General features: G+C 39.7%; 3 protein-coding genes across 34 annotated transcripts; 2 read left to right on the top strand and 1 right to left on the bottom strand.

Moving 5' to 3' along the window:
• Positions 1-149,382: 149,382 nt before the first annotated feature.
• On the top strand, positions 149,383-407,409 carry LOC113034636 (neurexin-1a). 30 transcript variants are annotated; one of them, XM_026189380.1, is made up of 24 exons: positions 149,383-149,581; positions 151,168-152,527; positions 169,933-169,950; positions 171,254-171,283; positions 172,005-172,016; positions 172,470-172,517; positions 237,639-237,940; positions 241,148-241,171; positions 242,300-242,461; positions 246,221-246,662; positions 254,809-255,192; positions 262,433-262,636; positions 265,033-265,059; positions 271,873-271,995; positions 272,519-272,900; positions 273,887-274,077; positions 275,370-275,543; positions 286,093-286,212; positions 321,745-321,926; positions 364,364-364,535; positions 370,284-370,373; positions 371,790-372,109; positions 393,433-393,520; positions 406,991-407,409. In XM_026189380.1, the coding sequence occupies exons 2-24, from the start codon at positions 151,816-151,818 to the stop codon at positions 407,293-407,295; spliced, it is 4,512 nt and encodes a 1,503-aa protein (XP_026045165.1). In that variant the 5' UTR covers positions 149,383-149,581; positions 151,168-151,815; the 3' UTR covers positions 407,296-407,409. The 30 variants fall into 30 exon arrangements, with proteins under 30 accessions (XP_026045165.1, XP_026045194.1, XP_026045166.1 ...); XM_026189381.1 differs by lacking the exon at positions 149,383-149,581 and adding an exon at positions 149,718-149,923 and having other exon boundaries at positions 169,936-169,950; XM_026189382.1 differs by lacking the exon at positions 149,383-149,581 and adding an exon at positions 149,718-149,923 and having other exon boundaries at positions 393,433-393,511.
• Positions 407,410-556,002: 148,593 nt separating this feature from the next.
• Positions 556,003-569,675, top strand: LOC113035075 (lutropin-choriogonadotropic hormone receptor). Its single transcript, XM_026190347.1, has 11 exons — positions 556,003-556,398; positions 556,729-556,800; positions 559,721-559,795; positions 560,046-560,120; positions 563,226-563,300; positions 563,585-563,662; positions 563,850-563,918; positions 564,254-564,328; positions 566,005-566,193; positions 566,358-566,411; positions 567,957-569,675. Exons 1-11 carry the CDS (start codon positions 556,229-556,231, stop codon positions 569,104-569,106), a joined length of 2,082 nt encoding a protein of 693 aa, XP_026046132.1. The 5' UTR covers positions 556,003-556,228; the 3' UTR covers positions 569,107-569,675.
• A 911-nt stretch (positions 569,676-570,586) lies between these two features.
• gtf2a1l (general transcription factor IIA, 1-like) lies at positions 570,587-575,363 on the bottom strand. Of its 3 annotated transcripts, XM_026189618.1 has the most exons (9): positions 575,207-575,363; positions 574,681-574,782; positions 574,400-574,520; positions 574,151-574,200; positions 573,031-573,124; positions 572,442-572,935; positions 571,465-571,698; positions 571,163-571,252; positions 570,587-571,062 (listed from the first exon to the last, which is right to left on the bottom strand). In XM_026189618.1, the coding sequence occupies exons 1-9, from the start codon at positions 575,228-575,230 to the stop codon at positions 570,955-570,957; spliced, it is 1,317 nt and encodes a 438-aa protein (XP_026045403.1). In that variant the 5' UTR covers positions 575,231-575,363; the 3' UTR covers positions 570,587-570,954. The 3 variants fall into 3 exon arrangements, with proteins under 3 accessions (XP_026045403.1, XP_026045404.1, XP_026045405.1); XM_026189619.1 differs by lacking the exon at positions 575,207-575,363 and having other exon boundaries at positions 574,400-574,575; positions 574,681-574,745; XM_026189620.1 differs by lacking the exon at positions 570,587-571,062 and having other exon boundaries at positions 571,185-571,252; positions 571,457-571,698.
• Positions 575,364-576,716: the final 1,353 nt, after the last annotated feature.

Genomic DNA, 576,716 nt, shown 5'->3' with positions numbered 1-576,716 from the left:
TTTTTACCTTAATGGAACTGAATACACTGCTCAGAACAAAAACTGTATTTTAAATAGGAAAAAACCCGAACTCATGTTCCCTGCCTATAAGGCTGAAAAGAAAAGCCCCACACAAACAAGAAAAACTAGCGTCAGCCATTTCCTTAAAATGACGAGGCACAATAGCAGCCACTTTTGAGAAATTAGTCTGGGATCATGCAGGCTGTCAGCAAAGCAGCAAGGTCTTTGGGCCAATGGTCCATGAGCCGTTTAATGAGGACTAGGGGATTCTTCCTCCATAGCTCAAAGGGCCATATGGCTTACAGCAGCTGCTTGCTATGACTGCTGATCACATGTGGTGCTCACATCTCAGGGCGATCGTAACTATAGCACCACTTTATAGATGTGTTGTTATAAGGTTAAGGGTTTAGAAAATATGCAAAACACTCACTTTCAGAAGTCTGTATCATCAAACCTCCCCCCTCCCCGCCCTTCAGTGTACTTACTGTATGTAATTGCACGCTTGACTTCAATGAATAATTGAATCAAGTCCTTATTTATGTCATGAACACTGGAAACTGAGAGTCACCGTGACAATACCTTAACTGTGCGCCTGTATGTAAATTAAAGCTTAGGCAAAAGGTGTGAAAAAAGAATTTAGAAAAGGTGCTTTGAAGAGAGAAACAATTTATTTGAAATATATTTTAAAAACACACTCTACAGCGTTTAAATTATGCTCTCTGCAATTAGACATTGTTCATCATTTCACATTTACGAGGTATAAATAACTGATGAAACACGCAATGTTTGAGTTTTATTATGCAGTTGTGGGATTTCCACGGCGTCTTTCACCCTCTGTTTTTGCACACAGAACTGTTTACAGTGCCTGGCATTCTTACAAATTTTTATTTGATCTTCCTTTTTGCGACAGGGGAGCCAATGTTAACAGCTGCATCTCTACTATACTGTAAAGACTTGCTACTTTTTTTCTTTTTCTGACAATGCCTTTCTAAGACCTCACTTTCCACCAGTGCAGGAAACAAAATGGCATGCGCGGTACCTAATCAAGAATGCTATCATGCATCTTCACTACACAATACTAAATTCAGCCTCTGCCACACATACACAAAGCAGGGCAGGCTGTTCTACAGAATGAGAATGTCATGGCTCACAAAGAGCAGAGTGGCCCATTTTCATCAGCCAACTGTGGAATTGTAAGATATGAAATGAAAACCCCCCTCTCTTGCATCAATATGGTGCAATTATGAGCTACAGAGAAATTGCTCCTGCAACCAGGCAATCCATACTTCTGTCACTTGCCACATCTCAAATGCAATCAGACACACAATAGGCAGAGCTAGATTCTGGCTGATCCAATACTATTTTGTTGAAGCTAACATTTGCACATTTTTTTTTTTTGGTAAATTACTAGGATGGACCTGGTGGCTAAAAGAAAGCCTTGATATCCATAGCTAATAGCAGAGGGGAAAAAAAGGGGGGGAAAAAAAAAAGAGGATAAAGTGAAATTGACAGAGTGCATGAACAGAGTGCTGCCAGCTTCACTTCTCATGGTTCCTCAAAAATCACACACCAGAGTGTAATGAAGTCAAGGCTTGATCAAAAACTTGGAGTGCGGTGAAATGGAGCAGAACTAAGCATCTGGAAACAGCAAAAAATAGTTCCCCGAAGGTTCTCGGAATAACCACTGGAGAGCAGGGCCAGCTTGCACCGTCTCTCCCTGGGAAAGTAACTGTGATTAATGTCTGCTATTTAAGCTCCGGTTTGTTTTGTCAAGAGGACAACAGTGTGACTATGCAAGGATTTAACACAACCTACTATTTTTGTTTGTCTGTTTTTCCTATATTTGGTGACTTCATGCACACTATAATATCTGGAACATTTCTGCAGGTGAACTACTTCAAAACAGTCTGGGTAGCTTTTTTTCCCACCCATCTATTTGAAACCTTCAGATCCAGACTGATGTATAATTCATCTCCTTTAATTCTCTGGGGGTATTCATTCAAAAAGGTTCATTAAGTAATTTAATTGAAAGAATTAGCTCTGACATGTGACCTGTTGTCTTCAGCATGAACATTGGGGCAGCTAGTTGAAAGTTATGGACAACTTTGATTTCTCGTGACCTGGACATGAGCTCACTCATTAAGACAATCTTCTCTTCTAAACTCTGCCAAATACAGCAAATCCATTTTATTCACAGGGTGTGACATTTTTATTCTCTAACTTTTGTCTTATTTGTCTGGGCTCTCAATAAAAAAAATTCTCTCTTTTTTCCTTTTTGCTTAAAACATCAGTGAGATGTTTTTTTTAAGTTTTTTTTTTATATCAAATGTCTCACATTTATTAAAATGTTGAAGCAAATATTTGTGCAATATGAGAACTCTTTGCTCCAGTTTCACCTGCTACAGCACATGACTCATCTCAGTGTTGTTTATTGTACTCTCCTGTATTCCTTTGAACAATTTTATGAATATTTGTTGTTTTTTGTGCTAGCAAACACAACATATGTTCATAACATATTATGCACAGTGGAAATGAGTTACCGTGGTTATATGAAAGATAGAAATACCTTATTGATCCCAGTGCATCTAATCCCTACACTAACATTAACACTTGAAATGAGAATTGAATGTGAACACATGGATTACTTGTGAATTTGTCTAAAGATCTAAGAAAATCTGCAATACAATCATGTAGAGAGCCCATGAAGTGCTTTAAATGTAATGAATAAAAATCCAAAAGTCTACTCTGCATACGATCAAAAATGATACAATCTTGTCTCTTGGAGTTAATTTTTAAATTCATTCGCCAGACTATCAGTTGTTTTTAAAAAGCTCCATTGTAAATGATGTCATATCATTTTTATATGGTGTCATTCCTCAGTGTTGTTACTATTGATGACCCCTTTTCTTTGGCGCTATCATCACAGCAAGAATAAGCTCTTTGCAGGTTTATGGTAAAGGGTGATAAAGGAAACAGGTCACCAGAAACACTTCATCCTCAAATTACAATGATGTTTGTCTCTGTATGACTTTAGACTCGTTGGCAGGGTTATTAAGGCCAAACAAAGGGGCAACAAGACTAGCAAAAGTTTGAAGAACATCCACATACAGCATTATTTGCACTGCATCAGTGGATGTAAGGCAACACATCTCTCTTGCAAAGTCTTTAATATTTACAGAGCTCTGGTACTTTTGGGGGAAAAGATAATAAAGTGAGCTGGAAGAAAGAAAAAAAATAACTATAAGAGGCATAAGGAATGTCATTTCCTATCAGCCAGTAATCTTTCTCTATAGATTTATGTGAAAGCAGTTTGGCTGCACTGTCAGCCAAGGACTGCATGCCTGACCTGCAGTATCCTCTCTATAGAAATCCACTCAAGTTATGTCCACATGCAGTAGCAGAAGAAAACAAGCAAAGCAGTGTGTTTAACCAACACATTGGACTTTTGTGAAATAATCTTTAAAATGTTAAAATATGGCAAGTTAACATCAACTTATTAAATATTCTTGTCATGTATCAAAGGACTTAAAACTAACAAAAAAGGATGAAGAAAAAAGGGAAGAGCTACTCTCTTAAAAATTAAACATTGAAAACAGTGTTGTGGATGTGGTAGCACGCCTTGTCTTCTCGGCTAAAGTCTCAAACAATGAATGAATGAGTGAAAACCTCATTGTTTCTAATAAACTGGGAGATGTGCAGTTCAGCTTTTCTGTGCTGGTAAAGGCAAATATTGGCAGCAGTATTTTGACGGTAATGGTGAATAACTGTTAATGATGAAACCATTTTTTGGCTGTAATAAAATCTGATATGGATAGGCTAATTTTATTACGAAAAAGTACAGGAGCACGGACTCACAAATAGAGGGCTTTCTACTCCCTCGGGATCTCGAGATGAGTTGAGAGGAGTTTTCAATTCTAAAATTAACTTTGAAGTCAACATCAGAAATACCATCAAGTCTGCCTTTATAATTTAAGGAATATTGCCAGAGTGCAGATATTGCTCTCACAAGAAGATAATGAAACACTAATGTGTGCTTTTAACCATAGCCGTTTTGATTAAAGGCAATGTCCTATGCTCAAGTGTTATTCCAGGAAAACCTTAAACTAGCAGCAGAACTGTAAAGACATGCAGAAAGGCTCCGTTAAACCTTTTTTTTAATGTATTAGATGATAAGATTGTTTTTTAGATGGTGTTCATGATCCTCATCCACGGTGGGTAAAGGAGAAAGAAAAGCTGTTGGATCAATGTAAAATACATTTGTGGCTTAATACACCTACTGGTGTTTTGACGCAAATAGTAGAGAATGATTTCGATTATTTAGGGTAATTTTATTACTACTACAGCTGCTACTGTTGATGTTTTCATTGCTTTAGATAAGATTCCCATTTTTATTACCACTGCCAGTCTCCTTACATTTCTCTTTAAAGCATTTTCAATGCAAAAAAAAAAAAACCGCAAAAAGAAAAGAAAAGAAAGAAGTGGCTGTCTCTCCTTTAAGCTGTGACCACAGCACTTTGTGTGTTAAAGCAATAGAGAGACTTATAGCCGGAGGGGGGGGGGTGAAGGTGATGGATGCTACTCTCAAATGTATTATCTTGCAAAGTTTTAGGCTGCTGCGGCATTTTCCACATGGTAATTTTCCTCTCTGTAAGGGTGCAGCAGTAGGAAAGTGGCTTTTGCTACTCAGAGCCGATTTGTCTGCAGAGTCAGATTTAGCTTTTAAGCAACTCAAAGTATAAGGCTTTGACAGAATCTTGATGTAATGAAAATTTTGCTGATACAGGAGAAAGGGCTTTGTAAACTAGATTGTGTTGACCACTCGACTGTGACCGGTTCAAAACTTCTAAAATATTTGCTTTTACTTAGATATGGCAGCAGTGAATAAAACCCTGCAGATTTTTTTCCCCAATGAAGTTAGAACATGGCAAGATTTTGTCCTTGTTTGTCGTCGTATTAACATCCATTTAACAAATCAGTGTAGCATGCAAATCAACATCGTCAAGGCTACTTGCTTTCAATATTGATTTATAGACTGGATTTTATGTTTTTGTGCTGTTATTTAATATTATAAGGCTGATTTAGCAGGAAGTGTAAGGATTAGGCACATGTCACTCATTGGCTGGTCTCTGAATCATTTGTACAGCACACCTCCTGAAGTTCCTTTGATCTTTGGTCCTTTTAATATTATGTTCCTCTACCAGTGGTGTCCTGAGCCAACCCTAAAAGAAAACCCCAAAAACCTTGCTCTTCATGCACCGTGCAGTTATTCAATTAAAATTCATTTATGCTTGTGGCATGTAGAAAAATTCTAAGCAGATCCGGTTAATTCAGATTTTGTCTCAAGATGACAAGACAGAAAAACATAAATGACTTTGATTGCGGGTTCTGTCACAGTTGCGGTAGCGAAACAAAGCAGAGACAAAGAAACGGGTTAAAGCATTTCAAAAGTGGCAATAGAAACACTGAAGTTACTTATTGGCTTGTAAGGACCTGGGGGTTAGGGCGGTAGTTGAGAATCAGAAGCTGACATAGGACTGAGCAGTACAGGGGGTAATGCAGAGGGGAGCCAAAGGGGACAGGCAAGACAGGAGGTCTGGAGACAAGGGCTGGGTCAACTAAGGGGAACTGCAGGCATAGAAAAAGAGGAATTATACACAGCAGAATACTCACAGAGCAGTAAAGTTAACCATAAATGACTACTTGAGGAGAGGCTATATTCTGGCAATGAGGAGGTGGCAGAGCAGAGCATGTGAAGGAGACTTGATTGTTGAAGTGGCTGCAGCTGGTTGGGCTCTGTTCAGGCTCCAGGGCACCTGTCTCCAATTCTGAAATCAAGCCCACAGTAACATAGAAGGGAAAGGGAGACGGATTTCAGATAAAGCACGAGAGGAAACAGAAACAGAGGCTATGACCAAAGAACTGTCAAGGCTGAATCCTAATAGCCACACTAAGGCCTAAGTATCGCAGCCTCAAATACTTAAAAGTGTGGGCAGCACTAAAACTAGTGATGCACGAATCGTTCAGTACTCGAGAATCACTTTACTGACTCAAGAATCATGATTCACAAGCCCAACTGACTCATCCCTGTTGCTGTTAGCAAAATAATTTCATTAGTAGAAATATATCTAGCTTATAATTAAAATTGTGGAGAAAAGCACAACATCCAGTACCTTAACAAAAACATTTCTGCTCTGAACTGGAACAAAAAAACCTGAGTAGAAGCTCACATCAAGACACTAGCTCCTCGGTTCACAGTAGCATCGCTCTGCTAACATGCTAACAGCACATTTGAGCTACTCACCCCCTCCCTCCTGTGCTGAATCATAGCGTAAGCGAATCACTCAGGACTCACTCACCCCCTCCCTCCTGTGCTGAATCATAGCGTAAGCGAATCACTCAGGACTCACTCACCCCCTCCCTCCTGTGCTGAATCATAGCGTAAGCGAATCACTCAGGACTCACTCACCCCCTCCCTCCTGTGCTGAATCGTAAGCGCAAGCGAATCACTCAGGACTCGCTCACCCCCTCCCTCCTGGCGCACAGCTTCTTCTTCTTCTTGGTTGGCAACCAATGTTAAGGCGCATTACCGCCCCCTGGCTCACAGCTCAGTGGACATTTAGATGAGAAAATATATATTTGACAAATTTAAGGAAAATACTGATAAAATAAAAATAAAATAAATGTTCCCTTTAGAAATTTTTTTGCTCTTTTTTGCTCTATAAAATAGTTGTTTTCTTTTACAATCACTCATCTTAGCAGTAGGATATACATAAAAAGAGAAACAAATTAAGTTTGAGTGAAAATGTACATTTTTTGCACTCTCTGGTCTACTGACTCAGTGACTCAAATAACTCAAAAAATCCGATTCACTTTGGTGAGTGACTCCTTAAAACTCGATTCAGTAAAAAGAATCAAATTTACCATCACTAGCACTAAAGTGTGTGTAACCGGTGTGATTCTGCGTTGTGTCTGATAAAAAAGGTAAAAGAAAGAAAGACCTCCAAGTAAATAATTTGCCCACTCCAGCTCCTCTCCCACAGGGGAATTGTAGAAAAAGGGCTGGCATTTATTTTTACATTAAACATAAAATATGCATTTACACATAACATATTTGACATAAGATAAAACAAAAACAACAACATGAAATCCGACATACCTGATAAAAAAAGGTAAAAGAAAGAAAGACCTCCAAGTAAATAATTTGCCCACTCCAGCTCCTAGACCAAATACAAACAGTGGGGAAGAGGGTTAGCTCAACCCACCACAGCTCCCAAGCTAGCAAGGAGTATATATTCATGCTAGCATTTATGGCACCTAAAACACATTTATGATACACACATACTACACACTTATCACATCTTACAAAAACAGGCTTAATAATGACAATAACTGAACTAACATCGCAATCATAAACATTAGGGTGGCTAAATATGAATTATGTGTGTTTTTAAGGTGTTGGAAAGAAATGACACCCACCTCTCCCACAGGGGAATTGTAGAAAAAGGGGAGAGGCAAAAGGGGTACGCTGTATTTATAGTATTGCACCAAAGAAGAAGAAGAAAAGAATGAGGAGGGGCTCTAACTGATAATGAACACAACTACAGGCTTGGAGGTCCTAAAAGTCAGGTATAAAAGGAGCAGTTTGGGGGTTTAGAACACATTTTGTGTAATTATAACAATGTGATTTATGACTCTGTTACATGTGCACGGTCATAAAAAAGTCAAAATTGTATGAACAGGATGAAATATCTCTTTGTGAAAGACGGAAAACACGATTGTGGTAAAAGAGTCCAAAAATCATCTCCCACCTCCTGCCTCGACCTTGTGGCATTTTCCACAGTGGTGTAGGTGAATTTACGAGGGTTTAAGAAAAGAGAACAATATGACAGCTGATTCCTATTTCAAAACCTCACGTCACTCAAGGTGTTCTTGCTGTGTTGTTTCCACCAGCTAAAAAAATATGATAAACATACACTGAACAAAAATATAAACGCAACACTATTGTTTTTGCTCCCATTCTCCATGGGATGGATGTAGAGACCTAAAATTCATTCCAGATACACAATATAACCATCCCTCCCAAACAGTGGTCACAAATCAGTCCAAATGTGTGGTAGTGGGCACATCTGCTATATTGAGATAATCCATCCCACCTCACAGGTGTGCCACATCAGGATGCTGATCTGACATCATGAGTAGTGCACAGGTGTACCTCAGACTGCCCACAACAAAAGGCCACCCTGGAATGTGCAGTTTTTTGCGCTATTGGGGGTCTGGGGACCCAGAACCGGTCAGTATCTGGTGTGACCACCATTTGCCTCATGCAGTGCAACACATCGTCGCATGGAGTCTATCAGATTGTCAATTGTGGCCTGTGGAATGTTGGTCCACTCCACTTCAATGGCTGTGCGAGGTTGTTGGATATTCGTGGGAACTGGTACACGCTGTCGTATACGCCGGTCAAGCACATCCCGAACATGCTCAATGGGTGACATGTCCGGTGAGTATGCTGGCCATGCAAGAACTGGGACATTCTCAGCTGCCATCTGCCCTGAACAATGTGAACCATGATTCATCCGTGAAGCGCACACCTCTCCAACATGCCAGACGCCATCGAATGTGAGCATTTGCCCACACAAGTCTGTTACGGCGACGAGCTGGAGTCAGGTCAAGACCCCGATGAGGACGACGGGCATGCAGTTGAGCGTCCCTGAGACGGTTTCTGACAGTTTGTGCAGAAATTGTTTGGTTGTGCAAACCAATTGTTCCAGCAGCTGTCTGGGTGGCTGGTCTCAGACGATCTTGGAGGTGAACCTGCTGGATGTGGAGGTCCTGGGCTGGTGTGGTTACACGAGGTCTGCGGTTGTGAGGCCGGTTGGATGTGCTGCCATATTCTCTGAAACGCCTGTGGAGACGGCTCATGGTTGAGAAATGAACATTCAATGCACGGGCGACAGATCTGGTTGACATTCCTGCTGTCAGCATGCCAATTGCACGCTCCCTCATTGCTTGTGGCATCTGTGGCATTTTGCTGTGAGACAAAACTGCACATTCCAGGGTGGCCTTTTGTTGTGGGCAGTCTGAGGTACACCTGTGCACTACTCATGATGTCAGATCAGCATCCTGATGTGGCACACCTGTGAGGTGGGATGGATTATCTCAATATAGCAGATGTGCCCACTACCACACATTTGGACTGATTTGTGACCACTGTTTGGGAGGGATGGTTATATTGTGTATCTGGAATGAATTCTAGGTCTCTACGTCCATCCCATGGGGAATGGGAGCAAAAACAAAAGTGTTGCGTTTATATTTTTGTTCAGTGTATTTTATTACCAATGTTGGAATTTTAAAGAAAATGGAATATGTAGCCAATAAAATAGATTTTTGTTTTGGTTATTTTCTTACTTTTTTCCTGCTGTAGAGTAATGCAGCATGACTCTTCAGCTTCTTGTTTTCCAGAAATGGAAAACACACATTAATAACATTTATATGGCCTGCACCTATTGGTCAAATTTTTTGGTTATTTTCATGAATTGCCTGATGGTGGGAATTATTGGATAGGGTGGTCTAAGGAAGCATTTGCTTAGTATTTAGAAGATCCGACTAGTTCTTCTTATGGCTGCCATGCAGATACTTCCACTTCAAAACCTACTCAGAAAGCAACAAATACTTTTAATATATAAAAAGAAACATTAATTCATTCAATGCAAACCTGTTGGGCAGGTTGCTCCTCCTATGCTTGTTTTTAACTCTCTTGCCTCCACATATTTCTACAGTAAATTCAGCAGCCGGGCTTGCTACCAGTTTAGCAGATGAACAGATATCTTTTACAGCACATCTGTGTCTCTCCCCAAGCTTCATAGCAGAAATGTTGACCCCATCTGATCCAGGTCACAGCCTTAGATGCTCAGGTGGGGTTCTTGGCTGTTCCAGAGTCAAGGCTTAAATCTACAGGTGATGGTGTCTGAGGAGATAAGGCTCCCAGACTTCCTTCAAATCATTTGTGAAAACACCTTTTTATAAACGTGTGTCTATGTAATGTCTATGTGTGACTGTTTATCAGTTTTATTCAGCAACTTTGAATCAGTAACTTCTTGTGTCATTCCTGGGTCACTGCCCGAAGGGTGGGAGTGGTGAATGCCACTTAAATACATTAATTAGAAAGTCTGACCTAATTTGTAGAAAGGTTAGCATTGGAGAAACTGCTTCATTAGCAGATGCACACAACCAGTCTGGTCCCTTTCTACCTCCTCTGTCTGTCTTCTGTTTCTTAATTACGATCCTGATGAACATTGGGGAATATTAGTCATGGTTCCTGTGAAGCACACTGTTTTTCTATTGCAACCCGTGAATTGACTTGTTTTGAAATGCAGATCTGAAGATAGCTGAAGTGTCACATCAACAACATTCAACAGAACACTGATCTCATCTCTGATCATCATTGAGCAGGTTTAATGCTGTCCCTCCTGGCAAGCGAGCAATTATTTCATGGGTGTAGCAAAGTGTTTACACAAAGTGTGATTGGCAAGCTCAACAAAGTTGAGGATGGTATTTGTGTCTCTGTATGTGCTGCCTGCTCCATTGGATGAGTGTGTGACAGACAGGACCTGGAAATGCGATCGATTGCATGCTCACTGTCTTGGCTAAGAAACTAGGTGTTCAATTTCTCTTGCACATCTGGAATCTTGCTCATCAATCAACCAACTGTACCAGGTGTGCTGACAGGGTGTGCTGGCCATTGGATTGATGGTTGACTTCACTTTTGTCCCATTGATTTTGAAATGTTTGAGTGCTTTTCTTTTTTCAAGAAAGAAATGCTGATGTGTCTTCATAAATGGATATACTAATTTGTTTTCTTGTCCAGAGCTACAACAAATTACAGAATATCCATGCATTTATTCAAACGTTTTTGCTTTCAGTAGCTGAAGCAATTATTTTGACTTAGCATAGCTTCCCAATGCTTGGCAAACAGATAAGATATTTGTTTTTCCCCTTTTCAACAAATGGAGTGTAAAACAAACAAAATCTAAAGTTTTACATTTTTATTTGTTTACAGGTAAAAGAAATGAGGTACGATGTGCTCACTAATGAGCTTGAGATGTGCTAGTAGGCAGGAAGTTTGGACATGCTAGCTGTCTCCATTAACTTCCTATTTTTTGCTAGACCAAAATAATTGCCTTCTGGCTCTGTCAACATCCTTCAAGAAGTAGTTCAGTGTTTTGAGAGGAATTAAATCTCTGTATTGAATGTGAGGCTAGAAAATTAAAAACAAAAGGCAACATGCTAAAACAATTAATAAACTTTACAAGTGCTGATATCAAAAGCCTCAATCAGAAACTGAATTGGAATTGTGTGTGTGTGTGTGTGTGTGTGTGTGTGTGTGTGTGTGTGTGTGTGTGTGTGTGGTCACTGATGATATTAAAGCCATGCATAAAGTGCATGCTCCTGTTGCTCTATTAAAATACACTGGAAAGAAAGTATCATACTATTGCTTGCATTACCTAGAAATGTTATAACTTTAAGTAGCTTTAACCCTTTGTAGCAGGGGTGGGCAACTCCAGGCCTCGATTGCCAGTGTCCTGCAGGTTTTAGATATCACCCTGGGTCAACACACCTGAATCACATGATTAGTTCATTACCAGTCCTCTGGAGAACTTCAGGACATGTTGAGGAGGTCTTTTAGCTATTTGAATCAGCTGTGTTGGATCAAGGACACATCTAAAACCTACAGGACACTGGCCGTTGAGGCCTGGAGTTGCCCACCCCTGCTTTATAGGGAACACAGTGAAATACATAGAAATTCAAAAATTTCAAACCTGTGGTCTTATTGAAGTACATTACAGGACTTTTTAACTTGTGTGAATTTTTTCCAAAAAATGTCTGTATATTTAAAAAAAAAAAATAAAAAAAAAAAATAAAATATATATATATATATATAAGAAGAACCATATAAACTTATTTTTTAAAGATTTTTCTTGACTAACACTAACACTTTTCACAAATATGATACATATCCAGCCACAGGCACCTGATTCATGGGAATAATTTCCTTTAAGGTGATCAGGCTAGACTTTTCTTCAAAGAATGAATTTCAGTAATGCAAAAAGACCTGGATGTCCATGGAAAACAGCAGTGTTGGATGATCACAGGAGGTAGGGTTATCGACATCCAAGTCTACCATAAAGAGAAGGCTACATGAAAGTAAATACAGAGGGTTCAGTGCAAGGTGCAAGTCACTCATAAGCCTCAAGAATAGAGAGGCTAGATCTGACTTGGATTGTTATTTTATTTTATTTTTTTTAAATGTTTTTAGCACAGTTTGGGAAAAACATTCATTGGACATATGACACCAAGATCAATCTCTACCAGAAAGGTGGCAAGAAAAAAGTATGGCGAAGGCGTGGAACAGCTCATGATCCAAAGCATACCAAATCATCTGTAAAATAACTGAAAGCTGCTGCAGTAAAGGCCTGGTAGAGCATTAAAAAGGAGGAAACCCAGCAGCTGGTGATGTCCATGAGTAAAAGACTTCAGGCTGTTATTGCCAGCAAAGGGGTTTCAACCAAATATTAGAAATGAACATTTTATTTTCAGTTATTTAATTTGTCCAATTACTTTTGAGGCCCTGAAATAAAGGCATTGCTTCAGTTTCTCACATTTTTATATAATCTTTTTGCTCAGCCCACTAAATTCAAGCCGAAAGTCTGCACTTCAAATGAATCTGTGTGGTTTTATTTAAAATTCATTGTGGTAATGTACAAACCAAAATTAGACAAAAGTTGTCTCTGTCCAAATATTTATGGACTTAACTGTATATAATGCATGGGTTTCATCAACTTTCCACTGTTGGTTTTGATGTTATTACCACAGGTGTGAGAGTAGGTAGGGGTGAATAACCCAATTTTCTGAATTCCAGAAGAACACTAGTTCAAAATGCCCCAGGCCACTGATGATTGATCAGTGTAATAATGTCACTGCCTGTCACGTAACCTGATCTTTGTTGATTAGCTGGGAGAAATCCATGTGTTTCTACAACCTCACGGTGAGTCATGGAGAGGCCAAGTTTGATGTTCTTCTACAGTGGCTTGCAAAAGTATTTGGCCCCCTTGAACTTTCCCACATTTTGTCACATTACAGCCACAAACATGAATCAATTTGATTGGAACTCCACGTGAAAGACCAATACAAAGTGGTGTACATGTGAGAAGTGGAACGAAAATCATACATGATTCCAAACAATTTTTACAAATAAATAACTGCAAAGTGGGGTGTGCACGGTTCCAAACACGGTTCCTCACTCCCCCATAGGATGCTGAAATCTACCCTAGCTACACTATGTAAGCAACTTAACTGGAGGTACAGCATGCCAGGTTGCTTAATGTAAAAACTTATCTTAAGGCGGTCTAGTTCTTGTTTGAGAGATTTAGAAAAAAGAACAAATATGCTGTTGAGATTAAATATCAGACAAATTTACATTAAAGAATGAAGCACAATGAGAACTGACTTATTTAGTTCTCTACTGTGCAGTCGGTGTTGGGTGTAACATGCCACTGTAATCACATTACATTTTTCAGTAATGACACAATGTAACAAGTTATTATATTAAAATTTGTAATTACACTTCAGTCACACTTATGTCTTAACTGAAGAATCTTTGTAATGCAAGTTGCGCAGCTGTTTTAGTTTGTGGGGAGGGGAGTGGTCTTCAGCTAAAATAAGGACATTGCACAAAAGGACAAGAGCACGATGGTAAAGCTCAAATTTAGTCCAGGACAGAAGCAACTGCATTATCCTGCTAACACAACTTTTGCAAACATCTGCACCGACAGCATGCTGACACAAACCTAGCCAAGAACTCAGATGTTAAAGCTGAGTGTATGCTGACCCCAGCCCAGCAGTCAGACTATGAACTTTAACAGGTAACAAAAGCAGAGATGAGCAGTTTTACTTTTCCTGTTTCTAAAGAAGAATCACCGCAGTGATCGCTTTGAAGTCTCTTTTGGGCTAGTTTTCAGCACTGCGTTGACACTACAGACACTAAAAGAAAAATTCTGGTGTGTCATTATAACTGTGCTGTGAAGCTATTGCCTACAATTTATTTTTTATTATTGTTAACTGTTCATTATGAGACAGTGTGTTTCAGGCCATTTTGCTGAATGATGAGAAAGTAATGAAATGAGTAGTTTAACAAATTACTTTCTCAGGTGAATAATTAAATAGGGAACTTCATTACTTCTAAGTAAGGAGTAATACATTACTCAAAGTAATGACCCCAACACTTTATGCCATTCACCTTTCACACACGTCATCTGATAGCATCGTGACATTCCTGTAAGTGGTGATCATGGTGCACTTGTCCCCGATACCAGTGTTGTAGTTTGCACAAGTATGCTTGGCATCTGAGTGATGTAAATTTTGTAATCAGAGAGTGAAAGCAGCCTCTGGGGGGATGTCCACGTCCTTCCAATTTGTACTGTCTGGCCTGCATAGAAAGTGCACCAATTATGCATGTCCTCCAAGTGCACTCCAAGTGGACTTGGAAAAAAGTATAATAAGAATAACCACTCATCTGTGGTGTCTGCAGCTGTCCGTGTGTGCGCGAGTATAAAGCTATTCAGTTATTGGCTTTGTCAAATCAGCATTTACTGACATCCTGGTAAAAAGGATGGGCTGTCTTCTCAATGGGATGAGGTGACAGAGAGTCAGTGAATGAGTGGGTAAAAGAGAAACTTGAGCCACTTGATTGTGACAAAATAAGAAAGCCCTACCTCTGTTGCATGACTCATTGGGCAACGGCGTTTATGTTCAAGGGAAGTCATCAAGTCAGTTTTCTCATATCTGACAAAAAAAGAGGGTGTCACAAGATGGCTTTGAAAAATATATTCAGAAGTGTTAAGGGAAATCCTGTAAAAAGTCATGATTTCAAGAATCTTTTATTTTTTATTCTACAGCTGGAATTATGTATCCTTTAGACCTAATGGCCCAAATGAAACCCCACATACTATTACCTTCAGAAATAGCTATGCTGGCTGCTTTGTCACTCCCTCCACTCCTTTTGCTAATCTAAGACAATTGCCAAGTGGCTGTGATCTTTAGCACGCAGACATGAGAGCGATATCAATCTTCTCATCTAACTCTCATCATCTCTTTGCCCCAAAATATCACACAATTTCTTTAAACTGAGTAGAAAAATGTTCTTGTTCTTAATGTTCTTCATCCCCACAGTTTAAATAAAAGCAGGCAGAGCAGAATAGTTTGACTCAAACTAGGTCTGCTTTGACATCAGTGTCTGGCAGCAGCAAAGAACAGAAATGCCTTCATAAATCTGTTGAAATGCCAGGAGAAGAGCAGAATATGAGGCCATAACACGAGCCCGTCAGTGCATTTAAGTGTTAATTATTCATTTTTCTTCCCTCATAAATTTTAACGGGAAGCTTTTGTGATTAAAACAAAATATCCATGAGAATATCCTTTGGGAAGTGGCATTCTTTAAGCCCTTTAAAGAATTGTGAATAATGATGGCGCTCTCATAAAAATGATCCCCAGAGGATCCTGCTTGTTTCTTACTCTTTGCTACCTATTTGAGAGGACCCGTTGTTTTTAAAGCCAAATGTATTTTGTGACCAGAAAAAGAGGTGAACAAACAATCACAGGACACCAAAGTACACAGCTGGAATGGCATGCGGTCGTAAAATACGCTATAGCCTTTGGGAGCACTAATTGCCTAATGATGAAGTTAGTGTACATTATATGGGCTCTATTAGGTGGAGCTGTATGGACACCAATTTTCTCTTAATATGTTTAGAGGACGGATAATTTGATGGCCATTCAAAGATATAATAATCCACTTATCTTTCACACAGCTAATCTACATTAAATACCCTTCCACCCTACCGCCTGCCCCACCCCCACCACTATCACACGTCTGTGGGTGTAGAAATACACATGCGCATATAGAATATAAATATTACCAATTAATTAGTGTCCTGAAATTTTTGTCCTGATATAATTTCAGATAAGCTGTGTTAGACATGCAAACAGTGGTAAATCAGAAATATCCCATGGTCTCTTTTTTTCTGTCCGTCAGCAGCTGCCACTAGATGTCACAATATTAACACCAGGCAATACTAGCTCAGTCAGCACCCAAACACCCATTCCTGAATCATCACTATTGTTATGTAAATGCCGCTTAAGGTGAAACCTTTTGGATATTTCCTAAAGGCAAACCTCCTACCTTTTACCCCATCTCTCTTTTCCTCTTGATCCAGAAAATTTCTACTTTAAATGCTACACAAGCTGTGACAAAAGTAATAGGAGTGGCATTGTGGGGGTTTCCTCGAGATATTGTTAAATGTAATGATAGCTTTGACACAGGAATTGTGTCTGGAGAAAACTATTGAATCATGCCCCTGCTTTATTTGCAGCCTTAAGATTTAATGTCTGTCCCCTCAATGTGGCTTTGATAAATGACCCTGGCAGCCAAAGCATCTTGCAGCTGTTCTGATACACACAAGAAGATGTTGAGTCTCCACTGAGGCAGACCACTGCTAATTAAAACCAAGCTATGGAAGGAGCATTTGTGGATTAAGCGTGCATCTGATAAGAGATATTCCTTTTTGAACACATGCGTAAAGCCAGAGAGATTCCTTTTAGTCCACATGGATTGTAGTCGAATCTGCCCTGTGCTGAATTCCATGTGGACATTATGGCTGTTGCTCAGAAGTTTGCCACATTTCCATAACTTTTATTTTCTGCACTTGTGCCTGCGTTTGTTCTGACCCCATGTGTCCTTTGGGATCTTTGATTATTCGTACACTGAGACCTGAATGCAAAAACAGCTTCTTTTGATTGAGAGGCTGCATGGATATGGGAGGTAACATGGGCAGTTTCAAGGTCCTTTTTGCAGGAAGATGTTGATATAACCTCCCATTTTCAGGACATAAAACCAAAGGTGACAGCTTTGAAGACAGGATTATTGCTTGACAGAAATCTGAAATATTTTCAAGCATACCGACTGAGCAGTAACGTCTGAATGTTTGAGGGTTTTGTGGTAAATTGACTAGTTAAAATAGAGAACATGTGCTGCATGTGTCCTAGTTTGAAGGTTTGGCAGACTAAATGATGTGGGTTTTTTTGTGTTCAGTCAATAGCAGCCAAATGCCTGTAACCTAATTTCACATTTTTGATTTTCACAGTTGATGTGTTGGTCAGGAAATAGCTACCATACTGTTGCCGTGAGCAGTGTTGGTCAAGTTACTTGAAAAAAGTAATCAGTTTAACATTTAAACCTATTTTCTGCACATTCCAGCACATAAAATAAAATATTTTTTGTGTTTACACTCAGTCTTTCAAATAGATGCAAGTAAAACACAGCAGAAAATAAATAAAGTCAAAGACTAGCGATCCTGTTGTTCTATTTTCACCTGTAAAGCAGGAGTGGCGTAGGCGTAGGCTTACACTGGTGCAGGTGTGCCGCAGCGGTCAGTTGAAGAATCCGTGAGTGTCTCTGTGAGTTTCCCATTACGTCGTAGCGCACTCGGTGCTTGCTCGGAAGTTTAGGGGTTTTTCGCTGTAAAAAGAAGTTTTCTTCCCACACACAACGGACGCTAATGTTTTTGTCACTTTTTATGGAATCAAACTCAAAGTAAGGTCAGTACTTCCACACTTTAAACGCTGCACGCTCATACTCTCTCCCGCACTCGATATATTATCCATTGTTGATCTGCACACAGCTGTTGTCACAAACGTCGCAGTTGCTTGCGTCACTGTCATGAGACATTCTTGCAACAAAATCACGGTTTTAGTAAGGCAGTAATGCAGCGTTCCTACAGGAAAGGAACGGTAATCTAATTACCGTTTTTGCAATAGCAATCCCTTACTTTACTCGTTACTTGAAAAAGTAATCAGATTACAGTAACGCGTTACTGCCCATCTCTGGCCATGAGGAACAGGATTTACGTTTGTCAACACATCATAATGTTAAACAAATGTCATTTTGCTAAATGTTCACTTTGACTTTGTTGAGTCACTGTCTATAGAAGCTGTGGTTGAAGATGCATTCTGATGCTTTAAACACATTGCATTCAAATTCTTTCATTTCTGTGTAAGTAACTGTATATTTCTTTGCATTTTACAGGTTTCAAAGTTTTGTGTTTTTAGTTAAAATGATATCATTGGAAACAGCTAACTTTGTATACGCAGTACATAATTCTCAAAATATACAGTCCAAAACCTGTGAGCCTCCTCTCGTTTCTTTATATTTTGCTTCCAGCCTTTCTTGTAATTTTAAAGGGGTCTGGAGCAGTTTTTTTTTTATCACTCATTTTCATTTTAGTCCTTGCACCTGATCATTTCCAGACGAATGGTGTATTTTGTTAAGACACTTACTGCTGAACTATGAATAATTCAAGTATTAAAAAAACAAAGTAAAAACAAACAAAAAGAAGACACCTAACTCAAGGGATGAAAAAGTGTTTTGTCTACAGATAACAGAGAACTTAGCAAAAAAACAATTTTAAATTGTGTCTTTAGGCACTTTATTATTAGAAGCCTGTTCCAAAAACACATCATTTCTTCCTATTTCTTTTGTTGAATCTATAAAAATGCCAAAGACAACACAGTTTGACAGGCATAATATAATATTTTTCCACCAACAAGGTGATTTTCAAAGAGCTAAAAAGAATGCCGTGTGGTTGCATGTTTTACAATATTATTATTATTATCATTATATTTGCCACTTTTCCACTTTCCTCAAATGGAAAAAAAAGATCAAAATCAACAATTGGAGGACAAATGAAGAAATAGAAGGCCAGAAAATTATGTAAAGCAGATAAACAGTATCTGAGTCTTCCTTAAGAAATAGGACAACATCCAGCACACACCTGACACAGGACTTGAGAGATCCTTCACTAGATCCATCTACAATTAGCCAATCTCAGTGGAAAGATGGCTGACAAGGAGACATTTTTAAGGAAGTGAAACAGGGAGACAATGCACGGGTGTGCCAACTCTTTAAAAATCTGGACTGAAAATCGGTGGCAACAGATCTAATGAACTGATAAATCAATAGTTGAATTGTTTGAAGAGTAGGGTTAGGAGAGGGGTACAGCAGTGAGTGTCTGCAGGTATTTGTAAAACATGGCGGAGGATGTGTCATGGTTTGGAGTTGCATTTCAGGCAGTGGTTTTGGAGATGTTGTCAAAATTGATGGAATTATGAAGACAAAAACGTACCATCAGATTCTGACCTACCATGCAGAGCCATCAGGAAAAGGATCTGATTGGCAACGACTTAATTTATCAGAATGACAATGATCCCAAACACACTGCCTATGCAGTAAAAGCATACCTGAATAGAAAAATACAGTTTTTCGTCATGGATTGGCCTCCCCAGAGCCCGAAATTCAATGTTAGTGCAGCAGTTTGGAATCATCTTGACAGAAAACACTTTGAATGTCCTTAAAAAAAGCTTGGAGAACTATTCCTGATTTCCTGACGACTTCCTTAAAGAAATTATATGAAATTATTCCTAAAAGAGTTCAGGCTGTGTTGAAGAATAAAGACTGTCATACCAAATATTGACTTGTTGCTTTTGTTGTTGTTGCAATATATATTGAAATTCCATGTGTTTCAGGAAATTGCTGTACCTACAATTCTCACTTTCCTATCAAAATATAAAGAAAAACAAAACATCTCTTCATTTGTGAGATATATATATATATATTATTTAATTTATTTTTAGTAAAATAGAAACTTACTAAAGGTCAATAATTTGTTTCATTTAAAGCAAATGTCATGCTTATTATTTAGAGACTGCATATTTACTATTAAGATATACAAAAGTGTTACTAAGTTCACGTTTACCATTTTGTCACAGAAATACAAAAATTAAAATTATATGATATTATACTCTCATATAATTAACTATCAAACACAGCTAATGAAAATCACTTTACTTTACAGTTCACCTATAAGTACAGGTCACTTGAGCTCACTTTAATTTTAATGTCTGTATTACTAATGGAAAAGTATTCTCCATGATATAGCATTCTAAATGGACCTGACCGAATAGTAAATGAACCACATCCATCTTGGTGACACTGCGTTGCAGGGTACTTTCCTCCAGAATCATCTCTAGATGACCTTGCTATTTAAAGTTTTTTGTTGATGTGCTGTCTTGCACAAGGAGGAAGGTTTGTTTTATCACCACTTATTCTGTAACCCTTATTCTGCATAAAAATGGCTCATGTTGCAGCTGTATGATGTTCATACGACAAGAAACGGACTGAAAGCATTAAAAAACATTTACAAAGAAGCTTTTCCTCCTGCTTAACAGCTGCATCTTTCTTGATATTTCACCGCAAAGCTGTTTTTTATTCACACCCCATATAATAAAGACTTGGTACATGAAAACTTAACAATTAAATTAAATCATTTGTAATCCTGTGGGACCTACTTGACACATTCTGTTCTTTGTTATTTACTCTTTTGCATTTATCCTCTGTGTGTCTGTTTAACGTTTAACGTTTCCTTTTCATTTTTCCTAAGTGCAACACCTAACTATAGCTCAGATTATTTTTGTCATCTGACCATACCTCAGGTGTAAGGAATGACAGCACATTTACTAAATCAGATTCTGGTTGAGGTCATGTATCCAAGGTAATTTTTTTTCTTTTGGCATTACTAAAAATGCTCATGTGTCAGTACATGAAAGAAAAATAGGACATATTTAGTTAAGTCATAAAATATATATAATGACCTTGGTAGAAGGGGATTATTATAAAAAATATTTTCTATGTTCCTGTAGCTGCTTTTTTAATCAAAATTAGATTTTAATGCAATAATAATAATTGTTGTTATCCATGAATTTTTAAAAATGTACTATTTTACAAAGAAGAAAAAAATTTGTGAAGGACATTATTTTATTTATTTTTGATGCCAAATTGCAGTTATTTACTCGCATTCTTAAACAAACAAACTACAGAAGTAACACCTTTGGACCTATTAATACGTCTCCCTCTCTCTCTCTTCTTCTCTTTCCTTTGATAATCTTTAGCCATTCTATCAGCCACTGCTATCTTAAAAGGGCACACATTACATGTATGCCAAGAACAGAGGGAGTTGCGGAGGTTCATTAGTGAATCCAATTATTTTTCAGAAACCCCAAACAACCTGAATGTTGTTGATAGATACATACATCCATATACACCACATAAATATTCATGCTGTTAATAAGAAAACTCCCCCTTGAGCAACTAACAAATTATGAGATATCCAGTCACATTCTAAAAGGGCCTCAAAATGTTTTTCTATCACTTACCCACAAAGTAGCAGGTTTTCACAAGAGACATTTGTCCTGGAGGTACAAAACTATGATATAATTTATTTCCAAGCCACTATACTTTTGAAAGACCTTGTTTTGGTTAATTTGGTATCAAATCCAAAGAAGCCTCAAAAAAGCTTTAAATAGAAGACAGTGACTTTATATATAAAATATCATTACAGGTGCAGATTTGCAAGTTTGACAGTGTTTTAGTAGGTAAAGGTGAATGCTTGGACATGAATTGAGCTGCAGTTTGGGGAAGGCTTCGAAGGGGACTGGCGACGGCTCCCTGGCTTCGCAGATCACCATGTACTATATAGAAGTGAAGAACTTGAAGAATTGAAAAGGGGAAGGAGGGTGTGGCACGTAAATGAGAATGACAGCTTACAGAACTGGGAGAACCTATATAGATGAGAACCGGAAGGAGCGTGTTAGGTGTGGTCCCGCTCCTGAAATTCTGATACTTAATCTCCAATTATATTTTGCTTTAAAGAGCTGCACTTTCTTATAGACTTTCTGAAGGTGTTCTGAATTTGTTCTTTTGGCTTCTTTTTCACTCATTTACTGTCCACATGACACTGACTGAGAATTATCCAATCTTTAAAAAGGAAATAATTTAAGCAGTGAGTATGCAAAAAATATCTGACAACTTTTGTTGAATCTTTTAAAAAATGCTAAAGATAATGTAGTTTCACAATTCATATAAGAGTATTTTTGCATTACCACACATGCACAAGTGCATTGTGCATGCTTTGTTCTCCACAGCTTTTGGAGAACAAAAGAAGTGGCGGGATTAAAAATGTATTTATAGCAGATGAACAATATCTGAAAGTCATGTGCTTAAGAAATAGGAATAGATGTATCTTTCAGTTAATCTAGCTATTATTCTCCAAACCCTCATTAGAAATTTTGTAATTTTAGGGAAGAATGGCGAAAAAGCTGAAGTATCCTACATTACATAAGACCTGAAATCAGTGGCAAAAGGTTTTATGGAGTGATGAGAAGTATGACAGTGTATCTATCGCTATGTCTGCATAACAAAACGTGGCTTTACAGGAGAAGCCGGGAGAGCTATTCCTGAAGACTACTTAAAGAAATTACAAGAAAGCTTGCGTAAGAGAGTTCAGGCTGTGTTGAAGAATAAAGGTGGTCACACCAAATATTGAATTTCCAGCTCATTTGAACTGTAGAGACTCTTTTTTTCACAGTATATACTGCATTTCCATGTATGTTTGCACATGTTTTAATAAATCACAATATTTAGCTCCAATTTTCCTAACAAAGTTTAAAGAAATGAAGAGTGGCTAAAGACTTTAGTTACTATACATAGATCATTTAATTTGTCTTTCACAACATTTTGCAAAATGAACACCAGAATTAAGAAATAAATAATATTATGGATTGTGTACGTTCTTTATGACCCCATTTTTAGTTATTTTATTTTCCTTCCTTCCAATTATCTTGGAATTGCACACAACAGGAATGAATTACTTGCACTCATCATCCCAGAAATCTTCTATTACAATTTTACATTCTGTTCTGGCTCAGTGGATCACAGGTAATGTCAACAAAACCCTTAATTACCAGTTAATGATGCGATCAGACGATAATATAAAGAGAAGAAGCGTAACCGGTTTTCCACAGATCAGGTCATGGTGATGAGTCAAAAGGATTTCAGCAGAACAAATATCTCTATAAACCTCATTTAAAATATTGATATTTAAAGTCACGTGCAGGGAATTGAACATGAAAAATGTTCCTCAATTTAAAGAAAATGAAGTGAAATAGTGTGAATTTAACATTTTTCCTTAAAAGTTGATGGTGGACACTTCATTTTCACTGAATGATAAGACTACTGCATAGCATTACTGACTGTATACTCTATAGACTAAATTATATACAAAACGTCCACAGGTCATACAAGCACATCAAACAGATTGAATCCTCCCATTCAGTCTCTATACATTTTCGCTTTGCCCTTCTGCAGTGATGAAACGCTGAGGGTAAACAGATTAATTTTGCTATACACACTAATCTAAAAGATCCTTGCATGCAAGCACTGCTTCAAAGCTGGATCCTATTAGGCTCATTGCCAATCAATCAAACATTTGTCAACTATAAACAAGGTGTGACAATTAGCGCTTTGATGCGAGTTACAGCAACATGAGAACACCAACAGCCCGATGATGGCAAATCCTTTGAGTGGGAAATTGCAGGTGTCAAAAACTGGCAAATGATTTAATATGTCAAGGGGAACAGTCACATAATCACAGATTGAATAAACTAAATAAACAAAGGTTATTACATACTCTATACAGCATAGGTTTGTCATCTTCAAATAGGCTTTTTTTTTTTTACCCTGAATATTCTGTTTCCTTTCCCTCCATATTCTCCATATTCACAAGAGATCAGTCCACGGTTCACACAGACCTATCAGAGTGACCCTGCCTTGAACTCATAACGAAGCATATGGTCCAACTCTCAATTATGCATGGATAAATCTTCCTTCTTTTAGAGGAAATGAGCACAGAGTGTTATTTTAGTATAAGGTGACCTCTTTCGCAGTGATAACATCAGGGGGACGTTGTCCATTAAATGTGAGAACCCCTAATTCAATGCCCCTAACGCTGATGTTTAATTTTGACAGGTTTCAGAGCTTAGTAGTCACGTAGAAGAGCAAAGTGCCTCTGGTATTTTGTGATACCTACAGTGTGAGAGGCTGGCTTAAAGATGTCCTTCACAGATTTCCAGATTAAGTGCATGCTGGTGTCCTTTGAAATTGTGCTCTAATGTCAAGGGAATGTGTAACAGACTCATCCAATTCATGATTTGAATAGAACGCGCTGGGCAAAAGCTTAAAGACACTCCAGAGTGCTGAAGGATGGTGCAGCAGAAGTGCTATAATTATTGCACTGAGTAGCTCTTAACTGGATGCAGAGGCCACATAAACACATAGAGGTAGTGAACAAATCAAGATCCTGGTCTGTTGCGTTTGTAGAGACTAATATCAAAGACTGCATCATATCACAGCATGCTTTTCTGGGCAGTATTGGGAATGATTTCCATTCTAGTCAAAGATGGGAAGGAAAAATTGCCAAAAATGTAATTACACAAGAAAATGTGAGACATTGTCAGATAGATAGATAGATAGATAGATAGATAGATAGATAGATAGATAGATAGATAGATAGATAGATAGATGGGCCCCTTTAGTGGACAGCTGGTGCGCTGAAAGAATAATTGGATAAATGGCTGTCACTAAAGATAAAAAGAAACAAAATACCAAGACGTGTGCAACAACAGGATTGTAATAATGTCTTTGTATATTTTTCATCATTAACAAGGCATAAAGTTGGAAAAATAATCCATAATACTGAAGCGTTGATGTTACACGGAATGAAATATTCAAATTCAAAGACTCGTTTTCATGGCTGCTCTGTTCCATCAAACAGAAATACCACAAACACTTTTCCATTTAATCTTTCAAAAAACTGTCACGTGGGATTAAATAATGTTTAGCAGCACATTATTTTGATGTTTAATTATGATTTGAACTAGCATTACAAGCATACAATTTAGCTTTGTCCTTAACTCCAAGTATGTTAAATATGAAGGTTTTTTAGCATTTTTAGAGACCATAATATCTAACATTTGATACATTCAGCACAACAATTAATTTATTGTTTATTTTGTAGTCTAGCTGGCCTTCCATTGAATTCCCAGCACATATGAACTTATCTGGTTGCCAGCTGTTTACATATTCAACAATGCACAATAATTTATACTCAGCCAGTCTTTGCAGAACATCAGCCGGCCATGAATTAATTAAGGCTTTCTGCTCTGATAAGTACCAGTCAGGAAGAGAGGGTGTTGTGTTGAATCTTACAAGAGCGTCTAATCGTTAACTTTGTGCTAAAGGGAATTTCACTCTCAAGAACGCCTCAGCTACTGGCAAAATATATATCCATGTCACGTCTGATCAGAAAACATCATTTGTTATTTTCAACTGAATGGCGTTTGATTGCAAATGCAAAGAATAAAAAAGTGGTTTTGAAGCATCGTTCAGATTCACAAGTACAAAATCTAATTTTTTTTAAACAAAATCTAGAATTGTATTTGATGACAACTATATAGAAAAATAGCATGAATGTCAAAATTAATTTTATTGCTTGGTTTACCAATAATCAGATTGAAATTTCCAGGAAAGCTGCACTCTGTGAGCTTATTTGGCCACACATTAGCTGAAATGTGTTCTACAACGACAAATCTATGTTGCATAATGGCACCAATAAACCTGTAAGCCACCTTAAAGCTTATTTTAGGACAGCTCATCATTCCTGTCACTTATTGCAATTTGTTTAGCTAATGGTAGCGAGAAATCTCTGATGATGAGGCTTCATAAAACAGTAGATGGATCAACTGCAGGGCCACATCCATCTATCAAGACCTGTGTCAGGTCTTTATTGGATTTTATTTACTATTTATTTAAGGACATGACTTTTAGATACTGTTCATTTTCTGTAGATAGTTTTGTAGGGCTGCCAATTCTTCTTTTGTCCTCCACTAGTCCAGTTTCCTCAGTTGTCTTTAAGGATACACTGCACACCATGCAGGGATTTGCCAAGTTTATGGCTGGTAGAATTCTGACTTTAATCTCAGAACTCAGATTTAAGTCAGAATTGTGACTATAATCTAAGAATTCTTAGAAAACACTTTGGACTTTCTTTATTCTCAGAATTCTGAGAAAAAAAGTCAGAATTCTAAGAAAACTTTTGACTCTTTGACTTTTTTCTCAGAATATTAAGATTAAAGTCAGAATTCTGAAAAAAAAAAAAGTCAGAAATCTGAGATTAAAGTCAGAATTTAATGACTTTTTTTTTCAGAATTCTAACGTTTTCTCAGAATTCTGACTGACTTTTGCCCCCTCAGAATTCTAGGAAAAGAAAGAAAAATGTGCCCACTTTTTTTTTTCCAGTGGCCCTAATCCTCTTCCTTAATAAACCATATACTTTGGTCTGCTTTTTTTTCATGTGGACAAATGATGTATTTTTGTGACAGGTTGCTACTAACAAAGTGCCTAAATATAACATTTAACAAATAAAACTCATTATCCCCTGAGTTGGTAAGTTTTAAGCTTGAATGATTCATGGGTCAGTGTTAAGTGGTTTAACAAAAACAAAACAAACAAACAAAAAAAGGTTCCTGTGAAGATGGTTAGATACAAGGACTGAAACTGAAAATCTGTGGGAAAAGCAGCCAACGGCTTCAGAAAGCCTGGACCCATTAAAAAAAAAAAGAAGACAAGACTGGCTCCTTGGAAACAAAATACAAAGAAATGAGTGGTTTCTCAAGACTTTTGTACAACGATGTAAGTTGTTTTTTAACATTATAATGATGTGATCATGGTACAAAATAACAGATTCAGAGTATCAGTTTCAATGCAAGCACCTGTTCTTTTCTCTCTACCTCTGCTTAATACACATTTGCGTGCATGTGTATATGTGTGTTGGAGGGGGTTACAACTCAAACACAAGCCACTTTAATCTCTGTCCTTGAGAGTAATCTTGCCCGTGTGCAAAATGGCTCACTTTATCAATTTGGCGGCAGCCTGCCCTGCTTGGAGTCTGGAGGCAGCAGAAGCAGCAGCAGTGATGCTTTTCTCATGACAGCTCAGAAAGAGCAAGCAAACGATCACCTTCTCCAGAGGCTCAATGTGACGAAGGACAAACAAAAGACTATTTACATTTCTCTATTGCTGATATAACTTGCATTTGTCATATGCATAACCTCTTTTAATTAGTTTTACTTATGTTTTTAAAGAGTGAAGAGGATCAAGAGATATGAGAACTAGAATCTCTGTAGCTTTCTCTTGTTCTGTTCTCCATATTCACTACAGAACAGCAACACTAAAACTTGTGATGGGTTTGCTAAGATTTAATTTCTTATAATACAATATAGACCACTTAATATATTTGTCACTGTCACCGAGTCAGTTGTTTTTCATGCCTATAGTGTTTCAGTGAGAGATACTGTACAGTGTTCTAATGTCATTAACTTTGTTTTTCAATCATTTTTTGTGCAAAAGGGAACAAAATATATTTTAGGAAGGTTTTTCTTCATATTGACATGATAGCATCACACAGTTACTGTGGATTTGTCGGTTGCACATCGAAGACGTGGACCTCTCATTCCACTACATTACAAAGTTAAATGGTAAATAGTGATTTTTGACTCTACTTGAGCCTTCAAAGGTCTTTATACGATATGCTTTGAGTACAATGAACTCATTGTCTTGTTCAGGAAACCAGTTTAATATGACCTTGTGACATCGTGTCACAAAATCTGAGATTTTGGCAACAATTCCAGGCAAGTAAATAGCTTGTGCAGTATTACATCATCATCATCATCAGCTTGAACCATTAATATAGGGAAAGGAGGGAACCATTCTTTCATGTTGTTTACAACAAATTCTGTTGAAACTTGGCAGCCAACCTTGTAGATTCAGAGATACTCTTCTGCATACCATGGTTGTAATGAATAATTGTTGAAGTTACTGTTACTGTTACTGACCTCTGCCATCAACAAGGCACTTTCTCTCACAGAACTGCCACTTACTGGACATTTTCCCTGTAAACCCTACAGATGGTCATGTGGGAAAAACCAAGCGATCGGCAGTTACTGAAAAACTCTGAGCAGCCCGTCTGGCATCAAAAACCATGCCAAGTTCAGAATCAATTAAGTCACCTTTCTGCCCGTTCTGATGCTAAGTTTGAACTTCAGCAGGTTGTCTTGACGATGGCTACATGGCTAAAGGCACCACATTGCTGCCATGTGATAAACAGATTAGATATTAGTCTTAGCATAGACAGGTTTACCTAATAAAGTGGTTAATGAGTGTTTATAATATAAACATGAGGTCATAAATGTAACCACTGTATTACTTGAACATGCCGTTTAAGACAACAGTGTAACAAAACAGTTGTGCTTTGCCAATACTGTTACTTACTGTTTCCTTGCTGTGGCTTATGCAGACACATGTAAGCATTGTATCAGTTTTCTCATTTAACTGTCAGCACAAACGTGACCAGTTAGCCTAAATCACAAGCTTTTGCTTATATGAAATTCCTACATAAAGATGTTGTTCTCACCTTGCTCTTTAGATCTAGATTCGCTGAATCTTTTATGTATTCCCAATCTTCTTATGCAGTTAACGTAGTAAGAGATTACTTACATGTTTCTGGCCTTCCATCATCTAATGTGTCCCAGTAAACACAACCCAGTAATGTTCTCTTCGCTTTTACCCAGTTATAGAAAATATCTGTGCAGATTGCAAATCCTGAGAACCTGCCTGAGGACAAGCATTTTCTTAATGTTGCTCACCTTCAGCACCAGTCCTCAGCATGTACCTAGAACGCTGCCTCGAACGCTTCTGTGAAAGCTTAGTCTTTATTAGTGTTTACATTGTCTTTGCACAATAATCCTAATGTAAATCTTTCAATTTCCTTCTGTATATTTTCAGCAGTAGGAGATAAATGATTTCAGTTTATGGTATTTTAAAGTGTCCAAAGTCTTACAGTGTTTTTTTTTTTTTTTTTACATTTTTATTTAGTTTGCCCTTTGAAATCCAAATAAAGGGAAGTTTGCACCCATAAAAGCAAAGACTGCATCAATATGGTCCATTTGCCTGCAGCTTAGGCTAGTCATTAGCCTCTCTGTGTCTTACACTGAAAGACTAAATTGGGTTAAGGAAAATACACACACAACCAGGTTGAAAAACAGTGGAGGGCAGCCTTTAAATCAGGTCATCATCGAGGCAGAGTATGTGTGAGATGTGCCTTTGGAGCAGATTGCACTGGGTTGGCCTGTATCCCATAACAACCACCTTCCAAAGGCAGCGGTCAAGAGCTCAGAATGGACACCCCTGTGGTCACCCTTCATCACCCCTTTTTGAGGTTAAAAGAGGGTTTGATCAAGGGATCTGCCCCCCCCCCCCCCCCCCCCCCCCCCCCAACCCCAGTCAAACGCAAACTGAGTGCTTCTTCTCGTTTGGATCTCCCAGTGGGTCCTTTTTGAAGGCTGATTCCAATTACACAGCACTGAAGCTGTAAAGATGTTATGTTGCTCCACATAGGATCCAGTGAGCTTTTTCATGCTCTGGACCATGCTAGGATTACATAATTATTTAAACGAAAGGCGGCATTTAAATGTGCTACTACATTATACCCTTAAACTTACAATTTATCCATAAAGATATCTAAGTGCTCCTCAGCACAGAGCGAAGATGAATCATATAGAAAATTGCTGACGGCAAGCTATAGACCTAATCTGAATTTCCAAAGTTATTGGTGTAATATTGAGAGAGCATTAATAACTTGCTACAATAAGTAAATGCCACAGTGAATCCCAAATCCATTTAAAGAACAAACAGGTTTCAGAGACAATCAGGTTGACATTCAGCTGATGTTTATTTAGCTGGAGCTATTTGTGGGTTTCCAGCCTGTGTATCGTAGCCTCTGGGAAATGGTGGAGGAACAATCAAGGGATCGTTTGAGGCTTGAACATCTGTTGCGAACAAATCAGTCACCACCGCTGCTGCACACGATTTACAATAGCTTTGCTCCTTCTGCAGTGCACAATGGGTGGGTTAAGACTCATCAAATAGTTCACACTTTGATCCACATGTGACAGGTAGGTTGTCTTTTGAGCTTTTATTTATATTATGTTGTTTGAAGATTTCTGTATTTAATGCTACTACACTGATGATGTGATGTTTATTTCTCTGACATGCCATAAAGGAAGAATTGCTGTCACAAAACAGCTAATCGAGAAAAAAAACAAAGTAAATAGGAAAGAAGAAAGCTGGATTCTTGATGTAACTTTCTGGGCATATTGAGTTTAAGCTCAGTTTAACGTCTGAAAAGCATTACTAGCTTAATGACTGACTCACATCCAACTTTTCAGCAAACCAGACAGCAGAAAGAGGGGGAAAAAAAGAAAAGCTTCTACAACCTTCCCACTCCACTTTATGATGCAAATGAATACTGCTGTATCTTTACGCTGATTGTCCCATTCTGCTACAAAAAATAAAATCAGATTGCAGCATGTTATCCCTTTTCCACCACAGAGACTGTGGTGGATAATACTAGACTTCTTGCTTGCTCAGCCTTCTTTCACTATACAAGTCACTGAACCAACAATGTAAGCCACATTCAACCTGAATCCTAAGAGAAGAAAACAAATTAAACCCAGATTTGATTAGCGCAAGAAAAAAAGGCATGCGCACTTTGCACACACATGACACTAGCAGGTGTAATTGGAATACACAGTTAACTGTGATTAAAGTTAAGTCCTACCTATCTGAGAAAATGCTGGCATAGCAACAGTGGTATATACTCAAATTATTTTTTTTCCTTTAAGATATAAATGGTCTTCTCTGCAACTTAGCATGTAGCGGTCATTCAATTGATTTGAGCCAAATTTGCTGGCACTTTGAGTTTATAGCCACAACCTCTCGCTTTAATGCAGATACAGGGATAAAGCTAAACCAACTTAGACAACCAGCGCCGCTGCCAGTTCCGAGCTTTGCCTCTCACCTCAGCACAGGAACAGGAACCACACCTGTCACGTCGAATTACCAGCAAGGAGAGGATTCACAAAGGAAGAGGAAAAGGAGAGAGTCATTAAATGAGAATGAGAGACGCACAAATCAATTCCGTGACAAAGGATTTCAACAACGTCTGCGCAGTTGTGCAGCAGAGCATGGAGACACTCAGTGTAAGCTATAAAAAGGACAACACCCCAAGCCTGTTTGAACAGCCCATTCTGTGTTTATCATACCTCTTAAGGTCACGGTTTCACCTTTTTTATCGATGTACTTAAGGTGAGAACCAGGAATTTTGAACATTGTGTGAATGCATTTGTACTTAGCACATTGTATAAATATAGACATATAAAGAGAAGGCGAAAATTGTAATTCAGGCAGTGAGAAAAAAAAAATCACATTTCCACCTCCTTCCATGGTGAGTTAGTGCTTGAGGGGAGGTGATCATTAGGAAAACAGGAGAGTGGGTGCAGGATGCTGGCTGAGAGATGGATAACTCTGTTAGGCACGGCAGACAGAGCTGCAGTGAAGGTAGTAAACAGGTCAGACCCTTATGGGCATCTCAAACAGAGAGAGCTGCAGTTACTGGTCCACTCCCCCCACTAATCATGATTAATGGAAAGCTTGATAGAAAAAAAAAAAAAACACTGTTAAACTGTCAGGGCTGATGTCAAGATTTCATGTCACATCATTTGTGTTTTATTTTATTTTGTTTGCATGGAGGTTTTTGGGGCTTTTATTGGACTGTAGCTAGACACTGCATTGTTAACAAGCATTTCTACTTCACACAAAATCTGAACAAAAAGTACAAATAATGATGAAAAAGAAGGGCCAGGAAATATATGCATTCAGGTGGTGTTAAAAGTACTCCAGTGAAAGTTGGAATACTAGTTCAACTTCTTTACTCAAGTAAAGGTAAAAAAGTACAGGCTCTGAAATGTACTCATCATAAAAAAGTAAGTCTTTGGAGGACATCTACCAGCTATTTTTATGAAAAGCTAACTGAACCTTGTAACCTTAAAATATTATTATCAGATGTAAATACAAACTTTAGTATTACATTTTAAGTGTAATAAATAGTCTCAGCTTGAATCAGATAAGCAGAACATGAGCAGAGAAAAGGGGAAATTGAAAAAAATAACTGTTTTCTGTTGCCTACATTGTAGAGGGTGACTTTGCCTCTAAAAAGAAAATGAGCAGGGAAGAGGTTAAAGTGGGATTCAGCAGGTGGTAGATGCCTAAAATTGGTTGAAATGGCTCAGCGCGGGGAAAAGAATCATAATGCACAATAATGTACAGGCTCTGATCAGCTGATCTAAACCCATCACGGTACAGCAATCTAACCTGTTTATCCTGCTCTAACCTGCAGAGTATTTTCATGCAACCTTTAGATGACACAGTTACTCTACCTCAGTTTGTTTTGCAGCACACTTCACAACATGAATAATGTTACATGTGCAGACCCAATATGTGATTTAAAAAATAAGATGTAAGTTTTTAATTTATGGTTCCACTGAGCAGTCTTCACCTTTAAATCTAACCCCTTCTTCCTATCCTGCCTTTCTTATCTTTCTCCATCTCTGAGTGTCGTTAGCTTACTTTCTTTTCTTTCCATGTGAAATACAGCAGCCTTTAGCTAGCAACACACTGTGCGACAAACTGCACATAAATAGTTTGTGTGTTTGCTGAGCTGATAGAAATGCTTCAAGTTGCTCACTTTATGTTCGCTCGTCTTAACTAGCTAGATGCTAAAGTACCGCAAGCGCAGCTTATGGACACCTGCAGTCTTTCAGGTGTTGTGCCAAAAAAAAAAAACAAACCAAAACGCCGCCTGACTGTAAACCCAGACTATGACACAGTTTTGAATCTTTCATCTCTTTTTATGCAATATCCTCTGGTGATTACTACACAAACGGCATTGCCTTTCATGTGTTACTGTTCAGGCTCACAGTGGTGAGAAATAATAATTCCCCTCAAATGTGTTAAGCCAAAAGTAACGAACCTGTTTTGAAAATGTAAGAAGTAGAAAGTATAGATATTTATTTAAAAATGTAGGGAGTAAAAGTAAAAAGTTGTCAGAATAAGAACTACTAAAATAAAGTACAGATACCTGATAACTAAAGTACTATTTAAGTTCTACTTAAGTACAGTAATAAAGTATTTGTACTTCATTACTCCCTAACTCTGGGGAAAACTATTAGCCTTTATTAAGGCTTCCTATAAATGGAAGGACAGAGTAAGGGAAGGGAGCAAGGAAGATGGAGACAAGGGTAAGGAGAAAGGGCAGAATGAGACACTCAAGTCAGCTGCATCATGAGTGTAAGTACACAGGAGAATCACTCCACAAACTTTATGTCGTTGGAGGCCAGACCCTGGGAAAGTATCCATGTTTTACAAAGGTGTGAAGAGTGAGTCACTTCTTCACAGTTTGCACTTGTCCTTTAATGGTGGTAACAGCACCATCCCCAATTCTGTGACCTCAACTTGCATGAAGCACAAAGCAGAGTTTAAGTCTTGCTGCATTCATCACCCTATTTGACCCATCATGACACATCTGGACGACAGGCACCTCAGTTAGAATGAAAGTTCCTCTCCTGGTGTTAATTACACAGTTTAGTGCCACAAGAACATCCATCTTTAGGGACAGTCCTCTGGGTTCATGCACGGTGCCCGATGTGAGCCACCTTTAAAACAATCACTACTGCAGTCCCAGGGGTCTGTATTCTGATTATGTGTTGTTTTCTTAATACACAAAGACACAAGGTCAGTGATGGAACTGGTGGGAGGCTCTTATGGTAAGTAACTCCAGAGATTTAGGGTAAAACTTCTGGTAAGCCACAGTGTCTGGATAGACAGACTTGCTAACAACAGGGCCTGGAGGAAATGTCCAACTAGAGGGCATTTTTATGTATTCAAGTAAGTGCAGTGAACAGGCCCTCAATGTCAATGGGATGAACCCTCAGCAGGTCTCAGCTGCATATTTAAGGGCAAAGCAAACTGTAAACTAAGCATGTTTAAAGCCCAACTATGGGCACCCATATAATCGAAGCCTAGTAGTAACAGCCCTGAGAATCATTACAAGTAAGGCATATTGCTGGAGGTGAGGGGAGGTGAGGACTTTCTCCTCTGTGGGCCACTCAGCCTGCTAGTAGGCTAGTAGTTTGACATGTGCCCGTTAACCTTTATAAAATGTGTAGGAGGACTGCATGACAGCTAGTGTTTGGAAACGATGCACACCTGAAACACTTTCTGGATATGAGTTTGCTGTGTAAAAATAATATTACTTCTGTGTATTTTTAGTGTTGACTTTTGAAATGGCAACTATAAATTGAATGTGCAGTAAAACACAGAACACACAAAGACGGCACAGGACGACAAGGACCACGTGCCACAGACAATATCCTCTCGGTAAGAATTGGCAAAGGGACACAGTTTACTGACAGTGGATGTCAGCCGCAGAGGTATTCATAACATAGCTGATCTGATCTAAACTCAGATCACCCTCCAGCCTGCTATGGTGATAAACACCCTGCCACTGTGTGTTACCTGTTTGTTTGACCAGAGAAGAAGGAGAGGTTCGGTGATCATCTAATGTGTTCTCCAGTTAGTTTAACACTACGGGCACTAGAAATCATTCATTCAATTGCTTTGCCTCTTTTTTTACATAGCGCCAAATCACAACACCAGTTGCCTCAAGGTGCTTAAGAGGCTAGTTATTACAAATACTGTGGAAATAGTGTGGCTTGAACTGAAATTAAACACTAAAACAATGGGCACTATCCAACAAAGCACTTGGCTTATGTCAAAAACAGAGTTCATCACCTTTTGTAAATGGTTCCATAATAGGTATCATTGTCATGCAGCTTATATTACTAATTTTGAATTAATCCAAATTCAGTCGTGTTTTTAGCTGTTATTTTTTGGCATGTTCAGTTTGGTTTTACTATTAGGAATTTTTCTCCAGAGAAATTTCATAAACATCCAAATTCCACCTTCTGGCATAGAAGCACACATTTCTGGTCACAGTGAGTATTGCTTTTCTACTTGCCCAGCAGCCAACTTCACAGTCTTTGAGGGCATGCCAAATTTTATTTCGAGCCGAGTACAGATGAGTCTAAGGGTCCTTTAGAAAACTGTGCCCTCTCACTCCAGAGAAAGAGAAAGATAAGAGGTAATCAGCTCCTCCCACTGTATTCAATCTCTCACCATCTTTGCTCCTTGATACACTTTATTGTTTACCAAGAGGAGTGATCCATCAAAAACCCAGGGAAGATGACACATAGGAGAAAACAATGCCAATCCACTAAGTCTAGGGGAAAGACTCCAGCCTAGAGTGAAAGTATAATAAATAGAAAATGCTTTTGTTTTATTGAATTCAGAAAAGAATGATGGAATCTAGCAGGGATGTGTCCCGCTATCCATTATAATTGTAGATTAATCTGAAATGTGCCACATTGACACAGAGACCCTAACTCTAAACTTTGAAGTTTATTACACCCATAGGTAAGTAGTAGTGACAGCATTATAGGATATAAGTAGCCAGTCACTATAGCTATAACATAGTATATTTTTTCAACTGCAGTACAAACAGAAACACCAGGAGAAGTCCTGCACAATCATGGAGTGAGCATGAAAACAGCACAGAGAAGGGTTTCCCTGAGTTCTGTCATGCTCCCAGGTTTGGAGTTTTTGGGATGTTTAGGGTTTTTATTGTTTTGATTAACTTTGTATAAGTTCTGCGCTCCTGTTCTGCAGGTCTTTAGGTTCAGTCTTATGATGAGATTTGTGTTTGAGCTCCACAGCCTTATGGTTTCTTGCTTGATTATCTAGTTCCCTTTTGTGTCCTAGTCTTGTCCCAAGTATCTTTTCCTCAGTGTCTCCTGTGGAAGTCAGTCTTATTTCCATGTTTGTTTACCTCTTTTTACCATCTCCCCAGCTGTGCCAAGTCCATATGTCTTAGTGTGGTTTTAGAATTTGTTACATCCTGTTTTATTTTAATAGTCCCTCATCTCTTGTGCATTGTGTATAGTTTTGCTTCCCCTTATCTCATTAATTAGATTTTTTTCACCTGTGTCTTGCTTACCCCAGCTGTTTCCGTTCTCCATAATTACTTTGTGTGTACTTAGGTCCTCGTTTTTTCCTTTAAGTTCTCGGTTTCTGTTCCTGGCTTCTGTCTTGTTTATTTATTAAGTTTTTCAGTAATAAAGCGATTTTTGACTTTTATATTCCATTTTTAACCTAAAGTTTTCTACATTGATTTTTAAAAATTTATTTTATTTTATTGATGCAAAAAGTCTTTTAGGAATTTTTTTTTAGCGATATTTAACTACTTTCACAATTCTAAGACCAGATCTTGCTATCAATGTTTCATAATATCACCAGAAAAGTCATTTCATGAGCATCCCCCTGCATGATTTTGCACTGAACAATTTATTTTCAAAATAAATGTCAAAGAAGTACATTCATTTAATAATATGTTTTAATCCATTTTACTGCTTTGCAAACATTCACACACTTCTTTTTCCACTTAACTCTGTAGTCTATCAAAACACTTTTATTCGAGTCTGAGGTCAGTTGTTAACGATCCGGTGAAATTTATAGATTTCTAAATTGAACTGATGTTGTTATGACAGCTGCATCAATTTGGAAAATGTGTGGGAAATACAGGTTCACTGAAAGGCTAGCAATCCAATCATGTTCTCATTAAATTTTAGCCAACTAAGTTTTTATTTACTGGGTGAATAAACTGAATAAAATGTGGTTTCTGCATCAATAACAGATGTAAAGGCAATGTTGTATAACTCCTTTCATCAGGACAAGTCGGTTTCCTTTCTTATTTTAAATCGTTTTTGGCTGCCTTTTGAAAATATTTCAATGTTGCTTTGAGTGCAGTTTAGCTGAAGCATTTAGCGAACACCTCCTGGACATTATTCACCTTAAACCTGCAAAAGGGGATGTTATTTTTTTTGTTAAATAAGAAAAACCTTTCCATTGTAACCAAAGTGAGTTTCTACCTTTGTCCTCTGCTCAGAGTAAGAACTACTGGACACACTGTATTCCTTTATAGCCTTTATAATGAAATCTTCTCTTAGTTAAATATAAGGAGTGCAAACTTACTTGTTGATTCGGGTGTATTAGTGTGGCTATATTAAACGATGAAATCAGAATCAGAATCAGAATCAGAATACTTTATTGATCCCTGGGGGAAATTACTTTTTGTTACAGTGCTCCATTTTAAACCAACATTAAGACAAGACAGACAATACACTAACTAAGAATAGTACAATATATACATATATATACATACATACATACATACATAAGTCACTCATAAATAAATAGTTGGAAAAGAAACATGTGTAGTTGTAGCAGCAAACAGTGTGTTAAGTGGATGCGTTGTACAGGGAGATGGCCACAGGCAGGAATGATTTCCTGTGTCGTTCAGTGGTGCTTTTCGGTAATCTCAGTCTCTCACTGAACGTGCTCCTGTGACTGACCAGCATGTCATGGAGTGGGTGGGAGGTGTTATCCAACATTGTCTTTATCTTGGACAGCATCCGCCTCTCCGACACCACCTTGAGGGAGTCCAGCTCCATCCCCACAACATTGCTGGCCTTACGGATTAGTTTATTAAGTCTGTTGGCATCTGCGACCCTCAGCCTGCTCCCCCAGCATGCAACAGCATAGAGGATCGCACTGGCCACAACAGACTCATAGAAAATCCTCAGCATTTTCTGGCAGATGTTGAAGGACCTCAGTCGCCTCAAAAAATAGAGACGACTCTGGCCCTTCCTGTAAAGTGCTGTGGTGTTTTTAGCCCAGTCCAGTTTATTGTCAATGTGTACTCCAAGGTATTTATAGTCCTCCACAATGTCAACACTGACCCCCTGAATTGAAACAGGGGTCAAGTGTTTCCTGGTCTTCCTGAAGTCCACGATCAGTTCCTTGGTCTTTGCCACGTTGAGCTGCAGATGATTCTGCTCACACCACGTGACAAAGGAGTCGACCACAGCCCGGTACTCTGTCTCATCATCCCTGCTGATGCATCCAACCACCGCAGAGTCATCAGAAAACTTCTGAAGATGGCAGGTCTCTGTGCAGTGGCTGAAGTCTGTGGTGTAGAGGGTGAAGAGGAAGGGGGAGAGGACAGTCCCCTGTGGTGCCCCTGTGTTGCTGATCACCTTGTCAGACACACACTGTGGGAGACGTACATATTGTGGTCTTCCTGTCAGGTAATCAACAATCCAGGACACCAGAGAAGCATCCACCTGCATCGCTGCTAACTTATCACCCAGGAGGGTCGGCCTGATGGTGTTGAAAGCACTGGAAAAGTCAAAAAACATGACCCTCACAGTGCTCGCCGGCTGGTCCAGGATGAGCCTTTCCAGGGTCTTCATGATGTGGGAGGTCAATGCCACGGGCCTGTAATCCTGGGGGCCACTGGGACGAGGCGTCTTTGGTACAGGGACGAGGCATGATGTCTTCCACATCACCGGGACCCTCTGCAGACTCAGACTCAGCATAAACAGTTTATGAAAGACTCCACACAGCTGGGGGGCACAGGTCTTGAGGACAAGGGGACTCACTCCGTCTGGTCCAGCAGACTTGCCTGAGTGAAGTCTCCTCATTTGCATCTCAACCTGGTATTGAGTGAAGGTGATGGGTGGGGGAGGGGTGTCAGGAATCTCACAGGAGGCAACATGTGAAGAGAGAGGCTGGCACAGTGGTGTGGCTCTGGATTCCAGGCTGACTACAGGTGAGGTTGTGGGGGTGGGAGCAGACACTGTGGTGTCGAATCTATTGAAAAACAGATTCAACTCATTGGCTCTATTCTCACCTCCCTCAGTTCCCCTGCTGTTGGTTGGCCTGAAACAATCCTGTTTAGGCTTTTTTGTAAGGGGCTTTACTCCAAGGGCCCCTTTTTGTACTACACCAGAGCCTTAGAGTCTTAAATTGCATGCAGGAAAAAAAAAAACACTCACACAGAGTTAAGCTTATTTGTCAGGTAAAATAAACCGATATCCAAGTTCAATTACACAATCAGCTTCTTGTGCTGCTTGATGTTCTTTTCAGCACACCTTACACATTGCACTCTCGCAGCAGAAGGAAACTGAAGCTCATTAGCACAGATGATCTGTAATTGATGTCTGGAACGATACCAAAACATTAGTTAATATTCCAAATCTGGCGCTCTGTAGCAGAAGCAACAGACGCAAGAGCACAAACAAATATGTCTCTTCTGATGTTTTGGAAGTCTGGGGAGTACAGTTCATAAAAAGCTGATATGAGACTGACAGTAAGTCTAAGGAAGGTGTTGTTTACAGCTGCAGAGAAAATCTGATAATCAAACTTCGAGTTTTATGTTACTTGTTAGTAGTAGATCGTTCCCTTTGAATGTGGGTGCAATTTGAAGACATGTCATCCACAATATTATATAAAATATCTGTCTTAATCAACTCTATCACAAAACCATTGAAAGCTTACCCCCCTCAAAGGGCGCCACAGAGGGGATCTATCACTCAGCAATTCTATTTGAATATACGTCACAAACATTCACGCTTGTAACGCGCTAGTCTGTCCAATCGCATTTACATGTATCTGAGGTCGGTCATTAACGATCCGGTGAAATTTTTAGAGAGCTAAAACGAACTGATGCTGTTATGACAGCTGCATCAATTTGGAAATGTGTGGGAAATACAGGTTCATTGAAAGATTAGCAATCCAATCATGTTCTCATTAAATTTTAGTAAACTGAGTTTTCATTTATCAGGCGAATAAACTGGAGGGCTTTTACAGGTGTATAAAAAGCTTAAACCATTTGAAGGTGTGGGTAATAAGTAAAAGTAAAGATGACCAAAAAGAAAAAAAAAAACAGACTAAACTTCATGGTATTAATAGACCAAAGTACTGGGTAGTGTAAAATACTGGATAAAAACTATATAAAACTATAATTGAGCAGTTTCTGTAATGTCCTCCACAAATTAAATATCATATGAATTTTCAACTGAATCACAACTCATGGGTTAAGCCAGAAGTTTGCTTAATGAGGAACGCAAGAAAAGATATCAGTAGTTATTAGAAATTTGTGTGATATAGTTGCAGGAGTCTGACAGTGTAGGAGGCCATCAGAACAGAGCTGAGGGCATAGCCTGGGGCTGATTGGAGGTATCTCTGACCAACTCCTCTGCCTTCTTTCATCTCCTTCCCTCCTCAGCATTGCCTGTGCTACAGACACCAGCATCCCTGTCCTCCCTGTGCCAGCTGGGTAAGGCTCTGATAAGACCATCGCTGCAGCTAGGTGCCCATGGAAATTCGTGTAATAGCTTTATTAGTGCCCTGAAAGGATCCCACTCCCTTGTAATGAAGCAATTCAACATTTTAATATTTTATATTTTAGGCTAGTGCTAAAACGCAGATTCATTACAGTAATTAATGTTTTAATGAACGCACCACACTCAGAGATAATGTGCTTTATAATTATAAACGGCTAATCTTACATTTATTTTTTCCAAATAAGTAAAATGCAGAGCCTTTGCACAATACTCTTTTTAAAGTGGGATTGTGCAGCTGCAATTCTGTAAATGAGAACAAAGATCACCTCTAGAAAGTCTGTGTAAAGAACTTGGTTTTACCTCGGCTATCACTACATCTTCACACATCTCTTTTATCAAGTTACTGCTTATAAAGTACATTGTTTTGCCCGATACTTGTTGAGAAAATGACTTGTCTGAGAGAGAAATCAGCAACCATGCAACAGTTGTACAGTCACAACCAGAGACTCTTCATCTGACTGACATTTCAACTTGGTTGTGTCAAGTTTTCCTCTGATTGCTCTTGTTGATGCTCCAGTATTGCCTAATTGCCTTATGCAGGGAGAATTATTTCTCTGAGCTGATGTGCTTTTCTTATAACCCATCTCAGTGGTTTTTGTGTGTGGACCATGAACAAGCAGCTTTGGCTTAAGATGCCTTGTGATATTCATGATTCAAGAAATGTAATATGATACAAGCACCTTCATAATCAGTTTTAATGTGCTATCATTTGGATCTTTCATATCAAGACTTACTTGGTGAATGTCCGACTTGCCAATTTGAAATATTCAGTCTAATGTACAGAAGTGTGTTACTCATCAAGCCTTGTGAATCGTGAGCATCAACGAAGCAGTGAAGTTGTTTTTATTCAGCAGTTGAAAGGAATAATCCATGAGACTCTGAGGTTAAAATCTCCATGATTTTTCCGGGTGGTTAAATGAATGCTGTGCTAATGATGTAGGAACTGCTGCCCTTTCTGGCATCATTGTCTAGTGTTCACACAATGCAGCATTTTTAGGACAGTGATCCAACTCGTACAAGCAGGGCCAATAAAGACACAGAGGATTAGGATTGAAAATGGTGAAATCTTTGTGTGTAGGAGAGCAAACGTTTCACTCGAAGACTGCACTAAAGAGAAAATCCAATAAGTAAAAGTAAAGGTGGCTGTTTGTGTGACCCAGAAGAGCAATAACACATAAGAGACAGACACCCACCACATTAGTCTTGGGAGGATATAGACTTCAGTCATTTGCTGGACTTGTGAGAGGAAATATTTACATATGACAACTTTATTTCTTAAACGACTTTCTCACCATTTAAACTGGTAGGGTTATAAAAGGTTCTTAAATTGCCCTCATATCTATTTTATTTCTAATCTAATATGCTGAAACCCTAAGTCAAAACTAAAATAAAGAAAAAGTGTTTTATATCTTCTCACAGTACTGTATATTGATCTGAATGGATGTAACTGAGCTTGTATTACTTGACTTCAAGTCACAGCTTGTACCAGAGCAGACTTATCTGTATGTGTGTGTGTGTATAAGTTGCTACACATATATAAAAAAAAAAATTCCCCACTCGCCCCTGTGGGCGGTCAATCCTTCAAGCTCGGGTCCTCTACCAGAGGCCTGGGAGCTCGAGGGTCCTGCGCAGTATCTTAGCTGTTCCCAGGACTGCGCTCTTCTGGACAGAGATCTCCGCTGTTGTTCCCGGGATCTGCTGGAGCCACTCGCCTAGCTTCAGAGTCACTGCACCTAGTGCTCCGATTACCACTGGGACCACCGTCACCTTCACCCTCCACATCTTCTCGAGCTCTTCTCTGAGCCCTTGGTATTTCTCGGGCTTCTCATGTTCCTTCTTCCTGATGTTGCTGTCATTCGGAACCGCTACATCGATCACTACGGCCGTCTTCTCATGTTTGTCTACCACCACTATGTCTGGTTGGTTAGCCACCATCATTTTGTCCGTCTGTATCTGGAAGTCCCACAGGATCATAGCTCAGTCATTCTCCACTACCATTGGGGGACGTCTCCCATTTTGACCTCGGCACTTCCAGGCCATACTCGGCACAGATGTTTCTGATGGGCCAGGGTGGGCCATTTATATGGATATGTTACCGGCACCAGACCTAGGGGAATCTGGACCGGCAGCAAGCGGCACACAGGCTAGAGAGCACTGCGTAGCCAAATATGAGCAAACTGTGGATTAATAGAGAGGACACCGAAGTTAGCGTCTTGCTCAGGCCGGAGCTCATTTATTTCTCTACATATACACAATACAAATCACACTAGACCATGCATTCTTCCCATAAAATAACAGAGTTCATAAACAAAAATGAAGTTACAAAAAGCATTCTCTCAAAAGCAAAATAAATACAAACTAATTCAAAATGACTTTACATACAACTTAAACAAAACACTCATGGTTAAAGCATAACAACATACCACATTCACACAACCTTTCCCCACATTCGCGCCATATACGCTATTACTTTTGAACATGGCGTCCCTTGAACGCAACATAACATGGCGGCAGACGACTGCAACGTTGTTTCACCAACAAAAAGCTTTCCTCTTAATACATGTACTCAGTACTGCTTGGCTAACACTAAAACAAACACTACAACACATTTTCGGAAGTCGCAGGTTGCCACTGTCATAGCATATACTTATAGTGCTACGTAGCATTATAGCATTATGCCGATGGTACACTAATACTCATTACAACAAAATACCACAAAACAACATCATCACTCTCATCTCAAAATATAGCCGAACAGTTGTTACTCAACTTACATGACATTTAGAACCAGTTCGGTAACATAAAAGTTTGTTTGTCAGTACCTGTGGATTAATAGAGAGGACACCGAAGTTAGCGTCTTGCTCAGGCCGGAGCTCATTTATTTCTGAGCTGCGCATGCGCAGAGCCTATAGCTAGAGTCTCTCTGGTAGTTCCACAGCAGTGCAAGAGCACCATCTACTGGCATAATGAAATATAACCAATATAACAAAACATAACAATGTCAAAATAAGTCACAATAATAAACAAAAAATAAGGGGGTAATTGGTTTTCTTACAAAAATAAACATGTAGCTTTTTTCAACCTGCTACAGATACACCGTAATAAAATGGGAATGGTTGGTGATATTAAAGTCCTGTTTGTGACACATTAGTATATGTGAGGGGGCAAACTCCTCGAGATGGGTGGTGACCATGGTGGCCAATTAGAAGTCGGCCATCTTGGACACAACTTTTGTTTTTTCAATAGGAAGAGGGCCATGTGACACATCAAACTTATTGGTAATGTCACAAGAAAAACAATGGTGTGCTTGGTTTCAACGTAACTTTATTCTTTCATGAGTTATTTACAAGTTTCTCTTTGTTCACAGCCACTGACATGTTGAAAAGGTTAACACGTGAGGAGTGGATCAAAATTGTGTTGATATCTGGTGAAAGCAGTAACCGGGTCATTGCAGCAGATTTCAATGCAGGTCACCCTACGAGACCACCCATCTCCCATGCTACAGTTAGCAAACTGCTTGCTAAGTTTCGTGAAACTGGTTCAGTGTTGGATTTGCCAAAATGTGGACGCAAGAAAACTGTCACTAACGAAGAAACATCAGTGACTGTCCTAGCTTCATTCAGCAAGAGCCCACAGCGTAGCACTCGCCGCATGTCACTGGAGAGTGGCATCAGTCGAACATCCCTTCGGTCCCTTAGCTACTTACAAATGGCACCCTTACAAACTCCAGCTACTGCAGCATCTCAACGAGGATGACCCAGATCAGCACACAGAATTTGCAGAATGGGCAAAACAAACATTGGAACAGGACCCTCAGTTCACGCAGAAGATTTTGTTCAGTGATGAGGCAACCTTTTATGTGAATGGTGAAGTTAACAAACAAAACCACCGCTATTGGTCTGACACGAACCCACATTGGATGGATCCCTCCAAGACTGTTGGAACAACAAAAGTGATGGTTTGGTGTGGTATATGGGGTACAATGATAGTGGGTCCATTCTTCATCAATGGAAACCTCAAGGCCACTGGATATTTGAAATTGCTACATGATGATGTGTTTCCCTCTTTATGCACTGAAGCTGGACCGTTCCCTGGGTTTTTCCAGCAAGATGGTGCACCACCACATTATGGGTGCCAGGTCCGAGCATTCCTAGATACTGGATGCCTGTGCTGGCATTTCTCCTGCGGTGTTGCTATCAGTGTGTGAAGAGTGGGAGAAGAGGGTTGCATTGACAATCCAACACAATGGGCAGCACATGCAACACATTTTATAAGTGGTCAGAAACTTGTAAATAACTCATGAAAGAATAAAGTTACGTTGAAACCAAGCACACCATTGTTTTTCTTGTGACATTACCAATAAGTTTGATGTGTCACATGGCCCTCTTCCTATTGAAAAAACAAAAGTTGTGTCCAAGATGGCCGACTTCTAAATGGCCATGTTGAGAAATCAGTTTTACCCCGGTTCTTTTTATTCCTCGAGCATCCAGAGATGGCACTGGACTGAGTTGTCATTTCACAAAACCTTTATTCATCTTTACTCATCTTCATTTAAGCATGCATCTTCTAGAAGGGAAGACGAGGCCGGTGTGTCCCTCTCCAAATCTTCACTCCTTTGTCTGTGAAACACAGTTTTGTAGGGGCGACCCTACCATAAAACCCCCACGGTGTGCTGCAAACTCTGTGTCTGTGTCTATGTGCACGAGCACATGAATGCCTATGTGAGCGCGTTCCCACGTGTCTATGTGAGTGCTCGTGTGTGACTGTGTACGCATACCTGTGTGTATGTGTGAGTGCACATGAGTGAGTGTGCGTGTGGATGTGTGTGCGTGACAGTTAAAACACTGTGGGTGTAGGTGACTCCCTAGGTCATAAAACCCATCTCCCTTCCAGACCACAGTTATCCAGTTACAAATGTTGAGACCCCCACCCAAACATCCTCTGGGGAATTTCCACTCAGCATTAACTCCTCTCTGTTTTACTTTCACAGTTCAAGTGGGGGAGGGGTCTCCTACAATCTACTCCTAAGTTCACAACACAATGAGGCCTTTATTATATTAAGGGCAGTGTCAATGTCTCTACAATAGTTCTACATTCTATGTTAACACATTTCTAAACTCTAAAATAAGCTAAACACTCCTACAGTCACCATGGCCACCACCCATCTTCAGGAGTTTGCCCCCTCACATATACTAATGTGCCACAAACAGGACTTTAATATCACCAACCATTCCCATTTTATTACGGTGTATCCATATAAACGGCCCACCGTGTGTGTGTGTGTGTGTGTGTGTGTGTGTGTGTGTGTGTGTATATATATATATATATATATATATATATATATATATATATATATATATATATATATTTATTCCAAGTGTAGCAAACAGAAATCATTCAGTGAGCATCTTTGTCAGTGGCATGACTAGTTTTATGTGTGAAAGGTTACATGTTGACAGGTTAATAGAAATGCATTTGTGAAGCAAGCAACTCTGCATTCCTTAATACCATACCGCTTTTAGCTGTCAGTGAAAATAAAGATACCACACACTCCTTATCAACTCAAAAAAATCAATCAGTCTTTGCTTCTATAAAAGTCACACAAGCTAATGGAATATTCTCTGATTTTATCCTTTTTACATGGATGGCTTTATGCTAGTGGAGCTGCCCAGATAGTGTACACTACCATTTAGGACCCTTTAGACTTTCCTATTCATGCTCTGATTAATGATAAGCCCTTCCCCATTCTGTTGTATGTGTGTGCAGCTTGTTCACGTGATATCACCTTGCTGTTTTTTCATGCTGTGAGATGAACAGACAGGCTGACCTTTCAGTCACTCTGCTGTTGGATGCCAACAGAGCTCTGTCAGGGTGCGTGGCAAACCTTTTGTGTCGAAGACAGGCAAATAATAATGCAATGGCACTATTTTGCTCGGCCCCTTCAATCAGAATAACATACACTGAAGGTTTTTATATGATTAAAATCAAAAATCAAATCCAAGTCATATACAGATATCAACTCCTGCCATTTTCATTATTTTAAGCACAGTTAAATACGCTTTAGTTTCAAATATATATTAATAGATATGAGTTCATTTGAATTCAAATTGGTGTGATAATGCTAGCAGTGTTGTACCTCCCACTGAGGCAGGTCATCTCAGTTACATTAAAACACATTCTGTCAGTTCTTATTTGTCTTTGTTAACTATATGAACACTTAAAAACAAGTTAGAATAAACTGTTTGAGCTGATATGTTATTTTCAGGTACAGCTAGATTGCGATACACTGCAAAATGCTTTTGTGGTGAAACATGTGTATTCCAAAATGTGAACACACACACACACACACACACACACACACACACACACACACACACACACACACACACACACACACACACACACATATATATGGGCGACAAGGGGCAGTACCCTCCATGGAGAAGGAGGCTAGAGGGCAAGATCAAAGTAGCACGGAGGGAGGTTAGCCAACTAACAGAGTTGCAGCAAGGTGCGACAAATAAGGTGCCTAAGAAATACAGCAAGCTGTCCATACCTGAGGCCTTGGAAACTGCCAAGCAAAGACTCACAGCCTTGGCCAGCCGCTTGAGGAGGTACACCAGAGAGATAGAAGGCAGGAGAATAAACCAGCTGTTCTCCACAGAACCAGCAAAGGTGTACTCTCAGTGGCAAGGGAACAATAAGAGAACAGCACCACCAAGGCTGGAGACGGAGCAATACTGGAAGAGCATATGGGAGAAGGATGCAACCCATAACGGCAATGCTCAGTGGCTAGAGGATCTGAGGGCAGACCACAGCGACCTCCCTGAACAGGGTCCAGTAACCATCACAGTGGCAGATATCCAAGAAAGGGTCTCCAGTATGAAGAGTTGGACAGCACCAGGGCCCGACATGGTTCACGCCTACTGGCTGAAGAAGCTGACTGCACTCCACGAGCGTCTGGCAGCACAAATGAACCAGCTGCTAGTTAACGAGAGACACCCGGAATGGCTAACTGAAGGCCGGACGGTCCTGATCCCCAAGGACCCCAAGAAGGGACCGGTCCCCTCCAACTACCGACCAATAACCTGCCTCAGTACTACATGGAAGCTCCTGTCAGGCATCATATCGGCTAAGATGAACAGGCACATGGGTCAATACATGAGCGGGACACAGAAAGGAATTGGCAAGAATACCAGAGGCGCAAAACACCAGCTACTGGTAGACAGAACAATCAGCCGAGACTGCAAGACCAGACTGACCAACCTGTGCACTGCCTGGATTGATTACAAGAAGGCCTATGACTCAATGCCCCACAGCTGGATACTGGAATGCCTAGAATTGTACAGGATCAATGGGACCCTAAGAGCCTTCATCAGGAACTCAATGGGGATGTGGCGTACAACACTAGAGGCCAACTCCAAGCCCATAGCACAAGTCACCATCAAGTGCGGGATCTACCAAGGAGATGCTCTGTCCCCACTGCTGTTCTGCATAGGCCTGAACCCCCTCAGTGAGATCATTAACAAGACTGGCTACGGATACCGACTACGGAACGGAGCAGTTGTCAGCCACCTCCTGTACATGGATGACATCAAGCTGTGTGCCAAGAGTGAACGAGACATCGATTCACTGATCCACACTACCAGGCTATACAGCAATGACATTGGAATGTCGTTCGGACTGGAGAAGTGTAGTCGGATGGTAACAAAGAGAGGGAAGGTAGTCAGAACTGAGGGGATTGAACTACCAGAAGGCAACATTGCAGACATAGAGGACAGTTACAAGTACCTGGGGATCCCGCAGGCAAATGGGAACCATGAAGAGGCCGCTAGAAAGGCTGCAACCACCAAGTACCTGCAGAGGGTCAGGCAAGTCCTGAGGAGTCAGCTGAATGGTAAGAACAAGATCCGGGCCATCAACATATGTATATGTATATGTGTATATATATATATATATATGTGTATATATATATATATATATGTATATGTATGCATGCTCTTGGGGAAAGTAATGTGAATTTTACCAGACAGCAGTTCTGACACTGGAGCTGAGCCAAATGAGATAGGTCTGAACTAATAGCAGCTCAAAGTCTATTTCCATGTACAGTGCCCTCCCAAGGTCATGTGGAAAGGCTTTATAGCAGCGATAGGCTGCTTATCTCCTCCTCGGGCAAGACTGGGTACCTCCATTAATCAACCAGTGTTAGTTACTGAGGCAAAGCTCCAAGTGAATGGGCAAGTCAAGGTTTGTTTTTGCATGTAAACATATGCACATACATTTTAGCTGTCCTACAATTTCAAGGTCTGGATGTGGCGTCTGGTGGTTCTCAAAAACATTTAGTGTAAAGATACCAGCAAGAGCCTTTCGCTATGACATGGCTCCATATGCTTCGTGACATGACCTCGATAGCATGCCCAGTAAATGTAAATATGGTCCACCACTGAGCAAGCAAGGAATGGAAGCCAAAAACATTTCTGCTCGGGATAATAGCACAAATACACTCATAAGAGTAGACTGCTGCTTTTTTTAAATTGTTGCTTCTTTTCAGAAGGGGAAGAAAGGCGTATACGCATCTTCAGTTGCTGTTGCAGACTGCAAGAGCACAGACTGTGTACACCATTTTTAACAAGATAAATGATGAAGTGAAGAAGCTGGGTACATTCATCGACAACACAATTGCCTAACTCAACCCTATCTCGCCTGCACTCTCTGTCACTGTCTCAAGGTGTAATGTACTGTAAAATGGAGCTTGCTTCACTAAGCCCCCTTTATTAGTTTTTCCTTTTATAGGGTGTGATTTGCACAAATTATTTCCTGGTCTCCATATGTTGGGCCAGCAAGCGGGTTTTTCCCGCTCAAATTAGCACCCATACATCAGGGCAGAGCTTTGATACTGTGCGTGACACCTTTTGTGTAGATGCACCTGAAGAGTTCTTTTGAAAACTACACAATCCATTTTTAACAAATTACAGTGACAAGAAGAGGGTATGTGAGCAAAGCCTTTGGGATTTGCTAGTTTCCTGAATTAATTTATCATAAAATAGCGATCTGATTTTCATGTATTATACGAGACAAATGGAACATGCATCAGGTAATAGAACTATTACATGCAGGGTTTTATTCAGCGCGGCCTGTACACAGTCAGTGTTTGTCTACGTGTGTCATCGTAGTAAAATCAAGATACTGTTAAAAGGACACTTCTGAGTACTTTGCCAGGTGTTCATAACTGTGAGATCTGGCTGTTAAGTACATAGTACTCATTGAGTAGTTATAGAAACGAGTGAATAGATTAAATATGAATTAGAATAATGGAATAAATTGTGTTTTATTAGCAAACTACTTTGTGACTTTACATTTGAAGATGGTTAATGATTGTTTTAAAGCCACTTTTATAAATCCAGGTCCTTCCAAAGGGTTCACTTACTTTTTCTTGCACGTGTAATTGATCATAGTTACTACATATGCCTGTCATAGATGATCAGCAGCCTGCTGGTGACTGTCGAGAGGCCATCTACAGTATATGGAATGATTAGGATTAGGCATTCCCCTGCTGCTCTGCGGTCCCTAACTGTAAAGTCTCAATGAACGTATGCATTTGGCATGGTGCATCTGGGCCTGTTGCGAACCACTTTGATCACATTTACACAATGACAGTCTTGCGTGATCCTACTTTAAGCTGACAGTGCAGAGCCAGGCTCGCGTGTAGCTACAGGGAAAAGGCCAGAGAAGAGATGTGGTTTGAATGAGGGCGGATTAGTGCAATGGGTAGTGCGCAGTTCAAATGGATAGCAGTTGTGATCTTGAATTATGTATGTAAGTTGCTTGCATGCACCACAACTGCTGCAGCTCCCCTACACTGATAGTGATGAAATGCAAAGTGACATCGACACAGGGACCGTGCGTGTTACTTAATTGTTTGGGTTTTTAGAAAAGGTAAACACCTGTGACTCTTACAGATGTAAAGATCATTTGGCACAAATGAGAATATGGATTTATTTATTTTATTTTTTTTGACACGTGATAAAAAATGGGGTCGTTCAGAAAGGCAAGAGAGGGAAGAGTACAGAAGTAGAAGCAACTTGAATGTCCTCGGACGTCCTTCAGGGATGTCATGGTCATGCCTTAATGGAATGGATATGTCCCTGTAAAAGCTTTCCCTCCACAGGGGCAGAGTAGGCCTCATAAACAGCTCAAGCAGCACTGACAGTGCTTCTGAAGAAAATGCTCACTTTCACTTTAGGGGGAAAGTTTTTATAGGAAGCATCACAAATTCTGAAGATTTATTAGCTTAGAGCTCGTCCTCTCAGATACTCCATGTGTCAAAAACAGCACTGAGGGATTGATCCTCCTTTTGCTGGAATATCAGTGAAAGGAACTTTGTTTCAGAGGTCTGCCTGGATATTTTCCACTTTGCATGTTTCTAGAATAACGGCCTGCTTCGCCTTGATTTGAAATGACCTTGTTCTCTTTAAAACATTCTGTCTTTGTCAAATGATGTGTTGCCCCCAAGCTCACTCTATAAGAATGGGAGGCTCTCTGCATCTGGGCCCATCTCCTGCATCCAGGCACGGACTGTCTAATCTGGTCCAGCAGACACACGAACAAAATTAGCTTAATGTCCTTTTGTTTGGTGAACTCATCTACCAGCAAATGAAAGAGGGTATGTAAAGTGGCTTTAAACCCTTTCATTTTAAACAAGACACAACAGTCAGGATTACTCACAGTGCTGAGTAAAACTCATCTGCAATTAATGCTCGTAGTCACGATGCTCTTAACAAAATCAAGATTTACATCCATCCACATAAAGCATCCACCACAATGAAGCCAAGAAAATAGTAGAACAGTGAATTGTTTTCATCACTTGCTAACAGCAACAAAGCAGTTGGCGGTACTGGACGGGGAGCCTGTTGTCATGAGAACACACAGTGTAGGGTGGTGAGGAAATGAGGGAGCTCCATGGCTTCATTAGATGAAATAGCAGCAGGGTTTTATGTGGATATAACCATGATTAATTGGATTCTAGTGATCTGCTCAAAATGTGACAGTGTCATGCAGAGTTACGAGCCCGGCTCTGTTTTAAAGCAAACATCCCACCCTCTTGACCCTCTTACATGACTGACAGGTATGTACTGAAGCAACAGCACAGTCCAAGTATTACAGATATTTATTTTACTTCTTTATTTAAAAAAACTGTTAGAGCATAAAAGAGAGACAATGCTTACAAGTACAGATTTATTTTTGAAGCACACACAGTAAAAATATATTCTGTGAGCTCAAATGTTGCACAAATAGTGCCTTAAAACAGAGGTGTCCAACATAAGGTACTGGGGCCAAAGGCTCCAAACTGGCCCAGTGGACAGCTTTAGAAATATTTTGAACTTTTAACTGTTTTCACAAGTTTTATAGCTTTTCCTAGTGAGCCATCCATACTGCACCAAATTACAAGGGCATTTTCTGTGATTTAATAAAAATGTTACACTGTAAATTTATAATTACATGATAGTTTGAGCAATGATCTACCAGAACCTGTTCTGTAACTTTTTATCATTTAGTTTCACTGGTCTGACCCTCTTCACATCAAAGTGGGCTGTATGCAGCCTATGATGTAACATGAGTTTGACATCCACGCCTTAAAACTTCCAGTTGGGGGCAATCTTTGGGAGCCACTTCCTATTAATCCCATTGCACAGACATTAGCTGTAATTCTGCTGCAGGTACATCCAGAGATGCAGCAAAAGGTCCTTAATGATAGGAGTAAATCACACCAAAGGGCTATTACTTACACCAGTCTCTAAACAAAACAAAAAAAACACGATTTATTTACATTTTTGCACATAAACTATCAATAATATATCAAAATTGAAAGAAAACAATACTAAAAATTCTTCATGGTATCTTACTGGCACGCTGTTTTGCCCAGAAAAGATGGCACCTTTTCACAAATGCTAACAAAACATCAGGAGTGTTCCTGGAGAGCAACATCCAGGAACCACTGCCAACTAGTTGGGGAATACAAGTTTCCCTAGCAACCGGGGGTTGTATCACGTCCAATATGGTGGACAATTCTCAAGGACATTTGCACGATGTGTCATGTGAGAAATGCTCACAGAAAAAATATTTTACTACAATTGAAATCTTCTTTTTCTTTCAGCTGCTCCTGAGGGACCTCCACAGTGGAACAGCTGCCTCCATCTCACTCTATCCTCAGCATCCTCTTCTGTCACACCAACCCTCTGCATGTCCTTCTTCACTAAATCCAAGAATCTACTGTGGTCTTCATCTTTATCCCCTGTCTAACAGCTCTATATTCAACAATCTTTGCCCAATATAGGCACTATCTCTCCTCTGCACATGTCCAAAACATCTTAATCTTGTCTTTCTAACTATGTCTCCAAAATGACCTCAGCTATCCCTCTCAAACTGAAATAAAACCAGTACAAAGAGAGATTTAATTATGTCTGTTTTCCAAACATCTTTTATCAACACATGGTGAAAATTTACTGAAAAAAAGTATACTCCAGAAAATGTAATTTAAAAAAAAACCTTGAACTCCATAAATGGTAAATGGCTTATATTGATATAGCGCTTTACTAGTCCCTAAAGACCCCAAAGCGCTTTACATATCCAGTCATCCACCCATTCACACACACATTCACACACTGGTGATGGCAAGCTACATTGTAGCCACAGCCACCCTGGGGCGCACTGACAGAGGTGAGGCTGCCAGACACTGGCGCCACCGGGCCCTCTGACCACCACCAGGTGAAGTGTCTCGCCCAAGGACACAATGACCGAGACTGTCCAAGCTGGTTCTGGTTTATCACACGAGTGACACCTGAAGTCCAGAGAGCGGGAGTTCTAACATTAATTTGTTAAATGAAATACATTTTCTGGCCCAACTTCTATGTACATGGACTGATTTAGGTGCACCTAACAGACACCTATTTATGTCTGAAAGCTTTTCCAGTATGTTAAAGATCATCTACTGTCATCTATCATGTTATACACTTTACTGGGTGCAACTCATCACATCATTACTCTGAGCCTAAAATATGCAGCAAGCAGTGTCTGCTAAAAGTAAAAATAATAATAATCACAAAAAAATCCCCCTCTTTGCACGTCACATTCGCTAAAACCTCCAGTGTTTCAAAAATATCAGTGAGGCTCTAATAGTGTCTATCCCTTTATATTTGGAGATATTGCTATATGCTCATCATGCACATAGCAGGGGTCTTAAAGGACTTGGCTGGAAAATCTTCAGTCCCCCCTGATAACAATAATCTGAACAGACTACAGCTACTGGAGCAAATAAACAATTAACCTCAACAGTCAAGCACAAGACCATGCAGTCCCATCTGTTCTCAAAGTATCATCATCTTCTCTCACTTCTCTGCTTTTCCTTTTGTTTTTTGTTCTGCCCAGTAAAATGAACAAGTTCCAGCTTTTGAAATTAATTTTCTGAGTGAATAAATTTAATTTCTTCACCCAATTATAAAGAACAGTGCTCATGTATCCACACAGGCTTTGACATGAGTGATGTTAATACTAGATGAAGGTCCTCTTCGTGTCTTTACTACATTTTTTTTGAAGTGCACCAACTTTGTTATAGTTGTCCATAAACTTGCATTGATTAGGATTTATTAATATTTCCAGTTATTATTGTTTATAGCAACAAGCATCTCAGCTGAGTCAGAATCTGGCCAGGTTAGAGGGGAAGAATAGAGGCGACTTTACCCAGGTTTGACTAAAAATGGAAAGAACTGCTGTGGTAGCTCGACTTTTTATTAAGTGGCATCACAGGCTCACAGGTTGCCAGGTTAATAATTTCCATTTTAGACCTCTTGTTTAGTAATATTTGGCAAGCAAAAATGCATCAACATAATGAGCTAAGATGAATATTAAACATTTTTATTGACATTATTTTAGCATGCCAACATTAGCTAAACGTTCTACTGTACTATATATATAGCCTCACAGAGCTGCTAGCGTGGTTGTAAACTCTTAAAGATTTTTTTTTTGACCAACAAGACAAAGTTTTATTCACTTCAGCCAACCCACAGAGCTCAACAGTGCTGTCATATAGTTAGAAAACTAATTTTGAGTGAAGTGTGATTAATATTTTGATGTGATTTTGCAGCTGTTAAACAGAAAAGTGTAGTTAGTGTAGTTTTTATTGCTACTTGAGAAATTTAACATGTCCTATATAAGTATACTGGAAATGCTGTCAGAATCTCAATTAAATATTTAATGAATCAATGATTAGCATACCTAATTAATTGTGATTTTCTTTTCCACACATAAATTAATAAATAAATGTTTTGACAGTTTTGTTTGTGTCTACCTAATCTGAATGTTAAAACAAAAATGATGCATTTTTACAGAGGAAGAGAAGTGTTTCTAAACAGCTGCCTGGAGCATGACTGATGCATATCCAAATGAGCTGCCTGATTATGAAGACCGTGATCCTTGTAGTTATAACTGTAGTGGCATTAGCTTGAGGGTCTTTTGCAGAGTGGATGTGTTGCAGCTTAGAGGAAATACACAACATTAAAAACAATGGCCCATATTCTGTCCTCAAAAGAAATATTAACGCAAGTCTTTATATAAACTCACCAGCCATTTCATTAGGTACACCTTGCAAGTTGGACCTCCTTTTGAGGTGAGAACTGGCTTAATTCTTGGTGGCACAGATTCAACAAGATGGTGGAAACGGTGCATACTGACGTGACAGTACCACACAGTTGTTGCACATTCATGATGTGAGCTCCACCGCATCCAAAAGGAACAATACTGAGTTAGAAACCAGTTTGACACAATTTGAGCTTCGTGATAGCAGATTATCCTGCTGAAAGCAGCCATCCGAATATGGGTCCACGATATTAAGAGGTTAAAAATGGACCAACAAAATAGCCCCCACACTAGTCCATCACAACAACCAGCCTGAGCCACTGATACAAGACAGGATGGATCCTTGTTGTTTACACCAAATCATGACCCTGCCATTCAAATGTCAGCAACAACTGAGACTCACCAGACCAGACCAGACAATGTTTTTCACAATCTTCAGTTATCCCGTTTTGGTAAGCTCATGCCAATTTTAGCCTCAGTTATGCAGTCTTACCTGCCAGGAGTTGCACCTGATGCGGCTATCTGCTCCTGCAGGCCACCTGCTCAAGAACCGGTGCTCCCTGGATATTTACCTTTTTTTTTTTTTTTTTACTATTCTTTGTAAACCAGACTAATCCCAGTCAATCGGCATTTCTAAGATAGCCAGACCAAGCAGTCTAACACAAACAGCCATACTACATCTAAAATCACTTAAATAACCTTCATTCCCCATTCTGTTGTTCAGTTTGAACACTTGAACATCAGGTTGTCTCGACCATGTCTACATTTGCGTTAATGAGCGGTTGCACAGATGTACCTAAGGAACTGGCTGTGAGTCTAGAATGTGAATAATTTTAATAAGAGCAAAGAGTTTTTGAAAGAAAATACCAGTGAAGGAACTGTTTCACTTTCAGCTTGGTTGAAAAAGTTTGCTAGTCGCTCAAGAAAAAAAAAAAAAAAAGCTGTAATCTCTATATTGTTTCCAAGTGATCGCCATCATGGTGAATTTCTTCACTGATGGGGCCTTCGGTATGCTCGTCAAGTGGCACCACAGCTGTTTGATCTACACAGCGAGATAAAACAGATGCAGTTCCAATTATGCTTTTATGGAATTTCCAAAACGGCACTCAAAAGACATTTCAGTCTTTCATCCTCAACAGGTAAATTCAGACATTCTCCGCGTTTTAGTATGATTTGCAATTCATGTCGTCCTCTACAAGTAAGGCACAATCAGGCAAGAATAACCCAGCACTGATACGAAGCAACCACAGCAGTCTTACCATTTATTTCAATCATACTTTGTAGGTGGAGAAAGCCATGCATTTTTTATTCACCTCACATGTTTAGCTTGTCACAGTGTTCAACCAAATAATACTGGGAGCGTCAAAGTTCATTTAACATTGATTCAAAGAGTGGATAGTTAAAAGTGATGTGGTTTACACTGTGTGGTACTGGGGCACGGCAGCAGGAAATTCTGTGTTGACAAAGTGTGAGGAACTGCTGCAACAGTAGGGCAGGCAGGAAATTTCTTTGTGCCAGCTGCTAGGGTAATTAGTTCCTCGCTGAATTATGCATCAACAGAAGTGTCAAGCAGTGTTAGAATCAGGCAGGTACAGAAAGAGTGGATAGAGAAGAGGTGTCACAAAAACCTCATGAAACCTTGCATACCAGCAACCAATCATGTCAGACTGGACGGCCTGGAAAAGGAGTAACAGAGCAATAGTAGCACCCATGTGAAGATTTAGTGAAATGCATTTTCTCTCAGTCTGAGCAATAAAAATCATTAAACTTCAACTGGAAATGAAATTCATTTTTCATCATTCAGTTGGGACAGTTGAAGCTGTTGAAGGAAATCTACATAGTTTTCTTCAAACAGCTCACCAAGTGAAACTTATCTAGTCACGATGAAAGGAGAAGTGGTCTTTGGAAAATGATCAGAAATACTTCACAAACCATCGGAGGATATTATGGTAGCTATATCCATCTTTTATAGTGTGTGTTAGCCACACTAGGGGAACTAGACTAAATTTATTGCAACTGTGTGCACTGAAGTCTTGTTGTCTTTTAATGGTTACTTCAAAGATAGGGACCAGGGTTCTGACAGCTCGTGGTTAGTTGCCATCTAAAATGGCAATAAAACTGCAATAAGACCAAGTCAGTCTGCTATCACTCTGCAATCGAAAGAAGTCAAGTTTGAAATTATACACAGTCAGTTTGTGATATTACAGCAATGAACAAAAAGTCAAAAGTTCCTCCACAAATAGCGATGGATTTGTTGCAGGACAGCAATTTGACTGAAAAAGTTACATAGGTGCTTTTATTTAGGAACATAACCAGAATTCAACGAGATGAATCACAGATGAGATTCATTGCAACATGGTAGCAATCTGCTAATGTTCATCAGTTACGTGGCACTTATTTGCAAACCTGTGGCAGTCTGTCTGAGAGTGGTTGCAGTCAGTCTGAGATGGACCACAGCTGTTTATAGACCAGTCGCTTTGCGTGTGGCAACCTTTTTAAATTATCTCGTAATTAAAAAGTTTGAAGATTTTTTGACACTCAAACTCTGGACGACTAGTTGGTCACTGCAATTTCTTCTATGTATTGTACACTACTCTTTACTATTCTTAAGAGTAATGCAGCACTCTAGATTACTTCATTACTCTCTGGAGACAGTTTTTTTTTACACTTCTTGTTACAGTACTTCAGTGTTTCTCCCTAACATGACCTCACAAAGTTTCCAGTTAACAATACAACATTTAGGTTACAGAGCCACGTGCCAATACAAATCCCGATCCTAATGAGGACATCTGCAAGTGATTCTTTTAGTGTTGAAGTAAAGCAAAGCTGACAACATAACGAAAAGTGTAACACCAGCCCAAAGACACTTGACAGTGATGGTATCGGAGAAACATGTGCAGGGCCGCAATGCTACATGTCTGACTGCTCATCACTGCCTTTTTTTTTCTGTAGAAGATCAGGTTCTAACTGATGGGCTCAGCTTGGCATAAAATCACCTTCATCATCACTCCAGGTTTCTTGCAAGCGTTGTGTTAGCATGCTCCCTGTGCAGATGCTTACAAAGAGCCGATGTTGTGCTTAGCAGTATAATGCAGTTGTTTCTGTCGTAGAAGCAGCTTGCACATTACTTTTCAAAAGTCGTAGATCCCGCCACCGCTGTCAGCTGATCGGAGCGCAAGTGCGCTATCTTTGTCTTTGTTTTCATTATATCCACCCTGCATGCAGCTAACTGAACTTTCATCATGCAAGAAACTTCTTAAATGAAGAAACATTACTAAGAAATGTAATGTTGTTACAGTAACACATTACACATATTGTGCATGTTACACTCAACATTGGTCACGAAACGTGAAAAATTCAATGCAATCACAACGAGGTAGCCAGTCTACTTTTAATCAATGGTGACTGAGTAATTAATATACCAAATGACATTTGCACATGCTGCTGCTATTTAGTTATTTAGCTAGTCAATGATATTAGCAATGCATTTTTTTTCCTGTTGTGAATATTTGTTTGGTTTCTTGTTCAAAAAGCCCACATGTGTGTTAGGACATATTTACATCTGGACTTCCTTTCCTGAAACTAAACAATATAACAGGGTATTATAGGACAAAAGATCCACAGATCAGATTGGCAGCTATCACTAATTTCAAGTGGATTTTTCCAGTGAACATTTTCAATTATCTTCAGCCTCTTCTCTCTCTGGGTTACATTTTGGCTTCACAATGAGTTGTTATTCAAATCCAGAAGTAATGTGCAAAAATATGTGCAGTTTTACCTTTTTGTATGAGAAATGGAGGCATGTACAAATAACTGCAGAATCATTTCAGTTACCACAGAATTCTAGGTGCATACAAATTGATGAAAATGAATATTTACTTAATGTATTTATTTAATTTGGTTTCTTTGAAGGCAAAACTCTGGCACAAAAAAACTAATAGATGAATAAAACTCTGAACATGGAGTTATATTCTCAGTGGGGTCATGTCCTGTCAAAACCTCTGTGCCTTCTGTCAGAAACTAAGCTATGGCTCTCTGAACAAGCTGCACTGCAACTGTGTAAGTGTCAGTCACCTTGGGCTGGGATGCATTGGAAATCACAGAAGTGTGAATAGGAGGAGTCTCCCTTTGGCACAGAACACAGATGGCACAACATTAGAGCGCGCTTTGTGCATAGCCTTCTTATTCATTTTCCTTTTTTCCTTTTTTTTCTCCCCGTGAACATCTGATGTTAACATTTAAAGCCTTAAAACACATCAAATCAAATTAATAATCCCACTCAACAGGATTATGTCTTAAGGTTTTATCACAAACAGCAGGAACAAATTGCTCAGTGCAACATCCATTCTGTGCTATCACATCCTATTGCTTGCTATACCATAGTACCAGGGTCTCTTTGCAGCCTAGTAATGTGTCTGCTGAAGTGGAGAGGAGTGATTGAATGGGATAACCTCAAAACTCAAGGACTGGGACTGCTATTAGCTGCTATACTCTCAGAGGAGAGGCATTTCAGTCACTGTCTGCTGAGTTTTTTCCTCAGAGCCAATACACAGACACTGACATGTGAATAGAAAGCACAGGCCCAGACACAATCAACATCGAACAAGCAATAGACAACAAATACTGAATAGATATCAGCACAAAAAGAAATGTCTAACAAACACTGAATAAGCATGAGCAGCCCCCCTCTCTGTTTGCTCCCAGTGGGTCATGCTTGTTGATCTAAAGCTAACCAGATCTGAGTTTAGGATAAATATATTCATGATTTCATTTCCATGCATGCTTCCAATTTAAACGCATTAAATATTTAAAGTATCCATGCAGTATCTGGATATGTGACGTGTCAGTAATATTGAACTCTAACCTGGACTTTCTCGATATGAAATACTGAGACACGGTTACTCGTTCACAGCGCAGGATCTGAAATAACACACAGTACAGTATTGGCTTGGGACTGAACCAGACATCCATCACTTATTCAGCTGGTGACCTTTTTTTTTCAGCTACTTGGCCACGATCAGCGACCGGCTGATTGAATTAGCCTTCTGTAAAACATAAACTATACAGAATGTGGATTATGAAACAAAATATAATATTTTATAGGATCTTAATATATCTGGACTTCTTGTATCACTAAAAGTAGATAGTAATCTGCCATTTCTCTGCCAATCAGTGTAGAAACTCTATTACAGCATCTTCTATTTTCCCTGTAGAAATTTCAGTAAATATAACTGTTGTGAAAGATTAATTACCTCCAACTCCAGCAAGATCAGCACTGATTTATTTGCCACCTTTTGACATGCATATTGTAATGTAACTTAGTGTGGCACAGTGGTGTGAAAATCCCCACTGTCACCTTGAATTTAGAGATACAGTAAGAGACACAGATCTTAAAATGCTAAGTGTTACAGTGAGTATACTCAAATCTATTTATTGTAAAATTTGCTTGAGCAACAGAAGCTCCTTTAACCTGATGAGGAAAATATAAAAATGTGAAAAAAGAGTTACACATTACAGTTTGTAAAATTTGAATGGCAGGTCGGACTTTTAATTAACAGTAAGCCAGAACTGGACAAGGAAATTATTGCAATCATTGCATGTCTAGATTGCACAGGGCCCAAGCCCCTGGTTTGTGAGGAGTGAGGAATCTGCGAAACTTCATCACCGGCTCAAGTGATCATCTCTCAAAAAAGATTATCTACCATATTTGAATGATTTGTCTTTTCAGTTGTGAGTGATGTTTGATTGTTTCTGTCATTGATTTTGAAACCAAACTCTATCTTAACTTGCAGAAGGTGTTTTAGTAGCTTGCACTTCACAGCACAAGCTCCAGTCTCCGGTGTGTTTATTATGCCTCACCATTCATCTTTATCACGTCTGTAATTTTCGGATGTCATACTTTTCCACTGAATAATTGTTGCCAGTAAAGTATTCCAAGCAGCAATTTTATTTCAATTTGGCAAACCGCATTGTTAATGTACTATTTAACTTAGTTTGAATGTTGACGTTAGTCCTGCAAATGGAGTGTGTTTGTAAGTAGAAATGGATTGGTAGGCAAAGTAAAGAGTTTCTGTGTGTGTAATATTTACAGCAGGAATAAGGTATAAATTCCAGCTAAACATAAACACTATCACTTGGTCACTTGAACTGGGTCTTGTTTGTGTCATGAACCATGTAAGACAGTGCATACTCATACTTAACTTTAATCGTTACACCGGGTCCTGAGGAGTGCAGATTTTGCATAACGTGGATTTCGTGCCATCAACCACTGCCATTAGTTTCGGCTGTACCTTGGTAATGTGTCTGAGGGCAGCTTTTGAGCTGAGGCTGCTCTGCTGTGCGTGGTAAGTTCAAAGAGGTGAGTGCAATGTAATTGATGCCACTACAGTTTGGCGGTAAAAACTCACTCGAGATTGAGATTTCCTGACATCTGAAATGGATCATTTTCATGAGGAAGCTCCAACACATACAACATAATGTGCACTATTTTTTCAGACCTAAAATAGAAAATGCAATAATGCATTTAATGTAATGTAAGTGCTCTTCTGTTTTATCTCTCTGTTACTATTCAGTATGTTCTTTGTCAGTGATGGTGAATTTAACATGTGATTTTTTTTATGTAGTTTCTGCCTCTTACCATAGCTTCCCTTATTTTATAGCTTCTATAAAGTAGCTAGAATTTAAGATAAAACTGCATTTAGTTTGTGTGTGTTAAATTTTGATTAATAATATTAATATTTTTCAAAAGCAATGAAAAAAGATATATACAGTACTGTACAGAGGTCTGGAACCACCCCTCAATTACTTATTTTTTTATTTCCAAGGAGCTAAACTGTCTTGTAATTTTTTAATATAGTCTTGAGCCAGAGTTGTCCAGGCTTTCTGAAGGTTTTTCAAAGGTTTCTGGGTACTGGCTGCTTTTTCACTCTGTCAGATACAGGTCCAGTCTGTAACAATGTACCAATTTTAAATTGCACCTTCAGGAACTTTGTCATTAGCAGCCTGTTTTAAAACACAAAATCTGAACTCAATTCTTCAGCGGAATCTTTGAAAAATACCAAAGACACAAGTCTGGAAGGAATAAAATAGTATTTTTGTACAAACAAGGTGACTCCAAAAGAGCTATTAGCCAAAAAGTGGCCAGCCTAGAAAACTCCAGAGCAGATAAACAGTATCTGAAAGTCAAGTCCTTAAGTAATAGGAAAAAAAATCAAGTCAACCTGTCACAGGACCTGAGAGATGTACTTTACCCTTCAGTGGATTCATCTGCTGTTCCCCAAAACCTCATCACAAATGGTCTCATTGGAGGGGTAGCTGTTAAGAAGATGAAGCTATTCTTAAGGAAGGGGAAAAGGGGGAAAAGGCTGAGATATGTCAAGAAGTGGACAGAAAATCAGTGGCAACAAGTCTTATGCAGTGATGAATCCAAATTAGATCAGAGAGTGTCTTCAAGGATCTGTGAAACACACTGGTCACGGTTGGTGCTGCATTTCAGCCAGTGGTGTAAGGGTCAAAAACTGACTGAATTATTAATGCAGAAAAATAACATCAGATTTTGATCGACCATGTAACACCATCTGGAAAGCGCATTATTGAAGCAGTGTGGGATCACCGTGACAGAACAGAATAAAAGGCAGCCAACATCCAAAGAAGAGCTTTGAATGTCCTTCAGGAAGCACAGCGAACTATTCCTGAAGACTACTTAAAGAAGTTACAAGAAAACTTGTCTGAGAGAGTTCATGCCGTGTTTAAGAACGTTGACTTTCAAGTTAATCAGAATTGTACTAACTCTGCCTTATACACTGCATATCCATTTATCTTTGCACGTTTTTCAATAAGTCATTGAACCTATTTCCTGTTTTTCTAGCAAAATATAAAGCAGCAGTGGGTCAGGACTTTTGTATAGTACTGCATATTTAACCAACAGATGTAATTGTGTCACCCAAACTATGTTATTATATTTGTATTCTGCCCTGTGCAAAACTGATTCTTTTTTATCTCCACAGTTCCATATTATAACAGGACACAGTAGGGGTAACCTTTGGCAGCTATCAGCCACAATAGAGCTCTTTGCCATTTAACAGACGTGTAAACCAGATTACCTGATCATTTAGTCTTCATTGGACAGCCAGTCTGGCTTCTACTGTGTGCTCCTGTAGAGATCTCATTCTGTAAGTGTTAGCGCTGGGACAAAGTCCCAGAAAGACCTGAACGCCAGTGTTAATCTCTGCCTGGGCCCACAGCCCATCACTGGGGCCTGTAATCTAGCTGCGGTGATGTTGTTATCTTTACTGGAGAGTACTCAGCTGCGGCTATTGGCTTGTGTGTGCCGAGCCACTACAGGCTCCTTTTGCAGCTTTCTCCTCTGTTTGCTCTTTGCGAGTCCTTTGCACTTTATTTTAGTTCTATCATTTCCACCTTCATTTTCCAGTCAACATTTCCTGTATATATGTTTAAGTAAGACAAAACAGCTTAGCCAGAGTGATTGGGGGGGAGGGGGGTAGCTGAAATGAAGAACAACTTTTACAACAAGTTTTGGTATAAAAATGTAGTTTTGTTCTCTACTGTCTAGTAATGATTAACAGTTCTATTTAAAACCAAACCCAAACATTCTGATAGGTTTTCAAACTTCAGTCAGGTAATCTCTGACACTTCAGGGATTTGGGAGAGTGATGATGCCAATCCAGCTCATCCAGACATCTCTGTGACTGAATATAGACCCAAAGGTCAAAGGGATGTTGCTTTTTTGTTTTGTTTTTAGTCTTTTTCACCTTTCTCATCAGACAAGGGATTCTCCATCATCAGCAGAGAGCCATTAAGGTGTCTCTTGCTTAATGGACTTGTCGGGAATCCATAGACAGGCTGAAGATAAATGGTAAATACTAAAAATGAAGATGGTTAGGTGTTGGAAGATGGCGCAGGAGGGTAGGGGGTTGTCCTGAGTCCACATTGATTCGCTTGTCAAATAGTGGAGTCTAATCTCCTCTCCAACAACAAATTACTTCCACATCATCACTTCCATCAAAGCAATACTGAGCACATAAAAGAATGTCATATGCTGCATACTTGTTACTATGTACTTTAAAATATATAATACCTGAACGACATGTAGTAAAAGGCTAAGATTCAAGGCCATTAAACCAATGCCTGCACAGGTTTATGAATGAATGAGAAAGCAGAATAATAGCAGCAATACCAGCTGCCCAACACGGGCTGTTTCTCTTCTCTATTACATTTGAATAGATAAACCACTTCTCAGAAGATGTGGGAATCTCTTTTTGCTCCATGTAAAATGAATTAATGATTTGTTTGGAGTCTATACTGTGCTGCTGTGAAAAATCTTTAAAGCATGCTTATTTTATTTAAAAACAACTCCAAGGATGTATGTGAGAAGATAAGGGAGTACGGCTTGGCAATGGCTTTTTATGACACTTACGGTCATCTGTGTAGTCGGTTAAGGCACAGAAATCAATATAGCATGCATGAAATGACATTATTGCACTGAAATTTTGGATTTGCCTAGTCTATTACCTACAACTCCTATTTGAGGAACTCAGTGGCATTAGTATACACAGCTGCAAACTCTCTCCTCTATTCTGCTCTGTCTGCACACAGCATACTAGTGTGCATTTCAACAGGCTTTGCAATCTCATCTCCATTCATCTCTAACTCATCTCTGTTGAGACATGGTCAGTCTGTAATCTCATTTGATCATCTACAAATTCATTACACCCCCTTGCATTGGATCAAATATAGTGGATATAAGAGTACAAGATACAAGCGTATACTGTCAGACAACTAGCTACTGTCCAAAAGCAAGGTGTCAAACCCGCTTTGCTGCCACACTTCACAACAACTATCAAACATATGTTAATTAACAGAATTGGACGGTACAAAAGAGCACGCGCTGCTGTCTCACTTGGCAACGTTACAAAACATTTCTAGCATTTGCTTATGCGGTGTGACACATTTCTCTAAAGCAAGGTTAGGTTGCCGTACATGTTGTTTTATGTCAGCTGCCAAATATAAGAAGTTAACAGCTTTTTAGTATCATCTGAATAACCTGGCTTCTCGCTCTCTCTCGTCTTTTTTGTTGTTGTCTGTTTGTTTAAAAGCTAAGCCTCACAGTAAGTGTCATTTTATTTTCTTCATTTGCAACATAATTTGGATGTTTACCACTTTAACAGCCTGGTGAATTAATAATGGTTTGGTATTCCTTTCCCCCCCCTATTTCATCTCATTTTTAGTTAACAGCTTTTTTTCTGTATTTGAGCCTGTGTCACAGGCTTATAGTTCAAGCATAAATGGACCCAGCAGAGGCATAAAACTCAGAGTACTGTTCAGGTGGAAGACAGATATTAGCAAACAGAGAAGATAATGGCTGAACTTACCACCACGGTTCAGCAGCTTCTTGCCACCCATCACATACCCAGAACAGTAGATTGTCATTCTTTCTTTCTGTGTCTCACAGTTTCATGTCAGAGGTCAAAGTCTAGTCACCACATCTCCATCACATGTGGCTGCAAATGTGCTATTCAAGTCTGTATAAAGCAGTACTATATGCATTCTGAGTTTGTCATATCAGCTCATACTGACTGCATTGAGTAGGGAAATGGATGAGAAATAGTCCTAAGCAAACAGTAGACAAGGGAGACATCACAACATACACTGGATAAGTCAATTTTGTCGTTGTTTTTCTGCTTCTCTGGTGCAGTAAGTGTGGAACACTTCTCAGAAACTTGCCCACAACACGAGTGGATGGGTTTTGGTTATTTAACAGGTCTGTGAGTGAAGCTAAATATTACCTTTAACAATTAGGACTGCCTATTTTTCCACTCTTTTATATGCCCTCTGCGTGGATAGCTGATTCTTTCTGTACTCCTTCCTTGCTGAAGAAGTGTAAGTTATTATTACTTCTTTAGTTATGTTTACCATTAGCTGACAAAGATGAGGAATTTTTTAGAGCCTTTCATTGAGTAAAAGCAGTAAAACACAGCAGTAAAATTAAACTACCTCACTACACATCAACTGTATCTGTTTTTCAAATTGTACATAGTCCATCAGTATGATATGGATTCATATTACTGCTGCAGACATTACAAGGTTGTACTTTATATTCTGTTTAATGCCCAGCATCACATTCTCTGAAGTCATATGTTTGTAGTGGCAATCTCGTGACAGCTGCGTATCTCAGAATAAACAGCTGTTAATGAGTTTAGGAAAAAGGGTCTACACTTTGATTTAAAAAATAGAAATTACAAAGAATTTTTCAAATACATTAAAAACAAAAAAATCAAAGTTGAATTAAAATACTGGAGCACTGTGTGCCATGGTTAATATGGTTAGTATCTACTGGGGATTAAAATATTGATAAAAAAAAAAAGGTGAAATGTTTGTGAAATTGCTTCCTGAACTTGGTACAGTCATTCATTCAAGTGGTTTTTCATACATGCTAATCTGAAACTACTGGCTGATTTAACATCCCCTCTTCATCATCAAGGCTTTCCGTGCTAACTTGTCGAAGGAGTTATTAAAAGTGCTGCAGAAGCTCGTTACTAAAAAAAATCTGTTAAGAACATGAATGACAAAGAGCTTGTTTAATTGCTAATACTAGGTCAGTTAATACTGCGCCACAAATGTGCAGATGGTAACTGATCTCAGAGTAGCAAAAGCAGACCCAGTTGCAGATTGTCAAGCATGCTATTCTCCCATTAATCTCCCATCAAAAACCAGAGAATTATCTACAATGCACATGTGCAAACAACCAGAAAAGTTGTTGGCCTCTCAGCACATGACCAATGGAACTGACCTACAAGACCTACAATCCTACAACCTACACAAGTAACTTATTGGACTGTTTAAGATGGATGAGATAGGTCACTTTGGCTTAAATAGTCTATTTTTAGATTTTACTGGACAAGCAGTGCTTTCCTTGCTTGCACTAATGGAATGCTGCTACAATCTGCATATGTTAACTCCTCATCATAAATTTATTGATGCATGTCAGACACAGCTCCTGTGGACTAAGTTGTCAACTACGCTTATTAATGGTTATACTGTCAGTGTGGGTATAACATGCTCTTGGTGTCAGTGGGACAGAGATAGTCAGTTCAGCTCCTATTCAGATTTCTTTTAGAGGCAGTCTTTTCCAAATCCTCTATTTGTGAGCCTTGATTTGAGCCTAAGTCATATGGGAATGTCATGCCCCACTTTGACTAATTTTTCATTGTAATTTTAAGTTTTTAATAATATGAGATGTTGACATATCGTTTCATGTTTACGAAAAACAAGGGCACTGTAGCACTACACACTCGTTCAAATCTATACACTCACGGCAAGCTATAATTTAAAATCCTTCATGGAGGATTGTGCATGGGTAAAGTTAGAAAGAAACCTCACAGGGGTCACTAAGTCATTCAGGGTGAGAACTGGCTCTAGGGTTAAGTCACACTGGGTCAGAGATACTATACTAAAAGTCTCTGCAAAACAGAGATCATTAGTTAATTTCCAGCTTCATATGTAGACATCTTCAGCCAGCAACTCCAGCTTGCACACTGGGAAAATGCAAATGTGTGCCTCTTAGCTTGTAAGGGCACTTGGAAGAAATATGAGATGGTCTGTTTGTGCTGTAGGTACATTTTAGCTGACGGGCCCAAATGGGCAAAAGCCAAAACCAATCAATAAATGTTCTTTTTCAGATTTCCTACAGTTTCCCTTATGAAAAACTTCACAGACTGGATTCATTTGCAGAGTACCACAAAGTTGAATGTGTGTGCCAGGATGGCTATCATAAATTTTAATTGCTATTGCTGCCAACTTTTAAGGGCCTGAAAGCACAACATCTACAGTAGATGATTATTGTGTAGGATAACAATGTTCCCACTAACTACCAATTCTAACCACATTGTCTCAAGCTGACAGGACAATACTTTGACCTCAAAAGCTTTGTCGGCAAGTTTTCACCCTGTTGGAATCTGATAAGGTACATTGGTTGGAATTTCAAGGAGTCTAATCTGTGTCTTTAAGAAATGACCATATTTTTGACTTTGTATTAGAAATATAGCTTCAGTTCTTCTTTTTTCAGCTTCCCTGTTTCCTTTAATACTTGTGCATTACTCATTGCAATACTCACTGTTGGCAGAGATGTCTATCATGATTGCATTGTTATAAATTTGCCTATATGTAAATTTAAATTGGAGAGGGTATGTGAAAATTGTCCTTTTTTCTAAAAGAGAAGAAAACTTTTATTAGTCAGAGACTTGATGTCTAAAATAAACCTAAAATGGGGTCAAAGCAAGTCCAAGTTTCCCTGTAGATCTGTTCCTCTTTGTGACAAATAAAACTAGAGGATGTTCACGCAAATTGTACAGATGGATGCAGCAATGTGCAACTTCTGAAATGGAATATCCTTGTAATTGAAAACATAAGTTATAGCCTTTTTTGCCTTTTCTGAAGCCCGAGAAGCCGTTTCATGGGAGGAATCACACTGGCAAAGATGGGGACATGGCTTTCGAATGTTCTGACTGTTCCAATCTAACAGATTAATGAGTCACACAGACCTATGCCAACTCTGCCCCAAGGAAAGGAGGACACATGATGCTCTATATCAATAAAAAGGACCTTTTTCCCTCATTCCACAGATGAAGCGAGATGGCCTGTGAATGGCTGTTTGCAAAAGGGCAAATTTATATTGAAGGTTAGCTCGGAATCTTTAAGTAAAGCTTGTAGTGGTTTTCCATATGTCACTGACTCATTCACGATTTCCATTTGAGCAAGCAATTTAATGTGTAACGCAATAAATCTTTGCCAAAGCTCTTGAGACATTATTGAATTGGGGAAAAATGCAGCAACAACTAAATGTAATCAAACTAAAGAACCAAACATTATCTAGTTATACTGCTACTGTCAAATCTCATGATAACAGTAATAAGTAATTATGTTTCCAATTTTACCATTAATTAGTAATAGCAATGTTTCACTTACATTTCCACAGGCAAATACTGCAGGCCACAGTATCAACTTATTATATTCTTTATAACATAATTAGAATGATTTCAGATAACGCTCAACAGTAATGTTAGTTGGCATATAAAAATGAACTGTAAGTGTACAAGTGCAAGAAGTAATGAGGTAATGTGGAATCGACATTTTCAAAGATGTGCAATTAATGCAACACAATGGATATAAATAATGGTTACATACATAATCCCTATTTAAAGGTTGTTATATATTTCTAAATATATTATTCACCCAGTGGTGCTACTCTGTACACTCTGATTTAAAACATCTGGTATATCTAGTGGAATTTTGGATGAAATTAAATGGAGCCAAACTTACATGTAAAATTCAAAATAGTTAAAAAAACACCAACCTGTTTTGCCCCTACAGTTATGCTTTCAACATGAAGCTGAATCTTTTGCCTCTAAGCTTAAAGGCTGCACATTTTAATGACCTGAGTTTGAGTTGGGAGTTTGAAAGCTTCTTGTTAACTGTCACAGGCAGACATGTAGGGCATAAAAACATGAATATTTATATATATTGTATGACAACCATGTTTATGTCACTATTTCAAGCTCTCAAATCTCATATACTCTAAATGCCCAAATAACGCCCAAAACATCCAAACAAAGTGGGACGTTCATCCTGCAAACCTCCCATCTATGGCTCTTTAAGTCTAATAGATTAACTATTAACTCCCAGAAGACATAAATGAAACACGTTGCTAACTCATGGCTGAGTATTTTTGCTTTGAAACTTCAGTGTACCAATAAATACATGTCTAGACATTCCATGGGAAACTATTGTTGTGGGCAGGGGCTAACTTGTGGAAGCTGGCTATAGGTAAAAGTGTTCATTTGTATTAACACCACATTTTAAACATATTTTGTTTATGTGCAGTATTTTCATTTAATTGAGAGAGTCTCTACTGCTACCCTGAGCCAGCCATATATTTATAGTATCAATTAGGCCAGTAACCACAAGCTAGCGAGACCATATAGCAGCAAAAATCAGCTGAAGATTCACAGACAGTAACCCATGTGTTTATTCTGTGTCTCTATTTTACCAGGGATATACAAAGGATTCATCCATTTTTTCAGTTCTAATAGAATACCAACACATTTGCATTGGTTACCTGTGGGTAGGTTACTGATCTGATACAGGTGTTAAATTAATAACCTGAACTCCACACTCAGAAGAAGAAACTGGGCATTTCTTTTACTTGTAAAGCAATATCAGGCTTGACTTAAACATTGCCTTTTGAACTCTGTAAAATATAACAAATGCAAGCAATAGCATCAGTTTACTGATTCTGTAAAATAATAAGAAATCTAATGGAACCAAAATAAAAAAAAGTCAAAACACGTGTTGCGGCCCTAGCAGGGCCTCCTCCTGAAGGTGCCTGTGTGGGCGTGTCCCACCACCTGTTCTGCCTGAGGTGCCACCTTTCCCTGTTACACAGCTGACTCACATCAGTAATGAAAAGTATTTAAGCCCAGGGTAAGGTGAGCTCTGGGCCAGAGTGCCATTAGTGTGGTTACAGCTAGTGAGCTGTGTTTTTGGTGGTTTTCAGCTAGTGAGCTGCATGTCCGTGTTTGCAGCTAGTGAGCTGCTCTCTTTTTGACTTTTGTACTTTATTGACCAACGCCTGAGTTTTGTTTGTTTTCTTAAATGGTGATAGCGGCTTGTCTGTCTCTTTTAGTTGAGCTACTTTAATAAAACTATTTAATTTAACCCTTTTGCCTCCTTGACTCCTTTTTCTGACCCGGACACTTTTTTTTACTTCCCCCTCACCGCCTAGACCCCTCAGGGGAACGTAACACACGTACAACCCCAAATCCAAAAAAGTTGGGACTCTATATAAAATTCCAGTAAAAACAGATGGAAAATTGATATGTTTTCTTTGTCTAAACTGAAAAAAATGTGCCATTAAAGTAAAAAAATAAGATCATTTTGAATTTGATGGTAGTCTAAAAAACTGGAACAGGGCTGCTTTGCTTTTGTTTTGTTTTTTTGTGTAGCATCTCTTCTTTTAAGAACAGTCGTTATATTCTGGGAACTGAGGAGACTAGCTGCTGGACTTTTGGGAGAGAAATGTCCTGATCTTGTTTGATATAGGATTCCAGCTGCTCATCAGTCTTGGATATATGTTTTCATATTTTTCTTTTCAAGACACACCAAAAGTTTTCAGTTCAGTACTCCTCTACTGCAAAGCCATGCTGCTGTAATAGATGTGATATGCTTAGCATTAGTAGGCTTAGCATTGCATTGCTGAAATATGAACAGTTTTCCCTGAAAAGGACATCATCTGAATGGGAGCATATGTTACTTTAAAACCTGTATTTACCTTTTAGCACAGATAGTGTCTTTGCAGATTTTAACACCAGAGGTACTAAAGCATCCCCATACCACCAGAGATGCAGGATTTCAAACTGAGTATTGATAAGAAGTCAGATTGTCCCTCTCCTCTGTTTTTTGTTTTTAAATGTCCTTGTTTATCCAGGTAAAAATCTCACTGAGATTAAAAATCTCATTTCCAACAGAGACCTGGCAAGACAAATTTTGGCATGTCCCTGAGCACATGCAGTGATTTCCATGACAGGGATCATGCCTGTTTTTAATGAAGTCCAACCCAAGAATTCTATTTCTTTTGATCTCATTACGCACAATTTGTGGGCACAGTGTTTGTTGTTGTGTTTTTTGCACTGATGACCCTCTTCCAATCTTTACTTCTCTGTTTGTCTATAGGTCCTCTGTAGGGCCCCAAACATGTTAAACCACAACTCCGTTCATTAGTAAACTCTTTTATATTATTTTACATGAACCATTGTTATAGCTTGAGACATTCAATGTGTATACTGGCAACTTCTAGCTCAAATAACTGTTTTCGAGCAGGATTTAAAAAAAAAAAAAAAAATCTTCAGGGACACCATTATACCTTAATCCAAATGTGCGGTAGGATTTCTCATGTGGCACTAAAAGTTGTCTCATTCTGTACCTCTTTGGAAAGCACTTTCGATAGAAACATCCTGATTGCTCTATTCAGCTGGTGGCAATTTTGCATCTCCTACTGAGAAAAGAGTTCAAACTCTGGTAACACTGAGCCATCAGTTTTTAATAATATTATGAGGCATTCTTTAAGGACTGGAAACCACTCTTGATTCTGCAGGATCTGCCTACTATACAAGTGCTGGCTGGGATTTTATCAGTTTTTTTTTTTTTTCATCTTAGAGAAAGAAAGGGAGAGAGAAATTTGCATGAGCAGAAATATTAAATACTTAAAAATCAAGAAATCATGGAGGAAAATAGACACATCTTTGCTCTCTCGTTGCCTCAAAACCTGGATCGAGCGAGCCTTGAGAAAATCATCATTTATTGATGTCTGCTCTGCAAATATATATAAGTCCAGCAAAGATTTGCGTAATGCAAGCATTAAGAATGGGCTATGCCACCACATTAGCCTTACAACGTAAACACAATTCTTCACAGAAATTGTGGGACAAAATAGTTTGGTCTGTTTGGTTGTTTATTACAAGAATAATGAAATTCCATGGATGTCACATGACTGGATGTAATTTTTATGATTTTATCCTGACTTGAAAACAATAAATGGGCTCTGGAGTGCATTAATAGAAACTCTGAAACAACTGTCAGTGTCATCTTTTATCAACATGAACGGACTCATTTTGCCATGCGGGGAGAAAAGTAATTATGACTCTTAATTGAAACTGGCAGTGAATTATAGTGAGGGGAGGGGGTTGAAATGGTTTCCTATGCATGAAGTGGAGAAAATAACTGACTGTGTTATCAGACTTAAATCAGAGCTCCAACAAACCTATATTGAAGACACAGTGTGCATGCTGGCATTCCCACTGGAAAGCATTAAATCAAAGAGAAGGCTTTGGTGATGTGAACTCTCTTAATCTGTGCATTTACATCCCAATTTGAGCAGTAAGTTTTCAGGTAATGCAGGATCAAGATAAGATTTCAAAATCCAGTTGAAAGTGACAAATTTATCAAAATTACTGCATAAGAGTCAAATGAATAACAAACTTTTACAAACAACAAAATGGGGGGGGGGTTGTTTGTTTTTTTTATTAGTAATATTAACATACAAACAAAATACACCATATATTATGGCGATCGTAGCTCAAGAGTTGGGAGTTCGCCTTGTAATCGGAAGGTTGGCGGTTCGAGCCCCGGCTCAGACAGTCTCTGTCGTTGTGTCCTTGGGCAAGACACTTCACCTACCGCCTACTGGTGTTGGCCAGAAGGGCCGATGGCGCGATATGGCAGCCTCGCTTCTGTCAGTCTGCCCCAGGGCAGCTGTGGCTACAACTGTAGCTTGCCTCCACCAGTGTGTGAATGTGAGGGCGAATGGGTGGATTACTGGGTGTGTAAAGCACTTTGGGGGGACTAGTAAAAAGCGCTATACAAATACAGGCCATTTACCATTAAACATTCCTTACATATTAGCAACTTTCATACATAGGAAAAAGAAAATATAAAGATGGGGTCACATAATTTAACAGATTATTAACTCACTAAATCAAAATCTTCCTCAAAGGAAACAAAAAAAACAGCCTTTTTCTTTTTAACCAACAGGTTTAAATCGTTTTTTCCAGTAAGCTAGTGTTGGTTTGGTCATAAAAAAAACGACATTTATGTATAAATTGCTTGCACAAGATTAATAACACATTAACACCATAATATGCTTTCTTTTCTTTCATACAAAATGAGTAAAATATCTAAATATCTGTTCGTGTGTGTGATTTACCCTGAGATCCCAGTAAGTAATAACAGAATTAATGGGCAAGATATTGAGAAGGTACCTCTTTGAAATCAAGCTTAGCTAGGAAGGGGAAAAAAATCACCACATTTTAACACAACAAAACAAAAATATAAGATGAATGAAATAGAAGAAATTTAAATTAACCCTCTCAAGGCAGGCGTTGCAGATTTGCAACAAGTAAAAGCTAACAACCTGATTACCCCACATACATATTTTATGAGGGTTTTTTTTACTCAGAAGTACCACTTCAGGTGTTCTTTTGTGCATTAGCAACAAAAACTTAATTTGAGCCTGAGAGGGTTAAAAAGAAAACAAAGATGAATATTATGAGCTTAAATGGTATATACAGGTAGTTTTAGAAGGAGCATCGTCTCTCTGGTTATCAGTTAGGACATGACATGACATCTGTGATTGACAGCTCTGATGTGTCCGCTGACAGACAACACAGCTTGAGGGTATGAAATAAAAGGAGTCTGCCTCTGTAAAAATTGCTGAAGATCACGCGATTCCACCGGGGACTAATCAGACTGAAAAGTCAACAAAAATGGCAGTCATAGTTAATAAGCAGAAAATCAAAGTTTTCAAAATGTCATGAACTTCGGACAAATCTGTAAAACTAGTTTTAGGGAAGTTATTTTCCACCATTTATTTAGGATGAATATGAAAGGCCTCCTTTTAGCAAATAATAGTGGTATTCCTCTAAAAAAAACTGAACCTAACTAATGTATGTCTATGAATCTATGACACAAATTATCTGTGACTGGTATTCAGGGTTTTTGTGGTATCAATTCTTTTTTTCATGGTTTTAGTGAGATATGTGGTGCAAATGGCCACTGCTTTGGTGTTTTGTGCAGCAGTTTGCATCAATCACTCTATATTAGTGCTGTCATCCCATTTCATGTGACCAGACTGATAGCAGCTTGCACCAAAACAAACAAGCATAGGCTCTCATAGTGAAGCAGTTTAAGGAACTTCAGATAGTCTGACTTCAACAAGCTAGATATTTTTTTCAGGAAGTTATTGCAAACCCCACCCAAAATTAGAAGACTTAACATTTGTCACTATTTTAAGTCATATTATGTCATGACAATATTATGTATTTAAATGCTAAACATGATATAAAATAATTATTTTTTCAGTTATTTTGTCTGGACTGACTAACCCAGTGACAACTCACATGAGGTGACTTTAGCAGAATTAAATGAGATGAAAAAGTATTACCGTTATCTTCTGACTGACCTTACAAACGATTTGTTGTGTCAGTGAATTCTAAATCTGTTTTGAAGGTAATTCCACAGCTGCTCAGGAAAATACTTGTTTGGGAGGGGAGGAATTTTAGTAATCTTTTATAAAGCCTCATGAATCTATCGGGGGAAAAAAGTTCATTTTAAAACATTTTATCATTGAGATGAAAAAGGTCAGGGCTGTTGGCAGGATCGTATTACTCTGGAAATACGTGCTGCTGTGCTGAATCTGAAACTTGCATTAGTTTGCATGTCTGCATTAAGAATCTGGAGAAAGGTCTGAGCTACAGGATGAGAATCCTAACGAGAGCTGTCTAGCAATGTAAAATAAATACCTGTTACTGATTTCATATGGAAGATTTTCCTCAAGAGGAATATGCATGCTTCTTTAAAAAAACATAATAAACAAGGGCAGAAGTACACCACCAGCAAAATGTTGACAAAAAAACTAGAAGTTATGTAGCTGTCATGGCATCTTTTTGAAAAAGTAGTTGTGTCTTTGGCTCCGACCTTTATAGCTGTAATATTTATACTATCCTAAGTATGCTTTACCATAAATATATGCTTTAAAGTAGTAGCAATGTATTCACAAATATATGATATGTTTGGCTGATGTATTTCTGAATACATAGAGTACTTAAAAAGTATCTGCTCATATCAGCCTTACTGTCACGGTTCTGGGTCATTTTGACCCAACATTTTGAGTTTCTTATGTTTTGATTTATTTTTGAATGATGGATCGTTTTTTGTTTCTCTGGTGCTTTGTTGATTATTACGATTAATCTATGTTTCAGTTATTCTGGTATATTTCTGTATTATGATTAATGTTCTGGTTGTATTTTGTCATTATTGCAGGTTTAGTTCAGAGTCTAGTCTGTCTCACTCTGTCTAGTCCGTGTCTTAGTTAAGTATGTCTTGTTTCCTGTTTTACTTTGAAGGTTCATGTTCATGTCTGATGTCAGTGATTCTAGCTTTGCTTCCCCTGTTTTGTTAGGTCTCATTCCTCCCAGCTGTTTTCCCCTTCTGTCTCTAATTCCTTGATGACTTCCTCAGTGTATTTAAGCCCAGTGTTTCTTTGTGTCAGTGTCGTGTCGTACCCTCAGGTCCTGCCTGTGCGTTTCTGGTTTCAGCGGTCATTGTTCTGTTTATGTTTTGTTTCTTACCAGCAATAAAGCTGAGGTTTTTTGAGTTGAAATCCTGTCTCCATGAGTCCTGAATTTGGATCCTCACCTCCGCCTGCCCACACACAGAGCTCTGACACTGAGAGACATTCAATTGAATTCAATTTTATTTATACAGCAGCAAATCACAACAACAGTTGCCTCAAGGCAGTTTATATTGTAAGGTAGACCCTATGATATCATATCTGATACACATATATATATATATATATATATATATATATATATATATATATATATATATATATATATATATACACACGTGTATAAAACATTTAGCCAGTAATACAACTTTAGACAACTTAACCATTTAGATTTGCTTGAATTAATTTCTGTATTCTAGACATTGATTGATTGATCCACAGTGATGTAGGAGAATGCTCTGTTTTACTGATGTTGGACCTGGCCTCTGCCTTTTTTTTTTTTTTTTTTTTTTTTTTACATTAAACTCAATAGGCTGAAAAACATTACATAAGAGTTCTAAATGTATTCACATCCCATTGACTGATGATTTATTTACCCATTTTTATATAGTGTATCTTTTCTGGATATTTTGTTAATATTATGTCTCCCTCAATTAAAATGACTTTTCAGCTATTTTCTTCACCTTTCTGTGTCTGCTTTTAAATACAGTTCCTCTTCTCATGCCTACAAAGTGCCCCAAGGTTCTGTTTTGGGGCTCATATTGTTTCTTTAAAATCTGGTCTTTACCTCTTCAGATTATTTTGAACACTTTTAAGGACATTTCACTGCATGTCTTTTTTTCTCCCCATTAAATTCAGGTTCTGCTTTTGACTTACAGAGCAATTCATGGACATACACACAGATCAGTGAAGTTTCACATCTTTACATCTCCAGCAGGGCCCTGAGGTTATGTGATCAGGGCTTGCTGGCTGTGAACCAAAGGAGACAGAGCTTTTGTAACAGTGGCCCCCAGACTCAGAAACACTCACCCACTGAACCTTAGAACTGTGGACTTGGTGGTCTCTTTTAAAAAGCAGATAAAAACTCATCTTTTTTACCTTGTTCCGATTACCTTTTTAAAAAATGTTTTTTGCTTTTTGGTTGTGAAGCACAAGTGTGTTATATAAATAACATTTTACTTAGTTACTTTAGATTGATTTGCTGAAGGGACACAAGTGCTTAAACACAAGTCTACTTTGAGTTGCCCAAAAAGTAGCTATAAACTGATAATAATAATAATAATAATAATAATACTGATGAAAAAATAAGGACCCACACAACATGAGATGAAAGCCAAAGCACATGTTTGTATTGGAGTGTGCTTGCGTGTAAGTGGATATGAGAGAACCGGACACCATCAAGCAGTCAGTAGAAACAGTAAGTGACTGCAGGAAAGTGTATAAAGAGAGAAAGAGGATGTGTGGTGAGTGTTAAAGGTGTTACATACAACATTCAGAAGCCTTGAATGTCACAGTGGATCACCTGCATGTCAAAGCATGACAAAACACCTTGCCTTTGTGTTTCATTTACAAGGTGAAAACAAGAAAAGGAAAAAAAGTCTAGTCATAACCATTAGCCTGATCCTACTATGTAAAATGCATTAAATGGCCAGGAGAAGCTAGAGTAAGATGACACATCTTTGTCTTGACAGTATTTGCTATTGTTTTGATACTCTCCTCTGTTGTGTTTCACCATTATGTGTGGTCTGCTTGTATGTGTCTGCTTCACGAAGCAGAGGAAATGTACACAGTGAAACTGAGCAAAGAGCAAACCAGCAGTTGACATGCTCAAACTAAATGAAACAAGTGCATATACCAGATTTCTTGAACAACATAAGCACTGACTGTGATACTCTGCTAATGCAACATTATTCCATTACAGTTAGGTGACAAAGAAAATGCACCTGTAACCAGTGTTGGTCAAGTTACTTGAAAAAAGTAATCAGTAACTAATTACTGATTACTCCCCCCAAAAAGTAATCCCGTTACTTTACTGATTACTTATTTTCAAAAGTAATTAATTACTTAGTTACTTAGTTACTTTTTAAAAACACGATTTACAACCTGAAGAGGTGATAAAGCGATAGATCTTTCAGCCCAATTCTACTTTTTCTACATAATCCATCATACAAAATGTAATCAAATGGAAAAGTCTCTTTTTAAAACTTGTTTTATTAGTTTTAATCTTTTAACTTTATGCATCAAGCAAAACATTTAATTATATGCAACATTCTCTGAGTTGAATAAATTAGTTTAACATTTAAACCTATTTTCTACACATTCCAGCACATAAAATAAAATATTTTTTGTGTTTTCACTCACTCTTTCAAACAGATGCAAGTAAAACACAGCAGAAAATAAATAAAGTCAAAGACTCAGCGGTCCTTTTGCTCTATTTTCACCTGTAAAGCAGGAGCAGGGTAGGCGGAGGGTTACCCTGGTGTAGGTGTGCTGCGGTCAGTTGAAGAATCCGCGCGAGTGTCTCTGCGAGTTTCCCATCACGTCGTAGCTACTCGGTGCTTGCTCGGAAGTTTAGGGGTTTTTTTCGCTGTAAAAAGAAGTTTTCTTCCCACGCACGATGGACGCTAATGTTTTTGTCACTTTTTATGGAATCAAACTCAAAGTAAGGTCAGTACTTCCACACTTTAAACGCTGCACGCTCATACTCTCTCCCGCACTCGATATATTATCCATTGTTGATCTGCACACAGCTGCTGTCACCAACGTCGCACTCGCTTACGTCACTGTCATGAGACATTCTCGCAAAAAAAATCACGGTTTTAGTAACGCAGTAACGCAGCGTTCCTACGGGAAAGTAACGGTAATCTAATTACCGATTTTGCAATAGTAATCCCTTACTTTACTTGTTACTTGAAAAAAGTAATCAGATTACAGTAACGCGTTACAAGTAACGCGTTACTGCCCATCTCTGCCTGTAACATAGGTTGTATGTTACAGGTGGGGAGCCATCTAGCCTACTCTACTCCCCCCAAGACCAGCCAACCTGTGGACCACGTTGAAGCACCGGGTGAATCAGGCGTTGGTATCTTTCATGTGGTGGAGTCACTGCACTGGGGCATGATCTGAACAATGGGTGAATGGGCGTCCCAGGAGATAATTATGAAGAAAGTCAACTTCCCACTGGATTGCCAGGCACTCTTTTTTTTTTACAGTGCTGTACCTGGTTTAATGCTCCAACAGTTTCTTGATGATATACACCAGTTAAGGGGATTGACCCCCCCTTTACCGCTGAGACAAAACAGCCCCCTGCACCTCTGCTTGAAGCATCAGCCTGCACGATAAAAGTGAGTGAAAAGTCATGAGTGTGGAGCTACACAAAACTATAGGGCTACACAAAGCGTTGTGTGACTTTTCTATTGCATAGAAAGGCATAGCACCCAATTCCATCAGCCAGGGATGAGTCTCAAAATGCTGCTCTATGACTTGGGCAGGGGCAAGAATATATCTGCAAAACACTGTTGCACTGCACCAACATCTGCTCTCTGGGCTGGAGTGAGGTAGCCATCACAGTGGCGTGAGGATGAAATGGGTGAATGGGCACGTCAGGCCGTAACCCATCTCAATCCTTAACCAGGCTGACCAGAGAAGCAGATTCAGCCTCCCTCTAGGCTTTTAAGAAGATGAGGTGATATCTTTGTTGCTCCAACTCTGTCCCACTGCACCATTTCATAGTCAACACTTGCTGTGTGACCACCAGAGATGGGCAGTAACGCGTTACTTGTAACGCGTTACTGTAATCTGATTACTTTTTTCAAGTAACGAGTAAAGTAAGGGATTACTATTGCAAAAACGGTAATTAGATTACCGTTACTTTCCCGTAGGAACGCTGCGTTACTGCGTTACTAAAACCGTGATTTTTTTGCGAGAATGTCTCACGACAGTGACGTAAGCGAGTGCGCCGTTAGTGACAACAGCTGTGTGCAGATCAACAATGGATCACATATCGATTGTGGGAGAGAGTATGAGCGTGCAGCGTGGAAGTACTGACCTTACTTTGAGTTTGATTCCATAAAAAGTGACAAAAACATTAGCGTCCATCGTGCGTGGGAAGAAAACTTATTTTTACAGCGAAAAAAACCCCTAAACTTCCAAGCAAAACACCGAGTGCGCAACGACGTAATGGGAAACTCACACAGACACTGCCGTATCCTTCCACTGACCGCTGCACACCTGCACCAGGGTAAACCTCCGCCTACCCCAGTCCTGCTTTACAGGTGAAAATAGAGCAACAGGACCGCTGAGTCTTTGACTTTCTTCATGTTCTGCTGTGTTTTACTTGCATCTATTTGAAAGAGTGAGTGTAAACACAAAAAATATTTTATTTTATGTGCTGGAATGTGCAGAAAATAGGTTTAAATGTTAAACTCATTTATTCAACTCAGAGAATGTTGCATATAATTCAATTTTTGCTTGATGCATAAAGTTAAAAGATTAAAACTAATAAAACAAGTTAAAAAAAAGAGACTTTTCCATTTGATTACATTTTGTATGATGGATTATGTAGAAAAAGTAGAATTGGACTGAAAGATATCGCTTTATCACCTGTTCAGGTTGTAAATCGTGTTTTTAAAAAGTAACTAAGTAATTAATTACTTTTGAAAATAAGTAATCAGTAAAGTAACGGGATTACTTTTTGGGGAAGTAATCAGTAATTAGTTACTGATTACTTTTTTCAAGTAACTTGACCAACACTGGTGACCACCAAGGGTCTTTGCCACTTGGCGAGTAATTGAGCTGGATGAAAGGAGCGGTGAAATTTGCTTGAGTGTAGCCCCTACAGGTCCTGCTAACATTCCTGGGCCTGTAGCAAATTCTGGACCAGCTTTGTTCTCAGGTCCAGAATGCACTGGATTTTATTCTTACCTGGGCTTGGACCTTCCTGCCAATTGTCTTTCATTAGTTCCAACAGCCCCCCTACAGCTTTCTGCTGAACCGCAACTCAGAGAGTGAAACTCCTGTTGAAGTCTAGGGCACCTCTTGCACTGCAAACATAGAGGGTCCAGCCAGCAATCCCAAATGCTTCATCCTCATGAACCATGGACTTTCAAGTCTTCAGCTCAGCAGCTCCACCCACCTATCAGTCTAGACGGTGGTTCAAACAGATTTAATGCCCAGCAATTCATACGATTCTTTTAGTGTGCAAAATATGGATGAGGTTCCCTGGTCATACAGTATCTCTTTTGGAATGCCGACTCAGGAGATGACCTAAAACGGCACTTGCGCAGTACTTGTTGCACAGCGCCATTGCCTCGAGATATCAAGTTGCATAGATCATCAGAAGTAATACAAAGCAATATCCCCATGAACTCTGGTTAAATGGCCCAATGAAGTCCATGTCAATGTGTTGAAATGGGACCACCATCAGTGGTAACACAACAGTGCTCTTGGAATGGCTGGCTGCTCACCAGCTGACATTCTGGGCAGGATATGCACAACTGGCACACATCCTACTAGATGCACTGCATCACCACTCTCCTACAACTGAAACAGACCACACTCTGTCACAACATGCTTTTTCAAGTCTAGGGCTTCATGCCCTTATTAGGTCATAAATACAACCTTATAAATACTACAAGTAACACATGACATATTACACTGTCATTATTTGGTTAGGGATTAACACCCTCTCCAAACAAACTGTATGAGTATGAAAAATTAAATGCACCGCTAATGCTTGAATAGGAATTAAGATTGTAAATAATGTTAAAGTTAATGACAGTACAGTTAGAAAAAAAAAACTAAACAAGAATATCTTGTTTGGAAGGAAAAAAGGGAAAAGCCTATTATCTCTGAAAAGCACTTAGGTTTGGTAAGTTTATTCTGAACAAACCACAACACTTCTTGAACACTGTCCCTGGACAGATAAGAGAAAAATTGAGATATTGGGGCATAATACACAGGAACTTTGTTTGGTGGAAAGCAAACACAGCATGTCCGCATAAACACCTCATACCAACTGTCAAACATAGTGGCGGGAGGGTGAAAACAAAACCAGGAGACTGATTCTTCAGAAAGGAAAGAACTGTTACAGATAAGACGATGGAGAAGAAGAATTGTTTAAACTAGAGGACCTTGAGTCTGCTGACAAAAACTGAACAACTATTGTTTTGCTGCACTAGTCTCAACTGGATTTCTTTTCACCATTACATTCCTGACAAGATGCACTTGAAGATTTCACAAACATTTTTACTTATATTTGAGAAAAAAAAGGAATATCTAACTTCAAACTAATCCCACGAATTTCCTATCAAGCAAATTGCATGCAATAAATAATCGAAAACCTACGTTATATAACCCAATATCATGGTGGTGAAGGCCATAATGCGATTCACATGATTTCTTTGACTCCTTTGCTTTTTTCTCCTAGGCTTAACTTGCCGTGCATTCCCAGAGCTTCCATATACAACCAAATCATCCATACACGGCCCACTCCTTTCCTGAACTTACAAAAAACACATTGTACCTCCATATATTGTGAAATTGATCAAATTCAGTGATTATCACCTGTAGAGGATTAAAGATCCTTCAATGTTCGGATTCCTAAAAGAGTTAAGTAACAAGATGTGTAAAAATGACCTTCAAGACTTTATGAATGAAACTGCTGTCAAGAAAGAGCGATTTGTACCGCATCATAGCAAAGACACATACTTTTTTTTTTTACTCTTTTGGGTTAAGGGTTTATGCTGGAAGATTTGTAAGAACTGATGTGTGACATGGCTTTTAATAGATTTAGCTCCACATAATTCAGCAAAGCTGTGCAAAGACACCATTTCTTTTTTGAGAACTTGAATGGTGCCAAGTTTGACTTCTTTCCCATTTTACTTCACAGCTGGTACAACAGAGAATGCTTATTTTTCTCAGTGGAATGTAGTTGACTCATGTAATGCACAAAGATGCCATCAAAGCCTGTTTGGTTGGGATTCAAAGGGATAGACAGACCCCCCATGGGAAGCGAAGTCATATGGGAGAAAAGTTAGGCAGCGCCTTTGAAGCCTGAGTAAATGAGGCGCTTTTGCTCATCTGGGGAGTGGAAGAGGGAATCGGCAAGAGGATGCCTGTGATGCAGACAGACATACCTGAAGATGGATCATTTTATAGCAAGGACAAGTGCCATGTCACTTTAACAGCTTCTAGATCCAACAACTCCTGTAGACTCTGAGGTGCAGAGGTGAAGTGAATTGTGCAGCCGCAGTAGTTTGAGTGAATAGTTTCATGTTCTTTCAAGCAACATTAAATCAAGAACAAGCGAAACAGAAAGCAAAACGGTGCAAGCGGTGAAATATATCTATATTGCTGTACAGATTTTCTGATTTGACAATCTCTAACATTTCTTTTTAAAATCCCCATTCCAATGTAAAACTGGAAATGTTACCCATTGGTTGTAATGTATTACTATGGCATTCCACATACAATATTTTTCTTTGGGGCTGTCTAGGGCTGTGGTGTAAATTGGCACTTTGAACACCAGGGTGCATGGTAGAAAGCTGCATCTTCACAATAAAAATATGCTGGCCAGACAGCAAGCAGCTTTAGTGTTAATATAATGCCGCCGTGTGGGGATTTATCACCCTAATTAACTAATTTAATTCTTATCCCTACTTTTATTTTTTCATGTCTATTTAAGTGCTATTTATGACACTATGTTTGCACTGAAGCACCGCAGCAATTTCCTAATGTTGTAAACCTACTCAACATTTGGCAATAAAACCCTTTCTGATTCTGATTCTGATTCTGATTCTAATTGACTGACATTTAGACTTTTTTGTCACTGTTGAATTAAACCGCCTCTCTTCGTCATCTCATTACATTTTCACACAGACTGACATTTGTTTGACACCTTGTACATTTTGCACTTGGCAACTCTACTGTGATGTCAGTATGAAGAGTTCACACAGGTACTAAATTACTTACAGTTTTATAAAAGAAGCTGTGTTAGAGCTGCACATGACCTTTTAATATTCGGTTCTAACATAAAAGCTCATTTTGTGGCAGGAAGTCAAAACTTACACAAAGAAAGGTTCACTCTGATTAGGACTGTGAAATATTCAGACATACACAAAAAATGACACATTTCTGAAGCTGGTGAAAACAGATGTGGAACACAGCTCACCTGTTAATTAATCCGAGGCATATTGAAGCCTGGCTTTTCTAGAAAGTCTTTTGATCTGAGTTTGATTCATAATGAGACCGCTAATCTCGGGTTGCAAAGAATCGTAATATAGAATAATTAGTGACTTCAACAGAAAACATCACTTTACAAATTTACAAAACCATTTCAAATTCATAACAATATTTAGGCTTATGTCAACTAAATATTCAATTTACAGCAAAAACACTTTGTGTTCCCCACTCTTATTTTCGTGGATCTTTTCCAGTGGGACAAATTATCACTTCTTTTTTGTTGAGGGTATAAACTGCGAGATTTATAAGAACTGTTCAGCTCTATTCTATTTATACAGAGCTAAATCACAACAACAGTCGCTTCAAAGCACTTTTGTGTCTTGCATGGGTTTTACCACATTTACCTGCATACATTTCAGCAAAACTGTACCAAGATATGGATCTTCTCTAATGGGGTAAATTAGGACTTTCTCATATTACTCTGCTCGATGAGTTGTCTCTTTCCTTACACCAAATGTCACACGGCTGACATTTGGTGTAATTAATTCCAGTTGAGTTTTCTATTTCTGACCAAGCTGTGTCGAACGAAAGCAGGATGGTGCCATTTTATCACCTCTCACTAGCACCTCCTGTTTGAAAGGCAGAGCAGTAGGTTGGCAAACAACACTAAACTCTTTATGAGGGGCAATCTACAAAACTCAACCAAGGCTATGTTTGCATCTAGAAATGAGCTTTCATTTGAGACAATAAAGCCATTATAAAGATTATTTTCATTGGTGCTCATCGGAGGTAGACACTGCTGGGGCTATAAACCCAGTGTATGCCATAACCAATCCTTTAAGCCAGCGGTCCCCAACCTTTTTTGCGCCACGGACCAGTTTATGCCCGACAATATTTTCACGGACCGGCCTTTAAGGTGTCGCGGATAAATACAACAAAATAAAACTAGTACCAGTACCAAAAAAAAAAAGAAGATTTATTCATAACACACATGAAAAGACCCAGGAAAACCGAGTTAACGATAAAAACGATAACTAAATAACGCTGAAAACCGATAAAAACCCTGAAAACCATACATTTCACACCTGAGCCTCAACTCTCGCGGCCCGGTACCAAACGACTCAGGGACCGGTACCGGTCCGAGGCCCGGGGGTTGGGAACCGCTGCTTTAAGTCGTCACTGGCTAAAATAGCAGTTCGCAAATTCATCACGTAAACACTGGTTTTTAACACAAAGAGACAAGGAATACCCCCCAAAAGATTTATGGATATATAACCACAGGTGTTGGCAGTTAAGCTGCACCTGAAATAACTTGACTGAAACAAAAGGCTCAAATAATCAGATTACTAGTTAACAATTGAATGACAATGCCCGAGTTTCATGAAGCAAACCTATTGCTTAAATGAGCTTAAACCATGTTGTGATTACCCCAAATAAGCAAATAAATTAATAATAAATAAAGCAAAGGCAGAAATAAAGGACACAGGAGAAAGAGAGATGGAGGGCACCGGAAGAACATCAAGCTATCTAGAGTGGCTGAGCTGTAATTTACTTGAGAGACGACAAGCAGAAGTCCCAGACTGATAGCTTCTGGTTATGAGGGGGGTGGAACATCAGTTATCTGGTGGCTAAGTGACAGAGCGTGTTGATTGTACACAACACAGCCACAACTCTTCAAAGAGGAACGCCAGGTCTTAAATCAAAGAAAATCCCTGTCATTTTTCTTTTGCCCTCCTTGGCAATCTATTTCTCTTTAATATTTCTTCACACACATACACTCCACCCCTGTATGTTGGCTTGTTTCACACTTTACAAATGATGAGACAAGAACTTTGGCCAGCTTTACTGCACGATGCATTTTTAAACTCCACATGAAATATGTACGATAAGACTGTCTACAACTCACGCCAGACTCAAGCTGCAGAATAATGACAGCGTTGTAAGCCGCATGAGCAAATAGGTAATGTGCACTTATTACAATTTAGTGTACGCTTTTTTCACATGACTACATTAACTTTCAGTCCTCCAGAAACGAGACTTTGAAAGACTTTTTTTGAATAAGCACTCACGAGTAAGCCACGATATCAAACAAAAGCCAGTGTTAACCCAACAGCTACATAGCAGCAGGCAGCAGCTCCCACAGCTGAAGGCTTGAATTGGGTTGTCAGTACAGACTTGAAGGAGCAGCAGAGGGCCTCAAGCAGCAATTATCAGACTGGCAGCTGCTGATAACTGCCACCAAACAAAACAGGACCGTGAAATATTACCCCTCTACCGTCAGCCCCCCCACACCATTTTCACATCGTCCAGTGCACAAAACCTTTGCTTCCACTCCTGGAGCAGACCGAGTAAATGTGCTCTCCCAGGCTTCCCTTTGATGTGACATCAACCTGCTTAAGCTCTGTCTTAATCCAAAATGTTGACAACAAAGTCCAGACATGTGAAGAACAAACGCTACCTTTTACAGTTGGTTTTAAAACCACGTCCAGCAAAGATTTAGACAGCTTTATGTAATTTAAAATGCCACAACAGTAGCAAAAAGGTGAGCTGTTCCAATACCATGCAGTGACACTTAATCATAAGCTCAATCATGAAAAAAACTTTTTTTAATTAAAAAAAATTATAAGCAATAACAAAGATCTAGAGACAGAAAGTCAGCATTTTGTTTTTGAGCGATCAAAACTAATACAGTCCTCATATTTTATGAAAGCAAAATAATGTGGATGGCACTGTGAATACTTAGGTGCTTTAGTTTAGAGATGAGATTATTATATACAAGTAAGTTAGATTTTAACGGTCTGTTGCTCATGGTGCTTGCACAATACTGCATGGGTACAGCTGAAACACACATCCACAATGCTGTAAAGCTGCCTAACCAATTCATTGCAAAATGCTAATACCTATAAAGATTAGTCATTTTTTAAATCAATATGAGTCAATTTTGAAAAATGAACTTTGCCAATATCTTCAAATCAGAAATGTTCACCTACTTCAAATTGCCCAATGTTCAGAACAAAAAAAAGAGAGCATCATGCAGTAGAGCTGGCCAAAGTTTTTGTCTCATCATTTGTAAAGTGTGAAACAAGCCAACATACAGGGGTGGAGTGTATGCGTGTGAAGAAATATTAAGGAGAAATAGATTGCCAAGGAGGGCAAAAGAAAAACGACAGGGATTTTCTTTGATTTAAGACCTGGCGTTCCAAAGTGTTAGGCTAGTGTTAATTCCAGTGACGGGAACTCTTAATGCTTCAGCATACCAAGACTTTTCATGCTCCCAACTTTGTTCGACCAGTTTGGGGATGGTCCCTTCCCATTCCAACCTGACTGCACATCAGTGCACAAAGCAAGGTCCATAAAGACAACGGTGAGCGAGTTTGGTCGCCTGCACAGACTCCTGACCTCAACCCAGAAGAATACCTTTGGGATTAAAATTAGAGTGGAGACTGCAAGTGAGGTCTTCTTGTTCAGCATCGGTGTCTGACCTCACAATTGCACTTCTGGAAAAATGGTAAACAAACATAAACACACTCCTAAACCTTGTGCACAGCCTTTCCAGAATAGTCGAAGCTGTTGTAGCTGCAAAAGATGGGCTGTGTCACAAGTTCGAAAATGTTGAGCAATGAAACAAACCAACAGAGGCCCAGGAGAGTGCAATCAAACAATGAGTTTATTAAAACACACGCAGGAGAAGAAGTATGCCACATCACGTCAGCACACGTCTCCTGCTAAGAATACACTTGAAAATGATTTTATAACATCAGGGTTAACGCCCCTTCTTGCGTCGATTACAGATCAAATACATCGATTACAGTAAAAGGTACAAAAACAGACACAGAAGTTCCTCTTTCTATAACACCTTCCATACATGGCAATAAATTTCAAGCCTAGATGGTCTCTAAGGGCTGGTCCTTTTCTTAACTGGTCTTCTGTCATCTGTTACTAAGTAAACTGAAATGCAGTTAGAATTTCGGGCCTTTGGCCTGGCAGGCTTCTGGATTATATGTGTGTTGTAAGCGTGTATGCTGTCTATCCTTCTCTGCTCCAAGTCACCTACACAATAGATTGAGAAGACATAGCGCTTCACAAAGCTTAAAACCTTCTTTAATAGACTGAGCATCAACACTGAATGAGCACAAACATGCAATGTGTATAAAATAATCATAGCTGCACCTGTAATAAAAAGGTTAACATGGTGGCAATAGCTTTAATAAACATCTTTAATGCAATATCAAGGCTGTAGGATATATTATTAATGCAATGTTAATAATGCAGGTTATATTCTAGCAGTAAAATAATTTCTGTATCTCCACAGCTGACATTATATTAAACCCTGTGGATTAAGAATGAGATGTCAGTCAAGTGAAGGCAGACGAGCAAACAGATTCAGCTTTTTTTTCCCTATTCAAACTAATATTTCTGTTGCTACTGTTGCACCCAAAACGTCTTCCTATTTTGTACTCTTTAATCCAGCGGTCCCCAACCCCCGGGCCTCGGACCGGTACTGGTCTGTGAGTCGTTTGGTACCGGGCCGCGAGAGTTGAGGCTCAGGTGTGAAATGTATGGTTTTCAGGGTTTTTATCGGTTTTCAGCGTTATTTTGTTATCATTTTGATCGTTAACTCGGTTTTCCTGGGTCTTTTCACGTGTGTTATGAATAAATCTTTTTTTTTTTTCGGTACCGGTACTAGTTTTATTTTGTTGTATTTATCCGCGACACATTAAAGGCCGGTCCGTGAAAGTATTGTCGGGCATAAACCGGTCCGTGGCGCAAAAAAAGGTTGGGGAACGCTGCTTTAATCCATTAATTCTAATAATTTAAAGTAAGACTTTAAATTAACTAACTAGCTATTCTAGTCAGCATATAATGTGTCTTCACTGAACTTTGACTCTCACTGCATTAAAGGGGCTCCTTGAGAGTGCAGCTTGTTGGCGCCAGAACAAAGGATATCTTTGCTGTCCATAAGTGTGAGGTGCATTCATACTAAGTCTATGTTAGCGATGGTGCTGACAAAGGAATGCAGCTTTGACAGATAAAAGATAAGGAAACAAAAAACTTGAAAGGTATTCAAGTTAAAGGACCATATCAGCTGTTGATAGGCATGCCTTGCATATATACTGTATACCTAATTAGTAGTCAAAGTCACTATCAGAGAAAAAGAGCAGATCTTCCATCCAAACCAAATTCAGGAGAGTTGCTCTGACTCCAACAGTCATTATCCCTGGATTTGAAGTTAATTGAACAAAACTTTCCCTTATCTTTAATTTAAAATGAATTGGGTTAGAAGAACTAAAGGCACTGATAAGCTCTGAAGGTGACCTTTCCTTGTCCCATCACCAAAACCATCCTTTCTTTCTTTCTGCCCACTGTATGACTTTGGAACAGTGATAGGAACAAATATTCTGAGCAACAAGCTGTTCTCCAGTAGATATTCAAGACATCATCTACGCAGTCACATTCCTGGACTTGATGAGAGAGGCGCTGCTTCTGGTGCATGTAAATATAAATAATAATACAAAAACTCTGCACATGTAAATTTTGGTATTTTGTTTTTAAAAAACCTCCTGAAGCTGCAGTTGGTTTCTAGATGACAGAATTACCCAGAATGCACTCAGCAGACCTAGAATTTCAGACCTGGAGATATGGCAAGCCACACTCACGATTTCTGCTGATGTTGCTACTTTTAATCACATTTCCACATCTCCTGGCCTCTGCATCTACATGAGACACTGTAATCACTTTCCTCTTTGGTTTACAAAATGACCTATGACATTCCCAGAGATCTCACACCCTCATCTACCTTTAATCACCTGGATTTTCCAACTACTTTCTTCTCTGGTTCCAGTTTTTCTAATAACTCAATTAATATATTTCTGAGTATATGACTCTGCATTCCAGACACTATTTGTATCCACTTCTGTCTGAAAGCTTGTAGCTTCCTGCTTCCTATGAGCCTTGAATATATACATTTATGTATGTAAATAGTGTGTGCATTTATTTTATCTTCATCCCTGGAGTCCTTATTTTCCTATTTATATGATCTATAAGATTTTGATTTGCTATATATCTATATCTGCTATATCTATGGGTTTATATTGTGTGTGATTCTTTCAGCTAAAGTCACTCCCCTTTTTCTTTCTGTTTTTTTAAGAGAAAACAAATACTGCAAATATAGTTCAAACAAACTGGAATACCTGGAATGTGTGTCTGTCTGAGGGGGGGCACGAGAACTCAATTTTGAAATGTTACTGCCACTCAGAGAAACAGAGTTGCACATGTAGCCTAAATACCTTTGGTCTAACAGACCTTGATATAGTTCAAATAACTTTGAGTGTGAGAGCAATAAAAATAATCACAAAGGGCCATGGCTGTTTTGAAAAAATAATTTAAGATGGAATTATTAAAATTGTATCCAGGGAACAACATCAGATCATCAGCTTGGACAGGCACAGAGTACATGGAGGCACTTAAATAGTCATTACTGTCAGCAGTACTCCTCTGGTGATGCTGTTGAAGATTTGTAAGGCCTTTTCTGATGAGGTCAGGTCCTTATTATAATTGGTTGTTTCGCTTAAGTATACACAGCCGCAGTGCAACAACAGGAATAATAATTAATATACTAAAGATTATTAAGGGTGCACTTCAAAATCAGCAGGACCAAAGTCCTTGAATAAATCAGACAAATAGTCAGCATACAATTAAAGTGTTTTTGTCTCATTAAAGAATCAAAACGGCTCTATTATCTAAGTTTACTGACATCTTAAACATGAGAAATGGCAACCATTCAGAGTAGCTGTGTTGCAACTTATTTAAAAGTATTTAGGTCCAGGCTGTGTTGTAAATTGCGATTCCAGTCATCCAAACTATAATTTGCAGGAAACTAATTTCCAATCATGGATCCCAAATCATTTACTTTAAACGGTCCATAAATGCCTCTTCACATCTTACACTCGATTATTTGTTTAGTCAAAAAACAAACAAACAAACAAAAAAAGTGTGACCATCAAGCACCTCTGATGGTTGATGATATAGAGAAAGACGTTTTTCTTTTAAAATTTTCACATTTTTCAAGTCAAGGGTAGATGCCATTTTGATTAACATAGCGGTTAATTGTGGTGTCTTATGTTATAATTCTTTATAATGTTATTTCGTGGCGAAACAAACCTGGCTATAGTAATTTAATGTTGGTTCATGTCGCACAGTTATGTTTGTGTTTTAGGCAACATTAAGTTGAAGCTCTCTTCATTACACAAGGCTAAAACATTGTAACAACTTAAAGGCTTTAACACAGTGGTTCCCAAACTTTTTTTGCTAGGCCCCCTTTGTTTTACAAGAAAAATGTTCGCGCGCACGCACGCACACATCCTCCAACCACACACACCCATATTTTGCTCCATTGCGGTTTATTTCACACGTCAAACATTTAGTAAACAATTAAGCAAATACAAGTAATCTGCAATAAATGACAGGTAGTAAGGAAATAAACTACTAACTCTTTCATGCTAGGTCCGCACCTACACGTAAACTTCGAATCACCGAAAACAGAGATTTTTTTAAAACTGCTTTTTTTTGCGTTTTTGTGTGGACGAGGAATGCAGAGTTCCTCACGCAACGTCAAAGGTATGTGCCCTTTTTCACGTCACGCTGTGCGCCACGTTATTGTTTACATGAGATGAATTACAGAATGGCAGATAGAGACAAAATACCGTTTCTGTTAGTCTGACTATCTGCAGGTTTTACAGCTTACATATATACATGCAGTTACTGTCCCTCCATTTAGAAAGGCAGAGGCGTCACGGTGTGATTATTTTACGTGTAGTTGTTTTTTTTCCCTGTGTAATAATATTCAACATTGCAATCAAAAAAAAAAAAAAAAATGCCTCTCTGTGCAAAATGGGTTTAAAACATAAACAGCTGTGGGATACTGTTTGTCCGGGATTTGAACCGAGGGAACAAATCGTGGCAGGATCAGCCTGATGTTATTTGTATCCCGCTGTAACTTTACTGTATAAAGAGCTAACATCTCCAAAATGTCAGGAGTAGTTAGTCATTACAACAAGTGTTTGTGAACTAAAAATCAAGAATGTGGGATACTGTTTGTCCATGATTTGAACAGCCCAGCTGCTCCCAACAAAGGGAAAACCTGCAGGGGAGACCTACCTTGGCACTTGTGCAGGTCAGGGTTTTAATAGTTTTGCAATTTTTATTTAGTTTTGACTTCAGATTTTCAATTTTATATCAGTTTTAATTAGTTTTTACCAATTGTTTGCTAGTTTAGTTTAGTTTTTATTTTTTTTTTGAAAATCCTTAGTTTCAGTTTAGTTTTGATTAGTTTCAGTTATAGTTTTAGTTGTGTTTGCAATAATTAAGTGTAAAAAAATCCCAGTTTCATCATATCAGTCATGCTTATCCTTGGGTATGTTGCTATTCCAGCTACCATACCCTGCACCCTGCACAGGTCGCCTGTCTGTCGCAGGGCTAACACGCAGAGACAGATACCAGGCAACTATAAAATGTATATCTTGGCCCCAATGAGACTATTAACTCTTGCAGCACTGGGTGTTCGTAATTTTGGTTCAAGTGAATTGATAAACTTTTTGAAGGCAATTGACTCACACAGTTATGTAGATATCCCCGTCCAGTTGTCTCGGGATGCATCACGTTGCCTTGCCTGGGGTTAGTTTCTGTTTTCTGGGGATGAGGGTTGAGTGTGCTCCCTTCTCAAGTTAAGCTAGGTTAGCCTTCTTGTGTGAGCTTTTCAAGTGCACTTTAAGGTTTGTGGGATTTTTTCCCTTTAGAAATGTCCCTCATAATTTGTCTCTTTCCACTACAAGACACTTGCTTTATCCAAAACACAGTCATATTCAAAGTAATCCCAAATTGGACTCTGGTGCTTTCTCCCGACTTTTCCTGACATGATTCTGCGCGTGGACGGAGCAGCAACACAGACGACTCGACTAACGTACTGCCACCTGCTGGGATAATGAGACACAGCAAGAAATAAATCTGGAAACTAAACTTCATTTTCACCCTTGACTATTGTATGACACGCACACATCAATGAAAACTAAACACATTTTTGCTATAAATTCAGTTAATTTTAGTTAGTTTTGTGAACACTCATTACTGTTTTAGTTAGTTTTCCTTTTTTTGTTTTTATTTTTATTTCCGTTAACGAAAATGTTTTTTCACTTCTAGTTCTCGTTATTTCGTTAGTTTTCGTTAACGATAATAACCTTGGTGCAGGTGACACCAAAGGGAAGATATGGTTCATCATATTTTCTAGTCTTTGGCTTAGAATGAAGTTGGTTTGGAAACATATTCAGCGATGCTTCATCTCCTGTTTTGAGTTTCTATAGGTGCCCCATGCTAGCAGTGTCCAAGCGTTTTGGTTTCCCCCCCCCCTTTCATACTACGCCCCCCCCCCCCCCCCCCCGCCGCCATGGCTCTGCGCCCCCCCTAGGGGGCGGGCCCCACACTTTGGGAAGGTTCTTCTTTAACATAACCTGACATAATCAGATCTGATTTATAATGTCGACATTTACACATTACCCTCACGTACAACAATGAATGGACTCCTGGTGTTTGGAGCAGAGCATGCAAATATGTTATATTTATGCACTGCGTCATGCCCTGTGGCTTGTGAACTGGTTGCTAATGTATTCTCCATAAAACTCCTGTAAGTGTCAAATGAAGTTTACTGTGATTTGACTTTTTTTGAGAAAACACTTCCCTTACAACAATGCCTTGGTTCCCTGTGTTGCAAACGGTTATACGATATTATAAACTTTCAAAAATTATAAACCAATTAAGTCTGAAAATGTTTACAGAGTTCCAGTTTATTCACATACAACAAATTAACATGTTTCCAAAATCAGTGCTAAGAAGAGTTTTAAATAGCAAGGGAATAAAGTAAACATAACAGCAGAACTGGAAAAATGGAAGTCATTAATGTGTAATTGTGTATTATATACATGTAAATGCCTAAAATGTAGCCAAATAGGAGCTGACCATTGTCTGATTGTGGCTAGGAAAAATAAGTGAAAAAGTAAAACTATTAAAACCCAGTGCGATGGCTGCAGTTACAGCCACACAGTGGTAACATCTACCAAACATCAGTGTTACAATAGAGGCATACACATAACACTAGACTTACATTTTTCTTTCTTTAAATATAGGGTTTAATTTACAGGGTTATAAAATCACATAATACTGTATTCTTAAACAAGTGTGCACATTTTAGTTGGCTGATCAGCCACTTTCCTTTCCATTTAACTTTCCTCTTTGTGAGTTTAGGTAGGTCAGTTTATCTGAGTTAGTAGTAGTGTTTGTTGTCAGCTTTTAAGTACAGTTACTATTACTTTGATCTCTTCTCTTTTATGGCCCCAAGATTGAGGTTTTTCCTGTATAATTTAACCAAGTTTGTTTTTTGGGTTAAATAAAACCCCTATTTTTGGGCTTTAACCTGTGCCCGACTTTCATTCACCGCTGGGTCCATCACACCCAGTGAATCAAGTTTAAGAAAGATGCACTGATTTGCAAAACACCTCTATAAAAGCTGATGTTTTGGCAGTTTGCTGATCTGGAGCATTCAGGTATGTGTTAACACAATGCTGCAATCTTCACAGGAGTGGATGCCCCAACAAATTCACCATAATGTTAGATTGCAATGGACAAAGAAACTATGAAAAACCTAAGGACTATACCTCCAACTCTACAAACTAAAGTTACAGTGCTGTATCTTAAAGTTTGTGATAATACAATTAGAAAAAGACAGATCAAGTATGGCTCGTTTGGAGGGGTTGCAGGAACAAACCATCTTCTCTTTAAAAAGAACACAGCATATCACCACGAACACTGTCAGGCACAATGGCGGAGGTACCTTGTAGCCATCGATTAGACCAAGTAAAGTATCCTAGAGTCAAATAAGCCACCACCTCTGTTCAATGTTGGTAATTCATAGCCGACATAGATGTCCTCCTTTAATCCTCTTTCAAACCACCTGTCATCTCAGTCAGGAATGTGAATATTGGCATCTTTTGTCCTTCAGATGCAGGTGTACAGCTGAGTCTTGCCCTCTTGAGGTGGCTCTTCTGTGTGTTTGTGGAGTTGCTGTTTAGTTTTCTCCTTGGGATCAACCAGTTTTCAACCAGGGTGTTAATGGGTCTGAAGTGTGACTCTTGGAGAAAATCCAAGAGTTTCTCTGACAAACCTGCTACAAAAGAGATGATCGTGTTATTCTGCCTATCATTTTGTTCACCAGGGACTCACTATCATTTGATTTTTAGGACAGAAAAACCTCTGCAAATGTAAAACAAGTCAAGCTGCCTCCTTTTTTCCATGTTATTAAGAATAATATTAAGAAGAAAGATAATTCCTTTGGTAAAGGAGAAGCAGATTAAATATTACAGGACTGGTTTCTTTTCTAAAAATGTCCATAATATTTTTGCTCTGGATGATAAATTATTTTCATTATTAGATGAGTGAACAAACACCACTTAAGTATTATCTAAATATCAGGGAATTAATCAATGACTTGATTTTATTTCCAGTGCTCATCAGTCGTTGATTTGTGTTTCAATGAGCATCAAGCCAGGTGAAATCAATTTATGAATGTCATAATGATTGGTAATACCACTGAGGCATGATGACTCATGAGTGAAAGGCAGCTAATCCTCATTTTCTTTTGCTGGAAGCTTAATGGCGCTCTTCTCTAATTCTATTTTTATTATGACTGGCTCATTTTTCCACATGTCTCATTCTCTAAATTTTATTTGGTTTTCCTACACATTGACTTTCATTTTTCCTCTTCACCTTGATTCTGAGTCAAGTCATCCAGTGGAGGATTAGATTATAGATTAGATTATATTGTATCAGCACTATGTATTAACGCTTTTTGATGCCAACATTTTTAAATTTCTGCAATCTGTTCTAATTTCTCTACAGGCTTCAAAGAACTAAGCATTTAAAATATCTATTATTTGCAAAAGCAGAGTTTTCACATTTCTGAACCTATAGAAAAACTCCATGAAGTTAACTGATGACATAAACCACCATAAAAATCAATAACTGTCTCCATGTTATAATCAACAAGAAGGAAAATGCCTCCAAAAGTCACTCATGTTTATGAGTTAGTTTTGAGAGCCCCTGATCGTGTTTTAGTGTAGTTATTCTCTTGTTTATGGAGAAGTTTTCCTCGGGCACTTTGCTTTCATTCTCATGTGGCATCATTAGCTGAGTAGATATCCCTTGTGTAAACCAGAGAGTGGAAGACTGAATTTAAGTGAGAAAGAGAGACCTTACTGTCACTGTCCCATAGCTGCTTATGAGAGAGTGGGGGCAGGGAAAAAAAAATCTTTACGGCTGAGGACTGTACAGTAAAGTCTTCATTGATATCTGTTACACTCTGAGAAAAGGCTAAGAAATGATGAGAGTAACAGCATAATTTCAAGGTAACAAAAATGAGTCAAGCAAGGTACACTATGAAACAAAACAAGGTTTTATTAAAAACTTTAACATCGATAGGTCACTATGCATAAATGTCAGAAAGCATTCAACTCATTGAAAAGGAAATATTTAAAAATGGTCCAAAGAAAAAAAGATGCTCCTCTGCCAGAAGGAAATGACAGCTACTCACTAATAGTGCAACACACCACTGAAGCTGGAACACTAGCACACACTTCACAATGAGGAGACATTTTTGACACAGCCAGAGCAGGCCCACTGGGAGACTTGGCGGCTCTTCTCCCCAGCTTTTATACTGCAGTGTTGATTGCTGAGTGGAGCCAGCTGTGCACAGGAGAAAGGGGCTGCACCTGAGTCAGTGAGGGAGGACGACCCACCCACAGAAAACACAATAGGCCTACTAGGCTGGTGACATTATTGGATGAATTATAGTCAGCGAGACTAATCCAGGGGGAGCATGGTGGTGTGGTGGTTCTTGCTGTGAGGTGATGGTGAGAAGTTCATGTGTTTGAATCCACTGGGTTGTTGGAACCGCTCTGTTGGGAGTCTGCATACTCTCCCGGTCTCTGCATGGGTACTCCAGCTTCCTCCCATGGTCCAAAGACATGCATACTAGGCTAAAGTTAGGCTCCAGCCCAGCCACCTTAAACTGGTTTAGCAGAAAAAAAATGGCTGGAGACCAATGCAGTTCTTAGGAAATTAAAATTGTTGTGACATTTTAAGATGGCTGTGCAGTGGAAGTGAAAGGAGGAGGCAAAGAGCCCAGCTGTGAGCAGCATTTCCTTTCGGTTTTCAGATGAGTCCACATTTACAAAATAAAATTTGTCACCTTTTATTGTTATTTGGTCCTCCCTGCTTTAGTCTAAGTAGTGAGCTTAATGAATGCAACCTTAAGCACATATATATCTACAGTGATGTTCAAATGTGTGAGAGCACGTGAGAATATGTCCATCTAGCAACTAAAGCTGTTTTTTTAAATTTTCTAATACTTTACACATTTTTACATCACCTTTTTACACGATCTGCCTGAAATGCTGCATTTGCTACATTTAGATCTGAACTAACTCATTATTCAGCTGAAGATGAGCAACACAGGAAGCAGTGGGTAAATTTGGGTAGCTCATTTTGGGCCATTAGCTACTGGATCCAAGCACATATCACAACTGGAAATATCCCCTCCATAGCAAATATTTTGACCAGTGTATATGAAACCTTTTTGCTTTCATCGTGCGTTTTTCCCCTCTTCTTATGAGGCCAGCTGCCCAGTGGAATTAGAACCAATGCAAACCAAACATGGCCTTCGTTCAGTTACCTGCTCTGCTTACTGTCTAGTCACAGATGACGTTGAAGTATGTTGGTCAGAATAATAATACGTTTAAACTCCTGTGGTTGTTTAAAATGCGTAAATAAAAGAAAAGACATGCTGCTGTGTCACAATTGATCTAATTTCCATTGCTCTTTAAACAGCAGGACTCAGTTTGATCTATTTATTGCTGTTTTCAACATTTAGCTTCTCCGCAGAACAAATAAATGCATTTCAAAAAATATGTTCTTTTCAAACCATGTTAAAATCTGACATCTGTTTAGCTTTAGCTATGTCTGCTGTAGCATCTTTCCAAGTGGAAGTGCTTTTTGGGACTCTCATTTGGAACTTCTTTTTTTTTTCTTTTTTAAATGTATACACAAGAGTATGGTTTGTTTCTGCTATGACAGTTACATTTAGGCAGATAGAAGATAACAGTTTCAGCACAACACTAAAAAAAGCAACATCCAGGTAACTAGGGATGGGTATTGATAAGATTTTCACGATTACGATTCCATTTTCGATTCTGTTTAACGATTCGATTCTTTGTCAAAGGAGCTTGCAAAGAAAAGCGTCTGGACTTCTTTAAGTTACTTGAAGACGTTTCACCTCTCATCCGAGAAGCTTCTTCAGTTCTAAGGTCAAATGGTGGAGAGTCCCAGATATAACCTAGTGGGAGTAACCCCCCACAGAGGGACAAAAGGACCCCCTGATGATCCTCTAATCGCCTGAGCCAAGGTGTGAAACTGGGTGTGGGTCCCAATCAGCCAGAGTTTCGGGTGAGTTCATTGTGAAACCTGGCCCCACCTAATCATGCGAATTCCTGAGATCAGATGGCCCAGGATGTGAGTGGGCGTTAAGGCGTCTGGGAAGGGATCTCAAAACTGGATTATAGATGGCAGAGAGTTGGTGTCGTAAACCACCGCCTCTGTTCAAAGATGGTCGCGTGCATACCGGGCTTTTGCCCGGTGGGCCGCTGGCGATTTTTTGTTTTTATGGGCCGATGGATTTTTTTTTTTTTTTTTAGGAAGGGTATATATAATGAAAGGTGTTGGATTGGCCAATTGGTCATGATCGACTCTGGGCTGGACCAATTACAGCCGAGGAGGCCAGATGCCCCCCCCCCCTTGTTTAGCAATCACGTGATTTTCGCGCATTGCATCCGGGAGCTCGTGGCAAAACAATCCAAGTACCGCATCAAATGCAAGCATTTGCAGCACCGCAAAACGTTCATTCTCCGGTTCCAATACCTTCTTGTTTTTTCTTTGCCGCACAAAAAAGGAATGTACAAAACAAAAGGAGAACAATGCCGGTCCGTACAAAGACAGACTCGACGAAAAGACAAAGAAAAGATACGAGGAAAAAAAAAATCAAAGGAGTGAAAGGGTCAGACCCTTACGAGCACACAGAGTGGACAAAAGACGTCAGCGTGCTGCCCAACTTTCACCACGCTCAGATTTATAATTATACGGTTCTTGGAGTGAGTGCATACACTCATGAAGTTTAGTAACTTCAGGTCACTGCAACAAGCCCAGGTACAGTTTACTGACGGATGGGTACAGGACCTTGAAATGCACCGTGTAGAACGAAAGACCATCGTACAAACAAAGGTAAGTTTACCAGTCTCACAAATCGTCGTCATAAATACACATTCGTTAACCGTTTATTAATATAACCTTTGAGCTCAACGGTAATTAATTAGTGGTGGAAATAATTTCTGGTAGCATTACAGAAATGTAGCAGTGACAATAATATTGTATGTTGTAATCGCACTGGACAATTAGTGATACAAAACAACTGTTTTATCCTGTGAATAAAAGTATATGTTTTTGTCAATGTACCATGGTAATAACAGAAGCGAAACGCAATATTGTGTCAGGACAATTCACTATTTATGCACAATAAACAAAGGAGCATAGCGCCACAATTTCTGTTCAGCGCCAGACTTGCTTGTAACCTATATCACCAGTTATGTTAAGAAAAATGACGTATTAACTACTACAAAACTCTGACCTTTGTGGGAATGCTTGGAGCAGACTAACCTGTGAGCTGGAGTGTTCTGAGACGTTATATTTGGTATATCCAGACCATCCGTCGGCTCTTACTTCGGAAACATGGCTTAAAAGATTTCTCTTCAACGACGTAATCCGATAAAAAAAAAAAAAGATCTCTTTACCCATCGGCTTCCCGTGGCTGTCATGCGACAGGCTATTGCAGTTAATAATACAACAGCTTCTTGCCATTTTTTGGGTTTCTTTTTATCGCTGTGTAACTGAGTTCAATTGAACGCCTGTGTGCGCTAGTACCTCTTGCCACAAGTTCCCAGAATCCTTTGCGGTTTTACCCCTGAATGACGTCACATTTTCAATCTTTATCCTGGTGGGCCGGTCTCTAGTCAAAATGCCCGGGCCGATTTTTTTGTCCCAGTCCAGCCCTGGTCGCTCACAGTGGACATAGATGGCTTCTTTCAAAGGTGGGGCCAGGTTTCACAATGAACTCACCCGAAACTCTGGCTGATTGGGACCCACACCCAGTTTCACACCTTGGCTCAGGCGATTAGAGGATCATCAGGGGGTCCTTTTGTCCCTCTGTGGGGGGTCACTCCCACTAGGTTATATCTGGGACTCTCCACCATTTGACCTTAGAACTGAAGAAGCTTCTCGGATGAGAGGTGAAACGTCTTCAAGTAACTTAACCCTCCTGCCATCCTTTAAAAAACTCACACCCATCACCCTAGGGACCATTCTCAGCCACGCCATAAAAAGACCATATATCCATATTTTATTCCACTTTAAATTAGCCAACCTTGTAAAACTACTTCTCCCTGAAATATTCATGTAAAGTTTTAATTATATTTTCGTTGTTTTAACCCTTCAAATCCCAGTGTTATTACATGAGCGCCCTGTGTTATAAGCCCCAAAAACCAAAAAACGAAACTAAATATTTCCACAAAAAACCAGTTGAAGTAATATGTGATTGTCATTATAAGTAGGCCTTTAGATGGACCAAAGATTGGCACCAACATACATTTTGACCTGCCATTATTTTTTTTGCATTTTTTTTGCAATTTAAAAATTAAAACTTCAAGGCCCTGAGTCTTCATTGACATCCAAGAAAAGAAGAAAAAATAAAATCATATGATGATAATTTGGGGTTGAAAAATAGCGTTTATAATGGAAGTCAATGGGCAGAAAATGGTCCCCAGGGTGATGGGTGTGGGGATTTCTGCTGCTCAGCCATTTTAGGCTGATTTAAGGAATTCACACTGGAATATTAACATTGACAGGTAAAAACTATCCTGTGGCAAGTTTGGTTATATTCCACTGAACACAGTGGAAATGGCAGCCATTTAACACATAGCAGTGGCACAAAAAGGTCCCAAGAAGGCAGGAAGGTTAAAGAAGTCCAGACGCTTTTCTTTGCAAGCTCCTTTGACTACGATGACCTGGATGACTGAGAACCTTCACAGACAGATTCGATTCTTTATCGATTCTCTTATCGAGTCTTTTTAAAAAAGGAGAACCCTAAGGTCAATTAGCTTAGAACTTTGTTTTATATCTTCTCTTTGAACAAGATAGAAATTTAGGAGTAACATGGCCTTACAAACCCAACAGTGAGATCTTAAGAGATCCAGCCTACGGCTCTTCAATGGGGTGTCACAGGGTCCCCAGGAAAAAAATTGTAAATGTAAAATAATAAAATAAATATTCTTCTGTAGCAATAACAAAGTTTAACATAAATTATTCTGTAGCAATTACACAAGAATATCCAGTAATGTCCCTGCCTACAATTAAACACATTCACTTACCTAAAATTGGGGGCATCTGCTGTGGCAAATGGGTGCAAGCCTTTGACCACAAACTTTGTCACTGCTCGGTGACATTCGTCTATCCTGGCCTGAAAGGAGACTGCCAGCATCTGAGCCAGCCAGACTCTGTCTGTCTCTCTCATCATGGTCACCTAAATGCACAGTAATGGCAGGTTTTGTAATAAGGCAGATCGCGCTAACATAATATGCACTGTTAGTTGATTATTTACCTGCCGCATTAACGGGAGAGGACGTGCAAACGTTATCGCTGCTGCTGGGTTGAGATTCACGAGTCCGGAGCGGAATTAAAAACACGACATTCATTTAAGGTCATCGCGTGTTTTGTGAGCAAATGCTTTTGCATATTTGTAGTGTTTCCTCCCTGAAATGAAATATCTACTTTGCAAGTATTGCAAGTTGCCCTGTTGTCATCCGTTCTCGTAAAGTATAACCAAACTTTTGAGCGTTTGAGCTGCTTAGGCGCCGTGTTTCCTGCCAGGTAAATGACGCTCCACAACGTGGTGACGTCATTCGGGGCGACTGGAATCGATAACGGAATCATTTGCAAAAATGGCAAACAATTCCAAGGAATTGAAACAGTGGGAACTGGTTCTCAACAAGAACCGGTTTTCGATACCCATGCCTACAGGCAACACTGCGGTGGCTTTCAAAAAAGTTTCTGTCCAGCAAAAGCTCAAAGACATCCGTGGCAAGACCTGAACGTGTCATTTCACAGATGCTTCCTATCCAATTGCAAACTGACATATTTCAAATATAAGGAGTGCTTCTAATACTTGGATGGAAATCCTTTCTGGTCAATCACCATGTTAACTCTAGAAAACTCAAGGCAGTTTCGACATTATCTGCTAGGCCTTTCCTGCAGCTTATTTGTGTCTTTCTGGATTCAGTTTTGTATTTAATAACTGAAACTGTGCTCTGTTCATTCGAGATCAGGTGGAAAAAAAATTTCAGAAAGCTTTGGGTCACTATTTATTTGCAATATGAAGTGCTGTCCAACCACTTTTGGCTGAATCTGAGCAGAGTACAGCCCATTTCACAGTTCATCCTGCAGCTTCGAACAGTAGCCATATCATCAATAAACACTAGCAGCCAGTCTCTGCTTTGGATCCTAAACTGCATCTCTCTTTCTCCATACTTTTTATTTCCAGATTATTTGCTTTTCTCTAGCGGTAGCTCGCCTCTCCAAATGTTATTTCTTGGGTTTTTCGGCTCATGGTTAACGTTGTTTTCTCCTTGGTTCCAGTCGGTCTCAGGTCTCGCTAAGTATCCATCACCTGTGTGTCTGACTCAGCTAGTTGCTCGTCCATTTTGCTTTTCACCCAGCCATTCATGTCTGGACTTGGCCTCTTTCTCTCCACCCACCTGCTTGCTCTCCTAGACTGCATCCCTCTCTGGACTTAAAGGCAACCTCTGGATTCACTCTGCTCCAACAACTTTTATTCCTGGAAATCTCACCTGGCTACCCCTCCCTGGGAATCCCTTGTCTCCGTGCACAAGTGTCTCAACTCATTCCTTCCGTCTTCAAACAGTATAATCATAACTGCCTCCTCTGGACCTGTGATGATGATAATACTACTTTTCACTTTCCTAGTGATGGCCCTCTTTGAGACTTCAGTCTTCCCCTTGTTTACTAGTTGCTCCATGATCCCCTGTTTCGATTACGTTTTTGTGTTTAAGCTGTTTTGAGTCTGCATTTGGTCCAAGGTTGTATTTGTATTAGATAATTTTTTTTTTGGTCTCCCTCCCAAACATCAAACATCTGCTGTCCAGGCAAAAAATATTTGAGGTGTCAGAGGGCAAACATTCTCATTTTAAATTCAGGACCAAAATAGGTTTATGGATTATAGTCTTTTAATCTACCTCCAGCTTTACCACTTCTTATCTCAAGCAAGAGGATATTTGGAGCAAAAAATTGCATAGAAAACAATATATACACATACAAAACTTGTATTTGGTATATGACAGGTTTCGAATGTGTTTGTTTGTGTGTGTTTAAATGTGTATGATGGTATTTAGAATACAGTTACTTTGTTGAAATAAATGGATTACACGGCGGTACTTTCCTGTTTTATATTGTGGCGGGTCAGGACTGTTTCGGTTTTGTTTGACAGCTACCTGTTGTTCCAGGCGGCAGCGTTACGGTTGCCATGGTTGCAGGGTGACGATCTCGCTCTGCGTGTTTCCTGGGTGAGAGAGCGCCTTTTTGTTGTTGTTGTGCTAAGCTAATAGACAGAATGCAGAATGTAGCTTCAAGAGCAGTGTAGTCCGTGCTGCAGGGAGATTGGACTGCCATGCTCGTTATGTGTCTGTGAACGAGGGAGGGAGAAAAAGGAAAAGTACGAGTTGTCATCGAGCAAAAACGGGAGCTGGAAGCATGTAAATATAATAATAACCACTGCAGCCAAGAAGAGCGCCTGACGAGCCCAGTTGTAAGTAAGCTATTAAAACTCGACTGTACGCTTCGTTCGTGTTTTCCTCTGTTAGGTTTTGTATTGTTGATTGTCATTTATGCTTAGAAATATCTACTTATATATGCTTAGAGTTTTATAATTAGTTGTAGATTGGTAGAGGTTTGATCCTTGATAGTCTGCACACTTTGCGTGCATTAGCGAGCACTCTGGGAGCATGGGAGAGGTCGTACCTTGTCTTATTGTTTTATGGTAGGATAAACGTATCTATATCTGTTTTAGTCTAAGTGCCTTTTGTTTAGATGAACTGTTGGACTTCCAGACCAGCAGGTTTAGGGAAGTCATTTCTGGGGTCACACTCTGATCCCCCCCACACACATACACACAAAGGCAAAGTACTCTTTGTGTGTATGTACACGTCGTATGTTAATGAACCTATGCATATTCATGTAACCTCAATAAAAGAGCAGTGTTACGGGGGAGCGGACGAGAGTAGCTGGGGTCAAGCGAAGGAACGGCGTTTGTCCGGTTCTTTCCCGTGGACGAGAAACATGAAGAACTTTGCCTACTCGTGTATTGCTTTGCTGTGTAATTATATTGTCTTCAACGTTCCAGCGAATAGGTTCAAGCTGCAAACCTATCATCCTCCGAAACAATAAGTTCTGTTGGAGCAGCCTTTCAACGCCTCTCTCTGTCTCTCGCAAGCAGAGTTGACCCACACAACAAAGTAAAGCTATTTTTCGGCTAAGAGCCCGACACGAACCCGTATTAGTCAGAGGTCCCTTTACTACGGTTCGGAGCCGTGGACCTTCAGTAATAGTAATAAATCACACAGCAATAGTACATTCACGTAGTTGTAAAAAGCATGATAATATATTAAGTAATCCAAAGTATTCATAATACGTTACACTCATTGAGTAACGTAACGGAATATGTTACAGAATACATTTTGGGGCATGTATTCTGTAATCTGTAATGGAATACATTTTAAAAGTAACCTTCCCAACACTGATGATTGTACAGCACTATACTGAATGATGCAGTTTCACAGTATAACAGCAAATTCTCTAAGCTGTGGACTGTCCCATAAGACTGTCGAAGTGAAATAACAAGTAAAACGCGCACATACAAGTCCCTGCTGCTTGTGAAAAATCACAGTCGATGAGTCAACATTGTTTCCGGTATTTTTATTCTCAGTCAGAATTCAGCTTACCTGCTGTAGCTGGTTTTATGCTGGTAAGACGTGCTGTGGTCCTCTTTCTCTCTCATGTTTAATGTAACAATAGAACATTAATGATGTATTGTGGCTGCTATTTCTTTTTTTTAAACTATTATTAAAACCTGAGTTTTTACCTCAATTGTGGTGGGTTTTTTTGTTTGTTTGTTTGTTTTTGTTTTTTTTGTTAAACCAGCTCCAGATAATGAGTGTATTAACTTTTCCCTTAGATGTGCATTATGTGTTAAATTGTTATTTATAATATTCCTGTGTGCTTTTATGGGAGAGCTGCATTGAAGGAAGAGTCAAAAAACAGAGAAATGAGCTCTATATCTAATCAGAGGAGTATAGCATAGCATAGCATCTTTATTTATAACGCACTTTACATCCAACAATGTTGACCAAAGTGCTACAAATATAAAACAGAGAGGAAACCGTTTAAATTACATATAAAATATCTTAAAGTTAAAAATAATATAATAAAAGAAAATATATTAAGAGACATCAACAAGTCCTGCTGTGCTAAAAGCCAAGGTAAATAAATATGTTTTAAGACGTGATTTAAAAACAGATAAGGAAGGTGCCTGTCTAACAAGTAAAGGCAACTCATTCCACAATTTTGGTGCTGCCACAGCAAACGCCCGATCCCCTCTGAGCTTACAATTAGTCCTGGGCACACTCAGGAGGAGCTGGTCTGCCGACCTGAGGGACCGGAAAGGAGTATACTATGAAGGGAGTTCAACAAAGGCAGGCTTGTGTTAGCTGGCTCAGGTTTTCCTGAGCCAGCTAACACAAAGATAACGGGTACCATAACAATGGTTATATCAACTTTTTCTGCAAAGCCGGGCTTTCTGCTTTATGCTCTGCATGCTCACATAAAAAAAGGGCATTTCATGCATTTTGACCTTTTTTTGTACAAAATGCCTACTCCAATCAGATATGATCAAATGATGATCATCAAATTGTGATAAGAACATAAAAACACAAAAGTAAAACACTGTTCCAAATAGGAAAAGAGACTATTGCTGCAGAACATCGCCAATCTTGGGCTTTATTTCACCTATGAATAAATGTTTATTTAAAGTAGAAGGTGAAACATTTAAAGAAGATTATTAAGTGAGGGCACAGGTGCTGTAACCGAAGTTCTTGCCCTCAAATTAGCTGCTAGTATACAACATTGTTTTTTTTTTTGTTTGTTTGTTTTCTTTTGTTACAACCAAATATATACTTTAACACTCAGGAATGATAAGTTCAGCCCTAATTAATTATTTTGATCACTTTTCATCATTTATGACTATATGGATTTTAAAAAAATTCATTTATTGATTTTTACATATGCGAGTGATTAGTTTGATTAAGACAGAACATTTAAAGATGCTCATGTTAATGTAATTTATACATGACATTAAAGTCTGTTAACTTATGGAAGGTGTTTATTAAAGTATATGATAAAACTCAAAACATGCACAGCTACAGCAGGTGTATATTTTGTATATTTAATTGAAGGATGTTGTACCTTTATTTAGACTTAGAATAAAAAAGACATTGATATAATAACTGGTATTTATAATACAAACATTTCAAGCAAAAATTAAAGGAGAGGTCAAACAGCTATTCAGCTAGTTAAAAATGGAATAATATGTCATCTTCCTGTATCGATTTTACATCAATATATCAATCAATGGCAGTGCTATTAAAACATGTGTAACTAATCTTTGTTAGCTGACATTTCTTGCCAGAGATATGGTTACTGGTATTGATCTTTATAATCTTCTGTAAGTGAAGCAACATCTAAAAGACCTTCTAAGGTCAGCATGAACAGTGTGTTTGATGATTCACGTCTACAAAATTGGATTTATAAAGGAATAATTTCTTCATAAGACAAAGGTCTTAGCTAAGGCCACTGTCTTAATACAGAGATGTGGGATTCTCATACAAATGTGCAATTTATGGACCTCAGCAATATTACTGTGCAAGACTCATAATTGTAGAAGTGCTGTGATATTTTTCTTTTTTTCTTTTTTTTTTAAGAAAACAAATTGCATTTACCTGCATTTAAGACAAACATCAAATGTAAAACTCCTGAAATCCCATCTGTAATAATGACATTTAGTTTGAGCTTTGCCAGTTTCACAAAAGATAAATGTTCTCTTGATATTGCTTGATATAGTAATTTGGCTGTTCAAATATTTGGGACTTCTTTCTCATATATTTTCAATTCATAATTAATAATGTTTCAAAGGGGACAAAAGGCCAGCACAAAGACTTTCTTGCTATAGAGCTATGCTCCTCTTGTTGCTTGGTCTTTTTCAGTTTTGTTTACTTCTTCAGTCCATCTTAAATAAGCTCGAGTCTTGTGATGACAGCCACGTTTCTGTTTCTTATTAATTATACTAGTATATTTGTGTTTGCATGATGTAGATTTGCATTTGTGAATGCAGTGATGAATTATGTTCGCTGACAATGGCCTGTTGAAGTACTCCTGGGCCTATGCAGTGAATCACGTCTGTTTTTAATGCAGTTCTTCTTCATGGGGGCCTGAAGATCGTAGCCATTCAGTACTGTTTGGATCCTATAAGAACATTTTTCCAGATTCATTGAATCTTTCAATATAATTACATATCTTTTGCTTTTGTTACCTATTTTATTCAAATATGTTGCTGCATTTTGTCATTATATTTCTGTCTTTCAAATAAAATGTAGATTTAATGAATTGTAAAATTTAAAATTTTGTCTTTATATTTTGCAGTGCCCATTTTGGTAAATACAGTTATATAACTATAACTCACATTATATAGTTTCCCTGCCAGAGTATTGTTCTGAACTTACCAGTGATTCATGAAAACTTCTCAGTCTGAAGCAGATTGGCAACAGGAGGTGAAGACCACACCGGTCGCCTTTCCTACCAAACAAGACCAGGAAACTGAGGCTTTGGGTTTCACAAGTTCACCAAAACTGGACAAAAGAAAACAACTTGAGTCTTGATTTGTGACATTCAGCTGCGAGGGTCAAAATTTGGTATAAAGACCATGAAACCATGAATCCAACCCTTCTATCAACAGTGGTGATGTAATTGTGTGAGGGATACTATCACGTCAGTATTGCCCAAAATCTCTGAACGTACCTTGTTGAGTTGATGTGAAGGTAAAAGAGGCCAAACCCAATACTAACAAGCTGTGCCTAATGAAGTGGCCAGTGATAATATATACTGTATATTATTGCTTTTGCTCTCCTATTTTGATGTAAATGCTTTTCAAATAAAAAGAACTGTAGACAGTTACATGTGCATTTTTTACTTGCATATGGAGCAGTTAGCGCTCTTATCTACCACTTTTTTTTTTTAGAGGAGAAACGTCTTGTATTTGCTCGACATCCTGTAATCCTGATTTCAGTGTTTAGGCCAAAATATGAATAAAACCTGAGAAGTGAAATAGAGCTGCCATTTATGAGTGTCCTTCAGAAGCTGTCTCTCCACACAGCTCGGAAAGCCCCAATGCCTACAAACATAGCCAACACATAAATCATGTTTCTGATGCATTAACTGTCAGTCACTGAACAAACTCTTTGGTGCTTATTGTCAAAAAAGGCTTTGCCTACATGGACTGTCTTAACACATTTCATGGTTCAGATATGAATAATAATTGCTGTGGCCAGATCAGCACTCCTGAACAAATGAAGAATGAATGAATGAAGCAGCTCTATTATTAAAGGGCTGTTAAATTTAAATCATTGAATCCGAAACCACCACTAATACTGGACTACACCTTAGTGTCTGTTATGTAAATTGCCACTTTTTTCATGTTTAATCTGTTGATGATCAGCTGCCACTGTAATATTATTCTGTGTTAATTAGTTAATTCTCTGAAGGTTTAAATGTGCAATGTCCTTGAATGTGTTTTGTGTGCCTTTTGTCAGTGGCCAGCCGAGTGGCCCAAGAAGAAGCTTCTCTGGCACTAAAATAGAAAAAGAGGAATACAGCAAACAACAACCAAACAAAAAAGTGTTGGCTTTTCTTTTTCCCTGTCTTTTTTCTTAAAATTATAAAAACACACAGCCAAACATTTTTTTTTCTTTTGTTAGTGGTCCTAATCCTTGTGATGATACGATAGTCATTATGAGACTCGGCTAAACTCAGAAGCATCGTTCATATGACTGGAAAGAGCAGAGAACATAATAAACATTTTTGCTTATAAAAATGCTTAAATATCATTTAATCGTTTATTTGATCAGCTTGCAATACTAACAAAGCGCATGCAGTCTAACTTTTACTCCAATAATACCAATAATCCAGTCATCTCTTGGCCTTTACTAAACCATTGCAACTGTGTAAGAAAACCTGTCTACTAACCTCAAGGAATTCACTAAGTGGTATCTGCACTGGAGGGATGTATTAGCAGCATTTTCATGTAGTGGACTGTGTCAGGGGAAACGGCAAAGCTTTTTGCACATAAAATGCACTGCTCCACAGGGAACGAAGGAAAAAAGACAAAACAAAACAGAGAAACAAGCAGCCATGAGCAGGGCGGAGTCCCTTGAATTAAAATGAAGTCAGTCTACTTAAAAGACAACAGACCAGAAAAAGAAATGGAAAACTGATATTTATGTTGGCTATCAGTTAACAAGAAAAACCATCATTTGTAGGGTAGGCGTTGTACTAAAGGCCGCTTTTACAGATATTTGCAATAGGTTTAAGATTTATAACATCAATAGAGAGGCAAATTAAGCCAATGCGTTAGAGTACATACACTGTATTTATTTTATAAAATTTAAGCTAAAAAAAACCTCAGTTATGGAGGAATATAATTGATATATTTATTTAAACAACAAAAAAGACAGATATCAGTCTTTGTAAACGGCAGCCGTGCTTTTATGTTAGAATTCAATGGTGATGCTTATTAAAAGGCCAATTAGAATAATAATGAAAATGGCGAGCACTGATTGCATTATTACAGTACATTTTAGTCATTCCATGCACCCATGTCCATCTGCTCATCTCCATGTTCGGGGGTAAATATGGAGATGAACAGATGGATGTGGACACATGGGAGTTTATCAATAGTTCTCACTTAGACCTTCACCCCAGCCACCTTTTACACTCTGGCAACAATAGGCCAAAGATGACTAAATAGACTAATCAATCAACAGCTCAAAGTGACATTTTGCCTTTTCTGTACCCTCGCCGCCATAATTCATCTATTCGTACTTCTGTCGCTCTCACCACACAAGGCTGCAGACAGCCAAGAAGCTGAGGATATTGAGGTTTTAGGACAGGTCTGCCAGTATCTCATCTACCCTTGTTTTCCTTTCTTCCTTTATTGACACAACATACAAAAATGCCCTTTCTCTGCCAGACTCCCCCCTCCTCTTTTCTATTTCTCCCCCACTTGCTTTCACTGAGGCCTAATTACATGGTGGACAGAGTAATCGATACAGGAGAGACTGAAAGTCCCCAGCAGGCAGCGTGAGGACCCTCTTAACTCCCTTCAGTCGACCTATACTTACACTTGTACACTAGCAAGTCATCTTGACTTTTTGCAGACATTAGACCCAGCCTTGCCTATTCCCATAGTGCACTACATGACGCTTAAACAGAGGAAGTGCATTACACTTTACCCCCGGGCACAGAAAATACACATCTAATGGGGAAAAAATTGTGTTGGGGCGGGGGCTGTTTACGTCATGTTCTTAATTTGTTGTTGCAATTTGCTGAACCCAGAACTTGTGATGAGCCACATTTATTTGTCATGTTATATTCTATAAATGCAAGTTCACAAAATAGTAATCAAACGAACTTCACTGTGTAAAACTTGGTGAAATGAGTCTGTGTTTAGAATAGATGTGCATGAGTGACAAGGCCAGAAGCTTAAGTAACTAAATTAACCAGTCCTTTTCTTTATAGCCAAACTCCCCAAACTGATTGCTTCTATTGACAATGGATCATTAAATGAGAAAACTTTGTCTAATGGCATTTATTTTTTATTTTTCCTTTATAAAATACATATTAAAAGGAGAATTTCATTAACATGAAGACATGTTTTACATTTTCAAGTCCAGTCTGAAAATATATATAAAAAAAGAAATGTATGCGAAGGACAGTGTTAATTGAAATTGTAATATTTTTCAGCATTATAACACATAATAGAAATGCCATTAATTAGCCGTCTTTGTAAAATACTTTTTGCTTCCATGGCAAAGCAACTCGGCCTTGTTTTTACAAGCGCACCTCTAATTAACTCAGGATGACCTTTAATGTAGGCAGAATTTCAATAACAGTCATTTCAAACAAGAAGCTTTACAAAGTGAAGCGTGATCTGCTAAATTTTGGGTAGCAAGGACAGAGAAGAGTACTGTTTTACAGGGCAGGGAAACCTGGTAGCTTCAAATAAATTCACTTGGATACGATCACAAATGTTGTTTCAAGTCTATATGAATCTAACTGTGATGATGTGTGCAACAGCTCATGGTAGGATTTCGTCAGATTATTTGTTATAATGCCCTCTCTATAATATTTCACTTTTATGGCTGTAGTGTGACACAGATGTGTGGCATTACGCAGCCGTTATCTCATGAAATTAATGCTTCAAGATACTCAGATACATACGATTATGTGTCTAATTGATTTAGAGCAGGATATATAATACTGTCTCACTGATGTATCGCAGATTACATAATGCGGGATCAGTAATTAATTTTACTGCTGCAGGTTTTAGCCCATGTTGCCATAGAAACTTCAGGCACACCGATTTGCTTTTTTTCTTTTGACTTTTTGTGGTTCCTGTGGTCTATAAAAGTGTTGCCAAGCTAATATTTTGTACCCATATCTCAAAAGACTGTACAAATGAGGCTGGTGGGGATATCAATAGTTTCCAGTGATTTGGTAACAATCAAAAGCAATGTTTGTACCAAGTTTATGACAAAATTCATCCAGTAAAAAGGACATCCACAATATTGAAAGAAAAAAAACATGCTGTCATACTATTGCTGAAAAAAACACAACAAAACAGGGAGCTGAGACAAAAGAGAAGGCGAAATGCTGGACATGGAGGCTGACAGAAACTGGATCATCCTGAAAGACTTTTTTTCCCCTCTGGTGTCTAAAACTGCTTTTTGAAAGGAGTAGGATAGTTTTTACTGCAATGAGTGGGGTGTGAAGTAGACACAATGGAGCATAATGATTAGTGATTAGGTTAGCTGGGAAGTTGGCTTGGATACTGATCCCTAATAGAGCTAACACAAAATTTTCTATAATCCTTAAATGTAATTATCCTTAAAAGCAAAAGTACGGGGTCAGATTCAGCTTACCAGACCAAACTCAACACTGTGGAAGCACATGCCACTAAAAAACAAATATGTGACCTTTTCATGTCCATGTTGATCGCAACAGCGTTAGGAAGAATAATGACTAGCCAACAAGGCCTTCTCACTGGGGGATCCTCAGGATATGGAGGTTTTTTGAACTTTAAAATTCTTTATGACACCCCAAACCTGTAATTCATAAAACAGAGAAGGCGCACCCCAAAGCAGGCACACTCTCCGCTTTGTGTTCAAATGCTAATTGTTTGTGAAACAGCCAATCACTAGCTATGATATGATGAGAAATAATCCAGTTTTAACCGGTTTCTTCTGCGATAATATCGGCCCAATTCATCAATGTCTCTTTGTCTATTTTTGGCTCGAGCGATTCCAGTTTTTCATCTCAGTAAATCATTGATAGTAAACCCCTTCCTTCTCATTTGGCTCTCTCCCAGCCCTGGCTTTGTTGTGGGCACATCTTGAAGGCTTAACGTGGGTGTTCTGACACTACAGGATGAGAAGAGAGCACAAAGCCAGAGCTAATTAAAGTAGGCAAACTTCTGCAGCCTTGTCTCACTCTCATTGACCTTTATCAAAACACTGGCATTCATGTCGGGCAAATGCTGGCACATTCCAGCGAATGCAGTGCAGGGGAAGGGGTAAACAAACACAGGCTCATTAGATTGCAACAGAGACCATCCTATCACCCTGGCAATCTTGTGATACTTAACACACATGCAAACACACTCACCCACTAGGAATTTTAGGATGTAGATGGGTTAAAGGAATCACCACTGAAGCCCGTAAATTAGAAGTCACATTTCATGTCGCCTGATACAAACAACAAAAAGTAATCAAATAGCTTGAAGTGCTTAATCATATATCATTCATGGCTGAAAAGCTTGTTACTACAAATAATTATTTTTTGCTTCAATTGTTACAAAGACGATCACTGATTTGACACAATCACTGCGTTGCAGACCATTCACGTCCTGCCTTAGTTATCGGACAGAATGTAACCCCCTACTTTTTAAAGAGATGCTTTCAAGTTGGACTGGTTTGATAGGCACTTCTTAATTACCATACAGTCAAAGTGTTCCCACAAAATCTCAATAGGACTGAGCTGGGCACTCCATTATAGATAGAAAACCAGCTGACAATTTCTATCCAAGTAGCTCTTGCATAGTTTGGAGCTGTGCTTTGGGTCATTGTCTTGTTGTAAGAGGAAATTGGCTCCAATTAAGCGCCCTCCACAGGGTATGGCATGGCTTTGCGAAACGGAGTGATAGTCTCATTCGTTGTAACTGTGCCTAGAATGTAAGAATCCTAGAGTCGCCTCTTTGCTGACATTGATACTTCTTTTTCCTGGCAGCATTTAATCAGGCTGCCAGTTTAGCGCTTGAGAGGCATACGTTTCTCAAAGTAGAGATTGATGTTCTCTTGCACATCTTTGCTTTTTGTTCTGGTTGGAGCCATTTGGTGATGTTCAGTGTTGTATTCAGAGATGGGCAGTAACACGTTACTGTAATCTGATTATTTTTCTCAAGTAAAGAGTAAAGTAAGGGACTACTATTGCAAATAGGTAATTAGATTACTGTTACTTTCCCGTAAGCACACTGCGTTACTGCGCTACTAAACTAATTACCATGAGTGTCTCATGACAATGACGTAACCACCATCACAATAAACTAGCTAACAGTAGATACTTTTTTAATTTCACCTGTTGAGAATGAAAAAAGAAAACAAGCAGAAGAAAACAAGAGTAATAGAATAAACAACATCACGATGATATATGGGAATATAACTGTAAATACTAAATATTAAACATTATTGTGCAGCATGTAAGATGTCCCAGGCTCCAGGCCCCGATAAGCAGCCACCAAGGAGTGAGTCGATGTGTATCTGGACGCCCATCCCCAGACACAAAGAACCACCAACGCACCGATGTCTGAGGGCGTCTGCCACTGGTAGGGGAAGCGGTGGGGGAGATAGGCCTCCATACCTTGGAGGACCTGGGATGTCCCCAGAGAGGTGGCGTCTGATACCCGACCTGACATATGGACACAGACAAACAGGCACACACAGATACAAACATCCATTCCCACCCTCATGCTCTCATATGCAATTACTCAACACTCACCTAACGTGGAGACAGACATAGAGAGACGCTGTACACACAATCACACTCCCCAAGCGTACTCTAAGCCCCGGGTCTAGGTACGCTTGCCCCTGGAGGAGCGTAACCGAGTGCGACGTTCGTGGCAACAGCTGTGTGCAGATCAACAATGGATAGTATAACGAGTGCGGGGGAAGGTACGACCGTGCGTTTAAAGCGTGGAAGTACTGACCTTACTTTGAGTTTGATTCTGTAAAAAGTGCCAAAAACATTAGCGTCTGTTGTTCACTGTGTGGGAAGAAAACTTCTTTTTACAGCAACCCCCCCCAAACTTCCGAGCAAGCACAGAGTACACTGCCACAGGAATGTGAAAGTCACAGAGAAACTGCGGGATCCTTCCACCGATATGACGGCTGCGACACACCTGCGCCAGGGCAAACCTCCGCCTGCCCCACTCCTGCTATACAGGTGAAAATAGAGCAACAGAACCGCTGAGTCTTTGATTTTATTTATTTTCTGCTGTGTTTTACGTGCATCTATTTGAAAGAGTGAGTGTAAACACAAAAAACTATTTTATTTTATGTGCTGGAATGTGCAGAAAATAGGTTTAAATGTTAAACAAATTTCTTCCAGTCAGAGAATGTTGCATATAATTTAATGTTTGCATTTAAAAAAATGAAAACTAATAAAACAAGTTTTAAAAAGAGACTTTTTCATTTGATTACATTTTATATGATGGATTATGTCATGGACCCGGCTCTGGAGGACTCGGGGGTCCGTGAGCAGTGGGGACTGTTGTTGTTGTTGTTGTGATTGTTATTATTATTATTTGGGGTCTGTGTCATCTACTGTTCTCTGTCCACATTGGTATCTAGGGTGTGTGTGTGTTTGCTTCTCCCTCTCTCTCCCCGGTCCTCGGGGATGTTTTACGGAAGTGTGCGCCGTGGGAAAGGCGTTACCTGGCAACTGTCGTCATCGGAAGTCCCTCCTCACTGTTGCCGGCCCACCTGCAGCTGATTACGTGCTCAGATGTTGGTAATCATCCCCCCCTGGCTAGACAGAGGTATTTAACCTGGGCTCACGGCGACAGTCGACGTGGGATTATTACTCCTAACTGGTATAGTCTGTGCTAGACGTGCGTTCTTGGTATTCGGCTAGCTTGTGGCTAATTGTGGATTTTCCTTCTTCCTCCAGGAGAGTCGAGCGAAGAAGCGAGTTGGGGAGCACACACACTAACGGAGCTACAGCACGGGATGCACTGGGAGCAAGGGACGAGCACTATTGGCAAATTGCACTTTTGAGTGAATTGTTGGACTTCCCTGTCGGTTTCACTGGAAATAAAGTGCACTGTGGCATCGCAGAGTCCTGCGTTTTGGGTCCTATTTTCCTCATCCCATGACAGATTGTGCAGAAAAAGTAGACTTGGGCTGAAAAATCTATCGCTTTATTACCTATTCAGGGTGTAAATCCTGTTTTAAAAAGTAACTAATTACTTTTGAAAATAATTAATCAGTAAAGTAATGGGATTACTTTTTAAAGTAATCAGTAACTAATTACTGATTACTTTTTTCAGTAACTTGCCCAACACTAGTTGTATGAAATGTAAGTTTTTCAAAACTAAATGATTACAAAAAATGTTTAAAATGTGTCACAACTTAGGAGCAAATTACTTTTTTTTTCTTTCACAAGGGTTTTAAGAACAGTAAGTATGTTTTATTAATTGGCCAAAGAATTCAAGTCAGTGAGCAACCATGCACAAAAGCACGGCCCTGGAAGTGACTCAAGTGGAAGAAAAATAATCAGTGTTATTTATTTCTAATGGTGTTCCTGTTGAAAAATATTGACTGGGGAGTTTGGAAGGACAAGGAAAAATGAAAATAAAATCAATAATGGAGCTAGGAGAGGGTTCAAACACCAAGCTACCACCAGCAACTTAAACAAATATATGAATAATGTAATGACATTACCTGTAACATTAACATCATAACCACAAACTCCTCTGTACCCTACGGCCTATCTTGATGCGTACCTCCCTGAAATATAACTACACATCAGGTCGACGCCACCCACGACTATTGTGATCGGCCTTTTCAGCATGACAGATTCTTCTGGTGCTTTTTGGCTACTTTTACACTGAAACAATCATTAAATTCATCAGTGAGAGAATAACAATGATTGTTTCAGTGGCCCTGAAAAAAACTGACAACTGAAAGTGGAGACTCGGGAGTGAAAAAAGTCTCAGCATTTTCTCGTCTCCGGCTGGCTCTGGATGTGAATTAATTAAATAACCACACGCAAGCATAAATTCCGGCAATGATGTTGGCTACTTACGTAGGTTACATCTTAGGCTCTGCAAAGATCACCTGCAGAAGCTTGAATGTGGCCTAACAGCATATTGATAATGTATATTTTTTCTGTGATATCTGATGCTGAGACTGGACTACATTATGTTCTTCACCACAGATTAAAAAATGTTGCATGTGTTCAACAATAATAGTTCTTTACCTAAACATTTTAAAAATATATATTTGCACTTAACTCATTCGTGAGAATCCCTTTCATTTCACAGTTAAGACCTGGATGGCAACATATGTATTCATAACTTCGCTGTTAGCTAGGTTTCAGTAACATTCTTATCACTGCTTAGACAACAAATAAGACAAATAGCAACAAGCACATGAATCATTATATGAAGGGGAAAAAAATCGATTCCTTTGGCTTGAAAAAAATTAAATGTTTGCAATGCCAAGCTATGATGTAGTATTGCACCATATTGCATTGAAAACAGTTGGACCCCAGACTGAGCATACAGCAAAACAAGTACACACAGAATTTTTGGCCTACTGGCATGCCAGTCCAAAGAAATAGAGATAAACACACATAAGTCTCTATGACAGTGCTTTGTTTTATTGAACAGTGGGTAATCCATGAGGACAGATAAATGTACCTGCAGCAACAAGAATCTATGCAAATTAGAATACTACATCCCATATTTATGTTTAGAAATTAAACTCAGTGCAACAAGTTAAATATTGCATGACCGTGTTGTACTAATGCAATTATCCATCCATTTTCCACATTCTAACCCCTCTGTGGGATCATGGGGTGCTGGAGCATCCTGCAGAGTTAAACATAAATAAACATAGTCCTGTGAGCAATTTAGAATCTCAGATTCACCTGACCTGCATGATTGAACAGCTGGAGAATATGGGAACACCCAGAGGAAATGCACGTAAATACCAGGGACATGTAAAGTCCACCCTGAATAATCCCAGTCAAACCTGATTGTTTTTAAACCATGGGGCATTCTTGCTGTGAGGCTAACCACAGAGAAGCATGTCGTGTAGATATGATTAATGCTGTCGAAACATAATTTATGCTGAATTGCCCACACTGAATATCAAAATAATAAAGGAGGCAGCTCAGAAGGATATATTAGACCTATTTATTTTGCTAGTGTTTTTTGTTTTGGTAATGTCATTAGTTAATCCAAATAACTGGAGATATTAGCATGGCCAAAATATAACAGAGCTGTTTAAAGAAATGGGGAAAAAATAAATATATATGCAGTAGGTGCAGTGTTGGGAAGGTTACTTTTAAAATGTATTCCACTACAGATTACAGAATACATGCCCCATAATGTATTTTTTAACATATTCCGTTACGTTACTCAACGACAGTAACATATTCTGAATACTTTGGATTACTTAATATATTATCATGCTTTTTACAACTACATGCATGTATTATTGCTGTGTGATTTATTACTATTACTGAAGACTACTCACCTAGATTTCTTAATATAAATGAGTAACAGTAGGGTGGACATTAGGTAAGGCTGCACTTTTTGCAGCGATCTCGTATAGAAACTATTCCGCGCGTATATAAAACAGATCCACGGCGCCGAACCTTAGTGAAGGGACCTCTGGCTATAAACGGTAAATGTAACGGAATACAGTTATAGTTTGTATTTTAAATACGTAAAGCCGGTACGTGTATTCCACTACTCCCCAACACTGAGTAGGTGGAGATATTTGGTTATTTTATGGTAAGACAAACAACTCTTGTTAATGAAATGAGTCACTCATGGGTGTATTTTTTAATTTACTTGAGGAAAAAGTCCCAGGAGTGCAGAGTCTGACAGAAGGAAACGGTGTGTGCATGTTCCTTCTCATTGAGTTCAGGCAGCTGAGGGAATGAGTTACAGCACAGCCTTTCACCTGCATTGTTCCCTCCGCACCTTCGCCTAGACGTCACTCTGACCTCAGCCAGCAATAACTGAAGAGATAACTCACTCAAAACTTTGTGTCACTGAGTTTGAGTCATTCTTTTCAAGCTCCGGAGGTGGCATTTCCAATAATATGTGAGCATTTCAGGAATGGTTATTTTCTGCCTCCTGGTTGCTGTGCATTCGCTCATTTACCAATGTTCTTGGTTAAACTCTGTCAGCTCACATCTTTGGATGAGCTAAACTTTGTTTAAAAAATGGTAACATGTTGATAACGTTCCTCTCATGGGTTATAATTATGGACAACTCTTGTCTTGTCAACATCTTTGCAGGCCTGTATAGTAATATTTTGTGTTCTTTAATGTAAAACATTGATCATTTTAAGATTTACCACTTACTTATTTGTAAGATCACCCTTTAAAATGTTATAAACAAACTAAACGGCACTCACCCACAAAGTGACAGCAGAAGAAATAGAAAAACAGAAAGAGGAAATTAAACAAAAGCCAGATGGAGACACAGCATTACAAGTACTTACCAGCCACTTTGTTCAACTGCATGCTAACACAAATATCAGTATAAAATATTAATATAGCAGCAATTGAACACGTTTAGACATGTAGACATGGTCAAGATGATCCGCTGAAGTTCAAAACGAACATCAGAATGGGGAAGAAAGGTGATTTAAGCAACTCTGAATTTTGGGATAGCCTTTAGTGTCAGGCAGGCTGGAGTATTTCTGAAATCACTGAAGGTGCTTTATATTGTACAGAAAAGACCCTAATACAGAGATAACCTCAACAATCAGACAACCTCCAATGAGCAAGCACTTGGTGACAGTGAGAAGGAAAAACTCCCTTTAACAGGAAGAAACCTTTGGCAGAACCGAGGTCAGGGAGGGGCAGACATCTGCCATGAGCAGTTGGGGGTAAGGGAAACAGGACAAAATACGATTAAGCATTTTTTAAAATGAAGACCTGTAGCGATCGACTCTGGAGACAGTTACTAATTCTGCTTCTGCCTCAGCATCTGCTGAACCCGCGCTGTGATTTTTACATGCCCTACTGCGCAAGTTAATGTCATTCCCCATCAATTCCACTTTCTTATAACATCAGTACTGTGGAATATTTGGTAGTGAGGAAATTTCTGGACTTGATACACAGGAGGCATCATGTAATTCACTGAGCTCCTGAGAGCAACCCATTCATTCATAAATGTTTGTAGAAGCAACCTGCATGCTTAGAAACTCATTGGAAGACCTAAGTTCAATGATTTGGATGGGTGTGTGTGTGTGTGTGTGTGTGTGTGTGTGTGTGTGTGTGTGTGTGTGTGTGTGTGTGTGTGTGTGTGTGTGTGTGTGTGTGTGTGTGGTGGTGTTCTTTTGGCTCCTCTGCTGTTATTATGTTGCTGCTATACTGCTACCTATCTCGGCAACAAGATCCATAGCCTGAACATCCATCCATGACAGGCTTATGTCAAACCTATAAATTATTCCTTTCAGATTTGTTTCTATACTGCTGGATTTGATTGATTTAAAGTGTTTTGCTAGCGCGAGAACCAGACAAATCTGAAAGCTCATGTTTCATTTGTTCTGGCACAATGCGTTTGGCTCATCTCCTGTTCAAACAGATTTCCACATGCCACTTTTTCCATACCAATTTGATCACAACAGCTTATCTATGGGAAACGTTAATATCAATCAGTATATTTGCATATGTTTTTCTGTCAGAACTACTTCACATGTTTTGGTAGTCCTGTTAGTATAAAGTTGTATGGGGAAGCACTGTATTATGAACATGCTGAATATTTAAACTGAGAGGTTTCAGACTACTTTGTGTTTGGGCATATGCTGACTAGTATTAAACTTCTTTAAACGTAGTCCTGACAGTGCTGTAATGTAAGTGGGAGCTATTCAGTGTTGCTTTTTATTTAAATAGGAAACCTTTTGTAGCTCGAAATTATAGTGAGCAAATCATTGATATTTTCTTCTTGAGAGCAAATGTTCACATTACATCCATACAGGAAGGTTTTGAACCGAGGAAGCTTTTAAGCAAGCTTTTAGACAGAGCCAGCATGTCTCTTTGTGTTCCCCATCAAGCTGACAGGAATTCAATAATTCCAGGGTCTCATTAAGTATCGGCAATTTACCGGGTGTAACATGTCTGACGCACATCTGCAGTGAGAACCCCCTTGCACACCAAGTCTGGAGTGCAGCACAATCTGCAGCAGTACCAGCAGTTATTGTTCATGCAGCACCTCACTCTGGTGCCCAGTGCTTCACAATTCTTATTCAGAGAGAGACCTTCTCACAGCTACTGCGCCTGCAATCCCTTTACTTTGCCACTGACAAAAAAAGAGAGAGGAAATCAATGAAACCAAGGATCAATAAGACTCTTCCACAACCAAGGCTATCTTCTTCTTTTTTAAATAATTATGTAAAGTTCAATAGTGAACATAGCTGCAGTCTGACATTAATTCTCCCCATTGTCATCTGGAAGGGTACAAACCAAAGCATATACTAAATACCTGATGGTGTGTTTTGCAGGTATTTTTCTTGATACATCACCTGTATAACAGTAACAGATTTATGCACTTTTTAAGTAATTTGACGTTCAGTGAAACAGCCGTTTGAGCCCCTGATATTCAGACCAGGCATCTTCAAAGTCTGTGATAAGAGAACAAACTGCAGGAAAAAAATTAGATAAGTTAGTTTTATTTTATTTTAGAATTATCATGTTACCAATATATTACACTACATTATTTTAAGACACACACACACACACACACACAGTATCTGTCTGCTGTGAGTCAACCTTCACAGGTCAAAATTCCTACTTCTTCACTAACATTATCTTGCACTCCTTTTTATCTCCATTGTAGCCCGGCATAGCATTCGTAACTGTTATCTCAGTTATGCAGTGAAAGACGATGTTGTGTCAAAGCTGACTTTATTCGGCTGAAAAAGAAGAAAGGGGAAGATTGAACTGATACTGTTAAAAAATAAATCACATCGTTGCGAGAATAAACCAGAAGCAATACACAAGTCATATAACCCCACATAATGACGCACACAATGATGTAAATTAAGAAGCAAGAACTCGAGTCCGTGCTTCCATCAGTACGTACGGCTTCTGGCTGCAGTTTTGGGATCCCTTTGTGATCTCACAGAAATAACTTTTTATAGTTATCAAAGGACAACATTTTTAGCTTCACCTGATTCACCTAATTAAAGACCTAATCTGTCACACTTTGACAGCATATTCACATTTGTAAGCAAAGAGTTTGTTGTATGTATAAAATCTAAACTAAAATCATGTACTCATTCACTTTAACTGAATTTGCACTACAGTAGCTTTTGAACCGTATGCTGAGATATCTGTGCACTTTGATCACATTTTTAACATTTCAGCAATGGCTCAAGGAGTCATCAACTGCTAAGATTTACCTCAAAATCCTTATGCTGCAAGGTTTTGAACATTATTCCAGTTATGTTGTTTTCATATTTTAATTATTTTGGATGTGTCATATGGTTTCCAGTGTTTGTATGGCAAAGAGTGTGAAGCTTTAGCTGGAAACACTCCACAGTCAGGATTGCTGTTTGTTTAGGACTGTTGTGCAGTGTACAGGGCATTTGAATGCATCAAAAATGAGGTTGTTTTCTTTTAAACTGTAATGTTAATATTCTTTCTTTAACTTTCTGAAAAAAATAACTAGGCCATTTAGAATTTGATTTTTTTTTTTTACATTGGTATATTGTTCTGCTACCACACACACACACACACCATTAGTATAAATGACCCCACTTAAATTGAGGTTAATTGTTAGTTTGCATATTTGATTAGTAAAGCCATCTAATCATTTTACAGTGTAGGGTAGGTTGTACAAAAATAATCTTGAAAATTAGCCATTAATAATTTAGATAGTTCAGCATTTTGGGATTCACTGAAAAGTTAGAAAGACTGAAGCTTCTGCGTCAGCCAGCTTAGCCGAGCACACAGACTAGAAACAACCTATCAAATCTTAAAATGCTCATTGAGCCAAGACTGTCTCTGGCAGAGGTTTTTGTTCAGATGTGAGAATGAAATCAGGAAATCGTAAAAGAATAGGCTGTAGCATGTTAAACCGATACCCCTGAAACCACAATTTGTGTCCACGCTTGAAGTCTGTATGTGCATTTAGAGCAGCGGTCTCCAACCTTTTTTGCGCCACGGACCGGTTTATGCCCGACAATATTTTCACGGACCGGCCTTTAAGGTGTCGCGGATAAATACAACAAAATAAAACTAGTACCAGTACCGAAAAAAAGAAAATTTATTCATAACACACGTGAAAAGACCCAGGAAAAAAAGTTAACGATAAAAACGATAACTAAATAACGTTAAAAACCGATAAAAACCCTGAAAACCATACATTTCACACCTGAGCCTCAACTCTCGCGGCCCGGTACTGAACGACTCACGGACCGGTACCGGTCCGAGGCCCGGGGGTTGGGGACCGCTGATTTAGAGGCTTTTTTGAAAGTGATCACGAATTTACCATTTTTAAATGGGAGTAGTCATTTTAAGTGTATGGCTTCCCACCTCTTTTCCCTAATGTCCTCTTAGTATGAGTTTGGGGGTGTCCAAATTCATGGGCTGCATCCTCCTGAGGCCGCATTTGTAGGCCGATTACGTCATAGCGACGCGACGAAGGCTGTCCAAATTTATAGACTCCTCCGAATGCAGCCGACAAACGCGTCCTCCTTTTCCCCGAATTTGAAGGATGGGTCGGGTGTGTCCTTCGTGGTCCAGCCAATTCCAGTTTTCAACAATGGCGGTTTTTAATTTGAAGTTTTTAATATTACTCTTATTAATCTTTCTGGGTCACAAAATAAACTTTTAATATATTTTCAGGCGAGAATGTAGCTGTATAAACTTAAACCTAAAAATGTTGTTGTTTGGCTTTTTTCAGTATTTTATTTGTTCGTGAGTGAATCGGTTTGGCTGAGATTAAAGTTATTAGATTAGATTAGATAAAATAAAACTTTTTTAATCCCCCTGGGTGGTTTTCATACAGCTGAATAAACGTCAAACAGAAAAATGATTAAACAGAATTATGAGATTGTCGAGAATTGACACCAGTGTCCTGTTATATTTTAGATAGCAAGGAGCAGACGGCTGAGTTTATTAAAACTCCACCGAGACAGTGGTGACGCTAATCTGAAGGCTAGACCGTCCAATTTCACAGCTTTTTACTTCCGGCCTACCCGACCTTCTGAGGACCCGGCCCACGTAGACCGCGAAGGCCGGGTCCTCAGGAGGATTCAGCCCATGAATTTGGACACGACTTTTGTCAGCCTTGTGTGATGCATTAAGTTGAGGGTTTTTTTTCATAGGCCTTGAATTAAGTAGATCTGGTGTGTATAATTACAGTTTAATTTGGAAGTATGTTACTCTTTATTACTTCAAAGTTAGAATAAGATTTTATACCAAACTAACAGTTATCAAAAGTGCCCTATAACACTCTCCCATAATTATATTTTCTAGCACAATGCTTAAAGTCCAGCCATTGTGAACTGAAAAGACACTGTGTAATTTTTTCAGCTTTTATCCCTCAGGGTACTGACTACTTCCTGTGTCTCCTCAGAAAAGCTGTAAAAAGACATGGCAAGAGGTGATTGATTGAATAATCCGTTGCGCCTCTTATCTGAGCTTACTTCATCACTCCATCCAGCCTCCGAAGATAAATCTTCATATCTCCTCACACTAAAAGATGGGTTACAGGTGAAAACAGGACTTCTGATTCTATCTTCAAACCTCTCTCTGTTTCTTTTTAACTTGTCACCCTGATTTGATTTTCCAGCTGTTAGCCCTTTTTTCCTACATTAAATGGCCTCGTGCAGAGGTTGATTTTTTTTCTCATTATGGACATCGAGGGCAGACCATACAAATCAATGTTTGACTCCTCACTTTAACCTTGGGATGTCATTAGTGTCTGCACATAAAAGCTAAGCTTGACTTGAGCTAATTTAGCTAAATGAGGATATGTCCCAGCAGAGATAAAAAGATGAAGGGGAGCCTTAGCAGCATGACATTTCTACCTTCATGAATGACTATAGACTCATTCTAAAACACTTGAGGCTAAGGGGCAGATGTGACATTCATGATTTGTAACCTTTTTATGCCTTAGTGCTGTATTATGTAAAAATATATAATATAATATATATGTATTGATATGAATGTCACTAAAAAATTATTTTCATAAATTCAAATTCAAATTTTATTTGTCACACACACACAACCATACACAGATTTACACAGTAAATGTAAAAATAGATGCATATGATTTATCAACAGTAATGGATAAACAAAACAGATTTTATGGTAAATAATCTATTTTAATAACATTTATGTTAAGTTAGCATTAGCACCATAAAGTGACAAATGAACTGTTTGGTTGGGCACTTTAAAAAATTAAACATTTAATTTCATTTTTTTTAATGCTATCAAGTCACATACATCTGCTCAGTAAGTCCTCTAACACTATCATATATCAAAAAATCAAAATTTCCTACCTCAGTTCAATCAATGACGCTTAAAATATGTTGGATGGGTTTTTGGTTTTTGACTTCCTGGTTGGGATAAGAAAAACCAACCATTTACATTCATAGTGACATCTGGTGGATTTCTTTCAGCATTGCATACCTTAACCAAGTGCAGAGACAGCTCACTTAGGTGTAGTGAAGTTAGGCACTCTTCTTATTGAAATATAGTGACTCAAACTATGCTCGACCATTTGGTTGAGCAGGTTGTTAAAAGCTTAAACACCTTAGGGATTAATTGAGAAGTCAGTGGTGACAATCTCACCCTTGGGGACCAATTTAAAGTGCACAAGCTGATGAATGTTGAAAATTAAAACAAGCATTCTTCCAGACTTGCTTTTCTTTGTGTTATTTTTTCAATTGTTCACTTTAAGGGTCACCACAGTAGATCAGCTGCCTCCATCTCACTGTATCCCAAGTGTCCTTTTCTAGCATGATAATCCTCTGCAGTATTTGTATAGTGAAATCTAAATGGAGAAATCAGCTAAAAGTTAGCATTAACTAGTAAGAAAGCTTCTTGCATGCCTGTTTGTATCCATTCTTTAAATAGTTTTTTGGCTTTGGCAGTTGTCTCTGGAAGCAGGTTAAACGCTGCTTGTCTACAGGCCACTGGAATCTGTATGGGGGCCAGTGTTATGATGGAAGTGCTTGTGTCACAATAACAGTGGAGTTTGTCATGCTGAAAGGGCAGCAGGGCTTTCGCTGGCCTCAGATCAGTTATATCTGTGTATTGTATAGAAACAGAGCTATTATTAATTGCCAAAAGAGCCCTTTTTACCATGTTAACATTTGAGTTTTCTCTTACTAGCTTCTTTTGCCAACATGTGTGAGATATAGAGGAGTTATAGGAATTATAAATACTAAGCTTTCAGAATAGTATTTATTAGACATCACTTGGTTGAATGAAGTTACAAAGTTAATACACCACGTTTTATTTTATTTTTTTATACCACTAGATACTGATGTTTAGCAATGTCCCAAAGTGCGTAAATTCAATTGATTCCACTGTGATGTTTTTATCTTAGAAATATGTTTAGTATACTTGAAATCAATGTGTAGGCCTGTTTTCTGGGATCATTAAAGCTGTTTATTCAGAGATATCTCATCAAAGTACAGCCACAACAAACATTAGATTTTATAGAATATGATGCATTACTGTAGATTAAACAGAATACTAAATATTGAAAATGAACCTGAAATATCAGCAGCATGAAGATTGATCCTTATAACACTAATGGGGAAAACCTTTCTCCAGATAAGTACTTTTACTTGGCCGATAATGCAGTTTTATGTATATTAAGGTGTTTTCATAATGTTTTATTGGTAGTTTGGCTAAAGGAGTGGTTCTGAACAAGTCATCCAACACTTGTCATTGCAGCTAATAGGAAATGTTTAGTTGATAAACATAGAAGTAACTGTAATTTACAAATTTTCTACCAGGAAGGAGTGAAGAAAGGTGAAGAGTCCAGCATAAAACATTACGAATATTTGGTAGGGGTGAATGGATGTCATCTAGTTGCCTTTGTGTAAAGTCACCGCATGCCACTGATGTACAATATATGCGCCTTTGTATACAACGTGCATGTATGTGTCATTTTTATGCTATATGTTTTGGTGTATACTTATTTAAATGTGTGAATGTTGTATTTTAAATAAAAGTGCTGTAATTGTGCTAAAAAGGTGTGATTTTAATCAGTACTTTACACAAAATAGCTTTGGCTTATTGTGAATTCTGTATGTCTGTATTGTGTATTTATCCACGGAGCTCCTGTTTTTTTTCTGCTTAGTAACACTGTGGTAGTTAAAAGTGAAATTCCTAATTTCGGATAAATAACACAATAAATCAATATATTAAATAGCAGAATATATTCGTTTCCCCACATTACAAATAGAAAACAGAATAAATGTAACTAAATCTTTGTTTTGTTTTATGGGTTTACCTAATAAGATGGCTCAGATTATATAAATCCATTTAAAGGAAAAAACATATCAATGTCACAGTGCGTTTTGATTAAAAACAAATTAATCTAAAACTGATTCTGAGTTCATTTAAATATCGCAGATGTTATTTGACTGCATTTATTTGCAGTGTAACCATATGCTTGGAAAGTATAAATCAACATCTAAAAATCTGTAAATCACATTTGCATCATGGGTGTTTGTTTCGATTTGATTCATGCAAACTGTGTCAAACACATCTTATTAGTTTTAAAATAGTGTTCCTACCTAAATGTGTAGATAGTTCTGCAAGAATTTTACCAACATTTTCAAAGGTGCTGCAGTGAAGGAAACCTCTATTATAACAGATGAGCCATTTTAAGGTAAAGCAACCAGTAGTAACTAGTAGCCACAGCGTCAGTTTCCTACACATGTAAAATATACTCACCACACAATCACTGTAGCTAAAATGATAATATAAAATTAGATTTGTGTATGTAAAAAAAGGATGCTCTGATTAGCATTGAAGTGATTTGGGAAAAGAGATATTCAGGCAAATGTGTATTACACAGAAAAAACTAAAAAACTTTCAACAGTTGTATCCATTGTATCAATTCAGGAATGTCCACTTCCCTAAATTTATGTTTTAATCTGCTGATTAAAAACACAAAATGTACCCAATATAAGCAGCCTGACCAGAAGACATTCACACTCCCACACATGCTCACTCACAGATATTATCACCCCACATAATGAGATGCCTTTCTTCATTTAAATGGTTTGAATGTTTACTTGTAGAGGGTTTTTTGTCACCCATATCCATCACTGATCCATCTCTATTTGATATGTGCATCTGGGTAATCTTGAATCCAGCTGGGGTGCCAATTGTTCTTATTATTATTCTGTGTAGAGATATTCTTTATGCCACCGCCAGATCTGTTCATCACATGGGTGAGCTCCTCCAGCCTGCTTCTTGGCAGAGACTATAATTACAGCCAGAGCAAGTCTTGATCAGAATAATGGGAAATTAAATATTTTAAGAGGAAGGATACCCGCTCTTTAAAGTCTTAATCAATTTTATAGATATTGTCAGGGAATTAAATGAGAGAGATAAAATTAGCATTTTCCAACTCTATCACAGAAAGCCCTCCTTCTCTACAGCCATACTCTAAATACGGAATCACAAATTTAGAAATGATTTCCGATGTAAATGTCTCCATTAAATTAATAGATTTTGCTCTGAAGCAGAAGGTTGCTGCAGGTTTCAAAATCTGTGCATTCATTTTATAAGAAAGGAAAAGCAGAGTATAACCTTCTCAGCTCCCGTGCAAATTCTGAAAACATGCAACTGGGGCCCGAAGGCATATCATGTATGCCCCAAAAAGCGATTTATGCCATAGAGGATTGTCACTAGCTCAGCTGGTTTCTTTTCTTTTCATGTATCATTGTCAACAACAGCATTAAGAGCGCCTATGTTTTCATATTCTTGAGAATGGCTTGTCAGGAAAATGCCAATGAAAATGTGCAGAGAAGTAATCTTCTGAGAGAAGGAAATATAAATAAAGGAACAAACAGTGGACTTTATGAGACTCTGAAAGGAACTGGTGAAGTGTGATGTCAAAACAAAAGAGAATAATTGTGTGTACTTGGCATGAATAGAATTTAGCAATGGTATGTGTATTGTGATTGACTTAAATGCTTACTGGTGGTATGGATGTGACTTTAGAGTGTTTATGAGAGCATAACTCATGGCTGTGCTTTTATTGTACTCATTCCTGACTAAAATTACCTGCATTGCGTGCATTTCAAAGACTTTTGTGTCACAAAGCTCACACTAAGAGAAGAATTGGAGAAATGAGGGTTTTATTGCATTTACAGGTATAATCAGATATGTTTTCAAAGACTCACATGTGAGTATTTTGAGCTTTTGTCTAGATAGGACAGCAATGATGAAAAGTTAACAAAGAAAGTGCAGTGAATTACTGAAAATAGCTAAACAAATAGTTGTCTAATCAAAGGTGTTTTAGTGGTTTATTTAATTGCTATGAATAATGTCAAAGCAAATGAGGCAGTGGAGTCAACTGGTGTACATGATGATCTATACCAGGGGTAGGCAACCTTTCTGATGACGAGTGCCGTCTAAAATTTCCTCAGAAGTCAATGTGCCATATGATTGCATTAGCAAAAAATTTAATAATGCTCTATGTTAACAGTTACACACTATATAGAACCACTTTATAGAATTATATTTGTTCGCAGATGTTGGCAGCTATCAGCGAATAGTTATCAGCTATTTTGAAACAAAAAGACACATTTTATCCATAACAAGAACTCCATGACAGCAAATGAACTGTACAACAGAAAATACAAATGCTATTTGTGGTCTCCTCACAACAATGATAAGAAAAATAAACTGGGCCAATATGGCATGTTTTTTAATACACATGTTAATGTGATCTCTGGTCTCCTACTCAGAGACACAGGTCTCTGAGTGTCCAGCATTCAGACGGCTGACACTCTTCGTGTGAGAGAAAACCTGCTCACACAGATATGTAGAGCAAAATACTGTCAAAAAGGCCTCTGGAATGTTCTGAAGACAGTTAAACTTGTCAGGTAGTGATGTCCAGCAGGTGAAAATGCACAGCTGTGGATTCCAGCTGCTTCGGTGTTGCATTAACTGGCATTAACTCAGCCAGTTAATGCAAGACAAATCTAGCTGCTCATTAAAGATTTCTGGTTTGATCAGAAAATAAAACATTGGTTCATACACCTGAAAGTCCCAAAAACGTATTGTGAATTCTGTCTCAAGTCTACGGATGTATCCATGTATTTCCGTGGTGCTGATGCTGTGCCGAGCGGACAGCTCCTAAAGCATTTGAAGTGTCGGAATATGGAACGCTAACAACGTCCCTCTGACCAGTAGGCTAAGTTATTTTTAGCCAATTACAAGTTGAATCTGGTAGTTGGGGTTGTTAGCTAAAATACCGTCATTAAGAAGAGGCACAACTAATGTGTCTATGCGAGCTAATTTGCGATGTGCACTGCTGGCACAGCCATTTATTTTTTAATGCACCTTCTCAGATTAATTCACTGCGTGTCGTGCCCAGGGCTGGACTGGGACAAAATATTGGCCCGGGCATTTAGACTAGAGACCGGCCCACCAGGTATTACAGGAAAAGCCATAAAGCCTTTGAAGGAAAACAAATGCTGCTGTTCGGCCCACTGAGCAAATGCCCGGTATGCCCAATGGCCAGTCCAGCTATGGTTGTGTCACCAGTTAACCCTTCGCGTGCCAGCTGTGGCACGCGTGCCTAGGGTTGCTGACCCCTGATCTATACACACATACACATTACACATTACATTACATTACATACAGTGCTTAGCTCCAAAAAGGAGGGATCATTTAACAGGTAAGAACTATCGCAATGAGCCTTTTTAAATGTATTCTTATCCTAAATATATCTTATTTTTTTCTATTGGTTGGTTTTGGCCAACTTGTTGTAGCCAGAGCTAGAATGTTAGATTTTTACAAGCTGTAAAAAAGAAAAATTGTATCCACTTATCCAAGTTGTTGCTAATACATTTCATGTCTATGCCAGCGTCATAATATCCTGTTAAGACAGAGAATCTGTCACGAGATGCAGGAGGGACTCAGGCGCAGACTGAAATCACAGAGATACGTTTGTTTATTTAACACTCCTCATGCACAGTTTACAGGTGAGGGAAAAGGGGTCCAGGGTCACCAGAGTTCACGAACGGATCAGGAAAGTGAAAAGATTTCTCCATGCAGTTAGCTTTCTCCACAAGGAATCATCTCCCTCGTTCTCGCCATACAAAGTCAACATACTCAGATCTTCAGCCTGGCCACGCAGAATCTATGCAGAAGAACAGGAGAATCAACATTCGAAAATACTCGAGGGAAACTCGAAAATGTTGCTGAACTGGAGTTACACTGACTGGGTTATACAATAATCCAGTGAATGAGGTACTCCCAGCTGCTGCCTTAAGTAGTGAGCTTGAGTGAACGAAGAATCTGAGCTGATCACTTGCAGGTGCGAGGGCCAGAGGCGGGAGGCCGCAATGAACTCTGCCCAGGCAGTGCGTGGTACATGAGAGAGGAAAAATAAACAAAACATATGTAGCCACACTGGACCAGTGACTCCTTGAGTGATCATGATTCAATAAAAAGGGCATGTGACACCTTAATGGAAACATTTTAAAATAATAATAAATATAGAATAGGTAGGAAGTTAAAACCCCAAGTTAGTATCATCATGTGGTCCTAAATTTATACACCACTATATAGCAGTTTAAAGAATATACTGTCTTTAATGCTGTTTAAGCTACATTATTTACATAGGTTTTGTGGAGATGCAGCAAAAAGTTTCAGTTGTGATCGGACAAAAAAACAACTTTTCTACATCAGTCAGTTTTGTAATTTGTTTATATAGATTGTATTTGATTCGAGAGGATCCATCTTTCCATCATTAAGGCTCACTGGGACATGTGGTAGAGTAGCTGATATAGGGTAGTGTTTACCCCTTAATTTTAAAGCCCTTGATTTGATTATTAACATAATCAATGCCCCCAAATTGCTCTGTAAGGCAGTGTTCAAATAGGCTTTATTCTTTCCAAAACTGCATCCCTCTGATCGTTTGTAGTAGCACAGCACTTTCCATAACACATTTAAGTTCTATATTTAGCTTAAAATAAATTTCACCATTTGAAAAAAGCAGACTATCTCTGTTTGATTTATGCCACAGGCCTGTCTGAATATGAGAAAATTGGACAATTTAACAAATCTCTAAAACACATGCCTTCCTCTTAGGAATGATTGTGTTCATACTATTGATTCTTGCATAGGGCTCAATGAACCTAAATGGATAACATTTTTTACCCTCAACTGCTACCTGCCTATTTAATATGTGTGCAAATGTGGTTCCACGACTAAATTCATTTTCTTACTGATCTACCTTTCCCATAGCGCGTGACATGCAGAGGGGAGGTGATGAAACGACCTCACTGGATAAACTGATAAATAATAGCCATGGTTTCTCAGCTCATTTCCTTTGATTGACTCAAGCTCACACTTAAAAGGAAATGAACCTGGGCAGGAGTGACAAGCCTATTCAGCATAATGCATTGTGGTCTTCCTAAGACTTCAAATTTGTGCTTGCTGTCTGGAAAAACCACCATCCTCTGCCATAGGAGTGGTTAATGAAGTGTGTTCCTGGGCCCTGGTTGGCAGTTTGACGAAACCGCAGAATGGGGCAATCCTCTTCTCTTCCCTAAAGAAAGGACACGGGAGTAAGATGGCTGTGAATTGCCAGATTTTTCTTCCTGTCAGGAATAGATACGTGGAGGCAACCAACCTTAACCCTGCAGCTGTTTAATTGTCACTCCTTCCTATGCTTGGAAAACAAGAACTCTCTGATGTATGAAACTGTTTAACGTGATCCTAAAAATCTGCTTCTTAAACAAGATGAAGGAGAATTCTGTGTTAGAATTCATTAACCGGCTTTAGTTGAATCCTCTTTTTGGATTGGCAAAATAATTTCAATCATGTTTAGAGTATTTCTAAATGATTGCCCTTTCAATGTCTGCTCTCCTGAGGTTTACTTAGGGGGGTATAAATACTCAGAGAAGAGCTGTGCTTTCTACATACTTCATCATTAGTTGCTGTTTTATTGGTGTATCTTCAACAGAATAGAAAGTTAAGTCTTTGTTTTAATGCACTGGCTTACTGAGGCATGTAAAAGTAATTTCTACATTAATCCAGGAGAGAAGAGAATTTAGGCTGATAAGAAGCAATCCTACTGGCCCACAGGGTAACAAAGTCTTTTTTTTTTCTCTAAGAAATGCTGCGACAAGACAACTCAGTTGACCTTGTGTTAGCAATATTGGAAGATTTATACGTACTATTAATGCTACTTGCACTAGAAAAGGCATTTAGAATGCTACTTGCAATTAAAGGAATCTGCGTATGCCCATATCAGCATACCAATAACATGTGTTATCATTTATAGGACACAATTGAGCAATGCATAGGTGACTACAGATATCAAACTTCTGCTTTTAGGGAATACACAGACCAGCACAATGTGAATTCCCCGACCAGTTGGCAAGTGATTGGTGGAACTTTCTGGGTGTTGTCAAGTGAAATTGGCCACAAAGAGGGCACCAAAAACCTCCTTGTTATTGTTTCTAAGCCTCTGTGACAAAGTACACATACTTCATTACTGTATTACAGCCTCGCCTCTGTCAGTGCGCCCCAGGGTGGCTGTGGCTACATTGTAGCTTGCCATCACCAGTGTGTGAATGTGTGTGTGAATGGGTGGATGACAGGTTGTGTAAAGCGCTTTGGGGTCCTTAGGGACTAGAAAAAGCGCTATACAAATACAGGCCATTTACCATTTACCATTTATTTAAGAAGAATTTTCAAGTATCTGTATTTGAGTATTTATTTTTCTGACAACTTTTTACTTTTACTCCCAACATTTTAACACAAAAATCAGTATTTCCACTCATTCTACAGGGTGGGCCATTTATATGGATACACTGTAATAAAATGGGAATGGTTGGTGATATTAAAGTCCTGTTTGTGGCACATTAGTACATGTGAGGGGGCATCTCCTCAAGATGGGTGGTGACCATGGTGGCCATTTAGAAGTCAGCCATCTTGGATACAACTTTTGTTTTTTCAATAGGAAGAGGGCCATGTGACACATCAAACTTATTGGTAATGTCACAAGAAAAACAATGGTGTGCTTGGTTTCAACGTAACGTTATTCTTTCATGAGTTATTTACAAGTTTCTCTTTGTTCACAGCCATTGACATGTCGAAGAGGTTAACACGTGAGGAGTGGATAGAAATTGTGTTGATATCTGGTGAACGTAGTAACCGGGCCATTGCAGCAGATTTCAATGCAGGTCACCCTACGAGACCACCCATCTCCCATGCTACAGTTAGCAAACTGCTTGCTAAGTTTCATGAAACTGGTTCAGTGTTGGATTTGCCAAAATGTGGACGCAAGAAAACTGTCACTAATGAAGAAACATCAGTGGCTGTCCTAGCTTCATTCAGCAAGAGCCCACAGTGTAGCACTCGCCGCATGTCACTGGAGAGTGACATCAGTCGAACATCCCTTCGGCGGATATTAGCTACTCACAAATGGCACCCTTACAAACTCCAGCTACTGCAGCATCTCAACGAGGATGACCCAGATCGGCACACAGAATTTGCAGAATGGGCAAAACAAAAACTGTGACAGGACCCTGTGGTAGGGCGTGGTCTGCGGTGCTGTGCGGACGCACCTGCACCGCAGACCACGCCCCACCACAGACCCTCAGTTCACGCAGAAGATTTTGTTCAGTGATGAGGCAACCTTTTATGTGAATGGTGAAGTTAACAAACAAAACCACCGCTATTGGTCTGACACTAACCCACATTGGATGGATCCCTCCAAGACTGTTGGAACAACAAAAGTGATGGTTTGGTGTGGTATATGGGGTACAACGATAGTGGGTCCATTCTTCATCAATGGAAACCTCAAGGCCACTGGATATTTGAAATTGCTACATGATGATGTGTTTCCCTCTTTATGCACTGAAGCTGGCACGTTCCCTGAGTTTTTCCAGCAAGATGGTGCACCACCACATTATGGGTGCCAGGTCCGAGCATTCCTAGATGAACAGTTTCCTGGAAAGTGGATTGGTCGTCGTGGGCCTGTTGAATGGCCCCCAAGGTCTCCCGATCTGACCCCCTTAGACTTTTATCTTTGGGGTTATCTGGAGGCAATTGTCTATGGTGTGAAGATACGAGATGTGCAGCACCTGAAACTACGGATACTGGATGCCTGTGCTGGCATTTCTCCTGCGGTGTTGCTATCAGTGTGTGAAGAGTGGGAGAAGAGGGTTGCATTGACAATCCAACACAATGGGCAGCACATGCAACACATTTTATAAGTGGTCAGAAACTTGTAAATAACTCATGAAAGAATAAAGTTACGTTGAAACCAAGCACACCATTGTTTTTCTTGTGACATTGCCAATAAGTTTGATGTGTCACATGGCCCTCTTCCTATTGAAAAAACAAAAGTAGTATCCAAGATGGCTGACTTCTAAATGGCCACCATGGTCACCACCCATCTTGAGGAGTTTGCCCCCTCACATATACTAATGTGCCACAAACAGGACTTTAATATCACCAACCATTCCCATTTTATTACAGTGTATCCATATAAATGGCCCACCCTGTATTTTCAAAACAGGCTCATTAATTTAGGTTTAAGACATTTGAGGGACATTTTTATTTCACATTATAGTGTGCATTAAAACATCAAAACAGTTAGGGCCTTAATAAAGGTAACTATAACACGTAAAAGACAATCTTATTGGTGTATCAATCACCCAGGCTTATCAGATACAAAAACATGTAAAAGTCAACAGCACATTTGTAGTGCTATACCCAGGCGTTAATGTGGAGCAGAATAATCCTGAATGATCCGGAAGAGCGTTTTTTGGGGCCAGATGTCCTTAAGTTGTGGTTGCGACACTTCCCCATCTAGCTAGTGCTACAGAAAAGGAGCCAGGATAAAAGGAGGAGCATTTTAAGTGGCAGGTAATTTCAAAGGCAACCTTTCTAACAGCTCAACGAACCTCAGCAAGCACACAAACTGTCCCTGTGCAGCTTGTCACACAGTGTGTTGCTAGCTAAAGGTACAGCTGTTGTATTTCCCAGGGAGAGAAAAGAGTGTTGGATAACTTCACTCAGAGATGGAGAAAGAGGAAATGAAGAAGCGAGGTTAAATTTAAAGGTAAAGACTGCTCAGTGACATTTGTTAAACAGGAAAATTACATGTAATGTCCTCATTTTTAACTCGGGTATTGGATCTGTATATGAAGTGAAGTAATGTTTTTTGATATTGTGAAACATCCTGCAAAACAAACTGAGATATAACAATTCTGTGTTATTCAAAAGGTTGAAAATACTCAGCCGTTTAGTGTAGGATAAACATGTTAGCTTGCTATACTGTGCTAATTTCACAGTAAAGCTCTGCGATGGACTGGTGCACAGTGGCTTTGAAATAAATATCAGTTTGAGATGATGATGCTTAGATTCATTTACTGATTTCAGCCTTTATAGTAGCTGTATACTGTCTAGTATAAAGACAGTACACTGTCAGTCTAGGGAATGGAAATCATTTTTAACACAACAAGTATCTGTACTTCTACTTAATTAAAAAATGTCTGTATTTTTGCCACCTCTAGACTGGGGCCTTCAACACCAATTTCAATAACTATAGCTGAACTATGCAAACTGTCATCCAGTAGACCCAATGTCCTATTTTTTGCCTTTAGCTGAACATAATCCCAACTCATTTTGCACCTCTAGTCCTAAATGTCGCTACATTCCTTTTTCCTAAATAATCTTGAGCTCACAAAACAGGCCCTCAGCAACCATCAGACAACTCAAGATTAAGAGTTAGAGAGACTGTCCATGATATTAATACGCTTAATCATATATTTTGATGTGTGAGCAGTGCAAACGTTGAGTGACAGAGAATTAAAATGCAACTGTTGCAATAAATACAAACTACTGTAGAGTAAATGAACCACCGATTTTATTCCTGGAAGTTTATCTTTGTCCTGCCTCTTCACTTTTACATTATCCTGAGTTAATAAAAACACTCTGCTATTCTATAGCGTCGGCCGTTATCATATACACCCTTACTTAGTACCTTCAGTCATTAGTGCTTTAACCTCTTGGTGAGAAGAAAGTACAGTGAACTGCTCTTCTGGTAAAGCTAGTGACACCAAAATGACATAGTGTGTTTTGCCTGTTTTACAAATAAGCATAAAAAAATACTATTTGGAAGTTAGTTGAACAACATTAAACCAGCATGAAGTAGTAGTTGCCTGATGTTAGTCTTGACAGTAACATGCTGTTTGATGTACAAAGAGTTGAACTGCTCTAATGGTAATGCTGTGGTTCCATTGAATGGCTGTCATTGTCCTCATGGTCACGGTCTTGCTTGTGCTTCACAACAGCAACCACCAGATGAATGCTATTTCAGCTATGCTGGCTGTAGTGGCCCTGAAAGGATCCAGGATCAACTAATGTCTGATTTTACTGAATCCTACTCTAAAGCTTATATGGGAAAACAATCAAACAAACAACAAAGCAAACCAAAAGAAAATCAGCGTTCACTCAATTAACTCATAAAATTACTAACAAGTAACAACATAGAATAAACAACAAGTTAATTTGTGTTCCCTTAGATTCTATCACAGTGTGATATTAACTTCCAATGGTTTTAAAGAAACACTGGGTCACCAACATTTATTTATTTAAAATTGTGTAACAAATCTGTTTTTACTAAACAGATAAAAAGAATAAAGACTAAGTTTAGAGAACTATGGCCAGTATGTAGAGAAAAATATCTGATTGTATTGCCTTTTATACATCCATGAAATCTTTGTGTTTATACTCCCTTGTACTCAATGAGAATTTCTCCAGCAAGGTGCATTCGGCAATTCTGTTGAAAAACTACTTCATCTAACTGTTTAATGAAGTGAATGACAAGAAATCTTTAAGCACAAGAACAACAGAGTTCAGTGCCCATTAATCACTGATTCTGTGTGAGTGTGTGTGCCTGGCTGGCCCCTTATGACTACACTCCAGTTACACTGCTGCCATGGGGATGTATTCGAATCGTAACCATAGCACACTACTTTAAACATCTTCAAATACTGTTATAAGAGTTTTGCTGTTTTTTTTAAAAGAAAATCGAAATCCCCGTGTTTGCAGGGTAACAGAAATGAGTTTATCTTGTTATAATCTACCCTGAAACACAATATATAACATATGTGCGCAATTTTTAAAAACCATATTATTGCCTATATTTTTATCAGCACGGCCACTGTTGGTGTGACAACTACTATCTTGAATCCAGTGCATATACACTTGACAATGCTAATGCATCGACTGACAGTGGTAATATCTTACAGATTACTGTCATTTATAACTAGTTAAAAAACAATTTTTTTTGCCACCCATATAGTAGGTATACTACACGTACAATAAACTTAAGTGGTATAAATAAATGTCACTAAAAAATCAAATTGGAAGTTACATTTTAACTCAAATGCAATTCATGTTTTCAAGGCGATTTTTCTACTTTAGGAGAGTTTGGCCTGTATTCAGTAAGAAGTCTGTTTATGTCAATAGCAGCGACAATCCCTAATGATAAGGCCAAGAAACTGCCATAAAATGCCGGGATTACTATTTGTGATCAGCAGGTGTGTCAACATTCTCATCTTATCAGGCCATTTCACACCAGCTTGCACTCCAATGAATATTATTCCACATTATCATATGCTTTACAGATATTGGCCAGTGATATAGATGCTCCTTTGTAATTCCCTTTCCAGCACATACAGATCTCATGAACCAAGATTAGCTGTCTTAAAATTCACTGTTCAGTAAAGTCTGGAATAAATTTGGACTGAATCGCGTTCAGTTTTGATTAAACCTTGTAAAGGTCCAAGAAACACAGACTGGCACAAAGTGAATTTTTTTTTTTTAAAGGCAGTAATGATGCACTTTGGTACAAAAATAAGCCTGTTCAGTTTTATAATGTCAAAAGCATTAGTTGTGTGATTTTTAAAGCTGAAAAATATGGAACTATATGGCATTCTCCACAGATGATTGATACCTATTTGCTGATATGACCAGGGCAAAGGTTTAATGCCTGTGAGGACTCTTTTATCAGGATCCATTATTTAACAGAAATATGAACAAATTAGATAAAAACACACTCTTATGCACACATGATTGCAAATTAATGCTGAAAGTAAACAACTGCTTGAGTTTTTGCTTATGCATATGGCATGGTAATCATGAAGGATTCAGATAACAGCGGCTGAAGACTCGGAAGAGGAAAGTCAATCTTTCATCGTTCGTAAGAGAAGGAGTCTTGGACTGCTCCAGAGGATCTTTTGTGATCTACTGACCCAACCTTTCAGGAGAGATTGCACAAATTGTTGGGAGATGCTGGACTAGCATCGTGAGATCAGGAAAACAGCTCATATTGGATTCAGTGTGAAACAAGATACTCTAAAAATATGTAAAAGCTGTTTTTTTACATATACATTTAAACTAGAGTCATAAAGGAGCTAGTTGACACCAGTGCACATGGTTAGTATTCTTTGAAGCTGTGTGTTTTATTCATAATAAATGACATGGATAATGAGACTAAATCTTTTAGATTTGATAGCTGAAAAAAGTGTTGAAGCCACGTAATTTTTCTGCACATGATTTAATCCATGTGTGTGTTTCTTGGGAAATTTAACATTCTCGGAAACCGATTTTCCATCCTTTTAGTCCCAGGACTTTTTAATTTCCACTGCAGTAGAAACACCTGCAAAGATTCAGCAAATTAGTCCAATGAAGCATGAAGAAGCAACAGCTGTTTCTCCACATAATATTTGGTGAGAATTTCAGCACTTTTAGAAAAAGAAAAAAACTCATCCCCTGAACAGGAAGGTTTATTTTTGCTGTGTGATGTATAATATTTATTTGAACATAAGTTAGACCTTGGTGCCTGTGGTGAAAATGTGGCTTTAATGACTCATGTTTAGACACCAGCATTTGGAATGCAGACATTTCAAAGTATTGGAAATCTATTACACACTTTTTGCTTTTCCAAGGTTTGAAATACTAAAGAATACTGTTGCACTAGTACTGATGTCTTGGTGCAATATTAAGACCATAAGTGACTCTTGACTGGTGATGGGGTTCACACAGGTAAAAGTGGTGTCGTTTTAACAACCACATAATCCAGGTATTAGAGATACATTTTCAATAGAAGGACATTACAAAGTTCCCTTTCTACCCTGTTGCACAGGAACCAAGAAATCTTCACACAGAATCAGAAAGTTGGATTAATAAAACACATGTTTGTTAATCTAATTTCACACTTTGGAACGCTTGTCAACTGTGGAAAAGAAATAAGTATTTTTTTAAATACAGAAAATGCAAAAAGAATAGCAAGAATCAGAAATCCATTGATTCAGTAATCCCCGGATCTTATGTCAATAAGGAGAGAGGCAATTTGTTCCAGGCTGTTGGGCCAGGCTTTAAAATCTCGCTTTTAATCAGATTTTTGGCATGTTAATGCATTTCTCATGCATCTTCAGTAGGGTCATTATGTAAGAGTCAATACAATCAGTAATCTCATCCAAGCTGTACATGTGACCAGCTCTTTGTGGTCCACACTCCTACGTTTCATTAATTCCTCTGAAATGAAATTCAGAGTTGCAGTGTCCTTTTCCCTCTCTCCTAATCTAATAACTGTAATGATACAGATTTCTAAATTCAATCAGCTTTAATCTCGGGGATACAGATGCTCTCAATAGGGAGAGAAAAATGGTCCCAGCTGGTGAGTGGTGAAAACCTTATGAAAAAAAAGTAGCTACTTTAGAGAGATGAGGACTTCTGTGTGTTGGATACATTTACTAAAAAGACAAGTTGCGACTTTTTTATTTATTTTTTTAACAATTTCTTTTTTCTGCCCACTGTGCCTGATTCCAGCTGCTTCACTGTTTATTAGTAAAGTTAAAAGATTGTTTTAAAAGACAAAAGGTGAATTGTTGATGTCAAACTGGTCATCCAAAACCACACACTTGTTGCTTTACTCTCATAATCAGCTTAACTGAACGCAAGCTATTGCAGCATAAGAAAACGTGATCAACAAAGGATCCAAACCAGATTCAGACTCCAAACAAGTCAGTGTTTTCTGTGAAATGGAATTGCAGAATTTCACAATGTTTTGAGGCATAATTGGTAATACTTTCATCTAATTTAAAACCTAATATTGCTTCTGTCCTCCACGTGTTTCTTTTTAATGATGGCTGAACAGGCCAGAGATTTTGGGCATCTAGGAGACCAGAAGAGTCACATGGATCAAAATAAAGAATTCTGAATTGTGCAATAAAATATGCATTTGTAAATCCATTTACAAATAATTTTTATTGTATATATTTACAGATTATTATTTAATGATTCAGTTTAAAAAACACTAGTTATTAATACATTCTTCAAAACGAATTATTAATCCATTAAAAAATACTTCACAAAGTTCACAAAAAAGAATTAAACTCAATAAAAACAGTTTTGTAGGGTTCTGTGAAAATCACACAAGCATCTGACCACATCTGGCATATATGGTTCTATTTTATACAGTACACTGTTGAAATTATAAACTATATATTCCAGCTATTCACTGATCAGCAACTTTTAAGTAAATGGATGTCAATCAGTGATGTAATTCACCTGCAAGTGTTTTTAACACACTGTTCCAGCATCTGTGGAGAGATGTATTTGAATATCTTCTGTTCCACTTTTCCCAACCTGGAAGCTGAGGATGTTTTAATCCTGACAAGGACACAAACCTTACCACTTATCATAAACATTATTACATCCTCCATGCAGCAGTTCCAAAGCAAGAGCAATGACCACTGATTAAGGTCAGCCAGAAATCTGCCCTTTTCTACAGCTGTAGCAACTTATAATAAAAAAGTTTAGAGTCTTTGAAAAAATGGTAAATGGCCTGTATTTGTATAGCGCTTTACTAGTCCCTAAGGACCCCAAAGCACTTCACACATCCAGTCATCCACCCATTCACACACACATTCATACACTGGTGATGGCAAGCTACAAAAAGGTGGGTCCTGTATGATTTGTCTGAGACCATGTGTCATATGCAGAAATTACACTTTGGTGCTTTTCTGCACCTTCATTCTGCTCAGTTAGGCGCTTTAAAATTTGATAAAATATGGCAAGTTTGTGTTGTGCTGCAAGATAAACCCATTCTGTTCAAAGGTAATCCTTAGTTTTTATACATACAAGGCCCAACTAAAAGTAGAAATTAAAAAAGAAAACAACAAACGAGTTTGGGAGTTAGGAGGACGATTTGTAATCGGTTATAGAACTAACACTCGTGAAAGGGGTCGGTTTCATTTATATTGCAAGAACCTTTGTTTTCTCGCAGCTTCAGTGAGCATTTCAGATTCTAACACTGATTCAATCAACAGAAAAGTCGATTGAATTCAACTGTACACAATGGTTTTCAGTGGAAAAACATTTTATCATTCATCTGTGAGACTGAAGAAGTTACTTGGATGAGTGATAAAACAATTTTCCACGGAAAAAAAAGGCGAGAGGAACTAAACTTTTGGGCATATCCTTGCTTGTAATTCATCCATCAAGAGGTTTTTTAATATATATACTTTTTTCAGTTGGCGTTTCTCTTATTTTCAGCCTTAGCAGCAGTTCTCAGAAGAAAACCAGTGTAAACTTTCTGTCAATCAACAGAAAAAAAGATGATTGAGCCAGCTGCTATTCTTGGGAGTTGAAGACTAAAACTGAACTCATACAGTGAACTCATGTTAGAGTGGACATCATAAGATGATAAGATGATGATATGATATGTGTATAAAAAAGAAAAACACTTTTCATATAAATAACACAAACTATTTATATGAATAATTTACTCTTCTTAAATATAACTCATAAAACAAGTAAAATCACAAATGTGTACAAGTTACAGACCTCCTTCTTAGTAAATGTACACAACTCCTTCTGAGTGATTTTGTGTTTTAAAGGAGAAAGAGATTAGGAGGTAAAGTCGATGACACAGAGTCAGTCATCGCTGAGGCAATCTCTCCTGCGTAAGTCCAGGCGCTGATTTTCCTGTGTGGGTGTCTGATGCCACAAAGCTGACTCAGAGCCGTAACATCCTCCATGACTATGGTATGGAACAGATGTGGGTGTGTCCTCATCTCCCAGAGGAGTCCCAAGATGTTGTCAACACACAAAAATCATTTGAAAATGTAAACATCAACCAAAACATCAGCAGTGATTTAATAACTTTATCACCTCTGTCAAAATGATTTTCATTTACTGTATATATCACAGCATTTAGGGCGTTTATAAGCAGGGCATACAGAGAAAAGTACCAAACTGGATAAATGCTTTCATTTCATTATCTGTATCTTTACCAGACATTTGACTGGGTGTAGGTACTGTAGGTGCAGTGAATGCTTAAATTATACTCATTGGAATATACTGGAAAGTCAATGCTTAGATTTAGCATACTGTGTTAAGAGGCTGGGATTTGATGAATTCATAAAACATCCAAGTTTTGTGTATTAATTTTCAAATTGCATTAATAAACACAGCAAGCATATAAAAATAAAAGTGCACGTGGACCTTGATCATCATCTATGTCCAGTCAAGAATGAATGTGTGCACGCTCATATTTAACCAAATGAAGTTAAATCAATAGTGTCATCTCCAGGTTCTGCAGAGGGCAGTAATATAAGGAATGAAAGAACTGACAGCTATTATTTTAATCACCTTGTCCCAATTCTTTTAACACTAACTAACAGAAAGTAATGTGGTAACATCTGGACTGATGTGTTTACAGACATCATTTTAATCATGTTTAAAGGCTGTAGGTTGCAGCCACTGGTCTAACACTGTGTATGAATGTAACAGGGCTCAGTGCTGCTTCTAATAGTCTGAGCTGCTTCAAGCTTTATTTGTGAATACTTTAGCTTACTAAAAGGGTAGCTAGCTTGTACTGCTGCAATGTAATATTTTCAAAAGTAACATGATCTTAAAAGAGCAGGGCTATATGCAGTGATGCTAGCGTTAGCCATGTTAGCATGTTACCTTCAACAAGTGGCCAGTCCAGGTCCACAGACGTATACTTGGAGGTTTAGCTCTCCATTTCACTGAGACCCTTCATACTGCATATATCCATGTTTGACAGAGTGTAAATACTGAAGCTGTACAAACCCACACACTTCTTAGCGGTGCAAAGCTATCGGCACAAACCTCAGTGTAGAAAAATCCAGGCATGCAGCCTGTGCCTGTCTAACCAATCAGGGAGCTCCTTACATTGCACTGGATGGCCAATTTGCATGGCTAATTTGCATTGCTTCACGATTTCGGAATATGACAGCTAATCCCAAAGCTAATTCATTTGCTAATATATTAGCTAATCTGCGAGCTAACAGGAAAGAATAGAATAGAATAGAATAGAATAGAATAGAATAGAATTCAACTTTATTGAAAGGTTAATGGAGTGAGGAAATATGGATTTTCAAGGAGTTAAATGGTCATTTTAAATGTCAGAAATATTTTTTGAAATTAGGTTCTTTTTATCCAATAGTATCTCATTCTTTTTTTATGATTTGAAGTATTGATTAATGGTTATTAACCCAATTTATAATACTGATTCATAAAAAGTTTTTTTTATTATTAAATTATTACATAATAAATTCCTTTAGTAATTTTTAAATAAATAAAATATATTTTTTAATTATTAAATGAATTCACAAATGCATATTTTGTTGTACAATTACTATATATAAATATATAAATTGCACAGATTTCTTTATTTCGATGTCTCTTCTGGTTCCTTATATCTACATACCGGCTCAGTAGTTTTGCTCCACATGTGAGGAGACTTCCTTATTCATAAGTCACTCTGATGAAGTGTCAAAAAGAGGTCACTCAGTGGGGGTGTCTTGCAGGATATAATGACTCAGCATCTATGTGACAAACCAATGACCTGCAAAGATCTCCTTTGCACAATTAGACACTGCACAGTTAGAGTGGTTCTACTTACATCCTTTACACAAATAAAGTGTCCCATAAAGACATGATTGTAACAGTGACTGTTACAGCCAGCATCAATGATGCCAGAAATCTGAGACTGAAGAAGCTAAATTAAATTGCATCATCCCTAATTTCATCATATATCTTTATCTATCATACTTACCCCCCAACATCCTCTTACAGACGAGGTTTTACCATCCAGACGAGGTTTTACCATCCAAGGGGGAAAAAAAACCCACCTGTGTGCATGTGCAGGACCTGATAGTGAATTATCTACCTTGCATGGTATTCCATATGGTAAAAACAGGAGTTTTTAATGATAAAGAGAATTAAAAGTCTAACAAGACTAGCACAAGCAAGAAGCAACAATCTTCGTCTTACAAGATTATAGTCACCTAAAAAGATGCACCTGTTTGCTTTTCACAGATAATCTGTTTTACTCTTTTTCTATATGTGAAAGAGCAAGCATGTGGTTTCTGGCCTATGGGATAGCTAATCAGTCTGATTATATGATGACGGAGGTAATGCCAACCAAGTATCCAGTCTAAGAAATAATACCGTGATATAAAGGTGTTATTACACTACATGCATGGAAAGGTCTGTGTTGATCTTTACTGGCAGATAAACAGCACTCCTCAGATCTTTGAGGACAGTAATGTGCATGTTTACAAGAACACAACTGTTAACTGATGAGTCGAGATTACTATTAATAAAAAATGTCAAAAGGTCAGGTGGTCAAGTTTATTTAAAATTTATTTAAGATTTTCTACTCAATATTAAAACAATTGTTAGCAACAAACCACAAATTTTTTTCCACAATATTTTAGAGATGTTGTTAAACGTTCCTCTAGCAACCTTTCATTTGATGTACAGCTCACAAAGGTTGTTGACTGGTTTTCTTGTTTCTTGCCTCTTTCTTGAAAATGCCTTATACTCAAATAGCACTTTTATTTCCTCTTTGCATTTTTGTTCTTTTTTTCCATCTTAATCTTTTCCCTTTACTGTACTGTTCTCAGATATGCGTTTCTCTTTCCACAGTTGTCTGAGACCTCATCATTATGGGATCACTGTTGCTGCTGCTGTTTTGGAAAAACTGTTTTACTTGCCTCTAACTTCCAGTTACTGGTTTGTTCTGTGAAAAGAGGGCTGCACACAGTTGTATCAAATCCTCAAAGGCTGAGGCTGCAGACACTGTTAACTAGTTTGGATTAGAGGTGTTCCATCTCTTTGAACAGATATCTGCATATTAATGTGTTTTTGGCATTTGTTAACATGACAGCACATTAGCTCAGTGGTTAACTTTCAAACCTCACATGCCCCATCTGTGTTTGAATCCAGGGCTTTCTGTGGAGTTTGACGTTTTACCTGTACTTGTGCAGCTCTAGTTTTCAAAACAATGCCCATGTAAGCGCACGCCATAGACTGTATATAAAAGATTACCACCGCAACATCTTCCATTGGTTCGTGAACTTTACATTTTAAACCTTTGATTTTTGCTTTTCTGTCTGCACGTCTGTATCTTTAAACCTCGACAAGCCCGTGGATAGAAAAGAGGATGCAGTGATAAGTTCACAGTTTCCTATAGTGCTTAAACTGCTCTAACAAATCTCACATTCAGAGATGTTTGGTTCAGAGTATACATTTCAGTTGCTAAGTGATTTTGTGCCAAGAGAATTTAAGAAATATGAACAGGTGGATTAGCGTATTCGGTAAAATGGAAAGTGTTTTTTTTTTTCATATCAACACCATCTGTCCCACTGGTTACATTTTTCATGTCTGAGAAGTATGTGACATTTCAAAACCTTAATCTTAAAAGTCTGGATGCTGTGAGTCATGGTTCCTGAGATCCAGTTACATTAAAAAAAGAGATGCAGCAGTGGGGAAAGAAGAATGGATACAGAAACAAATAAAAAAAAAGGAAAACTGAGAGTAAAGCTTAACAAAACTAATAGGTTACTGAATTTTTTCTAAGAAATAACTTTTTTTTAGTGTTCAGTTTGTTTTTGAACTTTGCAGTTGGATTACTTTCAGAAAGTGAGCTATTATTATTAATGAAACCAAAAGCTTTCTTATCTTATTGGTGCATGGCCCAGAAAGCTTAAACCTCTATTAATCTTGAATGCACTATCTCCTTTTTCTCCTTCGTCTGTCATCACAGTACCCGCACGATGCTGTAACCTCAACAGTTTTTGGTAAACCTTGAATCCTGCTGTGACATAGTCCATTCTCCGTGACACTTTTTTTGCTCTTGTAAAATTGAGGATGAGTTCCAGCGACCAGGTTTGGGTTCAAATAACATTCTTTAGACCAGTGCAACTTTAAATGTACTTTTTCAAATTATGTTGTTAATGTGGTAAGTCATGTGTCATAATTTAATAACAATCTAGTTCCAAAATGTTTACTGGGATGTATGTAGTGGTAGCTTTATTGTAACGTATTTAAGACAGCTATAACTTTGAAAATGAATAGTAGTGTGCATATAAATAAAGACAATAATTTTTAAAAAAAAATAGCAATATATGACCAAAATGCTAAAAGCCATTGAAGTGGCTTTACCCACCAGTTATCTGCACCCCATCACCAGTCAGGCCCACTCGTATCCTTATACAACCTTAAACTTTTCAGTGTCTCAGATACACGTAAATGCTTTTGGGATTTTGGGGAAACAGTGCAAAAAAAAAAGTTTGATGCTTTCAAAGGAAGGTGGAAGGATAACAATGCAATTTCACACCTTTATTGCTTTTCACTTTGCTTTTGTGTGAGATTACCGGTCACATGAAACACCCAAGAAATGAATTAAAAGACTGATTGCACGAGAATTGCACCAGACACGAGGCTTGAAATTCTTGTGCGTGGCTTGCCTTGTGTCGAAAAAAAAAGAACATGCATCAGGCATGCTTGGTGCAGAATGCATTAGCAATGTCTACTCTTTAGGGTCACAAGGGCTATAGATTTAGCGGGCCGCCACCACAATCAGGAGTGCACATCTGCGCTGAGCTCTTTGTATTTTCATACACGTCAACTCCTATGAAAAGGAGAGAAAAATACCCTCCAGTTAGGTGTAAATATATTACAACAACTCCTGCTGAGACAAGCATCAACAGAAAAATGTTATCATGTTTGTTCATCACATTCATAAGATGTAATTCTAAGCTATGCCTGACCTTTTCTTTACTGTTTTCTGCTACTGAGCAGGGGGTTTTTTTGTGGTTATTTTTTCATTTTTCAACTTTTATGTGCCTCACTGAGAACAACCTGTAGTGCTAGCATGCCTGTAATTTACACACCAGCAATTACACTCTGCTCTGTTGCCAGTGTCCAGCAGTATAGTGTTTTCAGTAGTTATTGTCAGGGAGGACATTCATCGTTAGAATTTTTGGTTTATTATATCAGCTTAACTGTCAAAACAGATATTTAGCTTTCACTCAGAGAACTCAAAAATAGTATGAAATGCTATTTCCATTACAATATAAAATACAGTAGACGACGTCACGTACAGTGGACTTTTAATATGTGGATTTTCTTCTTCCTGCTCCTTTTCACACATGGTTGTAGTGCTTTATTGATAGAAAGTGTGGTTGGTTTGTTTGATCTGTTGTACCAAGTGTGAAATAAATAAATAAATAAATAAATAAATGAAATGAAATATACAGGCATAAAAAAGTGAATGTGAGCTACTTGATGAAATAGTTTGATAGGGTACATTGAATTGCTGCGTGATAAATGAGCATTAAACACCCCTGGATCCGGATTCAGTTTGATCTACTAATAACAACTAAAGTGACAGCCCCTGATTAGCCGTATTCACGATCTTTACGCTTGATCCGCAGCAATAATTCAATAAAAAAAAATCGATTTTAAGATCAGCCTGTAAGCTACACACTCATATACACACGGTTAGTTTGTTTTAAAGACATCACTTCGTGTGTCTAAACCATCCTTGACCGCTTCTGCGCGTCGATTAATCAAGCGCATCTGTTTCACGAGGTTTAGCTCCAAAGTTGCGTGTGCCATAAATGTCCGTGGATGGATGCTTGTGTAGGCAGAGGCGCTGTCCACGGTACTGCATTCAGCCCCTCCCCGGTAGACATCACGAAGAGACACGTGATACTCTCTGTCTGTGGCTCCTGACAGTCGCTGGATAAGCTCAACAGGGAAACCAGATTGCACCTTCTCTTCCACAAAGATAACTGGATTTTCGCCCCGCGCTTCTTCCCACTAACCACATCGTGGGTTAGATTTTTTTTTTTCTTTGTAGTTCTGTTGTGTTTTTATTAGCAGAAAATACATTTGGAGGACTGAATATTTAAGGTAATTTTTAAACCTGTGAGATTTTTTTTAGGAGTTAGAGTGAAAGTGGACCCGTCTTTCTCGCTCTCTCTCCTAACCCCCCCCCCCCCCCCCCCCCCCTCTCTCCCTCTCCGCTCTCTCTCTCTCTCTCTGTCTCTCTGGCTGATGCTGCGATTCACTTGAAAGCAGATCTTGATGTGGAGGTTTCGCTAAAGAGGATTTGGAGCATTGGATTTCAAAGAGACAAAATATGGACAGTGCTGGTTTAAAGGAGCTCAGTCCGCGGCGCCTTGCATGAAATCGCGTTTCTTCTCTTGTGACAACTATTAAGGGTCCCGTAGAAGTAAAGGTGCACGCGCAAAGGTAATAATGGCGCCTCATATTGTTTACCGAAGAATTGTTGTAGTTGTGAGCGACTCGATAAAAATGCCGCATGGACATAAAATAACACACTTATTATAGTGAGCCCGTTGCAGCTGCCGTGCATGGCAAATGTCAGGATATGGGGCATGTTATTGATGAGATGATGACGGCGAAAAGGCAAAATATATCAGTTCAGACGAGGATTATGCTATCTAATAGTTTAAGCATGATCATTAACACGCCGTACTGATCTTCATCACAGTTTCAGTCTATTGATAAGATGCTCCAGTCTGTGGAAAGTGCAGGCAAGTAAATCAGATCTACAGCGGTGCAGCGGTTAGAGTGCAGTGGTTAGAGTGTCTTTCCCCCCCTTCATCTTCTTTACTTGAAATGCAAACTAATTGCGGACCTTTAGAATCGACTAACTATTTTTGTTTTCGTTTTATTGCATTATTCTGCTCCTTTTGGTATTTGAAGGAAAAGCGGGATCTGGCTCAAACTCCGTGTGAAAAATAGGGACAAAGCACATAGTATGAAGAGCATTTTCTGGGTTCTGACTGAGACCCAGTGGAAGCCCGGCTGGTATGACTTACACAGACCGACCATTGTGCATCAAATGACGCACTTTTTCCTCTTGTTAGGGCTTCAAATTAGAACTGGACAGGGGAGCCTATATCGGAATGCTGCTGATAAAACGATTGCAGAAGTTTTAACGCTTACAAGCAAAAGTAATTCTCTCATTAAGAGAAAGAAAAAACGACGTAAGGCAGCTATTTTCTTATTTGCGTGACCGAGATTTTCTTTATAATTTGTTTTATTAATGCCGACCGCTGGGCGTGATTTCTTTCTATCTTTTTTTCTTTAGATCACAAATTATAATTTACTCGTATTTCTTTTTCTCTTTAGATTGCGTGACTATTTCATTATGAAAGGACTGCATTTTAACGAGAATATTACAGATATTGTTTTCCTACTTGGTCATTAAGATCAAATAATGTGTCTATTCTCTGATATTGTCAAGAGCTGCCGTTTGCTTCCTGGAAAGCCCTAGTGATCTTAATCTAATGACATAGCTTGTGTTTGTTGTAACAAAGGCCTCACTGGATATAAGTCCCTGACTAGCTGTGCTTTTTGCCTTATCACAGCATTAATACTGGTTTTTGATTAAGGCTTTGACCAAAGTGGATTTGGACATGGATACGGTGAAATACTGATGCTACATTAAATTTGCTTTTCTTTTGCAGAGAGCTTTGAGTCTGGGGACTGCCTTGACAGACAGACTGCTTCTTTTGCTGAGCTTATCAGCCAACGTGGCTCCATATGGCATTTTTTCTCTTTGCTACAGAGAATGCAGGGTGAAAAGCCCTGAGCAAGGCTTCCAGTTACCCGCCAAAGAATGTTGGCATGAACATGAAGATTAAAGCTGCCATTTCAACTCAAGTGAAACCGTGCACACACTAACTGGCACCAGAAGGGACTGTTCCGTAATTACATAAATCAGACCGAGTGTGCCCAGTGGATATTTGAATCTCTGTCCCTTTGCTCTAAATAACCATGGCAGAGAGGACCTTTAAACAGTTCAAACTATTTTGGCGACAACAGTGAGAGGTTTGGCCAGTGGCCTGGACTGTATGAGGTAATGGTGTTTGCTCCAGGATACAAGTGTTGGCCAAGCCTGTTGATATGCAAACATATTAGAGTTGTAGCATTTAATCTTTTGTCTTACAATGCATCAGTTTACACTTGTATGTCCATGTAGACAGTCAGTTACATGCCAGTCTACTATCTCACAGTCAACCCAGCTTATTTTTTTTCCCCTTAAGCTAAAGTCCTTATAAGTACATTGAATTCTGTAAGTCCTAACTTCAGCCCACATAATTTGAAATCAAACAATGATTTCACCAAAGCCACATGTTGCCCATATTATATGGGTTGGGCTGCTCATTTGTTGCTTTGTAGAAATAGGCACTTGTCTAGAATTTACAGGTGCTGAGGGTCAGTGGGCTAGATTTCCAGTGTGGAATGCATGTTGCGAAAGTGAAATGAGCTTCAACATGAAAACAAGGAGTTCCCATGGGCTGCTAGTTTACTTTGATGATGAGGGATTTTGTGACTTTCTAGAGCTCCTCATACTGAATGGTAAACTCAGCCTTCGATTCTCCATCTTCTGTGCGGAGCCTGCGACTGTTATATCTGACACAGCGGTCAATGACAGCCAATGGCACACAGTCACTATAAGGAGAAACTTTAAGAACACTACCCTAATGGTGGACAATGAGATAAAGTGGGTGGAGGTGAAGTCTAAAAGACGGGATATGACTGTTTTCAGCCATTTGTTTGTTGGTGGAATACCACCGGAATTACGATCTGTTGCACTACGTCTGACATCGGCTGCGGTCAAGGATCAGCTGCCTTTTACTGGATGGATAACAGACATAAAGGTCAACAACACGGAGTCTGTAATGATTAACAGTGAGGGTGTCTTAAATGACCTCTGTGGTACAGCCAACATGTGTCTAAATGGAGGAGTCTGCAGTTTAATTAACAACGAGCCAACGTGCGACTGTTCTCGGACAGGCTTCCAAGGAAAGGACTGCAGTGAAGGTAAGGCTTTGATTTAATCTGAATCATACATTCAGTACAAAGTGTCCAGTGTAGCCTTTAGAGTCAACAGGAAGTTATTCATAATTTGGCTGTTTCAATTACTATCCTCCATAAAATTACGCATTCCCTTCCTCTATTTGGCTAAAGCCATATGTTTTCCTTAGTCGTATGATGTGTGCCATTGATCTGCAATACAGCTGTTTGGAAAGACTGAATCTCCTGCTAGGCCTCATTAGCAAAACATTCTGGTGTTCTTCATCCCCAAAGGTGTCTGCCATTCTTATCAAATAGATCTTTAGGGATTGGTTGACCTATGAAAGATCTCCAATGACATACTTTTCAAATGGAAGAGCAGGGGTAATCATCTATGTGCCTGACTGAGTAAACAGGAATGACATCATTGAATGCATACAGTATAAATCTTTCCAGTGATGAGAGTATATTCGATCTAGTATCTAATCATTGTATCCATATGATTTTTTTGAGAAAACACAAAATAAAATTGCAAATGTAAAATAACTGAATTATGACCTTTAGCAGAACCATGTGCAAAATGTATTTATTAATACTAACTGCTAAAAAGTCAGCAGGATAATGAAGGTGAATAAAAAGGTTTTGAGAACGTGCAAACTGATAGACAAAGAGAACACAGGGTTCTTTGAGGTAGCGAGAATACTATCACTCTGTCTAGTCTGTAAGGAAAACGTATGAGTGTTCAGAGTATTTAGTGCAATGCTACCCTCAGGTTGGCAGCTTATTGTGATGCTGAGGGGGAGGATGCTTGCTGGTCAGTCAATGGGGGAGGGATTTTAACTGTTTTTAATGTTATTCGTCATGCTCAGTTAAATACAGATGAATCTGAACCTATTTTAACCTATTTTAAATACGGTAATGACACTCACGTCTAATTTACAGTAGATTTCATGAGATCATGTATCTTTATTCAGGCACATAAATCTTTTATTAACAATGAGCTTATTAAGGCACTACTGGAAAACTTACTACTGCCACATAAGATATTCTCATCAAATTGCAAACATAACATCTTCATATAGCACCATGCTTTGTGAACAATGTTTTATTTTTCCCTTTAATCGGGTCTTGTAGATGTTGTAGATGGTGTTAATTAAACAAGAAGTAGTATAGCCTTTCACTAACCACATGCACCGACACATTGAATAATTGCTGTAGTTCACTAACAGGCATTTAAGTGTAAATGTTATTTAGTCTACTTTAAATCCATGACAAGTAGTGTTGGCTGTGTTGCTGTGCTGCAGAAAGAAAATACAAATAGATCCACAATTAGAATGCGACAGTGAATATCTTGAAATATGTCATTATTGTTCCATTTTCTGCTTCTTTCAGAGCAGACTACAGTCTATAATCAAAATTCTTTGATTGTAACAGTGTCATTATGTATTGCTGTAATTTTAATTAATTAATTTTTTTTTTTTTTTGCAGTATTGTAAATTACATTTCAGTACATAGATAGATAGATTTTTTTTTTTTTTATTTAAAAATGAATCCAAAAGAAGTTTCTATTCAGGGAATCTCTCATTTGGGTTTATTAATGTGTCTTTGACCATTTTTCTTACTACTGCGCCAAAAAGAGCTGTGAATTCAAAATAGCTTTATTATTTCAGTTTCCCTAAGCTGACGAAAAGCTAGCGATTGTGTGCAGCCATATTTTTTTCTCATTTCATGCTGGATGCAGCCTGACAAAAGGCCCGTCTTGGGGAAAGCTGGGATTCTTTTATACAAAATGCATGGGCACTGATTAAATCTTAAAGTTATTATCTTATCACAGGATACAACTCTTTAACAAAAAAAGTAATACATTAGCAAATTAGAAATTACGTTCATAAATTTAGTTTAGCCTTGATACTATCTCTGAAGTTCAAATTTATTGGTATTTATTGGAAGAGTTGATTTATAAAACTCCCAACACACAACATTTGTAAGGCTAATGTATAATTTGCCAGATTTTTGGAATTTTGGGACTTGGAAGTTCTATACATGGAGACTTCAAATGCAGTATTTTAGAATCCCTGCAAAACAAATCATTAAATATCTTTAAAAACAAAAACAATGGTTTATATAAATTAAAAATGATGATGAACCCACTTCATTCTACCTTAAGGATTCATTTGTAATCTAACATTCCTTGATCTATGTGGTTAATTTACAGATTCATATTCCAGTGTTTAGGGATTAAATAATTACTTTAAAACTGTGTTTGATAATTTTATACAATACATCTATATTTTCTTTGTGTGTGTGTGTGTGTGTGTGTGTGTGTGTGTGTGTGTGTGTGTGTGTGTGTGTGTGTGTGTGTGTGTGTGTGTGTGTGTGTGAGTGAGTGAGTGTGTGTGTGTGTAAGTGTCTCATTAGTCGAGAATTCGGGGGAAGAGATTTTAATATGCACAGCAGGGTGGCTACTGGTGTTAATAGTTTTATACACATACAATAGCTACTTGTTTGTGTTGTTTATTTTTATATGAGCTGCATGAGCGATGAGCAGCCATTATCGAAAGATGTTTGTGTATTAAGTATATCGCAGCAGTAGCAATCAGAGTGATTATAGTGACAAGTTGAAAGCTTCCTAATAATGAAAAATCCTTTAAAAATATGTTGTACATACAGCCATACAGGGGCTTTGATGGGGTGAACATAGTCTAGTAAGTGTGTCTGTATCTTAGGGGGAAAATATCTAAAGGAAAAATAAAAGCTGAAAGCAAAAACTCTTTGATTTGATAGATGGCTACTAATTTTCTAATTTTAATTGCAGAGCAGGGATAATAACAAATAACTTATTAAATTCACGAGTTGTCCTGAATGGAGAATTTGCTATTCCCTTCAATGTAATCCCTTTGAGCAGCTAATTCTGACCACTTGCTTGTACATCTCCGAGTCATGCTTGACCTCGCTCACTGTGTCAAAGTTGCAACACTGAAAAGTACATTTAATTTTAGGGAGAAAGAAGCAGATGTTTGAGCCAAAAGTTCTCCCTGAGATGTGTCAGCGTGCTGCAGCATAATCTAGGCAGTTATAGGCAGTCCTACCTTGGGTAGCAAATTTACAGCAAACAAAGAAACTGACAATTGTTTTTCAGTGGTCCTGACTTGATTCTCCTTTTGAGGACTTGGTGACTGAAGTCTTTTCCTTTGAAGACTGTCTTTATTTTATTCTGGACAATAACTTGTCAGCAGTGATGTTGGATACTGTTTGTTTGATATTTGCTCTCATTCATAGTTTGAGGTTCATGGTGAAATTGCAAATATACACTAACAAGCCCTTCCAGCAAGTGCTCTAAGCCAGAGCACTGGAAGCAGTGCATCATTGCACAAGGAGACAACCTTGAAGGGGATGGCAGAATATCACATTTGCTTTTTATAGGCAATGTCTCAAAACTTTATAACCCACAGTGTATATTCGTGCTGCAAGTTACTGAACTGAAGCCCTGAAGCTACAAGCACACACCGTTTATTACAAAGTATAGTTTATAATTTTATGATTATAACAATGACTTTAAAAGGGTTTTTTCAAGAGCAGATGCACAACATCATCAGGTAAATATATTGTCTATAGTGAATCCACTGATCTGGTACTATATAGTGGTGGCAACATCGAGGGTTACATGGAAGCCAGATACCAAGCCAGCCAGCCCATGGTTACTCCACCAATCTTACCTTAATGACACGATTAGATCTCAGTCACACAGGGCTTGAGAGCAGTTGATGTGAGTTAATAAGTGGTTTTTGGAGGTTGCTAGCTGTTTCTGGATGAAATTGGTTGCAAAGAGAGTGCTACACCAAAAACCTCCTTGCGGTTGCTGTGATCACCCATTATTTGGATGTAAGATGCCGACTTATCTGCAAATACTCTGCATTTACTCCTTGAACAGTAGTAAAACTTGAGACAGTGTGAGGCAAACGAATCCATTGTCCTCTGTGCAAGCTGCTAGTGACTATAGAAGCCTGCTACTAGCCAAAGCAGTCACAGGGAGGTTTTTGTCGAGGCAGTTAATGCTCGTGACTATCAACAGCCTTCAGTGAACACTTGCCAAAAGTCAGTGGAATACACATTTTCCCTAGCAACAGGTGGTTACCATGTGGTCTAGTTCTGCATAAATATGGTTTTAACAATCATTTCTTAGTGATTGTCAGTAACCACCTGCATCCAGTCAGGGAATACACATTTTTGCCTTGTGACCAGTGGTTGCCAGATGGTCGCCAATTGGTTTTTAAGTCTCTGTGAATGGGGTTTTGCATAAATATATATAGAATGCTTTAATATACCTACTCATAAGCATTTAATGATTTTAATTAGTGCTAGATTTATTAAATCTGTGAAATTTGAAGGACTCTGGGGTTTTGCAGGTCTATAAACAACAAATAATTTCATAAAACAAACAATACTTATTTGGACTTCTTACAAAGCACATTTAAGCAATAAATATTTAAATAGTGAAAACACATCATTATAATAATAATTTAGGTAGTATTGATGGAAATAGATGCAAGGTCCACATTTTATCTAACGCCGCCTTGTCCCTATGCAGACTTTGTCACAGGTACATCCTTTCATAGAGAAAACCTCTGAAAACCCTCAAGGCAAACCTCTACCATCACCATGACCGGCTGTCAAGCACTCCAGAATGGGATTGGAACACCTGGATTTCTCCTGATGCCTTTAATGGCTAATCTGCATTTAACTAACACAATTTCTAGTTATGCTGGCAAAAATTTACCACACACTTTATAATGACTCATTCTGCAGATCTAGCCTCGGTATTCATTTAGAGTTATGTTTCTGGCTAACCATCAAATAGAAGAAATTGTTCTGTTTTATGTTCACTGGTTACTTTGTTTTCTGTTTGCTGCTGAGCAAGTACTGGGTTCAGCATAGCTTTTATACCAGTTCCCTGCAGCTGTTGAGAGCCAAAGTGAGTAAAACTGACTTAAAACATTCAAGTTGTGGTCTGCGGACCTTATGGGCTTAGCTAGTAACTATATGTGAGGTCATCATTTTAAATTATTTTTTTTAATTTATGCATTATTGTTTCATTTTAAATATCAAAATTTGATTAGGCCAGCTATAATACTATATAAATAATGACAGATTATTCAGTCTCAAGAAGCTCCAAAGTAAAATAACTGACTTCTACATTTCCCTCACATATGAGTTCAAGAGCTAAAAATGTTAGCTTTTGATGTATCACATCAAGAGGAAAAAACTCAACAAAATCCCACAAAACAAGCAAACAAACAAAATCTCCCTTTACCTTAAAGTCTAAATATCAGGTTTGCCTGAAAAAAAGGATTATTTGACATTTACTATCTGATAGCTAAACTACTGTTGGTCCATGCTGACCTCATTTTATATTAACTGTAAGCACACTTACATATAACACTTGATAATGCTAACTGCAGTGAAAAATGACTGTAGTGCTTCAGGTTTAACTCCTACTATCAACTGCGCTGAAACTCTATGAACTTGTGTTACTTAAGTCCCTCTGAAATAAAGAATGCTGCACTGTACCTTTGCAGGATAGTATGTTTTGTGGCAAGTACAGAGAATGTTTCCCAGCCATATTAAACACACATGCTTTCTTTCTTGCTTCCTCACCATTCTGAGTTTTAGTGAGGAGGTAAGTCAAAACCACAGCAGAAAATGTATGCAAGATTTTTATTTATTTATTTATTTAGTTTTTAAATCACACCAGAGATTTAAAATATTTTTTGAAGCTAGTGTTCTACTGTACCAAAAACACTTCTGGGAAAAAAAATTCACACACACAGAAATAAAAGTGCATATACTAACATATCGAAATTCGTTCTTAAAGCTTCTGCAAATTTACCTATTGTGCATACATGGATTTAACTATAAAGTACATTGAAGTTTAAAATTTACCCTTCCATTAAATAATCTAAAAGCTGTTGTATTACTTTGATCAGATGAAAGGATTATAGGATTTGCCACCGGACCTGTCAACTCTCCTCTGTCCAACCACAAGTGTGCACATAACTCTCTCTCTCCTGCTCTCTTTCTCCTCGGTCTCTCTCTCTCCAATTCACACACTTACAAATGCACACACGCACACAAACACAAATCCCTTTGATCGGTTGAAACAATTATTTAAATGCACTTTTCGATGGTCAGTATGCCCTTTTTGTTTCTCATTAAAGAAATAACATAGATGCATTGCATAGCTCCATATTTTATCCTGATAAAATGGAATCATGTTGTTTATCTCATCGTACATTAACCAACCATAAATCTCCCCTGGTACAAAAAAAAAAGAAAGAAAAAAAGTAGGGCAGACCCCAAGTAAGACTGCACAGCATTTTGTTTGTCACTTTGTGTATTATGTAATTTAAAAGATAAGTCACATTATCCGGGTACAGTGAGTAACTGTGATTGCCTTGCACTATCATATTGTGATTTTAGCTGATAGCATTGCTTCTAGGCTTCTAGGTGAAAATATAGTTAGACATCCTTGAAACTAATGTCACTTAAAGGACAAACAGTCACAAAACATAAGCGCATTTATTAAGCTTCTATTACAGGATGGCGCAGTACCAAAAATGACTGTAGCCTACAGTAACTGAAATAATGTCAAACCTGTTTTGACTTTTGAACAATCATCAACTGTGACGGTTTTAATTCACCAAAACAAGAGTGTCAAAACAGATTTGTGCATTACTGATTCATTACAGAAGGAAAGTACTGCAACTCAACACACGCAGGAGATACACTATTCACATGCTCATTTAGGTAGATGCACAATATGTTTTGCTTGCTTGTTTTTTTTTTATCCATGTCACACTCTTTGTAGCTCTTTTTTTACCTTAAAATTGAATCCTGGTTATTAGTATTTCAGTTTCCAGGTTCATCCCCAAGATATAACTTGGATAGACATGGCAGTGGCAGTGAAACCTTTCCTGGCAATCTTCCCACAGGTAATAGTGTGATCCCAGTCTGTCTGCAGCCACTGAAAATAGCTCAACGTTACTTGTGTTTATAATACTGTACCACCTCTAATGAACTGTCTGTGCTGATCTGGAAAGTTTAATTATCAACATAATGTCTAATTAAAATTAGTTTCCTTCAGTCGATTGAATCACAGGTTAATTTATATGAAATGCATATTTGTGCATTATTTGAACCTTTTTTTAATAAAAAAAAAATGACACTGGTTCTGGGACTAGATCTGTCTTATGCTCGTTTATGCCATATTATTGTCTACTAAAATATCCAAGAAAGATTTCAGATGTGTGGCTCTATCCCGTGGTTACACCAGAGGTTGTGTTTTGCATAACATATGACAGTTGTGACTATCACCTGCTGTAACGTCACTGGGAATAAGCTCTTGTGGTGCATGTGAATGTCTACAGTCGAGATTCTTGCCCGAGACTTTAGAACAGTTTGTGTTTGTTATTGCAGTCCTAATGTAATTACAGTGTTTGCTTTGGTTGATTGCACTGGTGAATAATGCATCGATATGGCACAGCCATTTGCAGAGGGTTGACCCATTCAGCAGAGAAGAAGCAGCAGCAGTTGTGTCTTTGGCAAAGAGACAAAGACAATGAGTTTTATCAACAACTTTTTACCCTTTAATTAGGTTTGGATGTATAGGCACCTTGGATTGGTGATAAACACAATGTAAGCTACTAAAGAGTTGGTCTGGTCTGTCATTGAGTCTATACTACTTGAAGACGGATAGGCTTCTGTGTTTTGGTGCTGAGCAATATTTTAGTGCAAAATCTGGCTGCCCTCTATGCCAGGGCCACTGTGGCAGCAGGTAGGGCAGCTTTTTAACACTATCTATTTGCTTCTGGATGAGGAACTCAATAAATTCACAGTGAAGTTTCTGTTTGTTTTACGCTTTGACTTTTCGCCTAAAGCCCGTACTGCATACTTTGAGCCAAGTTGTATCCTCTTGAAAAAAATTAACATTTTGAAAGCAACAGTGGAGTGGAGAAGTCCACATGGCAATAATGGGTAACTTGATTGAAAACTAGCATGTTATTGAGTATTTAACAATAATGCAAAGGTACACTGCAAAATAAATCAATGAGACCAGAAGATTGTAGTGGTAGAAAATGCAAATGTGCAAATTATGATTAAAGACTTGGTGATACCTTCATTGTTTTTGGGCATGTCCAGACAGAGTTCAGTTCAATATACTTGTTTACACAGTACTGGCTTAATATGGCAAATATCTTCATTTGACATCAGTTTTGATCAGCTTTAAACAACAACAGCGATTCATTCACATCTATGCGCAGATAGGTGCGTATGAGAATTTATGACGAGCCATATAAAAATACTTTTAAATGCAAATGGAAAAATATAAGTAAGCAAATATAATGTATTCAAAAAGAAGCTTGCGTTTGAGACTAGAAAAGCAGCACTATCATTTGATCAGTTGATTTATATTAATGGCCCCAATGTGAAAATGCGGTTTAAGAATTCAGCAGCTTTTCTCATGTTCACATTTAATATAGATTTCATAGGAAGATGAATTTGTAATTTGAGTGATCACTCCCTTTCGGGCATGTCTGTCATTGCTTAAAAAAACAACAACAACAAAAAAACCCAACATGTGACTGTACTGTATCTCTGAAAGTGTCATTTTGTCTAGAGGCCTCCTGCAGCTTCACTCAGACAAAAGCAGATTAATAGTATACTGCTGTCTCTGACTCCAAAGACAGATATCGGGATCAAAAGATTAGAGGGATTTTCCCGTAGGATTTTTGCCTTGTTTAAATACATTTGCTCCTGACTGTCAAAGGGTGTTTGTGAAATTCGTTGACACCAAACTCCTCCTTTAACGGGATTCATCCTACAGCACAAATAAACACATTCAAATTTCCATGTCACACACACAGACACCCACACATGCAAACTTGTGTTTAACTGAGCTACACCACATGTTTCTTACAGGAGCATATTAAGCTGGCATATGGAAGTTACAGTATATAAAATGCATAACATATTGCTGTTCTGTTGACATGCAATCACTACCCTGATTATGCAATATTATCTCATATGTGTATGAGATCTTGCAGATATGAGGTGTTCCACACATATATTTTTTTCCTTATTTTCACCACTGGAGACCTTTTAATACCTTGGTGTAAAAATATATTTCAGTTTCCATAATACAATTCATAGCATTTTCTATATAGTCTGGATGACTTGAGCACCCTCAAACAGATATAGAACCAAAAGGGTACTTCTGCCTCTCCCGAGGCCATATACCCTGTCCCACGGTTTTAAAATAAGTGAGCTGAGACAGACAGACCGAGAGAGAGAGGCAAAACTGATCACATATCTCTGCCTTGGTTCTCACCTTCATGCAGGAATAAAACTGCTTAGAAGCAAAACTCTTTAGATTCCAGACTGTAGATGATATTTTCACTTTGAACATAATTTACCTTTGATGCTGCTGGTTGGGTGTCGTCAGTCACGAGCGGCGGCTGAAATGCTAAAAACAAGGCAAAAGTGCTGCGCCGTAATTTGAAATCCATTACTCCGGCGATAGAGGGAAGACAAATCAGTTTTCAGGGAGAGTTTTCATCACTTCCCAAAAGAGAGTAAAGGTTGCACAAATGAACCCATCTTTATGGTAATCCAGTCTACATCATGTGTAGAAGTTCAAGAGGCAGTCTGCATAATGTTTAAAACGTCTTCTTGAGTCCAAAAAACAAACAAACAAAATGTAATATGAACTACAAATTAAATAAAAATGGGATTCAAATGGTAACTCAGTCAGAACAGATCACTGGTTTACACTTTTGCTTCGTGACATTTTTGTATAGTTTTGTCTTTTTTTGCCACTTATAATGGAAAAGGATGTAGCTTAATGTTAACAGTACTAAGAGCTTAGCTGTGGTTAATGCTCAGTGCACTTTATTAATGTTTTTTTTTCTAACTTTAGCTTAAGAGCCACTCTTCAGATAGGGATTTGCCACACGTCAACAGTGGCAGCTGCGGCAACTAGTTTCTTTAAGCAACTGCTGTGCACATTTTCTTAGAACAGATGCGTAGTGAGCGTTGGCATATCTCGCTTCAGCATGAAGCTATGAGCCCTGTCGCAATAAGTTACAAATATGCTGAGCCTATATATATATATATACACAAACTTGAAGTTTACATTAATTTCTTAATTCCTCTGCTTGGACTAATACTCCTGCATCAAAAAAAAAAAAAGATTGACTCTACATCTGTAATACTATCCTAGATATCTTCTACCCTGGGATTAAGGTTATTAGAATTCTGTATAAGCTTTTCTGATTATCCTCTTGGATCATTCCAGTCCACAAGATGTAAAAGAATTGAGAGACCCCTGAGCACATCTGCTCGCACAATCCTCTCTTTTCATCTATCTCTTTGGAAATATCTGAGTTGGACTATATTATCCACCTGCCATCTGCCTGAAGTAAATATGCAGCTAGGCACAATACATCACAATTTGATTGATTAGGTTCTTTTCAAAATGTTACCATTTCAGAAAATTTTCCTCCTCACTGTCTTACAAAGGGTTTGATAACAACACCATCACCCCTCTTGTATCAGCCCAGTAAAGAATATGGTACATCCAGCAGCTACTTAGATTATAGGTCAAACACTGGAATTAGGTTAGCCTGGCTGTATCCAGTGGCACCAAAATCTGTCTGCTTTTATATTTTAAGCTCCTAAAGTTTGTCCGATGTATTTGTGCTCTCTTGTGCCTCCTTCAAGTGCCGTGTACGTTCCCTGACTGTAAGAAGGTGTTATATGACATATTGCAGAGAAGGCATGTCTTAAATGGTACCAAACACTGACAACAAAGTGTAAAATAAAGTGTAAATATAATATGTCTTAAAAGTGTGAAAATATAAGTCCAATGTGGGAATCAAAATCTAACCTCTTAGGCAAAGGTTAATGTCACTCCTGCCAACTTTTGCCTTCAAAGATATCAGTGAATTAACAGATTATATTTTTTGGCTATTTTGAGTTAAAGGGTTAAATTTAACCTATTCTGGTCTCTGCCTGTGTTGAGGTGCCCAGTGTCAGCGGGGCGATACAATAAAAAGGTAATATGAACAGATCCTTGCCTGGAAAGCATGCATGTGTCTTGTGAGCATCTGAGATAGTGAAGATATGAATTAGCAACAGCAGAAATATCCACAGCTGTGGGCGCTATCAATTTCCATCAGAGTAGCTGGTCACTCTGCCCGTTTCCTCTCTCTCCACACTTACTGTTGCTTGAGAAGGATAATGGGGTAGAGGGTAAGCCGTGTAATGCCACTAACACTCCTCTGGTAGAAAGATGCATTAGGCTTGGCTATGCTACTAAGAGATGAGCCTTCACTTGCATTCATTATTCTTGATTTGGTCTAAATTGTAATTTAACAACAAATTGATCCTGTGGTAGTGCTGACCTTTGCTGCAAGGCTTTTACATTTTCCCTTAAAATGCCTGCGTGACGAGGGATTTTAGAACAGCCTTCCTGCTACTATTTTTCAAATTGACAACTGCGCATGGGGCCGGGAATGGATTTGGTGTGTTTTGTTCTCTGTTATTGGATGTGTAGTGATGACATTTAGAGACGAATTTAGGGAGATTTCATAGTTTTTCGTGTTATGTATTGAATGCATCGAAGCATTTGAGCAATTTTACACATTCACTTTACTAGTCAAGAGAAGTATTAGTCAACTAAAACAGTTGTATAATATGTTCTGAGGCTCTGGAAGGAGATCTGAAAAGAAAAATAAATAAATAAAACTCCCTATTCTACTCTTAAATATTTATCATACACTTGTTTTGGATATGGAAAATGTGAAAGAAGTAGAGTTGTCACAGTACTAGAATTTTAAACTCGATATTGATACCCAAGAAAAATACTCAATAATCATTTTCAATATTATGTGGGGAAAAACAATATTTACGTTATCTAAGCTAGTGCTGTGCCTCTAGGGCATAGGTATCAAACTCTGGCCCGCGGGCCAAATTTGGCCCGCAGCCTAATTACATTTCGCCCGCGAAGCCATACCAAATTACTATTAGAGCTGGCCTACTGGTATTATACAGCTAATATATATATTGTTTAGTATTAAGCTTTGCTTGTTCCATATTCAGTTTTTCACCAAAACGTGTTTGAGTCCATAAGAAAAGATTCATTTTTATATCTGGAGGAAGATTTTTTTTTCAATAAATATTAATGTTAGCCCACGACTTTGTTCCAGTTTTAAAATTTGGCCCACTGTGTATTTGAGTTTGACACCCCTGCTCTAGGGGGACTTGGCACCATGTTTTTAACTAGAGTAGGTAAGCTAGGCTGTCACTGTTTCTGTCTAGTTGCTGGTACACATTTCTCTGCTTCTTGTCTGGGACTTTAAAAGAAATGTAACACTTTTTAGACACAAATAACTGTGTTATCCTGTTAAATTAATGTTGGGCATTATTAAGATGGGCAGGACTCACTTGCTGCCTGACATTTGGTGCCTAGCTCCCATTTTAGCGTTTTAGTCATAGCTGCTAGCAGCTTCCTTAATAATAACAGATGGCGCTATAGGAAAACCTTTAAAAGTTAAACAGCTACTGTTAAAGTTTGGGCAGGTCAGGTTAACATTTGTGATAACTGTTTAATACTAATTAATTTCTTAACTATTAATTAATTATTCCTTATAAACTCTTGTTTAACGCTAACTAGTGAGGGCGAGGCTGTGTGTGTGTGTGTGTGTGTGTGTGTGTGTGTCTGCCTGTCTGCAGAGTTGTGGGAATTTTTGTGTCAACAGGAGGAGGCAAAGATGGCCCTGTTGGTATCAATACTATTGCAAATGAGAATAATACTACAGTAATTTTTTAATATCGATGGGTATCTCTGTATAGATTTTGACAACCCTAGAGAGAAAAGGCTGTTTATGTAGCACTACAATAAATGGGAACTGTGGGAGCTCAGACTCAAAGGTCTGTGAACTACCTGAAGAGGTACTCAGGAAAATCCTATTCAGTCCAAATGGCATCTCTCAAGAATAGTAGATAGTGAATAGAAACCTGTCTTTATTTGTGGTCATGCCCCATCGTAACTTCCAATGTTGGCAGTCAGTGAGTGAGCTCTGGGATTGAAACTTTTCACTCTTCTTGTACTGAGTAGCCAACATGCTGAACTTTAGACTGTTGCAGTTTACTGGCATGACAGTTGATAGTTCATAATTTTTATATATAATATTTTTGAGCAGTTGTTTAAAAAAAAAAAAAGCAAACATTTGACAGTTAAAGTTCTCTGTGTCTTTGTTAAATGATGTACAAATACCCACAGAATTTCCAGCTATGAGACTTTTTCAGTTTCAGGTTTTCCACAGTGAATATTTGCTGCTGACCTACTTTTTCAAAGCAAAACTGGCACGATAAACTACTTCTTTTTGTAGATATGTAAAATGGAACTGAACGGCTTCATTATGAAATCTTGCGTTCTTAATAATTCATCTTACTGAACTTTATTTAACAAATTACTTTATTTAATCACGCTGATGGTATACTTTAGATATTTTACATAATGCTCTTATTTTAGTGACTCTGTCACATCATAACTGACCGCTCTACCCAGTACGCCCAATATTGCGAGACAGAACTATGTTACATAAATAATGACTGCATGAAATATAAATGCAGAGCACTGTGGTGTCATAAAGCAACAGTATTCTGACTTTCACATTTTATTTAGCTGTGATTTCGCATAGTCTTTAAGACAATTTAGGGCAAATAATATTATTTATTTTCCTGCTGTGGATCATGGTAACAGCAGACTAAATACAGACAAGGAGGTATGTGGGGGTTGTCAGCATAAGAGCGAGGGCATGCAGTTGAACCTTTACTCAGCCTTCACAGTTATGTCTTAATAAGCAGGATCTAGCACTACGATAATGGTTGTTGATTATTATGTCTTTGCAAAGCAGAGGAAAGACACAAAACACAAGTATTTGACCAATATCCTGAATGCCTTTGTAAATTTCTGTGTATTTTGCTTAGTAAGCCAAAGGGATTCCTTAATCATCCTTAACGAGTCCTTAATCACACGTGCAATCTAAAAAACTCAAAGACAGAAAACATTAAAATGCTGTTTTTCAAAAATATAGTATCCATTTAACAGGTGCACTTCATACAAAGCTAAAACACTGCAATGCTGATGACTGTAAGCACAGATGACAAAAAGCTGATTCAGGCAGACATGATCTTATAAAATTGTCAAATGGCAGAGAAAATGAATTATATCTATTGCTGGATGCTGGGTCTAGTGAATGTGACACATGGTCCTTTATGTGAAGTGCATTGTCACTGAGATCCTGCCAAGACTACTCAGCCAACTGCATCCAGACACACTGTAGAGACACGAGTGCCTTAATGACATTTTGTACAGCTAGATGACGGCACCTTGTGTGTTGAAACAGTGGACAGAGCATTGTTCGTTTTCCTTTCTATATGTCTCACTTTATATTTAATCAGCTGTCACAGTTTTGAGTTCACAGTCAGGAGGCTAAGGATTCTGTAAAGGGTCAGAATAATGTCTGCAGGTGGCAACGAGAAGAAGAAAATCAATTTATAGATTTATGTCCAATCCTTGTTGCTGTTATCCTCCAGATGTTTTATTCAGTGAGGCATTAACTTGAATAGTAATGTAATTATTTTCCATGAGCCATACACCATGTGCATGATCAACAGCGTAAGACCATCAGCGATGGAGATCGTATGATAGACAGTTGAGTGCATTTTGGTGTAGTGTTACCAGCACAATAGCACTGGGATCACTTTGTCAAGGGGATTAAATGGATTTACGTCTCTGGATTAGAATGTAACCAGCTGGGTACATTTGTGAAAGAAAGTTTGCGTGTGTGTGTCAGAGAGAGGCAAAACATGGCATGTTTTAATGGTTTCTGTCAGCTAATACTGAAGTTAAAGGAAAACTTCTTTTCTACTAAGCACCTTAAGAAACACTGGACCCCCCTTCATGCTTACTAAAGGTTTGATTCATTAACTTTGCTCAAACCTTTGGACCAAATTTGCTATGAATAGCTGTTAGACTTGCTCCCAGTATTCAAATCCAGATTTGGTTTAGAATTACATGAGGATAACGTGCTCACATCAGATTTAATATAAGAATATGAAATGCATGTCTCTCAAGCTTTACTTGTGCAATAGCTATTAATAATTATTTCTCGAAATCATTTCTTAATTTGATTGTGAACATCATCATTAGAGGAAGGGAATCACTATAATAGTGTTAATTGTGCAGTAACCCCACAGGCTGCACAATCTTTCACAAGCTATCAAATAAGCAGTCCTCCTGCATAGATCACTCACCGAATTTAAATGTAATACAACAAAGACTGCTATCACTGTATTGCACACCGCAGTGAGTCAATTATTAGTTACCTGTTAGTTATTGTGGCAAAATGTTTCAGTCAATGTTGGTCTTTGGGGTCTTGACATCAGCCAGTGTTCTTGTTTCTTTCACTTTTCTCATGCAGCTTCATGCTTGCCTTGTCAGAATGCTTTTTTTCAGCAGCCTGCTTCTCATTTTCAAGCAACGTTTCTTGTCAACATACTGCATGCGTGTATATTTTTTAAAGATCGGCTCTTTTCACAGAGGCCACTGTGACATGTCAGCGGAGTAAACACAGATGTAATTGATAAAACGATGGCCCCATTTAGTGCGCCTCAGCCATTTGTTTGAGCTCTGGCCCATCTGGTTGGAACCGGTCCATAATTAATTTGATTAATTACACCTGTGTTTAGCCTGCGACGGTCCGATCAAAAAGGCCCCTCTGAAAATGGCCTATAGAATCTCATTTATCTAAATGTCCTGTATTTTCTTAAATTTGGAAAGTTTTATCCACATCTGGCTATATTTTAAACAAAATTAAACCATTGTAAGGCAAATGCACAGTTCAGTACTGAAGGACAAGGATAAATGAGGCTCTAGTATGAGTTATACATATTATCAAAAATATTTCAAATTCCATCAAATGAAATCAATCTAAATTTTTACCAAAACTGATGTGGTCGTATTATACAACGAGTGAAGTCTTTAATTGTGATAATTTGGATTGATTTTGTGTGCATGGTGTCTGATTTGGAATGGGAACCAGTGGTGATGGTAAGTTTCGGTCAAAATAAATCTGGGCAAGAAACCATATTAAAGAGGTAGGAGTTTATTTAGCAGCGGTCCCTATTTGGTCGCATGGTTATTGTAACTGGATTGATCACACAACCATGTTTCTTTGTCTTCTATATATATATATACATTGCATGTTGGTGTTTTTATGATTTTTGGTTAATTTTTTTAATCCAAAGTTAAAAGTCTAATAACTGTGTTCTCATCACATTTATTTATTTTCTATATTTATTTATTAGATCCTTTTGTATCTGTCTGGTGTTACATTTTAATGATCAAATATTAAATACTATTGCTATGTATCAGTGATGAATAGTACTGCTGACTGATTATATATTATTATTCTTTTCATAGGAAATGTGTGGGTCCTTACGCATCCTTACGTGATTATTTTTGCATGTTTCCAGTCAAATCATTTTGTTAAACTCATTTATTTCCTTGCTGTTAGCATGTTTTCTGCACTTGTTTGCTATTAGTTTGCTAGCATATACTTCTTCACCTATATCTTTCATTTGAGACCAATTTCACATGTCAGTTTTGGGGTTTTTTGTTTTGTTTTTTTCACTTCCACAAAACTCACATTGTTTGCCAAAAATTAGTGTTAGGAGAATTTCATCCGGGAGGCAATCTCCTTTTGTATTGCCCGTATGTGGTCACTGGTCATTGCCTTCACTACTGTGACCAATTCACCTGAATAAGTGACACGAGACTCCACTGCCGGTTCGGAAACCTCAGAGGCATTGCTTTACCGCAGCCGGCTCAATTTATTTAGGTTATTTTCTGTTGCAGCGTATTTCATCACATGCACCGGCTTTTCAGTCAAGAAAAACAAACTAGATTTCACTGAGCTGCTGGAGTAAATAGTTGTTGATACAAAAAGTTGCAGTTCATTATTTTAAAAAAACGTCAAATAAAAAAAGTAAAGATTTAACAAGCTTAACAGAACACTATGAAACCGCCTCAAGTTTCAATATAATGGACTTGCTTGATAGAATTAAATTCTTTGAAGTCGTTTCAAATGTTCAAAAGTTCACTCAGAGCTCTGTCCTGTATTCCAGGTCAATGCACGGACAAAAACACGTGTACGTGCTTTAGCGTTTCCTCTGCAGGGGTTACAATAGGTCACTTGCATGTGATGTTTAATGCCTTGCATGGTGATGACATGCAATGGCCAGTACTAGTCTGCATGCTGCTTAATGAATATCTTACTCTTTTTCTCTTTGCCTGTCTGTGCTTCCAGAAGACAACTATAATGAAGGTGGGTATTGTAATTGAAACTGGTTCTATTTTTTTCTAACACATTGTTATGGCTAAGGCTTCTCAGTGTTTTATAAGGGTAACAGTATCGCTGTTACTGGAGTGGTAAGTCTGATTAATTAAATTTTCTCTGTTATTTCTGGGTATTTAAACAATACTCGAACATCACCATAGCCTTCACAGCCAAGACATTTAAAAATGTATATTAAACGGATCTAAGGGCGTTAAAGGGTCAGTAAAATATCTTATTTAAATGGGTACAAGCACTGATATTAGCATGTCCATTTATTACTCATATCACAGTGATTCTTTTTGCATGAGATTGCAAAGATTAGATTTTTTTATATGTAGTTTTGGAGAATGGAATTGGATATCCTTTTTAGTTGAAGACCTACCCAGAGGGTTAACTGTGAATACTTGTACAGCAATTCTGTGCCTGCTTTGATTGCCTCATTTAATCAATAGTCTACTTTAGGACCATGTGAACCAGATCTGATACTAGTACGGGCTAGTAGCACCAAATTATTACTCTAAGAAACACTGACAAAAGAAAGATTGAAGCAATTATTGAGCGCAATATTGGCTAAAAAAATGTTTTTTAATAAATTCATTAAAGATGCACATTTAATAAAGTAAATGCAGATTTTTGTTGACTGAAATCTTTGTTCGTGGTTATCAAAACTCAAAATTTATTTGGTTGAATCTTGTTGGTAAGTATATTGTAATAAAAAGGAAAAGGGCATCTTAATTTATTCCATGCAGACTTTTAACACAATGACAGCTTCCTTATTATTAAGCAAGGCTGGTCATGTTGTTTGTATTGAGATTAATTTTAAAATGAGTATTTGAGATGTGAAGCTGAAAGGCTAAGCAGAACACACGATTTATAACAGAAAACTGTGTCAGAAGACATCTTCATCTTTTTTACCCGTATGATTTTGTTTGAATATGAATCAAATATTAGCTGAACGCAGGTCTATATTTGAATAGCGAGCGATTGCTCTTTAAGGGTGGTAGGCGGAATGATGATCTTAGAGCACAAAGATCAGCCTGAATTTAAATTTCTGAATTATATCTAGTAAGTGGATGATGATGATGCATTGCAACCTGCTTCGGTTGACCAAATGCTCATCTTGCTGACCCTGTCTATGCATCCTCCTATTTCTCTCCTTCCCACTTTTTCCCTATCCACACTCCTCAAGAAACACAGACATCTGCTCTGAAAGAGATGCCTGCGTGTCAGTGTCACACAGCTTCCCATTATCCCTTGTTCTCTGCTGACTGTGCTCTTGTTTTCCTTTAAGGTCTGGCACACCTGATGATGGGCGACCAAGGTATGAGCTCTGTTCCTTTTTCCAGCGATTCCCCCATTTGTCCCTCTTGCTCCCATTGTGCTCAGAAGTGTGTGTGCGTGCCTATAACTCTTATTTAACATCCAGGCTTGAAGCTTCAGATATGGGCTGTCAATTCACTTATACTGACTGACCTGGCTAATTTTCACTCTCTCAGTGACTTTTTTTTCCCTCCCCATCTTTTCAAGCTCATTTAGCTTTCTATTCACGACTCTGCTGTGTCGCCATTTGTTTCCATCTTTCTTTCGTTTTAATTATTCTAATTTACTTCATGTTCTTTTGTTTACTGGGAATGTGGTTAGAGTAACGAGACACTTCCATCAGCATCATTTGAATGTAATGCATGGTGGTGGTAAATGGCTTACTGAAATTTTAAGCTAATCTTCATCTGTCCTCGCTCCTGTAATGCATGTAGCGATTGTCTGCACAGAGTCTGTCCATTCTGTTTTTGTGATCCTGCACATCTTTATTATGTAGCACAGATAGAATGAGAAGTTTTGGTTTTATTTTTCATCATTATTCCCATTACAGTTACACATTTCCTCTCTTCTGATTGCACATATTTGTAGTCATCAAGCCTCTTGCTCCTGTCCTCTGTCCTTTTCCGACGTGACCATGACACTTATTCGTGTCTCCTCTCCTTTTGTTCTCCCTTTTTGTCTGGAATATGCTTTCTTCATGGACATTTCATCAAATTTCATAGGTAAAAGTAAAGGTACTACCCTTTTAATTCTGAGTTTTCATTGAACTAAGCTAGCCATGTTTGTGACATTATATACTCATGCTGAATGAAGTATATAAAGTCATTGGCATTTTTGAAACTTGCTTTTTCAACCATTAATGAAAGCTTTTCAAGGTAGGTGCCACTTTCGCTTCGTGTTCACACTTTTAAGCTGCGCCATTTGTTCCTTTCTGCTTGTGCATGGGGATCATAAACAAGTCTCACATGGGCATATGAACACACTAGTTTCTGTCGTAGTTCCAGTACACCACCACCACCACCACCACTGGGGTAACTACAAGCTTTCTGTTCAAATCATGATTTTTGGGGTTGTGGGTGAGGCTTGATCATAGTGTTGTGGGCCTCCCATCCTGGCTGTGATCCTCACCTCTTCTCCCTGTGGGGTAAGTGGACTTCTGATCTTTCCCATTTGACTCTCCTCCTCAGGGCAGAGAGGGGAAGCTTGGGTTCTAAGGTCCCTACTGAGCATTCAAGGTAAAACTTTGATTCTTTCAAGTTGAAGTAAAGCTGGAAGCTATATAAGTCCTCTTCAGCTTACATCAGTGTAATGCAGTTTAATGTTTGCTAATTAGAAAATAATGTTTAATAATACTTTATAACTCAATTGAAACATAATAAAGACTGATTTTGACAATCAGTCTTTCCTTTTGCATTCTGAAAATACATTTTTTCTTGCTTTTGCTTGACCTTTGTCTTAAAATTGACTGTGTCATTCGTTCTGATTGTAGAAATTCCTTGCAAATTAGTTTGTAACATTTTTGTTTCTTAAGACCAAATAGAAAAATATCATGATAATGCTGTCTCTTATCATGTACTTGTGAAGCATCATCTAAACAGGTAAGTCTTCCAAGTGACCTTTAGACGCACAGTGTGAGGAATTATGTTGTTGGATTTTGTGCCATCAAATGCCATGCTACTAAAGCTGCAGTGCTATTTGTGACCAAACACACATACACACACAAACACACCATGTTCTTATTACAAGGAAAGATATTGCATTGGCTTAAATTAAATTTGTGGACAATTACCTTAAGCCAAACCACAATCCCCACTTGCCTTAACTTAACCTTCAACTAAGTCGTCATAATAAAATGTATAGATTATGTTATGGAGACTAGACGCACATACCCACACAAATAAAACCCACTGTCCATTCTAAATACAGACATTGATTTTTCCATCCGCTAAGGTAAGTCTTTGTGTTTTATTTTCGGTTTTGAAGATGGATGCATACAAATTTGACATACATGCAACATATATTCACTACATTTTTTGTTAATAATAAATCTAGCTCTGTAGGTGACTTCAAAACATTTTTCTAAAATTATGCAAAAGAAAATTGCATCATGTGCATGTACATATAAGGAATTGCGTATGTAGAAGGTTAGTCGATTGCACAAAAATAAAACCCTTTGAATTGTGTATAGTGTACAGTATGAGGCTTCTGATGCTTTGGTTTTATTACACTGTACCACACGCTCAGCTTGGACGTGGCAGAAGGAAAGCCACGGGGAGAGGTTGAGATAATGCTGATGAGGCACAAATCTGCCATACGTGGAACACTGCTTCTAATTTGGGCCATGGTTAGCTGTCCCCCGTGTTGTACAGTGTGAAACATAGTCAATCCTTTTACATGCTGTGTGGTAAATCTAAGAACGAGCACAGAGCGACAGTGCATTCACTGTCTGCCATAAGCTTGTGAGAATATTGTGCATTATGTTGTCCCTCCCACCCCTTCCTCCCAAGGTGCTGCTGTGTCATGTTAACTGCTTTATACCCTGTTTCATGGGTAGCCTTTTGAGAATGGGCTTGTGAATGTGCACTGCTTTCAGCTGGTACACTGCCACCGGATTCCTGAAACCTTGTTTCCATCTAGCTCTAGCGAGCGGGGCATGCCGTAGGATAAGTCATAATACCACTGACCTACAAATCACCAGGGTATTTAATTGCACTCATCACAATAAACTGCCATGTGCAGCTTAAGAGAAACTGCAGGCTGTGCAGACAGGCTTACAGGTACAACTGTGCTATTTCTAAATTAGTATACTTCTAATGTAATTGCTTTCAGTTTCTGAACATGGAAATGTCTCTTCTCATTGTAGTGTTCACACGCCACAGGTTTTCTGTAAAGTGAGAAAGCGAATCCCTCTGGTAGCTGCCTTGTACATATTGTGCTACATTTTAAATGTCAAATTAAATGGATATTTAAAATACTCTACTATATTACAGAAGCCTGACTCACCCAGACTTTTAACTGAGTGTCATAGACGTGTAAAGATGACACATTTCTTCAAATAGTAACTTTTGGAGTCACCTCATAGTGTTTTGTTTGATACATGTGAGGTGACTTATAAGATGAATATCAAATTATCAAAAGTGATAATTTCACAGCAATTACAGGAGTTAAGAGTGTAGATATGATTCATGTCCTCACCCAGTGAAGTTGGCCATTGCTTGGTGGTATTAATAGCAACGACTTTAGAGTTGAACAAAGATTTGCAAGTGTTTTGGATAAATGCTGTGAATCATAAATGGAACAAAGCCACACGAGGCAGAAAAAACTCAAGACAGAGATTTCGCATGTCAAAACCAACATCATAAACGCTAGAGAGGTGCATTAGCTAAATTCAATTCTAGTATCCCATCTAATCTCGCAATCTAGGAACATTTGATAAAAGAATATCTGTATTATTATCAGTATTTTCCAGTAATAGATATAGCTTAAAAGTAGCATATAGTGCTATAAGAGTGTGTTCAGGTCAATAAAAACGGTGCCTCAATTTTTCTGTTTAATTTAACCATCCATTTATTTTAACGCAAGTGCTTATTTAGAGTTATTATTGAGAGTTTGACAGTTTCTATAGCTGCAAATGCTGTAAGAGCCTATCAAATATGAAGAGGTCAAAGCTTGCATTCGTATGAGGGTATCCATGCTGTGTTTGTGTAAATGCAGAGTGCACAAGAAAACTCTGTTTAAGGTGGACTTGGGAATGGCGTGCATGTAATTTACAGACCCCAGCATCGCTATGCTCCCTCAATGACAGCTGTGTTTGGGAATTATTTAATTACCAAATGCATAAAATCCTAAAACGAACGTTTTGAGTGTAGGAGCGCATTTCAAAAGCACGTGTGTATGAACGAGAGACATCAGTACTGAAAAGAGAAGTTGGGACTCTGAGACAAACTGATGTGTACTTGGGTGTGGATCGTTGAGGACACCGCGAGCGCAGGCCAGTGAAAAGTCGGAAACATGATACAAATTACAGCTAGTATATGCAAAATTATTATTTAATTATTTTTTTTATTGTGAAATTTGTCAGAAGCTTCAATAAACCCTCCAGTTTAAAGAAGTTGAATCTTCTAGGAATTAATTCATTATTTAGGCTTTACAGGGTTAAGAAATTCGTTTGTAGCATCAATCTCACATCTCAAACTCAACTCATTTTTTAATAATCTTTAGCCATCATAATAAAATGTTTTGTAATGGATTTTGAAATCCTTCGTTGCCTTACCATGGCTGTCATTTTTACTTCTGGCATCACAATGGCCAGTGTAGCAGCATGTGAAAACAAGGCGGACGAGTGGAATATGTTTGTTGTTGTTTTTTGATCAGGGCCTGCTTAGAGGTTGGGATGGTTATATCTTCCACATTTCTTCTGTCCTTACAGGAAAGTTGTCAATTTTGTGAGATGACAGGCAAAATGTGCCCATTGTCAACATATTTGTACAGCACACATATAAATGAACAGGTATAGATCAGTTAGATATAGCTGCAATTATATTATTCCAGTGATGCCTGAAATGTGTCCTGGGGACCCTGGTGGGTCATCGAGGTACTGCAGGTAAGCAGCAGTAATCACAGAAATTCAGTTTGAAATTACCCAAAGTCTGTACAGTTATATTATTATTTTATTAATATAAAAAGTGATTTATTAGTTTTTGTATTGAAGTTTGTAGTGGCAGGTGGGTCACATATTGACTTTAACACTTTAACTGCCTATGACTCGGTAGCATTAGCAATTTATACAAAACAGTCTATGTTGTTTATGTTGTTTTTAACACAGTTTTAAGGAACTACATAACGTACTCTTGTAGTTTAACTAGAATGAAGATTTAAGATTGCATGCGTCGCACTTAATTTGTGTTAGCACTAACGGGATAGCTTGTCTACCAGGTTATGTTAATGGTGACATGAATCCAGCTCCCATCCACACAAACATATATGCTTGTTCAGGATACCTAGTCATCGCATTTAAACATACTGAATACCTCAAGCATCATTTACAATGTACAGGCTTAATCTTAAAAATGGGCATATTTTAGCCCTCACCCATGATCTGTTTCTAAACCTAATCAGGTCGATTTGCTGCGCAACCATAACCATTAGTTTTTGGTGCATACTCCAATTAGTCACTAAAAGCAAGCAAAAATAAATGATTATTGAATGAAATCACATATCTATGTTTTACTGAAACTAAAACGCAGATAACAAAATAAACCAAAATGCTAAATACAAATCTCAGAAAATCTCCTTGGAACCCTACCAGCATCTTAAGCCACTGCTACCCCTAGCTGTCATCATGTCAGATGCCAGCAGCTTTGACAAGCAGCTTTGGCAGTATGACATGATATTTTGGGATGAGAACACAAATATTCATAATCATGCATCAAACTATAAAGTAAGCATTTGTTCTTGAGTTTGTATTTGTTATAATGTATGATAGTGTTGACGGAATCATAAGAAAGGCAGGCATGATGAAAAACAATAATATTCAGCGTTATGAACCAAAGGCAATTTAATGCACTATATACTTTCTTATCGTGGCTACAATCAGAATCCATGTGTGTGACAGTGTTGCAATAGAAAGTAAGAAATACTTTTTAGATAACATGGAGCAGCATGTCAGAGTGCAGAAACTGTCAAGACTTTTGTGCCTTCTTTATCTGACAGGTTACACAATATCATGCGGTGTGTGTTGAATCAACAACAGATGTTGCCTTTGTAAGTTCACATAAAACCTGGAAGAGTGTCTGTGAAATTCCTTTAGCTCTACTGACAGGATTAGTTTCTTAGACATTAGGTATACAGTATCTGTGGCAGTTTTTCTTTTCTTGGTGAATAGACACTAACTTCAAAAATAAGAAAAGCAGGTATACTTTAGTAAAGGTGGCCCTGAGTGTTAATTTCTGAAGGTCTTGATTCATACTTCTCCTGGAGGCCACACTTAAAGTTAATAACACTTTACAGTAAGTGGTCATCGTAATTTCTCATCATGTGAAATGTCAGTGGAAGTGTTATTTGGGATGCTGACTCAGAATTTTCAACTATGTTTGTCTGTAGGTCTTGGCATTTATATATAACATCACCATCTGGTCTGAAAACCCCAGTCAGAGCCTGACTGAAGCTTATGCTGCATACAAATCACTAGCTCTTTCTTCCAGGCAATGTAAAGTATGCACATTTGAAATTAATTAACTGAATATCTGTATTACACTGTACTCATTTAAAAAAAAATATACAGCTTCTGCAACATTGTTCATGTATTTTCTTAAGTGTTTTAGCATTAACTTTTTAAGCTCAAGCAAATATCCCTGCTGACTAACCCAGATTCCAAAGCTTATCCACTAGCACAGTAAATAAACTATAAGAGGAAGCACACTTGGTTGAGGGTTCTAGTAGCTGCAGGCAAAAGAGCCCTGGGGGCTGACGACCCACGTGCGCAACTGTTCTGTGGAAAAAGAAGTGAGTGACCACTGCAGAGACAGCATAAAGTGGCAGCATGTACTGTATATGCACTGAGTCAAGAGGATGTAACTGGAATTCTGTCAAAACTATTTTCACACATACAGTGTCATCACTCAAGTTTCCTCATAACAACAGTGTGAAAACATGATTAATGCTAGCGCGAGGGTGAGCTAAATGAGTTAAGTGTCATCATAATAATTCATTAGTAAGCTATGACAGTATACCTATGTGTGTTTTTTTTCTTTTTTTTTTTGCACAAGCAGGTGATGTTCCTGGATTAGAGATTCACAGAACAAATACTGTGCTGTATGTAAATGACCGGGTCATCTTAGAAATAATTAGGTAAAATCCTCCAATAAACAATGGGGAAAAGTTTACAGTGCTAATTGTTAGCACTGATGCCTCACAGCAAAAAGATCCTGGGTTCAAAACCACCATCTGGATGAGGCCTTAGTGTGTGGACTTTGCATGTTTTCCCTGTGTTTTCGTTGGGTCTCTCCGTCTACTCCCGCTTCCTCCCACGATTCCAACACATGCAGTTAGTGGAAAGCACTTTGAATCACCTTGTTGTTGAATTGTGCTATACACATAAACTTGCCTTGCCTTGCCTAGTGCGGTTAGGTTAGCCGGTGATTACAATTGCCTATAGGTTTGAATTTAAAGGAGAATGGTTGTCTGTCTCTCCGTGCTAGCCCTGTCACAGACTGACTACCTGTCCGGAGTGTACCCTGCCTCTTGCCCTGTGGCAGCTGGGACAGAGAAGGGAATGGACGGTCGGATGGACAGTCAGTTAAGAAAACAATAACTACTACATTGCATACATTTTAAAATTAGAGGTAATGGGCAGTAGACAAAAAACATAATAATAATAATAATAATAATAATAATAATAATAATTTAATAAATACATTCTTGTAAAAGTAAAACCATCCACATCTGCCTGCTATATCTGCAGTCTCTCTCACTTACAGTGGGGCAAAAAAGTATTTAGTCAGCCACCGATTGTGCAAGTTCCCCCACCTAAAATGATGACAGAGGTCAGTAATTTGCACCAGAGGTACACTTCAACTGTGAGAGACAGAATGTGAAAAAAAATCCATGAATCCACATGGTAGGATTTGTAAAGAATTTATTCGTAAATCAGGGTGGAAAATAAGTATTTGGTCAATAACAAAAATACAACTCAATACTTTGTAACATAACCTTTGTTGGCAATAACAGAGGTCAAACGTTTACTATAGGTCTTTACCAGGTTTGCACACACAGTAGCTGGTATTTTGGCCCATTCCTCCATGCAGATCTTCTCGAGAGCAGTGATGTTTTGGGGCTGTCGCCGAGCAACACGGACTTTCAACTCCCGCCACAGATTTTCTATGGGGTTGAGGTCTGGAGACTGGCTAGGCCACTCCAGGACTTTCAAATGCTTCTTACGGAGCCACTCCTTTGTTGCCCGGGCGGTGTGTTTTGGATCATTGTCATGTTGGAAGACCCAGCCTCGTTTCATCTTCAAAGTTCTCACTGATGGAAGGAGGTTTTGGCTCAAAATCTCACGATACATGGCCCCATTCATTCTGTCCTTAACACGGATCAGTCGTCCTGTCCCCTTGGCAGAAAAACAGCCCCATAGCATGATGTTTCCATCCCCATGCTTCACAGTAGGTATGGTGTTCTTGGGATGCAACTCAGTATTCTTCTTCCTCCAAACACGACGAGTTGAGTTTATACCAAAAAGTTCTACTTTGGTTTCATCTGACCACATGACATTCTCCCAATCCTCTGCTGTATCATCCATGTGCTCTCTGGCAAACTTCAGACGGGCCTGGACATGCACTGGCTTCAGCAGCGGAACACGTCTGGCACTGCGGGATTTGATTCCCTGCCGTTGTAGTGTGTTACTGATGGTGACCTTTGTTACTTTGGTCCCAGCTCTCTGCAGGTCATTCACCAGGTCCCCCCGTGTGGTTCTGGGATCTTTGCTCACCGTTCTCATGATCATTTTGACCCCACGGGATGAGATCTTGCGTGGAGCCCCAGATCGAGGGAGATTATCAGTGGTCTTGTATGTCTTCCATTTTCTGATGATTGCTCCCACAGTTGATTTTTTCACACCAAGCTGCTTGCCTATTGTAGATTCACTCTTCCCAGTCTGGTGCAGGTCTACAATACTTTTCCTGGTGTCCTTCGAAAGCTCTTTGGTCTTGGCCATGGCGGAGTTTGGAGTCTGACTGTTTGAGGCTGTGGACAGGTGTCTTTTATACAGATGATGAGTTCAAACAGGTGCCATTCATACAGGTAACGAGTGGGGGACAGAAAAGCTTCTTACAGAAGACGTTACAGGTCTGTGAGAGCCAGAGATTTTCCTTGTTTGAGGTGACCAAATACTTATTTTCCACCCTAATTTACGAATAAATTCTTTACAAATCCTACCATGTGAATTCATGGATTTTTTTTTTTTTCACATTCTGTCTCTCACAGTTGAAGTGTACCTCTGGTGCAAATTACTGACCTCTGTCATCATTTTAAGTGGGGGAACTTGCACAATCGGTGGCTGACTAAATACTTTTTTGCCCCACTGTAACTGTAATTAAGTTTAAAGCCACACTTTGTTAGTAAGGTGCATCTATTATTGACTGTGATGTTAATTAATGCGGATGCTAGGTATAGCTGTTAGTAAACGCGTGTGAACTAAAATGTAACGATGTAAACAATTTTCTTTCATTTTCTTCATGAATTTAAAGGGACTAGTTACGTTGTCACACTTAGATTTTGTATATACTGTGTTCTCTACACTTAGAGCTTATTTTTGCATTCAAATTTAACTGTCTAGACTGTCTGGACTGTCTAGTTTACCTATTATATACACCAACGGTCATCTGTGTTTGTTAAAACCAAGATAATTGCACTTGATGCGTCACAGAAATGGTTTTCACAGTAACCAAGTTGGGGAAACTGACTTTGCACTACAGAGAAAAAGGCCTATAATTGCCTCAAGTGAGATTTGTGTATCTTGACATGGCAGATTGGCAACAGTGCACTAAAGCTCCACAGATTAGTACATTACCACAGATTCTCTTCCTGGAGGGAAGGTTGGAAGAGGAAGAGTAAAGGACCTAAAGCAGGCATAGAGAATGAGCACAAGAAAATGGGCAATGCGAGAGGGCTACTATATGAAAAGAAGAAGTGTGACAAAGTGAGATTGGAAAATAGAGACATGAGACTTTCATAGCATTTGAAAAATATAATGATCAAGGAAAGAAATTGAAGAAGGATGTCTTCCTTTTAAAGAAAATTCCATTTTATTATTTTGAGGATATATAATACTTCCATACATCAGACCTGCTTACCTGATTTGCTGACAGACAAGCAGTAGCTTGTCTTCAAGTCACGGAATTGGAACGTCGGAGCATTTTCTCACGGCTCATGCTGATCGTGAATCATAACAAAATCCCAAAGTAGACTTTGAAATAATAGTTATCAGTACGTTTCCCAACAAATATTTACTATAAAAAATGACAAGCATAAATTTCCCTGACCTAAAGAAAGGGTGACATAGAATGTAAAATAAAAAGGTTGGATCAATATGGACAAGGCTCATCTGGCTCCCCAGGTAGAGTGGAAGGAGATCTGCTCCCGATCAATAACGCTGGTCGATGCCGGTGAGAGACTGTAGTGATGAAAAACTCTATTTCTTGGCCCCCAGAAGGAAGTGGATGAATCGTAGCAGAAAATAGATTAAAGGTAGATACCTATACTTCAGCTGTAGACTTTGAAATGCATCCTTTGCATGGTGGCTTGTTTAGTTGTATTTTAGCCTTTAGATCTTGGATGATGGGCTTATTACTGGCCTTCACTGATGGAACGTTGCCAAGTGTTGTTAGAATGTACTGTAAATGGTTTAAAATTACATTTATCCTTGCAGTAGGTACTGTGAAATGAGACCTGCTAAAGTTCTACAAGTTTATAGAGTAATGTGTTGTACTGTGGTGCTGCTTTGTGTAGGTGATTTATGATAGCATAAACCATTGGTTTAGCCACCTTCAAAGAGATTGCTACCCCACCCCCAACACTTCATTCATCTTCTCCTTTTTACACTTTAAACCCTGAATGTTTCCTTCCAGATGTGTTAGAGACAAAGGATGACTCACTTATATAGAATCACTCTTACAGAATGACATATTCGTGTGTTTTTCTAAGATAAATGTACATGTATTCTCTTTCCATTGGCATTATAGTCATTTAAAGTATGATATCTATGGAAATAAACACAGATGTGATGGCCAATCCCTGATAATGAGAGTTTTGTGTCAAGATCTGATCATTGACATACATTTAACCAACACCACATCTGGTAGTTGGTTTATATGAATGATTATTACATTTAAATAAAAAAAGAACCCCCCACACGCATGAAAGTGATGGCCTTATCACTAAAATAATCTTTCATTTAAGTAAACTTTTTATGTGGACTCCCTCCTTTTCACCTACTGTGAGCAAGTTTGTGACATCATAAATACAACTAGCTTGAAACCAAGAAAACTAGTTTGAACTCTTTTTAGGTTGAGTAATGATCACATAAACATAACTCTTATAGGCTTAAGAATTGCTTGTTGTAATGCTGTCACCCAGAGTACAGGAGTCTTCTCTCTGCCGTCATGGCACTGTTATCTTATAGATGATCCCACCCCCGTCACTAGTTTCAATAACTATATTGTACACTAGGACATCCATTGACTGTGACGTTTGCCTTTGCTGATGCTGCTGTGTACTAGTTTGTATAATTGCTAATAATGCGTTACAAGTTACTATTGCAAAAAAGCTCATTAGATTACTGTTACTTTCCCGTAAGCACGCTGCGTTACTGCGTTACTGTGTTACTAAAGCCGTGATTTTTTTGCGAGAGTGTCTCATGACAATGACGTGAGTGCGACGTTCGTGGCAACAGCTGTGTGCAGATCAACAATGGATAATATATAGAGTGCGGGAGAGTATGACCGTGCAGCGTTTAACGCGTGGAAGTACTGACCTTATTTTGAGTTTGATTCCGTAAAAAGTGACAAAAACATTAGCATCCTCTGCTCACTGCGTGGGAAGAAAACTTATTTTTACAGCGAAAAAACCCCCTAAACCTCCGAGCAAGCACCGAGTGCGCTGCCACAGAATCTTCCACTGACCGCACCAGCGCAAACATCCGCCTGGCCCACTCCTGCTAAACAGGTGAAAATAGAGCAACAGGACCACTGAGTCTTTGATTTTATTTATTTTCTGCTGTGTTTCACTTGCATTTATTTGAAAGACTGAGTGTAAACACAAAAACCTATTTAATTTTATGTGCTAGAATGTGCAGAAAATAGGTTTAAATGTTAAACAAATTTCTTCCAGTCAGAGAATGTTGCATATAATTTAATTTTTGCTTGATGCATAAAGTTAAAAGATTAAAACTAATAAAACAAGTTTTAAAAAGAGACTTTTCCATTTGATTACATTTTGTATGATGGATTATGCAGAAAAAGTAGAATTGGGCTGAAAGATCTATCGCTTTATCACCTATAAAGCAATAGCAATAGGGGATAAATCATGTTTTAAAAAGTAACTAAGTAACTAATTACTTTTGGAAATAAGTAATCAGTAAAGTAATGTGATTACTTTTTGGGGGGGAGTAATCCGTAATTAGTTACTGATTACTTTTTTCAAGTAACTTGACCAACACTGGCCATCATTACATTATATACATTTTCCTGAGGAGGCTCTTTAAAGGTCTCTTTAAAGCTAAACAGATCTGCCTTCTTTCAATTATTTATTCGTTTAATTAATGAATAAAATGTAAACTTTAATTAGGACTCGAGAGATTTCGCGTGATTGTTACAACATTGGCTGAATATTTTTGTCTAGCTGACCAAACCGAAAGTAGATGCCTTTTCAGTGATGCATTGCAAGGAAATGGCAAGGCTCCCTGTGGGAAATTGAATAGTCCATTTCCAATTGAGTGTGCCCTGGAAAATCCATGGGGGTCAGTGGCAATTTGTCTCAGAAGGTCTACACTGAGAGTCATTATGCTCAAGACCAACATGTCCCGAGGGACAAAACCATTCTTTAGAGGGAGAATTGTATTCCCTTTTGATAAATATAAAATATTTCCTTTCTCTTTTTGTGCTTTGTCTTCAAAATCTGTAAGATTTTCTCCCCATTCAAAAAAGAAACGTGCATGGCAGTGTAATGAGCACAATGGAACACTTTTTACCATCATAGTGAAGCAGTTTCTCATTAACCTCCGTTTCTGAGTACCCCATCTTTGTTGAACAAGTTGCTCATGTCCCTTGTATAATTATAAACAAAGTCCTATATCTATGCCACTCCAGTGAAGCTCAGATTACAAGTGTCATGAATTTTAATGGACACAATGTGCTGCGATCAATCATTATAGTTTGCTTATGCTTTCAGCTGGAGGAGAGTGACTTTTAGACAAATGTTTCCTGTTAGGCAAACCTCTGATTTCTTTTTTCTTTGTTGCTGCCATGCAACCTAATTTCCATTCATACCTGATAGTTAGCCACTTGTGGTTTTGTGATGGAGGATCAGAATAATGACTTCCGTTGAGAATGCCGTTAAAGACTGCACATGCATATATGATGATCAGTGCTAATTGACTGCTAAAAGGTAAGCTAGAACGGGGTTACTTTTGGTCATATTAACAAAGCAACTCTTCATTAATGAGAGAGTGCTGGGGTTTTTCATTCCAATTAATTTTGTTATCGTAAATTCAATTTAAAGCAATATTATTGGTCATTAATTATATTGAAACATTTATGGATGAGATAAAATTAATGAACTACCTCAGAAAATATTCCGCAACCTTTCTCTGTTACACTGCATTTCCAAGTAAAACACTAGAATGAACTGTAAATATACGATTTAATATTTATTCATAGTGTTCAGGAAATGAGCAACTTATACAAAATATCTATCTTTTACTTTGGCATTTATGTCATAAAGCCAAAAAAATAATCACAATAATCTTACTTCTTAATGGCATGTAATGAAGACATGTTGTTTAAAACATGTTTACACTTTTTTTTATTCCTATTTAGACATTTCAGACCATTTAAGTAATTATTCAGTTCTGTAATGTCTTTAAATACTCTCTCAGAGCTTTGTAACAAAGTAGCGTTGAATGATTACTATGTTCAGAAATATCTTTTTTTGCTTTTACTGCTGATGCTTGTCTAAGTAATGCTTTTCACTTGGGGGAAAGTACATGCATTTGCTTCTGTGCTATTCATTTGCCCTTCTCTTTCATTTCCTGCTATGCCTTTTTTCCCCTGTGTGGTTCTTGGATTCAAATCACCTGTGCTTTGCCCACATGTCCTCAGAGAGACAAAGAGAGAGAGAGAGTTTACACGGCTGCACTTGATCCAGCTCTATCAATGAGAGTCTAGTTATCAGTGCATTTTTATTTGGTTTGTGGATGAGAGCCATCTCAGAGAAACATCAAAATGGCATCACTACTCCTGTTTTTCATTTCATTTTTGTTTTAGAAAGTTAAGAGGAGCATGATGATACTCAGCAATGAATGTAGCTCATAAAATTGGGCCTTAAAGGAACAGAAAAATACATTTTATATCAGCTGACTTGTTTTTATTTTATTTTTTTAATTTATTGTTTTCCCTGTAATTAGATCTGTCCTCTTTTCCTGAAACCTCACAGTGAAAGTGATTGTAAATATACATTTGCATGCTTGAAAAATAGAATGATCACTTCGTTTTAAAAAAAAATCACATGGCTTTAGCATTAGCATTTCGAGCATTATACAGATTAGTACATGTCCATGGTACAATATTGTTTGACCTTTTTGTGCTGTTGGCAAACATATGTAAACTGAATATAGTAAAAAAAAAATGGAAGTGGTAAAAGTTGTTTATATGCTAAAAATAAGTCATTTAACCATTGCTAGGTGGTTTCTAGGCATGTCTTGGCACCATAATATATCATGCCCAGTTTTCTGTATATATTAACTAGAAGTTATTGTTGTGAAATTGAAAAATTAGATACTTTGAGAAGGTGTTATAGGTGCGTAAATTTCAAAAACTGGCGTTATTTGCACGTATATGGATCCTGCATCTCTTAACTCATTCACTGCCATTGACGTCTATAGACGTCAATTACGTTTTTCAATGGGAGGGGCCAGAATACAACCTCGGGCAGCTTGTCAGTGAATTTTATTTTTTCATATATTTGTAAATAAATTGTTTTGATAAAACATAACCTTTCTCAGTGTTATTTCTGTTTTATAGAAGTGAAAAACTATTTTATATGTTAGAGGTGTCACAAAGCAAGAAATATTAGTGTCAAAGGCACTTTTCTGCTTGAAATGTATTTTTCACAAAAAGCTAGTTTTCTCCCTTTTTTTGGTCAAAACAGGCATTTTTGGTGGAACCCACCTCTCTTCTACAGCTGATTACTAGAGAATGGAAAATGGTAGAAACAAGCTTTTTTTTTTGGATGAAAGAAGAGAGTCTGTTCTTCATTTTGGTAGGTTCAGCGTTTATATGATCATAACACACAGTTTTCTGTGGCTCTTCAAAAATGAGTAAAAATGCTCAAAAACCCTGGCAGTGGGGAGTTACCTGATTTGAAAATGGCTGGCAGTGAATGAGTTAATAGTTTAAGAGAAAAAAACGTACAGACAAAGCTTCTTCTTCTTCTTCTTATCATCATCATCATCATCATCATCATCATCATCATTATTATTATTATTATTATTATTATTATTATTATTATTCTACAGTCAGAAGTAAGCATGGATCGTACTTGTATGTACACAAAAATAAAAAACACTTCTGACTTTTAAGGATGACTGGACCCAAGACTGTTGAACTCAGATTATATTAATGCATGACCTCCTTGCTACAAACTAAAGGTTCAATCCTATATATTTATTTTATTATTTTGTATATTATAGTATACTTTATTATATTGTTTTTGAAGTGTTAGGGTGAAAATCTAAAAGTATTTGCCTTCTCTTTTATTAAACGAATGGAGAGCAACAAGTGTATCACATTATAGAAGCTGTGTCTTTATGAGTTAAAACTGTTGGTTTCCCTCTAGTGGCATTCACACCTCTCATAAATTATAGAATAAACTCGTGGTTTCATTTGGAGTTATTCCCTTTAGTGCACTAATAACCTATCACGTTTCTTTGTGATCTCAGTTTTAGTGATAAGTGCGTTTGTACAGGCTGAAATTTCCCACAACAATTAAGCTATGAAAGGAAGGATTATATTACACAATCTCAGTTGTATGTCTGTACATTGCAACAAAAGACTAGAAAAATAAGAGCTTAAATCAAGTTTTTTTTTTAATAGTTTTAAATAGAACTGACCAATTTTACCTTTTATTAATGCTTAATATTGCTCATGTTTCTTGATACGCTGTGCTGTTGTAGTAGGATTGCTTTAGATGGCCTTGCTGTAGTAATTCACTCCCTGTGAAGGTCACAGGGGAGCTGCCAAAATGTCCATGTTCTCATGAACGTGCTAAAGCTCCCAAAGATTAAAGTGGTTGTCTGAATAAACCCATGCTACACCATTACTTTTCAGTTTTGTTCACAGTCAGTTGTTATTTATCCTTGGACTTTATCATTTTGAGTTTATGGGACTAGATTTTCACATTACTGGGACTCAAAGTAGCAACACAGCAAGTCTTTAAATTTACCCTGAAAAGTAAAATAGCATTTGTGGATGGCATCAACTTTGAGATTATCCAGAAACAAGCAAGGCTAATCATTGAAAATCCATTATTTCAGGTAGCACTTTAATCTCTCATAGACCGACTTTTGTGTGACAAACACTTACTTTGCTCTGAGTGCAGCAGATTGTACACTGATGTTTATCATATTTCTTCTATTATGTGGGAAATCATTATCCCTGAGCTCTGCTAAAAAATTTTTTTTTCGGCATTGTTCTGAAGTGTAGAGTGCTCGACAAGCGCTGCAGTTAGTGCCTGTTAGTTTCACTGCGGTTTTGTAATCACAGGCAAGATTTCACGTAAAAATACTATGACATAGTGAGGGTGTGTCACAGGGCCATCCTAGCCTAGCATAATTGAGATCACACACATTTTTCCTGCGTGCTAAATTAATATCTGGCTTTCAGGATGTTCACTTCACCCACAGGAAATTAAAAAGCAAAGTTTAATACAAGTTGTCTGCAAAACCACAGAAAGCCAGGGTAATGTTAAAAAAAAATCTCCCTTTCACATTCTCTGTCAGTCTTCTCCCCATGTTAAGTATAAACAGACAATAATTTATTCCTGCATAAATCAAGTTTTTAGTTAGCAAGTTAATGTAGATCTTGCATATCTGATTAAACTAATGCCCTACTGAACAATGATCAATGCAGTTTGTGCAAATGCTAGTATAGCTCTATATACATTTGAAATACTGTAGCTACACTGTTTTGTTTTCAATTGTTAAATTATAAATGATGATGCTACACCAAGTCAGAATATGTCTTTAGTTTTACATGTTTTCTGTCTTTGAAATAGAAGTAATAAAAGTATGACCATATTTGAAGATCACTTGGCCTGATTGGTAATAAATATATATAATAAACCAATGACTAAATAAATAAGAGGCCGGTCATGTCATGTATTAAACATTCTTGCATGTACATCCAAGAAAAAGTGAAAGTAATTTATGCACAATAGCACAAATGGTTTGATAATTACGGTATATGTTAGGAACCCCAAGCAATGTGTGAAAATATATTTTCATATAGTGTAATACACTGTGCTAGAACACAAAAAGAAACATAACTTTAAAATAAATTTAGTAATATTGTTGCTATTCTGCGTGGAGTTCAAGGGGCTAAACCTATAATGTGCAGATATATGCACATGATGTAAAAACATCCTGGAAAATTGTAAATATTTAAACATTATAAACAACATAATAAGTAGAAAGTTTAAAAAATGAAAGTTGGTGTCAAAACATTCATCACATATTTGTGTAGGTATTGACTGAATGTCTTAAATTGGTTGAGTTATATTTGCATCATTATCTGTGATTGTCATTGTCATGTTTCTAAGAGAATAATGCATGTAGCATTTAACAGAGTAAGAGCTGCATTTGCTGTTAAGGTGTAATTCAGAGGCTATGTCAGTGACTAAAATAGGCTTGCAGATAAGAGCTAAGGATGCCTTGCACATCATTAAGTGTGAAATATAACAACACGCCCCTGAGCTGCCTACTGTTCCCCTAGAGAGACGACAGCTAGATAGGGCTCCACACAATAATGGCTTAGAGAGCCACAGACCTACCTTGCTCACATTGCTGCATCTTAAAGCTGCTTTGATGGAAAGTTTTGCAGCACAACACTACATGAAGCTTCTTGTAACAAAAGTAGAGAATCCTCAAATGCTGTTTCACCTCGGGTCCAGTAAAGCTGCGATAAACCTGACGGAGTCCTGATTGGCTTCCTGTTCCACCTGATGGTATGTCTACAGAGAAAATCTTTTAGTCAACTATCTGAGGGAACAGAAATACTTCTCTTTTAATCAAGTTGGCCCTATACACATTCAGCATTTCACTCCCACTCTGTGCCTCTAAGCGTGACCCAAAGTGTATTTTTACACTCCAAGTCTATTTTCCTGCATTTTACGTGTGTAACTACAGTGAATGTGTATTGGGCTCTGAGTGCTTTTAAAACATGGGTGACCTACAATTCAGTACTGCGTCTGAAAGCATCCTGTGTAAACGCAGACAGAGCACCGAAGCAGCTGCTGCTGCTCTGATAACATGCTGCTCGCATTACGCCTCCAGTATAGACACGGTGTAAATATCTTCTTATACAGGTACAGCAATGCATGAGCCTTGAGCCTACCTTGAGGCAGATTATCAGCGAAATTATTTCCAAGTACTCCTTGAAAAAAGAGAAAAGAAACATTGCATTGGCTAGAAAATTGACATTTATCCTCTAAAAGGCAGGATTTCATGCATCTGTGCTCCATCTTTCCTTTTCACTCTTATTTGTGTGAAAGGCCTGAGTACTTTGTTGTGAAATGGCATGCTTATTTCAGAGGTACGGTGCGTTTGGCTTTAAATGTTGGCAAGGGGGCATCATTGTCATTTTGTCAGCTTTTAAATATAATCAAATTCTACCTCAGTGAGTCATTTCATTACACACTTGGAACAGTGAAGTAATTAGCTGCAATATAACACATTATCAACAGCAAACAGCCCAAAGACTTTAATTTACTATATACGTGCAGCATCTGTGTTCTCTGTCATGATACACGTAACCCATCTGCACAATTTTACACAAAGACTCATTCATGTCATAGGACCCCTCATAGTCATGCATTACAAAACAAATCAAGAACATACAACAACAGACCAAACAAGATAAGCAAGAAACTAAATGCTATTTATGTTGACATCACTGTTTTCCAATCTTTCCAGTATCCCTCCCACTGCAGCACCCTAGGGATCTTCAGATGGGTAAAAACAAGTCTCCTAACATTGTGGTTTTTCAGACTGCTGACAAGCTGTTCTCTGGCTATTAAATCCATTTCTCATTGTCAGTGGAGCTGGAGTAGCTTAGATTTAAATGACAAGATGCTGGTGCTCCTACTGCTCTGGGACCAGTATATACGCCGAGGGCCTCAGAGTCCGCACTGTTCATTGTCTCAGGACTGATGCACTGTGGGATTATTGGGAACTAAAGTTCTTGAGGATTTTTTTTTTTTTAAAGTGACGTTAGGGTTTATAAATTATTTGCCACAAGTAATTCTCCACTGGTGACACAAAAATGTCAAAATGTTTGGATTATGATTTCCTTGCAGTGACAATATTGTCGTTAATTAGCTGATGATAAGCATCATTTTCAATTACAGAGTTCCCATAATAGGGTGCCATGCTAGTGGCTACTCTACAGGGGAGTGTTAGACAATTAAATTTAATGCAAGCTGCATCAGAGAGCCATTGGACTGTAATGAAAGTGGACTGACACCAGTGTGTTTGGCTGTTTGATAAAGAACACACAACCAAATTGTGGATCATTTTGAGGTTTTACTGTGAAGTAGATCGCTGACGGATTCAGCAACTGACCAAAAGTTATTTGGCCCAGATTTCTTGTAAAACTCTGATAAAGATGACTCAATAAGATTGTAGGTTTTTGACAGTGTCGGTGCACAATGAATAGCACAAAGACATCCAACAAAATAACAAAGAAAGAAATTTGTTAAGGGTTTCCATATTAAACAACCATTTATTGTATGTTTATACAGTCAATGAATATGTTTAAGAACAATTTCAAATTAAGATCCAATCTCAAGGTTTTTTTTTTAGCATGAACCCAAGTGTTTGCCTTGCATTGTACCCAAGCATAATTTTCACCTTCCCCACTCCCCTTCGAGTCTTCACTTAGTTTATGATCATTGCATTTCTTGTTATGTAGCCAATGTGACGTAACCAAAGCCCTGCAGCCTTTTAAAATGATGCTTCAGGTTCCCCGGTGGCCGCTGTAGTTAAACATGATAGGTGTCGCCGCAAAGAAATAAAAGCTCTGCGACAATGCTGGTATAGGAATAGAAAAAGTTGAAAAAGGAAACAAAGCTATTGATTAGTTTTTTTTTAAGTCTTCTCCAGGAAATGTCATCTTTTACACTGGCTGCCTGTCCGTCAGAGGATAAACTTTAAAGTTCTGATGCTGGTCTATAAAGCCCTGAATGGTTTAGGACACAGGTGTCGAACTTCAGGCCTCGAGGGCCGGTGTCCTGCAGGTTTTAGATGTGTCCTTGATCCAAGACAGCTGATTTAAATGGCTAAAATACCTCCTCAACATGTCTTGAAGTTCTCCAGAAGCCTGGAATGAACTAATCATTTGATTCAGGTGTGTTGACCCTGGGTGAGATCTAAAACCTGCAGGACACTGGCCCCCGAGGCCTGGAGTTTGACACCCCTGGTTTAGGACCAAAATACATCAGTGACCTCCTGACCCAGTATGAACCTTCCAGATCCCTCAGGTCATCTGGATCCGGTCTTTTATCAGTTCCCAGAGTCAGAACCAGACACGGAGAAGCTGCATTCAGCTTTTATGCTCCTTATATCTGGAACAAACTCCCAGAAAGCCTCAGATCAGCTGAAACACTCAGTTTATTTAAATCCAGGTTGAAGACTCACCTATTCTCAGCTGCATTTGAATAAAGCACCAAATCCACATTTTTAGCTTAAATTTCAAAACTTACATTTAACTACTGATTTTATCTACTGTTCTGATTTTATCTGTTTTGATTTTATATACTGTTTTGTTTGTTTGCTTGTTTTAATCAATTTTAAATCATGCTTTTTATTTGTTTTTGTTTCTAATGTCTCTGTAAAGCACTTTGAATCACCTTGTTGTTGAATTGTGCTATACAAATAAACTTGCCTTGCCTTGCCTTTTCAAACTGCAGCATCTCCGTCTGTATAATGTGAGAATCTCTGGGCTCCTGTGCTGATCTATCATTGAAATGATGGTAAAAGATAGGTCACTTATGTCTTCAACCCCGGCATACCGTATGTGCCAGGTTAAAAAAAAATGGAGATGTGCCCAGCCAGTCAAAAGGACGTTCAAATGAGTACTTAACAAAGCTATTTGCAGGATGCCTGTGTTTTGCAGAAATATTAGGTCCTGTGCTTGGCCATGAGCCACCTCTTCAAGCAGGCCAGGCCACAGTACTCAGTGATCACACTAGTCAAACAAACTGGACTTTTGGGGTCAAATGTGCTCTGACATGATATGCATTGCATTGTGTGATTACACTTTTAGAGTGGATCAGTTGATGGACTGTTCTCATTATCAACCTATTTTTATGCCCGTCCATTTTTCTGCAGTGTTTTTAGTAGCCCTTGCATTTTTGGCTCAAATACAAAGCAGAAGCTCTCATTTAAATTAGCAAAAGCAGTTTTCTCATCTGTAAAAATGTAAACGTTTTAAAAATGTTTTTGTCAAGGACAGCATCGGTCCACGTGATTTAATTGTACCTAAATGAAAAATAACAACACTGAAACCACCGCAAACAATAAAACCATTTCACGTTTACTTTCTAGCATGCAAACATAATTAGAGTAACACACACACATATTCACACACACACTAACCCCGCAGTCAGAGATTGATAAGAGGAGAAGTAAGCTGACAAAGGATTTCTAGTATCAGAATGATTGTTATGAACTTTATCTTGAGTCTTATTTGAGAAACAAATGGCCCTGTCATCAAGAACACACCATCTATAATTCTTTGTCCTTTTTATCCATAAACAGTTATTCTGCCTATGCCGGCCTTGGTGCCAGAAGATAAATAAGGGGAATTAATTTATGTCAGGATGACAGGAAAGCACTGCTCTGTTTGGCAGGAAAAACAGAGCAGAGAGTGTTATTAATGACTCGATGTGTGGACTGCAAGGACCACAGTCGCTCAAAAGGAGGTCAGAAGAGAGGGAGGCGAGCCGGGGGGACAGGGAGGATGGAAACAGGGTGCTAACGCAAGAATAAAGGGAATATTCAGTAAAGTGGCAGATGAAGTGAGGAAACCAATCTTTGGGATGTTAGAACACCCACCACCACTCGGTATTCTTGCTTGTCCTAGTTTTTAATGTCACCAGCCTTGCACCAATCCTCACCATGCAGTGGTGCAATGTAAATAATGGGCTTTATAGTGCTGACTGGGGAGGCATTGTGTCGAGGCAGCAGTCAGGTCTGTGGAGCCGTGATCTGACCACTTAAATGCAAAACTGTTACTTTTGTGGCCTCGTACAGAACATAATTCATAACTTTCTGAGTGTGGAAATTGCCTGTGAAAATTATTCCTCATTAGAGTTCGTTATCAGCCAACAATTGTCATGTCGTTTGCGATATTAATTGGCAATTAGATTCCGTCACAGTTCTGTGTATTCCATCAGTGATCATTTGACGGAGAAATTCACGACTGCGCCTTCTCCTCTTTTAAAACTAATTACAATACTCTGAATTCTGGGATTTTACAGTAATGCATTCTTTTCTGTGGCAACGTTAAAATGGTTTTGGTTATTTCATATTTAGAATTCCTGTTTTTGATTGTTTCCGGGTTTTTTGTGTCTTTCTCTTGCTGGTTTTAAGTTGGTGGAGCTTAACGAGAAAAACAGGTATTTCTGTGAAGTTGATCTTTAGGAATCTCAAAACAAACTCAGATTTAAAAATATATATATATTTTTTGATTTTCTGTCATTATCACATGACTCAATGTCCCAACCACAGCATTAAAATCCTGATTTGTAATATCCATACCTAGACTGAAATTTAAAATACAGCTTAAAATAAACAGTTTAGAAGCTGGTGTAATGAAAGCCATTCATTATTGATTTTTAAAACTTACTAGGAGTCACACGGTCACTGAGGATGCTAGGAATCCAGTTTTCTAGGCATTAATATATAAAATAAAATTGAATATTGAAAATATAATGTGTTTATACACCTCTTTGCATTCAGTTATTAGTTATTATTAACTTCTGGCTCTCTTCTACAGCATGTCTTTGTCCTGTCTTCCTCCCCTCACCCCAACCGGTCGTGGCATATGGCCGACCCTCCCTAAGCCTGGTTCTGCTGTAGGTTGCTTCCTGTTAAAAGGGAGTTTTTCCTTCCGTCTGTCACCAAAATTCTTGCTCATAAGGGGCAGTGTTGGGAAGGTTTCATTTAAAATGTATTCCACTACAGATTACAGAATACATGCCCCAAAATGTATTTTGTAATGTATTCGGTTACGTTACTCAATGAGAGTAACGTATTCTGAATACTTTGGATTACTTAATATATTATCATGCTTTTTACAACTACATGAATGTACTATTGCTGTGTGATTTATTACTATTACTGGAGGTAAAGGGACCTCTGGCTAATACGTTGGGTTCCGTGTTGGGAATTAACATTTAGGATTATCATTAGATGTCAGTCAAGTTTTGAATTGGTATTTGTTTTTTGTTTTTTTATATATATCATCCCTTTTCATTTTCATCTGTTTTAATAACAGGGATCTAGAAGTGAGTCGCAGTGGTCAAAAAGCAGGTAAAATACAGTTCTGCATTTGTTATAAAGAACGATAAAAGTGAAGTAACCAGAATAGTATTATTCCCTTTAATATTAAACAGGATAGAGCAGGGAATAATGCAATGTAAGACCATGTGTTAATTACCAGAAAGTAATTGTCATTTCTATGCAATGGAAAAGACTAATCCAGTCAAATTTCTTTTCCTCAAAGCAATAATGTTTTCACTAATGATGTCCATTTGCACCGCTGCTAAAGTAAGAGGTTGGATTCCATTAGTGATACAAAGTATCACTAAGTTCACAGGTAGTCTACAAATTGCAGCTTGTGTGTGTATTTAGCTACACTAAATGTTGAAAATGGGATATTCACATTTGTTTTTGTTTATTTTTTTTCATGTAGTATATTTCTAATATCAAAGTGCTTGCTGCAATAGTGTTGCAATCAACTGTAAACGGAGGCTTTTACTGTGTCCCTGTTACTATGGTTACCCACATTAGCTACAAGCTGAAAAAGCATTAATTAGGCAGGTGAACACAGTTTCACTTACGTGTAGTTGTTGTTCATGCCACGCTTTTTAGTTAGTGCATGTTCTTAACATGTGCCTCATGAGTAAACCACGTCTTTATGACTCACGTGTGGAGCAGTTTCAAAATGATCACCTAGTGCACAGAAATTAACAGCGGTGGTAGTTTTTTAAATTGTTTTTAAAAATGAAATATGTTATATTTTCTTCCTAACAACACTGTTTAGCTACAGAACAGAAACTACCATCTTATGGTCCAGTAGTCTAAAATTGTAAACGCATGAGCCTGCGCTCTGCTAATCCTTGTTAGCTTTCAACAGCATCAGTATACCATAGTTACATGTTTGTCTGGCTGAAAAGGTACACACAAGTTTGCAAGAATCCCTTCCAAAAGTTACATTTCCTGTGAAAAACAACAAACGCTGCACCTTATTCAAAACATAGATACTGTGGGTATTAATAATAGATGTTTTGCGAACAAAAAAAGGGTCATCTGTACATGTATCTTTACATTTTGCATTTTTAAACACCACCCAGTGTCTCTTCAGGGGCAACTGATGTAAGCAAGCATGAATCACTGCTGGTATAAGAAACGCTGAGACACTGAAGCCTCACTGCTGTAAAATTAGTGTTTTGTTTCACTAAAAAACAAAGCACATGTAAGAAAATAAAATGTTTTTGCAAAAACAATATATACCCTAAGGCCCCCAAGATGTCAACACTGAATAAGACCATGGAGTGAAGATGAGTTTAAATCAGGAACATTTGGGAAAAAGAGATGATGCAAATATTTATTTTTTCCACATGGTTCTTTAACAAGGAGGTAAACAATCAACAAGACATTCACTGATTCCGTGTCAAATACACAAAAGGGATTTGGTAAATAGAGGTTTTTAAAGGATTTTATTTGTCCTGGAACTGCGGCACAAAGTTAGCTGTGGTATACACACACACACAATCTCTTTTATCGATGCTAACAGCAGACTCGTCTTATCTTGCTGTGGCAATTTAACTGTCTTTGTATCTTTTGAAATCAGATTGTGGTTGCCTGTAATTTTATTTTGCAGTGTCTCTCTTTACCATGCAATAACAACTATTTATTTTGGTTTTGCCAGCAATTGAATTTACTCTGGCTTTCTTTTGGAAGGGGTTTATCAGTAGCTTTCATTCTGAGTACAGTGCAGAAATGTAAACAGACCTTTAGCTAATATAGGAAAAACCTAAAGCAGCTGGTCAAACAAACTTGTAATTCTAAATCTGTGTGCGAGTTGTTGTTAAGTATTTGATGTTTTGGGGTTGTTTTTTTTTGTATTTTCTACCCGAGAGACATTTAAATAACTCTCTTTTGAGTCTTTTATGCATAAACTGCACAATGAGGGGTGTCTAAACAATTACAGGAAAGATAAGCTTTTAGAGTCTGTCACTGAAATTAATTCTGCTACACTCGTATTAAGTGCTATAAGTGTGGAAACCACTTTGCTAATTGTGCATGGCAGTGTGTGATATGCTTTTTACAATATAAAGGTCAAGCACGCACTTCACATTTGTCGCTGTGCGTGGGTGCGTGCTTGAGGATACCATCTCCGTAGCCTCTTCAGCCATGGAGAATAGCCACACGGAGAATACAAAGTGGCTTACAAAAGCTTGGCTGACCTCACACACATCTGGCAAACATGCATATGATAGAGGCTTTTTGTGCCTTTGTTCCAAAGTATAAAAGATTGTTTGCGAACACAAACGTGTGACTGACTTACACAAATACGGAACAAATTTATTAAAGTTAACAAGACTGAACAGTTATTTGCAGACATGACCGCATTTGTTTCCGAACAGAAGAATCTGTATAGTAAAAGTGCAGCCGAGACAGGCTGTGCATGTTTGTGTGTTCACAATGATCTGACAACAGGCACACAGTTTACATACCCGAGATTGCAGGGGTCTTGACAAACATGCGATTACTCCTCAGTAATTAGCTTGTTGGCATCCCTGTGGTTAAAAACAAGGGTGGTAATTATGATGAGGAGGTCTTGGGACTGCTGTCTGCTTCTCTTCCAAAGACACAACTCACCGGGGGATAAGACAATGAGACAGGAACAGGAGGGCATAGAGAAAGAAGGAGGGTGGCATGTGTTGACTGTGTCCATGCTTTCACAGAAGACAAAACAACTTTGTAATTGCCATGCAAGAAGACTAGACATAGGACACAGATGCAGGAATTATGCGACTGAAAGTATAAAAAAAGAAAGTAACCTTTTCAAAGCTGTTTAGTATTTAGTTAGGATGCTGAAAATAATAATAATTTAAACTAAATGTGGATTCCAGAATAGACCCAAAATTACAGAAATTCAGTGCAGTCGGAATACTTTTGTTTGTATATTACCCTTTGAATACACTTTTTTTGTTGTGTATGTCAGTTGGATTAATGGCTCACAGTGTCCAGCAGGCTGTGTGGAGCATAGATGTTCTGTCAAAGTCAGAGGGCCAGAGGTTCACTGGGGGCAGATGAAGATCCATCACAGGCTTGACTATTGCTGGTTGGACCACTAGGCCACCCCTGAACCCAGAAGGCCCTATTTGGTGCAGTTGCTTGGCAACCCTTGCTGTAATTAGTCCTGAGATGTAGCGCCTCAAGTCAGATACCCAGTCTTCACTGCTAGGTCAGACTGCAGTAGGAGCAGAGCCACACCTACACAGGCTCCAGCAACTGAAGTGAATTTATATTTGAGCACTAGGGATATTGTCAACATATGAGCACATGAATCAAGTTCCCTAAATGGCTGTAAAAACAATTTCCTTTTATTAACTTATAAAAAATGTCATTATAAGATTTATATGTGGATAATATACAATAATACACTACATTGCCACAGTTGTGACATGTGACAGAAATGTATGAAAGAAGCTAGAGGCCATGATGTCCAGACTGGAATTAACTCATGATTGGAAGGGCAAATGAGAAATTAGCTTAAAATAAATTACTATTTCGAGGTTGCTGTGATTTGCATTTCCTAATTGAGGGAAACAGTAACATATATTCTTCAAAGAGTATAAATACATCTTTCTGCATGCACATGGAACTGATATTAATCCTTTTGTGTGAGATAGGGACTGCAGAGAGGAAGCAAGAGAGGAGAAAAAAACACACATTAGCCGAGTGAAATGCTAAACATCACTCAACGACTGCCATGTAAAAGTGCAGCGTAAGGACTGCAGCACTCATGCTACATTGCATTTTGTCTTTTTTTTTGTTTGAGATGTTGGTGACAGTGTCTGGCACTAATTGATATTTCACACAGGAAGCAATGATAGATATGTAGGTAGTCTTGCCAACAGTAATACCAAGTGTTATTAGAAATTAATTTAAAAGCTCAAAGTATCATTACAATCAAATGTATAATGATTACAATCATTATACATCAAAATGTATAGTGATGCCTAACACTGCAGATTTCTACAGTAGTGGCTTTGTTATTGACATTGACTTGTTGGCTTCAGTAAGATGGTATTTAATGCAATTTATAATAGCAACAACTTTGCATTTGTATGGCCAAAGTTACAGTGGCTATATAAATGGTTATTAGACTATTAAAGCAGCTGCTTTGACTGGTAGAGAGAGAGAGAGGTCAGAGAGTCATTGAGAAGCACTTCACCCTGTTCTGCCAGCTTATTTTCCATTAGTTTCTATTTTTGAATTGAGAGATTTTTAATTCCACTTTTTTTTAATACAGGAAGCTTTTGTTTATTAGTCTAAATGTGCATCTGATGAAAAGTATAATCCTAGATTTTGTGTAATTCAGCAAAAATATACCAACTATGATATGGCTATCATAGTTGACTATCAAACTAACACCCATCCATCCATTCAGCCAATCATAGTGGTGCACCCTGGACAAGGCTAACACAAAGAGACCTAAATAAAGGAGAAAGACGTATCTTAGCACTATGGAAGAAAGCTGTACCCAGAAAAAATCCTCGCAAGCAGAAGGAGGATGACAGCTTACATACCTGTGGTGGTATTGGGAGAGAGAGCAGTGGATTTTTTGATCAGCTTGTTTAGCACAATCTTGGAAAGTGAGATGATGCCTGAAGAGTGAAGAAAAAGTGTACTGGTACCAGTTTTCAAGAAGGCGGGTGATGTAGTAAGTATAGAGGGATAAAACTGAGCAGCAGTATGACGTTATGCTGAGAAATAGTACTAGAGATGTGACATTTGCTTTGAGAGTGATGATAGAGAAGTATAGCGAAAGAATGTCCTTATGCATGCTCAATCCTTCAGGTAAGGAAATCGCAGAAAGTTGATGCTGTTCATTCAGAAGACTGAAGAAGTCACTTGGATGAAAGGTTTCTGCCAATGAAAACGTTATATCCGGATTAACAGAATCAACTTTACAGAGAAAGGAGTTGCACTGTGACTTTGTGGATCTAAAGGAAGCATAAGATAGGGTGTCAAGAAGTGTGGTACTGCTTGAGGAAGTACGTGAGGCTAGCGCAGGACATGTATGAAAACAGGGAGTCAGTGCTGGGGTGAACAATAGGAGTGACAGATGGGTTCAAGGTGGGGGTAGCATTGCAACTGGAATCAGCTTGTTTGCAGTGATGGTGGCCAGGTTAACAGTTGAGGTTATGCAGGAGTCTCTGTGAACTATGATGTTTGCAGATGACATTGTGGTCTATAGTGAGAGTAGGGAGCAGGTGCATACCTCTTTTCTTCAGAGGTATGCACTGAAGAAAGACGAATCAAAGTCAGTAGAAGCAAGGCAGAATACATGTGTGTGAATGACAGGAAGACAGGTTTAGCAGTGAAGCTAGAAGAAGTAGATGCAATGAAGGTAGATGAGTTTGGGATATTTGGGATAAACCATTCAAAATGTCAGAGGTGATTTATGACAGAAGAACAGCAGCAAGTGTAACAAAGAAGGTTTACAAGTAAGACTGGTCATGATATGTGGTTTGGAGAAGGTCTCACTAACAAAATGCCAGGAGGCAGAGCTGTTAGAGGGGAAGTTGCTCAGATTTTCACTAAGAGTGACCAGGAAGGGATTAGAAATTGTTACATCAGAGGGTTTGTAGACAAAGTTGGAGAGGCGAGGCTGAGATGGTTTGGACATGTGCAGAGGAGGGATAGTGAAGGTTGAAGATGGAATTGCTAGGCAAAGAGGAGGTTTAAGGATAAAGGGGCACATGCAACGGATTGGTGTGACAGGAAATGCTAGGGATAGGCTAAGATGGAAGTAGATGATTTACTGTGGTAAGGCCTAAAGGGAGCAATCAGCTAGTGAGGGAGCTAGACATAATATACCTGTTATACCATAAAAATAGGTGCTCTATGAAAATGGGAAAAATTCTGTATAAAGCTGAAGGTAAATGATGATTTGGACCCCTTGCACATTATACAAAGTGATTTGATCCACTTACTGTAAAATAAAAAAATAATGATTGAAGCACCTTTAATGTACCACATAGCCAAACTAATGTACCCGTGCACTGCAAGCTTAATTTTGAAAGGTCGTTAAACACTGAAAGGCATTGATGTGTCTTTTTTTCCAGTTCATAGATGGATAACAAGTCATTGACATGGGTTTGTTTGGTAGTAATTCATGACCTGTGACCCATACTGGTGGCCCATAAAAGCTTAGCAAAGTATCGGGAGGTCAGCCCTGGCTCCATAAATTCTAAGACCAACCATCAGCATTCTCACATAGAGCCGCAATAAAGAAGACACAGCTCATAAAACAGGCCCAGTGGGATAAAAATATTCTTCCCCCATTGATGTTTAAACTATCAATTTTAGATATGACTCTTGTTGTCCTGTGGCATTGAAATATTCAGTTAGCGTCAGCTTTATTTTTCTCTGCAGAGAGACGCTTGCAGTTTTTTCTGCACCAGCTTTTTGAAAATCATTGTCAGTATACTCGCATAATGTTAACAATACATCTTTTATCTTGTTTTTTTTTTTTTAAGTGTGACCTTCACTAAGAATTCCATTAGCAATAGATTAGATAAAGAAGTCAGGTCCCCTGACTTGACTGCTGCGTACTGTTGTTTTTACAGTACATTACTTTCTTGTGGCCTTGTGGCTTTTCAATGTGGTATTGATATCACAAGATGCTTTCTATTTTTAACTCCTTAAAGAGACATTAAACAGATTTCCCACAATGTCCATGAGTACAGGGCTCTGTGTGACATGAACACTGTGACCCATATCTCTTCGGAAGTGTTACTGTATCACATGGGGAGTTTTGACATTTCCCCATGTCTTCTATTTACTTCATTTTCTCTGTAAGGCGCGCTCTTGACAGTTCTGCCTTCTTGTTATTTCAGAGCTTTGCGGGATTCTGCTTGAGTCACTTTTTTCCCTTTTCTTTTCTTTTTAAAAGCCCACTTTCTGACAGCCCACATCCTCAAATGTCCTTATGAATTGCTCGTCCACTGGCGAACAGTGACAATGAAAACTCCATACGGAATAGATTTATGAGGGCCAAACCTTAATAAAGGGTGACCCTGAAAACCACATCTGCTATTAAGCTCCATGTCTCCATAATTTACAGCTTGGACTATGTGGGCATGCTCTCAATACTCTTCACTTCAGCGCTTTACATTTTCATTTATATACAGTGTCTGTTTGGTTTGATTGATTGCCCATTAAAAATGTAAGGGTCAAAAGTAGACTTGCGGGTTGGATTGTTGATTTATTGCCACGTTGAATTAGGATGTACATTTTAAATCACTGATACCAATGAAAGCTCACTAATTTAAAAAAATCCTAATGGTTCTATTTTACCAAAATATAGAAGATCTGCATTGTTAGGGGTTTATCTTATCTTGTTGTTTGCCTTCTATATTCATTGAGCCCCTTCATATTCCCCTTTGATTTTCCCCCTAATGACATACATTAAGAAAAAACAATGTTTCAGCCATGTCAGTTAAATAGGGGAGAATGTTCTGTAATTCAGAGAGTGTGTTTGTTTCCTGCGGTCCCTGTGGTCTACACCTCCCTGGTGGCTTGCCTGCGGTAACAAAGGCACCAGTGTGGCTCCTATTCCATGTTAGTCCCCTGAGGAGCTTCTTCTAATGAGCTACATACAGTATCCACAGGGAAGTTGGTGCTTTTACCTTGATTTGGGATTTGTCCTCTCTGCATCTACAGCAAAGTCCTGAGGGTTGCACTGACTATAGAAATTGCCATTAGTGCATACATAATGTCATAAATAAAACTTTAGTTTAACATCAGGAAGCATCTTCCTGGAGGTATGCATATGGACTGAAATTAATTGTGTGTTTGCTTGATTTAAGCATTTTTTATTGCACAGTTATGTGGGGGTGGCTCAGTGAAGTGGAAAGGATCTGCAGATATGTTTTGAAGGTGCAGACAACAGCCTTGATACACTGTACTGTAAATCAGTGAAGCATCTGGCTTTCTATAGTAGATCGTTGGTGATAACCTGGTGCAGTTATGCTGCACGCTGGGTATTTAAAGCATTTTCTTGAGATTAGGAAAATATATTGATAATGATATAATAAAATTTGATAATAGATAAAGAAAATACCAACAAGGCCAAATTGCAGGTCAATGACAAAACAAAAAGTGGTTATGAATGCATACATATACATATATATCGTTCTAAGCATGAGAAATTGTAAATAAATAAATGATATTAATAACATTGCATCCTGTAAAGGTTCGTGAATACTGTTCTTTTGTAATACCCATATCGCTGAGTGCTCTTTTGATTTTTTTCCTCTATGCTGTGGTGAGAAGCTCTTATCTCCACTGCACCATAACCTTCCCCAGAGTGGTCACCAACTAATATACTCACTTGGGTTTAGTCCAGGATAAAGACCTCTGCTCTCCAACTCTCTTGGTGACCACAGGTACACAAAAACAGAGCACTATCGCTCTGCCAGCTCAGCCAGTAAATGGGGAAGACCATTGTAGTGAAGCTTTTAGCCGGCTTCCTGGGGAGTCCTGTCGCCAATGACATTTCTAAATGGACAAACAGAGCAGTCAGGGAGACAGGGGCACTTACACTTCAATTCCTTTTTGTTACCTTTGGGTTCGTTTGTTAAATGCTTCTTTCTACACGGGGAAAAAAATATGTATTGTTTTTTTATTTTTCTCTCAAGTTACCGCTTTTTCTAATACAGATCGCTAAAGGTTTATTTTCCTACGTTTATTTTCTCAAATAGGGAAACGACTAAATAATACTCACTTCATTCAGTTACAGTTGTTATTATTTTTTAGACCTACTTATTCAAACTTGAATAAACGTACAATGAGGATACAGATAAAATAAGAATTTATGCAGCTGTGCAATAAAGAATAATTTATTGCACAGCTGCATCTTAATTTGTGCAAATAGTCTCTATTTCACCAAATCTCATAATGAAACATCCATCCATCCATCCATCCATCTTCATCCGCTTTATCCGGAGCCGGGTCGCGGGGGCAGCAGCCTAAGCAAAGAGGCCCAGACCTCCCTCTCCCCAGCCACCTCCTCCAGCTTATCCGGGGGAATACCAAGGCGTTCCCAGGCCAGCCGAGAGATATAATCTCTCCAGCGTGTCCTGGGTCTGCCCCGGGGCCTCCTCCCGGTGGGACATGCCTGGAACACCTCACCCAGGAGGCGCCCAGGGGGCATCCTTGTCAGATGCCCGAACCACCTCAGCTGGCTCCTTTCGATGTGGAGCAGCAGCTGCTCTACTCTGAGCCCCTCCCGGATGGCCGAACTTCTCACCCTATCTCTAAGGGAGAGGCCAGCCACCCTTCGGAGGAAGCTCATTTCTGCCGCTCGTATCCGCGATCTCGTTCTTTCGGTCACTACCCACAGCTCGTGAGGGTAGGGACGTAGATCGACCGGTAAATTGAGAGCTTCGCTTTTACACTCAGCTCCCTCTTCACCACGACGGACCGGTGCAGCGTCCGCATTACTGCAGCTGCAGCCCCAATCCGTCTGTCGATCTCCGGCTCCCTTCTCCCATCACTCGCGAACAAGACCCCGAGATACTTGAACTCCTCCACTTGGGGCAGGAACTCATCCCCCGACCCGGAGTGGGCACTCCACCCTTTTAATGAAAAAACAATTTTTTTAAATTAATTTGAGCAGTAGAAAAAAACGTTACTGTGGAGCTGCACCACCGAAAGGCTTTGATATGTGAATAAGTAACAGGTGCATGATGAGCCGACAGAATCTGCATTCAGGTCAGCTGTCTATCCATCCATCACAGGGGCAAGACACAGGCTATAGCCTGGACAGCTCACCACTGCTTAGGGCTAGTCAGAGATCCATTAATTACTATTTTTAATCTCCTAATATAAAATAGCCACATGCAAACTTGCCACAGCAAATAAATACATAAATAAAAATCATTGTAATCTGTTAATAAATCATCAATTGGCAAATCCTGTGCCGGTCCAAGATTCAGTCACACATTCTAGTAACTACTTCTGAGTCTTTAGAGTCTGCTATACTGAAGCAGAAGTGACAAGCAGGCTACATTGGTCTAGTGAGATCATGTCTTTGAAATGTATAGTCAGTGAAGATCGAGCTGTCAATCATCTGTCATACAGTCTACTTGATAACTTTGTATAAATATTAATTCATGGGTTTGCCTTACCAAAGCTAATGGAGAGTAATTGCTAAGTCTCTTCTTCCAAGCTGCAACCACATGCATAGTTCATTCATAGTAAATCAAATATTATACTACATCTATATATATCATATATCTGCATCTACAGTGAAGAAAAAGCATGAAGGACTATGATTCAATCATTAACTGCATTATCTGTGACTGACTGATATTAGTCCCTATTCTCTTTCATATATACCACTAAGAAACGTAGCTGATATATGTATGCACATATTTGTGTGCATATGTCTGCAGTTTACCATCTATCTTTTAATGTGTGACTAGCGCCTTTGGTCTGCCACGGGGTGTCTTCGCGTTGATGGCATCCTTTTGATTTTGGTGTTTATGATGTTTATCCTCTTTCATATCCACTTCCTGTGCCGATGGATAACAGGGAAAAATATCGGGACGATTATGGGAAGTGAACCAGCAAAGTAATAATCTCCTTATGAATAATAAATTTACCTAATGGTCTGTAGTATCACTGCATATATACACTGGATGACTGGAAACGTAGTGATGGAAAAAGACAAAATGGGATTTACCTGAAACCTTTCCCATGTACACCCTGAAGTGTTGAAAACAGGAAGTGCACGACTTTTATGTGTGTTATATGCATTTATTTCTGAAGTGCACCTGATGCTATAATGATGTCTCTAACTAAAAAATCTCTCGAATATGTCTACATCTTAGTGCTATGCCCTTTCCAGCTGATTGTGACTTTTTTTTAATGGTGTGATCATTACCTACTAATAGCTAGAGCTCATGTTGTTTAATTATCATCTAACCGCATTGCTACTTCAGATATTAAAACAGGGAATTGATGGCAAAGAAGAAGGTGAACCTGACATGTCAAACTGTCTGGCGGCCTGCCATGTTGATTGCTGAATAATGCACAGCCAAACCCTGGCTGTGTGCTAGAGAAGCACCAGACAGTAGCTCCACTAGCATGCGCTGCTCTGAATAAAATATAGCTGCTCTCCTCTGCTCCGAGTGTGAGTGGATTTTCAAAAGAAGGACATTCACTGAAATCACTTTTGGGACATTGTTTATGTTTGTGACCAGCAGGAGACAGCACTTTTTTTGCATGGCTGAACTCCCATACATTGCAGCATTGGAATCAAATGGCACAGATTGAAATGATGGTGATTGGCCTGAGTAGCCTTCCATGCATGACCGCCCCACAGACTTTTAGTTGCTGATTAATCTGACGTGTTGAAAGACAGTGGTGTCAATGTTTGATTCTACTCGTGTTATCTGTAATGTAGCTAAAGCTCTCAATGGGCTGACAAGATTAGAATGCATTACTGTCAGAAAGCAGGGTGCCCTGGGGCTGCACCGAGCTCGTGGAGTGTTAATGACTCAGACTATGCCTCACTAGTGCAGGGCATGTGCTGACAATCCAACTAGCCACTTGCATCCCAATCAGTTTGGTCTGTTGCAAGAAACACAAAGAATGACAGCTTATTAAACCTGATTGATGGAATGCCATATGTGAAACATTGTTACTATGGGCCATATAAGATTTACAGTCACTTATGGCCCTATTGATTGACCACTGGTGATTTGAGATCTAAGATAGATATCATGAGAAAGGTCCGTAGTATGAGTGCTGAAGTGCAGCCTAATATGTATGTGTGTTTGAGGCTATTGGGACCTTTTCTGATGCCATTCAGGTACAGGTGCATGACAGCTATTTGTTATAATGAACAAAAAAAGAAATTGTTAACTTTTTGTTATTTGTTTATCTGGTTTTCTTTTAAATGACATCTGAGCGTGTTTTTTTTTCAACTCCAGCCAGACATAATGATGGATGAAGGAAGAATATTGAGCATGTGCAAATGAGGAAAAATTGTTTATGTTGAATAGTTAAGCAAGCATGTTTTCAGTATTTGCATAAGCATTAGTGAATATGTGCTTATTTTTTCTATTTTGTTTTGGTAGATCCTGTTGACTTTGATGGAATAATTGAAAGGGTCACTCTCTCAGAATTTATTTTTCTGAAAATGATGTCTCATTTCTGCCTTTTATCCTGTCAGTTGTTCCAATACGAGCTGCTTAAATTGCTACATGTTATATTTTTACATTATTTGTAATGTTATAGACAAGTCTTTGTAGAATCACATAACAAGATGTCATTTTCCTTGTTTCTATTTACTTCAATTACCATTTTCTATGTATCTACCTCATATGTCTATGCTTATATTCAATCTCTACATGCATCTGTTTTGGGCAGGGAAATATCCTGTTTTTTTATCAAGTCGAGAACGAAGTGTGAATCCTTGAGGATCAGGAGATGGGGAATTAGATCATTAATGCTCAGGTCTCTAATAAGCGCCCTAGGGTAAATTAATTTCCAATTAATAGGGACTGCTCTTTTAATAAGGTGAGCAAGAAATGCTGCAAGAGGTAAAATCCTGAAATCCCACATAATGTATATCTTTTCAAAAATGTCAGCCCTCTGACTTCAGTGCTTGATGGTTTGATTTTCGCTTTTCTCCACTGGCTTGCGTAGACATGAGGCACTGGATTTTAAAAGGTCCCTACTGCACCCTCCTGTGTATGAGAAATCCAATACTGTAGACTTTATTTAGTGTTTTTTATTGACCTGCACCTTACACATGAAGCTGCCTTTTTTCTTTTTCTTTTTTTTGCTACAGCATCAATAAGTCATCTGCATGTCTCCATTGGACTTGATGATTTAAATGGTTTTGATATATTTGCAACTCTGAGATTTTTTTAGAGTGTATGGTGGTGACACAGATGTTGTTTAGTTCACTAGTATAGTCTCTGAAAATGGCAACCTCAATAAGCTATTTGCAGATTTTACACTCAGAATAAAAGATACTGTTGCCAGAGAGATAACGCTTCTGTGGGTGACCCACATTAGACTGCCAGTTATGGTGTGTGGGACAGATCACCGCAAGTCCATAGCCAGTATTGGGAAAAAAACTAGAGTCTTTTTGACTATGACTATGAACTGAATCTTTCATTTAAACACCCACGCACAAATTCTATAGGGATCCAACTGTGGCAGAAGATATTTTATTGTTATACTGTTAAAAACAATCCTGAGGAAATGTGTTCATGCTGTAATTATGCTAAGGTAAATGTTTGGTCATGCTGAGAGACAAACACAATTTCTTTAGGTTTAAACTACAGTCATTGTCATTATTATCCAGACAGTGTCATTCAAAAATAAAATATTTTAGGTGATATTTTAATATCTGTTGAACATTTACCAGAAAAAAAAGTTGCTTTAACGGTTTCATTTCTGTACACATCACATGATTTGTCCCTGCATAATCTGCTGTAACAAAATTAATAACCTTCTCATACATGATTCTCATGTTAAAATACATGATCACAAGAGTCATAACATTATTATTTTTTTACAGCCATTTTTTATTTTCTTCTTCTTTTCTTCTTTCTTTCTGTCTCTCTGTTCTCTCTCTTTCCCTTCTTTAGCTCCTCTTGCCAGCGCCACACACTTGTTTTCAGATGAGTGTTGAAACAGTAATGAAGAACAGCTAAGAGATTTTTGCGATGTAGAAAGAGAATAAACTTGTTTTCCCCTTTGTCAAACAAATAAACAAATTAATAATAATAATTCAGGTGAAACTGAAATATTCCCTGAATACTCTTTTCTTTGTTTGTGAGTTGCAGCAGGCCCTCCAGTAGTGATGGGAGCCTGGCTCCTTTATTTAGACCAAGCCAACGTTTCAGGTCATAAATGCACTGTGATGGTGTGCTGCTATAGCTTATTAGCTTACTGTATGTGGTATCTCACTAAAGTTCTCAACAGCTTTTTGATAATTCTACAGTTTTAATAAACTTTCTTTCCGTCTTGAATGAGACCATCAACTGTACATAGACTGCTGGGCATACACCCAGAATTTCCATTGGGTAACCCAGCCCATATTATAAATACATGACGGTCACATTATGCACAGTATTAGTGCAATACGTTGATCTTTTGCTTCTACATTTTTTATTGCTTTTTAAATGACATTTCCAGTATGTCTTTCTTTATTTTAACATACTTATCAGTGATATTTACACCAACTTCACACATGTGATTTTAAATGTCTAGTGTTCTTCACCAGCCTTTTCTTCAGTTTGATGTAGCTATAAATAATGATGTGTTTTCTATTGTTAGTCTACAAATCACAGATAGATAAAATTATTATTCTGCATACATTTGACACCTGTTTCCACTTGTACACTCTTAAAGGTTTATGCAAAAAAAATTCTTGACACACACTGTGTAATGTTCAGCATTAAACTGGCATAGCCTCAATGTGCAATATTTCATGGCCTCCCACTACATATGCTTCCACTGTCAGAATCATCCTAAAAATGCAGTCAGCCCGAGGAAGTGGTAGATAATATTAAATACTGCAAGGAACCAGGAAAACCCCTGTTGATTTTTATGGCCTGCAAACTCACCTTGAAGCAGGAGGAAATGTACTCGTTGCTGAACTCTGGCAGAGAGCAGAGCAGTGGGGCTATAGGTGATGTGACGCTGTGGGAAAAACACAGAAATGACTGTGGAGTGGCAGAAAGAAGGGGAAAAACAAGGTATTTGAGGTATTCAACAGAATGTTAAAATACCTCATTAGAAAATAAACATTACATGTAGGATCTGATTTATATGGACTAAATCATGCAGAAAAAAATGGAGGCAAGGTTGTTTGTAGTTGCTAATGTAACCAGGGCTAGTTTTTACATGCAGTGCAGTATGTGACAAAATGTAATAGGTTGTGTGTATGATGTGATGTTTAACAGCTGAACCTATCTGTTAGGTCACATGGGACAACTGCTTCACTCTAATATACTGAATACAGTGAAGTGCCAGCTTTTGTACATTTGTTAACAAGTTCAGGGTTAATTAAATTAGCGATGAATGCCTTTTATCTGATACTACTAGCAACAAAAGAAAAGGCCAGTTGTATGTCATATAGGCAGGTCTCATTGCTGTATTCTGAAATATGCATTAAGATTTCAGTTTGCATTTACCTTGAGCATGCACATTAGTTTTGAGGAGCTCTGACTATAAATGAATGGTTCTCTATGAAGGTTTGAATCTTTAGCTTTATTATAAACCTGGTTTTCTTTATCTTGTGCAGTTTGTTAATATACCACTTGCATTACTGCATCATGTGATACATAGTCCACTGTTGTTGCACTATTCCCCTGATCTACAGGTGGTGATATTGTGCAACATATGCAACAATATGTCAACAACGACAAGGTAGAAGACAGCGCAAGCCATGATATCTGTTGTGGAAGTTAAATTGCTTTTTTTTTTTTAGGTATAACTTATGTTGGAAGTTGGAAAATATGATAAACTTGCCCTAGTATCACTCATATATTTCCTTTCTATAAATTGTAAAGGCTGGGTTTTCTGTTGACTGTGATCCTAAGCCTAATGCTTTTATAAATGTAACCATATTTAGCATTACTCAAACATGCTTGCAACTTTTTTCTGTTATTAGACTCAGCAGGGATTTCCCGGTCCATCACAACTGTTCTCTTTGACTCCTTGTCAACCACCACAGTGTCTGGTTGGTTAGCCAGCAGATGCTTGTCTGCTTGAAGTCCCTGCTGTGTCCCAATTTGGGAGTTCTCATACATACTCAGTATATGTTTCTGCATACTGTACTGCGCAAACCACTTGGTTATGCATCTCAGGAGTATCTTTGCAAAGCTTGCATCTTGGATCCTATCTGCTGCGGTTAACACTTACCTACAGTTGTTTTTCAGGACAGTTCACAGAGGGAATTGTTTCCATTAATAAAAAATCATCTGAACTTTCTGGATTAATTCATAAAAAAGTAGCCTGGTTACTTATCTGAAAAATCTTACTAGGCTTAAACCAGTAAGACTTACATATTACTTTAAACAAAGAGTCTAAACTGGTGAGTGAGATCATGTCTCCTTCACTTCTGGGATAAAGCTCGATGTCTTCTGTGAGTAGGAGGTCACTCACTTGTTGGCTTTTATCTAAACCCATTGTTTGCAATAAGGCGCCATAGGTTTATGCAGAACAGGGCATCATGGTGGTATATGTAGCACTTACTGGGTGCGGTTTTGCTTTTTAATAGCAACGAGGTCTTGTTAAATCCTGTGGTAAATCCTCCATGGATCTCTTAACTATAGTAGATATTCAGCGTTGACGTTGCATTGAAGGTAAAAATTCTGAGAGGAAGAAATCTCGATTAAAAAAAAAGGTACAAGGAGATTTTATTTTATTTTATTATATAATGCAACGTGTGACAACTGTGCGTGGTTCTTATAAAACTTCTTTTTAAAATTTTTTTAATAAAGAAATGTTTGCCACCTCCAAAAAATGTTGATTTTCTTTTTTGTATAGCAAAATGCTGCATGTGCAGTCCACTGATGAGAGCAGGATGGGACAGAGCCTGGGGGGATAGATTAATGAGAACAGAAAAGGGACAAAGAGAGAATATGCATGGGTGCATTTGCTTGTGTGACAGAAGATGGTTGTCAGTGTGAGAAGACAGCTGCTAATGCACACACAGTTGTGTACCAGATGAAGGTGACATTCGCCCTGCAGGGCATCAACAGGTGTTTATGGAACAGATATGAGAGTATTTCTTAATCCTCTCGAGAGACAGATGAGGTAAAACAGGTAAACTGTGTTTCTTCCATGTAAATAGAAAATAGAAAAACATTGAGAGTGCTTGTAAAAGCAAAATTTGAACATGAACTTCATAATTGCTGTTTGATCTAGGCGGACGTTCATTCGTTCATTTACGACAGCAGAGTTTTTTGGCGCATTCGAATTGGCACTCTGTCGTCTTGATAGACAGCAGCAGCATCTGATGTGCTCATGAACTGTTCTCTTCAGACTCTGTTTGCTTCTCTCTGAAAACAGAGTGGAGCGTCACACTGAGCAAACAGCAGCGGCAGCTTCTTTAGACACTGCAGTCTGCAGGTGAGACAGCAGAGGCCAAACAGTTTGACGAAGCCATTTGACAGCGTAAGACTTTTTAAAATGATAATTAGTGATATACACTTAGAGGAGTTACAGGAAAAAAGACTTCTGGTGATGTTTATTCAGCAAAACATTTCAAACAATGACTAGAAATTGTATTAATCATTCTTTAGACTTTTGCTCGTAGTAAGTCTTCAGACTATAGCACTGGAAACACTATAAAGAGGCCCCTAATTAAATGTATAAATATATGTATGCATTTTGACTAGTCAAATGAGGGCCCAAGCAAGTTACTTATTCACAACCCTAAGCTTATCAACATTAATTCTTGAAATACTGCACTAACTGGCCAACCATTACACAAACACCACACCACAGAATTATGCTGGAAGGCCAGATGGGCAATCCTTACACAGTCTGACAGTAAGCTCGCCATGGCACACACGATGAGACGGGAATATCATTTACATGCAGATCCAATGCCCTAGTCCCGCCTATGACTGCATGCGATGTGATGGATAAGGCATTTAAAGCTGAATGCGTCAAGTCAGTGCCCAGGATTATTGTATAAGATCCTTTTGCAGCAGCAAAGTGTTGAATCTGGCAACAGTGTTGAGAGAATCACAGTTAACCATGTGCTTCTCAATAACAGAGGATTAATATGACACGCATACAGTAATGCTTTTGTGTTCTGGAGAAGTTTCAGTTTTATTTATTCAGAAACTTCCGTCAGATAGCGACGAAAGCTTATTTGAAGTAAACTGTAACAAATTGCTTGGCATTATATTGTTGTGTATTGCACTGAGACAGGGCTGAATTGAATCATATCAAACTAGCTGCCTCGAATATATGAGGTGCTCTGTATTATGGAGTGTGCATTAGGGTGCATATTGAATCTGTCACAGAAGGAGATGTGCGGAGCGCCAGGAGGGAATTAGCCTGTTGTCCAAAATCTTATCCTGACATCTGAATGCTGCTGATGAAGATGAAAACGTTTCCAGTAGCTCTCTTCCTGCAGAATAGCTCACAGATTAGCTTCTTCAGCAACAGAAAAGAGTCACACTCAAACTATAAATGGGTCCATTTATCCAGCGCTTCACTTACCTTGAACATTATTATCAAAATCACAATAAATTACTATAATTTTCTTTTACACTATGACTTGTAGATGAGCTACAAAGTGAGGGGATTTCCTTTTGATGTCTGGTCCAACTCTAGCTGTCTCATACAGTGAGTTTGTACAACACCCAAATGTTATATTATCTTGTTTTAACATGTTTGTAGGCTGTACTGAATCCAGGTTTCAATGGATTACACTTTCAGAGAAGTGACTCATGTACAGTATGTCAGATATAACACCGCATTGCATATAAACCATCAAAGGATGTGCATTGTGTTAGGGAAATTGAGCTAATAGAAAAGGTTAATGTCAAAAACAGCACAATAAGTCAGGCATAGACTGCATTCATCGGTTTCATTTCTTAGACTAATCTCTCCCAAGCTGCCTTGTTTTGGCTTATAGCATTGTTTGCTGCTATTACAGCAACACCATGGCAACATACCACAGGAGGGCAAAACTGCCCTTAACATATCGTCCGTTGAAGGATAGTCATAGCATTGATCTTTTAGTTATAGGGACCACCACAGAGAAATATCTGCAAGACTCTTCTAGTTTCAGGTACTTCCCTTACCTTTTATTATTTTCCCATCCTCCATGCCTGCCTCCTCTTTTTACCTCTTCAGGTGTCAGCATTACCGTGTAGTGAGATTCTTTCTTTTGCCCACTGGCATAATGAATCACATGGCATGGCGCTAGTTGGTGGGGTCTTGTCTCCTCTCAGCTGCCTGAGGAGCCATGTCAGATTGATGTACTAGTCACCTAGAGACTCCCTCGCATTGTGATTAGAGCAGCCAACCGTCCACCTCGACTATGGAGGGGCTCACCACAGGATGGTTATGCATTCCTTCTCTCTCTCTCACACACACACACAAGTGGGCGCAGACTTAAATAGCAAAGGTGATGCAGAAGTCACACGAGCTTTGTCACAGGGCTTCAGTATGTTTGTGCCCCCAGCTATGTTTCCTGATGTTAAGCCACTCATTAAGCTCAAACCCATTCCCCTTGAACACAGCATGCTCCCAGCCATATTTTTTAATTAGTTTATTTAGCCTTCCTTGTGACTCAAGGATGAGACTGGCCTCCTCTAGCACTTGGCTATTCTTTTCCTTAACTCTACAGGGGATGGTGGTCTGGCAGGATTTCAAATGACAAGCGTACTAAAGACAAAGGTGACTCAGCGATTCATACATACAGTAGTGTTGGTGGTAAGGCTGAAATGATCCGGTTGCTGGGTAGCTGGACTGAAACCAAAGCAGATTTGAAGACATAGACAAAGGGCAAACTAATTACACATTTGATCATTTTCTTGTATTTACAAAAGACACAAGTGCTCAGTATCTCTGCCAATCCTTATCTTAATCCTGTGTATGCATTATTTCCTCCTGACATTTTACACTTTTGTGCATGATTCCTCGTGACCTTCCTACTTTCAGTGTAATGTTGCAGTTCTTTATAAGCTTTGTCTGTTTTTCAGTGGGTTCAAGTTTGTCATCTGTTAAGGTCACGTTTGCATTTAAAAGGCATAACACAGTAAAGATACTCAATACTGAAGGTAGCTCGCAGCTTAGAGATCATCGCTGTGGCACATTATATATCAGGTGCTGTCAGACAATAGCCAGATGTTCTCTGCTGTAGCTGTTGTTCAACATCATAAGCAGAGATGGGCAGTAACGCTACAAGTAACGCGTTACTGTAATCCGATTACTTTTTACATGTAAAGGGATTACTATTGCAAAAAAGGTAATTCGATTACTGTTACTTTCCCGTGAGCACGCTGCGTTACTAAAACCGTGATTTTTTTGCGAGAGTGTTTCTGTAAGCGAGTGTGACGTTCTTTGCAACAGCTGTGTGCAGATCAACAATGAATAGTATAACGAGTGCGGGAGAGAGTATGCGCGTGCAGCGTTTAAAGCGTGGAAGTACTGACCTTACTTTGAGTTTGATTCCGTAAAAAGTGACAAAAACATTAGCGCCCTCTGTTCGAAGAAAACATATTTTTACAGCGAAAAAACCCCCTAAACTTCTGCACAAGCACCGAGTGCGCTGCCACAGGAATGTGAAATTCACAGAGAAACTCCCAGATTCTTCCACTGACATGACGGCTGCGACACACCTGCAAACCTCCGCCTCCTGCTAAACAGGTGAAAATAGAGCAACAGGGCTGCTGATTCTTTGATTTTATTTATTTTCTGCTGTGTTTTACTCATTGTTGTGAGTGTAAACACAAAAAACTATTTTATTTTATATGCTGGAGTTGTGCAGAAAATTTCTTCCAGTCGGAGAATGTTGTATATAACTTAATTTTTGCTTGATGCATAAAGTTAAAAGATTTAAACTAACAAAGTAAGTTTTAAAAAGAGACTTTTCCATGTATGATGGATAATGCAGAAAAAAGTAGAATTGAGATTGAAGCAATTGAAGATTTATCGCTTCATTACCTATTCAGGGTGTAAATCATGTTTTTAAAAAATAACTAAGTAACTAATTACTTTCAAAAATAAGTAATCAGTAAAGTAACTGGATTACTTTTGGGGGGAAGTAATCAGTAATTAGTTACTGATTACTTTTTTCAAGTAACTTGACCAACACTGATCATAAGTCAAGAAAAGGTTTTCAGGGAGAACTTTGCAATTAATATTATCAAGGCAGGTAATTTAACCAAAGCAGCAGCTGCAATCAAAATAAATAAATACAAATGAAGTAAAAAGCATAAAAGTTGTTCACAAATTCAGATGGTCTGCCAAAAACCCTATTGTGTTACCTTGCTGTCTGATGACTGTATGAATGTTGTTTTCATTCCCATGCAACATTTCCACAACAGAGTTTAATGTCTTTTGAAAAGTGAAGTTGTTTACATGTTACCTTGCAGTCATATTCATCGTTTTGTTGCTGGCTTGTCTTTCTTCTGTTCTTGACTGACAGCACAAAAATGCACAATATTTCCAGCATTATCATTCATGCCCTTGTGTCTGCAGGGGTGATTAAAAAAAAAAGAATATAGCAGTACTAGGTGGTCACAAACTCCAGTGTTCTTTTAATAAGAAATTGTGATGGGTTCATTTTGTGTTTCCGTGGCCATTTCCATCAAAGGCTTTCTACGGGAAACCAAGGGCTTCCATTACAAGTGACCAGTCACAACCTGTACAGTGCAAAATGTACACTCTGTAAGCGAAACAGCTGATGGATTTGGAAAAGCGACAAAAAAGAAAGAAACAAATCTCATACACCATCACGAGAAGGTATAACAATGGGAAATGTATAAACATGGTGTGAAGTAATAGCTATACGTGCTGTAAAACTGACTATTTTCACACACACAAGCTGTATATTTCTGTCACGGACTGCGATGGCAGACCGTGGAGTTGTAGTGAGAAGCAGACCCAAGCGCAGGACTCTGATAGTGAAGATCAGTGAAGTTTATTTTACAGTATATGGAAAAACACAACTACGTACAAAGTTTCAGCACTCCCGTGGCGATTCCTCCGTGCATCCCCACACAGTGCAAATGTCCATGAAAGTGAATAACAACAACTCCCAAACCCCAGTTCCAAACCGTGACTTCCCTCCGTAAAAATAAACGCACTCCCCTCGTGACTCCTGGTGGCACACAGACAACACAGCTCAGCAGGATACTCACTATACCAAGGTCTTTCACACACATTCAGTCGACAGCTGTCCTTAACAGGTTTGATGCTGGAGCTTAGCCACACTCTTAAATAGGCCGCTCCTAACGAGAATAATCCACTACAGCTGGATGCAGGTGATGAGCGACAGGTGTGGCTGCCTCCAGAAACACTTCCGGGGTCGCGATCCCTCTGGCGTCCAAAACATTTGGAAGTGCGAACATACATAACACACACACAGGGAGACAGAGAAACAGGAGAGAGGCAACAACCAAAACACTACACACGGAAAAATAAACAGCCCTAGGTCCCTAGTTCCAGGCCATGACGATTACTTTATACCCACAAGGCAATTATAATTTAGAAAAACTAAATTTATAATTTAGAAATTTTAAGTTATATCAAATTTCTTTATAACAATGTAGAAATAATAGTATTAGCAGTAGTATTTCTTTTGCTTGTAGATGCAACAAATTATGACAATGTTAGGCATACGTACAAGATGTTTTGCATAGCTGCTGGTTGTTGTAGTCCTTTATTTGGTTTTGATAGACATTAAGGCACAGGCCAGCCAAGAGGCTGCTCTGGGTGAGTAGGTGTGTATAGTCCCCCTCCTTTCTCCTCCTGTCAGCAACACGCTGAGATGGCACTTTCCCTGCAGACAGAGGGATTGAAGGGATACAAAGTGCAAATCAGCTCCCTATCTCAGCTGGCAAGGGTTCATCTATCTGTCCATCACTCTAGTCTACAAGCGATCTGCCTCTATTTATTCATAAATCCCTTTCACTCTTTATTCATTGCAGCCATTTTGTTTCACAAGGTCTTTGCTGAGGCTTAGACGTGCCGGCACACAGACACACACACACGCACGCATGCATGCACCTTTTAAGCGTCAGTATAGGATTGCATCTCAGCCGTGGCATTTGCTGAAATTACTCACTGTGCTAAGTAAAGGATGTGATGCAGACTGATGATATGAGAGGAAATAGGGAAATAAATACCAAAAAGGAATCTCCCCGAGTCTTACCGGTGTTAAAGTGCTCCATATCATTATTCAGCAGAGAGGAAAAACAGCATGCCAATTTAAAAGCCCTGTTTATGGACTTCCATCAATTTTATGGCTTCATTTACTATCTGCAATTGAGGTCTGTGACAAGCTGTAAGGGAGCATGACCAGACATAGGACTATGGGGAGCTGTCCTCTTTCTGAATCAAAATAGAGACTGTAAAAACTAACAGACTGTACACAACTATACAAGAAAGTAAATTAGATTTTTTGCAGAGGTATATTCTTATCCTTTGGTGTCTTTTTTTTAACTCTCTTTTTAACTCGTAAAGTATTTTTACAGTTTACAGGTGATTTTCTTTATTGTGAAATACAGCAGCGGTATTTCACTCGGATGAGATGTTACATTGTATGATGTATAAGTATTAGATAGGGACTTGTTGCAAGGCGCGCCACGTTGTTTTACAGTTCAGTTTTACCCTGTCAGCAACCTTTTGATATCACAGCTGTTTGTTTTAGCTACGAGAAGGATCTTTGGCCTTGTATGACACGAGAGAATATTTTCTCAGCCATCACTGGCCTGGGCTGGTCATGTCAGCTCAATATTTGGTTTGGAATACTCTCTGAACTATAACACTCAACCAGTTGAATGGCTGCCTTTTTGTCTCTTTGCAGTTTGCTTTTTTCCTCGTGCGCATTCTCTTTGCCTCTGTCTGCCTTCATTTATTCTGTTTTTATAGCTGCCAGGCTGCCCTCTTCTCTTTAAGCCCTATTCACTGCACTGACAGTAAGCTGTAGTTTGCTAGGCTGCTGGGATGGCCTGCATGCTAAGCTAGGAGGGAATGGTGAGAGCTGAGGCCAAGGCTAACTCGGATGACCTTGCGACTGGAGGCGCAGACAGCTTTCACATAGCCGGAGAGAGACCGGAAGGACAGACGCATTCATCACATTTTCATAAGCCTCTGAGAGCATTGCCATTTAAATCATACTGACCAATAAGCAATGACTTTTAAAGACTTTTGTCATGAGAGACAGCTGGACCTCATTTGCAGTATTTTGCATTATTCTGCGCTGATTTTTCCTCCGCTCTCCTTGATCTCTTATTCTTCACACTAGCGGCTGAGCCTCTGCTGCGAGTAATGACGTTCCTCCCCCTGGCACAACATCACAGAGTTGATCTCTTTTGGAGGATCTGGGGAAAAGCTTGTGCACCCACTACCTTGTATGAAAAAATTCTCTCTGAAAAACATGAATCTGATCTGTAATTGGCCACCACCGCCACAGCAGCCCTGTTTTATGAGCGGGCGTATGATGGAAAGATTGACTTGCTAAACTCACGTCGCATGATCTAATCACATGGTTGTGTAAATAAGCACGGGGCAGGCACACAGCAAGGACCACCTTGCTCTCAGCAGGGCAAGATTGATCATCTTTTGTTAAATTTTGTAAGGTATTATAATCTTATGTAATGACAGTCTTAGAGAGTGCTTATTTTCTTAACGGGAGTCTGCCCCAAAATTGTATTAATTCTGCTGCATATAATTTATACACAGTGCAGGGTTTAATGCTTAAAGCATGGACTTGTATGTGAATCTGACTTAACCAACAGCTGCTGATATTTTCAGGCTAAATTGCTCAGCTTGTTTGCTGAAAAGTTGGGGAAAAATGCACATAGAAATCCTTCAGAGCTCTTCATTTCTGCTTTTGATAGCTGCTGAAAATGACTCTACTTTGTTGGGACCAACTAATGCGCTGTTTGAACTTTCAGTTTTGTATTCCCGTCATCGATGTGTAAGACAAAGCAAACAGGTTGCCTTTGCAGTTGCTTGTATAGAGCTTTGATCTTCCTTCATGTAATAAACTAGAAGTAATGTGCACATCATCACAGCTTAAAAACTGTAGAATGCTGTGCAACTTATATTTTTTACCTTATGTGAACTGCAATGGTATAACTGCAGGTGTTAAGCAAGTATGCATAAAACAGCATTTTTTTCCATGTCCATTTCAAATGCTTCAGTACTTTAGTCCAGTAATAATTGTATTACAGCGTTATAAACAAATGTCAGTGAAGTGTAACACACTCCAAAGTAACACATTACACCTAGCAGTGGAGGTAGAAGAGAAAGTTTGAAAGACAGAGAGACACTTTACAGTATATTTAAATAATAGAGAATTCAATCACTGGACACTATTTTTTATATGAGCAAGAAGAGCGTAAATTACTGAGAACAATGGAGGGATTTTCTTTATCCACAGCTGTAAGCACAAACAGATGTAAGCTATTGTGAAAGAGTAGGTTTGTAATGGCAAAGATAAGTAAGATAAGCATCTGGGGGAGAAACTGTAAAATATTTATCAGCCTAGTTTTTAACTTTGCATGTTTGATGCTGCTGAAAGGCATTAGCATCCTTCCGGCAGACCGGCAGCTGAACTGACCGAGTCTTGCCCCATATTTCAATTATTGTCCTCCAGATATATTTGTCCATGAGGCCAGCTGAAAGGAAGCAGGACAATTAAATTTACAGTAAGGAACACACTATAAATCTTTCATAAGTGCTGAAATGCACTTTAAATTATCTGGGTCTCTTATAAAAGCCTTTTTTTGATTCAATATCCATCACAAAGCCTCTCCTGGCACTCTATCATAACAGATTGTTCAAGCAGGCCTGTAAATGCTAATTTGCGGAGGGGGCGGGGGTTGAGCGTGTGCTTGGACCCCACTAAAATCTGCTCTTAAGTCACCAAACTAAATCACGGTTACTACTTTTGTGGTGGAATGAATCAAGATAATGGGAAACACAGATCCAGGCTGTCAACTCCGGGGCCATTTTTATGGCTTAAGAACTATTTGACATTGGTTTGGTGTCACTCCTGCTTGACAGACTGCCACCCTGAGGTCACAGGAGAAGGACAATCTTAGCTTCCAAAAAAAGGAGCCGCAGACAGCAACGGGTGCAGAATTTCCACAAATGACTTATTGCCTCTAGCTTTGTATCCCTCGGCTCTCTAAATTTGTTGAAACTGCTTGGCTATTTTAATCTCTGTAAGCATTGTAGTAAATGAGGGCAGACGTCAGTGTGGATTGCCTCCGTAACAGTGCAGAGCTGATAGCTGCTGGTGTTGGTCATTTGGATGTGAAGTCATGCCCTTCATCATGCCTGAGTGCCAACCCATCATGCCCTCTGTGATTATTGCTTCTGCACTTTGCCTGAGGTTCCCGAGCAGAGACAGTTGTCAACAATGTTTGTCATTGTCTGTAAAACACTGCATCTCAGTTCTGTGTGCGTTCATCCAAATTATTTGTTTGGCTCAGGCTCAATTCCAGTGCTGAAAGTTTCTTTTCATTTTGAAAAGGTGCTATTATAAGGTCTCAACCTTCATTGAAGATGGAACAGGCAGTTTTCTGTTTGAAAATGTAAAATGGTATTTAAGCCTTTGTAGACTTTGACATGTGCTTCGTTTCAACTTTATAGTAAAATGACAGTGACTATTTTGATGATTATAGAAACTAATATGTGAAACTCAGGAACACAGATTTGCTTTAGTTTTGGTATAGTTTTACATCCATTTATCCGTTTTTTTAAATCCAAGTCAGGGTCCCAGCGGGGGCTAGAGCCTACCCCGTGTGTCACAGGGTGAGAGGCGGATACACCCTGAACAGGCCACCATTTCTGTCGCAGAGCTAACACATAATAATAATGGATTGCATTTATATAGCGCTTTTCGGGGCCCTCAAAGCACTTTACAATTCCACTATTCATTCACTCTCACATTCACACACTGGTGGAGGCAGCTACAGTTGTAGCCACAGTTGCCCTGGGGCAGACTGACAGAAGCGAGGCTGCCATATCGCACCATCGGCCCCTCTGGACATTACCAGTAGACGGCAGGTGAAGTGTCTTGCCCAAGGACACAACGACTGAGACTGTCCAAGCCGGGGCTCGAACCGGCAACCTTCCGGTTACAAGACAAACTATAGAGAAAGGCAACCATTCACACCTACAGCTAACTTAAAATCACCAATGAACCTAATCTCACATGTCTTTGGACCGTGAGAGGAAGCCAGCATACCCGGTGAGAACCCACACGGACATGGGGAAAACAAACTACCCAGTACCAAAGCAAAGACACACAAAATTAGCAACAGCCCGTTTGACATGGTCCACTTTTAAACTATTGAGCTTATATTCATCAGGTGGAGACAACTCCAAATGATTTCTAATGTTGCTTCTTGCTTGTGCTTCTGATCTTGTAGATGTGTAAACAAGTAATGATGCATTAACAGTGTTGCCATCTCAACTCAAAAGGTATTGTGTGCAGCGCTTGTTTTCACTGGCTTTCAATTTCAGCCATCCTATTGCATAATTATTTTCCTGTATAGTTTTCTTTCACTGTTCTCTGATTAAGGGCCAAAGTAAAAGCATGCATTTAAACCTGCACAGATTTTAATGGCCCGGGCCGTGTCACATCCAAGCACCTTCTAATCCATCAGCAGCCTTGGCAAAACGCAGGCCCTGAAACTGCCAAACTCTTTTCCGATGACTGAGATGTTAACTATAAAAATTTGCAACCACAAATCAGACGTGAAGTTTGAACTTTGTCCTTTAAACTTTCTGGGCTTTTCCCCCCCTTTTTCAATACTGTGGTGTGAATGCACTTCGGCCACTGCACAGGCTCATTGACAGCTAAAGCCAGTAAATAACTACCTACATGGATTGATTACCATTGTATCCCATCCATCTCTGCCAAGGCCCCATTAAGAAGAAATCAATACAGTATTCAACATGCATCACTCATATACTATAACTATCAACTAATTGAGTTAGAGGGGACAAAAACAACACATCTATCACCAAGGAAGTCGAGTTCCCTTTGGTTCTTTTTGCGCCTGTACTTAGGTGTTTGATTTTTTTTCTCCCCTCTCCTCTTTGGAGTATTACTTCACCCTTGGTTCCTTTCCGCATTTGAGGTTTCTGAACTAGAAGCAGTTTAGATTTGCAGTCCAGTGAGATAGTGCCAGGCAGCTTCCAGAGGTTAATGCGGTGTCCTGGCTGTGGGTGCATGGCATCGGTATGGCTGAGTGAACATCACGTTAAAGCACAGCGATGCTAAACTCTGCCTCTCCAACGCACAGCACAGACCACAAATTGGCCTTCTCGCATGAGAACACAAAGGGGGATACAATTGTAAGTAAACAATGCAAAAGACAGATGAGGAGATAAGCTATTATTGTTGTTGTGTTCAGTATCACCTCCAAGCCCTGCGCCTGTAATACCTGAGCAAAGTGAACTCATTTCTTCTTCAAGGGTAGTAAAGAGATAGAGAGTAGCTGGGCGGTTAGACGTCAGAGGGTCGTGGGTGTTAGCTGGCAGAAAATGCAAGCCTCCGTTTGATCCCTGTGGCTCAGCTCCATCTGGCTATGTGCTGACCATGTTAGTGGACAACTGCCACCGCCTCATGGCAACGCAACACTGGCTCATGTATTATAGAAAATAACGTCTTATCTTTTAGTGAATCGGCTCTGTCTTATTAGACACATTGTGTGCTAGCATAGCCAGAATAGCCTGCCAGCAGGGTATTAGCTGTTTAGCTCTACACACTCTTCAGCAGATTATGATTATTTAAAAGCCAGAACACCATGTAGCCGAGCCACTGTGTTATACATATAATCGTTCCACTATGTGCAGATCGTAATAGTAAACTTTTCCATGCTGTTTCAATGCGACTTATTAGATATTAAGCATCAGGGTGTCAAAGAGTAATATTTTTATTGCTGTTACTGGTCGAAAGTGGACAATAACATGATAGTAACGCTGTATAGCAGTATCAGTCTTACTAGGTAATTGCAGAGAAATTATAAGTGAAGGACTTCAGAAGTCAAGAAAGTCTATTGAAGTGTTCTGTGACAGTTAATATAGTGGTTGTCCTTCCCAAGTCCCAAATGAATCAGTGAGATGGGAAACATATCAGCCAATCATGTTTTTACATTGAGACATGCACACAGTAGACTAGCGTGGTGGCCAGAATCTCTTGTTATTGTGTTGAATATATGGATAAGTATGGTTGCTTCTGGTGTTGTGTCCCATATCAATACAGCTAGTTGGAATTAAACCTAACTTTGGGGCAAAGCTACCAAGTATTTTGGTTGTTGTTGTCTTTAATTAGTTTGACCTTATTAAGTTATGGTTCTTTTCTCATTCATTTAGTTAGGGGTTTTGCTCTTATTAACGCAAAGTAACCGTGGCTCAAGGCGATTGTGGCTCAAGGCGATTGTGGCTCAAGAGTTGGGAGTTCGCCTTGTAATCGGAAGGTTGCCAGTTCGAACCCCGGCTCGGACAGTCTCGGTCATTGTGTCCTTGGGCAAGACACTTCACCCGTTGCCTACTGGTGGTGGTCAGAGGGCCCGGTGGTGCCAGTGTCCGGCAGCCTCGCCTCTGTCAGTGCGCCCCAGGGTGGCTGTGGCTACAATGTAGCTTGCCATCACCAGTGTGTGAATGTGTGTGTGAATGGGTGAATGACTGGATGTGTAAAGCGCTTTGGGGTCCTTAGGGACTAGCGCTATATAAATACAGACCATTTACCATGATGCGCGTGCCAAGTATCAAGGCTTCTAGGAGAACCTCCGTGAGCAAGCAGCCACTCCAGACAGGGTAAGGTTATAAAGCTGTGTGCTGAAATGAGCAAAGGTACTTTTTTCATTACATATCAATTTTCATTTGCAAGAAGAGAAATACGTCAAATCTTCTTGCAAAATCCACATAGTGCCACTTTACTATTTTTTGTGCAGTGATTTTGAACGGTGAAACTTTTAAAGTTTTCCTTCGTTCTGGTTCCAATGGACAACTTCCAGCCATTTTCTGTGCCCATGGCAGACTGTTAATGTAGTTATTTTCCACTGTAATCCTATTCTTATCTCACTCACAGCTTCTTTATTATATTATCTGAATTCAGCTAAGTTCTCACCTGATTTTCGTGTGTATTTGGAGAAGACCATATGGTATCTTACCCTCATTCCTGAACAAAACATCCACAGTTGCGAAAGATGTTAAGTGATCTTCTGTGCTAGGGGTAAGCAACCTCCTGCATCCATCCTGTTACAAACGGTGACGTGCCACGCTGATAGCCTTAATGAGCAGTGCCGTGTGCTCCCAGCCATCCCATAATGAAATTTGCTCAAGGCGGAACAGACCGGAGAGGCTTGGCAGAACATTGGGGCATATGGCGGAAACAGCCGTGATTTCCATGGCAGGTGGCTGGATACTGCAGATAGGTAAAAGGCTCAGTCACCCAGAGCTATGGCCCTGATGAAGATTGCTTGAGAAAGAATCTCCAGAAAGTAACACATGAACATGATCTTTTCACCGATGTTTCTGACAGAAAGCCAGCTTTCATTAGTGAGTAAGTATATAGTAGCGGCATTATTATACAGCAGGAACGGTTGGACTATATCTATTTATTGTCTTTATCATTTGCAAGGAAAATGGAAGACATTTACGGAGCTTTGTACTTGCAATGAAACACTGGGCCAGAGTGAGCGAGTTTTACGAGGAGCGGAGGAACAACATGGTTTAAAGAGGGGAACTAAAATGATTAAGAGTCTACACTGTCCCCTGTTTCTCTTTGTCTCATACGTATTTCTTGAAGAAGCATAAAGAAGCACATGCAAGCTGGGGACCTTGTTAGGGGTGTTTCACCACCCTCTAGAGCACACTTCAGAGGAAGACAAAAAGCAACCATGTTCTTGTAATTAATTTGTACATTTCCAGGCTTTTATTGTGCAGTGCTGTAGAGATGGAGTCTTTCCCTCTTGAGAAGCATCAGTAGAAACATAGGATCACAAGCACAAATGTGCACATTTTTTTTGTTCTTTTGTAGAATGTGCATTTTGCATACTGTATCTATGTCAGCCTTTGTATATTTATTTGTTACAGCAGAAGGAATAAAATGGAATTAGGCTATGTATGTTGAGAATTATTCCTTTGTTTTTAAACTGCTGAAACAAGGAAATCCCATTAAGTCCCAAGTCTATTCCAGGATAGCACTGTATTAGTTCAGAGCAGACGAGTAAACAGAAACTACACGTGCACAGACTGGAGACAGAGTATTTCTGTAACTTACAGCAAATAATAGCTTTTGTCTTGGCTCAACGAAAGGTTTGTGAAGCTCCCCAAACATCCTCTCATCTTTCCACAATGAAGGACAAATTATTTTTTATAAGTTCAAATGAACTACAATGTAAAGAAAACAACATAAATATTAATGGACTGTCCTAATCCTGCTTACACCTTTTCAGAATAACACCTACAATTAACTTGCAAAAAGTTTTTGGAGAGTAAAAATCTAAAAAGCTTTTTAGTTGAATTGATTGAAGACGAGCATTAGTACTTGCTGAAGTTCTTATATTTACTTTACACTACAACAAACCAAGGAATCTCACAGAGCCTCTTTTATCTCTTTATTTGATTAATTAGATAAATTACTTTGAAATCAGTGTTTGTACTAACAAGCAAATTACAACGTGTTAGTCTAAACTGTTGCATGTTCAAGTCTCAATCAGATGTATTGAGCTGGATCTGGAAACAAGCACTGACAGTTCACTTTAGCCTTGGATTGAGTTCAGGGACAGACACAGCCAACAAAAGAAGAATTCAGGAATGGTACAAGTATAGATAAAGATGTTAAAAGTGGAGGAACAAAAGAAGACACACTTGAAATAGGAAACAAACCGATAAAAGTACAAACTCCAATCTACTTCAGCCCAGGGGATAGGATAAATTGGACTCTGAAACATCATATCGCTGTTGGATGAGTCACTCTGATGGATGTGAACCCCCCACTGATCAATTCATAGGACTGACAGGATTGACAGTGACCAGAGAAAAGAGCTGTAACACAGTCAATACTTCCCACGGTATTGCTGCATTGTGATGACTGCTCTCACCTATCACATGCATTTATCCCCATGGTGTAGCTGTTGCTGTTTCCGACAGAATGCAAAACAGAACGTCTGTGCAGACGCTACGGAGCAGATCTATTTGTCACTGCTTTGAAGGCTTAGGGGGGCAAAATGCAGGATCATCTTTTTTTCTATCCTTCTTTGGTGTTTTCACTCCTGATAGAGGCTGATCTTTATCACGCTGCCGTAGCCTTGACTTGTGTCACCGTAACTGGTTACATTCTCCCTCATCACTCAGGCCTGTTGACACCAGAGTGGCAGCTCCACTACCCATTATGAAATGACCTTGGTCTAGTGTCAGTAGGGCCATAGCGCTGCTGAAACAGTAACACCCCAAAGTGAGTAATTTTCTCTCCATAGGTCAGCAACTTTGCCGGCGGACAATCTCCCCCTGTAGATAAAGGCGGTGAGGGGGTCCTGCCGCTAGCAATTGTTAAGGTGATGGAAAGGGGGAGGAGGGTCGGCCATATAGGACAACGCTCTGTGAGCAAACCTTACTGAGGACAGCGCCGTCAATGTAATTAGAGCAATGGACTGATCTGATTAAGCAGACTCCAAAACCAGGGAATAGATTAACCATAGTGCAACTGCATTTTGCAATGTGATCCCTTACAGGGCTGTTTAATTAGTCTATACATTTATTTATCCTCTTACCAGAGTGGATTTCATTAAAGCCCCTGGAGGGCTATTTGATTTGATGCTGAGCAGTAAAGAGGGACCATGATTCCCCATCACCTGCTAAGTGAAGAAATTATGCTTCAGCCTTTGTTTGTAGTGCAGCTTTATTGGGGTGTATTAGCCTTAGAAAAGATGCAGTGACAGTATGAATACTTCTCTGACACCCTTCTTTTACCTGTGTTTCATCTGCACTGTTATGGAGTGCTTGGCTCTGGTTCGCCACTGCTAAGGATACCTAAGTGTGATCTTACTCATTGCTTGGAGGCTCTGTGTGGGACACAAAGAAGAATGTATTGTCTTTGCTTGCACAAATAGCCCTCAATACAGTGCTGGCTCTACAACAGGCAACTTGTGAGAGGATGTCTGTGAAATGCATAGAGCATGTCCTGAGGAAAATCTGTCTGTGAATGTCTCACTGCGGCGTCACACAGAAGAAACCAAAGCCTATGAAGTATCTAAAGGATACATTTGGGAAAGTTGATGCCCAGTGTAGTGACAAAGCAAATGTTTGGGAAGCCACTACTTTATCTTTGTGTGACAACACTGGAAATCAAAAACAAGCAAAACTGGAAAAGCTCTAAATATAGTAGTGGAAGTTGAAAATTGCCATTCTTTGGCCAACAAGAACAACCAGAACGCCGGTGCTGCTGGTGACCTTGCCCAGCAGCTTGATGAGGTGATGCTGTGATCCTGTCAAGCTTCACTGACCTGCAGCGATTTGTTCACTGGAGCACATTTTTAAACGGGCTACGACGCTGCTCAATGTGCTATGATATGTTGTTTCACCACGGGGAAGCTCGTGCACATAGTCTATTGGGAAACCTCTGTTGTCTGAACATTAAAACTCAGATCACAAAGCACAATTAAGAAAAAAAAAAAGAACAAAAGAAAAGCTTCCCATGAAACCCAACTGCAGGGCACTCTGTTCCCGTTTTCTTGTCTGAGTAATAAAGAGTGGAGGTGATGTGCTGAGAAGATTTGGTTTAGGTTCAGGATACATTTATCTCAAGTGCCCCTCACTGCACCTGAAAAACTGGTCGTGACAGACAGGCCACTTCGCCAGTGTCAGACTATTGAAAGGCATGAATGAACAATCTGATTTCATTGTGCTGACTTTGGAACTGAAAGAACAAAAAAGTATACTGGGTGCTGCTGTAAGACACGATGCTGCTACCACAGAGACATGTAGTTTCTTTAGACAGGGTCTTTACAAAAGAATATAAAACCTTTACACTCATACATGATTTGGTAAAACATGGCTTGGTGGAAATATTTTATTTGGTTCCTCCTGAAAGGCTAATGTTACATATTACGTTGAAACATGTGGGATAGCTGGTGTTGTATTTGGATCTCATAGTCATAGTCAAGCTCTTGTTTTTGGCAGCTCATGAAATACAAAACTGTTTCCGCCAAGACTGATTAAGTACTTTTACTTTTGTTGGATGTCTAAGTGTACTTCACATACAGTAGGGAAACATATAGAGCAATACACATATGTAGTACATATCTAGAGCTAGATTTTTTTTTTTGCACTACTCATAATAAAGTTTTTACCAAAAACGATTAGAATATCCAAATGGCAGATAACAACAGTGTAATTCCTTCTTTGTGTGATAAATATTCCATCCAAGGACATACTTAAGCTTTGTGTCTTAATACTGAAGTTGATGTGTGTATTGTCTGGGAAATGAGGGATGAGCAGCGAGGATAAGGATAAGAAAGTGTCTTTCCTGATGTGTCTGGGTGTCTGCTCACTATCAAGGATTCATGGAGTGTGTGACAGAGAGTGGATCTCAGTGGTGAGAGCTGGGAAGACAAGAGCCGCTCTGTACAGAAATCATCCTGAGACACACTGGCAATGTAATTAGCACATGAATTATTTCTGTACAATGACATGCTTCAGCGCCTCTTGACTTTGCTCTTGTCTGAGGAATGCCTCCATGTATATGGCCCAAATTAGACATCTGCCAAATGCCGGTCCTTTACAGTCAGACGCTTCTTTTCTTGCTCCAGTAATCAAAAGTGGACAGTAACCTCTGCAGCTCTCTCACAGCATGCACTTTGGGTCTGTGCTGGCAACCTTGACAAGGTTACATCCAAACTGAGCAGCTTGTTAAAGCGCGCACGGCGAAGATTTATAGCTGCTAGCACATTTCAAATATTGCCCATTCAGACAGAAATCTGCTATCAAATGTTACTACACACCTGTCTGCAGCTCATTGGTTCTCTAGTAAACATTCAGATATTATCATCAGGTATGATAAATTATTGCAGATGGGCTCATTACATTTTTTTAAAGGGGGGAAAATGTTTGTGCTCTTCTGGCCTATAACTAAATATATGTATAGTTAAATGAAGTGCTAACTATACATTAATATCCAAATGCTTCTCTTTTAATGAGGATATTGATCCCCCATCTCTCCAAGGCTTACATTATTATCCTCTGGATTTACACTGTAGGAATGGATTGGCCTTTGTAGATTAGTATTCAGCACGTTGCGCTCCTCCTTCACTGTAATGCTGTTGTGATTCTGTAATAGGCCGAAAGCAAATGAGAGCCTTGGAGCTAAAGTGTGCTGTTCTGTACGTGTGCTCATACAGTGTTTGTTTGACTGAGCGCACGGATATTCATTTTGCATTTGCCTGTCTCTGAGTCTTTTATTTTATTCTTTTTTTCCCCCTCGTTTTTTAAAGTCCTGTTAGATTCTGTTGCCTCATGATGCCTCTTGCCATTTTGAAACCTTAAGAACTAAGCAGCCTTCAACACTTTTAGCCGTCCGTTGCTCTGTGCATTGGATAAAAACAGAGTTCGGTACCATCAAGAGATTTTCTACCTTGTCTCTCACCAGCGCCATTAAGTCTTCAAGATGGAGCTTTTTCAGGGGGTGAGATATCTCTTAAGCTCACTCCACATAAATGTTCTTGTTGAGGGAATGCGCCAAAACATCTAATGTAATGCTTCACTTCCCGACTGTAACTTCCCCCCTTTTTTTCTTCTTAGCCTCAGACATATGAGGATCTATTTTGTCATGACTTTCCTTGAAAAAAGATACAAAATGTGATAAATATCACATTTATCCTATTTTTTTCTTCAAAAATCAATGACATCATGATTCATGGGGACACAGCTTGTTCTGCATAATTGTTTTTTGTTGTTGTTGTTGTTGCTCTTTTTTGGTTTTCCCAGTGGAATATCTTAAAGGCATCATAAGAGAGGAAATGAGATCTTATTGTGGTCAGTTTTAAATAAGAAGAAATATTTTCTCAGACTTTCTCTGTCTGACTTTCTGCTGAGAGGAAATTGCAGTTTGTGATGTGGGAGTTGCAGGAGTCAGTGTTGTTATTAGAATTTAATCCAGTTTATGTGTCAAAGGTATTGAGAAAAACAGATTCTTTAGTGTTGTCTTTCTGAGGTGTGCGTCCGCCTGTATCATTTCCATTAGCTGGTGGATGTCTGTTTTCATGCCTTGCAGGAATGTGTGCACAGGTGTGTGCATCATCAAAGGTGCGATGCCAGTTGTGGATGAGGCAGCTTTGTGTCCTCATGGGACCAGATACCAGAGGAGGGCAGCGCGTGCACCTGACTGACACGCTGCCAATTAGAGTGAACAGACATTGACTCTGTGTGTGATTTGGCTGACAGACTGTGAAATGGTTGCTTGACTCTCTGCTATTGGGAAAAAATGTAAAAGATTTCCCCGACTACTTTCTAGCACTCTGAAAACACGCACATACTATACAACAGCATGAAGTCATATTCCCTTTTCATCTGCATCACATTTCATGCTTTATTAGAGGGCTGAGAAAAATAGCTGTAAAAAAACAAAAACAGGATGAAGTTTTGACCTTCATTTCAGCTTCATGCCAGCAGCTGCAGTGAACACAAATCTGCAAAGAGCATTCTTGTAAGCTAATAGCTTTTGCTTTGAGCTCACCTCCTTGTATCACTCATCCATTAATCACAATGTACAATTTACTTGTACTTAAGATAGATTCAGGGTGAGGTGAGGCCTTTATAATTGTATTATGCTTGAAGTTTATTGTTTGCAATGGTATATGTTTTATAAATGCCACCCAGTATGTTTACCACTAGAATAACTCAGTCCCTGCTTTTCACCACACTTGTACAAAAAGAGGAAGAAATCTTGCATGACTCTTTGCTTGCAGAAAATGAGCTACATGTTATATAATAAGTGCCTAATTGACACCTGATTCTGTCCTTAATGACACGAGCGGCAAAGCCAATTATAAGTAAATTTACTATGGGCAAAGTGTTTCTGCGGACTCATGCTAGGGAAGGGGACTCTCTCTAAGCCCAGCACGACATCCATCATACTGTGAATCTAAATGACACTATATGTTAAGCTCACACAGTATGGTGTCTGAGGGAACTTAGTGTGTGGATGTGTAAGCTCACACAGATTTGCACATGCTGGCTTTGTCAGTTAAATGTCTGATAATATTTAACACAGCTAATTGAGGCTTTTCTCTCTCTTTGATGGCACTCAAAACGATCACCAAGTGAAAAAAATACCTTGTAGAAATTGTATTTACATTGCTGACTTAAAATTGAAAATAACACAAGTCAAAAAATATCCTCAAAGAACTCCTATGGGTTATTTGAGTGATGTCTACCTTGGGAGTGGCGAGCAGTTACATTTTTTTACTTCAGTCTTTTGAACTGTGTGATAATCATGTAATAAAATATATTCTCAAAGAATGTAGCACTTCAGAAACTCTTATATCTGTCATGCGGTAAGAGGCTTAAGCCAGCTTGATGACACTAACTTCCTAACATTTTAATAGGATGCCAGACACTAACTTCTGTATCATTTTAATAGGCTGCCAATCAAGCAAGGAAACAGCAAGCGAATGAAAACAGAGTCAAATCCAGTGTCAGTCACCGAGCTTTGCCACAGACAATTAAACTACTTTGGTCTCCACACTGCATGGCTTTGGTATCCTTTTTTGATGGCGCAGCTAGACCCTAAAATTCCACAGGTGCTTCTTTGGAAGTGCATCTTTTCTGAACTCGCTCTGAACCTGAAAATACTGAGCATTACACACCGAGCTCGTTTTACTTCAGCTTGTTACCGAGAGCTGAAAACGAGTATTTATAGTGGTGTGAGGAAGGTGGGTGAAATCTCTGACAGGGAAACAGTGGTGTCGAGTTTCATGCTATAGTCACAGTTAATGCTGAGGGCTGTCATGAAGAAGATGACACAATTGGAGTTGGGCAACCGTAATTGCTGTGTCTGTTTGAGCAATTCGAAACCTTCTCTACAGGCCCATAAAATTAGTATGAGTCTTGCTTGCTATGTGTCATCTTTCATTTAGTCTCTTTTGACTCTGGGGGACACTCATTATTTGTCATTAATAATGATATCGGCTGTATCGTTTAAAAGCCGTTTGAGTAAAATGTGTTTTCTACTCCCACGTTTCAACTTTTCTGCCATACTTTCACCTTTACTTTTGACAAATTTATTTTGTACACAATCGGGTCAAAAGTGTCAGCGACTAGATTAATTTGCACTTAAAATCAAAGCTTTGCCTATCGTTCATTTCATGGGTAATTTTTCTCATATGCTGCCAAGCCTGTTTCAGACTGTTGTGTCATGATTTGATGTTGACAGGGAATGTGCTCCCCTGGGTGCGAGCTAATTTAAAAAGCAGCCATAGAGTAGCAGTAGCCAGATTATGTGTCAGAGCAAAGTGACTGATGAGGAGCCTCCTGGTCGCTCGGTCACATGCTGGCAATGTTGTACATATGACGTGCTCCAGCTTGTAAGCCCCTTGGTGCTTCATAATAAATGAGTGATTTGGTTCTACATAGTCAACTTCAATTAGGATTGAATGATACTTTAGAGGCAGTTACGCGGCCTTTACTGTTTTTCGCAGTGAAGCATACCTTGATTTTTGTGGTCGTGCCATGCAGCGCCAACTCTGCTCACACCTTTTGTAATTTAATTTGAGTGACGGACACTTGCATTGCTTCCATCAATATGAGTAGTTAGTTCTGCACCATATATGCACAAATGTGATGTGACCATAGAGAACGAGATGCCTGAATGACTGTTAGTTAGCTGCTGTTGATTAACAGTTGTTTTTTTTGCATGGACGAGGACAGTTGTACGTTTGAAAGAGATCACAGGATTATGAGAGTGCTGAAGCACAATTATTTTTGTCACAGGTCTTAGATCTCTGACGGATCTAAGAAAAGAAAGCAAAACACGACGTTTAAAATATCCTGCTAATGGAGGTTTTTGCAGTTTCTAAATGTAGTGTAAAATGGGTTTTGGTGAAGGCACCAATATGATGTTGTCTTTAAAAAAAGTGGGATGAATGATGCAGAAAAACACACTGTGACAAGTTTTTACCTTTGTGTCTATTTATGGCCTTTCCCTAGGAGCTTTCTGTTCACTCTTTTCATGTCTTTTTCTGTCCTCTGTTTTCTGAAAAACACTAAAGAAGCTGGCTCTAATTCTTGTTCTCATTCAGTGTTATGACTCAAGGGCATTGATGTGCCAGCAGCTAGCTGTAGTTTGATTGACCGTAGTTTGTAGGTCTGCCCAGAGAGACAAATGGGCTATGCCCAAATACCCAGGAGAAGCAGCAACAAAATAGCACCTTTCTTCATTATTATTGGGGACACTCTTTGCATAAAACAGTCTAATACCGTGACCTATGTCGTAAGTCAACAGCGTTGGGGTTTCTAATAGAAAAATCAAAGTAATAAATGTGACTCCATTTTTTTATGTGTTATGTTATTCATCTGTTGTAATTTTTTTTTACATTATATTACTCCACAACATGGCTTGAGATGCATTACCACATAATAACTAGTAAACAATGAAAATCTTAGGCTACATGCCCACACACTGGCACAAATCTTTATCCAAATGAAGGGCGCGCGCGCACACGCACACACACAAACAAATCTTTTTATTGTATTTTTAGTATAACCACAAAGCTGAAAGCAGTGTTGGTAAAAACCAACCCAAAGAGCATTTCACATAAAAATGCTGTGTGTTAGTAGCAGTGGATCATTGTTTCTGGCCTGGACAAAGTTTGCACTTTACTGTCACAACCTTGTCCTGTCACACAGTAAAAACTTATGTAATGCTCATATCTTCACTCTTCAAAAGTTTTATATTTAGCTGCTGTTTTTTTCCCTCCGTCCTAACTAACTAAACTTAGCCCAAAGTCGTGCAAGTGCAGGATAAAGTTCTTCTATCTGCCCATGGATGAAAGAGCTTATGTAACCCCAATGACATAACTGTGATTAGTAACTTTAGCATTTTCCAGGTTACCTGAAAGATCTTTAAACACTGCAGCTTTCACTAGCCCAGCAAGGTATTAATCACCACAGTGCCACAAAGCTAATTAGCATATCATTACAGACATACTATGTTGAAGCTTTCCCAGTCAGTATTCCTCAGTGCTTTTTACAGCAAAATAAGATACCTTTAACAAAACTATATTTGACCACAAAGCTTGGTTTACCTATAAATCAGCTGGAAATGGGAAAATGAAATCTTGACTCAAGTGTGTGGATGTTTCTGTCTAGGCTTTTCACATAAATATTGGATATTGCAATATATCATAAAGATATAGCAGCATCAATTATCAGACATGTAAGCTAGCCCAAAAACATACATATGTTTACATCTGAGTAACCCAGTTTGAATGTAAACACCACAGAAGTTGCACATCCCCTGGCCCTGAAGCTCCCTCTGGGCCCGGCCCCCAAACGTTGTAAATTCTAAGCAATGCCTCTGCTATACACACACAATTCATTCTCCATTGGTTAGGGGAATTAACTCTGACTTGAAGGCATGGGGATGTGTGGAGAGAGAAATGAGAATGACCCTAAACTATTGGCTCTATTTGTTATGTGGTCACTGAGCTTGTGAAGCAGGGATGGGTGGATTTAGTGAAGAGGGTAGAGTTCTCTCATTTTCACTGATAGGGAGCGCAGACATAGAGGGAATGACCAAAGAGTGGTGAGATCCAGTCAGCTTCAATTATGGCCCCTTGTAGTTTTCCCAGAGGTGCACTATAGCACGTTTAAGGGGAAATCAATGAGGTGACAAATTGTTGTGGACAGCAACCCTTTTCATTTCTTACATTGTTGCATCCATGACTGGTTGGTATACAAAGCATATGTGTGTGTGTTAATTTGTGTGTCTGTGTTTGTTTGGCAAGCATATATAAATGTGCAGCCCCATTTATGATAATTGAATGCTTTGCTCCATTTGTTTTTTGGTGCTTTATTTTCTGCTAGTAGCTTTAATGGCTTGTTATCTGTCTAAACCTTTTTTAAATGCTTTCTAATAGGTTTTCACATGCATCACCCACTGATGTCCAATGTCACTTTGTTTTCTTTTTGTCTCAGAATGTTAAGGTTTTTCTCAAGGATGTTTTTGCTATGCCAAATCATATAATAAAATATTATAGAAATCAGTCACTTTGCTGATAGCCCGACGGCCGAGGAGTGCTCTTTTGCTCTTAACACATCTAGAGCTCTTGGTCATTTGTAAATTTTGATATAAATTTTCATATTAATACCGTACCAATGTGTCATTCTTTAACTGCAGTGAGTAATCTCTATTATTTAGAAGATTTAATAATTTTTATTGCTGGCACTCTTTGGTCATATTGTTGCTCTTCGATTTTGAATTCCATTAGTCTTTGTCAGTAATTGCTCTAACTGTGCAATTGTCTTCCTATCTAAGGTGTGTGAGCAGGTTTTAATAGCTGATGACCAATGTTGGGGTTGTTACCGAGAAAAAGTACTGCATTATTTGTTACATAATACAGTAGATTAAAACATTTATTACATAACTCATTAGCTTACTATTGTGTCAGATAATTACCAGTTGACAATATAAACCATTGGCTATAGTTCCACAACAGAAAACCCTATTGTATGAGAACATACATACAAAACTTATTTTAGTGTTTGAACACAAAGTTGTATATGCAAAGTAAAGTTGGAAACTAGGCAAAGAGACTTCAGAGCGCTCACTACTGTAACACATACACGTGTACAGTAGCTACAATGTTATAAATCTGACTGCTCATCACTGACCCCGTTACTGATTGAAGATCAGGCTCTGGCTGCTTGGTTATGGTTGGAAGACAAGTTTTACTTCACTCTGGGTTTTTTGGTAACTTTTTGTTTGTGCATGCTAACTGTGCTGATGCTTGGATCTTATGATAGCAGCTAAATTCAGTTGCTGCTGTTTCAGATACAATTTGCACTTAATTGCCCATAATTGTGCTCTTGTCCTTTCATTCAATAAAAAAAGTAACCAGTGCACAGTAAAAAAAAAGGCATGTTTGATATTTTCTTACCTATCTTCTTATCATTTTCTTACTACAGTATAATGATCGTAGATTATGTATGGATACATGTCTGCCTTTACGCTATCTCCTCCTTTTAATGGGTGGGCCAGTCTGAAGAAAACTTTGCACGATCACATGTGCAAGGATTAATAACATATATATGTTTGTAAGAGAAATTTATCATAAATCACAATTCTTTGAGTTTTTTATATCACATTTAGTTCATCATCCCTCTGGAAATGCAATCTTACATTCTCAGTTAGCATATATTTTATGTGTCATCTTCAAGTGGTCGTGCTACAGAGTTTTTAGCAAGAATTGGCAAAAACCACTTTTTTGTAGTGCAGATAATTGAAGAATCTTATAATTAACAAAATGTAATTACCAAGCACACTGCTGTAGCACTACTGATGACAACAAAGCATTTTACAGATTTAATTTACATTTTCAGACATTGGTTATTTTTTCTTTTTTTTAGTATAGTAGTAATGTTCTAGGATGTTTTCATGCCTTATTGTGACATACATGAGTGCCTACATGTAGGCGCTACATGAAAAAAAAGTGGACAAACATCTTGAGAAAGTTGAGGGTAAACAGGAACGTTTCCTCTGGATGAGTCCGACTCTACCAGAGGAAAAGGGGAAAGATGCAGAGAAGACAGCGCGAATGGTGCGAGAGCCAGCAGAGCAGCCGGGGAGCTGTTTAAAGGAAATAAGTGCCTGGGATTATCTCCCTGCATTCCTTTGGCTATGGTGGATTATGGTTGGTCATTGGAATGTTAAATAAATATGTCTCTTTTTATACCTTCATTTACAATCTAATTTCAGTGTATTTATTATCAATTCAACATTTTGAGGCTTTTATTCGCATATTTTTTCACACCTTTCCAACAGGCACCCAAGAGGGCATTATATTAATGAAACACATTTCTCTTTCCCTTGTCTCTGCAGGAAAAGAAGAGTTTGTCGCAACCTTCAAAGGATCTGAGTTCTTCTGCTACGACTTGTCCTTGAACCCGATTCAAAGCAGCAGTGATGAAATCACATTGTCATTCAAAACCCTACAGAGGAATGGACTGATGCTGCACACGGGAAAATCAGCTGATTACGTCAACCTGGCTCTGAAAAATGGGGCGGTCTCACTCGTCATTAATTTGGGGTCTGGAGCCTTTGAAGCTCTTGTGGAGCCAGTCAATGGGAAATTTAATGACAATGATTGGCATGATGTCAAAGTAACAAGGAATCTACGTCAGGTAACAGTACATAGGGTGATATGGAGACTCAGTAAATAAATTAAAACAAATGCACTTAAATCATTACCATCATACAATACATTATTTTTCCCAGACATTGTAATTAAATTGCTAAATTTAATCATGATGGTTTCTGGTGGAGAGTGAAACAAAACCACGAGGGAGCAGGGACATCTCGATATGAATCAGGGCCTGTGTAAAGTTACAGTTTAAATCAACCCTAACTTTTAAAAAGAAAGGTTATAATGACATTTTACCTTTGTTGTAGCTATGCAAAGTTTCTAGAGTCATTTACATATCAACATGTGCAAAGTAAGACACAATACTGTTTTTTATGTCAAGGGAAAACAAATTTAACTGAACTCAAATTTCAGGGTAGTACGTACAGTATAGTCTGTATTAACAAAAATTACAATATTGGAAAAAAAGGGGAGAAAAGGTACAAAAACATTTGAGTGCTTATGTTAGTACAGTTGTGATATTGGTCATTATGAATCTGTTGTATTTAAGCATTCAAACGAACTTGCTAGCACACTGTACTTTTTACTAATATAAAAGAAAACCTTTATGTAGAGCATAGGTAAACCTAGAGTTAGACTTTAAAGCACCAAAGTCAAATTTCCAGCACAGGCAAATCCCTCTTACAAGATTTATAGACTTTAATGGGCTTTGCTTTATGGTCTTGATTCACCTCCTTATACTCCTAAGAAACAGGGGAGTGACTTTACATGAGTTTTAGGAATTTGATTTCTTATAAAAATCTTGTTTGGCCTCTTAACACCAAAGGGTGGTACAACTCCTGCAGTGTTGCAGGATATCAGCAGAACAAATTCTAGCCTGGTTATGAGATGAGGATATTAATAAGCATAGCGTTTTTGCTTAACAAATATGTAAATAATCCACCTGGCAAGTGCAGATCATGCTGGCCGGAGTAAATCAGCAGAGGTCTGTTAGTGTTTGTTGTGCTGATTCACAGCAGGCCAGCATACAGTAAATTGGGTCAGGATGTAGCTCTCTGCAAGAGGCTGTTCATCCTTGAGGATGATTGGAGGGCCCATCAGTTGGACCCATGACCAACCTGAAGAGGCAGAAGAGTTGTTGAGGCACAACACTGGCATGCTGTCGGTGGCTTTCACCAGTAACTGAATGCTCAGTTTCAGCTGATGTAAGGGTCACCTGTTGGTTGAAATTTCGCTTTCCTTGAGACCAAAGGTTACTAAAGCATGGGTTTCAACAATCTACCCTCTGGGTTTATTACAATAGCACGTGTAATTTCCTCCAGTTCTCTAGGGCCTGACTAGTTGTAGGTGGCTGAATCAGCAGCATGGCATTTGGGATAGAACCCCAGGTGAAAGACCTTTGCTACAGGTGTGCAAAGAAGTACCCACATACCAACTAGGCAGAAGACCTATAGCCCTATAGATCATAATTAATCATTTCCAGAGTAAGTGGATTCAGCTTCTGGGTGCATCTCGACTTGTAGGTACAACAGCTGCTGTGACAAGACAGCTGGAACTTTGCTTCCAGTTCATTGGATATTGTTTCGTAAATACACACAGGCTCTGCTAGATGATTTGGAAACATTAATCACTCTCACTGGGCCCTAACCCCAACATTATCTAGGTTTAGGAAAGCAGAAAGCTAATAATACCACACTGCGGCATTTGTCTCTGCAAAGGAAACATGGGAATGTGAAATTATTGTACAGGTCTTTCAAGCTGAATACCGTAAACCCCTCACCTAATTAATCAAGCTAATTTGCGCTGTCGAATTCAAGAAGAGTCCCATAACCCTGGATACATTGCAAACGTTTCAAAACTACTTGTTTCGTTTGCATGAGGTTGCAGGCTTTCGGACCAATGCTTGCCTCAGGGTGATGTACGTTAAGTGTAACCCATGTGCCTGTAGTTGACACGTAGAGACAGTCCTGCACTATATTGATAACTACCCAAAAACGTGGTTGGTTTTGTGGAGCAACAGTAGCAGACTTAAGTGTTAAAAGTGTTAATGCCAACGTACAGATCCTAGCACTACAGGACGTTACAGTGGAGTAAGGTTGTGAGCTGGAAGGACTCGTTGAACTGAATGTGTGATGAGAAAATATGTAGATAAATATAAAGATACTTTACTGATTGTACTAGAACATAAAATCATTTTTAGATGAAACAGGTTATTTAGAATACAATCTTTAAAATAAAAAAGCAGTTGTGCATTCATTTTTGTATAATTCAGTCAGGTTAAGGATTATTTTTGTTATGTACTGATATGTAAAACCTTAGAATTATAAGAGGGAGTACTTTTTCACATGACTGCAGTTTACACCCAAAAATCTCTAGATTTGTTCCTGCTCATTTCGTGGGAAATGTTTATCTTCACCTCAGTACCACAGCTTCTTTTTGCATAATCAGCCAATTGATTATTGACAAACCTAAAGATCTGGCCAGCTTGAACATTCACTGCATTCAAACTGTAAAGAAAACAAAGCATATTGAGTGCATGCTCTGCGGGGGAATCAAAATTGCCATCCTCCATATTCTGTGTCAGGGTCTCCTTTGCTTTGTCTCATTGCAGTAAAGTGATCCTAAAGTTCATCAATAAGACCAAACGGAGGTAAAGTATTGTATGAGCGGTGGGAAGTCTGATACACTGGATTGGTCTGAAGCCTAAAACCAAGTACAAAAGAAGACGAATCCTAATATCAATAGCAGCAATAATGATAATAATAATAAAGTTTTAGAAATGGCCTTGGGAATTTTCTTAAGAGGGTCAACTGATGTGCTTTAGGCATTCTTTCGTATGAGCCATGTCTGTCAATCATAACCTTTTGTCGGGACTTGGGTAAGGACGTTTTTTTTTCTGCTACTCAGTCTAGTCACATACAGAAAATGGTGCAAAAAAAAAAAAAAAACACCATGAAGGAAATCAGGGAGTTACTGGTTGAGCACTTGCACCTCTTGTGCATTCTTGTTATTTCCTTGGTCTGCTTTTTTCTTGTTAAACTTATTTTGCCCTTTTTTCTCTATGTTACTAACATGCTTTGGAAACAAACTAACATCATTCATGGAATGTTTCATTCCACTACTAACCAGTATGGTTTTTTGCCGTTTGACAATGTACTAACAGTATTGACCATCATATATTATTTGAGTAACAATCGTTATTCTGTTCACAGTTTTTAATTTCCTTTCTCCCCCCTTTTCCACAAAGCACTCAGGCATTGGACACGCTATGGTAAACAAACTACATTGTTCGGTAGATATCATTCTAATTGTTTCTTAGTTTGGGTTTGCCGTGTGTTTTTTTCCTTTCCTTTTTTTTTTTTTTTTTTTTTTTTTACTGTAGACGTCATTTACAAAAAAAAAGGAAATTGCGGTTGGTACTCTTCTGCTTACTTTTCGAAACCTTTTTCTTGGTTCATTCATTGGTTTCTCCTCTTTATTTCACTTGTTTCCTGTCCAATTCTGTTTGATCCACCTTTTTAGGAGCATCATTTCGAGCCTTTTGCATCAAGCTGTGGTTAATAATGAGGACCCTCTCCTGTCTGGCTGGCCTGATGCTCTTTGGCTCAGCCAGTTGTATCCCCCATTCACTTTGCATGGCATGCACTTTTGACTACCTGTTGCATATGCCACATTTGTCGACGTGAAAGTGATGGTTGAGCTGTGTTTGTCATTTTGTCTTGGGTGTTTTTCTGACTTCTCTTTGTGGTTTTTACAGTGTCCATTGGCTTGTGCATGCATCTGACACTGTGGCAAGTGTCAAAATACTGGTTCTGTATCCCAATCAGGAAAATTGGGAGATTTTTCTTTTTGTGTGCGTGAGAACAAAAAGAAAAGACAAATGCATGCATGTCTTCTTTTGTCTCTTACCCTCAGTCATTGTCCTTTAATAAAAGGTATCTGTGCTTTTCATAGCATGTGCTCCCTTTCTAACCTAGTGGCACGTTCTGGTTTCTTTTGTAGAAACGTCTGCTGGACATACTAATATGGAATAATAATAAATAATAACTAACCTAGATAACATTTTACTAACACCATTTTTGTGTCTGCTAAAATACTTTTATGTTGCAGTAGCAGCAATACTAACACTGTAGTATGGGCAGTTGACTAACTCTCTAACTAGAATAGTGTTCCTTTTAAGTCTTGCAGTCGTCCTAACTAATCAAACTGGACAAAATAATAATCAACAAAAACAAGAAAAAAGACAAGCAAACAAACAAACAAACAGACATGAAAATGGGTTTCAGAAAAAAAAAGAAACATGTAGGGAACTCTGACCTAGATTACGAGAAAAAAGGCTATAACATTATAGTAGGCTGTCTGAGTATAGCGTGTCCTTTCCCTCTGCTTTGTTGTTCAGGTAACAATATCCGTCGACGGGATTCTGACCACCACAGGATATACGCAAGAAGACTACACCATGCTAGGCTCTGATGACTTTTTCTATGTCGGAGGGAGCCCTAGCACAGCCGACCTGCCTGGATCTCCAGTTAGCAACAACTTCATGGGCTGCCTCAGGGAGGTAAACACCACTTCTGTGTGAACTCTGAGGCTGGTGGGTGTGCAGGATATGACTGGCTTCACCTTAGGACTCCAAAACAGACCCTCCCACCCACAAGCTGGCCCTATTTCATCCTTAACACCCTGAGTTTGTTTGTCCTCTTTTCCTCACTCACACTGACACAAACTTTCTCTGACTCAAAATTTTTTCCCTCTTCTGCCCCCTCAGTGCACATACGACGCTCTACACACATGCACACACAACTATGCTGGGCGCACCACACACCCACACGTATAGAGGTCTGTCTTGGAGTGGAATTTACCTCGGGCTTCACGTGGCTATGTCAGCTGCACTTCAAAGCAGAGCGGTGATCCTGAGATCAGGGAGTGGAATTTTTATGAGGAGCATCTGACACGCTTAACACCTCACTATTGTTGGGGAGTGTGCTCTATCAGATTTTATCTTAGCCCAATTGTTTAAAGAATAACATTTTTTCTTTATGCTCGGTATCTGTGGAGGGCTTTCCTAAATGTAACTTAATAGAGCTTGAAAAGCAGGAGCGAAACAAGAAAAATAGAGAAATGTACATTAGTTATATGCTCTGGGATGCATTGAATTCAGCACATCCCTGGCCTCCACAGTGCAATGGGCCATTTGAGTACTTAAAGGCAGACTGCTGTCCTCAGTATCATCTAGGATAGGTCTGAAGCATCTCTCTTTAATGAGTACACACGGAGTGGAGCAGGGAATGTTCACAAGCTTATTAAAAGTGTGTTTTTAAGGCAACTTTTTTAGTTAAATACATGTCTTGCAGGTGCTGCAGATGCTACAACAACAGGGGTGGAATTGGTTCACCCCATTTGTGGTCATCCACCCCACTGAATTACTCTCTGTCCTCTTGCCAAGCCTGCCCTCACTGTCCTGAGATCCATGTATTGAACTGTTCAAAAACTTTTAAATATGCTGCAGAGCTGCGATAACGCCTACAAGAAGAGAGACTGAGGGGATTTTCAGTATTTTATTTGCTCATGGGATCTTTTAATATTCCTTATTTAGTTTTACCAGACAAATGCAAATGTCAATATCAAATAAAAAGAGATTAAGCCTGCATGATCTAAAATCCATAGTTAGTTCCATCTACTTGACTTTGATTTTTTTGTCTGACATTTTTAGTACGTTGACAAGCTCTTTGCATCCTCTCATCCAGGCTGTTGAATTAAACAAAAAGGCCCATCTCAGGTCAGCTTCAGAGTGTGTTGTGATAGAATATGTGTGGTGGTTTAACAGCATACGCTGTGGGACCTGATTGATAACATGTCTCCAAGTGGCATGTTGCAGCATTTGTGTGCAGATTCCAGTCTGAGTCGCCACGCCTGCCTGTTAGTTCTGATGGCAAAACAAACTGTGGTGCAGTAATAGCTCAGTTGTCACAGCCCTAGTTTGATGACAAATTAGTGCAGCACTACGAGTGCAGCACCAGTTGTAGCTCAGACCAAAGCTCCTTCGATGCTGAAAGGTGCCCTTTGTCTTGACTATAAAAAATTGATTTGGGTTTATTGGCTGTATCTGTTGCACCTTTGTCTGCATGAGTCAAGTTCAACGGGCAGAGAGGCTGTAATTTATTCCTTTACTTTTTTTCCATTTCTTTTTCTATAATCCCTAAAACACTACATTTTGGTTTAGTGTCACATTGGGATCACCTGGCCTTCATCTTAGGATGAAGATCCACGGCAGTGTGACTTTCGAGTGCAAGAATGTGGCCACTGTAGACCTGACAGGCCTGAGTGAATATACACGTATAGTCTCTCTCTCTCTCTCTCTCTTTCTTACCGTATATATTTAAATATACTTTATATATAATATACTTTAAAAATATATACTTTATATATATATGTGTGTGTGTGTGTGTGTGTGTGTGTGTGTGTGTGTGTGTGTGTGTGTGTGTGTGTGTGTGAAGAAAATATAGTTTCCTGGTTTGATTTCCTCACAGTTAAGTGCATAATAAACTAAGCCTTGGCTTATCTAACTCTGAAGCACCGCTATGAGCTCCATCCACCTGAACAGTTAGACACAGTAGATCTGACTTGGTGATAAACATAATGCTCCATGCAAATACAATCCCATCGGACATGTTCCCATTTTCAGGTGAACGCTTAGCATGACAGCAAATAAAAAACATGGCTAGTGTTTTCCACAGCTGTAACTCATTTGATTTGACCCACTGGAAGCAACAGACATATACAATTACAACTCTTTTGTTATATAAATGTGCGTGCTATTGCAGTAAAAGAGCTATCTATTACTTTCTAACATTATCCTCCAATTAGCAGTATTAGAGCAGCGTGAAAGAGATCATCAGCTGTGCGCTTGACATCTGGAGGTGGCTGTTAAATAGTAGTTCCCCTTTTATCTCTCTTCCTGATGAACTTTAACATCTTTATGTTTAAAGCCTTTGTCGTCCTCTAAATCTTAGCTTTTGTATGAGTATGTCAAGTGTGTCTGGTGAAAAATATAACGGCTCCATTGATGTTTTGATGCAAAATGTTGACATTCACGGAAATGTTAATTAGTTGGAAATTGGATGAAACTAGACATAGGGATCCTAGCTGCTGCTTACATCTGCTTAGTAGATACTCTTTCATTGTGGGGATTGGATAATGACGGGGTTAGAGCTGTCTTCATTTTTTTTTGGACTGTCGCTAATTACAGTGGAACCCACACAGACATATTCTACACAAACTGTAGACCTTAATCAATATGAGTATTCATGAGAAACTTGCTTAAGTGAATTTAATACGCCTCTTCTTGCATTTTAGTGAATGAGAATAAATCAGGCGATTAAGATGAGCTTCATACACAAATGGAGTTTACTAGTTAGACAAACAACAGTAAATAAAAATGAGCAAATTAGAAAATGTACTGTTGCTGTATCATGTATGATAATGAAGCTCATCCATCAGTAAATTTGGTATTTTAATGACATTTAATGGGCTGCTACTCTTTCACTTCTGTACCTTAGCTCTATATCATCTCAAAGGTCACAGAACTAATACATTTGATTTATTTAAGCCTCCTGTTTTATAGTGTCTGAGAACAGTAGCTAAAATTGACATAAATGTTTGGGGGGTTTTTTGATTTAGAAATTTCCAACAGTATGTACGGGATAACGGATGCTGGAGCTTGCATGAGAAAACACTGCACTAATTTCTTCTTTAGAAAGGCATATCCATCATCTGACCACTCTTATTCTAATCAAATACTCCAACAGGGACTTTAAATCAGCATTTTGCACCACACTTGCAATCAAGTCACTAGTTTAGATTTATCACTCTTCATCTCACATGTCACACCGACTCCCGAGAGATAATGCTGGATAAAATCATTTTCTCCAAACCATTGTCACAGTTGTTTGTCATGTTCAGGTCGTCTCTTGACGGTAGAGCTGAAAGCCAAAATGCATCTCCCACCTATTTACACTTCACCCACTATTCACTTGTTGTGAAGGCTTCAAATGGGTGCAGAGAAAGCGGGAAGATGTCTGTGACATTTGGTACCCTGTGGACACAGCTCGTCACGTATAGGTGCAGTGTGACAAAGATTACCAATAGCTGAGGCATGCGATCCTTGCTTATGACACCGTGTTGTGGGATGAAATATCACATGGACATCATGGTGTTTAATTATGCATATTTACATTCCCCATTATATTTATATTCTGCAAACCGATCTTTGATTTGCAGAATATGACTAAAACCTTTTTTTTATTGTGTTCCATTTCAGGTTGTATACAAAAACAATGACGTGAGACTTGAGTTGTCCAGGCTGGCCAAGCAGGGTGATCCCAAGATGAAGATCCACGGCACTGTGGCCTTCAAGTGTGAGAACGTGGCCACTCTAGATCCCATCACTTTTGAGACGCCTGAGTCTTACATCATCCTCAACAAGTGGAATGCTAAAAAGACAGGCTCCATCTCCTTTGACTTCCGCACCACTGAGCCCAACGGCCTTCTCCTTTTCAGCCATGGCAAGCTCAAGCAGCAGCCAAAGGATTCAAAGAGTCCTCAAACTCTTAAAGTGGACTTCTTTGCTATCGAGATGCTGGATGGCCATCTGTACTTGCTGCTGGACATGGGCTCGGGAACCACAAAGACCAGGGCAGTCAACAAGAAGGTCAATGACGGCGAGTGGTACCATGTTGACTTCCAGCGAGATGGAAGATCAGGTAACTTTTTAAAAAATCGTTAGCAACATACAATATTTAGACGAATAGCATGCAAGAAACAATAATAAACAATAAAAGGCACCTGTTGCTGCATCTGTCGCTACTATGAGAGTGCAATACATTTAAATGTAAAAAAAAAAATGCAACATGGCAAAAAATGACCACTTAAACTGAACTGATGTACTTTATATCAACAAAATACATTAGGTTGCGTGACTACTACTTGACTTCCTATCATGTAGGTGAAAAGGGTCTGTGGGCTTAACAATAGTGTTTTCACAGCAGTAGTTTACACCTTCCACATGTCCTGACTTGAAGTACTGTAGCAGTGACGCATTTCTCAGCAGTTTATTTCCTTCGTAGCGCAGACAGTGACCATCTCCGATCAAGATTTCTTAAATAATAGTGCCATAAAAACAAAATGCAGTACTTCAGAAGGCTTGAAATTATACAGAGACATGCCACCACACTCCTTTGTGTTTTCATACACATACAAACAAACACCCACATTGCATGCAGTTCAGTAGCCCAGCAATCAAACACAGTTTTAATTTTGTGTGTCATTGTCCTCCTGGCACCAGAAATGTGCAAAAAGTATGGTGATGAAGTAATCCTCAATATGACTGACTAGTTTAGCCTTCAACATATAAAGTGCGATCAAGAAGCACTGGCCCATAAAAATCAAAAATACATACTACCTAGCTTAAATTTTCTTCTTCACTTTGTAGAAGTCCCATTACAACCATGAACTGTGGCATCGTGTCACTGTGTGCCGGCATACTGACATCACAGGAAGATTTCGGTATCATCAGCGCAACCTTTGTTAGCTACCTATTTACTTACTGCGTTCGGTTCTTTCCACTTTCTGAGTTGGAAGTTGAGGGATCACTGTTTCAACACACTGGTGCAGATATAACGTGCATCAAAGAGTTTCAGGTACAACAGGACAGAATGAGACTCCTGCAGAGCGATCTAAAAATAGCAGCAATGCTCAAAATACTTTGGTGGTGAATAAGAAAACTGCCTTGAAGGGGAGATCAGATTTTTATGGGCCCTTTGATCACACTGTGTACGGTACAACGCAGAATTCAGAAGAAACTTAAACAAGGAGCTCTTTAAACAATTTTACTGAAATAAAATTATTTTCATGGGGTCATGGACTTGTTTTCTGAAAAACTGAATTATTCATTATTGTACCAGAGTTGGTTCACCACTGAAACTTGAATATTTCTCCACACACTGCCTGCCCTTCCACTTGTTATAATTATTTTTACATATTTATTATAAAATCCAATTGAATAGTGATAACCCAACTCCAGATAGTGGCTACGTGTCACGATTCCAGACACATATTTGCAACAAAATAACTTTGTCCCCTCTCACAATGTGTCCTCTACGCCCCGGGTCGCCCTGCACTGGTCCCTGTTGATTTGCTTATCTAAGCAGCAATTTGTTAGTGTGAGCTTAGAGCCAAGCCCTTGCAATGTCATGCTGCAAATTAGATATACCCCTTGACCATGTTTTCCACTCCATCTCAAGAGGTGGAAATTAGATTAACTGTTTCATTACCCCCCTAAGCAAGTCTGGGTTGTAGTTCCAAATTGAGCTAGATACAATGTTAAAATAGTGACAGCTTTCACACATTCAGCTCCATTAGTCAATGAAAGTGTTTGTAAAATTAGCTCCAATACTCTGTTTGAGGTGACACAATACAGGCCTACGCTGAAATAAACATTACTGAGTGGCTTCTATTGAATTCGCTGGGAGAAGAAAGCTGTGGGTACCTTCTCAGATGACATAAATCCAAAACATTTAGTTGCGGTGCGCCGCACTATAAACAACATTGTCTTGCTAAATTAAATTTTTTTTCATTATGTGTGTAGTAACCTCTGATCACCCTCCCCCATGCAGTGCACACATGTACACACGAACACGGGCACACAGAACCCCGAACTCTCTCATCGAGCTCTCCACTCACTGTTCTCTCTGTCTACCCTGCCTAAGTTTCCATGGAAACAGGAGGGGGTCTCTCCCAGGACTGAGACAGTTACTGCACAGTGCTGTGCTGAGCTGTGCACTAATGACATTTCAGAATAACTTTTCCTTCTTTTCTCAAGTCCTGCGGATCAACACTTACGTACTGGCCTGTAGAGAGGATGTACAAAGGTCTCGCCAATATGACGACTTCCCTTGTGATACGAGTAACAACATGGCGAGGATGCTTTAGATACGTGCACACAGTGGCTTCAAATTGTGAAGCTTTTTTCCAATTTATTTATTTATTTCTTACATCCAGGTTTCTATGATCTGTACAAAGCACTGCTGCTTATGGTGTGTAATGGTGTGGATACCACTCCTGAAATGTATATATTATAATCTCTATATATGTATTAACAATTGTGAATCTCAATTAAAGCTATAATCAAATAAAACAATCATCGTCCTGAACTACAACAGAAAGCCTGCAAGAATAAGTAGGTAGGTAGAGAGGTTGTTCCATAGATCAGGAGCTGCCACCTAAAAAGCTCTGTCACCTCTATTTTTGAGCGAGTGACATCCAAGAGCGGTGAGTTTGTAGACCTCAGTGCTCTGGTAGGAGTGTAGGCCCGTAAAAGTTCCGTTAGGCATGGTGGCGCCAAACCTTTGAGCCTCTTAAAAGAAAGTAATAACATTTTAAACTGGATCCTGAAATGGACTGGAAGCCAGTGTAGGCAGGCCACTACAGGTGTGATGTGATCACACTGCTTCTTTTTACTGGCATTTAGCCACGAGGTTGCGTATTTCAGAACAACTCTCTTGGTTACTGCTCTCTTCAGAGCACTCTGGGCTACTATAGAAACAGAGCAGCGCTACATGTTGGGCTCCATGGATGACACTCTCTCTTTGTAATGGGCTCATTCTGAGCCCAGAGTTGTCAGACGATTGCTCGCATAAAATGTTGCAGCATAATCTGTCACTGAGGCTGCTAGTGGTGGCCCGTGGTATTATTTTATGCAGCTCATGAGAGCACAGAGGATTCTGTACATTTCATTCATCCACAGTTCATGCCATACTGTGATATAGCAGTATGGTTCCAGCCATTATACCAGACTGAACATTTCTAACTGTGACAAATAACTGTTGTCAGCTGGTAACAACACAAAGCACAGAACATAACTGAATGACACAAAATTAACAAATGAGTGAAAATGCCATAATAAAGCCCAGTTCTGTGAGCAGACACATTGCAAACACTAACTAGGTGTCTGATGTTTTCAGTGTACCATCAAACATATGCTTGCTCCCTAAATTAGAGTGAGGTATCAAAACCACATGAACCTATGTCCTATGTCACTGGCTGCTCTCTGCCCAGCCTGGAGGTCACTGCAAACTCTCGGTACCTCAGCAGAGCTGGCAATATCATCAAGGACCACTCTCACCCCAGCAACCAACTGTTTGAACTATTACCGTCAGGCCGACGGTACAGGTCACATAAAACCAGGACAAACAGATTCAGGGATAGCTTCTTTCCCAGAGCTATCACCGTAGTAAATAAGCACAAAAACAATTGAACCTATTCCATACCGTCACTGTCATTATATTATGCTGCTATTCATACTGTCATTATATTAATGCTGCTATCCTGTATATATTGTACATACTATTGTTTGAGTACTTACGATTGTTTTTTTTGTACTTTTTATATTTTACATTTATATTTATTATTGAAACTTGCACCAAGGGAGTGGCACTCCAATTTCGTTGTACTCTGTACAATGACAATAAAGGCTATTCTATTCTATTCTATTCTATTCTAACTGAACTGAACCACAGTTTATTGTCAGAGCTAATTTAACACTGATGAAAATGATTATTAATCCTACAATCTAGTTCTCTTAATTGAACCCTTTAAATCGTACACACGAGTCCTTCAAGGTAATTTTCAAAAACAACATAGAAGAATTCACCAGTCCCCCGAGAGCGTGACTCATCAAACATATGGTATTCTTGGCTTTTCATCTGTGTGTCAGATGTTTTATTAATACACACCACCAAGCACATCACTCATAACAAAAGTGCAACACAACAGCCAGACATAATTATCCGCAGCCCAGTCCTCCGTGTGCAACGCTTCCTGCAGCTGTAACAATGGTGGATAATGATCCCTGCCCTATTTAGTTTAGGCAGCTCTTTCTACAGGAAGCAAGCCTGCAAATGGACTCTGGCTCTCAGACAGCATCTTCTAACCCTCAATGCATTAGAGACGCTAAGAGACACTCTGCTTTTAAGTGAGGGCTTCTGGGCCGCAAGTGCTGTGGGTCACTCATCAGAGACATTACACGGACATTGCTGTGTTGTAGCCACACTTCCTGCTAGGGCACACGCGGCGCTACTTCACACACAAACATGCACACGTACACCAAACAAACAGAAGCAGGCATGCACACTCTTATAGATAACATATTCCCTATCCTCACAACCCACTCACGAGCTTCTTTTTCTACAGAGAATCCAATCACAGGGAGAGATTTGGCCGTATCGCCCTAACTGGATTGTAGTAATCCCCTGTCTGACATGTTTTGGGGATGTGTGAGTGGGGTTAGGGGACATCATGCCAAGTTGAGCCTGGCTGCTGATGCAAAAAGTGTGAGAGAGATCTGAGCTGTCATTTGGACCCCTGCCTTCAGGTTTGATGATGGAGTACCACTTACAGGTCAGCCCACAGAGAGGGATAGAGAGAGTAATGTGGTCAGCGCTTTTAAGTTGGCTAGACTGCTGATTTTTGTCATCATCATTCAGTCACATTTTAGCCCTCTGTATCAGTTTGATCATCTCGTTTGTAATTTCTGTACTCATTTTTCAGGACACTGTTTACCGCTGTGTTCCCACTGCTTTCTTATCTGTCATCATATACACCCCCCATCCTCTTTCCAGGCTTCTTTATCTCCATGTTCTCATCTTGTTCTGTATCTCCTCCTCTTTAATGTTAGCATTCACAAGACACACCCCCTGATATCAAAATAATAGTGTTCAAAACATAAGTAGTCCTGCAGTGTGTATATGCCCTGCTGTTAGGGTAGTCGTCCAACATTACACAGATCCACTCTGCTTTCACATATTCTTTACAGGAGATTGAGAAGTAAATACATCACTGTCACATGATGCCCAGGAGATGTAGATATCTTTCTTCTTCTTCTGCATCAATTTAGACAGATATTCTTTCTTCGTTCTTTATGACTGTAATAAGACTTAAGTGTAGATATCATGAGGTTTAAAGCATCCAATAACTCGATGATGACTTTAACAGTATCACTTTATATTTTACTTTCAATGAGCAAGGCTTTCTTGTAATTTTTAAAAATGGTCAGACTTTTTGAAACTCTTTCCAAATTTTTCATTGGACATTACCTGCTTTTTCACTCATTCTCAGTCCAGTTCAAGTACCAGCCTCTTTTCAGTGGAATTTCTATTTGTTACGCCACTTTTACACTGACCTATGATCTTATTAAAGCATAAACAAAGACACCAAACTCAAAGGATGGACCGGTGTTGTGTGTGCCAAATTTTAAATTGTATCTTTAGGCATTTTGTTACTGGCAGCGTCTTACAAAAATGTATCATTTGTTCCTATTTCTTTAGTGAATTTGTAGTTGAAAAATGCCAAAGATAACACAGTGTGACAGGTATAAAATAGTATTTTGGCACCAACACCAAAAAGCTATTTGCCAAAAACCTGGCATATTTTGGCATGTGCAGGGTGTCCTTAAAAAAGTTGAGGAAATTGAACAAGTGGAGAACAAAAGAGGAAAGCTTACAAAAAACACTATCTACAGCAGATAAATATTTATCTGAAAGCAATGTGAAACCATAAGAAATAGGAACAATACAGATCTGACATAGAACCTGAGAAATGCACATGGACCATCATTTGATTCATCTACTGTTCACTGGAAAAATGAGAAAAGGGTGGCTCTCAAGAAGGGAAGAGAAACAGGAAGAAAAGGCTGCCAAATTACACAAGAATTGAACTGAAAATCAGCGGGCAACAGGTTTACACCAAAGTTGATGTCAGTACATATGAGATCAGAAGAGATGCCCAACAGTGAGTGTCTGCACCCATCTGTAAAAGACGGTGGAGGCTCTGTCATGGTTTGGAGCTTTTCAGTCAGTGGTGTTGGGGATCAAAATTGATTAAATGAGGAAGATAGAAAAGTACCATCAGACTTTAATCCACCGCACAGTATCTGATTGGCAACAACATCATTTTCAACATGATCAACGATCTTAAACACATTGCCAAAGCAGTAAAAGCATACCTGGATAGAAAAGCAAAGAATGGAACATAATGAGTCATGGATTTACCTCAAAGAAGAGCTTTGTATGTCCTTTAGGAAACATGGAGATGGCAAAATATAAAGGAATGAAGGGTGGCTCAAGAATTTTGCACACTACTGCACTCAGTTCCTTCAAATGCCTGTCACAGTGTGGGATCTGACAAAAAAAAAAAAGTGTTTGCGTGTGTGGATACTTCTCTCGCCATTCACGCTGACCACACTGATGTTCATTCTTCAGCCGGGCACCTGCTCTACTCAGAGAAAAGTTTCCTCGCTAATGAGTTTGATGTAGTGAGCTCGTTAGCTATAACCTGAAGGGAGCTGTTCTGGCTGCATGACGGGTGGCCTATGCCAAGTGTGCAAAGCTTGGAAGTCTCAACAGCTGTGGCTGGAGAGAGCAGGGGCAGTGGGTGGCGGCAGGAAAGTGCAGGAACAGATGCCTGGGGCCAAGACCCTGAGAAAAGAGCTGGAACATGTTAGTGGGACCCGGTTAATCATTGTGCACTAGGTCCTTAGCTGTCTCTCTCAAACAATTTTGCAAAAGGGCTGGCTCACCTTGGCTATGAAGATCATACATGAACAAGTGTGTTATTAGCATAGGGGGTGATTTTTAACATTTTTTTGTTATGTGAAAAGATGCTTCTGAGAAAAAAGGCTTTGATAGAAAAAATAGAAATGCAGATATTTATTATATGTATAATTAATTGTGATATGTACATTCATGCATGCTAATGGTAGCTGTAATGAAATGTGAAATGCCCCATTTAATATCTAATGTGTCTCTAAAAAGTGCCAGGCAGCCCTGCTGAAATTCAAGTATGGCTTAGGGCTTGTTTCCCCAACATAAACACTTTGACTAGAAAAGTAACTTAAAAGCTACACTTCTCTCCCACATACAGTACAAGCATTACAGCTTTGCCATTTAGCCCATGGCAATCAACTATTAGTTCCTTCATATCTGCCATGGCATGCATCTGCCACTCAAAATTCAAATTTTGACTCTATGGCAATTTTATTTTTAAGCATCCATCCAGGCAGTGGCCTGTGTGGATCCTCAGTGCCACGGTATATAGATTACTGGACGAGGATGCGGGCAGTGGAGGCAGCCACCATTAATTAAAGTCCACAATGGTTCCTGCACTGAGAGTAACAGATCCATATACAAATTAATCACCCGGTCTGAGTCCCACAGTAAGGCCTTCCTTTTCCACAGCTTTACAGTCCAGTCATGTCCGCTGTTGTTTACCGTGCTCCAGATCGAGAATTAAACCTGAATGAGAGTGATAAATCATGTTGGGAAACACACATGCTCTCATTGCAGGTTTATGTGTTTGAGAGGCAAACAGAAGGAGAGACAGGGTGGCGGGGGGGTCGGAGCCTCCAGTCCGTTAATCAAGATCAAAAAGATGGTTACGATGTTTTTTTGGGAAGGGTGGCTAAAATGATAGAGGGGGCAACTATTTTTCTTTTCCTCGCTAGTTTCTTTATGACCACTGCTTTATAGATAAAGGAGATTTATTATGGCAAACCCAAGGAAAATGGAGAGGATACTCTTAGGAATCCCAGATTAAACTACTAATAGACTAGCTGCCCTGTGATTAATGCATCTTATCATCTCTCATCAGTCATTCTAAATGAAGAAAATCCTGACCCTGTCCAGATGGATAACACTAATTAGGTTAATTTCTTCATCAAAACATTTTCAAATGGGTCTTCTTTGCATCTTTGTGGTCCTGTAGGACACACAGTGCCTTTTGGAGGCTAATTGTTTACTTACCTCAAAGTAGCTGTAGCAAAACAATAACTTATTCTTCCTGTATCTTCATTTTTAGGTACCATCTCCATCAACACCCTCCGCACTGCCTACACAGCCCCTGGAGAAAGTGAGATCCTGGACTTGGATGACAACCTGTACCTCGGGGGTTTACCGGAGAATAGAAGGGGGTTGGTGTTCCCCACCGAGGTGTGGACTGCACTGCTCAACTATGGCTACGTAGGCTGCATTCGAGATTTATTTATTGACGGACAGAGTAAAGATGTCAGACGGCTGGCTGAGATCCAGAAAGCTGCCGGGGTCAAGCCCTCCTGCTCTAAAGAGCCTCCCAAGCAGTGCTTGAGCAACCCCTGCCAAAACAATGGGATCTGTAGAGAAGGCTGGAATCGCTACGTGTGTGACTGTTCTGGGACTGGATACCTGGGTCGCTCCTGCGAAAGAGGTAAAACTTTGTCTCATTTTTTCTACCCAGCTGTTAGACTGCTTATAATTTCTTTCTCTTAGGCGTAATCTTTGCCAGTGTAAAATGTTGATGATGCTGCACAGCGACCTCACCATGCATTATCTTCTGATGTAGGGATGGGATCATAAAAGTGTGAATATAATTTACATCAAAGAAAAGGAAAAGATTGGTTTAATTATATCTGCCATGGATGTAGTATTCTTTGTCTTTCAAGTTCACGTTGAACAGTGTCAACACACAAAAGCCTGCAGGTGGTCTTTTTGTTATCCAGGCTTATGGTTGAACATCGCCAGCTCTCTAACAGCAGGTTGGTGGTAATTTAAGGCAGGAGAGAAATTGCGGGAGGAGACCGACAGCAACAGAGAAGCAGGCAAAATGAGTCAGGATACGGAGGGTTGATGTTCGAGTATGTTGAGTGGCAGGTGACTGATGCACCACCGAGACACTGCTGGTCACGTCCACCATGCACACTTGCCTGTAAATTGGCTGTCTTCTGCAAACCATTTGCCTCATCAAACCACTCGCTCATGACCAGACCTGGTGCAGAATACTTATCCTTCTGTCCTCCAGAGAAGAGAAATAGGAGAAGTGAGTGTCACACCATGAAACTTTAGGCCTCTATGTCTGACTTACCCCTGATTCTGCAGGAATTTGTCTTTTTTTTATTTATAGCTGATCACTGAGAAATTAAAAGAACACTTTTTGTTCTGAACTTTCTGACTAGTGTTTAAAGTTGATAGGGTCGCAAATTATACTAAAAAAATGAATAGTCACATATTTGTCTGATAAAAAGCTATAATTGCTTGAACTTAGCCCTGAGAAAATCTTCCAGAACTGCCCTTAGTACTCTAAAGCAGATTCTTTTCTTCCTGTTTTAGTATTTTGCTGTATTTCTGCAGCTAGCTGAAAGCAACGGAGTACAAGAATTTTTTCTGTGCTATAAAATGTATGAAAAGAATTTCAGGTGTATCTTTAAGGAATTGTGAGATTAAACATTTCTGCATGATCAGCTTTAATTTGCTGATCTTTTTGATCAATGTACTTTCCTTTTATCCACACAGTGAGACTAAGCAAATACATTTTTCCAATTTATAGTTCTTTTATTAAGGAGAACTGCAATATTAAGAAATCATAGGATATTTCCATATTGGTTGAATGAATTCATAGCTATATACATATAATCATCACAGATTCTAACCTGAAGCAGTAGACTATATATTGGCGTGTTAAGGGATTTATATTGCAGCAGCATGCATAGTCATGAAATCTCAATGGTGCAATAGTAGCAAATGCATGAAAGCATTTAACATATGCATAATCAAGGCAAATGTCAAAAAAGTGCCCAAGCATGTGACACTGTTATCACAGCGTGATGCATCTTCGCCGAAACAGGAACAGGTTCTCTCATCTGAAAAAAAAGAAAAAAAATCCGCTGCGGTTGGAACACACCACGTCCCACACAGTTACATGTGTCAGCTCCACACGTGCTTTTGCTATTCCTCTGTGCTGAAGTCACTTGCTTCATGAAACAGTATTACCAAAAGTAAAGGGATGTTGTATAGTTGGAACTCTGTTTAGTGTGTGTTTTAAACAGATCTATTGTGAAATGTAAAGTTATCTGAAGAGTCACAGCTTGTCTTTTTTAACCATAACTTGTATGTGGACAGTGCTTATCTGTTGTTTTCTCTCTAACCTCTACTTGTTAGTCTTCTTAGGGCAGATGCACCAAATGTTACGGTGATGCAACGCTTCTAGAACCAGTATAAACGTTTCTATGGTATTTTAAGAAGTGCAGCATCGATAGAAATGACACAAAGTGTGCCAGTTTTTGTAAAAAATAAAAAGTATCAGGAGCAACATGTTTCATCCAAGCCCCACCATTCAAAGGCTACATGGCAAAGGTTCCTGACCTGGTTCCTGTAGTTTTCTTGCTTTGGCTTTGTGATAAATGCTTCCAGTCCATAACGACTTAATTATGAACACTGTTTACACATTAAAACTGACTGGGAAATGAATAAGGCATCAGAAATTAGTCAAGTAGTCATAAGAAAATTTGGAGTAGTCATTTAAAAACCTTAATTTTGAAAGAAAAGGCAACTATATGTGTTTCTTTTAGTTTTTGTTTTTTATTCTTTTAATATTGACCCAGTCTTCTAGCAATCGTCTGACTCGGGAAGGCAATTTCTGGTGTGAGTCTTGCCACTGGAGTGGGGAGGGAGTAAGTTATTATGTCCACAAACCAACCACCCCCCACCCCCTGCCTTACCACCTACATATACACACACACACACACACACACACACACACACACACACACACACACACACACACACACACACACACACACACACACAAAACCTTGAGTATAAATGGATGACGCTGATTTATAACTCCAACTGCACTTTAGAGATGCTAATGATACTGATGGAAATCTGGCAAATGGCACAAAAACAAAATGATACAAAAGCACATGACACTGTTGTGAAATGAGGCTTGTTTAGTCACGAACGTCTTGAAGGTATGTGGCACGTGTTGCGAATGCAGTGTTTTAGTTAGTTCTGAGGCAGGAAATTAATATTTGATTTAAAAAAGGGAGCAAAAAAAGCAGAAATAAAATTTAGTGTAAAAGAAAATAATTCGATTTCCATATCTGATGAACGTGTCAGTGAGGCTTGTCTCCGCGCTACTTTGATTTTCCACATGTGCACGTCGGTTTTAGCTAATGAGTTGACAGGAATTAGGACACAGTACATGAGGGAGGTGGAGTGGGCAAGGGATACAGATCGTTTCTCTTCAGGAAGATAATTACTTATTCAGAGAGCGTTCTTGGGTCCAAAGATATAATCTAGCCTGACTTTGCTCTGAAAACAAAAACAAAAAGCTGAAACAGTTCCACATTAAGAGACTGCGTGTTGCAAAGATTTCCTCCACCGTGACCTTCTGTACTCTCTTTGAACACCAGAGCCGTGTTCTGGCGTCTCGGCTTCTCCGTCCAACTCTCATTTTCTGGCTGTCTCTGCACTTGTGTATGAGACAGGCATTAGCGAGAGTGTGAGTGGGAGCAGTGGTACAGAGGATGGGCTCTGGCGTGCTGCCAGCTGTTTTGAATGCTCCAGATTGCCTCTGCACTGGTAGGATGAAGCAGGCACCAGCAGGCCGAGGAGCTGTCAAAAGAATTACCCCAGCTCTCACTTATCCATGCATGGTGTACCACCCGGTGGCAAAATACAGCTACTGCATATGGCAGAGGAGGAGGAGGACGACAAGTAAAAGGAGCAGGAGGTGGATCTTCGGAACACAGCCACGGAGCTATTCGCCCTATTTTGAGACATTTTAATTAAGCAGACAAAGCAATTTTCCCCCCTTGCATCCCAAATGTCTTCCCCTTCATTGTTCCTCCAGTTGCTAATTAGCCCAAATATTAGTCTTGCAGTGTGAGGCTAAAACAGCCTCCCAGATGGTGTGGTAGGTGTGTTGTAGTACATGCACATATTCCCTAATGAGATTTGACATGCTGGATTCCAGCACTGACAGCACCTGCATCATTTCACAGTGGCTGCAGCTGAACGTGTGCTTCAACATACCCGCAATGGATAAGCTCGGTGCTGAAGATCAGTGTACAGATCGATACATGAGTCTGCTCATTGTACACCAGACATACCTAACAACTTGCTGATTTGCAGTGTAGAGGCTTTGCACTGTGCTTTTACCAATAGTGATGCTATTAGTTCAAAATATATATTTAAAAAAAACTGTATAAAATATAGCAGCCTTACAGCTTCAGGGTACTCTTAAGGGATATATCATTAAGTAGAGCCTTGAGTCTACTGCAGTATATTATTGCCAGCATGTACTAAAGGTGTCTAATACCTTGCTCCAGAGCATAGTGCACAACAATACAATGCATTAACTACTTATGTAAATTAGTGTAAATAAAGAAAAACTCTGTTCTTTGAGAACATTTATTGCTTTTCAGAGCATAAAGCCATTTGCCATCGGTCCAAAGCAAAAGCCAAGAGGTGCAGAATGCTATTGCATAATTGAGAAAAGCCCTTAAAGGAGAATATGGCTGAGCGTTAGCATTAAAGCATGTTTTAGCCGTGCCCTTTGACAGCACACTGTGTTAGTCACCATTCAGCACACTTGAATCTAGTCATAATTAGAGAGAACCGGTTGTCCCGCGCCCTTAAGCGATGGACATACATGTGTAGAAAAGTGAAAAACATGGAAGACGCGTGACTGTACGAGCGCTGGGGGTCCATTTTTTCGAGGAAAATGTTGAGGAATAGCTCTGGCTGAAAGATTTTGATAGCGCAGGATAGACCTTGAGAGATGAGCTAATTGTCCTAACATTCTCGACCGGCTGAAAGATTTTGATAGCGATTGAATGCAAAGCTGTACTACTTGTAGCTTCCATTTCATAATGCAAGAGCTGAAGTTGCATATTATCCCAATCTCAGCTGATCTATTTTCCATCTTTGCTCTCATTTCATAGCTCAGATAATGTTGCCGTATGGTCACAGGGCAGCAGATGTGAAGCTGGCCCATGATGCTGCTTCCTCTCTGTGCATACACAGAACATTGTTTCCCTGTCTGAAGAAATCCACTCAGCTTGTAACTTGTTTCCACACTTTTAATAGCCAGTGTGTCTCTTTCGTGGATTGTCTATACTTGGGTTCAAAGACGGCTGCGGTGAAGAAGACATGAGCTGCCTTGAATTATTTATCATATCTCTGAGCCATTTCCTCCTGTTTATTATGGATGTTGAACACAAATTTTCCAAAAGCCTTTTGGCAGTTGTTTTCTGGCAATTTTTGAATTGGGTTGAGTCTGGTGCCCCGATACTGTGGGACATCACAATCCTGTGGCATGCAGCTGACAGCTCAGCCTTCCTGCAGAGTCTGCTCTCCTCGGGGGGAGAAAGCAGGAAGAACTGTGTGCCTGTCTGCCATTACCCCACCCCTTGTTAGTAGTACAGGCTTGTTTGTTACTTCTCTGAAAGTGCCCCAACGCCCCCTCAAATCGCTACTTGTTTTCTTGTGAAAATCAGAAAAGAATGTTGCATTGAGCTTTACAAGACAGAAAATGAATGCTTGGTTTAGTTTGGTATGCTCCATCTCCCCTCTGACAGCCTCCTGTTGGGTTGGCACAGACAGAAGCTCCGGCTTCAGTCCTCTCAATTTATTTTGATATTAAACATGGGAGTGCCATTAAAAATGACTCGGCTTGCAGGATTGGATTTTTGACAGGTCCTCACTTTGCATTAGGTAATGATTCCCTCACATGTCATCCTCCATTTTTTCCATATCTGTATTCTGGAGCTTTCTTATTTATGACATTTTAGATAGTCCCTTATATGAATTTCAGCAAAGGTGACATCTTGGATGAAATGCAATATTTACTCCAGCTGTGATTAATTTTATCCTCCTATCCAGTGTGGGGAAAAAAGCTGAAGATTATGCAGATGAGGGAAATGTGAAATGTCTTTCCTTTATAAGGGAGCTTGCATAGATTACATTTAGCAAATGATTCATTTTTCTTCACCCTTAATGAGACACAATGCTTTACAATTTAAAGGAATATATTAACAAGTTCTCAGCATCATCGCTGCATGTGTTTATTCTTTAATGTGTTGTTTCGTGCAAGAATAATGGATCTTGTTTCAGAGCGAGGTGCTAATTCTTTAGTAAGAATTCTATACAGGTCAGCACTCTGAGCTGCCACTCATTGTGCAGCAGTAATACATTTTTGCCATGAACCTAAACAACAGACAGTTGCTGTTAATGGACACTACAAAGCATAATTAAACACTGAGGGGGACTTTTTTTTTTAAAGTTCAGATACTTTTCCTGCAAGTATCGGGACCAGGTGCAAGGTGGTATAACAGAGACACATTTTTCAAGTATTCGAGAAGCTTGAACAGTTGCTCCGCTTTTTCCCTGGCATTGGCTAACAGTTTCCAAATGTAGCTCTTTGCTTTAGCTGCCTGGCAGGGAGCAGACAGTTTAGCAGTGGGAGCTCGTTTGTCACACGCCCCTGTCATCTGCATCATACCCCAGGAGGGCGTGGAGAAATTGGATTTGGGTGAGGAATGTGACGGAGTTATCCCAGGGGATGGATGTGACATTGGCTCTGTGTGACGAGGAAGTGGTGATGAGGTGGTTTGTGTATACTGGTACCCTATCACCCGCAACAGTCTCCATCTCCCGTCCCTCAGTCTCACCTTATATCTGTCTGGCTCAACTCTGCAGCTGCAGTAATGGCTTTGTTATTGGGTTATGGTTTAGTTACACTACCGGAAATGTTGTTACAACCTCCTGCCAGCGTTAAACAATCTCCCCAGCATTTCTCCAGACGGCCCGCTTAATGCTTTGAGTAAATGCAGTCACCCTGAGCAGAAGCTCGATATTCAAGGTCCATATACTATTACAATTCTGTCATCGTTAGTGTTTTTTCCCCTCGGTCAATACCAATTTCTCCTTTCATGGTTTGCCACTATTACATTGCAAATACAAAATACTTGTGGATGCCACTTGTTATGTAGGAGAACTTGGACTTTGAGTTTCTTTTATTTGTTTGTCACGAAGGCTTCATTTCACCTTGGACCGTGTTTTTTAAGCTTAATTATTATCCAAACATGTACTTGCCACTGACTCCGTGATCGAGTCCACCAGCTGAATTGGCACGGGGAAGACAGGAGTCAGTCTTTTGGAGAGAGTTTGGCTTGCTGTCAGCTGTAGTACACAGCAAAATGCGACGCCAGACTTTGACAAGTCTTTACACACTGCTTTTGGGTGACATATCTGGGCACATGCCATTTAACAGTCACTTACTCAGCAAGTTTTTATATTGTATTTATATTTCTAAGAGACTAATTCTAGGATTCATCAGCAGTCAAAATGACTCAGTGTTTCTGCTGTCTGTGAGGCAAGGTAGCTCTAAAAAACCAAAAAAGCTCCCGTCTAAGAAATAGACCCAGACACGCTGACCGTACTTGTCTCTGTTCTGTTGAGTTATATGCTGTATTCATTCCTCTTTTACATGACTGGATATTATTACATTTAATGCACTTGTTTCATCAAAACTGAAAGTCGCGACATTAAATAATATCCGCAATAAGGGCATCATTTTAAGCTGAGCTGACAGGCCCGGTCATTGCATTACCATAAAACTGTTACGGTCTATTTTACCAATCACATATCTTTTTTTCTCTCTGCAGAAGCGACCATCCTCAGCTACGATGGCAGCAAGTTTATGAAGGTCCAGCTACCGGTGGTGATGCACACGGAAGCTGAGGACGTGTCTTTGCGGTTCCGCTCCCAGCGAGCCTATGGCATCCTAATAGCCACCACATCTCGGGACTCTGCTGACGCTCTGCGAATTGAGTTGGAGAGCGGCCGCGTCCGGCTGACTGTCAACTTAGGTAATGCCTTGGATACACACGCTGCGGCAGATAAGTCAAATTAAGCTAGAACATAGCCATATACATACTCCTGCTCTCCCACACACACTCGGAGCAATTGGTCTTCTTTTTATATATATATTGAATAGAAAGAGATGGTGTAAAGACTTTCAATGGCAAGACTCTGCGGCTCTTTGCTCACTGCCAGTCGAGCACACGGCCAGCAATGCCCAGCAGGGAATGCTCACTGCGTGTACCGTCAACACACTCAGATCATCTTAAAATGTGCAGCTTACAGTGCAGACACTGCTGTATTCTGTATTTCCAGTTATAATTCATACCAGGAAGCTAATAATTCTTCTGAGGATGGGGGCATTTATAATATTTAGTCATTGCCTAATGTGAAGCAGTCCTTATTTGGGGCCAATAAATACCCTGCACACTTGTTCTTTAATCACTTTATTTAGAAACACTTTTATCATTGTGGGAGGAATGCATGGTCGTGCATGAATATGCGGCTGTCTTAAATGAGTACAAAGAAAGACACCCTCCACCCTCCACCCCTTCCTCTCGCGTGCCTACAGCAAAAACGGAAAATTGAGGACAAATGAAAGAAACACATTTCGTTTTTTTGTGCGCGCGAGTGTGTGCACATGTGCTTATTTGCTCAGAATAGAATCCAATGATGCCTGTGAAAAGTTTGATATCTCTCAAACAGAGCCTCGGCGCACAAATGATAGCCATCTATTTCTCCTTTCCACTGGCTAAACAGAAATGGGCTCCCTAAGCGGAGCCGTTTAGCGGTGCATGCAAAGTAGACAGCCTGTGTCTGCTGTCAACCACAAGGAAGCATGTGTCCCACCATGGAAGACAACAGCGCCACACACTGACAGCGCTGACAAGTCATATTACTGCGACTACAAAAAGATGCCCTCTGATGAAAACAACAGGCTACGGAGTTTTGTTTTCTTTTGGATTATCTTTGACACATTTCAGGGTTTTTTTTTTTAGTTTGTCTGTCAGGTTCAGTCCTCTATGCCTGCCTTCCTTGTCCCTCCTTCAAAAAGCAGAGCATTCCCTGTAAGGGTAGGCTCGTGTTGGTCTCTGGCTGTTTGCGACCACTTTTCTGCTGCGGTTGACAACACATGACAAGCAGGGCCAAATGGGAAGCAGGGGAGGGAGTTCGATCTGGGTCACCTTTCTTAGAGCTCGACACAAACTTAGCCTTAAGAAAGAAAAGAGGCGAAGCAGAATTCAGGAACAGTAGTGGGAGTAGAGTAAGATTAGCTGGGTATTTAGTACAGGAACGCCAAGTTAAGTTGTCACAGTAGAATCAAGATAATTATTTCTTGTTACCGTCAAAGAAAACAGCTGTGTAGTGTAGACTAAAGAAGAGCATTTAGATATTTTACTTAATAAAAATGATCCACATCCCAATTTAAAATACTAAAATCAATACGGTGAAGAAGACTTCATTTAATATCCGCATCGAAAAATGCACTTATGCAGAATGGATGTTTTAAGTATGCTACCACATGAAATATGAATGTATGAATCGCATATACAACACTAGAATAGAGTAATAGGGTAGAAATGAATCTGCTTTATATGATACAAGGAGGTTTTATATAACCTGACTAGATTTTTATTATCACTAAAATGTGCATGAAATAAAAAAAAAACATGTTAAATGGCTCTTAGTGGAATAGATGTTATTTTATTGTGTTATTATCATTAGTGCAACATCATTCAGCATCATAATATTGGCTAAGGTGGAGCTAATTTTACTTGCTTACTAAAAAGTGGAATATTTTGAAGTAGGGAAACGGGATACAAAAGTAAAGTATCTCAAACTGAGCTTAGGAAGCACTCGAGTACATATAATTAATGACTGTTTTTTCCCTGCTGTTGGAAAAATAAGAATACCATTTAATTTTGAATTTTAGCTTATTGATATTAGTTAACGATGTAACATTGATAAGTCATGTAACAAAGTAGCAAAAAGGGACAGTGCTTTAAAGTTGTCTTGCACGGGAGACACATGGGGAGAGAGTTGGTATACCTTCCAATTGGCCCTGCATGACCCTGACCAAAATCTGAGGCTCTCATAAGAAAATAATATTAAAAAAGAGAAAGAATTTATCTTGGTGTATGTAAAACATATTTCATAGATAAACATAGCACTGCCATGTAATTAAACATCAATTCTAATGGTTAGGTGAAAAATGTGTTCCTCTGAGAGGCCACACTGCAGCACTTTCACAAGTTTGCTGCGCATTAGATCACGTTTGAGAGCATCAGATGAAGGACAGTGTCCGTGTGTGTGTCCCCAGAGGGGTGGACTGTATGCTTTAATGATGTCTGCAGCTGTAACGTTGAAAGATGAATTTATCTCTCATCTATTCTTCCCCATCTAGATTGTATCAGGATTAACTGTACCTCCAGTAAGTTACTGTTCACCTTTTCTCTTCTTCTTCTCTTAACTCTTAACTGTCCTTTCAGTCCCTAGAAGTGTTGTTTATAAACATGCTTGCTTTATATTTTGCAACTGTTAAAAAAAAAATGTAGCTATGATGTTAAAAAACATACTGAAATCTGACTCGCCCCTTGCATTGACATTGTGTGTCATCATACCAAATTCCAGCTGTTGGAAAATAAGAAATTCCTGGAGAGATGGAGGGAGGCTTGAATTAATTACAAACCCAAATATAATAGTCAGCTGTGATTCTACACACTGGGTTGTTTCTAATTAATGAACCTTTTCACTCACTGACATAAAACACGAGGCAGGTATTTTGCACGATTTCTCAGTCTTCTTCTTGCTTTCCTTTTTTTCTTTCTTCTTCTGCGTTTCACGGCGGTTGCAAATTGATGAGGCCATTCAAAGCACAGAGGAAATACAGAGTGTGATTTTATTATTCTCATTAACCTGCCTCACAGAGCAGAAAGAAGGGGATGGAGAGGGAGGGAGAGAGAGCAGATCTTGTTTGTGGGATTCGCTTTGGATGTGTGTGTGTGTTTGTGTGCGCTTGAACAAAGAGGTTACATTGCAATATTTTGGGAGGTAAATATCCTTGACATTTATTATTCAGGAACAGTGATGAATTAATAATTACTTCTCTGGATCGTAATACACCTTTTTTTCCCTGTTTAATGATTCTGAAGTGGCAGACGCTCTTGGTATCGGCACATAACAACAGAAATACCCAAGTTTAAGCTCCATAACAGTGGGCTGGAGACTGCCACATACTGTATAGAAGGACAAACTGTTCTCTGAAACCAAGAGTGTTAGGTCTCTTTGTGTGTGTTTGTGTTTGTGTGTGTGTGCGTGTGTGTTACAGTAGCTGAAGGTCATTGACTGATGAAGAAGTGGAGACTTACACAACAAAACGCCTCTGCACAGAATCACATGATGTGACCTCTAGACATGTTTCTGTGAGCCAGCCCTTCTTAACACCTTTCTAAATGCTAAATAGCATTGTTTGTGCTTCTTCAATGCATCCCTTGTTTGTGTATGCAAATAAATAGCTCTAAGCTCTAATTCCCCCAATCCACTGCTTTAAAAGGTCATTCTTGGTTTAGTGCGAAGACATAATCATCAGCTGTTATGCTAATATTTGCGTTTTTGATTTATTTCTCTTTTTCCTCTCAGTCTGAAATATTCTTAACACTTTATTAATATTTATCAGTGTATTTATTTTAACATTGTAAATGCACAAATCTTTTGAGATCTATCCATCATGTAAAATTGAGCAGGGAAGGATAATCCTTTAAACTGTGGAACTGCTTAGTGCTAGAAAGTAAAGAGCCATATGGCAGGTAAAATGGTTAATGTAGTTGTTAGCTAAATAAATAATGTAAACTAAAGCATGTACAATGTTAATCTGAATTCATTTGGGTTTTTTTTATGTTCCCTATTCTTTTTAAAATAATAGTGCCATATGTGCAGATTAAAGCAATGCTTATATTGGCATATAAGCTGTAAATGTGCTTAAGCTTAGAAGAAAAGTAGTTTGATTTTGTTAATGTAACGTTATGCTAAAGGCAAAATGTTTGAGTAAAAGAAAAAGAACAAGACGGGGGACAGCAAGCCTTCCTTTAATAGAGCCAGACCTGATTGTGTCACAGGAAAATGTTTAATTGAAGTTCTTGGAAAGAACTTTGCTAAGCCAGTGCGTTTCCACTTATGAAGAGTTAGCATTTAATTCAAATTTTTTTTTTCGCTTGTTATTTTTGTCCCCTTTTTTTCTATGTTAATTAATGTGTCTTGTCAGGCGCTGCGGCTCCGGTCAGCTTAGTGGATGAAGAATTTCAACACCGACTCAAAGAACACATCACTGTCAATTAGGGACCTAGGCTCCCTGGGGCTGCCCAGAGCTGTCTGAAGAAAACACTGCCACTTCGACTTAAACAGTATTAACAGGCACTGAGTGACAACAAGCTGAAAATATGAACTAGAAATATCTTGTGACAGATTGGCTTTTTTGGTGTGTGAGTCCGCTCTTCTATTATTTATTAGCTTGGACTGCAGAAAAGTCACAGTTTAGACCAGGATATGGTGATGAGGGCACCTTAGCGTAATGTGATCATTCACTTCTGATCTTCTTTAGCAGCATTGCAAGGTACTTTTTCCTCTTGTTAGTCACAACGTTAGTCTTTGTTGTGGCTAATTTAATTTAAATGAGGAGATTGTTAAACACAGATGCGACACCTGTTTTCTTGTTAGAAATCATCATATGTTGGAGAGTGATGTAAGGGGAGCATGCATGCATGCATCCTGCATTCTCAGCCAAATGACTCGCACCAATTTCTGGCATCTACATTCAGAAAAGTAATCAAACTACTTCATTATAGCTCAGCTCTCATCTTACCATAAAGAATAGGAATTTCAACTAGAGTTTAATGATATTCACTTATATTTTATGCTCAGAAAGGTAAAAGGAGGGTATAAATCTGGCAACAAGTAAAGGCAGAGCTGTTCAGGAGGACTTTGGGAACAATAATAGTGTAAATGAATTAATCTGAAAATAAAAAGAGGGCTATATAAAATTACTGGAGTGCGTAGTGTAGTGTTTTCTAAGAAAAGCAACAAGCTTCACATTCTTATTAATTTATTCGTTGCAATATTCTTTAAATTAAGGAGCTAATTTTAATAAAGTTCTTGCAGGATTCTATAGCTTCTTAAATTAAGGGAAATAACTAACATCCTTTGAAATTAACAGTGTAATAGGGACTTTTCTGTCATGGGAGGAAGTACTTAATATGACATGATTAACCATGTCATTTATTGCTAAACAGTGCTAGTCTCAGTAACGTCGTGGCAATTTGAGCCTTTCAGTATTTAGCAGTTTAACATGAATTCAAAAACAAATCATTTATCATTTTAATAATGTTTTACCTCTGCTTTTACAAAAGCATTTTCACTGTAGCATTGTTGTTAATGCAGCAAAGTGGTTAGATAGCAGGTTCTGTAGCGAGGTATCCTGCTAAAGCTTTCCCTGTCGTGTTGATCTGGTTTTGATATCTCTGTTGATGGTAATCCGGTGTAGTGGCCTGCTGCTTGGTCAGTGACTTCCTCTTTCCCCCACCTATGTGAGTCACAGTGTCGGGGCATGCAGCACCAGTGTCCGAGCTGTCATCCAGCCTGCCAGAGCTGACTGACTGGATAATCACATCTTCTCATGCTGCCCTGTGCCACACTTCTTCACTGTTCCCTTGGGTCTAAAGTCAGTGAGGCAAGGAGAGATCACTGTAGATCCATCACTTTAGATAGATCACCGCCTGTGAGGGCACTAGAGAGCGCTGACTGGACTAAAAGCCCCTTAATGTCTGGCCAGCAGCTGTTGGTTTGGACCACAGATTGTACTAAAGGCAGAAAACAAAACAGGTCCAGCAGTAGTAAATGCTATGTAGGATTGTGCTTTTTGATATGACTGACCTCTTTTCCTCTTGCCTTTCTTTTCTTCTTGGAGAGCAGCAAGAACAGAATGATAGAAGGCAAAGATCAAGCACGCTTTCAAGTCCAACTCCATCCCATTATTTCATATCTCTCCTTCTTAATCCCTCGCCGGTCGTCTGGTCTCAAGCCTGCCCCGGTGTTTGGTGCTTACAGAGCAGAACTGTGTCTCAGATTGAGTGTGTCCCAGTACTTTGGAACCCTCAGATTTGCATACACATTGCAATGGAGCTTTGAAGATTGCAGAAAAGCAGGAAATAAATAGCCATAAATGGTTCAGGCGAATGAACCTGGAACCCATCTGAAATGCACCGAGCAGTATAGGCAAGCTGTCCAGAGCCTAGGGGTTTTAATACCGTCACTGTGGCACAACCTCATTGGGCTATTTTTTTGGTTATGTGTGCCTGGCAGGGGAACATCAGAGCTGTATAGCAATTCAAGATGATCTAAGAAAGGCTGTATGAAAAAATAATATGCTGCCCTAGTTGGACCAATGTTGGAATTTCCTAATGGAGAAATGTATCCTGGAGAGACTTATTATTCTTCTGATAAGATCACAGAGATTTGGTGCAGTTTCTCTGATTTTAGCTCTCATTCTTAATCTCCCCTTGAGTTTCTGGCACAGGGGTTCTCTACAAACCCATTAATGACTGCAAGCAATAACACATATGACATGCTATCATATAATATGCTGATTTCAGGACTGGATGACAAAATAATCAGAATATTTAAAATGTTTAAGTGATATTATTAGTAAGCAACGTGTTTCTAAAGACAGGAAGATGTGTAAAATATACATTTTAAACAGAATTTCATGCACATGATGTTTCTAATAGATGGAAAGTCTGGATGTTGCATTCATAAATGTGTATTTTACCCCTGTATCATTTGCTTGCATCATCACCCTCTGTTAATAAGCTGGGTGGCTCTTCTCAGAAGTCAGCAGATGTGGCATTTCTGATTTTCAAAAATAATTTTGGAAAATATTGGACTCATCACACAGCTTCACCTCACTCCACCATAAATGAGCTTTGGCTGATTGAAGGTGTCGTGTGTCCATATTTGCATTAGTTGTTATAGAAATAACCTTTTTAGGTGTAGTTTGTGCCTGCTCCAGTATTTCTAAAATGTGATGCTAGCATCAAACACTTTAAAATTATATACAGCTTTGTGCTAAAATCTTTAGTCGCCCCTCATTTCTTTATATTTTTTTTGAAGTGAACGACCACTTTGAAACATGAGCAAACATACATAGAAATATAATTTGGAGTTTGTACAATTCTATCAAGCTTGAAAGTCAGTATTTGCTATGATCACCTTTATTTTTCAACGCAGCCTGAACTCTCTTAGGCAAGCTTTCTCGTAATTTCTTTGAGTAGACTTCAAGACATGTTCTCCAGGCTTCTTGAAGGACATTCAAAGCTCTTCTTTGGATGTTAGCTGCGTTTTTGTTCTGTTCTGTGATTCAATGTTGAATCCGGGCTCTGGGGACGCCAATCCATTACTGATAGTGTTCCACTGTGTGTTTTCCTATCCAGATATGCTCTACTGCATTGGCAGTGTATTTAAGATTATTGTCATGCTGAAAGGTCATTGCCAATTAGGTTCTTTTCAAGATGGTTTTGCATAGTGGATCAAAATGTACTTATTTAAACACCACTGGCTAAAATGCAGCCATGACCAAGCCTCCACCGTGTTTTACAAATGACTGTGTTGTAGACACATAAAGATATTGATTTGAACCAAAAGTGTCAAATGTTGGTTCATCACTCCATAAGACATTTTCATTAGTAATTTGGCACACCTCAGCCTTCTCTCCCTGTTTCCCTTCCTTAAGACTGGCTTCTTGACAGCCACCCTTCCACTGAGTGCATTTCGAACCTTTGGCAAACAGTAGATCCATCTGTTGAAGGGCCAGACGCATCTCTCTGATCCTGTGTCAGGTCTTTGCTGGATTTTTTTTCTTAAGGACATTCTTTTCAGATCTGCTATAGATAATATTTCAGGTCTGACACTTTTCCTTTTATCCCTTACTTGTCCAGTGTTCTCAAGATGAACTGTGCACCATGCTGAGAGTTATCAGCAAAAAGCTTTTCAAGAATCACCTTGTTGTTGCAAAAATGTTTTATTTGTGACATTTTTGGTAAATTCAGTTAAACGAATGGGAACATATTTTGTGTTTTTGAAACATGTTTGTTTTTTTGTTGTTTAGGGGTGGGGGGGGGGGGGGCTGGTTCTGGAGAACCATTGCTCAAGACTGCATTAAACAATTACAGGAAAGTCTGGCTCCTTGGAAGCAAAATATATTAACATGATGGGTGGCTCAAAACTTTTTCACAGTCCTGTGTATTTAAGGACGAATGTGATACAATTTCTCAGTTTCAAAATTCAGTTAAATACAAGTTTTGAATGTGTAAATCCTTGCAAGGCAGATTTGCAGCACTATAGGAAACAGCATTTATTGATTTAATAAAGTGGATTCATTAGCTTTTTTTAAATGGCATCTGTGCAGTTTCAGTAACCTTCTCCATTTTCCAGAGCATCAATTATTTCAAAGGGTGCTGATAAAAAGCACATTCTGTATTTCCTGTTTTTGTACGATTAGCACGAGGGCTAAAATGGTCTGTTCTGTTGTTTTGTTTTTTATTTGTTCCTTTTTTTCTCTGCTCACCGCCAACCACAATGCTTCCATTATGCAGGTGTTTCTTTTTGCATCACTATTTCATTTTATGTGGTGGACATGAGGGAAATCAAATATTGGCCTGCACTCTTGTAGGTAAACAAGATGGAGAGTGATACTGGGTTGTTAAGTGCCTGTCCAGTCATAGCCTTTTGGTAGTTATTTGCTGCCACCAAGTGGCATGATAGGAATTTAAGAAAATCTCAAAAGAAAGAAGACATCAGTCGTATAGCAAGCTTATATTTGTGTCTCCATTTAACTCAAAGCTCACACATTATGCATTCACAGAAAACACTTGTTTGAATATATTACAGCATCTGATTATGGCCTCCCTCCTATTGGTTCAAAGAAAATAGTGTTCAGGGAGAATTCAGAATTTTGATGCTTTATCTAATGGTGCGATCAGTGCTGCAAATGCAAGTCAAAATGTGTTTTTATGGACCATTAACTATGTTTACCTTAATGTTTTCTTCCTCTGTCCAACTACTTCATCCATTCACATTTTCTTCCTTTTGATCTCCCTCTTTCTTATTCTACTTTTATCAACCTCTCTGTTATGGATGTGTGTATGTGTGTCTGTATTAAGTGTGTGTGTTAACCGCTGTTTGGACTGTCCTGCAGGCAAAGGTCCAGAGACAATTTTTGCGGGTCAGAATCTGAACGATAATGAGTGGCACACAGTACGTGTGTTCAGGAGGGGCAAGAATTTGAAACTGACCGTAGATGATCTTCCACCTGTGGAAGGTACCTCTCATCCTCTTTTTATTTGATGTAATGTAGTAGTTTTTTGAATATGTAAACTTAAATAATCCATAACATGCTTTGCTGATCAGGAAAAAGGGTTTGATCATTTTTCTATATAGAATAAAACCTTTAAAAAAAAAAAAAAAAAAAATTTAAGATAAAATGTTGCTGTTTGAAAAGGAAAATAAAATTGTCTCTATTTCTCTTTTTTTCACCTTGTTGTTCTTTGGTGCTGCATAAATGAAATAAGATTGAATTGAAACAAATGATTTACGCACCACCTAACAAGTGAAAGATCCCTGGTTCGGTCCCAGGAGAAGACTCTAATCTCCTGGGGGTTGCATGAAAAGGGCATCTGGTGGAAGTTTTTTTTTCCCTTAAAGACAATAATTGTGAAGCCATTCTTTAATTTCTTTTCAGAGAGGATTTAAAGTGGATCCTTTAATTGCAAAGCAGCGCCCATTTAACTGTCAGATATCCCCAATAACACCCTCTCTCCCCTTCCCACTTCTGCCGATCAAAGGTCAAATGGCAGGTGACCACACCCAGCTGGAGTTCCATAACATTGAGACGGGCATTGTGACAGAGAAGCGCTTCATGTCCATGGTGCCCTCCAACTTCATTGGCCACCTCCAGAGCCTCTCCTTCAATGGCATGGCCTACATAGACCTCTGTAAAAATGGTGACATTGATTACTGTGAGCTCAATGCAATGATTGGCTTCAAGAACATCATTGCTGACCCTGTCACCTTCAAGTCACGCTCCAGCTATGTGACTCTCACTACTCTGCAGGCCTACTACTCCATGCACCTTTTTTTTCAGTTCAAAACCACCTCCTCGGACGGCCTCATCCTGTATAACAGTGGCGATGGAAATGACTTCATTGTGGTGGAGCTGGTTAAAGGGTAAGTGGAGACTTTGCAGCATTCATTCTGTCAAAGAAAAGTGCTTTGCCTGTAATATATCTTGTTTTGTACCCAGTAGACTTGACTGTTTGATGTCACTGGTGTTTTTTTGTGACGGTTTACACCAAACCTTCACTCAGACACATTAAAAAAATATGCCTGACATTTTTGCTTTGCTGTTGTTGCTGTCAGTGCAACAGTTGTTATAAAAGTCTCCTTTTTACACATACGGCAGACCTACCTGCCAACAGGTGCAAAGTCCAGCAAATACTGACAGCAAAAACCATTAAACTGTGCCTATCCAGTTTTATACCAGTGTAGGTGATGTTTATTTAGGCAGTAATCTCCATAAAAATGGATTATGATTTTAATAATGCACCCCTTCCTACACAGGACAGTTTCCAAACAGAAAAGAATTCTTGACAGCTTTTTTTTTTTATGCCTTTACTTCAAATTCTTCTCTTATCACCTCTACGCCAGAATATTTACTGAAAGAGCTGTCGGCTATTGCTGTTCTTTTTAATCTTCATGAAGGCAGAGCAAATACCCAACATAAAAGAGAATCGACTACACACTTATTGCAGCTATAGAATAACCTTCTTTTAAGTAATGCCGCAAGTTAGGCTTTCCCGCGTGCTAAACATTGACGCCATATTTTTTAATTAAAAACGAGCGTGCGAATCTCAAATTGACTGTAAAGCAAATAATTTAAGGATGATTTGTTCAGCGCTGTTCATTGCCCTTTGTTGTTTATTCTACCTGCCAATTATTAACTTCCACTTTTTCAAACTCTTGTATATTTATGTTTTCAAACGCACAGCCACCAACAGCGACATTTCAGTATAAAATATATTTATATACATGAGCATAATTATTTGTATCAATGTTGTTATTGTTACAGTCTACTCTGATAAACAGTCTATGTAAAGCACAAGATGACAAAGAACACATCTGATATTAGCTGATAGTTAAATATCTTCCTCCAGTTACCTACACTATGTGTCTGACCTGGGGAATGGAGCCCACCTGATCAAAGGCAACTCTAACAAACCCCTGAACGACAACCACTGGCACAATGTTATAATCTCCAGGGACACCAACAACCTCCACACTGTCAAGATTGACACCAAGATTACCACGCAGACAACAACAGGAGCCAAAAACCTGGACCTGAAGGGTATGCACACATACACTCTCTGCAACAGGGCTAGAACGAAATACATTCCTATCCCTGCAGGTACAGTCCATGAATTCCACCTCTAAAGCTAATTATTGGACCTTAGGGTAACTGTGTGCCTTTTGAGAGCCAAAAAGGTATATATATGAAAAAGGGTAATATTTGCAATGTAATATCAGGTCAAATGCAATGGGGAAATGGGCAAAAATGTAATGTTTTAATATTTTATTCTTCATTTTAATAACATGATAAGTTTTATTCAAAATATATTAGTCCAAAGGACAGCAGTGTCATCTCTCAGCTACAATTTTCTATTTTTGCGAGGATGGTTCTGAGCTGGTTTCTGTTGGATGCAGGTGCAGATATGAAATAGATGAAGCACTGAATAACCTCTGTGACTAGAAATGTACTATGCAAATGGTATTCCATTCCCAAATTTATAATTAAATAATAATTAAGTCATTAACCTTAGTTAACTTCTTTTTTATGTCTGTTATTGGCTCTTTTCCTCCTTATACTAAGGTAGAAAATGAGACAATATAAGGGATGCCTTTCAAGGGTACACCAACAGCACCTTAGAGCATCCCTTTTCTGGTGTGAACCTGTTGTACACCTAATAGGATAAGGGTATCTTATTTCCTGAGAGTGCACTACAGTGTATTTCTTACATTAAATTGAGGCAGCAGTGACCTGGGTTTGTGAATGAAGGTTTGCACCAGCAGGGTGGACCCAGCAGGGGTGTGTAGGAACAATGCTTGGCCCTTACTCATTAGCACCACTTAGGTACCCTTGAGCAAGAATTCCACATTAATCTGTTCTACAGCTGCCATTAACAATGTGCATATGTTCATAAAAACAAGGCCATTTGTGCTCAGCAGACCAACCTTGAATTAAAGTTATTTTAAAGAATTATCATTTAATAACATAAAACAGCTTGTAAGGACATTGGGGTAATTGGTGTACTACCTTGAAGAGTGTTGTAATTTTCCTTATCTGAAATTGTTAATGAAACAGCACAAACATGAAAGATGACAAATGTCTGGCTTGGACATGACCACAAAAAAAAGCCACCCACAAAAAAACATTTAAATCAAGACAATTAGAAAAGGTTTCCAAAGCTAGACATAATTAACCTCATGTACTTTTTCACTTGAATAAAATAATTCACGCAACTGTTACTAATGCCTGGCATGTTCACTTTAAACGCAGTTTTAAAAGCCATCCAAAATATTTGATAATGTTTTTTATGTCCACTAGGGGTCAGTATTGTCATATTTCTCATGTCCTTACAGGTAACCTGTATATTGGAGGGGTGGCTAAGGAGATGTACAAGGAGCTGCCCAAACTGGTGCATGCCAAGGAGGGTTTTCAAGGTTGTCTGGCATCAATGGATCTGAACGGGCGGCTCCCAGACTTGATGTCAGATGCCCTGGACTGTGTGGGACAAATAGAGAGAGGATGTGAAGGTCAGTAGTCTGTCAACCCAATAAGTGAACGCAGTGGGTCGATGATGATAAATCACTGTCAAGCTCAGTCAGTCCAAGCTCAGGTATAAATTCAGTTGTTTTTCCCTCTTTATTCAATCTTTTCCCCCTTATTTTCACAAAACCATCTTAAGGGGTCATTGCAGCGCCACGCAAAGCTGCTCAGTATTCCCATTCTCCTACTTGTCCAAGACGAAGACACACTCGTTGAGAAGCACACCCACCGAGGCACCCACACTGGCAACCTGTGGCACATAATTTAACATCCATTAAATGTGTTAGTATTCTGTTAGTATGCATCAAACTCTGACGCTCCTCCACGGGCAATCATTTCTGTTTCACTTGGCCATAATCTGCTTATTCTCTCTGCCATTTTTGTACTGCGAGTGTTATTTCCTATTTTACCCCCATTCTGTTTTGCTCTATGTATGCTTGCTGGATCTGAGAGTTTGCCAGAAGCAATCCTTTTGAATTATGTATGAATCCTTTGTTGCATGCATAAATATCATTTGCCCAGTCTAATATGTGCACCATATCCAGAGACAATATTAGATTTATTTTCCAGCGTCAGTCACTTAGTTTAATTTCACAATTCATCCACTCTTTTTCTATCGAGTGTGCGGCTTCTGATCTTTTTGTGTTTTGACATTACAAATGTAATCAAATTCATCTCCCCGTGCAGGTCTGTCAAACTTGTTGTTTTCTTTTTTTTCCTCCTACACAGAGTCAATTGAGACTCCCAATGGAAATGTTAACACATTTATTAGATTGTGATGGTGGAGTCGCCGTATAACATATAGCTACTTATATTAAAAGTCAGTAATGAATAATGAAACATTCTGGGTGTTTGGGTTTTTTTGTTTGTTTTTTAACAAGTTATCTAAATTTTCCTGAAAAAGAACGCCCGCTTCCTTTAATAGCAGCAATTTCTTGGTATTACTTTATGCTGCTGAAGCCATTTTTGGTTGGTTGCTTTAACAGTTTAGCTTAACCTAGCCTTCATTATACAGTATAATTTTTCCACCTCTGGCTCCTTCTGAAGACAAAGATCCTTCCCTTTGTCTCTCCTTCTTCAGCACTCTGTGTTTTGCTACTCCATCTCTGACATCTTGCTGCTTTTACTAACAGCTGGTATACTTTGCCTTTTCCTTTCCTATTATTTTGCTGACAAAAGTTGCATTGATGAAAGCTGACTTGCAAGGTAGATAGCTTTGTCTGTCTGATAAAGAGTCTGATGTCTCTCCCCGTGTGCATCTACAACATATCTACCCTCTAACTATCACTACCTCCACATGTCTCAATACAAGATAACTGCCTAGTGTTGCCATTCAACCACCAACTATGTGGAATGGCCTTAAGTCCCATAGGAATACAAGTCTCATTATAATCTTGTATCAGAGTCTATGGGGCTTATGTGTGGATTTGCACTCACATATTGGATGTTGTTTATTGGAACTTTTATTTCCACTGTGGGGTTTTTGATGTTCCCTGATATACATATAAGGGAATTTCTGAGCATGCCTTTTAATGGTTTGAAGAACAAAAATGTATCCTGCATGGATTTCCTCTTAAAATATTCAGCTTTTGATCTTAAAGTTGGTCATTGTAATGTCTTACCTATTATTAATCTTATTAAGCCCAGTGTTTCCTATTGTTGTATTCTCACTGTCTCTGGCACTCTATTTCTATTTTGTAAGTAGGAGGTGTTCCAAGCAACAGGACTGACTCTTTCAAGATTTAACACTTACATAAACAGTGAAATATGGCATGAAACAAACAGAACCACTGGCCAGTAACTAAAGTCAAATACACTCTGAAGTATATGAAGCGCTATTAATATTATCTGAAACTGTTTTAGGGTTTTGGGGACACAATTTGGGCATTGTTATGGGAATAAAGTAGGTTTTTACTACTCCAGGGAACACCTTTCAAGAGAAGCACCGAACTGTGCAAAATTCTTCTGCCATCCCTCATTCCTTTATTTTTTTCTTCCATGGAGACAGTATTTCTTATAACTTTTTCAGTGATCTGAAGCAATACTTCTCTCAGCTTTCTGAATGTCTTCCAACATTTTTCTTTAGATATTGGCTGCCCATTTTTAGGACAATGTGTTTGTTTAATAAGCAACTTTGCACTGACATATGAATCATTCAAGCATGATACAGTTGTGTAGTTTGGTCTACACGTAACTGACTACCAGTGTTGGGGAGTAATGGAATACATGTACCGCCGTTACGTATTTAAAATACAAAATATGAGTAACTGTATTCCGTTACCGTTACCGTTTAAAAAGGTGGTATTTAGAATACAGTTACTTTGTTGAAATAAATGGATTACACGGGGGTACTTTCCTGTTTCATAATTTCATATTGTCGCAGGTCAGGACTGTTTCGGTTTTGTTTGACAGCTATGTTCTGTAGTTCCAGGCGGCAGCGTTGCGGCTGCCATGGTTACAGGGGGACGCTCTCGCTCTGCGTGTTTCCTGGGTGAGAGAGCGCCTTTTTGTTGTTGTGCTAAGCTAATAGGCAGAATGCTACAGGCATAGCCCTAAAGAATGTAGCCTCATGGGCAGTGTAGTCCGTGCTGCAGGGAGAATGGACTTTCCATTTGACATAGCTAAGAAACTCTAGCAAAGATGTGAAAGATCTTAAGGTTATGTATATAACCCCGGTTCTCTGAGTAGCATGAGTGAGTGTCTCACTATGGGAACGCCTCCTGCGTGACCTCATCAGAAGCTCAAATACCATTACGCCAGCCCTTACAGGCTGGCTAGGTGACGCCCATGTCAGGAGGGGCCAGTGCCTCCCTATATAATAGGCTGACATAGCGTCAGATGTCATTCAAAACAAGCCCACCTCTTCCTCGCTTCCATAGCAAGGAGGGCGGTCTGGTGAGACACTCACTCATGCTACTCAGAGAACCGGGGTTATATACATAACCTTAAGTTCTCTTTCATAGCATTCGTTTCGTGTCTCACTATGGGAGAAATACTGACTCCCGGATTGCCAGACATGCCTGTTAAGAAGACAACTGTCCCCAACAGCACTTCACAGGGGAGAGGCCCCCACCCGGGAAGAACCTGCACTGAGGACTGAATGTGCTAGGTTAGGTGCTGTCACATCTAACCTGTAAAACCTAGCAAATGTATGAGGTGAGGTCCAGCATTCCGCTGCACACACCTCCTGAATAGAAGCTTCCCTAAAGAGAGCCCATGAGGTTGCCAGACCTCTAGTGGAATGCGCACGTAAGCCAGCAGGGGGCTGAAGGCCCCTGCTAGTATAGGCCAGGGCAATTGCTCCTACTATCCAATGGGAGAGGCGCTGTTTAGACACAGGCTTTCCCATATGTGGTTTAGCCCAGGACACGAACAGCTGGTCACTTTGTCTGACACTCTGGGTTCGGTCCATGTAAATGCGCAGAGCACGGACTGGACACAAGGTATGCTGTTGCTCCTCTGAGGAGAAAGGCGGTGGGCAAAAGGCCGGCAGTTCTATAGGGGAACATGTGCCGACAACCTTCGGGACAAAGGCAGGGTTGAGCCGCATACTGACCCTCGTATTATCCGAGGAGAACTGAATGCATGACTGATGCACTGAGAGAGCGTGGATCTCTCCCACACATTTAGCAGAAGCTAAAGCAATTAAAAGAGCTGTCTTCAAGGACAGAAATTTTAACTCAACCTGTTCCAGGGGTTCAAATGGGCAACAGGAGAGCGCAGCCAATACTGTGGGAAGGTCCCACGATGGAGCCAACGGCCTAGACGTAGGCAATTTACGCCATGCACCCTTCATGAAAAGGCATATTAAGGGATGCTGGCCAACAGTCTTTCCCTCAAAACCAATATGGCAGGCCGAAATTGCTGCCAAATACACCTTGATGGTGGAGAAGGCTTTACCCTTATCAATCAGGGCCTGAAGAAATGACAGAATCACAGCCACAGAGCACTGAAAAGGGATGGCCTGTGATTCTAAGCACCAGCTTTCAAACACACGCCACTTGTGCTCATATAGCGTCCGAGTAGACGATGCTCTAGAACACTGAATAGTGTCGATAACACTATGAGGGAGCCCCACCGTGTTCAGGTTAAACCACTCACGGGCCAAGCCCATAGAGCTAGCCTCTCTGGGTGGGGGTGGAATATTTCCCCCTGTGCCTGAGACAGGAGGTCTCTGCGTAGTGGTAACGGCCAAGGTGGGCCGCACAGCTGCTGAAAAATCTCCACCAGCCAGTGTTTCCCTGGCCAGTGCGGGGCTATCAGGATCATATAGTGACTTCTCTCCCTCACTCTGGCCAGAGTTGGAGAAATGAGGGCCACTGGGGGAAAAGCATAGAGGAGGGTTCTCGGCCACTCGTGAGCTAGAGCATCCACCCCGAGTGGAGCTCTCTGATGGTGCAGCGAGTAAAACAGGGGACACTGAGCATTCTCCCTGGATGCATAAACGTCTACGGTCGCCTGACCGAATCGCAGCTAGATCTGCTTCACCACCTCCGGGTGAAGCTTCCAGTCCCCATACAGCAGGTTGCCCCTGGAGAGAAGATCTGCTCCAAAGTTCAAGATCCCCGGCACGTGAGTTGCTCTCAGTGACAGCAGGTGGACACTGCTCCAGACTATCAGTCTGTGTGCCAGTGTGTGTAACTTGGACCCCAGACCCCCCTGTCTGTTGATGTAGGCCACAACGGTGGAATTGTCCGACCTCACTAAAACATGATGACCTCTCAGCCAAGGGAGAAAGTGTTTTAGCGACAGGTGAACCGCCAGCGGTTCCAGACAGTTTATGTGGGTGGAGCGCATGTGAGGGCCCCATTCCCCATTCACTGTTTCCTCATGGGTGGTGCCCCAGCCCGAAAGAGAGGCATCTGTGGAAATCACCTTCCTGGCTGAAACTGCCCCCATGGCAACGCCCTGAGACAAGAAACCTGGCCTCTTCCACTCGTGGAGAGCGAGTGAACAGTCTGCAGAGACTCTCACGCGACGGTGGCCGTCTCAGTGAGGGTCCAGTCCCCGCAAGCCCACCCAGCGCTGAAAGCCTCTCATGTGCAGGCGTCCCAGTGTTATCGCCACTAGAGAAGAAGCCATCAGACCGAGCAGCCTCTGGCACTGTTTGAGGGTCACTGTGTTGCCTCTGCAAAACAGTGCAAGGGATGACTGTATGGCCGCTGTTCTCTCCGGGGACAGAAAAGCCCTCACCCGAAGGGAGTCTAGGCTGAGCCCTATGAATGTAATGCATTGAGTTGGCATCAATGTGCTCTTTTCCACGTTTATCTGGAAACCCAAACTCTCCAGATGGTGTATGAGAGCATTTGTGTGACAAGTCGCTCCCTGGCGGGTTGGGGCTGCCACGAGCCAATCGTCGATGTATGTGGCCACCCGAATGCCCTTTTTCCTGAGCGGGACCACTGCTGCCTCGGTGCACGTCACAAACACCCTTGGGCTCAGTGAGAGACCAAAAGGCAGGACTACAAACTCGTATGCCATCCCCTGGAAACCAAATCTCAGATACTTTCGGTGTGGGGGATATATGGGGATGTGGAAATAAGCATCCCTCAGGTCGATTGATGTGAACCAGTCGCCCGCTCGTACAAACCGTAGCAGCGAGGCGTGCGTCAACATCCTGAACTTGTATGTCCTCAAATGCCGGTTCAGGGCACGGAGATCCAGAATGGCTCTCATCCTCCTCCCCCCTTTCTTTGGCACAAGGAAATACCTTGAATAAAATCCGCTGTGCATTTCCTCGGGAGGGACAACTCTTATAGCTCCTTTGTCTCTCAAGGTGGAAATTTCCTCCAGGAGAAACCTGGCAGACTCGCCCAGAGCACGAGAGTAAACGATTTCTTTGAAATGTGGTGGAGCGACACTGAATTGCAGCCTGTAGCCCTTTTTCAATGTCCTCAGCACCCATGCTGACTGAGTGCAGGTGGCCCAGCTCTTCATGTGGCAAGACAGAGCGCTCACTGGCCAATCCACTGAATATGGCGTTTTGGCGCCCCCTTGTTGTCGCAGCGCGAAACATGCGCCATTTCGGTGTCCCGTCACCTCTGTCACAGGCGAGCGAGGTGACGGGCTCATCTGGATCATCACAGCCGTGGAAACGCGAGTCTCCACGGGCTGCGTTATGGCAGACGGTGCTCTGTTTTTCAGCATGTTTGATTTTTTCATGTGTTTTGCAACACTCGACAGCGCCCTCGGCAAACTGCCTGGATGCGCGTGTCGGGGCTTTTTTAATACAGAATGCATGAGAGAAGTGCTTGTGAAACAACACTGCGAACTGTGGCTCTCTTTCCCTCTGATGGGTCCGGTGACAGGAACGCCGGCCCGAGTTAAGCACTCTGTGTGGGACATGTCCCGTTGAACTTGCTCTGGAACGGAGCTGGGAGGCGGCAGGGTGGCCCATAAAGGGGGGAAACTGGGTTCGTGAGACCGTGAGGGACGACAGGGGTGTCGAGGAGTTCTTCTTTTTCCTTAGTCGTCAGGTTGGTGAGCCCGAGCCAGCGTGCTCGCTCCTGAAGAACCATGAGGCCCATGGCTCTCCCAGTAGCCTGTATGGCTAACTTGTGGAGGCGGAGGACGTGGTCAGTAATAACGCAGATTTCTTCCCACACTGTGGTATCTGGGTTAGCTGTCATGTCCTCTTCTAGCTCAGCTTGGTAAGCCATTAGCATAGAAGAGGCGTTGTGGGCTCTTACTGACAGAGCTGCTGCCTTGTAGCACTTATCCGTAGGGCTAGACTGGAAGCGGTCTGTTTTGGAGGGGAGAGATGGAGCCGATGAGGACAGAGACATCTTCGGGTGAAGATGGCTCGCCACCAACGGCTCCACTTGTGGCATCTGGCGGAGGCCGATAGACTCCATCCCCTCACAATCCAGCAGGGAGCTCCCCACGATGGGGTGTTTCTCGCTGTAAGGTTTTGCTTTCCACGTCACCGCTATCTCATCGAGTAGCTCAGGGAAAACAGGCAACACATGCTTCCCCGTCTTTTTCGCCTTTGGCAATTTCTTACCGTCAAAACGAGACTTTACAACCTCTGTTTGTATGGCGGGCCACGGGATGTTGAGCCTAGCGGCTGCGCGCTTGCACATGTCCTGCATGTCAAGATCCAGGGGAGACGGCGGTGTCGGTTTTTCAACCTCGCCGGTAGCCAAGGGCTTTGCAGCCCAGCTGATGCTAGCCAAGGAGGTGGAATCTTCCTCCTCGCCGTCGTCAGACAGCAGGAACTCCTAGTCAGCCGACTCATCTCCGTCCTCGTTAGCATCTCCTCCCTTGGTGACTCCAGCATCGCGGAAAAACACACGATCTCCGTGTGCCTCCAGCGACGGGAAAGCGGTCGCGATGGGCTGAGGGTCTGCCTCTGCCCAGCTCGGCCCTGCCGTTGCGGCCAAATCATCGGGCATCTCAGTTTCTCCTTGCGCTGCAGCAGCCTCACACAGCAAAGGGTCGCCACCCGACAGGTTAGCCTGGCGAGCTAGCCTGCGGCGGAGTAGTTTGCGTGGGAAAGCCGCGCAGTGGATACAGTCTTGTGCGGGTGTCAAGGCAGCCTGAGCGTGAGATAAACCCAGGCATGCCACACACACGGGGTGTGTATCCCAGGCAGAAATCTTCTTGCTGCAAGGACAAAGTTTTGCAACTTCGTTGAAAGTATTGCTACTTGGCACCCGCACTAGCCACAGAACAGTATTGCTACTGCTTGTATGCTAGTGGACAACTGAAAAGCTGGGAACAAAGCGCCCGGCGACCGAGTTGTTTAGCTTTAGCACCCAATAGCACAGTTGTCTACAGGCTTCTGTGAGAAGCGAGGAGAGGTTTTTGAATGACATCTGACGCTATGTCAGCCTATTATATAGGGAGGCACTGGCCCCTCCTGACATGGGCGTCACCTAGCCAGCCTGTAAGGGCTGGCGTAATGGTATTTGAGCTTCTGATGAGGTCACGCAGGAGGCGTTCCCATAGTGAGACACGAAACGAATGCTATGAAAGAGAACCATCTGATCCATCTACTGTTCACTGAAGACTGATCAGAAATGGTTTCAGTGGAGTAGTACCTGTCAAGAAGTCATCTTAAGGAAGGGAAACAGGGAGAACAGGTGTGCCGAATTACACACAGAAAGGACTGAGAATCAGTTGCAATGGGTCTGATAAATCCAAATTTGACATTTTTGGTTCAAGTCATCATCATTGGAGGATGGAGGAGTTTAGAAGAGAGATACAACAGTGAGTGTCTGCAACAATCTTTAAAACATGGTGGAGGTTTTGCCATATTCTGACGCTACATTTCAGCCAGTGGTGTTTGCGATCTAGTCAAAACTAATGAAATTCTAATGAAACTCAGAAAAGTGCCATGAGATTTTGAACCACCGTTCAATGCCATTTGGAAAGTGCCTGACTGGCAACATTTTCATTTTTTGGCACGACAATGATCCCAAACACACTGACAGTGAATTACTGAAGCAGTGTGGGATCATCTCGACAGAGAACAAAATAAAAGGCAGCCAGCATCTAAAGAAGAGCTTTCAATTTCTTTCAAGAATCCTGGAGAACTATTCATGAAGACTGCTTAAAGAAATAAAATGAAAGCTCGCCAAAAGAGTTTAGGCTTTGCTGAAGAATAAAGGTGGTCGTACCAAATATCGACTTTAAAGTTTGTTAGAATGGTGCAACTTGTGTTTTTGCCTTATATGCTTTATTTCCAGGTATGTTTGCATATGTTTCAATAAATCACTTTTTCCCAGCAAAATCTAGAAATGAAAAGTGGCTTGAGACTCTTGTTCAATTCTGTGAATGTAGTGTAGTAGAAATTCTAGATAAATGCACCATTATGTGTATAAAATGAGGGAACGGTGCAAAGTTCTGCACTCCCAAATTTAGAAGCCAGGTTGTCTGTTGAGGGCCTCCAAAGAGGCAAACTCACAAAGACAAATCATTGGACTCCAAACACGATCAGACCTTCCCAAAAGGTCAAGCTCACTAAATCTGCTCCATCTACCATAAAAAGGTCCCTCACAAATATTTCATCAGATTTTATTTTTAAAACATGTTAATACATATTCATTTATTAGTGTTAGAAATGAGCGTCACCGTTTTCTCAGCTGGGATTCATGCTCTGCTACATCAGCAGAAGTCAGATGAATTGGAACTCTTAAGATGAATAACTCTGTATGTTAATTGTTTGAAATTATTCTAAGTATGCCATAACACATCTGTTTACTTCAATCATAAGTGAGTCAGAAATGAGGATGAATTGCAGATGTGATTTATTAGGGATGTTATAAAAGATTTAATAGGCACTATAATATATTATGTAGAATGTAGCGAGAGGAACTTTTTTGCATTCAGAGAAATATTTGACAAAAGCAATCAGGAATTCATTTCTTTTTTCATGTTGCTGAATGCCCTCTGCTTCCCCCCTGCATTATTCAGCCTTGAGCAGGGTACAGCAAATGCTGAAACTATTAACCAGTTACCATAGCTACTCTTGAATCGGAAAAGGAGCTACTGTGGCTCCAATACATTAAAAAAATGTGTAAGAATGCGATTGCCATTCTGCAATTTTCCTGTTTTTTCAATCTCTCATGAGTAAATAAATAAAAAACAGCAACAAAAAATAGCCCTCCTCAGTGCATTGATTATAACTAAACTATTAAAAAGTGCTCATTTTGTTCCGATTGTATGTCATGAATCATAAGTATAGATCCTGACATTGATAATACTGTTAATGTGTAAACTTGCTAGACTAACGTAGTCTAAATACAGATTGTTAGAAATTACTATGTCTCATAAAATACAACATTTACACATTAACACTTGGCTTCACACTCACATTTTAACATGAATTGTACTAACACAAACATAATAGCCTCGCAATGGACCTTTTTTTCCATAGCTGGTAAACACAGGTGCTGCTGATGTCATGGAGAACGGTTCTGTTGTTTTTAGGTAATTATTGCTTAATTAATGTGATTACCAACACCTGTGCTTGCCTACTCTTTCATGTCAAAGTGGCTGCTGTGAAAAAAGTGTCTGTAGAGGCCACACAGCTGTATGCTTCTGGAGGATGAATACACTGGTGGTAAAATGGAAATAATCCACAAGCATGAAGATTAAACACTTTCACAGGAAGCACCAATACAGTGCAGTTTAAAAGTACACGGACCTCTGCACCTTAAGAAATGAGCATCCTTGCCCGGTTAGGTATAGCACACTGAGCTCATTGACAGGTGATGATTCGGAGAAAAAATGGAATTGAGTGGATTAAATTGCTGTTATGCATTAAATGTGACTATATGGAAGAAAATAATTAAATTACTAATGGAAGTCTAACTCAAGCGTTAAAATTATTTACATTTTTATCATTTTTGGTTGTGTGTGTTTGCTGAATACAGTTGAGTTCGCTGCCTTTTATCGCAGGGTTTGTACACAGCTAGTATTCTATGTTTTTTTGTGTGTGCTTTAATATTTAATTTCACTCTAGAGTCCATAGGTATTTATTAGTATTAAAAAAATTGTCCTCACCAGATATCTGTTTGTCTCCATATTCAGGTCCCAGCACTACCTGCCAGGAGGACTCATGTGCCAACCAAGGTGTGTGTCTTCAGCAGTGGGAGGGCTTCAGTTGTGACTGCAGCATGACGACATTTGGAGGACCGCTGTGTAATGACGGTAGGATTCCACCTTTACTTGTTCTCAAAGCTTAAAATCCCTCTAGTTCTTATTTGAAAGTCAGAAAAGAACAAAGCCATCATTACTTGTTGGCATGCTTTTTTTTAAGCCCCCCAATACTATGATGATGTTTTATTTTTCACCATTTCATTTCCTTGTGTGAGTCACACAAAAATAAAAAAGCCCTGTACACATTTCACAGTATTAGACAGATAATTCATTCCATCTGTTAACCTATTTGAACGCGGCCAAGAAAATCTTGGTATTAGACATTTAAAGGTGGGTGTTATCATTAACAGGAGCGCCATTTTTATCCCTTGCTTTCACACAGCGTTCAGACTCAGGCTCATTATTGTTTCCTGTTTCTGTTCTATATTTGTGTCCTCACGAAGCACGTCGTTTGCCAGAAACTTGGTGTACTTGTTTTGTAAACTCTCCGGGTTTGTAAACCGTGCTGGGTACTGTAACTAGTGACTGATATGTCAAAACGCGGTTAGAATGAATCTCAGTATTTCCGTAGCTCGGCTTTGAATAGGTTGTCTTTCACTGAGGGCGGCGGCAGCTGTTGCAGCTTTGCAGGGCAGAAACTTTGACACATAGCGTCTGACAGTTCGGTGAAAGCTCATTAAAATTTGAGATTTGTACCGCTAGAGGGAGCAACGCACATTGTGTTCTGATAAATAAAACATCAACAACAAGCTAAAGACGTAAACAAATACATCATGAGCTGAAAACAAATAACAGCGCTTGTTATTTATTGCAATTGTACTGGAACGCATTCATACATCAACATTACCCCAAATAAGGCATTTGCAACCCATAAATGCTCGTATGCCCACCCATTAAAACTTTATCGGAGCCCCATGATGTGATTTAAAGTTCCGTGTTATTAATCTCTCTTAAAGATGCTTAAATGGACTTTTGGTTTTGTGCTCATTAATGTTAAGGTTTCGAGCGAACAAGGGTAATGTCTCCTCCACCTTTTGAAAATTGGGCTACTTCCTTATGCAAAACATGCATAAGGGATTTTTGTTTGGTCATTATTTTCTTCTGCAGCAGTTCACACAGCAAGAGGTGAATGAGCAAAGTGCCGAAGTGCATTAAGGAGAGAGGAACAGAGTGGGCACTCTAGAGATGACACAAAAGCAGAGGAGAGAGCACCATAAATGTTAATGCATTCTGTTTCACTTCTAGCTGCTTGATAAGACCCCTGTCTTTTGTTATCAACTGAAAGTGTTAATAGATTCTCATGCAGCCCTATACCTCCAACATATCTGCAGCCAGAGATAAGACTAAAAGGATTCTTCTGTCCATGATATGTTTGAGTATAAGTTTGCTGTGAACCTGCGCCTCCTTTGCTTGTTCTGTTCTACCTTCCATTCTTCGGGCCGTGTTTGGATCAACAGAGGAAATAGGGCTGTGCTGGGGGCATATTTCTGCCGGTGAACTCCGTGTGAACCTAACTTGTGCGTTAAAAGGAAAAGAAATCCAGCTTGGAACGTTATTTTTTCTCCTTTTCTTCTGTCATACATATTCATCCTGTTCTGACCCACAGAGCTCATTGACAACATTGGGAGCAGGAAGACTCATGGGGCATGTTTGCATATATTATATCGGAGCGGAACTGCTCTACCTAAGTCTAGTTACTGTAGCTAGTCTCATTATTCCTACTGACCTGACAAAGCAATGGGATGGATGAATGTGTACACCCGAGGGATTTAATATGTAACCACAAAAACATACTTTCCAAGAAATTTCTTTCACTACAGATGAACTGAGCTAGTTCTCAGAATAGCGACTCAAGAGAGCCCGGGTCTGCTGAAGGAAATATCTGTGAGTGAGAAAAATGAAGCTTGAGATGGTCGGGTTTTATCTCTGTTGATGGATTGTCATGGGGATATATAGAAGGGGGGAGGGGGGCGCAAAAAGAAGGATAGCAGCATTTCTGAAGAACACATCACTTTTTTTTACCTGATATATTTGCATAAGCTGAAATGCAGGCAATTTACAACAAAGCACTGGGCCTCTGTGTAAGCCACTTACTTGGGGAGCTATGTGCATTTCTAGATATTTCTCCAATCTTGCCTTATCGCAAGGAAGGGAAAAATCACCTAACAGCTCCTGGCCCCATAATATTCAGCCAGGGTGAATTGTACATGTGTGACAGCATAATACCACAATTTAGTTTCTAAATATTTAGCTTACAAGCTGAAAATAAGCATCATTTTGATCCCAATACTTTGTGCTTTTGTTGTTAATTAACTTTTTCATTACTCATTGTAATCATTTTTAAGAATACACTTTTATTTATTTATTCTGAAGTTTTTCAGTTATTAAATGCAAAAAAAGGTTTTTTTCATTGTAAAAACTGAAAGATAATCCAGGCTATTAAACAGTGGTTTTATACAATTTAATTAAAGTTACAATGCATCTCTTGGGCTTGTCCATAAAAAATTTTACTTTTTGACTTAGACATGCTGCTTTACAGCAGACTGATTTGTTGTACTGTAACTGGTACAATTGTATCTATCCTACGAAAACGTCCATCCCTCTGAAGCTGCACATAGAAGTGGAAATATCAGTCACTTGGCATCATTTTTAAGCAAATGAAAGACATCAGTAGTGGCAACACTGATGTCTTAGTTGGCAATCTTACATTTTTATATTTGAAGGGTGTTTTAGTCCCATTTAGGATGGCATTGTGTATCAAATTGATTCAAATTGGTTCTTAAGATTTGAATCACTAAGATGTCTGAAAGCTTTGCTAACACTGAATATGTGGCTTGTATTGACATCATACACGCAGCACTTTTTCTTTTTTTCAGAGTATAGCATCATTTCTTGGCTGTGCTTTCAGTGTTTTATGATAAAAGTATTTCAGCTTCATAACAGCTCTGTACCTTTCGCTTCTGAATGATGGGAAAGATGATGAAAACTCTCTTCAGATCTTCTCTTTATCGTCTCCCAAACACTGATGTGCCAGTATTTTCTTTTTTCCCTTCCTTTTCTTTTCTTTTTTTTTGAATGAACTATGGACATAATAACTTAGAATTGTATTTATAGAACAAATTATCACGACTGGATACCTACAGTCGGTGTAAAAAAAAAAAAAAAAAATAAAAATAATCAAAGCGATGCTTTCGAAGATGAATCAGATTCCTCTCAGAAAGTCATCCATGCAAAATGAGTTATGATGGCTGTGAATGGTGTTAAGCATGCATTTGGTCTTATTACTACAAACTGTTTTGGTTGCCAGCAGGAATGAAATGGCATTTGGAACATATTTTCTTAAGTGACCCTGACAGAAGAGCCAGACTGCATGTATCTGTGTGTGGTGAAGTCATCAGGGGCGTTCTGCACGTTCAAACAGATGCAGATAAGCAGCCAAAGAAAAAGATTGTAAGCACTTTTTTTAAAGGCTTGAGCGTGAGTCTTCTTTTTGGGATAATGCTCTCGTTTCAGTTCAGAAGCCGGTTTAGTGTGTGTATGCGTGTGTGGGTGGGACTTAAAACTTTAGTCTGGAACTCCTGAGGGAGTGTGCCTGTAGTGGTCAAGCATCTGAGGGTAATGTACAGAGACAAATAGATTGGTGCTTGTTGTTTAGCTAAAGTGTGTTGTGGAGAGGATACAGCAAGGGGTATGCCTGGCCTTCACGCGATTTCCATCTTGCCTGGTTGCTCTTCTACTCTGTCCCGTAGCCAGAGCTATTAGTGCCATGTCAATATTGTATCAACAATGGAGACTGTATGTGGGTCTAGTCTCCATTGTCTCTGCCCAAGGGGCAAAGAGAACCCCCCACCCTCCTCATTTGAGCTGTAATGTCTAAGTCAGTGCTCGTTCTTGTGCCTTTGTAGCTAGAGAATAGTCTGTCTGGGCCCCAAGCGTGCCACCGGATTGGTCGGATTTTATTTTGAGCACATGCAAAAGTAAAAGTATCCTGTTTTTGTTACACGCTCCTCCTTCATATTGTCTAAAGGCAGCTTCTTTGCAGCACGCACAAACTCACACACTGGCTCTGAGGTGTTGCATCACTCTACAGTACAAAAGCAAGAATTCAAATAAATATTTCAAACAGTCTTTCAAGGTTACAATGAAAGAAATGTAAGAAAAATCATAAAATGAAAGAAACTAGCCTGTAAGTTTTGTTGGGATTCTCTAGTGTTGCACATTTCATAGTTATATTAGTCAGCCGCAGCACGAGGGATTTACATGAACAGTCTCTTCTAAATCTTCAAGAAAATTCCTGAAATTGTTTTGTTCTTTAAACAGCGCTCTTTCGGAGCAGTTGTGTTTGTTTTTAAGATTTGTCATGCAGATAAACACACATAGTCAGGAAGCACCACAGACAGTTTGCCCTGTTCCTTTGTGCTGGCATGCAGGAATTATACCACTTAGTTTTATTCCAATCGATACAAGGGGACACCCAGTCCAGCAGTGGGGCCAGGGGGATATGAGGTACTGGAGTTAACAGCCTGCTGTCACATGGAAGTAATTTTATCTTTGCCCTGGATGTGTCTTTTAATGCAACTCAGAGAAACAAATCTATGGGTCTGAAAATATTTGGGCTTCATCTGTATTGAACGCTTGGCCTAGCTTTGAACAGCCATTGTGCCCCGAGATATAATAGAGGCAGTCTTAAGTGCCTCTGTGTATTCACTTGGGTAGCCATCCACTCAAATGTGCATGCATGCTTGCAGGAAGTATAGCACATACAATTGATCGGTTGTAAGGCAGCAGGAGGCTTTTCAAAAGTTAGAATAATAAAAGACAAATCTGAGTTTTTAATGGGGAACAAATCTTTATACATAAGAAATAAAAGGATACATGCTTATATTTACAAATATTACTGGAATTGATCCATTTTTAGCAGTTTTAGCATTTTATGAGCTGCGCCTTATTTTGTGCTGCTGTAACAGGTGAGTTTCTTCCAGTGTGGCATTAATAAAGTCTATATTAATATTTACGGATCAACAAAGTTTAATTATGATGTATATATCTTTACATTACCAATGGTTTATAACAGCAATTTATTAGAGGAATTGTGGGTGTACTCACCTGCTCAACCTATCTTTCCCTAATGAATAAATCTTCTTGTATTTTATTTTTCTGTCATGAAATCCAACAATGAACAATGATCCTACTTTATAAGTGGTCTCTGCATTAGCACTCCCAGAACTACTGGCTCCGTTCTTGTATAAAATACCTATTAAAACACATCACTGAGCCTGTTTTACTGGGGAATGTCTTTTCTTTACTCAGACACTTTAGTGTTACTGTAGTTTATCGCTGTATTCAATCATAGACGCCCAGTGCCCACTAGAACAGTAAATATGCATTAATCCAAAACTGAAAATGTGTTATTTACGATCTTTTTCCATCTGCAGTATTTACAGGTGTGACCTGCTGATAATAAATCAGCTTGGCTGAGTGCCTGAGGTAGAATCTGGAACATGTAAATATATAGAGGCAAACATGTTTTATGGGGCTGTTAAGCTATTGAGTGGAGCAGCCCAGTAGTTTAGTATTATGAAGCGAGTACCTAATTCAAATGATGTGAAATGATGTTTTGTCTAGATGGACCCATTACATTGTAAACTGTACAAGAGGATGGCGATCTTCATCTACACACATCCCATACCTGCTGTTCCCAGATGGACACTAAGACGGTGTGCTGCTACAGATTTCTATCACATCCTATCAGTCTCAAAGAGGCTCTGCTGTTTTGTCCTATTTTTGTGTTCTTTTTTTAATTTTCAATTATTCGTCCTCCACCTCCAATTCAGTTCGAGTGGTCACTATCTGGCCTGATTATTTTCAGTAATTTTCTATGGTGATTGAGTATCTGCATTTAAATGGGTTTCTGTGCCAGGAAGCAGTTGCCATATGTGGGTAAAGGCTGTTGGCATGGAAACTAGGTCTCCTTTCCTCCCACCCTGGATGCTGTAACTTGTCTGTAACTTTGCCCAAGCAATGAGATCTCTGCAGGAAGTGGTGTAGAATAACTAACATCTTTTAGCTAGCTTGCGAGAATTTTGAAGGCTTAAATATCTGTTTTAAATTCATATACATGACTTAATACTTCACTTGATTTATGGATAAACAAAGGATACAGCTGTGAGGCTGCATGTTACTAACTTAGTATGTGATGCAGACGCATGCTGGCACAGTGACATTAAAATGTAGGAGCAGCAGTGCTAGACATATGTCAGATTGCTTCATAAACCCATCCTGCTGTTCATATGTTGTAATAAAGTTGTGGTGTGTCCCTCCACCACATAGACCTCTGTATGCTGAACAGTTTTTTTTGTGTGTGTCAGTGAACAGTATGTGGTGCGACCAAAGCGGAGCACAAGCAGTCCACACATTTAGTTGTCTTTCAACGTAATCTATGTTCTAATCACAACCTCATCTAGAACTCATTGCAGTGCAGTGGTGAGAACCTAATCTTTGAGGTGGTTTTTATTAATCGCTAGCCCACAGGGGCATGTTGACAGGAAATAAGGAGTTGTTCTTTCTCCACAACACAATACTAATTAAAGCGTTGATACAGAGTATCAGCTAAACTATCCTGCTGGGTGATACACTGACACTGTGAATATTCCCTTCTCTCATAAACACAGGCTATTGAACATGACACCCAGGGGGACTGTGGCAAAACGTGAAGACATCCCTGGGACAAAAAAAAAGTTTGCTTACTTGTTCTATTTAAAAAACTTTTGATGGCTTCTATAACCATTCTTTAAAGGATTTCACAGTCAGAAGTCATTTAATTGAAGAAGAAAAAAAATATACTTTAACTCTGTAAATTGCTCTTTGAGACACTGATGGATGTTGTATTTAAATTCACATTAAGAAAAAAGTCATTGGAGCAATTGGCTATAGTTATATATACATATATATATACACACACACACACACACACACACACACACACACACACACACACACACACACTAACATAGGTACACAAGCAGACACATATATATATATATATATATTTTTTTTTTTTAATTTTAGGCAGTTTTGGAAACTTTGCCTTTGGGAATTGTATACATACTACCTTTAGTTTTAGATGAGCCAAAATGTTGGAGGGGTTGTCCACATTTCTCAATGCTACATCAATAAAAAAAAATTTAATTCTAAAAAAACCCAACAAAAAATCAAAACCGTGGAGAAAGTGTTGACTGTGTTTAGAGTTAGTTTAACAGGGACGTTGGTGTGTTTTTCCATAGGAAAAAAGACAAATTAAAAACAAAAATAAAATCTCCCGGTTACACTCCTTCACTTACATTTGGGCTTCACTTTTCCTCACTTCTAATTTGAAGTAATCCAGTCACTGAGATGACACGAGGAAAAAAAAGGTGTGCATAAAGTACGGCATCTCTTCCTCAGAGCTTCTCATTTAAAAAAAAAAAAATTATAACTATTTTTTTTCCTATTTTGCAAGAATATTCTATTTTGTTCTTATCACTGTTGCATTGTCGGGGCGACCTACTGAAATTTATATTGAGCATCATAATGGTGAAGAAAGGTTACTTATGTGACTTTGAAGGTGGGATGGTTGTTGGTGTCAGACAGCTGCTCTGAGTATTTCAGAAACTGCTGATATCTCAAGAGATTTCAGTTAAAGATTCAAAAACAGAGAAAATATCCCACAAGCAGCAGTTCTCTGGGCTTTGAGCCGATAGGAAGACAACAGTAATGCATTTCTTAATAATAATAATAATCCATTCCTTTATGACCAAAGCATCATGTTACAAATCTCAGATCTTCCCAAACTGTTTTTTTTACTGTGACTATGAGTTCACTGTACTGAAATGGACTTTGCATTCAGAAAATCTTAATTTCAATCACTAGAGCACCTCTGTGGTGTGGTGGAGCGAGAGATTCACATAATGGATTTGCAAGAGTAAATCTATGTGATGCTGTCTCATCAATATGGACTCAATCTGTGAAGAATGTTTCCAGCACCTTGTTGTGTCTATGCCAAAAGAATTAAGGCAGTTCTGAAGGCAAACAGGGGTGACTTGGTAATGGCAAGGTGTAACTAATAAAATGTCCATTGAGTCCACTTCATAGTATCATAGTATAGTGTATCGGCTTTTGGTAACCTTTCACAGTGGCTTTACGGCCTTTTTATGTCATTTACTTCATGTACCCAGCAGCAACACATTGAAATTTCCCATTGTTTTACATTTTGTTTAAATAAACATTTTTTTTACTTATTTTTTTTAACATAAAAGAAATGTTGATTTCATACATTACAGGTCGTGTACTATTCCTGCAGTATAGCCACAAGAGCATCTAGAGCTTGTAAAATGCTGTCACAAAGCAAATGAATAACCTTGTCTCAAGAGGTAGTTTGCCAGCCATCTCCATAGCAAACAAACAACTGTTTAGTATGTCTGAGCATTGCTGTGCTTTCCAAGTAATAACAATATGCACAAAGGTCTAAGACAATGCAGGTGCTCCTCTCTCTAGGGGAACGTAAATAGAACTTCAGTTTGAATTGTCCTTGAACTAAGCTAACTTCCAAAAGGTTTAACACACAAAGGACAGATTTTATGTGTGGCACTAATCAAATCCTGTCTTATCTGTAGACAGCAAGGGTGGAAAGCACACACAGATCAGTCACTGCCTTAGCCAAAGTGAGAACCAGCGATAGAGCTGTCCTGTGTGAATGGTTTAGAGAGGAAACCTGGTTAATGGGCTTGAAATATATTTTAGACCGGCCGTTTGGTGTAAGAGGCTGCCACCTCACTGTATAAAAGAAACAGTAGTAAAGGCTAGTCGGAAATGGACTTTGCTTGTTATAGAATTTCTGCAATCCATATAAAATCCAAATAAAAGCGTTCTACTATACTGAAGCATTTGAAATGAACAGGATGTTTACTAAAAATGTAGAGAAGGCACGAGGCCAATTCTAAATCTCCATTTATTGTAGGCACACAAAATAAATTCAGAGATGCCTGCAGTGTCTCTCTGTGCAGACAGTTGAAGCCACAGCCTCTCATTTCTGTATGTGACATGCTTTTTATGAGTATACATTACATTTTCTGCTTCAGGCCATTGGCTATTGATACACTTGGACATGAATGGCTTTCTATATGCTGGAAGGGACAGTGCTGGTTTTGCTTCCCACTGAATTTGTTCCCTGCATGTACTGTTATCACAGCAGAAAATGCAAGCATGTCTTGTCATTACAGGTTTTCTTCACTCAAGTTGTTAAATAACTTTGGTCTTACTGTCAAGGCTGGCTGTGTAGCAGGCAGAATTTGGACCAAAACGCAGGACTCAGAACCTAAATTTAAACCTAAAGACTTTAATACAGAACTTAAACAAAGTGCAATGCAAATTTTCAAAAATAAATAAATAAATAATAATAAAGGCCCACCAAGTGCAAGCAAAAACACAACCATAAGTGAGAACCCAACAAAGACGAGATGCAAATTAAATGGAGGGTCTAAATACACATGAGGAGATTAGGGCAGGGTGGAGACACCTGGGAACACAGCTGAACAGAATCAAACTAGTGAGACAGGGGAAGTAAAACTGAACACAACATGCACAAGACAAGCGAATATCAGAATAAACAACACTGAGCTTAGGACCAAGACATGTGAACTTCACACGGGGACAGGAGATAAACAAACATCGGAGACATGACTGACTTCGAAGATAAAAAGTAATCAATTAAAACCATAACTAAATATTAAACAACCTAATGAGGAACACAGAGTGGAAGCAAAGGGATACTAAGAAGCGCCTGAAAACAATATAATACTGAGAGGACTAGATAAAGAGCTATATGAGCAAATCATGAGCTCAAACAAAACTGAAAACATCGCAAAACTCAAAACCTTGAGTCAGTGACCCATGGACCATAACACTTATTGTGCACTTTGACTTACAGGGAGCACTTAATTGCATTTTAAAATACACTAGTGTTTATTTTGTGTTTATTTTGATAGCATTTTGATGTTGGTATCGAAATCTATCATTCTCTGTGCAATGGATTTAATTTGGCCAATTACTTTGGTTGATACCACCATCAAAAGTTCACTTTTTTACCAAATAGACTGAGCTGGGAACCTTCTGGGGACTAATGTGACACTAAGCAACTGTTGCAAAGTAAAGGCACTGAGTCTCTAATGTAATATTTCATAAAAATTGTGCATTTTCTTGCTATTTTTCAACACTTGATAGCCAGTAAGAACAGCCCAGTACATTCTGCACACTGTGCCATGAACAGAAAAAGCTTTAAGTATGAAATTTCTTTCTGGAGTGAAGTACAGTCTTTGAATTGTGTGCCATAAGGTGAGAGTCCCATGAGACAGGACAAACCCCTCATTTACCAGCTTATTGTACTATTCTTAGTTAGTGTATTGTCTGTCTTGTCTTAATGTTGGTTTAAAATGGAGCACTGTAACAAAAAATAATTTCCCCCAGGGATCAATAAAGTATTCTGATTCTGATTCTGATTATTCACTTGTTGTTGAATGATTTCATGTTATTTGAAAGACTTCAAATGCTGAAAGAATGGAAGAACATGGTAATAGATACTCAAACTGTACGACCTTACATGTCAAGTCGTTGAAGATGAATAGGTTTTCAAGTGCCTTTGAAAAAATAGAATACTGAAAAAACATGTAGTAATATTTATCATTGATTAAACTTTGTGTATGGAGGAAATGCTTTCATCATACAACTGTATCTAGATGAATTCTCGTTTGACCATTGGCAGTGGCTGCAGACTGCCTTGGTATTTTTGATAATACTGTAAAAAACAGAATGAAATGAATGGTAGTTCACCTGTAAAACAGGGGCAGATTGTTTCCTTTATTTGTAGTTTTACTCTAAAAGGAAGGAGTTTCATTCAAAGGCAGGCAAGTAGCTTTTGAGAAAAATGAAAAACTGTGTAAAATCTAAAAAAAAACCCCCAAAATTAAAGGCAGTAATTTGCAAATCTCATAAATCCGTATTTTATCCACAATAGAACATAGAAATCATAGAAAATGTTTAAAATTAATAATTTTAAAGAAATATATTAAACATTTGATGGCAGCAAAAAAAGTTGGAACTGGGCCATGTTTCCTGCTGTGTCACATCTTATTGTAATAACAGTCTGCAAACCACTGGGAACTGAGGAGACCAGCAACTGGAGTTCTGGAATAGCAGTGTTGTCCCATTCACTTCTCTTATAGGATTCTAGCTACTCAACAGTCCCTGGTCTTTTTTGTCTTATTGTTCATTTCATGATACTCCAAATGTTTTAGTTGGTGAAAGGTCAGGATCAGGACTATTCTATTACAAAGCCATGCTGCTCTAATGGATGCAGTTTAATATTATCTTGCTGAAATGCGAAAGATCTTCCCAGAAAACCATCTTATCTGGATAAGAGCATAATATTGCTCTAAAATCTGTATAAACCTTTCAGCACTGATGATGTCTTTTGGATGTGCAAGGTGCCAATTCCGCAGGTACTAATAATGCATCACCATAGACCGTAGAAATACAGACTTTTGAATTGAGCAGTGATAAGAAGCAAGATGCCCCCTCTCCTCTTTAGTTTAGATGATGCGGGGTTCATTTTGATTTTTCTGACCACAGCTTTCTGCTTTGCCCCAGTCCGTTTAAAATGATCTTGTGCTCTAAGAAGATGATGTCTGAGCAGCATGTTCACATGTGGCTTCTTCTTCGCATGACTGAACTTTAACCTGCGTTTGTGAAGGGAAGATGAACTGTGTTCACTAATGATGACTTCTGGAAGCATTCCATAGCCCATTTAGTGTCTTCACAATTTTTGCATTGAGATTGTTTTATAAGATTAGCACTACATCACTACATACTGTTTTTATTTACATTTTACACAGTACCCAACATTTTCAGAATTAGATTTCTATTTATAAATACTTTCATATTCAGGAAAAGCCTTTTTTTTAAAGTGTGATCATTATTCCTTTGTTGCCCCAGTTAGTTTCAGCTTAGCGCAAATGTTCATTAACAAAGTAGCTATGGACTTCTGAAAGGAGGCGCTGCCTGTCCTTGACCTGCACGACGAAGCACTCTGAGAAGGGAACTGATCTACTTCTGATGAATTTAAGGAGAGACAGACAGACAGGGCACCTTCAGTGGCCCCACTGTATCTTGGGAGCTGTCAGAGGAGATAGAGAAAACGCGTCCAGAAAAGCTGTCGACCTGTGACCCCTTTCTCTCTTACTGACAGTTAGAATTTGGTTTTTGCATTCTCAGACGCATCATCATCCCACATGCAGACACACTCACTGAAACAGACATAAATGTGTACGTACATACCCACACACAGCCTCTATTTATACTTACGCACAAGGAATTCTGAATGTTATTTCCTGCATGCTTGATCTTAATGTGTATTTAAATGGTTTTATGGAAATGAATAACAGTGTTGTGCCAGCGTTTATGCATTAGGAGGGCTGTGTGTGTGTTGGTGGTAGTGTGTGTGTGTGTCTGAGGGGGGGTTACCATTTGGTCACATCAGGCAGAATCCAGTGAGTAAAAGGAGCAAAAGCACACTATTGGCTATACAAACAAGTCGGTGTGCGATGAAAAACAAAATTCAGTCTGTTGTCTGTGTAGTTTGGGGTGCTCTAGTCTTGGTAATGGGATGTGCATTAACGTGCACACGTTTGAATCTGTTCAGTATTTGTAGGGGCGCATTCTTACCGCGAAAGGAATAAACAGTAGCATTATTTGACTGTAATTGCCACGGCGCATTAATGGTGACAAAGTGTGGTGCAGAGCAATTTCTGCATAATGTTGAAGATTTTACAGCTAGATATTTCCTTATTCAACTCAATATAGTGCCACTTCTTACACACACCACCAAACACTGTAAAAAAAACAAGGTGCAGTATTTAAAAATGAAGCCAAAAGCTGTCAGTGTCAACGCTATCCCTCCAAAAAAGCTTTTAAACTTTTTTTTTAACTTCATTTAGCAGCTCCGTTAAATTAATTATTATGTTTAAGTGAATTGAAAGAAAATTAGCGTGAGGAGGAATGAGAATTAATGTGGAGTTTGGTTTCTTTGTTTTTGCTCTAAGTGAGAATGAAGCCGTTCCATTACACCACCATGCAGTGCCATTTGCAGATTTGATTTTGCGACACTAAATGTGCATTATTTCCTATTAGCGGGCTGTTTTATCAGCTTGAGTGCTGTTATTTATGTTGCCTTCACAGCTTGCATAATGAACAGCGTGTGCAGCACAAATCTCTCGTGTGGTTGGTGATGTTTGCTGCATTTTACATAAACAGTTGCATTTACAGATTTTTTTTTCCCTAGGCTTACATGCATAGGTATGCTGTTCATACCATATCACGACCACTTTTGTGTTAGCCAATGAGAAATACTGTCTATCCTCAATAAAAGAGGACTTTTGGGATTGATTTAGATGTAATTCTATAGGGCTTTCCAGCACCAGCATCTGAGAGAGATGCTAAGAAGCAAATGAATGGGAAATGACCAGTTAATGCTTGTATGATGTGTTAGGGTCTGAGTTTACACTCCTCACTCTGTTATATACAGTTGAGCGATCTGATAGACAGGAACAGTGTAACATATTCCACTAACGTATTGGCACCCCGGCTGTGTCGAGATACTGTACAGCTCGTATGTTTGTATTGAGTGTTGACTCCCTGTGTCTGTCTGCTCTTATCATGTCACATCTCGTGATGACTAAGACTAAGACGCCGTGTTTCTATTTCTGTACACTTGCACGCATTAGCATCAGAGCATTGTCTGCTCCTCTGTCTCTCTCTCTCTCTGTGGTGTTCGGATGAGTAATGACACGTTTGATATTCGCGGAAAACTCTCAGTTGTAAAGAGTTCAGGTTTCATTTTGCATGTCAGCGTTTGAAGAGACTATTAGCATTGTATACCTTTGTGTTGGTGACAAAACTAAGGGTGTTACTTTTTTGCTACAGTAATTGTTCTCTTTTTGCGGATCGCTCTAGAAATTTGAGTTGCGGCTGCTCGCAGGCGGTTGCTCTCATGGTCACCGTTGCTTTACATCCTGGTGGGAGGATCAGTTTTGTACAATTAGCATTTCTCACTTGTCATTCTTTTAATACACGGTGCACTGTAATCTCCTCACCAGTGCACCTGGTATACCCTGGAGAAATGGGTCTCCAAACACTCTCATTTGTTGGGACACATATGTTGCTGAGCCTGACACAGATGTGTCACTCCAGCACACAACAGGTATACCTGCTTCATGCATGACTTGGCCTGCATGCTCAATCAAGCAGTGTGTGCCTAGAAAACAATGTGCAAGGTGTTGGGATGTTGCACCTTTGGGAATTCGATGAATGTGCTGATTAAAATAATACACCGTTAGATTTTTATTCCCCTTCCCCTCTAATAGCAACAGTAAACATAATTGTAGCACTTGAGAACGAGAAACATTGTTGTCAAAGTGGCTGTAAGTGTCTGACCCTCTCTCTAAAGGGTCTCTCCGTGTGTGATAAAGTGTTGCCTGATGGCTCTTTAACTGATTTAGAGGCCCTGCTCCAGTCGGGTCAGGTACTCTTAGACCACCCATCTGCTGCTGTCCCTGCGGTTTTCCTCCAGTCCTCCAAAAAGTCATCTCATCAGCTCAGTCCACACTGGTTGCAGCCGTAAGTGAGTAACATGGGCTATTCTGTGCTCTGTGCTTGTTCTCTTCTAGCGTTTTACTCTCCGAGGGATTATTACACCCAAGCCAAATTTCTCCTCCTGTCACTGAAAAATCAGCCCCAATCTTTCACATGATTTCTCCTTTATTTCCCGTCTTTTTTTCTTCCAAAATAATTTTCTGTGGCTTTAAAAAGCAAAGAAAATAGACAAACAAACAAAAGTAAATCGGAGTGATGTTGATTCAAAAGGGGAAATATGCTCAGAGCATCGCATGCATCTGAGACACAATCCTCTGGGTCTTAAATAGAAACAAAGGCAAGCTGTTTTTGGGTCTCTGTTAAGGAGACATCTCGCTAACAGGAGCTGGAGTCAGAACACAATAGTAAATAATAAAGAAAAGCTCTCTTTAATGGTGGAAGCTTTCTTGTGGAACAGGATTTTCTCATTTTGTGGCGAACACACTACAGTACAATCATCTGGTTAAAGCAGCTGAGATCTGTAAATTAGTTTACCTCATGGGCTCAGGTGTTTGCTTTTGTGCAGGCAGAAGGAATTTAGTGCTAAATGTTTCACCTCAAGCTGGATGCATGGCCTCCTTGCGCCTCATACTTTAATGATCCCACACATCACCAGATCAAAGGGCAACCTGCAGAACAATTAACTGATGCCCTAATAGAGGACGATCTTGAAGCAAAGAATCAGAATTTCAAATTTGTATCTCTTAAAGTTTGGATCTGGAGCAATATGATGCATTTGGTGAGGCTTTCAGCAATATTTCTATTATTGAATTTATTGAATCTTGCTGATTGATGAGACTCTGCTGTTCTGCTCGATTCATCAAACATAAGCTGCTGGCTCGGAAAAACCCACACAGCTTTGGTGCACTTTAGAATTCCACCACTTGGGGGCACAAATGAACAAGTAAGTAATGATAAACGTGCTAAAAGTATCACTGCTCACTGCTGATGCCAATAATTTTGGGCGCTGCGATATTAACACTGCATTTCCATTAAATAACACCTGTATTTACCCTGATATTTAGCTTCTCAAATGAAGCTTCCCCTTCCGTTTCTTTGCAAAAGTTTGCAGTTAAGGACACACTATGTCAGGTTGTTGTCCTTGGCAAGCAGCCCTGATAGATTGCCTTATTAGGCGTAATTATGCAGATTGCACTGCTGATAATTATAAAAGTGTAAACACATTCAGCAGGAACATTCCTTTTCACCATTGCAAATGAGAACAGAGGAGAGGTTCCATGCTGCCTACTTTTTAGCACCAGGTGGCTGCACCACGTTATTGAGATTCTACAAGGTGAGAGCAACACAGTTGCCTAATATGTGCAGCATCTGCTTTGTATTTCAGTTGCTTTTTACTACTATATAGGAACACAGCGTTAGTTAGAAGAGAGAGAAATGAGGGATCCTCATCTGTCCTCCTTCCAGATGGCAGATCATAGTTTTCTTAGAGTTTAATGTTGTAACAGTATGTGCCTGCTCTTATTGTTCTTCCTACATTTAAATTCAGATGATAGCAGCCATGCTTTAAAAGTGAGTATTCAACTCTCTGCATGTATTTCTACTAAAAACTGATTATACGAAATATTCAGAGAAATTGGAAAGGGCATATTATCCTCTGTGTCACGCTGGCTAAGTTGGCTTTCTTTGGGCATGAAATGCCTGTGTATTCCCTGTAAACCGTAAAGATCAGCTCAGCAGTGCTTGCAGATTTTTTTTTTTCCCCTCAGCTTAGGACACTGCGTTTCGAAGAGAAGGATGTTGAATAGCCAGTGTGCAAACAGAAGCAGGCACACTGCAGCTGAGCCTTGTGCTCTCCAATCCTGAACTCTGAACACTGAGCACACTTCCCAGCTGAACCGGATTGTGTTTATCAGCAGGGCTTTTATGTCCACATGTTCTCTACATTCCTGTAACCCTGCTGCACTGCGATCAGCCTTCCCGCTCTTGTGAGAAATGGTCTTTTATTAGCAGGCAAGGCAGACTTGCCCGGATTCAGCACCCTCTCTGTGGACAGTTCTCGACCGCGGGCTCTGGCATTGTGCGTGCTTTGTTTACATACGTGTGTGTCTGTGTGTCGCTGTGTGTCTGAGTGTTCGTACTTATGGTTGCTCATATGTTCGTGTGTGTGTTTGAGAGAGTTCCTTAAAGTATATGAGCTGCAGCATCATCACTCTTCTGCAGTAGGTTTTCTTGAGCAATGGAGAGGCGAGGATTAGGCTGGACTGCTTCTTTCCATTTTTATTTTTTTTTAAATCCAGACGACTATTGTCACAAAACTTCCCTAAATTCACAGACAATGAAAGTGAACAGGGAAGAGACACACATAAAAAGGGGAGCAGGAGGAGTGGGAGGAATGCTGAAGGATGAGATGATAAAAGTAGAAAACGAAACGAGTCTAGCCTGTCCCACGTTCTCGTTTTTTTTTCTTTTTTTAAACCGCTGAAGAGTGTTCACACGGGAGAGTGGATTGAGAAAGACTGAAAAGAGAGAGTAGACTGTGAAAGGAATAAGGGCTGGAGGACATAGCTCCAAATCCTGCTATTCTGCCTAAATAGGCTCTTCCTCTGCAATGCACTCAGACTCCAGTGATTCGCTATGTGAATGCTGCCCATTTGCATAGCCACTCTCCCTCTTGCTTCCTGGCTGGCTGTTGAGGCTCCCCCCTCCCTCCGTCCTTCTCCTCCCTCTCCTCCTCCTCTCTCCCTTCTTCCTCTTGCGCACATCTTCTGGAACGGCGGTGCCGATGCTGGCTGTGTGTGAGTGTGTGTTCCTGCCCAGGGCTGCTCGTTCAGGTACCGGCGTTGCTATCGCTTGGTCTCACTGAGAACAGATATTTCTAGATGGGGAACGAGTGCGCTACTTGGCACAACTTACAGGTACAATCACGCAGTCTACTGCACGCTGCTGCAGCTGTCCAACACATGCAAATGAGACTCGGATTTAACTATGGTCCCATTCCTCTGGACAACCTTTGAGACCACTGGAGGAGGAAAAAGAGGGAAACTCAGAATGTCTGTTTTGATTTTCTGAAGAAAATCACTTTGCACAGAGGCTGTCAGTCTCTTCTTAAGTAGGCTCTCTTCTTTCCCTGGCATTTGCATTTTTTTGGAATATTAACAGTTTTTTGTTTTTTTTTAAATGTGAAGATGCTTCTAATTTTGTGAGTGCTTAATAGAGGGTTAAGGGGAGAAACAGAGAAAACAAGGGAACTAGGGGAATTGGAGCAAGCTGGGATTTCTCCATTGCTGTTTGAGGTTGCCCTAATTTCTTGTGAATGTTTTTGATTGTTTTTCTATGATGATTTTTAATACTTCTTTACCTACCTGGGTGCTGCTGTGGATTTCTTAACTCACTGGAGAACAGCAAGAAGCATTTTTCCCTCACGGCCGACAATTTGTGAGGTGTCCCTTTTGCTTTTTCGGTCCTTTTTATTTGGCTTTTTTAAATGATTGTTTATTTCCCTGTGGATCTGTGTCAATGTCTCTGGCCATAGTGAGATTTGGCAAGGTGAGAAGTATGGGGCTGTGAGGCTCGCTGAAGTTCCACCTTGATCTGAAGCCTCATCTGGCCACTCAGGGAAGATGTTCAGAGGCTGGAGGACACAGTTTGCTCCCCTGAGGCCTGTTGCACAGCCCCGAAACTGGAATTCAGCTTCAGTCACCCATCTGGCCTTGTGGATCATTGCCCTGGGCTTTGTGGCAGGGTCAGAACCAGGTGCTGTGGAGAGTCTCCACCACATTCACCTCTCCAATGGAAACAAGCGCCACCATATTGTGCCTATTGCTATCCACAGATCTCCTGCATCCCTAAGAGCAGGGCACAGTAAGTATTTTCTTATCCTACCATTAATGCAATCCCTAGGTAATGTGATTTCTCAAGCAGTCCATCATTGGTGTTTACTTTTAAAAGTCTGTGCTTACTTCTTGTTACATTTTACGGCCAATGCAATTTCAAGTATTACTTATGTGGTATTGTCATTTTTCTTTTTTGTAATACCTAAAACTCCCACAAGATGTGTATTCAGCTCTGTACGACAGGGCGAGTCTAGCTTAGACCCATCCCCTTTTCTGTCTCAGCAAAGTGCCCTCCATGTCTGAGATTAGCCATATCCCTATCTCCAGATGCTCCACTGTGTCCAGATTAGCCAGGATTATAACGCTATGGCGCTCCATGTTGCCCCTGGGTGTTCGGAATAGACAAAGATGAGTTGCCTTCAGCTCTGTGGGACGTCGAGCTGTTCCTGGCCCCTGCCCTGCGTGGAGTATCGATGAGGCCCCTTTGCCCATTGGGGCGAGAATGATCATGATCCAAGCATCTGAAAAGGGGAAAGAAAGCAGGGAGAATATGAGGAATTATATAACCTCATGCCAACTATTCATGCTAGACTGCAGTGTGCTTGTCTTCGGCACAGTATTTGTGATGAGGGTTTTAAGAATGCTGCAGCTTTTTGTTTTCTTTTTCCCTGTTTGGCTGTACTTGTTTTCAATTTGCTCTGTCACTTTCACTCAAGGTCCTGAGATATGTTAAAGATCGAGGCAAATGATACTTGGAATAAAAAGTACTGCTTTTTTTTTCTTTTTCTTAGTTATCATACTGCCCTGGCATTTTTGAGTGACGTAATCACTACTGGTGTAACACTGACGTAATGCTGAAGTACCCTGGATATCACAGACCTTGTTTAACAATGCACAACAAATGTCTACAGGAACATTGTGCTTTCTCTGATATTCAAGTTTAGCATTACGAGCTTTTGAATCATGAGTTACAACTCTGTTACATAGCTGAATTGGTGTAATGAGGACGTATTTATTGGCGCAATGTAGAAGCAAGGCTGGATCCTGGCTCACTGGGCACAGATAGACCTGCCTGAACAAGGGAGTCAGTGCTCCTCAGTGATGATGAGGGAGCTGGGAGGTTTGCTGGCCTACTGAGACAACAAGAGAGGCAATTAGGCCACTCTGCCATGACCTGTCTGTGCCGGACAACACTCAGCTTGCCTCCTGCTCTCCCTAAGGACCTTTTGGGGGGGGGGGGTGTTGCCTCCAGACAGATTCCATGACTTAATATAACAGTTAGTGCAAATGCTTCCTCACGTTGTGATTACCGATGAGAGTCTGAGGGAGGCCGATAAAAAAAAAAAGTCTTCTCACTAACATGATTGCTGATTTTGGTTGATCAGCACAGAGGGTGCATTAATGCAAACTGGGAGGCATGCTGTTCAACATAGTACCTTGCTCCAGGACAAACCCTGCTGTTGTAAAGCCCCAGCACTGTCGTCTAATGCTGTGACAGAATTGGTTTAATTTTCATGGGGCTTGTTCTTTAGACAGAGTGTCAATTAAGCAAGTGCAGCTCACTTTTTTCAGTAAAACCGAGACAAAGGGTGTTTTTAACTCTTTTTGCTTCATACTGTATTTGTAGTTTCCATCTATTAACATAAAAGGGATTCTTCCGATGTATTACCCTCACCCATCTGTCTCGCTCTGTCTCTCATATCTTTGTTAATGTTAAAATCTAATCCTATTTAGAATACTTATGTAACTGTACCTGCCTTTCGCTCTTATTGTCACAGTGCATTTAACATTGTCTCAAGTGATTAGGCCAAGCAAAGCTAACAGAGTGCTGACAGTTAGTTCAGTATGCAAACTATCTCTGTTTCTGTGGCACGAACATTCACTTTTTCCACTTAATACGAAGCTATATTTAGTAACTCGAGCCGCCCCTATGGTGGGCTAGCCATTCATGTGTCCCAAATTTTCTGACAATATGAGCTCACAATTCCTGCAATTTCATAGGAAAAGTCACATTGCAGCCTCCCTCTCTTTCTCTCTCTCTCTCTCTAATATATATATATATATATATATATATATATATATATATATATATATATATATATATATATATATATATATATATATATATACACATTGATATGTATATATATATATATATGTATCCGAGTACTACTGTAAGAGCAAACATCTTTTGTTCCTTTTGTATTGAACTTGAGTGTCATTGATTTATGTGGAAAGAAGAAGAAAATTACCATGGTCAGGATGTATGAAATTGAGTTGGAGTGTGATGCATTGTTTGTTTAGGGCTAGCCGTAATGAGGTTCAGACAGTATCAACTCTAAGTAGCAGACATACCATTCATCACGGATACACTCCCAGAGGTGATAGTCTTCTTTCCCAGAGATGGGTACTGTACTCGATACGTTGGATAACTAGGTTATCGTGTTTTCTTTTGGACCAGTTGTTGAGAGTGAGTAGCTGATCTGACCAGTGGGAAAATAGTTTATTGTGGTAAAACTAGGAATCAGTGGTCAATAGGAAAACTGACTTCTTGGCCATTTTTGCATCTAACTTTTATTGATGAATGACAGTTCCAATTTGTGCCGTGTCTGCCATATCCTCATTTGCTTACTTTGCCTATGCTGTTTATATATTTGCCATCCTGTCAGAGTCAAAGCCCATACATTTAGTCAGGGTGGAGTCAACCTTCATTTTCTTGATGAGTATGCGTTGTACTTAGACGTCTGAGACCTCACCTAACACTCGTTCAATCAACAGTACCAGGAGTTTTAGCATTTCAAAGCTTGATGGTTTTATCAAAGTGGGTGAAGCAATTTAAGTGATTATAATCAATTTGAATGCTCTCCAGCTTCAGAGCTAAGGGTTGAAGGGATTAGAAACACTGCTCTTCTGCGCTGGCACTGCTGCACAGAGCAAATGAATGGAAAAAAAGAGAGAAAGAGAGAGAGAAGAAATAAAAGAAAAGCTATCGTAAAGAACACCAGACACGAAGAAAGTGAAGAAAGAAAACGAGAGCGAGGAGGGAGAAAGTTGATGGTGTCTGGTGTTGTCTCGCTGCCGGTGTGTTGTGAGCTTGTATAATATAATTACTCCCATGTCTCTGAGCTGATGTCATTCTGCGATAGTGCAAGGATGACAGTATCTTTGCTTCTCTGAGGCAGAAGAGATGATAGCTGCCCTGATAGGGATCTGAGTACATGTTCCTCTGCTCTAGTGGGAGCATAGGCAGTTATTGACCTGCGAATGAGAGAGCGAAGATTGCAGTCTTTTCATTCTCCTCCTCTTCTGATGTATGAGAACAAAAACACTCTCTTTTTATTTATATGTGCTTTAAGTCTTGAACCTACTTGCATCTTGTGTTACTCGTTTGCTCTCTTTCTCGATTATTCCTTTGTGTCCTTTCTTCCAACGCTTTGCTCTTTATATCTGTTTAACCACTCTGCCTAACCCACCCCCAGCTCCCTCATTGGTCTGCAGAGTCCATCCGAGCAGACAGAGTGGGCAGCCTTTTGTGCCTGCAGTGGTCTGTGTGGTTTCGGTGGTGACCAGGCTATGGTTGGCATGAACGGAAATGAGACCTGACTGTGCGTGCGGTAGGCAGCGAGAGGTCGGCTGAGTAATGTGTCCGGTTTCGGATTAGAGACTTGGAAGATGGAGAAGGAGAGAGAGAAAAAGAGACCCCCTCAGTTAACTCAAGGGTATGTCTGCTCCCCTCACATGCTTAGGTCCTGGATGAGTTTGAGTCAGTGAGCTCTTTACCCAGAAGGCACATTGTGATTCATCATCAACAGCATCTTTTTCTTCACATCTCCCTATTTCTTGTTCATCCTGTCTGTTTTCACCTCTGGCTTTCTATTTCTAAAGGTAATTTTGGAAAATGAAAAGGACCAGATGAGTAGTTGGCGTGTCACTGTTCACTGCTGGTGTTTATCTATGGAAAATAAAACAAACATGATATAGAAAACTAAATGTTGGGCACAGAAATGGATAAAATGGATAAAACATATAATTGTCATATAATCTAGTCTGCACATACGCATTTTGACAGTAAAATGTCACCATTGATTGGTTATAGATGTGTCAAAATGTTAGCAAGCTACTAATACCAATCTAGCTACTAGCATAGTTAACTGTCACAGGTGTGTGCAGTGGGCCTAAAAAATTAAGGAAACACGTGAAAGAAGCCTTTAATCCTCTAAAATGGCGGCCATTAAATTGTCAGTGTGCACAACCTATAACATGTCAAGCACTAGCAATACACAACTAGCTTACCTAGCATACCAGGATAGCTTGTTAGCTCTGTAATTTGGTGGGAATTGAGACTGCCAAATAATGGCAGGTCTCTCCGACGCTACATTTGCTACTAATATATAATGAGTTAGTGTGAGTATGTAAAACTCTCTGCTCAACAAAAAGGAAGGAAGCACCCCCTTGTGGGGCTATTAAAAATGTGCTTTATAAGTTTATTGTTTACTGAGCTGAATTCTCAAGGTGAAAGACTATTAAATAAACACAATCTAGCAAAAAAAATAAATTAAAGCCACCATCAAAAATACAATGGGTGATGAAATCATCGGATTACAAATAGCCGATATATTTATCCAGTAGCACAAAGTATAGTGCAACAATAATGGGCTGAAACAGGCCTATGAAAACACAGGGATTGATTATATTATTTGAAGCATTTTCGTGTGGACATGAAAAGAACATTAATTATTTAAAATGATTAGCACAGTGGTTCTTAACCTTGTTGGAGGTACCGAACCCCACCACTTTCATATGCGCAGTCACTGAACCCCTCTTTAGTGAAAAATAAAATAGGATTTTTTTCAAATTCAAGACATAGATATGTTTTTACTGGTGCACAAAATGAGCCGTGCATGTCACGGTGGAGGCTCTGCCGAACCCCTGAGACCGACTCGCCGAACCCCAAGGGTTCGATCGAACCCAGGTTAAGAACCACTGGATTAGCACAATTTTCAGATGTATTATAGGGATAAAAGTGTAAAAGATGGTAAGTTACATCATTCTTTTAGGATGCTTGAAATAGCGTTGTATCCACATTACCATTTCTGAGCTATTGCAGACTACTGGCTAGCATTAACTGCTAACGGAAGACAGCGAGTGTGGAGGAGTGATGCAGCTGTAGAGCAGGTCAAGGTGTTAAAGATGCAAATGAAGCAGCTTATATGGTTCCCTTCATTCTGTTCTGATTGACTCTTTAAATGCCTATCCATTTCCTAGAGGGGGAGACACAAGAAAGGGAAAAAATAAGAAATGGGAATAAATAAAGCCAAGATCAAGAATGCAAAAGCCCACTTTTTTTTATTATCTAATCTGAATTGAGTTCAGTCACCCCAGAGAAACCTCATTCTCTGTCATCATAATGAGGCAGCAGCTATCTCTATGCCAGTCAAGCCCGCATATACACACATGCACTCAGATATGCACGCTGCATACACTTCTCACACAAAGAGCAACCCTCTACAAAATCGTCTTTCATCTCTTTGATCACTTCGAATCACTGTCACAACCAAGTGCGAATGTGGGTAGTTAAAGCGATATGCAAATGTACACATGGGAAAACCTTCATTTATAAAGTGTATCATATCATTGATTAGATCATTAAATGCCATTGATGTAAAGTAGTTTCAACTGTACACCAATAACTCCCTTATTAATGGACTAATTGGTCGTGGATGTTGAAATCTTCCAACCTGTGCATCCACAACCACATGAGATGTTGCAGAGGATGGGTTTTTCTGGAAGTCAGCATTCAGAAGTCAAAATTGCCACTGATCATTACATTAATTTTTTTTTTTTTTTTACTTCGAAGTATAACTTAACTTTTACACAGTTCCTTTGGTACAAAATCGCCCTTTGCTTCCTTTCTGTGTGGGTGGATTGATTGACAACGTTCAAATTATCCTTAGCTTACCACATCATTACCTAACAACTTTAATGTCACGTATGTTGACTTAAAGATAGCCTCAAATAAGAAAACCAAATGAATGGCTGCCCTGTGTCACAATAGGAGACCGCCGTAAGAACCAGCCATGTCATAACTATTCTTCTTTTTACAATTTACAATTGCTCACCTGCAGCAGAGTGGCAACAGAAAGAAAGCTGCCCCTTAATCCACTCTAATAGGATTGTGTGGGATTTCACCTTCCTCATTGCTCCTTCCATCTCTTAGAGCCTCGGGCCTGCTGGCAAGGGCTGATAAAAACACGCCTGCCTAACACCTAAGTGCAAGCTAATATTAGCATATATTTTGCACCGCAGTGTAGAAATACAATGCATACCCACGCATATTTTTTTTCTCTCTGTTTATATATTTATTTGTTGGTAGATACATGCAATGGTGTGAGATAGAGGACAGCACAGCTCTCTTATGTAGGTGCTTCTACATTGGCTGTTGATAAGGGGGAGGCAGAGCTGTATGTACATCTCAAACACAGTATGCTGCACGACCAAACTCCCTCTCAGCCATCGACACATGCGTTGTTTATTTCTGGCGGTCTGTTTCTCCTGATCTTTTCCAGATTAATTTTATTGTGCGGCATCATTTCCATAAGATATGCATCTAATTAAATAATATCGCTCCACTTAGTGAGCTTACTTACAAAGTTAGACTACTCAGTAACAGGAAAAGCAGATGTTTAATCCTGCAATTAAGGCCAAGGCGTGCTCGCTGTCTCATGGGTGCAGCTTACAAAAAGAGTAAACAGTAAAAAAAAAGCCGAGGCAGTGTCATGCAGGGACGACATAAAAATCAGATACATTAACATCTGAAATAGGAATGATTTGATCTGTGATCTGTTTAAAAACCAGCAGCGCTTTTTTACCCAAATATTTAACATTGCACTTTACCTCATTGGCAGATTTATGGATGCACGTTGTGTCTTGTTTGTACCAAATCAAACATGTTCTGGTAGTGTTCACGATCCACTTACAAAGTGTGAGATGTACTGCACATACACATTGCCCCAAGCTAAACTGTGCCTTGAAAAATAGTAAAGGCTTTGGAGAATGTTGATGTTTTATGTGCAGATGCAGAGATGTTTATTAAACATCTCTATAAAAACCCTATTGCGGCACGCTCATTTTGTAATTATGTAGGTTTACATTATTGCTCATTTGCATTCATGGAGCGGCGCTAAAGTTGGAATATGCTCAGTAGTGCACAGTAGCTCTGTCTGCTCTTAAAGCAATTTTCTTGTAAGAGAAGTATTTGTGCTGATGCAGTTTGGGCTGCATATGGTGATGGACCGCCAGAGTTGTCTCTAGTCTCAGATCAGAGCTTTGGCCCCAGACTCTGTTTTCTGCCTCACTTCCACTGTGTAATTATCCCCCACACTTGTCTTTTTCAGTAATTAGAACTGCAGTCATACTCCACATCTGCTGGCTCCCTAATAGAGAAGACAACAGCTTCTAGAGACCATTTGGAAGCTGTGATGTTTGGTGCATGCTACCACACAGACACACTGAAACTAAATAATGCACTGATGTCTGATGGCACAAAATCAGTCAAACAGGCTTTTAACCGGGAATGAAAAAGCTGAAAATCGACTGATGCTCGAGTTTCCTTAAGTCTGACTTTGATATGTCTGTTGGCTGGCGAACAAATTAAACACTGGATGCAGAAAAATCTAATCAACAAATTGCTGGCAATCAAAATGGCTGACCTGAAAGCAGAGAAAGGGAGCATTGTGTCTGAGGAGCAAATGAGGCAAGTGATGATGAGAGAGTAAATTAGAAGCTGTCGATACTGTGAGACACTTCTATCAGAGCCAAGGCTGTTGGCGGGGGAGGCAGATATGCAGCTGGTCAGGGTAACAAAGGGCCCGTTTGGTGTATTGCTCCATTAAGACACTGGGTCTTGTCAGCTCTGCCTGGATGGGCCATTCTGCTCCACAAGGCAGGGGCTCATGTATCACTTAGGACTTAGGGGAAGTGAGGTTGGCAGAGGAGGGGAGCAGAAGGGTGTGAGTGACACTGGTCGACTGAGCATTCATGGCATAATGTTAGCAGCCCAAGGGGTAGAATTTTACCTCTACCCTGAATTGATGGTCCTCTGCCATGAAGAGCGAGGGCGGGTTTGCATGGCTACCCTAGGGCCCCGTCATGATGAGGTGAAGGCTTATCTCTTCAGAGCAATATGAAGATAAAATATGGTGAAGTGCTGCTCTGGTAAGAAGGAAGGGGAGATTTCTTGTAGATTTCTAAAGTTTATGTCAAGGTAGAAACAGTTTAGAGCTGTTGAAGTGATGTCAGAGTCTGACTAAATACAATATCGACACGTGGCACACGTGCCAAACGAGTTATTAGTCCCTTATATTTTTTTTAAAAATCGTTTTTAATTTTTCCCATGAAATTCCTCAATAGTTTGTCTTTGCTGTGTAAAATAGAAACTAATAAGCTAATAATTAGGATTCAAGGAGTGTCCGTTTGTCACTGTTGGTTTTAGTTGCACTCAAAATAATTTGATGACCCACATTCTCTTCTAAATATTACCAGGTGTGGTGTTTGTAGACCCAGTACCATATATCTAACATATAGCTATAATTGGGTTCCATTATAGCTATATGGTACCAAGTTTGGTTAGTGACTCTCTAGAAAAATGTGAACTCCTTCACTGGTTGACGAGTAGTTGCTTTGCGAAGTCGGTCACAGAGAGGATACTGCAACAAGAACGCTGTGACGGCTTTGATGATTGGCAGAGTCACTATGAATCTGACCCGCTATGCTTCGTATGCACAGGGGGGCAGATTGTTGGGGTTTTCTCTGTTGTTAGGTCTTCACCTTACAATATATACTTCCATTGTGGTTTGTGTGCTTTTGCATTTTGCTATTAGCTGGTGTTCTCTTAAGTACGTTTGACCTCTCGGGCCACCGTACAACCCTGCTTTCAAATCGTTATTTTCATGATTCTCTCTCTGTTTCCTCTCCCTCTTTCCTCTTTGCTGTGGTCGCTTTGTACTGTACTCGCCTTGAGGTCTGGCTTAAGTGCTATTCTCTCCTCATGTTTATTAGGTTCTGTTGCTCCTATGATTTTGGAGCCTGCATCTCATACCCTCTAATAAGGATGACCAATCATGGGGGCAAGCAGCAATGCCCCACTTTTAGTCTCCACTTAATTTAATTACATCAAATTAGCAAAGCAGAGAGGGGGTGGTGGTGGTGGAGCGGGAGGCTTAATCCTTTGCAGCTTATGAAGGCAGGTTGGACACTTTCAGCTGTCCTATGTGGAATAGCTGCTGTGGGATTGTCTTCATTAGAAGGAGCTTAAGGCTCATAGGTCACTGGATATTGTTAAAATAATACTGTCAAAATTGACTAATTAGAATATGTGCCTGGTCTAGTCTAAGGACTAAGATAGCTGCGTTAGGACTTTCTTATGTATCCTGGTATTATATCTTTTTTGTTTTTTGCCTTAGACCCACTTATAATTTGTCAAACAATTTTAAGTGTGAAAAAAGGTGCATTTATTATCATCAATAAAACATCAGAACGTCAGATTTGCTGTTACTGCAGTACTCTAATGCCCGTAAGCAGTAAAGTATGCTGTATCAGCATAGGTCAATATTATATCTCAATCCCAAACAGTAGATATAAGTGAATCCACTATTGGCCAGTGGTGAAGATTAGTCTCTGGGCAATGAACTGTAAAAGTTTATATCGACCGTGCTGTATATATGCCAATGTGCCCAGACTTATTAAGCCAACACAAAATAAGCAGGCAGTCTGTACTCTGGGTTGATTTAGCACCTCTGTCCTCTCTGCTTTCTGCTGACTGCAAAGAGAATAGCTTAGCTCCAGTCTTCTGATAAAGACTGAAGGAAGGATTTATCACTTAAAAAAGAAGACAAAAAAAGAAGAATCGTTGAAAGAAGCAGAGCGGAGTGTGTGCAGTATGCAGTTTCCCTTTACAGGAGTGCGGCAGTTATAGCCTGGCAGATTGTTCAACAACCACTTCATGCAAACACAATAAATGTTTTGGCTCTACACTAGCAAAACTGGAGTAAATTGATTAGGTGTCCTTGCTGTGCTATAATCCAGTGGTGTTTTTATCTGGCTGAGCAAATCTTAGCTAATCATGTGAAAATTAGAAATGGTCGCATTGAAAGTTGGTTTTGCTGTTGTTTCAGTTGTGCCGTGTGCAGGATTGTGCCTGCTTCAGCCTATGATGGAATCTTTTCACATGCCTGCTGATTCTGTTCTAACTGTCTATCCTATTATAAGGGAGGCAGTTGTTTGTGCTGAGAGAGGATTAAGACAAGTCAACAATCCATAGTCTTTTTAGTCTCCCAAAGGGCTGCTCACACACCAGTGAAGATAGAGAAAGGCTTTTTTTCAGGATCAAGGCTTGAGAGCGAGGTTTAAATTGTTGAAAGGACCTTGCTATTCCGCAATGGAACAATGAACAGATACCGAAATAGAGATAGGGGTTGCGGTTGGCCACAGGCATCTCGTTGCATCCAGTGTACCTCCTTTTCCAGTTCTCAGTGTCCATCTGAATTTCCTTCACTTCTCCCCGAAAGACAGACAACCTGAGGCTGTGCTGTAACTGCCCACTCCGAATAATTGGAAAAACAATTGCTCTCATTTTTTAAGACTTCCTTTTGTTCACTGCACTTGATTTTCGCCAACACAGAGAAGCTGCCAGTCAAAGGTGACAGGCAATTAATCACTTTACATGCCAAAGTTACATCAAGCACAAAGATGATACATGACAGGAGGGTCTGTTTCCTGCTTGTGTCTTTTTTTCCCTTTCTTCTTTGAGTCTTTGTCATGCAATTTAAAAAATATGTTCTAACTAAAAGATTTTTCCTGTAATTACTGTATATAGTTTTTGTAGTCTAAGAATATACTCTGACTAATTCAGCAAAGACAAAGCCCATACAGCAAAAATATATCAACAACGACACTGCTAAATTAGTCTGTAGCACCTAAAAACATCACCTAATCCGTTATACGGCAATGGCTGCATTCACACCATGAAATGCTTCTATAAAACACAAACCTTTTGTGTGAGGTAAAATTTTGGTATACTGCAAGTAGTAAAATAAGAAGAAAAAAGTGGAAAATGTTTTTGTTTGCATTGTTTGCATTTTGTTTGCAGACAAAAGGTTAAGCAAAATCTATCTTGCCTGTATCGCTTTAATATGAGGGAAATAAGCTTGACATGAGAAGGCATCTGCCATTCTTGCCTTAAAATTTCTTTGTTTTTTATGATATTTTCATTTCATTTGTGTGAAAAACCTATAGGAGATTAGAGTAAACTGTCTTTTGTCTCTGCATTTGTAGATGTCGACAGGGAAAATACTACACTAGTGGTAGATGTGGTTTGGCCACTCATCAGAGCAGAGTGTGTTCTGACAAATCTGATGTACAGTACAAAAGGGATTCACAGAAAAAAAGCTCTCTCAAGAGAAAACTCATGTCCTTGTGCAAAAGGTCCAAAATTGCCCAAAGCAAATTTATGGCACTAAATTTAATTATCGTCGGAAGAGATAGTATTGGGATATTGTGCTGTTCTGGTGCTAAAAGCTTCATTGCAGAATGAAAGAAATGGTTCAATGACATTAGGTGAAGAACCAATTGAACTAGCAGGGAGCTCCAGGGATAGTGTGGCTGGGAGAAACATGCATCCACCACTATGTTTCTTTTTTTTTTCACTGTACAGCTATGCCTGGAGTGGGGAAAAAAAGCACATTTTTGCTGTCAGATTATCCTAAAAAATGACCTTACATACCTGTAGAAGAACTCGGTAAATGTATGAATAGGATCTCATCCTTACGTGCACTGTGCACATGACTTAATAAAGTAGAAATGTGACTGCAGTATCTCACACACCACTGTTGGTACGGACTCAGAAATGTGTAGGACAAGAAACCGCCGTGGTTCCTCTCCTCTAGAGCAGTTAAGTTCACAGCGTGTCACCAGAACAGCAAACAGCCACAGACAAGAAAAACCTTGACAGAAATGCCACCTTGCCAACACAAAGGCCCACAATGCACCAGCAGGAGAACATAGTGCTTACATTATATGAGTATCCACAGAGACATCTTCTGGTATACATAAGCTAGGTTTTGCATTTACACCAGATGCAACAAATAATAAATAGTAGGAAGGAAATAGGTGCAAAAATACATAAATATACACACTGATAGTGGTGTAATAGGAGCAGTCACTGCTGGAGCTCAACAGACAAAGAAAAGATCGATACAGTAATTTAAAATCGACAAAAGAATAACATAAAGCCTTTACAGTGGTGTAAAAAAGAGATTACATAAACATGAAGCAAGATTTTGGATTCAAATGTAACTGAAATATAAAAAAACAAATGTTTATTTATTAAAATAATACATGATTAAAGAAATGATGCTTGGTATAAACTCAAGTAATTTTCATTTAACCAGATTCCATTAAATTTCACATTTTGCTTTGTACTTATGTAACAAAATTACATGGAAAATTTACATGTCATTAAATTAAAATGTCAGCAGGACATATATTTATATACATAAGAAAACAGTGTTGCTGTCACCAAAATCAGACAACTAAAAAATGTTACAGATTACTAACAGTAATAATAAATAATATATATAAAAATAATAAGTGTAAAGCAACAGTTCCATCAATAAATACACTTGTAACAGAATTTTGTTACTGTAAAACGTTCCAAAAGAATGGTACTCTTCTTTCATTACACAAAAGCTGATCCGCATTCACTTAAATAACAGGAAGTGACTGTAGAAATGAAAAGATTGCCTTACAGAGCCTTCATAATAGCACCCACATGAAGCCAAAGAATAAATGTTAAAGGTCCTTAATACTAATGCTGTGACCAGTATATCTTTGTCCAGCTGAAGTAAACAAGTCGGGCAAATAGGAAAAAAAATATAATTGTAGTTCAGACACATAATCCGTTGACATTTAAATCACTTCTTCTGTTCACATCACAAGAGCTCTTTAATAATATTTGATACATTTTGTCTGCTGCTATAAATAAAATAATACCGTGGATAAAACAAGAATCGATTGACTGATAGATACGAGGTATTGGCATCATTATTTTGGATCATGGAGTGTGATGTGCCATTTAATTATACACTGAGTCCGTGTGAATGGTGCCCCTACTCGACTGTCTTTGCAATTCGCAGCTTTGTAATTGCTGCCAAGTTAGAACATGCAGCTGAAAAGATATTTAATTAGCTATGCTTTTGAAAGGTTCTGTTCATAACCTCACAGTCTATTTACCACTTCATCTCCTCAACTACTAGACCATTTAATTGTCCTAAAAGGTAAAATAGAGTGAGAGAAAAGGAGATCAGAAGGGGGCTTGTTGTCTCACAGTTTTCCTGCACGGCACTAAATCTTCAGGAGCATTGATCAGAGATAGGGCCTTTACCAGATCCCGATAGTGTCGGATTGGCTAAAAGTGTCCTTATAAATCGTGGTAGTGATTTCTGTGAAAACTGAAATGGTAAACCAATACACATCATTAAGCTTCTTTTAATAGCACTCCTCCCAGGAGGATGAGCACACCCAAAAAATAGATATCTATTTTTATGAATAAATGATGGAACAGATGTTAAACAAAAACAAAACAAAAAAAAACTTTCTTCCTTTGGGATTCCATGCAAGGGATGCACAAAAAAATATCAAAAATCAGAATTTCAAACAGCTACACTATATTCCAAATCTGAGGTAATCTATTTTTGCACGCCAGTCATTACGGGAATCCATCGCAGCAAACAGAGAGAAACGCTAGTGTTTGGTCCTGACAGAAAGCAGATCTATAATGTCATCTCTCCTTTTTCGTATTTCCATCACAACTATGTAATTATGATTGGATTCCTCCCTCGTTTCTCGGCAGAGGCGGTAATATGAGGCGCCTTGTGATGGCAGTGTTGGAGGTTAGAGGAAAGACAGTCTGCTGGCCTGACCTTAGCCTAACAGTGTAGTCAAACACACTGCCTGCTTTGCGTATCCACTCCTCCCACATCTGCTACACTAAGGCACACAGCCAGGATGCTTTGGTTTGCTCACACCTGTCTCTTCTTATGACACTGCATCACTTTCTGAACATACAGAGCCTATAGGACAGTTTGCTATATGCTGCTACCTCTTTACAGTGTAAATAGATGAAGACATTGCGAAGCCGCAGCCAAGAGGGCCTTAACACACACACACACACACACACAGGCCATGTTTGCTATTCTACAGTCTACTATCCCACACACCTCTTAGGCCAAATGCAGGAGAACTCCTGGGATGGTGCTACATTTTTAATGAAAGCAGAGTGTTTGATCTGCCAATGTTTATCTTCTTTGATGTTAACTGACACAGTAGAGAGCAGCCAGCTCTCAATGTAGTCCAACACGAGGACAGATTAATTCATTATCCTTTAACAGTGGAAGATTGCGGTTGAGGAGTTCATCCTGGAGGCCTGGTCGAGGATCCGTAGCAGCCTTGAGTAAGACCTCCAGAAACACCGTCTCTGCGTTTCTGCAGCGTGACCCCTCTGGGGAAAGGACTACAAATGTCAGAAAGCATGCATTAATGCTTCTGGGGATAGGTAAAACAAGAAAATCTTGATTACATTCAGTTTCACAGATCTTGTATTGTGCATAGCTTCACCTCCGTTGCACCTGTACCTTGTACTTTCATTTTTTATTTATTTCTTTTTTCATTAAACAGTGGGTGAATAGGGAATAAACTGAAACTCTTGTCAAATTAAAGAGACAACAAACGGGAAGAATATCCAGGACACCACTGTATCTAATGACTACAACAGATCCATATCAGCTCCGGTGTCCCAGGAGAGAACACAAATAACAAATATGGAGCCAGTGCATAATTACTCCCCAGCACTGGAGTTACAGAGGCATGTGTCTGCTGATTTCATGCCATTGCACAACTGTGTAGGTGTGCATTAGCCATGTTTCTTCGTGTATCTTAATCCTCAACAGTCCCCCAAGGACTTCCCAGTAGTTTTACATGCTTGTAAGGATTTAACACTGCTTCACCACATATTGGCAACCTTATTATCTGCATGTTGGTTTCGGAACCACTCAGCTGTTAGTTTTGTCGACCTTTGGTACCATGATTTGAGTGTTTGTTAGCTTAAAAGCACTTCTTTTCCCCCCTCTTTTTTTTTTAACAGTACCGGTAAATAAGCTCTTAGTGGGAGAAAGTGGGTGTCAGATCATATGAATAGACTGAGGGGGAATTAGATGCTTAAGGGCCCGATGAGTTCCAGCACTGACATGGTTTAAAAGCACTTAATTATAATAAGCTGGAACGTTCAGCGAGTGTTAGGTGGCTTGGGGGAAACGGAGACGGTGACAACAGTCCAGCGCGAGATACACGGAATCGAAGATTACTCTGTGACTGGGCCAACATCAGATATGCATTAGTGAAACAAGAAGAGCTTTTTCAGTGGTAGCCGCCAGACTTCATGAAAAAGAAATGCAGCCCGCCTCGCAAATACATCACACATAATGTCTTTCCCTTTGTAGAAGTCATCAAGCTTCATAACGCTTTTTCCATTAGGAGAACAAAAAATGCTTACAGTGTTATATCATTAAGTTTTACAAATGCGAGTTATGCTTTATGAAAACAATAAATCCCGCCATAGATCTCGATGTCCCAACCTCGTTGGTTAATCACATTATTGTTAATTAATGATGCAATTCTTTTTAGCTAATGGTTGACAGTGTGTATTGACTCAAACGAGGGGATGAAATTGGAAAACGGGACTTGAGAGCAGACTGATGCGCTTTAATCGCTGCACTATGAAGCAGAGCTAGGAGAAAGTAAACAACAGGATCTATAAAGAAAATGCAAAATGTATCGATGGTTTTATAACCTCGTGAACTGGTTTACAAGAAAATATCGGAATTACAGTCAGAATGATTTATTATCTATTGTTCAGGCTAAGGCTGTTTAACTCCCTGCCCCTATGAATATTAACATACTCTGCCTCGCTCGCACTCTCTCCCGGCTTCTCCTTCTCTTTCACACTTCCACATGTAAATGCTTCGCACACTAACAGAGCTCCTCGTCTAATTTTTCACTAAGATAGCAGTTTTTATGCTAATCTGACAGCTGCATTTATTTGCGGGCTTTCTCGCTGCCGTTGATTTCCCAATCACATGCCCTATTTGTTCACAATTGTGCACACGTAACCAAGTTTGTTCACAACCTTACTGTGTTTGCGTCCTGGAAAAAAAGGGGGAAAAAATGGATTATAACACTGTCTTACTCTCAAAACATGAGGATGACAGTAAACGTAAACAGAATCCCACAGAATTAGCTGAGATTGACTCATTTCGAAGCATCAGTTTGACTAGGTCACCGGCTTAACGCTGCACAGCACTTTCTCACTGAATAGCTAAGTAATTAGAAGCACTCTTCCATCTACTAGGTCATGTTTGAACCCTTTTATGCAGCCGCTAAAGACAACAAGGTAATGCAGCACGACAGGAAATGGCTGGTTTGGAGGTCACAAGAAGGGCATAATTGGACCAGCCAGTCAATAATGCTGCTATCTCCATCTGCCTTTGAGGCTGCTAATGAAGCATGAGAGATGGGGAGGTGCCCATTTGGCATGCTGGCTACCTGTGAACTGGGGACACGGCCGCACATTCTCTTGCATTCACTCGTATCTCTTCCCTCTAGAGGTGAAACGGGCAGTAGCGGTAAAACTGAGTGACTGTGCAGGATTGTGAGGAAATCAGAACCAGTACCTGCCTCCCTCGTTTTTGCTGAACGTTCTCCTACTCATGAATTGACACGAGTGTACTTCAGACGGGGCTGAGAGCCGTTCAAGAGTGATATGTTGCTCATTGCTTTGCAGAATCATCGCTCTGCACAATAAAACACTCCAGACTGACGGTGCTCTGTACACACGGCATTGATGCCGGCTTTACTGTGTTAATAATGTTTGCGTGTTGACAGTCAGTGAGTCACGCCTGATAGACGGATGAAAGAAGAAACACACTATTAACATCTTTAATTCTGGTCTTATCTCTTTCAGCGGGAACAACATACATATTTGGACGAGACGGTGGACTGATCACATACACGTGGCCACCAAATGACCGTCCTAGCACGAGGGCAGACCGACTAGCCATTGGCTTCAGCACACATCTGAAGGATGCTGTCCTGGTGAGGGTGGATAGCTCCTCTGGTCTTGGAGACTTCTTGAAGCTCCACATTGTAAGTCAACAATATGTTATTTCTTTGTTTTCAGAGCAAAAGTACACATTTACAGCATTTTCACATTAATGATCACTAAGACGTCAGCACGGTGGCACGGTGGTTAGCACTGTTGCCGCACAGCAAGAAGGTCCTGAGTTCAATTCCAACATCAGGCCGGGGTCTTTCTGTGTGGAGTTTGCATGTTCTCCCCGTGTCTGCGTGGGTTCCCTCCCGGTACTCCGGCTTCCTCCCACCGTCCAAAGACATGCAACTTGTGGGGATAGGTTAATTGGATAACCCAAATTGTCACTAGGTGTGAATGTGCAAATAAATGTGAGTGCGAATGGTTGTTTGTCCCTGTGTGTTAGCCTTGCGACAGACTGGCGACCTGTCCAGGGTGTACCCCGCCTCTCGCCCTATGACAGCTGGGATAGGCTCCAGCACCCCCCGCGACCCTGAAAAGGATAAGCGGAAGTGAATGAAAAAAAAAAAAAGGATGATCACTAAGACATCAATCCATCTATCGATCCATGTTTTCTTCAGCTGGAAGTATCCCAGCTGTCACAGGGCGAAACCTAGCTTACTAAAACCTACTTTTTTTTAATTGGCTTCTTACTGAAGTGGGATCCTACATGAACACGATGACGGGCTTTTGACTGCAATCTTGTAACTGTTTCCTGGGGCCTAAATGGGGATTGGGGATTAATTGTGTTGAAGTTAAGAACCTATAAAGAAGTGTGTAGTTGTGTACAGCTAACAGTAGGTTAATGTGTGTGATAAAAAGGAGCCCACGTTTGCTCACCTCGCCTCTGAGTGTGACAGCTGCAGAAACAGAGGCAAATTAAGGGTCAGTTCTATACAGTGCATAGCTGACCTGGACATAATTCTGCTGGCTAGCACATGACCTTCCTATCACAAGCACCCACTTACTGACAGTAATGCTGATGCTGGCCAGGAGCATACAGGAACATTGCTCACACGTACACACATGTGAAAGCTACACACCAACAACCCAAAAAAAACATGAAATTGGTCTTGAAGTTTGTCTCAACCCCAGCTGCCCACACACTGAGATTCACACTTACAGTAAGCAAACTGTGACATAAGCAGGCCTATCCCGAGGACATAGTGAAGCAATGATGTTGTTTTTTAGAGAGGCCCCCCCGTAGTTGCTGTGCTTGGACATGGGTTATTTTCTGTTTTGTCTGGTTTTTGTTTTGTTTGTTGTTACATTTTTCTCCCCAAGCTTTGGGGACAAATGGTTTTTAGCCCCTAGTCCAGAAGAAGCTGTCCAGTTTAAAATGATGTAAGGTGTTTAATGCAGACCGTTCATCATTAAATGCCATATAGGGACAGAAACAAGATGTTCAGAAGGACATATATTAAAATATGGTTAAGGCATAGATGTGCTCACTTGGATGTGCAAATGCTCTCCCACAGTCCTCACGTCTTCTGCTGCTTTCTGAGCACCTTTTCTCATGCAGCAGAGACATACTGTATCAGACTGGGTAAAACAGGAGAAATCTCCACTATAATTTAAACGATGAAAATATCTTTGGACCCCTAAGACATAGAAATCTACCCACTAACTTGCACATCATTTTTGCTAACTTATTTGTGTTTTTTTCTGTCAAAATGTTTTACAGTTTAAATACAATGAGTGGTACTGCTATTTAGTACGGTGGAACACACCAAGAACACACCACCAAATAGAAAAATGCTGCAAAAGCATACAAAACACAACAGAATATGTGTAAACCACAAAGGAAGTGGGAAAAAAACACAAGGAAAGTGTTTTTGGAAAGAAAATAATGTGAAGAAACAGCTGTGAAAGTGACAGAAACTAAAACATGTGAAGGATCGTGCTGAAAAACGAACAAAAAGAAACGGAGGATTCATCCGTGTTGTGAGGGGAAAAAAAGATGTGTGGTGGTGTGGGTTTTAATCATACAATCCATGTGTGTGAAGGTTCTCAGTCATCCAGGTTATCGTAGTGTAAGGAGCTGCGAAACTGTGAACGACCATCTTTGAACAGAGGGCGGGGCTTACGACACCAACTGTCTGCCATCTATAATCCATTTTTAACATCCCTTCCCAGACGCCTTGACGGCCACTCACATTCTGGGCCATTTGATCTCAGTAAATCACATGATAAGGTGGGGCTAGGCTTCACAATGGGTTCACCTGAAACCTTGGCTGATTGTGACCCACACCTGTTTTCAACCCTTGGCTTGTGTGATTAGGTAGAGGATCAATAGGGGGTCCACAACCTTCTTGGGGACACTCCCACAGGGCCTAAAATCTGGGACTCTCCCCCATTTTCTCTTAGAACTAAAGAAGCTTCTCGGATGAGAGGTGAAACGTCTTCAAGTAACCTAAAGACGTCCAGATGCTTTTCTTTCCAAGCGCCTTAGACTACATATGATCATATATTACTGTATAATTCATACAAAGTGTATGTTAGCTTGTGACTTGTGACACGTTACTGTTTGACCTCCCAGAGCCACCGTAACTTGGGACCTTTAGGCTACAGGTTAAAATAATATAACACTTTGCACTCACTAGAAATCTCCAGCATGTTATAAGCCCTTAATACACGTATGCGCCAAGCTGTGCATTACAACATTCCTCTTCCTGGCACTGGAGGAAATGCACAAAGGTGCATTTTCTGCCGAAAGACAAAGGTCACATCTTGTGGAAACACAAGACGACAGCGTCAGCGTGTATGCCAGGTTTCAGATTCGCTGTGAACGAGTGATGAATGCTAGAGGTTATAGGCTTGAGCCTCACCGACAAGCGAGGTGACAGAGGGGAGTCTCACATTGTATAACAAGACAGGAAGATCATGCAGCTTACAAAAAGATGCATGCACATCCTCCTCGTGGAAGAGTGTACCAATCCAATGACATTTTACAGGGAGAAATTGTTTATAACGCATGTTCATACAGCAGGGGCAGTGGCTTGTGAGAATCCCCTCTCCTCTCGCATCAGCAGTCACTCTGAAAGCTCATTTGTTTATTTCTGCACATTTCATTAGAAGATGAGCGTGAGAGAAAAATAGCTTTAAAGAGAGGAAGGAGGCATAAAAGCAGTAAATAACTTGTAGCGTTTACAGGTTTTTATAATTTAAACTGCAACGTGACCATAGGGTTTTGTCAAATGTTGATTACGAATAAAAAAAAAAACTACATGTTTTAACATGTCAGTTTAAACTTAAAATTAGCCAATAAATCTGCCTCTGAAAGACTTGTTGAATAGCATTGTGATATAGGTCTATTTCCTTAGTTCTGAAACGCAGCCAAATGAAAGAATAGCAGAAAATTAAATCACGACATATTGAAAAAAGATACATCTTATGAAACAAACCATCTAGACGCTTCTGTCATCTCCTTATTAATTACAGAGGAAAGGACGTGTTTTACAGTGCTCCGTTAAACACAATGAACTGTGCAAAATTGCCACTTTGATGCTTTTCTTCACAAGAATAGCAGCACTCAGCGTGTCACCTACAAAACCCTTAACTAGTTGAACTGCACCCTTAGTGGATCAGGCTGTAAAATGAAACAATATTGCAATATATTGGCCATTCCCAACAGTATCCCTCTCGCTCCTTTCAGTTACCTCAGCTCTGAGCAGAAATGTCTTCGGAGGAGTGTATCTTCAGCTGTATGAGATGGGATTAGACCAGATTTCAGTATTTACCCCCCTCCTGCTCCGTCCTCTACATCCCCCACCCTTCCTAATCTCCTGCTCCCATTTCATGATGACAGGAAACCCAGCGGGGCTTGAAGGACGCCATCTCAGCTCACGCTCGCAAGAGGGAATTTTCTGAGTAAAATGTGGAGAATATGATTTAAATGCACCTCAAAGGAGGTGTGATCCTTCCCCCGCCTCGCCTTTTCCAATGCAGATAAAGACAATGACTGTGAAGTCAGCGAACCATCAAATGTACGACAATCACTTTCCTCGGGCTTATTACTGCAGCGCACGTGGAAGAGGGACTAGATTCATAATAATGTTCTTGCCGTCTCACCAATTACGATGATACTCCACAATCCCTTTCACGTTTTCTAAGGTGAAGTGTATTCATGAGACTACAAGAACAAGTATCCCACATGGATGTAAGTCTTCTCTGTACATGATAGTGTGGCTTGGAAAAGAAGCCATGTATATAATTAATTGCGCTGTAGCTGAAAGTCAAATCCACACAATGACATTATGCAAAACAGGGAGTTACGGATGTAATGATCCTTGGTGGGTCTATTCAACGGTGTAATCCACACAGAAGAGGAATTGGAACAAAGTTTATAAGATATGGGTATGGAATACTTTTCTCTGTTAAACAGTTTACTGTGCAATGGCTGTGAAATTTCAGCACAGAATACTAAAGCGGGTGCGCATTTTACTTTTACGCTGTCAAGGAAGTGCCATTTATTTTTCTGCACAAACAAGGGGTGTTGGTGTCTGTTATTGGAAATCCATCTGTACATTTTTAGGAAACCATTTACTCTGAAGCTTTGCAGTAGCGTTTTTTTTTTTGTTGTTGTCAATGAGCAGCGGTGACACCGACTATCAGAGGCTCTCCTCAGTCTCAGGCAGGGCCCCGAGGGGCCCACTCAGCTTGTTTTGTGCTGGCACTCAATCTCAGTGTAGGGGTTGGGGACTATTCCAAGTGCTTTCTTCTTTTCCTACTTCTAATTGCATGCATCGCTTTAAAAAAAAAAAAAACAGGCAATGAAGGCACGCTGGCTAAGACGGCAACACTGTGAAGTTAATATATTCCACGGAGCAGAGAGGATGGTGGAGAAATAATGACTTCTCTAGTGGAGCATTGCTCCCTTCGGTCCTCCTTTAGCTGACTACCAGAAAGGGGGTTCTTCCTCTGATGGAAGACACCTTTAATTGCAGTTTCAACTCCTGCTCTCTACCCTATTAATCATGTAAAATGGCTTGAGAAGAGAGACTACCTTGCACACTGTCTGAGCATCTCAGCTTCGAGTGGGAAAACGTCAACTTTGATATGTTCTTTTGGAGTTCACATTACTTATAAAGTTCTGATTATTCACAATCGTGTGCTTCATTAGATGAACACTGCACTTTCACATTCGGTGCTATGAGATTGTTACCTGGGAGAGGTGCTGCAGGTCTCAGGAGAGAGCCTGTGTCACGCTATTCCCCATGCTCCTATTAAAACACATGTCCAGGGAAGGGATCTTATTCTCATCCACAGTTGTGTTAAGGTCTCACACCCAGTAATTACCTCGCTATGCGCAGACAAAGAACACAGCCGCATGCAATACCCCCAGGATTTCTGTGTATACAGCCTTCCTGCATTGCTTCCCCAGTCAGTGCATATCAATAATTAGCAACTGAGCAACTGATAGTTGGACCAACTGGAAATGGAGAAGAAATGAACACGCTCGTGTCAACTTGTGTGCAGGCGTGTGCGATTCCATGTCCAGCTAAAGGTTTTAAAATCATTTTCATATGTTGGATGCTTTTAGTGTTTGAACAGCCTTTACTTTAACTGTTGTTGCCATGGCAACTATTCCAATATAGTCTGCTGGACTTAGCTCCGTGGTGAAAATGTTCATTTTAAGCTGATTTAAAGTTAAATAGATTACATGATTTCAAATGTAAAACTGCAGTATACCATTTCTGTTATTTAAAATGCACAAATGCAAACATGATTCTTTGTAACTTTACATGAAATCAAGACATAATAGATGTTGCCACTAAGATTCCCCCCGTTGCTCTCCAATTCGAAGCCTCGGTGCTTCTTATTCACTAACACTAGGAAACAAGATGCATCCTCGGCTGTGAATCACACAACAGTAGATTTTCGCTCACTGGAGCACAGAGTTATTGGATGTGATGTACTATTTTACATTTTTTATTTTTAAAAATAATTTCTTTTGAAATGCTCCTCAAGGCGTCAACATCACAGATGCGGTTGACAGGTCCTCCTCAAATTGGAGGAGGTGAAGTCTGGCAGACAGCTGCCTGCTACACACACCTGTGTCTGCATGCAGCTGCCAGTCAACACCGCAAACTTTAAGCCTTAAGAAAGTTTGGATGAGTTAAGAAGTAAAACAAAAAGAAAAAAGAAAAACAAGCTATGGAGACCATTTTTGATGGTTTTCCTTTTTTCCTCCCTTTTAAAGTAAAAGCAGAATGAATGAGCCTTTGAGGTCCAGATTTTACTCCCATGTCACATATAACGTCATAATCGACTTATTTTCGAATGATGCCTCAAGTGGTTACTGAAGGAACTGCATTTTCCCCGAATAAAATCTGTAAAATTACAAAAAACGTCATCCAAATACAGATGCGTTTCCCATGACATTATTCATCATTTAAATGTCATGCTCCAACAAGCAGAGGGTAGGAGAAAACACATTCATCACAAGCGATTTTGCTTCCCACGGTTTGTGCTGACACGAGTCACTCTTAATTCTACAGTTACCCCGCCTCCCTGGGACAACATCTTAAGACAGCCTTAGCTGCCAACCTGCTCCACATTAATCAGAATCAGCAAAAACCAACAGAGCGTGTAATTTGAGGATCATCAGCGCAATGCGACAGATGGCAAAAGGCCAAAGTTTTCTTTTCAGCCTGCTTGACCACCTTTTTGTTTCAAGATACATTCCATTTTATGTTGTGGAGGTTTCCCTTCATTCCCACTACTCCTATTTAAGGGATCTTGTAATAAAAGCCTGACTAGCAAGAATCACAGAATCAGCCCTCACAGCCTAACTCCTCTCCTTGCTTTCCCTTTGTGTGACCAAGTGTCAGTGAAACCAGAACTGCCATTTGCTTGTCAGTATGTTTGGCAGGTTGCAGCGCAGTCTGTGGCGAAGCTAGGCTAATGGCACTGTAATAGTGAATTAACTGCTGACCGTAATGAGGAGATAGCACTGAAAGGAATGAAATGAATCATTTACTGCTGATTCACTCTCCCCAACATGAATGGGGAGGAGACGGCAGTAAGAAAGTGCAATGCCTAATAACCCAGGCGCTGCATATATTTAGCATGCAGATTTTGAGCCTTAATTGTTAAAGTGGCGATGAGCAGTGTTATTAGTATGGTAATACGCTGGTAAATATGGCATTGATTTTATGTTGACTGTGACCGATTGTAGCAAAAGGATGTAGGCGAGAGCGAATGGCCCCCTATCTCTTTTAGTCATAGACGGGACATCCACTCTGCTCGGATGATGTACCTGACCTCAAAGAATCAAATCTCATCATCTCCATATTGAGAAGAGACAGCGCTAGAATTGCCATTACTCATCTTTCAATTCCAATCATTTCTCAATTTGTTCAAGCTCTTTGCCACTACAAAGCCAAGTGGTCCATGAAGAGGAATGAATGTGTGTGTGTGTGTGTGTGTGTGTGTGTGTGTGTGTGTGTGTGTGTGTGTGTGTGTGTGTGTGTGTGTGTGTGTGTGTGTGTGTGTGTGTGTGTGTGTGTGAGAGAGAGACAGAGAGCGAGCGAGGGGAAGATCTGTGTGTATGTGTATTTGAGAGGGCAGGACAATAATGTGTCTTCACTTTTATTAGTGTAACAAATCACAGCGAGCACAGCTTGTCATCCTCAAAGCTGTACATCAATATGTTCTAGGCTTGCCTCATACAGAACAATATTGCCATGGCTAACATGGGGTAAATTTGATTTCATCGTCAATGTTACACTGTTAGGCATGTTCGCTTTTTGGGGAGTTACAAGGTTAGAAGTGTCAACATTGTGTTTGTTTTTATCTGTGTGAAACATTTTTTGATTGGCTCAGCTATTCTCCAAAGTTCTCGCTGAGCACATTTGTGCAGAGCGCTCAGGCTGCTTAGCCTCAAACGTTGCTCAGATTTTAAGATTCTTGCTTAGTTTAAAAAGAATTTAAAAAGAAACTAAAAGGCAGACCTCAGTATGCTAAAGCATGAGGTTTTGTGTGTGTGTTTTGTTTCTTTTTTTGGAGTGCCACAGCATGGAGTCACCATAGTTGTTGACTTCTGACACAGCTGCCCCGAGCCTCGGGGTGAGATAAAAATAGCCTTCTCTTTCTTGCTCCATTACAGTGAGCTGTAGCTCAGCGTCCCCAAACTATCACATGTAGAGCTTATTTTTATAGGAAGTACATTGTTATTCTTTGAATGTTGATTGCCTCGTTACAACAAGTAAATCATCGAATATAATCTGAACAGTAACAGATGATGAAGCATAAATAGGGATAGTGTGAATAAATCTAAATAACTGTAGCACTGCATTAGTGTCTTCTAGTTTTTCCCCCCCTTTTTGACAAGCAGTGTAAAACTCTCTGAGGAATGACTGAACATGGAGTGAGAATAGCTGTTTTCTGTTGTCATTACACTTAGTAGTGGCTGTATGATTTCATTGTTATAAAGTCAAGGGAAATGTATTTCTAGAAGCATATGCAAGCATGTTTGTATGCGCTTTTAGAGATGTTGCCACACTTGCGCTGCACGCCCTTTAAGTCCACTTATGTTAACCGAGGTTGAAGCACAAGTAAGGCAATTTGGACCGGGCCAAGTCTAAAATTACTTATACAATTACTTACACATATCCCTGGCAAAGACAAATCTTCTCTGCTAATTATTCTGTAATTGTTGTCGGTGCCCTGTTGTTGATGGCTTCCATGGTGCTTTGTGTGGGGCTGCATGGAATATTTAACAGATAGCTCGCCTTGTTCCGGTCAACTTAATTACCTTTTTTTTTTTCACTGCGGCACTGTTCTTCTCGCCAGCCTGTTGTGCTTTCACACACATAAATATAATACACATATAAGCATGCTGTTTTTAATTATGTGCTGCTGTGGAAACATTTTGCAGCATGGCACTGTAGGCAGAGCAGCGTGTGCTATTAGTGGTTTAGCTCAGATAACTGTAGCCTTGAATTATTGTATTCCCCTTTCCATTTCATATATATATCATTTTGTTTGAATATCTTGTATGTGCCAGGAACACGAAAATTATCCTCCTTTGTTACAGTTTGCTTTCACCAGCAAGCCGCACAGGCTCATAAAACATTTAGAGTGACTGAGCAGCAGGAAGCTATAGATTGAAACAGATCTTTTGGACATATGGAAATCAGCATAAATGAAACCAAACTTGACTGGGGTTAGTGTGGTGGGGGAACCGTATCCGCTCTTAAAATGTCTCAGACTTCTGAGGGAGCAACCACATAGTCAGCAGAAACACTCATCTTCCTCTTGTCCCCTGTTTTCATTTATGAATAATGGATTTAGTGGCCCTTCCTATATCCTCTATTGCTGCCGGTCAATATTACTAAAGACTAACCTGGAAACACAGCTATTGTAATTTCAGGTGTATATGCCGAGGAGCACTTGACATTCAAGTTAAATATTGCAAGACGGATGTGTATTTTCTTCATTGGTATTGCTTTTGGGGCAGACTGTCTGGCCACTGCCTTCTATTGTCTTCCAGCTATAAGAGTGTAATGTTGCAGACAGGAATTCTAAGTGAGCCTCTGGTCATAGATAGTTTATACCACAGCCTCATCAAAGGAAAATTTGTATGTGTGCGCGTGTCTGTATGCGCGCGCGTGTGAATGAATATCATTCTCGGCTGCCTCCCCGCTATAATAAGAGCTGCTGTGCAGTGAGGGCTGCTGGTGCGAGAGCAAACAATCCATGACGTGTCAGCAGCCTACATGTGCAGCGCACCTCATACAGGGAGATCAAACAGACAGGCACATGTTGTTCCTTTGTCCTCTTCCATCCCTCAGGTAAGCGCACGAGGTTGAGCAGGGCACCCCTGGATTTGTGGCCTCATTCTGCCCAGTTTATCAGCCATGCAGCGTGCCTTACCTCGGGAGAAAAGACAGACACTGCGCAGAGAGAAGGCTGGGATTTGTTTATGTTGCAGTAAATGTTGCACTATCGAAGAGGTGCTAAACTTTATGGCCTGTTTTGCGGGTCTTCTAAGTAGTTGGTATGAGTGATGATTTGGTTTGCTTTTTCCCAGAAGGGCGAAGCAAACACCTTGACAACAGTAATTAAAAGTGTATGTGAGGCCTAAATCATTTTCTTCTCTCCTTCTCCTCCCTTCACTTGGCCTAATAAATCAGTTATGCTTGAAGTGTCTCCCTCTCCTTAACTCTTTATTTCACTTGCGCATTTTGTGAAATAGCCCTGTGTCTGACAAGGAGGGGTTATAAAAGATGTAGAAAATTGTTGTGGGAATTCTATGTCTCTGCTGGATCCAGACTGCGCTTAACACTTGAAGTCAAAGCTTTAATGTGGCTTCAGCACAGAAGCATTACAACATCTGATCAGGTATAAAGCTAAAGCATTTAAAGTGTATACACTATAGCTGAGAGTTACTATGAATTATGTGTTTTGTAATTGATCTTTTAATTGTGGTATGAGATCCATCTATCCAGCCATTTTCCTTTGTTATCCTATTCAGAGTTGTTAGAGGTTTGGATCTGGGAGAAAAAAACAAAAAGCAGGCGCTGTCAGCCCTCTTTAGAATACAAACATAACATGTTTATCACGAGGCCAGTTGAGGAGAAAAAGTGAGCTGGAGATGTCACCCAAGTGATGCCTCAGAGTACAAAGCGTAAAAAAAAAGTCACCCAAATCAATGCCATATCCATCTATGCCCACTCTTTAACCCATGTAGTCATTTCTGTGGCAATTAAAGGCCAGAATGCTGTTGTTATTTATATGAAAATGTAACTGCTATTGAGTGCCAGTGTCGCCCACCACGCTTCTTTAGTCAGTAGCAGCACAAATCAATGGCCAGCCAGTCAGCCAGTCTGTGTGTGTTTGTTTTTAAATCCATAAACATCCACTCAATAAACTCGCAAACCTTGGTCATTGCAGCCATTATTATGGTATTTCCAAGCTGGAAGTAATTGTATAATCATTACCACTTCATGAAATCGTAATAGGTGCTGCAGATTAGAGACAAAGTAATGGCATGAGCCAGGAACTTGTGACTCCATCACTATTAAACAGATGGCAATGAAAAGTTTGTTTGTGTCCACACGAAGCACAGGCCAAGACCTTTTTTTATAGTTTGCTTTCATCCATTACATCTGTAATGTTTAGCCTTGTTAGTCTGGCAGCAGCCACACACACATTTTACATGTCATTAACAACCACAGCTCACATTAAAAAGGCGCACAACGATGCATTTTTAAAGAATGTGGCTGCTTGCTGTCTCTGTTATTATCAAAAATTTAAGCTGCGCAGTTGCCTTGGAAAACATGTCACTGCTTGTGTCCGAAGTGTAGGGTTGACATTTTATAAAAGGTTTGATATCTCTTAGCCCCACTGGGGATTTCCTAGCACACCCTGGGAAGAGGAGAAGGCAGTGGCGAACCTAGTCACACATCCGGCCTTATCGGCCTGTCGTATTATTTCACCACAAAGAACCACAGAGGCCTTATCTCGCAGCCATCTTCCCGATAAGGTCTGCTGCAGCAAACAAAAATAAAAGACAAAAAGGAGGGTGTGAGAGAACAAAATAACAAAAGCGGAGCAATGTTCCTTCGATGTGTTGGTCTTTTATTACCTTTTCCCTGCAAGATGACTGATAAAAAGCCAAAGACAATGAAGGAAGGAAAGACGGAAGATAAGTGGAGCAAAAAGAAAGGATAAAAAACTGAAAAGATAAAGAATAAGGACTGTGTCAGGAAAAGCCTGATGTTGGCGCAGGGGGGATGAAGGGGATAAGATGAAACAAGGGAGGTAGAAGGATTAAGTCTGAAAAAGGACTCGAGTGCACATACACAAGCCACGAGCTCTCATCCTAGACTACGCTTTGCGCTTTGCAACATCTACTGACAAGTTGTCAGATGCAGGTCGCTCATAAACTCAGCGACTGTTGTTGTAACTGACACTCTTACACGTATGTGCACGCATGTAGGAGTGTGTGTCCTCCTCGCTCTCGGTAGTTATGTGAAACGTGTCACTGTATCATCATCATAGCCAGGGATTCATGCGAGATCTAAACGTGCGCACACACCAACAATGGGAGATGAGGCATGTTACTGCTGCACAGACATGACTTCATTTTTTTTCATAGGTCTTTACTTAAGTAGATGATGGAGCAGTTAACAGCATGAGTGAGCAAAACAGTTCAGGAGCAGCATCTTATACCAGCTTACTCATGTCTCCCTGCCTCAGCTCAGCTAGAGTTTTTCAGTTTTATACAGATACAGAAGTCCAGTTAATTCTAATGCACAGTATTAATCATGATGGCAGCAGTACCCACCACTCTTCTCTGATCACTTCTTCTGTTATGAACCACGACTACGGGGTAAAGCTGAGTCAGGAACGGCCCGGATCAGTACTCGTAGCATATGGCGAGAGCTACGTCGGCGCGGTTGTTGTGACACATTGTTGGAACGGTTACAGTGTGAAAGGACTTCACTACACTTCAGTGCCCAGTGTCCTTTGTGACCGCCATGATAATGGGTACTTGTTTAACTTTCACAAAGACAACGACTACATTGACAGAAAAGACCTTCAGTAAAGCCTGGCCAGTTTTTAGAAAGTCTGTTTAACTGCCCAGACTTGGGTGTCGAACACTCTTGTCCCAAATTTCTAAAACTTGGTAGCAGCACAACTAATTTCAGTGCGCACACGGGGCTTTTCATTCACTGACGCATTTTGCAACATGCTGTTTGAATCGCTGCAATTTAATTTTGTTTACTTGTCAGATATAATTGCTCTCACTGAAATTTCATGGATTCTCTCACCACTCTCTAAATTGTTGTGAAATTCAAATGTACTATTTCCCGCTTGCTGGAAATTGAAAATATTTGCTCCTGCTGCTCCAGTGTGCTCATCACAGTCAGCTGGTTTCCATGAGCCTTTACCTAAGGGCTATGGTCTTTAAAAAACTATTAATTGTTCTCCCACAAAACGCTGCGTCCAGATGAACAGAATCAACTTTTGGAGATATTAATTATGTATTTGCACACAATTAATAGCAGCCCACTGACTCCAAGGTCCTGACTCAGATCTGAAAGTTTATCAGCTTGGTTTATAAATATGATATGAATAAACTTTGGTTGCATTTCAGTCCCCATGAAACCTGGATTTATTTTTTGCAGGAATGCTGATCACCTGCTCTAAAACTGCTCAGCAGCTCTGAAGGCCTGGAATTTTCAGCACGCACCTAAAAGTCAGAGTTATAGCTGGCTGTGAAGGACAGATCCCATGGCAGCGTGCACGCATGTATATTGTGAACAAGTGGGTGTGTGTGGGTGTTTGTGTTCACGCGTGCCCTTGTGTGTGAATTGTTCAATAAAGTCATCACAGGCCTCATAAAGAAAGCTGCCATTTACAGCATGGCACAAAGGTCAAGGAGCTGAGCCTGATGAAATCATGCTGGAGAATAGGCTTTCCCGCTGCCAGGCCGTGAAAGAAAAGAGATGTGCGGAAAAGCAGGAGGAAGAAAAATGAAGGACATGAACACAACAGAAATGAGGAGCAATGTAAGATAAGTAATGGGAGAGATAAAAATTGTGTTTAACTTTTACAGATGAATGAAATGTTTCACAAAACACAGATCGAACTGAGATCTTGCGTGACCACTTAGACTAATGATTCATGATGCATCCAAACAGTAGCTGAAAGGGCCAGTGTGAACAGACAGTCTGATAATGTAGATCTAATTATAACTCCCAGAGTGGGACCAGAGCGTATGTCTCTTCCGACATGCACACACACCGGGCATGGCCACGTCCTTATGAGCGCCAGCAGTGTTACCAGGCCTGGTCAGCAGGAAGCTTTAAAAATAGTATGCAGTATACTTACTATACATCCTAGGGCTGTGTAACGATTCCGCTTCCTTGAACCTTAAATTGTTAATGTAAGCTGTATCTCGAAATGCGGTTAATGAAGACAGCAACAGAGGGAGGAGGGAGTCATCAAGCTCCAGTATTTGAGAGAACCCCAGTTCTGTGTTTGGGGACTGAAAGTGTTGCCATATTGGCAGCTGAACCTCATACCTTTGATGAAACACTGGAACTGGTGAGGAAGAGCTGACAGACACATTCCCTTTGGCCAAGTTCTGTCTTTTTTTCTGCTGCTCTATTGTCTGACTTTGTCAGATCTGTGAATTTTTGTGTTTGTGTGTCTAAGAATGTGAGAGAAAAGGGAGAAAGAAATGGGAGAAGGCAATAGAGACAAGCCATGTGTGTCTGCTCCTGTGTGTGTGTGTGTGTGTGTGTGTGTTCTGGGTGAGCAGTCATCTGATGAACTGCCTTGCCACGACCGAGGGTTGTGAGCTCCCCAGCCAGTGAGATCCTGTTGTTGTGTTGGTTAACAATACTCTTCCTCGGCACCACAACTCACAGAGCAGCAGTCAGAGGTTGGCAGACCCTAATGGAAACGTCATCTTCCAGATAAAAGATGGTCAAGCTTTGATGAGAGGGGGAGTTATGGGAAGTGTATAATAAAAGAACCATTTCCAATCGGTTCCAAAGCCAATTTAAGAGCACTGAATGAAGACAGACGCTGTCATAGACAAACTGAAAAGCCGACAGTCACTCATAGCTGCTCCCCAGTTTGTCAGGTAGAGGGACCTTTCAATATACTTCTCCATATTCCTGCCTTGAATCAGACAGCCAGTAACTCATACCTGAAGCTGGATTTGAGAATTAAAAGTCTGGCGTGCACTTTCATCATTTTTTTCCTCCAAGTTTTCCCTCAGACTCAGCTGTGATGCCGCAGTCATGCTGTGAATATTTTCTGACTGATGCAGTGCTTATAGAAAATAACACACCCTGTTTTTCTAAGCCAGGTGGTACCACTTACGGCGAGAGTTAGTGATAATTGTTGAAAAAGCAAGCAGCGCTTGAAATTGCAAAATGTGCTGTAAATAGAAATGTGATATTATTTGCCTTCGCTGTATCAGGTCCTGTTGCTGGGTTCAGAATAGTGCTGCTTATTGTGTGGCCGCTATGGTAAAAAAAAAAAGCTCTTACCGACACTGGAAACTTCACCAAATGCTGAAATATTGCAGGCAGTTTCACGGCACAGAAAATATCTGTTCTGCTACCCTTAAAATACTGACTGGGAGTAAATAGAGAGGAATACAGACCCAGTGGTGCTGCAGGACAAAGAAGCACCGCTTCCTTCCGAGTACAAAGAATAAAACAAGCGCATTTTTGACCTGCTGTATTGTGTTACTGGATGCTGCAATGGGCGAGGTGTTTGACACTTGTGGCTAACAGACACACACGCACGCACTCACAAAAACACCCCATGTATCCTACCGTAGTTGTTGTTATACTGTTTATTTATTGCTCGGAAACACCCACATCTGGTTATGTAATTTCTTGACTCTCTGGCTTGGCCGAAAAAAATGTGGGTGTTTTTATAAAAATTCTGCCTGACGTTGGGCCCAGCAGTGACACCAGCACCAATCACACGCAGAAAAAAATGGTACCTCTTGGCTTCTCTTATCTAAACCTGTCCCATTCGTCACTTTTCGCACCCCACCATCTTTTCTCAGTCCACTGCGAGCCAGAGAAGGTGCGGAATATCAAATCAAAATATTCACTGTCACAGCTAAAGCATGTTAATGGGTGGCATCCAACAAAAGGAGAAAAATGATTTTGGTAATACAATCAGTAAAAACAAGCACAACACCTATTTCTCCCTGTGCCCAGGATAATCGTATGTGTTAATGCGAGCGCTAACAAAGCTGATCTTTTGAAGGTGCTTATGCTGTCTGTGTATACGTGCACATATGTAACGCTAGAAACCTTCACTTTAGTACTGTTCTCTGCAAGATGCACAGGAAGTGCTCGCAGACACGCCCCTTTTGAAGGCATTGAAGTAACTAGAAGGGGTTTTTTTTCAGTAAAATTGATTCATTTTTCGGTCAAAACCGACATTTCACATGAAAGGATTATAAAAGCATCAGCTGGCTGACTCGCTGCTATACTGCGTTCCTGCAAAGCAAACCATATGATGCTTTACTTCACCGAGGTAAATGCAAGGAATTTACCATTCATCGTGCGCAGCGTGTTACAACCAACTACGCTGAGGTGGTGGCTCAATCTTCAGTGAGTTGTGAAATTGTCTTTCTTAGCATACACTTTCATTCTTTCAATTTGTGTTCATTCTGAAATTCCCCAATTTCTCAGACATGACAAGCTCATTTTTTTTCTATTATCTCCCCTTTTTATATTTTATTCTGGTCTTGATTTTCCCTATTTGTGGAATCCTTTTGATAGTTACTGTCATCCAGTCAAGCCGACTGAGTTTGTCACGGGGAGAGGGAGAGAAAGAGAGATGTTCGCGTTAGCTCAGTATACAGGTGAAGGGATGATAAGCCTACTTGAATTGACTTGAATAGTTTTACCTTTACTGCTCTCTGTGATGGTGACAGGGGCATGGAGGAGGGGCGGTGGAGGGGGGAGGCGGGTGCTGCATCACTGCCATTCCCCCATCCCCTTAATGCTACGGCAAACAATGGAGGAGTCGTGTTGTTCTACTTTTAAACGTGTGAGAGTCACAACAGAGACAAAACATAGAGTTGTTTTCATCAGCTTTCTCTGTTGCTTGTCTTCTTTTCACGTTCTCCACTGGCGCATATGGTGCAATCTGATAACTGAATTCCAACTTTGTTTCTCTTTCCTTTTCCCATCTGTGCTTCTACAGTATCCGTCTTTATCTCTCTCTGGAACTATTAGGAGATTAATCAGGCTGTCTTGGCTCTTCCTAAACACGCTCTGCTGATGGGGCTCTTCCACAGGAGAGACTGGTGGGTGGGTGGGTGGCAGCCATTAGAACATGGTAGCACTTTGATCTGCTGGGCGGATTTACAAAATTGCACTTTCTGCTCCTTGTCGAAGGGTGAAAAAGTAGAAATGTGAAACAGGGAGGTGTGAGGTGATGTTTTTTACAGCCAGTTTCAATGTAAATCATGGTCCCCGGGCTCCTTTTTTTCTTCTCCCTCAGAACAACATAATTTTAATGTTGGTAGACCTCCACGAGCCAAATCCTTTTTTTTTGTACTTTTCAGCAGCAATCCAACTTTGTCCTTTATCATTTCTCAAATCTTTAAGCTTCCTCTACGAGGCACAGAGAAGATGAATCCAGCTCAAAGGAGTACGTCTTCTCTAACTCTAACTGTCGTCTCACCCCACACACCTTGCTGTGTCAACTCGGTTTAATTAGCAGGAGCGATAGCGACCTGTAGTGAATTATTGTTTTTAATTATACAATTTTACCACTTCTACAAATAAGATCGGTGTTTATAGGCTAGATGAAGAGCCAGCGAGCAAGGAATCTCTCACTTGCAGTTTTTTTCCCCTCCAAGCTGAAGAGAGGGTGAATCAACGTGCAGCTGCTGAAAGGAGAAAATTAAATCCAATTTCCATTACCATGATAAAGTGATTACATCACATCTGAAAGAGCCCTGTATCAAAGTATGGAAATCTAAGCACATGCATGTGCCTTGAGCATCCAATGACAGAGATGCACGTCTCTGAAAATCAAGTGTCCCACACACATTCTTGCCTCTTCCTCTCTTTCTCTTGCATGCACACACACACACACACACACACACACACACACACACACACACACACACACACACACACACACACAAATCCGTGTCCACATGCACACAGAGCTATAGAGTCTATTGACCCATCACGTGGATTAATGTTTGGTAGAGTTAACTTGCATTTCCTCTCACCATAACAAGGCTCCACTGTTTCCCTTTTGCTTGGATATTCAGACTTCGTGGCCACGTTACACCTGGGTGGCTCTGCTAATAGAAGCATTTTATCGGACTCGTATGCAGGAAGCCTGGCTACACCATCCATTTTTATTATTCATATATCCCCATTTTCAGATTCCATGCTCATTTTAGCCCCATGACCCCCTCCATCTTTTCTGCTGCACATGCACCTACTCATGCTCTTCTGCGTGCTCCAGTATGCGCTCAACAGGACATTTATATGAGCACAACTGGGTACACAGATGCAGTCAGTGGTGCCACTTACTGTCTATGGCACAGAAAATCAATGTAAACCACTTTTAGTCTAAAATGTGTCTTCAAGGGTATAACACACAGTCACAGCTTCCATTACACGTACATACAGTGGGGCAAAAAAGTATTTAGTCAGCCACTGATTGTGCAAGTTCCCCCACTTAAAATGATGACAGAGGTCAGTAATTTGCACCAGAGGTACACTTCAACTGTGAGAGACAGAATGTGAAAAAAAAAATCCATGAATTCACATGGTAGGATTTGTAAAGAATTTATTCGTAAATCAGGGTGGAAAATAAGTATTTGGTCACCTCAAACAAGGAAAATCTCTGGCTCTCACAGACCTGTAACGTCTTCTGTAAGAAGCTTTTCTGTCCCCCACTCGTTACCTGTATGAATGGCACCTGTTTGAACTCATCATCTGTATAAAAGACACCTGTCCACAACCTCAAACAGTCAGACTCCAAACTCCGCCATGGCCAAGACCAAAGAGCTTTCGAAGGACACCAGGAAAAGTATTGTAGACCTGCACCAGACTGGGAAGAGTGAATCTACAATAGGCAAGCAGCTTGGTGTGAAAAAATCAACTGTGGGAGCAATCATCAGAAAATGGAAAACATACAAGACCACTGATAATCTCCCTCGATCTGGGGCTCCACGCAAGATCTCATCCCGTGGGGTCAAAATGATCATGAGAACGGTGAGCAAAGATCCCAGAACCACACGGGGGGACCTGGTGAATGACCTGCAGAGAGCTGGGACCAAAGTAACAAAGGTCACCATCAGTAACACACAACAACGGCAGGGAATCAAATCCCGCAGTGCCAGACGTGTTCCGCTGCTGAAGCCAGTGCATGTCCAGGCCCGTCTGAAGTTTGCCAGAGAGCACATGGATGATACAGCAGAGGATTGGGAGAATGTCATGTGGTCAGATGAAACCAAAGTAGAACTTTTTGGTATCAACTCAAATCGTCGTGTTTGGAGGAAGAAGAATACTGAGTTGCATCCCAAGAACACCATACCTAATGTGAAGCATGGGGGTGGAAACATCATGCTATGGGGCTGTTTTTCTGCCAAGGGGACAGGACAACTGATCCGTGTTAAGGACAGAATGAATGGGGCCATGTATCGTGAGATTTTGAGCCAAAACCTCCTTCCATCAGTGAGTACTTTGAAGATGAAACGAGGCTGGGTCTTCCAACATGACAATGATCCAAAACACACCGCCCGGGCAACAAAGGAGTGGCTCCGTAAGAAGCATTTGAAAGTCCTGGAGTGGCCTAGCCAGTCTCCAGACCTCAACCCCATAGAAAATCTGTGGCGGGAGTTGAAAGTCCGTGTTGCTCGGCGACAGCCCCAAAACATCACTGCTCTCGAGAAGATCTGCATGGAGGAATGGGCCAAAATACCAGCTACTGTGTGTGCAAACCTGGTAAAGACCTATAGTAAACGTTTGACCTCTGTTATTGCCAACAAAGGTTATGTTACAAAGTATTGAGTTGTATTTTTGTTATTGACCAAATACTTATTTTCCACCCTGATTTACGAATAAATTCTTTACAAATCCTACCATGTGGATTCATGGATTTTTTTTTCACATTCTGTCTCTCACAGTTGAAGTGTACCTCTGGTGCAAATTACTGACCTCTGTCATCATTTTAGGTGGGGGAACTTGCACAATCGGTGGCTGACTAAATACTTTTTTGCCCCACTGTATGTGGTTTTTAAATTGTAATTGTGATTAATGTAATCACCATTAAGAAACCTGATATTATATTTGTAGCTTTTTGAAACATAAAAGTACACTGTTCCAAAAAATAGTAATGTCAAAGTATCTTACTGTATATTTTACAGTTTTGTACTGTCTTTCTAGAATATCATGAAATTTACATAAGTAGACTGTGATTTTACATGCCAAAGCTAAAATAACATAACATCACTGTACATATAGTAAAACACAATTTACTTGTTTTTTAAATATATTTTTTTGTACATATGCATATTTAGATTGTAAAAATACATTCAGAAATGTATCATGAATTCACAAATATTTATCTGTTATGTGAGAGTATAATCTGTTAAATCCAAATGTAATACTATGGAAAAATATATAAAATGATCAAAAATGAATGAGAATAATCAATAATTAAAGGAGTATTTGAATTATAATTGTGCTGAAAATTTCATGTCATCTAGGTCTGATTCAATAATTCAGAGGTAACAAGTGAAAATATAATTAATAGGAATATAAACTAAAAAAAACATATAAAACATTGCACGGCCACGCTGTGCTAATTATATATTTAAAAAAAAATAAATGTAGAGGTAGGAATTGCAATTAATATAAATCTCAAAGTATTCACAACATTCCTGAACAGAAATAGGCCTCTGCACCTGTGGTGAGGGTGTGGCCATGAAAACAATGTGACATGCCATTGGATGTTGGGACACATAATAACATGACGCTAAGCATCGGCCAATGAATGTGAACTAACAACCACAAGGTCGTGGGTATGGCTGCAGTGTAGGAAAAAATCCTAATATAAAAGTATTTTACTGCATTTTACAGTTTTGTTCTGTTCTTCTAGAATATCATTAAAGTTACGTAAATAGACTGTGAGTTCACATTTCAAATGTAAATTAACGTTAAATCACTGTAATGTAATAAAACATAATTTTCATGATCATTAAATGTATCTGTCTGTACATATGCATACTTAGATTGTTAAAATACATTCACAAATGTATCACGATTTCACAAATATCTGTCCGTTATTTGAAAGATCGAACTGTTGAATTCAAATGTAATGCTATGGAAAAGTATAAAATGATTCCTATAAGCTTGCGTTACATCACATAAGTATTATTTTCATTGCTATTTAGGGCGATCGTGGCTCAAGAGTTGGCAGTTCGCCTTGTGCTCAGAAGGTTGCCGGTTCGAGCCCCGACTCGGACACTCTCGGTATTGTGTCCGTGGTCAAGACTCTCCGCCTACTGGTGATGGCCAGAGGGGCCGATGGTGCGATATGGCAGCCTCGCCTCTGTCAGTTTGTCCCAGGGCATACATTATTATTTAAACCAACTGTTAACTGTATATTTCTGTACATTTACGTATTATGATTCATATTGTCACATTCATTGACCTTGTTTATAGGTAATTTCATTGTTTGATCACGTTAAAATATTCCTAATTTAATGTCTAAAAGCACTTGGAAAAGGCAGAATCCCATGTAAAATTAGCGCAACAAGCTGTATTTTCATTACTGAAAATAACTGTATTTTCATGAGAAAGTTATTTTCTGTTATTTTTACGGTAGTATTTTGGCGCCACAGCTGCCGGAATATTACAGTTTTTTTAAGATTTGTTTTTTTTTTCCTATTTATAGATAATTTCATTGTTTAATCACATTAACGTGTTCCTAATCTAATGTTTAAAATCACTTGCAAAGGCAAGATCCCATGTAAAATTAGCGCAACAAGCTGTATTGTCATTACTGGAAATAACCGTATTTTTATCAGGGAGTTATTTTCTGTTATTTTACGGTAGTATTTTGGCACCCCAGCTGCCGGAATATTACCGTTTTTTTAAGATGCTTTTTGTAACAGTGTAGTGAATGTGAGCAGGCATTTAGGAGTGTTTTTCATTGAAAGCACTTCCACTAAAATGCTTCTAATTGTCTAAATGATTTCCAGGGCACAAAATGGTTGATGGTACTTCAGACTTACTGTGGAGATAAGTCTTTTTGTCAGTACAATGCAGTGATCTGAAAATCTTTTCCACTTTGTACTCATGATTTGAATTGGCATCCTCAAAAACTGCGATAAAAAAACGCAAAATAGTCCATTCCCTAATAGCTTCTGGCAAAGAAACATTGCTTTGAATAGCATTGGGGAAACAGTTCCTGGTTTCCTATTTACACAGTAAATATTGTTGGAGCTATTCAACCACATGCAATATCACAAAGAAGAATTCATTTGAAAAACTGCTAGATTTAGGAATATAAGGGTTTTGATTGAGTGTGTTTTCATACGTGCGCATACACTGGCATCAAAGCGCCAGTGAGTGGGAAGGGTTATATCAGGACCACCACGGATCATTACACATTAAAACGCAGCAGCTGTAAGTCAGCCTGTTTAGCCTATCAAAGCCTGTGTGGTGACTACGCAAACCTCTGTCCCAGCCTCTGCGTGTTTGTGTGTGTCTCTGAAACAGCTGGATGAAACGTCTGATGCTCCATTGCCAAATGTCACAAGTGGTCCATCCTTCTGGGAAAATAAATTGGCTCTCTCTTAAGCAGAAAGTAGTCGACAGGAGCTGCAGCATATGGTGAGAATCGGACAACTGAAGACGACAGCTTCTCCTCCATTTGAGCTTTTCTCATTATGATCTGGACAGCACCTTGATGATGAATGTGCCTTTGTGTGGAATTCTGTTTGTGGATAAGACAGCTTCGGAGAACTCGTGAATCTTTGATGGGAGCTGGAGTGTAGTCCTTGGCATGTTTTCTTTCTCTTCAGGCGTTGTTTAACGTCTTTTACCTGAGACCAGACAACTGGGACTCTAGATTTGTTACAGGTTTATGTTGACTCATCAGGTCAGCACAGAAGCAATGTCCAACATCAAACAGTGGATTGAGTTAAAAGCTAACTAGTGTGTTATCATACTTACAATGACAATAGCACATTAGCACCTTTTCCTGAGCTATACTTTTTACCATGTTAAATGAGCTAGTACATGCCCATGCTGGCCTGTCTGTGTTGCTGTCCATGATTAGGTGGTTTGTAGGTAATGTGGTGACTTTATGATATATTGCATATATTTACAGTTTGTAAATATTAATGAGACATCATTGTCATGAAATCAAAACAAGAGGCTGCTTTTAGAAGTTGTTCTGGGTCCTTAAAGGAATAAAAACCCCATGTCATTTTAGTAAGTTCCTGTGGTGGTTGCCAAGCAACCTAAAGGCATAGCAGAAGTTTTAAGGATATAATTTAGATGTTATTGTGGTGAAATAAAAATGATATGGTGATTTTATAAGGTGTTATTGGTGCTAAAAAGAAATCATGTTAGCCTGTTGCTATGTGGTTGCTGGGCAAAATGATGGCATCATTACATCTGATATAGATAAAAACTTTCTGGAGTATACGATGTAACTGGGTGGCAAGTTGGTTGCTCAACTTCTGATCACATGGGATGAGTTGGCATCCAAAGAAACAAGCACATACAAAGACTTTGAGTTATAGTAAGATTATTTTGCATTTAGCTCACTACTTACCACTTACTGCATATAGCAGATGATAATTTACTATATTACCTGTAAATTGAAAGCTGCAAAAACACAATAGTCATGATAATTCTTTTTGAATTGAACCAGAATATCATCTCTGAATTTAACAAGTATTTATTCCATTGTTGCCATTGATATTTTTATATCGAAATATGTTGAGTAGTAGTTGAGTAGTTTTGTGATTTAGCTAAATTCCATTCATTAACCAAAATGTACATAATATTGTCAAACCTTTTATGTTTTCTGTATTTTGCTATGTTTCGGGCTCAATGGATTGTTTTTCTATTAATGCTACATATTAATATACCCCAATGAAAATGCTAAAAAATTACTGTTTGTTGGTTATTGAAAATAATAGCCTGAAATATTTATCTTATGCAACAGAAAATATACAGACCAATATAACACTGGCAATTAACGAAATGATTGGAGTGCATCTTTGCCTAATTGAACTGATTGCACATAATTAGGAAAGACACACATCTGTAAACATAAGGTGCCTTGAGCTAATAGTAGATGTCAGACTGAAAATCAAGCCATGAAGATCAGAGTTTGTCCACAGACTTGCAGGACGATATTGTGTCAAAGCCCTGATCTGGAAAGATATATAAGAAATGGTAGAATATTAGCTTTCAATATTCCCAAATAAGGGTAATTATAGCTTACCTACATGTGGGTCCACTGTCCAGTGTTCACATTGAATCAACAGGAAATTTCCTTTGTGGCAGTAAGAGAATCCCACAGAAGGGAAACTACTAGCTTAGCGCTCCACAAATGTAGCTTTTTTGGTATATTGACCAGATAGAAGCCGTTCCTCGATAAAAGGCAGATGATAGCACTCTGGGAACCAAAAGACACCTAAACACGTATCTGACCAAAAAAAGAAAAAAGCCTCTGGCCTGATGACTCAAAGATTCATCGATCTGGCTACAAATTCCCAAAGACGTGCGGAAGCCAGCAGTGAGGATCACTTCATTAATACCATCCCTACAGTCAAACTCGGTGGTGCAGTCTTCATTTTGTGGGGATGTTTTTCTTTGAAGGAGGCTGGGAAATTAGTCAGGACAAAAGGAAAGATACATGGGGGAAAATGCTGAAGAATCCTGGGTGAATACATTTACATTAGACTGGAGTGGACTTACAGAGTCTGGATCTCAGTGTAATTTCTGGAGAAGTTTCAATGGTACCGACACTCAACATCCAGCTCAAGACAGTTCCATTGTTTTCCATTTATTTGATAATCATGTACTAATTGATCTTAACATCTATATAGCTTATTTGACAATTACCTTTATGCTTAACCGCTACACAAACAACATTTAAAACCCACTCGTATCACATGTGGCATCAGAAAATGTGATGCCAAATGTGAACAATTTAGTGCCATTGCTAAAATTAGTAAACACAATTAGAGCCCATGCTTTACTTGGCATATTTTCATCACTTTAAGCGGTCAGTAAATATCATACCTAAGACTTCAACAGTGTCTGTTTTCTTGACACTAAAATCTTCAGAGGAACACCACTTCTCTTTTTTTCCCTCTTCCCCTCCCTTTGTCCGACTCACATTCTGTCTTTCATGATACAATATGGGTGAAGCTCCCCCATCAAAGCTTTTCACGCTGAGATGGCCCTTGTGCCATCACCTTACCAGTGAGACTGTGATTGGATCGAATGTATCTGCTTTTTCCACCTACTAAAGCCATTGTAGTGTTGGGTTCAAGAGCATATTCCTTTTTCATATGGTGGGCAAGACTGTGACCAGTAAAATTAGCCTTTTCTGCAGTGTCTGGGATTGTGATTACACAGCCTAAGGAAACGAGAAAGAAAAAACCCTCCAAAAATAGATTTGAGTCTCTATCTTCTAACTGTGCAGAGTCGGCTGTATTTTGCTGTGCAATACCATGAAAGTGCACTCACACTCTCCTGTATGTTTCAGGCTAGAATATTTACATTACTTGGGTCCTGCTGATTAGTGTTTTAGCCACTGATTAGAAATCAAGTGTAGAAATCAAGTCTACGTTCTAATGTATGCCCGACATAAAATAGAGTTTGGAAACTTTGCTCTGTGGTACTTTTTTCACATCCAGTGTCTTTTGTGCTGGCCATCAGCTGGGCCTGACACAATGTCAAGGAAAGGTAACGCTGGGAAACACCCAACAGTAAGATAAAGACGTGCTTGGACTGAAAGAAATGGGTCCGTTTACTCAACGTTCCCTAGTGTTAAATCTGTATACGTGGAAGCAAATAGCAGTACACACTTGTGTGCTTGTGCTTATGAGCATCATGGGGTGTGCTGTTTGGATAGAAATAGAGAGAAGAAGACTGATGGCACAGGGAAAGATGTATGCTTGGCTGGAGAAGTTAATAAAATTGAAGCTGTGTTATGATGAATAAGGAAAGGGCCATAAAAGAGAATGTATGTAGTGAATCTCCCTGGCGAGCAGTGCTGAACAGCCTGGTGAGCGCACCCAGGGGAAGGCTTTTTAATCTGCAGCCCTCCCCAACACTCTGCACTGCACAGGGAAATGGGCCCACATTCTGTTTGAGCTTTAATATGAGATATGGCAACTGTGAGGTGGACATAGAGAGGAAGAAAAGGGTAAAGGCACAGCGAAATAACAGAGAATTAGGAGGATGAAATTAACGGGAGGGCGGTGGCGTATGCTGCCATGTAAAATACACATTTATCATTAATGGTGTTAAATAACCACACGGGAATTATATCTTACGTGGGAGGTCAGCGAATGCATTACTGATACATATGCCCCTTCTCCCCCTGTGGTAATAGAACAGGCTTCTACTTACCAGCACCTGATTGATTAGGTCAGACATTGCCAATCCTTTCATATTAAAGACCCAGCCACGCTGTAGCATGCAGCTGTTGTTTGAGAGAAAGTACTGAGATACAAAACAACATGACTATGAGAAAGCGAAAATGTTCTAATTTATATGCACCATGTGGAAAATGTTAGCATCCTATTATACGTAGTCACAACACCACAGACACACTATATCTACTTAAAAAGATAATGGGATTATCAAGTCTCTGTTTTGTAGTATGTTGTTGTAAAACACTTGATTACTGTTACACCTACTGCACCTTTTCAGTACAAAACTTTAATCTCCCGGATTTCCAAGTTGAATGCATAACGCATAAAAGAGCTTTAGCTGGGAAGAGAAAAGAGTGCGGTTTCTTTCTAAAAAGCCAGTCCTCATGTAGTGATGCCATGTAATGGCTTGTTCATATGAGTTAAACTGTTAGCACAAAGTGTATAGCTGTTGAATTATTATCCTTTTTTTTTTTTTAATTTTTGGCTTAATTAAAAATATTCTCTGTCAGCAGGACACAGTTGGTAGTTATAATTCTTGTAATAAAACATGTATGCCACGTCTGTTCTTTAATTTCAACTGTTTTTATTTTGTTTCCGTCTTGTGTACAGTGTGACGTTCGGAAGCCTCCAGTTCTGATATCTAATTTCCAGCCAGACGAATCTGGCTCTTTGTGAGCAGTTATGTATTTGAATGACAATATGTCTGACTTGTTTCCTGTTGCTGGAAACCAAGTCTGGTGAAAGGCAGAAAGAATGGTGGGGTCTTTGTGAGTGCAGCCGTGGCAGCTGTTCATTTTTCGCCTGACTTGCTTTCAGAGAAGCCAGTTACCTTGCTGATGATAAATGCCTCTGTACGCTGAGCTGTCTCAGAACTCCAGCAGACTTTAAACCCTGACAGCCGGCACAGCCTCAGCCCCACAACCTCAGGCCTTCAACCTCGGCCTGTCCTTCAGCGCAACAAATCAATGACAATCTTTACTCACTCTGGCCAGTGGATACTTCAGCCACAGCTGCCTACCCAATAAGCCTACTTAGTCATATGGGAGGTAATGCTCATGTGCATTGACAGGTGAGACCTCCATGGCAGTGTGATGTCCTAGGGACCATCACCGAGGCAACGTGTGTAGTTGAGAGGTAGAGTAATGAGGTGTGATGGGGAGATACTGGAATGGCTGTGGTTACTATCTGTGTGCGGACACGATGTAATCGCTGATGGAGTGATTAGGGCGACTTTATACCGTCAGTCCAGCTGGTTCCCTATAGACCAGCTACTTAATGCCTTGAGTTCCTTTTCTCTTTAGCGCCTAAGTCCACTCTATACTTTTCACCTTCTGTCTTCTCTGTAATCGAGTTTTTCATCCTCCCAGCCTCGCTTTGATGTGCCTTCCTCTTTTACTGTCTAATTCACTCCTCTCATTCACTCCGGTCTCTCCTTCCCGCTCTATCGTCTACTTCTCCCGCTCTCCATCACCAGTCACTCCCTGTGAGTCGGCACTGGGGCAGGAGATTAATGATGGTCGAGAAGCTTTGGCAGTGTCTGATTTTCTATTATCAAAACTGAACTGCCTCAGCAGGGATGTATTTTATCTTTGGATGTGGTCGTGATGCCAGGTGGAATTGCTCTGCTATCACTGGATTGAATGTGTATATTATACAAAAGGAGAGAAAAAAAACATCCATTATGCATCAAATAAAAAATATTGGAAAACTACAAAAACACAAGTTATGGAGCTAATGTGGACACATTTTTTTAAAATGTATTTTTAAGAAGGCTTTGAAAAGTGTAGCTTTTCTCCTTATTCATACTATTGCTAGTCTCAAGCACCAGTCTTAGCAACAGTTTAATACCATCCCCTGTGATGTCAGCAGACTTATTTATTCATTTAGACAGCATACTTCAGTAAAGCTGTGATAAGTGTTCACTGTTTTGGACCTTGAGCCAATGCATGGGACTAAATATCTGCAAATCTATGCCTTTGCAATTTCAGTTTGCTCTATTTTTTATGGAAGTGTCTCTTTTTTCTACAAGTGCAGTGTTTTCCGGTATGCACAATTTTACCCTGGCACGAACACAAAGAACGATTTGACGAGGTAGTGCAACAAACATGAGTGGGGAAAAAAATCTTCATGTATGTAGGGAAATCTGTGGTAGAAGGAAATGCTAAACCCAGCTTATTTATGACCTTGTTTTCACTTTGCATATTTATTAAAGCACACTGTCATCCTGACGCTCTTGCTCCAGACCTGCACAGGTCATCTATTTGAGCAAATGAATTATGGAAGAGGACTCTAAGCAGGTGATATCAGTACATTGTCATGGCAACTATTTTTTGTAAACTTGCAGTGTTGTCTCACCGTGTGCAAATGTGCACCCACCCTTGTTAGCATGGTAGTCCTATTAGTGTTACAACTTTGTCTTAATTATAGATTTCCCCCATCCTGCAAGGGACAACCAAGGCTTGTAAAGCTTGCATAGGTGGCTACTTCAGCACGAGGAGTGTACGTCACAGGTCTGTCCTTGTCTGTTTTTGAAGTTCCATATGCCTCTGAGGTAGAGGAAACCGTCAAGGGGAGACTAAGAAACATGGAAAATGGGATTGAAAAAGGAAGAGAAGACTTGAGTAGGAGGCCAAAATCGAGGAAAAGTAGAGGGAGAAGTGGGAAATAGGACATCAGGAAAATTGAAGCAAAGTGATACAGCAAAGCACGGGGAAAAGAATAAGAGCCTCAGGCTGAGAGGCACCAGCCCAAGTATCATAGTCAATTAACATCCCAGCCCAGCACTAATTCTCAGTCTATTTCAGACCATTAATTATGTGCACCATCAGTTCCAGCTCACTTGGCCTGACACAAGTCTTCATCACATTGCCTTGGCCCCTACGGATCATGTTTTACCAGAGAAATAGCTGCAGTTTACATATTCATGATGAAACAGAGATAAAAATTGTATGGATCAAGGCTTCTCTGATGACTCTCATTGAAAAGAAAGATTAGGACTTTTTTCTATCTATGTGAATGTTTCTAAGTTGCGACCATATCACAAGTTTTAAGTTTACATTTCCAATAACAGGGCTACTTTATATACAGTGTATTACCGTTCACCTCGGTGCTCCAGGTGAGTTATTTCAAATGTAAAACAGGCCAGAATAGTTTGCTTAAACGAGCAGGGCTACAGTACATGTCTGTGTGGTACCTTGAGGTTAGAGGAGTCAAATCATGTTCTGTCAGCAGGCTGAATTGTTTTCCTTCCCTCTGGACAGGCAATTTCTGTGTGCAGAAATTAGGTTAACAGTGGATAAAAAAAAATGGTATCAGCAAATTACCGCTTGCTGCAACTTCTGGAGAGGCCAAATCAAAAGTACTGGCCATTCTCTTTGACAGGTTTAAGGTGCACTGCAGTAACACCTGACTGCCCTGTTCTAATTTCACTACCAGCAAGAGCAGCTCCTTTATGTGCTGTAACCGGTAGGCTAGAAAACATTCAGCCTCTGCCCAGAAAACAGGCCACCAATTTCACTAAAGCTATATGGAATGCAGGGTTGCAAACAGGTAAACAAATACTAATAGCAAAACTACCCAGGCTTTGGTGAGTTTTACACTCCTTGAGTAGTTAAAAGTTCCAATTGTTGGTGAGCATGTCAGAAAGCAGTTAAAGAATGACCTAAAAGGCCAGGAGCAAGGTGACCTTGTCTCATTAGAAGGTGCTAAATCATCTCAGAAATCAACAACTGCACCCAAAGAATCACACACTTTTCTCCTTCCATCAGTTTCATGTTGATGGAGCCCACGAACGAGCCTGCCTTAATCAATCCACACTCATTTGAGCAAATGTAATTGGCTTCCTCACAGCGCAACAATTAAAACGTCTCAATACCTCATCTAGTTAACCAATTAATCGCTACACACTGCTCCGTAGTTACAAAGCCAAGCCCCTCCAAAAATAATCAATTGATGGATATCAAATGACCAACAAGGACTGTGAAGATGAATGAGCCCCTGGCATAAACAGCCATATCCCAAGGGGCAAAGCTGCTTCAGTTCATCCTAGAAGCTACCGCTGCATATACAGCGTCAATTGATCATAGCTGCAGATAATTTGCCAGAGACTTAAACACAAAGTAGCTGTTTAAAAGGGTGGTAGATCATTGTGAAACCTTGTCTGTTTTTGCACTTTTTCCATAGCCAGCCAGTATATACTACACGCTGTGGCATCTTTATATAGAAAGGGAAGGGAAACAGAGACAAGGCTGCATCAAAACACAGAGAGCTAAGATGAAAGTGCCTGGTCAGCTCCACAGAGATGACAAACATCCAAGTATCTGTCACTAGTCTCTACTTGTCATCACCTTCCACAGCGGCTGTCAGCACCACTGTCATTGTGCTCATTGGCAGATTCTCAACCCACACCATTTATCCCTGAGCAGGTGCTCCGTACTGCACTCGGAGTAAATGACAAGTGAGAATAATTGCATGTAATCCTGAAATTGAGTGGGTTGGATGAGTTTTTTTTTAACCTCCTCGAATCTTTAGATATACAGTTGTGTCATTACATTGTTGATTGAGATGATTAGGATCAATTTAAATCACTGCTGATTGCAATGGGAGTTTGTTAAACTGGAGAGAGAAAAGAAAAAGGAAAACACTGCTGCTGCATTTTTTTTAAATGTAAAAAAGTACTTTAGTTGAAAACTGACTCAGATGGCTTATAATGATGGCTCCTGGCTAGACGTGTCACCTTTTTGTGTTGCCCTAACCGGCATTTTCTTTGACACCATAATGCCAGTCTGCCATTGGAGAAAAGGGGGAAGATGAATTTTAAATTCTTGCAATGTGTGCAGAAGAAACTGGCAGGTGTTGATGGCTGTTCATTCAGCTAGTGAAAAAACAACAGTGGAAATGACGTCCTTAGTTTTAGCACCTATAAATATTCAAAAAGAACAAAATTTTACCTGTAAAAAATAAAAGAAATGTCAGGATTTTCCTAGATCTTCTCAAGTTATTATTTATTGTACATCTGTGCTTTAAAAAAAACACACTACTTCATTAATTTATGGTAAAATAGTTTTTATGGGAACCTATTGCTGTCTTTAGTGATCGCTCAGCTGTGAATTACATATCATACCCCATCTCTTTTGTAGTTTTTCTGGTCAGGTTATTGTTGCCTAACAATCTTCCACAGTATATATCAACATTCATCAGCAGAAAGATGCTGGGTCAGTTTTGCTCCGAAATAGCTGCTGGACCTGGGGATAAAGACAATGATCCCTTATGTCTTTAGTGTGCTCTGTGTAAGTATCAGACTCCCTTGTGTTTTCAGACCATGTGGCCAGCAGCAGACAGCCATTTGAGGACTGTCTGAGAAAAACAAGACAAAAACAGCTATTCAGTAAATATCCTATTTGCTGCAGAAATCACACATTGCCACATTGCCTCCCCTCCCATTAATTTGATTGTGTTTGTTTGTTTTTGTTTATTTGTACCTAATCCGGTTTCTCTAAATATATATAGTAGCACAGAATTGCCCTGTACTGTAGTTTGGAATGAATATTAAAGGAGTTTTTGCTTATTATTTGATAATTATTCTTTTTTACTTTTGTTTTCCTTCTTATGAAGGAATACTTTGTGTTTTTCTGCTAGCAAGTCGTGTTCTCTGCTTAAACTGAACAGAATAAATTGATTAGAGCGCACTGATTAGATATAATGGCAAACAGGGAGGCTCGATCCTGTGTCACCAACACACCAACGCTATCTTTGTGTTTTCTCCTCGGCCTCCCTAATTGTAGCACACAGCCCCACCCACAGCCAATCCCTATCCACACTCTTTGTCCAAAAAAATGAGGCCAGGGAGTCACTGCAACAGTGTTCGCAATTACATTTTAAAAATACTGCAAACGCATTTATGCTCCTCCCTTGTCTGAAGTATCTAGGACAAGGTTCATTCCTTTGAGGTTTAAGTGAAGCATAAGGCATGTTCTAACTTAATACTTCTTGTTCGAGACATTTATGATGAACTTGCTTCAGTTCAGGGAGAGGAAAATTAGTCTGAGCTAAGAAATTACCGGACATGAATAAGCGACAGAACACAGAGAGACTTTTTTATCAGTGGTGTTGGAATCAAAGAGAAGCAGGAGCGGGTCTGAGGCGGGGGGAGGATCCACAATAGCACACGGGTGATGGGGAATAATGTTGAAGAAGTTGGAAAAAAAAAAGTCATCCATGAAATTGCTTGTTGCATCCTTTAAAACCTCTTGATTGATGGTGGCAATTTTAAAGCTTGGCAGTTTCCCAGTTCTATGGAAGTATTAGAAACAAGTACTCCGGGGTGCTCTTAAAGGAAAAATGCACCTTAAAACACTTTAACAAAAACAAGTTAAATGACATCTATTGGCAATATACATTCTTTGTTCAGTTTTATTGTTTGATAGTGTGTTTTTATTATTCCTACTAGAAACTATCCCAATATTATAATTGCTCACTACAGCTGTGTGTAGTGTTATAACAAATAAAATTTAAAAATAAAAATTCAGAAAGCTTTCAATTAGTAACAACAGCTGTGGGATTGATTTTTAGGTTTGATATTAGATATTGTATATAGATTAAAAATAGTAATTTATTAATATTTGTACACCGGGGGGAAAAAAATGATTAAGTCTACAATTTCTACGTTCGAAAAAAACCCCTCTTTATAGCTTTTATGTACAAAAATTTAAGGAGTGATTCACACTAAATAATAAATCAGAGTTAATAATTTCCTAATTTATTCAACAGTAACGTCTGCTGTAGGAAACTTTAAATGAATGCTATATAAACAGATGACGAGTAAAATAGCAAAAATATTGTTTTTCAGTGTAATTTTTAACAAATGTGACTTTTCGTATTGGAAAATGACAAATATAATGTGTGATAAGCTATTTCCTTAATGTTACCTAATTATAATGTCTATAATATAGAGACTTAACTCTAGAGAGGCTTGAACTGTTATTTGAAAAACAAAAGTGCTCTATTCTGTGTTATGGACTCAAAAAAAAAAATAAAAAATGAAATACCCAACAAGTAGCTTGATACGTCTGGAGCATTTAAACATAATTCTCTAATTACAACCAGAAAGCAGTCATAAATAACTTCAACAACACCAGATGAATATTACAAACAGTATATTCAGTGTCAAAGTTCCACCTTTTATTGATGTGTTCACAGCTCAGTAAAAGGCTGGTGCTGCTTCTGTTTCTGATAGCGTTCTAAAAGTAGCAAGTCCTAAGTTTAATTTGCGCTGTTGGTGTAGCAGGCAAGTGTGTCTATTTCCTGGTGCCAAATGTAAGATAGCTTCAAAGTAGCAGTTAATGGTGGTGCTGAAAATTGTTGGACTTCATCCACTGCTCTAAATCCGACAACATACTAGTCTCATTTAGAGGTGACTACGGTGGAACTTGTGCAGTATGGAGGCTTTGAGGTTGTTTCCATCACTTAATGTTATTTTTTGTTTACAGATCCTCAATTAAAAAAAAACAACAACACGTTTTTCCTTCATGAAAATAGAAATCTTATGTTAGTTTCAGGGTACTTAGAAAAAATAAATATCATAGGTTATAGGCTCCAAAACCTAGTTCTTCCCCTTCACCCTACAACCACAACAGTACATTTTTACCACATAATTAACTTAATTCAAGAATCTCAAAGGGCTTGTAAGCTCTAACCAATAGGCTAGCAGCTGATAACTGAATTCATTAATTGCCATTTTCTCACAGAGCTTAAGAAATAAATAATTGGACTTTTTTTTTTTTTTTATAATTGGAATTGGATTTGCAACAGGCCCGTATAACAAAAGCCCAAATATTGTGACAAGCTTTCCTTTGCAAGCACTGCTTTGAGCATGTCTTTATCTGAATAACTGTGGACAAGAATGCAAAGCATTACCAAACAAAGAGATCTTAACCGTTTGGTTGTAATTGCATTGTCTCTGTGTCTTGTGCGCGCTGGGTAGCAATGTATTTTCTGCTTCCCTTTCGTCGGCTGCGATGGAAACATTACAGTTTTCCCATATGAATTCTCTCTGCAAACATGTCACAGCATTATCCCAGTTCCATAGTTAGTAGCTCCTGCTCACTATTCCCATGCATTCTTCATCCATTGTAATTTCCCCTGTGCAACATTTTCATTGCATCAAAAAAAAAAGGAGAGAGAAAATATAGATTAGAAATAGAATGTGTTAGCATTTCAGGCTAATTGAAATGCATTTACATTTCATTACATAAGGCTTCCAGCTGCCTGTTTCATGAAGGCAAGGTGTAAGGAAAGAAAATGCAGGTGAAAAGATTTGTGTGTATCAAACCATACCAAGCACTGAATTAGGTTTGGTTCTGTAGAAGTTGATCCACAGTGTTCAGCATTATATTAGTTATAATTATAAATTTGTCACACCTTTTCTGTTCGCTACAGTCAAAAACAAAAAGAGAAAGATTGGTTTGCTTTTTTTTCTTAATAAACTCTTTTCTCAGTAGGAGAGTTCATAGAAGTGAGATTAATTCAAACTGTGACATGGCATCTTAATTAAAGTAAAAAAAAAAAAAAAAAAAAAAAAAAAAAAAATATATATATATATATATATATATATATATATATATATATATATATATATAATAAAGGTGGATATGTTACAAATATATCAGGAGCTAATGTGGTTTGACATGTTTAGCAACATTTACCTACAACAATTACTATGACTTTTATGCCTACAAAATAAACAAAGACCAAAGAGATGTTTTGCTTAATTTTAAGCCTTTTTGCATTAAATTTTTCAAATCATAAATTACATTTTCCCACTGAATCTTTACATCTCTCACTAACAGCAAGAAAATGTGCCCCTGATTGCAACCTTGCCACTTCACACTGGGAGTCGGGTTATTTTAGTCCACCAGTGTGACCGTTATAAGGACAGACTCAAGCTTTTCTCGTTGTATTAGTTCCACTTGGGTTTTCTATCTTGAACAGACCCAAACGTGGAGCTATGAGAAAACTGAGAATCATTTTGAGAGTTTTATGGCACTTCATAGCGAGAATGATTTTCAGCTGTCCCAAGAAAATAGTCATCAGCTGCACCTTTTCCCCACCTTCATCTCCATTGTGCCACATTTACAAATTCATGAAATCTAGTGACACATGCAGTGTTCTATAAATTAATGGGGGCAATTATGGAAATGTGACACACTTTAACCAAACTGTGTTGAAAATTGCATTCTGGATTACCGAGGTGAGATATGTGTGACACCTTTTACGAGATTAGCAAACCTGTCGCATAATTGCAGGAAGAGTGCGTACGGTGAGAAAACATGGTGGAACAGATCTCAGTAGAAAAAGAAAGGCTTGCACATTAATGAGAAATCATCTCATTATAACTGCAAACCTTCTTCAGTGAGAACCTTCTAAATTATAACACCGTCTCCAAAGTATTGTAAGACTTATACAATCCACAAATTTGATTTTGCAACAGCATCACAGAAAAAAGAGAATAAACTCTGTTGTTTTTGCTCTCCTGAAAAAACTATTTGAGTGGAGTTCAAAAAAAAGTTTTGTGGCTCCACATTTTGCGACTTAAGGGTCATTTGGGCCATATGCTTATCTGCCCCTAGTTTTACTTGACTTATACTTTCAAAAAAACTTACCATTCTTCCCAGATGTGCACTTAATAATATTAGCCAGAAAGCCATGCGGTATGAATTGTACAGACGAAGCGAGCCGGACTGTGCTCAGGGGCACGCAGGAAGTCCTGACGGAGAGGACAGAGATGAAGGTCAATTCACACTGACTGCGTGCCAGCTGTCATAAGTGGACAGACAGGAGAATCACCTGAAACCTGAATTGATTTCTTTGAGTGAGAGAGAACGAAATTTCAGATATCTGTTGACCTCCCTTGATGGAATGTGTCACGAGAGGCCAAAGATGGAGTGAGAGAAAGAGCTCAGACAGACAGCAAATGTCATTTAAGTAAAAGACAAGCAGTGCCTTTTGAAAAGTGCACTGGCTAACTTCTTCCAACTGATTGCACAGTTTATAATAATATAAAAAATGATCATTTTTACATGTTTCTTTGGTGCATTTGACAAACAAATTGTGGCTGTATTGTGTCGAAGCTTTAACCGAATGTTTTCAGATTCCCTTGTAATTGTACAATAGCCGTATGTCTCCTGCTACTCTCTCAGCACGCGCCTTTCAGCCACTGCTAGAGCTGGCTTGATGATTTATTAACTGGGAAGCTATCCCACAGAAACCGGCTTGATAGAGACTCCTAGCAATGGAAACAATTTCAAGCCAACTTCACAGATAATTAGGCACTTCAGCTGGCGGACTTGATTTTGAAAAAAACACAATTTCCAGCCAATGCAGTTATAACTCGCCACACTGGTGATTCTTTAAGGCAGTGGTTAAATGAAGGGGGAGGAGAACCTTGCAGAACGACTTTGTTTCAAGTTTTAGAAGCTATCTAAGAGCATTTACTCCACTGGCTTACATTAAGCTTAGATATAGGCTTCCAAATGTTATCTTCGAGCCTTTAGGAAGTGTGTAGTGTTAATGGAGATAATAAGAAGGATGTATATTCTTACCTACACCTTTTTTTTATACAGAAAGCTCTGTTATAAATATATACTGTAAATTGGTATGCCTGTGAGGCCACGCAGGTGGTTAACACACTTTTTTCCTTATTATGCCAGGCACGGTGGTATACTATATCCTTTTTGTTTAAATTATGCAAAGCTGTAGTTCCTTATCAAGGCAGTTAAATATTTTTAATGCACTGTGCCTCTTAATTTCATCTACACTGGTGATTTATTGTTAAGTGTGGTGCAGTGGTATTTAGATGTAAGGAGAACAGAAAATCAGGTTCCTGCATTTGGTTTAAGGTGAAGTAGTGTAAATGTAAACGGTGAGGCCCAGTGTCTTAGCTTTCACACACACAGCCGATAAACATAATGAAAATACAGAAAATCACACATCACATCATACATTGTCAATAAATGTCAAGTTTTTTTTTATTTATTGATTTTATTATTGTATAAAATATGATTACTAGATAATAATATCTGATTAATAGACTTATAATTGTTTAAATTGTTTCCATTTGGGGATATTAATGTGTGATTGGTAGTGTCAATTAGGGCTGGGCGATATGACCCAAAATTCATATCTCGATATTTTTTAGCTGGATGGCGATATAAGATATATATCTCGATATATCTTTTTTTAAAGCCATAAAGTAAGAACAAAAAGAGAGTTCTTAGTCAAAGCTGTGTCCCAGATGTCACACAGGCACTTTTATTAACATAGAGCAGATGTACATAAAATTTACTCAAAAATAAATTATGAGCATTTATTAAATAATAACGCTCCATAAATAAAAGAAAACAATGTTGTTTTTGTGCATAACAAAAAGCTCACAAATGTGCAGTCAAAATGTAAAGTAAAAGACGAGCACTATAACAAAGACAGATTTCACAGCTGCTCTGTTCCCAACTTGTACTGCGTGACTGACAGCCTGGAGTTTGTAATCCGCTTCGCAACCACGTCTCTTAACAGGTGCCATTTATGGTCCTTATACACAGTAAGGTAATATTACGTTGAAGCACAGTACGTATCACTCCGCGAGGCTCAGCCGTAATGCTCCGACAATCCATCAAGCGGTGCAGCTCCGTAGCTTACCAAAGTCGTACTAAAACATTTTTTGACAGATTGCTGAGCGCCGTGTTCCACATAAAATCGGTTCGCGGCCATCAAGCACAACCAGAATTCATACATAAGGCGCGCTGTCAACTTTTGAGAAAATGAAAGGATTTTAGTCCATGCAGCACCTCTGGGCTGCATGGCGTTAGCGTGGTTAGCTCGTTAGCACGTTGACGCCGTCCAGCCCCACGCACGGGGCGATGCGCAGTAACTCGTTAACGGAGATTTGCCGTGTCCATCTTGTCGCTTCCTGCAGGTGAAGCGATGGGGGAGGAGGGGGAGGCCGAGTAACGTTGCGTAAAGACGAAAGTGGACGAAAGAAAGGCAAACTTGCGGCTCCGCAAGTATAATTATAACGTAACATAGACTATATCGATATAAAGGATATGGTCACATCTTATATCTCGTATAAAAATATATCGATATTTTTTAAAAACTCGATATATCGCCCAGCTCTAGTGTCAATCATGTTTTTATCACTATATTAGCAGCTGCACATCAGGCTATTTGTGCAAATAGAAATAAATATTCTAAAGATAGATAAAGATAAAATATAAGGTGTGTGTGTGTGTGTGTGTTTCTGTAAGAGAGAGTCAAAGAGGTTTTCACAAGATCAAAGCATAAAATAAAATTGAATATGCAGGCCCGACTGGAGACAATTGCTTTGCTACAGTCCATAACGTCATTAAATTGTTTGAGATATTAGGAAGTTAATGTATCATACGGTGCTTCTACCAGGATAAAATCTCCTTTTCGTATGTGTGTATTTACAGCACTTTCTTTTTTGTGAAGTCACAGCACTAAAAAAATAATGTATGTCATTCAATATACACTTGTTTGTGTGCCTGTATATGTTGGATCCATAAATGCAGGTATATCATTGAATTATTGCATAATCTAAAGTATATGGACCACATGCTTCAAGGAAAAAAAAATCCATTTTCTATCTCCTAATTATTCCATTACTTGTGTAATTTCATTAACCAAGCTTTGAGAAGAAAAAGAAAAAGAAAAAGGGAGAAGCCAAGACTCAGAGGTAATTAAAAGATAAGGTGAACAGTACAGGCTGCCTGCCTTAGCTGCATTAAGACATTTAGCTTCTACATTAAGAGCGTAATAGCCCCTCAGCATGTGTACACACATCTGACACAGCGAGGGAATGACGGAGGTGCTCTCCCACCTGCCAGCGGAGCCCTCGTAGACATGTGCACTGAAGGGAGATGTGTTGCAGTGCCGTGGCGTCAGACTTGTGAGATATGAAATGTGACGGGTGCACAATGCTTGTCATCGTGAATGACTCATAAACAAGCTAAACATTAGGGTGGCTTACACCGCGGTGTTCATTTTTGCCGAGATGGGAGAGGAGGCCCAACACCATCTCAAATATCACTTCTCACTCGCGTTCTGTTTACGTGGGTCGGGGAAATAAACTCACTTCAGTAAACTATTTCAAACGTCAGCGGATCATTCTGCCTGATCTGCTTGATCCTCAGGCAGATTATGAGCAACACACTATATTCTTTCACTGGGAATATTAATGGGAAAATATGGTTTATTTATTTATCAATGTATTATTTATGAGAACACTGTTACCAAGACCGCTAAGTAAGTTTTCTCTAAGCCGCCATTAAGGTAGTTTTATTGGCTTTCTCATATATCTGTTCAAATGTGGTTTTGTTGACATACTTAAGAAGAAGAATTATGCTTCTCCGTGCTACTGAAAATTTGAGAAAAAATAACGATAAAGACGAGTCGGTCTGCAGAGTGTTTTGCAGCTTTATGGTTAGCGCTGCAAGAATCTCGGTGGTGGTAAAATGAGGGCAGATGGGGAGTTTTAACAAGAAACTGACACCCTGAGTATTTCTGAAGCTATTCCACCACCCTCCAGCTGAAAGGATGAGAAGCATAAAAAAGAGCAGATTATAGGAGAATGGTGGATCAACTTCATCAGTTAATTAAACTCTATTGCAGCTTGATGAGCAATTAATCAAGGCGGCGTGCCGAGTGTCAGGCAGGGCTGAGTTCTTCGGATGTGAGATGTGTGCACCGTACAGTATGTTCCCAAGGGGAGCAGCCCTGTGGGGAGCAGCACTTACCAAGTGAGCAGCCCCAAAATTTTGCAGGGTGTAATGGGTTGAGTTTATGTAAGCAGCTATCAATCACTATCTGACATAAGCCTGCACCCTATTAGAGCACCAGGATTAGGCTCCTCTCATTGCTGAACTAAACTGAGAAACTGCTTGTCTGAGTTGATCGAATTTTAAGAAATGCTGAAATGTAATGCATTATTATTATTTTGGGGAAAAAAAATAATAGCGGCGGTAAAGCAAATCCTCAGAAGGCGGAGGCAATAACAGTCAAAGTTAATTACTTTAATATGGGAGACACCATGTCAAAAAGGCTCTCCATTTACTCAGCTTGAATACTCAAGCTCTTATCTTTTATCTGACATTTGACTTCTAAAATCTCATGGTGTGGTTTCTGTCCTTTGTCTTCCACTCGCTTTCATCTATCCCTTCATCTCTTTCAAGGCTTTTTTTTTATGCTATGGGAAATTTGAGTTGGCAGTTTGTGACTAAATGCAGTAAATTTATTAACAAGACCATGGGGAGCATTAGAAGTCAATTGAAGGAGGCTATTAAAAGAAGGATTTTAATTGGGTTGGTCGGTCCATTAAAACATTTTTTCTGTCTCTCTTTTTCTAAGAGCAATGACACTAAAAAAACTCCAGAATTAGTCTGTTGAGTGCGTGCTTGCCCCTTTGAAATGAAAAACTCTAGTTTCATGTTAGATTTCACACTATATGCTTAAAATAAAGTAATATCCATATTAGCGAGAGGTCTTGTATGTCCTGTCTCTCTAGCTACATTTAGCTCTGCTGAGGGCCTGCAGTCTCTATGACTCTTGCTGAATTCTTTCAAGAGGATGCAATGCAGGACAGATTACAACTACCACAAGATTTGAGTACTAACAAGTGTATAAAGATCATCCCCACACCCATTGAGATCTAAAAAAAAACCCCGAGACGAGCTGGTGTCGCTGTTGCCATCTAGATTTCATTTTTTTTCTCGGTTGGTGTTTAGGCCTGCAAGCAGTCAGTAAATTGTTTTGCTACTGTAGCTTTAATGCATTAGATTATATAATCTGTTGAAATTACATTACAAAGCATACAATTGTCCTAGTTTTGGTAACGTGGTGTGACACATTACAAATGGTTTTAATTGCACTTTAGCTCCTGGCTCTTGAGACACGCTCTACTCATTCTGCACTTTAAGGCATCTGGGCTCTGTAAGAGTGTGTGTCTGTGTGTGTGTGTGTGTGTGCGCACTGGTGTGGGTGGGGTCTTGAAAAAGCAGTTTGTGCATATGGGCACGTTAGGGATGCAGTGTAGTATTGGCTATGCTGACTGGATAATGACATGCAGAGTGCTGTGCTGCTACAGTAGGTTGAGCCTCCAACCAGATGCTCCTTTCACTGCAGCTCCTAAGCATAGAGAGAGAAGCTGCACCAACATACGCTCTCATCTTAGCTGGATTAAGCAGTAGGATTCAGGGACTTCGATCATGAACTGTAACAAAGCTTATTAGAATAGATAGGCATCACGTGAATCAATCATGTGAAGGAGTCTGCGGCTAAGCTGGAAAAAACTTCCCTTGAGACTTTTGCTTAATTTTTCTGCTCTTAAGTTTTTTTAAGTCACTGTAAAGATGCCAGTGTTCAAGCACTGATTCAGTCTAACAAAGGGCTCACAATCAGTCATATCATTCAGGACTGAATGTGTTTGTGCGATGGATGAATGGGTGAATGAAATAAATAGCATACTGCATGTTTATTGTACTTTAAAAAAACAGATGTCAGCATCGTGCAGAGGGCATCAGCCAGCACACAGCATATGCAGCTCAAGGGAAAACTTAACAAATAACCCTATAATTGCCTGAAGTGATTTTTTTGACACAACAAAAGACACAATGCACATATTTGTGTTTTATTTTTTGTTTCTTTTTTTTTTCGAAGACTGCAACTTCCAGGAGTGATACCACATCCGAGAAAAACACATATGTTGTGTTGATACGGCTGCCAGTGCAATAATCCAAACAGCCATACAGTAATCTGTCTTATGGTCAACCCAGCAGGTCTTGTAGTTTAATAAATAGACACTAAATTATATTAAACATTGTATATGCAGAGCTAACAAAAGTTCCAATAAGCACGTTTTGAAAAGTACACCTGATTACCCCTTTATGAGAAAAGCCATGCAAAAGACTTCATTCATAGTTTCATTGTGTTTTCTTAGTCCATACTGATGTACAATGAAAAATTTCAGCTGATACTTTTTTTAAAATATTTTTTTCTTTTTACTTGATTCTCATAGCACTACTCATTTATAAAGTAGTTAAAAAAATAAAATAAAATAAAGTAGTTAGTGTTAATTCATTATAAAAAGTGAAAGTGCTTAAAGAATTATAGGCCACTGGCCTGATTGTCTTATAAAAATCACAGCTCTCTACCTTCCTGAAACCACCTGCTCTAATTTCGCTACAGTCCCTTAGCAATGCTGTTCACAACAATGTTTACTGATTACTAAAAAAGAAAGTGTTTTTTGTGTTCTTCTCTTTTCAGGAGAAAGGAAACATTGCCGTTGTATTTAATGTCGGTACAGATGACATTAATATTGAGGAGACGTCAAAGTTTGTAAATGATGGAAAGTACCATATAGTGAAGTTTACGAGGAGTGGGGGTAATGCCACTCTGCAGGTGGATGACCTGCCAGTCATTGAGCGCTACCCCACAGGTGAGTCACCCACTTTGCCTTTAATTACATCTGCTGCCTCCTAGAGGCGATAAAATGACCCAGATATTATCAAGCAAGCTATTAAAGCCTTATCTGTTAGGATGTTCTTATGTTGACTTGGCATGTGCTTTAATTGCTTTTTATGTTTCGGTTTCCAGCAGCTTTTGAGAGTAAACACCAGTGTTGTTGAGTTGTCTTTTCACGAAATCTTTGATCTTTGTGGTGCATCAATCTGATAAACCCGAGGGCTGATAGACTCCTATATGTCTGCCTACAAGTACAACCACCCAACCTGTCTACATGTCTGCATTACATCCCCCATATACCTAATTGTCAATGCACAGTGTATACTCACAGTAACCCAAATCATTAGACAATCCACAGACAAATTACCAGTTTTTTGTAGCAAGTAATTGTGTGCGGTTTCAGTATTTATGTGTCTGCCAATATAGCAGATTGATTGAATTAAGGTCACCGGGGAGACGGACCTGTAATAACACTGTCAAAGTAAATCTGTTGCTTACTCACAATTAAATACCAGATGATCAGCTTCATTACGGCATCTTGTTTAGACATAAAAATACACTTTGATATTAATAATTTTCACAGCATACACTACAATTACTCACAGACTAAAAGCAAGCCGGATTAATTTTCCTGGCCAATAGTGTTACTAATAATTTAAATTGTGTAACACTTCTCATAAACACAGTTTACATGACAGTAGAGGATGAATTTGGTAATTACTGCCCTGTGTAATAGGCATTTAGTAACTGAAAAAGAGTAATGTATTTTAGTAGTTTAACATTATAAGAGTGGAATAGTTTTGCTGGCACTTTCTTTTATAGTTTACTGGTTACTGATGATGTAATATACTGTGGACTCAATGTTGTGAGGGAATCTTTTGATCGATTGGGGAAAAAAAACAAAGCAATCTCTGTGTCAACACATTTGTGAGAGGAAATCTGTAGTAATCTAACTCAGCAACAACTCAACAACACTGGTATATTTGTGTAGAATGTATGCAGAATATAGAGTAGAATATACAGATATTGATGCTTCTGCCTGTGTTGTTGAACTTGATGACATTTTTAACTTGTTAAAGGCTTTGACAAAAGCTATAGATGAATAAAGGAGTGCGTAAATGACTGTTGAGAATGCAAACAGCAAAATTACTGTATGGGCACGTGTAGTGGTTTTTTTTGTTGTTGTTGTTGTTGTTTTCTTATTTGTTTTTTTTCCCATGAGAGAAAAAACTGCAGCACTAAATGCAAAACATTTGTTAGATTTTGAGCACGCATAAAATGAGTGGGCAACCAGACAAACAGAAGACAAATTGAACCTGTCGCTCCTCTTTTGCATAATGTTTGGTGACCTTTTTAGCTATGACCAGTGCATTCATCCAAATGAAAGATGGTTTTTATGACTTGGACTCAACCCTCCCTGCTTGCCTCAGGTGGAAAAGAGAAACTAATGGCTTTTGACATGTTGTGGATAGGGCCGAATATACAGCAGGGTTAAATTCCCGCATCCCGTCTCAGTCTTCAAACGACAAACACCCGCAGACCAGCGAAAGCCTGATGATACATACTCGTACTCATGTCATGCAGATAAATTCAAAGAAGTTGGCGAAAACAACTTGTTGTTGTTGTTGTTGTTGTTGTTGTAGTATACATCAGTGGTGATATTATACAGACAAAGGTTTGCTGCTATGCATTTTTCAACAATGTACATTACATTACAACACATATTTGGTAGTAGAAAGTCATGCAGTACTGCAGAAAATGCAGAAAAGCATAAGAATGATACAAGACTGTCCTGTTATGCTAAGTGATGAGTTATAACTGCTGCAGGGAAAAGTGACCTATCTCATCCCCACCAATCATGCGTCAGTGACAATGCCAAGTCCAGCTACCTTATTAAGCTCGTTGCAGACTAATTACATCTAATCACAATTACTGCGCAGTTCCTCCCTGCACCCCCAGCACACAAAGCTATTATTCTCTCAGCTCGCCTGTAGTTTGATTAGTATCCATGTATGCCTCTAACGCACTCATAATAGCAGCCCTCAGCCACTCTTAGGCCACTCACAGATCAACAATGATTATAATAAGAGTAGACAGCAAAGATAAAAATGATGGCTAGAGAGTGAGAAAGATAGAGAGGAGGAGTTTATAGGGGAGGGAGCGATCGTTCTTAAAGCAAGGAAATAATTGCTTCGCCAGAGCCTCTATTGCTGCCCTGGTAATCTCATTAAAAAGTCTCGTACTGCATACTTATGGGTCATTAAAAGTCTTTAGTACAATTATTAGAATCTAAAATGCAAAATACACATGCAGACACACAACTAGGCGACTATTTGTTGTAGTTTAGCTCTCCTTCTTTTATCCTGTCTCTGCCTTCATTCTGCATCACACACAAAAGGCTCAGCAGCAACAAAAAGAAGGAAAAAAAAATCAACCCCTTCTCCTGAGCCTTGGCCATGGAAGTAATACCATCACAATGGTGCTGCCAGGCCTGCAGGGTACAGTGCAGTGTCCTATCGGAGCACCCAATGAACACACGCTGCACACAAAGATAATGGAGAAGTCCCTGGCCTTATTCTTTTACTGTTATCAGAGCGTGGTGCACTTACAGAGCTCACCGTCTCTCACTCCACTCTCCGAGCTCCGAGTTCGCTCTTTTCCTGTCCTTTTTACCTCTATCTGTCCACGTCTGCCTCCGTGTCGATCTCACCCCCTGTCCTCTTTTTCCTGCTTGTGGTGTGGAGTCTGATTTATGGGATACAAGGGAAGGATGGTTAGCTTTATCCATCAAAGCCCCGTCCTATCTGCTCTGGTTTTACCTTTGTTCTATCCGTGAGCTTATTGAGCCTATTGTGCAAGCTCTCAACACCGAGGATATTTAAAAAATAGCGCAGTTAGAGAAAAGGGAGGGCAGAATAATAAAAATAATAGTGCGATTTGTGTAGGTTCCTCCTTTTTTTTGTTCTTTTTTAATTCTCCCGGCTCCATGAACAGAGGAAGCATTTGCATATTTGTTCATTTAATGTGGTGAGTGTCCTAGGGCTTGTAATGAGATAAAGCTCCCACCTTATCTGACCACTTTATTAACAAAAAAAAAAAGAATACAAGCGAGCGAGGGTAAAGCAGGTCGGTTGGGATGGCTCAGCTGAATCGCTGCTGTCTGGCAGAGGAGATAAGCCAGGCTGTCCCACACCAAACCAAATCACCACTCAGCAGCAGTCACAGGCGCCGCTCACAGGCAGGATGAATGGGCTCTGTTGCTGCATCAAAGCCCAGGGGATAGCATTGTTTAACACTTCGGTGTCCCACAGTGGGAATCAATACACGATCAGACCTTGATTATATGCACACTTAATTAACCTCAGTATAAGGATAGACTCAGTGTGCCATGGGGTACGTAGCCAAACAGATAAAGCGCAGCCGTCTTTGAAAATGGAGCATGTTTTTGCACAAAAGTAGAGGATTTTGGCACAGTGGCACGCTGTGTGTGAGGATAAGTGTGCATGAATATGTGTGCGTGCTTCTTGGGTATCTATGCGCCTGGAGCTGACACTCCTCTGTGCCTTTCTATTAGTTTCCTTGCATACTTCTTCAACAAACTGTCATCTGCGCTAAAACTCTGACACCAACATGTAAGCCTATACTAAAACTATTTTTTGAATAAAGCTTAGAATACATCAAAAACACGTCATACTGCAACCATCAAGTAACTTATATAGCATAGTTAGAAATGAGCATTAATCAATGAACATCATTTAAAAAAGGAAGGTATTAATGGGTGTTTCTCTTTTTCACTCTAAACTCAGATGTCCTCGCTGTCCTCGCAACAGCTGTAGGATAAATGTTCTCCAGGGCCCCGTTTGATGCTGACCTCTCCTCAGATGAGGTGTCAGAGTAGCAGGGAATGGTGAGGTGACATAACCAACACCCCATGACTAAGAAATGGAGATGACAGGAATTGACAAAGCCCTCAAATGTTCCATTGCAACAGCAATGAAGAATTATTCATTAATTTATCACATTCAAAATGATAGGAAGCACAGCTGTGTCTGCGTTTGTGCATGCTTGACTCAACAAATGCGCTATTTACTCCTGCTTGAGTGACGTATGCTAAAAACTGCACTACACGACTTCTCGAGGAGCTCATTAAGTCCTCTTTTTTTAGTGAAACAAGTTGAGTAGTCACAGTTAAGTTTCACAAGAAATGACAAATTGAAGTTGACATGCATTTGCAAGTTTACAAGTTTAAAATACTTTTTAAGAAAAGTGCAGAAACTTGATGTATGTGCTCTACAAGAGAGTTTGTCCATTACAAACTTCATCTTCCTTCCTAAACCAGTCATATCAAATGTTACCCATTACCTTCCTGTGTGGGTTTGCTGTAATCTGGACTGTATCTGTCCAATCAGCATAAAGGAAAAGTGTTGCTAAATCTTCTTCACAATGCTATGTGCTCCACCCAGGCACGGTCATCCGCAACCAAATTTCATTAGGGGTATAGATAAGATTCAAACTGGGTTTTTTTCTTGTTTAGCTGGTCTTCAACAGTAATTCAAGCTGATGTGATTAAAAAATATATTTTTATGTATGCTCTTACTTATAAGATCTTTTATTAGAAGAGGTGTGCGTCTTTTACAAGGTTACCTCCTTTTCTTAGCAGACCTCTCCTCTAAGAAGCTATTCTCCACCGAATCATTGTTAGCTACCGGATCTTTTATCTGCCAGAACTGAATTAATATAGTTGATGGAACAAACATTGTCAATCTGCCAGAAGAATGGGGCTGACTGAATTCAATCTCAGCAGACAATACCAGGGGAAAAGCACTCAGAGACAGTGCCACTTTGCTGAAAGTCTTCTGTTCTGGAGAGGTTATTGGCGTTGACAAAAGGGTGATGCAGAGTTTGCCCTCATTAATGCCAAAGTGCCCCTCCAATACAGAGTGTCGTTTTTTTGTAGCTCTTCTTTCTCATTTATGTCACTTATTTGACTTTATGCTCTAAAAACACTTGACTGTCATTGAAACACATGTATGCGATGCTACACTCGGTCAAGCTTGTGACTTTTTCTTCTTTATGACTTGTAGCTTTTGTCAAAGCCATGTTCTTGAAGGTTTACAGTGTATGTATCTACTTTGTCTTCTGATTTCTCTCTGATTAGAAGCGTTAGAGAATTTACTGTTAGGTTTTATATGGCAAATAGTTTATTATTACTTGTCAATTAGTGTTTTTATAAATGGGGTGGGCATTTGTAATATGTGAAAGTTAAATGGTTCTCTCCTTTAAACCATAAACGGTTTATTTAATAATAAATTCAAATGATGTTCCTTTTTGAAGCTGTATAAATGTAACCAGTTTAAAAGTCAGATAAAAACAGAGGGAAATGATAAATGGGGATGGAAATATTGGGTAAAGATATTGTAATGGATGTATAAATTTGTGATTTTGGTTGGTTTTTAACATAGGTTTATTAACTTAGATGAAACATTTATATGCTAGTCCTCTTATTTTCAATTAATATAGGCCTAATTTGTTGGTTAAAATTAAAATAAAAAGAGTGAAGTTTGGTCAAATAATGTTTTAGTTAATACTGTTTTTTTAAACATACAAAACGTTTTTAAATATAAAAACCTTGTGCAGTTGTATAGCTCTAGCATTAAGTATGGATATTTAACCTTTGACCTTACAGATTGTAACCAATGAAATGTCTCTTTAAACTTTAAAGGCAACAATGATAACGAACGCCTGGCGATTGCTAGACAGCGAATCCCATACCGACTTGGTCGAGTAGTTGACGAATGGCTACTCGACAAAGGTAAAAAACCTGATTAAAATTTTAAATAAAATAATTTGATCATAACCAAGTTGTAGCATTATTTTGTAAATAATAAACCTTAAAAATAAATGTTCAGTAAAACTTTAAAATTAAAATGATTTGAACAGTTAAATTTAGTTTTTTTTATAATAATGTATTCATTTTATAGATGTAAGCTTTTTTTAATACGTGTTTATTGTCAACTTACGGTTAAAGGGACTGTAAATATGAATATAAATCCACTTACTGAAGTAATATCAGCATTTTTAAAATGTCTATAAATTCATGTCGCTTTTTGCTGTAAACATAAATTACAAATTAAAAGTTCTACATCAGTTGTTCATTCGTTGCTAAGTGTTATTTTGAAACACTTTTGAAACATGCATTTACAGTACAGCACATTACTTTAGTGTCATTTGATCTATTTTGATTAAACTGTTAGCAAAGATAAATAGTGTGCAATATCAATTGGCATCAGCATTTTGAGTCCCTTTAACATATATTGTAAATATATATACATATATATATATATGTATGCAGGACTTTAGATCAAGGAACTGTAACATAAAACAAGCTGAGTGCATGCTTTGTTTTTTTGTTTCGATTTTCTTTATTTTTTTTCTTGTAGTTAAATACCTAATTTCTATCTTCACTCAATGTGAAATTAGCGTTCTGCTTTTTTTTAATATTAATTCTTTTTTTTTTCAGTTTTCCATTGAAATTGTGTCATAAAAAGTTCTGTTTTAAATTTCATTTCTTTCCAACCATTTTTATTTTTGTTTGTTTGTTTTAATTTGGTTGCTTTTGCTAAAAGGATGAACAATAACAGTGAAGTGTCTCTTGCCTCCTGTGAGAACCTTCCAGTCCACTTCTCACAGACTGCAGCCACACATGAAGCTTTCTTGTTTTTCTTCTTTTTTTCATGCTTTTGAGGTCCATAAATGCTAAAATTTGAAGAAAAAATTGAAAGATAACTTAGTTACATATATCTTTTTAGCTTTGTTATCCAATTTTGTTCAGTTTTATTTCCAGGCAATTTCCTGCAAACAAATGATCCATTTAGTCCTTTCAAGATTATGTTATCATATGTTTTATGTAGTTAAATCTATTGCATTCCCATAACAGTGCTACTTTTTCTTAATCTTTTTTTCCATGCCATTCCAGATTAGACTGACCTTTTAGCAAAGCTACATTGATTTTCTATATCCTGTGTTTATACTTTGTTTTTCTTTTCATAGGCATCTCATCGTTTAACTACAATAAATTAACAGGGTTTGCTCTACAACCCGTAATTTATTGTTCTCATTAGCCACTGGGCAAAAAAATCAGTCTTTCTGTTCTTTTATCTTGCTTTGTAAAAGTGGCCGAGTCCACAGTTCAACATTCTTGTATATATGTAACATTGTTTTCCCGCAGGGCGACAGCTTACAATCTTCAACAGCCAAACCACTATACAGATTGGGGGCTGGGAGCGAGATCGCAGTCGATCCTTTCAGGGCCAGCTTTCAGGCCTCTACTATAATGGCTTGAAGGTCTTCAACATGGCCGCAGAGGGGGATCCCAATATAAGGATCCAAGGCAGTGTGCGGCTTGTGGGGGAGTCACCCTCCTCTATCACCCCACAGTCAAGTACCACAGCCAATCGCTCAGAGACATCCACATCCATCATGGAGATCACCACCACCACAGCGTCCAGCAGGAGAGTAAAGCTGACAACACCACGAGAGCCTCAGCAAGTAAGATCTCTTTTAAATAATTCTTTTTCAAGTCTCTTCTTTTCCATGTCTATACTCTGTTTGATCCTTATTGTAATGCTCTCAATGCAAAGTAATGCATAGAAAGTTAAGCGCATCCTGGATTAATATAGTACGTTTCATCGTGACAGCCACGTGAAGAATGCTCCATTTTATTCCGCCCGTCATGCCTTTTTTTCTCCTTGAGGCCTCCGCCCTAAAAACGGAGGGAAAATAAGCACATTGTTTCACAATTGGGAGCTGCAACACACTGTTGAGCATTGCTCCTGTTTGCAATCAGATATGGCCCCATGAGGTGTGTCTGTGTTACAGTGATAACCATCATCGAGGTCCTCCATCATCTTTATCGGTCCTGCATGAGTGGTGCAGCATCTGCTGGAGCATATTACTTCTCAGATGTCACAATGTGGGACTAAACAATGCAACGCGAAATATGTGTCCTATCCAATGGAGTGGTGATCAGACCATTCTTGCATAGTTTCTGCCAAAAACAGAAGACATTGCATTTTAAACGCCTCACAATACATCAGCAGCCATGAACTGGAAATGAAAAACACTTGAAAAATGAACTGTCATGCCTTTTAGAATACTTTTACCATTGTTTCACTCACTATCCACATCATCAAGTATGCACATCATATTTATGAATTTTAATTCACTCACATAGTTTTGTGTTTTCTTATGACCGCTGCATTCTTTGTGCATTAGCTTATACTTGAGTTAGAGTACAGATCTGTATACCCAAATAAAATAAACAAATTGGGATAATATTTACTATACCTTAGTTGTGTAGTACTCGTATTTTTTCTACAACCTTGCCAAGTATATTTTGTGAATGATTGGTGCGACTGTGTAATTATTTTATCAAAGGGCAATCCATTCACTCTTAATTTGAAATTTCAGTTGGCTAGCTGTGGCCCTTTTCATCTTGTGTTTTCCTAGCTGTAAGCTGAGCAGATTGATGTTGTGGGGATCCCCAAGAAGTCTTATCCTATTATTAGTATTATGCACACGCTGCAAAACAAAACACGGACTAACATGAAAAAACCTAAGATGGACACAGTCTAGGATTGAATGATATACAGTTAAGAGACAGCTATTTGCTCTATTTATTGTCACAAATTATGTACTGTATATTTTCCTAATGTAAGCAAGAAAGTGTGAGTGTGCCTGTTTTGCAAAGCTCTCTGCCCCTAACTGGTGGATTCTGTCCCACGGGCCCAGTTTTGCTCATGTGTTATAGATGTTTTAAAAATGTAAATTGGGAATTTAAGTCTTCTTCTTTAAATTGGACTGAATTTAAAAGCCATGTCAGTGATTCTGGAAGACCTGCTTAATTGACAATACATGTTACTATATATTCTCATATAGGTCATTAAAAGGAAGAGTTGCAGTGGCTGTATTTCGTTTTCACAGCATAAACAAGACTGGAATGTTGGAAATGCTTTCATGTTTTGTTGGTACAAAACGAAACTAGAAGCAGCGTGACCCAGGGGACGGTTTCAAGTTGTATAAACAATCAAAAGCCAGCCTCACCTCACTAATTGGAGAAATGTGCTTAAACTGAGCCAAAGCTACTCTGTGATAGTTTTCAAAATTAATTGGGCATTTTACATTATATTAAACGCTCACAGCAAAAAAAGAAAAGGGGGGTTGGGTGGAACATGAACTGAATGCATGCAAAGTTAAAGTGATTGTCAAAATTTCAAATAATTTGAGGGTCAGATGTATTAAAAGCATGCATAGCTGCTGTAAGCTAAAACATCCCTTAGATCAGAGCTGTTACAAATATATTTAAAAATAATTTTTGGATTAGTCGCGTTGGGTACAGGGAGATCATAGCATCCCGAGGAGTGGTGGATTTAACTTCACTGAAAAATCTTCACACAAATGATTTGATTTTAATTCCTCTTTGTATAACTTGTCTGTCTTCACAGTTTCACTGAGACAACAGTTAATAGACGCATGCCTCAGTCTATTTTAAAAGAAAACGTCTGAGTGCCTTCACAGTGTAACAGTGATGACTTTCATTGTTAAAAAGAAACCCATTTAATTAGTTTTCACATTAGGCCTATTGTTGTCTTCATCTAAAAATTAGTGTGAAAACGCCTTTAACCTTTAACGTTGATGCATCTGTGAAAGCAAAATTAAGCTCTTTACTGCGAAATATCAGCTATATTTAATCAAACAGCAAATTAAAATATCACGCTGTTCTGTAACGTTAGCAGACTACTAAACCCACTGCTCATTTTATGAAATGACAGACTCCTACAGATAACATGCACCTTACCTTCGACTTAGCGCAGTAAAGATTATACATTACCTCTTGTCACCTAACTCTCTCTGACCTGAGACCGGCATAATAGTTTGTGCAAGGGTCCGCAGTTGCTGACAAATAATACAATCATAAATATTGATCCGCGTGGAATGGCTTTCTCTCGGACTCAGCATGGTTCCTGAACCGTTGCAATAGCGTGTAATGCAGGTGAAATATCAGACAATAGACTATAATTATATCCCAGCTCCATGCGGTGATATAAATTGCCACCAAGGAACCAAGAGATTGGCAGAAAGGAATAGCCTTGATAGGATGGATGCCCCTTTTTTCCTTGGCCTTTTCATCTGGAGTTAAAAAAGGTGATTTAAAGGACCATGACAAATTAGAAGTATAGCAAATTACAAAGAGAGGCATTATGTGCAAGGCATCTGGAAACATAGATAACTGACATTATGCTATTTTGTTAATGGGATTCTGCTTTACTGTTTTTATCAATAACAATTAACCTTGTGGAAAGTAGATGTATAGTTATTATTGTTGAGCAGTGTCCAGATCATCTTATTGTTATTGTTTTAAAAGTATACAGTATGTATGGCTGCAAGGCTTAAGGTTGATTAGTGGCGATGCATATTCATATTTAGAGACAGGCATTGTATCATCGTGTTATGCTGCAAGCTCACCTATAAGGTGGTAAAGAAGGACTGGAAGTAAGAAAATAGTCAAGTCAACTAAAGAGCGGTTCAGCGATGTAGGTGGAGAGATGAATGAGGCATGCAAAAATGTGTGCATTGGGAGATGTCAACGCGTTTGGTTTGATTCAATGTGACAGCCTTCCTATGGCGAGCTCCTGCGGTACGACATTACTGTCTCAGGACACTACAGTAAAAAGAGATGGTGCATTCACTGTCCTTTCTGTTGAATAGTCAGCATTTATTCATTGTCCAGCTGTTTCATCTCCCCTCTGATGTCGAATGCAATTCACCGAATGCTTTTATATCCTAAGAGCCTCACATTACTGGGACACATACATTTTTAGTATGGCAGGTCCCAGTGGATATAAAATGGCTAACGCAGGCAGTGGCAGTATCAGGCTATAACCACTGAACCTCGGTGAAAAAGGTGCTCTGGAAAATGCCGGCCAGACTGTCAAAAGGAGCAGTTGGATCCAAAATATTAAGAAAAACATATCTGAGACCTTTTATACACATGCCTAGCGATGCGAAGTGATGACTCAAACCACAAAAAAAGTGTAGTTAGATTTGTAAGTGGCTGCAACCTACAGCACTAAATTTCTTAGGAAAGTAGCAGCAATAGCCTTCATAATGTAACTTAGGATGGTGCAATCCATCCAGTCTTTTATTATTTGACTGGATTATTAATAAATGGCTACAGCTTAACAATGTGAATTAAACTAATTAATGGTCAAAACTATTTATTAACTTTCTTTTTCCTAAAAGAAAGAAAACAGTCTATTTTGACTTTCTCCAAGAGAGCTCAACAGGGTTAGGGTTATCACTATAATGTCTTATGCTTACCTCATATGGTCGTTCATACTCAATACCTGCCTAATAAACAGAATGTCTGTATTCGGCCATGCAGCCCTGCTGTGCACATGTTGTGAAAATTCAAGCACAGTGAAACCTTTCAGTGACATCGGCTCTGCAGACTTAGGGTGTGTCTTCTTGCCTCGGCCTGGTTACTTCCTAGGGGGAAGATCCTGCTAGTGGTCATTATAATAATGATTTTAAAGGGTCTGTCTTCTCAGGTGCCCTATCAAAAATGCTTGACTGGGGTTATATGGTGATTGAATGCCGAAGGCCTTGACTTATGGGTAACATTACATTATAGTCATTCTTCTCAAGTCACTGGGTGTCCACACTTGCTTTATTAACACGGCTATTATCGTCTTAGAGCACACTGGCATAATCAGGAAAGAAGTTCACCATGGGAAAAAAGCTGATGAGTCAGAATTGTTATTTTAATTGTGATACAAATTTTACATCTGCCTAAAACATAATTGGATTAATACAAATTTTAGGGCCACTCCAGTACAGAAGAACCAGATATGATCTTGTTTTTATTTTGATCATACGATCAATCTGACGAGCTTCCCCGACCAAGATATTAAACGCTTGGGTGTCAGATTGTGGCTTGTGAGGGGAAGGGAGCTGATTGTAAGCACTGGACTGTCGTGTTTTGATAAAGTGTCTGCTCCCTGCAGTGGTGCCTGGTAACATCCAATTAAACAGTAATGAACTTGTGTAAGCTTTCGCAAACAACGGCACAGCTTTCACTTGTCAGATTTGAACTATTTTAAATCCATCTTCATTTTTGTCCCACTCAGTCCCCTAACCCTTTCCACCAATTACTGAACAGAGCTGAACTTTGTGTAAATTGAAAAAAAGAGATATTGTGTGTGTGTGTGTGTGCACGTATGTTTTTATATGTACTGATGTCCTTTTGACCCCAAGCTGCCCACACACAGAGGTCTAAAGGTAAAACTAGCAGCCAGTGGTCAGGCACTGCTCAGTGTTTGTAAATTAGATCTTTTCAGTATCATCTCCTCCTTAATAAAAACATTTAAATATGTCTGATGGCAGTTTGGGATATAACAGCATCTTAAATAAGAAATAATTATTCGTACTTAGTTAATGCTTCATTCAAACCACTGAGTACTGAATGCTATTTACCTACCAGCTCCAAAAAGAAAAGAATAGAAAAAAGAACAAAGGGGGGAAACAAAAAGATAAATACTGCTATCTACCAGAGCCATTGAGTGCTTGTGACAGTGATGGATCCTCACCTGCACCGCTCTGTATTATCAACCCTGGCCAGTGCATATGTATATAAATCTCTGAAGCTTTCCTAGTGTGGGGCTGCCATCCACCATCCACCAATGTTGTCCTCCAGCAACATCCTCCAGAGTTGGTAATGGCTGCAGGGGAGACACAAGGACACAATCTTCCAGCAGAAATATGTACAGTTCAAAGCCATGTTACACATATGTGACCTTCAGTTTGGTATAAAGAACCTCTAGTTTCTTTCTATTGGTTTTACATATGGTGGTTCAATTTTCTGAAGCTTGTTTTTTCCTTTCGCATACATTAGAAAATGGAGAAAACGTAAAAGGTTCATAATAATATAAGTAGGACACACTGTCTGGCATCCATGATTATAAGAACTAATTTTGTGTCAGGCCATACGGGAGATGTTAAGCTTTTCCCCTAAAGAAATGAAAACTTTTACCTAATGATGGCGCTAAAAGAAAACTCACAGGATTGTTCAAGCCATTTAAATTTCTGCTCTAGGGACCTTTAATATCAGATATGGGAAAACCTTACAGAAACATAGCAGTAATTTTGGATGTCATATGACATTTCACGCTTGCTATGTTTCTTTCATAACCTTTTTGCATTGTACAATTTCAGTTTTATAGCTTGTTGCTGGTGAAAAATCAAGAAATGCAGATTATAGCCTGTTCCTAGGGAGAATGAATGGCCAGTATGTCACATCATTGCCACCAAATAGCCAATTGCCCCCACTATTTCTGAATTAACCCTGGGTGAGGTGGGTGTAATGGCCATTCAGAGGAAGCGAGGAACATTCAAAACACATTGTGTGGGCCATTTCATTTGCACTCACAGCACATGGTTCAGTTCCAGCTGAACTGGCTTATAGTGGCTCTGTTTATCTTGGTCCCTGAGACAAGGGGCCAAAACCTGACCTCGCTATAATTCTCAGGGATAATCGAAGATTTGACATGCTGCACTGCTACACCTTTAGTGCGGTGTTTGGCTACCTTCTTGCCTCCCTTGCTGACTCTCACAGAACACACTATAATTACCTTAGTGTCACAAAAATCTTGCGGTGAAAAATCTTCTGTAACTTACTACTCAATGACTGCTCAGTCTGCACCTTCTTTTATTTAATTAACATCCTTGCACTATGTGTCTTTATTGTGTTTTATACTACCTCACCGCGTGGTTTATATTGGTAGGAATAATTGTTTTACAAATTGAGGCTAGAATAAGTCTTTAAAGCCAAGATTTAAGACCAATCACGCATGTGTCCCTATTCAGACAGACGTCTGGAGTTTGATTGAGATTGTGCTTCTTTAATTATCCTGCAAATGATGCTAAATCTTGTTCTTCTGTCTTCATTTAGTTTGAGATACATGATAACTGCCTTCACATTTTTTATATAAATTCGAATAAGTCTTTATAAATCTTAATATGGGTATCATTCTGAATCAATTGTCTGAAATTTGTCATCAGTAGTTCAATTGCACAGTTTCATGTTACAGCTCCCATCCCAGTTTAAGATCATAAATGTCCAGTTAACGGCGATGAAAAAGTATTTCACTGTGTCGCCTTTTTTTTTCTCAGTGCACTAATGAAGCTGATGTGGCTCCAGTATTAAAATTAAACTTTTTTAGGTCACTTACCACTCCTTTTTTTTGGTCTTTTATAACAAAGAATAAACAACAAGAGCCATAACAAGCTGTCACTTGGAGCTTCCCATAAACAGAAACAGTTGCTGTTCTTATGATGGAGAAGACGGAGGTGGAACATCATGTCTGAGCATTTCTTAAGAGAAGAATTGCAGCTGTGTAGAATTTGATTACTGCTCACTGTTCAGTGGAAAACATGACTTGTATTACACTGAAACAGACTTCATTGCACTATGAAAACACTATATACTGCTATAATGTTACTGTTGCTGTTTCATTTCTTTCCATAACAAATTCAAACTATTCTGGCATATAGTAAGTCCATTTTACTTATATAGCACACTTAAAACCAACGTGCTATACAATACAAGCAAACAATAAATAGTAAAAATAAATAAAGTTTTCCTAATATTCTCTCCACATAGAGTTTCAAAGATCAGCAGTTTCTAAAAGCTTGACAAAAAAGCTTTGTCTTCAGCTTAGACCTGAAGACAGTCACAGTTGATGCTTGTCTCAGGTCATTTGGGAGATTATTCCAGAGTCTCGGAATAACGACAGCGCAAGTACAAAATGGTTTTGTACAGATTGGGAAGCAGACATTAAGGATCTATCCAAAATTGTGTATGGATGCACTTATTTACCACATTTGCAGGTGCAAGTCCATTCATGACTTTAAATACAATCAGTGCCACTTTATATTAGATTCGCTAATGCACGGGGAGCTAGTGTAAGGCTGCTAATACTAGAGTAATGTAATTTCACTTTTACATTTTACATAGCATGAATAACTTGTATGTAACTATAACGTGAATATATTTGTATAAATATAACTTAATATAACATGTTTAAACTGAGTTTGGTATGTCCTCTTAAGCAGTGCTAAAGTTAAGGTTTAGTAACACACTCAACAAGTGGGAATAGAATAATAGAAAAAAAGCAGAGCCTGTAAAAACAGAGCCTTTACTTAGAGATTATTACATTTGTATAGTCAAAGTAGGTAATCGGTCCATTTACCTGTTATGAAATCAGCCTTTTTGCTTTTTATCCTGGCCGTCTTCTCTAAAAGGGATGAGGTCATCAGTTGTCTCTCGCAAGTTACGGAGCAGCACACGCTGACAACAGCATAGTAAGTTTGCTTTTGATTGACGGGTTTTCACAGTGCAACTACTGTAAAATTAATGTCACTGCTGTCAAACATGGGATATTATTTATTTTTTAAGCTACATTTCTTTAAGCACTAATAAATTCATACAACAGATACTTAAAAATCCGTGCAGCTTTTTCTTCAAACAGACGTAGGGATGCTACACATGTGGATCCACTGCCAATGGATCGTATACATATATAAATATAAATAAAGCATTATCATTACAGTATCAGATAGATATTACGCATGAGTTTTTCACAAAAATTCAGCTCATTGAAGTTTTAAATCTTTATGAAAAGTAATTACATCTTCACACAATATACCTAATCAGAGCCTGTTTCTCTCTTTTATTGATATTTCGAGACTGGGTAGAAACAAATGGGAAGTTACTGATTTGTAAAATAATTAAATTTTTTTCTATCTAGTTTCCTTTTCATATTTGTATCGGGAATTGTTTGTCACTTTCTTAACCAAGTGGAACTGTTTCCTTCAACTCATCTAGAGGCAGATCTCATTGTAAAATGAAAACCAGCCAACCCTTTTTTCCCCCCTTAAATTTTGCATTTGTGCGCTTTTCAATTAGAAAAACAGACACATGCATAGAGAACTGAGAGGTTACTAAGGAAACAGAGGATGTTCTCCATTAATAAACGAGAGTGATTATTCAGCAACAGTGCAGCCATGTTGGATGAGTCTTATTTCATTCCAGATATTAAACCAAACTGTCTCATGGACCTACAAACATACTGCAGTGTTTAGTGTGAGTGTCAGCGCCCTGTAAGGTTGTGTTCAATTATTCAGAGAAAGAAAACATCCTCGGGATAAGATTTCCCCTGCAATGCAGATATATGGGATTGACCGTCATGCTACCGAGATACTATAAGCTTGAGGATAAAGTAATAGGTATCAAAGATCTTACTTCACTGACAGGTCCGCTATTGATTTTTCTAAGTTTATTATCTTTTCTATATCTTATTAAAAATCCTGCTACCACCACCTGCTATGGAATAAAAGGAAAAGCACTAGTGGATAATACAACTCCAATGATTTCACGAGAGCAGAATTAGGTTGAACACGTGATGTGGAGATGGACAGCTCTCCTCTGCAGCACTTGTTTGTGTTCCTGACCTCCCCCACCTTCTCCCTAAAGTTAGTTGCCTGTTGTTTTTTGGTGGTCCTGGAGTGCGCTGCCCCAGACCCCATCATGGTTTTGTGCCCACCCAGTGCTGACAGATGGCACAGAAGGTAACGCCGTGGACCTGCAGTGGCCCGAGCCCTGTGACGTTCACTCCCAGCAACAGACCATATCCATCATCTCACGCTCACCAGGGGCTATTATAGAAACTGCCCTTCAACATTGTGTTGTAGAGTCCATGTGACTCACTGATCCAGTCCACCTTATCGGGGGTACATGCCAGCTTGTCGACACGTGTTGGCTTGATTTGATGAATGCTTGTATTATTCGAGAGCTGACAGCAGAGACAGGCTCGACTGCACCAGGAAGACGATCGTCACATTAGCCAGCTGAGACAGGACGTCGCGTCTTCCTTTGATGATTTATTTGGAATTAGTTTTTTTTTCTAAAGTTGTTTCAGCCAAGTTTATCATCGTGCCGTTATTAAAGGACTGAAAAAAAGAAAGCATGTTTACTTTTGCAGGTTTCACACTAACTGCCAGCAGTGCTGAGAAATACAGATTGTTCCACTAAGACAGTTTGGATGACAAGAATGAAACCTACGCAGTGTGAATGTCGTCTCTGTTGTTTGTTAAAGGCTGGCTCTTGTGACAGCTTTACAGCTTGTTTTATAGACCACATTGTTGTCTCTTAGGACCTTTGCTTTTATGATTTGTATACAGAATATAGTCCTAGGCAAACTGTTGTACACAAGAGACAAATTTGTCCTACAGTGTGTTGCCCCCACCTGCAAGATTCGGAGATCAGCTAGTTTACATTAACATTCATGAACACGAGCTCTGTGCCAACTGCTCGTTGAGCTATGCAGAGCTCCCTCTATTTTTAAAAGTAATTTTACGCAAAGCAAATAGAAAGTGTTCGGCACAAACTGGCTCGCGCATCCATAAAAGCTCCTTTATTAATGAATGCAAGTAGTGCTAGTCAAATTTGACATTTTCATTCTCACCGAAGAGAAATCACATGCTTTTCCTTTCGGGTGTATAAAACAAATGCAGTGTACCTCAAACTTGATAACGGTTTGGTAATTGAGTCTACAGCTATAGCGAGCGTTAGATTAGCATCATAATGTATACATTTCAATTTCAAGATGGCTAGCTGTGTTCAGGGAGCAGCCATCTTGGCACTTGATAAGTACGATAAAGGCAGTTTAGGGATGGACTGGAACACAATATGAAGTAATATCATTACCAGATTAAATTAAGATAAAACAAATTCCAGATGCTGCAGAAATAAAATAAAGAACGCTGCATGCCTGCAGATAAAGCCTTTTAGCTTGTCACACAAGTGGACATGAGACAAAGGGCAATGGAGAATGGAGAAATTGGTTCGGGAAGGAGGTAAATTCATTTGAAGTAAGAGTTTAACATTTTGAAAACTAGATTTGTTTGTTTTCTTTGAGAGAGTAAGATCAGAAGATTGATAATACTCTTGTGTATGTAAAAGAAACTCAAAGCTAAATACCATAAATGAGGGGGGAAAAGACCAATCTTGGATGTTTTAATCTGCACAAAAGAAGATGTGATGTTCTGTGTGAGTTGTTCTCGACAAAGTGCAATAACTACCACAGAAGTGCTTTTACATTTCCATTACGCTATGATATCTTTTGATAGACTCAAGATATTTGCTCCCCTTTGTGTGCAGTCATTGTGCAAACTATAAAGTCTTTACAAGCCGAGAGCTGCAGGAAATGACAGGTCAAGTAAAAAAAAAAATTGATAATTTATTAAGAGAAAATCTAGCCATGAATTGCAGTCCTGAACTCTGGCACAACAGCATTGCTGCAGGGATGGATTAGTGATGAAAAATCAATTGTGCTTGAGAGAGTTCATAAACGATTTCCACCTGATTTTTATTGCAGTGTGGTTTTTGTTTCCTTTGTGCCGAACCAGAGCCTCGCTCATTAGCTTGTAGCGCTCGCGCTCACCCCTTTGTGAATGACAAATCCCCACCTGGAATACAAGAATCAGATTATGGTGATGCTCTCTGGGAGCTACAGGTGACCTGGTGTGCTGTTGTAGGGCAAAGCTGCTCTTCCTCCTTCCTCATGTCATGTTTTTGCAAACGTTACACTTGGGAATTAGACCTCAGTACATTCATCTCAGCAATGATGGCATCTATATTAGGATGACAAATTTGTTCCTGTCACCTCACGAGGGACTGGGACTGCATGTCAAGATGCAGGTAAAGTCAGGAAGGCAGTGATTTGTGGCCAAGCTGCGTATCTCTTCCCACTCCTGCAATCGCTTTCTCAAAACACGCACAGGCACACGCTTAGTTTTGCCATCTATTTTTAGACTTTGAGGAAAATATGAAAATGAAGAATTGTATGGTCTCTTCGGATTGAAACAAACTACGTTCCCCACAATCACAAGCATTTGTGGTTAGCATTTAGATAGAAAGCACCGTGATTACAAGCCATTCTCTGGTAATTGTTATGCTTCCCTTATTCCTCAGCTTATCCTTAGTGTATGATATTCCTCCTGGGCAGTTCCCTGCTCTCAGGCCAGATTACTACCAAGGCGAGGTAGAGGCACGCACAGAGCTCCAGATTCGATTTCAGATAACGAAAATATCAGGGCATCCAGAGGGAAAAATGCTTCAGTGCAGACAGATTTCATTTATCTGAGAAGTGTGAAAGCAAGGATAAGGGGGAGGCACAAAGTCAACCATGTAATATACTTCTATGGAGCTCTGTTTATGCATAGGCAAGAGAAAGAAGAAATGAGAGAACATGAGGGGGGAGCGTAGGAGGCAGATAGCAGCAGATAGTGTCTTATGAATATCATATTAAGATTTTATCATTTAGAGCATGTAGCTAACAGAAGGCATCCAGCCTTCTCCCGTGTAATCGGCTCGGAGCTGTCTACTACATGGCAGCAGCTCAATATGCGCTCTCTCAGCGCTGTGAGTTGACTACAGGCATCCGTCCATATTGTGTGCACATTATTTATACGTCTCCAGTAATAAAAAAACAAGCACCATGTTTAATTGGAATCAAAATATCAACTGTTTATCGTACGTCGTGCAGGATGTCTGATGTTGTCTGGGGGGGGGATGAATTAGGCACCAGTCACACATGGTTCACTCTGAGTCAGTGACTGACATGGTGAGAGTGTGACGCAGACGCTGACTGGGAAATGGACTTCATGTCTCCTCCCACGCAGCCACAACTTTCCTGGTTCTTTTTGGTGGCTGAGCCATATCACGCGCTGCGGTAAGTTCTGAGGGCCGTGCAGATGACTGTTTCTGGGAAATAAGCAGAACGGGGTCCTTGGGGGGGGGGGGGGTGTGGGGGGGGCTTGAGGAATATCTACAAAGCGGTGCCTTCGAGCAGCCACATTAAAAGGAGTCATCTCACCGCAGTGTTCTCGGGTCCCTGAGAGGCAGTATGTTTAATGAGGGCAGATGCATGTGTACATTTTAAAGCAGCTCTGTAATTACTTCATATCTACACTGTCTTGTACTGTACACCTTTACACTTTACGCATTAGCTCCTTCGTGTTCCTGCACATCACTCTCGTAAATGCAGCCTGTGTTTTACACAGCAGAAGCTGTTGTAGTTCTATTGACCGAACTCCAAGTTCACCTGCCACTGCTCGCTTATTCATTGCTTTTCTAGTAGCTAAATATGTCCATCCCCCCTGACTGTCCTTATGCAATGAGAACACTAACATGCATGCCTTAATAATAACCAAATAAAAGCTTTTAAATCCCTATTCCGAGTTCATCTTAACTGAGAATATGTGCACGTCTCCGTGTGACGCTGTACTCGTGTTTCCACACTGCACGCGGTGGATGCACCAGGAGGGTGAAGCTGCCTCCCAGCATCTTGTTCAGTTGTCTGGGATGCAGCATTGTAAGCCTTGAGGAAGATGTATGGCAAGACAGGAACATGTGGGTACCAGGGGAGGAGACGGGAGAGCCTCTGACCACTCTTTTTTTAATGACACTCCCTTACTCAGCCCGAGGTCCAGTTGCAGCAGCAGCTGCTCCGTTTTAAGTAAAGCAAAGCCTTTCTCTCAGAAATGCACAGCGTCTCAAAACAGAGCAAGGAAAGACATGCAGCTTACCACCACGGCCATTTTTTACATTATGGAATATACAACAAATCAAAGCCATAGTTAAAAAGTCCTGTAAGGTGATTTTTTTTCTTTACAAATCTTGTTCACATTTAAAAGAATTATGAAAGCCATTGCATAAAGTCTCGATTTACTGCTTATCACTTTGAACAATTACACGATGTGACGCTTTGATTCTGTGTTCATTAAATTAGGTGATGTTAAAAAAGTCAGAATTGCTTTTAAGGCCGGTTTTGTTTAGCATAAAATTATGAGGATGGGATATATTTTTAAAATTAACTTTTGCCTAAAAACTTTAATGAATTGTATATTTTTATATCCATTTTGTATATCGATAAACAGCTCACTTTTTCCTTAGGTATTTGTTCTCTTTTGTTCATCACTGTACTGTGAGGCACGGTGGCAAACTGTGGCATCACCACGTAACCCTTGTGTCAGCGCCTTTCTTAAATAGCTGTTAAAGATCAAGATGTCAGGAACACGGTGTTCAGAATTTATACAGTACCTATCCCACCAGTGTTTGCTGCACAGCTGCAATAGTGATAATGCCATTCCATTGTCTTTCAGCCTTGCGAGTCTGTATCTGTGCGAGTCCACGAGGTTGACAGCTTGGCAGGCCAGCAGTAGGAAGAGTGTGGGCGAAGGCCAGGCAATACACTGAGCTGAACTCACAGTCTGAGAGGCCCACACGCCTTCATTATTCAGTTGGAATCTATTGAGCATCTGGGACTAAATTATTCATCAACATCGACCTAGTTCCAGGGTGCTAAGTTAGATACTTGGATGTCATCAGGCGTTCTGATAAGACCTGCTGCTGCAGTGTGATATCTGCCATGGGTAAATACAGAGTATGTGCCTGGATCACAAAGAGTACTAGACATTACTTGAGTTTTATACTGTGTAGTTTTGAACAACTGAGCCTTTAGGTGCGTTGGGCTCAATGTAAGAATGGGGAGTAATTTCTTCATCCCATTTCTAACTACGAGGCCTTTCTATCTGCTGTCCCGTCGCCTTCTTCCGCCTCTTTCACTGCGCCACTAATGATGTGTTGCTGCAAGACTGAAGCTTAGGACAACAAACTCCTCCCAATTAGTCTGTGCACACAACAACTCTGGCCAGTTATGGACCCTAGCAGGCCATTGTCAGTGTAAAGCATGTCAGCGTGAGCACGGGAAATAATTGCACATTGTTGTGAGCAGGATCATGCAGACAATACTGATTTCAGATTCTTTAGGATACGCTTTTTGTTTGTATACACTAGAGAGGTCCCAAAACCTTTTATGCACCACCGACCAATTTATGTCCGACAATTTATGTCCGGCCTTTACGGTGTCGCGGATAAATACAACAAAATAAAAACCAGTACCAGTACCAAAAAAAGAAGAAAAAAAGACCCAGGGAAACCGAGTTAATGATAAAAAATGATTAAAAAAAAAAATGCTGAAAACCGATAAAAACCCTGAAAACCATAAATTTCACACCCGAGCCTCAACTCTCGCGGCCCAGTACCAAATGACTCATGGACTGGTACTGGTCTGTGGCCCGGGGGTAAAGTGTCTACTGTACTGATTGAGGCTTTCGTCTTTTAAACATTGTGTGATGCTTTGTGTTTGATCTTATTTAACTATACATTTAATCCCCCGCCCCCCCAAAAAAAGTAGTTTGTGATCATTCTTGGCTTCTCTGGCTTTTTATTAGCACTATTCATGTGCAGTTAAGCAGGTTTTAAAAACCACACGGTGTATGCTACAGCCTATGGGCTCACAGTACATATTCAGATATATATATTCATAAAACAGTCACTTTTGGGTCGACTGTGAGTTCAGTGTGGACATTAATGTTATGAAATTAACTTTTTTTATTTTGAGTAATCCATCACCTGCAGCAGTGTATTAATCTCGTGCTGTTGATGGGCTCACCTCAGATGTTCTTTGACTGAAATTTGGTCTTTTTTTGGAGTCTACTTCCTGCTACATGATGCTACAGGAATTTTTGCTGAGAATAATTTATTAGCCTTGCAATAGCTCTGTAGCTAGCCACCAGGTAGCACGATGTAGCCTTAAAAACAGGCTTTAAATTTTCAAAATCTAATCTAATTTAATTTAAGAAGCGTGTGGAAAAACCAAGGCGCAAAATAACTGCCCATGAACTGAGAAAAGTCAAGCGTGCAGCTGCCAAGATGCCACTTGCCACCAGTTTGGCCATATTTCAGAGCTGCAACGTCACTGGAGTGCCCAAAAGCACAAGGTGTGCGATACTCAGAGACATGGCCAAGGTAAGAAAGGCTGAAAGACGACCACCACTGAACAAGACACACAAGCTGAAACGTCAAGACTGGGCCAAGAAATATCTCAAGACTGGTTTTTCTAAGGTTTTATGGACTGATGAAATGAGAGTGAGTCTTGATGGGCCCGTGGCTGGATTGGTAAAGGGCAGAGAGCTCCAGTCCGACTCAGACGCCAGCAAGGTGGAGGTGGAGTACTGGTTTGGGCTGGTATCATCAAAGATGAGCTTGTGGGGCCTTTTCGGGTTGAGGATGGAGTCAAGCTCAACTCCCAGTCCTACTGCCAGTTTCTGGAAGACACCTTCTTCAAGCAGTGGTACAGGAAGAAGTCTGCATCCTTCAAGAAAAACATGATTTTCATGCAGGACAATGCTCCATCACACACGTCCAAGTACTCCACAGCGTGGCTGGCAAGAAAGGGTATAAAAGAAGAAAAACTAATGGAACCTGTGGTCCATCATCAAATGTGAGATTTACAAGGAGGGAAAACAGTACACCTCTCTGAACAGTGTCTGGGAGGCTGTGGTTGCTGCTGCACGCAATGTTGATGGTGAACAGATCAAAACACTGACAGAATCCATGGATGGCAGGCTTTTGAGTGTCCTTGCAAAGAAAGGTGGCTATATTGGTCGCTGATTTGTTTTTGTTTTGTTTTTGAATATCAGAAATGTATATTTGTCAATGTGGAGATGTTATATTGGTGTCACTGGTAAAAATAAATAATTGAAATGGGTATATATTTGTTTTTTGTTAAGTTGCCTAATAATTATGCACAGTAATAGTCACCTGCACACACAGATATCCCCCTAAAATAGCTAAAACTAAAAACAAACTAAAAACTACTTCCAAAAACATTCAGCTTTGACATTAATGAGTTTTTTGGGTTCATTGAGAACATGGTTGTTGTTCAATAATAAAATTATTCCTCAAAAATACAACTTGCCTAATAATTCTGCACTCCCTGTATTTAATTCAGTGGTTCTTCAGTGTTTTTTATTTTATTTTTGGGAAATGAAATGCAATTTGAACCTTAATAATGCCAGATTCATCAAGTAGAAAACCTTGGTATGATTATTCAAAGTTATTAGTAGATGTCACAACTGAAAGAAATAAGTGTGGTATGAGCAATAAGTATGGTATGGTAGCAGTCAAAATAAAAATAATAATAATTACAATGGCAAGAAGAACAATCTGACTGCTGTGCTATTATTCCCTGTGTGCTTCTCTTGCATGTAAGTCACAACAAGCGAGTACGTCTATGTATTTAAAAAGCAAGGGATAACATCAAATGTCAATGCCTCACAAGAATGCTCATAAAACAGCTGGTGTGCTTTGCAAAGCTTCCCAAGTGGGGCTCGAAATCCTCCAATGGTTGTTGAAGGGGGATGGGATAAAGCATGTCACCCCTAAGAGACCCCCCCCCCCCCCCCCCCCCTCTTTAACAGTTTGGTACCAAGCTGCTGATTTGACTGAAAATATGAAGAAAAAAATCATCCTGCAGTTTCATGAAAAAATATTGTGGTAGTCTTTTTATATTTCAACTAAGTGAAGGTTAAAAAATATGAAATTCATGTTTTGCATTATACTGATGTTCTCAAAATATGAAGCTCAATTTATTCTAATCTGAAAAATATTAAAACCTACTTTGTTGGGATAAAAGACTGGATTAGAATAAAGTGTTCTTATTAAGTAGTATGACAAAAACTAGAAGTATTGTCGGGTAGAGAGAATTTCACACAATCCACCTCTGCTGTCAGTGGTTTCTTTCTTGTATGGTCTTATCTGAAAATAGTGACAGCCCATGGGAACTGTTATTCAGTAGGTTGCTTGCATCTAATGGATCGCATGCAATATGAGCATGAAGGAACAGATGTAGGCGAAGATTAGTTATGAGGGAAAATCTGCAGGTTTCTGTGCAGTTTAACAAACAGCAAAGCTTTTGTGTGCAATGATTATGTGTAGCAAAGCAATGTTTTCTCTGTGATATTTTAATCAAGATAGAAATTTGTTTTTGGCATTCTGGGGTGAAAAAAGAAAGTATTTGGATTAAGACCAGATCTTAATAAGCAACAGATTACGGACACTCAGTAACAAATATCAGGTTTATTTTTGCAACAGACTATATGTAAAAAACAAAAGGGAGAGAGAAAGATTTGCAAAACACGAGCTTATAATGGGAAGAAAAAAAAGTTACTGGAGAAAATACTGAAAAACAGAAAGGGAACAGAAAACAGCAGCATCCTCAGTGGAATACATTACCAGGACAGCGGAGGCATGCTTTGGATAAACCCTTCAGATGCCTTCAGTGTCCTCCTGACTTTCAGCTTGTCTCCAAAGAGACATGTTGTGTGCCAGAGAGCATTCATCAAATTAGACCAGAAAGAAAACAATGTGAAAACCCGCAGCTCTCCCTCGAGACGTGCCGACAGGTTATCACAGAGAAGGTGTCTCTTGCTCTCCAGCACTGGGGCAGCAGCACACAGCAGCCTCCCTGAAGAGCAGCCCTCCCCTCCATCCCTCCCACCCTCTCTTTCTCTCCACACAGGCTGGGATTAAGAGGGAGAAAACGGGAATTCAATTTAGATGTGTACAAATGAAAGGCAACCTACTCCATATAGTAGTTTTTAGAGATTGGGATTATACACCATAGTGAAGTTGAAGGAACAGAAAAAGTTAGTGTTTGTGTGGTTGTAAATAACTAGAGGTCCTGCGGAACAAGACTGCTGACCAAGCTTTAGAAAGCACATGCAGAGCACGGCTTGGCTTGGACATCTCATTAAGGTGGACCGTTATCAATCCTCAAAGATCGAAAACCGGCATGACACTGCTAAAGAAGGCACCAACGTGCCTTTGGCTGAGTCAGTTTGGAATTTCCTGGTCCGCATCCTCTTTGATGGTTCAATCAGTGCGTGAGCCAAGGTCAGTCGATAGCTTTACTTCTCTGAAAGCTTTAGCAAGATGTATTTGTGTATAAAACTCCCAGCGGCACCTAAGGCAGTGGAAATGGCACTGCACTTACAAACGATCAACATTTTCATACACTTTGGTATGAACACTACAGGCAGGTTTCTCTTGACAGTGTTTCTCTTTCTTCCTCTTTTTGTGTTTTTCGTGGTCCCAACTGTCTCCCCAGGTTTTCTTAGTACATCTCATAGAAGTGTGCGCTCTGCTGCTCTGAGCAGAGGCAGATAAATGAGCTGTGCTGTAGGTTCACCGTGGCTTCAGCACTTTACCACTAGATTAATGATGCCTTCCAAGCCCCGAGCCTTTGCTTTTAGCATTTTAGAAGTACCTTCATAAAGTGAACTACAGGCACATCTTGTTTATACGCTTATCTATTGGGGCATCTTTCCTTTGGGCATGATGCTGTTTGCATCAGTACACCTGACACTCCTGAGCTAATGAAACCCTTCCTGAAGCCCACAGTGTTTCTAGAAATCTTCAGACAAAGATGCCATTTCGACTAGGAAACCCACAGTAGCGTTATTTTGAACTCAAAATCCTCGAATGGTCAAAATAATCACAAGGACACCCATATCCATAGATATGGGAACAAATAAAATAAAATACTGACATTTCAGTTTGGGGTTTTTTTGGCTTCTCAGCCAGGCTACCTGTCAGTTTTCATCACAGTGGCTAAATTGCATGTAAGCCTCTCACATAGCCCGTGTTGAATTGTCACGGGTGAAAAAGAAGGCAAGCATTGGTGGAAGACACCATAAATTGCTAATGTTATTGGATTTCAACCAGGTCATGACCACATCAAAATGTTGACCTACACACTAATCCGGGATGGCAGACTGATGCTCAGTAACATGTGAATTTATTTCAGTTTTGATTCAGAGCCATACGTCACATCCAGCACACACAAGATTCATTGAAAAAAAAAATGGACGTGGCTTATACATCCTCCTGGCTGTCCTTGGAGGGTCAGTTTTTTATTTTTAAGTCTAAATCAGACTTTGTTCATTTGCAAACCCTTTAGTGACATGCCCAAAAAGTCACAAACAAAACAAAAGACACCATGTCATCAAAAAACTGACTTTCTGTCTTTAAGATTAGTTTGTAATGGAAATCTAAACGATTTTGTGTTTTTGTGGATTTCATTGTCATGATGTAGTTTAAGCCCCCTTTTTATATCCTTCTAGCCTGAATGAGGAGACAGAGACGTATAAATATGAACGGGCATACACCTCCGCTTAGGTTATCCTATGGGGAGTTAACCTACATCTAGTACACCCACATTACATCGCTTCCTCCTCCTTGGTTTCAAATAAACCTAAAGGACAGAGCGAAAGGAGAAAAAAGGATGTGAGCAGTAGAGAAAGAGAGTGGTGAGGTGGGAAGAGAGAGGCAGTATTGATTCCTTGATTCCCGTACCTCTGCCAGTGAGTGCAGAGTGTCAAGATCTCCCGCCAGGAAAAACAAATCACAAGGCTGAAGTGATGGATGTGGCACTCCAGGATCCGGCGGTTTTGCCATCTGGATGGCCGACACTGTATATCAGCCTCATGCGCAGCAAATTAAATTTACATTTGGACGGCTTCCCCGGGCCTCACCCAACACAGATGCACCAAAAGCAGCCCTCCGCCACAACTTCCTTAATGGGTTTGATCTATCATTTCCGGGTCTATTATGTAAAGATGATGTTGGTCCATGTTCAGAATGTCAAAACGATGTTACAGTCGCAATAGAATCACATTATGAGCGGCCAAATGGATGTTAAGCAAAATGACATCACCTTTAATTTCCTTAACATGAGTCGATACTAATCCAACTTGCCGAAATATTTTGAATGCGCATTAGAACATCGGTGAAATAAGAGAGCAAATTTGATAAAAGCCAAAGTCTGTCTTCATTTTTAGGACCCTGATTCATTCCTTGCCCATTTTTTTTCCTTTGTCTGGTTTGTCACCGTCACACATGCAAACCCCTGCAGTATGAACAAAGTAAGGCTTGTTAGGAAGTACACTTAAAGGCTTAAAATTATTAGTCCAAAAAGGATAAGTGAGGATGTAATGCCACATATAAAAGAGAAGGTTTTTCTGCTTAGCAGCACACCACAAAGAAAAAAATCTAACCTGGCCCTGAAGACGCCGCCATGCCTAAATGAAATGACCTTTAACGCCGAGCTGATCAAATGGCCTGAAGCAAGACTATAAAAGAACATTGCAGTATAATGTTTTACAGTGTACTTTTTTTCTGGTCTATTGTTTGCCCTTTCCCATTTTCCTGGACGGTAAAATGTATCGTGTTTGGCAGGTGAGGAAGTGCGCTGAAAGCAGTCTGAAATGGATTTGATATAAGAGTCGATGTGGCAGCAGATGCCACGATTTGGTTTATTTTGGATCCTTATTTTGTAAAAAGAGATACTGAATTGCTTTGAAAGAAAGAAGAAGAAAATATTGATTTAAGCCTGTGTTGAGCTGGCTTTTGTTTTCCTATGTCCTTTTTGTTTTTTAAGCTTTCATGGCTGGTTGTCCTCTAAATGTCAGAGGTGTTTTGTGATGGCTCTCAGCAATCGCTTGAAGTGCTATGCAAAGCTACACAATGAAAAGCAAATTGAGCATGTGAGTCGACAGTTGTGCCGTGAACTTCAGCCCCCACTGTTCCCCAATAATCTGATCTCATTTATGTAAAGACAGCGCTTCCTGGAAAGCAGCGTAGCAGCTGCTACAGCGCCGGGGAGCTCGTGCCTGTGTTGACAGATGATTTCACCAGTCCAAAAGTTTAGTTTAGCCACTTGTATTCACATCTCAACTGCCTGGCTCTCTTTAACCTAACCTAACTTGAGTGGGAGTCCTCTCAGCCCATAGATGCAGCTAAGTATTCCGTGCCCTCACCACTCCTCTGTGTAATTCTCTCTTTTCAGACAACTGACGACTTGCTGGTGGCATCAGCCGAGTGTCCAAGCGATGACGAGGACATTGATCCCTGTGAGCCGAGCTCAGGTGGGTTAGGTTAGTCATCTCTTTTTTTATTCTACTTTTCTCTGGGTGTGTCAGTGTGTCTTTGTGTGTAACAGTTCACCCCCACCAGGGCACTCGAGGCTAACGCGTAGTGTTTAAATGAGAAGATTGGAGTTTAGTTAAAGCTTAAACACTTCTCAGAGGCTGACTGCGTGATACAGCAAGCTGCAGGCAGTCTGTTGGGTCGGGCAGCTCCATTTCTATACAGTAGCTCTTTCAGTAGTTTGTTGGAATCTAAATTATAAATGCAGTAAAATTACTGGTTTTTATTCATGCTGATTAATGTTTTAAGGCATTTTAATGTAACTAGCTTATTTGAATAGATTCAGGGTAGAGATCTATCACTGTCTGACCTTGGAAGATTAAACATTTTGAGAAAGAGATGCTATTTGTTTGTTTTTTGCTACAAGTTTGGTAGGACACATTCACATTTATTTGTTACACTCAGTAGATTTAGTCAGAATGAATGGAGGATCATCTGGCACTATTACTTAGAACTTGTTTAAGTTTTTTCAGTTGTTGCTGTTTTTGTGTGGGTTTTGTTTGCTTGTTTGTTTGTTTGACGATTGTGCTTCATCGTGTCCTGATCTGTGTGGTTTTTTTTTTAATTGATTCAAAAGCCTGATAATTGTTGCTCCACGACTTCCATCCATCAACATTAACCCACCTAAATTAAATGTTCGGAACAATGCTCTCAAAGAACCTCGTGCCCAAATAAAACACTGCCTTTTTGCGTCAAACCAGCCGCTGTTACTGTGCTTTCATTTAATTTCTTCATCGGCTCACGGCATCTGTTAATAAACTCAAAAAGCAAAAACAAAAAAGGCCACACACACGCACACAGTTGTGATTATCAGACCTGCAGGGCTCCAGCACGTGAAATCAAAGAGGGTAAACCCAGAGAGTTGGGGAAGGCTGATTTTTACAGGTGCAAAGAGTCCCCACTGTTGTTAATTAAATTCTACAGTGGGCAGTGGGAGTTCATCCTGTTGTTTCTCATGCAGTATTGCTCACAATGGCTGCACATAACCACCCTCGGAGTTTGTGATTGAGGCACATGTCATGTGTTGCTCTTCATAAAATAAACAAACACATTTTAGCTTTGGGTTCTGACCGTGTGTGTTGAAGAGCCCCGATAAGTGTACAACAATAATCATAAAAAAAAGGTACCACTTATTGTTCTCCCTGAAATTGAAAATGCTCCTCCCAAACTTTACTCAGACAAATATTATAAATGTGTTTGCTCCCTGCAATGCTAGCAAACTTTTAATCTCTTACCTCGCCACACATGGAGGGCAATTAAGCGTAACCTTTGAATGGAAAGATTTTTTAAATGCATTCTGAAGTGATGAGAAGCACAGAGAACAATTAAGTCCAGACCCAAGGCCCCACGCTCCATCTAAATGTGCTATCGATCAGAATGTGGTCATAAAACGTCCACTAAATTAATGTGTGCCCCACAGCAAAGACTATCAACTTTTCTAGTCTGTCCCTCTTCCTGTTCCTTTGGTTTTCTACTAGCGAGATTAACTTTTACCTCGCTTTTCTCCTGCAATACATCAGAGCGATATTCCGATTGGGCAGCATCACAGCAGGTCCTTCCAGGGAACACTGTATCTGCTGCTTCTGAAAAAATACACAGGAGATTGAGCTGTGTACTGATTCACACTCGCATTATGATATTCTGTGACAAGGGCATCTGCCAAAACATCAATTGCATACTGTGTGATGCTTAGGGACACACCCTCCCAGTGCAGAGTATCCCTCTTCTTCTGTGATCACTGAAGGGGATTTGACACCAGAGCTGTGGGCTCCCAGGGTGGCAGCTGTCTAACACCGTATCCTGATTAATATCTACATTCAGAACAATTCACACGCTCTGCCAAGCACATGCCACATCTCCGACAGGGCTGCTGTGCATAAAGAACTGGATACACTGTTGCTGATAAAGTGCTACTTACTCATATTACTGTTCAGCCAGCTCCTTTTAATGACGCCAATAATATATCATTTTTCAAGCAACACCTTGACAGCCTCTTCTGTCTGGCATCTCCAAAGGAGTGGCCAGATGCGCATACATTTGATATCTCTCTGTCTTCACAGCGCATGTATGCATACAGCAGGATAATGTTGGTGTATAAGTGATCTACAGAGGTCGAGCTTTGAAAAACATGCTATCTGCAAGCTATCTGTGGTCCAAGGTCAGCTCTAGATCATCCCGCATCTTACTGGAGTCTTGTCCCACAGCAGTCTCTGTCAGTTGTTGAATGACATGAATCAGGTAAACTTACTTATTGCCGAGCTTTATTACTCTTACTTCCGGAAACCATGGAAAGCCATCGCTACCAGCAGAGCTTATCGCCCAGCAGGACTCGGATTAGATCATACTGCACCAAATTGAATCCTCCCCCCTGCTTCTTGAAACCACAGAGGAATACACAAGCCCGTGATGCTGCAGCTCATCTGATCTGTAATAGGAGGATGCTTTGGGACCATGCTTGTACTGGGCAGCCAGTCTCACACAGCTGAATGTCAGCGTAATCCATCTGTTTATGTGATACCTGTTTTTCCGACTTCTTAGAAAGAAAAGTAACAAAACTATCCATAAAGATAAAAAATCCAATTCTCTCATATGTAAATATTGTGTGAATGCTGACGTTTAGCAAAAATTTCCTTCATTTCTTGCGAGAAAATCTTTGAAAGACTGACACAAAGGGTTTTAATTATTTGCTGAAAACACAGATGCAGGTGGGAAAATATTCTCTTGAACAGCGTAGAAAGCTGCCACTGATTATTCTGCACCAAGTTTTCATGGTGAAAGTTAATGAAAGAGGTTGTTGCTGAGCTACATGAAGTCAGATGAAACGGATGTCTCTTACCTACCAGCTCCAGTTCATTGGCACCATGCAGGCTGTTGATGGAGGGCAGCTGCTGCAGAGTGACCCATATCCAAGGTTGCATGATTACATGCCGGAGCTGCCTTTTTTCCTCATTTTTCCTCCTCTGAGAGAACAATCCATGATTAAAATTAGCAGCTGTTTAAAATGAGTTAAATTCTTGTTACCAGATTTGATAGGATTGTTTTACCCGTACCACCTTTTGGTTGAAAGCAAGTAAAGCAAAGTTTGTGCACTGTGTAAAATGTAATAAAAACTGAATGCAATGATTTGCAAATCTGATAAACCCATATTTTATTCACAATAGGGTATGGGAAACATATTGAATGGTTAAAGTGAGAAATCTTCCTTCTTTATGAGAAATATTAGCTCATTTTGAATTTGATGGCAGCTAGATATCTCAAGTGAGCGGGGCTGGGGGGCCAACAAAAGGCTGGAAATGTTCTCTTGAGTAGTAAAAAAACAGCTGGAGAAAAATTTTGTAGTTAATTTTTTGTCAACAGGTCAGTAACATGATTGGCTTTCTTAAGGAGGCAGATTTTCTCCAATCTATAAAAACCAATACCTACAATAATAATAATTCTGAATAATATACATCGGTAAAGTAAATAATTAAAACTAAGAGTTAAAGCCGACCATGAACATTGGATGCCCATGATCTTCAGTCCCTCAAGCACCGCATTAAAAATCGACATGATTTTGTCACAGAAATCAATGCGTGGGTTTAGGAACAAATCCATAAATCGTTGTTCGCCATTGTTAAACACAGTTGTTTGTGCTATCCATAAACACAGGTTAAAGCTTCGTCATACAGAAAAGAAGTCATATATGAACACCATCCAGAAATCCGGGTCTGCTTGCACATCTGGAAAAGACTTAACAATACAGTTTTTAGAGACATGCATGTCTGTCAATATATGCTCCCATAAGACCATGTCTTATTCAAGGAAGGCGTTACATATTTTATCAAGTGGATTCTCAGACTATATACTGCATCTATTACAACAGCGTGGCTTCACAGCAGAAGAGTCCAGCAGCTGGACTGTCCTGCCTGCAGCCCAGATCTTTCATCATTTTAAAACATTTGGCATATCATGAAATGAAAAATTCAGCAAAGAAGATCCAGGACTGTTGAGCAGCTGGAATCTTGAATCAGACAAAATGAGACTGCCATCAAATCCAAAATAACCTCTCTTCATGTCATTACCTACTGGCTTTTTTTTTTTTTTTTTTTTACATTAATCCAACTTTTTTTGAATTGGAGACATGCATGTTGAGAAATTGATAATGTAAAATGTTTGACATGTAGCATTTAAAATATATTTTTTAAGTAAAGGGGTGTGAGGATTAATCCTAATTTCAAATTAAATAGGTTAACTGCACTTATAATAGAGCCAGATTATAACATAAGTCTGTGTTCTATGTCAGCACAGTAAATAATGAAGATAATGCTCGCAGCAAGCCGTTGTACCCTAACGTAAAGGCAGGTGGAAACATCTAGCTTGTTGGTAAGAAAATACTTTGTTTCAATTTTAGATTATTCTTCTGTTTCCAATCTGAACCTAAGCTAACTGGCTGTCAAATGTAGCATTATACTTCCCAAAGTATGTTTATTATTACACAAAATAGCTGTTTCATATTAAGCTACAATTGGCTGTTTTCTTCATGCAGCTTTAAGCGTACGACCCAATAAAATCTAACTATTCCTTAGTGGCCCATAGAAATCAATACCAGCTTTGAAATTGACTCCCTTAATTATTACTTGAGAACAAAGCCCCCCCTCCATACCTCATAATGAATAAATGATGGAGGAAAACATGAGGAAGTTTCTCTTACACCTGACAGAATACACAATGTTTCCTCTGAAGTTTGGATTCTCTGATCCCTGACTTCTAATGTTTTTTTTTCCTTTCTTTTGAGAGAGTGCACAAAAGTAGACGGATATATCCAAACACTCGACGCCTCAGCTGGATGTTTATCTTTTAAACCCGTGCACCTTTATTTTTCCACCATTATACCGTCATTAATTATGCAACATGCAATCATGTAAAATGTGATTTGTATGAAAGAGAAAAGCACCCCCCCCCCCAACATTATCTAGGTTCATACCATCAGCCTCAGTGAGACTTGTGGTATGTGCAGACCTTTGCATTTCACACATAATCTTTGAGTGCTTTTATTCTCTGCTAGAAATAGCCTTTTTCTGCACATTGCCCATAGGCAGGTTAAGGTTAATCATCTCTAGTTTCCTCTTCTCTCTATGCGTGCTCATCTTTTTTTTTTTTTTATCCTCAAGCATTCTGCAGTGACATTAGCGGCTGCTAATGTGTTTGACATTTTGTTTTAATAGATTTAATTTATGGTTGGGGAAACAATACATAGAGTAAACCAATAAATCAAACGGTAAATGAATACTCTCTTTAACCCCATGGCAATGACTGGAATGCACCCAGACAGGAGGAAAAAAATTAGAGTAAATTATTGTTTTAAAAGTAGCTGTGAGATTAATGAAACATTAAGAGCACTGTGCTGGCTTAAGAGGTCACTGCCCACATTTAATAGGTTATTCAATCATACCCAGCTGGAACTCTGTGTGTGTTCATTTCTCCCTTTGCTGAATACAGTGTCATGCACCTTGCATGCCAGACTGCCACTAGCAGAGATGGTTTAACTAATGGAAAAAAAAGGCCTTTTTTCAAAACCGGAGGCCTATTGAACGTGGTCGTAGCTCACAGCCGGGAACAACGCCGATGACCTTCAAGCATCACGTCTACTCTTTTTGCCAACATGTTGCTGTTATTTTCCTATAGTCTGCTACTTTCTGCAGACAGCCTTATGGAATTTTGCCATTTTTGTTTTTCTTGCACTCTTTCACTGCGGATTATGCCATTCAAGTCTTCTCTCTACATCCTATTTTAAATGAAGTGTGTTCTGAGAGAAAACAGGATTTCACACTTACTGTCAGTCTTTCTCTTTACTGATCCCACCGTATTTATATTTTCAATTACTTTTATTTTTTTTCACCATTCATCTTTCTGGTGTGCTGACATTGATGATAACACATTGTGTCTGTTTATGAGTCTAAGTAGGGCATGAAAGACTTTGCTAACCAAGAAAAGAAAAGTTGCTCAGTTAAAGGCCAGTTATCGAAATAGTAAAAGCAACTAAGACATTACAAATATTAATAAAAAATGTACCAGTCTGGAAAATGCTTGTAAAGATTATCTCATCTTTACATGCATTTGATATTTTTGTTGACCTGCTGTCTAACAACTGTATCACTTAATCTGACTAAAGGTGGTCATTAAGTTGTTGTGGGGATAAGAAATAGTCTCTAGTAAAACATATGGACAGTTTTCTGAAAAAAGTTTTTCCTCCACTTCCTAATTTCTTATTTCAAGTTTAAGATCTTCAGAGATTTTTGAACATTCGGAAGATAACACAGATAACCCAAGTAAATACAAAATGCAGTTTTTACATGATTTGATTCATTAATGGGAAAAGTACCCTAATGCCACGTTTGACTGGTGTTCTTGTTTATAGCAGGTGTGGCAGGAAGTAAACCGTCCAAATAGTTGAGCTTTTGTCTCGCCACTCTACAGAATATTTTGCCAAAAATTTTTTGGCAAATGAGCCTTTGTGTCCTTTTTTAGTCAGCAGTGGTTTTCACCTTGAATCTCTCCCATGGATTTCATTTTTTGCCTAGTCTTGTTCATATTGTTGAATCATGAACTCTGACCTTAATTGAAGTGTCAGGCCTGCGTTCTTTTATGACATCAATGTGCTCCAGCAGTAATTTTGCTAGGTAATTTTGGCAGGTAGGTGAACCTTCCCACTCCTGGGAAGTGAGTTGCTTTTTGAGATCTTTCAGCCCATCTCACTATTGTTTAAATGATTTCGTGATTCAGCAGATCTGACAGTTATCAGTCCTGGGTGTGGCTAGTGAGAATGAACTCTTCTGTCCAACAATGTGGTTAATCACAGTTTTTGTGCACACAGTTGTCATAGCAGCTTGTGTCTACATATTTAAAACTGTTTGTGTTATCATCATGAAACAAAATACAGGTATGAACACAATGACACAATGTTACCTAGCTATAGAGCCATAAGTAAGTAGGTATAGAGCCCGAGACCTCATAGCCTGACACTATAGAACTCTACCTCTCTAATCAAGAGATGAACTCCAGACTTGTGACATTAAAGCTGAGTAAGCTTAGTCGTCTTCTTTCATCTTGCCTTTTTAGTGGAATCCCTCTTGGCAAAGGCTTAAACTGCATCATACCTTTTAGTGGGGTTAAATCAAACACCTTTTTAATAATTCTCACTTCATTTCATGCTCACTCAGCTCTCAGTTCATCATCCACCATCAGCGTGCGCAGAGCCACTTCAGACTCATATATGCAAGCTGTCATGAGGCATACTGCCAGCATGTCACAAGTACAGGGTGGCTTGCATCACTTCTTGAGGACACTCCGATAATTAAAGAGGCAAGAGGGATTTAATAAATGTTTTGGCTCTGCTGCAGTTGATACAGTGACCTGTCTGCAAAATGATCCCCGGCTATATGACAACTCTGACAGCTCATGATTATAGCTGGATATGTGAAGTAAGAAGATGGTATAACACTAATCTGGCTGAATAACAGCACTGTGTCACTGAGCATGCCAATAGCTGTAAGCCTGGTTGATCTGAAGGCAAACCTGCAGCCACACCTCCCTAAGCCCTCAACGATGCATGATGTGTTGCTCATGTTGTCAGCTGTTGCAGTTTGCGGATGGCCAAGTTTACACAAAATCTCTTTTCGCTAGTTTCTTGATAAAAAATAAAAATTACTTCATTCTTTGATTCATTTCCATTGGAGCATTAACACAGCCTTGCCATTGTGCATCCGCTTAGAAAAAAAGCTTTATCCTTGTCTACCCTGCACAACCCTTTAAAGCCATTAGCAACAAAAGCTAATGAAAGGTCAAGCCCGGCCTGTCTGTTCAATATATTCTGAATAATCTTGGTTGCTCCATTACCTCTCAACAAGTCTTACAGACACCTGAAGTAAACCCACCCCCTGCTGTGCTTTTCCTTCATCTATGGCCCCCATCAACCTGCCCTGTTGCAAATTACCAAACAAATGAACCCTTTCGCTGGAGACAAATGAGGAAAAATAGTCTTTGAAGAGGACCATTTATTCAAATCCCACCTGACAGTGCAAAATCTCTGATCCCATTTCTCTCCTTGAGCGCATGTGGCACAAAGAAGTCAGGCAAAGAGAAGTAGAATCACATCAGGCATTTCTCCGGCTTTTAAATGACATTTTCCTATGCGTCAGTGCTAATATCTTCAAGAGGCAAGCTCATATATCCATACTGAAGGATGCAGGCAGAATTAAGAGAAGAGATGCAATCAAATAAAGCCCGAAGAAAGAAAAGCATCAAAGTCTTCAAAGTCGCTTTGCACTGTTTATTAACACTGCACGGCAAAGTGCAGTGTCTTAGCCAGGCTGTTTCTTTTCTTCCACTAAAACTCATGTATCAAGGTCACATATAAAATCTTTGCTTCTTTGTTCAGTTTTTATTTTATTTATTTACTTTTTTGTGCATCTCCTCTCGAGAACTCTCTGGTGAAAGCGAATGATTTGTGACTAAATAACTAGAACATTAACTGTTGTCCTTGTAAATAAAACAGCAAAGACTTTATGATGGTCTGGATATGAGACTGAACTATAAGTCTTGCTCTGGGATGAGACGTAGAGGAGAGAGTTATTCTGGCAGCTTTTACCCAACTGCAATCCTTCAAAAGTTAACCCCCCTGAGTTTACCTCCATCGCTTCACAAGCACACCCCTGCAATGCTGCCATGAAGCTAGACACACTTTAAGGTCATTTTCCCCATGTCTAATTTTACCCTTGGGTGCGCTCGAGTAGAGCTCATAAGAGCAGCCATCATTTTAAACACTTGTTTCAGTTGCTATTTCTTTCTCAGTTTATGTGCCTTCATTCTGAGATGATGGAGTGCTAATGAACAGACAGGCAGATGCATTTTGACTGAGGTCCTTTTGGGGTTTTCTCAATGGCCTTGGGTCTGGGACATTACTTTATCTGAACTCCACTTGAGTTCAGGCGCACTGTAGGGCAGGGGCACAGTCAGGCACATGGGTAACAAATGAGCTGCATCACTGTGTTAAAGGCAGTCTAGTAGACTGTGTAAGATCCCATCAGGTGGCTATTTGATAGACAGTGCTGAGACTAAAGGTGAAATAAAGAGCTACTGTAAATGCTAATAGCTTTAGACAAAACATGGTTGTGTCAGCACTGTGCTAAATTTAGTGCTAACCTTTGACTGGTCAGCTCTCTGCACCATAAAAGTATTGAGTTCTTACGAGCTGTAAGAGTGGCGCCAACAGATCAGAAGAGTCCTAGTAAATTTTAAATACTGCGCAGAGCACCCAGAATTTAGGAACACAAACATACCACAGTCATGGAGGGTGAGGGGGAATTTAAGCTAGCATTTTTCTTCATATTATAATTTTTATATAAGCAAATTAAAGGAGAATTATGGGCTGTATGTCCCGATCCCAAAAAATGAAGGCCAACAATTATTTTATTATTTCTTTGGGGCATTTTAATTCATTTATGTAGTTATTTTTTTTTCCACTTAGTTTCATTTTTGGGGGGCTGTTGTAGCCCTCCATAGAAAGATTTCCATTAATGTTGAAGTAAATGAGTAGCTCATTTAACCCACTTATTTTACTTTTTCAGTGATGAAAGACGGATTGTGGTCAGTTAATTGAGAGCTTTCCAATGTAAAGTCGCTGTGAGAGCTCAGCCTGTGGGGAGCCAATCAACAGATCCTGGCAAGAGGAAATAACAAAGCCTAGAGCTGGAGGTGTTAGATCACACAAGGAAGAACAGCGCGCCATGATACTTTTGGCACATGGTTCACTCCTGATGTAGCAGTCTGAGGCTGCCTCCCTCCCGAACCAGCCGAGGTCTCATATAAAACTCTAGAGTGCCACATCAAGACCTCTATCCTCCATCAACCTGCTATGTCATCTACACTTTCAACTTTTTTGACCCTGAACAAAGGATAGATAGCACATATGAAAGTAACTCACCGTTAATGCCCGTGCGATGGTTTGCTTGGGACGAGCTGTGTCAACCAGTGGCTTTTGCCCACAAGGCGAGAGCATTCTTCACACCTGTCTGCAAGGATAAGTGGGCTTGTCACAAGCAGAGCTAATCTGTTGCAACGCTCAGTCACATTCAATCCCCCATTGGTACTCTCTGCTTGTCCTTGAATGTCGGATAGCATTGGAAGCATACTTGGGCCGCTGATCAGTCTAACCATGCTGGAAAACATGTCAATGAAGAGGAGCAGCATCTTTGCGTCTGATAGACAGCTTGGGGAACTTTTGCCCTTTGCAGTTTACACTTTTTTGTGCCCTTTAGTCCAATATTTTCCTAAAATAGACATACCTGATAGAGGTTGATCACGAGCAAATAGAACGCCATTCGAAGTCATTGTTTGTCTGAGAATTCAACTGTCACTCAAGAGGAGATATGGGAGTAATCAAAAAGTACTTTATTTCCAAAGCCATCGACAATGAGTAAAGGCACAAGAGAGAGAACAATGATAAGAGCTAGCAGAGACATAAGGAGAGCTGTATTATAGCTTGGATAGCATTCAGAAAATGAAGTGGGTTTGCTGATGTGCTATCACTCTCATATTCACAGGAGGATCCCTGGTAGTAGGATGCTTTCAGTGTTATAAAAGACCGACATCACTGTGTAACAATAGTCAAAGAAATATGTAGAAGAAGAACAAGAATAGTTTGCAGATAGGTCAATGCAAAGTAAATCCACCCCCCAACCCCCATTTTATTGTTAGGCTTGTCCAACAGCATCGATAATAATCCTATTTAGAGTTACTGCGTACGATTGGTTTCTCCTTCACTGAATTCTTTTTCAGTGTCCTATTTGCTAATGCTCACAGAAGTACATTGTCTGTCATTAAATAAGGGTCTGATAAGATAGGAAGAAGTGATTATGACAAACTTCAACACAATAAAACTCTGCTATCCTTTTTATTTTCCTTTTGATGTAAAATCGTTGCTCTGCACTGTATTCTTGAATAGGAAGAGTTACTTATGTGGAAATATTTCTGTGAAGGATTGAAATTATGAAGACACAGTGTTGCAGTTTCTGTTTTAGAATAACATTTCTTTCTAAAGTTGGTTTGATTGTATTAAAGCTAATGAATGCATTTTATTTCTTAAACCAAAATATAAAAAAATAAATAAGTGAAGACAGTAGGACAACAAAGTAGGACATGAAAGACAGCACACGTATGACCAATTTCAAACTCTTTTCTCGAATTTATTATGCAGCGGTCCCTCGTTTATTCGTTCTAAAAATTACGTTCTAAAAATAACCCGCACTAGGTGAAATCCGCGAAGTAGCCAAGTTTATTTTTTACAATTATTGTAGATGTTTTAAGACTGTAAAACCCCCTCACTACACACTTTATACAGTTTTCTCAGACAGGCATGAACTTGTTTAAACTCTCTCAAAGTTCAAACCTTGGTAGAAAAATAAGTCCAGTATTACAGAATGAAACCAAAGATCAAACCATGTGACACAGATGTGTCTGTGTCAATCAGGACACAGAACACAATACACAAGTTAAAAAAAAAACAACAAAAAATAACGAAGCATGCAAAATTGCACAAAAAAAATCCGCAAAACAGCGAGGCCGCGAAAAGTGAACCGCGTTATAGCGAGGGACCACTGTGTTTAAATCTTTTATAAGAATTGTACTTGCCAAAGAATTGAATATCCCGTGATGTTCTGATCAATATTGCCATTGCTGTTCATGTGAGCATAAATGGCAACTAATATAAGCATCGCTAATGTTTCAATGTATAATTACTTCTCATTAGAAAGTATCAGTATATCATCTTTAAATGGCATTGTGAGCTCTTCATCTAATAGTTACAGTGACGTGTATAATATGAATAAAATACATAAATAAACATAGAGAAACATCAGTGTGAAGCAAACTTCTACTTTTCATTTAAATGCGAGGTTATACGATAGCGACAATGAAAACCTACAGTAGGAATAAATGTGAACTGACTACTTTACCATTTGCATTACGTAACAAACTGGCCCCTTATATCAACACATATGATTCTGTGTGTTACAGCATAGTCACTGCATCGTTTCATAAGTGCTGCAAGAAGCAGCAACAAAGTGGAAAATCTGCAAAGCTTGCTAAAATAAAACCCCAAAAAACTGCCCAGTCAACACAGAGGAGCCATTTGAGCCCTTCATCTCCACACATCTATGTTTGTTTCTGTTATTGTTAGTTTGTCCACTGGAAATAAAAACAGAAACTTAACATCTTCTCATCAAGATCACTACGATCTAAACACAGCTGTAAATCCCTGAGATATTTTCTCCCGATCCAGTCTAAACAGATTGCTTTCATTTCCAAATGTTAGCATTAAGTGTTTGGATTTCACAATTGCAACAAAGAGGGGCTTAACCAGAAATGATGACTGCTACAAAAACACACAGAGAGATGTGCCAGGAGGACTGAATGATATCGGGGAGGGGGGGACTGACATGTTTTCAAAATAGCACCACCAAAGAAGTCGAGACAGCCTTTGGCAAAAATCTGCTGATTCAATTGAAGAATTGTTTCTTTCTGAAAGATTTATTTTCAGAGACTGTGAGACAGTCATGCTGCTCGGATGAATGCTGAATGTTGGAAGTATGGCTTGTTCATTCATGACTATGCTGTAAAGCATGTAATGAGTTGTGAGCTTCCCTGCGATTGATTAACACATTAGTCGTCTTGTCAGTATTACTTTTGAATTTAGAAAATCTCTTTTTTTTATATATCCATCTATCCATTCACTTAACCACTTATCCAACTGTTGTTATGGGCGAAGTGCCGCCTGTCTTAGTTATCGTAGCTTGTAAAAAAAATTCCCATATTCCCAGTATAACATTTAGACATCCTCTATAGGCAGAGGAGAAGGTTAGAAAGGTCAAGTGCTATATTGAAGTCTACAAAACATCCCTGGCTCTTTTGAAGGTTCTTCTTAGGGTTGCTTTTCATTGTAACTTCTTTGGTAATTTTGTGACTGTCAGACCATGTAAAGTGTTGCCTTTAAAATATGCTCGGGGTATTTGTGTCTTATTTAACAGTCAGAGTCGTTTTGAAGTCTTTTGGCCATCACAATGGGATATTAAACGCTTAAAGTGTCAGATCACGCTGCAGAAAGACATTCGCTGGGACCCCTTATCTTTGCCATTATATGCCATTTCATTCTATTGTGCTCTATTCATTGTCTGACTGCACGCTTTTCTATTTGATGGGAAAGCCATTTAAGCCAGCATGTACTTTGAAAATCGTCAGTCTTGATGTCTATTATATTTGGGATATTCATTTGTACATGCAGATAGAAAAATGCATGCTCTCATTCATTACACCAATACGGTCAAAGTAATGATGAAACATAAAACATGGCTTTTTTGCAGTAATCTTGTTTTTTTGTCTTGCAGCCAATCCCACTGGTGCTGGACCAAAGGGTTACCCAGGAACACAGGAGGTCTTCCGGGAGTCGAGCAGTACTACGGGGATGGTGGTCGGCATCGTAGCAGCAGCGGCGCTGTGCATTCTCATCCTGCTTTATGCTATGTATAAATACCGGAACAGAGACGAAGGCTCCTACCATGTAGACGAGAGTCGTAACTACATCAGCAACTCGGCACAGTCCAACGGAACCGTGGTCAAAGAGAAACAGGTCAACACAGCGAAAACCTCGAGCAAGAACAAGAAGAACAAGGACAAGGAGTACTATGTGTGATTGTCAAAGCTCTGGTCTTTGTCAGGCCAACGTAAACATTTATCAAAAAGACAAATCAGGACTTGTGTAATATAACAACAAATACAAACATTATTTAGTCATCCCCCCCCCCCCCCCCCCATAAGACAATGCTCTGAAAAGCTGAAAAAAAAAACATGGTAAATAAAAAAAATTAAAAAATAAACTTTCTTCAGTCTTAAACACTGGACAGAAAGTACTGAGGTTAAAAGACTGGAGGAAAAATGGGTCTGCCAACAATTAAAAATGAACTAAATACATATCTAACATGTCAGCAAAACACCATTAACCCATCTGTGACTTGTTCTTTGGCCACGATAATGTGATCGAACTCCCGTGTTTCTGGAGGAGCACAGATGCACTTTGCAAATGGAGTGACAGCATAGCAGACTTAACGTTCCATTTCCATTGCCTGTGTTTGTGTTGCTGGGACTTTTTCTAGGTAAAATGGCACAATGCATAAATAAATACATACATTAAAATATGCCAAACATTTATGAAGAGGATGAAGAGGAATTAAAAAAAAAAAATCAATCACATGACGTTTAAGCCAGAGACGAGGAATCAGCCAAAAGTCCTCACGGTAGAGGCAGAGATGGCCTGCAAAGACTATTACCTGGCAGGCAGGGCTGCTGCAGTGCAAAGATGAGAACAGATGGCAGCTTCTCTTGAAGACTTTGGTTTAAAAGAATATGTGAGTTGTGCCAGGAAGAAATCTGGAGGCCTTCGTTTTCACATTGTGTGAACTCAAAGGAGAGACTTCGCTCAGAATCCCGCAGATGTCTCAACGGTGATCATTCAGGAGCCATGCACGCAAAATTATCTTATTACAGTACATATGTTTATATACAATACAACCACATCTATATGTGCTTTCTGGACTGTGACAAAGTGGTGTTTTATAGCCTGTTGTATAGATGATGCAAACTATAACTGCTCCTCAGCCGTTTTGGAATAAAACCTTTAAAAAAAGGACAAAAAGAAGACATAAATGTTATTAAGTGTTGCTAGACATAGAAGATTTTATGAGGACATCTGCATTTTGTTTTTGTTTTTTCAGTTGGATAATAATTTGAATCTCTCCCTGTTTTTACATGTGTTCCTATATAGTTTTTATACAAATTCCAACCTGGACCAGTAACAGCCTAACCTGAAACCTGCACAAGCTGTTGATAGCGGAGATGTGTGACAACTTGTGTGGCTCTCTTTTAAGGATCCTGGTAGAATCACTGCCTTCCTGCTCAATCCTGACTTACATGAGTGAGAATGAAGACCTAGAATATGAGTGTTGATGATGATGATGATGATGATGATGATGGATGATGCCAGTGATAAAGATAAATTAACTTGCTGTGTGTGTGTGTTTTCCAAGTGGTATTATAAGATTGTCCAGTGTGCGCTTGGGATGACACAAAACCAGAGGAGAATAGCTCAAATAAGTCTCCATTTCAACTGTTCTGTGTTTGTTCTGTCATTCTGTCAGTCAATTCTGCTTTCCAGAGACCTGTACTTGGAATGAGTATGAGGAAAAATGACCATGAACTATAAATGATGATCATGAATTCTCTTTGTTTGCTCCTCTTTTTATTTCTTCAAGCATTTCATGTTCAGTTGAACTTCTTCTTGTACTCCACATCAAAATGAGTCATAAAAATGAGGGGTTTTTTTTTTTTTGAAAAATCAAATGAATAAAATATGACTGAAGTGAACTTAAAACCAGACTATGGATAAAATGTGTCAGAGCTACATGCAGGTATTATGACTTTCATTTTGTCATCAGGCAAGCACTCTTTACATCATTAAATGAGTGCTACACCGATTGGACTCCTAGAACACTGTCTACTCATGACGGACGACCTTTTAAAACTTTTGTTCCTCTTATCTTGATCCTTGTCAAATCCGGGGAGGGGGCGACATTACTCACAATCCAACTCAGGTGTGTTATAGTAGGAGTCGCTAATGTCGCCATATTCAAGCAGAAATGACTCAGTGGCTATTTGATCTAGTAAGCTCCCTTCTATCTAAATATGCACCGATTGTTTTTCAGTTTGACATTTGCAGTCAACTCTGAGTCAAGGGCATCCATTGTTATTTATCAGCTACAAAAAGCTGGCAGCAACCGCCAGCTTGAAAAATTCACCAATGCAGAAGTACTAAAAAATGCAGGATCTAAGGCTACGTTCACACTGCAGGTCTTAATGCTCAATTCCGATTTTTTGATCAAATCCGATTTTTTTGTCTCCTCGTTCACACTACAAATAAAATGCGACAGCAAACGCGCTCTAGTGTGAACGCTCAAAGTGGCCCGCATGCGCAAAAGAAGATGTCACACACAACGCGCTCTGTTTAGACCAAGAACAAACAGTATTGTTTGACTGATGGCCGTTAATATAAAGACTTCGGACTTTACGTTTCCCAATTTTTGCTTTAAGTTATTTTGTTATTTACATTATTATGTAAATAACAAAATAATGATCCTTATTGCTGTTTAAGAGAGGAGCGGTGCTTCAAAGGATAGCTGCAGATTTCTGTCAGAATCTGCAGATTATACAGTACAAATAAAATGTTTACGTTGTCTTCCCAACAGTTTCACTGACATCTACACTGGATGGCTAGGAAGCGTTCGCGATGTCTTCTCGGGCGCTGATAATTGGCTTCAGTCTTGTGTCGGTGACGTAAAAGGCGGATTTAATGCGACTTGACCGTTCAAACAGCAGTCGCTTTCTAAAACATCGGATATGTATCGGATTCAGTACCACATACGAAAGTGACCCAGATCGGATTTGAAAATATCGGATTTGCGCCGTTCACACTGTCATACCATGATCGGATATGGGTCGCATAGGGTCAAAAAAATCGGATTTGATGCGCTTTCGCCTGCAGTGTGAACGTAGCCTTAGTTTCTACATTATATTGCTGTTGGGGGAAAACTCTGTAAAAGACCCAGGAGAAATAAAGACACAATGAGACAAAGTTACTTTCTTTATCAAACGTGTACACGGGTGAGCTGCTAAGGACAACTCACACCATGCACAGTGGCTTGGTAATTTTTATAGGAAAGACAGTGAGAACAGGATAAGAAAATACAAAACAAATAAAATAAACAACTCCATATGTGGCGCTAGTCTCGTCAGCAGAGAGCTGGGAGAAGGCTGTGAGAGATAAAACAATCTAAAACAATATGTCCCAAAACAGTATGTCTTTGCTGAGAAAGTCTAAAAAGATAATTCTAAACTAATCTAACCATAGGCAAAGGGCAGACAAAAGGCATCTTTGTACATTTAAAAGAAGGTAAAGAAACATAGAATCATTTTTCCTGTAACAATTGCCAAAATTATATTGCCTTCAAGCGCATATGAACTTGAGTGACATCCCATTCTAATCTATAGGATTTAATGTTAGCCCACCCTCTGCAGCTATAACAGCTTTAACTCTTCTGGGAATGCTTTCCAAAAGGTTTAGGAGTGTGTTTACGAGAATTTTTGACCATTCTACTAGAAGCACATTTTTGAGGTCAGACACAAGAAGACCTTGCTCACAGTCTCCACTCAAATTAATCCCAGAGGTGTTTTGTCGGGTTGAGGTCAGGACTGTGCATGCCAGTCAAGTTTTTCCACACCAAACTTGCTAATCCTCGTCTTTATGGACCTTGCTTTGTGCACTGGTCTGCAGTCATGTTGGAACAGTGAGGGGGCCATCCCCAAACTTTCATGCTCACTCAAAGTTGGGAGCATGAACTAGAACTAACGGACCGAGCCCAACTCCTGAAAACAACCCCACACCACAACCCCCCCTCCAGCAAACTTTACACTTGCAGAGTGCAGTCAGACAAGTACGGTTTCCATCTGGAAATGGCCAAACCCAGACTCATCCATTGGATTGCCAGATGGAGAAGTTTGATTTGTTACTCTAGAGAACACATCTCCACTGCTCTACTGTCCAGTGGTGGCATAGGTTACGGGATCCGATGCTTTGCATTGTGCTTGGTGATGCAAGACTTGGAGGCAGCTGTTCACAAATGGAAACCCATTCCATGAAGGTCACATGGAGGTCTTTTTAGTACCTGCTCGGCTGAGGTTCCAAGCAAGCTGAGTGGATCTACAATTGTGACATCAACAGAATGCATACCACCGATTGGCCAGTAAATAGCATTGCTTGATGATTCCTTCTCCCAAACCACATTTTTTAAACCTGGCAGTGAGAAAAATTACAGCACAAAAACCATCACTGAGTCTCTTTGTCATGCTAGTCTCCGAGTATGACAAAGCCATAGAACGAGCAGCAGGTAGACCTTCCCCTCGATGTCTTCCATTATTGTGTTGTGTTTGTGTACATCCTGGACTTTTATAGAGGTTGTACTCAATAGTAATGGAAAATGACAGAAACCGAGTAGAGTCAAGTCAAGTCAAGCTGGGTACGTACTAGTGGAAAAGAAACTTAGGACCTCCCCAGTTCAAGTCACTAAGCTTAACCTCTGGTGCCTTCTGAAGCGATGTGCTTACAAATATTATGACCTCTTGTGTAGTTAGATGTACTAGCAGTGCTTTCTAACACTTCGTTTGTTGTCAGACTCGTTGCAGAAAGTGTCACCACGTCCATCTTCAAATGCTGCTTAGCACTTATTTTGAAGAGTTATCAAAATTAACTTTAAACTCGATGTTCATCAAGACATAAAATGAACTGCATGTATAGAATCACCAACATTTAAAAAAGTTTCAACAAAATAAAGTTTAAAATGTAATACATTTATATTGTTTGCATCTTAGAAGCCTTGCTTCCTCCACCACAGCTATGATGGTGGTGGAATATATATTATAGTTCAGGATTATGTGAGTGACACATCTCTCTCTTTTAATATCTGTGATGTTACTTAGTAATAATAGTTATTGGCAGATATGCAGGTTTTTTTCCCCACATTTGACTTGTCACATTTTTCTCAGTATGCAGCCGTATGTCTGCAAGGCTCTAAACAGATTTTGTTATGTAAAATTGGTGGAACTACTCTTCAAGCAGGAGGCTATTTGTGTGATTCATGACTGATAGTAAATGATGAAAAAGAACCTGTGAATGTGACACATCCGTGCTTGCAGGTTTAAAAAAGCTGAATAGTAAAATAGACCTGAAAAAAGTCAGATGTGATCCCTGAAAGGATGTTGAACCCACACTATTTGCTGCTTTTAAACAGACCTAAACTACTTTAGTTATCTGTGTATAAACCGCGCATTGCTCATCAGATAAGGTGCCAACTCTCTTGCTTGGTTAAATTAAATCACAGTGAAAAATCCACCCCAAAGTAATAGGTTAACAATCTTGACACTGGAGCATCGTTTTAGTTCCTGTACTCGACAAGGGCATGAACAGAGACAAAGGTTATTGAAAGTGACACTTTTGAGATTTCACACACACCTTTGTGTGAAAGCACAAAGGTGTGACAGACACTGAGCTGGATTTAAATCCTTTCAACAAATAGTTTCCTCAATAGAGTCCTCCCCACTGTCATAGCTCTTTATCAGGTGCTCAAGAAGCTATCTAATGTGATAGTGTGTAATGTGATGATACTGATTTCCAGATTGAACTTTGTCTTTTTGGTTGGCTAATGCTTGCCCGAAGACACTTAGGCAGGGTATGTGGTGATGTCATACTCCTGCTTAAATTTAGAGTTAAACAAGTTTAGTAGCTCGAGTTAAATACATACCAGATGTTGTTGTTAAGAGATAACAAGCAAGGCAGAAAGTTAAAATATGGGGAAAGTCAGCTTCAAAACATAACTGACGTGAAATATTTGCTAATATTCACAGAAATAAAGGAGAAACAAATGAATTGTTAAAAGAATTAATAAAACATCCACTTAACTTCTCCGCGGGGACTGCATAGATGTGGTTGTTCTCAGATGTGACTGACAGACTCAAGTGTTGGTAAAATTTGATTAGTACATGGTTACATGTGACATCTTTTTCAAGTCAGTGAGAAGAGTGCAGGCAAAAAAAACCACAGTGACAAATATCGCTCATGTGAAATAAACAAAACTCATCTGAATATGACAAATTAATCCTCTACCCATTTGATAGTCCCTTGATAGCAAAAACTCAGAAACGGAAAATGAACCTATTTTCTGATCACATACCAAAGCAGAGCATATGAAGCAGGTTATTGCTTCTGTCAGCTGAATGACCGGTGAAAAGTGGTGCACTGTTAAAGTGCATAACATGCACGACTTCTGACAAAATACTGCATAACCCTTGTGGACTTGTTGTCACACTGTTAAAGCATAACGCAGTGCATAACTGTCACTGTAAAATTAGAAAATTAACAGGAAATTGACACGTCATACATTACACAAGCAGCATCTTCGCTTCTGCTGATTTCTACTGGGGTCCGTTTATGGGTCATTCACACTTGAGAGTGACTGCGGTCTCACACTGGTTGTGGCATGTGCTGGTCAACGGATTCACATCAATGAAAGTGTGAATTGTTGTGATATTGCATGGGAGAACATGCCTGCAGTAGTTGCAGTTGCTAATAGCGGTTTTGTAGAACAAACACAACCCCACCTGCTCCGATATCCAAGGATGGTTGGTTGAATTTGGTGTTTTTCATTTTTCAAACATTTTTTTTTGTTATTTTGCTTGTTTTAATGTGTTCGCTTTAAGCTGTTTTCGTCCAAAAGACAGAATCATGCTGCTGGGTTTTGTATGCTACACATGAAATTACTAAGTTATTCATTCAGCATCTTCAAATGCAACTGTATCCTAGAGGCTGCAAGAAGATTCTTCCATGATTTGCCTCCTCATAAGTTTAGGTGTGATCATTACTTATGCACGCAGCATTTTAAGGTACCGTGTTAGCATCTGTATCCTGTACTAACACTAAAACACAGATGATGACTCCTATGTAGCTGTAACAAGTCCAATGCTGCTGTATTGAATTTTTTCACTTAGAAGTCACTCACTTTAGAGTTACAGTACAGTCTGCTTTGTTAAGCACAACAGTGCTCTTTATCCAGCAGGGAGGCTGGTGATATTCCGGTCCCTGCTAATCGATACCAGAGCCTTCCTTTGTTGAATGACTGGGCTGCAAGGGGTGATTTTTCACTGGAAAAGGCTGCAAAGCTGCTCAACCTAAGTCTTTTCTCCTCTGCTCCTGCTTCTTGTTGGTGCAGTTAGCTCTGTTAGGGAGCGACACTGGCACATTTAACTACTTAGCTTCCAACTGTCTTTATGTCTTAAATTTCCCTTTTGAGTGGCTCATCAACAACTTTTCTTGATCTCCTGCAGTATTACACTATTGTCTCTCCACCTTTAGATACGCCGTCTGCTGTTCCAGTGTTACTGAGCCGTGACAGTGAAGTGCTAAGCTTTGTTGTTCGTCTCTTGTTACTCATGCTCTGTTGAACTACAAATAAGCAAGCATGTTTAGTGAATTCAACCTATGATCTCAGCGGAGATCGTTGAGTCATTCCATGAAAAATCAATCAGTGCCTCCCACCTGACCCCCTCAAAATAAGCACTTTTCAAAATTTTGCACAAAAACTTTGCATATTTCCTGAAGACATCTCAAAGTTTCCCTCCATACTATGATTTTTTTATACAGAACCTTGAAGACCACAGGGATGGGTTTAAATTATATTCTTTTTTCTTTGCATTATTTTTTTGCACATTTTTGAGCCTAAAGCCAGACTCTCAGGTTTGTATCAAAACTTTGAATAGGAAAACAGATCCAGTTTTTATACCCATGACATAGAGTAACAACATTGACGTTTTATGTTCCCTGATAAATCAATTTTAAAAACTTTAAAATATTCATTTTGGGTAAACTTTCAAAGGTCATATCACCATGTGGGATAGGTGGGCGGTCAAATTAGGTTGGAGCATGATTTTCATTTTTCTTTTCTTTTCATTTCATTTAATAATTTTTCTAAAGGCTCAGTCACACTGAAGTAATATTAGGACAGTATTTGCAACCAAAGGCCTTTACACATCAGATCAGATACATAAAATCCATGTAAACATTTTGCATGTTAAAAATATTTTTAGGACACATTCTCAATCCAGCCGTTCAAACTGACAGCTTAATTTTTATGGATGAATTTTAGAACATTTATTTTTCAAATCAACAGCTCAAACTGCTCCAGCGATAACCTGAAATATGTATAAAAGCTGTCGTGATACAGCTTCAGCTCCTGGATCAAACCATGAAATTATTCCTGCTGCTTCCTTCTCATCAGAACTGGATGAACTCAGAATCTCAGTATTTAGAAACATCAGGACCAGCTCATCATCGCTTGATGTCGACCTCACGGAATGTTTTCTTGAGGACATGTTTTGGCAAAAATGCAATGCGTTTGATGTGTTACACAGCAAGTATTTGGAATATGTGAAATTATTTTTCGCTTTTTCAATGGGATATTGTGTCAGCAACTGACTGTTAGTGGTCCCTGTCTTTGCAGCAACTATTTCAAAGGCACTGATTATTTACTACAAATTTACTGCACATAGTCACGCAGTGTCTAATCAGAGTTTTCCCTTGCGTGACTGCAACATAATGTAATTATAATTTTGACGCTCGCAAATTTGGCTGAGAAATGGAGACACAATATTCATAGTCAGGTTTTATATGGACATGTCACAAAATTACATTTACAGCAATGAAGAAGTTTTTCAAACTCTTTGCAGTCTGAGCACAAAGAAACGTTCTCTGGACCAGTGGATGCTCTCCTCTTAAATTCTTGCTTCACTGCATATTTCGGCAATTTTATTTTGGAATAAGACGGCAGCTCCCTTTTACTTCCTTTACTAAATTTTAAGGAGCTAATTCCAGCTGCTGTGACTCCTGTGTTCACTGCAGTGTCCTCATCTGCCGGCTCATCCATCCAGTGCACCTATCCAGTCTTTGAAATGAATGTATGTGTGGGAATGAAATGAGGGGAAACAGAAGGAGGGTATTACTGTCTGTTGGTTTAGTTTGAAATTAGAGCTTAATGTAGCTCATGTAAATGTGCATTTGCTGAGACGCCAGTTCATCTCTTCCTTTTTTTTTCACTTTTTTTCTGTGTTTGTTGGTGGAAAACTCTGCTGCGTCTGTGTGAATAAGGCACAGCGAAGAGTGGAGGAGAGACGGGTGATCCTTTTTCATTTTATGAACCAGATTTACTGAGTTAGTATAACTACAGGTCTAAAGAAAAAAACTGAAAAACAAGAGCCGACCAAACGTTATTACTTAATACTGTCAGCTGATTTCCATCCACTTATGGTAACTAATTATGGAAAGCTAAATCTTTCATCAGTATCTGTAAAGAAGGCTCACGCTGGTATAACAGACTTTATTCTCTTCATGAAGGAAGTGGGAAATAAACCCCCCAGCATATCTTTCCCTCTCCTCCTCTTCTTCTCTCTCTTTCACCACCAGCAGCAGGCTTCTCGTCTTTTTTCTATTTGCCTGTGGGCCACACACTATGCATTATGGAGAGCCAATAGCTCTGCTTTAATGAGTGCATGTTAAGCCCAGCAGCTATGGTATTGGTTATTGGCGATCTCACAGGGGGACTATAGAACTACTGGACTATGGAGACGATTATCCAACCCTATCTGCCTCCCTCTGTTAACAGGGTTACTGTGCATCCTTTTATACAAAATCTGCATGAACTGTTCGGTCATACCATGCCATGCATCAGCATATTAGTCATAGCTTTTGGTAATCTTAGATGTTAGGCGGTGCACTGCTTTTGTCCTATCTCAACAAGCACAAGATGTTTTCAAAATAAAATTTGGAAACCCGCATTTCACCTTGAGATGAACTGGTGAAATCATACTCATCAGTATAGTCTGTGAAGACTACAAGTCAGTCAAATGTCATTTTTAAATCCCCCAAATCCCGCTTTGTATTGCAGGATTATAAGCAGAAAGTAGTGCAGTAGTGCTATAGACAGTGTTCACTTCTCGCCATTGTGAAACGAATGAGGATACTGGACTGCTCTACAATACAGCATCAGCACCAGCAGCACCATCACAGAGAAAATCATGCAGGTTTCTTCAACAGCGCCATAATAACTGATCGCTTAAAGTGAAAAAGACTTGGGAAAGAAGGATAGAGTTAGAGGGTACTTTATGGTCTCCTTGACTGTTTTCACAATTATTGCACAAGAAACCGGCGAATCTATACGTTGATAAATATTGTAGCATCTCCTTGTATACAACGTAGTATATCATCAAGAGGACAGGGCGGGAATCTGTTAGAGTGCTTAAAGGTCAAGACGATCATGGTTAATGCATGCTCAGCTGCTGGGATGCTGGAAGGGAGCATCGCTTCTTGTCAGTAAGAAGGAGTCTCAAATAAAAGTGAGGGGTTAAAAAAAAGGTTAAAAATGTAAACGTGTGGTATTTGCATTGTTTTGTTTCAAAACCTCCTGTGCGTCCATCCCAAAGGCCTACAAAACAAGATGAATGCCTTTTCTGACCTTCCTTTTAACATCACTGTGGCCAACACGGGATCCATTTTAACGCACTGAAAGGAAACGCAAAAAGTTGACGGGAACTGGCATTCCCATGCATGATGTTCCCCCATGCAAACAATATAAATGCCTACTTATCACAACATAGCAGTAGTCAAATATCCAAAAAGACAACAGGTTTAAATATCTGATAATTGATTCAGACAGGGTTTGCGTCTAAACTGCATTATAGATGCAAATTGTTTGCTTTAAAATATGAAGTTATATCAGTTATATTGATATAATTGTTGTTTTCCTTAATTGGCGCTCAGTGGTTTGACACTTCTGTTCTTTCTCAGTAGCCATCAACTTACTCAAGCCTTTTCCCTCCTGAAATTCACTGTATGTGCTGTACACAAACAAAGGGAATAATTAAATAACAACTATGAGCTCACGGGTTTATTTCAGCATGCATAGTCTATGGCAATGAACAAAAAAAAAAAATGTTGGTGAGGTATTTTTAGCAACGTGCTTATCCTGTTGTCTCATCCTCCCTCCCCTGCATCCTCACGCTCACACACAATGTCTTTGTCCCTGTCTTTTGCATTCATCTTATGCCATCTCACCCCCCTCACTCAGGCTCCTTGCTTCTATCTCAGCTGGATATACCAGACGTCCCTCTAATTCGACACGCTAATGTAATTCCCCTTCTCTATAATCATCCATTTTCCCATTTTCATGCCCTCTCCCCGAACTTGAGACACGTCTCGTGGATTCTATTTCACAGCAGTACACCAGACTACATCAGCTTCCATTTCATTTATTCAGTATTTGTTTAGAAACCCCATGCTGGTCTGCTATGAATCAACATTGCTTAATAGAGGCAACTCTCTCTGACCAGGTTAAAATAGATATAATTACACATGGATCTGAAATGATAATAAATCTGACTGAAACGAAAATGAATTGGAGTTCAAATAGCAAATGTATTTAGTCTCACAAGATTACAGAGGAAGATTCATCTTACAGGCAGGTAGGATCTAAAAACGTAGCACTCGCTCAGAGCACTCGGCGCATCTGTAAACACCCATTTAGGAAGGCTGCCTAACTCCACAACCATTTGTAGTTATCCATAATACTCGAAACTCTGTTGCTTTTTGTAATGGAATAGTAGGCACTCGCATTCTGGTTTACATGATAATATTACAGATTTAGTGCCCATTTGAATGTTTATAATGATTGGTGTCACTTTCATTGCTTATCATTGTTTTATTGACATATGCCAACCCATACAAGAGGCATTTCCTTAAATATTTGGTGCTTGAATTTTAGTCATGCTTCTAATTCATTATGTAATGACTAACTTATTAAACTGTAATGATAACATTTAAGACAGTAATTATAAAATTGCTATTTTGCGCATTGCAGCTTCAGCACTCTATCCAGCCCATTTTCTTTAGCTGCTTGAAACGTGTTGGCTGGCTTACTGAGAAAGCTGTATTGACTTGGAAGGTGAATGAGAGGTGCGTCCCTGTGTAACCTCCAACGTGACTGAGCACTGGATGATTCTGCTACGGAAAGAGGGAAGATCAGAGGAGCAGAACACTGACATTAGGCACAAACATTTGCCTCCAAAGGCAAACATGAATATGAAAGTGAATTGTTCACAGATAGTTATTTCGGCTGTGATGCATTTTTGTGGAATGAATGAGACGGAGTGCTCTAACCTGGTTAAACATGCATCTACATGCATGTAGAGTCCTACAATAGAATACAATGGGATATTTTGCATTGCATTTTGTATGGAAATGATGCAGCATAGCGCTTACTGTTTCACAGATTTGTCTAACAGGATCTGTGCTTTAATTTAAAGCTGATATAATGAAAGGTATTTAAACCGAGCCTCGCTGTGGCGCTCGCGTTAAATTATTATACGTTAACAAGAGCAGGTACAAAATTACAACCGACCCCTGCATTTATATTTGGAAGCGAAAATGGAAAGTGAGAGTCAGAGACAACTGTTACATGTGAAAATAAATGGGAAGAGAGGAAATTACAGGACCGTTCTTTTCATGTATGTCACAATTTTAGCACACAAGCTCCACGTTCCCTTCTAGGAGGAACCTAGAGTGTAACATATGACTGAAGTGCAAATGAGAATAAGTGAAAAATTGTAACTCAGATTTCCTGGCAATCTCAGCACCACCTTCATCCTGACAGCACCGGGCCTCTGGTGGAGAGGTTAAGGTTGGAGCTCCAGGCCAAACCCAGCAGTCGAGAGCCCGCCCTCAGGAGAGAGAGTCAACATGGCAAGGGCACCAAACACATTCAGGATGCATAGGTGCCATTTATCATGGTTGACAACTCCACTCTCAGTGCCATTTGGGTTTATTACCGGTACATTTCTCCCCACATAATGATGTTTTCCTTAGCACTTGTCCTCTGAGACTGACTTCAATGAAAAACTGCAGTGGAAACATAAAGGTGACAGTTTCCCCCCCCCCCCCCCCCCCCTCCATCCCTTTTATATGAAGTTTGCTTCGTCTGACTGTTAAGGACATGGTAATGAAACAAAGCGAAAAGTGGAGTTTTCTAACTTTTGGCTATAAGTTTGAGAACATTCAGTACCTGAGGATTTAGGCATATCAGCTTCCATGCAGCAGGGACTTAATGCCTGCAGACGTTGGTATTTAGACCTCACTTGTATTTGGGGAAACAAATTCTTTCAGGGAGAGGCTGGGGTTTTCCCCAAATGGATGCATGCTCAAAATTTTGATCCACAATAATAACTTTGCACTAGTAGTTAATTATTCCAAAAGTACATCTACTAGTGCATCTCAAAAAATGTAAATATCATGAATTATTATGCTTGTTCTTTATCGGAATTTAATTACAAAGGATAAGCTGTTATGTGTTTTATATTTATTACATGTAAAGAGAAATATTCAAGCCTTTATTTTAATTTTGATTAATATGGCTTATAGGCCATGAAAATCAGTTTCAGTGTCAAGTTTCTGAAAGTAATGCTCATTTGTAGACTCAATACTTGGTTGGGGCTCATTTACCACAAATCAACTAATCTGTTAATGCTTCATTGCATGGAGACGATCAGCTTGTGGCACTGCTGAGGTGTTACTGAAGCCTAGGTTGGTTTTTAATGGCCTTCACAATGTCAGGATTTTGGGTGGTCTGCTTCCTCTTGGCAATATTTCATAGATTCTCTGTTGGGTTCAGGTCGGGCTAATCTGCTTGGTTGGCCAAGCACAGTAATATCATGGACAGCAAACCATTTGGTAGTAGTTCTGTCACTCTGGCAGCATGCTACATCCAGCTGAAAAAGGAAATCAACATCTCCATAAATGAAGCTTTTCAGCAGATGGAAGTTTAAAGTTCTCAAAATTCTCCCGAATGCAGGAACTTCACAGTGGACTTCAAACACCTCGGATTCTGCGCCTCTCTGCTCTTCCTCCAAACTGAATTTTCAAATGAAATGCAAAATTGACTTTCATCTGAAAAGAGGGCTTTGAACAACACTCCTATTCTTTTTCTCCTCAGCCCAGGGAAGACACTTTCTGACTTGCTTCTGGTTTAGGAGTGGCTTGACATTAGAATGCCAAAGTCCGCTCCTTATGACGTTCTCCCAAGATCTTGAATCAACTTTTCTTGATTACCTTCTCAAGGCTGCACTCATCCTTGTTGCTTGTGCACTTTTTCCAGTCAACTTCCATTAATCTGAATCCACACAGCACTCGATAAACAGCCAGCCATTTCAGAAGTGGCCTTCTATGGTTTACCCTCTTCTTCCTTTGTGGAAGGTGTCGAAGAACATCAACTGGACAACTGAGAGTGAGAATGTGAAGTGAAAAGGAAATATTTTATTAATTTGAGATAAAAAAAACAAAACAGATTTTTACCATCAAATTGGAAAGCTTGTAATATTTCATTTGATATATAATGAATATATAATATGTGAAAGTTTACCTTTATGAATTTAATCATCAATAAAAAGTATTTTTTGAGCTGCACTGATGCTGTATGTGGCAGTAAACTATTGTCACTAGCCTTGAACTGTCCACATTACTTTTATCTGCTCCCAGGATTTGATCTTCAGTCAATGTCTCCTTCCCTGAAATACTTTTCTGTTTAGCTTCTGGCTGTATGTGACTTGATTAAAGTTATATTAATATATTGCTATTGAATGATGTGCGCTATACTAGATACACATAACAATATTCACCAGAGTTCACTTGTTTGCTTTTATGAGGTTTCGTGATGGAACAACAGGCACAAACCACACTTCTAAAATCCAATACAAAATAAACTTTATTTGAGCTTTGGAGGTAGGTGGAGGAAGCAGCAGTATCTTGAACAGCCTTGACACTGACTGACACATATTTTATTGCCTGGGGAGAACTAATGTTACTGTTAATGGAAAAAGGGTTATATCTGTTTGCCGTTATGATCAGTGTCTAATATTTGAATATTTGTGAACAAATAGCCTGCAGCTTGATAATAGCTCACATTAACCTGACATTTGCCATGCTGAAACTGAAACTTAAGTCTGGAATTGAGCTACACTGGAAACCCTCTCTCCAGCCGCTTAACAGCTGTTTATTAAAGCAAATATCTAATCAGCCAATCACATGGCGGGGGTTCAGTGCATGGAGGGATATAGAGATAATCAATAGGTTCTGCTGAAGTTTGAACCAAGCATCACAATGCGGAAGAAAAGTGAAGTAATTACATGGCATAGCTGTTGGTGCCAAACATGCTGGCTTGATTATTTCAGGGTTTGAGAGTTTAAACAGAGAGGTTGGGGAAAAAATACAGCGAGATTTCTGTGGGGGGAAATGCTGCAGTGAAGGCAAAGGTCAGAGAGGAATAGCTAGAGTGGTTCCAACAGCAACTCATATAGCCACTCGTTACACCCAAGGTTTGCAGGGGGGGAAAGTTGCCTAAAAACAGGGGATGAAGCTACACTGGGATGCAAGTTCATGAAAATTGGATAATGGACGATTTCACAAACATTGCCTGGTCTGAAGAGTCTTGATTCCTGCTGTGACATTCAGATTGCCAGGTGGGAATCCGGGGTAAACAACATGAAAACATTGGAATGTTCTGCATCCAGTGCGCTGAGGTGCTTTTCTTATTCTTTATTCTTTTTCTCTGGCAGACTAAGCCCCCTTCTTACCAGCTGAGTATCATTTAAATGGCACAGCCTGCCTGAGTATTGTTGCTAACCATGCTTATGCCTTTGTAACCACAGTACACCCTTTCTTTAATGGCTGCTTTCGGCAGGATAACACACCATGTCAGTACAGTTCATACCATCTCTGACTGGTTCCCTGACAATGAATTCTTTGTACTGAACTGGTCTGCCTGCTCCACAGATCCAATTCCAAAAGAGCACCTGTGGGGTGTCTGGAAAGAGAAAATTGCATCATAAAGAGCTACCCTCAAATCTGGCAATGACTGTTTCTGGAAACCTGTTGAACTGTCATGTACAGTTAAAATATTCTTAGAGACTAAAGGGTGTTCAAATCACTGGTGAATGTATGCCGATGTTTATTGCAGAGTGTTAAGTGTAGGTAAAAAAAAAAGGTGTTCCTCTGTGGAAAAAGAGACGAAACTCTGATGTGTGTAGTTTCCTGCATTCACGCATCATTCTTGGTTATTTGGGCTATTATTTACACCACACCTGCTTTCACACGCTTTCATTATTCCTCCGAGACTCTCATCTCTGCGACGGACCCCCCATCACATCTCCACCTGCTCGCCGTCACCCAGACAGCCTCAGCTAAGTTTTCCCTGTCCTGCCCTACTTTCTACAACTGATGAGACCCCGCTGTGTTGTCCAGCTTGCAGTCTAATACTTTAAATTCTGTACTTTAATAAAGTAGATTAAAGTCTTTCAATTGAAATGCTATTTTTAAACATTTTAAAGCAGTGCCACAGTGTGTCATAATAGAATATTATCATGTGGGCAATAGTTGATGTTGAATAAATGTGACGTATGTTACAACAAGGCTTTAATTAAAGCATTTTTCTTTTGCTGGAATAAAATACAATGAGGCTCGAGTTTAAACAGAAGTTTTCCTGAGTGGTTTATGTGATGCACATAAGTTCTTTCCCTCTCAAAATGGAAAGTCTTCCCTCATTTGAGGCGGAATTGCTTTTTAATTATTTGTGATGTTCCATGAAATTTCAGCTCTCCGGAAAATAAAGTGCAGCACAGGTCATGATGCAGATAGACTCATCCTGCATATCTATTGTCTTATCTGAAGAGCATATGCACTTTGTCTTTGACAGCCGACTGCTAATCATAGCCTTAGAGGACGGATCTCATTAGCACAAGGCACATTCCCTTTTGCCTGTGAGATGGAGTCGATCATTATCTTTGTTGTGTTGGTGATGATGGTGGCGGTAGTGATGACGATGAAGATGAGGAACAAGTGATTGATTTGTGCCAACGGGTACGATCTTTGTAGTTCGAATTAAATATGTTCTTTTCAATGAAATTCATTTTCGGCTTCTGGGAACCATCACAATGCTGAAATCAATATTTAATATCCTTGGATCAATGTGACGTGGGGTTTTATTTTGCATCAGTTCTTTTAGTATTTCTGAGCAATAATGTGCAATAGTAAAAGATTAAGAAAAGTACCGATAGTGTGAATGCGTTGTACAGTTGAGATTATGTCTGTCCTTTCCTTAATGACAGGTCTTCAAAGATTTTCTCTGGAGAATAGCCTTTGATTTGCACATGATGGTGGAATTGTGGCATAAAATAATAATAAAAATATTTCCTTTCCATTTTCTTTCCAAGTCTGTAAAGAGGGTCGTTTCTTTCTTCTATTTTCTTTTCTGAATGCAGAGCTTCTCAAAGTTTCAATAACTGACTGCCAACTTAAGAGAGCCAGCATATGCCAATTTAAGGGTGACGTAGGAAAACTGCCCACATCAACTACTTAGTTAGTGTTTATGATGTTTGCTCAGAGGTTACTTGATATTTATAGCAATTCATTCAAATATTTTTCTTTTTTTCAGTCTTTTTTTTTTTGCTGATTTCAAGTTTTTGCTTTTAATCTTTTGTGAGTTTGTAACTAAAATCCCATATTTGATGTTATTAGGAAGATTTTGGTTGACATGTTGATGGCTTCCAGCCACCACGGGGAGGCAGGAGCCTATCGGTGTCATAGGGCGAGAGGCCAGGTACAGCCTGGACAAGCCATCAGTTTGTTGTATTGCTAACAGATAACCATTCACTCTCACAAATGCATCTATGGTCATTTTATGATCACCAATTAACCTGACCAAAAGAGATAGAGAGAACCCACGTAAACAGCATGTAAATTCCACACAGGAAATGTGGGGAGAGTGGATTCAAATCTCTTGCTGTGGGGTGACAATGCTAGCCACCATGCCACCAAAACATTAAGTTCATTGTAAGCCCTGTCTCATGACAGTGACCCTCCTTGCCCTCCCATCTTTTGTCGATCATGTATTCATTGACCCCTTTTAAACTTAATTTTGATGATTCATTTAATATATATCGGGGGGAAAATGTTAATATCTTCTATTGATGGTTATTTTTAATTTCTTGGTTTGTGACTAAGATTTGTCGAACCATGTTGTTTTTCCTCTCTTACCTTCAATAAATATATTAAATTAAACAAAATACAATTTGAAACTTGAAAAAGTAAAATCGGTATTTTCAAGGGGTAAAAAATTGGCTGCTTCAAGTTTATCATTTTATTAAAGTCACTTGTGTGCAGCTGAGTAGCAGGAGTGAGGAGGGCTGTGCAGCGATTGATCTACAAAATGATTTAGTCTGATTAATGCTTATTTGGAGGTCCAGAGTTTGACTGGAACACAAAGCCATCGCACAAAACATTGCAAGTCCTGTTTCAGTTGACAGGTTTGAAAGTATTTCTGTTTATTGTTTGCAGATAGGAGAGGACCTCAGTATGGGAGTGCTGGAAGGGAAGAAGGCATGGAGGGAGCGGGGATGGGCTGGTGATGATATACCCACAACTTCAAATGAAATCAAAGCTCTTCCTTCCTGTGGGGAATTTTCCCTTTCCTTTCCTCTTCTTTCTGTTTTTTTATTGTCCGGGACAAGGTCAAAATCTAATATTTATCTTGTGAAGGAAGTGTATACTTGTGCTTGTTGCCTTTATAATTGAGTCATCACTGCCGGAAAATATAAAAGCAAGGCCATTTTTCTATTGGCAGTTTAATAGGCTGCTCTGCTGCTCTCTCCTTGTCTTGAAAATAAGCAGTGCATAGCACAGACATACTGTCAACATTGCACTAAGTCACCATAATTATAGCAAGGTCTCCCCTGTTCACAAGTACACCCTCATGTGACTGCAGTTATCTTTGCTTCAGTCAGCTGTACTGTATGCACAGAACCACAGATCAGTGAATGGGACACTGACTCTTTCACTCCAGTGATTGTAGTAGAGTGCTATTTTATGAAAACAAGGCTTACAGCTCAGATAGAAATCTCTATAAACAGATATGATTGTGTAGAATATATAGGCAAGAATTTGTGGCACAAGAAGCTTTTGCAATCCATTCGTTGCCTAAGCAGTATTATATTAATTTTCTTTGAGTACACGCAGACAAGCAGTCCTCGTGGAGAGCAAAAGAAGAAATCATCGACTGAAAACCAATCTCAAAATTGTCTAATGATAAGCTTTTGTATTCATAGTGGGACAGTTAAACAAGTAGTGAATGGGAAAGAGTTGCCTGTTATCATTTACCAAAGAATAAGTGGGTGCTATCACTCCTTTCCTGACAATTCATTGGTTTGAAGAATCAGAATTATTAATCAGAATTATTTAATATATAAGTTAGTAGTTCAATAGTATTTCCTCTATCTTAAGGCATCCAATCCAAAATGAGTTCGAAAGTCTGAAATTTGTTGTCAGGTTTCTGTGCATTGTTTCATTTGAATTACATGATGGGAAGCCAGTGTTTTAACTCTCACAGTCTCATGGCTGCTGGACAGTATCAAGAACTTTCTATTTTAATATGCCAAGTCGCAGAAATCTACCTTTATTTTAATGGCTCCACATCCCATTAATAGGCAGACTGGCTGCATCAATGGTTTCAAGAACAAGAGCCAAATCCAAAGAAATTACTCAGTAGACCTGGAGCAGATATCATTCTGACTATATGGGCGGCTTTTGCCAGGTCTGTGACAGAGAAGGCCAAAAACACATTTGTTGATTAATCATTTTATAGTTTTGATGTTTACTGTAACACTGTAAATAGTTGATTGTATAAAACAACGTAATCAGTTAATCAGGCACTATTAGCGTCTTTCTTAATAATCTAGGCGGCTAAGCGATAAAAGAAGCTTTGAACGTCGTCCCAGAACTGTTAAACTCTTGGTTTGGTTTTTCTTTTTTTTAGCTTGACAATGCATCGGTGTGCTGGGGCTTTTTTCAAGTTAGGATAAGAAGAGACGCACAAGAAAACAGCGAGATTGCACCTTCTGCGTTTCCCCACGGAAATTATTCATTTTTTATTCATTATTCAGGTTTCTCTTCAGCACTGTAGCCAGGCTGACAAACAGTCAGAGCTCTTTTGAGCCAACCATCCCTTTAACGTTAACTAGTAATGACTTCATGAACTTCTTCACAAATAAAATTTTTATCATTAGAGAAAAAATTACCAATAATCATCCCATGGATGCAATATTATCTACAGCTACTCTTAGTACCATTGATGTTAAGTTAGACTCTTTTTCTCCAATTGATCTTTCTGAGTTAACTTCAATAATTACTTCCTCCAAACCATCAACGTGTCTTTTAGACCCCATTCCTACAAAACTGCTCAAAGAAGTCCTGCCATTAATTAATGCTTCGATCTTAAATATGATCAACCTATCTCTAATAATCGGCTATGTACCACAGGCCTTCAAGCTAGCTGTAGTTAAACCTTTACTCAAAAAGCCATCTCTAGACCCAGCAGTCTTAGCTAATTATAGGCCAATCTCCAACCTTCCTTTCATATCAAAAATCCTTGAAAGAGTAGTTGTCAAACAGCTAACAGATCATCTGCAGAGGAATGGTTTATTTGAAGAGTTTCAGTCAGGTTTCAGAGCTCAGCACAGCAAAGAAACAGCTTTAGTGAAGGTTACAAATGATCTTCTTATGGCCTCTGACAGTGGACTCATCTCTGTGCTTGTCCTCCTAGCCCTTAGTGCAGCATTCGATACTGTCGACCATAATATCCTATTAGAGCGATTAGAACATGCTGTAGGTATTACAGGTACTGCACTGCAGTGGTTTGTATCATATCTATCTAATAGACTCCAATTTGTTCATGTAAATGGAGAGTCCTCTTCACACACTGAGGTTAATTATGGAGTTCCACAGGGTTCAGTGCTAGGACCAATTCTGTTTACACTATACATGCTTCCCCTAGGCAGCATCATTAGAAGACATAGCATAAATTTTCACTGCTATGCAGATGACACCCAGCTCTATCTGTCCATGAAGCCAGATAACACACACCAATTAGTTAAACTGCAGGAATGTCTTAAAGACATAAAGACCTGGATGGCCGCTAACTTTCTGCTTCTTAATTCAGATAAAACTGAGGTTATTGTACTCGGCCCTGAAAATCTTAGAAATATGGTATCTAATCAGATTCTTACCCTGGATGGCATTACCTTGGCCTCCAGTAACGCTGTGAGGAACCTTGGAGTCATTTTTGACCAGGACATGTCCTTCAATGCACATATTAAACAAATATGTAAGACTGCGTTCTTCCATTTGCGCAACATCTCTAAAATTAGAAATATCCTCTCTCAGAGTGACGCTGAAAAACTAGTTCATGCATTTATTACTTCCAGGCTGGACTACTGTAATTCATTATTATCAGGATGTCCAAAAAACTCACTGAAAAGTCTTCAGCTAATCCAAAATGCTGCAGCAAGAGTCCTGACAGGGACTAGAAAGAGAGAGCAGATTTCTCCTGTTAAATCCAGAATTGAATTCAAAATCCTGCTCCTCACATACAAGGTCTTAAATAATCAGGCCCCATCTTATCTTAATGACCTTGTAGTACCATATCACCCTATTAGAGCACTTCGCTCTCGCTCTGCAGGCCTACTTGTTGTTCCTAGAGTATTTAAAAGTAGAATGGGAGGCAGAGCCTTCAGTTTTCAGGCCCCTCTTCTGTGGAACCAGCTTCCAGTTTGGATTCAGGAGACAGACACTATCTCTACTTTCAAGATTAGGCTTAAAACTTTCCTTTTTGCTAAAGCATATAGTTAGGGCTGGACCAGGTGACCCTGAATCCTCCCTTAGTTATGCTGCAATAGACATAGGCTGCCGGGGGATTCCCATGATGCATTGAGTTTTTCCTTTCCAGTCACCTTTCTCGCTCACTATGTATTAACAGACCTCTCTGCATTGAATCATATCTGTTATTAACCTCTGTCTCTCTTCCACAGCATGTCTTTTATCCTGTCTTCCTTCTCTCACCCCAACCGGTCGCAGCAGATGGCCGCCCCTCCCTGAGCCTGGTTCTGCCGGAGGTTTCTTCCTGTTAAAAGGGAGTTTTTGTCGTGGTCTGGGTGGTTTTCCACAGCATCAGCTCCTCCCCACTGGGTGGAGTCTTTGTTGTTCCTCACCTGATGGCAATCGGACCAGCAGTATTTATGACCGGCGCACTCAACTGGTCTTCGCCAGATTATCTGCCAACTTTACCTCTGAAAACCACCTACCAAGCTCTCCTGGATACCAGTTTGCTGCCACCGGTAACCCCTCTCCGTTTTGGAGCTGCCATTCTCTCCTGCCTGCCTCCCTGCATTGCATGCAGCACCCACCTGGACCTCTCCTGCCTCCCCCCTCCACGCAACCCCCACCTGCAAGCTTGTAAGACAGCTCAGTGTACTATTTTTTAGATTCACTCGCAACCCTCTGTGGGATTCCCCTGACTGCTCTGTCCTCTGTTTCAGTGCCCGGGCCCGCCACAGTTTTCCCTGCCCAGTACCTGCACCCAGTTATCCCTGCCATCTAGTTTTCACCACAGTATTTTTCTCTCGCCTCAGACATCTAGTTTATGTTCATTGATTCTAGTCTGCACTTTCTGTTAGCCTCTGAGCATTGTAAAAATAAAGTCTCTTTTCGTTACACCTCACCCCTGGCCTCCGGTTTTGAATCTGCGCTTGAGTCCATCCCATGTCCACGGGCCACTGCGCCTGACAGTTTTTCCTTCCCACTGTTGCCAAAGTGCTTGCTCATAGGGGGTCATATGATTGTTGGGTTTTTCTCTGTATCTATGAAGCGCCTTGAGGCGACTTTTGTTGTGATTTGGCGCTATATAAATAAAATTGAATTGAATTGAATTAATATGTGTTTCCATGTCAAATGTGTTAATAATGCTGGTTTAAATGATTTCCTGTGATTGTTGGCTTAAAATAAAATATCTCCCTCTGTTGTTACTATAGCTTACTGCAGCTTACACCTGCATGTTCATTTCATGCTTTGGAGAGGCAAAATGTGAAATGGACATGGGTTTATTACACGTTTTGATACTGTGTGTTCCCAAAATCTGTATAGAGGTTGATAATCCGATCATAATAGGCAGTTTGTATAGTGAATTTCATCGAGATTATTGTCTTGGAGGAATTAAGTAAAAGGCATACATATATGTGCTGCAATCATTTTAGTAAAGTTAATCTGCCGACAGTTTATGTCTGTGGGTTTGGATGCTAACCTAATCTCTAAGGTTTATAAGTAATAAACTTTTAACCAAATATCTGTTAAGACTGAAATGTGGTGGATGAGTTTGCCTGTCAGTCTAAGCAATTTCTAAGAAAACATTTTCTAGACAAATTAAAACAGTGGCACAGTGGTGCCACAGCAAGGAGGTCCTGAGTTCAATTCCACCGTCAGGCTGCACCAGGATGGGGTCTTTCTGTGTGGCGTTTACATGTTCTCCTTGTGTTTGCGTGGGTTCTCTCCAGGAACTCTGGCTTCCTCCCACAGTCCAAAGACATGCAGGTAGTGGCGATAGGTGAATTGGTTACTCTAAATTGCCCATAGGTGTGTGATGTGAGTGTGACTGGTTGTCTCTGTCAGATGATCTGATATCCTCGTGTTGGTGTTGTTCCCAGACCAATATCAATTCTGCTTACTGTTTATTAAAGAGTTACGGTTAGGGTTAGGGTTAGGGTTAGGGTCCATTGATCGGTGGACAGAGGCGGTTTCACGCAGCTTAAGTACAGTTTTTTGTTTTACGCCGGTTTTTCCTGAAGTCGCAAAGGTATGACGTCACAACATTCTGATTGGTCACTTGCAATGTTGATCCTGGAACAACATTTAGTATGATGATCTGGGAACAACACCAACACGAGGATATCAGATCAACCGTCTCTGTCTATGTGTTAGTCCTGTGACAGACTGGCGACCTGTCCAGGGAGTACGCTGCCTCTCGGCCTAAGACAGCTGGGATAGGCTCCAGCGGCCCTGAAAAAGGATAAGCAAAAAAGAATGGATGGATGGAAATTAGTTTAAATAAATGGGACTATGTAAGGTGTGGCACAAGACTAGAAATGCATGCATTATTTCCTAATTTATGATGTTAGAATTGAGGTGACTCAGTTACATAAATAAACAGGAATGGCAGCAGAAAAATCCGTCAGTGACATTTGCAGATTTCCTCTGGTCTACACCTAAGAAGAGAGCTGAATTTTAATGTGAAGTACAGGAAAGCGACAACAACACTGGCCCAAATATGTAAAGGCAAGTGAGACAATAAAACAGAAGGGAAAAAGTAAACACATGGCAGACAGACAGCTCAAAAAATGTAAAATGTAAACCCCCCCTTGTAGCTCCTGCTTCTTCCGCACATGAGGTGGCTTCTTTATGGATGCTGGTTACATTAGCCTCAGGCTAGAAGCTGTTTCATTGCAGACAGCCCATCAAGATGAGTGACAACTGTGGGGGCGGGAACTTGACCAGCTGAGAAGGAGGAGGCCAGGACTAACAATACATTTTCTACCTCAAAGTGAAAACTTGCATATTGTAGCTACAACTCAGAAGTCACTGGCAAGAAAAGGGAAAGTGGGAAAGAAATCTTACAGACTGTTGGATAGAAAAATGTTGCTTTGGTTCTCTTCATACAGTAGAGTCTGTAACATTAATTTTGATTTATGAATTCATTAATGACACATCCTTTACAGAAATCAGCTGCATTTGATTGAGTCAGTGGCTGTCATTAATGGCTTTGGTTAATGTACCATTGTGCTCCCAGTCTATGTGGAGAGCACTTGAGTTGTGTAACAGCTTGAAGAGAAAGCTGCAAATCAGAGGAAATCTGTGGCTGAGTCCGTCAAGGATCTCACCTACGTTTGAAGCTGGTGTCACAAGAGACGAGTTATTTGAAGAAAAGGCCAGTTGGTTGCTTTCTATCCTTTATGGGGTTTTTTTGGAGATCAATAGCTTTGCACCAAATTTTGTAAGACTTGCTATTGATCCTTTACCACCTCCCTGCTCTTGTACTGAGATGGTTGCTCTTGCTGAGAGTCAGTAAAGCACATTGCATGTTTGTTTTCAGCTCAAGGACACTTTGCTTCATTTCCCTCTTCTGCTGTATGAAAGTCACATCTACACTACAAAGATACGACTGCAAGTGCAGTGAGGGGTTTGCACCTTCATGACACGTACATGCAGATTTCAATTGTGAGTGTTATTAGTGTTATTTGAGCACAACAGGGTGCCAATATTCTTCGTGTCAGCCAGAGAAAGCAAAAAGTCAGATGAGAGTTGTTTCATAATAGTCTTGTTAACTTCTTCTATGAAACATTTGTGCACACAAGGCCCTACAATAAAGAGATGCCTCTTCCTCTCTTTGGCTTTTTTGCAAGTTCACTTGATGTGGATGAAACCTTATCGGCCTCAGTCTCACCTTTACACATACCGACATCAGTGAGCTACCTCTGATATTGACCTACAGAAGCAGATAACTGCAAAGGAGCAACAATAAATTGCCTCTTGTGTGGAGAACTAACTTGTTTATATCTGTTGGGCTCTCGGTGGTGTTTGGGGACAAGATGGTAAGTAGTGTGTGTGTTTGTGTCTGTGTGTGTGTGTATTGCACGGATGGGCTGTTGGGGTCACTGTGCAATTTAGCAAGTCGCCAACTGGAGCCAGGAAAAACAAAGAAGGGGAGATAGAAAACAAAGTGGAGACAGGAAATGCTGTCTTAGCGTTTTTCTGTTGCTGTAATTTACATTTTTTGCCAAAACAAACGCTGAGAGGATGTCAACAACACTGACAGCTGTTTGGGTGACAGATTCTCCAGAGAAAAAACAAATAAATATTATAACAGAAAGGGAGATAGCGCTACATCTTATCATGCAGCATAGCAGCCCCGTCGCATTTACAGTATATCAGAGTCTGCAGTGTAATGGAGTGCTGTGTTTGCAAAGAGGACACAGTGGCGCTCACTTATTGCTTCTCATCATAGTAGTGCATTGCTGAGCAATTAAAAAGCCATCAGCTGGCTCCCAACTAATTACCTACAGAGTCATCTAACCTTGTTGTTGATATTAAATAAAGTACTTGTCTGTAAAATGAGGTGAACAGAGCAAAAGCATATTGTCATGCTTTATGCCAGAGACTGGACCTGGACCATATGCTGTCCTTTGTTACAACACTGTCATTATCGTGATACAAATTATGTTTATAGAAAGGGAGAGGAAATGAGCACATTTAAACACAATACATAATGAAGTGAGGGTTTTTTTTTCAGTTTGCAGTGCACAACAGTAACAGAGGACAATGCAGGACTGAAATGAAATGTGTCGGTGACGCATAGCTGAGGTCAGATGTGCGTGAATGAGATGTGATTGAAGCAAACTGAGTTCCAGGAAATTATAAATATAACATGCGGAGATGTTACTCGTCATTCAGGCATTAGCAAATGTTGCTTTTTTTTTTTTTTTTTTTTACATAAATTTGGGTGACTTGTGTGAATCTTTTATGGGAAAAGAATCTCCTCTTCTCCCAACATGAGGAGTGGAGGAGTTTAAAGTGACACAACGTGAATGTTTTATTATATAAGTCCAAGATGTGAAACTAGCAAATAACTAAAAAATACGTTAGATCACACAGGTTAAAATTTGAGGCATTATAACAGATACTCTGACACTATTTTCCACGAATCATTCAAGCATTAAAAAGGTACCTAATTCAAGATATCATCTGTTGTTGTGTCTACAATTAACCGAAAATTTAGCAAAGAACCTATTTTAAATCATATATTTTGTTACTACTGAACAGTCTGTCATAAAACACATGGCTTGATAACTTGATGGCTGAATCTATGAAAAATGGCAAAGGTAACACAGTTTTTGCATCAACAAGGTGATTCCTAAAGATTTATTAGCTGAAAACCTGTCATATCACAACACTGTGTGTAGTGTGTCCTTTAAATAATTGAGTACAACTGTACAAGGAGAGGACAAAAGAAGAAGTAGCAGAGCTAAAATGAAGACAAAGGAAAGATGAATAGTATGTGAAAGTCACATCTGAAAGAAAGTGCAGGACCTGACAGATGCATATGGCCCTTCTGTTGATCCATCCATTGTTCACTGAAGCCTTATTAGAAATGGTCTCAGTGGAAGGGTGGTGGTCAAGAAGCCATTCATAAAGGGAAACAGGGAGAAGAGGCTGACGATTGCCAAATAACATAATAACTGGGCTAAAAGTATGTGGCAAAGGGTTTTAACGGATTGATAAATCGAAATATGAAATTTCTTCAAGTTGTTTGGAGTAACATGTTTGGAGTAAGTCAGGAGAGAAGTAAAACAGTGAGCATGGGGCTGTGTATGAGCCAGTGGTGTTGAGGATCGAATTGTGAATGTAGAAAAGTATCATCAGATTTTGGCCCACCATTCAGTACCATCTGGAAAGCGTCTGATTGACAATGGCGTCATTTTTCCGCTCGAGAATGACCTCCAAACACGTTGCCAATTCAGTAAAAGCATATCTGGACAGAAAAAACACATAAATACAACACCATCAGTCATGGATTGTCCTCCCCAGAGCCCAACATCAACTTTATTGAAGCAGTGTGGGATCATCTTGACAGAGAAAAAAAACAAAAAGCAGCCAACACCCAAAGAAGAGCTTTGAATGTCCTTCAGAAAGCCCAGAGAACTATTTTAGAAGATTACTCAGGGGAAAAAATATGTAAAAGCAAGTGAGTTAATCTCACTTAGACTCACACTCTCCTAGACAGTGTTGTTTTTTCTTCAACACTGTCTAAGAGAGCTTAGACAGTGTTGAAGAAAAAACAAAACATGGCCATACCATTCAAGCTCATAAGAATTGCACAAACTCTGTTTTTGTCTTGTATACTCTTTTCCCATAGCAAAATACAAAGAATGAGGGCTGTCTCAAGACTTTTGCACAGTGTTGTGTATTAGGATTTGATCTAGGATATCAAAAACCAAAATAGTCCCTACTACTATGCAATCCTTCACAAAGAGGGAGATTGGTTAGTGTGATTTCTTTTCTTTTTTTTAATGCAGTCATGCCTGAGGATGTAACAGAAGTGTTACATGAATAATGTAAATGTAATTTGCTGCTTTCAAGAGCTAAAAAGACTGTAATTTTGAGATGAGGAATTACGAGTGAGCAATAAATTCAAACATGTCAAAATTGTATGAGTAACCATTTTTTAAAGCAAACCTGATCAGGCTCTGGATCTTCGACTTGTTTTAGAATGGGTTGACTATTTATTTAGAAAATGACAGTAGTGCTATAGCTGCTTAAAGTGGAAATAAATTCACTGTGAGCGGGCCTTTTAAGATAACCTACTGCAGGCCACCTTGTTGTTCATCTAACCCTATCAGGGGTTCCTCTGATGAAACCAATTTCGTATGAAGAATTACACCCCGTTTACCAGCTGTGAGACAAATCTGGGTTCCATTTTCCCCTTGATGAAATTCTCCTGTTGTGCATAGATTTATTAATTATTTTCACAGTTCAAAATCAATGCGTAGGCTCAAACGCAAAATCACCATTAAACCAAAGCAAATGGGAAAGCTAGACTTGTGAGCTTTGCCTCAACTACTGAGGCTCATGAGCACTTGGTGCAAAAGTACCGCCTTTCTTCACCAAGTTTTGTTGCTTGTTTGTTTTTTTCATCCTTCTGTGTCACCTCCTTTTAAAGCCCCAACGCTCCATTGAGAGGCAGAGTGCTGATGGAGCAGCCATGTCCTCGCTGCTGTTGGCCAGCAGAATTAGTTTAGTTCCACTGAATAATGAAGTAGAATGTGTACCCACTGTTCTAATTAAAACCCCTGGTCATTCATCTGTCTAATAGATACAATGCCTTCCAGTATAATTTTGTCCCAAATGTACAATTCCAGACTGTGTTCTCTGCGCTTTGAGCCTCTGCTGAGCAAAACGGCTCTGTGCCAGACATGCAATACGGTATACTTCTTGTCACACTGTCTCTCATACCCACTTGCAAGCATATGGTCATTTACACACATGCAAATAACTCACAGCATCTGCTGCCACTATCTTAGCTACTAAACACATTAAAATGTCAGGATTTAAAACTGACCATTCACTGGGATCCTTGCCCGAATGTTTCTGAACAGCTTAGCAAGGATAACTTATCTCTATCTTTATGTGTATTGTGTGTTTTTTTACCTTTTCAGAAGCATATTGACTGTCCTTATTTGATCTAATATAGGCCAGAAATTTAAGGATGTTTAGCTGACAACCTTACTCGGCATTAAGCCTGTGAGCCAAACAGCATGCCATCAGCAAGATTAGCATTGTAAAAAAATACCTGCTCAAACGGGAGTCAAAATGCTGCTGCACACGACTTTACAGTCGTTGCATGCTATACAGTCATTTGGTTTACAGCTATTGTTGCCTCAGAAACTCCAGCCAGAAGATCTTTTGTCTTGTCAGGTTGAAGAAGAAGAATAATATACAAACAAACAACAAAACATAAATGTAACCTCTGTGTTGCTTTTACAAGCTCGTTTCTCTACAGTTACCCAGTTATGTTGTGAGAAATGAAATTCTAATCCCATTTTTGTGCGTATTACCTCTTCAGCTTTTGGCCTGACACAATCAAAGTGCTTTTTTGTGATCCTTTTGCATCATTCTTATTTTAAAGGGCTCAGTCAGAAAAGCAAGTCAGTCAGATGCAGAATTTTCAAGCACTGTTCTGAGCTAACATTAACAGAAGCTTCAATAGAGTCGTCTGTGCTGCTGACAACACTGATGGTTTTTGTCTATAGGCTTCAGAATTCTGCTCTTTTGTGTGAATTAGAAACTGTATTGTTTCGAAAATTACAACAATTTCCTGGTGGTAATTTTGCCTCTGTTATTTTAAACTTTATATGCACTGCCAGAAAGGAATAGTTATATGGACTTGAGCGTGGTGTGGTGTTGGAGGATTAGTGAAATATCGACTGGAGACGTACATCAGTTACAGCGAATAATATTTTGTTTTGCCTGCTAACATCTACCTAATGCACAACACACCATACTCGAGCTACACACCTTTATCCCAACATTAGAAAGAAGATGATTTAGTTGCGCGCTCTAAGCTTTTAGGGTTATGCTTTTAATCCGTTAACAGACAGACAGATTATTTTTCTTTTACAATAAATATGCTTTTCTGTTCACTACGCTACATTTGAGATAGAGCAATACTACCCGCTGTTATTTAGTCCTGCTTTCACAGGGCCAGAAAAAATTTGAATAGCAACACATTTTCAGCTACATGGTGACAACACTGATACTTTCCTGGAGGAAGTGAATGTAAAAATATACCAGAATATATATTAAAAAAAATATCAGGGAGGCATTATGTGGAAATATGTATCTGTGAATACAAAGATGTATTCTTATGAGCTGTCTTTTTTGCCACATGGGTGGACTCTCCGATGAAATGAAAGCAGGGCGATGTCCTTTGAAATGAATTATTTGTATTGAATTTAAATTGTGTCTTTTTATAGCATCTGATTTAGCGAAGAGGAGATGGCGAAGTTTGTAAAAGTCAGCAGAGTGGTAGGAATAATCTGACACCTTAAGTGATATTTTGTGTCTGTGCTGCAAGGAATCAGGATAATTCTTTCGGGTTTGCTTATTTTTGGTCTTTTTTCCTTTCACGGCCCCTCGTCTCCCTTCATTCTCTGAAATCAGTGGTTCTCAAGCTATTTCTGCCACGACCCATTTTAGAAGCTCTCGTGTTTGTCTTCATTAACAATAAAAGAGGATCCAAGGTGGATTTTACTTAAACAAAGTTGAGCTCAGAGACATCAGCAGTTTGGTTGTTGTCTCTGAAAGAAAAATCATAATCTTTCACTTTAATTTTCATTAAATAGAGAAGAAGTCAAGAGCAAATGTATCCTTCATTGCACATGCACAGGTACATCAACCACTGTTGTTTTCAAAATAAAAGCTTACTATAAGATGATGATTTTTGCTTTTTGTTTTTTCAATAGGTGACAACTCTGGGCTCCAGTTAGGCCAAAACTGTGTTAATCATTCAGCATGAGTGATGCTTTCACAGATGCACACATGTGCAAGTTATCCACACCATGTACACTACTGCAACCCCATACCACCACACATGCATGCTTGTTAATTATACGCCGATATCTAGCAGCTTTGATTGACTGGATTATGATTTCATGCACATGCACATTTGCAATTTCATCATGGACCTTAAACATGCACAGAGAGCAAATATCAGCAAATATCAATAAAAATGACCCGACTTTCATTTGGAGGATCATCATCGGTTCTGAGTGTTGGATCTCCTTTTTCAAAAATCAGGCTGCAGTGAAAGAATCCTAACAGAAACATGTAATCAGTTGCAAATTTTAGATTTTTCCCAGCATCCATGTGATGGTGCCCTGAGAATTTGTTCCTCAGTCAGAATGTCAACTGACTTTGAATGCAATGTCCACAAACAAGCTGAACTATAACCCTTGCTATTGTGTGCATGCTCACAGGTACACAGAGGAACAATCTAAAAATAACACAAACATTGAAAACAGTGTAGAGGTGCACATTGAATGCCTTAGAGTGGAGAGGAGAAAGATTTGAAGCAGGTTTTTGCTTTTAATAGGCAGAAAGTTTTAATTGCAACTTGTATATAGTGTTTTGGTGGCATGGTAGAGTTTTTAACTTGATTTGTCAGTGCAGCTGTGTTTACTGACACTGAAGATCGTGACCTTTTAATATTTACTGTGGGGTTTTGGGTTTTTTTTTTCAGTTTCCACATTTGGTAATTTGAATTATTCTATTTTCAGTTCAATTTGATTTTATTTCTTTAGCACCAAATCACAACAGTAGTTGCTTCACAAAGTTTCATATTGTTAGGTAAACACCCCTCAGTATTAGAAAGAAAGAAAGAAAAAAAAACATAAACCCAACAATCACACTGCTCACACAGGCATTTGGCAACAGTGTGAAGGAAAAACTTCTTTTTAACAGGAAGAAACCTCCTGCAGAAACAGGCTCAGACCATTTGGGCATGAGAGGAAAGACAAAAGAGCAAAGGGAGACAGGATAAAAGATACACTGTAGGAACGAGAGTCAAAGTTTAATAATTGCTGATGGTTAAATGCAGTACTGGTGTGTAAACACACAGGAAGTGAAAAGAGATGAGCGAAGAAGAAATGCTCAGTGCATCATGCAAAGGCCCCTCAGCAGCCTCACCCTATTACAGCATAACTAAGGGATAGTCTAGAGTCACCTGATCCAGGCCACAGTATATGCATTATTAAAAAGGAAAGTTTTAAGTTGATAGGAGCCTAAAGAAAGTAGCAACAGTGTCTGTCTCTTAAATCCAAACTGGGAGCTGTTTACAGAGATGAAGGGTCTGATAGCTGAGGGCTCTGTCTCCCATTCTACTTTTAAAACTCTAGGAAACACCAGAAACCAGCAGTCTGAGAGCAAAGTGCTCTTTGTATGATAGGACCCGATCATTCAAGATTTCATTGCTTTCTGGTTTCTGTTCATAGAATTTTGTAGATTCAGCTGTATTAAATGCCATACAGTCCATATATGTCCAATAAGAAAGATACATTTCATACAATACATTTCTCGAGAAACCGAGATAACACTTTGCGATGTAATTACGATGGATGATCATGTCCGGAATAAGCCAGAATAAGAGAAAAACTTTAAAGCAGGGATTCCCATTGAGATTTCAACATTGTGGATCATTACAGTCCACCTTGTTTTATCTCTGGTTTTATGTTCATTCCACTGCAGCAATATAATAAAGTTCTGCGTGAATTAAAGTACCCTTGTTAATTTGTGGCACCAACAACAAATGAAAGTAATGTGTGCCACACTTTATGCAAAATAATAAAGCAAAACAGAAGTGCATGAGATGGCAGCTGTTAGCCATTAAGTACCTATTTATGGCAAACCTTAGAGCTCCAGAAGGACTTATTTGCATGTATTTGTTTCAGCAGACTGGAATCAGTCCTCCAGTTATAATAGAGGGCTAGCTGTATATCATTTCTAATAGATAAATTAGTGCACATCTTGCTTCACCTGGTTGCAGTATGTCTCTGTATGAAGCATCTACAGCACTTGCTCCACATTTACAGCAATATAATGAGATGCAAGGACTGTAATAATGCAATTACCTGTCTAAGACAGCAGTGCCTTTTATAGCTTGAAATTTGTGCAGGAAACCATTTCGGTTGGCTAAAATGCCATCACAGAGACTTTATTATTGTCCCCGAGAGACTCCATATGTCTGTTTTACTGGCAAAGGAGCAACAAGAGCTGCTGTTCCCATCTTATTATATTAGTGGGAGAAAAACTTTGGAAAAAACTAATTTTACCTACTGTACCAAAGTAATTAAACATCTGCAAATGTCTGATCTTGTGTTTACCAATAAAATAAAATAGGAAAATTGTAAAATCAAAACATGCATGCTCTATTTGTGATTATATATAGCTCAAACATGTAAAGGAACACTTTCATGAGGGGAAAAATCATGCTGCATATCTATACTGTTATGTTTTAGGGATGAAAAGATGTCACATGAAAAGATGTCATATCATTTGATGGGAATGAAAATTATCAACCTACAGATCGCTGACTGAAAATCTTGAAAAACTAATTTCACTGCAGAAGCTCAAACTGATGCTCGGTTGTTTGTGTGGCCTGCACATGTATGCATCCCTGACAACGTTGGGGCCGAGGAGATGAGATGATGGATGGTGGTCTCTTGGGGGTCTCCTCCCAGATGTGGACCAGGGCATCACCAAGTTCCTGGAGTTGGATCGACTGAACCATAATGTTCCAGAGGAGTTTTACTGGTTTTAGATCAGCATGAGGTCCAGTCAGTGGTATCAGTTCTTTCATCCTCAAAAAACTGCCTGTATACTCTCGTCAAATGAGCATTGTCATGCACTAGGAGGAACCCAGCACCCAGTGCACCAGTGTAGGGTCTGACAATGAGTCCAAGGATTTCATCCTGATACCTAGTGAAGTTTAGATAAAAGTTCAGGTGTAAGGAAGATCTGTATTCACTCATCTGTCTGCTTTCCCAGGTGTTTGTGATATCACCAGGATTTCATTCTGCTGTGATGCACCATCAGAGTCTAATCACCAAAGCAGCTGAAACTGATTAACAATCCCCCTCTGCTACCTAACTGAACAGATCAATATCACAGCAGTTTAACTGACTCGATGCTCTGATTAAAATGGTTCCTTTATTATTATTTTTTTGAGCAGTGTATATACCTATATGAGTTCTTATTAACTTATACACACTGATGAAACAATACATATTGAACAGCTAGTACTAAGAGCTTAGAGCACAGGTATTGTTGTTGTCTGCTTTTTGTTTGTTTTTTTGAGTTGACTTTATTCACTTGGTGTGACAGAGGAGGATGCCCAGGATAGGGTGATGTGGAAAAAGATGATCCGCTGTGGCATCTCCTGAAGGAGGCAGCCGAAAGCAGAAGACTTTATTCACCCCACTGGTGAGTCTTTTCTCTGTGTACCATTAAAGGGAATAAAAATAATCTTTGTTTATTCCTGCTAATAAAAATAAAAAAAACAGTGTAACAGTTTAAATATAGCACCATTACTTTAACTTCCTTGCAACAATTAATTTGCTCACAGTCTATATAAACCCTTTAAAATGTAATTTCAATAAAAAAAAAAATTGCAATATAACATTGCAGCACAAAAGCACCTACCTTCTGTGCCAACACAAAAACAAGAGACTCCTGTCCCAGTTGTTTCAGCTTGAAGCTTGTTCAGTCGATACAAGTGGGGGAGTAGTGATAAAATAATTAGCTCACTGAATCAAAATTTATGGATAGAAGTAGTGCATCACTGCCTAATGAAAGCTGCTCAAGCGTTCGATTCATTGGTTAGTTACTAAGAACTTGTCGGGTTGTTATGAAAGTTTTCTGAATTGGATTAAAGTGTTACTGCTCTCACTGATTTGATTCATCATTAGGCCTAGCACAACCAGCTACTTTTGTTTAAGTGGTCAGTAAGAAATACTTGGTGGGAACCAGCGAGACCCAATTTCTTTCCAATTATTTGCTCAGCTGTGCCTGTATCAAATAACGCAGCTGCGAGCTGGATGGATTTAAAACACAATTTGAAATTCCACGGATGCTCTTGCAAATATTAACATGCAGCACGTGGGAACGAATATTCAGCATATTGAAAGTAACACCTGTCGGTCATAGATATGCCTACAGATAACTCTTTCTAACCAGTCTATGTTTAACGCCACTGCACAAATACTCCAAAGTGTCCAATTACCCATGATGCATCTCATGTCTTTCATCACTTAAATGTCACTGTATTATAAGCAATGCTCATGTTGATGTGTACTCATAAATCACCTGTAGCCAGCGGTGGCCTAAAATCTAACATGCTGTTAAGGGGTTAGGTAGAAACTCATCCATAATTTCCCAGGATGCCGGGTGAGCAGTCTGTGCAAGGGAGGTTGCTCCTGCTAAAATGCCCCACGCTACAGGGGGCACATGTTTACTGACAGGCCCACAGAGGCTGCGAACAATCACCTGCTACCACGCGTTCCTTTAGGGGCCGTGCTGTTACATTAATGCATGGGTCTTCATCTCATTATTCATAGCTGCTTGACTCCAGGGGAAAACTGTTGGGAAGGAGGCACTACACTAGCAAATGGATACTGGGTCATCTTTAGCATTCCAGGTGGTACAAAGCCAAAGGGAACATGGCCCATAGAGACGGCACTATAGCTTTGTGTCATGCAAAATGGGGAGCAGGTTTAATATAGCCTAAAATGCACTGATCGCAATATCCTGAAGCCCTTTTATGTGGTTGCCTTATCAGTTTGACTTTACTTTGACTAAGTAAGTTTGTGTGATTGCTGTTTAACCTACTAATTCGGGTTGTTGAACAATTGAGTCTATGTGTGTCTTCCTTCAGTGATGTTACATGTCTTCACAATTTGAGGGTCTTTCTCTTCCTGGGACTTTAATGTTGCATCGCCATTGAATAGACTGATCTAGAACATTAGTTTTGCCCAAAGGTTAGACGTGTGGAAAGGAACTCACTCAGCCAAGAGTAGCTTTTTTCTCCATAACATGAATGAAGCTCGTTTAATAGTCCTGCAGTTAACCCCCTGTGGAGCCTACACCACAGTAAGCTGCATTACCTTTTGCACATATACTCGTGTGCAGGTGTGCCTGTATTGCTCTGCCTCATGACTCCAAGTGAGCTGATCTGTCAGAACAATGACTTTTACTGAAATGCAGAAGAGAAGATGGTTTCAAGACCTCTGCAAATGAGAAAACATTCGCATTACACTGTGAGCAATCTAGTTACAATTACATTTTGTGGAATTAAGGTATTATTCTCATGCCAATCAGCACACTGTTTATACAACATACTAGTACCAAGCAAACCAATTGTAGTTTTTGATGCCACGTTTAGTTTCCTTTCGCAGAAGCTGAATGCCGGGCTGAGATACAGGTATGGTAATATTTGTTGCATGGCTACACCGGAGCTGAACTGTACTATAAAGAAAGCTTCAGATTAAAGGATGGTGTTTCTGTACTTTGTTTCCAGTATCTAACCTTTGCTGGTTGGAAATATCTGGATGCATTAGAAAAAGGAGAAATCTGACCTGGTGCAGAACTGTGCTGCACAAGCTTATCAGGATACTTGGAAGGAGGATTAACATGTCAATCCAGTATAGGGGGACAAAAGAGGGAACTCATAGTGGCCTTATCTCTACACACGAGAGCATAAGGATTAAATGAGTGCACACTGTGCCACCAAATTATAGGTTGGCTGCTCGTTTGAACTATAATATCTCATTATCCATTTCTACAAGCATTAAGTACAGTATTTGCAAGGTGCGCAAGGCACAATGAGTTGTGCTATGCAACAAAACTAAAGGAATAAGTGTGCAGCTAATTATCTATCCTTTGAAGTAATTAGTAAAATTGAGAAATTGCTGCCGAGTAATGGATTAAAATTTCCTTGCAACTTACCAAATGAGTTGCAAAAACTGTGAAGCTCCAACTTTAAATCAAACGCAGTTACAATTGACTGGACTGTGGCTGAATGATTGAAGACTGCATCCCCTGTGTGTCCTGAAAAAGTTCCCTCTTTGCAACATCAAAGTAGAAACTATGAAAAATAAGCTTATAGGCACGGAAAAAGAAACACGAAAGGGGAATCAGGTTGAATATAACGTCCATACCCTGCTGCTCCAGCTTCGTTGATATTATATGAGTAGACCGAAGACTTCAAAGGAACGCTGTGTCCAATTGATGGCGCAGATTCCTGAGAATTACGCTGAACTTGCAACTGGTATCAGCAAATTAAGGGAAGAAAGAAATAATCATTCCATTTGGCTTTTTATTCCTCACATCTTTCTTTAATCTGCTTTGTCATTTCTTACTGTTGTTTTCTTCTTCTTCTTCTTTTTTTTTTAAATCTCAGGTGGTCACATGGTGTCAGTGGAGCCTAATGACGTGCCAACTGTTGTTATGTTTAACTCGGTCAAAAATTAGCCTGAAGCATCATGTGCAAACACAGAGGTGGATTTTGCTTCTTTTTCTGGTAGAATTTAAAATATTCACAACTGATACACAGTACTTTTTGGCTCTGCAAAAGGGAAGGAACAGAAAGTGCACAAAGGTCTCTGGCTTCCTCAAAAGATGGTGTGAAATTGAAAAAGAACTCTATATTCTGAAAAGACATCCATAAATCACAGCAACAAGTTAGCAGAAAATTCAAAGAGTGGATTGAATCAATTCTTAAGCTCCGCAAACAAAACACCCACTACACAAAGTATATATGTCTGAGGCAGCCACCAGCATGGCACGACGTGATAAAAAACTTTGATTTTCTTCCTAAAAATTCTGTTATTTACCTTAGATTTTTTCCCCCGTTTGCCTGCTCACGGTTTCTTCTCAAGTAATTCCCCAGATTTTATATTGACAAAAAGATCTTTTATGTCTATTTATATCAGGTGCTCCTTTTCAGTTCTCATTTTTAAGACGTTTGTTTTGTGTTACTGGAGGTGTGAGCGCAAGAAAACAAATGTGCCTGCACTTACACGACGATACAAACGCTGTGTTTTCCTACTTCACAAGGAAACACTCAAGGACACGCAGCACTTCCAAGCCAGTGAGGAAATCCCAGTGCAGCTTCAAGGGAAAAGTTTCTGACAGGTTTATTTGGGGACCTGCGTGCGAGCCCAGTGGTTCCTAAGAACTGCTTAATACAAGATTGTTAGAGAACGTGGATGAACTCTTTGACGCCAAGTCTGGAGCCAAGAAAAGCCAGGCCCTCGGAGATAAGAACGAAGCAGTTTGATAGCGGTGAATATTTTAGCACATGACATCAAGATAATTCTTTTTATCTGTCTCTCTCTTTTAACCGTGGACAGAATCCATTTAGGAAGTGTACCCCCTCAAAGTCTTCTTGATGGCATCAAAGTCAAAGTTTGGGCTAATGGTTTTGCTTGGCACAAAGTGCATCTCCCTGCTGAGGCATTCTGCACTTTCATCTGTCTTTTGTATGAGTGGCCTGCCTCTAAACTGTCTGAGCACTCTGCTTTTTGTCCTCTGGATTTATAAGTGCTTTTAAAGGCCTCTTGAAAACAGGTGTGCTTTTTAAGGTAGTTAGACAATTGAAGAGATGAGAGCAGAGCATATATTTACCTTAAAAATAGAATGTGCTTAACATGTATAATTGGCCCTGTGTGAGGTTGGCTGTTTAAATATGCAACACTTATACAAATGAGTGTCACCACAAGTGGAACGCAGCGTGAGGTATAACAAAAAGCCTCCAGCAATCTGTTCACCTATTGCCTAATAACTGTGATCAGGGTATTAAGCTAAATATGGTTTTACTTTGTTGTCCAAAAACCGCAACACCTTAAAAATGATATTAATCATGTCACTGGGTTCATTTGAGACTGTAGTCAGTTTTTAATGTTTGTTTGCTTGTTTTCTGAGGCTGTTAGCTTTAAAGCATCATTAAATATTTTAGTTTTAACGCTTTAAAGCCAAGTGTGTCATATCTGATAAATGAGTTTGGGGAGTTTTTGAGACTTCAGCGTTATCAGTGAGAGTTTTCATCGCCCTGAAAAATCCAAATAAATTGCACAATACATTTTAAAGGAATAAACTGCAAAAATAATGACTGAAAATTTATTAAAAATCTGATACCAGTTTAAACTCATACATATGCAAGTTAATATTTATTTTATCTTTAATTTTTTTGTCTGAAGGTTCACTAAACCAAAAAGAAATTCTGGCAAATATTTCATAATTCAAGCTTTAAAGAGTTAGAGCAGACATTTAACGAAAGGACTAATGATTGTGTTTGTAGAAAATGTAAAAAGCAGAGAATAAAATCATGATGTTTGGGCTTTGTTGTGACTTTTGTGGGGCTTTAAGATTTGAAATCTAGATTTCTTAATATTGAGCTATTCTACGTTCTGATTCATTTTCCTTAACTTTCAATTGGTTATCATTTGATTTCCTTTTTATCCGCTATCCTGCACAATTTCTTAGTTCCATGTACTTTAATATTATTTTATTGGACTCAGGTATTCTGTTCTTCCAATTCCCGTTGGGTATTAGTTTAGTTACACTTGTTAGTGTTTGTGTGTCAGGTTTCCTGTATGCTGCAACTCGTTTAGGCCCAGATTCATTAAAGAGGCACAACAGGAAGTGAGCACAATCCCAAAATAGCGCTCAAAGGTGTGATTAGTTTTATGGGTGATTTACTGGAATGTTTTCTACACACAGGCACATTCAGTTCATTTCAATATCAGCGCTAAATGTCGGTAAATCAGTTTGCGATCAGTTTGTGCGGTTCATTTAAATAGTATAAAGGAAGAAACTCTAAAAAATGCGTATGCAGAAGTGCCTGTCTGAATTCCCACCTCTCCAATGTTGTCACTGAGCGCTCTTTGTAAATGCCAACATCACTTTTCTTTTCTTAAGTCAAAACCCAGTTTTTGCTGGCGTAAAATGTCAGTAAATCTGTCCCTTAATCATTTTCTGTTTTATTTTGCAGTCTTTTGTCCCTTGCATCTTGTGTTGGTTTTATTTACTATCCATAATTTTGGATAGGAATCTTCAAATTTCCCCCTGATTATTCCCATGTGTCTGTCAGAGCCCTAACAATCCTATGTTTCCTTTTTCACTTTGTTAGTTGGTCATCTTTATGTGCTCCCAGCTTGTTAAAATTCAGTTTGGCTTTGTTTATTATATTCACTTCATGAAATTTGTGTTATGGATCTCCAGGCCTACATTTGGATCTATATCCTCACAATTGTTGGCATTTTAAAAATATCTTTCTTATTTTATTGGTGATGTTTTTTCATAGATTTCTTTATTTGAACTTAAATTCTGTTTTATTATTCATCACTATAATGTGCATTATTCCACTTAATTTCAGGTGGTGCACTTTACATTTTTATTTTACTACATGTATTCAGCAAATGTTTTTACAGTTTTGTTTTATAAGTAATTAAAAAGAGGAATAGACGCATAGTTACACTCACGGGCTTCTTTATGATCCACACCTTGCCAGTACTGGGTTGGACTTCCTTTTGTCTTCAGGACCGCATTATGTCCTTTTAAGTGGGTGCTGGAAACCATTGAGACATTTTGCCACGGTAGCGTCACACAGCTGCTGCAGATTTGTCAGCTGCACATCCATGATGAAAATCTACCACCACATCCCAAAGGTGCTGTACTGGATTGAGCTCTGGTGACTGTGGAGGCCATATGAGTACACTGAACTCACAGCCATTTTAAAGGAACAACTCTGAAAGGATTTGAGCTTTGGGACAGGGTGCATTATCCTGCTGAGAGCAGCCATCAGAAGATGGACACACTGTGGTCGTAGGGGGGTCGGCATGGTCAGCAACAATAGGTATTTGAACAATGATCAGTTGGTACTTAAGGACCCAAAGATTGCCAGGAAAATTCCTCCTTTACACTATTACACCACCACCAGCCTGAACCTTTGATCCAAGGCGGGATGGATCCAAGCTTTCATTCTCGAAGTCACTGCAGAAATCAAGACTCATCAAGCGAGGTAACGTTTTCCAGTCTTCTGTTGTCCAATTTAGGTGAGCCTGTGTGAACTATAGCCTCAGTTTCCTATTTTTGGCCAGCAGGAATAAGACCCAGTGTGGTCTTCTGATGATGATGTATCCCATCTGCTTCAAGGCTTAATTTGTTCTCTGTTCAGAGATGTTCTTCAACATACATTGGTTGTAACGAGTTGTTATTTGAGTTGCTGTTGCTTTTCTATCAGCTCAAAGCAGTCTGTCTTTTCTCCTCTGACCTCTGGCATCAACAAGGCGTTTTCAGCCAGCGAACTGCTGCTCACTGGATATGTTCTCTTTTTCGAATTAACAGTCTGAGCAGCTAGTCTAGTGTTTGCTTTCCTTTCTTATTCCATTAATCAACTTACATCCCCTTGCTTTGTGAGTTGGGGATCTTTGCAAACAGCCCAAATCCTACATTGGGAACCGCTGGACGCTGCTGTAAATAAAGAAGTTAGAAATCTCTCTCTGCCTCAAGAAACATCAAAATGTTAGTAACGCAATATGATGCTGTTGTGCAAATGTGTAATTTTACAGAAGAATAACTTTTATGAGCATAATTATATTGTTGCATCGGCAATTATATTAAAACAAAGAATCCTGGTGCTTTTTCTTTACATTTCTTTACATTTTCTTGCTCCCATGTAGCGTAATTTGATCACTAGACGTGGCGATTATTACACTGAGCATGTAAATGTTCAATTCAATTTTAGCTATATAGTGCCAAATCACAACAACAGTCACCTCAAGGTGCTTTATACTGTAAGGTATGCTAAAATAATAGGTACAATAATAGGTTATATCCCTGGTATTGTGACAGATATGTCTTTTCTTTCTTTTTCTCATTTCATGGCTCTTTGGTGACTTTGGGGTGTTGTGATATACCTTGAAGCACTAACGGGCTGTATCTGAGCTCACTTTTAGGAAAATCAGAAAGAAGACCAGACTCATGGAAGCCTTTCATCGCTTGTGGAGAATACTTCACCACAGAGGTGGACACATACAGATCTGAATTCTACAGACAGCAGCTTTAAGAAAGGTGCAGCACTCAAGGCCATCAGTCTGAAAGCACTCATTTCAGTCTAAGATGTTGCAAGTGAGACAGCTTGGCAGATCAATACTACATTTCCTCTGTGCAGGGACTTAACAAATATTCTCAGAGGATCACAGGGGGACGACTCTGCATTGGATTGATGCAGTGCAGGTGATTTGTCTGACAGTAAGGGTGAGCATGTATATCCACAGTTCCAGCCATATAACTTCGGGTGTCGTGTCTGCAAATGTCAGCATAATGTTGTTTGAGTAATGAATACCAGCGAAGGAACACTTTAATGCCTCTCAGACAAAAACGCTGCTGCATCTCCACAGCATGAGCGGGTAGTGTGTAGGGCTTTAATCCACTTCCACAGACTGCTGTAAGACTCACGAACAGGTAGGCAACAGCTCCGGATTAGTGAGCAGCTATTTGAAAATATAAACTATCCCTTTAAATAGGAAAACACATATCATCTACCCATGAGCAGAACCATGCTCTATTTTTATCATATTATCATAAAAAGTCGGAGGGTAAAGATTAATGTCTGTTCAAGGTGGAAGAAATGTGCTTTACGAATGAATATATATTGGGCACAAAGCGGAAAGGCTATCAAATATTCAGGTGTGATAATCTTCCAGGAAGCTGTTTAAATTACATCTTCCAATTTATCTGTCTCTTTCTTCATGTTTTGTGATTTATAAGTATCACAATTGTTAATCAGGTCACGTTTTTTTCCCCCTTTCTCTCTCTTTCCTCTGCTCAGCCAGTTACAAAAGAAATGTAATCCAATATCTGAAAATCCGATTTAATGAACCTTTTCTGTGCTCAGTCCAGAAGACTGGGATGTAGATTACTGTAATGAAAAAGAAGATAGAGCTTACTTTGAGGGAGCATCACCAAAAATGCAGATGATGGCTTGAAAGCTGTTAAAGTGAGTTTAATTTATCACGGTCTATTACAGCATGTACAAGCTTTCATGATCAAGGCAATGACCCGTTTTCCCAAACAACTACACAGCATGCGGTTCGAACGTGGGAGTGAAAATGTATTGGGCTTGATTTATCAAGCAGTGGAGAAATTTCTACCGCGAGTTCTGCTGTAATAACATGCAATCTACAATCTGATCTGTCTCTGCATGATTTGCATTTCTGCTCGGTTTTACTCTCCCCCCCTCTTTTAGTGTTAATTTTGCATAGAGTACATGCGCCTCGATTTACATCCGCTGATATTTCAATATTCATAATTCAGAAAGACACTTATTTAACACAGATTTTTATATTTGAAAATTATAAGGGGACTCAGGGGAGATATTAACTCTGTGCTGCTGAAAATAAAGACTCATTGTCAAAAGCGTCATCCTCGCACCACTTGTCCCCCTACTTTTGTTTTTAATGGGGGTCGTTAAAGGTGAAGGGTTTCTTCCTGTGAGTCTGCTCTGAATGCTGCGGTTTCAATTAAAGAAAATTTCATCTTCTTGCCTCGCAGGTTATGAACCGTGCCATTTAAGTACTTTCTGGTGTCTCTGACAAATTTCTACAACTCGTGTGTCTTTGATTCCTTAAAAATTTCCCTGATAGTCAGAGTCTCTTCATGTGCGATAGTAGGCGTTGTCTCCAGCTTCATTTTTTCTTCCATTTCCTTCCTTAGTTCAAGTACACTTCTAAGATTTCCTTCTACCCACTTCAGAATTTTAAGCTAGAAGTTGTATCAAGTACTGAAGCATGTTCTCTCATTGCTCGGAGGGCTGCTGAGTTCACCTTGATAATGCCCTTCCTTCAGGTCTTGAGCACAGACTGTATATAAAAGATGGATGTAGCCCTCAGGTCTGAAAAGTTAAATCAAAAGTGAAGCTAATGTGGAAGTGATTCGTTTTTTCTTTCTTCCCTTCTCAAGGCCAGCAGCGTGTGACTAGTCTGGATGGAAAAAGACGTACAGAAGTCGGTGAGAATGTAATGCTACGGCTCATTCGACCTGTGACCTCTGTAAATTCTCTCCTGATTAACTGAGGATCTCACTTGTTAGATTGAAATCTTAATGAATGCAACATGATGATTATTAAGTCCTGTTGGTTCCATTTAAGCATCAGTAGATGATAAAGCAACATGTAATTTAAAGCAGGCCTATGAAATAATTACTCATGTGTGCAGTGTGGCCTTTTGTTCTTAGATCTGTTTCTCATTCAGTGCACTTTGTTTAAAAAATGCCAAGATGAAGCCAGAACGTTCTTAACCTGTGGGGTAAGTTATGGTAGCCTATAGACAGATCTTTTTTTTCTTTCCTAGGAGGAGGCGGAACTTGAGGTGGCAGAGTTTAAGGTGCTAGAAGGGACAGGGACATTAGAAATGAGTATATCAGGCTGAATAGTTGAAAGTTACAGACACCAGACTAAAATGGTTGGGACATATACAGAGGCAAGGGTAAAAGGATACTGAAGATGGATCTGAGGAGAAGAGAGGCAGAAGGAGAAGAAGAAGACCATAGAGAAGGTTTATTGATGTGAGTTACCTTCTTCAGTTTAGCCTAACATTATTCAGGAAGAGCAGGAGGCTGAAACAAGTGAAAGGTCTCGCCAATAAATGGGCCCACATTACAGTCAACAGCAGAAGGGAGCATTGTCATGCCAGACAACACACTGCTGTATTAACAGTGGAAAAACCACAGGTGGTACCGCCCTCATACACAAACACACACACACACACAGTAGTGCCTGCTCATGTGTTTTTGCTCACTGTAATGCACGGATACAGCGTTACAGTGATAAATAACACAGGGATTGCTGATGTTCTCTTCTGGAGAGATGATTGCTACCCATCAGTGACTAATGACACTGTGGTGCTGTACTCACCTGCAGTCTTTGAACCGCGTTCTGACAGTTATTAACTTTGCTAAGTGCCCCTCTCCCCTCCCCTCGCCCACCACGCTCACCCTCAATCTTCCCCAGCTACTACTGCTATGTTTAATTGTCTTCTCTGGATTACATGATGTAATAGTATTCATTCACTCTCTTGTCCATTCACCTTCCTGAAATAGTTAAATATCTTATAAACTTACAAAATCAGCACATCACAACCCCACCCAAAACAAAGACTGTGGGTTCAATGGGAGTGTGTTCATTTCAGTGTGCTCATTAACCTGTCTTTTTTTTACATTATTGTTTAATATTTAATGTTTGAGGATCCTATATCGTTGCTTAAGGTGTACTACAACAACAGGTTTTCTTGTTTTGTGCAGACATGACCAAAAGAAAAACACTTTTTGTGTTAAACCAGAAATTACACTCGAAATGGCTACTTTTCTGCAATTGGGTCCACTTAGGAGCCATTAAAATTTTCACCTCCTTGGTTCACTGAGTCACACTGAAAGCCACACACCTGAGAAAATAACAAAACACATTTGCTTTCACCTCTGAAAGCAAAAAAGCCTGCTAATGTGTTTTGCAAAGTTCCATTAGGGTGTAATATATGGCTATAAACTGTGACATAAATATACACTTTGGTGAAAAATGTTCAAAATGGGCAAAATCTGATTTCAAACCAGTGTAGCTGACATTTTCTGTGTGTGTGTGTGTGTACTGTCTTGCAATGTATTGTTTTTTTTATTTTCTTTCAGATTATGAGCGTCATCGACTAATAACAGAGGTGCATGAACATGATGTGTTTGCCACGTCTGTTAGATCACCCTTCTTTTATGTCATCTCTGACTTTGTGGTTTGATGTTAAACACTCCAGAGCGTCAAGGATCTATTCTAATTGTATTTGTATAACTATGTCTTGCTTTTATGTGAAAAGAAACTCACACATCTTGGAAGCCAGCTGTACTTGTTTTATAAAACCTGCCGTGTGTGAGGTTTTTCTCTCTTGTGCTGTAATGCAGCGTAAACGGCAGAATTTCCTCTTTAGATGCTGTTTTAAAGCCCCCTCGAGTAACACTGTAAAAGAACAATAGCACCTCAGAGTTTATGAAGGAATTTTACTCAAATGTCTTTACTTGTGTGAGGCTTAAGATTTATTTGTATATATATATATATATATATATACACACACACACACACACATACACACATATCTGTTCTGGAAGTCTGTGTTAGCAGTGACTCACCATGAAATGGTTGCCAACAATTTCTGAGCACGGCTCCACTTGCCTGACTACATTTTTTCATTTTTTTTTTCGCATCCAGGCACATGTACAGTTCTGGAATATAGTTAATTCTAAGGCGACTCAGTGTGCCGTTTCTGATAGCTCTGCTCTTACTCATGCAGTCATACGCACTCTGTTTGCCTTTTTCACCCAGAGTCTCTCCACAATTGCTGGAATATTAGCAAAGTCCCCACACCAGCTGCTAGGTGATAGCCTAGCAACCTCTTCAAAAAAACAAAGTCAAAACCTCAGTGTAAAAGCGCAATTTAAATGTGTCAGGCCAGAGCCTGCATGTAATGTTTACTTTTTATGAGTATTTCTCTTTTTTTAGACGAATTTGCATAGTGCTGGCATTTTGCCTTAAAAAAATGAAATATGATTAAACTCAACCTAGCCTAGTCATCATAGAGCTAGATCATAGAGTCTTCACACTTTATTATCTTTTTTCTTCAGTCACCTTTAGATCCAACCTAATGTGTGTGTCACGGGAGCCCTGAGGCTAGTGCATGAACTAGGACCCAAAAGCAGATTAAAGCACGGGAGGCAATGGTAAGGTTTCAACTAGTTTATTTCACTTAAGCACAGGAGTTAATTAATGACAACACAAGCAGGGACTCTTGGCAAGAAGGCGTGTAGGTCTGAATTGGCGGGGGGAGCTTGAACGGGTCTGAGGGAGGTGGATGGACAGGTGAGCTCCTTGAGTGGCAAGTGATGGCATCGACTCCAACCTTGTTTGCCAGAGATTCACAAGAGACGGTGGCAGGAGGACAGGCAGGTGGAGATTGCAAATGGTGCTGACCTAAGCGGTGAAACATATGGCAACAACAACGTTGTTGTAGAGACCTGCGTCCAGACTATCCAGAGCTACGGGTAGTGGGATGTTGGAGTACGAGACAACCGGATGCACAGGGAAGAAAAGCTAAGTACGAGTCTTATACAACAGACATGAAACGAAGAGGCCTGTTACTAACATGAGGTTAGTTGACAAACTGGCAAACGAGAGATGAGAACACTGATCTTAAATACCGTCTGCCAATTGCTTGTGGACACAGAACAGGTGAGCTGAGCAGGTGACATGATGAGGGCTCCACCCCCCGGGGGGATACCAGGGACACTGGAAAAACACTGGAGCTCACCTGGACCATGATAGTGCATTCCCGGGTGGGGAAAACTACCTCAAATAGCCACACAATGCTGGCTACAAAACCATGTCACGCAGAGAGGATAAAAGATGGACTACCACAGACTTCTCATCTTCTCATTTCTCTCACCCATGTTCTTTAATACAGCTGAGTATTTTTGGCATTGCCGTCTTGGTGTTTTTAAATTGGATTTATGGGGTGAAGATGACTGAAAAGGCATGCTCATTGGCTAACATCTTGTGAATGACAGCTGTTTGCTAATGAGGATATCCTCAATAATCTTTTTTGACTCCTAGAATGACCATAATTCACTTAATAGACTTAATGAATATATAAAGTCATCATCAAATGATATTACTGAGGTCCCAAAGAAATGTATCTGAGTAAATATTGGGAAAAGATTGTTTATGCTTCATCCATCATTTACAAAGTCTATCCTCATAGACTCACAGGACAGCAGTGTTGGGTAAGTTACTTTAAATTAGTAACTTAGTTACATTACTAGTTACTTCTATCAAAAGTAACTCAGTTACTTCAAGTTACTCGTTACTTTCAGAGTAACTAGTTACTAGGGAAAGTAACTTTGGTTTTACTCAGAATTCTCTTGTTAATGTGTTGCTTTCGTAACTGGATACCCAGCAAGATTGCCAGTCTTCTAGCTTGCTTACTTGCCACAAGTGCACTGTGCCACCTACCAATAGAAAGGAAAAAATAATGTGCACATTTCCACGAGAGAAATCCCACGCCTGATTCTATCCTAGCCTGCTTTTTACATCCAACACAAAAACTGCAGTCGTGGTGCTTTGATTGTACTCAGAACTCGGAAATTCTGCCTTCTGAATAGGAAGATGTAGGTAACACCAGACTGCAGATGAGCTGCATACAGAGCTGGACTGGGACAAAAAAATCGTCCCGGGCATTTTGACTAGAGACCGGCCCACCATTATAGGAAAAATCATAAAGCCTTTGAATGAAAATAAACACTGTTGTGACAGTGATGTACACTGTTCTGATGGTATATGTATCAATCTATCAATTGTTTGTTGCAAGACTCAGATAATAATTTTTTTTAAAAGTGAGACATTTTAAATGAGAATAAGAAAGTATTTCCTTGTGCCCCCCTTTCCCTTTTAATGCCCTACATGGACCCCTGGCAACACTTTGCTAGACCCGCCCCTGCACAGTTACCAGCTGTCAGCTACTTAGAAAAGGATCCTGGTGTTATTTGTCTCTCAGAAACAGTTCATAACTTCCCTTCAACTCATTCATGTTAACTAAAAGGTAAACCTGTTTCTCCATCACAGCTCTGATGATTCAGTAAGGACATCTCCTGGTTTCATCTTCATGTTTCCCTCTCATCACAAAACCAAACCGATATCATGACCAGCAGGTTTACAGCTGTGGCTCCAACAAACATCAGCTGATACTAGAAATTAATATTAAATAAATTCTAACAACAGCTGATCAAGCTTAAAAGTGCTGCTGTTGTTTACCGCGACATCCACTGGTTTCCTCTTTCTGGCGCAAAGTGGGCGATAAATAAACAAGAGAGAAAAGCTGATCATTGATCAGTTTCATGATTGAAGTAGAAACAGGAGAGAGAGGGGGGAGAATGAGAGGAGAAGAGGCAGCTGTGCAGCAAAGACACAGAATAACTCCAGCTTTGTGTCTTTTTCATTGTAGCTGAAGTCCGGGACAAAATGTTCCTTTTCACCTCAATACAAAACGCGTAATATTTTCTCTGAATACGAGACGATTCTGTTTTTTACGGGACGGTTGGCAACTCTAATAATTAACCTTATGAACAAAATAAAGTTCAACATCAGTAACATAGCACCCACCCAGGTCTATAGAAACACGCAGTACGAAAAAGTCAGCATAACGAAAATAAACTCCACCTAAACTTGGTTCATATCTGACCCAGATGGACTGCAGGTTATAACTTCTTACCTGAAGTTTGCTAATGTTATTGAATCTGTGGAAGCTCCGCGATAGCCACCACACGAAGTAACGAATAACGAGCCTATCTAAATCCCAGTAACGAGTAACGCGTTCCCGGTTTTGGCATAATAACTAGTTACCGTGCTCGTTACCACAATAATAACGTAGTTACTGTAACGCGTTACTTAATAACACGTTAGTCCCAACACTGCAGGACAGCCAATCATTTGAGAGCTGACTTAAATTAAGAGTGTCCTTAAACTAAACGTGCAAAATGGCTTTATTTGAGAAAGAAAATGAGCTGAGACAGTGCACCAAGGCTCAGCATAGAGACAGACATTTTAATATTGTAGCTACTCTAATGGAGCCCAACACTAAAAACACTCTAACTAGCTAGAAATAGCACAATGTGTTTTACAATAGGCTTTATAATGGTGGTGGCTGCTTTGATTGATAGGTAGGTTCCGGCTTGGACCCAGCAGTCCAACCAGATTTATTGAACTGGTTTTCTTGACCATGTGAAATACCTGTTGGAACATTTTTAATCATTTTATGTGATGAATTGTGCGTTTTGATTTGCAGTTAACTGTAGTAACAAACCATGCAAAGAAATAAGTTTGCTAGCTTTTGCTGACATCTCTGCAAATCAAAATGGCGACAGCCTTATTGCTATAACTGAGGTTTCAAAATGCAAGACCACAAACCAATGGGTGACATCACAGCGGCCACACCAGTTCTTTATATAGATATTATGATTTTGCTCCTGAAGTAATGAAGGTCTGAAAATAGCAACGTTGCCTGTCCAGCATCTATCCAGTTATTTTGTCTACTGGTACGTAATAAGCCTCATGCGTTTGAAAGCTGCACACTCACGTTAACTCTTGATTAGAAGTAATTTATTTTAAACAAAGGAGTCGTACATTTATTTAATATTTTGATTAATCATATTTAATAGTGTAGTCGTATTTATGCTATACAAGAAAGGTAAATGGCAGTACGACACTTAGCAACGCCCATGCTTTACAAATATTCTTTCATTTTAATTAGTCTCATATCACACGAACAGTTGTGTAGTTGTTTAGCTGTAAACAATATTAAGATGATGATGTTATTGTTAAATGCATTACCACAACAAATATAAAGCATTCTCATGCAAATGTTCTGGATATGGTTTTGTTCTTCTACGTGATACAGCATGTGTAAAGAGACAACACAACGGGTCATTTCCTGTAGCTGCTAGTTGACTGCTTGGATAATTGTGCAATGAACCAACTATTTCTTAAAATTTATTTTAGGCTTTATACTTTAGTGTTAACCTTTGACCCAGGGAGCACCACATCAGCATCTTCACACTCATAAGAACCCATGGTGGATGATTCCAGCAAGGTCAGTCTTTTTCAATTATTGATCTCTCTGTAGATCAGTGCCAGTGACCAATAAAATGTAAAGTCAAGGACTGCCTAATCCAATCACTGCCAGCCAAAGGGACTATATCACTTCCTGCATCAAAGGGCTTTATGATTTGGAACCAATCGACTTGGTTGTGATGCTGTAAAACATGATGGATTGCTCACATATCGTCAGCATCAGGGCTTCATGGTCAGAGGGCCCGGTGGCACCTGTGTCCGGCAGCCTCGCCTCTGTCAGTGCGCCCCAGGGCAGCTGTGGCTACAATGTAGCTTGCTATCGCCAGTGTGTGAATGTGTGTGTGAATGGGTGAATGACTGAATGTAGTGTGAAGCGCTTTGGGGTCCTATGGACTAGAAAAGCGCTATACAAATGCAGGCCATTTACCACTCATGATTAAGATGTGCAGTTCAGCTACTGGATTAAGAGAGGACTGGGACAGACTGGGATTTAATATGAGAGTTTCAGAATTTCCTTTTGAGTTAGAGAGAGACAATTGCATGCCAAATATATAAGACAAATGAAAATAAATACCTAAGCTAATATTTATTGCACCTACAGGGTAATAAATATGTTGAAGGTCAGTTAAATGCTCAACCATTCATTTTCATTCATTCAACATTTATTGGGAACACCTGCATGACTAACTGCACAGGACAGATATGGGTATAAAGAAGAGAGAGGCAGAAAAAAAAAACAGCAAAGATAGACCAGAGTGAAAAAACACATGAAACCGTTGATTTCAGGAAGATGTTATTCTCCAGCCAACAGGGAGCATGAGTTGCCTAGATATGTGTTGCAGGAAAGTTTGTAAACTGTTTCACAGTCTTTGGTGACCTGACAGCTCCCCGCATCACTTGATTTTTCACTTTAAGCTTGACACTGTTTTGACTCCATCAAGTGTTTAAATCTGATACTGGGACTTTACTTTTTACATCATATGTAGTCTTTTCTTTTTTTTAAAAAAATGAAACTACATTCCATAAAAGCAAATGTCACAATTTTCAGTTATGATGGTTGCTAAAACTTACCACATGACTTAACAAATACTGACATTTGGCACAACTATGACACTGGTGATCCCTTGTTTTTTTACCCAAAAGCCAGCCTACAAAGCTCATTACATTTCCATCAGCTTCTGTTGTCTAGTTTTGTTTTGCTATAAATCAGCGGTCCCCAACCTTTTTTGCGCCACGGACCGGTTTGTGCCCGACAATATTTTCACGGACCGGCCTTTAAGGTGTCGCGGATAAATACAACAAAATAAAACTAGTACCGGTACCGAAAAAAAATAAGATTTATTCATAACGCACGTGAAAAGACCCAGGAAAACCGAGTTAACGATAAAAACCCTGAAAACCATACATTTCAGACCTGAGCCTCAACTCTCGCGGCCCGGTACCAAACGACTCATGGACCGTACCGGTCTGAGGCCCGGGGGTTGGGGACCACTGCTATAAATTATCAAAGGCTAACATGCTAAATGAAAGTTTTAGAGAGGAAAAACATATTTAAAAATTATTAACAAAAGACGGATGAGTAAAAATGACCTAAAATTTATTTGATTCTGTATCCAAAATATATGATCAGTACGGGAAGAACAGAAAAGCACATATTCTTCCAATATGGCTAGTGTTGTGCTAGCCACGTTAAGCTAGCTTAGTTGCTTTTGCTGGTTAATGCGTTTGCAGCCATTTGTTACCAAGGAAAAACAGGTACAAGCAATTAGTTTTAATTATTGGACTCAAATGTGTAAATCCTAATGCCGTATATAAATTTCAGTGTACACAATACAGAAAGAGGTGAAACCGCTGCAAAGAGCTTATTGAGCACATGAGAAATATGAGGTTTCAAAAGGTTTATTTTATATTGCTTCTGAAGTTTAAAGTTGCTGTCTTGTTTATTATTATATATATTGTATAGTTTTCTGTCAGAAAATATTACATGGAATAAGCATTTCATACTGAAAGAGTACACTGTAACAAGTAAAGCAGGCATGTCCAAAGTCCGGTCCGGGGACCAATCGCGGCCCTAGGTCAGATCTTTTATGGCCCCTCGCTCCTACTTTTAAAATGTATTATTTATGGCCCGCCAACACAAACAGAATTTAAAAAGTGTCATTTCTCTCTTCACCTCATGGTAGCAGCACCAGTAAGTCCCATAGAGATAGTGACATTCAGCAGCTTCAGCAGATCTTTACATTATTTTACTCTCAAACGTGAATGAAAAGCAGGCTTATTTTGTTAAGGCTTGAAGACCTGATCACCATAATGTTCCTTTTTGTGTTATTGAAAATAAAATGTTAAAAAATGTTTATGCTTCAAAAAAAGATGAGGATTATTGGCCCCTTGGTGATTTTCCATTAATAAACATGGCACTCTTATAAAAAAGTTAGGACACCCCTGCAGTGTAAGGACTAAGGCTTATGTACAGTACACTACATATAAGCACTTCTGTACTTGTTTAATTTAATATACTTTTTTGGGGTAAAATGCTCTTGTTTATGATGTTATCCTTGCATCTTGTACTCAGTTTATTACAGATAACTTAAGTATAGAGTTTCTAAAAATGAAAGGTACTGTAGTTGCTCTGTTTGGCTCTGTTGGTTTTCACTGCTCAAACTCACCCATTCACTCTCAGCTACTGTTTCTGCTCCAGCCGTTCAAAAATACATTGCTTCCTCGACTATCTTTATAGCTCTCTCTACAAATATACAAATCCTGTTTACACTGGATTGAAGATGGGTGTCACAGTTATATACATTATTCACACCTGCATAGGTTCTGTGTGTGTGTCTGTGTGTACCTTTGCAGCATAGTTGCACGGATCTTCGTGTCACTGTCTACCCCGTGCATGTGAATATGGAAACATTTTTTTAAAGCATGCCATTGTCAGACACCATCGGTACAAGCATGAAATTGACTCAACACAAAACTAAACTTTTCCAGGTAATAGAGTTTTATAATATTAGTATTGAACAGAACAGCTTGGGATGATTTTCATTTGCACAATGATAACACAGTTTTGTTCCTCACAGTGAAACACTGGCTGCTACATTGCTGTATCTCCCTTTTGTCTCCTGGCGTTGTTTATACAAAGGTGGCATTCAGGAGTCAAATTAATACTGCCGCTCAGTGTTCATCATTTATAATGAGCAGTATAATCAGCCAATTACATTCATAATAGTCTGTACTGATTTCCAATTTACCAGGATATAAATTCTTCTCAAGGTTTTATAACTTTTGAGAGGGAGGCTATCAGTAGGTCAGATAGCAGGAAAATGAACTCACAAATTGACACAGTTTTAAAGATATTGTATCTGTTCATCTAAAATAAGTAGAAAACAACAAATCTAAATAAAAGGTGTCGTACTTGGACTAAATGCACTAGTCCACACTTTTCCCCAGGCTTTTAGTATTTATAAGATAAGATAAGATAAGATAAGATAAGATAAGATAAGATAAGATAAGATAACCTTTATTAGTACCACACGTGGGAAATTTGTTTTGTCACAGCAGGAAGTGGACAGTGCAAAAGTTATGAGGCAAAAATTAGAATACAATGAGAATAAATACAGTACACAACTGTACAGAATAGAATAAAATAAAATACTATATACAGTAGAATAAAATAAAATAAATATACAATAAGATAAAAATAGAATACAAATACAAATACTATATACAACTGAGTAAAAATACAACGATGACAGAAAGGATTATTGCACTTAGTATTATTGCATATGTATGGATGTGTGTGCTTGATCAGTTAAAGTCTTTATTATGGAGTCTGACAGCAGTGGGGAGGAAAGACCTGCGAAATCTCTCCGTCCCACACCGTGGGTGCCGCAGTCTCCCACTGAAGGAGCTGCTCAGTGCTGTCACAGTCTGCTGCATGGGGTGGGAGATGTTGTCCAACAGGGATGACAGCTTAGCCGCCGTTCTCCTGTCACTCACCACCTCCACTGGGTCCAGAGGGCATCCTAGAACAGAGCTGGCCCTTCGGATCACCCTGTTCAGTCTCTTCCTGTCCCCAGCAGAGATGCTGCCGCCCCAGCAGACCACGCCATAAAAGATAGCAGAAGCCACAACAGAGTCATAGAATTTCTTCAGGAGTGGGCCCTCCACTCCAAACGACCTGAGTCTCCGCAGCAGGTACAGCCTGCTCTGCCCTTTCCTGTAGAGGGCGTCTGAGTTATGAGTCCAGTCCAGTCTATTGTTCAGATGAACACCAAGGTACCTGTAGCTGTCCACAGCCTCAATGTCCATACCTTGGATGTTCAGTGGTTGCAGTGGAGAATGCTTGTGCCTGCGGAAGTCTACCACCAGTTCCTTGGTTTTACTGGCGTTGATCTGGAGGTAGTTCAGCTGGCACCAGTCCACAAAGTCTTGGGTCAGACCTCTGTACTCCTTGTCGTCCCCATCAATGATGAGGCCGACTATTGCAGAGTCATCAGAGAACTTCTGCAGGAAGCACTGGGTGGAATTGTGGGAGAAGTCTGCAGTGTAGATGGTGAAGAGGAACGGAGCCAGAACCGTTCCCTGTGGGGCCCCCGTACTGCAGACGACCCTGTCCGACACACAGCCCTGAGTCCTCACATACTGTGGTCGGTCGGTGAGGTAGTCCAGGATCCAGGTAGTGAGGTGATGGTCCACTCCAGAGTTCACCAGCTTGTCCTTTAGAACCGAGGGAAGAATGGTGTTGAAGGCACTGGAGAAATCAAAGAACATGATTCTCACAGTGCTTCCAGCGGTCTCCAGGTGAGCGAGGGAACGATGTAGGAGGTGAATGACGGCATCATCCGCTCCAATGCCAGGCTGGTAGGCAAACTGAAGTGGGTCCAGTGATGAGCTTATTAGGCGCCGAAGCTGAGCCAGGACCAACCGCTCCAGGGTCTTCATCAGGTGGGATGTCAGAGCCACCGGCCTGTAGCTGTTGAGGTCCTTGGGGCGTGAAGTCTTTGGCACTGGTACAACACAGGAGGTTTTCCAGAGCTGTGGGACTCTTCCCAACCTCAGGCTCAGGTTGAAGAGGTGCTCCATCACCCCACACAGTTGGTCCGCGCAGGACCTGACGACCCTCGAGCTGATGCCATCTGGACCCGCTGCCTTCTTGCCATTAATCCTCCTCAGTTCCCTCCTAACCTGGGTGGTTGAGAGAGACAGGCTGGAGCCTTGTGTTGAGTGTGTATTGGATGCTGTTGTTGGGGGTAGGGGGGAGTGAGCAGGGTGAATAGAGGAGGTGTGAAGTGTCTGAGGTGGAACAGCAGCAGTGGGGGTGGGTGAGTCTGCAGCCGATGTTGCAGACTGCCTCATGGCTGAGTCAAATCTGTTGAAGAAATGATTCAGTTCATTTGCCCATCTCACATCCCTCCCAGGCAGAGAGTTCTGCTGTTTGTGGCCCGAGATGGTTCTGAGGCCTCTCCAGACTTCACCAACGTTGTTTTGTTGAAGCTGGTTCTCCATCTTCTGCCTGTAGCTCTCCTTCCCATTCCTTATCAGTCCCCTCCGCTCTCTCTGCACCCTTTTCAACTCCTCTTTGTCTCTGGATTTGAAGGCCCTCCTCTTCTACTTGAGGACGGTTTTAATTTCTGGGGTAATCCAAGGTTTGTTGTTGGAGAAACACCGTACAGTCCTGGTAGGTACAGTGTTATCCACACAGAAGTTTATATAGTCAGTAATGCATGTAGTAATATATATATTATCTTTAATACATGTATAGAACTGTGCAAAAGTCTTGAGTTATCCCTAATTTCTATTAAATGGGAAATAGCTGCATGCACATTGAAACACACTATACATGGTAAAAACTTATCATATCATTCTAACAAGCTTGAAAGTCAATATTAGATATTACAACCTTTCTCCTTCAGCACAGCCTGAATTCTCTTAGCTTATTTGCATATTCTTTAAATAGCATTCAGGAATAGTTTTCCAGGCTTTTTGAAGGACAATCAAAGCTCTTCTTCGGATGTTGGCTTCTTTTTGTTCTGTTCTCTGTCTAGATGATCCCACACTGTTTCAATAATGTTGATGTCTGAGCTCTGGGGAGGCCAGTCCATGACTGATGGAGCTCCATTGTGATTCTCTATCCAGGTATATGTTACTACATTGGCAGTCCTTGAAGTCGCTACTAGAGATGGACCGATCCGATATTACGTATCGGTATCGGTCCGATACTGACCTAAATTACTGGATCGGATATCGGAGAAAAATAAAAAATGTAATCCGATCCATTAAATATCACGAAAGCACCTCACAAAACTTGCAACACGCCGTAACTCACCTCAGAACGTTAGCACGTCGGAGCAGTATGCATCACGTGATAGACCGGCTGTGGCATGCGGGACCTGTCGGTGGTCTGGATAGCATTTGGAGCTTCGCTAGCAACCCGGCATTTCATCTCCGACAAAGTTATCCCGAGAGAAGTAAAGCAAGTTTGTAAGTCCATCTCTGAATGTTTGTAAAGCATTCCTGCGTTAAGCTTAACAAGCGACTGCCTCTTCTCTCTCCCTCCTGATCGGCTTTTCTGTCGGGAGTCCGTGTCTCTTCTTTGTTTTTGGCCCACTTTGCACCAGAAAGAGGAAACCAGCGGCTGAACAACAGCAGCACGTTTAAGCTTGATCAGCTGTTGTTAGAATTTATTTAATATTAGTTTCTACTCAAGGATCTTTTTCTACGTAGCTGACGCTGGTAACTGTGCAGGGGCGGATCTAGCAAAGTTTAGCCAGGGGGGCCGATAGGGCATGAACAGGGAAAAGGGGGCACAAAGACATACTTTTCTTTCTTATTCTCATTTAAAATGTCGAGCTTTTAATAAATAATTATCTGACACCCAAAGTTTTAATTTGATGTAAAATGAATAGAAGTCAATTACTGTATATAGTAACTATTAAGTCTAATATATATACCCTAGTAAGCTATAGTACTTTTTCCTTTGGGAAGGTACCATCTGTGCAGTCTGCAATTTTGTTGAAGAAAGATGTTGAATCTATTTAATATTTCTTGAAAAATAATTGATTTCTGTGCATTTTTTTTCACACTGCATCAAATTAAGGTTGATTACGTCGATTAAGCATCATGAGGAGGAGCGTGAGGGGTGGTTCCCTATTTTTTATTTATTTATTTTTGTTGTTGCTGGGAGTTGGAACCCTATTAGTTAGGTTCCTTAATATTTAAACAAACAAACAAACAAACAAACCCCAATGTCTAAAGAAAAACTTAGAAAAGGCAACCAGAAAGTGCTGCTCAAGGCTCCTTAAAAAAATACAAAAAAGTTTGACTCCTTGGAAGCATAACATAAAGAAATTAGGGATGACTCAAGAATTTTGCACAGTACTGTAGATATTTTCAGATAATTTATTTCAGTGTCTTACCAAACAGAGACTTTAAAACCCATCCTACTCCAGTAAAAAAAAATAATAAAAAATAAAAAAAATCAATCAATAACTAAATAGAACTAAAAACAAAGACGCAAGAGTTGCTTCACAGCAGATGGCTTAGCTCATCTGGAAAATCAAATGTTTTTTTCTCCTTGCCTGCAGTATTTCACAGATATTATGATTACTTGACTTTCCCTGCCCTGATTTTTTTGTTCAAATCATTTTCATGTAACAAACATACTGTAACAAAGGACACAGCAGACACAAGCAAAAATCTATGGTGGAATTATAAATCAAATAAGTATTCAGTTCACTACTGAGTTCTACAAAACCTATGGTAAAATATAGGTGGTAGTTTTGTTAGGTTAATAAATATCTTTGCAGAAAATTCTCCAAATATAAGGTGTCATCTTAGAGAATAGAAGTTTGATAGAGATGGGATCAATATGGATAATACACAAAACTATACCCTCACAATCTCTTTATCAGGTATGCCTGTTCAACTGTTTCTTAACAAAAATCTCTCATTTGCCAATTCCACCAGCATTCAGATGGTCAGGGTAAGAATTTAGTATAAACAACATGAAAGCATGGATCTCTCTTATCTTGTTTCAACTGTTCAGGCCGGTGATGGTGTAATGGTGTGGGGGAAATGTACTTAGATCTCAATACACTGGAAAACCTTTAAAATGTGCTGGACGGATCTGCAGCGGCCGTGTGACGCTATCATGTCAATATAAACCAAAATCGATGAGCATTTGTCCCATGAATAATCAAGGCAGTTCTGTCTGATATGATGGTATTAGAAGTGTATATTCAAATGAATTATGGTTTAGGTTTAGCAGCTGACTCACATTTGGGCAGAACTGTCAAATTTAATGAGGCACTAAACTCCTCAAATCATTTTTCTTACTCTAAAAATCAAAATGTCACAAAGAAATGTTTTTGACATGGTAATATTGCCTTGTTACTATGTTACAGTGACAAAGACACATATTCTAGTCCCTATTATGCTCCCGCACCCCAACAATTACCTTGTTACTTCTGCATTCACCATTGTCCACTGAGCATAATGAACACTGATTAGTTTGTTTTATTGTAAACATATTTGCCATTATTGCACTTGCTTCCTGGGACTGTTAGTACAAAGAGGTCCGTGCCATGGAGAATACATCTTTTGTTCCACTATAAAATTTCTAAGAGGTACTATGTACACAGTGTACATTTTTGCACTAAAAGTGTAAACACTCGCACTGTAGGAGGTGATTCTGGACACGGCTTTGCTCTCTTTCAACTCATGTGGGAAATAACCGGCTCTTTGACTGCTAAATGCGCCACTGTGTTCATGAACTTTGTCCGTCTGTGGTTTCATGCTGGGTAGTAGGCAGACAGTGTATTTATTTTTCACTGTAAACTGCTGCCTACAGCCTGGAAACAATGCTGATGAAAGCAAAAAAAAAAAAAAAAGCTTCTTTCTACTACTCATCATGTTTTCATTAAAGAAAACAAAAGAGAGAACATGAGCATACTTATATCTATTTTTCTATCATTTAGGTATTACAATAATACACCCCTGTAGATTGTAGCACATTAAAATAGAAGAATAACTGGGTGAAGAAACAGCTAAAATGCATAACAGTACATTCAACCTTTTATTGGAGTCTAATACTTCAACTATTCTTGTATGAATACATTGCTGAGAAACTTTTTTTCAAAAGAGTCAAGAATAATCTGCTGTTGCAAGTCAAGCAGCCTTCCTGGGAGGGAGGACTGATGGAACAGTGAGAGGTGGTGTCAAGCCCACAGAGATTTAAAAAAGTTTATACTCCAGCAAATATGACTCTGTGCAGGTTTTTCTTGAATTTCCGACTGACTCCGAAGAACATACATCACAAAGTGTGTTTGTGTGTGAGGGTGTTGCTTGATTTTGCTCTCAGACCTTTGGGTAGCATGCTTGTTTGTTGGACAGTTTCATGATTCAGAGAGGTCTGCAAGTAGAAGCAAGAGGCAGAAATGCACTAAAGCTGCTGTTTCTGTTGTAAATGTCAAAGACTTTGTTGGCCATGTTTGCATTTATTTTCTATCCGAGATGTCTTAATTGCCTGATCAGTAGCTTAAAGCACATTTAACACCATCGCAGCTACTGTTTTATCCTTATAATAATAATAATAATAATAATAATAATGATGGATTGCATTTATATAGCACTTTTCGGGGCCCTCAAAGCGCTTTACAATTCCACTATTTATTCACTCTCACATTCACACACTGGTGGAGGCAAGCTACAGTTGTAGCCACAGCTGCCCTGGGGCAGACTGACATGTAAAATGCTTTTGCTAGAAAGACATAAGAAACAGAAGTGAAATGTGAATAAAATAGCTGCTGTGTGCTTGTTAGTGAGGTTATACAATATACGTGACCCTTCTGGGTAAGGAGTAAATGGAAAAAATAAATAAAAAATGGTCTCGTTTGGCACTTTTCAGTTTCCAGAACCCAATTTAAGTTGTGCTGTGCAAAAGCAGTATCTAAGAAATCACATCTAAGCATACCCATACCCCATGATTATCCTTTGAAAGGATCATTTTATTGTATAGGTCTATTTGTAGATAAACAGTGTTATGACCAGTAGAAAATGAAAAGACTCAACAGATACACTCAAATTTCCCTTTAGTTGACATCGACAATGTATTTGTTGGCTGTAAATGGTTCTCTGGACCATTAGGAAAGGTTTCATTTATACTGCCTAGGGGTTTGCACAAGACCCAGATACGCTTAATGATACACCCAAACTGCACTTCATGCTGTGAGTTTTAAAGCCGTCTCCAACAAGAAAATTGGGGTTTTAGTTATTACTCATGTCCTCCTTCACTCGCATCTCTCTGGCCAGAGCAGCAGACAAAGAACACTACAGCTATGAAATGATGAAATGGAGCATGACTTTTGACATGGCAAGAGGGGGTGAGTGGAAACCTTGGAGTAGGGGGCTAAGGGTGGAAGCGAAGCAAGATTTAATCCACTGAAATTGGGTTAATGTACTATGAAGTGTCCCCTGCACAACTCATGTGCACTGAGATGCCAAATTTGCACAGAATCTATTTAGAAGTGTTGTTCTGGATGTGGGTAGTGACAAAGAATTGAGTCAAGCAGGAGAAAAAGAAGAAGGAACCCCCCTCTGTGAACCTCTGTGTGTCACATATAGAGACAATCACTGCTGTGAGTCAGCTTTTGATATGGAGGGGGGGCAAAATGGATACGGGGATATGCGAGCAGTTTATGGCTCTGACCTGAATGTAAATGGGTTTTCTAAAGGCTCTCTGTTAAAAATGTTTTCTGTCAGCTGCATGTTTACATTTAGTTTGTACATTTCAGCGTGCCCTCAGAGTGGGAATGAAAGGTGTGCTTGAATAGTGAGATTGATGCCCCACTAGCAGCTACACTCCCACATACTGACCTGATTTTTTTCCAACCATGATAGCGTGTCTAGCATTGTTACCAGCCCCTCCCTCCCCTACCTCCACTTTATGCTCCTGTCCCATATTCTTCACCAGCCATGACAGCGAGGAGGGGATTGCTTTCACCTTGTGATTTTGTCTTTCTGTCTGTGTGTGTGTCATCATAGCAAGAATTTGGACTGGAGACAGCTACTGTAACAGGAACTAAAACAAAGGCAGATACGAGTACTGTGGCAGGTGTTTATGTGTCTTTCTGTGTGATTGTCTGCATGTGGACGTATTGGGTCAACGCCATATCCGATTCACGTGTATTTATATGGCGCCGAATCACAGCACCTCAAGGTGCTTTATATTAAAAAGTAAAGACATTATAATAAGACAGAGAAAGCCCCAACAACCTCCTATGAGAAAGCACTCGGCAACAGTGGGAAGGAAAAACTCCCTTTTAACATGAGGTGACACCAACTGACAAACTTTACAGCTGTGAAAATTAAGGTTAAACTAGAAAAATTTGCATTTCCTGCGAAAATGCAGTGTGGATGCTTAAAGCTGAAGCTGTATGCAAAAACTAGCTGAAAAAGCTGAAAAGTTGCAGAAATTGTAAAAGCTTTGCAGAAGCAAAAGAACTTTGCAAAAATGGAATAACTTAGCAGAACTGCAATATCTTAGAGGAAACATAATACTTGGCAGAAATACAATAGCATAGCAGAACTTAGCAGAAATATTGTAACTTACCAGAAACATGATAACTTCTCAAAAATACAAGAATTTAGGAGAAATAGTATAAGATAACAGAAAGAATATATTTAGCCAAAAATACTTAAACATTACAGAAACACTATGATTTAGAAAAATAGTACAAGATAGCAGAAATACTGTGATTTACCAGCGACACTGTGATGAACTATGAATATTGTAATTTTAAATTAAGACTATGTTTTAGCACAAATATTATAATTTGGCAGAAATACTATAATTTAGCAGAAATACTATGTTTTAGCACAAATCCTATAAAAAGCAGAAATGGTATGATTAAGCATAAATACTACATTTAGTAGAAATACTTTGTTTTAGCACAAATCCCATAAAAAGCAGAAATACTGTACTATGATTTAGTAGAAAAACTATAATTAATCAGAAATACTAAATTTAGCAGAAATACTATATTAAGCACAAATCCTATGAAAAGCAGAAATAGTATGATTAAGCATAAATACTACATTTAGCAGAAATACTATATTAAGCACAAATCTTATAAAATAGCAGAAATGCTATGAATTAGCACAATAGTAATAAGTTAAACAGAAAAATTGGAAAAGCAAAATGGACAGCTGAAAAAATGCTGAACATGCTGAGGTTCCCTCAAATATACTTGTTAAATGACAAAAATCTGCAAAAAAATTTATGACAGCCACACAATTACAAATATGTACACATGAGGAAACACACATGCACAGAGAGACACACACACAAGATCCAATTCAGTCAACCAGTCTAAATATATTGAATTTGAATCTTACAATGAGATCATCCCATTAAAAGGCTTTCTCTCTCTCTCTCTCTGTCACACACACACACAAACACACACACACACACACGCACACACAAACACACAGAGGGAGAGAGCTGCTGAATTTGAATCCACCAATCAGAGTGGCTGTGTACTTTTTCCCGCCAAAACAGGTGCTTCTGTTTACACACGCAGCACAGAGAGACACAGGATTATTGCAGTCTATGGGCCTGTTCTTCGTACCTCGCTAAGTAAGTTAGCTGGATTAGATTGTTGACGATTTCGCGTGATCCTGGATCGTTCGGTTCCCCGAAGCCCATCCGGGACTTGCTGTCATAGCAACAGAGCCGTAAGCGTAAACCTGCTCGGGAGCAGGTTTACTTTATGTAAACAGGATTAGATCGCGGCCGCGCAGGTATGTCCGCGTCATTCATACGAAAGCAACAGCGATATTCCACCACTGTTTCACCATAAATAAATAACATCAATGTAACTAAAGATAATGCAGCACTTGATCCTTTTATTGATTTCACACAGATACATACAGGTCATTTCCTAAAAAAGGGAAATGTACTATTAACATTCTATTACATGTATGTGATTATTACAGATGTAATTCATATTTCAGAGTAGTAATTGCAGATTACTTCGTGTAATCAAGATGGGAGACCACGGCTATAAAAGCGAAGGTGGATTTGGGAAGTCTGTCGCAGTCATATACTGTCCGTTTACGCGAGCAACCCATTGCGGAAGGTGCAAGATTGATAAGGAGAGTCCTCAGAATTCAGCGTATATTGCGGGACAGACAGGATCCTTTAGCTCAGCGCGACAGTGTGCTCATAGAGAGATATCGATTTTCCCGTGAGGGTATTATTCACTTAACCAACTTGTTGACGAGGGGGTGCAGGACCACCACCTGTCTTTTGTTGCTCTGCCCTTTTCTTGGTTGCTGTTATAAACAAACAGATTATTTCAGGGTCTCTTTCCTAGAGACGAAAAGCAATATAAGTGATAAATATTACGATTCTGTAGAATATTCTTATATTTCACTTTTACTTGTTCCCATGTTCTAGTGGGTCCTGTTGTGGCTCTAATGTGAAAGGGGATATAATATAACATATTATAATATAATATAATGTAATATAATATTGGATAATATGGTGTGATATGATAAATCTACCCTACCGCCTACTGGTGTTGGCCAGAGGGGCCGATGGCGCAATATGGCAGCCTGGCTTCTGTCAGTCTGCCCCAGGGCAGCTGTGGCTACAACCGTAGCTGCCTCCACCAGTGTGTGAATGTGAGAGTGACTGAATAGTGGCATTGTAAAGCGCTTTGGGTGCCTTGAAAAGCGCTATATAAATCCACTCCATTATTATTGTTATTATTGAATTACTTACGAGTTTGAGTTGTCAGCAACTTTCTGCCAGCCCTCTCTCCTTGCTTTTGCAGCCTTTGCAGTGTTCCCTTGCGTTTTAATTAAACTCTGAAACTCCTGAAATCCCTCACTCAAGAGTTCTTGCTCTGCTGCCGAAAAATACCGAGCGCGCTCCTTCGACATTTTCGCCGACCAATCAAAGGGTTGCCAATCAATGTTTCTACTATCGATGCGTAGCCCCTGTTGGGCCACCCAGTGATCTCACATTACTTCATCCAGCTATACTAATCGTCAACAACAGGTGTGTTCGGGGAACCGGAATAGCGAGCTCAGAGTTAGCGCGATGATTTGGTCTTGGATGTTTCATTTGATCTTGGATGTAGTAAGCGACGTACGAAGCACAGGGCCTATTTCTCTAAACCTGTTTAGCTGGTTTAGAAACTGAAGGTCAAAGTAAAACCAGCTCTAAATATTGCATTTCTGCTGGTGAGGGGTGAAGCACTACATTATTCTTTTTGTAAATGCAGCCAACCAAGCTGAGCAATTAGGATGAACATAGTCGCTCTACAAGAACACAGGAAGTAGATTGCGTATTTTCTTGACTAGAAAAGTTTTGGTTAAGCTTTATACTGAGTAGCAGAATATTTAGACTTTTAAAATACTTTTCCAGTCTGTGTTTCTGTTATTGCTATGCAATTTCCACTGATTGATGGCTAAGAAGTGTATCATTGACTGGTGATTGGAGGGTTGACAATTGCAGGCTGAGGTGGCCACAGTAGGTCAGACTGCTGAGGGAAACAAAATCAAATATTCTCAAACAGCCAAGTGGGAGTTTGATTAAAGAACATTGGCAGACAGATTTAGAATATATTGAAAATTGGTCAATTACTCTGTTTACATGTACACGTATAGCCTATGGCATGCATGTGTTTTGCATTTTACAGATTTCTTACAGTGCTTTGCTGATTCTGAATATTAGATTTGCAATAATCTCTGCAGTGCAGGTATGTGAATTTTGATAGTTGACAGAGAACACAAGGAAAATGAGCCATCTTTCCGTAACTCCATTAAGTGTCGCTGTAATGAGGAATCTCTGAGATATATTTCTTCAGATCCATTTGCCAAGTGTGAAAGTCGTTTATCACCGAGATGCCTCCATGTAAAATAATACAAATTGCAAAAAAAAGGTAAATAAGAGAAGATTAATTAAATTGAGTGTAAATGTGCCAACATATCACCAATCATTTTTTATGAAACGGTGGCACATCCTTGAAAAACAAAGAAAAACAAAGAGTAATAAAGCCACAGTGTTAAAACATAAAACTCCAGTGCAATTAGACTTTGAGCACAAGCAAACACTGAGTTTTTCATTTGGGTTCATTTTCTCATTTGAAACAATTAGCTCATATTATAAGTCGATCAAAAACAACACTGCTTTTGTTTTATGCTAAAAATAAATTTGATTTGCAGCCAATTTTACATGTTGGGGTATTTAAAAAAAGAGAGAGAAACAAAAACATCCTTCTCCACCCTTCCCCGTGCCTTTGTAAAACTGTACAATGAAGGGAGCCTCAAACAAATTGGCAAATGTAGCAATGTCACCACCATACAGTTACCTAGCCACTGTCTAGGCTCTGCTACTCAACAGGTAAGTTATTCATATTTGTACCTGCGATCTGACACAGGAGCACCAGATCCAGTATGTGTTTCAAAGTTATGATGGACAAGTAACTCCCTGTAAGACACAGTTAAGCATAGGGGTGGGTATCGAAACCCGGTTCTTGTTGAGAACCGGTTCCCACTGTTTCAATCCTTGGAGTTGTTTGCCATTTTTGCAAACGATTCCCTTATCGATTCCAGTCGCCCCGAATGACGTCACCACATTGCGGAGCATCATTTACCTGGCAGGAAACACGGCGCGAAAGCGGCTCAAACGCTCAAAAGTTTGATTATACTTTACAAGAACGGATGACAACAGGGCAACTTGCAATACTTGCAATTGAGTAGTTACATTACAGTTAAAACTATCTTGTTACTTGTCGATAGGGGGGGGAATGCATGGTTGTTTCATCCATTTTTTTCTTCATATGCAACAATCAGCTGATTTTAGTTTATGTGGAGAAAGAAGGGGGATAACGGTGGAGCAGTCTTTAGCTTTTCAGGAGTGGAGACATGAAAATCACTTTTATTTTCATTATTGAAAAGCATCTGCACAGACAACCTACTAGCACAAAGCTAGACAAGAACCCAGAGCAATGTTCAACCTGACCCCACCCCAGCAGAAGAGCCTGATTTTCAACAGGTAACAAAGGCAGTGAGTGTTGAGGAGTCAGGTTTGCAGCATCGCAGTCTCCATTACTACCTGTGCATGCTTCTACAGCAGAATCATAGTGGCGGTAACTGGTTTTCAGCTTGTTAGTGCTGTCGGTTTTCTGTTCATATGCAGAAACTGAAATAAAAATTACATGTGTGTCCTGATCAGGAAAGAGATACATGTCGGTGTGTGGAACTGTAGACCAAGGTTTATATTGTTAACTGCAAATTATGTTCAAGTGACAAAGATTTTCTGCTCAATTTACAGAGTAATGGAAAAGTAATCTGATGATTTGTGAAACGAGTTACTTACTGCATTACTTTATAGAGTAATAATGATTAATGTGTACTTTTTTTTTCTTTGACGTAACAGCTCCAACACCACTGAAAAAGAGAGTTGTAAATAGCAGATACAGAGTCTGCATTTATTTAGAGTCACTGATTTACAGTATGTGACTTTAACTGTTTTGGGGGTGTTTTGCTGCAAAAAAGCAGGTGCATGATATGGCAGAAAACAAAGGTACGTGACTGGACCAACAGAACCAGCTGAAGCTCAAACAAGAAGACAAGAGGAGCTCTAAAGGAAAACTTGACATTATACTCATTGCTGATATGAAAATATTGATTCAGGCTGCTTTAGAATCCATGCAGGTTGCAGAGAAACCTCACAAGTACTTAAAATGACTCAAGGGTTCCCCATGCAACAAAGCTGCATAATGGAGATATCTTTATGAAGGAAGAAAACAATGGTGCTGTCATCCTTTTTTAATGTCTGTCTTTCTTCCTGCAGCCCTATCTCGCTCTCTCTTTCCAGCTCTGTCATTCTTGCTTCTTCTAATTCTGCTCCGACAGCAGCCTCCCCCCAACTGTGTTGATAACAACCTCTGCAAATAACCCTGCAGAAAAACACATTGTCCTTGATCCAATATTGCAACATCCTGTCGGCTCAAAGGCATTAGTTCATTTCTGGGAGACTTGGTTACTAAAAAAGAAATGGAGATTACAGGATGTTTTAACAATCCGTTGACACGTTTCACACCAACCTTGGATTTCTCTTAACTCGGAGGTGGAACCTCACACTTCATCAGAGTGTAAGGTTGAGACACTGAACATGCTGGTGAAGCTTCCACCAGTTTATTTTTCAACGAGAGGGGGAACACACTCTCGCCTCTCTTTGGTTGAAAAGTGGCTTTTTTTCTTTCTTTCTTTTTTTTTAAACTTGGCTGCTGAAGTGTTTGTAAAAAGCAATGTTTAAAGTCAGTGCAATCAGAGGGAGAAGATGAAGTTAGTAGCACTAAATCTGCGAAAATTAACAGTGATTTTCAGAGACACGTTTGCGGCGGAGGGGAACGGACCGCTGCGACAGTGATTATGAGATATATGTTGCTAAAATTTTAAATCATGATGTAAAACATACTGTGCGTCTCAATATCAGATGTCGCACATAGTTTGCTAATTGTTCCATTACTAATGTACTGTAAATTAGCGAGCCAATGAGCTGAGATGACATTTAAATACACTGATAACGACTTACATCACTGTCACAAATGCTCAGTTGGGCTCTACAGTTGGCTCTGCAGCACTGCTCAGTTAATCTATTTCGTAGCGTTCTTCTTCTCTCACTTTTCTCCACATGCTGTCTTTTTAGTCATTTGATATCTTTTTTTTTTATTTGTTTTATCAGTTTACAAAGCAATAGTGCCTTAGCTGCAGGCCTGAGCAGGAGAAGCTCCTCGCTATGTCAACAGTGCAGCTGTTCTCTGAACTGTGACATCTCTTTTTTCCTAGGCAGTCTCCCCTCTGCTTTTTCATTTTTCACCTGTATTTATAAGGTGAAAGTTGGCTGGGCCTGTTTTCTTTTTTTTTTTCAGTGCCACCTGCACTCATATTATAGTTACTCCCCTGATAGCTACCCTGTAAAATCAGCCTTCAAATGTTACAGCAGTTCAGCAGTAAGAACTGAATTTAATGTTTATCCAGGGCATTTCTGCAACGACTTCATTCACTTTACTCGCCGGTCTTTTTGGAAGTAGATAATGTCCGTTGATAATAATCATTACAAATGTTGATAAACCTCCAATTAAACGTAATCTTTTAATAGTCATCGTGTTATCTGCCCTCTCTGTGTCACAGGCTGGGTCTCCGACCCAGCACTCTGAGTTTTCTTTGTATTTGTCTCATTTTGTTATGTGATCAGTTTTGTGTTATTTCCTATTTTCCTTTAGTTTAGGCAGTTATTGTTCTTGGTTTTCTATGTTTTGGGGTTTTGTAATTATTCATCACGTATTAGGTCTGTTAAGTTGTGTTGTCATGTTTTAGTATTTCCTGTTTTATTTTGACTATGTCATGTGTTCTTTGTTCATTGTATTTAGCTTTCTCTCCTGGTCCTGTCATTAGGTTTATGTCTGTCAGCTGTTCCCCCATGTGTCCCCACTTCCCCTGATCACCTCATGTCTGTATTTAAGCCTTTTGTTTTCTTCATGCCATTGTCGGTTCGTCTGTTTATCTCACCAGGGTCACAGTCTTAGTCATGGTCTTTGTTTATTATTTTTCCACCACAGTCATAGTTTAGGTTTTGGTCTCAGTACCATTTAGTATTTTGTTTCTTAGTGTTTTTGCCAGCTTGTCTTGGTCTCTTGGTTTATTTCCTGCCGGCATCGCAATAAAGCTTCACCTTCTGTTAAAACCTTACTACTCCTCATCGTCATCTGCTTTTGGGTCCTCTTTCCACACACACACCGGCGCACCCCGCCGTGACAGAACGAACCGACCAGTATGGACCCAGCGGATGCTGCTCTCACCGAGTGTCTGGAGGAGACTGCTCGGATCCAAGTGATCCTCGACCGCATCCTTACAGCGCCCGATTTAAAGAGCAAGCAGGTAATGATTAGCGTTGCTGAAGCTATCATGGAGAGGGATCCCCGCCTTCTCCAGCTCCCGGACTCACCTGCCATACTTGATGCCTTTACTAAGATAAAGGAGATGCTGCAGGCCCAGGGATTGTCGAGTCAGGAAAAGGCTTCCAGCACCCACCAGTCACGACAACCCCACAATCAGTCATCTCCATTGCTGCCTCCGGAACCTGAGTGTGTTCGTGTCGGTTCGCTGAGATTCGCCGCAGCGTCACCACCTCTCAGCTCACCAGTTTCCACGCCCTCATCACAGTTTCGCCATACTCCTGTCACGGTCCAGCGCGAGGAAGCGCTGGACACCGTTGATTTAGATCACGACGAGCGTCAGTCGATATACTGCGCTCTATTGGAGGAGGAGCTCCGGTGGAAGCCGTGGCTCATTCCGGAGCACGAGCACTCTTTCCGGGGAACTCGACTGGCTCTCGGGGGACCTCGGAGTTACCAGGGACTTCCACCTATTTCACCGCCGTCTTCCACTCCTAAGAAAAAGCGGCGTGCGCGCCGCCGACGCTCCATTACACAAACACAAGTGAGTGACTATATCTTGGCACCTCATGTTTTTTCTCCGGAGGTTATGGAAACTGACACTACTTTTCCGGTTAATGAGCCCGGCTATACAGAGACTGTTTGCCCTGGAAAAGCTAGCCATCAGGCTCAGCTAAGCTGCTGTGGGACTGCTATCCAGGCCGGTTTGGAGACGGAGGTACAGCTGGTGCAGCCAATTTCAGTGTCAGTCGGAGGGCCCGGGGAGCCCGTCCGGCCTCATGTTTCGTTTGCTGGAGGTTCAGGAGAACCCAGCCAGCTTCATGTTTCGTCTGCTGGAGGTTCAGGAGAACCCAGCCAGCCTCATGTTTCGTCTGCTGGAGGTTCAGGAGAACCCAGCCAGCCTTATGTTTCGTCTGCTGGAGGTTCAGGAGAACCCAGCCAGCCTCATGTTTCGTCTGCTGGAGGTTCAGGAAAACCCAGCCAGCCTCATGTTTCGTCTGCTGGAGGTTCAGGAGAACCCAGCCAGCCTCATGTTTCGTCTGCTGGAGGTTCAGGAGAACCCAGCCAGCCTCATGTTTCGTCAGCTGGGGGGCCCGAGGAGCCCGTCCAGCCTCACGCCACGTCAGCTGGCGGGCCCGAGGAGCCCGTCCAGCCTCACGCCTCGTCAGCTGGCGGGCCCGAGGAGCCCGTCCAGCCTCACGCCTCGTCAGCTGGAGGGCCTGAGGAGCCCGTCTGGCCACCTTCTGCTTCACCACCTGTGGCTGCAGCGCCACCTCCTGCGGCTCCCGTGCCGCCGCCTGCAGGACCACCACCTGCTGCGCTACTGCTTGCTGCTTCTACGCCTCAGCCTGAGGACGACGCCTCACCTGGTTCTGCCACACCTCAGTCTGAGAACTCATACGAACTCATTTCACCCACTATAGACTGTGTGTTGCTGCAACTTGAAAAGCAACCTGCCTCGTCAGCTGGAGGGCCCGAGGAGCCCGTCCAGCCTCATGCCTCGTCAGCTGGAGGGTCCGAGGGGACCGTTCAGCCGCCACCTGCGGCCGCCTCGTCGTCACCTGGTCCAGCTTCATCCGAGTCTTCATCCTCGTCTGGTCCAGCTTCGTCAGAGTCTTCATCCTCGTCGGGTCCGGCCTCAGCCTCTGCAGCTCCGCCTGGTCCGGCCTCAGCCTCTGCAGCTCCGCCTGGTCCGGCCTCCGAGTGTTCAGCTTCGTCTGCTCCTGCACTTCCCGTCCGGCCTGCACGTCCCGCTCGTCCTGCACGTCCCGCTCGTCCTGCACGTCCCGCTCGTCCTGTCCGGCCTGCACGTCCTGTCCGGCCTGCTCGTCCTGCACGTCCGGTCCGGTCTGCACATCCTGTCCGGCCTGCTCGTCCTGCACGTTCTGTCCGGCCGATGACTGGACGTCGTTGCTGTCGTGGACAGCCCTCTGAACTACGCCGCCGTCATGGACGGCCCCCTGGACTGCTACGCCACCAGTGCCTCCCGCCCGGCCGGCCTCCTGACCTGCTCGGTCGCCGTCGCTGCCTCCCGCCCGGTCGGCCTCCTGATCTGCTCCGTCGCCACCGGTGCCTTCTACCTGGCCGGCCTCCTGAACTGTTTTCTGGGCTCTTGGACCGTTGGCCTCCGGGTCGGCCCCCTGAGCTCATGGATTTTGGACTGCTGGACCGTTGGCCTCCTGGTCGGCCTCCTGAACTTTTGAACTGTCTTTTGTTTTGTTGTCGGCCTCCGGGGCGGCCACCTGAACCGCTTCGCCATTCGCTCCTGTTCTGCCGGGTTCATGGTCGCCCTCCTGAAGTCGGGTCTCGGACTTTTTGTGCCATTGTTGTGTTTGCTCTGTGTGTTTTCGTTTCTTTGTTTTTTGTGGCCTTGTTTCTGGCCCTCCGTCCTGGGCCCCCGCCGCCCGCCCTTGGTGGGTTGTTGTGGTTTTGTTTTCTGGGTGTTTTCGGGCGTCTGGAATCCGCCCTTGAGGGGGGGGCTCTGTCACAGGCTGGGTCTCCGACCCAGCACTCTGAGTTTTCTTTGTATTTGTCTCATTTTGTTATGTGATCAGTTTTGTGTTATTTCCTATTTTCCTTTAGTTTAGGCAGTTATTGTTCTTGGTTTTCTATGTTTTGGGGTTTTGTAATTATTCATCACGTATTAGGTCTGTTAAGTTGTGTTGTCATGTTTTAGTATTTCCTGTTTTATTTTGACTATGTCATGTGTTCTTTGTTCATTGTATTTAGCTTTCTCTCCTGGTCCTGTCATTAGGTTTATGTCTGTCAGCTGTTTCCCCCATGTGTCCCCACTTCCCCTGATCACCTCATGTCTGTATTTAAGCCTTTTGTTTTCTTCATGCCATTGTCGGTTCGTCTGTTTATCTCACCAGGGTCACAGTCTTAGTCATGGTCTTTGTTTATTATTTTTCCACCACAGTCATAGTTTAGGTTTTGGTCTCAGTACCATTTAGTATTTTGTTTCTTAGTGTTTTTGCCAGCTTGTCTTGGTCTCTTGGTTTATTTCCTGCCGGCATCGCAATAAAGCTTCACCTTCTGTTAAAACCTTACTACTCCTCATCGTCATCTGCTTTTGGGTCCTCTTTCCACACACACACCGGCGCACCCCGCCGTGACACTCTGTGTTTTACCCCCGTTGACCGCTGTGCAATTAGACACATACACAGTGATTTAATAATAACGAGAGTCGTTTATTCTGAGAGGGTCCTGAAATATTCTGTTGGTTTTGTTGGCACTTTTTTTTTCTCACATCTAAAGTTTCACACAGTTAAGAGTCTGTGAGAGATTTTCTGTATCCTTACTTGACAAGTGTAAAAGACTTAGCACATACAGAAGAGGGAGACAAACATTTTCATCCTTGACAGGTAAGAAGCGTCAAAATCACTCAGATGAAGGCATCACCGAGACACAGATTTGTATAACTGATTTTTTATTTAAGAGAGGATGGGAGAGAAAAGGACATGAATGGTGTAGCAGGACTTTTGGTGTTCAGTCCCATGATTGCGCTGCCCACATATAAAACACTTTCAAACCAGCAATATACTTGATATTGTCTGCGTTTTACTGCAAGTGCCTGAGATCTCTCCAGAGATGCAGAGAGTTTATTACATGTTGCTGACAGGTGGCGTGTGAGTCCAAGCGCTCCCGTTTTCCATCACCACCTGACACCTATCTGTGAAGATGTCTTATAGTTCTCTGGGGGAAAGATGCATAAAACTTCACAGCAAAGCAGTGCAGAGGTTTAAATTTTGAGGAGAATAAAAAGTGATGATGCACAAACAGAAAACGTCCATAAAATGCTGCATGCTTTGGAAGGAGAACAAGATATCAGTGGTAGAGGATGCAGTGATGGCACTGCAATTACAATGTGTCACTTCTGTTTGACAATAAATAAATGACTATCTAGCCGGCGCTTTCATCCGTTTTTAGGTAGGCATCAATCTTTTTCAGTTACAAAATAAAAGCTGATCAAATGCAAAGTTTCCAATCAAAACCAAATTGAAAATGCTAAGGTATTTTAAATATGGTGTCTTGTAGAAGACTGTATATTTTACAGTCCACATAAAAAAGGTTTGTTTGCAACCATTCTTCACACTTAAAAACATACTATAGTGATGTGACTGTCATGCCCTATTAAAAATAAAATACCCCAAGCACATCTCCCCACACTCAGCTAAGCTCCACTCAAATTCCCTTGCTCAATATATATATATATATATATATATATATATATATATATATATATATATATATTGCAAATTAGCACAAGTTTTAAGCTGAAACCTGATTAAGAGGCATTTCCCAGTTATGAAAGATTAAATGACTAAAATCATGTGAAAATATCAACAGATCAAAGGGAGAGCTTTAGTTTGATGGTAGCTAAAACTGTCAGCTGTGGATGAGCCAATGGAGAAGGAAGAATGTGAAACTCTTGCCAAAAAAAAAAAAAAACTCCAGCAAAAAGACATTTCTCAAAGGGTAAGTATCAAATCATTTCAGAAGTCAGAAGCTTTAGGTCTAAACATCATGGTCAAAGGAAAAGAAAATAACTGTAAAATTTGTTGAAGGAAAATAATGCAGGCTCAGTCTTACAAATGTCAATAAATGGTGGTGTAATATTTTGCAAACAGCGACAGCTCCAGTGGTTCCTCTAACTTTTCTCTGGTGAAACCAGAACCATGGTTTCTTTCATCCCCTGTCATTCTTTGTTGTAGCAGACATTATGCCAGCTTATTATACTGCAGTGTTGTCAACCTCCATGTCAAAACAAGAGATTTTTCTATTGTTACCGTGCTTATGTGACGATCGCATGTTTGTTGTGTTGTGACTGAATAAACTGATGAAAGGTACAGAAAATAAATATTTTTCTAGTCGACCACTATTCCCCTAATCCTGGCTGCACACTGCAGATCCACCATGATGCAAACAGCCTGACACCCTCCATGTCGACTTACAGTGAAGCTGTACTAACTCGTGACCCCTCGTGACTGGTCATGGCTGTGCTTTGAATATGAGTTACTTCTGCCTAATAAGAAGCAAAGCTCTAGCCATTAAACCCTTGGTGCTAAAAGCTCATGTAAGTATGCTGTTTTTGTCACCATGACGATAACAGTACCAACATATTAACATGTTGATGTTGAAGCAGGTAATTTAGCAAGTTTGTTTTAGGACTAGCATACTGAATATCACTGAACAGCTGCAATAAAAGCACAGCTGGGGTTGATGGAGATCTCATAGTTTTAAGGAACTTTAAAAGTATTTAAAAGAAGCATTTTTAGTGGTTAATCATCTAAAATTAATAAAGTTAATATTGCCAGCACGTGTTACATGTAAGTAGGTGTGAGTGATAAAGTGTCACAGACATCGATGCAACCAGACCTCTTCTTGTAACCAGATGATTTGTCTTCTTCTGCCATTAGAAAGAATGCGGGCATGAGGCACTGCCGCACTGGCATCACGCTTAGGGCCCCGTGTCCATCTTTTTTATACAGTCTATGGCAGGGTGTCATTTAGGTTCTGGGGCTACACACAGCACAGTTTCTTTAAGTCTATAGAAGTCCATTCTGAAAATATTCACCTGAGCCATAGGCCTGATTAAAGAAATAGAAAAGAGCCAAAATCATAAGCCCAAATGAAAGACACTTCTCAACCCACTCCCTAAGAATAAATACACACAAGACACTATTTCTTTTTGAATTATTTTTTCTCATTTAACTTGAGGATCCATTTTTAGGAAAAATGATGAGCAGTGGAAATGAAAATTTTCACAGTGGAAAGGCACAAAAAAGACTTAATAACTACTAACTGGAGTGCAAACTTTGGAGAGCTATTTAGTTTGGTAAACTGGACACTTTGCATGCTGTGCTGCATGTTTAAACCCCGTGGTTTATCTCATAGACTTTATCTTCAATTCAATTTTATTTATACAGCGCAAAATCACAACAACAGTCACCTCAAGGCCCTTAATATTGTAAGGTAGACCATACAATAATACATACAGAGAAAAACCAAACAATCATATGACCCCCTATGAGCAGCACTTTGGCGACAGTGGGAAGGAAAAACTCCCTTTTAACAGGAAGAAACTTCCAGCAGAACCAGGCTCAGGGAGGGGCGGGGCCATCTGCCGCGACCGGATGGGGAGAGAGAAAGAAGACAGGATAAAAGATATTCTGTGGAAGAGAGACAGAGATTAATAACACGTATGATTCAATGCAGAGAAGCACAGATCTTCTAGGATGCATTAATAAAGATTTCATGGGAATTTTAGAGTGACACAAAAAAGCCACAGAGTCAGACAATGTCGTCCATAAATAAATGCATACTTTTAAAAAACTATTTGTAACCCAATAAGATCCACTCAGACTGGGGGAATGGTGCCTAAATGCATGCTGTATTCTTTTGATTAGATTTATTTACTTATTTATGTTTGTGTATTTTTCCCTTCATCATTACTAAACCAAGCCTGTCAGCTGTCTTGTTTGTCTGGTGAACATTATAAATAAATCATACACCACATGAATCACTGCATCCCCCACCACTACCAGCGAGCCCTTACACTCCTGTTAAAAATATTCACTTTTAGGTAATTGGTTTAGTCAGCTGGGGACACTCTCACTATTAATATAATAAAAGAAGCAGGTTTTAACCACTAGGAGATAAGATAAGCTTTTTTTGGCAGCACTTTCATAAAAACAAAGTATTCATTTTTAACCAAACGCACCATTTAAGCCACGAGTTCTCGAGCTGCAGACGACTGAATCTAACCATCAAATGAACAGTCGCAGAGGCCCAGAGCAGATATTAACCAGTGCATCACATCTCTACGTGCTTACGTGCTGATGCAACCGTTTTCCTAATCTGCTTACAGTGTCAAAAAGCAGCCGTGATTGTGGAGATATTTACAAGGACGCATCTCTGCATCACCCCGGCATACTATTAAGCAGTGAATTCCCTTAAGAGATCAATATCAATTTAGATACCACTCCTCATGAGTTATTAGTTACGAAAGCCCCCGATGCCTCTTTTTGCTAATCACAGGCTTTTGGCCTTGAGTGGGCCTGTGGTTGGATTCTGTATATGGTAAATGTAATTAGCATATATAGTAATAGTGTGCTCCCAATAGAGGGTTGTAACTTTGATTGAATATGAGGTCTTGAGATGGTGCTGCGCTGTTTCTATAAGCTCAACTTCCACGAGACATGTGGAAATCTCTACAAACTGACATCTTCGTATGAATATGCATTGATCCAAAGGCAAGCAATGAGATTTTAAGACCTGGAAGCTTTCTGATTTACATATGCTGTCAATTTTCAGTCAGAGTTGTATTGACCATTCTCATTTATCAATCATATTAGCCCATGTGCTGAAAATGCAACTTCTACACTATCATCTAGGGTTTGATTTAAACTTTTCAAGTAACTTTTTAATGTAATTGTTACATTTCTGCCTTTGTAAACAGTCTCCGATGGAAAGTCTTGGCGTGAACACTCATCCCAAAGCATGAGCTGTTGTCATATGACACCAGGCTCAGTTATGTGGTGACTCAGCTGCTGGCTGTCCACTCCCTCGTTTTGTACCTGCCACTGCATTAACAAACCCATGACTGAATCAGTGGATATCCTTGAATGCACATGCTGCCTTCACTGTGACTCCCCGCCGCTGCGCGGTACAGTGTGATTTTTATGTCTTCGTCCAGTTTGACATCTCATCCTTTTCTTTTCTCCCTCTTCAGCGATAAAACGGCCTCAGCCCTTCATCGTACTGTCGACTGTGTTTTGCTGTCTATCTGTCAAGGAGACAACTCCCTCCCTGAGACACTGTCATTGGTAATTATGGCCCGAGATAAACTCTGCTGGAACAGCTGGAGCCAGCCTCCAACATACACCACCAAGGTCAAGCTCTGAAGGTAACGCAACAGAAATGGGCCACTTGAGGACTGTAAAGTTGAGCGTTCATGTGCCGGGATTTTTTTTGTTCCCCAATAGGTTTTTAATTTTACTTCATGGCATTCTTTATGACGCAACCTTTGATGAACGCTACTTTTTATTGTCAAATTTCCCGCTCATCTGTCCCTCAACATCTCTATTAGCTGTGTTGTAAGAGTTTTATGAAGCTTCAGGTGAACAACTGTAATCAGTTTGATGGAGGATATTTGGCTCAGAAGTCAGCCAGAGACTGTGCTTTACAATGCTGGAGCTGCACAGCAGAGTTGGGAGCTGTAACTCCTGCCTATGGCTGACAGATAAAGTGAGCAGGCAGTAAATAATAGGGAGCACCAGAAGACCTTGGAGGTGGCCCCTGAACTAATTTAACATCTCCTCCTCTGAATTTGAATTAGACTCTAATCCACGACTGCTTTTTCAAATCGCAAAAATATGCTCCCATCGCTGCTGTACTTCAAGTCAGAGACAGAACGCGTGGGTCAGTGGTCACTGCGGTGCTGCACAATAAGAATAAAGCGAGGAATAAGATACTCCATCACCGATTTTGATTCATTGGAAGGACTCTTGGTAGTATTAAATATTTATAGGATGAGGCTTTCTTTCAATAACTACAAAAACGTCTCTGTCATCAGTCTTTGTCATTTGTCGAGTGCTCACTTTCACTTTAGAGGAACGAGGAACTTGGGCATACAGATTTCTATCTGAAATCAGTAGGAGAAAAGTAGAAATCAATAACAGGATTCGTTTCCGGCAACATTTGGAAAGAAAGAGTGAGTCGCAGCAGCCAGACATCTAGCAGAAGCAGAGACGGAAACAAAGTACAGAAATAATCTGTCTCCTTCTGTTTATGTGTTTCTGTCCCCTTCATTTCAGCATGCTCACTAAACAGAATATGACCGTTCCCCCTGAGATACGTATCGAACGAAACTCGCTATTCATTTAATTTCCCGGGAATTTGATGCAACCAGCACGCCAGGAGAAAATCATGCCTTCTTTTACTCCCGTGTTTCCAGTGCAGGCACTATATTTCAAACATTTCATGTATTTCATTGACAGAAATCAGAATGCAAACTAATTTACTTTGAAAAGACAAATTGTTAGAAAAGGAGGCAGTTTGGCATCACAACATTTATAGCTCCACCAAATCTCTACTGCTGAGAGCTCTGAACTATGAGGAATTTAAGCAGTCCACAAAGTTGTCATGAGTGAAACTTGGGATGTAAGGCGCTTCCTGTCATGAAGGTAAAAAGTTAGAGCATTTCGCCTTCTGCTGTTTTAATTGCAGCAGTTTGTGGAAGCAGAAAGCTAAATTGCTGGAATAGCCTTTTAAGGTTTTAAATTACCATTAACTGTTATGAACATCTTTACACTGCGTATCATGTTGCACAGTTGATATCTTCAGTGTATCATTGTCTGAAATTGTCTCTGCACCCAGTTCCTTTGCGGCTGCTCCAGATTTAATAGAAAAAGCCAGCCTTTTCAGATTCACCTTGTAATTGCACGGCAAGAACAGATGCTATCTTTTGTTTTCACTTCATGTCAGAATTGAAATGAGAGTAAATGTTCAAATTATCCCCGAACATGTAGAAATAATCTGAGGCAACAATTCATCTAAACATTAAGACACTGTAAAATCTGCTGGAATAAAACACGTTACAGCGCTGTGTGCCGATCCTTTGTCTTCCTTTTTTTGTATATGTATTTCTTTAGCTTTGAGGTGCACGAGTAAAACGCCGGTGCTGCTGTGATGAGCAGTGTGACCTTTGATGCCTGACACGAAAGACAGTGACATGTAATGGGGCTGCGCTGGTGTTATTATGGCAAAGAAAGCATTTCTGAGCGTTTCAGATGGCCCGTGGGGAGACGGAGAGAGGACAGTTGATGTTAGTATCCCAAGCCACCTGCTGCCTGATGTGCTGCAAGGAGTCCAGCGAATCCCTCCTCTAATGAAATTTGACATACTGGTGATGACAGGTGCCATGACAGCACTCTGCCAAGATACAGTGGAAGGGGAGGAGAACATGAATTCTTATAAGTTACCACACCTGTGCATCGATGCTCCAGCGTTCCAAGGTGAGCGAGCGCGTGTGATGGAAGTGCTGGTGATTTCTAAACCGACAGGTGATACATCATTCAGCGGCGGATCCGTAGAGGTATACTCTCAGCAGAATAATGACAGGTGTGATGACAGTCGCACATCTGAATAATCGTGTGGCATTAATGTATGAGTGTTGAATGGACCTTGACCTAATGTAGTTTATACCTTGTAGATTGAGGTTAAAATTGTGCTCTAGACACCAGAGAGCTGTCTGTTTTGAATGTGTGTGTGTGTGTGTGTGTGTGTGTGTGTGTGTGTGTGTGTGTGTGTGTGTGTGTGTGTGTGTGTGTGTGTGTGTGTGTGTGTGTGTGTGTGCTCAGCTGTATGAGTGTGTGGAAACATTTGAATGATGACCCTGCTTTAGCATGTTTTCAATTGTGCCATCAACTCGACCCCAATACCCACGGTGCAGTCTGTGTTAGTAAATCTTTTGTCTGTGCTCTTATTTCAGTCGCCAGTGTATACCGTACCTTACTCAATGTCATGGAAGCGATTATTGGCAGTTTTGTCATTTTTAAATTTGGTCTGATAATTATAAACAACTGTTAGATTTGTATTGTTTATTGTCATTTATGCTTAGAAATATTTAACCACATATGCTTAGAGGTGTATAATCGATTGTGTAGTGATAGGATGTGTGATCCCTAATAGTCTGCAAAGGCTTTGTGTGCATTCCAGAGTGTTCTGGCATTCACACCTACATCCTGGGAGCATGGGAGAGGTCGTACCTTGTCTTATTGTTTTATGGTAGGATAAACGTAGCTATGTCAGTTTTAGGCTAAGAGCCTTTTGTTTAGATGGACGGCTAGACTCCTGGCACCAGCTTTGGGGAGTCTTCACAGGGTCACATCTTGATCCCACACACACACTCGCACACGCACACACACATACTTACACAACGCACAGGCAAGATACTCTTTTGGTACTCTGTTTGTATGTAGACGTCATATGTTAATGAACCTATGTATATTCATGTAACCTCAATAAAAGAACAATGTTACGGGGGAGCGGACGAGAGCAACTGGGGTCAAGCGAAGGGACGGCGTTTGTCCAGTTCTCTCCCGTGCACGAGAAACATAAAGAACTACTCGTGTCTTGCTTTGCTGTGTAATTAAATTGTCCTTAACGTTCCAGCGAATAGGTTTATGCTACAAACCTATCAACAACACTAAATAAATATATTTTCTAATGAAAAAAAAATCTCAAAGTAACCGCATGTAGACACGGTTTGATGTTCAAACTCAGAATGGGAAAGTGCTTTCAAATGTGGCTTTGTTGTTGGTGCAGTTTTTATTTTGAAAAAACTGCTGATAATGCTTCAACAAGCAGCAAAAGTGAAAACGTGTGGTGATCTCAGATGTCAGAGGAGAATGGTCAGAGAATCAGCTCGACAGTGACTCAAATAACCAGCTGTTACGATCAAGCTATGAAGAAGAGCATTTATGAAAACACAGCATGTTGAACCTTGAAGCAGATGGGCTACAACACCAAAAGAGCACACCAGGTGCTGAGTTTGTCAGCTAAGTACAGGAAACTGAGGCTACAGCCTCACCAGAATCGCTCAAAAGAAGATGAGAAGACTATTGCCTGGTCTGACGAGTCTTGATTTTTGATGAAACAAGGTGAAAGCATGCATCTGCCTTGCCATGCCATGTCACAAATCTCAAACCGAATCCTTGAACATGACAGTGAGTACTGAAAGGGTATCCACAGTTGCCAGATCTCAATAGAGCAACTTTGTGGTGGTGATATGATGCTACCATGCCAGTATGTTGACAGTGCATCAAAGCATTAAGGTAGTTCTGAAGGTAAAAAGTAATCCAACCTGGTAACTTTACAGCTAATAATGTGTTCGGTGAGTGCATATGAATAATAATCACTTCCTAAACTCCATGAACAGCAACTACAAATACAGTTCATTTATTCATCCATGTAGGAATTTTGCAGTTAGGACTCCTAACTGACCTGAAACATGCCTTTATAGCTATCAAATATTCTACCAGCTGTTGAGGACACGAATGGCGATCAATGGTGGTTAATTGAAGTAGTCAGTTGAGACCACGAACAGAACCATCTGTTGTTTAGTATGGTGACTACAGAAAGATGAAGAAGTGACTTTTATACAGAATGGAAACACACTGACAACTTACTTTGAGTTATCACAGTGAAAGAGCCCGACAATTTTTAACCCACCACATTACATTTATGCACGTCCTGTGAGCCAAGAATTGCACAAGCCCTGAAAACTCTTACATCACACGCAGCAAATGACCAACCTTAAATCTCTCGTTCCTCTCTACACAGTTTTTGTAATATATACATGAGCTCAACAGCTGCTCAGCATACACTGCAACGCCCTGAGATTCAGCAGTGAGAATGACAGTTTCAACATGCCAGTATTAAAAAGGTACTCGGTTTAAACAGTAATGTATTCACAGTATCCGCTGAATAGTAGTGACAGCCTTCAGTAACATCAGATCTACACACGAGACAGGAGGAAATGTGAATCTGGGCCAACTCTGGAAATTAATTCTGGATGTAACACTGTCTAATGCCACAATATTTAGTTCCCAGACAAGACATGCACTTTAATGACTCATGCAGTGTATTATCTGAAGTTAATCCAAGAATAATTTAACTTTTTTAAACTTTTCTTTTTGGGCAACATTATCCTAGCAATTCTCAAAGATCTCAAAGTTTTTTCCTATTTTGTTATCGTTTTAACATGAAAAATTTATACTTTTCTTTTTTTTTTAACTTTCAGTTCAGCATTCCAAATTCTAACCTCAAATTTCTTTCATTGTTAATGTGGAATGATTTTTATTCATAATCTCTCATGCATGCTTAATAATGTTGCAAGTGTTTTATCCTCCTCGCTGCATTTGATTTGAACCTCTGCCGAAGGGCGCTGAGTACTTTTAGAGCCGACTGCTGTTGTCCTGTGGTGTGATTACGTGCCACAAGAATGAGTTTAGAGACTAATCCTGGAAAAACATGAGGCAATTCTGCCGACTCTCTTAACACAGTCACCAACAATACTAGATTTTCAGCTGTAGACGCATCAGAGTTGGAGGCGATGCATTCTTTAAATGGGACCTTTCTTGTTTTCTTTTTTTTTTTTGTATTTTCTTTTATAAGTTGAGCTTGTAGTTTATTTTGAAGCTTTTGTACGTTAAAAGAAACTACCCCTGTATGCTTCAGAAAGCCTTTTTTTATTGGTGTAATCGTGTATCTGTTTTGCCTCGAAGATTCTTGAATTGTTTGATTACATTATGTCGTTAAATAAAAGCTTTTTAAAAAGGGCTTTAAAAGCCTAAACACTACATTCACATCAGCTAATCGAGTTTGATTTCCCTCTTTCACTTTTTAACTGTCCTCTCCAGAAATCTGAAACATTTGCAACTTTGACACATTTTCATTGCAAGGTTAACTTATGCACGCATGAACGCACACATGTACATAATGAATATGACAGTGATGGACAGGAAAGGAAAGCACTAAAAACGGTTTGTTTTAAATTTCCTTTAGCATCCTTTTTTTTTTAGAGGAGGTGTCGAAGTGAAGGGAACTAATTAAACTAATGTGAGCTATGGTCTGCTGCAGATGTCTAAGCATTTAATAAGCAATGAATATGATAAAGTGGAATAACAATAGCTTCTGTATGAAATAATACATACAATTATTATGTTTAATAGCAGATAACATAGCTCAATAAATTGATGTCTTAATTAATTTATCTCAATTAATAGCGAGCTCGCAGCAAACTCAGCATATTTTCTTTCACTGATGTGATTAGTGGCATGCAATACTAGCAAGTTAATTTGTGAATCTAGTACACGCAGAAGATCAGTGGCACCCCGGCTAACGTCTGTCTCTTAATATGCATTCCACCGGAGAAATGCTGAAAACTAAAACCCCTCTTCCTCCATTTTAACACCGTTTTCAATCCAGCTGCAAAAATTGCTTCATACATAATACATCAACTTTTGGTTATTTATTCATTACAACGGTTAGCATCGTTACAAATACATACTTTTTATGCAGTCCTCAGCCTCCAGTTCCTTTTTCTCTGCCTCTTTGCTGTGGCACAGGCTGACTTGGAGAACTCTTTTTTTTTCCCCCCCCTGTTAGATCTTGATTTATCTTTTTCAGTTTATGGATCACGCACTTCTTCCGATGAATGATGTATAGTGTTTTATCTTCCTGGAAAAGGAGTAATAACCATGTTAATAACATCTAAAATTCTGATAAACACAGGAAAAGTGGCAAGCATACAGTCAAATTGAAACTGGCATGGCTCTAGGCCTGGCACTGTTTGTCTGGCAGTTGGTCGATCCCCCACTCTGATTCATGCTGAAATGTCTTAACAACTGCTGCGCAAGACTGAATACTGTAAAAGCTTTAAGCTGCAGCCTTTTCCTCTAGTATCACCGCTGGTCAAAAATTTGAAAATCGTGATGGACTGGCACAATATTTGGTTCCACAAAACCTTTTAGTAATCCTCCCACCTGATCTCTTGGCTAATGCTTCTGTTTTTAGCAAAAATGTCTTAAAAACTATGGCTGCTGGATGGAAACCTATGAAAAGTAGCACACACATTGTTGACTGACTTTTGATCTAATGATCTAATGCCCTTCTCAGGTCAAGTTTTTTGTTATTCCTTCAAAACTAATGATATTCTAATCTGTTTAGCCATGATTAGCAAATGTTTGCATGCTAACGTGCTAAAACTGTGAACATAAGCATTATGCCTGCTAAACATCAGCATCTTGCTTTGCCTGCATTGTCATTGGAAACATGCTGATGTTAACATTTAGTTAATACAGCCTCACTGTGCTGCTGTATACGCTGGTGCAATGTTAAAAAAACACTGATCCATCCTTCCAACCATCCATTTTCTTCCATTTATCCAATTCATGGTCGTGAGGTGGGGGCTGGAGCCTATCCCAGCTGTCACAGGGTGAGAAGCAGGGTACACTCTTAACAGGTCACCAGTCTACTACAAGGCTGAAACGGTGATCCATGCATGATAAATTAAGATCTGGTACATTTCAGGAAACTCAGTTAAAATAACTGAGTCAGAGCGTGGAATTCATTATTCTGAGCCCTCTGTCTGGAAATTTTTTTTTATTTGCTTTGAGTGCGTATATCAATTTGTTCGCTCAAGCTTGAGTGTTAAAAATGAATTATGATGATAAAGCTTTAACTTAACAGATACGTCAAGGAATCTCTGTATGTGTGTGTCTTTTCTCTTAGTCATCCCATCCCTTCAGATTTGAAGGCTGCATTTTGGGGAACAGAGTAAGTAAGTGGTGCATGGAGTTTGAAGTTCTTCTAATGGGCGACAGTCTCATTTTTCTCACTCCTGACTAGATTTTTTTGCTTGGTTATGCGCAAAGTTACACTTTTAATGAGTAAACAAACTGCAGAGAACCAGACAAACAAACATCATCAAGTTCAGAACCTTGTGAAACGTGTTGCATTGGGCGGTTTCTGTACAGCAAGTCTTCCCACCTCCTTGTGCTTTAATCATCTCCTGTCTAGACTTCTGCAACCGGCTCTGAACGAGCCTCAGAGCCTCTCAACCATCCTGCTGCCGTTTCACAAATTCAAAACCACAGTGTCAAACAAAAGTCTTAAGGGTCTTGTGTTTTCTTTTTACCATCCTTCTTATTGCCTCTGTGCAAACTGTGCTGGCTCCACACAGAAGGAAGGACACTCTGACTCCTGCCAGTGCTGCAGTCACACTCGCCGCTAAATCATACCCTCTCTCACAAATCTCTCTGCCCTCTATGCTGCTCTAATATGCATTTATCAAAACCACAACAAAACAAATATATACCTTCCCTGTTGGCTGCTCTTATTTTCCTAGACCCTTTCTCGCAGGCATATTGTCAGGGCACAAGGCATGCTGGGTTATCAAATTGAAGCTGATGCTTTTAAATTTGCTGAGGATATGAGCATTAGTACTGATGTACTTCAAATAAAGGTGATAAAGTAATTGTCACCCACACAAATCTGGAGGTATTTTTATAATTTCCTGCAAGTCAGGACTTCACTGATGTTGTTGATCATTAATGGCGCAGTTGACGCTTGAAGGTGACCCTGTGCGAGCTCAAACTGGGGAACATGTCTCTTTAATAACTGTCAAGGCTCTTTCAAATAGGAAACACAGCTCCAAGTCCATCACTTTGTGTTTGTATTTACCCTCTTTGACTGCCAGGCAGAGTAAATATTTTATTTTGACAATTTTCTAATTCTCCTTTCCACAATAGCAAGCTGCTATTGCAGCGAAATTTTGCTGCTACAAGCAATTATGGCTAAAGGGGCTCCACAAGCTGGGCTTAGTGAACTATTGTTAGAAGCATCAATCCCTTCAAGAATATGAGATTTAATGCATGAGAGGTGAGACTTTTCATTCCACTCTACTGCAATGAAACTTTGTCCAGTGTATTTGTCTGGGACTAAGGTATTGTGTTTGCTGTCATGACAATTTATTCCTGCCCAGCCTCATTTAAATTGTTCCAAAGATAGCGTGCCTAACCGCACAATGCTGTATTTAATTTTGTCCTATATTTGGGCCACTATTTTTTCATGAATACATGCATTTATTACAAACAATGTTGGAATTGTGTCCCTTATTTTATATTTAACTATTGCCGTGTTCAAAAAAGTGAAAATGTCTACAAATGAGAGAAAAAATAACCAAAAGGTTCCATGTTGAAGACTACTTAGAGAGGTCATCTGTTTGCCCTTTGGAGGATAGTATCTGCAAAGGATAATAACTATGTCTGCTCAACAGCAGCTAGTGTGGGTGCAGTTACATGGAAAGTAGCACAGAGTTTTAATCCAGAGAGTTAGGACTAAACAGTACTGTGCAAACTCGTTCTCTTTTCTTCATATACATATATAGATATATTTTTCAGCCACTTAACACTGACTTATAGATCATTCAAGCATAAAAAAGCACCTAAGTCAAAGCATGAACCAGTGTTGTGTCTACACATAACACACAATTTAGGAAATACTTCATTTTAAATTCTGCCTTTTGGTATTTTTTTTACTAGCAGCCTGTCACAAAGGCATAGTTTGTTCATGTGTCTTTAGTTTAATCCATAAAACACCCCCAACATAGTGCAGCTTCAAAGGCATAAAATAGTATTTTTGCACCAACAAGGTGATTCTCAAAAAGCTACGGTATTAGCCAAAAACTTGGCATATCTCAGTATAGTGAGCAGTGGGTACTTAAAATATTTGAGGAAACAGGAGACGTGGAAAAGAAGTAACAAGCATAAAAAGCTATCTATAGGAGACAAACGATATGAAAGTCACGTCCTTAAGAAATATAAGAAAATCCAGCAAAGACCTGATATAGGACCTGAGAGATGCAGCTGGCTCTTGAGTTGATCCTTCTATTGTTTGCTGAAGAAATACTCTCAGTTGAACTGTGTCTGTCAAGAAGCCACTCTTTAGGAAGGGAAAGGGGGAGAAAAGGCTGAGGTATGTAAGATTTTACAAAAACTGGACTGAAAATCTTTTGGAGTGATGAATCCCAGTTTGAAATGTGGGGTTCAAACTGTAGTCAATATGCACAGAGATGGTCAGGACAGCCCGCAATGACCATCTATAGCCATCTCTATCATGGTATAGAAGTCAGCCAACATCCAAAGAAGAGCTTTAAATGTCCTTCAAGAAGCCTGGAAGACTATTCCTGAGGAGCACTTAAAGGAATTACAAGAAAGTTGCCTATGAGAGTTCAGGCTGTGTAACAAATAAAAATGCTCGTGCCAAATATTGACATTAGATTTACAATAAACTCTGTTTTTATCTAAATATTTCCATGTGCGTTTGCACTTGTTTTAATGAACTACAGCATCTATTTCCCTTTTTTTCTGAAATGTGGGGTTGCTCAAGACTTTTGCAGAGCATCACATTGAATATTTACACACAAAACAGTAAAAAGGACACACAGGCACAGATGTGCTGTTCAAAAGTTGGGTTTTATTTTACCTCACAATATCCCCAAAATTGCATTCACTATAAATAGGAATATAATTACGTTATTTCAAGAAATGAAATTTGAAAGTGGAAAGCGGGCCTGTAAAAGAGGTCAACAAAAAGAGAGTGCTATTTAAAAAAGTGATAAACCAACTTAACAGAATGAGTGAGAACTCAACCATAATCTACCAGAACAAACTGTTATAAATACAAAGAAGAAAAATCACAATAAATGAACTCACCACAAGGTATCCCAGCAGGTGGTTCAGTCTATATTTTTAGACCTTTGTGGTTAAGCCTCGCTCCACCTTCAGCCTACTCAGCCTCCTCTTTTGTCTAACTGAAAAGGACTGGATGAGCAGACAGGTAACTACAAAGCTAGGAAAAAGTTAGAAAAAACTTTTATAAATCAGTGGTAAAACAATCTAAACCAAATGTGCCCACCATAGTTTAAATCACAGTTTAAATTCATGAAATGTGTTCAAAACAAATGAGCTAGGTTAATTCAACCAAAGCAGTCTAGCTGTATACCAATTCCAATTACTCCAGTGAAAGCAACTAAATTAAGTTAAATGTGGTAGCGATGTGGGATAGACTGTGGAACCTTAAACCCGTATGTCTGATTGATGAGTTGAGTGTAGAGTGGGTGTGTATTACCAAATTGTTATTTCGGGTGGTTGGTTGTGGATATGGCTATCACAGTAATATAGCTGAAATGATAGGAGTATAAAAAAGAATAAATTACTATCATCACCTGGGATCCCACTGAAACATGCCGGCAGGGTTTCATCCTAACCTTTTTGTTTAAAATTTAAAAGTGCCTTCAAATGCCAGTTCAGTAGTTTTCTTTTTTTCACATTTTGCCTGGCCATTGAAGCCTCAAATGGTAATATGACATTGTACCTTACATGTGGCCACAGACTTTGACTGTGTCTAACATTAGTCGTGCTTTTTATGCTCTGTGCTGATTAGAGTTAAGGTTACAGTTCTCGCCATCGAATCTATCTACAAGTATTAACATTTCTTTTTAAATTACAGGAAGAAACCCCTGAATTCAGGACAAATCTGAGTTTAGAGAGACAAAAGAGAGATTAGGAGGTCACACATGCCACAGCTCAGTGTTTTGAAATATTTCAGGGTTTAATTTAATTTAATTTTACTCCTAAATATTTTTAGTTGATCCAGATCAGTCAAAAAGTGTTCAAGGAAAATCTGGCAAATTAGTATGTTTTTAAATATTGTATATTAAGAGACATATACTCACCCCCTTCTTTAATAACCAGGTTGAATTTGATTTTGCCTTCAGAATTTTCTGATGATACTTCATGGCAAGACATTCCTCAGAGATTATCGTCCATACTAACATGATGGCAACAATGAGTGATGAGTGAATGAAATGAGTGACTATGGAGGCTGTTTGCGTACAGTGACCTCACTGTCATGTTTAGGAAACCAGTTTGAGATTTCAGCTGTGTGACACGGCACGTAAGCCTGCTGGAAACAGTCACCAGAGGATGGGTTCACTGTCATAAAAGGACGGACATGGTGAACCATTACTCAGGTAGACTGGGGGTGTTTAAAGGTTTAAAGGTGGATCAGTGCTTCTGACCAAAACATCTGAATGTTTCTGCTGAAGTCAAGACTCGTCAGACCAGGAAACATTATACCAATCTTCTGTTCTCCAGTTTCAGTAATCCCATGTCAATTGTAGTTTAATTTGCTTGTTTTGCGAGAGTGAGCTTCTTCTTCTGTTGCCCAAGGTTCAGGTTATTGTTGCCTCCCTATCGGGCTGAAGGAGCCTGACCATTCTCTGATATCTGGCATCACAAAGGCATTTTTGAGCAGAGAACTGTCACTCACTAGATATTTTCTCTTTTTTATGTCATTCTCTCTAAACCCTTGAGATGGTTCTGTGGGAAAATTCCAGCAGATTAGCAGTTTCTGAAATATTCAAACCAGCCCATCTGGCACCAACAATCATGCCACGTTCAAAGTCACTTAAATCATCTTTCTTCACCACCGTGCTCAGTTTGAACTTCAGCAGGTTGTTTGGACCATGTCTTCATGGTCACTTCTACCATGTGTTTGGCTGATTACAAACCAGCATTAATGACCAGCTGAAAAGGTGTACCTAATAAAGTAACCGTGTGTGTGTATGTGTGTGTCCCATGCATTTTATAAGTGCTTGCATGTACATGTGCATTTCAAAGGCAGCTTCACAAAGACAAATGAAATGTTACTCTGTGATGTCTCCTTCATATTGCTTCGACTAAGTAATAAAGCCCAATTGTCATTTAATGACTCCTGTATAGTAATCTGCTCATTGTGCAACTTCAGGCTTGCAAACAAATGCCTTGCCAGTATTAAACAATATTCTCTCGTTGCATTCTCACATATATTACAGGAAGAACTCTGTGACACAAATTGATATTAGACTCGAATTAGACTCACCAAAGCTACGACACAGCATGAAAAGGATGTTTTCCATTCCTTAATCTGCATTGTTTGTGACTATTAAGGTCATGCATATTTATAAGAGCCCCGAAGTAATGAGAATGCCTGCATTTATCTTGTTACTGTCATTTTACAATGGTTGCCAGTCTCTGTGCAAAGAAGCATCCATGTGGCATTCCATTTCAGCTCAAACCCTGCGAAGGAGCTGACCCCTAAAATGAGACCGCTGCTCATAAGGTGTGATTACTGAGATGAGGTGAAGAATAGATGGACAGAGATTTCTTGGCATATTAGTATTTGATGTGAAATAAGCAACCAATAGGCAGAAGTTTATAACAGAGCATGAATAATTTCAAAGCGTAGTGAATGATAGAGCATGTAGGTCTCACGGGAAGCGCTGTTCTCGTATCATTGTTTATCTCTAGATTGTCAAGGGACCAGTTTACTCCTCCTCTTGAAGTGATTGATTAAGGAATGCCTTTGACAGTTTGATGGGAGCTTGAGTGATGGGCATGCCCGAACTGTATCCTGCCTGTCACGGTGAAATGAATTGTCCATCCCATCAAAGATCACCTTTGATCTCGCTGGTGGAGATCATGGAAGACCACAAGGAGGGGGCTCAGGTGAAAAAAAGCACCAGATAATGTTTCAGTTCATGTTAAAAAAACCACTCTCACACACACACTCACACACTCCTTGTTGGCAGTTAATCTCTTTCCTCTGTGGAACTGGTCAAGGTTTTTTACTAGAAATTTTCACTTGATATATTTTTGTGGGCACTTTTGCATGATCTTGCGAGACTAACAATCAATCCGCTTTGCTGTCACAAGTAAACAAGGCTGTGCAGATGTGTCAAATTTTGAATCAATCAGGAGAGAGCTTGGTTTCTGTAACTTTCGAGTTCAGTGCAAATGTGTAATCAAAAAAAGATTTAGAAGTTTAAGTGTTTAAGTTTCCTGGCCGACTTAAACATGATTATCAAAAAGACAAATATGTGCTGTTGTTTTGTGTTCCCCCCCTCATTGCAGCCTCTTGCATGACTGTTTGCTAATAACAAACACAGGGAGTACCGTAAGCCCGGATGGTTCCCTTAATGTGTAAACACGGTGGTGTTTGGAAGGCCTATGGATATGGCCCCGCTTAAAAGAGAAGCAGCAAAGCATCCAGGTGGTGCAAAAGGAGAACACTCAGCAACTCCTCCAGGGATTTGGGTTCAGTTTCATGGGTCTACAACAATAAGTGGGCGGGCTGATACGGAGCAGATCTTGGTCACTGCTAGCATCTCTCACTCCTGCTGGGTGGTTTCACTCTCCCTGAGAGAGTTTCTGCTCTGGCAATTCAGGAGCATTGTTAACACAAGCACTGAGGAGGGAGTGTGCCAACTTGCTGTCTAGGAGAAAAAAAGCAACATCAGAACCCCATAGCTGCCTGTAACCAGGACTCCTTTTTAATCTATACTGCTGCAATCAGTTAGTGTAGCATAACGTCATATATCATGTGGTGGTGGGATACAACAAGAATGGTTCGCAGTCTTTATGCTTCAAAAAAGGTGATACACAATGCCATTGTTTAATTGATCAAAACTCTGATAAATGGCAATGCAAAATCACTTACTAGTAATAACTCAAACTAAATGCACTTTTGCATGACTTTACATTGCTTTTGTTCACTGAGGTTTATGCATTTGTGCATGCACAGGTCTATTAAGGACCCACTACAACATGTGAGTCAGGATGAGGTCTGGACTGGGTCATAGCGTTTATTTATCACCCTTCCATCTCTGTGATTGAAACTTTGTATTTGTAAAAGTGTGGTGCTTTGCATTATATCCAAACATCTCAAGAAAATTGTTCCAGAGGTCTTGTGGTTTGTTCTCATGCAACTTTGCAAACCTAAGCTGTGCTGTCAGGTTCCTTTTAATTAGAATAAGCTTCAGTCTTTTTCTAATTGTACTTTCTAACTGTAACATTTAACATGCTAACTGAGACCTGCACAGTCTGAGCTCCCCCTTTTTTTTGGCCTTTCTCTGTGTACTGGAGTCTGGCCTTGGGGTGAATTATTGGAGTCCACTCCTGTGAAGACTAATGAGTGTCTTATGTGTTTTCCACTTGTGAATGATCTGTCTCGCTGTAGAACGATGGACTTTAATATGTTTATAAATTACATTTTAAGCCTTCACAGATTGTCAGGCAGCAACAATTGCTTGTTTAAGATCAATGCTCGTGTTTTTCCTGGAGCATTCACACCTGAATGCTCCAGACCAGCAAACTACCAACATTTCTGCTTTTATAGATGCTTATTTATTATTTATTATTTAAGTGCATTTGATAATCTGCACCTGGCTCCTTCTTACTCTTTTAATTTCTGTGCAAGTGTTACGGGTCCCAAAGATGAAGACCACGATGACAATATGTTACCTGTAAAAGCAGGTGAAGAGCGGAGTAAGGAAGACACGATGCGTCTCTGCTTTCCTCCAGAACGTGTCTGAGGAAGCAGCGGAAGGTGGGTTCCACTTACTGCACCCCCAAACCCCGGAGCAAGCACCAAAGTTCCGCCCTCACTGCTTTCTAACATAAAATGAATCCCTATTACATGGATTTTCTATCCTCTTAAAGAACTGAAAATAAATACATATAGCAATGAAAAATGTCCCGTTACATGAGTGTTTTACACAAAATAACATTAATGTGGTCATTCCCTCACAGGGGTGCCACACACTCCCCTACAACAAAAGTGGCTCCTGACACTTGAAACAAATTTACACTCCCAATCTCTGTATTCTCGTCAAATCTCGGACAGTGAATAATCAAACCCTTAAATTAAAACTTCAAGCACTTAGGAATGTTTGGTTCTCTAGGATTAAGCAACCACCATAGTTTAGGGCTTCTTCCTAATAACTACATATGGAGTAGAGAAGAGAGATATATGGGACCTGGACGACCGGTGGGCCTTGGAACGAAGATAGGCTTGGTTGTGGGGGCCACAGGGTGGCCGAAGGCACGAGGTAAGTATCTACCATGTTTACAGTGGGCCGTGACTGGTATGTTGGATGACCTAGAGATGAATAGGTGAGCATTTGGCCTGGACGCCTCTGTCGGGTGGATCGCCTCAGTGGGGCAGGTGAGCTAGACTGAGAGTCTCCTACCTGCTCATCACAGCCCTCATGTCGAGGTAACTCAGGTTCCACTTCTGACTGAGGCAAGCTAAGGGCTGCCGAACTGTTACTCCCCTCGCGGTCACACTGGTGAGTCTCAACTTCATCTCCATTCTCAGGTGCCATGGGACCCCCTCTTCCTAATGGACCTCCTTCGTGGGCTCCAGCCACCTCTGACAGATTCTCAACAATGTCCTCGGCATCTATCACAGGTGTCCTTCGTCCTGGCTCTTCAAGATCTCTCGGGCTCAGAACAGATCCTCCTTCAAACTGAGCCTGCGTCTGCCTACCCGGTTCCAATCTGTCCTGGCTGACAGCCTGTTTCCCGGAAGGGACGGTTGTTCTGAACTCAGCCTGGATTGGTGGTACCCTCAGCCAGTAGCCACTACCCGGGTCATCATCTGAATCAGAGGTCTCAGCATTTTCTATCCGTCCTTCACTGTCTTTACCCCTCACTCGAGCATTGGTCTGTTTGTGAGTCGATCTTAAGGTTAGTTTAGTTGGTTGTGGTGGGAACTCTACTGGCAAATCATTGACCAAGAGGAGCAAGTTCCGGTGCAGGGTCCGAGTCCTTCCCTGGTCATTACCCTCTGGATGGACGACATACACTGGGTTATCCGAAGCCTGTTCCTTGACCACATATATCCTGTTCTCCCAGTAGGAGCGTAATTTGCCAGGTCCACCCCGCTCGCCTAAGTTCCTCACCAACACTCTGTCCCCTGGTTTCAGTACCACTCCCCTCACCTTCCGATCATAGTACGACTTCCCCTTAGCACTAGCCGAAAGGCTATTTTTGGTGGCAACCTGATAGGCCTCTGTCATTCTCTTACGCCACTTTTCAGCATACCCCCCGTGCGACACTGGTTCAGTTTCCTCAACCAGGCCGAACAGCAGATCGACCGGAAGGCGGGGGTGACAGCCAAAAAGCAAGAAATGTGGGGAATAACCAGTGGACTCATGACGAGTACAGTTATATGCGTGTACAACCTGTGGGAGATGATCTTTCCATGTTTCCTTTTCTTTGTCTGTCAGGGTACGCAACATCTGCAGCAAGGTGCGGTTGAATCGTTCTGCAGGATTACCCTGGGGGTGGTATGGGGATGTCCGAGAATGACCAACCCCTGAGAGCTGCCCAAGAGTTCGGAAGAGCTCATTTTCGAACTCTCGCCCCTGATCGTGATGGAGTTTGTTGGGGAACCCGAAGCGAGGTATAAAATCATTGTAGATCCGCTCGGCTGCAGTCCGCCCGGATTTGTTCTTGGTCGGGTAGGCCTGAGCGAACCGTGTAAAGTGGTCGACCACCACCAAAATGTATTCATACCCGCCTTTGCTTTTCTCAAGATGTAGGTAGTCTATACAGACAAGTTCAAGTGGTGAGTTGGACTTCAGGTTGCCCATGGGTGCACGCACATGAACTGTGGGTTTCTTTTGTTTAATGCAACAGCATTTCTTAGTGACGTAGTCCTCTATGCACCTCTTCATGTGAGGCCAATAGAACCTCTCTCGTGCGAGATGAAGGACCCTCTCAGTACCGACATGACCCATCTGGTCATGAAGATGTTTCAAGACCATAGGCTGGTACAGGAGAGGTAGGACTAGTTGTTTCCGTTCGGGTGTTCGTCTGTACAAGATTCCACTTTCGAGGTGTAATCGGTCCCACTCGCGGAGGAGTTTACAAGCAGATCCTTCTAACGACCTCCTGATACTCTCACTGAGTCTGACATTAGACTCTTTAAGTCTGATGACCTCCTTCATCGTGGGGTCATCCCTTTGTGCCTGCATCAGGTCATCAGGTTTGACTTCCTGGAGAGCCGCGCCTGGCTGCAGCATGACATCCTGGGAGGAAGCTAAAAGGACAGCCGCCCACGCAACTTCTTTCTGCTGGGCTACTCTTGCTCCCTCCCAAGCCGCTCTCACCACCTCATGTGACAACTCTTCGGTGCACACTGACGCAAGGTTGTTCACATCCAGAGGAACGCGGGACAGCGTGTCGGCATCTATGTTTGTTTTTCCTGGCCTGTATTTGATGCTAAATCGGAAATCAGACAATTCCCCAACCCATCGATGACCAACTGCGTTCAGCTTAGCTGTGCTCATGATATACGTAAGCGGGTTATTGTCTGTGTAAATGGTGAAGTGTGGTGCATAGAACAGATAATCTCTGAACTTTTCACACACCGCCCATTTAAGAGCCAGGAACTCCAACTTGCCACTGTGCAGGTGGTAGTTCCGTTCAGCAGGCGACAGGGTTCGTGACCCATAGCCAATGGCGCGCAACTTCCCGCCCTGCTGTTGGTAGAGTACAGCGCCCAGTCCCTGCTCGGATGCATCAGTGTGCAAAACAAAGGGTTGGTCAAAGTCTGGATATGCTAGCACTGGAGGATGGACTAGCATGTCGACCAGTTGTTCCAGTACCGTCTGATGCTCAGGAGTCCAGTCTATGGGCGCCCTTGATGGCATTTGAGGCCCTTTGGTTTTACTCTGATGGCTACGAGTGGGCCGTTCTGAAGACTTGCTCTGGAGTAGCTCGTACAGTGGCTGAGCTATCCTCGAAAAGTTCTGTATGAAAGAGCGATAGTAGCTAAGGAAGCCCAGGACCCGCCTCAGATCACCCACCGTCTGCGGTGACTTGGTCTTCAGGGCCAAGACAGCCTCCAGATCCTTTGGGTCAATCCTGACGCCCTCAGCGCTAACTAAGCGCCCCACGTAACGAACTTCTGCTTTAAAAAGCTCACACTTCTCAGGCCGCAGCTTCACACCGTGGACCTGTAGGACCTGAAGAACTTTGCGGACCACCTCGACATGGGCTTCAAAAGACTGTGAGTAACAGAGGATGTCGTCAAGGTATGGTACGCAACAGTCATCCCTCAGCGAACCTAAGATCTCTTCCATACTTCTCTGGAAGGCGGCGGGTGCATTAGTGAGCCCAAACGGGATTCTCACCCATTCGTATAGGCCCCAGGGTGTGGTGAAGGCGGTGAGATGGCGGGAGCCTTCATCCACAAACCCCTGGTGGTAAGCCTTGCCTTGATCAAGGATGCTGAACCAGGAGTATCCCCCTAAGGTGTCAAGCAGGTCGCGTATCCGAGGTAGTGGGTGTCGGTCCGGAACAGTTTTCTGGTTCAATAGACGGTAGTCTATGCAAAGACGGAGTGAACCGTCTTTCTTCCGTACACACACGATGGGAGCAGCATAAGAGGACTTGGATCTTACTATCCATCCCTTCACCAGGAGGTCTTGCACGTACTCTTTAACCTCCCGTAGCAGCGGCTTAGGTATGGAAGTATATGCTCTCTGCACTGGTATGTCATCCTTTAGGTTTATCACCATTTTCAGATCAGGATTACAACCAATATCATTCCCATCCCTCGCAAAGGCCCTGCACTCGTCGAACAACATTCTCTCCACAATCTCTTTTTGTTCCTCCTCCAAATGTTCAAGGTTCACTGGCGGATGCCATGACGTTGGGAGAAGTTCAGCTGGCTCCACCGTTACCTCGCGAACTGTTACGGTAGGTTGGGACTCGTTTGGGGCCTCGGCCTCCACAATACGTTCAACCGGCTGTAGGGTGCCCAGGGCAGTCTTCCTCGTCAAGGTGATATCATGTTTGGTGTCGTTACTCAGTGCAATGGCGACGTACGGCTTAGCTGGATTCTGTATTTCAACTAACCCCGTCCAAACATCCAACTGCTCTAGGGCCTGATTACCCTCATCAGCCTCAAACAGCACCAAACAATCAGGTGGATTCATGAATGATGGAACCCGGCACTTTACCCAGGTGACCTGTCCAGCAGGGATAATCACATCCCTTTCACCTGTTCTCAAGCGCCCTTGCTTCATGTTTGGCTCTGCCGTCTGGATGAAGCTTACGACCACCTCAGCTTTCTCAGGGGGAAGACAGATGGCATTGCACAGCAAGGTAACAAGAGTAGGTATCAACCGCTCTGGTTGCCCCTCAATGATCTGTTCCAAGACATTGAAACCGATCAATGGTTTGTCCATTGGCAAAGTACTGACGAGGACCGGAGTACTGACGGAGAGGCTGGGGTCTTCACCCCCCGGTAAGTTGATCATGATGGGTACCCAGCCATCAAATGGTATGGTTTCCCCATTGACTGCGCACACTTTCAACTCATCAATTTCCTCGATGATCTCTGACAGAGGTCGCATGACTAAGTCAGGCAAGTATCTGTCTTTCCAATCTCGACTTATGATGCTAACTTGAGCACCTGTGTCAAGTAGTGCTTTCACTGCTAAGCCATTCAAATTACACTGTATGAGAGCTTTCTTACCGATTAGCTTAGCAACTGCCCCACGTTTAGTGTGGGGTGTCATAACACCAGACGTAGCGAGTGCCTCACCCTGCTGCCGGTTAACTCCTGATGTGACTGGTGAGGGGAGACTGGGTTTGCTACTGTTAAGGCTAGGTTGGGTCCTCACCTCCCTTAAGCGCTCACTGTGGGGCTCTCTTTTGGACTCGGTCACTGGGCGCCCCGCTGCAGAGACCGGTTCACGTTTCCCTGGTTCTTAGATTTTTTTAAGCAGCCAACCGCCCTGTGACCCTCTTCCCCACAGATGAAGCAATGGCAACAATCTGGACGGTTCTGTTCAACACAGTTTGGACACCCAAAGGTTTTGTCTTTTCTGTTTCTTGACCTGTTTTGTGAGTATGGGTTCGCTAGGTCTGAGGCTCGTGCTAGAGTCTGTTGTCTCATTGCCTCCACCAGCCCAGCGAGCTCATTAACTTTAGCTGTGAGTTCTTTAATCGGGTCAGTCTTAGTTATGTCAACTGGTCGGTCTTGCTTACTACATTCCTGGATGGTGTTGAGCTCAGACTGAGCACTATGTGCGTTAGTTGTGTTCTGTCGACGGGACGAGCCTATTCTCTTTTGCCTCTCACTTTCCTCACTAGTGATTCTCATTATGTGGCGCAAAATTGTTTCATCACTCACCTCTCCGCTTGACAACAGAGGTTTTAACTCTCGCCTAATGTCACTGTGCTTATACCCAAGCCCCTGGTAGACTGAGTGCAAGAAAACATCCTGAACAGTAGCTGGACTGTACTTTATGCCTGCATCAGACATTTTGGAGGTGAAGAGGACCCGCTGCTTCAACCCTATCACCCGGTAGAGAAACTGCTGTGGTGTCTCACTCTCGTCTTGTCTGGCACACATTAATTCCTGAAAGAGTTCTGTACTATTTTTCTCTCTCAGGTGGGCCTGGAGGAACCCCTTCAGTTCAAGTACAGTCAAATCGTCTTTATTGATTAGCATATCTTTAAAAGTTCCAGGCTTTATTATCCTGAGCACTCCACGAACTATCTCTGCATCAGGGAAGCCTTCTCTAATCCCCTCATCCATCTGTTTGCAAATGTTGTTGTAGCTAATGTCGGATGAATGGTCACCAACTTGACCCCCTTGTACTCTAAATTCTCTTCTCTGGAGATAAGAGAGGTCTCTCAGAGAGATCATCCCCTCACGAGTGGGCTGGGCCCGTGACTGCCCGGGTGGGTTGGGTTGAAATGGGTCGCTCTGTGTTAGGTTAGCTTGAACTAGCAAACCTGTTGGCTGTCGAGGTGACTGTTCAGTGGGGACCATTACACTTTGTCTCAGTTTTTTACCAAGCGCCTCATAGCTATTTAACATCTCCTGCAGCTCAGTGTTAGTGATATCAGAGATAGAGCTAGCTAGGCCAGTCAGACTAGTTGTACCTGCAACTGGCGGCCGGTTAACCATGTTAGCTATCGTGGTCACCGGAACAGGTTGCGCAGGACTATCACCCATGCCACTTGAGGGGTGAGCTGGTTGCAGAGTTTGTGTAAGTGTCTGTGTAACAGGTGAATCTGCGTACACACTATCATCACATACTTGTCGATTTTCAATCACATCATCAATGAAGTCCTTTAACATTAACAAGTCCACCATCCCACCATCTTCTGCCTCAAGCAGTGGCTTACTGTACATGAAAGAACTGATGTGGTCAAAGCAGCCCTCCTGGTCTGTTGCGTCGAGCTCTGGCTGACCCGGGTCCGCTGGACCCACCTTCTTAGCGACCTTGTAGAGTTCTCCCACTGACAGGGTGAGTAGGCTTCTCCTAATGTCCCACACTAGGCTCTTCCTCCCTCCCTCGGCCATGGCTGCAACTCCTTGCTGTCCCTCTCAATGGGCCACTCAGCACGACGATGGATCAGTCTCGGCTCCAACTCTCAGCTCGCTCAGCCAGCATCAGCTCGCGTCCTGGTCCCAGATGTCATTTATGGATCAGCCCCGACCACAAGGTGGCGCCGATCCCGGACGAGCCCCCAAGATTTGTTACGGGTCCCAAAGATGAAGACCACGATGACAATATGTTACCTGTAAAAGCAGGTGAAGAGCGGAGTAAGGAAGACACGATGCGTCTCTGCTTTCCTCCAGAACGTGTCTGAGGAAGCAGCGGAAGGTGGGTTCCACTTACTGCACCCCCAAACCCCGGAGCAAGCACCAAAGTTCCGCCCTCACTGCTTTCTAACATAAAATGAATCCCTATTACATGGATTTTCTATCCTCTTAAAGAACTGAAAATAAATACATATAGCAATGAAAAATGTCCCGTTACATGAGTGTTTTACACAAAATAACATTAATGTGGTCATTCCCTCACAGGGGTGCCACACAAGCAGCTTATTTTTTTAACACAATGTTTCTTCATAAATGACGACTCTGTTATATGTCATATATGTTGTTGATTATCTGAGGTTGTATTTACTTAGCTCTGAAAGGGGGCACTTTCTTTTTAAGGTGACTATAAGAACAGCTTTGCTAAGACTGAAAACAGACTAGACACTTAAAAAAGGCTTGTGTTATTGTTATTATGTGCACCATATTTTGCACGGTCTGATAAACCAATTTGATTACATTTTTCACTTTATCTGGGTCAGTGTGTGTTGACACATTTGCATATGCAAGTGCATAAACAACACTTCTTGAAACAGAAGATGAAATTTATGGTTAGGTGTGTTCTGGAAGCACAGCTCACATATTAAAGGCTGATATTGTTTTTGTTTTGTTTTTTGAGGGGTTTTTTGTTTTTTTACCTTCAGCCTTGAGATCATCTCTATAATTCTATAGCACCTTAAAATAAGACCTATCAATATGTTTTAATCTCAAATTAACTGATCATTTTATTTCATGACAGGTGATATCTAGTTGTTTCAGTTAACTGTAGCAATCATTCATAAGCATCAAACCTGGATCCATTTCATGGTCAGAAAATAGACAAGGAGCTGGAATAATAACAAATGTTTAACATTAAATGCAATAATGTTGTGCTGCCTGAAGAAAAGGGTCCTTTTAACAATTGCTGTGTGTTCAAGTCACTGTCATTTAAGACTGAAAATCTAGTTCATTCAAAAATAGGCCAGTGGTATTAGCCACTTATCCCTGAACTTTAATTTCATGAGGTAAGGCTCATTAACATCTAAACACAAGCTACAGAAGAGGTGCAGATTTTACATTTAATTCTGGCCAGCAGACTTTAAGATTACAGCACTATATGAGTGAGTCGCGTTTGCTTATTCCTTTCACAGATGAAAGTTGAGCGACTCTCACCTTGCAAGTCTATGTGGCAGTAGTTTCTTTGTAAATATATGTAAATGTAATGGTAAGTCCTGCCTGTTTTTCATTCCTCCACTCTGTGGCCAGAGATTGAGTGGGCACAATCTATCATTACCTGGCATACCGACTAACAGCACTGATGTACCACTACAAGACCCTTTGTATTTTTAGGCAATTTGTTGAACTCTAATTCCAAATCCAAAAAAACGCTCAATAAAATTTAAATAAAAACAGAATTCAATGATTTTCAAGTACCATAAACCTATAATTTATTCACAGTAGAACACCAAAAGCATATCAAATGTTTAAAATAAGACATTTTACTGTTTCATGAAAAATTTGCCTATTATGAATTTGATGACAGCATGTCTCAATAAAGTTCAGACAGGAGCAAGAAAATGCTGGTAAGTAAGTGACACTAAAAATTAAAACAGCTGGAGGAACATCTTGCAGTCAATTAGATTAACTGTCAACAAGTCAGTTACATGACTGGGTATAAAAAGAACATCTTAGACTGGCAGAGTTTGTCAGAAGTAAAGATGAGCAGAGCTTTAACAATCCGTAAAATTACTGTGTCTACAATTTCAGAATTATGTTCCTCAACTTAAAATTGTGAAGACTTTGAATATCTCTTCTGCAGTCTATATAATCATCAAAAGATTTATGTGGATAATCTGGAAAAAATCTCTGTGTGCAAGAGCGGAGCCAAAAATAAATACTGGATACCTGGGAAGTTTGGACCCTGAGGCAGCTCTGAGATTTAAAAGACAAACAAAAAAAACCCTGAATGATTCTGTCATGGGAAACATTGCATGGGCTCAGGAACATTTCCAGAAATCATCATCTGTTCACAAATGCTGGTTAAAGCTCTTTCATGCAAAGAAGAAGCCATATGTGAATATCATCCAGACAACATGGCCATCTTCTCTGGGCCAAAGCTCATTTAAAATGGATTGAAGCAACATGTAGAAATGTTCAATTGTGAAAAGAATTGAAACTTGAAATTCTTTTTGAAAAAACATGAACCCCAAACCAAAGAGCATAGGGACCATACTATCTATAGGTACTAATCCATGATCATACCGGTGGATTAGTGCCTACAGAATTGGCAAGTTGCACATGGAAAGTCGCCATCAATGCTGGAAGATTTATGCAGGTTTTAGATCCATACAATCTTCCATCCAGACCTCTCTGTCAGGAAAGATTTTGCATATTTTAAAAAGACAAATTGCATCTATTACAATAGAAAACCTTCATAGTAGAAGAGTCTGGGTGCTGAAACGGTGACTGTTGAGCAGTTACAATCCTACATCAGACAAGAATCAGGAAACTTTCCTCTCCCGGAAGTTTTGAAAAGTCTTCTAATTTTTCAGACATTTCCACTGACTGGTATTAAAAGAAGATGCGAGGTTACACGGTGGCAAACATGGCCTTGTCAAACCTTTTTTTATTTTTCTTCCTCTGTTTAAAAATCTGATATGTTTTCTAGGTTCTATTTAAGACTTGCAAATTTTTGTATTTTACTTTTATTTCCATTTTACGCAGTATCCCAACTTTTTTGAATTTAAGATTGTACCTTTATTAGGAAAATTTTCATTTTACAGTGTGACATTTGTCCCATCAGGCTCTGCTGGAGGAGTGGGAGTGGGGAGGGAGTTTTTCCTTCCCACTCTTGCCAAGTGCTTGTTCAGGGTCGTCTGATTTGGGGTTTTTTCTCTGTTATTGTAGAGTCTTTACAGTACAATTTAAAGCACCTTGAAGTCACTGTTGTAGGGATTTGGCCCTAAATAAAATAAAACTGAATTGAATTAAAAATTGAAAATGCCATATATTACCTTGACTATTAGAGGCAAGCCACAGGTGATGACTTACTTTGGTATTCTTACTGTAAACAAGTGCGATCCAGTCAAAGGCAAAATAAAATGTCCATTCTGGGGAAGAATGATAATTGCAGCATATTACTGATGTAAAGCAGATGGGATTTAGATGCATGCAATGCTAAGAGAAAAAAAATAAGGCACCATATACCAGTGATTGTCATGCACTACACAACTGACTGGATGAGAAGTTAGCTCTTGATGTGCTCAGAAATATCCTAGATTTCTTGCTGAAGCATCCTTTTCACTCTTTTAAACAACTTTACATTTGAGGTTTTGCATGTTGTAAAATGTTCATATTTTCCCATTTCAAAGAATGCCTTTCAGGTCATTATAATACAGTCAGTTCACCTGGCCATGCTGCATCCAGCTGGGTTTTATGTGTATCTGGGAGGAGAAAGCAATATTCATGATTGATGACTTCCCAGCGAAGAAAAAAAATCTGAAAAATCTTACATGTCTTGTGGCTACACTGCATTACAATGCAGACTATTGAGACTACTGCTGGTGTAAAGAACTCAAACAGTATGTCATTTTGGTCTTCACTGGATAGCTCGGTCTGTGATTACTGGATGGCTGCATGTCAGTGAAAAATAAGGGAAGGATGTTGCTTTTTTTTATGTTTGCTGCTCACTAAAGGCAACATCAGATTTATATTTTTATTACATCTAATATAACCTATATTTCTATTGTACATGTAGTGCCATTTTTTTCAACTATATCTCTTCCAAATCCCCAGTCCAATGAGGCCCCGGAGAGGGATTGACCGCCATCGTTTCTCTTTAGGTCTCTCTAAGGTATCCTTTCTTCGCGTGATTGGAACCAGCATGAAGTTAGAGGTAAGGACTTGTGCTAATGTATTAAATGTACAATTATATATACTACAGTTGCACAGAGACCTCCCTTCTCTTTGATTTGTGCAAACTGGACTGTTTGGATAAATCTATCCTTCAGTCTCTCAACATAACAGAAACATACTGCAGCAAATATGGCATATTTAGATGTTACCAGGTTACCAACTGTTTTCAACAGTTAGACAGCTCTGGTGTAACTGTAGCCCAAATATTGCAAGCTTTGTGTGTGTGTGTGTGTGTGTGTGTGTGTGTGTGTGTGTGTGTGTGTGTGTGTGTGTGTGTGTGTGTGTGTGTCCATGAATGTTGCAGGATTTGCTTTTGTTTTGAGCTCCAAGAATTAAGAAGGTTTCTTGGCTTTATTTCAGACCACAGCAGCTTGTGTCTCCATATTTGTCTCAATAACTCCTTTTAAGCACCTGCTGCTATGTGTTGTTTTCCCCTCATTATGGGCAAATTACTGCTCTGTCTTTGTTTTGTATGAAATAGTGCACCTAATGTAAATCAGCAAACAGCCCGAGGCCCCTACCCACTTGAGCCCAAGTTTATCTTCCCGTCAATCACATTTAATTGGATCAACAACAAAAGGACACAAACAATTTATGAATCATTTTATGGAACCAGGCTAAATCAAAAGGACAGCCACATTTCATGCGCACACGGATGTCCACATGGAAGCTTGCGCGCACAATTATGCATGAAAGAAAAAAAATAAAAAGAATGGGGTATATACTGTAGTATGCATAGGCTGAATGTGCTGCTAGTATGCACTCCTAACTGTACTGTAGTGCTTTGTGTCAAAAAAAAAAATCCTCATGTTTCTCTAAGCATTATATGACCTAAAATGCCGCAACAGTGTCAACAACTCAAGGCTCATGAAGGTTTCAAATGGCTCTTATAAGGTCAACAAAATAATTAGGCATTTCAGAATAGTATAATGCCATGGGCTCTTGTGCACCTTTTTGGTCCACTTGTTTTCCTTTTTAAAGGTTGCATCATGTTTTAACATCTGGATAAAATGCAAAGTAAAGAGATTTTCTGGAGCCTTATATGTAACAGAACCAGAACAGCTTTTGCACAGCTGCTTGTGAATCAGCCCAGTGACACAATTTGTGAACTGAATGAATTTCTGGCAACTGCTGAACACATTTTGGGACCAAACAATGTCTGCAAGATGCACTCAGGGTAAGTGTAGTGTGATTTTTTTCTGTTATTTTATATTTAATTAAAGGTGGAAAGTTATATGAGAACCCAACACAAGCCAAATTTAAAATCATCCCTGTGGTGGCACTTTAACAAAGGAGAATTACACCCCACTGGTACCTTGTCAGACATCTTCACAGCTACAGCATATGTAAATCCTAGAAGTGAAGCAGTGTCTGTCATAGCTGTCAAAACAATATTCTGTAGAGACTTCATTCAGTGCGGGGATGAAAAACATACCTTGTACTGACACTTTTGTTATTGTCATCTACTGTAAATACGCTGAAACATGTCAAAGGCAATAGGCACTTATTCAGCACTCAGTTGTAACAAGTCCATTGCCTACATCCTTCAAAATAAATTCGTTTTACAAGTGTTGCATCAGCAAACAGTAGCTATATTGCTGTTGTTGCTTTCAAAACCCAGTTGTGCCCTCACTATACCTCTTTAAGGATGCTGTAAAGCAGAGTCAGATGCTAACCTGTTTTTAGGTGCATCCAGAATCGTATGTCTTCCTGAACCACATCAAGGAGGCATATTCTACCCGTAGCTTTCATTCCTCTAGGTCTATTTTTAAGTGAAGAGTTTCCATGGTAACCTGGGGTGCAGGTATTGCTTGTTGAAAGTGGTTTTTGAGGTCTAGCCACGGAGTTGGAATTGAATAAAAAAAAGAAAGAAGCAGAAACAACAACCTTACCTCCAATCTTTTTAGCTGCATAGTCGGCGATGACATAAAAAGAAAAATGTTTGAACTGCTGTAGGAGATATTCAGTAAGGGGAGGTGAGGATACCAAACTGTTGCTTGATAGATGCAAGGAAAGACTTGGCAGCCTTTATGAGCTGGAAAGCATCTCAACTCCACCGTTTACCTTCGGGCCATTTTCTAAAGCAGGCTCAACTATTTGTAACAATGTGCAAAGATGACTTCATGCTCGCAATTTGAAGGGCATTACAAACTGACCCAGACTTGTGGTTAACATTAATGAGTGTGTTGTGTTTGAGACAAAAACAGTCCATTAAAAAATTGATAGTCAACCACTGAAGCACAGAGGTGCACTTACAAGTCTTCTTCTTCAAAGCTTGAGGATGAAAGTGTTTCTGGAGTAATGTGATCGTGAACAAAAATTGGCCAGAGAAAGGACAACGGCACCGATTATTATGACTGTCTTCAGTGCCAGTGTCATAATGAAAGGATGACACTTGAAAACATGATGCACAAAGACGTGAGAAACTAACCAGAAATAACTCTAATTAATTTGTTTTTTTCTTTTAGGAGCTATGTACACAATACATTAATTACATGAAAGGTAATGACGCTTTGTACCGGGTTTAGCTGCAGGCTGGGAAGGTAAAAAAAACAAAACAAATAGTGCTGTTAAAAATGGATCATCAAAACTCTGATTCAAAACCTCACACATTTAGACCCTCCCCTAATTCCACTGAGCTGTCTTCTTGTTTGTGTGACAGCACTTCTATCATAATGCTGACAAAGCAATGATAACTGTAAGACTCATGTGTTAAGTTTACCGTGCAACAATTGGAACGGAATCATTTGGACAAAAATAATAATAATACTTGTCTGTGTGCATAGAGAAGACCTTATGTGGACTTCCTCTCACAACCACTTACAAACCATATTAGTTGCTCATAAAAGCATTTAATTCCCTCTTTGCAATAATCTATACTGCTCATACTGTAGGAAACAGTGTGACGCGACCTCTATTGGTGAGGCCTCTCGGCATCCATCCGTTTGGTGATGGATGTCGTACCACTTTTGACCAGGGAGATGATGTTGGGGTTTCAACCATATTTGCTGGGGAGTAGCTCTGAACCAGAGTCACAGCTGGTAATTGATCAATCATTAGCCCTTTTTTGCACACCCTCATAATATCACACCATAATGAGTAATTGCGAATGTGGCAGGAGCAGTAATAAGAAAACTGGAAAAAAAGAAAAGAAAAAAAGAACAACAATGCCACCTGGGGAATAGCACCCCAGGAAATGTTAACGTAATGAACCTTAATTATATTACCAGATGATAGCAAAAGCACACAGACTCGTTACTGAAAAGGCAGAGGTGTGACACATTAATTTCAATAGTTTATTTGACGAATCAATAAATACAAAATGAGACTGGAACTGCAACAACAGAAGAAAAAAGAACAAAGAACAGCAATAATTAAAATATTTCTCTCTTGTATTTCTTTAAATATACAATCACAATACTAAAATGATTAAAAACAGCAACCCATGTAGACTAACAAATGAATACAATTAGCTTTAGGCTCGTGGGGATGTAATCTACTCTGACAAGTGCCCAGCGGTGCTACCAACTCTACTCAGACATGTCTCACTGCAAATCTCACTGCAAACTAAAATGATGTCCTTTATACTTGAATTCCGGTGTGGAGAGGGAACTTACAAGTGCCAAACTGCACCTTTAAGGAAAACTCCACCCACATATAGACACGAAGCATGGCATTAAATAACACTCTCACATTGTATGTGCTCCCTCGTGCATCCAAAACAAGCTCTGACCCACTGAGGCACTAATTCCAGAAGACCTCTGAAGGTGTTTGTGGTATCAGGATCCAAGATGTAGTGTATCCTGTCTTCTGATTTAAGAGGCAGGGCCTACATACACTTGCTTTTCCAGCATATCCCACAGAAATGAATGGATTAAGTCAGGAGGCATCTAAAGACCAAGACAACACCTCAACTCTTAGTCGTGTCCTTTAAACCATTCCTAAACAGTTTTTGCATGATGCCATCAGGAAATATGAGCGTAGAGCACAGGTGTATAGTGTTTGCAGCTATGTTGCAAACATAGCGGTACAAGTACAAGTCAAAGAAAAATAGACTCCAATGCCAGGACCCGAGGTTTTCTTGTACAGTGTAACACAGCTTTTCCATCGCTAAAGTAAGTTCTATCAATCATACTCCTCTGTGAGACAGCAGGCCAATCTTAGCTCCAAACAAGCATCACTGAGTCTTGCTGGGTAGATGTGACCAGATCAATCAGAATATCCATAATATTGATAGAAACGTTGGCATCGATACCAGCAGCAGTGGGCAGCAGGTGAGCAGCAACAGGTAGGATTCCAGCTCCAAAAAATGCAGAGGAATGAACAGATTAACGACTGTTGATGATTGTTCAACTTGAAAAGATCTGCAAGGTATGATTGTTTGCAATGTGTGTTTTTCGTAATCTATTACTGTTTATTTACTATGTAGGACTGTTTTGGAAAGGTTGGGGTGCGCTGGTGATTCTCTTGTATGTCAACTTAAAAGTCGTATTTTATAAAAACAAACATGCACTATGAAAAATGCAAGAACCTTCTGAACCATTTTGTGCTGAATGTCACATTTATTTCAAAAAAGATTTTCAGAAATATGTGAAAAGGTGTGTTCAGTTGTTTTAATTCGTTATTGTGGAAAGTGAAAATCACTGTGGTGAATAAAATGTGTTCAGAACGACCAGACTGATGATGATTCTACTCAAAAACCATAACACGCTGCTCCCCTATAGAAACTATAGACTGCATTTATAGGTTAAAAGTATTGGTATCGGGCAGCACGGTGGCACGGTGGTTAGCACTGTTGCCGCACAGCAAGAAGGTCCTGAGTTCAATTCCACCATCAGGCGGGGGTCTTTCTGTGTAGAGTTTGCATGTTCTCCCCGTGTTTGCGTGGGTTCTCTCCGGTTACTCCGGCTTCCTCCCACCGTCCAAAGACATGCAGCTTGTGGGGATAGGTTAATTGGATAATCCAAATTACCACTAGGTGTGAATGTGAGTGCGAATGGTTGTCTGTCTCTGTGTGTTAGCCCTGCGACAGAGTGGCGACCTGTCCAGGGTGTACCCCGCCTCTCGCCCCATGACAGCTGGGATAGGCTCCAGTGAAAAGGAAAAGGATAGGCGGAAGCGGATGGATGGATGGAGTATTAGTATTGCTATCGACAATTCTGGCCCCGTGTTTACTTGGTATTGGATCAATACCAAAATTTGCAGTACCAAACAACAAAAGCTTTTTGGTCTTGAACTTGTAGGGACTAAACTAACCACTATATACAGTGGCTTGCAAAAGTATTCGGCCCCCTTTAACTTTTCCACATTTTTCCACATTACAGCCACAAACATGAATCAATTTTATTGGAATTCCACGTGAAAGACCAATACAAAGTGGTGTACATGTGAAAAGTGGAACCAAAATCATACATGATTCCAAACATTTTTTACAAATAAATAACTAAAAAGTGGGGTGTGCGTAATTATTCAGCCCCCTGAGTCAATACTTTGTAGAACCACCTTTTGCTGCAATTACAGCTGCCAGTCTTTTAGGGTCTGTCTCTACCAGCTTTGCACATCTAGAGACTGAAATCCTTGCCCATTCATCTTTGCAAAACAGCTCCAGCTCAGTCAGATTAGATGGACAGCGTTTGTGAACAGCAGTTTTCAGATCTTGCCACAGATTCTCGATTGGATTTAGATCTGGACTTTGACTGGGCCATCCTAACACATGGATATGTTTTGTTTTAAACCACTCCATTGTTGCCCTGGCTTTATGTTTAGGGTCGTTGTCCTGCTGGAAGGTGAACCTCCACACCAGTCTCAAGTCTTTTGCAGACTCCAAGAGGTTTTCTTCCAAAATTGCCCTGTATTTGGCTCCATCCATCTTCCCATCAACTCTGACCAGCTTCCCTGTCCCTGCTGAAGAGAAGCACCCCCAGAGCATGATGCTGCCACCACCATATTTGACAGTGGGGATGGTGTGTTCAGAGTGATGTGCAGTGTTAGATTTCCGCCACACATAGCGTTTTGCATTTTGGCCAAAAAGTTCCATTTTGGTCTCATCTGACCAGAGCAGCTTCTTCCACATGTTTGCTGTGTCCCCCACATGGCTTATGGCAAACTGCAAATGGGACATCTTATGATTGAACAGTGCTCCGTGGGATGTTCAAGGCTTGGGAAATCTTTTTGTAGCCTATGCCTGCTTTAAATTTCTCAATAACTTTATCCCTGACCTGTCTGGTGTGTTCTTTGGACTTCATGGTGTTGCTGCTCCCAATATTCTCTTAGACAACCTCTGAGGCCGTCACAGAGCAGCTGTATTTGTACTGACATTAGATTACACACAGGTGCACTCTATTTAGTCATTAGCACTCATCAGGCAATGTCTATGGGCAACTGGCCGCACTCAGACCAAAGGGGGCTGAATAATTACGCACACCCCACTTTTCAGTTATTTATTTGTAAAAAATGTTTGGAATCATGTATGATTTTCGTTCCACTTCTCACATGTACACCACTTTGTGTTGGTCTTTCACGTGGAATTCCAATAAAATTGATTCATGTTTGTGAATGTAATGTGACGAAATGTGGAAAAGTTCAAGGGGGCCGAATACTTTTGCAAGCCACTGTACAAGGAACAGCCCACAAGACCTGCCGCAGTGAAGATGCTGTGGTTTAATATAAGGCTCTATGCTTTATGAAAAGCAGTCCAAACTTTCAATTCCCCTATTTAAAGGACTTAAAATTAGATCCAAATTATACCTTAACCATGCACATGGAAATATTCTTCATATCCAGCAAATGGACTGACATGTGTGAACGCATAACTGTATCCAGACAGCAGTGCATCTCCTCCTATATGGTATAAAAGGCCACCGCTTATCTGAGACATCCATTTGTTTATTTAAAAAGCAGATAGATCAGAATGATATAGAAGTCTAAAGTTACAGTAGTTTAGTCCTCCAAGAACTTCATTCAACATAAGTACTGTGCATTTTTTAAATTAATATTAAATAAATTATGGTTTCTTTTAAAGCTGGCATATCACAGCTTTTTATGCTGCTTCCATCCTATTTAGATCATCCTCACAACGGCAGCTTTCTGAAAGCATATTGTGCATTCAGTGCTTCTCCTAGAATCCAGTGTAGCCTTTTTTTTTTGCCACTATGTTATATTTAGTCAAAGAGCATTATGACTCATGGCCATTGTTCAGCTTTTCTGCACCTCTTGTATTGCTAATCTGGCCAGTTGTGATTGTCCTGTGATTGTCCTGCTACAGTGAGCGAGTCAGTTTTCAGGTGTGGATTTATAATGTTTTGTTCTTCTCTTGGTAATCTTATCTTCGCTCTTCTTTTTGTTCTTTTCCCTGTTTGTCTCCTCTGCTCCCCACCAGCCTCACAAAGGCGAGAGTATTAATCAAAGGAATTGTGTCTCCCCATTCCCTCCTAATAAGTAGAGAGTGAATGCATGGCTGCTTCCATCACAAATAGCAATGAGACCTTAGACTCCATTACCACGGGTTTGTTAATTCATGAAGTGGGTTTCTTCTGCCCCCTCCCTTTAGAGGTTTCCGCTTATGCCCTCTTTCCTTATTCTCCTTGATTTTTTTTTTATATACCTTCACACTTGCCTCTAACTTCACAGTCATATTCGAAGCAGAAAAGCATTGTTTCATTTGAGAGAGCTTTCAGTTCAAACTCTGTCCCACTTCATAATTCACCATCGAACAAGGTTCAAGTTATTTCTGGACATGCAGACGCAATCGTGACACTTTCAGATTCTGCTACGGACTAATGGATTTGTCTAAATGGCACGAGGAGGAAGACAAGCATTATTCAAAGACATTTAGTCTCTGAACTACTTCTTTTTATCTTTTAAAGTTCCTCTGTCCCTGATACATCGATAACAAGAGAAACAGGCTCGCTTAACTGTGGATCCTGTCCTGTTGTATAGTTGGTAAACCGTTTCTGAATATATCTAAACTTGGTTTAAATTATTCTTCTAATCCAACTGAAATATTATCATGATTATTATTATTACTGTCGCTATATTTATTCTACTGTTTCAGCATAATTGACATTTTAGAGGGCAAAGAGTTAAAATGTACACTCTAGAGCAAACTGAAGCAAATGTTCTAGCACTGCTATTGTTCATGCATGCTTATTATATACCTCATTTATATGCAGTAGCACTTTCTGGTCAATAATAACCTTTTGCTCACATTGTTACATGAGAAGTAAAAGATGGTATGGTCTTAAATATAAAGAAATAGCTTATTTAGCTTAACATAAAGACTGGGAAGCGTGACAACATACAAGTACATTTAATATCTCAAATTAAAATGGCATACCATGATAAGGCTGTGTCTTTAATCATTTAATCATGTAATGCATGCAAAATGTCAAACTTCCTTTGAGGCAGAGTCCAATATTTTAACCCACTCTTTAATAAAAACTCCTCCAATGCCAGCTGAAAGACATTACTTACACACTGAAGTGGCTTTTTTCCCATAAAATACCTTTATACAATTAAACTATTAATTATACATCTGCTATGTTGGTGATCTGTGTAAAAAGTGCATGTGAAGCTCGGTAATATTGCTTAGACAGTTGAGCCGGCTTCTCTCGGTGCAGCAATTTTGTCTACCTGCAGCCCGTGGACATTGAGCCTAAACCTTCCTGCTGTCACTGACATAGACTGAGAACCCCACTAATATTTGCAGAGCTCATTTGCACTCTGTGTGGCACATGAAATTGCCATTGACTGCAATCTTGCAAGCACTCAATGGCCTCTCATCGACAGAGCTTGTTAAAACCGCACCATGAATAAGTCCTAGGATAGGGACACATGCCTCAGGGGAGTCCAAGATGGCTAACAAGCACATTAGGAATGGCAACTATGTAGTGCTCATTGTTTACACCCACACTCAAGGCACAGATGCGCATTCGCACCAACACATGAGCCTTAAACTAAAACACTGAAGAGAAATAGAATGGAAGTGTGCTTATTAAGCAAAACACTTTACGCAGGCTACAGCCTCTAAGTTGAGGATCACGCTCAAGTACAAGTGCCAACAAAAGATCAGGTATTAAGGATAATGATTGTAAAGTGGTTTTGGGGTAGCAATTAGCTGTCAGCGATTGCAATAACGGCTGTTTGTCTTGTCTGATGGTCTATAACAAAAGAAAATCCTCCTCATCCAGTTTCCTCTCTCCACTTCTATTCCTCTGCACTCCTCCTCTGCACTCTGGTGCATTGCCAGAAAATCAGATTTCTCACATGGGCAACTCTTCTCCTGCTAAGAGATTATTTCAATGGAGAAAAAAGAAAAAAGAAATAAATAAACAGACTTCCCCCGCAAGGCATGATCACAGGCCAAATGATCCACTCGGAGATTGTGGCTTTAAAAATGAATAATGCATATGTTCACAGTTAAATTATATCTATCTTACAAAATGGAGGGAAAGAAATCCCCTTGCTGCCAATCTGAAATGTGTAAAACCATTGAGACATTTAATAATACATGTTATTTCCACCGGGCCTGGACAAAAAAAAAAGAAATCCCAATGTGCAGTTATAGCAGGGGACACAAGAACATGGCAGATTAGATATTTAGAAAGAGGAGTCCTGCAGGTTTTGTTTGTGACCTGCTGTTAGCTAAAAAAAGAAAAAAACATTAAATGTGATGAGTAAAAATCTTTCCTGTGAAGAATGGAAAAAAGCATATGGAGCTGAGCTATAATTGTGCTTTAAATATATTTAGGTTTGACTGTGTGTATGGACCATTGCTATGTTGCTAACAAAGGACGGTAGTGCATTAAACAGGATAAGTAATCTGAAATTTACTTCAAAGTAAATCAGAGGACATTTTAATGAACGCACACAAGCTACAAAGCAGCCAAAAATAAATTGGGAGATTATTTTTCATCCCTGACTCCTGGATCCTGATGTTTTTAATTAGTGCCTGCGCTCGAAGATATTGTACTTGCAACTCGAGTCCTCCCTGCAGGAATTTTATTCATCAACATCTGCCCTGACTCCAGTATTAATTAAATAAAGTCTTAAATTATCAACAAGCCAGTTAAAGTATCTTACAATAAAAACCTCAGGTGATGGTGTAGTTTTGTACTCCAAAGACTTTTACAAATTCCTCACAGCGCTGAAGGATTCTTTTTAAGTTGCAGGTCTTTCCAAAAGTCAAGAGTGCAGGTTAAACAATGTCTTTCATCAATTAAGATCGTATGTGCTTATAGTGTTAGAAAAAAAACATTTCCTTGGGTAATGAAAAGCAAACATTTTGGGTACCAGCCCAGTGATTCTTTTTTGGCTGGCATCCTGCCCTATTTCCATTAATCCCCACTGAAATTTTGGCAGGTGAGGATAATTTGGCACAGTCGCGGTATGAATGGTAACAACAAGGAGAACGCAGGAGAGGAAATTATTCTCACAATTCATCATGAGGAGTCAGCAGTGGGATCCCAACACCTGAGTGGCATTATTTTTCCAGTGTTGGAAACACATTACTTAATTATTTTTGCTGGAAATACAGCAAAATTAATATTTTTTTCCCTCTTATCAAGTCCAATTATTTCATCTTTCTGCCCACTGGACAGCTAGCAGTGATGAAAGGCAGTGATTTACTCAGTCACAGGTTAGTCTTAGGAAAAAATCTACTATTTTGATTAATAACCTGTTAATATAGTTGATATTTTTGCTTGACTCGTTAATGCTTTGCTGTTCAACATGAGTAATCAGTATGTGAATAATGTATGTCTTTGAATTTTTGTCATAAAAAAAAAGAATGGTAAATGAGCCACAATTATATAGCAAAGATGTTACTGGTTCGTCAAAGCTTTTGGCAATGTTTTCTCATCACACACACACACACACACACACACACACACACACACACACACACACACACACACACACACCAGTAGGACCAGCTTGGAATTCAGTGTCCTCCCCAACGACTCATCAACACATGAAAACATTGATAGAATTGCCAATTCTGGGATTATTGGACAACCTGCTTTATTACCTGAGCCATGTGACCATTTGAAGCTGTTTCAGTGAGTAGGATCATCTGAATCTGGACACTGGAGACAAAGCAGTGATACAATGGATGTTTACTATCACATATAATTGTGCAGCAGTATAATCACGCACAAAATAAAGCTATTTTTTGCTATTGTAAAAGAAATACATGAAATGGAAACGCTTACCTTTTTCCTAAGACTTTGTACAGATAATTTTAGAATTGGTTATTGGCTGTTACACATGAAAGCTAGTTTTACATAGAGAGAAAATAGATTGTTAATCTTTTCTCTTGGTGACCATCCACAGGTGTCTGAGTTGACCTCTCTTTTATTGCTTTGACTAATGGTAAAAATAACTGTTATCATGTATTATCCCTGGTGATCTGTTTTGTTCTGCTCTCTTTGTGCTTGTTTGCTTTCTTGACTATCAATTTTCCACTTATCCAATTCAAGGTTCCAAGGGGAGTTGAGGCTATCACACCCTGGACATGGTGCCAGTCTGTAGGCCTAATACAGAGAGATAAATAAGCATTCACATTAAACACATACAGTCAATTTACAGTCCTCAGTTAACATAACCCCGTGCATGTCATTGGACTGCGAGATGAAGCCAGAATACCCAGAAAAAACTCACAGAGTCATGGTGAGATCATGGAAACATCACACAGACTGCATTCAAAGGCAACAGTGGTAACCACTGTGCCGCCTGTTTCAATGTTTTTCCATACAAAATTATGAAAAATAAAGTTATAAAGATAAAAATCAAAATAGCCCAAGTTTCTACAAGAGCGTTAATCAGACAGCCAAGTTCAGATATCAAGTGTGTTTAACAGGGTGTTTTAATTGTTGTTAACTTTAAGCTAGTTGTTGATGGTCTGTAACTGCTGTTAAGTTTTCTGTCTTCATTTATGTCAAAGGTGAGAGCAGAGCTGTGCGTTTTCATTTTTTCAGAAATTCCTCAGCCAGAACATGCTATATCATCTTTAGATGGAAACTAGCGAGCTAACTTCCTGCTAATTTCAACCTCCATTCAACTTCATAACTTCTGTTTTCATGGATGCCTGGATGTTAAACTTATTTGTTACATCTGTAGAGCAGCAATGCTGATCATTTTATTAAAGATGAAAGAATTTAGACAGTTTGTAACTGTCAGTGATGCTGCAGTGTTAAAAATTGAGATTTCAGTTTGCAAAAGATAAAAGTTTTAAAGTTAAAAAGAAAGCCAGATAAAGAGACAATTATCTTAATTAGTTTTTCTACAGATGCATTTCAGAGTGAAATTATTTCCAGTAACTGCAGCCAGCGTAAGAGGGCAGGGGGGACCAGCCAGACCGCCTGCCAAAACAGACCATTAACAGCTTGTACACTGATCAAACCCACATCCCTATTATCTCAACCAGCCTCTTCATTTCTCATGCAGAGCCATGTGAATTGTCACTCATATCTGCCATCTTTAAGCCACTCATCTTTATTCAGCTGATCTGATTACACTTTGCATTTTCAATTAATTCTTCAACCCAGAGAGAGGACGGAGAAGAATCTGATTTTCAGACTGAGTTTGAAATGTGGACTGATTTTAAATGAAGTAACAAGTGCTGGATGCATGGAAAAAAGCCAGAGATACTGCAGTCCACAATTCGGGATGATCACATCTGGAGCTCCTCCAAGTGCCCTGGGGGTGTCGCTAAGAGGAGCACCACTCCCCGGCTCCGCCAGAAGCAGCGACGGGAGAGAGCGTTTAAGAAAGAAAGAAAGTGGAACAGAGAGAGAGAAAATTGGCTGGCAGGGGCTGATTTGTACTGTTGAGCAGATGTTCCTTGCAGAGCGTCCTGTTTTATCAGCCCTCAAAGAGATACTCTGTCATATCCAAAACAGTTCACAGGCATTCAGCTTCCTTATAGAATGTTTATCTGTCACTCAAAATACTAATTCAATTTAAGGAGGCAAAATAGACTCCCCCCGAAAAATCTGCAATGTTCAATCAAAGTAAAGAGATGGGTCAGATGTGCTTTTTGGATCTGTTTGAATACCTTGTGAGGACACCGAGTGTGAGGTTAGAGGCAGGGAGCAGGCAGAAATAGCACCGAGCTCAGGGCATGTAGAGCATTGTGTGTGTGCAAGAGGCGATGTGGAAAAGGGGTCTTTCTGGAGGCACAGACGACGATGCCTCATTTGGATGCAGTTAATTAGAAAGGTTGATTGATTTGATGGCACTAGCGAGGCGGGACAGCAAATTCACTGGTCTGTGAAGGAGTCCATGCTCAGGTCGATATTTACGCCTTCCAGGGAAGCTTTAATAACAATATTAGAGGCTTTATGAAGGAACCCAGTCTTCCTTTTTGTGCTTCTTCCTCTAGATGCCATCTTCACATGATTACACAAATCCTTTACAAACAAAATTCTCTTTGCTCTCTCCATGATGCCCCTCCATGTACGTGGTGAAACGCGGTGGCGACTTGTGTTGACAGTACTTACTTATATCACAGAGCAGTGATTTTTATAGATGGGGCCCCAAAGTAAGTCATTTTAATGAAATGCTGTTTATGACGCACAGCATTTGGAGAGGATGTGAGCACTACTGATGATGATACACTACGCGCTACATTTATCTTTATTTATTACTTTGAGACTGGCTTGTGTGTTAAAGCCAGATTGCTGTTGAGCTGCTCTGCTCCAAGTCCATACATTCTTTACTTCGCATTAATTAGGCTGTTTGGATCCATTTCTCTCTTATATTTTCACACTTTCTAATTATATTTTCCCCCTACCCCATGACATTTGGTTATTGCACATATGGAAACATGAGCACCCCCTACATTACATTTCTGTTTATTAAAAAAACTCATAAGTCTTATTTGTTTATTTCTTAAAGTTCAGCCCAGATCAAATTTTAAAAATACATTTGTTTTGAAGAGAGAACTAGAAAATTCCGGAGCCCTTGGGTTTATCAACTTTCCAAGCAGCTGCGAGCAACAATGCAATAGTTGAAAGACTTTCTGTGTGTTGTTCGGAAGGACGTAAAATACCAAGCCTCGGGAGAACCATAACTGAATTCAGTCGCTGTGTATTAGCTGCCTTTGGAAGAAAGCAGTGAAATGTTGCTGAACTGTCTTATTGGTAGTGACACTGTACCAAGAGGGGGGATACTAATTTTGAAAATTCATTTTTAAACTGTGTTACCTTACGCTTATATTTTGCAGATGGATATTTTCACACAAGAAAAGTTTAATATTCACGTGGATCCAAAAGTTTAGATGGACAGACAGGTATGGATTTATGTAAGCTCCGTCTCACGCACGCGCAAGCGCACACACACTGCCAACAATAAAAGTCGATCATTTTCTTGACATTCAAATTAAAACTAAGCGTCCCCCAGAGGATTGTATTACCGGAGTGGTGCGTGCTTATGACAACTTCATCACAATCCTATGAAATGCAGACCAGGCCAGAGGGACACTATTGTTTAGCCCCAAACCATTACCAGCAATTCTCTCCTATAAATCACACCTTGCTTTCTCTCACTCTGTTTTTTTCATTCTGTGTCTGGTGCTTTATTAATGTTTGCACCCTTCATGCCTGACTGAACAAGATGAGCCTCAGACTTCTGGTAAGATCCAAGCACCTTGTCATGTAGAACTGATTTTGCTTTGTTGCATTAGGATCTACTATCTGACAGAGACTAAAATCGGCAGGTACACTGTACAGTCGTGTGAAGACGATTTTGTTTCACAGGATTCTGTGCAGTGTGTGAAAAACTAAGAGCACCCCATGGTTCAATGAGTTGTTAGGGTCATTTTCAGAATCATTTTCTGTAGAACAACCTGTCACATTGCTGTGGAGGACTTTCAGCCCACTGTTCTTTACGGTGTTGCTTCAGTTTATTGAGGTTTGCAGACATTCATTTATGCACGTTTATTAGTTTGAAGCCTGGACTTTGGGCCATTATAACACTTTGATTCTTAATCTTTTTCAGCCTTTATGTTGAGGGTGTGCTTGGAATAGTTGCTCTCTTGCGTCACCCAGTTTGGGTCAAGCTGTTGGACAAATGGCCTCACATTTGACGATAGCAGTGTTTCCCAACCAGTGTGCCGCAGCACATAGGTGTGCCATGAGAAATGATCAGGTGTGACGTGGAAGATTATCCGTTTCCACCTGATTAGTAGATCGGAGAGACCCATCGCTTAGACCAAACAATTAGATTCTCTTCCACTAGAGGGCGGTACAACTACTTGCTCTAAATAAATGGGTTGCCAACTGCCAGTAAAACATAACAGTCACGCTGTGAGATGCAGTGTGTAAAAGCAATAGATAAATATTTGAAATGAAAAAGTAGTCAATCTGGGGAAAATTCCAGCCCAGAAGAAGGCCCTAGCATGATCAGTGGTTAGAAGAAAGCAAAAAAGGAATACTGGGATTAAACCGAGCCAATTCCACTATACCTGGTGCACAGGGAAAAATTATGAAGCTGCTTTTTGTGACATTTTTGTTTGGCGGTGTGCCGTGTGATTTTTCTAATGTGAAATATGTGCTCCAAAAGGTTGGGAAACACTGGACTATAGAATACTTTGGTAGTCAGAGGAGTTCATGGCCAACTGATTGCCTAGGTAATGTGGTCAAGTCATCACCTCCTCCACCACCATGGCAACGGTTTGTGCAGTGTTTGTGATGCTGTGTTTGGTTTGGTTTTTGACAAAGATTTGCACTGTCCATTATAGCGAAAGCTCTCAACTTTGGTCTTGTCTGCCCAAAGGTCTTTATTCAGACAAAACTTTGCAAACCTAAGCTGTGGTGCCATGTTCTTTTAGAGAGAAAAGATTTTCTCTCAGAAACCCTCTCAAACAAGCCATTCTTGTTCAGTCTTTTTCTAGTTGTACTGTCATGAACATTAACATTTATTGTGCTAACAGAGCCCTGTAGATGTAGCTGTTTATCCATCCATCCAAACATCTTCTCCCGCTTATCTGAGGCCAGGGGCCCGTTCTTCGTACCTCGCTAAGTAGGTTAGCCGGATTAGATTGTTGACGATTTCACGTGATCCTGGATCAGTCGGTTCCCCGAAGCTCATCCGGGACTTGCTGTCATAGCAACAGAGCCGTAAGCGTAAACCTGCTCGGGAGCAGGTTCACTTTATGTAAACAGGATTAGATCGCGGCCACGCAGGTATGTCCGCTTCATTTATACGAAAGCAACAGCGATATTTTTCCACTGTTTCACCATAAATAAATATTATCAATGTAACTAAAGACAATGCAGCACCTGATCCATTTATTGATTTCACACAGATACATACAGGTCATTTCCTAAAAAAGGGAAATGTACTATTAACATTCTATTACATGTATGTGATTATTACAGATGTAATTCATATTTCAGAGTAGTAATTGTAAATTACTTCGTGTAATCAAGATGAGAGACCACGGCTATAAAAGCGAAGGTGGATTTGGGAAGTCTGTGGCAGCCATGTCCTGTCCGTATACGCGAGCAGCCCATTGCGGAAGGTGCAAGATTGATAAGGAGAGTCCTCAGAATCCAGCGTATATTGCGGGACAGACAGGATCCTTTAGCTCAGCGCGACAGTGTGCTCATAGAGAGATATCGATTTTCCCGTGAGGGTATTATTTACTTAACCAACTTGTTGACGAGGGGGTGCAGGACCACCACCTGTCTTTTTTTGCTCTGCCCTTTTCTTGGTTGCTGTTATGAACAAACTAACAGAGTATTACAGGCCAGTATTACCTTGCCAAGAGACGCAAAGCAATCTAAGAGATAAATATTACCATTCTGTAGAATACTCCTGTATTCCACTTTTACTTGTTCCCATGTTCTTGTGGGTCCTGTTGTGGCTCTAATGTGAAAGGGGATATAATATAACATATTATAATATAATATAATATAATGCCATATGATATTGGACAATATAGTGTCATATGATAGATCTACCCTACCGCCTACTGGTGTTGGCCAGAGGGGCCGATGGCGCGATATGGCAGCCTGGCTACAACCGTAGCTGCCTCCACCAGTGTGTGAATGTGGGAGTGAATGAATAGTGGTATCGTAAAGCGCTTTGGGTGCCTTGGAAAGCGCTATATAAATCCAATCCATTATTATTATTATTATTAAATTACCTACGAGTTTGATTTGTCAGCAACTTTCTGCCAGCCCTCTCTCCTTGCTTTTGCAGCCTTTGCAGTGTTCTCTTGCGTTTTAATTAAACTCTGAAACTCCTGAAATCCCTCACTCAAGAGTTCTTGCTCTGCTGCCGGAAAATACCGAGCACGCCCCTTCGACATTTTCGCCGACCAATCAGCGGGTTGCCGATCAATGTTTCTACTATCGATGCGTAGCCCCTTTTATTACGCCCAGTGATGTCACATTCCTGCGTCCAGCTGTAGTAATCGTCAACAGCAGGTGTGTTCGGGGAACCGGATTAGCGAGCTCACAGTTAGCGCGATGATTTGATCTTGGATGTGTCATTTGATCTTGGATGTAGTAAGCGACGTACGAAGAACGGGCCCCAGGTCATGCGGGCAGCAGCCTAAGCAGAGAAGCTCAGACCTCACTCTCCTCAGCCACCTCCTTCAGCTTGTTTGGGGGAACACCAAGGCTTTCCCAGGCCAGCCGAGAGATGAAATCTCTCCAGCGTGTCCTGGGTCTGCCCCGGGGCCTCCTCCAGGTGCGACATGCCTGGATCACCTCACCCAGGAAGCGCCCAGGAGGCATCCTTGTCAGATGCCTGAACCACCTCAACTGGCTCCTTTCGATGTGGAGGAGCAGCGGCTCTCTCTGAGGCCAGCCACCCTTTGGAGGAAGCTCATTTCCGCAGCTGTAGCTGTTTAGTTTTCTGAAATTTCTCAGTCTAAATTTGCTGGGACATCCACTCCTGGGAGTATGTTTAACACACACCTGAATGCTTCAGACCAGCAAAGTGCCGAAACCTGCGCTTTTATAGAGGTGGTTGTAAGACTTGCAGATAATCAGCTATTCAAATGTATTTGTTTAGCATCACAGGGCTGCTACTTTCCCTCGTAATTTCTGTGGAAGGAAGAGTTCTGTAAAAATATTTTCTCAGGAAAAATGTTTGTGTTCCTATTTTTATTTTGTTCATTTCATTTTCTACATTTATCACATTTAGCAGAGCGCGTAACTCTTTGAAGAATCACTTTTCACCTTGCCACTGAGACAGAAACTATTGTTCACAAACTGAATATTGCAATGAAAACAAACGAGTAAAGGTGAGAAAGGTTTAGCTTTAAGCTCATGACGCTCATTAACGAAATCACCTGTTAAGAGATTTAATTTGTCATTACTGCATCATAAAAAAAAAGCTCAATAATTCTATTTTTTTTTTTAATTTCTTTTTTGTGTTTATTTTTGCTATTGGTACAGGGAAAGAGGGCAGAGGTATATCCAACAGTGTAATACAGATAATGTAAAATTTCCTGGCAGGGCGGCGCTTTGCTTATCTACCATATGGGATCATGAAAGGATTCTGAAGCTCTATGAGACTGAGATAACAGACTTTGCAATAATGAGCTGCTGTTTAATCAAGAGGTGCATCTTGCCTCACGTGGATCTCTAAGCCGCTGAATGTTTACATGATTAATGAATAATATCAGTATCTGCAATAGGCACTGAAGGGGGCAACCTCAGTGTCAAATTCCTGCTGCAGTTCAAGGATTCTGAACTTCAGCGGAATTCACATTTTATTTCTCTGGTGAGACCATTAAAAATAGAGTCTCTGCTTGTGGATGAAAGCGCACACCTCATGCTTCTCATAATCTATTAATCCATTTAGAATGTGTCAGAAACCCCATTCTCAGCCTCTATATATTTCGGCTTGTACATGTTTTGTATTTGTTATTTGGGACAAAAATAGAGCCTTTAAAACCACTTGTTTATTAATGCAGTTATATTTAGTTATATTGCCTCAAAAAAATGTCTTTCTAAAAAGCATTGTTTAGCTTAGGTCACTCAACCAGGTGAGAGCTAAAGTCAACATGATGACCATTTAAAAGTGCTGATGAGATTCTGGCATTCTATATAGGCATGCATTTTGATTGGTTTCTTATTCTTGATGTGGCTGTGACCTTTCAAGTTAATCAGAGTAGAATTGGGTGTGTGTGTTGGGGGGGAGAGCCACATGACGCTGTGGGATGTATTGACTGTTTTCAGCAGATGGTAAGAGCCATTTCAAATCCCGGTGGATGCTAAAAGGCCCCTACACCACCCTTTGTTCCCCCGCACATTTCCACATACACACTTTTGGAGCTGATGCCATAAAAATCAATCTTGCCATGACAGTGCTTCCCGTAGCAGCAAGGGGCCTAAATTTATTGGTCTAAATTAAGATCTGACCCAACACCTTTCTCTCAGAGGAGACAGGAAGTAGTGCAATTTGGACAGCAAACGGTGTGCATTAATGTTGGCAAAATGAAGGTTTTCCAATGGAGCACAACAATATATATTGCCAACTGATGTGGGAATTCACTGTTTGAATTCTCAAGTATAATATTAACCTCTGCCCAATAAACTACATATTGGTAAAACTTGGGGTTAAGATTTATTGTGTGTCATCTTGTATTTAACATATTGAATAGACTAACATGTTAAAAATCTTTGTACTTCTCCAGCCTTAATGCTTTGATTTGCAAGCAGGATTAGGCCATATTATATCAGATTAAGTACACAAAATGCTAGCAAAGTGCTAGCAAACAGTTTCCTTTATTACCTTATTCCACAAAGTCACATTCTGACCAAAAAAAAAACATTACAACATTTAAACCACTGAGTGATCTCACCTATGTCCATCTTTTATATACAGCCTATGGGTGTCAGCTACAATGGAGCCTTTGTAGTGGCCATTTGTTGACATGTGACTCTCTTTGATGTGAATCTCTATCAGATGTACCTTGTAAATATAATTTTCTTTCTTCCAAGTAGTCTCAGTTAAACATTTCTCCCTCCAGTGTTGATGTATTTCAACTCGCTCCATTGTGAAGTAATTTATGGTTTATGCTTCAGTGTGCTTTTCACAACCACTATCATATGTTATTTGGTGCAATTTACCTCTCCTCATTATTATAAAGTGTCAGTGTCCTTGATGTGCAAAAGCCATACCAAAAAAACTTTTTAATGAAAGCACTTAGAAGGGTGTGATTCTCTTTAAAATCTACTATTTGTTTACTGGTATCAATATGCTTAATGAGCTGGAAAATAACCTGCATTCAAATGGCAGCAGTTGGTGTCCAGCTTTTCCTTTGTGGCAGTGAGAAGTGATTCAAAATTGCTCAATTCAAAGGGAGTGCTGCAATCAGAGCAAAACTAACCTCCTTATTGTGCTTCCAAGCTGTCATCTCCATGAAAGGGGCTTCAAAAACTATTTGCCGTCTCTTAGAAACCATCTAGTTAGGACAGAGCTTGTGTGGAGGTGTCCTGGATCAAAGATGTGCAGAGGTCCAAATAAAACAGAGCACAGACAAGGACCAGACAAAGTTAACAATTATATCTTTGTGCTGAGAATCTATCCACTATTACATTAATGGTAAATATTTGATATTTTATTTGAGAACAACAGGAAGCTGTTCACTGATCTCTTCTCCCTCATGGGTACAATACCATCTGCAGTGTTTAGCTCCTGTTTTATTAATGTACTGTACTAAGGCTTTGGGTTCAACATAAAGAATGTGAGTAATGTCCAATGGGCTGCTGATGTTTCAGCTCACAGAAAAGGCGATGCATTATTAATTTTGCTTCCACCATGCTGATTTTGCTGCCGACACTGGAAATATGGTCCCTTTACAGGTTAATACACTTCCAGTGAATGGTGACAGCACTTCATTTCATTAATAACATCGCACTTAACTCATCTCTGTCAGTGAAAATTGTGTGTTTGCTTTCCTCCTGCCCGTGAGGTCAGATATCAGGGTCAGCTTTACTACAGCATCCTTGAAGCTAAACGAGCTTTAATGCGTAGCTCAAAGATACAGGGGCGCAACAGAAGCACCTTAAATCTAGATCTTTTTGGGCCAAAAAGGGAGTCCCGTAATACATTTTGGCCCTGGAACTACTTTTACTGAAAGCACCGTAACCTCTGCTTTTCATTATTCTCAAAGTCTCACAAACACTTTGATGCCAGCTTTTTTTCCATATTTTATTAAGTTGTATTGGGCTCTTTTCATTGAACCTTGCTAGCTTCACCTGGTCTCCCTCCTAAGCTCCCCCTATCACACATAAAATGAAACAAATAAATAATGATACTCACACACTGCATAAAGTTAGTAAAGTAAGGAAATGAAGACTCCTTCCACTATTTCATAACACTGTTAACTTTAGGCTCGCATCCAACACGGGTCAGCTTTCAAATGCTCCATTTATTTTCCCATTGAGAAACTGATGCTCCATTAGCTTTACAAAAAGAATAACAATTTTCTCTTGTGCCCTCCTTACATAGAAGGCAGGAGCCTCCTGAACCTGAACAACAGATGTCAGAAAACGTTTTCAGGTGCGTATATGCTTCGCTGGCCTCCTCACACCTGTGCAATAGTATCTTCACTCTGGCAAGTCATTCAATCTGTACTCCCTGTAGGGCTAATTAAGCCAATAATTCCAAGCCCTCTCCATGTGTTCTCCTTCATTCAGCTCTAGCCTGCAGCCTGGGTTTTTCTAGCTCTTCGGCAAATCTGGTTTATGAAGTGGAGTAAGAAGGAAAGCAAAGTAAAAAAAAGAAAAAGACAGAAAGAAAACCCTGAGGGGCAGGTAATGGATGTCCTCAGACACTTGTTATGATAGATGTCAGCGATAGCAGACCCCGGTCCCACCCCTGCATACTGGTTTTTCCAGAGCAGCAGCTCAGCAGGTAAGCAGGAGCAGGTGAAACCCTGCCTGTCTGTGGGTTACTCCTCCTCTGATGCACAGATGACCAGTGCAGCGTGAGGAAAAAGCCCAGAAGGAGCTCAGACAGTAAAAGTAGCATTAGATACTCCCACCTACTCATCCACTGTGACTGCTACTGCCCTTGAAACATGGAATAGATTAAAATATGTATCAGCACATATTGGTAAGACAATCACTCTGCCTCCTCCCGTTTCGATTTCTTAGTTTTCCTTTTCAGGAAGCATCGACAGATTCTCAGATCACTTCACATTGACATTTCAAGGGGATGATACGTATCAAGGCATCAGTATTAGTGTGATAGCATGAATGGTATCCACTGCCAACAAAGTCTCAGGCTGGATCCCAGTCCATCAGGCCATGAAATATTCATCCATAATTCCAAAATGTCTGTCATGAACACTGTACAACATCGCCCCGCTTGAATTCTGGAGCACAGCAAAATGGAGCCATACCATTGTAAGTTATGAAATATTTTTTCACACACTGGATTGGTAAATGTGTTTTACACTGTTTAGGATGCAGGGTAGCCATAGAAGTGTGTAAGAATAGAGCCTCATTGCTTCAGTATCTTGTTTCCTGATAAGGCAGAGCTGTCACAGTCGCACACTGTGTGCAGCAACATGTTTCTGTTGCAAACAGCTCTGAATTCAAGCCAAATCCCTCGACTACCTGCCATCAGACATGGTACAGTTACCACAGGCCGCAGATATCCGCTTCTTTAGCACCCATTAGCAAGCAGACAAGGATTTATCAGTAATGTCAGGGAGGCATTAGCAGACCTAATGAAATTTCACGTTGTTCTTCAAGCAATATTATCCCTGTGACCCCACTCTCTTCACTACAGCAAGGTTTAACTACTGAATGTCAAACAGCTAGCTAAGCCTGTGGCATCAATCTGGGTTGTGTTTCTTTTTTCTTCTTTTTTTTCTTATCCATGCTTATTTGGATTTGTGTTCCTCTCAGAATAATAGAAAATAATGACAACCCCCCAGCCCCTTTCAGTCTGAGGTGGGCTGCAAGTTAATGACATTGGGCCATGTTGCGCTTGGCTGCATCCCCACACATAATTATGGTGTGATTGTCACAAAAATCGCACTCACCACAATAGCTGCTGTAAATCCCCCTCCCCTATCTTTAGTGTGCTGGGACTCCAACCATAACTGCCCTGAAATGAGTAATTAAAATTTTGCTTTATAATGATAGGTGCAGCCTGGAAATTAATTGCCATGGCTAAAATACAAATTCTGTTTTTATATGAGATCACCTGAAGTAAGAAAAGTCATAATACTTAGGTGAACTGCTTGCCCACTCACTGTGTTTATTGGTCTAAAATCATAATGTTTTTAAAGGTGTGGCCGCATGAGTGAGTGAGTGAGAAGGGGAAACCCCGTTAACATGGCTATTAGCTTCATAAACTATAAATGTAACACCATATAAAACATATAAATCTAGACTACATTTAATGAAACCTCCTTTCTTCTTTTACGGTTTTGTTTTTAGCTTTATTTGCTTTCTAATACCTCCAATAAAGCATAATCGCGTACCTTTCATTTCTTCCTTACTTCCTCAACATGTGCAAATATAAAAAGAGATACAGAATATAAGACAAAAACAATTGTAGTGAGCTGGAAAGTCAATGACCACATGTATCCTTCAACACAGCCTCTTAGGCATCTTCAGGAATAGTTCTCGAGCTTCTTGAAGGACATTCAAAGCCCTTCTTTGGATGCTGGCTGCCTTTTATTCTGGTCTCTGTCAAGATGATCCCATCACTGCTTCAATAATATCGACTTCAGCGCTCTGGGGAGACCAATCCATGACTGATGATGTTCCACACATATCCAAATATGCTTTTACTGCATTGGCAGTGTGTTTAGCATCACTGCCAGGCTGACAAATTAAGCCTCTCATTGGCAATGACAGTGCTTGGAGGGTTCTTTCTAGATCGTATTGCATGGTGGATTAAAATTTGCAATTTTCTGTGTTTTGATAATACCCTCAGTTTTGACAACATTTCCATTGCCACTGGCTGAAATGCAGCTCAAAACCATGACAGAACCTCCATCGTGTTTTGCAGGTGGCTTTTGAGCCTTTCCCCCCTGTTTCTTCCTTAAGAATGGCTTCTTGAATGACACTACTGAGACCAGTTGTGATAGGGCTTCAGTGAACACTAATTGCATCAAACGATGGGCTGGTTGCATGATGTCCTGTGCTTGAATGATTTATAGGCCACAGGACATGACAATTTCTTAACTGCATGATTTTGAGATACTATTAATCTGCTGTAGATATTTTTTAGACTGCCATGTCTTTTTTGTCCTCCATGTTTCCTCACATTTCTTTAAGGACACAGCATGCCACGATATGCAAAAATACTATTTGATGCCTGTCAAACTGTGATATCTTATTTTTATCAATGAAATTAAAGAAGTGGGAATAAATTGTACTTTTGTGACACGCTAGTAACAAAATGCCAAAAGATACCATTCAAAATCGGTGATTTACTAAGTTGTCTGTTATGTGCAGACACAACAATGGTTTATTCTTTGTTTACTGGTTAAGTGACTCAGTAAACAAAGAAAACTTTGTAATACCTCCAGAAATCCTGGAGAACTATTGCTCATTTTAATTGTAAGAATTACAGTTCGCTCTAACAATTTGGTTCCTCCTGATGTTGAGTCTGTGGCCGTAGCAATAGTTGGAACACTGAAATTAACTAAATAAGTTTGTCTAAAATGTGGCAGTCGACACAAAACAGCAAACAAGTCAAATAAAAAGTCTTTTCTCTCAAATCAGTAACAGTGACACAAAAGTGAGAAAATTTGCTGAATTAGCCACCACCAGTAAAAGTAAATAGCCTACAATGGAGTCTAAGGCTCAGAGCGGACACCTGATTACATTTGAATCAGGCATCTCGAAATCAGTCACATCAAAGCAAATACATTATAACATATGGAGATGTGCAGAAGCTAGTTGAACAGGGTCACAGCGACGGTCTTAAATATAATGTAGAGGAAAACACAAGTAATTAGAACTCTGAGCAGTCTGATACTGAACTTTGCAATGGATGGTTTTCCAGCACGTTGTTTCTCTGTGTCTTAAATTGGGCTTCCCAAAGGAGCTGCCATTGCACCACACTGGGACAGCTTATGAGTAGTGGGGAGCTACATCGCAGACTTGGCAAATTATGAAACCAGGACACACACACACATACACACACTCTCATGTCCTGCTTCTCCCTCCTGTAGACCTCTCCTGGGACCTACCTCCAAGTTCAGGTGGTTAGTCGTCATGGTAACTGCAGTGAATGAGGGCTATTTGCATTGTTTCTGCTTTCATCTCTAAAACCATGTCATTATCCATACAGTACAGGTACTTGTGTTTATTTGCCTGCTCCAGCCTGCCTGATTGTTAGTCTATTTGTCTGTCCGCCTGCTTGTCTATCTTCTTCAGTCAGCATCTGCCTTACTTCTCCTCTGCTGTCTTTTCTCTGCAGTCAGTCTGTGCACTAGGTATCACCTTCCATTCCAGCTAAGGTGATGAGGTGGTAATAGTGGGGTAGTAAGGTGGAAGAGGGACAGTAATAACATGGAAATAGCAAAGTATTACCTCCTAATTACCTAGTAGTGCCAAAATGATTATCTTTTATCATAAGTAGTTACAGCTGAGAAATATTACACTGAAATTAATGAAATTACAGTTACCCAGCTCATATAGTCGTGTATTAATTGTTTCCAATATATTGATATACCATTACTAATTGGGTTTGCCTCCTGGGCATACAGTTGTTTCCACATTATTTCATTATTATTACAGTTTCTGACCTGTTAGTGCCCAATATATAAATTTAAAACTAATATTACTTTGCAATAAGCAGTGTTGATACAAGATCATTACTTCGTAATTTCTTGCATATTACTTTGGTAATTAGCTGGCTTTAACCTGCTATTTTCACATTATTACCCTCTTTCTTCCACCTTATTTCCCCACTAATATTACCAAGCTATAGTGTAACTGTGCATTATTCCTTACATTGTGCATTTACCAGACCTGCATCTTGATATGGTGCACAGCTGGAATGTGGCACGCGTCTTTATCCACACTCTTTGTTCTGTACTCATTAATTCATAAATCAACAAGCCGTACAAGCATACATCCTCATCTGAACTATTTATTTACACACCTGAGAGGTTTCACACAAAAGCTAGACATAAACATGTAGCTGTATCATGCAGATGAGCATTCATATTACATGTAAAATGTGCAAGGACAAAGGTTTGACGACACTAATCACATATGTGTTCTGAGGAACACCCAAGTTGTGAGGACCACTTCTGACATCTGCTGGCCATGATGTGAACATCATTTTTTAAAGTAAAACAAACTGACCAGTGATGGCAAGACGAAGCCAAACAAGCGATGACGGTTGACTTATTCACTAATTAATTTTTACCAAGAAGGCACTTATCTACAATTTGTCATCATAAACTATGAACATGTAGAACTAGAGGTAACTATTTCTTATATTTTGTTTATTACAAAAGCAGCAGCATCCTTGACTATGCAATTATGACTCAAATCTGCATGAAATTCAAAGCAGAGAAGAGCACAAAATTACGTCAGGCCAACCTGCAGCCCACCAACGATTTCTGCGACAAACTGTTAAAAAGTACACGGTGATTAAATTCAAATGCTAAGGTTGTCTCCTGAGAGATGTCTTTCCTTTAAAAAAGCAAAAACCTGCACCTCCACTCACTGCTCACAGCTGCAGTAATTGGAAAGAATTTTTAAGCAATGAAAAACACTCCCCCCCCCCCCCCCCCCCCCCCCCCCCCCCCGCCTGTTTCTCTTTCACTGTGCCACTTCTAAATGGCTTGGTATCAACATTAAAGTGCAGTTACTGCATATACAAACACCTGTCAGAAAATGTGCATTATGGTACAAATATGTGAGGACATGTCCTGAGAGACTTGCCTCTATAAGCTCTCTCTCTCTCTCTCTGTCTATATATATATATATATATATATATATATATATATATATATATATATATATATATATATATATATATATATATATATATATATCTGAGAAGAAAGAAAGGGGGCTTTCACAGAAGGATATATAAAGGGCCCTGCATTCAGCTGCGTTTCATTGTGAGTATGGATATAGCCTAAGCCCGTTTTTCACAAGCCGAAGAGCTCGTTGCTGAATTCACATATCCATATCCAATTGCTCAGTGTTTTGTCCACACCAATTTCCACCTCTCCGCGGCACGGTTCATTTCAGAACAGCGCTGCATTCTGAAGTCATTGTTTGTGAAATAGACAATTTTACCTGTAAATGTTTTGTTTTGACGAGCAAACATCAAGCCAGAACAGCCAAGCAAGATAGACTCCAACAGAGGAATAATGAGCCTTTTTCCTTAAACGGGATCCTTTGTGGTATGCATTGGCACTTAGGTATAAAGAAAACAATCACATATTTATGCAGAAAAAGAAGCTGTAAATGCAATTTTGACAATATAGTCACTATCCTGCAGAGAGTTGTTTGCTACAGTAATAGTGTTCGTGTTTTGCAGGCCATGAATCCAAAACAATGCGCTAAAAGACGCTAAACAGGCCCTGTTCAAATGAGAGTTATTTATATTTGAGTCCCTGTGCATATGAAAATACTGACTAGTAGAGTTTTAACAATTATTTTGTGACATTAGAAGGGGGCAAAAGTGAAGTTAATTAAATTCATTATACTTTTTGAAGAAAAATAAAATTCTGTTCTGTTTTCTCATATAAGCTTCCTTCAACCCGCAGTTCAAGACAGGGGATGGATCCTAAAGCTAAAGCTCAAAATAAGCTACAGAGTGGACGCCGCAACCAGCATGTGAGGATATGATGGGTGCTGGAGAAACATGTGCTGGCACTGAAAGCTTAATCCATCTTATCGATGACAGGTCGGTGTCTCCGTGGAAGCCATACGATCGATTGCACTTGATCCGCTTAAATATCAGGAGTGCTGACATCCCTCTCATCTCCGTGTCTCACCCAATCAGGATTGATTGCAGCACTTCCACAGTCCTCCATGGACAAGTGACTGGCATTAGTTCCTCATGTTTAATATTGATGATACTACACACTGATCCCCTAACAGCTGTCTGCTGTGCTGGGGAGAGGCTTAAAAAAATCACTGATTATACAGTGATCTCTCATTCAATACCAGTTTTCTAATTATTCACTCACCTACTTACTCTGAAATGCAACTGATAAATGTATTTTTTTATTTATTCTTTTAAATGAATATATATATATATCAATTGGCATACATGTAAATAAGAGTGTAAGGAAGAATTACTGTAATGCAGAATTTGGATTATAAAAATCAATTCATATAATTTAAGAAAAAAGAGGAAACCAAATATAATGTTTCTGAGAGGCTGAGATGAGAGTTTTGTAGGCAAATCAAAGGAACGTGTTGACAAAATGCAGTCAAATTGTGATGCAGTGGTTGGGTTCAAATAAATAGTTTAAACCATTAATTAAAAAAAAAAAATCTCTCAAACAGTAAAGCTCACAAAAATTCACCAATGATGTTGATTTAATTCAGGTCTGATGTGCTGCCGAGTGGACATTAAGGAGTTCAATGCATTCCTTGCTTTTATGTATTACATTCTCTTGTCTTTGAAAGAAGAACAAAACAGAAGTGCTCTCAAAAATTAAGCATGGCCGTCACACGTGAATCAAACAAAATATGTGAAGGACACTGTCAGTGCTGTGTGAAAGAGTTGTTGGCATTGGAGATTTACAACACTCAAGATCCTCGATGGTGTAAACCATTGCATCTTTGTAAAAGATGTTTTTCTTGAACGTCTGACCTGTTTTGTGAGATAGCAAGTTGAGATGATTTTTAATTATTATCACAAGTTAGAAAGCTATTTATATAAAGTGACATGCAGTATCAGGCTATTATTCTATTTTATTTATATAGTGCCAAATCACAAAAACAGGCATCTCAATACACCTTATTGTAAGACAAAGACCTCATAATAACAGAGAGAAAATCCAAACAATCAGATAAACCCGTATGAGCAAGCAGCTGGCGACAGTGAGAAAAAAACCTCCCTTTTAACAGGAAGAAATCTCAGACAGGCTGTGGGAGGGACAGCCATCTGACATGGGGGGGAGGGGAGGGGAAGAGAGCCAGAGTTTAATAATAACTAATGATTAAAGGCAATGTGGTGTATAAACACATAGTAAAAAATAATGAGTGAAGAAGAAACAAGTGCATCATGGGAAGCCCCCACCAGCCTAGGCCTATTGCAACATAACAAAGGCAGGGTTCAGGGTCACCTTATCCAGCCTTAACGATAAGCTTTATCAAAAAGGAAAGTTTTAGGCCTAATCTTAGAAGTAGAGAGTCTCTGTTTCTCACACCCAAACTGGGAGCTGGTTCCACAGAAGAGGGGCCTGAAAACTGAAGGCTCTTTAGAAACTCTAGGAACAGAAATAAACCTCCAGTCTGAGAGCAAAGGGCTCTATTGGGGTGATAGAGTACTATGAGGTCTTTAAAACAAGACAGAACCTAATTATTCAAGACGTATGTGAGAAGTATCTGGTTAGACACCATGTTTCTAAGACTTTTAGTTGCACACCTCAGTTTTATTGAGGAAACAGGAAATCCGATGTCTTCCAGGCTTTTATGTCTTTAAGACATGTCCGTAATTTAACTAATTGGTGAATTTTATCTGACTTCATGGACAGATAAAGCTGGGTATCATCTCCACAGCAACATAAATTATATGCATTCTAATAATATTGCCTAAGGTAAGCATGTAGAGTGTAAATAGAATTGGTCCCAGCACAGAACCCTGTGGGACTCCAAAAGTAACCTATTGTGTGCAGAAGACTCCCAATTTACCATGAACAAATTGGAATCTATTAGATATGATCTAAACCACTGCAGTCCAGTATATTTATTAATTAGAGCATGCTATAATAACTGTGGTGTAGTGATCAGCACTAACTGACTACTACTATCAGAGAAGAACTTTCATAATGAACATTTTTGCAAGCCAAATATTAGAAAACACGTAAGCGTATGAAAACATTGTGCAAACCTGTATTAATCATTGTCTAGAAAATCCATCATCACAACCTTAAGTTTAGAACTGCATGACAAGATGACATCTCAGACACCAGCAAGGAAGGCACAATGAAATTTGCTACCTCACATTCAACCACCGCATCTAGCAGTTCGATGTAATTGGTCCTTCCTGTTACACATCTTGTCGCCAATATTCAAACTGTCAGGGAAAAAATAATAATAATAATGTTTTGTTCTTTTGTTGTAGATGCATTTTAATCTGCAGAGATACACAGACTCTATCCTGTGCCGCTTCACAAAAAAGCCACCTCGTGTTTTGCCATGTGAGCAAATTAAATTGGAAGTAGTGACAGCCGGGTGCTCCGTTTCCATTAATAAAGCTCTGATATGGTGTAAAGGGAGTGCATGCATCTACTGTGAATTTCTTGCTGGCAGTCTGAATTCAGCGCAGAAATGGTGGAGTCCTCTGCTACCTTAAGAAGCCCCTTATAGAGAGATTCTTATCTTAAGTCAAGTTTGAATCGCTGTTGCAGAGAGCCCAAATAGTATCAAAAACAAGCCTTAACAGCATGGAACGGATATGTCTTAAGGATTATAACTACATTATCCTTTCCACACACTACAGAAAATGTCCAAATTTGTGATCTGGTTTGTGTGAATGCTCTATCCTGAGGGACTTGCTGATGGCTCTCTGAACTGTTTGGTGGTGTCTTATATTTGTTAAATACAAAGCACCTGCTCGGCGTCCTCACGGGGCCTCCTAACAAAGTCATTGACCTTTTCTCTGACATCGACTGTATTTCAGTTCAGAGAACACTCAAACAGCCGAAGCTGCAGCTCAGGAGATGTGGGCTGTGTGCCATGATTAACACTCTTCCCTCCCAATCTCTGACAACCACAAGGGCCACTCTCCTCGCGTGATACACTTCTTCTGAAATTGAATCCCTTAGTTTTTTTCTTGGTTTTGATGTAATCGCACTTGGTACCACCGCTTCTCACGGGCCACCAATTTTTTTTTTTCCATTTCCAGCAATAAAGTATTATGTGTTAGCTGACTTCAGCAGCAGCTCCTAAAATGGGTTTGGTGGTTTTCAGGTCAGTACGGGTATTCATCAGAGCTGTTCCCTGCTGAGGATGTAATGATCAAAGTTTGTGTGCCACAGACTTAGCACAATTTACAGTACTCCCAAGTGCCCTTGCACATCACTCTGCATGGCGCTCAGCTTATCGTGGTTCAGACCAATTATATGACCCGATGACGAGAATGCAACTGCTGTTCTGTACCAGTGGTTTACCAAATAAATAAGTGCTTAATGACCCTCTCACTCCCCCTTTTCAACTTAATTAGGGGGGGAACAGATTTGTTGGATGGATGACTCTACAGCAACAGACTGTGAATCTGAAACAGGGGACTGCCAGCCCTCCATTCATTGTGCGTATTGTTGAGTGCAGCTGCTTGATTGCTACCCAAGCCACTTAACTATAGCTGACCACCAGCAGGCCCAGCTGTGTGGCTTCAGCCATTTTAACATCCTGCTGCAGCACATTTGGAGGGAAACAGTTAAAACGGTCATGCAACTAATTCTGGTGGCTAATGTGTCTCTGTAATGATGTGCTTATATATGTGTGCGTGTTTCACTGATGGATAACTATTAAATATATCTCTCACTGTTTTTTTTATCTTTTACAACAAATAAGGGAGAGTAAATGATGAGTCACTACAGTACAGTAAATCTCCATCTGATTGGTCTACAGATGACAAAAAGAGAGAGAAAAAAGCAAAGCTCAAAATTCAGCAGTTTGAGTTGAACGTGTAACACCGTGATGTGGCTATGGCCGGTGATAATCACCTATTTAACCTTTAATTTTAAAAGAAACTTAGAAGGGACATGTATTGATTTCTTTGGTCAATAATTTAAAACCCCAAATGTAATAATAAGATTGCTCCCTACTGGATTCACATCTTGGCTGTCGACCTACCCAGAGGCTAACTTACCATCATAACTGGTTTCATAGGAATTGATTTATATTTTAAATAAGTACCTACCTGTATATCTGTTCTGTATATAATAGAGAAATGATTAACAACACCCCAAAACACAATACTTTCAATACGGTTCACACGGTCCTGATGGTCATCTTCAGTTTTATTTGACTGAATCATTGTCTGTTAAGCTGTATGTCTGTGATATTCAAGGACTTTATTTCAAATTTTTCCTTCTGCATTTTGTGGAGTCGAATGAAATTCTGTCGTGAATGCAAATATTTGTGAGATTTAAGTTACATAAGGTTGACATGCAGTAAACGTGACACTGAAACAAACACAAATGTGGATCATAACATCACATCGCAGAGGGATGATGAAATGAACTAAGTATATACAAAATTCAACAGACCTGGGATTTATGATAAATTGATGTAACAATTTTGTTGCAGTTTCGTTTAGACTGACCCACCCGTTAAGGAGAAGATAGGCTTCATACAGATAAACATGCATATGTATGCTATCATCATTACGGTTGATCATGCAGTAGATTATTTTATCAACTTTTATAACCAGTTTATTACTTTTTTTCAAAACTGCCTAAATGCTAAAAGGGAAAATGACAATAGCTCTAAAATTGTTTGCCTGCTTTGAAAACCAAGCCAACTGTGCCCACAATTATTATTAAAGTCATTCCCTTTGCTTTACATATCTCAAGACCCCTAAGAAAGACAGTAGAATAACCCCTCCCTCTCATACACCAGCAAAAGCCATGTAAGTTTAATGATTAACACAGCAGAGGCCAAAAACAACCAGAATCTGAGAATAAAAGGAAGAAGATTAGCGTGCCTCAAGTAAAGGTAACTTCCACTCATTCTCCATGCTGAGGCAATTACGATCTTATTCAGCGACAGCTGGCTGGATGGACTTCTTTGTTTTTGTGCTTCTGTATAATGAAGAGTCTTATGTGACTCCTGTTGAAAATGCATCCTGTTCATGGTTTGACATCATTATCTTTTTCTTATCCCTGTCCTTTCATGCAAAGTTTGCCTTTGCGGTGCTTGCATCTGTAAATATTTTTTGCCATATGGTCTAAACCGCTGCTTTACAATAGGGTCTAAAGTAGCTAACAACAAACTAGCAACAAAGTAACAAATCAACTAACAACTGATCGGCCTGTCTTTTCCCTCGTGTTTCCCTGGGATTATAAAATGTTACATAATGAGCCACATCTCATTAAACTAGTAACATTTCAAATATTTTCATTTTTAATGATCCCCAGCTGTTTCTGTGTCTTTATGGCGATGGCAGCTGTCCCCTGAAAGCAGTAGATGATGGTGTCTTATTCACAGACACGAGTATCTGTGAAACGCAGTGAATGGAAGTGATGTACCTGCTAACCCCTTTTTAGAAATGAGCCTCTGCCATCACCTTTCAAAAAGCCGAGCATTCCTTACGGCTAATAAATCCAAGGTGGTAAACGTCCAGGGTCAGACTTGCCCGCAGAGCTCAGAGCAGGTACAGAGAGTGCTGTCCTCAGACATCCAATAGAAAATGAGTAATAAGGAGTATTTTGAACACTCAAGTAGTTTAGTAGGTTTGTAGAGCTGCTGAGCAGCAGACATATCTGTCCTTCAGTTAGGACTGTCCATAGTGCACCACGACACTTCTTCCTGATAAGTCTCACAGCATCACCGAAAAAGGTGTGTTAAGATGTGTTTATCCATTCAAATATTGCCAAGGGCCGGGCACTAGTCCAAGTCTCTCGCTCTCTAACACACAGCCTCAGCCAATCGCACCGCTGTTGTTGCAGTCCAGCTGGCAATGAAAGGGATGCTTTGAAGTTGGTAGAGGCCAAAAAATCTGCTGGAATTGCATGAAGGGTAGCGGTTATGAGTGCTTCTGCCAGTAGTAAATATACTTTAGCTACTATGCTTGAGAAAACGTTGAAACAGTTGGAACAAAGAGCTTTAAATGACTATAACTAAGATCTTTTTTCTTCTTCTTTTTTGTGTAGCCTCATAGTTTAGTTCTTTTTTTTTTACTTCATTAGTGGGAAGATTGTACACTTATTACTGATTATCACACAGACAAATTAAATACAGAGGACATTTGTGTCTCTGTGTATCAACATTTCAGCAGCAAAAAAGTACCATGTTCATATTTTGCCTCTTTAAATGAGACTTGCGACATTCAACACTCATTCAGCAATATTAAACATGCAGCATAATGATCACTGATTGCAAATTGGTACCAATTATTTCATCAGACACTTTCCATTCTAGAAAAAAATATGTAATTAACATAAAAATGTACATGAAAACCACTTTTGGACTTTTGTCTACTCCATTTGTATAAAATGCGTAATTAGGCCACAATAACCAGACGATTGCACTAACATGTGACGAGACAATGGGAAAATAATATTCTTACCACCAGATTTCGCTGTAAAGAACATCTAGCATCAAATATCTTTTGCTCACTTGCCAAAGCTGTAAAAATCGTCATGCGCATAAATCAAACAAGACCTAAAAAACAAAAAGATTTCTCTACATCTGTTGGTCCCTGGACGTTATAATTTGAGCTTGCTGGCCTCCACCGAGCCTGTAACCAGGCCTGTGTCCCATTTTCACAACACTGATTATTCTTTAGCTTCGGATCAGAATGAATCAGTGATCAAAGACCAGCTGGCTTTTCACAGTTGGAATCCTGAGCTCGATCCTAGATATGAAAGAGAATTGCTCTCTGACACCTGTTGATCTAACTAAAGAACTACAGTTGCGTCTAACAAGAACTATTGATTTGGTAAGTGGATCAAACAATGCAGCTCATGATAAAATGTCATAGAAAAGATGGCAGTATGCTAGTGCGAGAGCCTTCTGGGAATTTTGGGGGTCGTGCAGAAATGAAGAACCTTTTGTGTTGAAATACTTTCTCTGTTGGCTTGACAGTGAACCCAACTCTTGTCCTGTTTGGTTGCAGAAGGGTTAACTCTCTTAATGCAATATCTGTGATGCATTTCAGATGTCCAAGGACCCGTGAATTCCTGCCCTGATAAGCTGTCAAGAGCATTGCCCTGTCTACAAATTGTGTATGAATGTGTGTGTCTATGCACGCGCGCGCATGTGTGTGTGTAGTGGGGGAATTGAGAGAGCGAACGGACAGCCTCAAGGTTATATGCTATTAAAAACAAGACTGCATAAATTCCGCCTAATAATTCATAATAATAACCCCCCGTTTGTTGGTTGCTTGTTTATCCCACATTCATTAACATGCCAGCCTCATGGTGCTCATACTGCAAAACGTCTTAGGAGTGGGAGTGAGCGAAAATGATTAGAGGGCATATGGAAATGATTATAACCTGCTGAAGTGGAAGCATCCCAGATCCACAACACTCATATACATACCCTTATGAACAGTGAGGATTAAGTAAGTCGATTAGTAAGTAGTCCTTCGTGAAAGTGTACATTGTATATGTGTGTGCGCTGTGGGTTGTGGGTGTGGGACTGTGTCACTGTCTGCGCTTCATTACGCTCAACTATCTTGGCTCTCTTTCAGTCTCCTTGGCCGTCACTTCCTTGTTCATGATCTGAGAGACTCCTGTGGTGCCCTTGAGTTTAGAGCCTTGGTTTTTCCTGTTTGAAGCCAAAAACAGGAATTCTTGTCCCCCAAGTTCTTTCTAAATATCTCTTTGCCTTTGCTTATATATTGAGTAAATACCAAAAATGCACCTTTTGAATGCACCGTAAAGTAGCAAAATTACAAATGACAGTAATGCTATAATCAGAGTAATTGCCGGAAGAGTGAGGCATTTTTCTTACTGTTTCAAAGCAGAAGACAAACAGTCAAACTTAACCAAAGACCATGAAACCTGTGTTGTTGTGCAAGTTCAGGAAGTACAAAATAATATGACCCTCTATCATAATTCTGTTAATTAATTAACTTTTTTTTTTAACACAGGAGAGTGCAATGACCTGATGAAGTTAAAATTGATGATCAGAATCAGGAGGAAAGGTGATTTAAGTGGCGTTGAACATGTCGTGGCTGTTGTACTGCTCTACTGATCTAATGGGATTTTCCCTCAGAATGATCTTTACAGTTTACAGAGAAGGGATTGAAAAAGTCTCCAGTGAGCAGCAGGTTTCTGGGAGGAAATGCCTGATTCATGCCAGAGGTCAGAGGAGAATGGCCAGACTGCTTTGAGCTGCTTAGTAAGGCAGAAGTGACTCAAATAACCACTTGTTACAACAAAGATATGCAGAAGAGCATGTCTGCAGCAGTCCAGTTTGAAACAGATGAGCTACAGCAGCAGAAGACCATACCAGGAGCTAGGTCTATCAGCTAAAAACAGGAAACTGAGGTTACAGTTTGCAAAACAAAGTTGGATAACAGAAGGTCTGAGAAATGCTACCTGGTCTGATATTTCTCAATTTCTGCTGCTACATTTGGATGATAGATGGATCCATCCTCCCTTGTATCAACAGGTCAGGGTGGTTGTGTAATGTTGTGGGGGATAGTTACTCGGTGCACTTAGTACCAGTTAAGCATTATTAAATGTCAGAATTCAAGTATTGTTGCTGACCATGTCTATTCCTTTATTACTATAGTGTACAAATCTTGTGGTGGGAGAGGGATAATGCACCATGTCACCGGCTTAAAAAGCTCAGATCATTGCAAGGGACTTTCACATACAACTGCACCATTACGTTCTTTTCTATGGTTTGTACCATTTCCTCTTGCATCGAGCAAAGTGCAGCAGGCTGGGGGACACTTGTGCATGCCACAGTCAAAGTTAAACTCTAAGGGTTGCACTGTTCTCAGGACAGTGGAATGTATATTCATGCATCTAACAGAAATACAGAACGGCAGGAAGCAGGAGCGCATAATAAACAGAAAGACCAAGAGCAGCCAGAACGAGTGACGTAGTCCAGGCAGAGCATGAAGGCCAGTGCAAAACAAATTTTGGACTCTTTGCTCAACCTAGCAGTCATTGAAGTGCACGCCACTCTTTATGTGACTTCTTGGTTTCTTGAACATGACACTGAGTTCACTGTACTCAAATGGTCTCCACAGTCACCAGATCTAAATCTAAGAGAGCACTTTTGAGATGTGGTGGGAGGGAAGATTCGCATCACAGGTGTGCAGCAGAAAAACACTGTGTGATGCTATCGAGTCAATAATGATCCAAATCTCTGAGGAACATTTCCAGCATCTTGTTGAATCTGTGCCACAAAGAATTAAAGTAGTTCTGAGGGCAAAAGAGGTTCCAACTCGGTACAAGCTAGGTGAACCTAATATAGTGGCCAGTAAGTGTATATGCCGTTACAAGTTTTTAAAGAATAAGGTCAACATATGTCCATGTAGTCCCTCTGCATGCATAGTTTATGATTAAAACTGCTCTAAACATTCCCCTTCAGATGGGTTTCTCCACTATTGTCACTCTACGATGATAAAGAAAGGAAAAATTCTAACTATGGCCACAGTTTGCAGGGGCCAGTAAATCAGAAGAAATTCGAGCTGAACATTCATACAGTGGATAAACCGAGGGGCTGCACTAGGGCCCAGTATAAAATAAATAAGGATTATTTTCAACTATGAATTAAGCATACTCCAGCAGAATCCAACAAGAACATACTGACAAAAAATATGCAGGAAGTGAACAAGTCTCGCTCTGTTTTGGATTTGATTTTAAAATTTGTCCAGTGTAAAGGTGACAGGAAATGAGGAAGGAGAAAGTAGCAATGCAATGAATCAAAGGTCACCAGCCAGATTTGAACCCATTACATTGTGGATACATGTTCTGCATCTTAAATCCCCAATGAATTCCAAACAATTCATCATCACTTGCTGTATCAAGAGGCCGGAATATTAATGTATTCCTATTCAGTTTCCTCATTAAAAATGTCACAGGCTCCAAATCTATGCTCAGACTGAAGATCAGTTAAGCAACAGCACACACACATATTCACAAAAGTATGTAACCTGAAGTCCCTGTGCAACTCTGCTGACTGAATGCAGAAGCTAAATGACCAAAAGGAAAGAAGTGGGTTTCAACCTTGAGTGTAGGAATTTAGAAAGTCAAAATATAGTGGATAGTGAACTGCTGTGCATTGCCTCAGAGGTAGAGCAAGTAATTTTTTAGGCTATTTATTAGAAAATAAGGATGTTGCACTCTTGCATAAATATACATTGATTAGTGTGATGTTTATGTATACTGTATATGGCCAGAGACCAGCTACATAGGTAGTAGGCCTTATAAGTTACTTTCAATTTAAAGATCTGAAATAGCTCTTTCAAACTATATAAGGCCATTTAACATTGGTGCATTATATCATCTCTTTCTCATTATGTCTCCTCCTCCCTCGTTGCCACCTAATCCTCTTCTTCCTCACTTCAAGCTAACAGTGTTAGATTCATTTCAAAGAATGTTGCACGGACACTGGCTAACGTCAGCTAACAGTGCCAAACAGCAGCACTTAGTAAGAGAAAAGTTAAAGATACTTTACACCTTCCTAAAGAGTAAATAGACCTGGATATTCAGCAATATTGACAGCTGAGGTAAACAGCAAGCAGCCAGGCCACACTGTCCACAGATTTGTTTGTCCTACTGCGGACACCGTAGTTAGGATTATGCACTTGATTTGCAGCTGACTGCAATCTGCAACCTACTGACATCTAGTGGTGAGATTTTAAAAACTGCACCTTTAACTTTATTATAGGGTCCCCTGTGGTTAATTTTGATTAAACAACTGTCTGTCTGAAAACTGTCAAGCACTGAATAATAATTAATATTAATAAAACTGTTTTAAAGTTAAGTTATTCAGAAAAGTCTGAACTCTGCTATTTAAAAGACAACATGAGTTTTAGATGAAATTAGTTTCTACAAAGTAGCAAAGCTTACCTCTTGAGGAAAGCAGTTAGGATGGTCAAAGGAGCTGCAGCAGCACGCAGCACTGACATAGCTGTATCAGCAGAGTAATAACGATTGCAATGAGCGGAGAATATTAGCAGTGCTGAGCGTCTGGATGTTATTAGCTGCGTTTGGAAACCCCCATTCAATTTCAGAGATGTAAGTCTGTTCGGTCTGACAGTGATGGAAAGAAGTCATTCTCCTTCTTCACTCCTGAGCTGTAGCTACAGTGAGGAATAAGACAAAAGGCACTCTCAGAACACACTCAGTGCCAATTACCTCAAATGCCACACTGATGTGTGTTCACTCTTGAACTTTCTCACTGAAAATGTCACTTTATGTGGAAATAGCAAGTAAACAGCATTTGACACCGATTGCTGCTTTTGCCACTTTCAGTAATGACTGCAGCCTTGTTCCGTCTCAGCCTAGATGGGCTTCACTGCTGCTTGTGCACGTCTATGTTGCGCCGTTACTCATTGCTATGTATTTTTACATTTTGCTTTATATTGCGTTCTATTGTTTCGTGCTAGCTGCTGCTAAACTGCGTCACTTTATGTCGAGCCATCGTTGTGTTCTTGCACTTTCTTTTTGTTCTCTGGTAACCAGCAGGATGCTGACAGGTCAACAGCCTCCCAACCAAAGATAAAAAAAAAGAGTCATGTCTCTAAAAAAGAGGCCTCAAGCAGCAGTGAGAGAGCAAGCGGTGGCTGCGGCAGACTATGTGATCACGTTTACAATGGCGCTTGAAAAACTGTAAAGCCTTAGACTTTTCTATATTTCTGCATAAATATGATCTAAGACATCATTGTGGTTTTAACTCCGAGTACAAAGAGAACATGAAACAATAATACTCATCCTTTTTTATTTATGAAATGTCTGCAAAAGCATGAACTTTTGCCTTCACTGTCTGTTTGTGCAGCAATAAGGGTGAATTTAGATTTTCTTCATGGATCAGTATCCTGACATTTTTCTGTAGAATTTGCTGTTAAACAGGTCCAAACAAAGACAATGAAGCTTGCTGTGTGTGTAAGTTCTGTAAAGCTATAATCACTCATCTTCCTGCTTTCCTTGATGTTTGAGTTGCCAGCCTGATCTTTACATCACATGCACTTTATACCACTGTCAAACTCGGATGATCTGATATCCTCGTGTTGGTGTTGTTCCCAGACCATCATGAAAATGTTGTTCCAGGTTCAACATTGCAAGTGACCAATCACATTGTTGTGACGTTATTCTTTTGCGAGCCAAGCCATTCGTGCATTTATGAAATTCCAATGTTGCAAGGACAATATCAATTCTGCTTACTGTTTATTAAAGGGTTACGGTTAGTGTTAGGGTCAGGGTCCGTTGATCGGCGGAGAGAGGCGGTTTCACGCAGCTTTAGTACAGTTTTTTGTTTTACGCCGGTTTTTCCCGAAGTCGCAAAAGTATGACGTCACAACATTCTGACTGGTCACTTGCAATGTTGATCCTGGAACAACATTTAGTATGATGATCTGGGAACAACACCAACACGAGGATATCAGATCAACCGTCAAACTCAGTTCTGTTTCCCAATCATTTTCTTACCCAGTGAGCCCTTGTCCGAGTGCTCTTCTGTCCCTCTGCCTTTCAGACTCTCATGCATGTGACCCATTTCCTCCTGGTCAGTTAGACATCTTCAACCAAGTGTTCCCATTAACGACAAACTCTTTCCTTGAAATGAATTCCAAATGATTTTTCCATGTTTAACTACCACCATATTGTTTCACATATGGAATAAGGGTGGCAGATACCTACTCCACCAAAGGGAGTAGCTCTGTATGTTTGATGTGGCAGAATTTTTAACACCAGACGCCCTTCCTGACACAAAGGGATTTGTGTTTCCAGCTGGAATTGAACCAGCAACCCCTGACTTGCCAAGCAAATGTGTAACTCATAACACCATAGAGACACACACAGATGGGGAAATGGTCTTCTGTTGAAATGGGTTGTTTCTTTTCTCTAAACAGAGCTGTGCCTATTTAAACTAAAAAAAAGTCAAAAAAATAAAAAATTCTATTTTGGTCTCATTCACAGCCTTCTGTCTTTTTCGTGTGATATTTAACAAACTGCAAAGGAGCAGCAGTGTTCTTTTTGAAGAGCAGTGGCTTTCTTCTTCCAGCCCTGCCATGTAGACCATTGTTACTCACTGTACTGCTGATGTTGGTTTACATGTCTCCTTTGTTATAATTCCTGCAGAGGTTAGCTGTGGATCTGAATTTCCTCTATTAGTTCAGAATCTGTCTGAATGTGGGTTTTTGGTACTGAAGCTCCTTTTTACTTTTTTTCCACCCTGGTGAGTATCAGCAGCTCCTTTGTAGTGCCACAATTCACATCCTCTGACATGCGTTATGAAGAACAGGCTTTGATAGAGGCCTGTTGTCCTGCTGTTTAAATAAAAACATGGTGCCCACTCAGACCTGAAAGTCAATTTACTGATGGAAAAATCTGCGGTTTTACTTTCAAATGAACTGCCAGTCCAAAAGGTTCACATACGTTTGCCCCCCCCCCCCCCCCCCCACCACCACCACCACCACCACCAAAAAAAAAAAAAAAAATCTAGATTTTTCTCTGTAACTGAATAACCAAGCCTAATATTTTGTCTTTTACCTTGTTTGCTAAATTGGATGTTCTCTATCGACTTTTCTGACCTGCATTAATATCTGATGAAAATTTAATTTTTTTTAAATTTTTAAAATGGCTCTCCAACTGTTAATTAAACAGTCTATTACAATAACAATGTGTCTGTCCAGTGCAAATCCTTTCATTTGTACATGTCCATGTGGCACACTATGTCTATTATGTGCTTACTAGTGCAGGTACATGAATTTAAATGAGGTAGAGTGTGTCGAATTGTCTGTGTGAGTGCATCTACTGTCTGTTGACACTATATTTGTATATATAAAGAAAATTACAGGTTAACAGGGATGGGGCCTGAAGAGACCCAGAGGGCTCGCTCATTATGAGCACATTGCATTCAAATGCAAAAATACTCTATTACATTTATGTCAGTACAGTAAGAAAAATACACTTTGAGAGTAACAGTACTCAGTGCAGGCAGTACTAGAGTAAAAAGTCCAGTGTCCTTACCGCAAAAATATGTAGTATGAACAAATTCAATTAGACTTTACCAGCATGGTTTCCAAAAAGGAGGCATGCCAGTGTTAGCCTCTCCAGCTATTCTGATAAACCCAATAAAGCAGGCAAAGGTCTGGCCATTAAAGCACAGCTAAAGCCCTGAAAAGCAGCTTTAATCTAACAATTGACTCAGTGTAGCTATTAGAAGACACGCAACTGCCTATTTGCAAAATTCTCTGTAATTTCTAAATTATGTCTGTACACTTTTTCCAGAAAGTTTCTCCCTGCTGTGTGTGACCTTCTTGGTGTGAAGTGATTCACAGCATGGTGGGTAGCATGAAGATGTGGGCAGATTCAAGTCCACTTGCATAAATTAGTCCAGCTCCCTCCCTGTCATATTTTTTTTCAACCGGGTTAGTGGTGCTTGACCCTGTTCTCAGTCGATAGGCTTGCAGAGAATGCAAGAGTCTTGATAAACGGTGCTGGGCAGTAACCTCTCGAGGGATGTGCATGTGTGAGTGCGGTTTTCACACACAGAAACTGCTGCTGCTCTGCTGACATGGGTCACAGTGGCAGGTTGGAGAAGCAGGATGAGAAAGACGTAACTGGGGTCAGGGTCACTGACAGCAGAGGAGAGTCAGCTAACAGTGTTGGTGACACAAGGGTTTTTGTTTGACACGCTAGCATAAATGGGATTTGGGATAGGTGCTGTGTTATTCTGTGCAAGGTGCTGTAAAAGTCCATTTGTGTAGTAAGAGTTGTAATGCATTTAGCTGTATTTAGCCATTGCATTTAACTCTCCATCTCCCAGGTTGACGTGCCACCCAGTGAAAAGCGTTTACAAAGGGTAAAACAAACAGAAGCATCCTGCTTAAGAAATCATCCATCCTGCAAATGGAGCCTGAGTTTGGACAACCGTGTCATACTTGTTACAGTTTATAACCAACCAAGACACTTTACTATAGAAAACCTCGGGTATCTCATATTTCCTGTTCAGAAGTGTATGAGTCAATATAAAATTACTTAATGCCAAAGTGTACACAATCACAGCTTGAGCAGAGTTGACTTCCCATCAAATTAGATTTTTGTATTTTTTTCACCCTTCATTATGTGTAAATGAAAGCCAGTGGTCCCGGCACTATTTACAGTTTCACTGAAAGTGTGTTATGTTGCTTTCAAGTAAGTTTGAACTCATATATTTTTAATTCTCCTCAGATAAATTGCATTCAAGCTCTGTAGCCTTTTTTACTGGGTACATCTCTACAATCGAAGTACATATTAATACAACAGCTCTGCCACATATTCGGTTCCATACCTCTTCATATACACACTCACAGACATTGTGTTGGGTAAACCTTACTAGTACAGGTGCTGGAAACATTCCTCAGAGATTTTGGTCCATATTGACATGCTGGCTCTGCACAGTTGCTGTGGATTTGTTGGCTGTACATCCATGATGTGAATCTTCCAATCCCCACCACTTCCCAAAGGTGCTCTGTTGGATTAATATCTGTATAACTGTGGAGGTCATTTCAGTACAGTAAACTCGCTGTCATGTTTGAGAAACCAGTCTGAGATTATTTGAGCTTTGTGAGGAAGTGTGTTACTCTGCTGGAAGCAGCTATTATTAATGTGTACACTGCTGTTGTGACATAGTCAGCAACAATACTCAGGTATGTTTAAATAATGTGCAGTTGGTACTAGTGTATAGATAGATTGTTTGGTTGATTGTTTGGGCCATTAAAATTTGCACTGTGGGATACTTCACAGTTCATCATGCTACTTCTATCAGCAATCACATCATCAATAAACACCAGTAAACTGGTTCCACTACCAGCCATACATGCTCATGCCATACTTTTGTCTTCACAATGTCAGATGACGTGGTTTGGCTCAGATCGTGAGCTGTTTCTCTAATTTTTCATACTTTTGTCTTTCCCATCATTCCTTAGTTTAATTAGTCCAGTTTCCAGAACTACGCTGGCTCCAGGTCGAATCAGTGATTTCCACTTTGTCGTAAACCTTCTGTATTTCTATTCATGAAGGTGTCTGTCTTGTAGACTTTCACAGTGATACACCTGCTTCCTAAATAATGCTCGTTTTCTTATCCATGAAAACACTTCTATGCACACTGAGTGTCTTCTGTGGTCTTTTCATGTTGCTGAGCTGGTCAATACATTCATTCTTTTTAACAATGCACTTCTAAATTTCTTGCTGTCTGTCTGATAGGTTTGTTTGGGTTTTTCAGCCTAATGATGACCTCCATGACAGCCACTAACTTCTCGTTCACCCTCATATTTAAAAATACAAAAAAAAGCTATGAAATACAAGTTCATCACTTTGAATAAATTTCCAGTGTTATATCTACTTTATTTATCGAGAAATAACAAGGTGCCTTACCTGGACATGAAATTGCGTGTCAGTCAGTTTTATGAAGTCTGCACTGTGATCACATATGGATTAATTTGATTTATAACCGTCTGTGGTATCATACTGAGGAAAAACTGCAAGAACTGAGTCTTTGTGTTTAAAGAGGACAGCGTAGAACATGCTGCATGCTCCATTTCCACATTCATCATTCAAAATTCTATTAGTTTTTCCTTCCCACTGTCGCCAAATGCTCGCTCAAAGGGGGTCGTTTGATTGTGGGGGTTTCTCTGTATAATTGTACGGTCTTCACCTTTAGATGACTGCTCCTGTTATTGTATAAATGCAGATTTCTAATGTTGCAGGGGTCCAGTGTGTGTGTGTGCCTGTGTGACTGAGTGAAAAAGAGAGAGAAATCTTTTAATAATATTTTGAGTGAACACAATTTTTTTTAATTTTTAAAAGGAAGACGGAGATAAAGAAACCTTTACATTAGCCTGGCTCACAACAGAAAACCCAAACGTCATCGTCCCCGCGCTGTTATAAACGGATTAGTTCGACATGAGTGGCAGCGTGACTTCACCGCATCACTTTTAATGCTAACATTTGTCAGAGCTTTTACGATCCCCCACCCACTAAACGTCACATCCCTGTGGCTGGGGCTGTTAAACACAGTTTCTCTTGTGCTTCACTTTGTTGGCTCTTCCACGCGGACAGTAAGTCGCAATTAAAAGCGCACCTGAAGTGAGCAGTGGATCCTGAAGCTCGCTAAAAGCGCACATTATTTAGCCTTTCTTCCCTTTGTACCAGCATGAAAGTGTGCAGCGCGGTGTTTGAGCTTCAGCTGTGAGAAAATTCAGCAGAGTTTATACATATTGCTTAAATCCCGTTGTGAGTAGCCCGGTGTCACACATGGCTCTCCGGGCGGTCTGGCTCCTGTTCGCGCTGTCCTGTGTCCTGAATGCGCGCTCCTGCTGCGCTTATACCTGTCCGGCCATCTGCCGGTGCACCGCCGACTCGTTTCAGTGCAGCAAAGAGACTCAGCTGGCCTCCCGCACAGGACCAACATCCGTGCTTCGACTGTAAGTAACCCAACTTTATGCTCTAGCGTCCACGCGAGTCTAAAATCACTGTAATCCACCTGCAGAGGGTCTGTGGCGTTTCATGTGACCCCCACCAGTGCCATTATACTACTTTATTAACTTTTTTCCTCTTTTTTTGAGACTTATTGGCTCTGACCTCTCACTTACTTGAATATATTCTCTTTACTGTTACTGTAATATTTCTCCAAGGACTTGTTTATAATGGGTGTAATTTTGAAGGATAACCTAAAGAGACAGTTTTGTGTTTTCTCATTTTCTTTTATACTTAGCCATATAAAATGTGGATTTAACTGCCAATGACTTTTGCAGAAGGCTCACTCATCTGCCCTTGAAAAGAGTTCCCTCTCATGCCTTCAAGGAGTTGATCAACATTACAATAATGTAAGTTTTTTTCCCCTCTCATACAGAGGTATTATAGGTGGGCAAATTTATGTACTTTACTTAGTGAAGGACTAGAGCAGTATTAGTTCTACAGGACAATTACATCCATCGCTTTTTTCTTTTTCGTTTTACTTCAAAATTACTCAAATGCTTTTTGCTTGGAAATAAAGATAGAATAATTATGATGTGTTTAATCCTTTGATCATTTCTTTATCAGGTAATCAACAGATGTTGTCATGTTTACCGGGTTAATGGAGGGTAATTTGGAAAAAATTAACATCTTTTTGTTATTTCCTAATATAACTGCTTCACTTTGATCTGTTGTTGTTGAGTTTACTACATGTACCAAACTCATTTAAAAAATCAGCACAAGTAATTACATTCAATTTTCCCATGTAAGTTTTTTCTACATAAATACAATGTAAAATGTGTAATGTATCATTTATTTATAACATTTATTGGAGTATGATCAAATGAAAGTTTACACCAAGCACATTTTCCTTAGAGATTAAATATTTGAATAAATAAACCTTTGATTTTATATGTTTCAGTTACAATTTACTCAAAATCATTGCCTCATGTTTATTGAGAGTGAAAACTTTTGAGGGAAGAAATCAGTCTTTTCAGCAACCTCTAAACTAAAGGGTTCATTCACCACATGCTCATGTCATGTGGTCCCATGCGTATTATCCTAATGTCCTGTTTTCATCAAAGGTAGATGCTTTAGAGTAGTACAAAACAGATCCCAGTTTAGTGCAAAAGAACCATGCATCTCTTGTTCATGTCAAAGTGCATCCATCTACTATTATGCTGTAAAAATTGAATCTGAATGGGAGGAAAAACCCTTTGATGTATAAAAACAACATAAGAGCAAAAAGTACAGTTTGTATACACAAAGACGAGAGTTTTTTAACATGATCTGTAGAGACAAATCAAAGATAGCTGCTTGGCCAGCGTAAATGTAGACATGTTCTGGCGCTGGTAAAATGTAAAATAAAAATACCCAAAGGAAATACATTTCCAAGCAACATTTATTTCAGCAATAAATCATGTAAACTTCCCAGACAGAACAAATCAAATATTCTACTAATATCCCAGCTATAACTTGAAACCTACCTGACCAAAAGTGAAAACAAATGGCACTACAAGTATAGTCACACCCTAGTTCAGAAACACTGCAATCACTTCACCTGTGTGCCATGCACTGAAGTGGCACAAACAAACACAAAAAACAATTAAAGAAGAAATCGTTTACATCTAAAAGCCTGCACACCTGGGGGGGACTTACAAAAACAAAACTACAACTAAATTTAAAAAGAAGGAGAGCTGGAGACAGTCGATAACAGCTTTAAAACAGAAAAAAGTTATCAATTTGAAAAAAAATAATGCAACATGTAATAAAAACAGTGTAAAATAAAGTGGTAAAACGTCAACTATACCTACGACACGATCAGTTTCCTCATGCACAGTAGATCCAGATCTGTATAAATTCAACCATAAAAAGTTGCACCTACAACGCTAAATAATCCAGCTCTAGAAAAAACAACCAAAATCTCTTACCACAAATCATACCCACTCACACCAGAGGGAGTTCATCCACAGGTGATAGCACAGGGTGCCCAGAAATATAAGGGGGGGGTAATGAAATTTGCCAACAACAAAACAAAACAGTACACAACTAACCAAAGAAGTTTTTTATTCTAAAAAAAAGAACAGCAGGTTCTAACGGGTATACTTACCTTTTCTCCAGAAGAATATTTGTTTGCTGACTGAAAAAGCTCATATATACCACCTTTACTGGTACGATCTGTCAAAGATACTCAAATGTTTATTAAAAATCATTTAACTGGGTTTAACTTGCTTTTTCCTAAAGCTGTGCATATAGGTGGGTATAGAAGAATAGAGGTTCTGATGTCTGCTACAGATGTGGGAATTTATTTCCCATCAGTCGGGGCTCAACTTGATCATATTTACAGCTAGACACTCAGTCTTAAAACCGTAGCATTATCCCGAGTTGTTCACAGACTGAGCTTTATTATTTATTTCACAACAGTCTGATGAGTAAGTAAAAAACATTTTTAGCTGCTAATGAGAGCGCTCAGTGGGTGAGCCGGCTGGTGTTGAGGGCGTTTGACTTTGCTCTGCTGCTCAGGGACAAGCCTTATCGGTCTCAGATACATAAAGTACTCGCATGTGATAGGTTCATGTTCAGTTTAACCTCCATCGCAAAATACTGTAGTCTTCAGTGATAAAATAAATTTGAGACTGAACGAAGTTAGTCGTAAAAGCTGTCAAAACCCGTGTCAAGGTGGAATGACACGAGGACCTGCTCGTCCTTTGTCACTGATGACGCATCCTTGAAATCACAGCACCACTTCATGTAGATGATCATGCGCAGAGGCCTTTTTTCCAGAGCTGTAAGCAGTAATTACAACACTATACATAATGCAATCAGGAGAGGGGATAAAAGAAAACAAATAATATGCGGTACAGATGGAGTCCTTTAATTGTTTCTCGACTAGAAATGGAAGCCGAGCGACGTTATTTTAAGAAAAGCGCAGGCTGATTACAGTAGGGCCGCAGAGTAAAACGATGATTGCAAAAGGAAGATGGAGAGCGTCTCGTAAAAAGAAGTCAGCCATCAGAAAACAAAGTGTTCAAGGACAAATCGGGAAGACTTGTTGACTTTGTTTGTCTCGGAACGCTTTTGTTTTGTCCTGCTTTTTAAAGATCTTCACTTAGTCTTCCTGGCCTAGATGCATCACTGATGTATTTCTGAAGCTCTTGGTGGTACCTCTGTTTTGCCATCAATCATCTCTGTCCCATTTCTAACGCAACAAGCACTTGTGTCACTTTGCATAACTAAAAATATTGTTAATATGTCGATGGATGTAGAGCCTTTCTTGTGTGTGCGCTACAGTGAGATCTCCCAGAGCGACTGCATCACACATATACAGACACACGCCTTCCTCTCCCTCTACAGCCTGGCACAAATGTAAGTCACACTTTACACTCCACCACATGTCCCATTCAAACACGATGAAAGCAATTACTCATTTGAGCAGCTGGTAAATGATTTGCATTTCCTTTAGGTTTCACGGGATTAGTCTGTCATTATAAAGCGACGTGTTTAATCCTTGACTTTTTGAGCAGCTGACGTATGAATGAGGGTTTTTTTTTTTTCCATGCTTGTTTGTTGACAGCCACTGACAAGAAAATTGTGATTACTGATATGTTTCCTGTAGCTCAGTGCAGAATATCAACAGCCTGAGATTTATTGAAAAAGGCGCCTTCACTGACCTGCCCAAGCTGGAATATTTGTAAGTCGCTTGATTTTTATGTGCACATTTCATATAAACTTAGCAGGTGGTTAAATATGAACCAGACATGGGATTCATATCATTGCTGAGTTTACCTGTTAAAGTCTGTGCCTGTTTGTGTTGCAGCAAGTGATGCTCCCTCACTGTGTAATACCATAAATGCACAATTAGCAAATGGCTTAATGCTGCAAAATAGGAAGAGAGCCAATGAGATACTATAATGTTACATAAATGTTATTGATAAAAACAATTGTGATTTAGTGAGCAGAGCAACTCACAAAGAGGCAGCAGAATAATGATGTGTAGCTCTTACTTATTTCATGTTGAAAGCTATACACAAATGTTACCAAGCCTTAAATAGAAGTGACATGGGTGCTAGTTCAGGTGTGAGGACTGTTAAGATTAAGGAAGAGTGCAGTTATCAACAGTATAAATCAAATTAATGTGAATTCACAGATGACTGACTATGAAACCAACAACACCACAGATCCCATACCTAAGAATTTCATATGACTCTACAGTACTGTGAAAAAGTCTCATGCCAACCCTTTTCTTTATATTATGCTTCCAAGGAGCCAGACTGTCTTGTATTTTTTAAAGTAGTCTTGAGCAATAGTTCTACAATCATTCAAAATATTTTTTAACCAACAAAGTGATTCCCAAAGTGGCAGGCCTAAAAATATATCTATAGCCAATGAATGGTATTTGAAAGTCATGTCCTTACAAAATATGAAAAAATTCAGCAAAGCCCAGACAGAGGATCAGAGAAATGCATCTGATCCATCTACTATTCTCTCAAGCCTCATCAGAAATGGTATTAGTGAAGGAGTGGCTGTTGAGTCATTCATAAAGAAGGAGAAAAGGTTGAGATGTGCCAAATTATGCAAGAACTGGAATGAAAGTCATTTGCAACAGGTCTAATGGAGTGATGCATTCAAATTTGAAATTTCTGGTTCAGATTGTTGTCAGTATGTACATAAGAGGTCTGGAGAGAGATACAACAGCGAGTGTCTACAGCCATCTGTAAAACATGGTGGAGGCTCTGCCATGATTCTGGGCTTGCCAAAATTGATGGACTTATAAACACAGAAAAGTACGATCTGGAAAGCATTTGATTGGCAACAGCTTGATTTTTGAGCATGACGATAATCCCAAGCACACTGCCAATGCAGTAAAAGCATACCTGAACAGAGAAATACACAGTGGAACAGCATCAGTCAAGATTTGGCCTCCCCGGAGCCCGGACACCAACATGACTGAAGTAGTTTGGGATCACCTTGACAGAAAACAGAACAAAAGACAGCATCCAAAGGAGAGTTTTGAATGTCCTTTTTGAAGACTACTTAAAGAAATTACAAGAAGACAGTTCAGGGTTGAAGAATAAAGGTGGTCATACCCGATACTGACTTTCAAGCTCATTAGAACTGTGCAAACTCTGTTTTTTCCTTACATTCTGTATTTGTATGTTTGCACATGCCTCTACAATTCACTGCACCTAGAAAGAAAACGGGTGGCTCAAGACTTTGCATGGCACTGTACATTTTCTGGGTACTTTAATATAAACTTTATAGAAAGTTGAGACTATTGAATGTTGAATCCAATGACTTAATGGCCAGGCCTTTTTTTTTGTTTTGATTTGGGGAGGGGCTGAACAGCTGCTGGTTAGATTAACACACTCATGTTTGCCTCACGATGATACTATGTTGTTCCTGTTGCAATTAGCAAAATCATAATGCCTAAATCCATGAGAAAATATCTAATAATGTTCCCTATTGACTGATCTGCACCTTCGTTGCATCCTAATTAGCACATGTTAGCCTCCAAACCAGCTTTGCTAAGATTCTGTACATGGTAAACATTGTACCTGCTAAGCATCCGGCTTGTTTGCATTGTGTATAAGCGCAGCCTTGCATACATGTAGGTAAACACCTACACACAGGTTGAAGGCTCAACCGAAGCAGAATCAACATTTGCACAACAAATAAGAAAAAAAATAATCCACTTGACCGACTGCAGACTCCTACAGAAGCACATTCACATTCACTCCTACAGGATCACAGAACAAACTAAAATAGGTTGCACAAAAAAAACAATATGTTGCGTTAACGCTGAAAATAATTCTACTGTAGACCAATTTAAAAAGTTGTGTTTCAAGGAAGGCAGGAAGAAAAGTTTGATCTTTGTTCAGTCCCGATGACTTCCAAGCAGCAGTCAAATGATTGTTTTGTTTGTCATGGTGGGTGACCAGGCTTCTGAGACATAATCCAAATATTACTGTCCGAACAGGCAACTGCAAGTCCTGTGTAAGTGCTGGCAGGTTGATAAACACAGGACTGAATTTGTATCCAGATCAGACTATTTACTGTGACAGGAAAATATTGTTATTCACAAGGCAGCACAGGATATAGAATATAAAGCTTTTCTAGCAGTATAGTGGGAAACTACACAAGCTTTGTTTGTAAATTTCAATTTATTGAGGCTATAAGCTAGGGGAGGTTGGGAGGGTAGAAAATGTTGCTGCTGTCAGTGAGAAACAGAATTATGGCTAAGAGGTGAACAAGACACTAAAATCCACTATTGACTAGGGAAGAAAATAATAGATTTGCAAAATTCAGTTTTGAGTCTTTCACTTCAACTTCTTCAATTTTATGAAATTGAAAAAGTTGCAAATACTTCTCTTTGTAAGTCTGAACATAATACAGCTGCACTGATATTAGAGCATTTGTCTATATTGTTCATACATCCCTACTTTGTAATTTTGGGTTTTTTATGATTGTGACACTTTCTTGTTACCTACAAACCACCATTATACTTGTGTTTTTTTAATCTTGAAGCTCTCATGACCTCTATTATGCTTTGCTATTACTATTCTATCCAATATAAGGTCACTGTGGAGATATTTTTCATTTATTTGGCATTCACTGCCGCAAATTAAATGCAAGGAAACTTGTCAAAGGTCATGGACAGAAAGTGATGTTTTCTAGAAGAGTCTTCTGAAATGTTGCAACTCTTCCTCCCTCCCACCCTGTCTTTTTTTTTTTTTTTGCTTTGAAGATTTCCTCTTATCTGCTCACGATCATCTGTCTCTGCTGTTTGCCATCACAGGAGCATCTCTAACACGGGCATTGCACACTTCCCAGACTTCACAACCATCTCTTCCCTGTCGCCAAATATTATCCTGTAAGTAATCCTGTTTAAAGAAATAGTGTGTTTCCAAACTGGATTAGCGTCTTTCTGCATGCTGCAAAACCGCAGGTGCTTCACGTCATTAGCTCTGTTTGTTCTGTTTTACTTTTATTCCGTCGATATCGCGATGCCACCAACCCTGTAACAAATCCTTCAACTCTGTCACACTTCATCATACTGCTCTCTTTTTTCTTCTTCTTCTACGAATATACATATTTTTTTTCTAACTGATAATTAAACCCAACAGCCTGAGTGAGCGTTATCTTCTCTGTGTGCAGAGACATGGCAGACAACATGGAGATTGACATCATTCCTGCCAATTCCTTCCAGGGTATCACAGAGGAGTATGTTGACATGTGAGTAAGGGAACTAAAGTCCTTTTTTTCCCCCACATCAAAGCTAAAAGGAACTATTTGTTACTATTCTCTAGGAATGTTTCTTGATGCATATTTATAAGTCTCTGAAATTTCATGTTCATTTATCTGACCTTGGTGATTGGTGCTTCTGACAGCTAAATAAATTCAAACGTTGTGTCCTTGACAGGAACCTGGTTAGAAATGGCTTCAAGGAAATAAAATCGCACGCATTCAATGGGACAAAGCTCAACACGCTGTAAGCATTTTGATCATCAGTATTTAAACAAACAAAAACACCTGAGCTTGACAGTACGCTGTTGGGGAGTGCAACGTTTAGATTGAGGCCTTTCCTTTCCCCCCAGTCATGAAAACTGAATGTACCAGTGAACAAACACAATGTAAGACTAAACAAAGATTACATTCCTTTGTTTTCTTTGTCCCAGTAATGCTGAATGTTGTTGTTGATGAGATATGCGCAGGCACCCTTTTTATAAACCCAATGCTCATCACTGTCAGTGTGAAGCTGAGCAAACAAAAAGTTTTGTTTCGCTCAGTGTTGTGTGCATTATACTGTTTCTTTGTCTTTTGTAGAGTTTTGAGAGACAACTGGTATCTCCGTAACATTCAAGAAGATGCCTTTGAAGGAGCCACAGGTCCAACTGTTCTGTAAGTAATTTGAGTTCATGAAACTCCCCACAAGTGGATTGGTAGTGACAGTTCCACACAAAATTATCTCCATAGACTGCAGCTCATCTCAGCCTGAAAGTGTCTTTCAGTGCATTGTTTTGATGTCTTGTTTTAATATATCAATTCAGCTTTATTTATATGGTGCCCAATCACAACAATAGTCGCTTTATATGGTTGGGTAAAGACCCTACTGTACTTTAATAGAAAGAAAACTCCAAGAATCAGACAACCCCCTATTAGCAAGCACTTGGTGACAGTGGGAAGGAAAAACTCCTTGTTAACAGGAAGAAAGCTTCAGCAGAACCAGGCTCAGGGAGGGGCAGTCAACTGTTTCAGATGTTTGGGGTAAGCCCAGGAAGACAAAAGACAGGGTCACTTGATCCAGTCCTTTCTATATGAAAACTTTAAGCCTAATCTTGAAAGCAGAGGGGGCGTCTGTCTCCCAAATCCAAACTGGGAGATGGTTTCACAGAAGAGGGCCCTGAAAGCTGAAGGCTCTGCCTCCCATTCTAGCAGTCAGGGAGAAGCGCTCTGTTCGAGTGACATAGTGCTATGACATCTTTAAAAATAAATCACAATATTAATATCACCACTTTTACTTTATTTTCAGTCATTTTTTTTCTTTTTTTTAAGACATGATTAAGCAGAGAAGTAGCAATTTAGCATGCAATCCATTTATGTTTAATGTTGCTATTCATCATTACATGGCTGAATTGATGTATTTTATACACTGTTTTGCAGTTTAAGCTGCAAGTTGCAACTGGATGTACAGCAATCATGTGCAAAGAAGTCCCCTCTCCCTGTGAAAAATACTGAAATTGCATAAAAACCTCAAAAATTGCACTTGAGTTAGTGTATTTACTTTTCAATGCTGTGTTCAATCAACAGAATTAAAGAGAGTTAAAGTGATTATATTTCAGCTAGGTCACAAAGCGAGATTGATATTCATAACAGTGCTTATTTTATTGTATAAACATTAGGGTAGTGACAGTCTGTCTGTGTAAACAACCAACAAGGCAGGCAGGACTGCTGAATACTGATTAGCAAGCAAATAGCTCAATCTGCGGTGCATGCAGCTTGCAAGGTCTCTGATTGCAACCAACACTGTGGTTGATGTTTAAAAAAAAAAAAAAGAACTTTCTTTTGAGTAATTTTTGGATCTTTTGGGTTCTATAGATGTAATAAATATTTGGGTAAAGGTAATGCAGTCAAATGAATGACGGGAAGGAGATCCTGAATGTCTTTTTGCTAAAGATAAAAATGTATTCAGACAGTAATTGCAACCTCTATTCTCATAAAGTTGCTTTCTCGTGAAAGCGCATCTCTTCAGAGGCAGCATGATTTACTCGTTGGCTGATAAATATGAAAATGAATTAGGGCTTTGTTGCCACAGTCTCCAGAACTCTGTGAACACCTGTCGATGATTCAGTGAATTTGCCAGAAAGCATGTCTTCCACTGTCTACATCAACAAACGGCTTCTCTTGGATCGAGTTGCTTTGTAGCCCTCGGCAGAGTTTAAATGACCCATGAAAGACAACGAGACAGACGAAAGCTTTTCTAGTGCCTGCAAGTAGTTCAATGAATTTTAATCATAGTTGTTTTACTAATCATCGTTGAAATGTATGTCTGCATTCTCTCCGTGTTTGCCTTTCAGGGATGTTTCCTCCACGGCTCTGAGGTCTCTCCCCCCTAATGGATTGAGGCAGGTTAAATTTCTGAAAGCCAGCCATGCCTATGCTCTAAAGAGCCTCCCTCCACTGGAAAGTCTAGCTGAACTGCTGGAAGCGGAGCTCACGTACCCGAGCCACTGCTGCGCCTTCCACACATGGCGGCGGAAACAAAGGTAACCGACAGATGCTCCCAGAGATTCAACAAATCCATTCACATCTGCATAAACAGTCGAAAGCTCTGTCCAGTGAATACAGATCATCAGTAGGTGGATCATTTGCACTTGAGCTTGTTGATATTTTGAGGGGTTTAACCATTTTATTCCTTTCTCTTCTTTAGGGAAAGTGCCTTAAAGAACTTGACCAAGTTTTGTGATCTGATGAATACAGAAATGTAAGTTTTTCCCTAGTCACTTAGAAAGTCTCCATTTTGTGTCTTAAACCTTGATCTTACTGGTTGCTACACATTTTGTATGTGAAGATGCTCCCTTAATATGCCAGGAGCCCAATTAAGCCAGTGTGCTTTATTTTTTTAAAAACAGTCCAAGTCTGGGAAGAAGAACAACAGCAACAGCTTGCTTCTGTTCTCCCAGAAATGTCCCAATTATACAGTTGGTGGTCAGAGGTTTACAGGCACTCATGGGTGAATACAGCATAGAATAAAATAGAAAAATAGCCCTTTGTCATTGTACAACAAAATTTTGGGTTTTTTTTTTGTTCTTTTTGTTTTTAGAATCGAATATGATGGTTGTTTTGGACTTTTTATTTCTTTCAACCGTTCCTTTTCCAAGGTTAAATGATTCTACAGCATACATATTTAATGACTTAAAAATAATAATAATTTGGTGCACAAGTTTGAGCATTTGAGAAAATCCAAAATAAATTAAAAAGGGTCAAAAGTACACACACACACACACACACACACAAATCTTTAAACAAGTGTTGCCGATTGTAAAACAATGTCTTTTAACCTGACGAGGCTAATTAACTTATTGTTAGTAATCATGATCGACTCCAACTGGTCATTTTTCTTTGCCAGCATAAAAATAATTTGACAGCACTCTATAGATTGACCAATACTGAGAACAAGTTATTCAGATGGATCACTGTTTTGCCAAAGTCTGGAAGAAAATCCAAAATGTCACCCTCAAATGAAAGGATGTTCAGAAACAACTCAGAAACCAACAAGGCTCAGGCCGACCATGAACTTGAACCTCCGGAAACAGTGGAAAAACAACACTGGAAAACCAGTGTCACTCTCCACAATCAAGCAAGTTTCACATCACCACAAACACAAAGTGTGTCGAACAAGACAAAATCAGCACTTTCAAGGTTGGCTGAAATTTGTAGCCAAATGCCTTCTAGACAGGTTTGTAATCAGATGGGACTATCTGTCCACAATGACAAGACGTATGTTTGAGTACTAAAGGTGAAGGTTTCAAACCTAAGAACACCGCAGTAACTGTCAAACATGGTGATGGTAGCATCACACTCTGGAGCCATTCAGCATCCCTTCAAATCAACAGCTAGATGGTTGAAACATGGACAGAATTGGGTATCCCAACAGGACAACAATCCCAAACACACATCAAAACAGGTTTTTGAATCGATAAAACAGGCTAACGATACATTTCTGAAATGGCATTCCCAAAGCCCTGACCACAGCCCTATTGAAAATATGTGGACTATGCTTAAAAGACAGACAGCTATTATTTCGGGTGTATGTATATACACTCTGGGTGGATTAGAGGAAATCCTAAATAGATTCAAACCTGTCATTAAAGATGTATGCTGTTCAATCATTCCACTCTGGAATCACCATGATATTCACACCCACGATGAGTGTATGTAAACTTCTGATCCCAACTGTACCACGCGTACTGTCTCTACTGTCTGTTATTCTAGGATTTTGATGCTAATTTTAACGTGTATTCTTCAGAGATCCGACTGCTGATGACACGAGTCTTATCAATGGCATCAACTTTCAGTATCAAGACCTGGAATTTGACTGTCTTAGCAACCCTTTTGTCAAATGCTCCCCAAAGCCAGATGCTTTTAATCCTTGCGAGGACCTACTGGGCTTTTCCTTCCTGCGCTGTCTCACCTGGATCATTACGGTTTTCGCTGTGGCCGGTAACCTGGCTGTTTTGGTCATCCTGCTAATTGGCCACCATAAGCTCACAGTCTCCAGATTTCTCATGTGTAATCTGGCCTTCGCCGACCTGTGCATGGGGCTTTATCTCATCCTAATTGCCTTCATGGACTACCATTCCCGTCATGAGTACTACAATCACGCCACAGACTGGCAGACCGGTCCTGGATGTGGCATAGCAGGGTTTCTGACTGTGTTTGCCAGCGAGCTATCGGTATACACGTTGACTGTGATTAGTCTTGAACGATGGCATACCATTACCAATGCCATGCATGTCAACAAGAGGCTGCGCATGCATCATGTCACAGCCATAATGGTAGGAGGCTGGGCTTTCTCTCTGCTGGTTGCCCTGCTCCCTCTTGTGGGGGTCAGTAGTTACAGCAAAGTGAGCATCTGTCTGCCCATGGATATCAACACACTCGGCGCTCAGGTTTATGTGGTGGCTGTGCTCATTCTCAATGTTGTTGCTTTCCTGGTGGTTTGTTACTGTTACATATGCATGTATCTCAGTGTTCACAACCCAGAGCACTCCACCCGGCGTGGAGACACCAAGATTGCCAAGCGCATGGCTGTGCTCATTTTCACTGACTTTCTCTGCATGGCACCGATCTCTTTCTTCGCCATCTCTGCAGCCCTGCATATGCCCCTCATAACTGTGTCTCACTCGAAAATCCTGCTCATTCTCTTCTATCCTATCAACTCCCTCTGCAATCCTTTCTTGTACACCATCTTCACACAAGCTTTCAGGAAAGACGTGCGTCTGCTGCTGAGTCGCTGTGGCTGCTGCAATTCCCACGCTGACTTCTACAGGTCACAGACTCTGGGTTCACACCTGACTTGTACCCAGAAAATGTCCAAAAGAGAACCTCACTCACTCGGCTTTTATGCCTATCACATCAAGATGAAGGGCTGCTTTCTAAATAAGGGAACCACATGACCAACCACATACACAACTGCGTAATGCACTGAAAGGCAACATCTGCCGCCTTACTAAAAATGTAGCATTTCTTCATAATGTAGATCTCATGAAAAGATTGTCAGTTGTGTGCATGGCAAGCGTCAGATCAAATTTGATCGTGTTTAGTTTGCAAACTAAAAACTGCATCAGACAAACGTAACAGGTGCCGCATCCTTCATTTCTGCAAATGTATTATGGTACATTAAAGAAGACAGATGGAGCACGGATGGCAAAATAAGCTAATTTATTTTTATTAAAGCTACTCTATATTTAATTATATTAAAAATGAAAAATATTTATTGTTTGCTTTCTATAAGACTGAGGTTTCAAGTTATTAGAAAGTAATTAAATGAAGACTGATTTTGTCAGAGATGAGTTTTGGTGCCACCTTTTGGTTTGTTGTACTCAGGACAGATTTGGATTGGAAAGTTAAAAGACTGCACACATGCAGGAGCAACTCAGTTGAACCTAGAGCCAAGACCAAATAAATGGTACTTATATTTAACCTCCTAAGACCCGAACTCTTCCACTGCATACATTTTTAATTTCTCTTTGATATTTGGGCATATTGGGACCCGATGAATGTAAAAACAAAAGAATTACCAGATTTTTCTTTTAACCTTATTTTTGTTTTTAAGAAAAGAGCCAAATATGAGGATATTCGTTTAAAACTTCGATAGAACAGTAGCAGTATAATGTCCTCGTAAGTGGATATCAGGCCCCTGTAGAGCAAAATTCAGTAATTTGGTCTAAATAACCCAAAATGTGATGTCCACATATGTGGACGCCAGGTCCTAGGAGGTTAATACGTAAAATTATTTTACAATTGTTTAAATCATGTGTGCTTTTCTAAAATCTTTTTCATTTTTTCTTGATTTAGCAACAACTGTTAGGCCTACTAGTCAAGAATATTAAATGTCAGATCACCTTTTCTGTTCATGTTTTAAGAAAACTTGAATGTTTCTTAATCTGGCTTTTATGACTGAATCAATCAATGGTACACAAATGTGTTTTTGTTATAATCATTGCAAACTTTCCTGTATATTTTTTCCACTTTGTATTTCTTTCTGATATTTTACATGATTTAAAAAGGAAAGAAAATAAATAAATACTGGACTTGTCTTTTTTTAACCACTACTGTGAATTTTAACCACTTCATGTTAGATTGTAAGAGTATGGGCTTTGTAATATATGCCTATGAGCAATCTTTTCTCTGAGTCTGAAAAAAAAAAAAAAAAAAAAAAAAAAAAAAAAAAAAACACAGGTCTTCCAAAATTCTGTTTCCTCATCTTGTTGTACATAATCTGTTGTTAATTTAAAAAAATACAATTGCTTAAAAAAAAATAAAATAAAATAATAATAATAATAATAATAATAATAATAATAATAATAATAATAAATGTGTCACAGGCTTTGAAGTGGTTTTCACAGAAAGAAGAGGGCTCATTAAACGCAGCACCACAGTACAGGTCAGTATATTTGGAGCATAATTAAAGAGACGTGACAATGTTTGAAAATCAAACAGCACGTTTGTTATCCTCAAACAATCATTGGAGGTCAAATAAAAGGTTTACTCTGCTTGTAAAGAATATTTTCACAAAGTGCAATACAACATAAATCCATGCTGTTTGACTCAGTAAACAGTATTTATAAGGAATGCTTTATGCAACTGGATGATATAAGTGACTTGTAGCATTGCTCTGATGATTATCTGGCACAGTAGTCACAAACTGCTCTGTGAGCCACATTACTACAACTAAGAATTTTAAATTCATTTTTAAATGATAGTTTCTCTTTCCCTGATCTGTTCAGGGGGACTAAGGTTCATTACCACTCTGCTTCCCCAACTGCTTTCGAAAACACGTAGTCCCTGCCGCCGTAGCACATCACTCCGTCCTTCAGGTGAAACTTCCAACGGTTCTTACTGCGGTGAATCTGCAAATGCAAAAGCAGTGAGTACAATATTCAGTTAAAATTCAGCAGTGGGCTTTGATGAGGTGAAAATAATGGCTAATAAAAAGACAGCAGTTCTTACTTTGTCATACTGGCAAACAATGACATTGTCAGTGTCAAAAAGGTCAGGGATGTCTTGCTCAATCACATCGTCACCTGAATTCAGAGGGTCCTAATCAACAGAGTGCGGAATGGAGGAAACAAATAGTCAAGTTATGCAATCAAGATATGCTCTTCGGAAAACCACCTGCAAAAATATAACTGAAAAATGTAATTTTAGGGAGAAATGCACGAATCTACTGGAGCTCTCCAAAGAAAGTTTTCTTTTAATGGAAAGAAATAAGCCATGACTCATGAAAATGCATTTCAAACTCACTCTCTCACCTCCTCCTCTATGTTAGCGAGTTCATCTGCACCTTCACCGTCGCTGCTGGAGGAGATGCTGTTGCCATCACTGCTTTCATTTCCTTCCTGCAGGGCCTTCATGGCCTCTGCATTGATTATACCCAGAAAGTCATTCTCTTCCAGGGGAACCTCCTCTTCCTCCTCGAGGTCAGAGTTGCCTGCAGGCCCATCGAGCTGAACGATGTCTGAGAACTGGCTGTAGCCCAGATCCAACTGAGAATGAATTGCAAGAAGAAACATCACAGTTGTGAATTCGGAGAAATCAAGCTTATAAAAAGGGAGCAACTGTCCTAATAAAATGACTATTGCTTCAGTAATTTAATATCAGAAACATAAAATGTCTCAAATTGACAGCACAGCAATCTGTGTTGTACCGCTAATGAATTTAAGATACGAATGCAGACTACGTTGATGATTTAGAAGCTTTGGGGAGAGGCTGATAAACTTGATGCTACCTGAATCCAGATGTTAAAATACAAGGTAAACCATTATTTCAAATTAAGGAAAATGGCACTCCAAAATCTGTCTTTTAAAAGTTCAAAATATTGATCTACCAGAAAAACATTTTTTGAGTCTCTCTTGTGGGTCAAGCATCCTAAATACTACAACTGTTACAGCCCTCTCCAGCTTACAAATAGCTATATCTTAAACTTTTCACCACTTTATTAAATCACTTAAAGTGCTCCTAAGAGTCTGATATTTTGTACACATTCCCCCCTTTTTGATTTCATGTGGCAGTACTTTGTGCCAGCCCATTAAATGTTACATAAAAACAGCATAAAGCTGCAGCTGTAGTCAAGCCTATATGCCTTATCCAGCATACAGAGTGATGAGTGCATTTCCCAAAATGTAGAACTACTCTTTAGACAATACACATCCACACTTCAATGACCTGATCTTTTCTATGCCTTAAAGTGATATTTGCTATATTAGACTGAGAATTCTTTCCAAATTACCCCAAGAGTCGCTTCAGACTGGCTGTCAGACTCCACAGGAGCTAGCTTCCTTGCCCATTCTGCTTTTTCTCTCTCCTCCTCAATAACTTCTTTCAGGATGTCATCAATGTCTCTGCTCTGAGCCATCTGTGCCAGAGCCTCCTCTCTTCTGATCTGGTAGTCTAATAACTGAGTGCAAGGTGAGGCGGTCGTGCTGAGGTTGGGTTGTGGATTTGGCTCATTTTCTTCCTGTGGGAAATCTGGCTCTGTAGACTGCAGGGGAAGGCTGCCCTCCTTACTGGAGGGTAAAATGGTCTTTGGCTGTGTGACAGACTGAGCTGGAACAGAGGATGTTTCTACCTCGTGGGGAGCAATAGGATTTGGTGGGATTGCAGTGGGCTGGGGGGCAGAAGCCTCCCTCCATTCAGTGACTTTCTGCATGGCTTGGGTTGCAGGCTGCTGACCCACTGGGGCCTGCGTAACCACAACAGGAACATTGACCTTGTAAAGTTGACCTTAGTGAGGTGATACAAAAGAGTGAAATGTTATTTTGAGAAGCCTGGCCAGGCTGGAAATAAAAACTGATTTAAGCTGTAAAGTCATTCCATACCAGAGGCTGTTTGTAGAGTGACTCCTGCTGGTATCTGCACGGGGTAAGCCAATCCAGCAGGGAGGGAAAAGGTAGCAAGTGTCTCTGAATTGTTCTGAAATAAAACATTATGTTGTGAGGAAAATACAAGACTAAGTATATTAAATAGCAGCTTTTGTACAATCACCTCCAAAATATAGACTTAATAATTATACACTGCGAGTCTTATCTCTTGAAGTAACTAACGAATACTGAGGTTTGCCTCATTATAAAACCACCTGCAGTTGTGGTCAAAAGTTTACCAACACTCATCATGGGCATAAATATAGTAATTCAGGGCTTTCAGTGATTTCTATGAACTGTTCTTTTTCCAGGTTAGATGATTGAACAGCAGGGTCACACACAGGGTCCAGCAAAACAGTCCCAGAGCATGATACCACCACCACGCTTGACAGCTCACATGGAGTTCTTCCTATCTGACTGTGACAGTTTGGGTCTTCTTTCAGGCCTTGGAAAAGTAGTGATGCATCCAGGTAACTTGTATTTGCGTACAGTTGTTTGAACTGATGATCTTGGAATCTGAGGTTGTTGAGAAACAGCTCCAGGAGACCTTCAGACTTTCCCCATCTTGTGTAAATCTACAGTTCTCTTTTTTTAGATCTTTACCGAGTTCCATGGACTTTTCTGAGAATTTGTCAGTGAAGTGGAAATCATTTCAATACTCGAAAAGAGGAACTGTGATAACTAATGAGAAGGGTTTTTTTGGTTTTCAAATTTAGACATAAAAATCAAAGAATTCAGCTTAAGAAAAATAACAATTCAATCATTACAATTTAGATACATTACATTAATAGAACTTTACTATGAAACACCAAACATGTCATCCAAATGAGAAAACTATATTCAGAGGCTGTCAAACTAAAAATTTTTTAGGGTGTGTCTGCAGAATCATGTTATAAAAGGTGGAGATAGGCAGCGGAAGAACAAACTAAATATTGGTGCCAGTATGATTGCCTTCTTTCATGGTGCAAGATAAGACCTTGGAGGACTGCCTTTCTGAGTGCCTTTCAAGTCATGTGCATCCCTCATGCAAGTAATTATTACACGTTATGGAGGTGATGTAAATCTCAATCACACTTGCCTTGACCGGGAAGCTGCGGATATTTTGATTTCCAGGGATGACAACTGAGGCTGAAAGAAATATTACCAAAAAAGTGAGTAATTTTGGCTATTGTGTACATATTAGTACAAAAAGCCATTCAAATTAAGTTTATTGACCTTTGTCTTCATTTAAGATCCCCCCGTAATATTCAAGGCACAAAGCTTGCAGCTGTATTAATTACAAGAAGAGTTAAGGTGCTTCTTTTGTTGGTGAGCAATTTAAGCTTACCCGTGAGCTCTTGATCACTCTGAGTGTAGCTGGCAGGAAGCTGGAGCACAAAGTTGGATGGGTTGGCGTTTTTCCTTAAGCCTTCCATTGCTTTTGACTGCATCACTTTTGACTCCCAGAGCTGAACAGCAGAAGACACAGCAGTATGTCTTCCAGGTATGGTGCACACTCCCTCACTAGATGGATTAACTTTGCTGTCACTGACAACTTGAGTCAAGAGTGCATTATATTTATGCTTTTAGGAAAAATAGCAGTAGTAGTGTAGGGTTATTTAAACTCACATGTCTTAAATCATCCAGGACGCGGTCTTCAACTCCTTCATCCAAGAAGAGCTCTCTCACGCTGTCAATCACGTCATCGATTATGGACAAGTAGAGCTTGGCCTGAAGTTGTTTACGAAAGAGCAAGTCAGAAGGTGTCGGTGGCTAAAAATCCTTCACAGAAACTAGTTGTTATGAAAACATCCATAACAAGTCAAAAACGATTGTTTTCTGTGCCTCAGTGCTGGAAAATATAGACCCGAGGTGGTTTTCTAAGGATATCAACGCCACTCTTCAATCCGGGTGACATAAACAGGCGAGATAAATCTGCCATTTGCCATAACAAACGCACTATTGCACATCTTACTGAGCATCCCTGCAGATATAGTCAAGTAAAAATAAAATAGTAAAACAATATTATGAGCAGGCTTCTTATTGGACAAAAACCTAGCTGATCTTAACTGCCTTTTGTTTGTTGAGCGCATTAATCTAACTCACAGTTCGCGATCAGTTAGACCCGATTAACTAAAACGTTTCCGTTTCTTACCACTGGGCCTGTGTCGGTCAGCATCCTTGGAGAATGACTGGGGAACTTTCACACTAGACTTCTACCCATTTGGAAACATAATAGACAATTAACTGTGATTAAGTCGCATTGTTTTACACGAGGCATACACGCGCAGGTGACCGCAATCAGCATCAGGCGCGCAGACAGGTGCGTTAGCACGTGAGGTTTCTTTTTTGTTTTTCCCAGGAGGGGAAAGTGATTGATTTAAAATGTGATTTCAGGTTCTTGCTTCAAACAAGATGAAGGTTCAGGGCTTCCTAAGTGCACTTGTCATATTAGAGGTTTATTTCAGTGGAGGTTTGGGTTGAGGGGCTGGTGGCTGCTGGACCTCAAATAGCATGTTTTATGGCAACAACTCTAAAATCTGAGCACACAAGTCCTGTGATCTAAGATTAAATGGGAGAGGTGACTTAACTTGTCAGCAGTCCCTTAAATATCCCTGTCCAGCACTAATAACCTCTTCTTTCTCTAGTTTCCTGGTTACTTTCAGTAGAAAAGTTACACAGCTGGCACAGTGCTGGGAAATCAGTGCACTTTTCCTGATCCCAGGAGTGCACAATGCCAGTAGTTAAAAATATTCCACCCTTTACAAAACACTGTTTGAACTTGGTGTTCAATAGATTCAGAGCAGCAGCGGGAGCCGTGACCCCTGCTTCTTGCAAGTTGTCTGTTTTGGCGATGCTGGGACTCTTTCAACACTGTTGGTTGACAGCTCTGATGAGGATGAGAGCGATGCAGCTGAAAAGCAGCAACACGAGACACCCTTGTGGATACTGCAGTTGCTGGAAGTAAACAGGCGGTTTAGCTGTCACTTCACTACAAAGCTACTGTGGACTCGCATAGAGCCCTCACCTGAACTAGAAGAAAATAAAGGCCCTGTTTCCACATTGATATGAGGCAGTGCTGCATTAGCTCTCTGATGAGCTTTTTTTTTTTTTTTTTTTTTTAACCTTAGACAAAGAAAGTATGGGGTAATTTAAACTTGAGACTGGATTTATTCAGTGGAAAACCTTTATTCAGGCAGGCCGTGTTGTGACGGTTAAACAATGCTCAGTTGGTACTAAGGGATCCAAAGTGTGCCAATGAAATAAAAACATACCATGACACCACAAACACCTCCTCTGCACCCATGCAGACTCCTCAGACCATGCAAAGTTTTTCCAATCTTCTGTTGAACCTGTGAAAATTGCACTCTCAACTTCCTGTCCTTAGCTGACAGGAGTAGTACCTGGAATGGTCTTCTGCGGTCATCCACTAATTGCAAGGAGCTTGGTAGTTTGATCTGTGGCTGATCCAGTGTGAGATACTTAAGCCCAAGTTGTTCTCCACATGTTCATCAGCATGTGAATGAGCTTAATAATATAAAGTGCTTTGAAGCACAGGCAAAGTAGAAAAGCACAGTTTAAGATCCAGTCCATTCACCATTCTTCTCCACATCTTGGTTGTAAATAGTCGTTAATTTAGATGCTGTTGCCTTCTTATCAAATAA

Source organism: Astatotilapia calliptera, chromosome 13 (genome assembly GCF_900246225.1).
Source record: "Astatotilapia calliptera chromosome 13, fAstCal1.2, whole genome shotgun sequence".
NCBI classification, from domain to species: Eukaryota; Metazoa; Chordata; class Actinopteri; order Cichliformes; family Cichlidae; genus Astatotilapia; species Astatotilapia calliptera.
This window is presented reverse-complemented; position numbering and strand designations above follow the sequence as displayed.

What these genes read in the sequence shown, in the direction of transcription:
- LOC113034636 (XM_026189380.1), top strand. Translation starts at nt 151,816, where the DNA reads ATGATTTCACCAAAGCCACATGTTGCCCATATTATATGGGTTGGGCTG. An exon ending in ACTTCTTGAAGCTCCACATT is followed by an intron (nt 321,927 to 364,363) that starts GTAAGTCAACAA and finishes TTCTCTTTTCAG; the next exon opens with GAGAAAGGAAACATTGCCGT. An exon ending in CATTGAGCGCTACCCCACAG is followed by an intron (nt 364,536 to 370,283) that starts GTGAGTCACCCA and finishes TAAACTTTAAAG; the next exon opens with GCAACAATGATAACGAACGC.
- LOC113035075 (XM_026190347.1), top strand. Translation starts at nt 556,229, where the DNA reads ATGGCTCTCCGGGCGGTCTGGCTCCTGTTCGCGCTGTCCTGTGTCCTG. An exon ending in CCAACATCCGTGCTTCGACT is followed by an intron (nt 556,399 to 556,728) that starts GTAAGTAACCCA and finishes TGACTTTTGCAG; the next exon opens with AAGGCTCACTCATCTGCCCT. An exon ending in ACATGGCGGCGGAAACAAAG is followed by an intron (nt 566,194 to 566,357) that starts GTAACCGACAGA and finishes TCTCTTCTTTAG; the next exon opens with GGAAAGTGCCTTAAAGAACT.
- gtf2a1l (XM_026189618.1), bottom strand. Translation starts at nt 575,230, where the DNA reads ATGCTGACCGACACAGGCCCAGTG. An exon ending in TGACCGACACAGGCCCAGTG is followed by an intron (nt 574,783 to 575,206) that starts GTAAGAAACGGA and finishes AAACAACTTCAG; the next exon opens with GCCAAGCTCTACTTGTCCAT. An exon ending in TCCGCAGCTTCCCGGTCAAG is followed by an intron (nt 573,125 to 574,150) that starts GCAAGTGTGATT and finishes GTTTTATTTCAG; the next exon opens with AACAATTCAGAGACACTTGC.